At 38.2% G+C, this 573,565-nt stretch overlaps 8 protein-coding genes, 4 long non-coding RNA genes and 2 pseudogenes across 94 annotated transcripts; 6 read left to right on the plus strand and 8 right to left on the minus strand.

Annotated features, from left to right (window-relative positions):
• Positions 1 to 2,364: 2,364 nt before the first annotated feature.
• Positions 2,365 to 59,662, plus strand: ZNF790 (zinc finger protein 790). Of its 10 annotated transcripts, none has more exons than XM_053906369.1 (8): positions 2,366 to 2,720; positions 11,304 to 11,381; positions 12,403 to 12,529; positions 12,826 to 12,921; positions 20,619 to 21,956; positions 25,411 to 25,498; positions 26,401 to 26,435; positions 29,520 to 30,540. In XM_053906369.1, the coding sequence occupies exons 2-7, from the start codon at positions 11,373 to 11,375 to the stop codon at positions 26,405 to 26,407; spliced, it is 1,665 nt and encodes a 554-aa protein (XP_053762344.1). In that variant the 5' UTR covers positions 2,366 to 2,720; positions 11,304 to 11,372; the 3' UTR covers positions 26,408 to 26,435; positions 29,520 to 30,540. The 10 variants fall into 10 exon arrangements, with proteins under 10 accessions (XP_053762341.1, XP_053762339.1, XP_053762344.1 ...); XM_053906368.1 differs by lacking the exon at positions 29,520 to 30,540 and adding an exon at positions 29,296 to 29,478; XM_053906366.1 differs by lacking the exons at positions 26,401 to 26,435; positions 29,520 to 30,540 and adding an exon at positions 58,915 to 59,662 and having other exon boundaries at positions 2,365 to 2,720.
• Positions 46,257 to 105,244, minus strand: LOC109251419 (zinc finger protein 30 homolog). Of its 14 annotated transcripts, XM_019422975.2 has the most exons (11): positions 104,410 to 104,542; positions 104,085 to 104,224; positions 103,809 to 103,880; positions 101,504 to 101,602; positions 97,900 to 97,985; positions 95,602 to 95,728; positions 94,518 to 94,616; positions 60,354 to 60,439; positions 57,946 to 58,072; positions 56,553 to 56,651; positions 46,257 to 50,713 (listed from the first exon to the last, which is right to left on the minus strand). In XM_019422975.2, the coding sequence occupies exons 5-11, from the start codon at positions 97,906 to 97,908 to the stop codon at positions 49,020 to 49,022; spliced, it is 2,241 nt and encodes a 746-aa protein (XP_019278520.2). In that variant the 5' UTR covers positions 97,909 to 97,985; positions 101,504 to 101,602; positions 103,809 to 103,880; positions 104,085 to 104,224; positions 104,410 to 104,542; the 3' UTR covers positions 46,257 to 49,019. The 14 variants fall into 14 exon arrangements, with proteins under 14 accessions (XP_019278520.2, XP_019278522.2, XP_019278521.2 ...); XM_019422977.2 differs by lacking the exons at positions 101,504 to 101,602; positions 104,410 to 104,542 and adding an exon at positions 104,618 to 105,244; XM_019422976.2 differs by lacking the exon at positions 101,504 to 101,602 and having other exon boundaries at positions 104,056 to 104,224.
• Positions 105,245 to 111,602: 6,358 nt separating this feature from the next.
• Positions 111,603 to 144,629, minus strand: LOC109251509 (uncharacterized). Of its 8 annotated transcripts, none has more exons than XR_008423463.1 (8): positions 144,527 to 144,629; positions 137,066 to 137,393; positions 131,892 to 136,959; positions 122,129 to 123,543; positions 121,274 to 121,360; positions 117,672 to 117,875; positions 111,993 to 115,504; positions 111,603 to 111,855 (listed from the first exon to the last, which is right to left on the minus strand). It is a non-coding gene; the product is annotated as an uncharacterized LOC109251509 (long non-coding RNA). The 8 variants fall into 8 exon arrangements; XR_008423458.1 differs by lacking the exon at positions 111,603 to 111,855 and adding an exon at positions 141,893 to 142,064 and having other exon boundaries at positions 114,476 to 115,504; positions 144,527 to 144,627; XR_008423464.1 differs by lacking the exon at positions 111,603 to 111,855 and having other exon boundaries at positions 114,476 to 115,504; positions 137,077 to 137,393.
• Positions 144,630 to 144,855: 226 nt separating this feature from the next.
• On the plus strand, positions 144,856 to 172,038 carry ZNF793 (zinc finger protein 793). Of its 5 annotated transcripts, none has more exons than XM_019423165.2 (7): positions 144,856 to 144,967; positions 146,164 to 146,305; positions 155,838 to 155,947; positions 160,528 to 160,570; positions 165,810 to 165,939; positions 166,467 to 166,562; positions 168,294 to 172,038. In XM_019423165.2, the coding sequence occupies exons 4-7, from the start codon at positions 160,556 to 160,558 to the stop codon at positions 169,244 to 169,246; spliced, it is 1,194 nt and encodes a 397-aa protein (XP_019278710.1). In that variant the 5' UTR covers positions 144,856 to 144,967; positions 146,164 to 146,305; positions 155,838 to 155,947; positions 160,528 to 160,555; the 3' UTR covers positions 169,247 to 172,038. The 5 variants fall into 5 exon arrangements, with proteins under 5 accessions (XP_019278710.1, XP_019278711.1, XP_019278708.1 ...); XM_019423166.2 differs by having other exon boundaries at positions 165,813 to 165,939; XM_019423163.2 differs by lacking the exon at positions 155,838 to 155,947.
• A 13,789-nt stretch (positions 172,039 to 185,827) lies between these two features.
• ZNF829 (zinc finger protein 829) lies at positions 185,828 to 214,219 on the minus strand. Of its 21 annotated transcripts, none has more exons than XM_019423161.2 (5): positions 214,105 to 214,219; positions 213,359 to 213,427; positions 203,450 to 203,534; positions 203,056 to 203,151; positions 185,828 to 190,915 (listed from the first exon to the last, which is right to left on the minus strand). In XM_019423161.2, the coding sequence occupies exons 2-5, from the start codon at positions 213,389 to 213,391 to the stop codon at positions 189,936 to 189,938; spliced, it is 1,194 nt and encodes a 397-aa protein (XP_019278706.1). In that variant the 5' UTR covers positions 213,392 to 213,427; positions 214,105 to 214,219; the 3' UTR covers positions 185,828 to 189,935. The 21 variants fall into 21 exon arrangements, with proteins under 21 accessions (XP_019278706.1, XP_019278702.1, XP_019278704.1 ...); XM_019423157.2 differs by having other exon boundaries at positions 203,450 to 203,576; XM_019423159.2 differs by having other exon boundaries at positions 203,450 to 203,576; positions 213,359 to 213,411; positions 214,105 to 214,195.
• A 216-nt stretch (positions 214,220 to 214,435) lies between these two features.
• Positions 214,436 to 298,629, plus strand: ZNF568 (zinc finger protein 568). 16 transcript variants are annotated; one of them, XM_053906341.1, is made up of 8 exons: positions 214,544 to 214,578; positions 215,848 to 215,914; positions 218,492 to 218,672; positions 219,271 to 219,550; positions 221,095 to 221,153; positions 246,503 to 246,629; positions 246,879 to 246,974; positions 251,437 to 253,798. In XM_053906341.1, exons 4-8 carry the CDS (start codon positions 219,535 to 219,537, stop codon positions 253,020 to 253,022), a joined length of 1,884 nt encoding a protein of 627 aa, XP_053762316.1. In that variant the 5' UTR covers positions 214,544 to 214,578; positions 215,848 to 215,914; positions 218,492 to 218,672; positions 219,271 to 219,534; the 3' UTR covers positions 253,023 to 253,798. The 16 variants fall into 16 exon arrangements, with proteins under 16 accessions (XP_019278543.1, XP_019278548.1, XP_053762319.1 ...); XM_019422988.2 differs by lacking the exons at positions 215,848 to 215,914; positions 219,271 to 219,550 and adding an exon at positions 296,767 to 298,629 and having other exon boundaries at positions 214,471 to 214,578; positions 251,437 to 253,008; XM_053906344.1 differs by lacking the exons at positions 215,848 to 215,914; positions 218,492 to 218,672 and having other exon boundaries at positions 214,468 to 214,578; positions 219,278 to 219,550.
• On the minus strand, positions 234,041 to 235,252 carry LOC109251477 (14-3-3 protein theta-like; annotated as a pseudogene).
• LOC109251523 (uncharacterized) lies at positions 266,823 to 268,058 on the minus strand. The gene is made up of 2 exons (XR_002073561.2): positions 267,661 to 268,058; positions 266,823 to 267,096 (listed from the first exon to the last, which is right to left on the minus strand). It is a non-coding gene; the product is annotated as an uncharacterized LOC109251523 (long non-coding RNA).
• LOC128778071 (3-oxo-5-alpha-steroid 4-dehydrogenase 1-like) lies at positions 271,634 to 272,759 on the plus strand (annotated as a pseudogene).
• Positions 298,630 to 317,627: 18,998 nt separating the features above from the next.
• ZFP14 (ZFP14 zinc finger protein) lies at positions 317,628 to 384,037 on the minus strand. 3 transcript variants are annotated; one of them, XM_019423115.2, is made up of 6 exons: positions 383,861 to 384,037; positions 376,411 to 376,490; positions 374,969 to 375,095; positions 373,301 to 373,396; positions 362,260 to 363,588; positions 317,628 to 322,630 (listed from the first exon to the last, which is right to left on the minus strand). In XM_019423115.2, the coding sequence occupies exons 2-6, from the start codon at positions 376,417 to 376,419 to the stop codon at positions 321,597 to 321,599; spliced, it is 2,595 nt and encodes an 864-aa protein (XP_019278660.2). In that variant the 5' UTR covers positions 376,420 to 376,490; positions 383,861 to 384,037; the 3' UTR covers positions 317,628 to 321,596. The 3 variants fall into 3 exon arrangements, with proteins under 3 accessions (XP_019278660.2, XP_019278618.1, XP_019278621.1); XM_019423073.2 differs by lacking the exons at positions 362,260 to 363,588; positions 373,301 to 373,396; positions 374,969 to 375,095; positions 376,411 to 376,490; positions 383,861 to 384,037 and adding exons at positions 334,601 to 334,696; positions 335,750 to 335,876; positions 339,142 to 339,227; positions 341,976 to 342,711 and having other exon boundaries at positions 317,628 to 322,963; XM_019423076.2 differs by lacking the exons at positions 362,260 to 363,588; positions 373,301 to 373,396; positions 374,969 to 375,095; positions 376,411 to 376,490; positions 383,861 to 384,037 and adding exons at positions 335,750 to 335,876; positions 339,142 to 339,227; positions 341,976 to 342,710 and having other exon boundaries at positions 317,628 to 322,963.
• Positions 344,896 to 354,261, plus strand: LOC109251527 (uncharacterized). Its single transcript, XR_002073565.2, has 3 exons — positions 344,896 to 345,055; positions 345,343 to 345,398; positions 353,094 to 354,261. It is a non-coding gene; the product is annotated as an uncharacterized LOC109251527 (long non-coding RNA).
• Positions 384,038 to 393,815: 9,778 nt separating the features above from the next.
• On the minus strand, positions 393,816 to 429,629 carry ZNF566 (zinc finger protein 566). 5 transcript variants are annotated; one of them, XM_019423174.2, is made up of 6 exons: positions 429,260 to 429,411; positions 416,485 to 416,555; positions 413,688 to 413,814; positions 413,303 to 413,401; positions 402,503 to 403,273; positions 393,816 to 394,511 (listed from the first exon to the last, which is right to left on the minus strand). In XM_019423174.2, the coding sequence occupies exons 2-6, from the start codon at positions 416,491 to 416,493 to the stop codon at positions 394,489 to 394,491; spliced, it is 1,029 nt and encodes a 342-aa protein (XP_019278719.1). In that variant the 5' UTR covers positions 416,494 to 416,555; positions 429,260 to 429,411; the 3' UTR covers positions 393,816 to 394,488. The 5 variants fall into 5 exon arrangements, with proteins under 5 accessions (XP_019278719.1, XP_019278716.1, XP_019278718.1 ...); XM_019423171.2 differs by lacking the exons at positions 393,816 to 394,511; positions 429,260 to 429,411 and adding an exon at positions 429,479 to 429,629 and having other exon boundaries at positions 401,229 to 403,273; XM_019423173.2 differs by lacking the exon at positions 393,816 to 394,511 and having other exon boundaries at positions 401,229 to 403,273; positions 413,303 to 413,377.
• A 32,012-nt stretch (positions 429,630 to 461,641) lies between these two features.
• ZNF260 (zinc finger protein 260) lies at positions 461,642 to 536,253 on the minus strand. Of its 9 annotated transcripts, XM_053906391.1 has the most exons (7): positions 536,077 to 536,173; positions 535,299 to 535,358; positions 506,205 to 506,298; positions 505,162 to 505,288; positions 500,322 to 501,713; positions 471,504 to 471,515; positions 461,642 to 467,383 (listed from the first exon to the last, which is right to left on the minus strand). In XM_053906391.1, exons 3-7 carry the CDS (start codon positions 506,256 to 506,258, stop codon positions 466,182 to 466,184), a joined length of 2,787 nt encoding a protein of 928 aa, XP_053762366.1. In that variant the 5' UTR covers positions 506,259 to 506,298; positions 535,299 to 535,358; positions 536,077 to 536,173; the 3' UTR covers positions 461,642 to 466,181. The 9 variants fall into 9 exon arrangements, with proteins under 9 accessions (XP_053762366.1, XP_019278723.1, XP_019278722.1 ...); XM_053906388.1 differs by lacking the exons at positions 461,642 to 467,383; positions 471,504 to 471,515 and adding an exon at positions 519,623 to 519,788 and having other exon boundaries at positions 498,184 to 501,713; positions 536,150 to 536,253; XM_053906387.1 differs by lacking the exons at positions 461,642 to 467,383; positions 471,504 to 471,515 and adding an exon at positions 519,623 to 519,788 and having other exon boundaries at positions 498,184 to 501,713.
• Positions 536,254 to 536,587: 334 nt separating this feature from the next.
• On the plus strand, positions 536,588 to 551,102 carry LOC128778073 (uncharacterized). Its single transcript, XR_008423467.1, has 2 exons — positions 536,588 to 536,701; positions 550,805 to 551,102. It is a non-coding gene; the product is annotated as an uncharacterized LOC128778073 (long non-coding RNA).
• Positions 551,103 to 573,565: the final 22,463 nt, after the last annotated feature.

Below are 573,565 nucleotides of genomic sequence, written 5' to 3' on the forward strand. Positions count from 1 at the left end.
CTCTCTCTCAAAAATAAATTAAAAAAAAAAATAATAGTGGGAGGATGAGAATTCTAAGGAAATCTATTAGGGTAAGAATAAACATAGTAACAGATTGCAGTGGGTTAAATTGTGGCCCCCAGAGATATGTCCATATCCTAACCCCGAGACATGTGAATGTGACCTTACTTAGTAAAAGTAGTTTTCTTTTCAGGCATAATTAAGAATCTCTAGGTGCGTTCATTCTAGATAATCTGGGTGTGACCTAAATCCAATGACAAGTGTCTTTATAATAGAAGATGAAAAGACATACAAGAGAAGGCCATGTGAAGACAGAGTATAGATTGAAGTTACACGGCAACAAGCTAAGGATACCTGAGTCTAGTTAGGATTTTTTTTTTAATCTCTTGGGAACATCTTGATTTTTTTTTTCCTTGTATTTTCATATGCCTTTTAATTTTTGTTGTTGTTGAAAGCCAGACATTTTGTGTAGGACACTGGTGTGCAGAAAAGTGTTAGCATAGCAGACCTGAGAATTCTTATCCCTGGAAATGTCTGCTTGCACAGTTGGCCCTTGGCTTGCACCTAGAACTTAGATTTCCAGACGGGATTCACACTATCCTATTTGACAAAAATGGCTCACTATGCCTGTTTGTGTAAATCATATAATTTGTTAAATATCTGCTTTCCTTCTGAAATTCTGGTATGTGCCTGGCAGAGGCTCCCTATGTGACCAGCACACAATAAAAACTCTAGGTACTGAGTCTCTAGTGAACTTCCCTGGTTGGCAACATTTCACATGTGTTGTCAAAACTTGTTGCAGGGGAAATTAATGTCCTCTTTGATTTCACTTGGAAAGGATCCTTGGAAACATGTGCTGGTTTTTCCTGGACTTTGTTCCATGCACCTTTTCTCTGCTAATTTCCCTTTGTATTGTTTCACTGTGAGTTCCTCTAGTGAATCATTCAACCTTGGACAGAGTGTTGATCTTGGGGTCCCATGACACAACAGTAACGAGGAAAATAATTTTCATCCTGAGTGGGCATACATTTTCTTCTGCAAAGTCTTTAGTGTAGAGTTTTGAGTTAATTCAGTTAGGATTTTAAGAACTAAGCAAGATAAATTCATACAATATGATATGTGCTTATGTAAATTTTAAAGATAGATAACTGACAAGCCAAGATATTTGTGGGGTCCCCTGATTCGATGGGAGCCACCAAATGTGGGGTGACAAGATCTGGTAGAAGCTGACAATGGGGATGGTGAAAGAATTCATCCAAGGCAGAACAAAGGAGATAGAAGTTTATCGAATATACCGCAAGAAAGCAGTGGGCACAAAGGCAAAGCAGAGACTGTCTGCAGTGCGGCAGGGGTGGGAAGCTGTAGTTAATTAAAGAGGGAAAGTGAGGAGGTGTGGTAACTGACTACAGCTTCCCACCCCTTAATTTTCCTTTTATGGTCCCTGTGTCCTGGTGTAAGTAACCCATTGGTCAACTGGGGCTTATGGATATTTTGAGGTGGGTCACCTAAAGAGCATGTTTATATTCTGCCAGGGGGTTACTACGGGCCCTTCTACCTTACTCAGGTTTCCATTGTTAAAGTTAATTGCCCAAAAGTAGCCTTCACAATATTATTACCCCACCAGTCAGGCAGGATAGTTAGTGATCAGCTGGAGACTGGTGATCAGAAATATTATATGCATAGGCTGTTTCTTCTTGAGATACCAAATATACTCTTCATTACTATGGAGTTACACTGAACATACACATTCTATGCACTTGTCTTCAGGTCTTTCCTATTTCACAATAAAAATATTTTAAAGGCAATTATTTTTAAAGGTTGAATTTGAAAGTACTGAAAAAATTCACTCCATCAGAAAGTTTAGACATACTGTCCATCTACATAATGAGCACAGAGAAAGGGAAGCAAATTTTAAAAGGCAGCAAGTATTAACTTCAGGAAAAAAAAGGCTAAGACATGAACAACATTTACAAAATACTAATGTAAGCTTGAATATTAATTTAAACCAAACTCTCTAAGGGTAACTGGAGGATGGGAATAAGGTATTTGAGGATGTAAGGGATACTACACCTCATTAAAGCAGCAGCTCCCATGACTTCGCAGATAGGGGACCCTCCTGGGGCCGGGCCCCTTCATCCTACCCCCAGGTCGAGCCTTGTGGGATAAGAGATATCCACCACACCTGGCCAATGCTCAGACGGAGATAGTAAGGACTCGCTGGTCACCGGACCATTCTGTCACACCATATCTATCAGATGCCCAGATAAAGAACTCAACCTGCAAAGAATTACATCCTTCCTCTGAGCGCTGAACTACGTTTCCCAGGGGCCATCGCGTCCAAAGCTACTTCCGGTGAAAGGTCGCGTTGGTTTATTGTCCAGGTTTCCAGACTGGAGCATCCATTTGTGAGGAAGCAGCGTGGAGGCCTGGGTTGAGTCTTGCATTCTAAACGCGGCCTGGAACTAATAGAAGCTCCTGGCCACTGATGTAAACAACTGTGAAGGCGATGGTTTTTGCCCAGGGAAAGGATGTGGGCCCGGGGCCAAGGCCTGTGAATTGAGATCGTGAGATCTCTGAAAGGCTGTCCATGCTCTGACTGCATTTTCCAATGTCCATCATAGCCGAAGCAGCTTCCTGTCCGCACACTGGCCCTTTCAGGACCATAGGAAAGCTTGCGCCCGAGTCCCTACGGAACATTTTTGAAGGGACCGCAGGGTCAGGTAAGTCTAAGATCCGGAAGCGGAATGACCCTGGGGAGTGCAGTGAGGGCTTAATATTTTCGGAGTCTCAGGCCTTGCTAGCAAGCAAGGGGGGTTGGGAAGGCAGACGGTAGGGAGCTGTATTTGTGTGTGTCAGCTTCCGCGCCAGCGATCTCGATGGGATCTGTGGGTGCCTGTGTGAAATTGGTACGAGATCGGGATATGGGTAATCCCTCAGGAGCGGTAGGGGTGGGGTGTGTGTGTGTGTGTGTGTGTGTGTGTGTTTGCGTTTGCATGGGCACGATGGTGACGGGAGCTGTACGTGATAGTAATGACGTATTTACTAAATACGTATTTACACACATATTTAGGTGTGACTGTGCATGTATATGATTGTGACTACATCACTCTGTGCGTGACCATGTGTGTAAGTGTAGTAACAGCAGCGGTGGAGCCAGAAACAGACTATTGTGTTTAGTAACAGTCATTCGTAAATGTGTGGAGAGCAGTTTCTGTGGTGGCCGTTAGGTGGATTGGGTAGGGTAGTGTAGAATGAGGGGAAAGTAATAGGAGACAGTGTAGAGAACACATTCCAAGAGTTTCTCTGTAAATATGAGCAGAGAAATGGAGCAGCAGCTGATGGGGGCAGAGGCCGGGAAATAACGCCTCAGTATGCTGGTGGTAATGAGCCACGAGGGAGGGAAAAAGTTTTAAGGGCAAGTAAGAATGAGTGAGCCAAGCCCAAGAATAAAGCAGGGTAGTGTAGTGTTGCAGAGAATGAGCCATGAGCTCACGTTTTCAAAAAACAAGGGGAAATATCCTGAGATGTGGTGAGTTACATGTAATGCAAGGCATGAAATTCCAACTTGGAGATTTTCTGGAGGAGGGAGAAAGGTCTGAAAGTAATAAAAGCAAGGAGGATACCTGCCCTGCTTTCATACCCAGTGTCAAGAGTCTGGGGGGGGGGGGGGGGGGCGGGGGGGGGGGAAGGGGATGTTGAAAGCCTTCAGAGTCCTCTGGGGAGAGCCAGGTTTCCCTTAGACCCAAAGGTGAAGGGAATATTCAAAGTGGTTGGAGATAAAAGAGGAGTTTGTTATTAATGAATTATGAATTCCAGAGAGCTACTAGAAAGTGTCAAGAGTTAGAGAGGGATGAGAAGAGGGGACATTCAGCCAGTGGGGAGTGCACTGTCTGAAAAGAGAGATTATCAGGGAATCTAGGGCTTCTTATGATGGACACAGGGACAACATGGACATAGGGGATATTGGTGCTTATTCTGCTTGGATTCAAGACTGTTGGACAGGAAGTGATGGGGTAGAAAGAGGTGGATTTTTGAGTATCCCTCAGAAAGAGGGGAGCCAAGGATAGAAGCTTTACAGATGGTTGGGGTAGGCAGAGTAATGCCCCTGCATAGGGTATAATCCCTGGAACCTGTGAATATTTTGCTTTACAAAGCAATGAAATTAAGTTAAGAACCTTGAAATGAGGGAGTTGTCCTAAATTATCCAATTAGGCCTAATCTAATCAAATGGATTCTTAAAGTCAGTAAACCTTTCGGATCAGAGGGAGATATGATAAAAGAAGAATGGTCAGAGATATGCGAAATTGCTGACTAAAGGCAGGGAGCCAATGCCAGCGGCCTCTAGAATCTGGAAAACATAAGGAAATAAATAATTCTCCCTTAGAGCCTCCAGAAAGGAACACAGCCCTGCTGACACCTTAATTTTAGCCCGGTGAGAACCATGTCTGACTTGTACCTAACTGCCCAACTAACTGTAAGATAATAAATTTGTATTGTTTTAAGCCACTATGCTTATGATAATTTGTTACTCAGAAAACTCATATAATGGTATAGCGTCTTAGCCTTTAGTGCTGTGGAGGAGTCTTGAGCCCTATGACATGAAGGGAACTCAGTCCCTATTGATAAAGTTGAGGAATTCAGGTAAAACACATAGGCCCTCTCTTCACATGTAATTTCCAGTTTTGCTGCATTGTGATTTCTTTTAAGTTTTTAAAAAATATGTATTTTGAAGGAGAGAGCAAGTGAGCAGGAGAGGGGCAGAAAAAGAGGGAGAGAATCCTAAGCAGGCCCCACACTCAGCTTGAAGCCCGATGTGGGCTGAATCTCACCATTGTGAGATCATGATCTGAACTGAAATCAAGAACTAGATGCTTAACCAACTGAGCCACCCAGGCGCCCTTGCATTGTGCTATTTTTTAACTTTGAAATTTAATGAACTTTTCTTTATGATCTAATATATGGCCAGTCTGCAGTTACTTACTTGTTTTCCACTTTATTTGTCTTTGATTGATTAAAATGTATTAAAATACTCTATGAATGAAATTTTATCTTATATAACCTGTAACTTCTGCTTTAAGTTGCTTCTGTGAGTTGATATATGAGATATTCATATTTATTTTTATCATGAATTTTAGGCTTTCGTATTTTAGAATGCCCAAGATCATGGCCCCTGCTTATTATTTTTTATTTGCATTTGCCTTTTCTATATTTCTCCATAATTTGTACAATGAACTTGAAAAAAATTTTTTTTAATGTTTATTTATTTTTGAGAGTGCACATGAGCACGGGAGGGCAGAGAGAGAGGGAGAATCTGAAGCAGGCTCTAGGCTCTGAGTTGTCAGCACAGAGCCCAATGCAGGACTCAAACTCACAAACTGCGAGATCATGACCTGAGCGGAAGCTGGATGCTTAACTGACTGAGCCACCCAGGTGCCCCTGTAAAATGAACTTTTTATTCGAGTTTATCATATATAGTCAAGTGTATACATGATAATACAATCAAAACTGTACAGCTTAAGTGAATTACCACAAAGGGAACACCCATAAAATAAAAGCTCAGATGAAGAAGTAAAACATTACCTGCACCCCAGAAATCTCGCTTGTGCTTCTGTTCAGTCAGGAGCTCCCCAAAGTAACCACCATATATTGTCTGTTTTTTAACTTACATATATGTAGAATCATACAGTATGTAACCTTTTTTGTTGGCTTCCTTTGTTCAACATTTTGTCTGTGAGATTCATCCATATTGTGTGTTCACCTTGCTAGGTGCATGTTCCAGTGCATGAATACATCAACTGTATTTGTCTGTTCAATAATTGTCATAGTATTGATGCACATATGTTTTGTTTCATGAATAATGATGCTAGGAGCATGCTTACACTTGTCATTTTGGGTTCATATGTATCCATTCTTTTGAGTCTATTTCTAGGAGAAAAATTGCTGGGTCATAGTGTAAGCGAATCTGTTTAAGCAGATAATCTCAGTTTTCCAAAATAACTGAACTCATCAACAGCGTGTGCAAGTTCCAACTGCTCCCCTTTCTCATTAACACATAGTATTGTCAGACTATAAAATTTTTGTCAGTATGGTGGCTATATACTGGCATTGCAGTGCGGTTTTATTAGACTAATGAAGTTGAATGCTTTTGTTTTAATGTCCATGGACCATTTGGATATCTTGGGGAATGCTTGTTCATGTCCTTTGCCTTTCCTTTTGGGGAGCTGTTCAAATTTGGGGGATCTTGTCTGTCCTTTTATTGTTGATTCGAGCAAGTTCTTTATTTAGCTTGAATGTGAATCCTTTGTCAGCCATTGTATTGCAAATATCCTCTAATCCATGGTTTGATTTTCACTAGTTCTTTTCTGATGAACAGAAATTGCTTTTTAAAATGTAGTTTTATTTAAAAAATAAATAAATACAAATCAAGAAGTAAATTGTAGTTTTATTTATTATCTTTCCCTTTGTGGTTTGTACTCTCTGTACCCTATTTAAGAAATCTTTCCTGGGGCACCTGGGTGGCTCAGTCGGTTAAGTGTCTGACTTCGGCTCAGGTCAGGACCTCACAGTTTGTGAGTTTGAGCCCTGCGTCATGCTCTGTGCTGACAGCTCAGAGCCTGGAACCTGCTTCAGATTCTGTGTCTCTTTATGTCTCTGCCCTCCCCTGCTCATGGGCACTCTCTCTCTCTCTCAAAAATAAAATGCACATTAAAAAAAAAAGAAATCTTTGCCTATCCCAGAGGCATGAAGATATTTGTATCTTCTATATTAATATCTTTCACATTTAGGTGTACAAACCTTCTAGAATTGATTTTTGTGTATGTTGTAAGGTAAAGATCAATTTATTTCCCCCTTATAGATATTCAATTGACTTGGCATCATTTGTTGAAAAGTCTATCTTTCCTCCCTGATAATCTCTGCTCTGAAATCTACCTTGTCTCGTATTAATGTAACCACTCTAGCATCCTTTTGATTATGATTTCCATGGTATATCTTTTGCCATCCTTTTACTTTTAACCTTTTTATACCATTATATTGCAGATAAACTGACATCTTGAAAATAATCAGCCTTTCATCTCATAAATGTGATAAATTCCTCCATTCATTTAGATGTTCTGCAATTTCACTCTATTGTTTGTAGTAATTGATGCAGAGGCCTTGTACTTATTTTGTTAAATTTATAAGTATTTGAAAATTTTGTTGCTATTGTAAAAGCTGTTATTAAAAAAATTTTTTTTTAATGTTTATTTATTTGTTTTTGAAGGAAAGAGAGAGCATGAGTGGGTGAGAGGCAGAGAGAGAGGGAGACAGAATCTAAGGCAGGCTCTAGGCTCTGAGCTGTCAGCACAGAGTCCGACGTGGGGTTTGAACCCATGAGCAATAAGATCATGGCCTGAGCCGAAGTCAGACGCTCAACCGACTGAGCCACCCAGGTGCCCCAAAAACTGTCATTTTAAATCTAACTTTTAATTTCCTAATTTTTGCTTGTAAGTTGAAATGTAGTTGACGTTTTACTCTCTCTGACTTCATGTTTTTATTCTTAAATATTTCTGTATTTCTACTAATGACTTGGCTGCTTTAAATGAAATCCTTTCTCTCTCAGTTATTATAAATGAGGCAATCAGTGAACTTGTCTCTTTTCCATTTTGTAAGCTTTATCCCTATATTAGTTATTGCTGTAAAACATACTACCCTAAAAATCAATAAAACTGTATTATCTTAACACCATTTTTGCAGATCAAGAACTTCGAAGTGGCTTAGCGTGGAGTCTCTGGCTTAGTGTCTCACAAAGTTGCAGCCAAACTCTTGGCCAGGCCACAGTCATCTGAAAGCATGACTGAGGCTGGAGGATCACTTTCTAAGATGATTCCCTCACTTGGCTATTGGCAAAAGACCTCAGTTCCTCTCCATGTGGACCTCTGTAAGGCTGCTATAGTGTCCTTGTGACATGTCATACAGCTTTCCCCAGAGCAGAAAGACAGCAAGAGTATGTACGGTAGAAGCCATAATGTCCTTTTTGACCTATCCTCCTCCATTGTTCCCACAATATCTTCTTGGTACATAAATCTGCTCTATTCAATGCAGGAGGCAACTACACAGTGTTAATACCAAGTAGTAGATAACCTTTGGGGACCATTCAGCATACTGGTACCATAATCTCCATCTTATTTTTTAATTTAGATTTGCTTTTAAATGTGTTCGGCAGTAACGCCAAATATGTCCTCCAGTAATTTAGAAAGCACTCCTGGGAACAATATTCCCTAAGTTCGTGCAGCATAAAACTTTTTATATCCTTTATACTTGAAGGACAGCTTGGCTGCATATAAAATCTTTGACTCTGGGGGCCCCTGGGTGACTCTGGAGGCACCTGGGTGGCTCAGTTGGTTAAACGTCCGTTTTTTTGCCTTGGGTCATGATCTCACAGCTCCATGATCACGCAACTCCTGGGTTCTGGCCCCCTGTGGGCTCTGTGCTGAGAGCTTGGAGCCTGGAGCCTGCTTCGGATTCTCTCTCTCTCTCTCTCTCTCTCTCTCTCTCTCTCCCCCTCTCCCTCCCCCTCTCCCTCCCCCTCTCTCCCTCTCTCTCTCTCTCTCTCTCTCTGCCACTCCCGACTTGCACTCTGCCTCTCTCAAAAATAAATATACATTAAAAAAAATTTTTTTTAATTCTTTGATTCTATCATTTATTTTCCCACAAGTATACTGGAGAGACTAACCTCACTATTTGGGGAACTGAATTTAGTGGAGAAGTCTAATGACAACTGAATTTCCTTTTTCTCATGGGTAACTTGATATTTTTATCTTGATTTCCCATGGGTTTTAGCCTAATAATTTTATTAAGAAATGTTTATTAAGAAATTTTATTAAGACTCAAAATGAACATTTTGAGTCCTTTCTCTCTGCATATGGGGTGTCTTTTCATTATGTATATTCATGCTTTGTTTCAGGAAATTATTTTTTAATGTTAAAAATGTAGTTTTTAATATTTGTTCTCTTCCTTGATTTGGATTTCATCTGTAGGGATCTGCTTAGTTACAGGTTGGATTGTCTCTGACTTTCATTGTTTTCTTCCAATAATTGTTATCTCTTTCTTTGTTTCATTTTGTTCCATTCACTAATTTCTGTATTCTTTGTCCATGCTACACTTTCTATATTTGTCATACCTTGTGCTTCTTGTAGTTTATTCTTTGTTCCTAAAGTGGTTTTGCCTGTGTTCTCTTTCATACTTGAATTCTACTAACTCTTGTGTATAGTCTATTCATCATTTCTTCCCCATTCCTGAGATCATTGTAACATTTGTGCATGTAGTCTTGCCTCAGAGCTGTGATTGTATCATCAAATATTTTTTTACTCATAGTAGAATGTTAGGTAATACTTCTCTAAATATTATCTAAATAATATCTAAATATTCACTGGTGCTTTCCCCTGAAAAGGTAGCTTTTAGGTTCTTCTGCTCAAGAGTTCCCTCCTCTGTTACTGCAGTAGAAGACAATTTCTTTAAAATATGGTTCCTCTGAACAACCAGGTTTTCTTTGTTGTTCAGAATGTAACCTGGTTCAGGAGGACTCCTACTATCCGTTCTGAGTTCCCCAGTGCCTTCTCTGCTGCAATTAAAGAATACGGCCAATCCCCCAACTTATTTGATGAGGCCAGTACTACCCAGATACCAAAACTAGGCAAAGCATATCTCATAAGAATGAGTTTAAAAATCCTCAACAAAATACTTGCAAACCAAATCCAGCAACCTATAAATGCACTTATACAATATGACCAAGTGGAATATATCCCAGCGTTGTCTGAACATCCAAAAATCAATTAATGTGATACATTATATAAATAGAATAAAACCCAAAAACTACAGGGTCATTTTAATAGATACAGAAAAAACATTTGACAAAAGCCAGTACCTTTTCATTATAAAAATACTCTATAAACTAGGAATTAAAGGGAATTTCCTTGACTTGATATAGGGCACCTACAAAAATTCCATACTTAGTAGTGAGTATCTGAATGTTTTCCCCCTAAGATCAGGAATAAGAAAAAGAATGGCTGCTTTTGCCACTTCTATTCAATATTGTAGAGATTTTACAGGGCAGTTAGACAAGAAAAAAGAAAAAAAGCATCTATATTGGGAAAGAAATAAAACTCTATTTACACATGACATGATTTTTTAAATATAGAAAATCTTAAGGAATCCATATACAGAAAAACCATGAGAACTAATAAAGGAGCTTAGAAAAGTTTTAGGATACAAAGGACGCCTGGGTGGCTCAGCTGGTTAAGCATTCAACTCCTGATTTCGGCTCAGGTCATGATATCACAGTTTCGAGATTGAGGGTCAGGCTCTGTGCTGGTTGCTGAGCCTGTTTAAGATTCTCTCTTTACCTTAGGGGCGACTGGGTGGCTCAGTCGGTTAAGCACCCGCCTTCAGCTGGGTCATGATCTCGCAGTTTGTGAGTTCAAGCCCCACGTGGGACTCTGTGCTGACAGCTCAGAGCCTGGAGCCTGCTTCAGATTCTATGTCTCCCTCTCTCTCTGCCCCTCCCCCACTCATGCTCTGTCTCTCAATAATAAATAAACATTAAAAAATTAAAAAAAAATAATTCACTCTTTCTGTCTTCCTCTGCCCCTCCCCTGCCCCTGGGGTAAAAAAAAGGTTTTGGATACAAGATCAATAGATAAAAATCAAGTGTATATTTATAAACTTGCAATGAAGAATCCAAAAATGAAATTAAGAAAATAGTTCCATTCACAATAGCATCAAAAAGCGTAAAATGTTTAGGAATAAATTTAATTGGTGAAGTGTAAATCTCATAGTCTGAAAACCATAAAACAGGTATTCAAACAAAAACTTGTACATGAAAGTTCATAGCAGCATATTTATAATAGTCAAAAGGTGGAAACAGCCCAAATGTCCATTAACAGATGAATGGGTAAACAAAATGTGATCTAGGTCATACAATGGAATATTATTCAGCCACAGAAAGGAATGAAATACTGATACATGCTACAACTTGGATGAACCTTGAAAGCATTATGCTAAATGAAAGACACTAGTCATAGTAAGTTCACATATTATAAGATTCCATTCATATGAAAGTCCAGAATAATCTACAGAGACAAAAAGTAGATTAGTGGTTACTTAGGACTGAGAGAGAGGAGGAGAGAGAATGAGGACTTGGATTTTGGTTTGGGCCAGGATTTCTGCAGACTCCCTCTGACCTTTCTTCAGGGAAGAAAATGGAATTCTTAGTCCATTTGAAAGCTCTGAGGAAAACCTGACCTCTCACGATTCCTTCCCTCTAGCTCTGCTTTCTCAAGACTGTGCTTCACCAAGAGAGGAATCTAGAAGACTGAGTCTTAGAATTTTAAGTCATGGCCCATGTGAGTTGGAATTGCCTCTTTCCAAAAATTATAACCATTTATATCACATCATATGAGCATTTTTATTTCTTATCCTTAAACTGCTTACTTAAGTCACTATTCAGTGTGGTAAGTGATAGCTGGGAAACAGTCCACTGCCTTCCCTAGGTGTCCCTCTTCTGTCCAACATGGCATTCAGCACCTCCTGCATCCTAATACTTTGACAGAGCACTGAAGGAGGAGAAATATTTTGCCTTAAAGGAAATAGTAGAGACTTTCTTTTCAAATCCGTGGCTTGACAAAGTGGAACTGAGTGGCTAAACAGGATACACTACATGAAAGCTTTTATTTACTCTGTAGAATGGGATATATCGATTATTAAAGGTGAGAGTTGGTAATGGTTGGTATTCATTTTAGTATGTGGCACTTTATCATGGCTTTTAAATAGAGGGTATGATGGAAGGTTAATAAGTTCAGAGAGATCAGGGATCTTGCCAGGAAATCAATGAGAGATTAATATTAATAAGACATGTGCTGATTGTCACTACTTAGCCTAGAGCCCAGAGATTTTATACATTCCCACAGAAAATGGTATTCTCCACAGAAAATGATACTCAGTTAGGGAGTGTATCTCTTCCAAGAATCCTTTCAATTTCAGCTAATAGAAAATTCAACTAAAAATAGCCTAAGGAGGAAGGGAAACTTTTGGCACATAATAAATCTGGAGTTAGTCATTTAAGCCTGGTGTGGCATCCCTGTGGTATCAACAAAGAACTCATGATTCTGGACTGTCATCCTGTTGTCTGCTATTTGTCACGGAAAGGTCATAAGGATGTTGTGACTGAACAACAGGAGGTTTTAAGAACATATAGGCATTCAGCTTCCATGTCATTTCCCCCCGTCCCCCATACTACAGGCAGCCAACTTCAGTTTTTTGCTCAGTGAGTGTCCCACTTCCTACAGTGCCCTTTTTCATTTGTGTCCCTTCTACCTAAAAGATTTCTTTTAATTTCACCATTGATGCTTGGGTTTGTTGTTTCAGCAGTTGATGATGTTCAGGGATATAGCTGTAGACTTCTCTCAAGAGGAGTGGGAGTGCCTGGACTTGGAACAGAGACATTTGTACAGAGATGTGATGTTGGAGAACTACAGCAACATGATCTCACTGGGTAAGATTCACAAACTGACCCCAGAACTTTCTGCTTTCTACATTGTGAATTTTTAAATTGTCTTTCAAGTGTCTAGGGGAATGTCTGACTTCTTTCTGGAAAAATGGCTTACACTCTGTAAATTTGGTCCTAGTGATCCTCAGTGGGAACATCCACCCTCTCCATCCTTTGGAAATACTTTATGCTTTTTTCTTGCTCTTCCTATAAGTGTTTTTCTTCCTTCATAACTAAGGGACTAGATGCAAACTTTGAAACCTCTACCATTTGGTCATTTCTTGTTTCTTATCTCTAATCAGGACTTTGCATTTATCAGCCAGATGTGTTCTGTTTACTGGAGAAGGGAAAAGAGCCCTGGATATTTTTACAGGATGAGACAAGAGGACATTGCCCAGGTGAGTGATGGTTGAGCCAGCACAGGAACACCATCATTGCAGCTAAGAGCCCAGATGTTTATTGAGGCAGCACCATCTCTGAAATATTGGTCTCAGGTTTCTTCCTCAGGGAATAAAAACCCATGGACAAAAGCCTGAGACCTAGAGCCAAAAGTAACCTTTTCAGCATGAATTTCCAAATGACCCTTCTCTTCACCTCCAAATTCCACTCCCAATTCAGTCCTCTTCATTTTCTTTTCCTCATATTATAAAAAGGTGTCATTCTTTTTCTCCAGTAGTCAATTTATTAATGCTTTAATTGAGTTTCTTTCTCTCTTTTTTTTTCATTTAGATATTTGTAAATGTCTTCATTTAGATATTTGTAAATTTCTAAAAAATTTTTTTTTTTTTTAATTTTCCCTACTCAATCTTGTATTTTTCTTACTCTGCCTAAATTCTCCTTGGTTCTGTATTTCTTGCACTCATTAATTCATTCTTTTAACTAACATCTATTAATTTTCCAATTTCATTTTAGGATAAGAAAGGTTAACAAAGAGTATATAATCTATTAAGAAATTTGTATTTTTTTTTGACTGGAATATGTCCATAAATTTAAGCAAAATAGGCTCTAAATTAAGAGAAGATGTAATAGGCTGCTTAGTTGAAAATCAGGAATGTAGGGGAAAATGGCTTCTGGCTATAGTGAATAGGAAGTGGCAGAAGAGAGGTTAAGGCTAATGGAGGACAACAAAGAGAATGCAATGTCATAAAAGTCCTAGCAGTCAAGAGGAAACAAGGGGTATATTGGGCAAGTTAAGGTTAATTAATGAATTTTCTATTATGAGCAAGACTCAGATTGAAATAACATACTCTTGGAGCTTCTTTTTTATTTGAAATACCGAGGAAAGAAAATAAATTTTATTTCCTTACTAGACTCATGTTTGTAAATTCCAGAAACTATGTTTTGTGTTTTAAAATTGTTCTTTTTCTGAACTATTGATACTGCAACAACTTGAATGAATCTCAAGGACATTGTGCTGAATGAAAAATGCCAACTCCAAAGGTCACATGCCAAACGAATCCATTTATAGAACGTTCTGGAAATCACTAAATTATAACCATTGAAAACATATTAGTGGTTGCTAGTGGTTAGGGATGAGCATGGGAGAGTGATGGTGGTGATTATGGCTATAAAGAGGGAGCACAAGAGGTAAAATCGGTGTAGTAATGGTCTTGGTCTGTGTCTTGATTGTGGTGGTGTTTACAGGAATCCACATATGTGATGAAATGATATAACTATACATATGCGTTGTGCCAATATCAGTTTCATGGTTTTGATATTGTGCTTTATGTAAGATGTATTCGTTGGACAAAACTGGGTAAAGGGTACTCTTGCAACTTCTTGTGAACTTATAATTACAGTTGACCCTTAAACAACTCAGGGTGTTTTGGGGCACCGACCCTTGCACTGTCAGAAATTCATGTATAAATTTTGACTTTCCAAAAACTTAACTACTAGCAGCTTACTGTTGACTGGAAGTCTTACCAATAGCATAAATTAACACATACTTTATATGTTACATGTGTTATATAATGCTTCCTTAAAGTAAGCTAGAGAAAAGAATATGTTATTAAGAAAATCATATGCAAGAAAAATTAATTTACAGTACTGGAAAAAAATCTACATATAAGTGGATCCATGCAGTTTAAACCTGCATTGTTCAAGGGTCAACCATATTTCAAAATAAAAGCTTTTGTAACATATTCTGGTCCCTAAGATCTATGCAATTTTATTTTATATTTTTATTTCCTAAACACTGTTATGTGCTTTTAAAATTCTGGTTAAATTATAAAATTTTCCATACTATAAATGTAAAATTTTCACATACTATAAATGTACTATTATATATTAAGGTTATTCTGTATTTCTTGTTACTAAAGTTATAATTCTTAGTACACATCAATTATTCATGGGTTTTTTTCCACATTGGATGATGGTTGTGTCTCAGATATGAAATTCCTTGGCCAAAGGATTTAAAGTTAGAATACAATGTGCCCAATTAATTTAAGATAGTTAATTGATTTGTCATTAAAAAAGTTACTTTAAATCATAGAAAATTATGTGAATACCTTAAACCATATTTATTTACAACCCATAACCATTTACCCGTGTTTCATTATAGGGCCAGGGCATGCTCTCCCTAATTGGAGTTCTGCCTATTCTTATATTAACCACACTAGTAATTCATTCTCCTAATTTTTTGGTTTCTGTTTTGAATAAGAATTTAGTTAATCTTACTGTGGAATCTTTCCCCCCAGTCTTTATAATTGACTCCAAGCTACTAAAATAAAATTTGTAGCCTTCTTAAATGAGTTTTTTTAGAGTATTCACTTAGTTTTCATAAAAAACAATCTTTCTTTCATATTTCTTTATATAATGATACTAACATATACAAGTTAAAATGTCAAAAACAGTTGGTATAAACAGGTTTGGAAACAAATAGCAGATTCATGGTAAACACATGGGTATCTGGGAGGTAGCTATGACTTGAATGTATTTCTATATTGTGGAAATTAATACTTATGTTTTCAGAAGGATCAGAGGGCATTGGTTCACATGAAGGTCAGGGATGGTATCAGTTTCAACGTAGTCTCACTACAAATGAGCTATTTTTATTTTTTTTAATGTTTATTTATTTTTGAGAGAGGCAGAGTGCAAGCAGGGGGAGGGGCAGAGAGAGAGGGAGACACACAATCTGAAGCAGGCTTCAGGCTCTGAGCTGTTGGCACAGAGCCCGATGTGGGACTCAAACTCACTAACTGTGAGATCATGACCTAAGCCAAAGATGGATGCTCAGCTGACTGAGCCACCCTGGTGCCCCCAAGTGAGTTATTTTTAAGTAGAGACTTCTAATAGTTTAATAGTTTAAAGGCTATTGATTTCTAGGGAGGATGGATATTTCTTGTTTACTGAATTACTGGTTGTATTTATTTGATAAATGTCTGCTGTGTGCTTGATCTATCCTTACCATTTGTTGGCTTAATATTTTGTATTTTTGGTGTGAGTGGGCATTCACATAAAAGAAACACTAATACACTAATACCCAGTTAGGGTGGCCAGAAGAATATTTATCTTTATTTTCTTTAAGACTTTAGTTTTATTTTGGTCCTAAAATTTTTGCTTTACAACTTAAGATAAAACTGAAAAATAATAAGCTGCATATATTTGAAATCTGCAGTTTGGTCTGTTCTGACATTATGTTATGTACATGAAATAATCACCATAATCAAGAAAAATATACTTCAGTTATTGCCAGATTTTCCTTGCGCCCCTTGCCATTCATTCCCCTTTCTACTCCCATCTTTGAGATCACTACCTGCTTTTTGTAACTAGATTAGTTTATATGCTCTAGAGTGTTACATAAATTGCTATACAATGTATGCTTTCTTCCTTTTTGCTAGCCTTGTGTCTTTTGCTAGCATGATTTTGAAATTCATCTGTGTGGTTGCATGTATCAATAGCTTATTTGTTATTTCTCTGTAGTGTTCCATGTATGGCTATACTTTATTCATTCATTCACCTGTTCATGAAATTTGTTCTGAAAATCCTCAGCCATTATCTTTTCAAATATTGCTACTTCTCCCATTCTTCCTCTCTTCTCCCTTTAAGGTTCCATTTACATTTACATTTAATCTTCTAACTGAATCTGTCATAATGCTTCTGTTAGGACTTTTCCAACCTTTTTCTCTTGGAGTTTTTCTTTTGACTTGTATTGGTTTCTTTTTCTTTCTTTTTTTTTTTTTTTAACTTGTATTGGTTTCTTGTTCTCTGCTAAAATGATTAATTTTGTTTTTAGCTTTTTGAGCATAGTTACTTTTTTTTTTTTTTTTTTTTTTTTTTTTTTTTTTATTTATTTTTGGGACAGAGAGAGACAGAGCATGAACGGGGGAGGGGCAGAGAGAGAGGGAGACACAGAATCGGAAACAGGCTCCAGGCTCCGAGCCATCAGCCCAGAGCCCGACGCGGGGCTCGAACTCACGGACCGCGAGATCATGACCTGGCTGAAGTCGGACGCCCAACCGACTGCGCCACCCAGGCGCCCCGAGCATAGTTACTTTTAAACCCTGTCTCATAACTCCAATATCTAGAGTGCTTTTAGGTGTATTTCTACTATTGTTTCTGTGGTCTGTTTACATTCATATTGTCTGGTTACTTATTTAATTTTGTGCCAGACAGTGTTTTCAAAATGGTAAAACTAATGCCCAGGGTACCTTCCTTTATAGAGGATTTCTATTTGCTTCTCTCAAGTACCTGAAGGCATTAACATTTTGGTTGCTATCTTAATCCATCACCCTCCTTAGATAGTTTGAAACTGAACTATAGTTCCTGTGTAGGTCTGCCTCTGTTTTACTCAAGTTTCTTATTTCTAGCCTTTCAGTTATAACAGCATGAGGAATGCAGACAGACCCTGGATACTAATCTCTGCCACCTTAGCCCTGAGATGTCATAAATTCTATCAGTCTCTAAGCCAAATGCTAGTGCCAATACAATCTGAATAGTAAAAATTGGCTGAGCCTTTTCAGTATATCAAATAATGTCATAATATTTTCTTATTTTGTTCATCTAAAATATTTTACCAGTAAGTTTGACAACACATAGAGATTTGGTTAGAGATGTTTGTTTTCTTGTATAAGTTTTAAAGTTTTTTTGCCATTGATGTCTTTAATTTACTGATAGTTTTTGTTTGTATATAGTATAAAGAAGAGTTATAATTTTTTCCCCACACAGTTATAGTGAAACACCACTTGTGGAATAATCTTCTTCCTTCTGTCATAATCTTAAGTTTCTGCGTTGTTTCTGAGTCCTTGATTGTCTTCCACTGGGTTATATATAGAGATACTATTTGACCAGAAATATGTAAAAATTCTTGACACGGCTGAGAACCTACTCATGGGTGGTTTTTTTTTTTCTTTTTAATATAAATTAGAAGTGATTCTAGTAGGCACTATTTTATTTTTTCCAGCTATGTTCACTTGTTTAGTTCAGGCTCAGGATAAGCAGCAAGTTAGGTTTCACCAAGAAGAGATGTATAAAGAGTCATAATTAAGGACCTGGAATGTAAATGGAAGTGAGAAAAATCGGAGGGTGATACAGAGTAAAAATATAGTAGGATCATTATTTCTAACTTTCATGTTTGTGCTGTGTTTGGGGTGTCCCATAGCTTGTTTATTAAATTAAGAATATGCAGATCGTGACCTGCTTAATGAGGAGGCACAAGCCACCCACACAGGGTTGGCAGGTAGCTCCCTCAGCATCCAAGCTTCTACTTTGGAGAAGTGAAAATGCTGGAGTCATTGTGATTGAAGGCACAGGTTTAATACATTTACACAAGGGAAGTTAAATCACAAGATTTATTACTTATGAATTGTAGAAATTCAAATTGGGGCAGGGGCACACAGTGAGCTGTGGGAAGGACAGTCCTCCATCCCAGGTCATGAGCAAGTGGGAGATAAGAAAGCAGAGTAGCAAGCACCTTACTTAGAAGGTAGCTGGGGTCGAGGTCAGTAAACTTTTTGTGGGCTCAACGCTATGTGGCTATTTTTAAAGTGACTGGGAAAAACCACGCAAGAACTCATGGTGGGAATCCTAAGCTCAGATCTTTATCTAAATGCTGAGGTTCTGGGTGTGGGCAGGGTTGTCATACTGTAAGATGCCTAGGCAGCATCTCAAAGTAACTTTTCTCATCACATTCTATTTAATCTGAGGAATTTATTTTAATGTCTTTGATTTATATTCATTTGATATTTCATTTATCTTAAATGCCTTGCCTGTAATAATTAGCACAGTAATAATAATCATTTTCTAGTAGTTGTTTATGTGTGAGATACTGTTAAACCATTTCCAGTCCCCTCCGTTTTTCTTCTCTAATCGTTAATCATCATCATCATCGTCATCATCATCATCATCATCATGTACTACTTGTGTGGTGCTTTTTCTGTGTTAGGCACTTTATAAAAATAGTATGTTTTCCCAACCCTCTCAATAAATCTCTTTAAAAAAATATATTAATGTCCCTATTTATCATATGGAAAAATAAGAGCTCAGTGAAGCTCAGTAATTTTCTCATAACCTAAAGATGGTGTTAGTGAACAGAACTGAGCCTGAAACTGTGGTCTGTCCTTTTTCCACTACAATACACTACTACTTATACATGTAACTGAACTGCCTCTCAACTTCTTCAGTCACTGCTAGAGTACTTGCTCAGTTCTCACCTCTCTCCTCCCAAGAAAAATTTGTAGCATAAGCACATGACAATTTCATCAAATCCTAGCACATATCAAAAATGAGTCACACAGGGGTCCTACTTATTCTTAGCTCATGCCAGACTCCTTGCCCTTGACAAAACTTCTCAAAGTATTTTCCTTTTTGAACTATTACCCATAATTATGTCCTTTAACCTAAATGCAACATACCTGTGTTACTGAGTTCCTGCTCTTCTGTTAACTCTAGACCAGACAACTTCCCACATATAAGACTGATACTCTTATTTCCCAACATTACTGTTTTTAAGCTCGGAATTATGTAAGATATTCATTGTAGTATCTTGCATAGTATTTGAAATTTGTAAATATTTTGTGAAATATTTTCAGTGGCCTTGGATAGAAGGGAAAGGAAGAGAAGACCTGTTGGAAGGGCCTGAAAGCATAAAGCAGAATGGTTGAGCAATACTATAAACTCAAGAATAAAGAAAACAAAAGCACCTTGGTTGAAGTCATGTGACAAAAAGATGGCTTGGTTTTATACAGTGGAGGAAATGAGCAGGGTGAAGTCTTTAAGTGTGCAAAGGCAAATTGAAGCATAATTAAGTAGCTGTAATTACATTTCTGCATATTTGTCTTTGAGTTAGTTTAGATATGCTCTTGTTTCATCCTATTTGTACAGAAAGTAATATGGAAGCAGGATATTCAGTAAACATGGAAGGGATTAGACAGTGCAATGTGTTATGTTGTTCTCACATGACTAAATGATCCCAGTTGTGCTTCCTGGTACCTGGTTTTTGTAATATTATCCTTTATTCATCCTAAATTCCCCCTACTCAACTTTTTTTGTTTGTTTTATAGTGTATTTTTTACAGAATTATTTTTTTAATGCCTGACATATGCTGAGGGTTGATTTATCATACTGAGTGAAACAGTTTTATCTTTACATTGGCTTTCCATGATTGGGTGGTACCCGATAATTATTTTCTTAAATTGAATTGCTCAGGTGAATTTGACCAAAACAAAGGTTTTGGGTTTCATTTTGTTTTGTTTTGTTTTTTTCCTTGAGAGAGAAAGTAGGGGAAGGACAGAGGGGGAGAGAATCTTAAGCAGGTTCCACCCCCATCATGGAGCCCAATGCAGGACTCAGTCTCACAACCATGAGATCATGACCTGAGCTGAAATCAAAAGTTGGACGCTCAACCGAATGAACCACCCAGGTGCCCCTAAAACAAAGCTTTTATATATCGAAACACCCACCTCAACTTTTATTAGTTCTCTTAAATTTCTATTTATTTTCCACCTTTTTTTCATATCACCCAGAATTTGAGAATTTCTTAAGCCATTCACTTCTTGTGTGCTTTATGTATTTTAAGATTTACTTCTTATATCTACATTGGAGGTTTTATTTCTTTTTGAACAGTAAAACAGTAGGAATTTACCTTCTTATCTTTCAGACATGCCGTTCAGATGTCAAACCAAGGAGTTATCACAAAAAAGTGTTACTTTTGAGAGAGAATTATCTCAATTGGAAATCTGTAAAAAACACAACCTTGAATATTCATGTTTTAGGGCTGACTGGGAAAGCAAAGGTCAGTTTGAAACACAACAGGAAAATCAGGAAGAATGTTTAAAGCAAGTTATACTCATCGATGAAAAAATGTCCACTTTTAACCATCACACAGCTCACAGACATGATACAGGAAAGAAACTGAATGAATTTAAAGAGAGTGCGAAAGCCTTTTGTTCTGGCTCGGACTGTGATCAACATCAATTAATTCACACTGGTGAGAGATTTTGTGAAGATAAAGAATATGAGAAGACCTTTCTTTCTGATTCAGAACTTACTCAATATCAGACAGTACACTCTGCCAAGAAAACATATGAATGTAAAGAATGTGGGAAGGCTTTTAGTTTGCGTTCAAGTCTTACTGGTCACAGGAGGATTCATACTGGTGAAAAACCTTTTAAATGTAAGGAATGTGGGAAGTCCTTTAGATTTCACTCACAACTTAGTGTTCATAAGCGTATTCATACTGGTGAGAAATCTTATGAATGTAAACAATGTGGGAAAGCCTTTAGTTGTGGCTCAGATCTTACACGACATCAGAGAATTCATACCGGTGAAAAACCTTATGAATGTAATGAATGTAGAAAGGCCTTTAGTCAGCGATCACATCTTACTAAACATCAGAGAATTCACACTGGTGAAAAACCTTATGAATGTAAGCAGTGTGGAAAAGCGTTTACTCGTGGTTCACACCTAACTCAACATCAGAGAACTCATACTAGTGAGAAATCTCATGAATGTAAGGAATGTGGAAAAGCCTTTATTCGTGGTTCAAATCTTGCTCAACATCAGAATGTTCATGTTGGTAGGAAACCCTATGAATGTGAGAAATGTGGAAAAGCCTATATCTGGAGTTCGCACCTTGCTAGACATCAACGAATTCATAATGGTAGGAAACCTTATGAATGTAAGCAATGTGGGAAGACATTTATTTGGGCCTCCTATCTTGCTCAACATGAGAAAATTCATAATGAGAGGAAACTCTATGAATGTAAGGAATGTAGAAAGACCTTTCGTCATGGCTCAGAGTTTAATCGGCATCAAAAAATTCATACTGGTGAAAGAAACTATGAATGTAAACAATGTGGAAAGACCTTTTTTCGTGGTTCAGAACTTAATCGACATCAGAAAATCCACACTGGAAAGAGACCATATGAATGTGAAGAATGTGGAAAAGCCTTTCTCTGGGGTTCACAACTTACTCGACATCAGAGAATACATACTGGTGAGGAACCTTATGTATGTAAAGAATGTGGGAAATCTTTTATCTGGGGTTCACAGCTTACACGACATAAGAAAATTCATACTGATACAGAATCATATGAATGTAAAGAAAGTAGCCAGATCTTTAGTCCCCATCCATATTTTACTGAACAGAAAATTCACAATGGTGAGAATCTCTATCAATGGAAAGACTATAGGAACACCTTTAGTCAGGACTCAGACTTTGCTCAACACCAGGATATTTACACTTTTGAGAAATCTTATGAATGTAAAAATTTTGAGACATTTTCTCCAAGCTCTCATCTTATTTCACTTTTGTGAGGTCTTAGAATATAAAAATATAGGAAGTCTTTATTCATAACTCCTTAATTGATGTCAGTTAATTCCTTCTTTTGAGGAACTCACAAGTATAAGTAATATTGGAAGAACATTTGACAGAGCACACAACACACTAAATAGCAGAGAATTCATAATGCAATCTATATTAATATAGGAAAGCATTTACTGATTGGTTTTCCATTTGGAATATCAGGGTAAAACCCTATGAAAAAGATGACACTGTGATTCTCTTGAATCATTCTTAAAAGCATTCTCCACATCATCGATACTACTCTGCATAGAATTTAAATCTAACTCACATAGGGAAACCTTCCATTCCTATTAAATTTTGTTATAGTTCCACAAAATTATACCAAAGGTGAATTTCTGTTACATAATCTTGGAAAGCCTTGAGCTGTGTCATGCAGTTTATTTGACATGTCTTAGTTTCAACACATCTTATCTTTGTATTTTTTGGAAAGTAACTTGAATCTGTGTTTCCTTATTTGATTACAAGGGTTAAATGAGCTTGATGACTTCAATGACTTAATAACCATCATTAATATTAGTGTTAGACAACTTCTATGAGAGGAAGACCTTAACAATATAATGAATGTAGACAAATATGCCATCTATATGTGTGTCTTATTGAACAGCAGGATGCTAATTCTGAAGAAAAACCAGTCAAACGGAAGGGAAGAAAGCTTTGACTCAGTATTAAATTCATTTGCTGCATAAAAAAATTCATACTATAAAGAAAGCCTTATTGTTTGTTTTTTTTTTAATTTTTTTTCAACATTTTTTATTTATTTTTGGGACAGAGAGAGACAGAGCATGAACGGGGGAGGGGCAGAGAGAGAGGGAGACACAGAATCGGAAACAGGCTCCAGGCTCTGAGCCATCAGCACAGAGCCTGACGCGGGGCTCGAACTCACGGACCGCAAGATCGTGACCTGGCTGAAGTCAGACGCTTAGCCGACTGCGCCACCCAGCCGCCCCAGAAAGCCTTATTGTTTTAATGAAAGTGGAGTTGTTGAATGCTCACCAGTGGTTTGTTTGTTTGTTTGTTTTTTTTTTTGGTTTTGTTTTTAAAGGCATTTAGAAATGATTTGTCCCTAACAGATTTCTAAAGCCAAATGTCATATCCATTTTATCACCACAATGACAATTTATTTTTTTTTAAGTTTATTTATTTCGAGAGAGAAAGCATGAGCAGGGTAGGGGCAGAAAGAGAGAGAGAGAGAGAGAGAGAGAGAGAGAGAGAGAGAGAATCTCAAGCAGGCTCCCCACTGTCAGCAAGAGCCCAATGTGGGGCTCAATCTCATGAACTGTGAGATCATGACCTGAGCGAAAATCAAGAGTCAGATGCTTAAATGACTAAGCCACCCAGCTGCCCCTGAAATTTAGAAATTAGAAAATAGCCAAATGAATTCTGATCTCTTGGAAATTTAACACTACATTTATAAATTATCAAAGTAACGAGCAAATCAAAAGTGAAATTACAGGCTTATTTAGATGTGAATGATAACAAAACTCCTATATGTCAAATCCTATGAACATGACCATGGCAGCTCTCGATGGAAATTACTCTTATGTATGTAACAAAGAAAATTGAGGGAAGTTTACTTCTTGTCACCACTGTATTTCCAGCACTTATAACAGTGCCTGTCATATTGTAGAGTCCCAAGTATTTGTCAAATTAAATAATGATTACTTAACAAGCTAAAGTAAGAGCTAATGCCCCAATGGGCATTTGAATTGATAGAAATGTGTTTTTTTCTTAATTTTTTTTTATGTTTATTTATTTTGAGAGAGTGTGTGTGAGCAGGGGAGGGACAGAGAGAGTAGGAGAGAGAAAGAATCCCGAGCATTCTCTGCACTGCCAGAGCAGAGCCTAAGGTGGCGCTTAAACTCACGAACCATGAGATCATGTCCTGAGCCAAGATCAAGAGTCGGATATTTAACCAACTGAGCCACCCAGGTGCCTCTGAATTGATGGAAAGCTTTATTTAACGAAAATAAAGAAAAATTCATGGAATAAATAACAATACAGAAGGTTTTTTATTTTAAGTCAAAATGTTTCTTGGTAGCAATGCCTTAACATTATCATAAGAAAGGAGAACTGTGGTACATGTTTTAGAGGGTATTTTTAATGGCAGTATAAAGAGATATAAACCTTACTAGAAACAAATTTTAAATACAATATAGTTTGTTTTCTAGGAAAATAAATTATTAAATTTCAAGAGTAACTAAAAGGGGCCAAAAAATTTAACAGTTAGAAAAAATAATCTTTATAACTCATGTAGGAGTACAGGCTGCTCCCTGAAGAAACAAAATCCTATGGAAAAATTGCTAGCAGATTCTAAAAGACTAACGTAATTCTGATAACAAAATTAGATGTGGAGTAGCCCTTGAACAACAAATTCCAGAAGAATTTTACTCATGAACATACATGACAAAAACTAATACAGGGGCACCTGGGTGGCTCAGTCAGTTAAGCATCTGTCTTTGGCTCAGGTCATGAACTCACAGTTCATAAGTTCAAGCCCCACATCAAGCTCTGTGCAGAAAGTGCAATGCCTGTTTGGGATTCTCTTCTCCCTGTCTTTCTGCCTCTCCCCCACTTGTGCTCACTCCCTCTTTCTCTCTAAAAACAAAAACAAAAAACTAATACAATAGTCAAATGATGTTTACCCAGAATGTTTAAACTCTGACCTGGATAGGTGATAATTCTGTAGTTTATGCATAACAGCAAGGTGTATCATTGATGAAGATGTACTTTACCAGTTCAGCACTTAATTTATTCTAAGGGTATTTTCTTGATACCTTTTAGTATTACATAAGTTAAAGAATATTGAGTTTATGTACATGTATGTAGCACATAATTCAGTTCTTTAACAGTAGTTAAACAGTATTAGGGAACATACTTCCCTCTGAAATTATTGTCTTCTGTGGAATTTCTCAACTCATGTGGGGAAAGTGAAATTTTTTTGTTATATTACTTTATTGTAATAAACGAGCCATTTTCATTCATGCTGACTATTTTTGTTAAGGTGATGATTACACTGAGAAATGTAACAGCTTTCTGGACGTCCATATACAGATAACTATGGCCATTCCTTTTTCTTTTGGCCTAGACTTCTGTGTTGAGTTTAGTATCAGTGTGCATATCTGGTGCTCTTGTCTCCTTCATTGTGAATTCCTGGATCTCCTTGAATGCCTGAGGTACGTGTTTCTTGAACCCCTTTCCATTGGTATGTTTGTGAATTTTGATAATGTCTTCTCTAGTCTACCATAGAGATAACAGAAATTCTTTAGTCATTCCCTAACGACCTTTCTTTGCAGGAACCATTCTGCTAGATTCATTTTGGGAAAGAATTTTTTAATCATTAGTATTAGCACAATTGGATGAAATTTTTGAAAAAAAAATCAGTTTCCTCTCTGACAGTGTAAAGTAGGATGAATTCCCAATAAATCCAGATATCTAAATGTAAAAACTAAAAATAAAACAGAAAGAAACTTTACAAATACTACATGGGTGAATGGGTGAATTTATTTATAACCCTGGAATGGAGATATTAAGAAGTATGACTCAAAAATCCAAGTAGAAATAAAGAAAAAAGTAAATAATTTTTATAGGACTCCATGTTAAAGATAAAGGACAATGAAAAATTGGAGATATTTGCAAGTATATCACAGACTAATATCCTTAAAGATTCTAAAATTTGAGATGAGAATGCAAGTTACACTACATTGAGATACCACTTCATCCCTACCAGATGCACAGAAATCCTAAAGGGTATTAATATGCTCTATTGTCAAGACTGAAAAAACAAGAACTCTGAAATTGCTGATGAAAATGAAAAAATATAGTACAGTCCATATAGGAGGGAATTAAGCAATGTCCAGGTGTAGTCTCATGCATTTACCATAAGACCAGCACCCTTATTTCTATCCCAAAGATACACTCATAAAATTACAAAATATGGTATACACTAAGGAATTTTTTAAAAACATGATTTGTAAATGCAGCAAATTGGAAACAACCTAGATGTCCAGCAATAGACTGGGTGAATTAACTATCATATGAATGTACAGTGGAGTATTGTGCATCTGTGTTTTTCTAGGGAGTGATCTTCAGAGTATCTTAAATGAAAAAGAGGTAAGTGCAGAATATGTTTATTATACTAATATTTGTGAAAGAAGAGGGGGATACTATATATACCTGTACTTTAAAAAAATCTCGGGGTGCCTGGGTGGCTCAGTAGATTAAGTGTCCGACTTCAGCTCAGGTCATGATCTCATGGTTCATGAGTTTGAGCCCCACATCAGACTCTGTGCTGACAGCTCAGAGCCTGGAGCCTGCTTCAGATTCTGTGTCTCCCTCTCTCTTTGCCCCTCCCCTGTTCACAGTCTGTCTCTGTCTCTCAAAAATAAATAAACATTGAGAAAAAAAAAAAAAAAGGAATCTCAAGATGAAACAACAGGGGAGGGCAAGGATGAAAGGTTTATCTTTGGTTATACCTTGTTTTTTGTTTTGACTTTGGATCCATGTAGATATTTTACATATCAGCTTTTATTTTAAAAATTAAGTCAAAAAGGAAAATAAACCTGTATCAAAACCAGTGGATTTGATTCTACATCATGTTCTGGTATAACAACATAAAGAATAATAATTTCAAACGGTGTTAAAATATTTTGACTTACCATTAGGAGAATATCTCAAAGGTATTCTGTATCTCAAGCACAAAGAGAAATATAAAGAAATCTAAACTGCCTTTATTAGTCTTTTGTTAGTGGTAATATTGGTATTATTTTTCTACCTAAGGGGTTTATTTATTTTTTTAAGTAGGCTCTATGCCCTATGTGGGGCTTGAACTCATGATCCTGAGATTGAGAGTTGCATGCTCTACCAACTTAGTCAGCCAGGCACCCCTACTAAGGGGTTTAAAAACATTAGTGACCTAGAAGCTATGAGTTGCCCATGTATCCAGACTGTAGTTTTCAAATTCCATTTTCTATAAAAAGAAAAATTTCTCCTTAGAGAAATGGCATAAGACAGGTCAACAGTAGAAAATGTATATATAATTATCATAAAATGTCTTATTGTACCTAAAAGCAATAAAGCTATCAAAGACTACAGGATCATTAACCTAAAGGAACTGACCAAAGATAGGATCAGTTAAGCATCAGAAACTATTGCAATGGGTTGAAACTGTGTAGGTAAAACTGCCTAAATTCAAAATGGAAAAAAAAAAGGGCGGGGGGGGGGGGGGGGGCTTTATGAGTTTGCCAGAGTACTAGCATATTCTGAAATTTTGGTAAGGAACAGAACAGAATTTTGGTAAGGAACCAAATTTCTTTTGGTAAGGAACAGAACCAAGTATTTATCATGATTTTTCTGTACAAGCTGTAATCAAATAGTTGGCAAGAGGAGGTTCAGAAATGACAGACTTAGAAAGTTACATTTGGCATCATTTAATAAAATAATGGAATTGGCAACAATTCATAATAAATGGGTTATTGGGAATTTCAGAAGATAACAATAAGGTTGACAACACTTTAGTTGGCCAATCTTAACACTAAATTGGAACACCATGGTATTAATATGCCTCGTGTGATGCCATAGGAAGTAGGAAGTACTACCTAAGTTATATTTCCCAACACTGAATCTTAATCTAATTTAACCTCCAGATCTAATTACCAATTTATAGGAAATAAAATGAATTTAAAAACTTGTGAGTGGTATATGAAGGTCACAAATTGGCCAAATCAGAATGTGGAAAATTCTATGGGACAAATTGCCAAGTTTCTTCAGTAAATGAGTGGCATGGTAAGGAGGGAGAAAAATGAACTGCCTTAGTTCAAAAGAGACTTAAAGGTAACTTATCAACCAGATTCAAAGTGTGGAACATTCTTGAGTCCAGACTTGGAACAAATAACTGAACAGATATTTTGAGGAAATCATGAAAAATTGAACATGGATTGGGTATTAGATACTAATTAATTTTGTTAATTTGGTTGGATGTGGTAAAGAGACTGCATATGTCCTGGTGCACATGCCTGGGGTGGGAGGGGGAGGGGAGCCAACCCCGGGCTTGGTAGCATTCTCAGGGGTGTGCTTTGAGAAAGCCCCCTCCCTTGAGCACTGTGGGAAGAAGGTTTATTGCCCCTGCAAAGACAAAAGACCCTGAAGGCGCCAGCCAGAGGCCCTTTGTCAACTGAGCAGAGTGCTATTTCAGAACTGGGTGTCCACATGGAGCAGGATCCTTTAAGACATTGGGTTTTGGATCCCAGTCGAGCACTGGGGAGTCAGGGGAGACTGTAGAGCAGGGCAAATCGGCCACTGAAGTCTGTGCTGCTCTGTCAGGGCAGCATAAACAGTGTGGTTTGGGACACCTGGTAGGAGGAGAGATTGGGGTGTCGCCATTTTCCTCCACATCACTAACACAGTGGGGCTTCAGGGAGCAGCACAGCCACCTCCAGTGGAGGTGGGACCCACTTACACCAAACGTTGCCCTTCCGAGGCCAGGAACTGCTTATTTACCAGGGTGAGACTGACACTCACTGAACTAGTTGGTCCCTCCTCCAGACCAGCACAACCACTGTTTCCAAGGCACCAACAGACAACTGTCCTGCAGTTTTGTATGTTAGTCTGTTTTTTTTTCTTTTTAAATTATTATTATTATTACTTCTTCTCTTTTCCCTGCATTACCTTTCTACTTTCCTTCCCCCCGACCCCCACCTTGGAATCAGCCTTATAGTTTCTGATTTGATTTTTGGTCAATACTTATATATTTTTCCTTTTTTTTTTTTTTTTTTTCTGTTCTGGTTGTTTAATCCGGCATTTTTACTCTATCCTTTTTTTACCTTTTCTGTATCTCCTTTATTTTCCTGTCTTTCTGGATTAAGCCCAATAGTTTCTTTGATTCTCTCTGCCTGGTCTTTTTTCCCTCCCCTATCATTTTGCTCTTTGGTTAGGGTAAGGTTTCTTCCCCCCCCCAACTCCTCCTATTTTCCAGGGTTACCTCAGTGAACAAATCAAAGCACACCTGGTGGACAGTCCAATCCACCACTATGAGTAGTTAGATAAAGCAGCCAAGACACAATAATAGAGTGCATGTAACACACTCCAAAAACACCTCCTAAAGTGCCAGGCCCTGAACAGTGTATGACCCCCCCCCCCCTTTTTTTTTTTAAAGATTTAAAAAAAAATTTTTTTTTAACATTTATTTATTTTTGAGAGAGAGAGAGCATGAACAGGGGAGGGTCAGAGAAAGAGGGAGACACAGAATTGGAAGCAGGCTGCAGGCTCTGAGCTGTCAGCACAGAGCCCAACACGGGGCTCGAACCCATGGACAGCGAGATCATGACCTGAGCCGAAGTCGGACGCTTAACCGACTGAGCCACCCAGGCGCCCCACTCCTTTTTAATATAGTAGTACTTGCAGGTGCAGGACACATGACAAGCTATTAGAAGATGTAAAGGACAGAAAACTAGCCAAAATGATGCAACAGAAGAATTATCCTCGAAGGGAATCCCAGGAAGAAATGACAGCCAGAGAATTGCTCAGAACAGATATAAACAATATATCTGATCAGGAATTTAGAATAATAGTCATAAGACAAATAGCCGGGCTTGAAAAATAGCATAGAAGACAGCAGAGAATCTGCAGAGATTAAGGACCTAAGAAATAGTCACAGTGAACTAAGAAATGCTGTAAATGAGCTGCAAAATAAGCTAGATGCAGTAACAGCAAAGATAGGTGAAATAGAAGATAAAGTATGGAAAATGATGAAGCTGAGAAAAGTAGAGAAAGGAAGTTACTAGATCATGAGGGAACAATTACAGACCTAAGTGATTCAATGAAATAATATCGATATCATAGGAGTTCCAGAAGGGGGAAGAGAGAAGGGGGAAGAAGGTTTATTTGAACAAATTATAGTGAGATGTTCCCTAATCTGGGGTAGGAAACAGGCATCCAAGTCCAGGAGGCACAGAGAACTCCCAGATCAACAAAAATAAGTCAACACCATGACATATCGTAGTGAAACTGGAAAAATACAAAGATAAAGAGAAAATTCTGAAAGCAGCTAGGGACAAAAGGCCCTTAACATACAAGAGTAGACACATAAGGATAGTAGCAGATCTGTCCACTGAAATTTGTCAGGGCAGAAGGGAGTGGCAAGAAATATTCAATGTGCTGAATAGGGAAAATATGCAGCCAAGAATCCTATATCCAGCAAGGCTGTCATTTAGAGTAGAAGGAAAGAGAGGGGGTTCCGGAAGATGGCGGCGTAGGAGGACGCGGGGCTCACAGCGCGTCCTGCCGATCACTTAGATTCCACCTACACCTGCCTAAAGAACCCAGAAAACCGCCAGAGGATTAGCAGAAGGGAGTCTCCGGAGTCAAGCGCAGACTAGAGGCCCACGGAAGAGGGTAGGAAGGGTGGCGAGGCGGTGCGCGCTCCACGGACTGGCGGGAGGGAGCCGGGGCGGAGGGGCGGCTCGCCGGCCAAGCAGAGCCCCCGAGTCTGGCTGGCAAAAGCGGAGGGGCCGGACGGACTGTGTTCCGACAGCAAGCGCGACTTAGCGTCTGGGAGGTCATAAGTTAACAGCTCTGCTCGGAAAGCGGGAAGGCTGGAGGACAAAGGGAGGGAGAGCTGCTGAGCCCCCGGACGGCAGAGCTCAGCTTGGCGGGGAACAAAGGCGCCAGCGCCATCTCCCCCGCCCATCCCCCAGCCAAAATCCCAAAGGGAACCAGTTCCTGCCAGGGAACTTGCTCGCTCCGCGCAAACACCCAACTCTGTGCTTCTGCGGAGCCAAACCTCCGGCAGCGGATCTGACTCCCTCCCGCTGCCACAGGGCTCCTCCTGAAGTGGATCACCTAAGGAGAAGCAAGCTAAGCCTGCCCCTCCAGCCCCCGTGCACCTTGCCTACCCACTCCAGCTAATACGCCAGATCCCCAGCAACACAAGCCTGGCAGTGTGCAAGTAGCCCAGACGGGACACGCCACCCCACAGTGAATCCCGCCCCTAGGAGAGGGGAAGAGAAGGCACACACCAGTCTGACTGTGGCCCCAGCAGTGGGCTGGGGGCAGACATCGGGTCGGACTGCGGCCCCGCCCACTAACTCCAGTTATACACCACAGCACAGGGGAAGTGCACTGCAGGTCCTCACCACGCCAGGGACTCTCCAAAATGACCAAATGGAAGAATTCCCCTCAGAAGAATCTCCAGGAAATAACAACAGCTAATGAACTGATCAAAAAGGATTTAAATAATATAACAGAAAGTGAATTTAGAATAATAGTCATAAAATTAATCGCTGGGCTTGAAAACAGTATACAGGACAGCAGAGAATCTCTTGCCACAAAGATCGAGGGACTAAGGAACAGTCACGAGGAGTTGAAAAACGCTTTAAACGAAATGCAAAACAAAATGGAAACCACGATGGCTCGGCTTGAAGAGGCAGAGGAGAGAATAGGTGAACTAGAAGATAAAGTTATGGAGAAAGAGGAAGCTGAAAGAAAGAGAGATAAAAAAATCCAGGAGTATGAGGGGAAAATTAGAGAACTAAGTGATACAATAAAAAAAAATAATATACGCATAATTGGTATCCCAGAGGAGGAAGAGAGAGGGAAGGGTGCTGAAGGGGTACTTGAACAAATTATAGCTGAGAACTTCCCTGAACTGGGGAAGGAAAAAGGCATTGAAATCCAAGAGGCACAGAGAACTCCCTTCAGACGTAACTTGAATCGATCTTCTGCACGACATATCATAGTGAAACTGGCAAAATACAAGGATAAAGAAAAAATTCTGAAAGCAGCAAGGGATAAACGTGCCCTCACATATAAAGGGAGACCTATAAGACTCGTGACTGATCTCTCCTTTGAAACTTGGCAGGCCAGAAAGGCTTGGCACGATATCTACAGTGTGCTAAACAGAAAAAATATGCAGCCGAGAATCCTTTATCCAGCAAGTCTGTCATTTAGAATAGAAGGAGAGATAAAGGTCTTCCCAAACAAACAAAAACTGAAGGAATTTGTCACCACGAAACCAGCCCTACAAGAGATCCTAAGGGGGATCCTGTGAGACAAAGTACCAGAGACATCGCTACAAGCATAAAACATACAGACATCACAATGACTCTAAACCCATATCTTTCTATAATAACACTGAATGTAAATGGATTAAATGCGCCAACTAAAAGACATAGGGTATCAGAATGGATAAAAAAACAAGACCCATCTATTTGCTGTCTACAAGAGACTCATTTTAGATCTGAGGACACCTTTAGATTGAGAGTGAGGGGATGGAGAACTATTTATCATGCTCCTGGAAGCCAAAAGAAAGCTGGAGTAGCCATACTTATATCAGACAAACTAGACTTTAAATTAAAGGCTGTAACAAGAGATGAAGAAGGGCATTATATAATAATTACAGGGTCTATCCACCAGGAAGAGCTAACTATTATAAATGTCTATGCGCCAAATACCCAAGCCCCCAGATATATAGAGTAGAAGGAAAGATAAATGTTTTTCCCAGACAAAAACTAAAGGAGTTCATAAGCCAGCCCTGCAGGAAATCTTAAGGGGGTCTGTGTGAATGGAAAGCAGAAAAGACTACAAAGGACCAGAGACATCACCACAAGCGTGAAACCTACAGATAACACAATGACACTAAATCCTTATCTTTTAATAATCTGAATGTAAATGGACTAAATGCCCCAATCAAAAGACATGGGATATCAGAATGAATAAAAAACCAAGATCCATCTATATGCTGCCTACATGAGACCCATTTTAGACCTGAGGACACCGGCAGATTGAAAGTGAAGGGATAGAGAACCATCTATCATGCTATGGGATGTAAAAAGAAAGCCAGAGTAGCCATACTTCTATCAGACAAACTAGATTTTAACCAAAGACTGTAACAAAAGATGAAGAAGGTCATTATAATTGAGGGGTCTATCCATCAAGAAGCGCTAACAATTATAAATGTTTATGCCCCAACTTGGAAGCACCCAAATATATATATCAGTTAATCACGAACATAAATAAATGTATAGATAACAATACTGTGATTGTAGGGGACTTTAATACTCCACTTACAACAATGGACAGATCATCTAGGCAGAAAATCAGTAAAGAAACAATAGCTCTGAATGACACATTGGACCAGATGGGCTTAACAGATATATTCAGATCTTTTCATCCAAAAGCAGCAGAATGCACATTCTTCTCGAGTGCACATGGGACATTCTCAAAATGGGTCACAAAACAGACCTCAACAAATATAAAAGGATTGAAATCATGCCATGCACCTATTTTCAGATCACAACGCTATGAAATTTGAAATCAACCACAAAAATAAATTTGGAAAGCCTCTAAATACATGGAGGTTAAAGAATATCCTAAGGAATGAATGGGTCAACCAGGAAATTAAGGAAGAACTTTAAAAGCATATGGAAGCAAATGAAAATGAAAACATAACAGTCCAAACCTTTTGGGATGCAGCAAAGGCAGTCCTAAGGTGAAAATACAGTGTGATCCAGGCTTATCTCAAGAAACAAGAAAAATCCCAAATACAGAATCTAACCTTACAGCTAAAGCAATTAGAAACAGAGCAGGAAAGAAGCCTCAAAACCAGCAGAAGAAAAGAAATAAAGATTAGAGCAGAAATAATATAAAATAATAATTTAAAAAAGAACAGAACAGTTCAGTGAGTCTAAGATCTGATTTTTTGAAAGGATAAACAAAATTGGTAAACCCTTAGCCAGACTTCTCAAAAAGAAAAGAGAGAACCCAAAGAGATACAATCACAAATGAAAGAGATCACAACACCACAGAAATACAAACAATTATTATAGAAAACTATGAAAAATTATATGCCAACAAACTGGATAATCTGGAAGAAATGGACAAATTCCTAGATACCCATCCACTACAAAAACTCAAATGGGAAGAAATAGAAAACTTGAACAGACCCATAAGCAGTGAAGAAACTGAAGCAGTTATTTTAAAATCTCCCAACAAATAAGAGTCTTGGACCAGATGGCTTCCAAGGGAATTTTATCAGACATTTAAATCAGAAAGAGTTAATTCCTATTCTTCTCAAGCTGTTCCAAAAATAGAATGGAAGGAAGGCTTCCGGACTCATTCTATGAAGCCAGCATCACCTTGATTCCCAAACCAGACAAAGACCCCACTAAAAAGGAAAATTACAGGCCAGTATCTCTGATGAACATGGATGTGAGAAATCTCAACAAGACACTAGTAAATTGAATTCAACAGTATATTAAAAGAATTATTCACCATGATCAAGTGGGATTCATTCCTGGGTTGCAGGGCTGTTTCAATATCTGCAAATCAATCAACGTGATACATCACATTAATGGAAAAAAGATAAGAACCATATGATCTTGTCAATAGATGTGGAAAAAGATTTTGACAAAATACAACATCTTTTCTTAATAAAAACCCTCAATAAAGTCGGAATAGAAGGAACATACCTTAACATCATAAAAGCCATATATGAAAGGCCCATAGCTAATATCACCCTCAATCAGGAAAAACTTTCCCCCTGAGATCAGGAACACAACAGAGATGTCAACTCTCACCACTGTTGTTTAACATAGTGTTGGAAGTCCTAGCCTCAGCAATCAGACAACAAAACAAAATAAAAGGCATCCAAATCGACAAAGAAGAAGTCAAACTTTTACTTTGATACTCTACATGGAAAACCTGAAAGACTCCCCCCAAAAAACCTGCTAGAGCTGATACATGAATTCAGCTCTGAGCCTGGAGCCTGCTTTGGATTTTGTGTGTCTCTCTCTCTGCACCTCCCCCACTCACACTCTGTTGCTCTCTCAAAAATAAATAAACATTAAAAATTAAAAATATATATATTACAAAGAAAGAATTGGAATCATACTGTGTTCTTTGACTGCAAAGGAATTAAACTAGAAATTGTTTAGCAGAAAGATAACATGAAACTAAACAATACACTTTAACTCTTGGGTCAAAGAGGAAATCTCAAGGGATGTTTTTTAAAAAGGTTACACTGAATGAAAATGAAAATAGAACATAGGAAAACTTGTAGAATACAATTAAATCGGAATTTACAGAAAAATTTATAGTACTAAATGCTCATCAAAAATGGGGTAAAGTTCTCAAAAAAAAAAAAAAATACCGCTCAAATTCCTTCCATAAGAAACTAGAAAAAGAGGAAAACAATGCAAAGTGAACAGAAGGAAGGAAATAAAGAGCTTAAAATCAATGAAATTGTAAACAAAACAATACAGAAAAATAAACCAAAATCTCATCTTTTGAAAAGATCAATGAAACTGATAAACTTCTAGCAAGATTGTCATCAGAAATGTAAGAGAATATTAGTAAAAATCCAGCAAACAATGATAGGATAATAAGGGAGCATTATGAGCAATTCTACTCACAGAAACTCAACAACTTAGAAGAAATGGACCATTTCTTATAAACCATGAACTAACTAATGCATCCAAGATTAAATAAATAATATGAATAGTAAAGTACAACTACTTAAGTTAAATTCATAGTTTGTTTCTAATTTTGAAATAGCTTTATTGAGATATAATTTACATTCCACATACTTTACCCTTTTAAAATTTATTATGTAATAATTTTTGGTAGGTTACGTTACCAACTTTTTACAAGTTGTAAAATATATACAACATAGGATTGCCATTTTCACCATTTTTAAATGTACAATTCAGCAACATTAGTTATATCACATTGTTGTGCAACTATCACTGCTATCTATTTCTAACCTTTTTGTCACCTCAAACAGAAACTGTAACCATTAGGCAATAACTCCTAATAACTTCTAATCTACTTTCTATGAAAATCTATTCATTTGCCTATTCTTGATATTTCATATAAGTGGAAACATACAATACTTGTTATTTTGTGTCTGGCTTATTTTACTTAATGTAATGTTTTCAACACTAATCCATGTTGTAGCATGTGCAAGAATTTCATTTCTTTTTGTGCCTGAATATTATTCCATTGTGCATATATACCACATTTTGTTTATTCTGTTGATGGATACTTGAGTTGTTTCTACATTTTGGCTATTATGTATAATGCTGCAATAAACATTTGTGTACAAGTATCTATTCAAGTCATTGCTTTCAATTCCTTTAATACCTGAGTGGGATTGTTGGGTCATATGGAAATTCTATATTTAGCTTTTGAGGAACCACCAAGTTATTTTTATAGGAACCGCACAATTTCTAGCAATATCTGAGCGTCCCAGTTGTTCCATATCCTCATCAACAGTTGTTATTTTTTAATTTTTAAAATAGGGATCCTAGGGGGCCCCTAAAAGCCTCCAACTTCAGCTCAGGTCGTGAGATTGAGTTTTGAGTTCATGAGTTCTAGCCCTGCATTGAGCTCTCTGCTGTCAGCACAGAGCCTGCTTTGGATTCTCTGTCTCCCATTCTTTCTGCCCTTTCCCCCCACCCCCTCAAAAATAAATAAAAACATTTAAAAATAAATTTAAAATAGGCATCCTAGTAGGTGTTTAGTGTATTTTTCATTTCAGTTATTGTACTTTTAAGTTCCACAACTTCTTTCAGCTTTTTCAGCATATTTAGGACAGTTGATTTTGTTTCTTCATTCATCTGGTGATGGACATTTGGGATGTTGGCTCAGGTGCATATATCCTTATGATTGTTATGTCTTCTTGATGGATTAGCCCTTTTTGATGATACAATGTACCTCTTTGTCTCTGGTAATTTTGTCTTAATGCCTGTTTGATCTGATAGTATAGCCACTCCATTTCTGTTATGATTGCAGTTTGCATGGTGTATCTTTTTCTGTCCTTTTGTTTGAAATTTGATATTTGAATCTAAAACGTATATCCAGTATATAGTTGAATCATATTTTTAAATTCTCTGCCAATCTCCACCTTTGCCTGGGGACCTGTATATACTCTTTCTCACCTCCAGGAAGAAGTAGGCAGCCTCTTATTTTTGCTCACTCAGTCTGTGCTGAGCTGGGAATGGGGGGTTGTGGCATCTATCAGTTGAAACCATTGGTTCTGTTTTCCCAAAGGTGGATAGACTGTGCCAGACCTCTCAGAGCTGTAAGACTAACTCAAATGCCAAGTCGTTGGATGGCCCTAGCAACACTGGAGTGTTGGACACACAGATCAACTCTTTTCTTCCCCATGGGAAAGCTGAGGGCTGAGGGCTTGCTTTGTGTTGAATAGAGGTAAGGATTAATGGTATCTACCAGCCCAACCCACCATCTCTGTTATCTACCCAGTGGCTAGATTTTACTGCACCTGTCAGAACTCCACAACTGGCAAGACCTAAGTCAGTTTTCTGGGAGCTCCCAGGAAATTTAAGGTACAGAATGTGAAAAATATGCCCCCCCCCCCCCCCCCCACCAGGTGAAGCTGGTAGCCAGGAGTCTCTCACTGATATGATGTTGTACCATGTGCCTGGACTGTGGCAGAAGGGTGTCCCATATCTCCCTATGGGTTTTGATGAGTCTGGCTTTGCATTCTCCCTAGGTGCAGAGGCTTTCACTCAGTTTTTGGATTTCTCACAAAGGGAATTTCTCCATGAATTGCTGTATCAGTGTGTTTGTCAGAGGAGAGAGGGCCTAGGACATCCAATTCTACCATCTTGCTGACATCTCATTTACACAGAACCTGCTTTAATTTGTCCACAGGTCATTGAGGCTCTTTTCTTTCAGTCTTTTTCTCTCTGTGCTTCATTTTTCCAAACATATTTTCAAGTTCACTGAATTTTTCCTTCCTCTATATTTAATCTCCAATAAAATTTTCTTCTCAGATATTTTTCTTTTATAGAAGTTCCATCTGTATCCTCTATATCTGTCCTCATTATGTTGTGGATTTTAAAAAATTCTTAACCAGAGGCACCTGGGTGGCTCGGTCAGTTAAGCATTTGACTTTGGCTCAGGTCATGTTCTTGTGGTTCATGGGTTTGAGACCTGCATTGGGCTCTGTGCTGACAGCTCAGAGCCTGGAGCCTGCTTCAGATTCTGTGTCTCCCTCTCTCTACCCCTCCCCCATTTGTGCTCTGTCTCTCTTTCAAAAATAAACATTAAAAAAAATTAAAAATTCTTAAACATATTAAGCATAATAGCTTCTTTAGTAATTTTGTACTGATACCATTTCCCCTGCCATTTTATTTGGCCAACCAATTGATTTTTTTCTGGTTTTGTGTCACGTGGTGGGGGGCTTCTTTATACAGATGATGAACATTATGCAATTTACATTGTTGAATGTGGCTATTGTTCCATTTCTTTCAGAGGGTGAAGCTTTGCTCTGTAGGCAGCTAGGTTACTTGCTTGATTCTTTTAAAACTTTAAAAAAGCAGTTTAGGACAAGTCTAAAGTGCTTTAGAGATGGTTGACCTCTGTTCCTTATGTGTGACTCTTCTGGGCTATCTACTAAATGGTATGGGTGATCATCAGGGTCAGAATTAGAAACATCTCTGCCCTGTGTCAGCTCTGGGCATTTTACAACTTGCAGCTCTCTGATTACACTTTGCTCAGACTTGTAGAATCACAACCTACACATGTACTACTTAATGTTAGGAACGACTGAAGAGGACCCTTTCACACATTTCTGAAATTCTCTGCACAGCTTCCTTCTCTCTGGAACTGCTCTCCAACTTCCAGGAACATCAGTCTCTTTGATCTCAATCTTCTCAACATAGACCAGCATGCTCAGTTTGGGATAAACCTTTTTCATTATCTAGAATGTATCTCCAGGTAGGAAGTTGGTGTGATCATACTGCTCACTTAATTTGTATCTTTCTTGTTGAGGATCACAGTCGCTGTTTAAACCTGTTATTCCATCATGGCTCCTTTTGGCTTTATTTTTTGTTCCTGGTGATGGTATAGGGAATAAGCACTCTCATACGTTAATGATGAGAATGTAAACTGTTTCTTTTTTTTTTTTTTTTTTAATTTTTTTTTTTTAACGTTTATTTATTTTTGAGACAGAGAGAGACAGAGCATGAGCGGGGGAGGGTCAGAGAGAGGGAGACACAGAATCTGAAACAGGCTCCAGGCTCTGAGTCGTCAGCACAGAGCCCGACGCGGGGCTCAAACTCACGGACCGCGAGATCATGACCTGAGCTGAAGTCAGCCGCTTAACCAACTGAGCCACCCAGGCGCCCCTGTAAACTGTTTCAAAACAGCATAATCTATTAAAACAAATGTAAAATGTATACATATTTTGACTCAGCAGTCTAATCTGTAGGAATATATTCTGTAGAAATAAAAACACAAATATGCAAGAATAAGCATATAAAGACATTTATTGCCTGGTTTGCAGCAACAAAGAAATAACCTGAATATTCAATCTGTAGAAAATAGGGAGGCTATATCATGGCATTGCTGTTACCATGTTTCTGTTTTGTTCTGTAGGCATTTTTAAAAAGACAAAAGCAAGTGTACAAGAGACACAGCAACCAAATGTAATGAGCAGAATGTCTTTTAAATCCTGACTGAAATAACCCAACTATAATCACTAATATCTCAAAAATTACTAGATATTAATTAAGTCCTTATCTGTTCAAGATACATACCGAAATATGTAGAGGGGAGATGATAAAATATACTGGTTTGGGTACAATAGGGAAGATAGCGGCGTAGGAGGACGCTGGGCTCACTGCGACCTCCTGATCACTTAGATTCCACCCACACCTGCCTAAATAACCCAGAAAACCACCAGAAGACTAGCTTGGCTCTCCGGAGCCAAACGTAGACAAGAGGCCCACAGAAGAGGGTAGGAAGGGCGGAGAGGCAGTGCATGCTACATGGACTGGCAGGAGGGAACCAGGGCAGAGGGGCAGCCTGCCGGCAAAGCAAAGCCCCCGAGTCTGGCTTGCAAAAGCAGAGGGGCCGGACGGAGTATATTTTGACAGCAAGCGGGACTTAATATCTGGGAGGTTATAAGTTAACACCTCTGCTCAGAGAGTGGGAGGGCTGGAGGACAACGCGAGGGAGAGTTGTTGAGCCCCGGATGACAGAGCACAACTTGGCAGGGAACAAAGGCGCTCACCAGCGCCATCTCCCTCGCCCATCCCCCAGCCAAAATCCCAAAGGGAACCAGTTCCTGTCAGGGAACTTGCGTGCACCTGCAAACACCCAATGCTGTGTTTCTACAGATCCATCCCTCTGGCAGTGGGTCTGACTCCCTCCGGTGCCACAGGGCCCCTCCTGAAGCGGATCACCCAAGGATAAGCGAGCTGAGCCTGCTCCTCCTGCCCCTGTGCACCTTGCCGATCCACCCCAGCTAATATGCCAGATCCCCAGCACCACAAGCCTGGCAGTGTGCAAGTAGCCCAGATGGGCCACGCCACCCCACAGTGAGTCCCGCCTATAGGAGAGGGGAAGAGAAGGTACATACCAGTCCGACTGTGGCCCCAGCAGTGGGCTGGGGGCAGACATCAGGTCTGACTGCGGCCCCGCCCACCAACGCAAGTTATTCAAGACAGCACAGGGGAAGTGCCCCGCAGTTCCACACCACTCCAGGAACTATCCAAAATGACGAAACGGAAGAATTCCCCTCAAAAGAATCTCCAGGAAATAGCGACAGCTAACGAACTGATCAAAAACGATTTAAACAATATAACAGAAAGTGCATTTAGAATAATAGTCATTAAATTAATCGCTGGGCTTGAAAACAGTATAGAGAACAGCAGAGAATCTATTGCTACAGAGATCAAGGGACTAAGGAACAGCCAGGAGAAGCTAAAAAATGCTATCAATGAGCTGCAAAATAAAATGGAGTCGACCACAGCTCGGATTGAAGAGGCAGAGGAGAGAATAGGTGAACTAGAAGATAAAATTATGGAAAAAGAAGAAGCTGAGAAAAAAATAAAAAAAATCCAGGAGTATGAGGGGAAAATTAGAGAACTAAGTGATACACTAAAAAGAAATAATCTACGCATAATTGGTATCCCAGAGGAGGAAGAGAGAGGGAAAGGTGCTGAAGGGGTACTTGAAGAAATTATAGCTGAGAACTTCCCTGAACTGGGGAAGGTAAAAGGCATTGAAATCCAAGAGGCACAGAGAACTCCCTTCAGACGTAACTTGAATCCATCATCTGCACGACATATCATAGTGAAACTGGCAAAATACAAGGATAAAGAGAAAATTCTGAAAGCAGCTAGGGGTAAACATGCTCTAACATATAAAGGGAGACTGATAAGACTTGTGACCGATATCTCTACTAAAACTTGGCAGGCCAGAAAGGAATGGCAGGAAATCTTCAATGTGATGAACAGAAAAATAATGCAGCCGAGAATCCTTTATCCAGCAAGTCTGTCATTTAGAATAGAAGGAGAGATAAAGATCTTCCCAAACAAACAAAAACTGAAGGAATTCGTCACCACTAAACCAGCCCTACAAGAGATCCTAAGGGGCATCCTGTGAGACAAAGTACCAGAGACATCGCTACAAGCATGAAACCTACAGACATCAAAATGACTCTCAACCCCTATCTTTCTATAACACTGAATGTAAATGGACTAAATGTGCCAACCAAAAGACATAGGGTATCAGAATGGATAAAAAAACAAGACCCATCTATTTGCTGTCTACAAGAGACTCATTTTAGACCTGAGGACACCTTCAGATTGAAAGTGAGAGGATGGAGAACTATTTATCATGCTCCTGGAACTCAAAAGAAAGCTGGAGTAGCCATACTTATATCAGACAAACTAGACTTTAAACTAAAGGCTGTAACAAGAGATGAAGAAGGGCATTATATAATAATTACAGGGTCTATCCATCAAGAAGAACTAACAATTATAAATGTCTATGCGCCGAATACGGGAGCCCCCAAATATATAAAACAATTACTCATAAACGTAAGCAACCTTATTGATAAGAATGTGGTAATTGCAGGGGACTTTAATAGCCCACTCACAGCAATGGATAGATCATCTAGACACGTGGTCAATAAAGAAACAAGGGCCCTGAATGATACATTGGATCAGATGGACTTGACAGATATATTTAGAACTCTGCATCCCAAAGCAACAGAATATACTTTCTTCTCAAGTGCGCATGGAACATTCTCCAAGATAGATCACATACTGGGTCACAAAACAGCCCTTCATAAGTATACAAGAATTGAGATCATACTGTGCATACTTTCAGACCACAATGCTATGAAGCTTGAAATCAACCATAGGAAAAAGTCTGGAAAACCTCCAAAAGCATGGAGGTTAAAGAATACCCTACTAAAGAATGAATGGGTCAACCAGGCAATTAGAGAAGAAATTTAAAAATATATGGAAAGAAACGAAAATGAAAATACAATAATTCAAATGCTTTCGGATGCAGCAAAGGCAGTCCTGAGAGGAAAATACATTGCAATCCAGACCTATCTCAAGAAACAAGAAAAATCCCAAATACAAAATCTAACAGCACACCTAAAGGAAATAGAAGCAGAACAGCAAAGACACCGTAAACCCAGCAGAAGAAGAGAAATAATAAAGATCAGAGCAGAAGTAAACAATATAGAATCTAAAAAAAACCGTAGAGCAGATCAATGAAACCAAGAGTTGGTTTTTTGAAAAAATAAAATTGATAAACCTCTAGCCAGGCTTCTCAAAAAGAAAAGGGAGATGACCCAAGTGGATAAAATCATGAATGAAAATGGAATTATTACGACCAATCCCTCAGAAATACAAGCAATTATCAGGGAATACTATGAAAAATTATATGCCAACAAACTGGACAACCTGGAAGAAATGGACAAATTTCTAAACACCCACACACTTCCAAAACTCAAACAGGAGGAAATAGAAAGCTTGAACAGACCCATAACCAGCGAAGAAATTGAATCAGTTATCAAAAATCTCCCAACAAATAAGAGTCCAGGACCAGATGGCTTCCCAGGGGAGTTCTACCAGACATTTAAAGCAGACATAATACCTATCCTTCTCAAACTATTCGAAAAAATAGAAAGGGAAGGAAAACTTCCAGACTCATTCTATGAAGCCAGTATTACTTTGATTTCTAAACCAGACAGAGACCCAGTAAAAAAAGAGAACTACAGGCCAATATCCCTGATGAATATGGATGCAAACATTCTCAATAAGATACTAGCAAATCGAATTCAACAGCATAGAAAAAGAATTACTCACCATGATCAAGTGGGATTCATTCCTGGGATGCAGGGCTGGTTCAACATTCGCAAATCAATCAATGTGATACATCACATTAATAAAAGAAAAGATAAGAACCATATGATCCTGTCAATTGATGCAGAAAAAGCATTTGTCAAAATTCAGCAAGGTTTCTTAATAAAAACCCTCAAGAAAGTCGGGACAGAAGGAACATACTTAAACATCATAAAAGCCATTTATGAAAAGCCCACAGCTAACATCATCCTCAATGGGGAAAAATTGAGAGCTTTTTCCCTGAAATCAGGAACACGACAGGGATGTCCACTCTCACCGCTGTTGTTTAACATAGTGTTGGAAGTTCTAGCATTAGCAATCAGACAACAAAAGGAAAGCAAAGGCATCAAAATTGGCAAAGATGAAGTCAAGCTTTCAGTTTTTGCAGATGACATGATATTATACATGGAAAATCCGATAGACGCCACCAAAAGTCTGCTAGAACTGATATATGAATTCAGCAAAGTTGCAGGATACAAAATCAATGTACAGAAATAAGTTGCATTCTTATACACTAATAATGAAGCAACACAAAGACAAATAAAGAAACGGATCCCATTCACAATTGCACCAAGAAGCATAAAATACCTAGGAATAAATCTAACCAAAGATGTAAAAGATCTGTATGCTGAAAACTATAGAAAGCTTATGAAGGAAATTGAAGAAGATATAAAGAAATGGAAAAACATTCCGTGCTCATAGGTTGGAAGAATAAATATTGTCAAAATGTCAATACTACCCAAAGCTATCTACACATTCAATGCAATCCCAATCAAAATTGCACCAGCATTCTTCTCGAAACTAGAACAAGCAATCCTAAAATTCATAAGGAACCACAAAAGGCCCCGAATAGCCAAAGTAATTTTGAAGAAGACCAAAGCAGGAGGCATCACAATCCCAGACTTTAGCCTCTACTACAAAGCTGTCATCATCAAGACAGCATGGTATTGGCACAAAAACAGACACATAGACCAATGGAATAGAATAGAAACCCCAGAACTAGACCCACAAAAGTATGGCCAACCAATCTTTGACAAAGCAGGAAAGAATATCCAATGGAAAAAAGATAGTCTCTTTAACAAATGGTGCTGGGAGAACTGGACAGCAACATGCAGAAGGTTGGAACTAGACCACTTTCTCACACCATTCACAAAAATAAACTCAAAATGGATAAAGGACCTGAATGTGAGACAGGAAACCATCAAAACTCTAGAGGAGAAAGCAGGAAAAGACCTCTCTGACCTCAGCCGCAGCAATTTCTTAACTTGACACATCCCCAAAGGCAAGGGAATCAAAAGCAAAAATGAACTATTGGGACCTCATGAAGATAAAAATCTTCTGCACAGCAAAGGAAACAATCAACAAAACTAAAAGGCAACCAACAGAATGGGAAAAGATATTTGCAAATGACATATCGGACAAAGGGCTAGTATCCAAAATCTATAAAGAGCTCACCAAACTCCACACCCGAAAAACAAATAATCCAGTGAAGAAATGGGCAGAAAACATGAAGAGACACTTCTCTAAAGAAGACATCCGGATGGCCAACAGGCACATGAAAAGATGCTCAATGTCGCTCCTCATCAGGGAAATACAAATCAAAACCACACTCAGATATCACCTCACGCCAGTCAGAGTGGCCAAAATGAACAAATCAGGAGACTATAGATGCAGGAGAGGATGTGGAGAAACGGGAACCCTCTTGCACTGTTGGTGGGAATGCAAACTGGTGCAGCCACTCTGGAAAACAGTGTGGAGGTTCCTCAAAAAATTAAAAATAGACCTACCCTATGACCCAGCAGTAGCACTGCTAGGAATTTACCCAAGGGATACAGGAGTGCTGATGCACAGGGGCACATGTACCCCAATGTTTATAGCAGCACTTTCAACAATAGCCAAATTATGGAAAGAGCCTAAATGTCCATCAACTGATGAATGGATAAAGAAATTGTGGTTTATATACACAATGGAGTACTACGTGGCAATGAGAAAGGATGAAATATGGCCCTTTGTAGCAACGTGGATGGAACTGGAGAGTGTCATGCTAAGTGAAATAAGCCATACAGAGAAAGACAGACACCATATGCTTTCACTCTTATGTGGATCCTGAGAAACTTAACAGAAACCCATGGAGGAGGGAAGGAAAAAAAAAAAAAAAAAAAAAGAGGTTAGAGTGGGAGACAGCCAAAGCATAAGAGACTCTTAAAAACTGAGAACAAACTGAGGGTTGATGGGGGGTGGGAGGGAGGGGAGGGTGGGTGATGGGTATTGAAGAGGACATCTTTTGGGATGAGCACTGGGTGTTGTATGGAAACCAATTTGACAATAAATTTCATAAAAATAAAATAAAATAAAGTATCTTAAAAGATTAAAAATAATAAAATATACTGTTTGGCTTTAAAATATTCCAGCAAAAATATTTGGAAGATTAACAAGAAAAGTAAAATAGAAGTGATTATTAAAAATATGTGATGCTTGGTGCCTGGATGGCTCAGTCGGTTAAGCGTGTGACTCTTGATTTCAGCTCAGGTCATGATCTCACAGTGTGAGATTGAGCCCTGTGTTGGGCTCTATTGCTAAGTGTGGAGCCTACTTGGGATTCTCTGTCTCTCTGTCTCTCTGTCTCTCTGTCTCTCTGTCTCTCCCTCTGCCCCTCCCTGCTCGCTCACTCTCTCTCTCTCTCAAAATAAATAAATAAACATTTAAAAATGCGATGTTGTATCTTATCTATACTTGAATTAAAAAATAAAAATAAAAACGTGATGGGTACATGTCTGTTCATTTTACTATTCTATTTTTGTTACGTTTGGTATGTTCTACAATAAAAAAGTTAAAATAAAACAAGTTACAGATGAGTGGGTAGCTATCTCATTAAAACATACTTTTGTTAGACTCAAATGTGGACCATATTTGAGAACAGAAGGAAACATCACAAGATAAAAACCAAAGTTTTAACAGTAGATGGATGAGCAATAGTGAATGTGATTCTTTTTAATTTACACTGTAACTTTGGTATGGGGTAAACTTTGTTACATAACTTTGTAAGAGGAATGTAGTGACCTTTGAAAAGAATTGTATGCATGTAGGGAAAATAAAGCTTAATTTGAACAGGTATGATGGTATCAGTATACCTTAAAGTAGCAACTAAGGCAGTATAGCAACCACAACCTGTTTGTCTTTATGAATTCTTTGATTAGTGTACATTCCTATCCCCTCACCATTACCTCAATAGGGAAACTCTTAGTTTCAAAATGATTTATGAAATAAAGTACTGAGATAATATTCATTCAAGTTTCATATTAAACCATCTTTTTTAAAAATTTTTTTATTTATTTTGAGAGAGGCAGAGATAGCGCAAGTCAGGGAGGGACAGGGAGAAAGGGAGACAAAGAATCCCAAGCAGGCTCCCCGTGTGGGACGTGGGGCTCAAACTCCTGAAACTGGGAGATCACCTGAGCCAATACCAAGAGTCTGATGCTTAACTGCCTGGGCCACCCAGGCTCAACAGTCTTATAAGAACAGCATCAAGAATAAAAATCTAATTAAATCAATCTAGATGATGAGAGAATAGGGAAAGGGTTGTGAAAACTTGAGCTAGAGGGACTCTTCTTGTATAGTGTACTGATTAATTTTAGAACACAAAAGTACTGCACCACCCACTAAGTTTAACTAACTTCCATAATGCCTTAAATTTTCTCTTATAATTATTCTTTTTGGTCAGCAATGGATTTCTCAAAGTGTGTTCATAACCCAAAGATAGTAAATATTATGGAGGGGAAAGAATTCATGGTCAGGACTGGGAAACAGTGTGCTGAATAATAGTAATATTTTCTTTATTGCAGGTCTTCTTACAACCTTTTAATTCGGCTTGCTCAAAGTGTAATTCATTGGCAATAAGGGAATTTGGTTATGTACCACAATATGCAATGAGACAGAGTCCTCTCCTCCAATGGTATTTAGGAGATTATTATCTCTTGAACATATTTTGGAGAGTCTGGTTCAGAGTATTTTCTAATATGCAAATATGTTATATGCCAAATATATGTCAATGAATTATGATCAATGTAGCAAATATTTTAGGGGCACCTGGCTGGCTCAGTCGGTTGAGCGTCCGGCTTCAGCTCAGGTCATGATCTCACAGTTCGTGAGTTTGAGCCCTGCATTGGGCTCTGTGCTGACAGCTCAGAATGTGGAGCCTGCTTTGGATTCTGTGTCTCCCTCTCTCTCTGCTCCTCCCCAGCTTGCACTCTGTCTCCCTCTCTCAAAAATAAATAATAAACATTAAAAAAAAATTTTTTTAAAGATGAATTTAAATTACATTTGGGAAAACTGATCAGGACACTTGAAAGGGCCAGAAGCATCATTTTCCCCACTTAAAATAATGGAAGTAGGCTCTGAAATGTGGGCATCTGAAAATTTATTCTTCAACATATTATCAGATACAGATAATGAGAAAAGCTGTAGTTAGTAAATTTTGTTTTGATTTCTCATTTAAGACAGTAATAATTTATATAGTTGTATTTTAATGGAGCCACTTGGCTATAATTTTCTTGATAAAAAATTATCTTTCCCTTAAAAAAGTAATTAGAAAATGTAGTAAAATGACTTCTGCTTTTGGAATTTGCTGTAGAAAAATGACCTCCCCTTGATTTTATAAAAAATCTCTACAACTCTAAAGGAATTTCTTCCATAGTTTTTTTGCAGTATGAATTATCTGGTGCAGCAAAATTTATGAACTCTAAAATGGAGGCCTTTCTGCCTTTATGATGTCCTAAAGCTTCTGTCACAGAATAAATTATCTGGTGTTCAAAAAAGGATAGATGGTAAAACCAGACCAAACCCAAACAAGAAACAGAAAGGGATAGATGGTAATAGAATGCTTATATCTTACTGTATTCAAAAATATTCCTGCCCTTTGACTTCTCTAATAGCATATAATAATGATAATACCAGTGATAATAATAGATACTGAGTATCAGATGCTGTCCAAAGGGAGTTACATGTGTTTAATCATCTATAATTCAATCAATGTAATATCATTACATTATTTTACACAAGCTGAGGCAAAGAGAGGTTAAGTAACTTTTCCAATTTCACAGGAAATGGTGAAATAGAGATAGTACTCAATAAAAGATATATTTCAGATTACATTCCAAGGCTATAGAGATTGTTAAAACTGTTTAATAGGGGGTGCCTGGGTGGCTTAGTTGGTTACGTGTCTGACTCTTGATCTCAGCTAAGGTCTTGATCTCAGGGTCGTGAGTTCAAGCCCTAAGTTGGACTCTGTGCTGGGCATGAAGCCTATTTTAAAAATAAAAAATAAAAACATGAAAATGAAAATAAATGTTTACTGTGTTTCAGAAGTTATTTCTGCATTCATTAATATAGGCTTTCTAAAAATGAGTTCATTATGAGCACAAGTAAAAGGATATCCTACATTCATTACGAACATAATATGGGTTCTCTAATATTCCAGAGGTGTTGAATACAGTTGAAGCCTTTTTTATATTAAATCATATTCAAAGCTTTTTCAATTATGAAGCCTCATATGTTGAGTAAGTTGTGAATGACGTCTAAAGTCTTTACCACATTGGACACATGCATAAGGTTTCTCACCAGTATGGATCCTTTGATGTAGAGTAAGTTCTGAGCCACGACTAAAGGCCTTCCCACATTCCTTACATTCATAGGGTTTCTCACCAGAATGAGTTCTTAGATGTTCAGTAAGATGTGAACCACGAATAAAGGCCTTCCCACACTGCTTACATTCATAGGGTTTTTCACCTCTATGAATTCTCTGGTGCTCACTAAGTTGTGAGCCATAAATAAAAGCCTTGTCACATTCCTTACATTTGTAGGGTTTCTCACCTGTATGAATTCTCTGGTGATATGTAAGTTGTGTGGCACGAAAAAAGGTCTTCCCACATTCCTTACATTCATAATGTTTCTCACCATGAATTTTCTCATGTTGAGTAAGATATGCACCACGAATAAAAGCCTTTCCACACTCCTTACATTCAAAGGGTTTCTCACCTGTATGAATTCTCTGATGTTCACTAAGCTGTTTGCCACAAATGAAGGCCTTCTCACATTCTTTACATTTGTAGGGTTTTTCACCTGTATGAATTCTCTGATGTTGAGTAAGATTAGAATTAGAAATAAAGGCTTTTCCACATTCTTTACACTTATAGGGTCTCTCACCTGTATGAACTCTCAAATGGTAAGTAAGTTGTGAGCCACGAAAAAAGGCCTTCCCACATTCTTTACATTCATAGGGTTTCTCACCTGTATGGATTCGCTGATGTTCATTAAGTTGGGAGGCACATAAAAAGGCCTTCCCACATTCTTTACATCTGTAAGGCTTTTCACCAGTATGAACTCTTTGATGATAAGTAAGGTGTGAACCAAGAATAAAGGCCTTTCCACATTCCTTACACTCATAGGGTTTCTCACCACTATGAATTCTCTGATGGTAAGTAAGTTGAGAGCCAAGAATAAAGGACTTCCCACATTCCTTGCATTCATAGGGTTTTTCACCACTGTGAATTCTCTGATGGAGAGTATATTGTGAACAATAACTAAAGGCTTTTCCACATTTCTTACATTCATATGGTTTCTCTCCTGTATGAACTCTCTGATGTTCAGTGAGCTGTGAACCACGAATAAAAGCTTTCCCACATGCCTTACACTGATAAGGTTTTTCATTAGTATGAATTTTCTGATGTTGAATCAGATCAGAACTACGACCAAAGGCCTTCCCACATTCCATACACTCATAAGGCTTTTCACCATTCTGAATCCTCTGATGTTGAATATATGTTGGCTTTTTGCTGAAGGTCTTCCTACGTTTCTTAACTTCAGAGTGTTTTTCTTTATTATGGCTTTTCTCATGTGGAGTAAGGCATGACAGGTAGCTGAAAGCTTGTTCATATTCCTTACATTTGTACAATTTTTCCCTGGTAGGATTTAGTGGATGAAGAGTAGGTGACACAGAATGGCTTTGGGTGGCCTTTTCTCCATAGGTAATTTTCATGTGCATGTAAAGTCCTTCCTGACTTCCCTGTTGATCCTCAAATTTGCCTTTGCCCTCCATATTATCTCTAAGACCATTGTAATCAAAATTATGGCTGATAGGTTTCCTCCTATTTTCCCATTGCAGTGATTCCATTTCATAAGCTCCCTTTTCTGGAGATGACTTTTTGGTCTCACAACTGGATTCCAAGTCTGTAAGATAACAAGAGAGCAAATTCCTTCTTTTTTTTTTTTTTTTTTTTTTTTTTTAACAAGGGGAAATGAAACTTCTAAAATAAAAATGATAGGTAAAATAAAAATTCTGATAAGAACAAATGGCTTAAACAGTGCTGAAATATTTTGTGTAATTAAAACAAAAGGCACAAGGAGAATGCATAGAATGAGGGGAGTTTATAGGGAGCAAAGTAATTAGGAAAACAGTTTAAGTGTGTGGTTCTCAAACTTTGGAGTAGATTAGAATCCAACCAAAGAAGCTTATAAAATAACAAAAACACTCCCCTATAAACATTCAATCAAATGTCTAGTTAGATATCCAATCTACCAACAAGACCTACTACCTGTCCTATTAAAAGTTTATCAAGGGACGCCTGGGTGGCTCAGTTGGTTAAGTGTCTGATGTTGGCTCAGGTCATGATCTCACCTGGCTTTGAGCCCCACATTGGGCTCAGGGCTGACAGCTCAGGGCCTGGATCCTGCTTCAGATTCTGTGTCTCCCCCTCTCTGTGCCCCTCCCCTGCTCACACTCTGTCTCTCTCTCTCTCAAAAATAAATAAACATCAAAAAAATTTTTTTTAAGTTTATCAAGTACGACCACATCCACTACTATCACTCTAGGCCAAGCCACTTGCAATTGTCCCTGCAATCTGTTCTTCACACAGCAGCCAGAGGAATTCATTTACAATGTAATTCATATTACCTTATTCCCCTATAAAAATCTTCTGAGTTTACCATCTTAGAATAATATCCTAAGTTCTTACTTATTATGGCTCACAAGACCTTACTATGGTCCACAGACTCTACATGAGTTTGCCCTTGGCCACTTTTCTGATGTCATCTCTTGCCACTCCTAATTATTCATTTTGTTCTCACCACAATGGCTTCCTTGCTGTTCAAAAATACCAAGTGTATACCTCCGTGTTTACCTTTTGGAATGCTCTTTTCCCAGATACCTGCATGGTTTGCTCTCTCATTTCAGTTTTCCATTCAAATGACACATTATCAAAACACCCAATATAGAAATGCACCTATATTGCATTTATCACTAATGGATATACTAGTTTTAAAGTTTGTGCCTTGTCTGTCTGCCCATGCTTAATCAAAGCAATGACTTTGTTTCATTCTCTGCTTTATTTCTAGTACCTAGAGCCATTACTGGACATTCAGTATTTATCAGCAACTTTAAAAATACAAATTTTCTTTCATTTTTCATTTCTCCAGATGCTTCTGATATTAAAAAAAAAATTGAGAATACTGCTTAAAACCTTTCAATGGTTTACCCCTTTGTACTTCAAATAAAATCCAAATTCCTGTTCAAAGCCTAAAAGCCCCTGCATGATCCATTTCTTGATTACTTTTTTCACCTCATTTTGAACCACCACTATCTTCAGGAACAATGCTCTAGCCTTACTGGTTTTATTGAAGTTCCTGGAACATATAAAATCCTTTCCCATTTCACACTCTCACATGCTGTTCTATCTGCCAGGAATGCTCTCTGCATGGCCAGTTCCTTTTTGTCTGAAATGTCCTAACTAAAATGGCAGCTGCTCAGAAAGACTATCCCTGAAAACTTGAATTGGGTTCATGATTTATCTTATTCTCTCATTTATCTGATTGTCTATACTTGTCATATAACTTTAATATGTAGAAGAACACTATCTAATGTGACTGGAACAGCAGCCACCATCTCTGACAACAATGCACATAAGCTGTAGAGTGTAATAGAGGATGGTGTTGAGAAAGGAAATAAACATAAATCAATAAATTGGAGATTGAACAGTCTTTAGAAATGAGTCAGAAATCCAAGGAAAACCTGCTTTTGTTGAAAAGCAGAAAGAAATTGTAAACAACAACAAAAACAAAAAACCCCACACAGCTCAGTTTAATATCAACTCATGTCAGCAAAATGTACTGGGATGAGAGTACCTGGCTTTTTACTTTGTCAGAGAAGCACAATATCATTTATAAAACACTAGGTAAGAACCCAACTGGAATATGGTGATCAAGGGAACAGTGTAAGGAACCAAATGAATCCAGTTTAGGTCCTAAACTGCTCTCCATGTCACATATAGTAACATGATTAAATAGTTCTTTTTTGATGTTTATTTATTTTTGAGAGAGAGAGACAGAGCACGAGCAGGGGAGGGGCAGAGAGAGAGGGAGACACAGAATCTGTAACAGGCTCCAGGCTCTGAACTGTCAGCACAGAACCTGACGCGGGGTTTGAACTCACGAATTGAAAGATCATGACCTGAGCCAAAGTTGGACGCTTAACCGACTGAGCCACCCGGGTGCCTCTAAACAGTTCTTTTTATTGTCGTTAAATTAATGGAAGAAAAAAATGAGAAAATACAAAAGGGGTGATGGCTGAAAATGACAAAATGGCGTCTGAAAAGCAGAAGTCATTTTGGGAGGCCTCTTTCATACTTGCCCCCCTCAACAACTCTGGCTGAATTGATTCTCTAAATCTCTCTTGAATCTGTTTCCTTATCCCCAATGCCATTACCAACATTCAGAAAGCCCAGAGAGCACCACACATTTGAAGCAGAGCAATAATCCCCTCAGTCGTGTCCTGAGATCCTTTCTTCTAATCTCCATCTGGCAGTCAAGAGTGATATATTAAATATTTAAATCACATTATGTCACTGTCCTACTTAAGATTCTTCATTAGCTTGCAAATGCTTTGGGGACAAAATTCAATGAGAGATAAGAAACACATGTTATTTTATGGTCAAATACACACCCACAACATAAAACAAACAAGTCATGAAATAATCTTTACCTCTGCTACATGTGATGCATTCTGATATTTTTAAAAATTTTCTGCTCTATGTTATTGTATTTAAGAATCAAAACAAAACTGGGGCGCCTCCGTGGCTCAGTCAGTTGCACATCCAACTTTGGTTCAGGTCATGATCTCGATGTTCGTGAGTTTGAGCCCTGCTTTGGGCTCTGTGCTGACAGCTCAGAGCCTGGAGCCTGTTTCAGATTGTGTCTCCCTCTCTCTCTGCCCTTTCCCACTCACACTCTGTCTCTCTCTCTTTCTCTCTCAAAAATAAATATTCTTTAAAAAAAGAAAAAGAAACAAAACAAAACAAAAACAAAACAAAAACAAAAACAAAAACAAAAACAAATGCTGTTCACAACCTATCGGGTCATTTTTATAATCCCTAAGGTTCTGCCTGGCCTAGACCCTGGCAGACTCTCCAAACTCACACCTGGCACCCTTCCCTCACTAGGTTCCAACTATAAGGGCCTTCTTTGAATACCTCCTATTACACCAAGCTGCATCGCTCTATGGCCTTCAGGACACCGTTTCCTCTGCCAAGAATGTTTTTCTCTCTACCCTCGGCCTCCCTACTGCTTTACATCCTTTCAGGGCTCATCCTTTCACATACCTTTGCTTTTCCTCAAAAGTCCTTCCCAATCTCAGACTCCAGCAATGCCGCACCTGCAATTCTCTCTTATAGTAAGACAGCCACAGCTCATGGGCTCGTGATAGTGAAACTGAGCCCCACAATGGGCTCTGCACTGAGCATGGAACCTGCTTGGGATTCTATCTCTCTCCCCCTCTCTCTGCTTCTCCTACCTCCCCCCCCCCCCACCTCTCCACACTCTCTTGCTCTCTAAATAAACAGACAAACAAACAAACAAACTAAACTAAACATAAACATAAAAAAAAAAAGACAGCTACTCTACCCACTGCAGCCTACAAGGGAGGCCCCCCATAGCTTTGGATGCTGGTAAGACTGCCACATCCTGCTCTTAATGCTGGATTCTCCTAGGAGGTCTTGACTTCCATAAACTCTCAATGTGACAGTCCCACTACCTTTAGTTTATGACAGGAATAAGTACTCACCCTCCCCAAAGAAACTACTCCAAGACCTATCCTGTAATGCTTGGCATCTCTGGGTATCCCAATACTCCTGAAAAGCCCTGGCTTTCTGTATCCTTGTTCATCACTAGGCCTCTCATCCGATTCCAGGTCTAGACATCTTTTATGGTGACTCAGTGTTCTATTACTCTGACCACTAGGGCTCCAGGAACTCACTATATACTTTCTGCAAATACTCCACAACCTCAGCCTCCTTCCCTCTGTGTATTCTCTTCACCTCTTGCTCTGATTGCAACCTTGAGCACCCTGCTTCCCAGAAGCACTGTTTTCCTCCACCTCACTCCACCTACCGTCCCCTGAAGTAGACATAACAGACCTTGTTATTTCTAATTAGGACAGTACCTCCCAAAACTCAATTTCAAGTAACCATCCTTACTGACCACTACCACTCATATTTCCAGATCACTTACTCTTGTACCATCTCTCCAATATTTATCTCCACCTTAAAGACTCTCCTTCAAAATCAAAACAAAACAACTCCTTTGATTCTATGGTTCACCCTGTAGCTCCTATCCATTTACTGTACTCCTTCCTGGTAAAACTTCTCAAAAGAGATGTCTGTATTTCCTGTCAATACTTTTTCCCCCTTTGTCTCCCACCCTCATAACTAACATTTTTCCCATATTTGCTTCCAGGATTTTTTTTTCTTGCACTTTTATACAGTTGAAATAATTCTACATATATAAACTTAAACCATATTTCTTTGTCCTAATTATTAGGGCACTATTATAAAAAACTTCTAATACATTTTAAAACTCTATTTGTACTTTTGAGAATTCCTCAAATGGGTCCTCAACACTGCCTGGTGAGTTAAGTCATTACCCCACAACAGTTTTTATTGTTGGCTTATTTCTTCCCTAGTCTCTCATCTCGCCCCATCATTGAGATATTTACCTTATATTTATCCCTCAGTCCTGACTACCATCTTGCAGGCTTTCAAATGCTTATCTAACTTCTCTGTCAAGAATATCTAATGGCCATCTCCAATGCACAACTCTTGACTTCCTTCTGCAGGCTTCCAAACTCTGATGCTTCTTTCTATTTCCAATCCTTCAGCAAATCCTATTAATTGTACCATCAGATATAACCCATTCTCATTTTCTTCACATATTAGACCCCATTCCAAGACACTATCATCTCTAAAGTGGACTCCTGAACTAGTGTCCTCTAACTGGCCTTCTTGCTTTCATTCTTAACCTCATTCTACATAAGCACCCAGAGTGATATGTTAACAAAGATCCCTTACTCATCTGCACAAAACCCTTCAACAGCTCCTTATACTTAGAATAAAATCACATTCCTTGCAATGGCCTACATGGTCTTATGTGATCTGTTCTCTGCCTATTTCTCTGACCTCATCACTAATTTCCACTTTCACTCTCCTTGTTCTAGCCACGCTGACTTTGTTCTAGCCACGCAGCCAGAAGGCTGATCCTCAAATAAGTGAAGTTCAGCATCTCCTCAGGGCCTCTACACTTCTGTCCCGTGTGACTGAACACACACTTCCCTTTTTTTGCATGGCTAATTTCATTCAGGACTCAGTTCAAAATTACTTCCTCTGGGAGATCATCCCTGATTATCCTAATCTAAGAACACAGCAAGCTCTCCATAAACATTTGCTGGCTAGAGACACCAACTCAATTAAAAATAAATAAAAGGATTATCTTTGGAAGAAATGAAAAGTAACTTCCTCATTAAAACAAAAGGGGAATATGAGAGAAGAAGAATGGTAAATGGGAGTTGGAAAGGAAGTTCCTTTGGCAACTCATATTGATATCACCTTCCTGCTGAGACCTTAGGCTTCTTTCCACAGGCCTTTGAAGAGAGCTTCATGCAAACATCTCCAAGTGTTGCCACCTCACAGACCAGCTGTATTATTACGAGCAATAGCTGCTCCTATGTGACTTGCTCTTTATTCACCTGAGCTCCATCTTCTTGTCATGGCTCTTGTCACCATCCAGGGGTCCTTCCCTTGCTCCAATAAAGAAAACACATCTGGTTTAGGGATCGCACATCCAGCTTAAAAGAAAAGAAATGGGATATGGTCATGGTATAAGAGTCCCAGATTCAAATCCAGTCCACTGGTCATCAAAGACACTGAAGGAAGTGACAGAGGAATATGTGAAGGTCTGAAGGATGAGAAATAAGAAGGTACACAGTGGAGGGGCTCCTGGGTGGCTCAATCGGTTGAGCGTCCGACTTCAGCTCAGGTCATGATCTCGCAGTTTGTGAGTTTGAGCCCCGTGTGGGACTCTCTGCGGACAGCTCAGACCCTGGTACCTGCTTTGGATTCTGTGTCTCTCGCTCTCTCTCTGCCCCTCCCCCACTCATACTCTCTCTCTCTCTCTCTCAAAAATAAACATTAAAAACAATTATATAATGAGCACTGGGTGTTGTATGGAAACCAATTTGACAATAAATTTCATATATTGAAAAAAATATATATAAAACAAAAGAAGGTACACAGTGGAGCTGTCTACTTCTGTTAGCTAGAATGAAAGGGGAAGTTATTCCAATAAGAGGGCTTAAAGCTATCAGCAGAAGGGAGGAGGGGAAAAGACAAAAGCAGAATCAATAATTGTTTTGCAGAATTGTTTTCCAGAATCAATATTTCCAGCCAAGGAGACACCTAAATAGGTGTTTCACCTGACAGTTCCTTGCTAAGTATGTCTAGCCCATTAGCTCCTTATGTGAGCCAGTCTGTGCCAGAATAGAGCTGAGGACCTGCACAGAAGCCCCCCTGAGCTGACCTGAAGTTACCTTAGCTCATTATAATAATAAGATGTCCTCTAGGGTGCCTGGGTGGCTCAGTCAGTTAAGCATCTGTCTTGATTTCAGCTAAGGTCATGATCTTGCAGTCGTGAGATCAAGTTCCATGTCAGGCTCCATGCTGATCATGCAGCCTGCTTGGGAGTCTGTCTCTCCCTCTCTCACTGTCCCTCTCTCCTCCTCAAAATAAATAAATAAACATTAAAAAAAAATAAGATCTCTTATCATGGATAGAGTTTTCCACCATTTTTTGAACATACGATGTACATACTGGCATGTTGACATGCTGGACATGCTAATTGAACCAAAAGTGTTTACTTACACAAACTCCCTGCCCCCACCCTGATACACTGCATAAAAATTTCCTGTAATAATCCCACAGGGAGACAGTGCATTCAGACCAATCTCCCTGTCTCTGTAGCAAGTAATACAAAGTTCTTTGCTTTCAACATTTCCTTGGGTTGTGTGCAATTTAGTGCACCTTGAGTTCGGTTACATCTCTACCTCCAAAACACTCAAACCTTTCTGTACAAGATGATCTTACCTAGTGAGATCAGGTTGCTGTAGTTCTCCAACATCACATCCCTGTACAAATCCCTCTGAGTGGAGTTAAGGCATTCCCACTCCTCCTGAGAGAAGTCGATGGCCACATCCCTGAAAGTCACCAACCACTGAAACAACAAATCCATTTATTGTTGGTGAAAATATGGCAATGACTTCGAGGTAAAATGAGGAAAGAAAGAAGAGGGTGTGAAGGAAGGGGATGACAATAAATAGGCCATGGCTGAACACATTGTAACATTAAAGAAATTAGGTGCCTGAACAAAGACAAAACTTCCAATGTATAGTAAGACAATTCTATTATCCAGAAAAGTCCAGGAATACAAAAGGCCAGATGAATGCAGTTCTCCAATTAAATGAAATATTACATGTAATCACACAGTATATTAAGCTTTTCAGATTATCAAAAAATAATAAATTCTCAACAAATATGAGTTCTTTCCTTTTCTTCTCCCCTTAAAGAAAAATATAAACAAATTTAATGAAATCTTTCCAAACAATTTTTAACAAATCTCTAGGCTAAAACATAGAATTTGGATATAACTTAAGAATTTTTTGAAGATTAAGGCACCTGGGTGGTTCAGTCAGTTAAGCATCTGACTCTTGATTTTGGCTCAGGTTATGCTCTCACAGTTCGTGAGATTTAATCCTGAATCGGGCTCTGTGCAGAGCCTGCTTGGAATTCTCTCTCTCCCTCTGTCTCTGTCCCTCCCTGGCTTGTGCATACACACACACTCTCTCTCTCAAAATAAATAAATATTTTTTAAAAAAGAATGTTTTGAAGATTTGAATTCTTCAAGTCACAATATTATGTTTCCATTTTATGTATGAAATGATCTGCTTATTTGGGAGTATTTCATTTAATTCTCCAACGTCTTTGAGCTCTAAGAATCTACAGTTCTCAAGAGAGTAGGCATTTGGCAGGTTTTATTTCTACTTTCTGTGTTCCTAGGCTACAGCTAGTTTATGGATGCCAATCTAGGTGCCTCGGGTATCACTGACACATTCTGGCCAACTCCAAGGTAAACCTGACTGCTGGTCATCCTCTCATTGGTTCCTGGGTAATAGGACTGTGGTACATAGAATAACACCCTCCCCAAGATGTCCACATCTGAATCTCTGGAACCTGTGAGTATGTAACCTTATAATGCAAATGGAACTTTGTAGATGTGATTAAGGATCTTTAAAAGGGAAGATTATCCTGGATTATCTGCTTGGGACCAATGTAATCTTAAGAGTATTTTAAATGGTAGAGGGAGGGGCGCCTGGGTGGCTCAGTAGGTTGAGCGTCCAACTTCGGCTCAGGGCATGATCTCACGGTCTGTGAGTTCGAGCCCCATGTCGGGCTCTGTGCTGACAGCTCAGAGCCTGGAGCCTACTTCTGATTCTGTGTCTCCCTCTTTCTCTGCCCCTCCCCCACTCATGCTCTGTCTCAGAAATAAATAAACATTAAATGGTAGAGGGAGACCGAGAAGGAGATGTGATAATGAAAGCAGAGGTCAGAATGATGACTGCTGGCTGTAAAAATGGAAGGGAGCCACAAGCCAAGGAACGTGGGCAGCCTCTAGCAGCTGGAAAAATGCAAGGAAATAGATTCGCCTCCAGAACACAGACCTACCAACACCTTAAATTTAGCCTGTAAAACTAATTTCAGACACTCACCTCCAGAAATATAAGATAATAAACTTATGTTGTTTTAAGTCACTTAGTTTATAGTAATTTGTCATGGCATCAACAGGAAACTGCAAGAGGCAAGATCTCTTCCTTCTCGGGACTCAGTTCCTCACCCAATCTTAAAAGCCTTGCAGAAAATCTTATCATACACTGAGACTTAGAACACCCAGCAGAAATGCTGTCACTTCCAAGTGGGAAACCCAGGTCTATAGAGAAGATCAGTTTGCCATATGTCCCATGTAACTACCTCACCAAACCATTATACTAATACTGCTCTTAAGGGGAGTATTAGTATTAGGAATACTGCTTTTAATACTGCTTCCTTAGGACTCCTGGCAGAAGACTTTGCATGTAAAATATGTAGAATGATCTGAAAAAAATACTTAAACACTCTCTGGTGAGGGGAAAAGCATTTAGAAAAGAATGGAGCTCTTTGCTAGGATTAGCCACTGGAATGGGAGAAATTTGGGAGTGGTTCCTTCAGGCAGCTAAGCAAGGCAGAAAATTTGGGGATAAATAAATCTGGCGCTCACATCACACAACACATCACTTCAGGAAGGAAAAATGAGGGGCCCCTGGCTGGCTCAGTCGGTAGAGCATGCAATTCAATCTCGGGGTTGTGAGTTTGAGCCTCACATTTGGTGCAGAGATTACAAAAAAATTAAAAAAAAAAAATCTTAAAAAAAAAAAAAAAGGAAAAATGAAACAGTAACTCACATGGGGCATGTTTTCTAGAACTATCAGGACTGATTGGTTTTCTGGGTTCTTTTCCTGGAGATGTGCAGAGTTCAGAGAACGCAGGGCTGGAGAGAGAAACAGAAGCCATGAGATAAACCTTGCCTCAGAGCCCACAAAATAAGCACCTTGACACTAACTTTATTTCACCTCTTTTTTTTTTTTTTTAATTTTTAATGTTTGTTTATTTTTAAGAGAGAGAGAGAGAGTGTGAGCCTGCCTGAAACAGGCTGCAGGCTCTGAACTGTCAGCACAGAGCCCGACGTGGGGCTCAAACCCACGAGCTCCAAGATAACGACCTGCACTGAAGTCAGATACTTAACCAACTAAGCCACTCAGCCACCCCTACTTTACCTCTTTGAGGGAGTTTGGAAAAATCTTAGCTTTCCTGCAAATCCAATGGAATACAGCTACAGCAGAAAGAATTCAGGCCAAACTTCTCCTGAATCTCCCTGATGCTGAATAGGACCTCACAGGGTGCTAGTTTTCCAGGGCATCTCACATCTTTAGGATAGGGGCATACCTAGGGAGCCCTGAGATCAGCTTCCCCAGATACCTCCCCTCCCCCCCCCCCGCCCCCCGCATATACACACAAAGTGAGATGCTTTGCTCCCACAGCTTAAGGGCTCAATCCTACAAGACTGCTCCTGATTCCAGAAGTCAGTCTGAAATCCCTGGCCACCAGTACTTCGGATCACTCAGCTATAAATTGGGGGCTCCCACAGTCCCCTCCTAGGTTTGATACTTTGCTAGGATGGCTCACAGAACTTAGGAAGCCACAAAAAGGATGAAGTATCTAGGCCTAAGGTTGACAAGAAATGCATAAAACCTGTAGGAAGAAAAACTTGAAATACTTCCTGAAAGACATAAAAATAGATTTGTGCAAATGGCTAAAACAGTATTTCCCAACATTGTTTTCTATCATTGCCCCTCTGAGGAGCCATTTTAGACATTTTTTCCTAGTTGTCCCCCTCCAGCATGAAATTTTAATAGGTCAGATACACTGTAATATATGTATTTATGTAAGTATATATAAGTTATATATAAGTTTATATAAATATATATAAATTTATATAATATAGAGGAGCCTGGGTGGCTCAGATGGTTAAGCGTCCAACTTCAGTTCAGGTCACAATCTCAGTTTGTGGGAGTTTGAGCACAGTTTGAGCTCCACATTGGGTTCTGTGCTGACAGCTCCAAGCCTGGAGCTTGCTTCAGATTCTGTGTCTTCTGCTCTCTCTGCTCCTTACCTGCCTGTGCTCTGTCTCTCACTCTCTCTCCAAAAATAAAAAAACATTTAAAAAATCAAAAAAAAGTATATAATATAAACAATGTAATTAAAATTTTAATATATCATTCAAAACCATTCTTTTCCAACAAAAGGTAAAACAATTGAAAAATTAATTTCTTAAAAATATTTTTAGTGAACTTAACTTCTACTAGATAGAAGAAACTTTTAACTGGTCGCTTGATCTTCATTCACATATTGTCAACATTTTAACTTCTCAGCCCTTGACATAATTGGTGGGTTTCACAATGTTAAACTTTATCCAAGAACTATGATCCTGAAAAATAGCCATAGCCACAATGAGAGATACCCCCTCATCCTTTATAGACTAGGAAACAGGTGAATTAAATGAACCTCCCTTCCCTCTATGACTTAGATAAGACTGGAGGATGACCCTTCCCCCCTTTTTTAACCTATGAGAAGGCCAGGCAGAACCTCCAAATGGCCATTCTTTGTCTCATAAATGACTAGCTGAGCTGTTTGACCCCACTCACTAATCTGGACAAAAATGCCCGATAACTTTACTTGACCAAACTTTAGTCAGGCTTCTTTCCTTCTGTCAGGCCTTTGAACTTTGGCCTACCCTGTATTCTGAGCCAGCAAAGGATGCAAACAATCCTCTTAACAATGATACAAGCTTCAGAGAACAAAATCTACACTTCTGACTCCCCACTTGTCCCAGTTCTTTCTGGCTTTATCTTCCTTATAAAAAAAAATTCTTTTCTGCCTGACCTTTTAGATGCCTGCAGATCTTACGGTTGGAGTGTTCTCCCAATTACAAGTCTTCCTTCCCTCACTGCAGTGATCCTTTAAATAAAGTCATTCCCAGGGGTGACTTCAGCTCAGGTCATGATCTCACAGCTCGTGGGTTCAAGCCCCACGTCCGGCTCTGTGCTAACAAGCTCAGAGTCTGGAGCCTGCTTCTGATTCTGTGTCTTTCTCTCTGACCCTCCTCCACTTACACGGTCTCTCTCTCTCAAAAAATGAATAAATGTCAAAAAAAATTTTTTAAATAAATAAATAAAGTCATTCGTTAGCTAAGTCCAAATTTGTCTTTTATGAGACATGGTGAATAACTTTTGTAGAATAAAACATTACTTTTATTTAATCCTCAAATCCCAAGTCAAATAAAAAAGCATGATCAAATACAAACAACATCCACAAGGCAGCCAATGGGCATACACAAGGAATTATTTCAGATTAAATAAGACTAAAGAGATGTGATAACTAAATGAAATATTTGATCTTAGATGTGATTCTGGAATGGATCCCAGATCAAGGGAAAAAAGGCTATAAAGGGCAGTACTGGGGCAACTAGTGAAATTTTTCTATGAATTCTGAATTAAATAATTATTATATCTATGCTACATTTCCTGATTTTAATAAATGAATGATAGTGGTAGTCCTTGTACTTAGAAAAATACACTGATGTATTTTTATGGATAAAGGAACATGATATCTGAAAATTACTACCGACTGGTTCAGAAAAAAAGAACATATGTAGAAGGAAAGAGCAAATGAAAAGCTAATGTTAACAATTTAATAAAACTATAAGGGCATATGAGAATTCATTCTACTATTTTGGGGGTGTAATATTATATCAAAACAAAAATTTTTTGAATAAATGTTATGAGAACATTTATACTTGATTAAGATACTAAAGAGACATAACCAAATGTAACACATGAACCTTAAATATAGGAAATATGATAACCAAAATAAATTTACAAACATTCCCTATTTTGATAGTTGTAATGTTGCTATTGTTGTTTTGACACCATTATAAGTACATTTTCAGGTAAAACAGACTAATTATATTAACGTTGTTAGCAACCAAGAATGTCAGTATAAAAGGAGAGACAAAGTTATAAAATCAAATAGAAAAAAAACCTTGTTATCATTGGTCTAAATGGAAATATGATTATGAATTCATGATTATGGTTTATACATTAAAAACAAGTTATTAGCTTTGTCCTCTGAAAAGCCTTAGAAGAAATGACAGCCCTATGACAATGAATATTCCTAATATCCAAACTGTAGTCTCTATATGCCATGATCCATAAGAGGAACCAGAACTCCTTAGAGAGATGGCTCATTTTGGATCTGGCACAGAAAATGTACAAGGTGAACTTGGGACAGCTTGTGCCAGAAAGTAAATAAGCTATCAATTCTTATATGATCATGTCAAAAGACATAGGAACTGACCAGAAGGGACTCCCACTGGCTAAAGAGAGAGCAGTTCAGGGTACCTGGGGGGCTCAGTCGGTTAAGTGTCTGACTCTTGATTTCGGCTCAGGTCATAATCTCACAGTTGGTGAGTTTGAACCCTGTGTCTGACTGCATGCTGACAGCACAGAACCGGCTTGGGATTCTCTCTCTCTCTCTCTCTCTCTCTCTCTCTCTCTCTCTCTCTCTCTCTCTCAAAATAAATAAATAAATTTTAAAAAGTAATAAATACATAGAGGGCAGTTTGAGATAAAAAGGAATAATGAGGGGTACCTGGGTGACTCAGTTGGTTAAGTGACTGACTCTTGATTTCAGCTCAGGTCCTCATCTCACAGTCATGAGATCAAGCCCTGCATTGAGCCCTGAGCCCTGATATTCTCTCTCTGCCCCACCAGCTCATGTGCACATGTGTCCTCTCTCTCTCTCTCTCTTTCTCTAAAAAAAAAAAAAAAAAAAAAAAAAGATTACAGTGGTTGGAAACCTATCAAATGTATTTCCAAAACCCATGAATACTCAAAATAAACTGACTCACTTACTTTTGGGACTCTTTAGGAGGTTGTAGGATGCCAACTAATTTCTCTGAAAACTAATATATAAAGGCAAAGAATCAAATAGATTATTGTCTTTCTATATGAACTGAATTTGAGGATAACCAAATAGTTTTGAAGCAAATTTCTTATTTATAGAACTCCAACTAAGAAATGCAGAAGGAAGTGAGAGAATTTTTAAAAATCACTATATGTAGGGGCACCTGGGTGGCTCAGTCAGTTAAGCATCCGACTTTGGCCCAGGTCTTGATCTTGCCGTTCATGAGTTTGAGCCCCGTGTGGGGCTCTGTGCTGACAGCTCAGAGCCTGGAGCCTGCTTCGGAATCTCCCTCTCTCTCTCCTTCCCTCTGCCCCTCCCCTGCTCATACTCTCTCTAAAATAAATAATAAAACAATTAAATTTTTAAAAATCACTGTATGTAATCTTTAATGAAATAACAGATCTCACCATCAATCATAAATGGATGTTATAAACTTTAGGTGTTTCTTGACCTTTTTTCCCCTTGTTTCCCCTAAAAAGGCTGAAAGAGCCTTTTTAGACACCTTTTTTTTCCCTAACCACTATTCAACTATAAAATTTTAATGCCATGGTTATACTGTATATGTGTTTATGTACTGTGTGGCTCCAAGGGCCACAAACCATTGCAATATCTTAAGAGTTTGCCCTGCTAAGAACCAAGTTTTATCCCCCGGGGGGGAGGAGGGTGGGTGGGTGGACAATACCTTCCTCTATTAATAGGTGAAAAAAGGAGAGCCTTATAAAAAGGTTAAGTGGACAGCCCTTGAACACTGATCAATATGGCATCACCAGAAGTGGGACACCAGACTTTAAAAGCCTCAGGATGTGATGTAATAGGAAGTACAAGGCACCAACTATGAATTATTTTTGTCTGAAAATGGGATTTAGGCAAAATATGATCTGGATTTGATCAAGTTTCTAGAACTAACTACTCATTTACAGAAATACGGGGCATAGGAGAACAAATTATATGACACCCTAAGGAAGCAATTAGCCAAAAGCAGAATGTAGAATATTCTATAAACCTAGTTTTAAAAAACAAATCAGTAATACCAATTAAAATAAAACAAAAGCAAAAAATAGAAGGGAAATTTACAGATTAAAGAAATTTAAGATGTTTGGCAACCTTATGCACTGTGTAGACCTTATCTGGATCATGATTTGAACAAACCAATTGTAAAAATCTATCTTTGAAAATACTGGGGAAACAAATATGTATGTATTGCATATATGATATTATGGAATTACTGTTAGTTTTTCAAGTTGGGGTAACATCACTGTGGTTATCTAAAAATGTGTTTTTTGGTTATATATGTATACATATGGATAAAATTATACAATTTTTGAAATGCTACAGAAAAAAAGGAGGAAGGATCTAAGGCTATTTGCAAACGTTTTAAATTATAGGTGGGTATTGAGCACATTGGGTTTATATTACTTTCTATCCTGCTTGAAATTTTCCATAATAAAGTTAAAATAAAAATCTTCAAATTTCCTCCGGAGGACGTAGTTCTCTGTCATCAAAAATCTTAGAAATGGCTGATTTGCCATTGGGTGGAGAGAACAGGTGTAGTGTGGTTGGGAGTGGAGTTAGCCTAGTGAGCTCATCCCTGGAGCGCCATCATTTATGGGGATAGCTAATGCCTAAGGACAAGTCACTGAATCGCTGGTTCTTCCTTAAGATGTTGCAGAACGTACTGCAACATCTTGAAAAGTAAGAAACTTGAGGGGAGGAAGAAAATGGTAACTCATTTTAGGCAAGTCTTTTAGATGTGCAATATTCTTTTCCTTTCCTGTGTGGCTCTGTTAGAAAAAGTAGAAGGGACTAAACAATCATAGGCTACCAAGCCTTTCTCACAGCCAACAAAATATTTAGGATCATCTCCCACAACTTCAGGCCAGAGAAAGGGATTGCTTTTCCCCACAGGGCTCTCAAAGTAGAATGGGGCATCCTATTATGGTGGTCTTCTCCCTTCCTAGGGCGCTTCAGGTGTAAATCCTCATTATAGAGCTTCAAAATAGTCACGTTCTCAGCACAGTAAAGTGAGGAAACTGCAGCACCTGGAACCGCGCGATTCTCAACGGACTCTGTCCGTGTCATACGGGGGTAAAGTACACAGGTGCGAAGTATCCCTGGCCGCCAAAAGCATTAGAAGACGGCAGGCGAGCCCATCGCGCCGCCACAGAAAGGGACACACACATCCAGCACGGTGGAACGTTAAGGGTAACATATTCCCTATCCCGTCCTACCGGAACCAAAGATAAGGCGCGGAGTTTGCCAGCCGGGAGGGGCACTAAGTGCACGCCCACATCACAGGGGCTGAGGGAAAAAGCTAATAGCACCACGCCTCTGCCGGTCTGAACCGAAGTGACGGTGCAGATATTGCCGGAGAAGAAGGTCACAGCTACTCCCCAGGCAAGGCCGACTTCCGTAAGGAATCAACCTGGAGCTCTATGACCTAAAGGAAACGTAGTCCAGAGCCAGGATCGTCCCGATTCCTCACAGCACCGAGCCCCAGCTGGCATACCGGTATTCCCAGCACCATATGAGAACTTCTTTCTGGATGCTCCAAATTAAATGCAGCGTGCGGGTCCCAGTGAGACGGTCCACTCACCTGACCGCTGCAGACTGGATCCCTGCATCAAGACGTAACGGAATAAGTGTACGAAATGGCGCAGGGACGCGGTGGCCTCCGGGAAATGTAGTCAAAAATGTGACCACCCTCCCCCCACCCCCACCTCCCGCCGCTCGATCCAACAGAATGCAGAGGCACTGGCCACATTCTGCGGCCCGGAATCGGCCCGAGCCTTGAGTCTCCCTTGCTCGAATGGGGGAATCTCAGGCTACTACTACGTGTGTGCCGACCTATCTCATTGGACTCAAGTGGCTCCTCCAGAAAATCCCAAGAAGATTACCAGAGTTTGGGTCTTGTAGTGAAGCCTTCAGACAAATGTAGTCCAGGGCTGAAAAAGCTGCAGAAGGCCAGGAGGTAGGGTCCAGATTTCTCAGACAAGAGCTGTGGCTCAGACGCAGTAGCTGTGACCACCCGGGTTTCTGCTCAAGAGGCATCAGAGGTTTGACACACTTCACGGACATGTGTTTGTTATCCAAGTGTCTTCTGCAGGGGAAGAGAGGTCTGTGGGGAATGTGCTGTGTATCAGATTGTGTTTGAGACTTGTAAGAGGCATGTTAGTGGATATGCGTGTGATCCATTTGGGATTGTGAGAGTGTCTCGGGAACAGTGTGACTATAAGGGTGATGCCTGGGATTAATTAGACAATCTAAGTATTTTATGACTTACAAAATGCTTTTTCTTTGCATGGTTATGAATTTAGAATAGATTCCTATATAATTATAGAAATGTTAAATGAATGATACATTGTGAGTTCATCTGTAGCAGTGAATATGGGAAAAGAAGTGAATGCAGCACTGTGTATCTCAAAACTTCAGTTTTCTCACCTTTAAAATGAACTTTTATGTAAGTTTTTGGAGTACAGCTGCCCAATAGAACTTTCTGTAAAACTCAATTCTGTGTTTTGTATCTGCACTGTCCAGTATAGTAGCCACTAGCCACATATGACTATTCAAGCCCCTTAAGTGTGGTTAGTTTGACCAAGGAATGAATGTTTAATTTTGTTTAATTTTAATAAACTTAAATTTAAAGTTACCAGTGGCTACCTAAATTGGAGAAACAAGAATTTTATCTGGCAAATAATTTGAAAAATGAGTTTTATATTGAAATGAAGAGAGATGGGAAAAAGTGTAATTTCAGCCTTAGTCTTTTTTTTTAGAGGAATAATTTACATAAAGTCTACAAATATTATATATACACCTCCATGATTTTTGCATACACAGGCAATCACCACACACAGATCAAGATAAAGAACATTGATTTCCAAAATGCCAGAATGTTCCCTTGTGCCCCATCCTGGTCAACTGTGACTCTACTTAGAAGGGACCATTATTTGGACTTCTAACACCACAGATTACTTTTGTGTATTCTTGAACTTCATTTGAATACAATCAATGTAATGATATGTGCCTGGCATGTTTTTGTCAACATTAAGACTCCAAGATGAGTCCTTTAGCCAGCAAATAAATATTTTTGGTTTTATGTGCCAGATGTTGTCTGTCACACCTACTCAACTCTGCTATTCTAGCATGAAAGCAACCATAGATAATATGTAAACAAATTAGTGTGGCTGTATTCCAAGAAAACTTTATTTATGGACGCTGAAATTTGGATTTCATATAATTTTTTACATATTGCAAAATACTACTCTTATTTTTTCAACCATTTAAAAATGTAAAACCTTTCTTAGGTCATTGGCCATACCAAAATAGGTGACGGGCCATATTTTGCCTGCAGGCTGCCATTGTCTAAATCTTGATACAATATATTCATTCTGTATTGATACACATTTGTGTGGGTTTCAGTTTTTTCTATTCTTTCGTTTTGTTTTTTTTTTTTTAAGTTTATTTATTTATTTTTGAGAGAGAGAGAAAGCATGAATTGGGGAGGGGCAGAGAGAGAGGGAAAGAGAGAGAATGCCACGCAGGCTCTACACTGTTAGTGCAGGGCCTGATGCAGGGTTCAAACCCACAAACTGTGAGATCATGACCTGAGCTGAAGTCGGGCACTTAACTGACTGAGCCACCCAGGTGTCCCTCCAGTTTTTCTTACTAATAAATCTGTGGTCAATCTTACATATTTTGGGAGACATAGCATTCATTTCTATTAGGAATCCAAGAGTGGAATAGCTGGATCGTAAAGTAGATTTGTATGTACCTGTGGGGATACTGCCAAATCATTTTCCAAAGTTGTGTCAATTTACATTTCTGTCAACAATGCAGAGGGTTCCAGTTGCTTCATATCCTTTTAGGCACCTGGTATTATCAGTCTTTTTAATTTTTACAATACTAGAAGGTGGATAGCGGTATCTCAGTGTGATTTTAATTTGCATTTCCCTGATAAATACTCACTTTAGCATCCTTTCATATACCAGTCACTTGGATAACTTCTATGTTGAGTTGTCTGTTTAACTTTTGACCATTTTATTAAAATGAGTTTGTGTTTTTTCTATTTATTCATAGGTATTTGTATATACTAGGATATGAGGTCTTTGTAGGACATTTGCGTTGTATCTTTTCCAGGCTATGGCTTGCCTTTTCACTCTAATAATGAAGTCTTTTGAAGAACAGCTGCTTTTAATTTAAATGAAGTTCAATTTATTAATATTTTATTTATAGCTGATGTCTCATTCTGTTTAAAAGCCTCTGCCTACCATAGGACCTGAAGATATTCTATTTTTCTTCTAGAGATCTTATTGTTTCACCTTTCACATTTATAGTTATGATTCATCTCAAATTAATTGTTTTGTTTCTTTCTTTTGAGCTGAGGATCAAGAGATTTTTCCCCCATACGTATAACCAGTTGCTCCATCACTATTTATTGAATTGCAGTGGTGCCTTTGTAATAAGTCAAGTGACTTTATATCTGTGAGCCGATTTCTGTACTATATTTCCTCATTGGTATATTTAGCTATCTTGCACTAATACCAAGCTGTCTTTAGAGTAAGTATTGAAATATCATGGTATACATTTTAAACTTTATTCTTTTTCATTATATTGGGCATTCTAGGTCCTATGCAATTCCATATATATTTCAAGAATCAGCTGGTTGATTTACACAAAGAAACCTGGAGGGACTTAACTGGCTTTCTTTGACCCTGTAAATGTAGGATGAATTGATATCTTAATACTAAGTCTTGCAATTCACAAATATTAGCATATCTCTCCATTTCTTTGAGTCCTCATTAATTTATCTCAGCAACGTTTTATAATTTTCATTGGAAAGCATTTATGCCTTTATAAAAAACAGCTTATTGAGATATAATTAACATACCATAAAATCCTCCCATTTGAAGTGTTCACTTCAGGGGCACATGGGTGGCTCAGTTGGTTGAGCATCTGACTCTTGATTTTGGCTCAAGTCATGAACTCATGGTTCGTGAATTTGAGCCCTGCAAATTGTTCACTTCAGTGGCTTTTAGTATATTTACAGTTATGCACCCAATTACCCCACAGTCAATGATTTTACATTTTCATCGCCTGAAAAAAGAATCCCACACCCCTTAGCAGTAATCCCAATTCCTGTCTCCTGTCCCCCAGTCACAGGCAACGATTTATCTTCTATCTGTATCTATAGAATTGCCTATTCAGGATAGTGCATATAAATGGAATCCTACAATATTTGTTTTTTTGTGACTGGCTTCTTTCACTTAACATAATTTTATCAAGATTTATCTTTGTTGTAGCATGTAACATTACTTTGTTACTCTTTATTGCTGAATACTCTTCTATTGTATGGATTTTCCACATACCTTGGGGGAAATCATTGTCTTAGTTAATTATGATGTTAGCTGTCGATTTTTCATAAATTCCCTTTACTAGAATGAGGAAGTTTTCCTCTATTCTGACTTTGTTGAGTGTTTTTATCATGAAAGGATAGTAGATATTGTTAAAGTTTTTTTCTTTGTCAGACATCATGTGCTTTCTGTCCTTTATTCTATTGATTCATTACATTGATTTTTTGCATGCTACACCACCAACCTTGCATTCCTGGCATAAATCTCACTTGGTCCTGGTGTATAAATTATTTTTTTATTTTTACTAGATTCAATCTGTTAGTACTTTGTTGAGAATTTTTGTGCCTTTTTGTTATTTTCGTGTTTTCTTGCTATGAGAAATACTTTTGTTTTTTTATTTTACTGTTTAATTTAAGCTGGTATATAGAGACACAAATTATGTTTTTATATGTACTTAAATCCAGTGATCATGCTAAATTTGCTTATTTATTAAGAGTTTTAGAATTCTAGGGGTGCCTGGGTGGTTCATTTGGTTAAACTTCCGACTCTTGATTTCAGCTCAGGTCATGATCTCGAAGTTCTGTGGGATTGAGTCCCATGGCATAGCCTGCTTGGGATTCTCTCTCACCCTCTTTCTCTACCCCTCCCCTGCTCACATTTTCTCTCTCTCACTCAAAATAAACATTAAAAAAAAAGTCTTAGAATTCTTTTTTGGATTTTCTACATATAAATTATGTTATTGACAGATAACTGTTATATTTCTTCTTTTTCCAATCTTTATACTTTTTCCTTTTTTCCTGTTTATTGCACTGGCTTGGGTCTCCAGTATGATAATAAATGCAAGTATCAAATGTAGATATCCTTGTTTTATTCCCTTGAGGAATCCATTAGGTTTGTTATCTGAGATTATTTAAAGATGTTCTTTATCAGATTGAGACAATTTTCTTTCCTGCCACTTTTGTTGAGAATTGTTTTAATGGATGTTGAATTTTTTTAATGGATAGCCTGCACATTAGATGATCATAAGATTTTTCTCCTTTATTCTGTTAATGTGGTAAGTTACACTGATTATTTTTTGTATGTGAAACCATCTAGCATTCCTAGAATACTCATTTGGTCATGATTTATTTTCTTTATCATTCACTGAATTTGCCTAGCTATATTTTGTTTAGGGCTTTGCTTTTATGTTTTTCTTGTCCTGAAATTTCCAGGGTTAATATAAAGATGTTTTTGGCTTCATAGAGGAAATCGGGAAGTCATTCCCCTTTTTCTTTTCTTTGTAAGAATTTGTACATGACTGATATTTTCTGTTCCATCAAATATTTGGAAGAATTCACCAGTGAAAACATCCGGAACTGGAATTTTCCTTGTGGGAGATTTATAAATGAAGATTTATTTTTTTTAACAATTACTCAAATTTTATATTTTTTCTCATGTCATTTTTGCAAGTTGTATTTTTTAAGAAATGTTTTATTTCTTTGAAGATCAAATTTATTGGTGTAAAGTTGTCCATAATGCCTTCTTGTTTACCCTTTAATATCTATAAAATCTTTTTCCATACCTGATATTTGTGGGATTGTTTTCTTTTTTGGTCAGTCTTGCTATGGCTTATCAATTCTGTTGATCTTTCAAAGAACTAGCTTTTGGCTCAGTTTATTTTCTCTATTACAAGTTTGCTTTCTATTTTAGTGATGTCCATACATATCTTTATTTCTTCTTTCCTTTTACTTTCTTTTGGTTTAATTTGATATTCTTTCTTTTAGTTTCTTATGATGGAGGCTTACATTATTCATATTCAGTATTTGCACCTTTCTAATATATGCATTTAGAGCTACAAACATGCCCTCAAATTACTGCTTTTACTGCATCCCAGTAAAAGCAAAAATCCCTTTTTGATTTTCACTATCAAAAAGTTCAAAATATCTTTTAAATTCCATTGTCATTATTTGATCCACTGCTTTTGTAGAGTTATGTTGCTTAAGTTTGGATAACTTGGGAAGTTTTCAATGTTTTGTTTTGTAATGGTTTTTGGTTTTTAGTTTAATTCCATTGTGGTCAGACACGAGACTATACATGATTTCAATCCTATGAAGTATATTAGATTTGCTATATGGCCCAGTGTATGGTTTATTTTGCCACACAGTCCACATTCACTTGAAAAGAATATATATTCCAGGGCACCTGGGTTTCTCAGTCAGTTGACCATCAGACTCTTCATTCTGGCTCAGGTTATGATCCCAGGGTCATGGGATTGTGCCCCACATTGGGCTCCATGCTGAGCTTGGAGCCTGTTTGGAATTCTCTCTCTCTCTCTCTCTCTCTCTCTCTCTCTCTCTCTCTCTCTGTCTCTCTCTCTCCCTCCCTCTGCCCCTCTCCCCTGCGCACACGCACACACACACACTCTCTCTCTCTCTCTCTCAAATTAAAAAAAAAAGAGAATAAAATTTAGAATTAGTTTTTCTGTTGAATTGCTCCTTTTATCATTATGTTCCTATTTATTTTTAGAAATATCTATTTTCTCAAAGTCTATCAGCTATTAAAATAGCTACCCCAGCATTTTTTTGGTTAGCATTTGCATGTTGTTCCCTCCACCATCTTTTTACTTTCAACCGTTCTCTGTCATATGTAATGTATGTCTTGTAGATCTTTTTACATAAAATCTAGTCTGATAGTCTCAATTTTTTTGAGAGAGCCAACTTGCCAAAGCAGGGAAGAAGGAAGGGGTGAGAAAGAGAGAGAGAGACAGAAGAGAGAGAGAAAGGATCTCCAGCAGGCTCTACACTCAGCACAGAGCCTGATGTGGGGCTCAATTCCATGACCCTGGCTGGGATCATGACCTGAACCAAAATTAAGAGTCTGATGCTCAACCAGCTGAGCCACCCAGGCACCCTCATAGTCTTTATCTTTTAATTGAAATACTTAGATCATTTTTATTTAAGATATTTACAGACATAGTTGGTGTGGTTAACTATAAAAACAGTCACAATAATTTATGCCATTCTATATTCACTTCGTAATGTGACTTTGCTGCTCCTTCCATCCTCCATTAAACACAGCAAAATGAAGCAGTGTTTATTTCTCCATCTCCTGAATCTGGGCTTAACCACATGCTTTTGCTATTGGGACATCAATAAATGTGATATAAGCAGTGACCTGACCAATGGAATTTGCCCATTTTTGTGTGTGAATGGTGTGAATGAACCTGGTGTGAATGAATCTGTTGTAGCATGCTAGAATAGTCATCTAGTAAAGAACCAAGATACACTGGTAGCCAACTTGCCAACCACTGGTGAAACTATCCTAGACTAACCAGCCCCAGCCAAACTGCCTAGAGCTTCATGGATGTGTTAAACTGAGACTCTCCTTGCCATAGTTTTTTCTTTAAAAAAATTTTTTAAGACTTTATTATGGAGCAGCTTTAGGTTTACAACAAAATTGAGAGGAAGGTACAAAGATTTCCCATTTACCCCCTGCCTGACACATATGTAGTTTCCTCCATTATCAATATCCCTGGGGAACCTGGGTGGCTCAGGTTCCCCTTTTCCAGATTTCCCTTTTCCAGAATATCATATACTCAGAATCAGACCATCTGTAACCTTTTCCAAGATTGATTTCTTTTACTTAGTAATATGAACTTAAATTTCCTTCATGTCTTTTTTTTTTTTCACGTTTATTTATTTTGATAGAGCACATGCCCAAGTGAGTGGGGGAGGGGCATAGGAAGAATCCCAAGCAAGCTCCATGCTGGTAGCTCGGAGCCCAACATGGGGCTCCATCTCACAAACTGCAAGTTCATGACCTGAGCCAAAATCAAGAGTTGGATGCTTAACCAACTGAGTCACCCAGACACCTCTCCTTCATGTCTTTTGGTGGCTTGGTAGCTCATTTCTTTTTAGCACTGAGTAACTATCCCCAGGAGGTACCATAGTTTATCCATTCACCTACTGAAGATCATCTTGCTTTCTTCTGAGTTATGGCAATTAAGAATAAAGCTGCTATAAATATAAACATCAGTGTGCAGGTTTTTATGCAGACATAAGTTTACAACTATTATGGCTAAATACAAAGGAATTCCATTGCTGGACTATATGGTAAGAGTATATTTAGTTTTGTAAGAAACCATCAAACTGTCTTCCAAGGTGTCTTTGCCATCATTTCTTAACTGTAAAATAAGATTACCCACTTCATAACATTATTAGGAGTGGGGGATAAGGTAATAGTGTCAATTCTTTAGACCAGCCCCTGGCACATACTAAAAGCTCAGAAAATTTTACCTGTTATTGTGATGTGGTAATTCTTAGCCAGTCCCCCTCAGGTTTCTGTAGATCAACAACGACAATGTAAACTTAAATTTATTGGCACTTGTAGGTAAGAAAATGAAGCAAATGCTAAAGTCATATAGAATACCATTTAACTCTATGCCATTTGCCTTCATTTGTGGACTTCCAGGAAACAATTGATTCATTAATTTTCCCCCTCACCTTTATTGAGATATGTTTGACATATAACATTGTATAAGTTTATGATGTACAATGTAAAGATTTGGTATATGTAAATATTGTGAAATTATTACTACATAAGGATAGTCATTACCCTTAACACATCATGACCTCACATTACCACATCACCTAACACACATTAACAGATAATTATCTCACAATTAGCTCTTTATGTGTATTCATGTGTGAAAGAACATTTAAGATCTACTCTCTTAGCAACTTTCAAGTATACAAGTATATGGTTGACTCTAGTCACCAAGCTGGACAGAAGATCCCTAGAGCTTATTCATCTTCTAACTGGAAGTTTGTACCCTTTAACCAACATTTCCCCATTTTCTCAATATCCTAGACCCTGGCAGACACTAATCTACTCTTTGTTTCAGTGAGTTCAGTTTTTTAAGGCCCCACACATAAGTGAGAAGATACAATATTTGTCTTTATCTGATTTATTTCACTTAGAATAATACCCTCAAAGTTCATTCATGTTGTCTCAAATGACAGGATTTCCTTCCTTTTTATAGCTGAGTAACATTCCATTGTGTGTGTGTGTGTGTGCGTGCACATCTATATCTTTATATACACTAAATGTGTTATATATATACATATGATAACATGTACATGTTAGGTACATGTATATATAACATTTTCTTTATCCACGTGTTGGTAGGCAAACAGGTTTGTTGCCTTCCCTTGGCTATTGTGAATAATGTTGCAATGAACATAGAGGTACAGACATATCTTTGATATAGAGATATGAGAGAGTAATTTCATTTCCTTTAGACATATACCTAGATGTGGTATTGCTAGATCATATGATAGTTCTATTCTTAAGTTTTTGAGGAACCTCTATACAGTTTTCCATAATGGCTGTACCAATTTATATTCCCACCAACAGTGTGCAAGGGCTCCCTTTTCTCTGCATCCTGGACACCACTTGTTATCTCGTCTTCTTAAGGATAGCCATTCTAATAGATGTGAGGTGATATCTCCTTGTGTTTTTGATTTGCATTTCCCTGATGATTAGTGATGTCAAGCATCTTTTCATATAACTGTTGACCATTTGTATGTATTCTTTAGAAAAATGTCTATTCAAGTACTCTGCCCATTTTTAAATCTGATTGATTGCTTTTTTTTTTTCCTTGTGAGTTGTATGAGTTCCTTACACATTTGGGATATCAAATATATGGTTTGCAGCTATTTAGTTTGCAAATATTTTCCCCCATTCCAAAAAGGCTGCCTTTTCATTTTGTTGATTCCTTTTGCTGCACAGAAGCTTTTTAGTCTGATGTAGTCCCACTTGTTTACTTTTGCTATTGTTGCCTGTGCTTGTGGTGTCATATCCAAAATATCATTGCCAAGACCAGTTTTCCAATGTTTTCCTCTAGAAGTTTTATGGCTTCAGGTTTTATATTTAAGTATTTAGTCCATTTCAACTTAATTTTTGTTAATGATTATGTTTTTTATTTACTTTTTTAATGTTAATGTTAATTTTTGTTTATGTTAATGATGTAAGATACAGGTCCAATTTCATTCTTTTACATTTGAATATCCGCTTTTCCCAGCACCATTTATTGATTATCCTTTCCTAATTGAGTATTCTTGATTCCTTTACCAAATATCAGCTGGATGAATATATGTGATTTTATCTCAGGGCTCTCAGTTCTGTTCCATCAGTCTAGGTGTCTATTTTTATGCCAGTATCATATTGTTTTGCTTACTATAGCTTTGTAGTATAGTTTGAAACCAGGAAATGTGACATCTCCATCTTTGTTCTTTCTCAAGATGGCATTTGGATATTCAGGGTCTTTTGTAGTTTCATAATTATTTTAGGATTGTTTTTTCTATTTCTGTGAGAAATGTCAGTGGAATTTTGATAGATATTGCATTGAATCTGTACATGGCTTTGGTAGTATGAACACTTTAACAATATTATTCTTCTGATCCATAAATACAGAATACCTTTCCATTAATTTGTGTCTCAATTTCTTTCATCAGTGTTTAATAGTTTTCAGTGTACAGATCTTTTACTTCCTTGGTGAAATTTATTCCTGAGTATTTTATTATTTTTTACGCTATTTTTTTTGTAATTTTTAAGTTTATTTATTTATTTTGAGAGACAGCAAGCAGGAGAGGGGCAGAGAGAGAGAGGGAGAGAGAGAGAGAGAGAGAAACCCAAGCAGACTCTGCACTATCAAGAGAAGCCCAATGTGGGGCTTGAACTCACAAACCATGAAATCATGACCTGAGCCAAAATCAAGAGATGGATGCTTAACCAATGGAGCCACCCAGGCGCCCCTATGCTATTTTCAATGGGATTGTTTTATTTCTTTTTCAGAGAGTTCAGTGTTAGTATATAGAAACATAACTGATTTTTGTATGTTGATTTTATATCCTGTTAAATTTACTCAACTTGTGTGTTAGTTCTAACAGTTTTATGGTGGCATCTTTAGGATTTTTTATATGTAAGGTCATGTCATTAACAAACAGAGACAGTTTTACTTTCTGATTAGGATGTACTTTATTTTTATTGTATTGTATTTTTTATTTTATTTTATTTTATTTTATTTTATTTTATTTTATTTTATTTTATTTTATTTTATTTTATTTATTGTATTGATGGGTCTGGCTAGAACTTCCAGTACTATATGAATAGGTGGTGAGCATGGATGGGCACTCTGTGTTGTTCTTGATCTTAGAGGGAAAACATTCAGCCTTTCAGTGTTAAATAGGATGTTAGCTGTGATTCTGTCAAATATGGCCTTTATTATTTTGATATGTATTTCTTTCATACCCAGTTTTTTTTAAGTTCTCAATATGAAAGGATGTTAAACTTTATCAAACACTTTTTCTTCATATAAGGTGATCATATTTTTAACCTTCATTCAATTAATGTGGTATAACACATTTATTGATTTGCAAGTTAATCCATTCTTTTTCTGTAATTTTTTAAAATGTTTATTTTTATATGAAATTTATTGCCAAATTGGTTTCCATACAACACACAGTGCTCATCCCAACACGTGCCCTCTTCAATGCCCATCACCCACTTTCCCCTCCCTCCCACCCCCCATCAACCCTCAGTTTATTCTCAGTTTTTAAGAGTCTCTTATGGTTTGGCTCCCTCCCTTTTTTTTCCCCTTCCCCATGGTCTTCTGTTAAGTTTCTCAGGATCCACATAAGAGTGAAAACATACGGTATCTGTCTTTCTCTGTATGACTTATTTCACTTAGCATAACACTTTCCAGTTCCATCCACGTTGCTACAAAAGGCCATATTTCATTCTTTCTCATTGCCAAATAGTATTCCATCGTATATACAAACCATAATTTCTTTATCCATTCATCAGTTGATGGACATTTAGGCTCATCCATTCTTGCATCCCAAGGAGAAATCCCACTTGATAGTGGTGTATGATCCTTTCAACATGCTGTTGAATTTCGTTTGTTAATATTTTGCTAAGAATATTTGCATCTATATTCATCAGGAATATTAGCCTATAGTTTTTGTATTAACTGTAGTATTTTAAAAATTTATCAAAAATACTTTTTAATGTTTATTTTTGAGAGAGAGAGAGGCAGATGGAGTGTGGGCGGGGAGGGGCAGAGAGAGAGAGAGAGGGAGACACAGAATCTGAAGCAGGTTCCAGGCTCTGAGTTGTCAGCACAGAGCCCTATACGGGGCTTGAACTCACAAATCACGAGATCATGACCTGAGCTGAAGTCAGATGCTTAACTGACTGAGCCACCTAGCCGCCCCTTAAATTTATTTAAAGTTAGTTAACATACAGTGTAGTATTGGTTTCAGGAGTAGAACCCAGTGATTCATCACTTCTCTATAACACCTAGGGCTCATCCCAACAAGTGCTCTCCTTAATGCTCATCACCTATTTAGCCCACCCTCCCACCCACCTCCCACCCACCTCCCACCCCAGCAAACCTGTTTGTTCTCTGTATTTAAGTCTCTTATGGTTTACTTCCCTCTCTCTTTTTACCTTTTTTCCCCTTCCCCTGTGTTCATCTGTTTTGTTTTTTAAATTCCACATGAGTGAAATCATATTTGTCTTTCTCTGACTTGTTTTGCTTAGCATAATACACTCTAGTTTCATCGTTGTTGCAACTGGCAAGATTTCATTCTTTTTTAAAAAAATGTTTAAATGTTTATTTATTTTTGAGAGGCAGTGAGAGGGACAGAGCGTGAGCTGGAGAGGGGCAGAGAGAGACAGAGACACAGAATCCAAAGCAGGCTCCAGGCTCTGAGCTATCAGCATTTAAAAAGGAACAAACTATTGATAGATGTGACAACTTAGATCTCAAAAACATTGAGTTCTGAAAGCCAGTCTCAAAAGGTCACATACTGTAGGATTCTATTTATGTAACTTCAACAAAAAATTATAGAGATCTAAAACAGATTAATGGTTTTCAGGGATTAGTGATGGTAGGTGACGTGCAGGTGTGATTATAAAGGGGCAGCATAAGAGATCTTTGTATTGGAATAGTTCTGTATCTTTAGTGCAGTAGTGATTACATGAATCTATACTTATACTCATGATGACATGTAACTACATATATATGTCATATTAATGCCAAATTCTATGTTTTGATATTGTACTTTATGTAAGATGTGACCACTGATGGACACTTGGTAAAATATACCATTTCTGTAGATTCCTGTGTACCTATAATTATTTTCAAGTAAAAAAGTTAAAAAAAAAAAAACTTAATGGACTGAAAAACAGAATGCATACAGCTGAATTGTGAATTAGGAAGCCAGATTTCATTGCTATACAGGTCAGAGGAACCAAATGTAACAAAGTGATGCAAAGTATTAGAATAAAACTTGACATAAAAGATTGAAGTAGAAATTCCACCATCCATTTAAAAGAAGCCCCAGAAGATAATAGAAATAATTGAGGAGAGATAATGTTTGAACTAGTAATCAATGAAAGTAACCTCAAAACCAAGAAGGATGTTAAGTACTCAATTTGAGAGAGCCCTAGCAAGTTAATAAAATTCCAATTATCATTAATTCTGGTACACATTTTGATTTTAACATCTGTGAGACCAGAATGCATCTTAATATCAGTGACGTAGCATAGTTTAATTCAGTGTTTTCTTTCCTTTAAAATGGTAAATAAAATAACTGGTTCTAAAAGTGATGGCTTTGAAAAAATTAAGTAAAATAGTAATACCTGAAATACCAAAAATAAGTTTTAAAAAATACTGAAAGTTTCAAGAAAAATTTAAAAAGTAGTTTACATACATAAGAATAAGAAATACATTAACGTTATATTTTCAGAGATTATACTCATGTAGGAAGACAATGGAGTAAATCATCAAATTCAGAGAGAAAAACAATTCGTACCAATTTCCAGACTGACAAACTCTCATTTAAGCATCAATGAAATAAACTAGGCATTTAAGAAACCTCTGAATGTATTCCTGGAAGCTATAATCCAAAAAAAAGACAAAATAACCAAACAACAGAAATAAGGTGACAAGGTTGCAATCTTCATACAAAAATCAATAGCCTTCTTATATATCAGTAATGATCAATTAGATACTGTAACAGAACATTTCCAGTCATGAAATCAACAAAATGTATAATGCATCTATGATTGAACCAAGCAAGGAATTTGTAAGCTCTTTACCTAAAAGTGTAACGACTAGGGGAGCCTGGGTGGCTCAGTTGGTTAAGTGTCCGACTCTGGCTCAGGTCGTGATCTCACAGTTCCTGAGTTTGAGCCCCACATCAGGCTCTGTGCTGACAGCTCTATGCTGACAGAGTTAAATTAGTTTTAATGCATGGAAGATCTAATATTGTAAAGATTTCAATTTTTATTTTCCTCTTTAAGTACCCTGTCTGAATAGGATACAGTATAACACCTTGCAGCTTAACAGATTTTCTTTGGTAGAAAGGAAAACAGAAGTGATCTTGATTTTTTTTCATTATGTTTCTGTATATTTTCTCAATTTTTATAGAAAGTTATTTATAAAGAGCAAAGGTAAAAATGTTTAGAAGGATACAATACTAATATATATTAAAGGACATTAAAACAGCAACAATAAAAAAATTATAATGGATATTCTATGCCATTTTCCTGTCTCTGCAATGCTATATTTACATATATATAAATATATATTATACATATACATACACACACACACACACACATATTTCAGAAGCAGACAACAGGACACAATGATAAGGGAAGAAATTATTCAATAAATAATAGAGTGTAAAAATTGAAAAATTTTCCAGCCTCAGTTAATTATTCCCCTTCACAAGTCAGGATGATATAAAAATTACATGCCAAGCACCAGTCTATCATCAAATTAGTAGTAACTGATGAGAAGTAATGCCAGGAGGAATACTATGACAATGGATAAGGCATTCTCTAAGTCCATGGATGGTAGTTTTATCAGAAGCTTGGCATGCAGGGAAAGTAAATCCATATCCAGAGTTAAGTTTCTAGTCCAGTAAGGTCAAAACGCTGCCTCTTCTATGATGGAAGTGATCGAAGGTAACCAACCTGCTTCCGGTAGCTAGCTGAACACCTCAAGGAATAGTGTTATGTTGGGGGGCTCAGTATTGTCTCTGCTTCTGGCAGATTGAGCACTCAGCAATGATCATAGCCAGGTCAGCCTTGGTGAGTGGAAGTCCATGTTGCTGATCACATGCATTACCTCCATCCCTGCCACCATGGCCACTTTGTTCATGGGTCCATTGGATGACAAGGGTGGCTGGGGAAAGAAACTATTAGCCACAGAATGGGCCATCCTGTCCACTTGATTATTAAAATCCTCCTTTGCTGAGGTCACTCATTTATATGGGACACAGGTATCTTCAATTTTTTTGCCCTAATTCAGAGAGGTCTACCCACCTACCTCTCCCCCAGATTTCATTGTCCAAATTTCCAATCATGTTCCTTCCACTACAATGCCACACACTTAGTATCCATTTCCACACTTGTTCCCTGGATTTCTAAGTTAGAAAACTCAGGTAGTTCTTTTGGACTGTAGCACCCCTCCTCATGGGTCACACTTTGCACTGCACTTTTAGGAGCCTGCTGGGACAGAGTCTAGTGATAGGTCTAGAAACAAAAGGGGGTGGTTGTGGGGGTTTCTGAGAAGTAGCATTGTCTTGCATGGCCACTACCTCAAGGGAGGTCATTAGTTTCCTCAAGCAATGCATAGTTAATTCCATCAGATGGAAATGGAAAGGCTGATGTCACTGTGGGTGGGGATGACACTGCCACTAGGGATGGAAAGGCCACCTCTGCTGATGAGGCTGCTTCTACTGGGAAGAAGACTCAGAATGTAGGAGCTCAATGTCACAGCTACGTCAGAGCCTTCCCACTTGTCCCCATACCATCTTACAGGATCCCATTCTTTCCCAATCAATACTCTCACTTTAACACTACTTAACTATTCAGCTGAGAATTTCCCAAATCTCATTTGAAAAATTCCATTGTTAAGTAATTTCTCTCTACTTGGCATTTTTTTGTAATCAGCCAGGAGCCAAGCCACACCTTCAACTTCATTATTGTTTACAAGTTCTACTTTCCACAAAACACTAGAATGGAATGCAATTTCACCAAGTTCTTTGTCACTTTATAAAAAGAACTGCCTTCCTCCGGTTTCCAATATGTTCCTCACTTCCACCTGAGACTTCATCTGTACTGCCTTTACCATTCATTTCTATGAACATTCTGTCGATAATGTATTCTCTAAGGTTGAAGCTCTTCAGCTCTTTTCTGAGATATCACCAAAATCACCATTAATGTCTCTATTTTTTGCATGCATCTAAAAACTCTTCCAGCTTTTACCTATTATTCAATTCCAAAGCCACTTCTACATTTTTAGCTATTTGTTACATTAGCACCCCACTTCTGGTACCAATATCTGTCTCGTTCATTTCAGTCTGCTATAACACAGTACAATAGACGGGGTGGTTTATAAACAACAGCAATTTATTTCTCACAATCCTTGAGGCTGAAGTCTGACATCAGTGTGCCAGCACGGTTAGTTTCTGGCAAGAACTGTCTTCCAGAGTAAAGACTGCCATATTCTTGTATCCTCAGATGGCACAAAAATGTAAGAGAGCTCTCTGGGATCCCTTTTACAAGGGGACTAATCTCAATCAGGAGGGATCCACCATTGTAACTTAATTTCCTCCAAAAGGCTCCACTTCCTAATGTCATTATATTGGGGGTTAGGATGTGAACACATGAATTTCAAGGCCCAAATGGCTTCACTGGAGAATCCTACCAAACATTTGAAGAATAATTAACAATTCAACACTATCTCTACCAGAAATGGAAAGGAAGCAATTCTGTGAAACTCATTTTATGAGGCCATAATCACCTTGATAGCAAAATGAGGCAAAGACAGTAGAATGCAAGAAAACTACAAACTAGTATTCCTCATGAATATAGATACAAAGATCCTAAAAAAAAAAATCCTCAAAATATTAGCACATCATAGCAATCTCAGCAAATCCAGCAATGTATTTATGTACTACATACAAAATGTACACTACAAACAAATGGAGCTTATTCCAGTGATGTAAGTCTTGATCGATATTTGAAAATTCATAAATGTAATCCATCATAACATAGCAAAAGAGAAAAATCACATTTTACTCCTATCAATTGCTGCATATTTCAAATAAATTTCAAGGAAACATAGAGGGTTCCATGGCAGTGTTTCCAGAGAGCAAAGGGTTTTCAAAGTTATAATGGGCCTGGGGTGGGGGTGGGAATCAAATATATAGCGCTGTCCTGAAAATATAGCCTCCAAATAATGATGAACCCAACTTTTATCTTCCTGTGAAATACTAGGGCTTCTAACAATTTCAAACTCATTTTTATACAGCAGCCTCATAGGGAACCTAATAGAGAAGAGCCTGTTGATTCTTTGAGTGAACCCTAATAAAATTCATAGAAAATACAGTTTTTAGGGGTGCCTGGGTGGCTCAGTTGAAGATTGACACCACATCTTGATTTCAGCTCAGGTCATGATCTTAGTGTTGAGATGGAGCCTGGTGATGGTCTCCATGCTGATAGCACAGAGTGTGCTTGTTATTCTCTCTCCTTCTCTCTCTGCCCGTCCCCTGCTTGTGTGCATGCTCTCAAAATAATAATTTTTTAAAATTAAAAAAAAAAAGAAAATACGTTTTTTAAGACAATGGTACTACTTGAAGCACTGCAAGCTTGAACCTAATGGGACAGAAATAGTACAAAGTGAAAGGGCCTTGGGATCCCAAGACATCTACAGGCTAAAAACAGTCTGAGAAAACTATTCAGCTATAAACACGGGCTACCTTCCATGAAGGGGAGGAAAACAAAGGATGATTCAGGGTAGAACCAAGACCTCAGTATGCAAACATGCCACTTGAAAGCAGAAAGACACTTAAATTGGGTTCTGAATATCCCACTGAATATCACAGCAGAGAAACACTGTGAGAAACAATATACATTACATTCTTTTAAAAACTAAATCTTCAAAACCTCATGTGTATTTTACACCTAACACCATTTTAATTTGAACTAGCCACAATTCAAGTGCTCAATTTTGAGTGCTCAACATGTTGCTGGCAACTATCTTATTTGACAATGAAGGTCTAGTCCATTAATTTCCACATTTAGTTGTAGTAACTGCTTTTTAAACTCATTCTTTAAACATATGAAGTACTGTGGGACAGGCATGGTAACAGAGGTAGTAATAGGTGAACTAGATAAAATTTGGATCTTCCATCTGTATTTCCCAAATACAGTATAGCATATTTAATATCCCAATGTGCAGAACTTTGACAACACCCAGAAATTTTGATATGCAGTCATTTAAAAAAATCATTTACTTCAACTTGGTTAAAATTCCAGAGCTAATTTTATCTTTAAAATAATATTATGGAAAAATTCAAATACATAAAAGAAAATAGCAAGAACAAAATAAACAAAAACTATGTACTCAAGACTTATCTTACCATCACTTTAACAAGCTTATCCTTTTCTTTTGCATGAGCACTTTTTTTAAAAAAAAATTTTTAACGTTTATTTATTATTGAGAGACAGAGCACGAGCAGAGGAGGAGCAGAGAGAGAGGGAGACACAGAATCCAAAGCAGGCTCCAGGCTCTGAGCTGTCAGCCAAGAGCCCGACATGGGGCTCAAACTCACAAACTGTGAGATCATGACCTGAGCCAAAGTCAGTTGCTCAACCGACTGAGCCACCCAGGTGCCCCGCATGAGCACTTTTAAAAAGTTCCAGACATCATACCATCTTATGTGTATAAACTTATCTCTAACATTTTTATATAACTACGATGCTACCTAACAAAAACACAATTTCTTAGTATTATCTGTCAATATTCCCATTTCCCCAACTGTCATAAAAATGTCCTTTTTACATATTTGTTCAACTTGTGATCTAGTTCACTGCATTTGATTGATATACATTTCTTCAGACTCTTAATATTTAAGAGTTCCACCTCCCTTTTTTCAATGCTATTTTATTGAATTTGAAGGCAGGTCATTTCTCTTGTGGAATTACCCACATTTTAAATTTGTTTCATTGCTTCTTCTTGTGTCATGTTCTTCTGTTCTGTGATTCTTCCCTAAACTGGGAGTTAGATCTTGATGCTTAGATTCAGTTCAATATTTTTTGGCAACATGTGTATGTCTTACTGTAACTTATTAGGGGGCACAAAATGTTTTGTCCTATTTTGAGATTAAAATTGATCAGTGGGTATCTCCTTGTCTTAACCTCCACTGAGAATTGTGCCTAGATCCATTATTTCATTATGTGCTGCAAAATTCTCTAATAAAGAACTTTAGCTCATCAACTTCTAGTTACTCTAAAATACAGTTCAACAAGAAATGCAGGCTAAATGATTTTCCTTTCAATTATCAGTTTTTGGAATGAGATAGTGCCCTAGCAACCTTCATAGATATATTATACAGATGGGAAAAATAGAGGCGATGATAGGTAAGATTAAAAGCTCTTCTATATTCACTCCTTTAAAAAAGAGTTTCTTTCTAGAACACATTTCCCAAAGTTTAACATAGTTTTTAATGATGAGAAAAGGCTTCTAAAAATTCATGAAATTTATCCTTTCCTTCAAAGAAAACCTAACTATTTAGGTTAGCTGTAAGCACGAAGCAAAAGGGATTCCTATATTCAAAAACTTTTCCCCTAGAATTTATTTTCTAATGCCCCTTAACACAAAATTCACAGTGGAAGGCTTTCCTAAATTATTTAGTTACATTATGAATTCGCTGATGGTAAGTAAGATGTGAATGTTGTCTAAATGCCTTTTTACATTCCTTACATTTGTATGGTTTTTCACCAGAATGAATTCTCTGATGTTGAATAAGTGATGAATGAAGTCTAAAGGCCTTTCCACATTCCTTACAGTCATAGGGTTTCTCACCAGTATGAATACTCTGATGTTGAGTAAGTTGTGATAGCAGTCTAAAAGTCTTCTCACATTCCTTACATTTATAAGGTTTCTCACCAAAATGAATACTCTGATGTTGGGTAAGTTGTGAGAACAGTCTAAAGGTCTTCCCACATTCCTTACAATCATAGGGTTTCTCTCCAATATGAATACCCTGATGTGAAATAAGTTCTGAGTAACGACGGAAGAACTTCCGACATTCCTTACATTCGTAAGGTTTCTCACCAGTATGAATTCTCTGATGGAGAGTGAGATGATAGCCACGACTAAAAGTCTTTCCACATTCTTTACAATCATAGGGTTTCTCACCAGTATGAATTCTCTGATGGAGAGTGAGTTGTTGCCGCACCCTGAAGGCCTTTCCACATTCCTTACATTCATAGGGTTTTTCACCAGTATGAAGTTTGTGATGTACTCTAAGGCCTGTACTACACAAAAAAGCCTGCCCACAGTCCTTACATTCATAACACTTCTCAGCAATATTAAGTCTCTGATGTCGTGTAAGGTGTGCATACTGTCTAAAGGTCTTCCCACATTCCTTACATTCATAGGGTTTCTCACCAGTATGAATCCTTTGATGAAGATTAAGTTGTCCTCTTACTCTAAACGCCTTCCCACATTCCTTACATTCATAGGGCTTCTCACCAATATGAGTTCTCTGATGTACTCGAAGATCTGCACCACATGTAAAGATCTTTCCACATTTTTTACATTCAAGGAGTTTGTCAGAAGTATGAATTCTCTGATGTCGACTAAGGTGGGCACACTGTCTAAAGGCTTTTCCACATTCTTTACATTCATAGGGTTTTTCGCCAGTGTGAATTCTCTGATGGAAAGTAAGTTGTTGGCGTACTCTAAAGGCCTTCCCGCAATCCCCACATTCATAGGGTTTCTCTCTATTATGGATACTCTGATACAGAGTAAGAGAAGTGAGTTTTCTGTAAGTGGGCATTTTTTCAGAGGTGGTTTTTTTCACTTGCCGGAAATATCCCTCTTGAAGGTGTTCTTGTCCCTCGAACTTCTCATATTTATAATCTTTTCTGATAAAGGAGTTTTCAAGGCCACAACTTCTAATTCTTCCCATTATCTCCCACTGAGATAAATTCATTTCACAAATATCCTTTTCTTGAAATAACTTTTTAGTGTCATATCTGGATTCTAAATCTGAAAGAAAACAAGATAAATACATGCTATCTTCTTATTCTAGAAAAAGCAAACAAGCATATAAAAAAACTTTATAATAGAAAATAAAGCTCAATTTCAAGTAAACAAGCTAAAAACCTCATCAAAGTTTGAGAATCTTTAAATTTTTTAATGATTACTCTTTAATTAGAATAATGCACAAACATCTTACCATGAATAACATGGCCTTTGTTTACCATATCATCTCAAGCCACTGCTTGCTTTGCTCCCTATATTCCTATCCCACTAGCCTCCTTTCAGCTCCTAGAATATGTCATAATCTTTCCATTTCTTAGAGCTTTTCACTGACAATTTAAATTCATAGGAATTTCAACTTGCATTTTCTACATAGTTGGGTTCCTTTCCTCCTTTAGATACCATGTTAAAAATCAGACCCATTCTGGGCACCTGGGTGGCTCAGTCAGTTACGCAGCCGACTTCAGCTCAGGTCATGATCTCGCGGTCCGTGAGTTTGAGCCCCGCATTGGGCTCTGTGCTGACAGCTCAGAGCCTGGAGCCTGCTTCTGTTTCTGTGTCTCTCTCTCTCTCTGCCCCTCCCCCATTTGTGCTCTGTCTCTCTCTGCCTTTCAAAAATGAATAAATGTTAAAAAAAAAATCAGACCCATGCTGACTTCATCTAATTTATATACTTTATTTTTTATCCCAGTAACTTGTTCCATGTTTCTTAACACTTTTTTGATTTTGTTGTTACATATTCATTACTTTTCCCATTTTTAAATTCTCTTTATTTTCTTACCTTAAACCTTCCCAAGGGCAGAAGCAACCTTTCATTTATCATTGAATAACAAACTCATAGCATATAGTAACTATTAATTATGAAATCTCATAATTGGTTAACAGTTATTGCATATGTTCCCTTGCCTCTAATCTTATACCTTATTACAGATTAAATATTTTTTATTACTTCCTATAGAGATAGGAAACAAAAGCACATCTAAGCTATCTCAGTCAAATATATAAATGAAAAATGGTGATGTCTTCACATCTGATCATCTTCCCAATTGTCTACTTTCACTTAGGTATCTCCACTACATCTGATTTTCTACCTTGCATAGTCATGAGTAAACTTTGCCTGTTTTCACAAGGTAACAAGAAGCTCATCTTTATTTCAGTTTATATATCTACACACATCTATGTTACAAACAGCCTGTTTAGTTCCTTCATGCCCTTCCCTATACTCTCCCCAGAGTCCTCAAAGCCAATGCCATTTAGATTCTACCTGGAGAGTATTTTCGTGATTTTTCAGGCATAAGAACAGTTTTATACCATACTAGCATGCTAATAAAATTCTGAGCAAAGAGATGTTTTTCTCAAATGTGTATTTCCTCAAAAAAATTCCAATTAAGAGTTCACTACTTTTCAAAATGAAAATGGTATTTTTAAAAACTGAGAATACAGGAACACTAGTTTTAATATGCCCAAACTGGAAAGAATCCATCAGAATGGCTATGCAAATTAAAACATACTGAAACAACACAATACTGTATACCAAGGAGAATGAATAATATACAAGTACATGCAACAACATGGATCAATCTCACAAACATAATGGTGAGTAAAAAAGCCAGACATAAAAGAACATATACTGTATGGTTCCATTTTATAAGTTTCAAAAAAAGTAAAATTAATCTATGGAGTTGCTAACAGTCAGGATAGTGGTTAATTTCAGTGGGGAGGAATGACTCGAAGGAGTTAGGAGGGAGCCACTACTTCTCTCTCTCTCTTTTTTCTTTGAGTTTTTTATTTATTTAAGAACTCTCTACACAGAATGTGGGGCTCAAACTCAGGACCTTGAGATCAAGAGTCACATGCTCTTCCAACTGAGCCAGCCAGGCACCCCAGGAGGGAGCTTCTAATATCCCAGCAAATCTCTATTTTGCTGCCGGTCAGATGGGTGTGATCACTTCGTGAAAATTCAGTAAGCTGTTTCCTTATGATTTCTGGATTTTTTTTTTTTTTTTGGTATACATTTATGTTTCAGTAACTTTGCTTAGAAAAGGATTACTGAAAACATTAAAAAGTAACAATGATTTAAATAGTGTAGATAAAATATAAGCAGAGACAGGTAAATGATCATAGAAAATACCACTATCGGGGCACCTGGGTGGCTTAGTAGGTTAAGCGTCTGACTTTGGTTCAGGTAATGATCTCACAGTTCATGAGTCTGAGCCCTGCGTCAGGCTCTGTGCTGACAGCTCAGAGCCTGGAGTCTGCTTTGGGTTTTGTGTCTCCCTCTCTCTCTCTGCCCCTCCCCCACACGTACTCTGTCTCTCTCTAAAAAATAAATAAAACATAAAATTAAAAAATATATATATCACTATGAAATCTGTGTGTCTTCCTCCCTCCCTCTCCCCTTAGTTCCTTCCATTCTCCCACTTTCCCTCTTCCCCTTCTCTCTGTCTCCATCTCCCTACCCCAAAAAAGCAATAAAAAATTATGGCAACTTTGTAAGAATCTTTAGGAAAAAGTCAATTTAAGTCTTCATTAAGATAAATAAGATATAAATGACATATTAAATGACTAGTAATTAGCTAAATAACAGTAGTAAATAAGTAGGAGGCTATAAAGGTATGACAAACGTTATAAATGGTAATTTCTTTTTTTTTTTTAATTTTTTTTAATTTTTATTTTTGGGACAGAGAGAGACAGAGCATGAACGGGGGAGGGGCAGAGAGAGAGGGAGACACAGAATCGGAAACAGGCTCCAGGCTCCGAGCCATCAGCCCAGAGCCTGACGCGGGGCTCAAACTCACGGACCGCGAGATCGTGACCTGGCTGAAGTCGGACGCTTAACCGACTGCGCCACCCAGGCGCCCCATAAATGGTAATTTCAAAGGATTTACTTATAAATTTAAAAAGTAAAAACCAGAAATGGAAAAGGAAACTCATAAAAAAATTTAAAAACAGGAAAGTCATAGTTAAAATAAAAGTAAGCCAAAATATTTGTAAGAAAATGAGAAAGTGTTCACAGCATAAATGCTCACACAAATTGAAATAAGAAACATTAAACAATGGAATGGAAAAATAGAATAAAGGAGATGAGCAGACAGTACACAAAATATATATAAATATACACAAACTTAAGACAAAATGTCCATATTCTCACACACACACACACACCACAAAGTAGAACAAGTTATAAAATTTATCCTATAGAGGTGCCTGGCTGGCTCAGTTGTTGGAGCATGCAACACTTATCTCAGGGTTGTAAATTCAAGCCCCACATTAGGTATAGAGATTACTTAATAAAATCTAAAACACACACACACACACACATCCTATAAATTTAAAGGTTTTCATTAAAAAAAAAAAATTTCTGAAAGTGGATATAGTGAACCTGAGACTCTCATATATGCCTCCACCCGTTATAAGACATGCCAGATTAAGACCCTGGCATGTTGAAAATTCTCACCTAGGAGACTACTCTATAGTATGAACACTGAACTCTAATCTTATGATTTCTGTAAACAAAAAGTCAGCCATATTTGTTTATGCCAGTTCTTATCCTTGCAAGCTACTAAGACAATCATTTCTATAAAAACAAAGCTAAATATTTTAGGTTCTTGTTCTACTTTAAACTGAAACTAGAAATAATAGCCTATGTAATATATATATGATCTATAAAGAAAAAATTGGCTGGACCTACAACGAAACCAAAGGCCAAACTAAACATCCAAAGACTGGCCTATGGTAAGGAATTTTAATGTTTTGATTTTTAAGATATATGTAAAATATTTAACTATTTAAAATTAATAAACCAAACACTACTTTGGATTCTACTGAATCAAGAACTTTAGTAAACAATGCTAATAGGAAAACACAGTGTTAGCCCATCTTAGATCAATATGAAAGGAGAAATGTTCTTTCCTTTTGCAGGGTATCAGCTTAAATTAAAAAGAAAACGAGGATCATGTTACCTGGTCACAGAATTAATTTGTTTTCTGAGGTATGATGTCTTTCTTTACCTTTCTTTGTTGTTGCTGATACAAGATAATATGGAATACAGAATATTTATGACAGAGGCAGTATTGGTTATATTAACACCAGGGTTAATGTATCAAGAAGTCTGTAAATATTAAAACCCTATGACCACAGAATTGTACTTCTGAGAATCAATACTTACTAAATACTAAATAATCCATACTGAATCCTAATAAAATACTAAATAATCCTCACATTCTGCTGATAATCTTACTGCTTACTTAAACAAGGAATCAGAAGCAACTGAAAGAAAAATACGTATTCTCCCCTTCACATTATTCAACCAATCTGTGTCCGTATCATTGTCATAAGCATGGGTTTTCTTCATAAATTGGCTCCTATTCTTTCCCATCTACTGAAGGCCATTCCGTACAATATTATCGATCTTTCTACTCCATCAATTTTCATTTCTTTGAAATCATTCCCTTCAACATTTAATATGTTCTAATACCTCATATCGTAGAAGACATTTCCTGTATCCTATGTGTCTACTTTTATGGCAGAATTCCTTCAAAGAGTTGTATATATTTTTAACACGGTCTCATCTCTCATTTTCTTTTTATTTCCCAAAAACTTTAAAAGATTACCACAGAGCACCTTTAACATACACAAAAGTAGAATAGTTTAATAAATGTCTACACATCTATGACCCAGCCTGAACAACCATCAACCCCTGACCAACCCAGGCCAATGCACACCCCAATCCACTCTTCTCATATTATTAGACACAAATACCATATATTCATTTTTTCTACTTACAGGATTTATCTCTAATAATACCATTATCCAAACCTAAAAAAATGGACACTAACTCTTATTTAAGAATATAAAAAATGAGTGTTCATACTTCCAACTGTCTCAAAGATAAAATTTTAAGTAACTTAAAAATAGTAAATTTATTCCCCCAAGAAGTCCATAGAATACAACTGGTTGACAGGTCTTTTACATGTCTTTTAATCTATAGGTTGGTTCTCCTGCAATCTTTCAATTTCCCTTGTAATTTATTTGTTGAAGAAACGGTTTTGACCCCATAGTGTTTCCCATTTCTTAATTTTGTGGACTCCATTCCTAAGGGGCAGTAGAACATGTTCCTCTATCTTCTTCCCATAAATTGGTAGTTGGCTTTAGAAACTTGATCAGACTTAGGACCAAGTTTATTGGCAAAGGTACTTCATAGGTGATATTGTATCCTTTCATTAGAAGAAGTATGTCTGATTTTCTCTATTTCTGTGACATTATCAGTATTGATGTTCAATGCCTAGATTCAGTTGTTCATTATGGGTTCCAAAATGGTAATACTCTAATTCTGTCATCTTTCATTTATTCACTGAATACTTTTAAGAAAAACATCCATCTAATACCTATTGGTACAGTTCTTATAAAGAATGCAGAATACTTCTTTTCCTTTATATTTATATTTTCTAATAAGTTAAATCTCTAGTAGTTTCCAATGGTGAACAATTTACTATTAGTAACACTAAGAATGTATGGAATTAAGCATATTTTATGTATTATAACATATTGCAGTTATGTGTATAGTCAAATAGTTCCATCTTTGACCAGCTAGAGCCTCTTCAAACTGCTTCCTGTTCTCTGACCACCCTATTTAAAGTTACCCAACTCACCCATCATAATTCTCCATATTCTTACCCTACCTACTTCTCTTTTTTTTAAATATGAAATTTATTGTCAAATTGGTTTCCATACAACACCCAGTGCTCATCCCAACAGGTGCCCTCCTCAATACCCATCACCCACCCTCCCCTCCCTCCCACCCCCCATCAACCCTCAGATTGTTCTCAGTTTTTAAGTGTCTCTTATGGTTTGGCTCCCTCTCTAACTTTTTTTTTTCCCTTCCCCTCCCCCATGGTCTTCTGTTAAGTTTCTCAGGATCCACATAAGATACTTTTCTTCATAATACTTAATCACTTATGATATTTGGTAACCCATGTGTTTGTTTATTGTATGACTTCCCTACTACAATGTAAACTTTATGAAAAGAGCAATGAAGAAATACATATACAAAAAATGGATTGGAAACAAAAAGATTAGATCCAAAGTACAGGTAAAATGGTTGTCATTACAGGGGTACCTGGGTGGCTCATTCCATTAAGCACCTAACTCTTGATACCAGCTCAGGTCGTCATGTCACATTCGTGAGGTGGAACCCACCATGCTCAGGGCTAAGCATGGAGCCTGCTTGGGATTTTCACTCTCCCTGTCTCTCTGCCCCTCCCCTACCCATGCCCTCTCCCTTTCCCACTCTCTCAAAATAAATAAATAAACATTTAAAAATTTTTCCTTATTTAAAAAAAAGGTTGTCATTATGGAAGAAAGCTTTCCCCCACTGAAATGACAGGGAAATAGAAGTGAAGAAACAAGTAGCAAGCCATAGTACAGATGAAATTTCCTTGGTGGCTCATGCTGAGATCTAAGTTTTCTTCCCAGGTTTCAGGTCTTTTCTTCATTACCAGTATCTATGGTGTGCGTTTCCTTCCCAACCAGTAGGCCATGCCATGCCATAACCATGTATCTCTGCCTGATTAGCACTTACTCACCTAGGCTCCTTCTTCTTCTCTCATCCCTCACAACCATCCAGGGTTCTTTCCCTTGCTCTAGTAGAGTAATCACATCTGGCTTAGAAATGGTATACCCTGCTTGAAAAAAACATAAGGGTATGTAATAAAGAATTTACTTGATCAAGCCTGCAGAATGAAATAGAGTAATGGGATTGAAAAAAAACATTCATAATAGTGTTACTTCAGGATCACAAGGAATAACAAGAACAGAAGTAGGAACATTGTCTTATTTAAACTCATACAAACTCTGTCTCTTAGGAGGAAGGAATGATTTTTTTTTTTTTTTAAAGAAGAAATAATGATTTGAGAACACTGGTTTTCAAATCCTGGCTCTGCTACCTGGGTCACTATGGCCTTATTTTTCTGTTGTAAAAAGGAAATACTGTATCTAGCCAAAGGACTGTTGTGCGGTTTGATTTAATAAATGTAAAGTGTTTGGATGAGTGTTTAGTACACAGTACACACTATGCATACTTATTAGGGACTTTTATTAGATATTTTTGCTATTTTTTGTTCTTCTGCTAAGAGGAAAATAATTAGTTTCTTGCCAGGATATTCATCCAATATCAAATGCAAAATTCATGTATTTTAAACTTTTACGCATAAATCACTTAAAAGGTAATACGTCTGTTGTGGTAAATTCAATGGTCCACTTGAGTTTTAATAAACTGTTGATTCAACCCAGCAACACATATGTTGTATAAGCTTTTTAAACAGATATGCGGAGCCAGATACCTCTGGTCTTCCTACTCACATTCAGGTGAAGTAACAGATAATAGACCATTTATAGCAATAAGAAACCAGATTTCTTTGATAACTGGTTTTTCTATAAGTGTCTCAGAATTTATATCTAGCTGTCATTAAAGAGAAGTAATTACGGAGAAGGCAAAGAAAGACATAAAGGTCACTAAATTATCGGGGAAGCTGAAGGAGCTATTTAAATGCTTAATGGCTGCAGGTGCCTATTCCTAAATACAAAGAAAATATTCAGCTAGCTTCCAGAAAGACAGTCGTGAAATTCAGTCCTATGAATTTCTAAATTATATGACACAGATAAGCTTACCCACTGACACCAAGTTGCTATAGTTCTCTAATATCACATCTCTGTACAAATTCCTCTGATATGAGTTCAGGCATTCCCACTCTTCCTGAGAAAAGTCTACAGCCACATCTCTGAACATCACCAAATGCTGAAATGACAAACCCATGTATTATTTCTAAAATTATTTATTTCTGTAAAGGGCCAATATTTTAAGCTTTGCATGCCACATATGGTCTGTTCCATATCCTTTCCCTTTCCCTTCTTTTTTTAAACAATTCCTTCAAAACATAATTAGCTCAAAGGCTGTATGAAAACAGGCCAAAGGGGGCACATGGGTGGCTCAGTCGGTTAAGTCGGTCCAACTTCGGCTCAGGTCATGGTCCTGTGATTCATGTGTTTGAGCCCTGCATTAGGCTTTGTGCTGACAGTTCAGAGCCTGGAGACTGCTTCAGATTCTGTGTCTCCCTCCCCTCTGCCCTTCCCCTACTCATGCTCAAAAATAAACATTAAAGAAATTTTAAAAAATTTTAAAAAATAAAAATAAAAACAGGCCAAGGGACGAATCTGGCTCATGAGCTGTAGTTTGCCAACCACTGCTAGAGACAAAACTTCCTGTGGGAAGGGGGATACTTCCCTTAATTAAGCACTGTGGGATACTTAATTTTATTTACTTCTAGATATGTTCACATAAATTAATCAGAATTTCACAATTAACTGGAATAGTGATCATAAAAACACTGCTTGCAATGGGCTTAAATGGGCCTAAAAAAATTCTCAATAAATGTGTTTCATTCTAACTCCTTTTCCTTTAAGGATTAGAAAAAAAAATTAATGGATTTTTTCCCTTCCTTTAAGGATTAGAAAAAAAATTGATGGATTTTTTTCCCTTCCAAATGAACCATAAAATTTCTATTTTTAAAAAGTAGAGTTTGGGGGTGCCTGAGTGGCTCAGTCGCTTGAGTGTCTGACTCTTGATTTCGACTCAAGTCAAGATTCCAGGGTCGTAGAATAGAGCCCGTGTTGAGCCCTGCTTTGAGCCATGCTCAGCATGGAGCCTGCTTAAGATTCTTTCTCTCTCTCTCTCTCTCTTTCTTCCCTCTGCCCTTCTCCCCCACTTCTCTTTCTCTCTCAAAAACATAAAAAAATAAATTTAAAAAGTAGAGTTTGTATAAAACTAAAAAATTTCTTCCAGACCTCTCTTCATCATTGTATCATTAGCGTTTTTTCTGTTATAACAAATACTTTACTGAATATTTATAATTTACTAAACAATAGTCCATTTGTGTTAGACTTAGTAATGATTATATTCATATGTTTCTATACTTTTAAATATATTAAGTCATATTTAAAATTTAAGTTATACAAAATCTCTGAAGCTGCAATGTCCAGTATTCTAACTTAGACACATGTAGTTATTGAGCACTTAAATTGTGGCTAGTCCAAATTTAGATGTGCTATAATTATAAAATACATACCTGATATTAAAGACTTTAGAAAGAAAAAAATGTAAAATATAATTTCCATACTGATTACACTTTAAATGATAACATTTTGACTATATATACTGAATTAAATAAAACATTAACTGTACATGTTACTTTTTATTTTTTAATGAGACTACTAAAAAGTTCAAGATGACATAAGTGCCTTGCATATTATTCTATACTCTTTATGAGATGATATGCTGCCTAGTGCACTTAAGGCACTAATTCTTTGGGGTGCCTGGGTGGCTCAGTCAGCTGAGTGTCCAACTCTTGGTTTCAGCTGAAGTTATGATCCCAGGGTTGTGGGATCGAGCCCCACATCAGGCTCCACTCTGAGCATAGAACCTGCTTAAGATTCTCTCTTTCTCCCTCTGTCCTTATCCCCAACTAGTGTGCGCTCTCTCTTTGTATATCTCTAAAATTTTTAAAACGACACTAATTCTATACTTTTAATATGTGACTACTAGAAAATTTTAAATTACATGGGTAACTCATATTATAATTCCTTTAGATGGAGCTGCTCTACAGTGATCTCCAGTACTGAGTCGCAGATCAAACAATTTCCTCTATGGACTTCTATTTTATCTCTGCTCTAGGCAAAGACTGAACATTTAGGAGATGCTGAATAATTTGGTCAATATACACATGGACATGGATGGAGAAGAGAGAGGCACACAGAAGGGGCCTGGGCTGCCTGATTCCATCCCTTGCTAGAATGGAAGACTAGGAAGAAGTTGTTGGGTGAGGCTCTATTAAGAAGTTTCAGGATATCTAATGAGAATGTTCACATAACCTGAAAAAAATTACCGTACTTTAAATAGAAACACCAACTTACATGAGCCATGATTTTAGAGTTGCAAGAACTGGTTAGTTTTCCTCAAAGGTCACTTGCTGGAGAAGCTGAGTCCATAGAAGCTAGAGCTGGGGGAAGAAGGTGAAGCCATAAGAACAAAATTGCCTCAGAGCTCCCAAATTTTAAAAAGTCATACTACTACTCCCTTCCTACAACCCTCTCCCCCCAGCAACACACAGACAAGTTATAAGAGGTAGTATGTAGTTTAGACAAACAGATGTCCTCAAATCCACAGGAAAATCAGTTGCACAAGGACAGACACAGAGCAGAGACTCTTTTGCATGGAAGCACATATTCATATACTTTAGCAGGAGTGTTTCCAGTTAGTCTTCTGCCCCAGGGAGGCTGATCTGGACCTGAGAATGGATTGTCTAGGCCTGTCCTGAGCAGATCCATTTCCCTCCATTCCCACCTTCCCAGCCAAGAAGTAGTTATATCATCTAACCCAGAACTTCTTTCTAAGACTCAGGAATGTGGCTGGGGTCCCTAACCTAAACATAGAAAATACTATGGACAAGAATTTCCTAAACTTTGCTAGACACTGGAATTACCTGCAGGTCTTTAAAATATACTGATGCCTGGCTCACATCTCTCATTTTTATTTAATTAGTACAGAGTGTGACCTGGGAATCAGGATTTTTAAATTCCCCTCGGATTTTATAAAATTTCTGCCAGGTTATCATAATGAGCAACAAAGTTTGGTAATCAAACTTTGTGTGCATCACATTCCCCTGGAGGGCTTATTAAAACACAGTTTGCAGGGCCTCACTCTTAGAGTTTGGAATTTAGTAGGTGTTTAGGGTTGGGCTTGAGAATTTGCAGTTCTAACAAGTTCCCAAGTGATACTTGATGTTGCTCATCCAAATGTCACAATTTGAGAAAAACTTGCATAGCCCATGCTAGCGGTCTTTATCATGACAAAACTATACTTGCACACTGGGATCCCTTCCCAGGGGGAGGATGAACTACCATTCGCAGGCCCTCAGAGCTCACCAGTCACTACATATCTGTTCAGAATCATTAATACTACCTGCATGATCTCATTTATCAACCCATCTCTCTTGGAACCCAGGCTGGGGAAAAGTGACCTTGTGAAACCTGACCATGGCTAATTCTCTAGAAAGTAGAAATAACTCATTCGTTAAAACTAACTAATAACTAAGGAAATCCATATTAAAGGAATTGGACTAGATTTGAAAAATTGATAATACTACTTATTACTAAAGTTGTGGGGAAATGGACACTTAAGGTATGATGTAGAATGATGTATGGGAAGTGTTTATAATGGGACCAAAAAAGCTGGGAAGAACCTAAATATCTTTTAGCAGGTTAAATGAATTATTGTGCATTCACACAATGGCACTAAATACCCATGAAAAATGAGGGTGCCGGGTTAGCTCAGTGAAGAGTGTGCAACTCTTGATCTCAGGGTCATGAGTTCAAGCCCCATGTTGGGTGTAGAAATTACTAAAAAAGTAAGTAAACTTTAAAAAAGTAAAATAAATTTTAATTTAAAAAATACTAAAAATGAAGGTAAAATTCTTATTTGATATAATGGAAAGATGGTAACTACAAACTGCTGGTAGAAGGTAGGTTAGGAAATAGTTTTATAGTATAATTGTATATTTGGCAGGAAAACTACTTACATAAACATACATGTATATGATGAGGGAGCATAAGGCAAGCTAATACCTCACAAACCCTCCCCTCCCCCCCCCCAGGGGGATATGTGTGATATTCCTCAGACCCTTCTGGCTGCCCAAGAACAAAGGAAAGGGAAGAAAACAAATGGTTAACTGATAGAGATCACAGTCATGCAGGACATGAGTCTCCATCAGTTTACTTATGTCTTAGTAAATGACAAAAAAAAAAAAAAAAAAAAAAAAAAGAGGGCAATTTTATCAATAACCCAATCTCCAGAAACCTATAGACTCAGTTTCCTGGAGCCCTAACATCACCTTCCTCTCCATAGTGATGGGGGGGACAAAGGCCAAGAAAGAAATGGCAGGTAAAATTAAATTTTATGGTCTACTTCATACTAAATCCTTCAGAAATTCAGCCAAACAATTCACAGAGTGTCACCTATATCCCACTTGGTAAAAAGTGTTCCTGTCTCTGAAATGACCATGAAGTGAAAAGTTGGGTAAGTAATAGCACATAGAAAGCCTGTTGAAAGAATTGCTCGGGCAGTTTGAACATTACTACCCAATAACTGATTTCTTAAATAATTTATAAAACATTCATAAAATGGAATACTAAAGTAATCATTAAATGCTAAGTTTTAGAAAACAGTTAAGGAATAGAAAGTATTTTCAAGATACACTGAAAGAAAAAAAATCAGTTTACAAAACAATATATAATATGATTAGTTATTTTATTTATTTATTTATTTGTTATTATTTTTTAACATTTATTTATTTTTGAGAGACAGAGCACCAGGTGGGGAGGGGCAGAGAGAGAGGGAGACATAGAATTCAAAGCAGGCTCCAGGCTCTGAGCTGTTAGCACAGGGCCTGACATGGTTCGAACTCGCGAACCATGAGATCATGACTTGAGCCAAAGTCGGACGCTTAACCAACTGAGTAACCCAAGCGCCCCAATATGATTAGTTATTTTAAATCATCAATATGAAACAGATATCAATAGATGGGGGAAAAAATCTCTATATTTCAATTCTGACATTTTAAAATTAATTTTAATTAAGTCTCTCAATTTAATTTCCATTTCTATCTTAAGAATTGTAATTGCTTGGAAGATTTCTCAAACAAGAAGGGGACTACTGGGATTTTACCTTTCCCCATAGATCCATGATTCAAAAATCCATGAGGACACTGAATGTCTCTTTTAAACTAAGAACTAGAGGGGGACTCCTGGGTGGCTCAGTCGGTTAAGGGCCCAACTCTTAGTTTTGGTTCAGGTCATGATCTCACGGTTTGTGAGACCAAGTTCCACAACAGGGCTCTGTGCTGACAGCAGGGAGCCTGCTTGGGATTCTCCCTCTCCCTCTCTCTCTGCCCCTCCCTCACTAGCACTGTGTCTGTCTCTCTCAAAATAAATAAATAAACTTTAAAAAATTAAACTAGAACAAGAACTAGAGGTCTTGATTTCTTTTAAATTTTTAATTAGGGTTATACCATTATTCAGAAATAAAATCGTACACAAAAATACATGCTTGTAGAAATATTTTGGGAAAATATGCTCTAAATATTAATAGTGATTATTTCTGGATATTGGGACCATGGATAATTTTATTTCACAAGCCTGCATTAATTCCATCAGAAATATCGTTTTAAAAAGCTATTCTCATTGGAGCGCCTGGGTGGCTCAGTGGGTTAAGTGTCTGACTCTTGATTTTGGCTCAGGTCATGATCTCATGGTTTGTTTGGGGTTCTGCATTGACAGCACAAAGCCTCCTTTCTCCTCCTCCCTCTCTCTGCCCCTCCCCTACTCATGCGCTCTCTCTCTCTCTCTCTCTCTCACACACACACACAAAGTATTTTTCAAAGCTAAAAACAAATAAATAAAAATTTATAAAAAGCTATTCTCACTAAAAATAATTTTTTAATGATTTGGGAGAATGGGATACCTTATAGTCATTAAGAAAACTGTGATTAGGGGTGTCTGGCTGGCTCAGTCCACAGAGTGAGTGACTCTTGATCTCGGGGCTGTGGGTTCCAACCCTACACTAGATATAGAGATTACTTAGAAAAATAAAATGTTTTTAAAATTTTGTGATTAAATTGGCCTATGTAAGTGCTAAAAACAGGGAAATGAGAGAGAGAGAGAATCCCAAGCAGGCTCTACACTGTCAGTCCAGAGCCCAATGAGGGGCTAGAACCCATGAACCATGAGCCTCCGCGCTACCAATTCTTGAATATTGTATTTCGTCAACACCTGAGAACCTTCTGTGAAGGATCACAATGCTTTTCCAAACTAAAGACAGGGGAAAAAATGCTTATTTCATAGCATCTGCTCAAATATTTGAGCTTAACTCTACTGGGCTCCAGTTAATACACTAGTTATTAAACCCTTGTAATGTATCTTATAAATTGTTATCTTAGTGTTCAAGATACATCTATAACTTAATTTCTTAAAGATTTTTATTCAGAATAAATACTTCTTAATGTTACATTATATACATATATATTTTTCTAATGACTAACTAAATTACTAATAAATAGAATTTTTAGTATCGTATAACATCGCATCACATGGATGGAGTGTGAGTTACTTAACCATTTCCATATTGCTGGATGCTACTTTTATAAAAGATTATAACAAAAGTCATTCCCAGTTATCCCAAACTTCGATTCTACACCAGTAAGAATCAACCTTGTTGGGTCTTATACAACTTTGATTAGTATCATGAAATGACAGACTTCCTCCCCACCAAATTACCAACAAGTATATACAACAATCCTGTACATAATCTTAGATTTTTGTTGGCCTGAAAACCCATAAACACAGTCCAAAGACTTCATGTTAAGAACTCCTCTTTTGGTCCATTTGAGTATGTGATTCATTTTCCTGCTAGCAAGCATCCATCCTAATTAAGCTCACATTTTCATTACTCTTGGGAATACAGAAAACTGATAGAGAATGACTAACAATCATCATTTAATACCAATAGGTAATATTAGTTAAGCAGTCTTCTAATGTGCGGGGTACTCCTCTAAGAGCTTTACAGGTACTAATTCAGGTAATCTTCAAAACCACTCTGCAACATAAATACTATTATAATTCTGATTTAATGGATGAAGAAACTGAGACACAGAAATATTGCTCAAACTCCCTCAGATTTAAGTGGTGGGCAAGATTCAAATTCTCTCAACCTAGGTTCAAAATCCTTTTATTTTTTATATATTTTTAATGTTTATTTATTTTGAGAGAGGCCAGCAGGGGAGGGGCAGAGAGAGAGACAAAGAATCCAAAGCAGGCTCTAAACTCTTGAGGTGTCAGCACAGAGCCCACCACTGGGCTGGAACTCTCTGACCGCGAGATCATGACCTGAGCGGAAGTCCCATGCTTAACCGACTGAGCCACCCAGGCGCACCCCTAGCTTCAAAATTCTTAAATACCTTATACACCTCAGTCTATCCAATAACATGCCCTAAATAAACTTATGCTACCAACTCTCAGTCATAAGTAAACTCTGAAGACCTAATGTACAACATGGTTACTATAAATAATGATAATGTATTATAGGCTTGAAATTTGCCACAAGAGTAGATCTTAAGTATTCTCACCACACACGTTTGAAATTTGCCACAAGAGTAGATCTTAAGTATTCTCTCACCACTCACCATAGTTATTTACACAAAAGTTAACTATGGGAGGTGATGGATGTTAGTCTGACGGTGGTAATCATTCCATTCCACAATGTATACATATACTGAAACATGTATATATTTATGCGTTAAACATATACCATTTTGTATTTGTCAAAAATAAGCAAAATAAACTCATGCTACCAAATCTCTACCACATCTGGCAAGAGTTACCAAAAATCTCCAATGGCGGAGTCTCTTGGAAAAAAATTCCCACCCCTACTCTGGAATCAATCATTGAAGATATCTAAACAAACCCTGAACTACTCCTTAACGAATCACAGTCGAAAACAAAGCATGAACTTTCACATCCAAAAGGGGCATTTCCATAATCAGAATATATAGCATATGGTTAAACTAAACGTAGAACTGTATTAGACGGGCACTAAGAAGTGTTATCTATTAATTAGGTCCTCTGCCATTAACTAGGTAGGGAAATCTTAAAGCACAAATCAATGAATAGATCATTCTTAAGCAGCACATAACAAGGGAAGAAAATTTAAAAAGCCCAGTGTCCATAAAATCAAATCATTTCACGGAAACAAAGAATCAGCACAAACTCACACAGAAGCTGGCTTTTAGAGGCGCGGCAGCGATTCGTTTCACTTCAAAGGCCTTCTCTGGAGACTGGCAGGGCTAGGGAAGCAAAGTGTTCATTACACCCCAGGCTTTTCTTAGTCCGTCAAAACCCACCCGCTCTGCCCTTGCCCCTCGCCCGTCGCTAATCGCCACAGGCATGCACAAACACAAACCAGAGGCAAACGAGGAAAGGTTTGCGGTCACCCGAGTCCGGGTTCGCAGCTCTCGGTACCCAATAGCTTGGTCGTCGCTACTGCTCACCGCCTGGGACGGCCCACTGCGTCTTCTTCGGTCCAAGGGGTCGTTCCGTCCTCACAGGCCAGCCCTGAATCTGGTTCCAGCGCTCTGCAGGGTACCTTTATTCTGGGGCTCCACCTCCGACTTCCCTCTTACAGCCAGGCCTGGGTAGTAGAGAAGACCGAGGTGAGTAGGACCGCAGGGTCTCGCATTGCAGAACAGGCCGCGCCCACATACCCGGCCCAGCGGCGCTACTGGCGCACGAATTTAAACCCAAGCCGTCCGTGTCTCTAACTGCAAGCCCTCACTCGGGAAGAATCGCACAGTAGCCCGAGGCCCCAGGACCCACCCCGGGTCGGGTCTGCGGAATCTAGTCCTTCAGAAAAGCAGTTCGCGCACTCCGGCCGCCACTGGCTCTGAGGACCGCCCAGCCCTCAAGTCTGCTGTGTCGGGCTTCTAGAGTGTCTATCTCGGCACGAGTGCGCAAGCGCGCAGGGGGCGGGGGAAGGGCCTCGGCTCTTCAGAAGGGCTCGCGGGGGGAAATGGGGCCAGATTACAGCAGCTGGCCTGCGGAATGGAGAAGCATAATTCTGCAGGGCCAGGACTCCTCAGGCCCGTAATGGTGACTCTGTGAGTGATCGGTGCTACCGAGGGTAATCCGAGCCTGCTCCCCTTTTGGAACAGTAGTCCAAAAATCACAAAAGCTACGTATTCTGGCTTTCCTCTTTCGGTTCTCGGCTCCGCCCTCGGTTTGAGCCGCGAGCACCGCACCGCCCTCAAGAAGAGCGTGGAGGCTCCGGGGAGTTGCAGTTTCCGTTCCGAGTACGCAGGCGCTGGGGTGGGGTGGGGGGGGGGCGAACCCTGTCCTTTACTGAGGTCAGGGAGCCTCTTGGAGCCACAATCGCTGGAGGGTAGGGGAAGGGAAAGGGGTGCAGGTAAGAAAGGTTGGAGCCAGGAGCCCGGCTTGGGCCTGGGTATCCAGATCTCTAGGCTCGTAACGGGGACCCTGACCGATACCCAGTGCCCTGTGTGTGGTTCACGTGGAGCTTCCTGAGGGACTGGCGTGGTACCGCCAAGTGCCTGAGAGTGTTATTGCATACTGGGTTGTGTTTTTTCCTACATGGAGCGATTTCCCCGCATATGTCATTCTTTGGATGTAAGACTGAGAAAGCGCCACAGAGAACACTGTGCATGATTTTGCCTGAGTAGGGATCTCTGAAGTCTCTGTGGTTTGTAGCATTACGAAACAGACTCAATTGGCTAGATCTAATCGGCTTTATTTAACTCTTAATGAGTTGGCAGCATCCCTTCTAGTAAATAGACATTCCTAGGAGTTTTACAGAATGGAAGGATTTCCAGGCAGGATGATGGGGCAAGGAAATTATTAGCAAAAGAAAAGAAAGGGTTGTTTCAGGCCAGGTCATCTTTTTGAGGGAAGGGAATAGGCAGGAGTCTTATTTTGCAGATTACTAGTGCTGTTCAGGAAATTTCAGGTTGACTGTTTAAAGGTCACATTTATGGGAGTGGTTGGAACTGCAACTGTTGATTAATTAAAACTGTTAATCTTGGTTTGCTCTCTAAGGGTAAAATGACTCCATCTGGAGCTGGTTTCTTTTATTGTAACAATGAAGTGCCTCACATTGTGTGTATCCTTGAAGATGGCTGTGCTGTGAAGGTAACCAGAGTATGTCACCTCTATATATGCCTCTTGGACAAAAAAATTATTTTGAGCTGAAAGCAATTTAGAAGCATGAAAGTCAGGAGAGCTCTCTCTACCCTCCCCCATTTCTGCCTAAATTCAGGGTATAAATTCTCATTTTATATCCTGTTTGAGTTTTATACCCTGTTGTTGAGTTTGTTGAGTTGTTTGAGACAGCTCTAGATTCTTAGCCCATAGATGGTACCAAAGGAATCTGCAAATAGGTTTTACTCCCATTAGTTTCCTTTCACAGACTGCCACACTTGGGATTCTAAAACTGCTTTTCTTTATCCTGTCATTTCTCTACAGTCATATTATTTGTTAAAGATGCTGTATAAGCTAGAGTGCTAAGCCACCACTTTTGAGTTACTCTTGTTTTCTCCCATAAGACATGTGCACACATGTTAATAAATTGTTTATGTCTCCTATTAATCTGTCTTTTTTGTTGCAGAGCCCTAGCAGAGAACCTAAGATGAGTAGAGGTAAAATATTTTCTCCCCGAAGCCCCATTGTGTGTTATTTCTGGCACGGTTTTGATAGGCCTGTACTTCTGGTTCTTGCTTTGCATGGATACCATGTTTGTGGGTGTAGGGGAGCAGAATTTGCCACCCAAAATGTGTCTCTTTAGCATAAGGATTATTATAGGCTGATTATTTTTTTAAGGAACTCAAACACAGAAGCTCTGAAACTGAGTACAAGTTACCTTTTTGTAAGAAACATTTACATTTGTAAGGGAAATCTCTATTTTTAAGGGTGTCTCCCTCACTGTACCAAGAAGAAGATGGTACCTAAATCTCTAGAATGTTATCCCTGGAGAAGGCATGGACTTAAATCTGCATAACAACCTTATCCTTATTTAATATGCTTTTCCTGGTAACCTCCCATAACTGACCCTCCACCCCAACATCTTTTGTCTTTAACTGAAGATGGTAATTAAGGTGATGGCTTTGGCCATTTCAGGGAGCCACGCAGTTTTCCTAGGTCTCTCCCTTGTATACAGGAAGTATATGTTTTATTAAACTTTTGTTTGTTTATCTTCTGTTAATTTATGGTGTGTCAGTTTAACTCTTAGATCAGCCAGGAGAATCTTGAAGGGCAAAGGATAATCTTTCCTCCCCAGCATGGATCACTGTGTTACTAGGTTCTGGGATTTTGATGGTCAGCATCTTGGCCACTAAGTGTGCTCTCAAGAATGTGGCGCTATGGCATTTAAGTGAGTAAAATAATTACAGGCACAAAAATACTGGAAATGAGGATGTAAAATTATCATTATTTATGAGTATAAGATTGTAGGAGTATATAATCAGGAAGTTGAAATTAATAGGACTTCATAAAACAAAAGAAGGGCACTTTATTTTCTCTTATAAATGTACTTGCAATATTCATCTGCATATGAGGGTTTTTTTGTTTTTGTTTTTAACTGCACTTAGATGAAATCTTGGATGAATTCAATGTTTTCAATCACTCTTGGATAATAAAAGTATCTTTGAACACTTTTAGTTAAAAGATCAGTCTTGGGGTGCCTGGGCGGCTCAGTCATTTGAGTGTCTGACCTTGATTTTGGCTCAGGTCATAATCTCACAGTTTGTGAGATTGTGCCCCACGTTGGGCTCTGCACTGACAGCATGAAGTCTGCTTGGTATTCTCTCTCTGCTCCTCTTTCACTCATGCACTTGCTCTCTCTCTCTCTCGCTCTCTCAAAATAAATAAATAAACATTAAAAAAAGATCAGTCTTATTTTTAGCAGTTAAAAATGTCTTTTTTAATAAAAATGTCAGTGTAATAATCAATATTTCATTTAAAGCAAAAAACTTACACCTTTTTCTTTCTCCTTGACCACCTCCAAATATAATTATATCTCAAAGTCAATATGTGGTACTTATATACTAACTATGTAAATTATTTTTTATTCAAAATCAAGTAGATTTTCTAGCTTTTTTTGTTTATTAAGGATTTCATTAGTTTTCTTTGTACCTGTTCTTAGTTTTTATAGATGTTCCACAGATAAATGTTCCACATTTATGTTAAATATCCACAGATGATTTTTTTAAATTGTTCAAATATCCAATTAGAGGGGTGCCTGGGTGGCTCAGTTGGTTAAGCATCTGACTCTTGATTTTGGCTCAGATCATGATTTCACAGTTCGTGAGATCAAGCCCCACATTGGGCTCTCCGCTGAGAGCACAGAGCCTGCTTGAAATCCCCCCGCCCCTCCCCCCCCCCTCAAAATAACTAAATAAACCTTTTTTAAAAAACCAACAACAAATATCCCATTAGAATCTCTCAGTCTACCGTTCTGGGGCTCCGGTTGGACTCTACAGTTGTCATGAAGCTCACTTTCATTGTTTTCCTGAATCGGATTACTGTTTCCTGGAATCAAGTTAATTTTTCATTTTCATTAAGGTTCATTAAGGTTCTTTTTTCAATAGCTTCCTTTAGATGCATGTGTTAGAGTTAAATTTTTTAGTTCTTTCATGTTTGAAAATGTCTTTATTCTACTCTCACACTTCTCCAGTATTCAAAATTTGGAAACATCACCTCAAGTCTTCTGGTAGCTTATGTTGTCAAATCTAATACTAGTTGCTTTCCATTCCTGTATATGTAACTTTATGTCCCCCTCCCCATTCAGATACTTATTGTTATTTATATCTCCAGTGTACTGAAATGTCCTAACTTATGGTATGGATTTTCAAACATTTTTTATGCTAGGTGAGAATTTTAGTCTTTAGACTCCAGATCTGAGAATATTTCTTATATTTTTGTTTTTGGACAAACATTTTTAAGTTTTTTAAAAAACGTTTATTTATTTTTGAGAGAGAGACAGACAGATGCAGGGGTGTGGAGAGGGGCAGAGGTAGAGAGGGAAAGATTCCCAAGCAGGCTCCACACTCAATGCAGAGTCAGACACGGGGCTTGATCTCATGACCATGAGATCATGACCTGAGCTGAAATCAAGAGTCAGACGTTCAACTAACTGAGCCACCCAGGCACCCCTATTTTAGATTTTTTATTCCTGGGATTTGTATTTGCTGGAAGGACTATTCATGAGTTGTGCCTAATTTTTCCTTTTTCATAGGTTTCTCTTATTATATATGGATGCAGTATAATTTTCTATCAGGGTAATTACAGTTCAAAGTTTTCTTCTCCATTTTTGTCTTTTATGTCCAAATCAAATTCTTTTTGCAAAAAAACCTTGAATTGTTTAATTTACATGGGATCCTTTCCTGAAATGTGTGGTAATCCTTGCCTCTAGTCAAGAGGTAAAGTTTCTCAACTGGCAGATATTAGAGCCAGCCTTTTTACTGGAAGACTGCCAGAGAGCTCTGTTCTCTGTTCTTTCTGCTCTGTTTAGAGCAGAAAACATGTCCAGTCTCCTGAGTTACTGGTGTTTGGGGCTAGGATAAGGAAGGTCCTTAGTGGCCTGATTTTTCACTCAGGCTGCCTGTGCCTCAATCCTGTCTTCTTTTGTGCAGTTGTACATCCTTTCTAGGTCGGTTTATCCAGAGATCAAACCCTATGTGCAGTGTATTTGATTACATAAAAGAGGAAAAGTAAAGGGAGAGAGCAACCAGTTTGTGCACAAATTTTCAACCAAACTGTTTCCAGGTACATACCTCTCCAGGTTTATCATCTTTACCAGAATATAGGACTCAGCAGCCAACAGGGTCTAACTGACATTTATAGAACATTTGTTCCAACAGCAGCCGAAAACACATTGTTTACCATGGAGCATATAATAAGATATGGCAAATCCGTGGCCATAAAATAAACCTCAAAATACTTAAAAGAATTGGGGCATGTGGTGGCCCAGTTGGTTAAGCATCCAACTCTTGATTTTGCCTCAGGTCATGATCTCATGGTTCATGAGATTGAGCCCCACAATGAGCTCTGTGCTAACAGCTTGGAGGCTGCCTGGAATTCTCTCTTTCCCTCTCTTTCTTTCCCCCTCCTTCGCTCATGTGTGCTCTTGCTCTCTCTCTCAAAATAAATAAATAAGCATTTTAAAAAATGTTTAAAAAGACTTGAAACCAATTCTTTTGGACATTCTCTGACCACAATGGAATCAAACTAGAAATCAGTAACAGAAGGCAGGAAAATCTCCAAACGCTTAGAAACTAAACAACACTCTTCTAAATAAACTGTGGGTCAAAGAGGAAACCTTAAGGGAAATTAGAAAATTACATTAAGTTGAATGAAAATACAACATACCAAAATTTGTGGGACACAGCTAAAGCAGTGCTATGGGGAACTTTTTAGCACTAAGTGAATACATTAGAAAATAAGAAGAGTCCCAAATCAAAAATCTAGTTAAGCTTCCACTTCAAGAACCGAAGGGGAAAAAAAGCAATATAAACAAAGCAAGCAGGAGGAAGAAAGTATTAAAGAGCAAAAATTTTAAAATGAACCTTATATGAAGATCAAAAAGGATCACAGACTTAAACATTAAAAGTATAAAACTTGTAGGAAGAAACAGGACAAAATCTTTAGGTTCGAGGTTGAGGTAGAGTACTTAGACCTGATACCAAAAGCATAATCCATAAAAGGAAAACTGAAAACTTGGGCTTCATTAAAAGTAAAGTATTTGGCTTGTGAAAGTCCACATTTAAAGGTTGAAAAGACAAGACATAGTCTAGGAGAAAATATTTGTAAACCACATATCCAAAAAAGGGCTAGTATGTAGAATGGATACGTAGATTAGCTTGAATGTGGTGACATTTCATAGTGTATGCATATGCCAAGCTGTCATTTTAATATTCAGTTACACCTCAATAAAAATGGGGGTGGAGGACAGAATGAAAAGGTCTAACATAGCTCTCATTGGAGTGTCAAAAGGAAACAATGAATGAAAAAAGGCAGTATCTAAAGAGATCATGAATGTAAAGTTTCCAGAATTGAAGAAAACTATGAGTCCACAAATCTAGGAAGCACAGTACATCCTAGGTGAGATGAATGAGATAAAAAAGATGCATACTTAAATATATTATTAAAAACAGCAACAAGAACAACTTGAGAATACAAAAGACAAAATTAAAAGCACCTAAGCTAAAAGCATTAAAAACAGAGTACCTACAAAATTATTGCAGTTAGAAAACAGCAGACCGAACAGCAACAACGGAAGCCAGAGACAGAATCATATCTTTATCATTTTTTTAAGTTTAATTTAATTTTTTAAATTTACATCCAAATTAGCATACAGTGCAACAATGATTTCAGAAGTAGATTCCTTAGTGCCCCTTCCCTATTTATCCCATCCCCCCTCCCACACCCCCTCCAGTAACCCTCACTTTTTTCTCCATATTTATGAGTCTCTTCTGTTTTGTCCCCCTCCCTGTTTTTATATTATTTTTGTTTCCCTTCCCTTATGTTCATCTGTTTTGTCTCTTAAAGTCCTCCTATGAGTGAAGTCATATGATTTTTGTCTTTCTCTGACTGACTAATTTCACTTAGCATAATACCCTCCGGTTCCATCCACGTAGTTGCAAATAGCAAGATTTCATTTTTTTTTTTTTTACATTTATTTATTTTTGAGAAACAGAGTGAGACAAAGCGTGAGCAGGGGAGGGAGAGAGAGAGAAGGAGACACAGAATCTGAAGCAGGCTCCAGGCTCTGAGGAAGCAGTCAGCACAAAGCCTGATGCGGGGCTTGAACCCACAAACCATGAGATCATGACCTGAGCTGAAGTCGGGTGCTCAACCAACTGAGTCACCCAGGCGCCCCGATTTCATTCTTTTTCATTGCCGAGTAATACTCCGCTGTATGTATATATATATATACATATATATATATATATATATATATATATATATATATATATGTATATATATATATATGTATATATATATATACCACATCTTCTTTATCCATTCATCCATTGTTGGACATCTGGGCTCTTTCCATACTTTGGCTATTGTTGATAGTGCTGCTATAAAAACTGGGGTGCATGTGTCCCTCCAAAACAGCACACCTGTATCCCTTGGATAAATACCTAGTAGTGCAGTTGCTGGGCCGTAGGGTAGTTCTATTTTTAGTTTTTTGAAGAACCTCCATACTCTTCCAGAGTGGCTGCACCAGCTTGCATTCCCACAGAATCATATCTTTAAAGAGTTGAGGGTTAAAGCCCATAACTGGGCATCTAGGAAGTGAGTCTTTCAAGAATGATGATAAAATATTTACAAATTAAAACAAGAGTTTACTACCAAGAGATATCGTTAAATGAACCTCAAAAGGATACACTTCAGGAAGAATGAAAATGATCCCAGAAGGACAATCTAGTGTGCAACAAAGAGTGGTGAACACAACAATGGTAAACATGTATGTGAATAAAAACTAACTTTACAGAAGCATTAATTAACATAATACCATCTAATTGGCAGTATTAAAAGGAAAAAACAAGTGGACTTCCACTCTAACCATGATGGAGTATTAAGGACCAGATTTACCTTTGTTGCCTTTAACAAATGAAAAACTAGAAAAAATAAATAAAGCAACATTTAAAAACAGGCGAAGCAGGAGAATAATCCCTGAGAGAAGGAGAAAAGGGAAGTCTTGTGGTTGCCCTAGAGTACTTCCAGTAGAGACTTTTGCAAGCCACAGCACAGGAAAGGGTAAACTAAATAGTCTCCCATGAACTGAAAAGAGCTGACAATTCAGGAAGGCCAAAGTGGCTAGAATTCCAAGCAATTATACATTTGATAGAATTCATACAGAGAGATCACATGTACCATTTTTCCAACTTTCCCCAATTCTAACATCTTGCAAACCCCATAACAGAATACCACAATACCCAGGTATTGACACTGATAATAGTGAAGATACTGAACATTTGCATCATGCAAGGATCACTAATGTTGCATTTTTAGAACCACACCCACTCTTCTCTGTTACCATTACCTCTTCCATACCTGCAACCACTAATCTGTTCTCTATTTCTAAAATATTGTCATTTTAGGAATGTTATATAGGTGGGATTATACAGAATGTAATCTTTTAGGATTGGCTTTTTTTTTTTTTTTTTTTTTCCATTCAGCATGATTCTCAGGATACTCATCCAGGTTGTTGTGTATAGCAATAGTTATTTTTCTTTTCTATTATTTTCCTTCTTTCTTTTTTATATCTGAATAGCTTTCCATGATATGGATCAGCTTCAGTTAGTTTACTCTTTGAGGGAATCTGGGTTGTTTTTGGACCTTGGCTGTTACAAATACAGCTGTTACAAATATTTGTGTACAAGTTTTTATGTAAACTTGGTTTACATTTCTGTTGAGGAAACACCCAAAGAGCCTTAATTGCTGGGTCATATGGTAGTTACATGTTTAGTCGTGTTTTTTTTTTAAATATATAAAGTTGATTCATTTTAAGAGAGAGAGAAAGAGTGCACATGTGTGAGAGAGAGCGGGGGAGGGACAGAGAGGAAAAGAGAGAATCTGAAGCAGGCTCCATGCTGTCAATGCAGACCCCAACATGGGGCTCGAACCCACAAACCATGAGATCATGACCTGAGCCAAAAACCAAGAGTTGGATGCTTAACTGACTGAGCCACCCAAGTGCCCCACCATGTATAGTTTTTAAGAAATCACCAAACTTATGGTAATAGCAATGGCTGTACTATTTTACCTTACCAGTAGCAATATATTAGTGATTCAGTTTCTCTGCATTCTTGCCAGCATTTGGTATTGCTACTCTTTTTCATTTTAGCCATTCTAAAGTGAAATGATAGTAGTGATAGCTCACTGAGGTTTTAATCTGCATATCTCTCATGGCTAATGATGTTGAACATCCTTTCATGTGTGCTTATTTGGCATGTGTATATCCTCAGTTAAATGTATCCTTGTCTCTTATGCATGTTTTCTAATGGGATTGGTTTTTTTTTTTAATTTTTTGAGCTTTGAGAGTTCTGTTTGTATAACTTAAAAATTTACTTTTACAAAATTCTTCCAAAATTACAAAAGTAACACTCATTCTACTGTTGAAAACATTATAAAGAAATAAATATTATCCCATATATTCTTCCTTTCCCCACCAGTCTTGAATTTCACCTTCTTTTTCTGCACCCTCTGCAGTATTGGATGCTAATTACATTTTGTCAATTAGATGGGTAAAACATGCTTTCTTAACTGTTGCTTCAATTTGTATTTCTTTGAAAACTAATAAGGTTAAATGTGTTTGTGCACGCGTGCATGTGCTTGTATGTGTATGTATTCACATAAGTAGCTTCCCCCTCCCATCTAAAGTTTCACTTTTCACTGTTTCAGTTATCTGTGGTCAACCACATCTGCCTGGAAGCAGATGATCCTCCTGACATACCATGAAAAAGTCAATCAATAGTAGCCTAGTGCTTTGTCATAGTACTTATGTCATTCACTTCACTTCATCTCATCACATAGGCATTTATCATGTCACATCACAAGAAGAAGGCTATCATAGTACAGTAATATATTGAGAGAAACCATATTCACGATTTTATACTGTATGTTATTATAATTGTTCTATTTTATTATTAGTTATTATTGTTAATCTCTAACTATGCCTAATTTGTAAGTTAAACTTTACCATAGGTATGTATGTATAGGAAAAACATAGCACATACAGAGTTTGGTATGTATGTACTTTGAGGCATCCCCTGAGGGTCTTGGAATGTATGTCCCACGGACAAGGGGGTGACTACTACTTGTAAATAAGCAATTCTGTGAATATAATGAAAGCACATCCAGGGAGTTAAGACCAGCATATATACTTTACTGTAATTTCCAAATTATGATATTTCTAAGTCTAGAAATTAAATGTGGAAAAACAGAGGAATGGAAATGTGACATCTTACTGGTAAAATCTGAAGAGAGTTGGGCTTCTATTCACGAGCTATATTTTCATTGTCCTTTTATTGATACTGATAGAGATCTCTGTTTCTCTTTGGTGAATCTTCAGGTTGAATCTTCTTTGTCAGAGGTGAAAATCAAAAGATATAATGTTTTGGATACTCTTGTGCTTTATCAATTTATTTCCTAGCAAATCTATCCTTCCTTGACCTGCTTTGCAGTATTGGAGCTGAGCCATGTAAACATTCCCCACTGACAGCTGGGCTAGTGTTAAGCTTTTTACTAGATGGGAGTGGAGAGACACTGCATGAAAGTGGGGCTTTTCTTCCTGGTTCTGAAACACTTTTCAATTCTTACTCGGATGATGAACTGTAGCCAGCAGGATACATGTAGGATACACAATCTCTTGTGAGTTCTGATAGCACTCACAGGTGGCTGGGGCAGCCAGTGGCACTCATCATTCTGAGAGCTTCACTGGCACCCTCCCATGCCCCTCCTCCCTTTCAGGAGGCTTCCTTGCACATTTGACAACACCTTCTGTCTTCTTGAATACGTGAAGTTTTATTTAGAATAGCCTATTTGACAACCTTTTCCATGAATTCTATCGACTGTATAATTTCTTGGAATTCTAGCCACTTCGGCCTTCCTGAATTCTCAACTCTTATCTTTTCAGTTCAGGAAGACTGTTTAGTTTACCCTTTCCTCTGCTGTGGCTTGCAAAAGTCTCTACAGGAAGTACACGAGGACAGTCACAGGACTTCCCTCCTTTTCTCCTTCTCTCAGGGATTTTTCCCCTGCTTTGCCTGTTTTCAAATGTTGTTTTACTTATTTTTTCCAGTTTTTCATTTGTTGAAGCAGCAAAGGTAAATCTGGTCCTTGTGACTCCATCATGGTTGGAGTGGAAGTCCATTTCTGTGTTTTCCTTTTGATACTGCCAATTAGATAGTATTGTGTTAATTAATATTTTCCAAAAGTTAGTTTTTATTCACATACATGTTTACCATTGTGTGTGCTCACCATTCTTTGTTGTGCATTAAATTGTCCTTCTGGGATCATTTTCATTTTTCCTGAGGCATATTCTTTTGAGGTTCATTTAATGATGTCTCTTGGTAGTGAACTCTTGTTTTAATTTGTAATTATTTTATCATCATTCTTGGCTCATTTCCTAGATGCCCAGTTCTGGATTTTTAACCTCAACCTTTAAATATATTATTCTGGGGGGAGCCTGGGTGACTTAGTCAGTTAAGCATCCCACTTCAGCTCAGGTCATGATCTCACAGTTGGTGAGTTTGAGCTCCTCATCGGGCTCTGTGCTGACAGTGCAGAGTCTGCTTTGGATCCTCCTTCCCCCGCTCTCTCTGCCCTTCACCTGTTTGCACACTCTCTTCCTCTCAAAAATAAATAAACATTAAAAAAAATAATAAAGATATGATTCTTCTACCTCCTGGCTTCTAGTTGTTGCTGTTGAGAAGTCTGCTTCCCTAAATCTTGGTATTTTGGAGCTGGACCAAGTTCCTCATGCTAAAGCTCATGCCAAAAATTAGGAAATTCCAGCTCAGAACTGCCCCTAGGTCACTAGCAGTTTGGGACTGGACTCCACACTGGATGCTCTGACTTTCAGGCCTAAGTGAGCCCAGTTTCTTAACCAAATGTGAGCAACTTTGGCCCGGAAAGGAAGGGAGTTCTCTTGTTTCCCTCATCTGTGAATTAGGTCAAAACCAGCCCCTTCCTATGCAGCTCTGGGGGTTACATAGGTGTGGCCCAGCCCAGGGATGCCACTCAGTAGTAGGAATATAATAATGGGAAGTGGAAGGAGGGCTAGAATTTTGAGAGTTCCCAGACTCTATGTCACTTCTCTTCCCCAAATCCCCTGGTTTACTAGGGAAGTGGTTATAGTGAGTGTTCAACTCTAGTATGAAAACCCACCCTGATTTTATTTTTTCCCCTTCAGAATAGCCCTGAATTTCTCTTTTTCTCTGTCCAACTTTTACCTACATAACAATTCTAGGCCTTTCTGAGGCCTGGTTTTACTGTAATGGCTTCCTAGCCCAGCACCTGGATTTAGCTTCTTTCTAATCCACCTAATATGCCACTGCCTGACTTATCCTAAATGCCAATGTCATCACATTGCTTCCTGCTTAAATACTTGCTGTCATTTTCCAGCATCTGGCTCTTGACCTGTATTTAACTGAGACTGACTTTTCCTGTTTCTGGCCCTGTAGCATTGAGTATCTGGCAGGTTGATAACTGCATTGTTCCAATTATGATGTGTGTCTTAGAAGGAAATTGGTGATCCTTGAAGACAAGGACGGTTACTTGTGTCTGTTTTGGATTTTTTTTTTTTTTTTTTTTTTTTTTTGAGACAGAGAGAGGCAGAGCATGAACGGGGGATGGTCAGAGAGAGGGAGACACAGAATCGGAAACAGGCTCCAGGCTCTGAGCTGTCAGCACAGAGCCCGACGCGGGGCTCAAACTCATGGACGGCGAAATCATGACCTGAGCCGAAGTCGGACGCTTAACCGACTGAGCCACCCAGGCGACCCTTTGGCTTCTGCTTTTTAAGATCTTTTAAAGCTGTGTGTCCTTCCTTTTCAGCCTCACACATGGCAGCCATTATTTCCTCCAGCTAAAGCCTGATTTACTTAATTTAAGTTAGTGTTACATTATTTTCATTTTAGCAGAATAAAGAAAAATCTAGACTTATAGTTAAAACATTTTTCATTTAGCATGACATCTTGAAAGTTGGGTTATAAGTTATTTTCCCAGAAGAAACCATTTTAGAACAAGCTGTTTTAGAAGAAAATGTAGGAGAATATCTTTATAACTTTGGAGGTAAAGAAGCATTAAACCACACACAAAAAGCACAATTATTATAATGACCTGCTATACTGCTATACCTGTTCCACCAAATTCCTTGGAACTCATAGAACTGGATCCCCAATATGAAAACAATGATGATGACAATACACTTATTTCCTATAACAAGTGGTAAAAAGGAATCTGAGGCTTAAAGAGATGAAGCAGTTCCACCCCCAAGGCCTCAAATGTCCAAAGGGAAAGAGCTGGGTTTGAAACCCGCTGGGTCCACAAATGCTTACCTTCACCACCTTTAGCACCCTGAAGTCTTGGTCTAAACCTTGGTCATTATGGAGGCACTGATCCTGCAGGAACCACTTGATTCCCCGCTGGGTATCCTATACTTCCTCCTTCCAGTACCCTTTAGTGGGGCTGAGGGCTCTACCCCGGGAGGATATCCAGCATGTCTGCAGGGGTCTCACCCATGTTCTGGGAAGGTTCCATTTCTGCAGGAATCATGAATATATATTTAAATTGAATAAATTTAATTTATTCGGGGCACCCCTTGAATAAATCCTCTCTGCTTCTGCCCACTCTTTTGAAGAAGGCACCGTCTAGCCTTTCTCCAGAAAACTAGAAGACTAGAGCTGGGGAGGGAGAGCATGTAAAGGTAGAGAGGGATTTATCCTCCTCCCCCTAGGATGAAGGGGCACCTTCCCTGCAGCACATTGTTCCCATGCCCTGGGCTGCCTTATGCTCAGTAGCCAGCCTCCTGCCGTTCTCCCTGCTCTCTTGACACTTGCAAATTGAAATTCAGCTTGTAGAGGTGGAATTTTCTTTCTGTTTGAGGCTGACAAGAACAATGACTGGGAGATGGGCAATTCCCGTGGGCCTCAGACTCAGCCTAGGAATTTTCAAGTGTCCTGGAGCTGGCCTCTTCCCTTTCCCCATTTCCTACTGCATGAAGAGGAGACCTTGATCCCTACAGGAGGTAAATAACATCTGCTCCTAGGTGTGGAGGTGCTTCCTGCCTGGAGTGAAGGGATGCAGAGGCTTGGGCTAAGCTTGAGGGTCTGGGGCCAGAAAACAATTCCTTAAAACAAACAAACAAACAAACAAAAGGCACCTACAATTTTTATTGCTTGTTTTGTTCCTTATTATATGACTAATCCATGTTCATGGTAGAAAAATTAGAAAATGGAGATGTGCAGAGGTGCCTGGGTGTCTCAGTCAGTTGAGCATCTGACTCTGGATTTTGGCTCATGATCTCATGGTTTGTGAGATTGAGCCCCACATGAGGATCTGTGCTGACAGTGCAGAGCCTGCTCAGGATTCTCTCTCTCCCCCTCTCTCTGCCTCTTCTCTGCTTGTGCTCTTGCTCTCTCTCTCTCAAAATAAATAAACATCAAAAAAAAAAAAAAAAAGAAAGAAAGTACAGATGTACAGAATGAAGAAAATAAGAACCATCCATATAATCCTATCACCAAGGGATCCTGATCATTTATATTTGGGTGTATGTTCTTCCATTCTTATTACTAGGTGAGTCCTCCCTACCCCATTACCCCATACCAAAAAGTGAGGAGTCTTACATGTGAGTCCTTAAAAAGTCTTTCATGGGAGAGGGTGCAGTTATCTGAAGGACTTTATTTTAAAGATAATAGGACAGTTTGGAGAAGATTCATTGACCTTAAAGGATCTCCATTCATTTGAGCTTTGGAGGCCTAAAGAGGTCTCCCTATGAAATCAGTCAAACAGGGGTGCCTGGGTGTCCCAGTTGGTTTGAGTGTTTGAGTCTTGATTTCAGCTCAGGTCATGATCCCAGGGTCGTGGGATTGAGCCCTGGGTCTGGCTCTGCACTGAGCATACAGCCTGCTTAATATTCCCCTTCTCTCTCCTCTGCCCCTCTCCCCACCAACCCCCCCACTCACTCTCTCTAAAAGAAGGAGGAGGAGGAGGAGGAAGAGAAATTAGTCAAACAAGTGGCAGAGAAACTTAGTTCAGATTTGGCAGTTATTCCTGGGAAGATGACTGTACATTTGCATAGACTGGATAGCATTGCACACAAGTATTTTAACAATTATTTAAATAGGAAATCCTATTTTGATATTTTGAAGATAAGAAATATATACCTATAGGGGTGCCTGGCTGGCTCATTTGGGGGAGCATGCAACTCTTGATCTTGGGGTCATGAGTTAGAGCCCCACATTGAGTGTAAACATTACTTAAAATATATACGTATCTACAGGATAAATAGAAAAATGTATTAATGTCACATGAATGCATGCAATGAATGCATCATTGTCAATAATGTTCAGATTCCACTTCTTATTCTACTTAGAAGAGAAAATGATGGACCCTGGAAAACTGGCTTACAAACTTCAAAAATAGCTTTGGGGGAGGTGCCTGGGTGGCTCAATTGGTTAAGTGTCTGCCTTTAGCTCAGGTCATGATCTTGTGAGTTTGAGCCCCCTGTTGGGCTCTGTGCTGACAGCTCCAAGCCTGGAGCCTGTTTCAGATTCTGTCTCCATCTCTCTGCCCCTCCCCCACTCGTGCATGCATGTGCACTCTCTCTCAAATATAAATAAACATTTAAAAATTATCAAAAAATTGCTTTGGGGATGAGAAAAACACTGCTACTTGTAGAGAGTTAAAAAAAATTTTTTTTCAAAACATGAAATTGGAAAAGACCAAAATTTATATATTATTCATTCAATTTAAATATATAATTCATCTAAACTAATACATATTATAAGTACATATCTCATTTCCCTAAAAATTTATACAATCAGGACAATCCCAACAAAATCTTCTTGGCTCACTGTGAAATATTACTGCATTGGAAAAAGTACCTTAGATTTGGGGTCACCTTGTGTTTGGGCATTCGTGGTGTCCATATTTATATTTTTTAATTGTAGCCTCTTGTACATACTCTTAAGAAACTTACTTTTAAAAATTAATATATTTTAGATATATTGCTATGCTGATATATCAGTATCTATATCTATATCTCTACCACCTATATAATATTTTTAAAGATCTGCACAGTAAAGCAAAGTTTGTACTAAAAATTATAAAACACTTGCCTTTTTGTTCTTTTTCTTTTCCTTTTCCTTTTTTTTAAGCCACATACCTTGAAAATCCTTAACATTGTTAAGGTTTACCAGAGGTTTAGCTCTTGCTTAGCTCTGCAGCGTCATCTTTTAAAACTATCCCTTTCTGTTAGAAACGCACTAGTTTTCCCCAGAGGCTGCCCCCACCTCCAGACTCATCCGTGCTTTTCCTACTTGGTATTACTTCCTCTTCAGGGAATCTCTGGCCCTTCAGATGGCTGCACCTGTTCTTCCCCTTTTCTAACTTTTCCCCTGCTCTTTTCCTGCATGCTGGGAAGTCTAACGTGTAGAGAGTATTGTTTACCCCTGTATTCACCATCACTGCTGCGTGGCCTGGCATCTAGTAGGTGCTCACTAAATGTCTGCTGCATGAATGTGAATGAAAAGTTGTGAGAAAGGAATTCCCCCAACATTTGGAAACAGGGCTGATGTTCACTACCAGGCCATTCTTTTCTCCTGTTGGACATAAACAATCTCACAGACATCATATCAGACAAGGTTTCTCTGAGACCATGACAACATGAAATAAAACAAGGTCCCTCTGTGGCCCACTGAATAACAAACATCCCCCTCTCTCAGCTGACACATGGGTTTATTTTTGTTTATATTTTAATAAAGAAAATTCACATTTGATGCCAATATTAAAACTTCTTATGTCTTTAAAACTGATCATAAATGATAAATCAAACAATGTGGTTTTTATAAATATACAATTTCTTTTTTAGGAAAATGGACTTTTTGCACTTCTTGTTGATGATAATGGTAACAGCAATTTCCACTTCTCAAACGCTTACTGTTCCTATTCCTGGGCTTCATGCTTTACATGGCTTCTCTCATTCACCCCTCACAACTCTATGATATGGACCCTACTGAAGTCTCCTCTGCAGACAAAGAGAGGGGAGAATACTCATTTATTCTGAATAATTTTGGCAGAAAGGGTGCTTTTGGTCAAAGATGTGAGGAAAGGTAGAAGAGGTGTGGAGAAGAGGGGAAGGGAAAGCATGTTGTGTGTCCCCACAGAGCTACATGGTTGGAATTTAACCTTAGAACAGAGAGGGTCAGACCCAGGAGCTTATGGACTTGATGTCACATGGACATACAGAACTGATATATGACCCAGAGCTTTGGAGAGTGCCTTGGGTGTTCCCTGGCACAGACCCCTCTGCTGCCCCAACATCTTGAGCACGAGTGTTGAAGGCAACAGGAGGCAATGCTTTTAGCTTGATACAGAGACAGATGAAGCAGAACATAAAAGATGTGCCTCTAAGTCCACAGGACCCAGAAATCACCCAGGACCCAGGGAGGCCTGGGGAGGAGATGGTCCTTCTCCAAAAGCTGATAGGGACGTGGGCACCCAGGAGTCTGGGTGACTGTTAAGGGAACTTCATCTGATCTTACTCTCTGGGAAGACCTAGCACACATACAGGTCATCTTCCTGGCCTCTCTTTGAACGTTTCTATGGCTTTTCAAAACTTTATCTTCCAAAATTCTCTGTGACATTTATATTCCAACCCCTGTTGCAAAAGAGAAAGAGAGGGAAGGAGAGAGAGAGAAGAAAAGAAAGAAAGAAAGAAAGAAAGAAAGAAAGAAAGAAAGAAAGAAAGAAAGAAAAAGAAAGGAGAAAGAAAGAAAGAAAAACAAAATCTCACCATTTCCAATTCATAGAATTGTAGCATGGAAGAAATGTGGAGGTGATCTGCTCAGTCCTTGTTTTGCAAATCCTGGAATGAAAACAGCAGTGTTTACCAGAGTTACTTAACATTTTGGTAATAATATTAATTTCAATAGCTATAACTTGCTGGGCACTCAGCATATACTAGGCTCTTCATGGATTAGCTTCTTTAATCCCCACTGGACCCCATGATGTAAATTCTCATCCTACATATGAGGAAATTGAATCTCAGAGAGGTTATGTGACCTACTCAGCCCCAATAGCACATAAGTGGAGTTGCTGTGATTTCTTTTATTCCAAATATCAGAGACTTAACCACTCTACCATCTCAACTGCCCATAGCAGTTGCTATTTATTGAGCTCCTACTGTGTGCTAGTCACTAGATGAAGCCTACAGACAGAGCCATTGGTGGAATTTCTCTATTCACCTACCAAATTCTTATTGAATTCATATTGTGTGCCATGTACTATGCTATGTGCTGAGGATACCACAGAGGACAACTGCTCTGGGGCAACATGGAGCCAGTCAGATGACTTTCATCCCTCAAGCCACAACTGCTGACTGGGCTTGTGGTGGTTTACACCTCCCAGTGAGCCTGCGATTCTTCCCCCCTCTGAGCTCTCCTCTAAAGCTGAAGGAAACATGGGTAATCCTGAATAGTTTTTGACTTGTACTCACATTCTTTAGTACCATGTTTCCCAAGAGTATCCCAAGGATGTGCAAAAACAGCTGCTTTCAGTGTTCTACATTTAAAGCCAAACTCAAAGGAAGGAATGGAGGAAATGAAAGACAAAAAATTTTAAGACCTACAGAAACAAATAATGTGAGGAATAAGCTTAAGAATTTCCTGAGCTTTCACCAATCGGTTAACAAGGCTTAGGGTGGAAAGCCAGCACAGGGAGAAAGTGCCACCAGTGTAGAAAGCATAGAGCGGAAAGTCACTTCCACAGGATGGAAGTGTCTGTGAACAGGTAGAAGCAGAAAGCCCCTGCAGCAGGGTAAAAACGTCCAGAGCTAATTAGCAAGAAAAATGCCTTGTTAACCCTGAGGCAGCAGGGTTAGCCCCTAGACAAGTTAAGATAAACATACACAGTGCCTGGTGGCTGCAGTAAACGGCCATCTGCTCAGCACTGGGACTTTGATTTGTATTGACCCAAACCCCTAACACCACATACCTTTGAAACCCCCTTTCTCTCACACACATGAATTAATGGTTAGTGTTTTATTGTCTCTTTCTGCATGTCCATCATGTTTGTAAGCCTTCTGATCCTAATAAATATGGAGCAAGGACCCTTACTTGGGGCTCTCGTCTCCTCCCGGACATTAGCCTCTCTTGTATTCAATTCTGCATCCACTCTCTTGCTGGACAAGAGGGAACTCTGACTCAAAGTCTGTGACAAAATAACAATTTGGCAAAAGTAAGTCCTTACATTAGTTTAAATGTAAATTGATTAAACTGCCAATCAAAAGATACAGATTGACAGGATGGGTTTTTAAAACTCAGGATTCAGGGGTGCCTGGGTGGCTCAATCATTTAAAAGACTGACTCTTGGTTTTGGCTCAGGTCATGATCTCACGGTTTGTGAGACTGAGTCCTGGGTCAGGCTCCACGCTGACAGCATGGAGGCTGCATGGGATTCTCTCTCTCTCTCTGTCTCTCTCTCTCTCTCTCAAAATAAGCTTTTAAGAAATTAAAAAATAAAAATAAAAATCAATATTCAACTATATGCCATCTATAAAAGATTGAAAATCTCTAAGGACATATATAAGTTGAAAGTGAAAAAGTATGGGAAAAGATATTCCAGGTAGATAGTAGCCAAGAGACAGCAGGAATAGCTATGCTAATGTGGACTTTAGCTCAAAAATTCTTACGAGAGACAAAAAAAAAAAGGACATTATATAATGATAAAAGGGTCAATTAAGATGACATACAATTATGAGCATATATACAACAAATATCAGAGGTCCTAAATCTATGAAGCAAACATTGATAGAACTGAAGAAATACACAGCTCTACAATAATAGTAGACTTCAGTTCCCACTTTCAGTAATGATAGAAGAGCCAGATAGAAAGTCAGTAAGGAAACAGAGGACTTGATTAACACTATAAACCAGCTGAACCTAACAGACATATACAGAATACTATTTTGCGCCAGTCTCAACCTATCAATAGTGATGCTATAAATGGCTGGAGGTACTTACCTGAGCTCAGGTTCCCTTTTTGGAACCAACGTTGTAGTTGAACTGGCCCTTGTGGCTTCAATGCAATCACTATCAAAATTCCAGTAACATTTTTTGTAAAAATAGAAAAATCCATCCTAAAACTCATGTGGAATCTTAAGGGACCCTGAATGTCCCCCAAAAAAACTCTTGAAAAAAAAGAACAAAGTTAGAGGTCTCACCCTGATTTCAAACCTACTACAAAGCTACAGTAATCAAAACAGTGTCGTACTGACATTAAGATGGACATACAGACCAGTAAAAAAGAATAAGAAGCCCAGAAAATTACCTTGCAGTATAGTTAGTTGATTTTTGACAAGGCTGCAAGACCATTCCATGGGGGAAACAACAATCTTTTCAACAAACAATTGAAAATTGGATTTGGGGAATCTAATTTGGGATTGGGAAAATTGAATATTCACATGTGAAAGAATGAAGTTGGACCCTTACCTTACACAATATAAAACTATTAATTCAATATGGATCAAAGACCTAAGTGTAAGAGTGTAAAACTATAAAATTATTAGAAGACAACATAGGGGGAGGGTTCACGACATTGAATCTGGCAATCATTTCTTGGATATGATACCAAAAGTACAACCAATAAGAGGAAAAATAAATTATATTACATAAAAAGTTTAAACTGTGCATCAAAGGACACAATCAACAGAGTGAAAAGGCAACCCATAGAATGGGAGACAATATTTGCAAATCATATACCTGATAAGAGGTTAATATCCAGAATATATGAAGAACTCCTACCACTCAACCACAATAACCCCAAACAACCCACTTTTAAAATGAGCAAAGGACTTGAATAGACATTTCTCTAAAGAAGATATATAAATGGTCAATAAGAATATAAAAAGATGTTCAATATCACTGACCAGGGAAATGCAAATCAAAATCACGATGAGACATACTACCTTACACCTATTAGAATGGCTACTATCAAAAAGAAAAGAAAAACAAAATAACAAGTATTGGTGAGGATATTTAGATTTTGGGATCCTTATGCACTGTTGGTAATGTAAAATGGTACAGATGCAATGGAAAACAGTATGGTGATTCTTCAAAAAATTAAAAATAGAATCACCATATTGTCCACCCATTCCACTTCTGGGTATATATCCAAAATAACTGAAGAGAGTGTTCAAAGAAATTTTTGTACACCCATTTTCATAGCAGCATTATTTACAACAGCCAAAGGTGGAAGCAGTCCAAGTGTCTATTGCCAGGTAAATAGAATAAAATGTGGTATACACATACAATAGAATTATTCAGCCTTAAAAAGGAAGGAAATTCTGACACGTGCTACATACAACATGGGGAAAAGTTACAGACATCATGCTAGGTGAAATAAGCCAGTCACAAAAAGACAAATACTGTATAATTGCACTTAAATGAGGTATCTGTTATAGAGACTGCAACTAGAATAGAGCTTGCCAGAGATTGGGGGGAGGGCAGAATGGAGAGCTGCTGTTTAATGAGTTTAATCAGGCTCGTAGTTTCTCGTTTGTTTTTTTTTATTACCTTTTCTCTTTTTTTGGATCAGAGTTTTTAAAATTCTTTCTTTTTCCTTCCTTTTTCCTTCCTTCTTTTTTTCCTTTTCTTTTCCTTTCTTTTTCTTTGGAATCAGCCTTATAGTTTTTCGATTCTCTGTTTGGTTTTTTGTACCCTTTCCTTTTGTCTTTTTTTTTTTTTTTTGAGATCAGGCTTTTTCTCCCTCCCCCCTTTTTACCAAGGTTACTTGAACAAACAAATCAAAGGTTTGGACCTAGTTAAAGGTCCAGACACTCCACCACAGGAAGCATGGAGGAACTCTGCAGAGGACTGACCAGTAGGAAAGAGCAGCCAAAACGCAACAACAGAGTATACACAACATACACTAGAAACACTTCATGAAGTGCCAGGCCCTGGACAGGGTATGACCCCTTTTTAATACAGCAGTACTCTCAGGTTCAGGAAACACAAAGCATTTTAAAGCACACAAAAGACAGAAACTTAGCCAAAATGACAAGATGGAAGAATTCTCCCCAAAAGAAAAATCAAGAGGAAATCACAGCCAGAGAATTGCTCAAAATAGACATAAGCAATATATCCAAACAATAATTTAGAACAATAGTCATTAGATTACTAACTGGGCTTGAAAAAAGCATAGAAGACGCCAGAAAAATCCTTGCCGCAGAGATCAAAGACCTAAGAACTAGTCAGGATGAAATAAAAAGTGCTGTAACTGAGATACAAAACAAACTGGATACAGTGACAATGAGGACTGAAGAAGCAGAGGAGAGAATAGGTGATATAGAGATAAAATTATGGAAAATAATGAAGCTGAAAAAGAGGGAAAGGAAATTATTAGATCACGAGGGGAGACTTAGAGAACTAAGTGATTCCATGAAACAAAACAATATCCATATCATAGGGAGTCCCAGAAGAAGAAAGGGGAAAAGGGGGCAGAAGGTTTATTTGAACAAATGGTAGCTGAGAACTTCTCTAATCTGGGGAAGGAAACAGGCATTCAAATCCAAGAGGCACAGAGAACTCCCCTCAAAATTAACAAAAACAATTCAACACCATGACATATCATAGTGAAACTTGCAAAATACAAAAATAAAGAGAGAATTCTGAAAACAGCTAGGGACAAAAGGTGCTTAACCTACAAGAATGGAACATAATAAGGTTAACAGCAGACCTGTCCACTGAAACTTGGCAGGCCAGAAGGGAATGGCAGGAAATACTCAATGTGCTGAATAGGAAAAATATACAGCCAAGAATTCTTTATCCAGCAAGGCTGTCATTCAGTATAGGAGAGTTTCCCAGACAAACAAAACTAAAGGAGTTTGTGACCACTAAACCATTCAACCACTAAACCACTAAACCAGCCCCACAAGAAATTTAAGGGGGGGGGGGGGGGGGTTGTCTCTCTGAGTGAAAAAAAAAAAAAGACCAAAGCAACAAGGACTACAAAGAACCAGAGAACATTACCAGACACACCAACTCTACAGGTAACACACTGGCACTAAATTCATGTCTTTCAGTAATCATTCTGAATGTAAATAGACTAAATGTTCCAATCAAAAGACATATGGTATCAGAATGGATAAAAAAAAAAAACAACAAGATTCATCTATATGTTGCCTACAAGAGACTCGTTTTATTTATTTATTTATTTATTTATTTATTTATTTATTTATTTATTTAATGTTTATTTATTTTTGAGAGACAGAGCATTAGCAGGGGAAGGGCAGAGAGAGAGAGGGAGACACAGAATCCAAAGCAGGCTCCAGGCTCTGACCGGTCATCACAGAGCCCGATGTAGGGTTCGAACTCACAAACCTTGAGATCATGACCTGAGCCAAAGTTGGACGCTTAACGATTGAGCCACCAGGCGCCCCTACAAGAGACTCATTTTAGACTTAAAGACACCTACAGATTGAAAGTGAAGGGATAGGGGCGCCTGGGTGGCGCAGTCGGTTAAGCGTCCGACTTCAGCCAGGTCACGATCTCGCGGTCCGTGAGTTCCAGCCCCGCGTCAGGCTCTGGGCTGATGGCTCAGAGCCTGGAGCCTGTTTCCGATTCTGTGTCTCCCTCTCTCTCTGCCCCTCCCCCGTTCATGCTCTGTCTCTCTCTGTCCCCCCCCAAAAAAAAAAGAAAGTGAAGGGATAGAGAACCATCTTTCATGCTAATGGAGATGAAAAGAAGGCCAGAATAGCCATACTATATCAGACAAACCAGATTTAAAAACATAGACTGTAACAAGAGATGAAGAAGGGCATTATATCATAATTAAGGGGTCTTTCCATCAAGAAGACCTAACAATTGTAAATATTTATGCGCCAACTTGGAACACCCAAATATGTGAATCAATTAATCACAAACATAAAGAAAACTCATTGATAATAATACCATAATAGGAGATTTTAATACCCCACTTACAACAATGGACAGATCATCTAAGCAGAAAATCAACAAGGAAACAATGGCTTTGAATGACACACTGGACCAGATGGACTTAACAGATATATTCAGAACATTTCATCCTAAGGGAGCAGAATACACATTCTTCTTGAACGCATATGGAACATTCTCCAGAATAGATCACATACTGGGTCACATATCAGCCCTCAACAGGTACAAAAAGATCAAGATTATACCATGCATATTTTCAGATAACAAAATGCTATTTTTGTAGCATTTTCAGATGCTATGAAACTGAAATCAACTATAAGAAAAAAATTCGGAAAGTCCCCAAATACTTGGAGGTTAAAGAATATCCTACTAAAGAATGAATGGGTTAACCAGGAAATTAAAGAAGAAATTTAGAATTATCAAACTCAACACTCAAAAAAAAACCCAAATAATCCAGTGAAGAAATGGGCAGAACACATGAACACTTTTCCAAAGAAGACATCCAGAGGGCTAACAGATATATGAAATGATGGTCAACATCACTCATCATCAGGGAATACAAATCAAAACCACAATGAGATACCACCTCATACTGGTCAGAATGGCTAAAATTAACAACTCAGGAAACAACAGCTATTGGTGAGGATGTGGAGAAAGGGGAACCCTATTATGCTTTTGGTGGGAATGCAAACTGGTGCAGCCACTCTGGAAAACAGTGTGGAGAGTCCTCAAAAAGTTAAAAATAGAACTACCCTACAACCCAGCAATTGCACTACTAGGTATCTATCCAAAAGACTTAAAAATTTTCTGATTCGAAGGGGCACATGCACCCTAATGTTTTTAGCAGTGTTATTATCAACAATAGCCAAATTATGGAAAAAGCCCAAATGTCCATTGACTGACAAATGGATAAAAAAGATGTGGTAGGTCTATACAATGGAATATTACTCGGCCATCAAAAAGAATGAAATCTTGGCATTTACAACAACATGGACGGAACTATAATGTATTATGTATGCTAAGCGAAATAAGTCAGTCAGAGAAAGACAAATATCATATGATTTCACTCACATGTGGAATTTAAGAAACACAACAGATGAACACAGGGGAAGGGAAGGAAAAATAAGATAAAAACAGAGAGGGAGGCAAACCATAAGACACTCTTAATTATAGCAACAAACTGAGGGTTGCTGGAGGGGAGGTGGGTAGGGGGTAGGGCTAAATGGGCAGTGGGCATTAAAGAGGGCACTTGTTGGGATGAGCGCTGGGCGTTATATGGAAGTGATGAATCACTGGGTTCTACTCCTGAAACCAATACTACACTGTATGTTAACTAACTTGAATTAAATAAATTAAATTAATTAAAAAATATAAAGAAGCTCACTTGAGCATTGGTATCAGAGTCTTTCTTAAAACTCCATGGATGATTGTCTGTATGTTGCCTACTAAATAAAAATATTGCCTATGTTTACAGACCCTCTGGATGTTGACAGTTATGTGACCAAAAGCCTAGACCCTGAATCACATTGTTAGTGTGACCTAAAGCCTCTATGTAAATTAGTTGTTATTATTTGGCTTGGCCTAAGGCCTGTACTCCAAATAACCTTGTTAATCCCTGCCTAACACAAAGCCGCTCGTAAACAAAGACATTTACCAGGCAAAATATTCCAAAGAGGTAAAAATAAGTAGGAGCTAAGGAGAAAAAAAAATACCTCTTTCTAGGTAAACTTGAACACTTTACTACCAAACCACCATTCTAGAAATGACAAAACAGTTCTACAGAGAATTTCAGTGAATGGCCCAAGTGCCCACAGATGGCAAATGACCAAGTTAGAATTAAGATCCAGAATAAAATTCCAGAGTCAGACTATTAACCATCAAGTTGTGCTATCTCCCAAAGGCACATAAGAGTTTCATCCGACACAAACTGACACAGTTAAATTTCAAAGGCTTCAACACAGTTCTCATTACTATATTCTCTTAATCTAAAGTTCTCTGTTACAGGAGTGCCTGGGTGGCTCAATTGGGCAAGCCTCTGACTTGGTTTTGGCTCAGGTCATGACCTCACAGTTTGGTGAGTTCGAGCCCCATGTCGGGCTCTATGCTGGCAGCATAGAGCCTGCTTGGGATTCTCTCTCCCTCTCTCTCTCTCTGCCCCTTCCCCACTTGTGCTGTCTCTGTCTCTCTCAAAATAAATAAATAAACTTTAAAAAGTGAAATAGGGGGCGCCTGGGTGGCTTAGTTGTTTAAGCAATTAACTTTGGCTCAGGTCATGATCTCACAGTTTGTGAGCTTGAGCCCTGTGTCGGGCTCTGTGCTGACAGCTCAGAGCCTGGAGCCTATTTCAGATTCTATGTCTCCCCCTCTCTCTACCCCTCCCCTGCTCAGGCTCTGTGTCTGTCTCTCATTAATAAATAAACGTTAAAAAAAAGTGAAATAAAATAAAATTCTATGTTAAAAAATAGTTAATACCTATGCCTGATATTCTCTTAGTGCAAGTTCTGCTCACCTAATGGCTAGAACCAATACCTTCTACCTTGCTTTGTTTTAAAAATACATCTTTCAAGATCAACTATAAATGGAATCTAATTCTATCTAAGCTTAATTCTTCCCCCAGCAGATAATATGTAAAATAAAGGTTTACTATTTCCTACAGAGAAAGAAACTCCACTAAAATGTGGACAAACCAAGACTTACCAAATGCCTATGTATATACTAGGTCGGAGGAAAAGGGGCATTGGGAAGGGTCTGAATTCACCAATGCTCTCTCACTGCCATGGGCTGCTATCAATCAATGAAAACAAAAGGCCCATGAACATCTCTATCAGGGAAAACATACATGGAGAAGGAAAGCACATGTAAGAAAAACAAAAATCAAGTGAAAAATAAACAGCATGTGTAATAACTTGCAAGGAATAATCTCTGTGAAGACAGAAGGCCATGAAAGACTTGCCAAATGAATATGGCCACACCAGGTAGGCCACGGGAACTCACTGGGCAGTCAAATCCCACCCTCTTCTGTGGACCTCAGCATTCATGCAGGCCCAAGCTGTGCTTTCCTGCTTTCTATGGCACTCATCTTAGGAGAAATACACGAGGGGACAAGAAAGTCATCAGGAGACTAGACACCAGGGCCAGAAGTAACTCAGGCCCTCCCCTGAGTCTACAGATGCACCACAGGACTTATTTGCTTTGTCAAGGGGAGGCTGACTGTCCTTGACAGAGGGGGGTCAAGAATCCGTCAGTGGCCAGCCACTGAGGAAAGAGCCCTGGGTCCTGGAATGCTTCTGGGAAGCACCATCCCCCCTGTCCAAGGAGGCAGGTGCTAAGCAACTGGTGTGCCCCACCAGGGAGGGAGCCCCCCCACAGCTGGGCCTATGTACACTAGGGAAGAGGGTGTTTTTCCGGGGGGGGGGGGGGCAGTGGGGTTGCAGACCTGCAGAAAGGGATTCCTGAAAGGCACTGGGAGAGGCAGAAGCTCCGATGTGTGGTGCCAGGGCATGGGACTCCTCCACCCACATCTAGGTCTCAGGGAAAATGGATTTTCAGGTGACAAGGCTATGGGATCTTTATTACCTCACTCACCAGATATCATCCCCACCCCACCTGGCCTTACATCAGATCCCATTCCTACCCGCTCCATTTGGATTTCGGTCCATAGTGTATGCAGTCTGTAGTGTCTGCATCTGGCCATCAAATCTGGCCGGCATGGCCGTAGTGGCGGCCACGGCTGTGATCCAGAGGCCCATGATCTAGGGGAACCGAGGAGAGTAAAGCAGGCTCACCCTCCCCACTTCCCGGGTTACACCCTCCTCTTTCACCCCCTCCCCACCGGCCACAACGCTCCAGGAGCCCAGCAACTCGGGGTTGAGGCCCGCCCTCCAACTGCACAAGTGCGGGCAACAGATATTGCCAGCTTCACCAGGAACCACCACCATTCCTAAACGAAGGGCGGAAACTGTAGGGGGCGGGGGCGCCCTCTGGCGGTAGTGTTGGACAGGCTGAGGCACAGGCTGTGGCTGTCCTCTGTCTTCTAGTGGGTCCAGCGGATGGAAAGAAGGGAGGGAGGGAGGAAAGAAGAGAGGGAGCGAGGGAGGGCCAAGCTAGACTGACCAAGCAGGATGAGAACAGTAGCGTTGGTATCCCTTCCCTTGCGAGTGTGCCTGGGATGATTCTGGAAGGGGTCTGCCCTCTGACCCTGAGATGGGACTGCCCCTGTGTGCTTCCGGGCCACTTTGCTCCCTCGCAGGCTTCAGTTACTGGAGCCAGAGCCAGCCGGAAGCCAATGAGCTGCCCAGTATGGGTGGAGGGATGGGACTTGTCATCTAGGCCTAGGGATGCTTACAGTCCCCATTCTTCCTAGTGACCTTGTAGCTGTTTTTGCTGTGTTTGGCTGTGTAGCTGAGTGTGATTTTTTTCCTCCTCGTTTGTCCTCGGTTTTCTTAAGGTGTGCCTGACCTGGCGATGGCTTCAGACCAGCAGTTGTAGGAAGCCCCTCTCCATCCTAAAAGGCACCTTTCCAAACACAAGAATACAAAAAGACCTGCTCAGGAATGCCTTTTAGACTTTGAGGAAAGAGGTCAAAGAAGGTGCTCTTCACTCTTTAAGGCCCCACCTCACCCCACTTCCCAAAATTCATATATCTCACCTAACCATTGTGCCATGATCCACAGGAGGCAAGTCACATTAGGAGGGTATGATCCACTCCGTGGCTGACTTGATGGCAAATTTACCACTGATCCACTTCCAGCATTTCATCTTCTGGCTTCCACTCCTTACTGGGAAGCCGGTCCCCGTTTGAGTTTGGGGGAGTAGAAGTGGAGGTGGGAGGGGTGTTTTCCAGAGGAGCGTTGCTACTTGGAATGTGCTTTTCTTTTCTTTTTTTTTTTTCTTTTCTTTTTTTTCCCCACCCACTGCAATCTTGTCTGATTTGGGGTTGGCACCAGCCATGTTTCTTCTTGTGGTCCTGGATATGAAATTCTTGATTGTGAGCCTTCCGGGGCTTCTTCTTGCTGCCCAAGCATGGCTTGGGGTCACTGTCAGTCTTGCAGTATCCAAATACTGCCTCAGACATACACTTTCTTCCTCCATCTTCCCTTGCTGGATCCCAATTCTACACCTATTCAACTTGATCTTTCTGTTCTCTGTGCCTGTGTTTGCTCCTCAGCAATTTCCATTATTCTCTCCTCCTCCTATAGGGGACGTGTTATATTCCAGCGAGTTCATTTTTCCTTCTGAAACTATTCTGCTGAGGTCATCACTTATATTTTTTGTATGTCATGGGCAAAACTTTTTTTTTCTTTTCTCCTGGTTTTTGTGTTGTTATTGAACTCCTAGAAGAGATTTCATTTCCTGTCCAGCCTGAGCATTTCTCTTCTGTGACTGAATCTATGTCCCTACCTCCCCTGCCACTACCAAGGAACTGTCTTTGAGCATAATTCACATCAAACAAAATGCACTGCCTTTCCATTTGGTGTCTGACAACATTTGGCAGATGTCCTTGGAGGTGGTTTGCTGCTGTCACCAGAACCTCAAACACTGGAGGGGATGGAACCCAGAAAGCCTCTGAGGAAACTATGAGTGAAAAATCACTGGGGACTAGAAGAAACCGCTTCTTTTTCCTCAGGGTTCTCTAGAGAACTGCTAGAAGCCCTTTGTGGGTATCAGCACCATGGAGGTGCTGATGTCCCGACATGCAGGATTCCAGTCAGTGGTGGCCTCTAGTGGTGTATGCCTGAACTGAGACTCAGACACAGCCCCGATCCAAGTCCACACTCCAGGCAGGCATCTTACCCTCAAGCTCTCCTGAACCAGAGTCAGCTCTAAGACTCACACATAGTGTCTTGCCCCAAAACAAAGTCAGGCAGGCCAATCTCCAAACATACGTCATTCTTTGTATGGTGTTGGATTCTTTCTCTCTTCAAAAACCACTGTCTCTCACCCCTAACACTGCACCCCCAGACACAGCCAACCGCCACACTGGACTGTATTCCTGACTGAAACAAGTGGCTCCAACCAGGCCCAGTCTGTCAACCGGGGTCTGGAGAGGACATCAAAGGTACCAACCAGGCCTACTTTTCCTCCTCCACAAAATACTGTCTCCCATCACAGTTCGAGACTTTCCCTCCAGGAGGAGGAAAAATCCTTGTAAAGACAAAGGGCCATGAAAGACTTGCTAAATAAATGTGGCCACACTAGGTGGCCACATAGGGATTGGGAAACCCACTGGACAGGCAAATCCCATTCCCTTCTCTGGACCTCAGCCTTCAGGTAGGCCAAGCTATTGTTTCCAGGGGCACTGGTCTTGGGACTAGAGAATAAGAAAGGTATCAGGAGACTAGATGCCCCAGACTACAGGAATTCAGACCAAGCCCTCCTCTGAGGCTACAGATACGAGGCAGAGGGACAGGAGCTCCACAGGACTTGCCAGCTTTGTCAAAGGGAGGCTGGCTGTTCCTGACACTGAGGTCAAGAATATGTCAGGAGGATAGCCACTGAAGAAAGAGCCTGGATTCTGGAAGACCTATGGGAAGCATTATTGCCCTTTCTCTCCTCCTCTATGGTCCATGTTATATTCCAGGGAGTTCACTTTTCCTTCTGCTATGTCCACTTGTTCTTAAATCTGTCTGCTCAGGCCATTTCTTTTGTTGTTTTCAGTTGTGAGCATCTTTTTCTCATTTCCTTGGTTTATTTTCTTGTTTGTAAACTCATAAAAGAGATTCCATTCCCTGTCCAGTTGACCACTGCTTTTCTGTGTCTTTCACTTATGACTGACTTTATATTTGTACTTCCCCTGTATCAGTAAACTGTCTTTCACTCAGAATTTCATTCAAACATAATTCACTCAAACAAAGCACACTGCTACTCCTTTAAGTGTATGATGATTTTTTACAAACATAGAGGTGGAGTGCTGCCATAATGGAAGCTCCAACACAGGGAAGGGGCAGAACCTGGAAAGCCTTTCAGGTAACTCTTTGCAAAAGCCACAGAGCCAGGAAGAAAACATTTCTTTCCCATTGTGTTCCTTTCCACAGTGGTTATAACCACTTCATCCCCCAACCACCATTGTCAGGGCGCACAACCCCTGACACAATTTTTTGAAGTTAGTAGCCCACATGTCTAATAGCGGTATAGATCTCAGCTAGGAGTCCATCTCAGCTAGAATCAAAGTGTGGACATCAGGCTGTTAGGCAAGCTATCCATACTGTATCTTTCCATGAAGCACATCAGGCTGTCATTGCCCAGAAACCAACTCAGGTGGGGAAACTTCAACTCATACTTTGTCCTCACTACAATTTTAACTATCTTGTCTCCATAAAGCCCTGCCTCTTAATCCAAACTAACCATCAAAAGCCATCAATGGGACTTGGCAAAGCAAAATCCTGGTCATATCACACCTGAGAAAAGCAGGTCCTACCTTGCCTAATTTTTGAAACCAGGTCACTGGAGAAGATGGAAGATAAATTCTCAACTGGTTCCATATAGTCTTCAATTCTTCCTCCACTAAATACTGTCCAATATCATGGCTTTCCCACTTCTCTCCAAGAGGAAGAAAACTCTTGTACAGGTAGAAAGCTGAGGAGGATTTTTTTAAGTGAAGAGGTTGATAATAGGCAAGTGGGAGAGGGACACTATGTAGGGTGTTCCATCAGGAACCCTTAGTGACAGACAGCACCTTGTACTCTGGGGAAAGGTAAGCCCTGAGAATCTTATCTGGCAGAGTGTGCCTGGGGAAGGAAAAGGTATGTCTGTGATAAAAACCAGAGAACTCTTGGAAAACCAGAAAGCACCTGGAGCATCTTCTGTCTTCCAGGAAGACAAACACTCTATTTTTCAGGAACTGCCTTTTAAGTTTACAGAACTATGCCTTCCTGTTTGGAGAGGTTCTCAAGGAATTCAGACCAAGGCCTCCTGTGGCCCCCTCCATTAGTTTGTACATTCAGGGCAAAGGGAGAATGGCACCAGATAGCTGACCTATCTTTTAAAGGAAAGTCCAGCCAGTCCCTGTCACATGGGGCAAGACTCTCCCAGGAGGACAACTACTTTGGAAAGAGCCCTGGCTCCAGGAAGGCCTCTTGGAGGATTTGCTCCTGTGGAAGAAGTAAGGTGCCTGCTAGCCCACCCATATTTACATCCAACTCAGGAGGTAGCACCCTCAATAGCCAGGTCCAGTTATCTGAAAGGAATTGGGGTAAGGAATTGGTGATATAAGACATGGCAGGTGCAGCATTTCCAGGAAAGTGCTCTAAGAGGCATGGCCCCCCTCGGTAGAAGTTTTAGAATTGGCCCTGTGGAGGTGCTGGCCCACCAAGGTGCCCAAGTCAGGAGATAGCACTCTCCATGACCAGTCCCAAGTACAGCTAAAAGAGGTGGGGTGGTTTCACTATTTCTAGGAATGTGCTCAAAGAGTCGGTAACCCCTGGAGTTTGAGGCCAGGATTGGGGTCCTTTTTCAATGTCTGAAGGAGGTACTGGTCTCACAATACCTATGAGTGTCTATTTACAATAGACACTATCACTTAGGGACTTGGACTTTCATATCCCTGCCCCCAACCTACCAGCCACATTCCCTCCATACCAGTCTGAAGAGGTGGCAAGGGGAGCCTAGGATGTGCGGTAGGATCCTTGTCTCAAGTCTTCATTGAATGTGTGAATGTGATTGTCCCTGAAGAAGTCTGCCAGAGATATGAATGAATGAATGAATGAATGAATAAATAAATAAAGCAAAACAAAACAAAACAAAACAAAAACAAAGAATATAAACATAACAAGAATACTCACTGTCAACTCACTTTCATATTATAGAAGAGGTACAACAATGGGCCATGTACAGTCTTTATAACATCTCACAAGCCCTCTTGCTCTAAAGGGAACCACATAACTAATTGTAGATATTTTGAGAACAGGAACTTCACGGTGGTACAACATTATAAACTGAGCTGCAGATTTTAATGGAGATTCTGCCATTTTCCCACTAATGTCTTTTTTTCTGATCCAGGATCTGCTTTACATTCAGTTGTTATTTCCCCTTAGCCTTTGCCACCTTCCACGTTTTCTCAATCTTTTCTTGTCTTTGAGGATCCTGATGCATGTTTATTTTGTGTAAGTCCTAGGAAGAAACAAAATCAAAATGAAATTCATAGAATTCTGTTATCATTGAAATAATTTTTTCTCATCAACATATATGTTTCTTCTGGGATATATGCTATTGTTATAAATTTCTCTGTTGATATTTTCTTTGTACAAAATAACTTTTGGTTTCACTATGCTTTACATACAATGGGATCATTCATTCTTAGCTCTTGGCCTTTTCATTCCTGTTGTCTAGTGATGTTATCTGCATTCTATTTTTCTTTCACTTTAAAATGATATCCAATTGCTTATCTCTTTGCTTTTTCTTGGTGGAATGGTTGCTCCTTTGAAAGCCCTTTTTTTTCTCTGGAAGGTTCTATGGTTTTGTTTTTTACTTTCATCAAATCTTCTCTTATGGTGATATCTACATGGCTCAGTTGGTTAAGCATCCAACTTGGCTCAGGTCATGATCTTATGGTTTGTGAGTTCAAGCCTGGTGTTGATCTCTGTGCTGACAGCTCAGAGCCTGGAGCCTGCTCTGGATTCTGTGTCTCCCTCTTTCTGCCCCTCCCCTGCTCATAATCTGTCTCATGCTAAACTAAAGCCACATGGATAGTCCAAAACTACTCTGTTTAGACGGATCTGCTTACACAGTTGACCCTTGAACAATATGGGGGTGTTAGGGGTGCTGACCCCCCCATCAGAGTTGAAAATCTGGATATAACTTAATTCCCCCAAACTTAACTACTAATGGTATACCATTGACTGAAAGCCTTAACAATAACATAAACAGTCAAACAACACATATTTTGTATATGTATTATATACTATATTTTTAGAATAAAGTAAGCTAGAGAAAAGAAAATGTTATTAAGACAATTATAATAAAGAGAAAATACATTTGCATTACTTCACTGTGTTTATCGGGAAAAAAATCCACAGATCAGTGGACCATGCGGTCAAACATATTCTGTTCAAGGGTCAACCATACTGTCTACTGGGTTGTTTTTTTTTTTTAACGTTTATTCATTTTTGAGAGAGAGAGAGAGAGACAGAGCATGAGCAGGGGACATGCAGAGAGAGGGATACACAGAATCCAAAGCAGACTCCAGCCTCTGAGCTGTCAGCATACAGCCCAATACAGGTTTGAACCCACGGACCATGAGATCATGACCTGAGCTGAATTCAGATGCTTAACCGACTGAGCCACCCAGGCACCCCTCTACTCTTTCTGCTAGGTCTCGCTCATGTGGTTCTGTTCCCTTGCATGACTTGTTATCTATGACAGCTTGCTGGTCATTATCCCTAAAAAGTTATTTGTGGAGGCAGAAGCATAAGGTTGGTATGCCCACCTGCAGTGTGGACTCTCATTCATCTTGCCAGGTATTATTCAGCCCAACTCAAATCAAATTTGAGGTTCCTTAATTGATTTAGGTTGTGAGTCCATAATTTCCCACATCTAGTAAACTTGAAAAGAAAGAAAAATAGAACTTTGCCCCAGGAAAAGCAAATGAGGATTGCTGGGAATGGATCCCAATCATTGGTATTTTTTAAGTTTCTGAGTGACTTTAAGATTTAGCTAGAATTCAGAAGCACTGGACTTAAGAGAAAGGCAGAGCATAGGGGCCAAGTTGTAAAAGAGGAACATCTTTAGATTTAAACATTATATCTAAACATGATCTTCAGTCATGGTCCCTCATACATGGCACTGACCATAAGCTAAAGATAAGAATTTACAGTTTTTTCTTTTTTTCACAAAAATATTTACAAAAACAGAGAGAAAAGATTAATCACTATGTACTCATTATCAAGATTTAAGTTCTCAGTATTTTGCCAATTTTGCATTAAGAAAAGTTATTTTAAAAAACTAGGAAATAAGGAAACATTACTATGTCATCCTGTGTGACTCTTCAAAGTCATACCAGAGCATGGTCCAAAAACCCACCCAAGGTTGGGACACCTGGCTGGCTCCGTCAGTTAAGCGTCCGAATTCGGCTCAGGTCATGATCTCACTGCTGGTGAGTTGGAGTCCCATGTCAGGCTCTGTGCTAACAGCTCAGAGCCTGGAGCCTGCTTTGGATTCTGTGTCCCCATCTCTCTCTGCCCCTCCCCAACTCGTGCTCGCTCACGCTCTCTGTCTCTCTCTAAAAAATAAACATTAAAAAAAAATTTTTTTTTAAATAAAAGTTGACCCAAGGTCTAATAAGCCATTCTAGTGAAGGTTTTCTAAGTTCAGCACTGTTCACACTTTTGGCCAGATAATCCTTTGTTGTGGAAGGTTGTCTTCTGCATTGTAGAATGGTTGGGGGCATCCATCCCTGGCTTTTACCCACCATGTGCTAGTTGCATTCTGCCCATCCTTCCCCTCCCACCCCCCCAGATGGTGACAACCAAAACTGTCTCCAGACATTGCCAAATGTACCCTGGGGATTAAAATTGCACAGTTTGAGGGTGCCTGGGTGGCTCAGTAGGTTAAGCGTCTGACTTTGGCTCACGTCATGATCTCACAGTTGGTGGGTTTGAGCCCCATGTTGGGCTTTGTGCTGACAGCTCAGGGCCTGGAGCCCGCTTTGGATTCTGTGTCTCCCTCTCTCTCTGCCCATCCCCCGCTCATGTTCTGTCTCTCTCTCTCTCAAAAATAAATAAAAATGTTTTAAAAAATTAAAAAAAAAATAAAATTGCACCAGTTTGAGATCCTACTACTCTAGTGTAATATAGGTGTGATTGGCTTTTTACTAATTAGGACTCAGACTATGCATATGCATAGCTAGGTATTCACTTGCAAAAAACTGATGCATTTCATCTATTAGTCTATTACAGATGCAAATTGATTTTTTACAGAAAAGATAACCTTAAAGGTTTGGTTTTTATTGCCCTGTAGGACATGAAATAGTTTTGTATGTAAATTTGCAATCTTATTCCAAGAGTCTTTCTTCCACTAACTTGGCTCCAGCAGAGCAATGATTGTTCCATCATGCAGGACAAGAGGAAAATGCTAATAATCCTCTCTGATCTGAAAGAAAAATCTCACAAGTTTAAGGACGTCTTTAAGAAATCCAAAGACATCAATTATAGTATTTTTACCACAGCATCAGTTATCTATTGCTGTATAACAAATTACTCCCAAACTCAACAGCTTAAAACAAACATTTAGTATCTCACACGGTTTCTGAAAGTCAACAATACGGGAGCTGCTGGTTAGAGTGCTGAGTCTCTCATGCAGTTGCAGTCAATCTGTTATTGGCAAGGCCTGCAGCATGTCAAGGTTTGACCAGGGCTGCAGGATCTGCTCCCAAGATGACCCACTTGGATGGGGAGGGTATCAGTTCCTCCCTGGCTGTTGGCAGATTTCAGTTCCTTGCTACCTGGGCCTCTACATAGGCTGTGTCAGCGTCCTCATGACATGACAACTAACTTCTCCCAGAGTAAATTATTTGAGAGAGAGCAACAGAGAGAGAGAGAGAGAGAGAGAAGAGAGCGAGTGAGCACACCTTGAAGACAGAAGAGGTATCATTTATAATTTAATCTTAGCAGTGGTGTGCCATCACTTCTACTGTATTTTATTAGCCTCCTAGACCAGCCCTGGTCCAATGTGGAAGGGGACTACACAAAGGTGTTAATGGCAACAGGTAGCCATTTTGGGGGTCAGCTGTTACACCAGTTAGTATGATGACCAATTGGAATTATGTTTTTTTAAAAAGCTATTTTCATAAGACAAGGTAACCATTCCTAAAGATTCCAATGTCTATGATAGGTAGAGCACTGCTTTGGGTGCTATGAAATGAATCCTGTCAGTATGATGCAGGCAGGTTGGGTCTGAAGACTCAGGACGGTTCCACAGGACCAGCCAAGAGGGTCCTTGGCTTTATGCAGGAGAGAAATCTAATGAGAGCTGGAGAAAGTGAAGACAGAGTTTACTGAAAAGTGTGAGTGACAGAGAATAGCAGACAGAGTGTCTGGGAGACTCAGGAAGGAAAAGAGAATGAGTCTCATCATCACTTGTGGTTAAGTGTTTATATTGGAAAGGGGTTTAGAGTACTCAGTTTCTTTCAGGAATCCAGGGTAGGATCCAATCAAAGGCAAGAGTTTGGTGAACAATAGGTGTTATTCTGAAAATCACCAATGGTAGGGGGTGTTGATGCCAGGGTCAGCAGAGGTTTGTTTGAAGCTATGTCCTGGAACATGTTTGGGATCTGGCTCTTATTGGATATCATCAGGTGTTTGGGGCGCAGGACAAAACTCAGAGAATGATTAGCTTTCTTGCTTCTCCCTTGAAGTGGGAACATAGCCTCTTTGGCTTATTCACAGGCAAAATATAGAACCTGAGTAAACAGGGGTGCCTGGGTGGCTCAGTCGGCTAACCAGTCTGATTCTGGATTTCAGCTCAGGTCATAATCTGAGATTGGGCTCCATGCTGACAGCACAGGGTCTGTTGGGATTTTCTCTCCTCTCTCTCTGTTTGGTTCCCTCTCTCTCCCTCTCTCTCTCTCTCAAAATAAATAAATAAATAAACATTAAAAAGAAAAGAAGAGGTACCTGGGTGGCTTAGTCTGTTAAGTGTCTGACTTCAGCTCAAGTCATGATCCTGCAGTTCGTGAGTTCAAATCCCACATCGGTCTCTGCACTGGCAGTGCAGAGCCTGCTTGGGATTCTCTCTCTCTGCCTCTCTCTTGCTTGCACTCTCTCTCTCTCAAAGTAAATAAATAAACTTAAGAAGAAGAAGAAGATGATTAGTAAATGGGGCCTAACAGAAACTCTGCCTACACATTCTGCATACAGTTCCTACAGACTCTGCCTGAGACCTTGCCCATGAGACAGGCTAGAAGTGCTAGAGTTTTAAGGCCCTTGTAGTAGCACCCAAAAATGAGGACTGAGAAATGATGTACAAATATCTCAGCTTCAGTGGCCCTTGAACGAGACAACTTGTATCTACACTGTCTTCCAGAGTTCCCCACAGCACTGAGCTCCCATTGTTCACAGGGATAATCCCCTCATTGATACACTCTGTATTGGGTTCCACTCCTCCTTTGTCACTTCCCTAGCCCCTACCTGCCAAAAAAACTGCCCACACTCACATCCTTGTCTCAGGTCAGCATCCGGGGCAGGCCACTGTTAGAAAGAAAACCACAAGCCCTAAATCGTGTCATTTATCTAAGCCTCCAAACCAGGGCTTACTACTACCTAACTTAACTGTAGTTTCAACCTCCCATAGAAACGTAAGTCTTAATTGATGAAGGAGCATGAGGCAGACTGAAGGATAAAGTACAAGCTAGCACCCCCACCCCCACCCTAGGTGGGATCTGTGTGATATTCCTTGGACACTCCTGGTTCACCCAAGAACAAAGGAAGGGGTTTAAGTGCTTGCCATGGTAATGGGGGAAACTAAGGCGAATGAAAAATTAAATTCCCTTTCTGCTTACAGCCCCTTGACAAGTCCTTGAGACAGGCAGAGTGACCTCCCTCTATGAGCTCAGCTGCCTCAAGGATGACTCTTTTCTGGGGGCAAAAGAGATCCCGGCTTAACATTGTCCACTTCCTTTATCTCAACTGACCCAGGATATATGCTGGCAATCATGCTCCAAGTTTATGGTCCCCGATATGCATCTGAAGGGTCTCATGACTTAGGTTTTATTAAACAGTGATAAATGATGTTTCCCTAGCAACAGTTAGCCCCTCAAGGTCCTGGAAACCTTGCTTCCAAAATCCCTTAGAGACATACTCTATCCCTGACCTCCTCCCAACCTGAGGTTATATAATGAGTTACTTGTCACAACCCCTGTACAGCTCTTCGTGCCCATGGGTCCTGTCCCATGCTTTAATAAAATCACCTTTTTGCACCAAAGATGTCTTCAAGAATTCTTTTTTGGCCCTCGGGTCCAGACCCCACCATCACCCCAAAACTTCATCATTAACCAGTAATCAGGAATTTTCTGATTAGCACCAATGAGGTAAACTGTTACTTGGGCCCTCTCCATCCCCCTAAAATGAAATTATGTTAGTTAGGGATTAGCTCATCAGGGACCACAGTGAGAAATTAAATAAACTATCCTGTTTCTCAGCATGTTTGTTTTTCAGCTTTATGAGTCCTTGAGAACTTCCCTGTTCCTGGAAACCCACCAAAGTTATTCAATTGAGCAGATGTCTGGGAACAAAAAAAAATCATAAATGTTCCTGGGAAATTGGAGTTAAGCAAACCCCTGTTAAGTTATGCTTGAACAATTTTTATAAAGATTTTCTCAGTTCCTGTGACCACTTCTTAATTGCAAGAATAGCCTACCAAAAGGTTGCCGCTAGCAGTATAAATTGGTCCTGAAGTTTGTGTTAGAGACAGAACTTTGTGGACTATCTCTGTCTCTGTACTACCTGCAAATAGTAAAATCCATTTGCTCAAACCGAAAGACATGGGTCAATCGTTTGGCTGATGCACCCAAGCTAGGTGCCCTTTGTGTTCAGTGACAAACCTGGTGATCCATATGGGTCAGTTATCCACCTAAAAAGACTCCCTGCTCTTCCACCTAAAGGAAGGTGACCTTGCCTGGAACAATCCTTTCTTTTGCTAATAACTTTCTTGCCCCTTTCCCACATCGCCCCATCTTCCTATAAAAGCTTTCCATTTTGTACAACTTCGGGGAGCTCCTTTTGACTTGCTAGATGGGATGTGGCCTGATTCATGAATCGTTCAATAAACTCAACTAGATGTTCAAATTTACCCACCTGAATTTTTATTTTGTAACACTACTTAAGACAAAGTCCCTGTATATCTGGCCCAGCATTAACACAAGGCAGGGAATTATGTCTCTTTAAATTTTTTTATTTCCTATGGGATCTCTCATATCAGCAGCAAAAACATAGAGTGCTAAAAGTCTTAATTATCATTTATTTAAAATAGTTGAAATCCTAAAAAAAAAAAAAAAGTCCCTGCTTCCAACATTTTCTTTCGGTAAGAGCCAATAGCTTCTTACTCGCCCTCTCCCATGGCTCCGCTCTCACCGGAGTTCTCGACCCTTCCTCCGGTGGCCTCAGTGTCCCCAAGGGAAGAGCTTCTTAGCTGCTCTCCAACTCCAAGAGCCGTTCGAAGAGAAGTTTCACCTTTTTGGGGGGAGCTCCTCCTATAAGGCGGCCCCGCCCATTACACGTAAGAAACAGTATAAATGTACGAGGCCATCTTACCTCAGCGCCTGCCCTGCTGGAGACAAAGAAAGCTCAGCTTCGCCTCCATATTGGTCACAGCCGGTTTGGGCTTCTGAGATGCTAAAAGCAGCCGGGACGTCTGTGTTTGCAGCCCCAGGAGCACTTGTTTCTCCCAGCCCTAAAACAGCTTAACCCTCTGGTCTAACAAAGGGCCTAATCACTACTGTACGGCACAGATTTAAACATGGCTGCCTCCAACAAGGTGTCAAGAGGGAGCGGCCATCAGGCCTTCTGTTAAAGTTCAGAAACCCAGAATCCTGTTCGCTTGGAAGGTTGCCAGGTGGAGGCCGACAGCCTCAAAGTCGCGACTGAGTCTGCGCACTGGCCACTCGGGATGGGAAGAGATTATACTGCGGTGAGGCGGCGTGGTACGAAGATCAATTTCGGGTTATGGGCGCGGATCCAGGAAAAATGGGAAAGGTCAGTATGAGAAACAGTCAAAATTAAAGACTTCTGTAGGATAGTGATCGGACGACTACGGTGGCCCTTATGGGTCAGTCATGGGTGCCCGTAAGGGTCAGTGACGAGCTTACTGAAGAGGTTAAGTGATTGGACTTGTGAACCTCGTGGGGGTCTGTGGGGCGGGAGGAGGTTTGTAGGAGTCAGTGGCAGTGTCTGTGAAGATGGATTAGAAGTATGTGGGAATCAATAAAGGAGGGTTCTCGATTTCTTGATTGGCACAGTGAGTGGGGATCAGTTTACAGTGGTCTTTAGGGGTCTGGAGCCAAGTGGGTGCTTCAAAAACATTTATTTGAACAGCATTAGAGCGCAATGATCGGAAGCCTGAGAGGGTCCGTGATTGGAGGTTCTGAGTTCTGTTTGGGTACCTGGAAGTGATGATTGTGGAAACTTTGAGGTTAACTGATGAGAAGGGTTAATGGGGACCAAGGTTTAGAGAAATGCTTTCGGCCATCAGTGATTGACACTTCCTTTAGATCATCGATGGGAGGAATCTGAGGGTATTAGTGATTGAACTTTTGTAAATCAAGGAATGGAGAACATACGGATCAGTGGGGGGTCAGCGAATGGGACTGTCAGTAATTGTGGGGGGGAGGTGGGTCTGTTGGGGTCAGCGATTGATATTCAGTCATTGGGGTATCATTGGAGATCAGTGTGGGTTCGTGATTGGTGATCTGTGTAATTCTCTGTTGGGCAATCAGAATGGATCAGTGAGCTTTGTAGTCACTGGCTAGCGGTCTCTGATGGTCATTTTTGGACATCCGGGAATATCAGTGACTACAAGATCCTTTGTTGTAGATTGGGGCGCCATATATGTCTGTGATTAGGAAGCTTAATGGATGTTAAGAAGGATTGGGAAATTTAGAGGTTGGGGATGGGAGAGTTAAGGATTTGAGTCTGCAGTCCTGCATAATGGGAGCACACTTCACCCCTGTGACTCTCTCCAGCTGATGAGCAGTCAGTTCAGTTCAGTCTCTCCCAAAAGCCCACATCAAAACTCTGAAACCTCCTTCCCCTTTTTATTGTCCCAGCGTTAAAGATAGTGCTTTCAAAGGACCAAGTGTTAAACTTATCTAAAGTAATATGTTATTAAAGATGTGTCTTCTATTGCTTTTGCCAAGCATTTAGTGCATATTTCTTTTAATGTTTCCTTTAAGGTCCTTTCTGGCAACAGTAATGATGTATCTGTCTGTGACAGCATCCCAAGAATGAGTCTGGTTTCTGGAAATCTATTCTGACTCCATGGCAGCTAGGATGGATGTGTCTTTGCCTGTGGTTAAAAAACAAAGAATTTACTGAGTAAGTATCTAAACTGATCTTGTAAAAGATTTTGCCAAAGGAACAAACTTTGAGAGTGTTTGGAAAATACTTTTATCTAGGCTTAACTTAAAAATGTTGTTAACACACACATACCAAAAAAAAAAAAGTAATTATGTGAGGTGATGGAAGTGTTAACACTATTGTGGCAATTATTTTGCAATATATACATATATCAAGTCATGGCATTGTACACTTTAAACTTCTACAATATTATATGTCCCATACCTCAGTAAGGTTGAGGAAAAAACAAAAATAAATAAATAAATAATATAAGGAAAAGAAACTGGATCTGGAAGTTACTGTGTTCTAAGAATCTTCTTGCCTTGTTCTGTATTTTTTAGGCATGACACATTTGACCTCCTTGAATCTGTTCCTTATAATATCCTGGCAGAATAATTCAGTAAAGATAAAACCACAAAATCAAAACTTGAAGCTATTTTTAGAAACTGCTCTTCATTGAAATTAAAGTCAAACTAATGCTAATTAAGATGGGCCAAGATAAGATTACAAATAAAACGGATATAAGATTTTGACCATTAGCTTAATGAAGGGGTAAAATGCCAAAACAGTATTTTGTTTTTTAAAATATTATATCCAATCCTCATGTAGTCCTCAGACAAAGCACAATAACTGTAACATTTTCTGAAACAAAGGAAGCTGAAAGGTAAGGCAGTTAAATATCTGTCGGAAGCCATGCACATCAGGCTTTAGTTTTTAGAGCAGATAGTCTCTGTTTTCAGTTGCACAGAATCAAAGACAGGTAGTTGTTTTGATGCAGAAGTCATGAGCTTAGATAAGGAGTTAGGGCATTTTCTTTTTCTTGTGCTATTTTCCTTTGACACCTACACTGTATTTAGTGCCAGGTTGGGGAGCAAATAATTTTTTTTAATGTTTTTATTTTATTTTATCTTATTTTATTTGAGAGAGCGAGAGAGCATACACACTCCAGCGAGAGAGCATACACACTCCAGCAAGGGAGAGGGGCAAAGAGGAAGAGAGAGAGAGGTGTGGGAGAGAGACAATCTTAAGCAGGCTCAACTCTCAGCCCAGAGCCTGACCTGAGGCTGGATCCCATGACTCTGGGATCATGACCTAAGCCAAAGTCAGGAATCAGATGCTCAATCAGATGCCACCCAGGAGCACCATCTTTTTTTTAAACGTTTTACTGAGATATAAGATACATACAGAAATATACAGAAATATACAGCTCAATGAATTACCACAAAGGGAAAACCCTGGGGTAATGTACTCAGGTCAGAAAACAATGTTGTAGCACCCTGAAAGCTTCCATAATACCCTTTCCCTGTTACACCCTGCCAAGGGGAAACCATTCTCCCAGCTTCTAACGTTACTGATTAATGTTGTCTGTTTTGAACCCTAATTAGAACATTCAGGGCATCTGGGTGGCTCAGTCCGTTAAGCGTCCGACCTTGGTTTCAGTTCAGGTCCTAATCTCAGGGTGGTGAGTTCAGGCCCCGCATTGGCATGGAGCCTACTTAAAAAAAAGAGGAGGGGGAACACTCATACCAGGGGGGTAGGAAGAAAGAGGCAGTATGTAGCTATGCGTGAAGGTTTTTTAAGTATGAATACAAATTATTTCATTTTATTTGTACCTCAGACATTTTTCCAGATAATTAAATAGGCTTTTTTAAAACTTGGTATAACATACATACAGGTGGTATAACTTGGTATAACATACAGGTGGTATAACTTGGTATAACATACATACAGGTATAACATACATACAGTGAAGTATGCTTATCCTAAGGGTATAGCTCGGTGAATTTCTACATTGAGGAAAATCATGTAAATTCAACCAAGATCAACATAGACATCATCTCTCGCACCCTGAAGCCTTTTGTATCAGTCAGTACCCATTGCCACTGCTGGGTCTAATATCATGGATTAATTTTGCCTATTTTTGAACTTGACTTAAATAGAATCATAGAAATAATCTGAAGGCAAAACATTCATACCATGGGAAGTTTTGTCCAAAACTCTGAAACCAAGGGACGCCTGGGTGGTTCAGTCCTACTTCAGCTCAGGTCATGATCTCACAGTTCGTGAGTTCGAGCCCCGTGTCGGGCTCTGTGCTGACAGCTCAGAGCCTGGAGCCTGCTTCGGATTCTGTGTCTCCGTCTCCCTCAGCCCTTCCCCCGCTCAAGCTCTGTCTCTCTCTCTCTCTCAAAATAAATAAAATATTTAAAAAATTTTTTTAATCTTTTATTTATTTTTAAGACAGAGAGAGCATGAGTGGGGATGGGGCAGAGAGAGAGGGAGACACAGAATGTGAAGCAGGCTCCAGGCTCTGAGCTGTCAGCACAGAGCCCGACACGGGGCTTGAACTCACGAACTGTGAGATCATGACCTGGGCCAAAGTTGGATGCTCAACCGACTGAGCCACCCGGGCGCCCCTAAAATATTGTTTTAAAAATTTAAAAAAAAAAAAAAAAAACTCTTTGGTTTCTCATCTATAGCCCTGGCTTGGCCATTTGAGATTGCCTGTTTTCTGTTAAGTCTCTCTGGAAGCCAAAATTATGCACAGTGAAATGGACCCTATGGGTTTAGAGTAGATGTGAAATAAGGGTCCCGTTAATGAAGTTAACAAGTTGAGGATGGCTCTTTGTAGATATTCGGAGGGGTCCAGAGCCCCCTGGTCAAAATCTCTTATTAGCCTTTGGATACTGACCTTTGCTTGCAAAGACCTGAATAAGGTAGCTTGAAAGAGTCTCTTCAGGGGCTACCTGCCCTGAGGCTCAGCAAATATAGGATACTCTGCAAGGAGTCTTTTTCAGTGAACCTAGAAGATCTGATGGATTCATTCTGGGCAGAGGAGAAGCCTCTGTCCCTCCCATCCAACCTGACTTAACCTGGGAAAACAGCTAACCTCCTTCTTTGACTCACAGGTCTCTCCATCTTGCTTGCCTTTCCACAAACATAAGGGATTTTTGTTTTGTTTTTAAATAATTTTAGAGTTAAGAAAGTTGCAAGAATAGTACAGAAGTCTTATTACACCCTTCACCCAGATTCTGCAGTAGTTAATATTTTCCTATATGTGTAAATAATTTCATTTTCTTGCTATATATGTATATATATGCAGATTTTGATTTTTTTTTCTGAACCATTTGGTAGTTGCAGACATGATGGTCCTTACCCCTATGTGTATTTCCTTATATGACCATAATATAATTATTGAAAACAGTGAAGTTAACATTGAAACAGTATTATTATTATTATTATTATTATGGTGTTAGTATTATAATCTACAGACCTTATTTAGATTTTTTTAAGTTGTCCCAATAATGTCCTTTATAGCAATTCTTTTTTCTGGTTCAGGATTCAAATTCACGATTACATGTTGCATTTAGTTGTCATGTCTCTTTAGACTATGTTAAAATTGGAATATTTTCTCAGTTGCTTTTTGCTTCTTTTGACCTTGACATTTTGAGGAGTACAGCCAATTATTTTTATAAGGTGTTCTTCAATTTAAGTTTTTCTGATTCTTCTTCATGATTAAAATCATGTAGGGGCATCTGGGTGGCTCAGTTGGTTAAGTGTCCAACTCTTGACTTCAGCTCTGGTCATGATCTCATGGTTCGTGGGTTTGAACACTGCACTGGGCTCTGCACTGACAGTGTGGACTGCTTGGGATTCTGTCTCTCTCTCCCTCTCTCTTTGCCCCTCACCTGCTCTCTCACGCTCTCTCTCTCTCTCTCAAAATAAACTTTAAAAAAATCATGTATATTTTTTAAACATTTTCTTAATGTTTATTTTTGAGAGAGAGAGAGAGAGAGAGAGAGAGCATAAGTAGGGAAGGGGCAGAGAGAGGAGAGACAGAATCCGAAGCAGGCTCCATCCAGGCTCTGAGCTGTCTGCACAGAGCCCAGCATGGGGCTGGAACTCACAAACCACAAGATCATGACTTGAAATGAAGTTGGCCACTTAACCAACTGAGCCACCCAGGCACCCCGAATCATGTATATTTCTGACAGGAATACCACAGAAATGATATTGTGTCCTCAATGTGCCATGTGTCACGAGAGGCATGATGTTGGTGTGTCGCATTGCTGGTAATGTTAACTTTGATCACTTGGTTAAGGTATGACCACCATGGTCCTCCACTTAGTATCTTAGGGGGAAATATTTTGAGACCATGTTAAATAATCTCACATTTTCATTCACTTAGTATTAGTATCCGTTAATGATTTTTTTTTTTTTTTGAAAGAGAGAAAGAGAGTAGGGGAGGGGCAGAGGGAGAAGGAGAGAGAATCTTAAGCAGTCTCCACAGCCAGCTCGGAGCCCAACACGGAGCCCAGTGCCACAACGGTGAGATCATGACCTGAGCAGAAATCAAGAGACCGACACTTAACTGACTGAGCCACCAAGGTGCCCCTCCATTAGTGATTTTTGCCTGAATCAACTACTATTATTGTGGTTGTCATATGATAATTTTCTAATTGTACTGTTACTTCTACATATATTAGTTGAAGCTTTCCTTATTCCCCTATGTATTTATCGGTAAAAATATAATAGTGTGGCCTAGTTACATATAATAAAATATGAACTGTACATCAGAAACTTGCAAAGCTGTTTGAAATGTTGAGTTATACCATTAGCCAGAGCTCCGATCTTCTTAATCGCAAAGAAAACATCTTGGGAGATTGACTTCTTGTAGAGAAAGAGTTGTCAGCTCATGTGACAAAATGACCCACACAGACAGGAAACTGCTAGGGTCCCACTCTGGGCCAGGTAGATTTCCATCATGCTCCCACAATGAGGGATTGGGAGCTGGAGAAGGAAAAGAAACATCCTGTCAGAAATATGATAGAATTGTCAAAACCTGATGAAATGATCCATGTGTATTATAAAATCTAAGTCATGGTTTCATTTATTCTGTGACAGTAAATCTTACTGTATTTTTTAAAAATCAAGATTGAAAAGGTCAGATAAGATAATGGGGGATAGTGTCTTCAATTGATTTATACCAAACTGTGGATAGTTTTCTTTTTTTTTTTTTTAATTTTTTTTTTTTTTTTTTTTTTTTTGAGAGAGAGAAAGAGCACAAGTGGGGGAGGAGCAGAGAGAGAGGGGGAGATACAGAATCAGAAGCAGGCACCAGGCTCTGAGGTGTCAGTACAGAGCCTGATGGAGGGCTTGAACCCATGAACTGTAAGATCATGATCTGAGCTGAAGTCGGACGCTTAACCGACTGAGCCACCCAGGTGCCCCTTTATTTTCTGTCTTAATTAAACATTTAATTGAGAGTGTTAGAAGGTATATATGAGAAGTAGAAGGAATCAATAATAAATAAATAAAAGGGGAAATTAATGAGTTAAAGAAAAAAGGGGAAACAAATCTAATTTTTAAAAAATTGATAATATAGATAAACCATTAGCAAACCTTATCAAGTCAGGAGGAATGAACAGGTAAACAAATAGGAATGCAAAAAATAGAATAATCATATTATTAAAAAGTATTTTTGTAAAACTTAATATATTTCAAAGCTAGGATGCAGAACATTATTTTCTAGGACTATATGGCTGTATAAAACTTCAATACAAAGAGAAAGAAAACTAAAAGATCAATAGCTAAAGTTTCAAATATTCAGAAAGATTCCTGCACACCACTTCCTGCCATCCCCTATTTCTTTTTTTAGTGTTTGTTTATTTTTGAGAGAGTGAGAGTGAGCAGAGGAGGGGCAGAGAGAGAGGGAGACAGAATCCCAAGTAGGCTCCAAGCTGTCAGCACAGAGCCCAATGCAGAGCTCAAACCCATGAACCATGAGATCATGACCTGAACTGAAACCAACAGTTGGACGGTTGACTGAGCCACCCAGGGGCCCCATCATCCCCTATTTCTCAAAAAATAAACAAAAAACAAGTCAACTATCAGACTTGGATGGTCCAGTTGGAGATTTCTTATAGAGCCTTGAAGTCACTTCAAGTAGCATATAATTTTTCAAATAGTTAAACTCTCCAAGAGAATTTATAAAGGAGGGAAGCATTACCACCTCTTTTTATAAAGACATCATTGTTGCATTGATTACAAAAACTGGAAAAGGTGGCATTGCAAAAGAAAATCATAGACCAACTTTGTGACTATATATGCAAAATCCTAAAAAACAAAAATAGAATAAATTAACAATACATTCAAATAATAATGCATTCTGAGAGCAAAGAAATTCATCCTAAAGATGCAAGGTAAATTCGATGTTTAAAGGATTTGTTAATGAATTTTACCATATTAGTAAGTCAAAGGAAAAATACCATACAGTCCTGATAGATGCTAAAAAATGATAGATGATGATAAATAGATGATAGATAATAAAAAAGAATTTGATAAAGTTCAACATTTGTTCTGGATTTCTTTAAAATTTTTTTCTTTTAATGTTTATTTTTGAGAGAGAGAGAAAGCGCCAGAGCACGAGTGGGGAGGGGCAGAGAGAGAGGGAGACACAGAATTCGATCTGAAGCAGGCTCCAGTCTCCGAGCTGTCAGCGCAGAGCTTGATGCAGGGCTTGAACCCACAAACCATGAGATCATGACCTGAGCTGAAGTCGGACACTCAACTGACTGAGCCATCCAGGTACCCCTGGATTTTTTTTTTAAATAGTAAAGTAAGACTGTTTTGATACATTTTAAACACTATAAGACCTTCTTTATGTCAAATTGAAAGTCAGTATCCAATTTACTGGCATTCAAGTGAGCAGCCTGTCCCTAATGTAATTTTACCTTTTAGAATATAGTGAGTGCAGTAATCAAAGAGTGAGGGAAGAGGTATAACACATTTAGAAAAGAGAAGAAAAAACTGTTAAGTATTTGTGGATGAAATAATTACATACCTCCCCCCCAATACACATACAAAGCTCAAGATGATTCATTCCAAACTATTACAGATATTAAGAAAGTTCAGTGGGGCGCCTGGGTGGCTCAGTCGGTTGAGCATCCGACTTCAGCTCGGGTCATGATCTCGAGGTCCGTGAGTTCGAGCCCCGTGTCGGGCTCTATGCTGGCAGCTCAGAGCCTGGAGCCTGCTTCGGATTCTGTGTCTCCCTCTCTCTCTGTCCCTCTCCCACTCATGCTTGCTCTCTCTCTCTCTCCCTGCAAAAATAAACTTAAAAAATATATATTAAAAAGAAAGTTCAGTAAGGTGGCTGTTTTAAAATGAGTATAGGAAAATAAATTGATGACTTTTCAATTTCAGTTAGTAATTATGAGGATGAAAACATGCCATTTAGAATAGGAACCTGAAACACAATTGGCTACCTAGCAATAAATATAAAAAGAGAATTGGAGTACCTACATGAAGCAAAGTATAAAAATGTTTTGAAATGTAAGGGAAGTCTTGATTAAATGGAGAAATCTTGATCTTGGATTGAAAGGCTCAATATTTTTCAAAATTGTGTACATTTTCTTATATGAATGGGCAAATTTAAATTGTACGACATCAAGCAAAATCTAAGGAGAGATTTTTTTTTTTTAGTGTAGTAGAATAATTCTACATTATATACTGAACATGATACATTTGAGAATAGCCAGGATATTTTTTTTAAGTAGGCTCCATGCCCAGTGTAGGGTTTGAACTCACAACTTTGAGATCAAGAGTCGCAAGCTCTCCTGACTAAGCCAGTCAGGCACCCTTAGCCCGGATATTTCTTTTTGTTTGTTTGTTTGTTTTTTCCATTTTATTTATTTTGAGAGAGAGAGAGAGAGAGAGAGAGAGCCCGAGCTGGGGGGAGGGGCAGAGGGAGAGAGAGGAAGAATCCCAGGCAGGCTCCATGCTGAGAGTGGAGCCTGATGCAGCACTGGATCACAGGACCCTGGGATCATGACCTGAGTCAAAGTCAAGAGTCTGACACTCAACTGAGCCACCCAGGTGTCCCAAGGATATTTCTGAAAAATAAGTAATGTGAGGCAGCCTACCAAAGTTTTAAAACATGTTATAGAACTTGAAGAGTATAAAGCTGTGACCTGAGAAGAGCTAGTTGAGGGAAAAGATACTGAGTTCACGAGAGATCTCTGATCTATCTGATTTAAAATTGATGCCTGAGAGCATCCAAATGATGGTAAATATATAGTAAAACATGGCTTTTGAGTTCAAATGTTAGGGACTGGTGATACAGATGTGTGAGACAGATTCATGTAGGTAAGGAAGAAAAGATGACTGCTGTGCTTCTGTTGGGGGACTCTAGGGGGAGCCACCTACCCCCCTTCATTGACGATGCAGTGGGGAGACTGACTGCATGTTGGTACCACTTACCAAGATTGACTCTTTATCAAGAAAGACAGTGATTGACTTTGCCTTCCCCCAGTGTTGCTCAGTTTGGGGGAGAACTTGAGGCTGAGGGAGGAGGGGAACCTTGTTTTTCACATTTCCTTCCTTGGAGCATGCGGCACTGTGGCTTTGTCTGCTGTACTAGGGGTATGCAGACAAGCCCTTTAGTAGAAAAATGATCTGCCTTTTTTTTAAAAAACATTTATTTATTTTTGAGAGACAGAGAGAGCACAAGTGGGGAGAGGCAGAGAGAAGAAACAGAATTCAAAGCAGGCTCCAGGCTCTGAGCTGTCAGCACAGAGCCCGATGCAGGGCTCGAACCCGTGAACCACAAGATCATGACTTGAGCCAAAGTCAGACACTTAACTGACTGAGCCACCCAGGCACCCCGAAAAATAATCTGCTTTTTAGTGAAAAACAAAATTTCTAAATAATTTTACCTTATTGTTGAAAGAAGTTAGAAAACAACGTCTCTTTAATTTCACCATGTGCACCCAATTACTGTTTCCTGCCCTTCTTATTTTAGTCTGTGTGATACTATGATTTGTAAGCAGAAATATATTTTTGGTCTTTCAGTGCATTTCTGGCACAGATCTCCTGAAACCCTTGGAATTTCCTAAGTGATAAGGATAAAAGTGTTAGTCATAATTCAGCCCCTTTCAACCATACCTGAATTTTGTATTAAATGAGGTAACTTATAGAAAGCCTCTACAGATGGGCTTTTAAAAATTATTTTTATTGGGGCACCTGGGTGGCTCAGTTGGCTAAGTGTCCAACGTCTCGCAGTTCACAAGTTCAAGCCCTGCATCGGGCTCTGTGCTGACAGCTCAGAGCCTGGAGCCTGCTTCAGATTCTGTGTCTTTCTCTCTCTCTCTGCCCCTCCTCCGCTCATGTTCTGTCTCTCCCTTTCAAAAATAAATAAACATTAAAATAAAAATTATTTTTATCATTTATCATTCCTGTTTTCACAGATAAATAAACTGAGCCCCAGGCAGGTAAATTATTTGGCCTAGATTCCCCCCAGTCAGTTAGAGGAATTGCTTGGTTCAGTCTTCTGTCTGATGATTCCAAAGCTCACAGTCTTTCCAGAAGTTCCCCCTACCCCACACCCACAGCAGAGCCATCACTCAGCTATGTCTCCTGCATAGTCCTCCGCAGACTTCTTCCTCTTGAGCCTCAGAGAGTATTGAGGAGGGACTGGTGGATGACTCTTACCTTGAGGTCTGTTTATCTTCAGGTTACCTGAGTCCCCTGTATACCTGTGGGTCCCACCACTTCGCTGACAGCAGGGCTCCACAGGACCTTGGTCAAGTCTACAGAAGGCCCTGCCTGGGGCTACAGCTGAGGGTGAGTTACTGTTGAGAGATGGAGCTGTGAGGGACTAGCAGGCCAGGTAGAAGATCCTCTGGATCCAGAGAGGGGATCTTGGGAAAAGAATCTCTTCTGAAGGAGGAACGTAGGGTCCGAGACCTCTTGCCAGAGCAAAGACTCCTAAGTAGCAGGAAATAGCATCATCCCTTAGCCAGAAGCTGAGCAAGACTCAACTTGGCATCATTCCTTCCAGAGACCCTCCATGGCTCAGGGTAGGGAAAGGGTTGGTTCCAAGATTCAGAGAGACCGAAGTGAAGGGGAAAGCAGAGAAGGTCAAGTGTGATAGGCGTGTTCTCTTAAGGGAAGGAGACCTCGGTCCAACATAGTGCATTTTGCCATCTTGTAGTATGGGATGTGGTCAACCCATTCCCTTACTCTTACTGGCACTTTCTGGACTCTAGGTTGCTCCCTTATCATTTTTGCCACCTTACCTGGCCTCTGGGAATATGGGGAATTCATTCCATCCTGACAAGGGGCAGAAAAGTTCCTGGATTCTCAGAGTTCTGGTGGCAGCAGACCTACTATAGCTATAGATTTTTTTTTAATTAAACTCTACTTGGAAGATTTGCAGGAATATTACTGTCAGCTTTTATGTGTTCTTCATATAAGTTCACCTAGATAAATGTTTACAATCACATCCTCTCTTTCTCTAAATATAATGTTATAAATATATTTTTATACTTTTTTTCTCAAGTTTTTCAGAGTAAGTTACAAACATGATGCTCCTTTACCCCAAAGTACTTCAGTGTACATTTCCTAAGAATGAGAACATTTTCCTTATACAACTAGCAGTTTTCAAAATCAGGCAGTTAACACTCATTTGATACCATTATCCAATCCACAGTCCATATTCAGATGTGAACCAATAATGCCATTTCATGGCAACATTTCTTTTTTCATTCTAGAATCCAGTTTGGGATCACCTGCTACCTTTAGTTGACACATCCCTTTAGTCTCCTTTAATTGGGATCAGTTCCTCCGTCTTTGTCTTTCATAAAGTTTCAATATTTTTGAAGAGCATTGGTCAGCTATTTTGTATTAATGTCACTCAGTATGATTTTGTCTGTTTCTTCGTGATTAGATTCAAGTATTCATTTTGGGCAGAATATCACGGAAGGGATGTTGTGCCCATCACAGTGTATCATATCAGGGGGCACATGATGATATGTCTCATCACTTGTTAATATCACAAGGTTAAGGCTAAGGTGATATCTGCCAGGTTTCTCCAAGGCAAAGTTGCTATTTTTTTTAAGTTCACTTTATTCTTATTTTGAGAGAGAGAGAGAGAGCGAGCACAAGCCAGGGAGAGGCAGAGAGAGAGAGAGTGCGGGGAAGAGAGAGAATCCAAGCAGGCTCCGTGCTAAAAGCATGGAACATCAAACTCGCAAACCGTGAGATCATGACCTGAGCCAAAATCAAGAGTCAGATACTTAACCGACTGAGCTACCCAGGCGCCCCCTCATTTTATAATTAATAAATATCTTGGGGGGGATATTTAGATACTATAGAAATACCCTATTTTTTCACCCAGCTTTTGCCAATGGTTTTTGCATCCACTGATGCTGCCATCTTATTTAAAAGTGAAGGAAGTGACTTTCCCAGGCCACAGAACACAGGCCTCCAGATACCCATTCGCTGACATGTTCGCCACACCACCACTCAGCTGGAACCTTGCAGCCTTGGAGACCAGGCCAAAGCTGAGTAGCTCAGTCCAGGAGGGTGAGGGAGGGAGTGTACTCTTTTAGAGGATTGAGTAGTTCTCCAAAGCTGGATTAACTGCCCCAGCTTGCTGGGCCTTAGGCCTTTCCTGCCAGCTCTGTCCCTGGTGGACGGTTCAGTTCTCTCAGAGAACCTTCTCCTGCTTTCAAAGCCCTCCTGTGGCTTCCCTCATGATGAAAAAAAGCAGTGGAATAATGATCTGTAAATAATGAAGTATGTACCTGTGTGTGTGTTTCAGTTACAGATTAGAATAAGAAACATCCTGCCACCCAAATCGAAACACTAACATTTTATTGTATTTCATACCAAAAGTTTTTCTACACATATATTTTTTAAATAATGGGATTTTTTTTTTTTAACTTGAGATGTGCATAGAGAACAGCGTGTAGCTTAACGAATCGTTCCACATGTGCACACTCATATACCTACCACCCAGATCATAATAGGGAACATTTCCAGCACCCCAAAGGTTTCCCCCACCCCTCCCAAGCAGTGCCTAGTCAAAGCGGTGACATAGGTTAGGGTTGCCTGTTTCTGACCTTCATGTAAATGAAATTCAAACAGTAGATCTTCCTTTTTTTTAAACTATTTTTTTGACTTACTGGTATAACTTGATTATTTTTTAAGCAAAGAAGTATCTATATTTTATTTAGCATTCAAGGAAACCACTTTTTTTATTCTAGAGACAGGAATCTAAGTAGTTAATCTTAGCATCATTAAGACAAATTCATTATTCTATCTTGTGAACAGGATGTTCCTGGAAATGTTCCATATCCTGATAATGTGGTGGTTATGTGGGTGAATACATTTGTCAAAACTCATTGAACTATACAATTAAACCGGATTCATTTATTTTATGTAAATTATACCTCAGGAAAGAAAAAAATATTTCAAAAAGCATAATAAGCTCACTGCTCAGTCCTTCTATTACTGATAGGACAGCTAAATGCCTCTTTCACACTAACTGTGCTATATGACTTATGTTGTCTGACCTGTACAATATTTCAAAGCATTTTGATACAATTAAGAGAGAGTGGATATTTATTGTCTGCTAAAAGTAAATCATTAACTCATTTAGCATTATATGTTAAGAAGTTTTCCATGTGTACCCTCATGTACCCACCACCTAGATTATGACAGAGAATATTTCCAGCACTTTAAAATTATTTTCCTTTTTCAAAAGATGATTGATTTGTCAATAGATTAGTGAGAAAAGACTTCTGTAAAACAAAGCCAGGAGAACGTATTCATTTTGAAAGAATTTTTTCCCCTTGAAACTAGCACTCCTTCTCACATGGTTAGAGCCTGTGAGGCTGGCTCCTCTGTCCCTTTGCCAGGACCCATCACTGAAGAAGTGTCTTTGCTTTCTGGCACTTAATATTACAGAGATGCATTTTGTGTTCTTTGCTCCAGATGTGGACTCAGCCATTTCCCAAGGAGGTTTAGTTCCTTTTTGGTGAAATTAGTGGAAGAGATCAGAATCTGGGTACTAGCAAGTTTTTCTAGTTGGGATGACACCACCTCAAGTTACTTCAGTGAGAACAGCCACAAAAGATATAATTTTTAAAATCAGGAGTTATCCCATTGATGATTTTAACATTAAACATTCAAGTACATCGTAAAATATTTATACTCTTAAACTATGATTTACCCTTTTTCTTTTATAATTTAAGCCACGTAGTTATCTCTTTAATTAAACACCTTAATTAAAAATAACAATTGTTGGGGCGCCTGGGTGCCTTAGTTAGTTAAGCATCTGACTCTTGATCTTGGCTCAGGTCCTGATCTCACAGTTTGTGAGTTGAGCCCCGCGTTGGGCTCTGCACTGACATCACGGAGCCTGCTTGGGATTCTGTCTCTCCTTCTCTCTGCCTCTTCCCCGCTTGCACTCTTTCTCTCTCTCTCAAAAGAAATAAATAAAATTTTTTAAAAAGTAACAGTTGTTTGGGGCGCCTGGGTGGCTCAGTCGGTTGAGCGTCCGACTTCGGCTCAGGTCATCATCTCACGGTCCGTGAGGGCGAGCCCCGCGTCGGGCTCTGTGCTGAAAGCTCAGAGCCTGGAGCCTGCTTCGGATTCTATGTCTCCCTCTCTCTCTGACCCTCCCCCGTTCATGCTCTGTCTCTCTGTCTCAAAAATAAATAAACATTTAAAAAAAAAAAGTAAAAAAAAAAAAAAAAAGTAACAGTTGTTTGTTCTCATTCGTTGAAAATTATTTTTTAACGACAACACTTAATAATATTCCAGATGAATAACAAGGTTTAGCTTTTAGTAATCATTTGTGCCATAGTTTAAGTAACTATTAGTTTTACTAATGTTATGCAGTTATTTTATTTTGCTTTAAGTTCTTTGTAATAAGTTACAAAAGCCTTTTTCCAGTTTATACTTTAAAAAAATAATAACATTATTATAGAAAAAGCATCCTAAATATAGGATTTCATAAAAACTAGTAGGTGAAGTAAAGTGCAAACTTTAAAAGTAAATAAGAGGTAAAACCCAAGCATTTTGCCTTTAAGAGAAAACATATTGTCCTTGTGCAAAGGTGATCTTATTCAGAGCATGAACGTGGCTCCATGGGGCCAGTTATTTAAGTTTTAAGGATTTTGTTTTTAAATAAATTTTCACTTACTTGGTAGCAGCTTTTACTTCCTGGGGGGTCTGTTTTATGCATTCACATTCTGAATTGAATGGCCCTATATTTTTTCTTCTACCACAGTGATTTAAAGCATAGGTTTTTATACAAGATTTACATAGCGACTTTGCATGTTCCAGGATGGGCCTGGTCCCTCACAGCTCTGTTCTCTTTCTCCTCCTTCTCCCCCCAATCTCTGTCTTCACAGGATTCAAATCTTTTTCCAAGAACAGAAAATGATTGAGTACCAGGTAAGTGTGACATTTAAGTAACCTAGTTTCCCTTGGGAAACTGTTCTAGAAAAAATATGTGCATTTCAAGCATATATACTTTGTCACAGATTGGGTTCTTAGAAAACAGACTTGGAGATGGAGGTTTGCACACATGAAGTTTAGTAGGGAGACTCTTGGAACACCTATAAAGAGTGAAGGAAGCAGGATTAGGCAGAGGGAGTTAAACGGCACCAGCTGATCTTACAAGATGCTTTGAAATTGGGATGGCCCTCCAACTCCAACTTTGTCCTGAATGGAGCCAAGGAGGCCTTTAATTCGGAAATCAATCAGTCATTGGTTTTCTGCCCCGTGGTGGGGGACTTAAGCTTGGGTGGGGTACCTCCCTTTGACCAAGTGCGGTTTGCAAAAGGTCTGAAGCCTGCAGTAGCCAGTCTTCTAGCAGCTGGGAGAAATACCTTGGTCCTTCAGGGGGATTTGGGTGGAAAACCACAGTTTTTCTCTCTACATGGAGATACAATGGCAAGATACTTACACATACGGTCTACCCCCTTTTTTTCCAGTTAAAATATGCTAGAGGTGGTACATATTAGTACTTGGGACCACAATCTGTGTTGAGGTTGCAGGAAGTGTTTTTCTTTTTAAGTTTTTTTTTTAATTTTTTTTAAATATTTATTTATTTTTGAGAGACAGAGTGAGACAAAGTGAGACTGGGGTAGGGGCAGAGAGAGAGGGAGACACAGGATTGGAAACAGGCTCCAGGCTCCGAGCTGTCAGCACAGAGCCTGACGCGGGGCTCGAACCCACAGACTGTGAGATCATGACCTGAGCCACCCAGGCGCCCCTCTTTTTAAGTTTTTAAAATGTATTTTTTGAGAGAGAGAGCACATGCTCATGCATGAGTGGGGGAGGGGCAGAGAGAGAATCCCAAGGAGGCTCTGCATCGTCAGCACAAACCTGGACATGGGGCTTGAACCCATGAACCATTAGATAATGACCTGAGCCAAAATCAAGAATCAGAAGCTCAACCAACTGAGCCATCCAGGTGCCCCAGGGTTGCAGGAAGTTTTAACTCCTCTGTGCTTTGTGGCCCACATATGTAATGGAATAAAATGCTAAATTTCAGTTAGAGTAATTGAAAATACAAATATTATTTCTTTTCAGAGGGGACAGGCAGGAAGCTTCCTCTACGTTTATGGAAGTCCTGATTTTGATCCAGGGTATCTGTAGCTTTGATCTAGACTGGGGAACAGATGAGCTCTCCAGTATTTAAATTACTGTCATTCCCTTAACTGTTTTTACGAGTTTGGCAGCAAACAGTTGAACATCTTATTCCCTAGCAAGTCTCAGTGTGAAGTGTTCCCAGCTCCCCCTACCTTCCTCACCATCTCTGGACTGTGAAGGGCCCTGTGTCCTGACAAGACCCCCTCAGCCCTGGAGTTCCTGCATTTCCACCTCTTTGGAGGCCTCCCTCCAGCAGGGATATCTCTTTCTGAAGACTCATCCTCTCCCCTTTCCCAGATCTTTTCCCTTGTCCCTACAACCACCATCAGTGCCTCCAACCCTAGAAACCATCACCACTTCCAAACCAAAAAATCCTTGCCTTTCTCCCCTGGCCTCCTTCGCCTCCTGTGGTGATTTCCTTCTCTTGGTGTTTCCATATCCTGCTTCTTATTCTTTCTTTTTTTTTTTAATTAATTTTTATTTTTTAGAGAGAGAAAGTGTGTGTGAGTGGGGGAGAGGGGCAGGGAGAGAGAAAATCCTAAGCAGGCTCCACACTGAGCATGGAGCCTGACTCCCACGACCCTGGGATCATGACCTGAGCCAAAATCAAGAGTCAACTGATTGAGCCACCCAGGCATCCCATGTTTCTTATTCTTTCTTGAGTCCAACATCCTTTCTTCCCACCTTACTAAAACTTTTCTGGCCAAGATCCCAGGTGACTTCACTGAGGTTGAAATCAGAAGATGCTTTTTTATTGTTCTGCTAAATTAGATCGCACCTTTTGCCCCCTTCTGTGTGGAAGGCAGCACCATATACTGGATAAGAGCACACACTTTGGAACCAGACTGCTGAATTTTAATCCCAGTTCTTACTATCTGTATGACCTTGCACAAGTCTCTGAACCTTTTTGTGCCCCCGTTTTCCACCTCGGGAAATGGTACCATCACAGTGGGCAAACCAGGACCCTGAGATTTACCCTTGACTTCTCCCCACCTTCTCCCTCTCACACTCAATCACCAAGCCATGCTAATTTTACAACCTTAATGTTACGTCCTATGTTTGGTGAAAATGACATGGCCTTTTGGGTGCCAAATTACATCTATTTTGTTCTGTTCTATTCCATCCCATCCCATCTCATTCCCATTCCAATTAGCTCTGTTTGGGAAATATCAACCCAGAGCTGTCAACTGACCCAGGCTCCATGCTCTGTGATAAAAGCCTGATTGCTACTCTCCCTCTACCATGGTATGTCATTCTGGCATCAGAGAGGATATCTGGTTGTTACCCACTATGTACATGGCCTTGGTATGGGCCTTAGGGTCTCATGTACCAGCATCCATGGCTTCACCCTGGTTTTGGTCCTGCCTTCCAGCCCATCTGCTTGGGCCACTGCTCAGGTGCCACTGTAGGATCCCACATTTTTCAAAGAGATGTACAGCCACCTCCTGAGGTTGAGCTGATGCCTGTGACCCAAAGCCCCCACCAGAAATCACATTGTTAGACCATCTCATGTGACCGAAAGCCCCCAGGTAAACAAAGGCAGTCTTATCACACAGAACATTCCAGGGGCTTAGAGATTAACTCCCAGGAGCTGAGTGCAAAGATCAGACCTCTCTTTGGGCCAGGTTCATTCTTTACAGTCAGTTGAAGATGTATCATAGTTAGTTTCCTCTACTCACAGGAATAGAGGATTACTTTTCCTTACACCAAACAGTTCTCCAATTCTCTGTGGATGCCAACTAGGTGTCCTACAATTTAATTCAACTCAGAGTTAGCACAGACCCTACAAGTTAGGGTCTCAGTCTCACAAGACTGCCCCCCCCCCCACATGCTAATTGCATCCCAGGTTGTCACCTGAACTTCTGACCAACTAGCTGTAAATCAGGGGTTCCTGTGACCCCTTGCTTAGTTTTGATAATTTGCTATAGTGACTCACAGAACTCTGGGAAACACTTTATTTACTATTATAGGTTTATTATAAAGGTTACAAATGGAAAGCCAGATGAGAAGGTACAGAATGGTCCTGAGCATATGAGCTTCTGTCTGTGGAGTTTGGGGTGTGCATCCTCCCAGATGTGTTCACCAACCTGGAAGCCCTCCACGGTTTTCATGGGATTTCCATTTTGTAGGCATCACTGATTAAATCATGGGTTGGGGATCAGCTCAATCTCCAGTACTGCCCACCCACACCCACCCCCATCTAGAGGGGGTGGAAAAGGAGACTGAAAGTTCCAACCCTCTAATCACATGGCTAGTTCCTGTGGCCCAGCCCCCATCTGTGTCATTAGCATAAACTCGTGTATCCTTGACTGGGGCTTGTTATGAATAACAAAAGATACTCCTATTATCCCTATTACTCAGGAAGTTACAAGGGTTTAAGAAGCTTTGTTCTAGGAACCATGAAGGAAGACCAAATATATATTTCTTAATATATCTTAATATCACAGGTGCCCTCTTTAGGTTAATACCCATGGTCCTTCTTTGGGTCTCCAGCTGAACTCTTTAGTGTCCCTTGGGGCTCTGGCCTAGGCACTTTGCTCATCCTGTCTCCCTGCAGAGAGATCCCACACTAACAATCTTAGCTACCATTTCTCTGCTGATGGCTCACAGAGCTTTTAGCTCCCTTCCTGATCTTGCTTCTGCTACAAGACTCCTGCGTCCATCCCACTGCCTGCTAAGTGTCTCCACCCATGTGTCCCCAGACATGACTAACAACACATCCTCTTTGCTTCTCACTTCTGTTTTTCTCACTTCTGATTTACCACCACCATCACCCAGTTGGCTTTGAGACACCTGGGTGTTACCCTTACCCCTTTTCACTCACTCCCCACAACCAGTTAAGGTTCAGGTTCTGCTCTTCTTTACTCTTTCTTTTCTCTGTCTCACTGTGTCTTACTGTGCTACTTGTGAACATCATCTTCCACCTGCATTATTACGGTCTTTCTTTTCACTTCTCTCCAGATCCCCCATCACATTTCTCTTTCTATCCATTCACTTTCAAATTATGTGAGTTCTATACTTCTTTAGGCAGGTTTTTTATCCAGCCTACCAATCTCTGCCTTTTGGAGTGTTCAATCTTATATTAATTTATATTATAATTTAATATCATTTAATATAATTATTGGTGTGGTTGGATTTGTATCTATCCTTTTAGTATTTAGTTTTCTGTTTGTCCTATCGCCTTTTGTTCCTTTATTTCTTTTCTCTTGTGTGTGTGTGTGTGTGTGTGTGTGTGTGTGTATTAAATATTTTTGAAATTCGTTTACTTCAGTATACCTGTTTGCACTATAATTTTAGTGGTTACTTTAGGAATTCAATATATACCCTTAACTTTTCAGTCTGCTTAGAGTTACTGGTGTACCACTTGATGTGGAACGCAGGAAACTCACCACATGCCTTCTAGAATGTGCTTTCTATACACACCTATTCCTTGATATTTCCATTGATTTAAAGTCCATCATCTCATCACCCACAGGCCCCTGTATTCTCTTCCTGCTACTGAGTGCCTTGTAGCCCTTAAAATCACTGTGCTGCTCCCATGCCGGTGTTCATGCTGCTCCCTCTGCAAGGACTGTAGTTTCTTCATCTTTCTGTAGAGGAGACTCAGCTCCACATATCCCGTAGCTCTGAAGCCTTACTAGCCTTTGAAACAGTCACACTTTTCTACATGCTATAACCTAGATGTCTTGCCACCATAGCTCTTATACTTTCACCCTGATGGCTTTACATATTGCTCTTTGCTGGGCTGTCAGCTCCTTGAGGTCAGGAACCATCCATGATTGTGTTTCCAGCAACCAGCACTGGGTTATACACAGCAGGTCTTCAGTCAGTATCTGTTGACTCAAAGTGTATGTGGCAGTAGGTTCCAGTGAGATTGTTATTTTTCCTACCATAGATAGCCTAAAGCCAGGAATGTAAAAGGTATTCTAGGTAGATAAATGATCATGATAAGCTCTGACCTAGGAACATAAAAATTCCATACCATCTACCCCTGGCTACATTTTTCCCACATGACTCAGTGTCATTTCATCCTCAGCAGAGACCTGTGTCATTCAAAGACGTGGTAGTGGGCTTCACTCAAGAGGAGTGGTACAGGCTGAATCCTGCCCAGAGGGCACTGTACCGGGATGTGATGCTGGAGACCTATAGCAACCTTGTTTCAGTGGGTAAGAAGAACTCCTCCACACAATTTAGATTGTGCTTGATTGACCACCTTTCATTTTTCAGTTGCTAAAAGTAACTGAGATACCTAGAGCTCTGAAGTACCAAATACTTTTTATGTGCCAGACACTATTTCAGCCACTTTTAACATATTAACTTATTTAATCCTCATAAGAGCCCCATGAGGTAGGTACTATTTATACCACCATTTTACACATTTGGAAACAGAGGCAAATAGGTGAAGTCACTTGCCCAGTGTTATTCACCAAGTACATAATAGAGCCAGGCTAGGATTTGAACCCCAGTAGTCTGGCTGCACAGTCTGCATCCCTAACCCTTATACTGTGCTGCCCCAGTGAGTTTGGCTTGAGTTTCAGTGGTCCTGAGTTACTAATTCCTTTTGGGTTCTGGACAAGGTGTGTGTACAGTCTTCTCCCAAGTCCAATGTCTGTTGTGCAGCCTTTAATGCTGCCTGAGTGGCCCTGAAGACCAAGGAGCTCAGCCCAAGGCCTGGATCATTTCCCTGGAACAGGTTATGAAGGCACTAAACCATATGTGATCCTCAAGCTGGAGCAGGAAGAAGCACCGTGGATCTGTGAGGCAGCATGCTCGGGCTGCCACTGTCAGGGTAAGTATGATAAATCCAGCAAGAGGTGCTATGGGAGGCTGGCACCTTTGGGATTTTGTTGAGTCCACCTTTCAAAAGCCTTAGAGCTTTGCAAGCCACTGGAGACATTTCTCTGAGAGCTTTAGCCTTCTTGATGTCCTTCAACCTCCATGCACCCCACCTCCCTTATCCAGGTGTTCCTTTTCCTCTTTAAATCTCACCTCTCCCTGTGCTCTTGCTCCATCCCCCTATCTCCAGAATCCTTCATTTCTCTTAAGGTTACCTTCTCCATCACATTCAGGCTTTCTCACAAATAAGCTTCTGTCATTCCCCTGCTCCTGCTGGTCCCTTCCTATTCCCTTTTCCCACACTTTCCAGGTAAAACGCCTCAGACCTGCCTGCCATACCCATACTCTCACTTCCCATCCTTTCCCTAATCCTTTAAGTTATCCCTTAGTCCTTTAGTTTCCTTAAGTCACAGAAGAGGAAGTATTGAATTTCAGGTAACCAAAGACACCTGGGTGGTAAAGGAGATGACTGAGCTTGGCCCATCTTAACCACTTCCTTATAACATTCAGAATAACTGCCCCTTTCCTAGCAGCTCTGTAAAATATTGCAACAATACCCATGGTACCCCAAGTGTTGGTAACCTACTCTTAAGGATGCCTCTGAACTACTTCTCCACAAGAGTCATGAACTTAGTAAGAAGAGTCAGTGTTGTCTGTTCCCACATCTCTTTATGCCACTCACTCTTGGTTTTGTAATCATATAATTGAATTAATATTACATTATGAAAATACCATTCAAGTTATTTTCGTGCTTCCCTCCAAAATGTCTCTGAAATTACCACCAGTCACCTTTCATCCACCTTGGTGTAGTAGTAGCAGTAACAGCATTAGAATTACTGGCCAACACTCAGTGTGTGCTCACTATATGCCAGATCTGTTCTCAGCCTTTTACATATATCATCTCGTTCAACCCTTACAAGACCTGTGAGGTATCCAACCTTTATTACTCCATTTACAAATGAAACGATCACAGGAAAGTTAGGAAACTTATCTAAGAACATATAGCATAGTAAGGGACCAAACAGAGATTTGAACTCATGTGGTCGTATTTCAGAACCAGTACTCATAACTGTCACACCAACACACTGGTACCCTTTGGGGTGTATTTTGCTTCATGAAACTGTGCTCATCAGCCTTCCCGAAACATTGTAACCTGGCTATCAGCTGCCTTTCTTTTCCCTCTTTTAAGAGCCACACATTGAATAGCAAGGTGCTATATGACACTTAAACCCCTTTCCTCAGTAACAAGATTGACAGACTACAGCCTATAGTTTGGCCACGTGATTTTGTGAAGAAAGTTTATTGGAACACAGCCATGCCTTAACATTTACATACTGTGTTCCCCAAATACAGTGGGAGAGTTGAATAATTTTGACTGAGACCATATGGCCCACAAAGCCTAAAATATTTACTCTCTGACCCTTTAAGAACATGTTTGCCAACCACTGGTCTATAATATTCCATCTTCTTCAAAATTATAACTCTGTATACTCTGTGACATGTTCCATTTCATTTGTGCCTGTTGTGAGTCTTCTCATACAGCACCCTTCTCCGCATTTAGTTATGGTTCAGGCTGTGTCTGTTTATATGCTGTGTGTTGCTTAAATGTTTAGGGTATTTTTCAAGTAATTTTATTCCAGATCATAATAATAGAATAAAGAAAGGTTTGCTGTATTTTCTCCAGAAAACATTTGTCAAGTTAATGTCCAGAGGAAAAGACAGCAAGACATGATTTTGAAACAAGGGGCATTCATCAGCAAAAAAACATTGCCCAAGGAAAGAAGCCATGAAAACAATAAGTTTGGGAAAATATCACCTCTGAGCATTAATCTTTTTCCTTCAGTTCAAGACCCCAATAACTGGGACCCCTATGGAAAAAGTGTGAACCATAATTTAGACTTGATTGGTTTTAAGAGAAACTATTCAAAAAAAGATGAGTGCTGTGGATGTGGGAAATTGTTACAGCATACAAACCATGATAGAAAACCTAATGGAGAAAAACTCTGGGAATGCAGTCACTGTGAGAGAGCTTTTAGCCACAACCCAGCACTTATGTATAAACCAACAGTAACCAATTCTCTTGTGTACAAACGTAAGAGGGTTCCACCTACAGAGAAACCCCATGTCTGTAGTGAGTGTGGGAAAGCCTTCTGCTACAAGTCTGAATTCATTAGGCATCAGAGAAGTCACACTGGGGAGAAGCCATATGGATGCACTGACTGTGGGAAAGCCTTTTCACATAAGTCAACCCTTATTAAACACCAGCGAATTCACACTGGGGTAAGACCCTTTGAATGTTTTTTTTGTGGGAAAGCCTTCACTCAGAAGTCACACCGCAGAGAACATCAAAGAACACATACTGGAGAAAGACCCTTTGTGTGCAGTGAATGTGGGAAGTCATTTGGTGAGAAGTCATACCTCAATGTACATCGAAAAATACACACAGGAGAAAGACCATATCGTTGTAGAGAATGTGGAAAATCCTTCAGCCAAAAATCATGCCTCAATAAACATTGGAGAACTCATACAGGAGAAAAACCCTATGGATGCAGTGAATGTGGCAAAGCTTTCTATCAGAAGCCAAACCTCAGTAGACACCAGAAAATTCATGCCAGAAAGAATGCCTATAGGAATTAAAACATAATAATTGTGGGAAGCCTTAAGCAAAGTATCCTATTTCATTGTATGTGGAAGCATTCATTTTCAGGAGAACTCTCATTGATTTAATGAATTTGGACAAAATGTTTTTACCATAAGGGGAGTCATGTTCTAATTGTGATAGGAAACTTTATACAAAGATTGTAGAAAACACTTTATAAAACATAAACATGGTCACTCTGGCTTATGAAAGTTTAAAAATATGTTAATGGAATAACAATACAAAATATATGTGAAAAGAATTGGTATATTATGGCATATTCCACAGTGAGCCACATAATAAGCATTATTTATATTTTGGAAACGTAAATGTGGATTTAATGTGATTTGTGAATATCAAGCACATTTGTCACATAGTATGTGGAATGCCATTCACCAAACTTTTTCACTCTAAATATCACCATTGTCTTTTAATGTCTTAACAATATAAAAAATAAGAACATTTGTTAATGTTGAAAAGGCAAGGCTAAGGAATAGTTTCACAACCTAATATTGGATGAACAAAATACTATAAACTTGATAGCACAGCCATTATTTGACAAATAGTAGTGTGGCCCTGGCATATTGTGCACTACTTCTATTTTATTAGTCTTAGCTTAACATGCCTTTGCAGCAAATTAGGAAAGACAGTGTTTATATGAGTCTTATAATTCAGAAATGTTTCTTGCAGAGACCAAAGATAGAATTTTTCTGTTGTTGTTTTTTTTTCTTTTTGCAAATTAATTCAGCAATGTCCACTTTTCTTCCCTATCAATTTCCCTGTGAATATCCTGGGCATGAAAACCCAAATTGTTTCATCATTCCAATCTTGAAAAAAAAATCTACTTCCTTGAGCTGCCACATCTTCCAAATAAAACAAATGCCCACACTGTTCAAGATATGCCTCCTGTAAGAATGCCTGGTCCAGAATGAGAAAGGAAACAATCACATGAGCACCGGATGTTGTATGTAAGTGATGAATCACTAAATTCTACACCTGAAACTTATATTACACTGTATGTTAATTAACTGGAATTTAAATAAAAATCTGGGAAAAAAATAATCACAGATAAAAATATGATTAAAAGAGTGATAAAAGATACTTCATACAAATCTAGATCAACCTGTTTTTAAAAGAGGAATTAAATGCTTTTCTTGCAAAATAGAAGTTAGGAAAATTGCAAGAAGTAGAAACTTGATAGAACAATTACCATTGAAGAGTTTGGAAAAGTGATTAAAGATCTAGGATTGAAAAATGCTCCAGGGCCCAGATGATTTCATTGTTTCTTCTTGATACCAGTGTTATTTGAAGTATTTCAGCCCATAGATTATGTTCTCCAGTTTATTTTATGAAGTCAGAATAAGTTTTAACACCAAAACCAAATAAAGGTAATTGGAAAAAAGAAAACTCCAGGCCAGTCTTACTCATGAATTTAGAAACAAAAATTATAATTAAAATAATTACAAGTAGAATTCAGCAATATACCTAAAGAATGACATAATGACCAAGGAAGAATTATTCCAAGAATGCAGAGCCAATGCAGTAATAGGAAATAAATCAATAAAATTAACAGTTTAAAAGAGAAGATGCCATCCATCAATGCTGACAAGATATTTAATAGAATCTGCAAACATTTCCAATCTAATAAAATGTAAATTAAATTGTAATACTTAGTAACCACTTAGGAGTTACTTTACCAAAATCCTATAGCATATTTTATACTGAAACCATTTTTTGAAAATTAAGAATTTAATAGTATTAGAGATAAGGGTGTTCACTGCTGTCTATTTTTACTAAACATTGTGTTGGAGTTTCCAATGAAGGCAGTAAAAAAATTAAATTAAATAATTGGTATAAACAATTTAAAAAGAGGGAAACTTTTTGATGATATTATATATCAATAAATGAAGAGACTAGTAATTGTTTTGGGTTGAAAGGTAATTTTCTAAAAAGACAGTATAGAAATTAAGTTTTCTCTGTAAACATCTAATAACTTACATGTACTTCTTTTGGAATTACACTAAATGTCAGTGATTTTTTCTTTTAACTTATGTGAAATGATCTTAAAATCCATATGGAAGAACAAATGCCTAACAATCTAGACAAGAAAAGTATGAAAAAGAATTTCATACCAGATGTCAGAATATAACATGAAGTCACTTTAATCAAATTAATAAAGTATTGGCAAAGGATAAATACATCAATGGATCAGAATAGAAAATCTTGAAATAGACCTAAGTGTATATGAGCTTTCTCATATATGGAAGAGGTGGAATTTCAGGCTAGAGGGGAAAGGAATAGTTTATTTAAAAAGAATTCTGGTAGAATTGGCTTTTACTCAGGAAGAAAGTGAAATTTGACTAATACCCCAAAGCATATGAAAAAAAAATCCAGGTGGATTTAAGATTTAAATTGTTTAATAATAAAATTCTTGAAGGAAAAATGAAAGGAGACTACAGGTATAATCTAGGAGTTGGGAAGATTAACTTTACCAACAAAAGATACTTGAAGGCTATTAAAAAATACTTGACTACATAAAAGTATAATCTTTTGTATGGCAAAAGGTGCCATCAACAAAGTCAGTACACGATATTTTTGAAGGAAATATTTGCAAAGCCAATCAGAGAAGAGGTGCTTTTCAAATTGACAGGAAAAAGATAACTCAGTGGCAAAACATGGGAAAGTATTGTGAATAGACAGTTGTAAAAACAGCAAACCCAACTGGCTGGCTATCAAAAAATGTTTAGCTTCAGTGGTTGTTGGGGAATACAGATTAAACTCATAATGAGTGGGGTTGAGCATCCAGCTTCGGCTCAGGTCATGATCTTGAGGTTCATGAGTTTGAGCCCTGCGTTGGGCTCTCTGTTGACAGCTCGGAACCTGGAGATTGCTTTGGATTCTGGGTCTCCCTCTCTCTCTGCCCCTTCCCCACTAGCACTCTCTCTCTTTCAAAAATAAATAAACATTAAAAAAGATTTAAAGTCCTAATGAGATAACTGTGCAATCAAACTGACAAAAAATAGCAGGACTGCTTTTTTGCTGTCCCAACAAAGGTTCTTATACACCACTGGTAGAAACATAATCATTACAGCTCTTTCAAAAAATCAATGTGGTAACATCTATTATAATTTAAAGTACTTATGCCACTTTGAGGAATCTCTTAGAAGTAAAACCGCAATACGTAAAGACAGATGAATATGGATATTTATTATAAAATTATTCCTAGTGGCAAGAAGACACTAGAATCCAAATAAATGCCCATCAATAGGGAAATTGGAAAAGGGAAGGAATTATATCCATTCCATAACATGTTTATATAGCCACTAAGGTGAACAAATTAAACCATGCTAGTGGACTTGAATTCCATAATGTTTTCTTGAGTGAAAAAAGCAAGGGAGTGAAAAAAGCATATTTTAAGTGTGTAAAATATGATCCTGTTTTTGTAAATCAGTGACAAAATGCCTCTAGGTGTTTATGAGTGATAAATATGTATCCATATATGTTTGTGTATGATTTTCTATGCATGGAGAAAAGTATTGAAGAGTATACATTGGGTTGGGGGGAGGTGGGTGATATAGGTTGGTTTGAGGGAGTCAGAGAGGGAAAATGAAAGCCAAAAAGAAAAAAAAAAATACATAAATGAACCAAGTATGATATCTCAAATGTGTGTTTAAAGTTATTTGAGTGGGGAGCTAGAATTCTGCTAATTTGTTGATATGTTTGTGCTATATTGTTAAGTGAAAAGGGCAAATTGCAGAATAATGTATACAAATCTATTTTTTTTATTAAAAATCCTGTATGTGTATATATGCATGTATGTTTATATGAACAAAGTATGGATGGATATACAGCAGGGTGTTAACATTGGTTATCTTGGTAGGGAAGGGAAAAATGGCAGTTGTTTAATTTATATGTCTTTGTATTGTTTTACTTGTTTTAACATATATACCTTTTGTAATTTGAAAAACAAAATAAAGGGGGAAAATGTTTCAAAGTGCATAAAGCATTGCAAGTGTTTCTGTTTTCTGACAAGATGGCACCTTGGTCTGGTTTACTGCCTTTCCTCCAGCACTGTTCTTCATATATCACCAAAGTAAAAGTAAATGTCTAGATTGTTACTTGTGCTTCTGTAAAGCAAAAGGAAATATTTTGAGAAACTCCCAAGCAGAGAGAGGTTTTTTGTTTTTATTTTGAAATAAATTTTGATTTATAAAAAAAAGTTGCAAAACAGTTCTTATGTAGTCTTCATCCAGTGTCTCCTAATGGTAACATCTTATATAACCTTAGTACAATTATCAAAACCAGGAAATTAACATGATACAAACTAGTAAGTATAGTCCTTCCCACTGATGTCTATCTAGTCCAAGTTCAAGTCAAGACCCCACAGTGCATTTACTTGTTATTTATCTTCAGTCTCCTCCAATTTGTGACAGTTCCTCAGTGTTTGGTCTTTCATGACTTAGACGCTTTTTTTTTTTTAAGGAATACTCACCAGTTATTTTGTAGAATATTCCTCAATTTGTGTTTGATTCAGTATTTTCTCTGATTTCACTGAGGTTATGCATCAATACTACAAAAGTGATGTATCCTCAGAGCATAATATCAGAGGATACATGATGTTGATGAAATCTAACAGTCACCATTGATCACATGGTTAAGACGTTTACTGTTGGATTTCTACATTAGGAAGGTACTAACAACTTCCCTTGTAGTTAATAAATATCTTGGGCAAGATAATTTTGCAGAATTTTTTAAAAATACATCTCAGCAGGCCTTGGCCCCAGAGATTCTGTTTAATTAGCTCCAAGGATTCAAGCATCCCTAGTAATTCTAATGGGCAGACAAGAGTGGACTTTGGATATATGGACAACACACCTAATCATTAGCCCTGAAACAAAGCATCATCCTTACAGAACAAATAGTAATGAGAAACTGAATTATGACATTTATAAACACTGATCTTTAGCTTTGGTAACCTAGGTGTGTTAGTTATCTAGTACTACCTAAAAATAAGCACAAACTTAGTAGCTTAAAGCAACACACATCATCTTGCAGTTTCTCTGAGTCAGAAGTCCAGGAATAGCTTAGCTAGGTCCTCTGATTCAGGGTCTTACAAGGCTATAGTTCAGTATTTCCCAGAACAGTGGTCTCATCTGATCCTCAACTAGGGAAGGACCTGCTTGCAAGATCACATGGTTGTTGGCAGAATTCAGTTCTTTGTGAGCTATTAGACTAAGGGCCTCAGTTCCTTGCTGGCTGTGGGCCAGAGGCTACCCTTAGTTCCTTGCCATATGGGCCTCTCTGAAGTCCAGCTTTCTAGAGAGAATAGAGGTGCTAGAAATGGAGTTGTTAATTGATCGTGTCTATGTGAGGAAGCATCCATAAAAATCCCAATAGAATGGGGTCTGGGGAATTTCCAAGTTGATGAGCACAGCCATTTACCAGGAGGGTGGCACACCCCAACTCCACGTAACAGAAGTTCCTGCACTCAGAACCGTCCCAGACCTAGCCCTATGTATCTTTCTATCTGGATGTTCATCTATATACTTTATCATGTCTTTTTATAATAAGCTGGTAAACAGCAAGTAAACTGTTTTCCTGGGTTCTGTAAGCTGCTCTAGCAAGTTAATCAAACCTTAGGAGGGGGTCTTGGGACCTCCACATTATAGCTGATGTGTCAGGAGCACACATAACAACCTAGACTTGTGATTGGCATCTGAAATATCTGTGGGGGTGGGAATGGTAACAGGGCAGTCGTGTGGGAATAAGCCTTAACTTATGAGTTCTGGTGCTATCTCCAGGTAGATAGGGTCAGAATTGAGTTAAATTGTAGGCCTCCAGCTGCTGTCACAGAATTCCTTGAGCGTCAGAAGTGTTGTGAGTGTGGTACTAGTGTGAGACTAAAGGAGAAACATGAGAAAAGATATTTTTCCCACACCCCTTGTAAACAGCAAAGAACCTGTTGCATTCCCAAAAAGAAATTTTAGTGTACATGAGAGGTGTTGGAAAATCATTTCCCTTACACTCTCACCTTCTGGTTGATTCCACTTTAAAAGCTTATGAAGGGCACCTGGATGGTCCAGTCAGTTGAGTCTGACTCTTGATTTCAGCTCAGGATGATCTCGGAGTTCAGGAGTTTGAGCCCTACATGGGGCTTCACTCTTTCAGCTTGGGATTCTCTCCCCCTCTCTCTCTGTACCTCCCTCTCCTGTGTGCGCACTTTCTAAATAAATAAATAAATAAATTGAACTTAAAAAAATTTTAAACTAAAAACTTAGTTTGAAACTAATTAAAAGCAAGACAGTGGAGTTGGGGGGGTGGAGAAATTGGCCTGATAATATGGAATACAGATTCCAGTTAAAATATTAATATGATCCAATATAAATTAAAACAAGGGCTTTGAGGATTAAAATTTATTATATAAGTCTAATGTATAGAGGGTGCTTATCCCTAACACTTCTACATTTGATAGCCTAATTTTGCCTACCTTAAGCTTGGAAGATAAACAAACAAACAAACAAATATAAGTGCATAAATGAGTGCATGGTGCCACATGGTGAATTACTACAACCTTAATGCTATGGTCCCATCTATTAGAGGTCCCATACCCAATACCCAATATTATTAAAATTACTAATTCTATTCAATTTTCAACAACTGGTAAATATTTTGCTCTTATAGATTTGGCTAATATGTTCTGTTTAATGCCTATTTCAACAACCTCTCAGCTGTAGTTTGTCCTTGCCTCCAAAGGGACATAATAAAATTTTTCCAGGCTACCCATGGAGTTCCTCAATAACTTTGTTGTTACAAATTGCAGACAAAATCTTAGCTGTATCTGCCTTTCTCTAGGAGCACGAGTATGGCACTACATTAATCACATACTCCTGCAAGGAGATTCATTTCACACACTCATTACAGACATACAAGTCCAACATGTTTTAGTCTTTTTTGGGTTCTTGTGGCAACATAGTCCTCATTTCTAAATTTTACTTTATCTAATTGATGTTTCCATGGATAAATCAGCCCTCCTTAATGGAACCCTCCCCAACAAAAGGGTTAAAATCTGTCCAAGTTGAAATCAACAGTTACTCTCATTATTGTCCTCAGAAATTCCTTCACCATAGAGGCTTTAGTAGCCTGTCATGCCTCCTAGAGTCTGTGGACCACTTGATGGCCATAAGTTATCCAAGAACTAATGAAAGAGACTGGTTATTTTGGACTCATGTACACACCATTAAGACAACTGATGGCTGGCCACATATTAGGATCTCCTAGAAAGAGAGGTTCTCACAGACCCTGAGGCTGTGACCCTCTTTACCCAGCTTCTCATTATGCTCTGGGTCATGGAAACAGTGCCTGACAGGCTTGGCAAAGCTACTGAGATCTTCTTAAGACAGGGTGGAGCCAAATCTGCAAGAGCTGTCTCCCCTGTCCTTAGTCCCTTGCCAGATGCCAGAGTACTGGAGGAGGTCTCCCTTCACCCTCCCCCTTTGCTATCTGGGAGCCCCTTGGGATCAACTGAATGTACAGTGAAGAGTGTTTGTAGGCTACATACAAAGAGCACTGCCAACCATCTTATGTGATGGAGCTCAGTGTAATATTTCTGTTTCCCTTCCCTTAGCCAGGATTTCCCTCATAAATGATAGGACACAAGGGACAATACACTTGGGCAAACTTTAGGCAGTCACCTTAGCACTGGATGTCCCAGCCAACAAATGGCTCCGTCTTCATATTCATTACAGACTGTTGGCCCATTGATTAAAAATTGTTCCCTTCAGGGTAAAAAAGTCTGTTGCTGCACAGAAACCCCAGATACAAATCAATATTACACACGGCTCTACATATACTAAGACCACAATACAAGGCCTTGCCAGGACACACCTTATTTCTTTCAGAGTTATAGACATTACTGATAGTAACCAAGGCACATAATTCACTTCTCAGAATACACACGCTGCGCTCTTGAAAGAGGCATTCAATAGAACTTTCATGTCCTTAATAGATCCCAGATAGCCAGGTTAACTGAAACATAATGGTGTCCTCAACTCCTTTTCGATACCAGTCTGACAAACAGACCCCTAAATGAGCCTCTCTTGCCCTGGGCCTTAATCTCTTAATTCAATGCTCCTTGGCCAATTCATACCTTATACCAACTCTAAAAAACTTTCTCATCACTGTTTCTTATATTTAAAAGGGAAATGTGTCTCATCTCCATGTATATAAAGACTCATTATATATGAAGTCCTTTAATATCTCATCTTTTTTGAATAGTTTTTTTTTTTTAGTTTATTAATTTATTTTGAGAGAGAGAGAGAGTGGGAGGGAGGGGCAGAGAGAGAGGGACTGAGAGAATCCCAAGGAGGCTCTGCACTGTCTCTGCACTGACATGGGGCTCGAACACGAACCACAAGATCATGACCTGAGCTGAAATTAAGAGTCAGACACTTAACCAACTGATTCACCCAGGCACTTCGTCTCTCCTTATCTTTATAAATTTTTTTATCTTGTCATAAGTACTGGAGGCCAATCTCAAGAAACAAGAAAAATCCCAAATACAAAATCTAACAGCACACCTAAAGGAACTAGAAGCAGAACAACAAAGACACCCCAAACCCAGCAGAAGAAGAGAAATAATAAAGACCAGAGCAGAAATAAATAATATAGAATCTAAAAAAACAGTAGAGCAGATCAATGAAACCAAGAGTTGGTTTTTTGAAAATAAACAAAATTGATAAATCTCTAGCCAGGCTTCTCAAAAAGAAAAGAGAAAGGACCCAAATAGATAAAATCACAAATGAAAATGGAATTATTACAGCCAATCCCTCAGAAATACAAGCAATTATCAGGGAATACTATGAAAAATTATATGCCAACAAATTGGACAACCTGGAAGAAATGGACAAATTCCTAAATACCCACACATTACCAAAACTCACATGGGAAGAAACAGAAAATTTGAACAGACCCATAACTAGTGAAGAAATTGAATCAGTTATCAAAAATCTCCGAACAAATAAGGGTCCAGGACCAGATGGCTTCCCTGGGGAATTCTACCAGACATTTAAAGCAGAGATAATACCTATCCATCTCAAGCTGTTCCAAAAAATAGAAAGGGAAGGAAAACTTCCAGACTCATTCTATGAAGCCAGCATTACTTTGATTCCCAAACCAGACAGAGACCCAGCAAAAAAAGAGAACTATAGGCCAATATCCCTGGTGAACATGGATGCAAAAATTCTCCACAAGATACTAGCAAATCAAATTCAACAGCAGATAAAAAGAATTATTCACCATGATCAAGTGGGATTCATTCCTGGGCTGCAGGGCTGGTTCAATATTCGCAAATCAATGTGATACATCACATTAATAAAAGAAAAGATAAGAACCATATGATGCTGTCAATAGATGCAGAAAAAGCATTTGACAAAATACAACATCCTTTCTTAATAAAAACACTCGAGAAAGTCGGGATAGAAGGAACATACTTAAACATCATAAAAGCCATTTATGAAAAGCCCACAGCTAACATCATCCTCAATGGGGAAAACTGAGAGCTTTACCCCTGAGATCAGGAACACGACAGGGATGTCCACTCTCACTGCTGTTGTTTAACATAGTGTTGAAAGTTCTAGCATCAGCAACCAGACAACAAAAGGTAATCAAAGGCATCAAAATTGGCAACGATGAAGTCAAGCTTTCACTTTTTGCAGATGACATGATACTCTACATGGAAAACCCGACAGACTTCACTAAAAGTCTGCTAGAATTGATACATGAATTCAGCAAAGTCACAGGATACAAAATTAATGTACAGAAAGCAGTTGCATTTTTATAACCAATAATGAAGCAACAGAAAGACGAATAAAGAAACTGATCCCATTCACAATCATAAAATACCTAGGAATAAACCTAACCAAAGATGTAAAAGATCTGTATGTAAAACTGTAGAAAGCTTATGAAGGAAATTGAAGAAGATACAAAGAAGTGGAAAAACATTCCATGCTCATGGATTGGAAGAATAAATATTGTTAAAATGTCAATATTGCCCAAAGCAATCTACACATTCAATGCAATCCCAATCAAAATTGCACCAGTATTCTTCTCGAACCTAGAACAAGCAATCCTAAAATTTGTATGGAACCACAAAAGACCCCAAATAGCTAAAGTAATATTGAAGAAGAAAACCAAAGTGGGAGGCATCACAATCCCAGACTTTAGCTTCTACTACAAAGCTGTCATCATCAAGACAGCATGGTATTGGCACAAAAACAGACACATAGACCAATGGAATAGGATAGAAACTCCAGAATTGGACCCACAAATGTGTGGCCAACTAATCTTTGACAAAGCAGGAAAGAATATCCAGTGGAAAAAAGACAGTCTCTTTAACAAACGGTGCTGGGAGAACTGGGCAGTAACATGCAGAAGAATGAAACTAGACCACTTTCTCACACCATTCACAAAAATAAACTCAAAATGGATGAAGGACCTGAATGTGAAACAGGAAACCATCAAAACCCTAGAGGAGAAAGCAGGAAAAAACCTCTCTGACCTCAGCTGTAGCAATTTCTTACTCGACACATCTCCAAAGGCAAGGGAATTAAAAGCAAAAATGAACTACTGGAACCTCATCAAGATAAAAAGTTTCTGCACTGCAAAGAAAACAATCAAAACTAAAAGGCAACCGACAGAATAGGAAAAGATATTTGCAAATGACATATCAGATAAAGGGCTAGTATCCAAAATCTATAAAGAACTCACCAAACTCCACACCCAAAAAACAAATAATCCAGTGAAGAAATGGGCAGAAGACATGAATAGACACTTTTCTAAAGAAGGCATCCAGGTGTCCAACAGGCACATGAAAAGATGCTCAACGTCACTCCTCATCAGGGAAATACAAATCAAAACCACACTGAGATACCACCTCATGCTGGTCAGAGTGGCTAAAATGAACAAATCAGGAGACTATAGATGCTGGAGAGGATGTGAAGAAACAGGAACCCTCTTGCACTGTTGGTGGGAATGCAAACTGGTGCAGCCGTTCTGGAAAACAGTTCCTCTGGAAAACAGTTCCTCTGGAGGTTCCTCAAAAAATTAAATACATCTACTCTATGATCCAGCAATAGCACTACTAGGAATTTATCCAAGGGATACAGGAGTGCTAATGCATAGGGGCACTTGTACCCCAATGTTTATAGCAGCACTTTCAACAATAGCCAAATTATGGAAAGAGCCTAAATGTCCATCAACTGATGAATGGATAAAGAAGATGTGGTTTATATATACATTGGAATACTATTTGGCAATGAGAAGGAATGAAATCTGGCCATTTGTAGCAACATGGATGGAACTGAAATAAGTCAGGCAGAGAAAGACAGATACCATATGCTTTCACTCATATGTGGGTCCTGAGAAACTTAACAGAAGACCATGGGGGAGAGGAACGGGGGAAAAAAAGTTACACAGAGGGAAGGAGGCAAACCATAAGAGACTCTTAAATACTGAGAACAAACTGAGGGTTGGGATGAGCACTGGGTGTTGTATGGAAACCAATTTGACAATAAATTATATATATATATACACATACACACATACATATATAATATATAATGTATATGTGTGTATATATATATATACATATATGTATATACATATATACATATACATATATGTACATATACATATATACATATATATACACACACACATACATATATAATGTATATGTGTGTGTGTGTATATATATATATATATATATATATATATATATATATATATATAAAATAAGTGCTGGAGGCCAGATTGAGGGCACAAACCCTCCGGAGATCAATTAACCATAGATTGTTTCATGGGCCAAGTAGCTGCTAATCTGATGTGGGACCCATTTGAGCTAAATTCTCACCATAAAACAAAAACCTGTCAAGTGCAGCTGCACAACATTCTGTTGTCTTATTACTATTGGTCTGGGTGCTTTCACTGGTTTATAGTTCAGAGGCCCAACCCCTCCAAAAAAGCCACACTTTCAATAAAACAAATGCTAAGACTCATATCAATTCAAGTGGGTACCCACTTAGAAAGGTCACCTCAGTCCCACATCCCAGGTGACAACACTTTGGTCCAGGAGCTTTCTCATAAAGATGACATTACCTTAAATGACATCACCCCAATCCAAGACCAAGATGATTTTACCCCTGCACTGCAAACAGCTTTGCCCAGGACATCAAAACCTTCATTCCAGTGACACCTGTGGACTGCCTTTCCTAAGGCAATGTCCTAAGGACATTTATTGCTTTTCTTCCTTGATATTAGGAATCCAATTATCTGTCCTGAGCTCACTCTATGCTTAACTCATTATCCTAATATACTCTTTGCTCCCTGCTGAAACTTATACCCCTAGAGTCCCATTTGTAAAGGGAAATCTGGTAGAGGTCACTACTTGTGTCATTCTAAAAATTAATGGAAATTATTGCTTTCCCCAGGAGGCACTCACCTCATAGTAGTCAACTCCCTGATCCCCATGGGAGAGAACAATTCACTCCCCAGTGCCTTCTCTGCTATCCCACTTTAAGCTTTCCATCCTGACCTTCTGCCCTGCATTTCCAACCATAACTACTTGGTTACATACAAATCCAAATCACTACATATACTTCACTAAATTATCAGTTCATATCCTCCAACAATATAACTGCTGGGCCTGAAACCTTGAACCAAGAAATAAACTGAGATATCACTATCAAAAATATATGTACATATATATTTGACTAGGTATATATATTTTCTATTTCTATAATTTTGAATAGCTTGGATAGTTGATGGGGTGAAATATAATATTTTTTATTTTGCAAATGGCTTATTTCACTTAGCATAATGTCCTTCAGGGTCATCTATGTTGTAGCATCTGTCAGGATTTCCCTCTTTCTTAAGGTTGCATAATATTCTATTGTATGTGTATGCCACATTTTCCTTATCTATTCATCGATCAATGGATACCTGAGCTCTTTTAATTCATCGAGCATCCTTATGATGGTAATTTTGAATTCTTTGGCAGTTCGTATCTCTATTTAGATTGGGCTTTTTAAAGACTTAATTGGTTCCTTTAAATCTATCATGGTATGTTTTGTTATTTTTGTTGTCGGGATTCAGCATCTGAAGAATCAGTCAAATGTCTCAGATTTTCTGGTCTCCCTTCCTACAGGCAAGACATTTTCCACACGGCCTGGCTAAAGATTCTGGAGACCTCTCAAGCCTTTTCTGAGCATGTATCCTTCCAGGGCTGGTGTGTACAATCTATTTGAATAGGTTTACTGGTTTCTACTAGGAACTTGCCCTTGTGTCTGTCCACGATATTGCAGCCTATCTGGGGCGGTTAGTAAATCATGGTCTGGTGCTCCTCCTTCTATTAGTGGTACTGTAGACTGGCACACATTGATGTCTTTATTCTCAGAAATACCCTCAACCTGTTGCTACATCCCTGTCAGTACTTGGACACAAGCAAGACAGTCCCTTGGGTAGCCCCTCCCCCCTCCAAAGTCGCTTAGAGAAACATTCTTCTCCTTTCTATCCCCAGAGAGATGGGAGTTAGGGTTTTCCAATCAAATGTACCTCTCTCTGTTGAGAGAGAATGCAGAGTATCCCAAACTTCCTACCAGGCTTCTATTCCATTGGTTTTGTGATTGCCTGGAGTGAAAGAACCTCTTGACTGGCTTCTGGATTTCTCACAGTTATTTTGTTGATTTGATTTGGTTCTCCATAAGGGAAGGAGGATCTAGGGTGTCCTATTCCACCATCTTGCAAATGTTATCTCAGGTGCAAGTTTTTAAATTTTTTTTTTAATGTTTATTTATTTTTGAGACAGAGCGCGAGTGGGGGAGGGGCAGAGAAAGAGAGGGAGACACAGAATCTGAAACAGGTTCCAGGCTCTGAGCTGTCAGCACAGAGCCCAACGTGGGGCTTGAACCCAAGAACCGTGAGATCATGACCTGAGCCGGTGTCAGACGCTTAACCGACTGGGCCACCCAGGCGCCCCTCAGGTGCAAATATTTATGTGAATGCAAGTTTCAATTAACTTGTAAGCACCAAGGGGCATGATTTCTGGATTGTGTGCTAAAAGTATGTTTAGTTTACAAGAAAGTGCCAAACTGTCTTCCAAAGTGGCTGTAAACATTCTGCATTCCCATTAGCAATGAAAGAGACTTCTTGTTATCCTACATCCTAGCCAGCATTTGGTGTTACCAGTGTTTTGGATTTTAGCCATTCTCACGAGTGTGTAGTGGTATCTCATTGTTCTAATTTACAACTCTTTGGAGACGATATTGAGCATCTTTTTGTATGTTTTTCATCTGTACATTTTCTTTGGTGATGTCTGGAATTTTGCCCATTTTTAAAAATTGGGTTTTCTTATTGTTGAATTTTAAGAATTGTTTGTATATTTTGGATACTAATCCATTATCAGATAGGTCTTTCACAAATATTTTCTTCTAGTGTATGGCTTGTCTTCTCATTCTCTTAAGTGTCTTTTGCAGAGTGGAAGTTTTAAAAATTTTAATGAAGTACAGCTTACCAATCCTTTCTTTCATGGATCATGCTTTTGGTGTTGTATTAAAAAGTCATCACCAAACCTAAAGTCATCTGTATTTTCTCTTGTGTTATCTTCTAGGAGTTTTATAGTTTTGCATTTTACAATTAGGACTATGATCCATTTTGAATTAATTTTTTGTGAAGGCTGTAAGGTGGGTCTAGCTTTTTTTTTTTTTTTTTTTTTGACTGCAGATGTCCAGCTGTTACAGTATCATTTGTTGAAAAAACTATTCCCCATTGTATTGCCTTTGCTGCTTGATCAAAGATTAGTATATTTGAATGGGTCTATTTCTGGGCTCTCTAATCCATTCCATTGATCTGTTTGTCTATTCTTTCATAAATACACTATTTTTGTTTCTGTAGTTTTATTGTAAGTCTTGAAGTTCGGTATTGTCAATCCTACACTTCTATTCTTCTCCTTCAATACTGTGTTGGCTATTCTGGATATTTTGCCTCTCCACATAAATTTGTAATTTTGGTCTTTGGTGAAACTATGCCACTGGACTGTGAACATCACCAGTTTTCAGACCCTCTTCCCCAATGTAGGTGGGACAGGATGGTTAGAGTGGGCTGGAGTTGGTCATTTCTCTTCAACATGGTTAGATGCTAATAAAACCCCACGAGGTTATTGGGGGCATGCCTTGTTATGAATGCTCTAGGTGTATTTCAGAATAGTGACTTTCCCTTCCTCCTGCCAAAAGCACAATGGGGATTTTGCCAATCTTCACTATAAGAACTTGGTTGGCCTCCTGGTGTTAAAACTCATAAAAGTGTGGGGCTACCCTATGACTGGGACCCCTTGGAATCTTTAATTCTCAGGTATGTTCACACTGAGACTCTTGCAATTTGTCCATTATAGTTTATGTTTTTCTACTGTGTTTTTTCAGTTTCTGCTAATGTGTTTCTGCTCTGGTAATTTTTTTTAAAAATTTTTTTTAACATTTATTTATTTTTGAGACAGAGAAAGAGAGCATGAACAGGGGAGGGTCAGAGAAAGAGGGAGACACAGAATCCGAAACAGGCTCCAGGCTCTGAGCTGTCAGCACAGAGCCCGACGCGGGGCTTGAACTCACAGCCCTCACGGACCGCAAGATCATGACCTGAGCCGAAGTCGGACGCTTAACCGACTGAGCCACCCAGGCACCCCTCTGGTAATTTTTTTGTAGTGATGTTTTGATTCCCTTTTCATTTCATGTATTTTATAGGTATTGTCTTTGTAGATACCATGGGGATTACATATAATATCCTAAAGTTATAACAACCTATTTTAAATTGATACCAACTTCAATTGCAGACAAAAAACTCTATCCTTTTACAGGTGGTATCTTTATTACTGATAACACAAATTACACCTTTATATATCATGTAGCCATTAGCACAGATTTATATTTCATGCATTTTTCCTTTAAACTTTGTTTAAAAACGAGTTGCAAACAAAAATTACAATACTGTTTTTATATTTATCCATGTATTTACATTTATCGGGTATCTTAGTATTTTTAATGGCTTCCAGGTGCTATCTTGTAGTGCCTGATATTCGGGAGATGGAAAATACTCCATCCCCAAATTCCTAGCTTATCTGTAATAAATTCCCTTTCACCTTTCATGATTTTTGCCAAAAACAGAAACCCAAAACATTTTCCAAGTGTATACACTTCCCAAAGATGCTAATAACAGCAATTAGGAGCAAATAGGATTTCATGTTCAAATTAGTTTGGATCATGCTCATATAAGCCAGTTAAATGAGAGTTTTGTCTTTTTTTCCCCTAAGTGTATTGTTTTGATATGCTGCTGTGCATTATGAGATGTAGGATCATAAGGCTATAATAATTAAAATGCAGACATGGTATTTTAACTCATAAAGTCACTCATTATATCCACATTGATTTTATTATAGCATATAACATTGTTTTAATAAAAATATTTTATAAAAGATGATGCTGGGACTTGGTCAAATTCTCAATTGTTATGTTTTCTTAATGTTTATTTTGGAGAGAGAGAGAGAGAGAAAGAGCACAAGCATGAGGGGAGAGAGACAAAGAGAGGGGGACAGAGGATCCAAGGTGGGTTCTGCACTGACAGCAGTGAGACCTATGTGGGGCTTGAACTCACAAACTGTGAGATCATGACCTGAGCTGAAGTCAGACGCTTAACTGACTGAGTCACACCCAGGCACTCCTGTTACGGAGTTTAGATATACAAAATCCAGAATTTCCACAGAATTATCTTTTGTTGCATTTCAAGAATCCCTCCCTACCCAAAACCTACTTGTTTTCTGGGTTTGGATAACATAGAATACTATGCTAACCAAATCAATGCTTTTTTTTAGGAAATGACTAGAGCAAGAGTTGACAAACTTTTTCTGTAATGGGCCAGATAGTAAATATTATAGGCTTTGCAAACCACTTGGTCTTATCAGAGGTACTCAATTGTTTTGTAGTGTGAAAGCAGCCAGACAATATGTGAATGTACATAGTTCTGTTTTAATGACTTTATTTATGAACACTGAAATTCAATTTCATATAATTTCATGTTATGTATTTTTTTTTTTTTAATTTTAACCACTTTAAAATGTAAAACCCATTCTTAGCTTACAGGCCATACAAAAACAGTCAGTGGTCTAGATTAATTTGCTATCCCGATTTACAGTGTGATAGTTAAGGTTTTATCTAAGGTTTGAGTTCAGGTAATGTGTTCAGACTGTGGTGAACATTTGTATTAATAGACTGCTAGAATAAATTTGTACACTCTTAGTACTATATGACACTAAATTATATTTTTGTGATCTAATTATTTTGACATCAGGAATATGGAAGATTCACAGCAACAAATGGCAAGCTTCTTACTTCATTTGATTTAGAAATTCCTTGAATATTTGATAGATTTTGCCAATAAAATTATCTGGCCTGGTGATCTCTTTAAGTGGAGCTATTTGCCTACATTAAAACATTTTTCCCCCTGCATTTATCATTTTAGTCTATTAAGGGTTTACATCTCTTCTTAATTCTGACAAATTACATTTTCCTACAAATACCACATACTTTGTCCAGATTTCCAGACATTAGTAAATGTGATAATCTCCTAATCATGTCCATATTTAATGTATTCATTTGTCCTTCTTTTCCCCCATCAGAATTACCAATGTTTTTGTCTATATGTATTTTTTGTCAAAGAAATATTTTATTTTCCTTGAATTATTTTTATTTTTACTAGTATCTTTTCTATATTTGAATGTAGCTTGCTGTTATTCTTGCTTTTAGTCTTGTACATTTAGTTCATTTATTAATAATCTCTTGCTATTTAAACATCAGCATGCCTAAAACCAGAAAACAGACTCTTAACTATAGAAACCAAACTAAGGGTACTGGAGGGAAGGTGGGCAGAGAGATGGATTAAATAAATGGGTGATAGGTACTAAGGAGGGCACTTGTGATGAGTACTGGGTGTTATGAGTAATGAATTACTAAATTTTACACCTGAAACTAATATTACAGTGTATGTTAACTGGAATTTAAATAAAAACTTGAAAAAAAAATCAGCATGCCTATGGGCTATATATTATTTGAATATAGATTTAGCTGCTTTCAGGTTTTTCTATGTAATGTGTTCATTCTCATTCATTTAAATATATTCAGGGATTGATTTACTTCTGATTCATGTTACTTGGAAGGGTATTATCAATATTCAGATATGGTTGGCTATCATATTTTAGTTTTTCCCATTTTGAAAAAGAATGTGACCTACATATGTTCTACTTTGGAGGGAAAGTGACTGAGTAAATATTTCATGTTTTCTCTGCTTTTTTGATAAATGAATTGTTATTCTCAATATGTAAATAGTTTTTGATGGGCATAAAATTATTGTGCAGCATGAAATATAGGTGTGAATGTAGTCTTAATCATTCTTTTTCTTTCTTGACTTTTATACATTTTTTTTCCTTTTTTAATAGTTGTTTGTTTGTTTGTTTGTTTTGAGAGAGAGTCTGCAGGGGAGGGGCAGAGAGGAAGAGAATCCCAAGCAGGCCCTGTGCTGAAAGTGCACAGACGCAGAATAGATCCCATGAACTGTGAGATCATGATCTGAGCTTAAACCAAGAGTCAGATGCTTAACTGACTGAGCCACCCAGGCACCCCCACTATTTTTTGTTGTTGTTGTTGTTTGAGAGAGAGAGAGAGAGAGAGAGAGCGAGCACAAGCAGGGGAGGGGGCAGAGAGAGAGAGAAAGAATCCTAAGCAGGCTCCATACTCAGCTCAGACTTGATGTGGGGCCTGACCCCAAAACCCTGGGATCATGACCTGAGATGAAATGAAGAGTCAGACGCCCAACTGACTGAGCCACCCAGGCACCCCTTTTCCTTTTTAAACTTCATGCTGAATAAAGAATAAATGTTGGTGCGAAGCTTTTCACCAAACATTACACCCACTGGTCTTTCTCATTATGAATTCTTTGATGTCAATTAAGGTGTATTACATGGTTAACATCCTTTCTACAAATGATAATAATAATGGTGAAGATATTGATACTAGTATTAAAATAGCATTTGCTAGATAGTTACTATATGTTAGTAACAATCCCACCCATTTTACATTTCTTAACTCATTTAATCCTTGCAGCAATCCACCACGCACATTAGTGTGTGTGTATATGTGTATGTATATTCACACACATATAAAATTACAAAGCAGCACTAACTTTTCTACAAGTATTGAAATATTTAGGTATTTGGTTGTGTGTGCACATATTTATAAACAAATATAGTTTTTAAAAAAAGGTCTGGAAGATTAAAAGACAAATTGGTATCAGTGGTTACAATGAGGGATATGGTTTACAAGGAGAAATACTGATCAGTTATTTTGATACTGAAACGTAATGTTTTTAAAGAAAACAAAACAAAATAAGATAGCACTAAATTTGTATTTAAAAGGCAATTTTTATAACTGTAAAATTTCAGTGAGCACCATTAAGTATGTCAGTAGTATTTAGCAAAATGATAATCTACCATAGAAAAGATTATGATACCATTAAAAATAATGATAAATAAATATTTATACTTACTGAAACAGTAGCATGATAGAAGCAGGTTATGGTACGGCATGCACATCAGATTACACTAAGAAAGCCTGGAAGGATATGTTGTAATAATATGAAAGTAGTAATTTCTGTTTGGAAGGCTTACAGATAATCTATTTATTTCCTTTGTGTGTTTTTTACAACATGAAAATATGAGTGTTACCAAAGGGAGAAAGAACAGAGCTGCCTTCAAAAACAAAGTTATAATTTTGCCAGGAATTAAAAGATAGCCTATTAACAGGACTTACAGTGTAGTATTGGTAGTACCAGATCTATAGGTCAGAGCAATAGAAAAGATGGCTCTAAAATGAAGCCAATATAAACACAAATGTATAACCAAGAAGCAGAATAAAACAATGGGGAGGAAAGAATTATTTAAGAAGTAGTTTGGGACAGAATCTTTTTTGGAGGGAAGGCAGGTATAATTTAAACCTTGAATTTACATTTTAGAATACATTTAACAAGTTATGTATAAAAGAAAATTACAAATATGTTAGAAAAACAATGTTAACAGTGTTATGGGTTAAACTATGTTGAAGCCCTAACCCCTGGCACTTGTGAATGTGATCCTACATGGAAATAAGATCTTTGCAGATGTAATCAGTTAAGATAAGGTCATCGGGGTGTGCCCTAATCCAATAGGACTCATGTCCTGTATGAGTCTCCTCTTAAACAAGACAGAGACCAATATACATAGGGAGAATGCAATGTGAAGATGGAGGCAGAGACTGGAGTGATGCATTACACAACAAGGCATGTCAAACAAAGATTGTTGTTATCAGAAGGCAGGAGAGGGACATGGAACAGATTCTTCTTCAAAGTCCTCAGAAGGAACCAACCTTACCAACAACTTTAATTTTGGATTTCAAAGCTTCAAAACTGTGAGAGAATACATTTATGTTGTTTTAAGTCACCCAATTTTGAGGTACTTGATATTGTTATAGTAGCTCAAAAAACTACTACACTGCTTTATTTTTTTTTTCCATTACCTATTTTTAAGATCTTATTATAAAGATTATGAACAGAGCTTATCTTTCACCCAGTATGAATTCCTTCATGGCGAATAAGGTCAGAACGACTACCAAAGGCCTTTCCACATTCCTTACAGTCAAAGGGTTTCTCACCAGTGTGAATTCTTTGATGTCTAGTAAGGTTTGAACCTTTATTAAAGGCCTTCCCACATTCATTACATTCATAAGGTTTTTCATCTGTATGGATTCTCTGATGTTGAATAAGTTCTGAGCTCTGAATAAAGGCCTTTCCACATTCCTTACATTCATAGAGTTTCTTGCCTGCATGAATTCTGTGATGGTTAGTAAGTGTTGAGGCACTACTAAAGGCCTTCCCACATTCCTTACATTCATAAGGTTTCTCACCAGTATGTATTCTCTGATGTTGAATAAGCCTTGAGTGTTGAGTAAAGGCTTTCCCACATTCTTTACATTCATAAGGTTTCTCACCAGTATGAATTCTCAGATGTGGAAAGAGCTGTGAACTCTTAGTAAAGGCTTTTCCACATACTTTACATTCATAGGGTTTCTCACCAGTGTGAATTCTCTGATGATCGTTGAGGTTTGAGCAATAATTAAAGGCTTTTCCACATTCCTTACATTCATAGGGTTTCTCACCAGTGTGAATCCTCTGATGTTGAGAAAAATATGAACTACAACTAAAAGCCTTGCCACATTCCTTACATTCATAGGGTTTTTCACCAGTATGAATCCTCTGATGTCGAGTAACAAGCGAGCCACGACTAAAGGACTTCCCACACTCTTTACATTTGTAGTTTTTTTCAGCAGAATGAGTTCTCTGATGTTGAATAAATTGTGAGTTCTGATTAAAGGCCTTTCCACATATCTTACATTCACAGGGTTTCTCTTCATTAACAGTTTTTTGATGTGGAGTGAGGAATGTGGGCTGAATAAAAGTGGGCATGTCTTCATGGGTAAATATTACTTGACTAAAATGTCTCTTCTTTAGAGATAATATCTTGGTCTCACACATGGATTCCAGATCTGAAAGAAAATCAAAATGTGTATGTTCATTTATCCTATCTTGGAAAAGATTAAAACTTCAAAAAAAGATTAAGGTAAAAATAATATCTAGGAAAGTAAATGCTTAAACAACTCTCAAATACAGCTAAGCAATTTTTAAAACTGATAACGAAAGCATGGACATTGAGGAGAGCCAACAGGAAATTCAAGAGGGTGATTAGGGAAATAAATAATCTCTATCTTGAAATACTGATGTGAATCAGAATCACTTGAAACTTCTGTAAATACACCCTGTTCAGGGCCACCCTCTATTATATACAGTGATTCTAAGCATATATACATGCTCATAAGCATATATCCCTTACACACAACATCATACTATATGTCTTGTAATTTGTGGACAGTTGTCTGTCCTGAATAAAAAGATTACTGAGGAGGGCACCTCGGTGGCTCAATCAGTTAAGCATCCGACTTTGGCTCAAGTCATGATCTCACGGTTCATGAGTTCAAGCCCCACATCAGGCCTTGCTGCTCTCAGCACCAAGCCTGCTTCGGATCCTCTGTCTCCCTCTCTCTCTATCCCTCCCCCACTCATGCTCTCTCTTTGAAAAATAAACAATTAAAAAAAAAGACTTGAGGAACAAATGTGTTGAAATGTATAAATGGGTGGAGGTGCAGTCAGAGACTGTGCAAAGGGTGTGCTGTTGCAAATTCACATTAGGGTATAGCCTACAGGAAGTCTAAGGTGCCGAATGATATAGGCAAGAATGGTAGGCAGGTGATAGAGCCTGATATATTGGGGATTCACTGAAACTAGTCTTGACCACTCATGACCACATAATCAAACCCCAATAAAAACTCAGAGCAAGGATTAAGGGAAGCTTCCTAGACTGTATGATGTACAAGGAAGGTGGCATACCTTGACTACATGGGCACAGAATTTCCTATGCTTGGTACCTCCTAGAATTTGCCCTATGTACCTTTTCAGCTGGCTGTTCACTGTCTCTTTTATATAAAATGGTAATCGTAAGTACAGTGCTTTTCATGAATTTATGAGTTGTTCTAGTGAATTATCAAACCTGAGGAGTTGTATGAAACTCTAAATTTACAGTCAGCCAGGCAGAAGTATGGGTAGCCTGGGGATCCCAGTTGCAACTGGTGTCTGAACTAAGGGCAATCTTGTTGGGTACCTTGCCCTTTAACCTGTGGAATCTGATGTTAATTCCAGGTAGTGTCAGAATTTAATTGAAGTGTAAGACAGCCATTTGATATCAGAGAATTTGTGAAAGCCACAATACTGAAATAATCCTGTTCATTTCATCCCAATTTCACTCTCAGAATGCCAATAATAGGCTCATAACTCCCTCAATTAGTAATGAAAGTAAAAGTCCCTTCTGATGGGAAAATTATGCACAAGGGAAAAGACCATATTACCAAAAGTGGGCAGTCCTCAGTATATTAACCCAACCAGATCATCCTAAAGTAAACAAGACCCAATCCCTACTACACAGAAGTTCCAATCATCTTTTCAGTATGTCATACTTAAAAATGAGCAGTAAGCCATTGTTTATAAGACATTTGAGAAATGTTTTTCAACATGAAAAGGAGCCTAAAACAGAACAAAGTATCTGTGAGGGAACAATCAATGCAAGGAACAGAAGAAAAGGTCAAAACATATAATGAATAACCTCAGAGAGATAAGAGAATTAAACAGGCATAAGATGCCAAACAAAGGAACACAAAGGAACACTAACATATACACACAAAGTTCTTAGAAATCAAAAATATAATCATGAAAAAGTATTTTTAAAAACCCCCAAATTCCTCTCTAAATTCTGTGCACAAAATTCTGGCTTCCTTTCTCAATTGACCTTGGAGAAATTACAGAGAATTTGGTTTTGTGGAACTGAGGCAAATTATGAAATATCTTAGGGAGACTGAAGACTTATACAAACTTGTGTGTGTTTGAGGATGGAGCTACTTGCCTAGATAGATGGTAACAGGAGGCAAGGAGAGGCTACCCTGGTAGTAAAGTCTTTAAACTCTGATTTAGCCTTTCCCTGAACTTCCTTGGGACCACGGCAGCCTATGTCTTTACCACAGGAATTGATGGCAACTCTGCTCAAGTTGCTGAATAAGTAGGATAACCTAATGGCAAAGAAAAAAACCTGTGGATAGAAGAATATGGCTGATCACCTGCTCTCAGGCATATGCTCCTCTACCTCCTAAGCTATTAAAACCCCAAGAGCAGGGCACCTGGGTGGCTCAGTCAGTTGGGAGTCCAACTTCAGCTCAGGTCATGGTCTCACTGCTTGTGGGTTCAAGCCCCGTGTTGGGCTCTGCGCTGACAGCTCAGAGCCTGAAGCCTGCTTCAGATTCTGTGTCTCCCCCTCTTTCTGCCCCTCCCATGCTTGTGCTCTCTCTCTCTCTCTCTCTCTCAATAATGAATAAATGTTAACAAAAAAAAACCTTAAAGAAAAAAACCCAAGAGCTGGTGGATTACAAAAGGGAAAACATACTCTTCCGTAGATGCTGCTGCTTTGTAAATGTTGAAAGATCAAACCCTGATAAGAAGAATTACCTACAGGAGCAGTAGCAAATAAAAGTTATCACCAGTGAACCCTTAGGTCTTAGGGCTCATCATCCTGAGCTTATCTCCGCCCACTTCTTATATCTACCTAGAGGGACACAGACCTGGGTCTACCTCTTGGCCCTACCCCAGGCACACTGCCAGACAAGGTGATTGATAATCTCTTGGGAACATGGACTCACAGGTCAAAATGGCCATACAACAGAGGGTACAACTGTTGTTGAAATAAGACTACAAACTACCATGATCATCTTTGACAGATAAAGTATAGGATGTGGCCAAGACCTATTTATGATAACTCTGAGCAAATCAGCCCTGCAAAGTAATAGCTGTAACTTGGTAAAAGTTATGAAAGAGAGAGGGAGACACAGAACTTGAAGCAGGCTCCAGGCTCTGAGCTGTCAGCACAGAGCCCAATGTGGGGCTCAAACCCACAAACCACAAGATCATGACCTGAGCCAAAGTTGGACGCTCAACCAACTGGGCCACCCAGGCACCCCTGAAGAAACTTCAGATATGGTCCCATTAGATCAGGAAAAAGAAATGTTACCACTACCAATGTTACCAATTAAGGCAGTCCCAGCTATTATTATAAGCAAAGAAATAATAAGTATGAGGATTAGAAGTGATAAATCTAATAATATGATGATCTAACTAGAAAAACCTTAATATGATGATGATGTAACTAGAAAAATCAAGAGAATAAAAAACTGCCAGACATTAAAGATCAACTTATAAAAATCAATAGTATTTTGAGTAACATCAGCAAGATGATGGAATAATAAGTGCTAGGTTCTCCTGACCCCCATAATAAACACATCAACTCAATACCAATACATAGATAAGTTCCCTTCGTGAGAAATCAAGAAACTAAGAGAATCCTACATACTAGGCAAGTGTGAAGCCAGACATATTAAAACTAGTAGGAAAACTGGAGAAACCCTCTCTCACCATGATCCCCGTACTGGCATAGCGCCATAAAACTGGGAGGAAACCTCCAGCTTCCAACTTCTCCCTGAATACAAAAAAAAGTTGGAATGCAGTCAATGACTCAACTTTTCTAAGTGATGCCTAACTGACCATTCTGGAGCCTTGATTAGACCTGTTATACCCTAGACTCCTGAGGACTACAGAGAACAAAAGCACTGGTTTGAACTAGTATGCAGGCACTCACCACAGCTCCTTTCCCTGCTCAATACAGAGTGAATGGGAGAGAAACTTCAGCTCTCAGCTTCTCCCTGGGGAAGGTAAGAGGTGGACTGTGTGTCAAACATTCCAACTTTTCTAGGGTTTGACTAAGGTACTGGCTTCTATCTCACCAGTCTTGGAGTGCTGATGGAACCCGGCAGATTCAAGATGTCTGAGAGCCACCAAGAATTAAGAAGGTAGTTTGAACTAGTATACAAACTTATCATAGCTCCTCCTCCTGGCCTAGTGCAGAACGAATGGATAGAAAACTTCAGCTCCCACCATCTCCTTGAAGATGAGCTGGACAATGCAACAATTTTCTAACTTCTCTGGGAGCTACCCAAGGTACTGACTTCAATCTCACCTATCTCTATCTCAGAGTGCAGATGGGACCTGGCAAACAGTGGGCCCCTGGGACTACAGAAAACAAAGGGGCAATTTGAACTAGCATGGAAGCACCACAGCTCTTCTCCTAGTTTAGTACATAGCGAGTGGGAGAAAAAACAAAGCTCCCAGTTTTCAAATGTTCCAAATTTCGGGGGATTACTTAGGGCCTGGCTTCTGTCTTGGAGCTGATGGAACCGGGCATATTCTAGACACCTGGGAGCCATTGAGAACAAAGATGGGGATTTGAACCATCTTTGCATGTAACACCTGCATGTAAACATTTGCCATAGCCCTTCCCCCCATTCCAGAGCAAAGCTAGCAGGCAAAACATTCCAGCTCCCACATTTTCTCTGGAGAGGGAAAGAAACTGGACCACACATCCAATGTTCTAATTTCTTTAGATGCTATATGAGGAATTGGTGCTTGTTTCAGAGCACTGATGGGACCTGGCATACTCTAGACACCTGGGGGTCGCTAATAAGGACAGTGGTTTGGATTAGCATAAAAGTTTGAGAGGCTGACAGAAGCTCTGACTGGTGAAGGTCTTCTCTTGTGTGAGGCTAATACATAATAAATGGGGCAAGTGGCATTTTTTTTTAACATGTAGATATCAACACAAAGAATCAAGGAAAATGAAGAAACAGGGAAACACAATCCAAACAAAGAAACAAAGCTCCAGAAAATTACCCTAATGAAATATAAGTAGAGGAATTACCTGACAGGGAATTTTAAATAAACGTCATAAAAATGATCAATGAGCTCAGGAGAACAATGTATGATGAAAGTGAGAATTCCAATCAGACAAAATATGAGAAATAATAAGAAAATCCTGGAGCTGAAGAATGTAAAAACTGAACTGAAAATTTTAATAGATGTAGTCAACAACAGACTAGAGCAAGCAGAAGAATCAGTGAACTCAAAGACACATTTTTTTGAAATTATCGAATCAAAGGAGCAGAAAGAAAAGAGAATAGAAAAGAGTAAAGAAAGCTTAAGGTTCTTATGAAACACCAAGGAATGGTCTAATATACACATTATGGGAATTCTAGAGGCAGAAGTGAGTAAGAACAAGAAAACTTACTCAAATTAGTAATGGATGAAAACTTCCCAAATCTGGGGAAGGAAACAGACATGCAGACTCAGGAAGTCAAAGTATTCCAAAAGAAATCCATACTGAGACACATTATGTCACACTGAGACATCATTATAATGTCTTTGTCAATAGTCAAAGGCAGGGGCGCCTGGGTGGCTCAGTCGGTTAAGCATCCAACTTCAGCTCAGGTCACGATCTTGTGGTCCGTGAGTTCGAGCCCCGTGTCAGGCTCTGGGCTGATGGCTCAGAGCCTGGAGCCTGCTTCCGATTCTGTGTCTCCCTCTCTCTCTGCCCCTTCCCCGTTCATGTTCTGTCTCTCTCTGTCTCAAAAATAAATAAACGTTAAAAAAAAAAATTTTTTTTAAATAGTCAAAAGCAAAAGGGGCACCTGGCTGGCTCAGTTGGAAGAGCGTATGACTCTTGATCTCAGGGTCATGAGTTGGAGTCCCATGTTATGTGTAGAGATTAAAATAAATAAAAACTTCAAAGGCAGGGGGACCTGGATGAAATTTAAGAAGACTAAAATCACACCAAGTATCTTTTCTGACTATGGTCAATGAAATTAGAAATCAACAGCAGAATGAAAACTGGAAAATCCACAAATATGTAGAAATTAAACAACACTTCTGAACAAGCAATAGGTCAACAAGAAATAGAGAAATTAGAAAATATCTTGAGAGACAAAAACAAGATGAAGAAAAAGTAGTAATGAAGAGGGAAGAGTATAGTCCTACATTCAAAAATAAGATCACAAATATATGACCTAATTTATGCCTCAAGGAACAAACTAAACCCAAAGTTGGCAGAAGGAAGAAAATGATAAAGATTAGTGGATATAAATGAAATAGAATAGAAAAACAAGAAAGACCAATGAAATAGTTGGTTTATTGAAATAAATAAATAAAATTGATAAACTTTTAGACGAAGAAAAAAGAGGAGTCTCAAATAAATAAAATCAGAAATGAAAAAGGAAACACTATAACTAATGTTACAGAAATAAAAGGGTCCATAAGAGGCTACTATGAATAATTATATACCATGAAACTGGATAACCTGGAAAAAAATGGATAAATTCCTAGATACATATAATCTACCATGACTGAATCATGAAGATACAGCAAGTCTGAATATACCCATAACTAGTAAGAACATTGGCTCACAATAAAAAAAACTTTCAGGGCACCTGGGTGGCTCAGTCAGTTAAGCGTCCAACTCTTGATTCCAGCTCAGGTCATGTCTCACGGTGGTGAGATCCAGCCCCAAGTTGGGATCCATGCTGAGCCTGGAGCCTGCTTGAGATTCTCTTTCTCCCTCTCCCTCTGCCCCTCCCCTGCTCGTGCATGCAGCACACACTCTCTCTCTTTCCTCTCTCTCTCAAAAAAAATTCTCTCAACAAAGAAAAGCCCAGGACCAGATGGCTTCATTGGTGAAGTCTACCAAACATTTAAATAATAATAATGTCAACCTAGGGAGTGGGGGAGAGGTACCAATCCTAAAACTCCTACAAAAAAACTGAAAAGCAGGGAACACTTCCAAACTATTTTTGTTTTTGAGAGAAAGAGAAAGTGCACGTGTGCACACACGTAGCGGAGGGACAGAGGGAGAGAGGCAGAATCCCAAGCAAGCTCCACTCTGGGGCTCGCTCCCATGACCCTGAGATCATGACTTGACCTGAAATCAAGAGTCAGATGCTCAACCAAGTGAGCCACTAGGCTCAAAACTCATTTTATGGGGGTGCCTGCATGGCTCGGTTGGTTAAGCCTCCAACTTTGGCTCAGGTCATGATCTCACAGCTTGCGCATTTGAGCCTCACAATGGGCTCTGTGCTGACAGAGCCTGGAGCCTGCTTTGGATTGTGTCTCCCTCTCTCTCTCTGCCCCTCCCCTGCTCGCACTCTGTCTCTCTCAAAAATAAACATTAAAAAATATATTTTTTTAAATAAAGAGGAAAAAGAAAAACATTCATTTTATGAAGCCAGCATTACCCTCATGCCAAAGCCAGACATAGAAACCATTAAAAAAAGAAAATGACAGGCCAATTCCTAATGAATATTGATGCAAAAATTCTCAAGAAAATACTAGTAAACCGAATTCAACAGCACATTAAAAGGATCATACACCATGACCAAGTGGAATTTATTCCTGGGATGTAAAGATGATCCAACATACAAAAATCAATTAATGTGATACCTGAGACTGAAGGATAAAAATCAAATGATCATCTCAACAGATGCAGAAAACTAATTTGATAAAATTCAACACCCTTTCATTAAAAAACTCTCAGCAAACTACTAGAAGGATATTACCTCAACATAATGAAGACCATATATAAAAAGTACACACCTAATATTATATTCAATGATGAAAAACTGAATGCTTTTCCTCTAAGATCATGAAGGCAAAGATGCCCACTCTTGCCACTTCTATATCCGGCATATAGAAAACTCTATGAAGACTCCACATAAAAACTGTTAGAATTAATAAACAAATTAGGTTTTCAGTTTGCAGTTGCAGGAAATGAGTTGCAGGAAAAATGAGCTGTGTTTCTTTACACTAACAATATTCTGAAAAGGAAATTAGAAAAACAATACTATTTATAATGGATTAAAAGGACTAATATACTTAGGAACACACTTAACTAAGGAGGTGAGAGACTTGTACATTGAAAACTGTGAAACACTGATGGAAGAAATTAAAGATACACAAGATAAATGTTAAGATATTCTGTGTTCATGGATTGGGAAAATACTGTAAAAATGTCCATACTCCCCAAATTATCTACAGATTCAATGCAATCCCTGTAAAAATCCCAATGGCATTTTCTATAGTAATAGAACAAACAATTCAATGAGCCAAAATAATCTTTAGACAGTACAACAAAGCTGGAGGCAACACATTTCCTGATTCCAAAATAGATTATAAAGCTGCAGCAGTTAAAACAGTACGGTACCGGCACAAAGACATTCACATAGCCAAAAGAACAGAATAAATTCACGTATACACAATTAATATATAACAAACGTGCAAGACTACATAACAGAGAAGGGTAAGTCTTAAAAAATGATGATGGGAGAAGCACCTGCTGGCTCAGTCAGTTAAGCATATGACTCTTGGTTTTGGCTCAGGTCATGATCTCAAGGTTTCATGAGTTTGAGCCCCATGTCCAGCTCTGTGCTGACAGTGTGGAGCCTGCTTGGGATTCTCTGTCTCCCTCTCTCTCTGCCTCTCTCCCACTTATACTCTGTCTTTCTCAAAATAAGCTTAAAAAGAATGATGATGGGAAAATGGAACATCCACATGCAAAAAAAAGAAATTGGACTCTTACCTTATATCATACAGAAAAATCAACTCAAAATGTATTAAAGACTTAAATATAAGACCTGACATTGTAAAACTTCTACAAGAACACATAGGGGAAAAGTTTCATGACACCGGTCTTAGTGATGATTTCCGAATATGGCATCAAAAGCACAGGTAACAAAAGCAAAAATAGACATACAGGACTAGGACTACATCAAATTTAAAATCTTACACATAGCAAAGAATCAACAGAATGAAAAGACAATCTATGGAATGGGAGAAAACATTTGCCAACCATATATATGATAAGGGGTTAATGTCTAAAATAGGTAGGAATAAAACCTAATAACCTAATTTAAAAAATTAGTAGGGTGCCTGGGTGGCTCAGTTGGCTAAGCATCCAATTTCAGCTCAGGTCATGATCTCATGGTTCATGAGTTCGAGCCGTGCATTTGGCTATGCTCTGACAGTGCAGAGCCTGCCTGGGATTCCCTATCTCCCTCTCTGCCCACCCCTGACTTGCTCACTTTCTCTCTCTCAAGATAAATAAACTTTAAAAATTAAGTAAGTAAATAAATAAGAACGTGAATAGAAGTTTCTCCAAAGAAACCATACAAATAGCCAAGAAGTGAATGAAAGATGCTCAATATCGCTAATCATTACAGAAAAATAAATCAAAACCATGATGAAACATTACCTATTACGGTTAGGACAGCTGTCATTAAAAAAAAAAGGGGGGGGCAAGTAACTGTTGGTGAAGATGCTAAGAAATTGGAACTCTTGTACACTACTGGTGGGAATGCAAAATGGTGTAGCCACTATGGAAAACAGTATGGAGGTTCTTCAAAAAATTAAAAATAGAACTATCATATGATCCATCAATCCCACTTCTGGGTATTTATCCAAAAGAATTGAAATCAAGATCTTGAAGAGATATTAGCACTCATGTGTTCATTGCAGCACTACTCATAATAGTCAAGATGAAAACAACCTAAATCCATAGATAGATGAGTGGATAAAGAAAATGTGGCATATATGTACAATGGAATATTATTCAGCCTTAAAAAGAAGGAAATCTTGCCATATGTGACAACATGGATGAACCCTGAAGACACTATGCTACATGAAATAAGGCAGTCACAGGACAAATACTGCATTATTTGACTTATATGAGGTATCTAAAAAGAGCAAAACTCATAGAAGCAAAGAGTAGAATGGTGGTTGCCAGGGGCTGGGCTGAGAGGGAAATGAGCAGTTGTTAATCAACAAATATAAAGTTTTAACGATGCAAGGCAAATAAGTTCTAGAGATCTACTATATAATGCTGTGCCTATAGTTAACAATACTATACTATACACTTAAAAATCTGTTAAGAGGGTAGATCTCATGTTAAGTGATCTTATCACAATAAAATTTAAGAAGAAAGGGGTGGGGAAAGCAGTTGAAAAATTTATATCCTACAAGCAGCTTGAGGCTGCATACTGCTCCACATTCTCATCTATTCATCTTCAGACTTAAATGTTTGTCCATGTTGCAGGTGTCATAATGGTATCCTACTGCAGTTTTAATTTGCATTTCCCTGATAACTAACAAAATTAAATTCATTTTCACATGTTAAAGAAAAACTAATAGTATTTCTCTGCACCAACAATACTAATTAGAAAATTGTACACGCTCACAATAGCAATACAGCGTGTTTTAAAAATTTAGAAAGTAACTGAACAAAAAACAAAAAATTGCTAGGAACAACAGATTGCAAATGATGTGTTTGGTTAAAAGACAGCCTGAAGGTTACAGATTTATTATCCTGTAGGACAATAACTAGTTTTTATATCCCAGTTAGTGATGTTATTCCTGCATTCTTTCTTTCCATGACAATATGAACTCCATTTCTCCCAAATAATGAACTAAATAAATCCTTCAAATGTGTTTATCATATATTTATGAAAGAGTCATATTAAACTTCTGAAAAGTTATAACTTTTTTTTTCAGTTTATTTATTTGAGAGAGAGACGGGGAGAGGGAGAGAGCGCATACACGCACGTGTAAGCAGGGTAAGGGCAGAGGCAGAGGGAGAGAGAGAATCCCAAGCAGGTTCCACACTCAGCCTGGAGCCCAATGTGGAACTCAATCTGACAACTGTGAGATCATGACCTGAGCCAATACCAAGTCAGATACTTAACCGACTGAGTCACCTAGATGCCCTGAAAAGTTATATTTTTGAAAAGTTTTGAAAATGTTATACTCTGGAGGCACCTGGGTGGTTCTCAGTTGAGAGTCTGACTCTTGGTATTGGCTCAGGTCATGATCTCACAGTCTGTGGAGTTGAACCTTGGGTCAGGCTCCATGCTGACAGTGTAGAGCCTGCTTGGGTTCATTCTCTCTCTCTTTCTGCCCTTTCTCTGCTCATGCAGGTGTGTGTTCTCTCTCAAAATAAATAAATAAACATAAAAATAAAAAAGAAAATGTTATTCTCTTAAAATTTTGAAGATCCCACTGAGATGTCCAAATGGACTTAACCGCAGGATGCAATAAAACATGTGACTTGAGAAGTATTCCTCATAGGTTAAGTCCCAGCAGTCTTCTTTTCTTGGCTGTCTCAGTAAATCCCAAGCAGCAATAAAATTCTACTTTCATTCACTTTCTCTCCACTACACCCTCCTTAGTGTGTCCTGGGCTTTTTTTGGGGCCAAATCCAGTTTGGTTCTGGTTTGTGTGAAGCTGGTACATTATAGTGATTAGGAATCTGATATTATGGTGGTATCTATATGGATAATGGACATCTGTTTCAGTTATCTGGGGATCCCTTCATTCTCTGTTGAGATGACAGAAGATCTGGATTGTTATCTTCCCTTTGAGTCTGTTTGTAATATCTTGTGCCTCCTAGAAAGGAAAAAAAATCTTGGGCGGGGGGGGTGGTGGCTGGGTGGCTCAGTCAGTTAAACGTTCGACTCTTGGTTTCAGTTCAGGTCATGATCTCACACTTTGTAAGATCAAGTCCTACATCAGACTCCGTGCTGACGGTGCAGAGCCTGCTTAGGATTTTCTCTCTCTCCCTCTTTCTCTGCCTCTCCCCGGCTCACTATCTTTCTCTCAAAATAAATAAATAAACTTTAAAAAATTAAAAAAAAACCCGATTTGTGAGTTCTTTAGTTCTTCATTAATGTATCTTGTGGCTAAATTGTAAAACTAAAGTCGTATCTATAACTTTTTTGTTGTTTTTTCCTATAACATTTTTTGAGATATAACTGACATAAAAACTTTTACCTGACAAAAAAAATAAGTTTTAAATACTTTCCTATTTCCAGAAGGTATTAATAAACTTAACTGTGAAGGCTCTTAAAGGAGTTCACACCAAGACCATATGCAACCAAAGAAAAAAAATAAAATAAACTGCATTTTGTCAAAATTAAAAACTTTTGTGCTTCAAAGGACAAAATCAAGAGGGTGAAAACACACTCACTAAATGGGGGAAAATAGTCACAAATCATATACTGTTAAGAGACCTGTATTTAGAATATATAATTAACAGAAAACTCAATAATAAAAAGGCAAACAACCCAATTAAAACATGGATAAAATCATTACCCTACATCTCATTCACCTGAACAAAGGCCTCTCGTCAGCTCTCTTTCAACCATCCAGGGCTCTTTTCCTTGTTCCAATAAGGAAATCACAGCTGGCTTAGAATTGGAAAGTCCTGATCACAAGAAAAGACATGGGACATGGTTATGCTGTGGGTGTCCCAGAAATCAGATCCAGTCCCTTGGTGAGAAGAAAGAGATGCCACTGTAGGAAGGACCGAAAAAAGATGAAGGTGAAGCTTCAGCCCACTGGAGCTGCTCATTTCCAATTCTTCTATTCCATTCCAACTCAAACCATTCCTTAAGGAACAGGGAGCAGAAATTTAGCTGGCTACTTGAAACAAATAATTCACAATGGAGAAAGGAGACATTCCTGAGGACAGACTCTGAATTTTGGGGGATAGTTATCCTTACCCACTGAAACCAGGTTGCTGAAATTCTCCAACATCACTTCTTTGTATAAATTCATCTGACCAGAGTCCAGGCATTCCCATTCCTCCTGAGAGAAGTTTATAGAAACATCCCTGAACATCATTGATCCCTGAAACAACAAACACGCTTTCACAGTAGAAGAAGATAAGAAAAAGATGGTAGTAGGGATGGTGGTAGAGGGCTCTACAAAAAGGAACAGAGATTGTTAATCAAATTGAAGGGGCCAGAACTCTATTAGATCAGTAGAAAACATATGTCTTGTATACAGAGGGATATATCTAGGAACGTACAAGTAAAATTTTCCAATGACATGAAATAGCAAAAATACAGCTCAATGCTTGATGCCTGGCTATAGTGAAATGTACGTAAATGTGAATTCCTTCTCTTTCCATATTTTCCTTTTAAGACCTCAAATAAGGAACTGTGTGATGAATTTTAAAACACTTTAAAGTTTCAGAATCAGGGAAAAAAAGAACTTTCTAAAATTTCCAGGAAGAAAAAAAACCAGAATTTTCCAAAACTTCCAGGAAGAAAATATGGATTATAAAAAAAATTTTGAGGAATCAAAATCACAGTGGACTTTAAAAAAAATTTTTTAATGTTTATTTATTTTTGAGACAATGCAAGAGGCAGAGTACAAGCAGCAGAAGGGCAGACAGAGAGAGACACAGAATCCAAAGTGGGCTCCAGGCTCCAAGCTGTCAGCACAGAGCCCGACGCGGGGCTCGAACTCACGAGCCATGAGATTGTGACCTGAGCCGAAGTCGGATGCTTAACCGACTGAGCCACTCAGGTGCCCCAGAGTGGACTTTTAAAAAGCACCACTTGAAGTAAGAAAAAAAAGTGACTCCTTTAATATTACAAAGGAAAATGAATTCTGGCCTTGAATTCTATACCCAGTCAAAGCTAAAGTGAAGATTATATACCAAGCAAGATTAAAAACCAAGCTAGTGTGAAGATTAAGTCAACACAATTATAGATTGGCAGGAAAAGACAAAATTATCTCCTATGTAGCTTTTCATTTTAGAACTTTAAAAATGTTTATTTATTTATTTTTGAGAGAGAATGGTGGGGGGGGGGGGAGGGGGGACAGAAAGAGGAGACAGAAAGAATCCCAAGCAGGCTCCATGCTGTCATCATAGAGCCTGATGCAGAGCTCGATCTCACAAACCATGAGATCATGACCTGAGCTGAAATCAACACTCAGACACTTAACCGACTGAGCTACCCAGATGCCCCTCTCCTATGCAGCTTTTTAAAAGAAGCTGCTGGCCTATGTGCTCCATCAGAACTGCAGAGTAAATTAAGAAAAAGAAAAATACTATATTCAGAAATTACAGAACATGAAAATACATGACAAAGTCCCAAGTATAACTGTGAAAGGCAAGTCATAGGACAATATCTGGCAGCAGAACTAGAGAGCAACATCTAGGAACAGGAGGATAGAGGACTATGGGAAACATGTCTCCAAAGAAAACTAAAGAACTAATGTTAGATCACATGAAAAATATTTTTGATAGGCAACTGAAAGCAATGTTGGTAGATTTGGGGGGAAAATAGCAACACACATATGGAATGAGACAAATAAAGGAACAAAGCAGTTTACCCTAAGAAAACTGTAAAAGTTGTACTAAAAAGAATCTAGCCTCTAGTATACTACTTGGCTCAGATTAATAATATCTGTGAGGTGCTGATAACATGAATATCAATGATTTAAAGAAAAAATGTGTGGCACAAAAACACTCAGATCAATGGAACAGAATAGAGAACCCAGAAATGGACCCACAAACATATGGCCAACTAATCTTTGACAAAGCAGGAAAGAATATCCAATGGAATAAAGACTGTCTCTTCAGCAAATGGTGCTGGGAAAACTGGACAGCGACATGCAGAAAAATGAACCTGGACCACTTTCTTACACCATACACAAAAGTAAACTCAAAATAGGTGAAAGACCTAAACCTAAGACAGGAAGCCATCAACATCCTCGAGGAGAAAGCAGGCAAAAACCTCTTTGACCTCGGTCACAGCAGCTTCTTACTCAACATGTCTCCGGAGGCAAGGGAAACAAAAGCAAAAATGAACTACTGGGACCTCATCAAAATAAAAACCTTCTTCACAGCGAAGGAAACAACCAGCAAAACTAAAAGGCAACTGACAGAATGGGAGAAGATATTTGCAAACGACATATCAGATAAAAGGTTAACATCCAATATCTGTAGAGAGCTTATCAAACTTAACACCCAAAAAACAAATAATCCAGTGAAGAAATGGGCACAAGACATGAATAGACACTTCTCCAAAGAAGACATCCAGATGGCCAACTGACACATGAAAAAATGCTCAACATCACTCATCACCCAGGAAATACAAATCAAAACCACAATGAGATACCACCTCACACCTGTCAGAATGGCTCACATTAACAACTCAGGCAAAAACAGATGTTGGCGAGGATGCAGAGAAAGAGGATCTCTTTTGCACTGCTGGTGGGAATGCAAGCTGGTGCAGCCACTCTGGAAAACAGTATGGAGGTTCCTCAAAAAATTAAAATAGAACTACCCTATGACCCAGTGATTGCACTGCTAGGTATTTATCCAAGGGATACAGGTATGCTGTTTCGAAGGGGCACCCAATGTTTATAGCAGCACTATCAGCAATAGCCAAAGTATGGAAAGAGCCCAAATGTCCATCGATGGATGAATGGATAAAGATGTGGTGTGTGTATATATATATAGTGTGTATATATAGTGTGTATATATGTATATATATATATATATATATATATATATATAGTGTGTGTGTGTGCGCACACACACACACACACACACACACACACACACACACAATGGAGTATTACTCGGCAATCAAAAAGAATGAAATCTTGCCATTTGCAACTACGTGGATGGAACTAGAGGGTATTATGTTAGGCAAAATTAGTCAGAGAAAGACAAATATCATTACTTCACTCATATGAGGACTTAAAGACACAGAGGAACAAAAGGGAAGGGAAGCAAAAATAATATAAAAACAGGAAGGGGAACAAAACATAAGAGACTCTTAAATATGGAGAACAAACAGAGGGTTACTGGAGGGATTGTGGGAGGGGGGACAGGCTAAATGGGTAAGGGGCATTAAAGAATCTACTCCTGAAATCATCGTTGCACTATATGCTAAACAACTTGGATGTAAATTTAAAAAGAATACAATTCAGAAACAGCAAAATGGTAGAGAGGCATAGGGCAAGGTATGGGAGGGAGGGCCATATCTGGAGAGGATCTTAAGGATTTGCTTAACCAAATGGCTGAAATGAAAAGTTTTTCAGTAATATTAATATTGCCATAAATTTTGCCACCAGTAAAATTATAAAAATTAAAGAATATATGTTAGTAGGGAATAACTTTTTTTTTAGTATTTATTTTGAGAGAGAGCACATGCATGCAGTGGTGTGGGGGGAGAAAGAATCCCAAACAGGCTCTGGTCTGCTAGCACAGAACCCAACTTGGTGCTAGGTACCACGAACCGCAAGATCATGACCTGAGCTGAAATCAAGAGTCAGACACTCAACTGACTGAGCCATCCAGGCACCCCAATAGGGAGTCATTTAACAGTCATAAGAGAACTGTAATTTTCAAGAAGTTTAAGTTATACTCTTCTCTAAGATAGTGATACCTTATTAATTTTTACTATGTTTATGTATTTTTGAGAGAGAGCAAGCAGGGGAGGGGCAGAAAGAGAGGGAGATAGAGGATCTGAAGCAGGCTTCATGCTGACAGCAAAGAGCCCAACTTGGGGCTCAAACTCATAAACCTTGAGATCCTGACCTGAGCTGAAGTTGGACATTTAACTGACTGAGCCACCCAGGTGCCCTAAGATAGTGATATTTTAAATTAACATTTAACCAATTTTGCGTTTTAAAAATTCAAGAATTTTTTTAATGTTTATTACAATTTTTGAGAGAGTGTGAGCAGGGGAGGGGCAGAGAGAGAGGGAGGACAGAGGGTTCAAATGGGCTCTGTGCTGACAGCAGAGAACACGATGTGGGGCTCAGACCCATGAACTGTGAGATCATGACCTGAGCTGAAGTTGGACACAACCTGACCCACCCAGGCACCCCAAAATTCAAGAAATTTTAAGACAGTGAAAAATGGCTGGGCTTTGTCCCAGTACCCAATCTCATTCTCCTCAGGTGGGACCCTCAATTTTTTTTGTTTCTCTTGGTTTTTTCTATATTTCTAATTAATATTCCTGCGTTCCTGTTTTTAATAGATGTTTTCTGGGGACTTTCTTGAGGTAATTGTGGATTGACTTTCCCATATCACATTCCTTGTTTCCTGGTCCTGCAAAAGAGTTGTATCACAGTTTTTCTTTATTTTTTAAATCTTTTTCTATAATTTATTTATTTTTTATAATTTACATCCAAGTTAGTTAGCATATATTGCAACAATGATTTCAGGGTAGATTCTTTAATGCCCCTTACCCATTTAGCTCATCCCCCCATCCACAACCCCTCCAGCAACGCTGTTTGTTCTCTATATTTAACAGTCTTTTATATTTTGTCCCCTTTCCTGTTTTTATATTATTTTTGCTTCCCTTCCCTTATGTTCATCTGTTTTGTATCTTAAAGTCCTCATATGAGTGAAGTCATGATATTTGTCCTTCTCTGACTAGTTTCGCTTAGCATAATACCCTCTAGTTCCATCCATGTAGTTGCAAGAGGCAAGATTTCATTGTTTTTTTTTACATTTATTTATTTGTAGAGACAGAGAGGGACAGAGCATGAGTGGGGGAGGGGCAGAGAGAGAATGAGACACAGAATCTGAAGCAGGCTCCAGGCTCTGAGCAAGCGTTCAGCAGAGTTCAATGTGGGGCTCAAACCCACAAACCGTGAGATCGTGACCCGAGCCGATGCCAGATGCTCAACCAAATGAGCCACCCAGGCGCCCCTGGATTTCATTCTTTTTTGACTGCCGAGTAATACTCCATTGTGTGTATATATACATATATATATATATATGTATATATACACTATATATATATATACATACACACACTAGATATGTATACACACTACATATATATACACGCTATATTATATATATATATACACACACACACACACATATATATATATATATATATATATATATATACACACACACACCACATCTTTATCCATTCATCCATCGATGGACATTTGGGCTCTTTCCATACTTTGGCTATTGCTGATAGTGCTGCTATAAACATTGGGTGCCCCTTCGAAACAGCATACCTGTATCCCTTGGATAAATACCTAGCAGTGCAATCACTGGGTCATAGGGTAGTTCTATTTTAATTTTTTGAGGAACCTCCATACTGTTTTCCAGAGTGGCTGCACCAGCTTGCATTCCCACCAGCAGTGCAAAAGAGATCCTCTTTCTCTGCATCCTCGCCAACATCTGTTTTTGCCTGAGTTGTTAATGTGAGCCATTCTGACAGGTGTGAGGTGGTATCTCATTGTGGTTTTGATTTGTATTTCCTGGGTGATGAGTGATGTTGAGCATTTTTTCATGTGTCAGTTGGCCATCTGGATGTCTTCTTTGGAGAAGTGTCTATTCATGTCTTGTGCCCATTTCTTCACTGGATTATTTGTTTTTTGGGTGTTAAGTTTGATAAGCTCTCTACAGATATTGGATGTTAACCTTTTATCTGATATGTCGTTTGCAAATATCTTCTCCCATTCTGTCAGTTGCCTTTTAGTTTTGCTGGTTGTTTCCTTCGCTGTGAAGAAGGTTTTTATTTTGATGAGGTCCCAGTAGTTCATTTTTGCTTTTGTTTCCCTTGCCTCCGGAGACATGTTGAGTAAGAAGCTGCTGTGACCGAGGTCAAAGAGGTTTTTGCCTGCTTTCTCCTCGAGGATGTTGATGGCTTCCTGTCTTAGGTTTAGGTCTTTCACCTATTTTGAGTTTACTTTTGTGTATGGTGTAAGAAAGTGGTCCAGGTTCATTTTTCTGCATGTCGCTGTCCAGTTTTCCCAGCACCATTTGCTGAAGAGACAGTCTTTATTCCATTGGATATTCTTTCCTGCTTTGTCAAAGATTAGTTGGCCATATGTTTGTGGGTCCATTTCTGGGTTCTCTATTCTGTTCCATTGATCTGAGTGTCTGTTTTGTGCCAGTACCATACTGTCTTGAGGATTACAGCTTTGTAATACAGCTTGAAGTCTGGGATTGTGATGCCTCCTACTAGACTATATTCTTTATAATAAAACTGTGGTCATAAATATAATACTTTGCTGACTTCTATGAATCATTCTAATCAATTACTGTACCTGAGTGAGGATCATGGGAATGTCTCAATTTGTGGTCTGCTGGGCAGAAGTGCAGTGCCTTGGGGATACCCAAGACTTGGAGCTGCTATCTCAAATAGGGCAGTCTTGTAAGACTGAGCCTCTAAACCTGTGGGGTTCTGTGTTAACTCTGGGTAATTAGTGTCAGAATTCAATTAAATTGTAGGACACTCAGTTGGTGTCCAAAAACTGGCGGTTATTGGAAAATGATACACATTTCCATCCCATAGGAGAATTTAGGTTACTTCTCCTTCATCTTAGACCAACCAAGGGGAGTCCTTTAGACTCCAGGATCCAAAATGGAATGATGAGACTGTTTAGAAGAATTTTTGTTGTGTTTTCTAGAGTTTAGAGGGCAAAGACTGTTTTGGACCAGATGTAGACCCAATGGAGGGACAATGTGTCCCCCAACAAAGCTGTAGATCACAGACTGCCCAAGTATAAGACAGGTATTATTAAGCAGCCATTTCAAGGAGATGTGTTGCCCACATCACAGGGAAGTACAATTAGAGATTTCCAGCAGGAATTTCTCCCAAAATCCCACAAAAGTACCCCATAGAAAATGAGTCAGTGCTAAACATCCATAAAAGGAAGAGACACCAAGATCAAAACAATAGCACCACTAAAGTAAGACTTTTCTCCTTACCTCCTATTCCCTACCCATTGCAACCTCACAGGAGCCAGAAACTGCCTACTGGGTGGGAGAAAAGAAATTTAGGTTAAAGAAACGAAGAAGTTTAGCATATGCCCTTTTTCACACTGCAAGCTTCTAGCTTACAGCAAGGCTGAACTCAAAGAAAAGGCTTTAAATGAAACTTACATATTATTACATTCAACTGGAGATTGTAATTAGCAAAGTGAGACTGACCTTGTCACTGAAAACAACTTGGTAAAGGATACCAAGGAGTGATCAAATCAATTATAGGGACTGCACAAGTTTTTGACCAGGGCAACAACAACAACAAAAATTAGCACACTGAGACAGTTGAGAGTAGAAATTATGAAAAAAGAATTATTTTGCTTACTTCCCGCGGAGTCCTGCTTATTTCAAAGTTATGGTTATAAGCTGATTTGGTTTTCCAGGTACACATTCATATCATCTGCATAGTGATAATCTTATATCCTCTTTTCTAATTTTTAACCTACTTTTTTCTCTTGTTAAAGTGCTTTGGTTAATGACAAGAGAACAACGTTAAATAACACTGGTGATGGTGTATATCCTTGTCTTTTTTCTGATTTTACTAGGAATAGTTCAAATATTTCCTGATTAAACATTAGGTTAAAAAAATAAGGGTGCCTGTCTGGCTTAGTCAGTACAGCATGCAACTTTTGATCTGGGGGTTGTAGGTTCAAGCCCCACATTGGGTGTAGAAATTACTTAAAAATAAAATCTTAAAAAAAAGTTATCTTTCTATATTATTCTACCACCCTAGAGTTATTCCCATTAATAATGGGCAACAATCTTCACTAGAGAAATAGCAAGCATAATTAGAGGCTGATGGGAGAGGGTAACCTGATATTCTGGGTTTTGGCACAGGAGAATGGATTGAAAATACTCAGCCATCTTCTAAAGAAACTCAGATACAAAGGTCTTAAACTGAATAGATTTTGGGCAATGGATTCTTAACCTGATTTCCTTTGCCTCTGTACCAAACACACATATTTAAAAAATTGAGAGTAGACCCACCTAGTTCCAAATTTATACTTCAAGAAAACTCTACATACTGAGTTCTCTACTTCAGTACATCCTAATTTTCACATAAGAGAATCATAAGGTGAATGGATAGCCTTATGATTTATAGAGTTCCCCAAGATTAGAAGTGTTAAAATACAACAGAATAAACATATTTTTACTACCAGCTGGGGAAAGGATCCTAAAACTCTAGCTATCTGACATGCCCTCCACCCCTCCTGAGACCAGGCAAGGTTTTTTTGCTTAACAGTGCTTTGATTTGAACTATATGTAACAACTCTCAAAACCAGAAAGAGATTAAGAGACAAAAAAAAAGGTAATGATAAGAAATTTCAACCTAAGTTTAATTAGAGCCTGAGAAGGGAGAAGAAAGAGATAATAAGGCAGGGGCAATCTTTGAAGGTGGCTGAGAATTTTCTTAATAAACTAATAAAAATCACCTATTCACAAATTCAAAAAATGCTACAAATTCCAAGCAGATACAAGTTTTAAAAGGCACATTTAGACACATTACACTAAAATTACAGAAAACCAAAAACTGGGAAAAAGTCTTAAAAACAGCCAGAGGAAGAAAAGCCAAAATACCTTCAAAGGAGAGAAAAGCTAGAATAATTAAGACTGTGGTATTGTGATAGAGCAAAAGAAGAAGGAGGACAAACAGTGTATGTCCCAAGTACATAAGAACACTGGATATTTATATATATTTGGATATATCTGAAATGAGAACATAATGGACTAATATATGGTACTGAGAGAGCTAGAGAAGAATTCATAAGGGGGAAAAGAACCACAGGCTCCACTTTATGCCATATACAAAAGCCAGAGGTGCATTAAATGTATAAATAGGAGAGGCAAAACCTTTTTTTAAAGATTTTACACCCAACTCACAGCCCCAAGATCGAGAGCCACACGTCCCACTGACTAAGCCAGCCAGGCACCCCAGAAAGGCAAAGCTTATAGCTTTAAGCATAAATATAAAAGAATATTTGCATAACCTTGGGACAAGAAAGGATTTCTTAAAATACAAAAAGCACCAACCATAAAGAAAAAAATTGATAAATTTGACTATGTTAAAGTTAGGACTTCTTTTCATAAAACCACCTTAAAGGAAGTGTTAAAACAATCTAAATAGTAGTAAAATATAATCCATGAAGGACCCATATCCACATTATATGAAGAACTCCTATGAATCAACAAGAGATAATCCAAGAGCAAAAATAGGTAAAAGATTCTAATCAGGCAGGTCACAAAAGAAGAAACCCTAATAACCAATAAACATATGAAACAGTGTTTCATCTCATTATTAATCATGGGAGTCCAATTTCAAATCTGTGTGTGTATGTGTAAATATTTAAAGATTTCAAAGTCTGACATAACTGATCTGAAAAAAAAGGACCAGAACTCATTCATACAAAGAAATAAATATCTTTGAAAAATAGTATTCACAAAGACAATCTGACAACACAGGAGAATGACACTTTTTAGTGAAAATGTAGGACATAATATGGTAAATGAAGTATAATTTGATTTTGTAAAAATAATAAAAATTCATCAAAATATTAACTAGTTATTTGAGTGATTACATTTTATTTTTTCTTGGTAATTCTGTTGTTTTCAAAATCTCTACAGTAATCATGCTTTTATTTTAAAATCATAATATTGAATTTATAAAGAAGAAAACAACAAACACAAGTAGAGCCATTTTCCAAATAAGTGAATGTTAAGTATTTGGTGCTGTTGGGCTTTAATACCAGGCTGGACTATCTTTTCCTCTAATAGGGAAATTACAGCGATTTATAATCAAATGGCATAACTTTATTAAACATTTAACTTTCAAAAGAAAGAAAGCAAAGAGGAAACCTCAACACACCTTGGACATTGCTTGAAGAAGTTCATTTTGCATTCTTTCCTTCTCTTCTGCACCTGGATAAGGGTAGAACTGAGAGAGGAAAAATTGTAAAACACCAGGTTTTCCTTGTTTCCCAAACTAGTCTGGTCAGAGGTCAGCCCAAGCCCCAACCCCAGCACCCAACACACAGGGAATGGAGATCAGAGGAGAATAAGGCATCCTGCCCAACCCCGGTGTGTCAGGAAAAAGCTGAGGTCACTGCTGTCAAGGGACTATAATCTGACTAAACTTCACAGAGGTTCCCCGGGGACAGAGTTCTGGAGTTACAATCTTACACATGGAAGGAGCCCCATAACCAGACACATTGCCGCCACACACTGGGCATGGTCATACTTAAATCAACGGGATACGCAGCCCACAGCCGCACACACAGAGCCCACAGGGTAACACAGTTATAATCACATTCCCATCACTGAACACATAACAGTTACTCTCGTACAGTCGCAGGGTCGCAGTCATACATCACCATAGGGACACACGCAGCAGCAACCCCACAATGATAGACAACCGATATCTGCACACAGGTCTCAGTGTCACAATCTCACAGACGATCCCACAACCTCCCCTTTTCATGCAGCTCCGCTCGCACAGACAGAAGGACCCAATTCCGTACCTGCCTCCGGTCTCCTCAACATAGGCCTTTCGGGTCTCCCGGGGTTGCAACCTGCATAGCTGAGCCCGTTCCCCCGGGACCCACGGACCCTCACCTCATGGATCTAACGGTCCCGCCAGACGTGACGAAACGTTCGAGTTCCTGCGAGAAGAGCGACCGGCTACCCGGCCCTCTGGGAAATGTGGTCCAAAGCTGGACCCACAGCCAATTCCTCTCGGCGCCCTGCCTGGCCCCTCCCGAAACGACTGTAACTGCAATTCTCGGCGTCTAGCCGAGTCTCAGGGTTGAGAGGCACTGTAGCTTGGCAGGCTCCAGCCGGCCCTCGAACGCGCACCTGGCCCGCGCCCCTCCCTCATACAGGAAACGCAGACTGCGTTCTGGCCGGAAGTTGAATCGGGCCGCGAAGCCTTCTGGGAGGTGTTGTTGTGCTCAGAAACGTCCGTTGGGAGGCGGGCGCGAAGGGATGGTTCAGCCTTGCCGGCGCCTGGCCCGGACCTTTCTTGTGGGTCGCTTTCACCCAGCCTCCCACATACTGCGCTGTGGATGCGCATTCGGGCGTTTCCAGCAGGTGACGCTACCGCGTCCCCGCAGCGGGGCATGGGGGAGGGGTTTGAGGTGTCTGGGCTGCTCAGTTGCTTTGCTCACGGGGCGGGGCCTCTGAGGAGGCCCTGCGCGTCTGGAGTGGCAGCGGTGCAAAGTGCTCGGGGTTGGGAGTACGCGCCTGTCTGGTGGTTGGAGTTATTGGAACAAGAAACTGTGGTGGGAGTCAGTGTGTGTGTGTGTGTGTGTGTGTGTGTGTGTGTGTGTGTGTGTGTGGGACTGTGGTGATGTGTGTGAGAGTAAGGGGGCGTGGTTGCGTGTGAGTGTAATGGAGTAATTGTGATGGGATATATGATTGTGGTGTTGTGTTTGTGGTTGTGTGTGGCGGTAGGGTGTTTGTGTGGTTCTCGGAGAAGGTCGATGGTGAGGTGTTTGTGATGTGTAGTGGTTCTTGTCTTATTTGAGTTGACTTCGGTGTAGCGTTTGTCATGGTTGGTAACTGCTTGGAAAAAAAATCTGTATAAATTTTTTTTGTATTTGGTTTTAAGCAGTCCTCCCTGCCCGTTGGCCACTCCTTAGTCTCCTTTGCTGTCTTTTTTCCCCTGGAAGTTCTTGGCGCTTTTCTGCTGCTTTCCAGTTTTCCTGTCGACCTTTTCCAGGTTCATTATCTCAACATCATATGGCTTGCTTCTTATCATATGTATAATTTAGCTATTGTTATGATAATAATGCTGCCTAACAAACTACCCCTAAACTCAGTGACGTACTACAGCAAGCATTTATTCTCATGATCACCTGTTCACAGGTTTTCTGTGTTGAGTTTACTTAGGCTGGGGTTGGCTGGACTGCAGTATGGATTTAGATCTGCTCCACATGTGTTCTTTCTGCTGCTCAGGCTAAAAGGACAGTGGTTACCATGACATGTTCTCCTCATCATGAATCACCAGAGCCCAAGACAGATCATACAAACACCCTTAAAAACCTCTGCTCCTAAGTATGCTAATAATACGTTAGTCAAAGCAAGCCACATGGCTAAGCTTAATGTCAGTTACACCCAAAATGGGAGCACAAGGCAAAGTTACATGAAGAGTTAATATTAGTGGGGGGGGGGGGGGGTTGTGACGAATTGAGACCAAGATTCTAATCTACCACATTACAAAACATGTCTCTTTATCCTGGTGAATGCCTTTTAGTCCAAGTTCTCTTTTGTCTGATAATATTCCTTTTCAGGTTTTGTTATTGTATTACCCAGGAATTTCATTTTCCAACCCCTTCTTTTTATGTTTTTATGCTTCAGATCTCTTGTAAAGAGTATATTGCTGGGGTTTTTACTCTTTTATCCTGTGTGAATGTTGTTTTAATAGGTGAGTTTAATTCATTTGCATTTATTGGGATTGCTGATATAAATTTGTTTTTTACTTATTGCGACTTTTTTATTGTGCACATTTACCTTATTCCCCTTTCCCTCTTCAGTGCTTTGGTTTCTGTTCTTTTCCTTGAATTTTTAATATGCACACATAGCAAAATCCCAACTTAAGATTTTCAAACACTTGAACTCCAAACTACCCACTCATTTCTATGTTATTCTTGTCTAATGTATTACTTTCTTCTGACTTTAAATGCCCCAAGTTAGTAGAGTTCATTTGTTAAATACATATTTATGTGTATATATATATATGTGTGTGTGTGTGTGTGTATGTATATATAAAAATGTGTACATATGTTTTTATATATATGTGTGTATGTGTATATATATTTTTAAATTTTGATAAAATAGAGATAACATAGCACATAACATAAAATTTACCATCTTAATATCCGTACCCCCATTTTAATTGCAGCATTATTTACAATAGCCAAGATAGGGAAACATTCATCGACAGATAAACAGGTACAGAAAATGTGGCATATATATACAATGGAATATTATCCAAAGAAGGAAAACCTGCCATTTGTGACCACATGGATGAACCTGGAGAACAATTACGCTATGTGAAATAAGCCAGTAGCAGGACAAGTACTACATAATTCCATTTGTATGACATATACAAAACAGATTCAAGAAGCATGAGAATAGAAAAATGGTTGCCAGAGCTTGGGAGTAGAGGGAAATGGAGAATTGTTGTTCTGTGGGTATAAAGTTTCTGTTGTGCAAGATGAATAAGTTCTAGAGATCAGTACAACATAGAACCTATATTAACAAAGCAGTATTATGAACTTTGTTAAAAGTATAGATTTCATGTTAATTATTCTTATAGAAACAAAACACAAAAGAACATGAAATTTTTAGAGGTAATAGATATGTTTAGTACTTTGGTTATGGAATTGGTACTGGATATATGCATTTGTCCAAACTCACCAGGATGTATATGTTAAATGTGTGCAATTTTTTGTGTATTATACTTCAACAAAGCTAAAAACATTTAACATTTTAATCATTTTTAAATGTTGAGTTCAATGGCATTACATTCATATTGCTATAACACTATCATCACCATCCATCCATCCATCCATAGAACTTTTCATCTTGCAAGACTTTATACCCATTAAACAATAATTCCCCATTCCTTGGATTCCCCAGTCTGAGCGACTACCATTCTACTTTCTGTCTATATGCATTTGACTTAGTACCTTATATAGTTTGGATCATACAGTATTTGTCTTTTTGTGACTGGTTTAACTTAGCATAATGTCCTCAAGATTCATCCATGTTAAAGCATGTATCAGAATTTCCTTCCTTCTTAAGGGTAAGATTCCACTGTATGTATGCACCACATTTTGTTTATCCATTCATCTGTCAGCACATTCTTTGGTTGCTTCCACCTTTTGACTATTGCAGATAATGCTGCTGTAAACATGGGTGTACAAGTCCCTGCTTTCAGGTTTTTTGGGTACATCCCCAGAAGTGAAATTTTAGGATCATATGGTAATTCTGTTTTTCATTTTTTGACTGCCATACTGTTTTCCATAGTAGCTACACCATTAAAAAAGTTTTTTTTAATGTTTATTTTGGGGGGGGGGGGAGAGAGACAGAGTGTGGCAGAGAGAGAGGGAGACATAGAATCTGAAGCAGGCTCCAGGCTCTGAGCTGTCAGCACAGAGCCTGATACGGGGCTTGGACCCATGAACCGTGAGATCATGACGAGCTGAAGTCAGCCGCTCAACTAACTGAGCCACCCAGGCACCCTGTGGCTACACCATTTAAAATTTTTTTTAATGTTTTTAAAATTTATTTTAGAGAGAGAGCAAGCAGGGGAGGAGAAGAGAGGAGAGGGAGACACAGAAACCAAAGCAGGCTCCAGGCTCTGAGCTGTCAGCACAAAGCCTGATGTGGGGCTCAAACCCATGAACCGTGAGATCATAACCTGAGCTGAAGTCAGACGCTTAACTGACTGGGCCACCCAGGTGCCCTGACACCATTTTAATGAACATATTTTTTTGAGCACCTATCATTAATAGCAAAAACAGATAAAATAAATCCCTGTTTTCATGGAGTTTATATGAGGGGGTACACAGACAATATGTATGATAAATAAATTATATAGTTTGTTAGTGATAATTGCTATAGGGGAAAAAATAGAAACTGTGACGGATATTAGGAGTGTCTCAAAATTATTGTAATTGAACATTACTGTTTTATTGTGTTATACAGTGCAAGGATTATTCTCTCTTGCATCTTATTATTTTACTTTTTACCTACTAAAGGCTCAAAGCAGATGATAATATTTCTTAACTTGGCCATTTTATTCATCCAATATCATTGTGATGTGAGTATATTTCTCATTTCAGATGAAGAGTATTGGAATTCTAAATTGCAACTCTTTTACCTCAGTTGCCAAGATAAATGGGAAATGGAATAGCTGCAACTCTCTTTTACTCCAAATCTAGAGTTGCTGCAAAGCTGTCTCTTTTTACTCACCTTTGTATTTGTCTCTGCACAGGGTCTGCACCTTTATGTTCACAGAAGATATTTGAAGAGCAGACACTATGTGAACATCACTGTGGTGTTTACCTTGTTTATTTATAGTCTTGGTGTTTCTCCTGAGCACTTGGTTCAACCTAGGTTGCTAAGTCTTTGGGTTTTCCTCCAGATTTCTGCTGTCTCTGGATCCAGCCTCTCTGGTCAGTGATTCCAATGAATGTGAATTATAAGCAAGGAAGTTAATTGTTTGGGGCTGTATTAGTTATCTACTATTGTGTAACAAGTTACCTTAAAATTTAGTGGCTTAAACAACAGAAAATATTTATTGTCTCACTTTCTGTGGGGAATGAGGAACAATTTATCTGGATACTTTGGCTCAGATATTTCATGAAGCCGCAGTCAAGATGTTGACAAAGCTGCAGTCTTTGGAAGACTAGATTAGGGGTGGAGGATTTGCCTCCTAGGTGGCTGGCAAGCTAGTGTTAGCTGAGGGCAGGAACCTCTCCCTATCGGTGGTTGAGTGTCTTCATGGAATGGTGGCTGGCTTCTCTCAAAGCACATGGTTCAAAAATGTACAATATAAAAACCACAATGTCTTTTATTGCTTAATTTCAGAAGTCACACACTGTCATTTCTGCAACATCCTATTGGTTAAACAGATTGACTCTATTCAGCATGGGAAGGGTGTACAAAAAAACATGAATACCATAAGGCAGTGATCATTAGGAGCCATCTTGGAGGCTGGTTACCATAGGGATCTAGTGAGAAAAAACAAGTAAATTGGATTTGTATCATAAGCCCACAGGTCCTCCCTCCACAAAGATAAGACAGATCTGTGATATAACTAAAAGGAAGCCTGGAGGACAGGTATCCATCATGGAAGGAGACCTTCTGACCTGAGACCTCTCCTGGAGGCTGGAGAGTCCTGAGATAGAGTGGACCCTGGAATTGCTGGATCTGCAGCTTATTTTAACCCTTCTGCCCTGAGTGGGCAAAGCCTGAATGACTTCTCAACCTTGAGACATCAGCAGTAGCTGTGTGACAGTGGAGCATTTTACCCAGATGATGGAAAGGAGAGGTGAGGTGGTTCAGAGATGAGCAGAGTTTAGGAGAGAAAGGCTGTACATTGAGGGGCAGAAAGAGTAAAAAGAGTTAGGAAATTCAGTACTCCTAACAAGAAAGTTCATATTGGTGATAATTGACTGTGCAGGGTAGACATTTGTTTTTTATTTATTCACTTGATTTTTTTTAAATAAGTATTTTAAATGTAATTTCTATCTCTCTTACATTTAGATTTTTTTGTAAAGGGCTGTCAAATATATAACCATAAGCAAAATTTCCTACTCTATCCTTTCTCATCCCTTGATCCCACTCCCTAGAAGCAACCATTTTGAACATTTTGGTGTTCAGTTCCACTTTCCTGAATAACATCCTCATACAGCTCATGCTTGGTTTCTCAGTTTTAGATATTTCCTGGTGACTTTTGACAATGGAGATAGGGATTTATCTCTGTTTTCTACCTAACCTCTTTCTTGTCTTCCTCATCCTACCCTTCCCCCACTCACCTTCTCCTAGTCCTTCTTTCTAATATGGTGTTATTAGAGGTTGAAGGTTGACCAGATGCCAGGATATGCATCTATTTTGGGGTGGGGGAGTGGGCTGGTCAGTTTTCCCAGCAAGAAGTCCTAGATTTTGCTTGAGGAGTATAAGCCAGAAATGCTTTGGGAAGGCAAATAAGGGTAGGAAGTGATGAGAGGGGAGAGGGAGGATACCTCATCTTTTAACATTACAACTTTCACTTTAATTCCCTTATTTTCTCTACATTGCTTCTGTTCCCATCCCTGCATTTGGTTCCCATCCCATACTCCTGGTACCTAGTGCCCCATTCCTAAGCCTTTCAAGGGTTCTGCCATGGTTTCCCCACCCTTCCCCCACCCTCACTTAAACTGCAGCTTTCTCTAGTTAATTAGATAACAGTCATCTGTCTCTAGCTTCCAAAATTTTGTTGATATCTCTTATCTGCTGAAGTCTCTGTATTCTTTATCCTTGTGAAATTCAGCTTCCTTTGTTCCTTTACTTTCATCATGGTTGGGTTTGGAAGAGGGCAGAAGTAAATGCAAATATGCACTCTTCTATGAGTTTTTTAGATTAAAATTTAAATTAAATTGTTTGAAAATATCATTAGAATCATGATGGCATTTTATTTTTTCCATCATAAGAATGTTTCACAATGCCTATAACTTGTCTCTGATGAAAGTTTTCCACGTTTTTTGCAGTGCTTCATAAACTATATAATTTTTTAATCTTTGTAGTATTTATTAGTATGTACTTGAAATAAATTTCCTAGTAAGAATAAAATAACAGGTTCCTAGGGAAAAACTATATTGTCAATAAATTCATTGGGCACCCTGTACTTAGCCTTTCATAAATTCCCATTGGACCTTGTATGATTACATTAGTCTTTCATGTACATTTCAGCATCTCTATAGCCTAGTGGTCACTAACATTTCTCAGTGCTTTGAGGATCATTATAGATGATATTATAGCCACCTGGTACTGAATATTTCTATAGTCCTTTGTCTGGAGCTCTGAAGTAAATTTGCTTTATTTCTCTTCCCTCAGCTTGGCATTCTCAGGACTCTGACCTTTTGGAGGAAGAAGACGATATGACCAGGTCTCTTGTACGTTTTAAGCATTTATTTGTTTCCTGTATTATTTTACAATGCAGTAGTAGTGGGTTACCTTAACATACCAGTATATTGGAAAAAAACTAAATTGATGAAAATTAAGGTGAGGAAAAATACAGATGGAAGATCAGAACCAGGTAAAATTTGGGATATGGCTATACAGAAACAGGCCCATACAAAGTTATTAAAGTTGAGTTCAATTTGAATATGAGTGGGAGAAACAAAAGCAAACTGTGACACAAAGTTTATTCCATAATTTGCACTGTTTATTAGGAAAAAGCTATTAAGGAAGGAAGGAAAGAGAAAGCTTTTCATTGGCACCATCATTCTTATACTTTTTTTTTTTTTAATTTTTTTTTTTTAATGTTCATTTATTTTTGAGACAGAGAGACACAGAGCATGAATGGGGGAGGGGCAGAGAGAGAGGGACACACAGAATCGGAAGCAGGCTCCAGGCTCTGAGCCATCAGCCCAGAGCCTGACGCGGGGCTCGAACTCATGAACGGTGAGATCGTGACCTGAGCTGAAGTCGGACGCTCAACCGACTGAGCCACCCAGGCGCCCCTCTTATACTTTTAAGCTTAGATTTTTTCAAAGTCTGTCCTCGCCAAAGATTAAAAACTAAAATTATCTGGAAGAGTAAATAGAACACATCTTTAAAATGATCCTACATATATATTTTCTTCAGTTGAGATTATTACAAATTGAGCTAAAACATACTAACATTCTATGGAAAAATCTTCTAGTTCTCTTATCTATAGCTTTCCACATTTTTTTTTTTATTATTGACTCAGAGGATGCAGTATTCTTTGTCTTCTTGCAAAATGACTTGTTCTCCTTTGCTCTTAATTCTTTTTGTTTCCAATTCTAGAATCCCTGACACCTCTGTGGTTTAAATATTATCCACTTCGCTACCTCTTTTTCTCAGCTTATACTTTCCATCCTGAGACACACAAACACACTTCTTTTGGATGTGTGATCATGTCGTTCATGCAGTTATTTCTCCTGTTGGCAGAGTGCTTCCCTAGGCCTGTGGAGACTTAGGTTCAAATCTTGGCCCAGCAACTTACTAAGTGCATATTATGGGCAGGTTTCTTAATCTCTTTGGCTTTAATTGTTTATAAATGGGAATTATAATAATACTTATCCCATAGGAATATTGAGAGGGTTCAATGCATATAGTAAGTGCTCCATAAATGATAAGTATTGTTAATAATTGTTAGCTGTAGAAGTCCTTCCCACCTGAAAAGGCCTTGGGATATGTTGGCTGTATTCATTGATTGCCTTTTTAGTTTGACATATGAAACCAATGAGATAAAAGAGAATATGCCTGGTTTGGGTTCATACAATTAATCCTTCTCTTTGGTAAAACCCTTAAACACTGTAATAAGGCAAACAGCTTATTTTTGCCTTTATAAAAGGGAACAGCTTTTGTAATGCCGCATAAATATACTAACAATTCTTAAAAACCAATAATTAAGAAAACAGAAAACATCATGAAGAACATAAAGAGGCAGTTGGAAGAAATGAAGGTAGCCAGTAAATATTTTAAAATATTAATGTCAAAAAGAAAAAGACTGTTCAGATTTGCAGTTACATTTTTTAGGCGTATTTTGAAGTGGTGGGTAATGACCATCTTTTATAAGAAGATTCCAAATAATTAGTTCACACATTCATTTTGTCTATGTAGTAGAAATCTGGAGATCAAGCCGTTGTGGTCTGCAAGTGGGATACTCGTAGCTATCAAAAAATTCATAATAGCTCTTGTCAGATATGAAAGCCAAATGTTTTGGACTATCAAATAGAAATATACTGCCTCTGTTCCTGGGCTTGCAGTCCCAAATTCATTCTACAATACGGATATAAATCTAGTCCATGGCAATTTTTATTTATGTGTGAATAGACTACAGCTAGAAAAGCAGCTAGAAAAATTTTTCTATGACAATAATAGCTTTATTATGTGCCAGGTGTATTATGCTATAGACTTTACATAGCTTATTTCATGTAATCATTATCAGAAGCTTGTAAAGTAGATATTATTATTTTAGTTTTTACCAAGGAAGGAAGTAAAGCACAAAGGTTAAGAAGTTGGCATAACTTCATGTATGACATGTATATTAAAGCCAGAATTCAAACCATACAACCTGACTCTAGGACCACACCATGATACTGTACAGATTGAAGCCCACTCATGAATGAAGGAATGCAATTGACTGTTCATATTATTTGTTCATTTTATATTAGTCTTTTTTCTACTTGATTTTAGGGAATTTTAAGAATGCCTGTTTTAGCATTAAGATTTATATAGATACCTTTGCCTAATCTATCACTTTTATGTTGTTTTGTATCTTTTGTTGTATAGACACTTTAAATTTGGATAGTTGCATTTAGCATATTATAAATATGGGCCATATACAATAAGAATTCAGTCAATATACAGCATCAGTATTTAATAGTCCTTTCTTTCATGAATTGCCAATGTTGGTCTTTTCTAAGATAGCTTTTTTTTTTTTTTAAGTTTATTTATTTTGAGAGACAGTGCATGCAAGCAGGGGAGGGGCAGAGAGAGAAAGAGGGAGAGAGAGAATTCCAAGCAGTCTCTGTGGTGTCAGCACAGAGCCCGACATGGGGCTCAATCCCATGAACTGTAAGATCATGACCTGAAATGAAATCAAGAGTTGGATGCTCAACCAACTGAGCCACCTAAGCACCCCATTCTAAGAAAGCTTTCATAATGTTAGGTTATAGAGATAGTCTGTTTTCAAAAGAGAACAGACCATTTTTGCATGTAGACCAGTTGTTCCAACACCATTGTTAAATAGATATTTCCTTTGTGATGCCACCTTTATCGTGTACATGCTTAATTGTTTCTAGGCTCTTTATTCTCTTTCTTTATTCTATTTGTCTACATCTATACCAGTACTATACTTCTGTGTGTGGGTGTGTTTACATTGTTTTAATTACCATAATTTTAAAATAACCCTGTTACATAGGCAAGGATTTCCCCATCTCCCACCACACACCACACGTATGTTGTTCATAGTCTTTTAGAAATTTCTTAGCTACTTTGGAACCCCTGTGGTTCCACTTGAATTTTATTTATTTTTTTTTTTTAAGTTTTTTTTTAATGTTTTATTTATTTTTGAAAGAGAGAGAGAGCAAGTGGGGGACGAACAGAGACGGGACAGAGGACCAGAAGCAGGCTCCATGCTGACAGCACAGAGCCCAATCTGCGGCTCAAACCCATAAACCCCCATGCTACCACATTTATTTACTATAATTCTATATGCCTAGTCATGTAAAAAGAGAAAAAAAATGTGAGATACAAATTGGGAAGGTGTGTGCAAAATTATGATATCTGGATGATACAGTTATGGACGTGGGCAGCTGAAGAGAAATAATAGAACTCAATCTCATATGGACACAAAATTAATTTATATAAAACCAATAGCATTCTATATATAAATCACAACCAACTCAAAAATAAAATGGAAGAGGGGCACGTAGGTGGCTCAATCAGTTAAGCATCTGACTTGGTTTCAGCTCAGGTCATGATCTCACAGTTTGTGAGTCTGAGCTCTGCATCAGGCTCTATGCTGACAGCCTGGATCCTGCTTGGGATTCTCTTTCTCTCTCTCTCTCTCTCTCTCTCAATAAATAAAATAAATAAACTAAAAATAAATAAAATGGAAGATAGTAAAAGTAGAAAAAAAACCGTAAGGAAAAAAATATGGGAGAAAAAAACTTAAAATATTAATGTGGCCTAAAAGAGGATTTCAATACATTTTTAAAGCATATGTTTTGGATAAGATCCATCAGTATTAAACCAATTTAATTTTAAATTAATCTTTAGACTTAGTAAAGATTCTAAATATTTTTCTTAGAATAAGGCAAGTCTATTCAAACTGAATCTAGAATATATTTGAAAAGTAAGGATATAAAATAGCCAAGAAGAAATATGAAAAAATGTTGTGTGTCATGCTCTAAGTTCTTAACGGAATATTTAATATTTGTGTAATCTTTTTTAAATTTTTTTTTTTAACATTTATTTTTGAGATACAGAAAGAGGCAGAGCATGAGCAGGGGAGGGGCAGAGAGAGACAGGGAGACACAGAATCTGAAGCAGGCTTCAGGCTCTGAGCTGTCAGCACAGAGCCCGATGCGGGGCTTGAACCCACAAACTGCGAGATCGTGACCTGAGTTGAAGTCAGATGCTTAACCAACTGAGCCACCCAGGCGCCCTGTTCTGTAATCTTTTTAAAGTTTATTTATTGGGGCACCTGGATGGCTCAGTTGGTTGGGCGTTAAAACAATAAGCATTAAAAAAATATAACTAATCAATTAATTAAAGTTTATTTACTTTGAGAGAGAGAGAGAGAGTGAGCACGAGGTGGGGAGAGCAGAGAGAGGGAGAGAAAGAGAATCCCAAGAAGTATCCATGCTGTCAGTGCATAGCCCAACTTGGGACTTGAACTCACAAACCACGAGATCATGACCTGAGCCAAAATCAAGAGTCGCACGCTTGACTGACTGAGCCACCCCGGTATCCCTAATATTTGTGTAACTTTAGGAAAAAATAATTTTTTAGAAAAAGTTGCCAGCATCATATATACTACAGAAGTGACATGCAATTGCCTTTATGCCTTTATTGTAAACTTTGTCATTTTTTAAAAAGATTTGTCCGGGGCGCCTGGGTGGCTCAGTCAGTTAAGCGTCCGACTTCAGCTCAGGTCACGATCTCACGGTCTGGTCCGTGAGTTCGAGCCCCGCCTCGGGCTCTGGAAGAGCCTGGAGCCTGCTTCCGATTCTGTGTCTCCCTCTCTCTCTGCCCCTCCCCCATTCATGCTCTGTCTCTCTCTGTCTCAAAAATAAATAAACATTAAAAAAAAAAAAAAAAAACTTTAAAAAGATTTGTCCTATTAAGTATCTTAAAAATGGAGAGGAAAGTGCTATGGTACCAGCAAGAACTTTGGAGATGTTAAATCTTGTTCCCAGGGCTATGGGGATACCCATCTTTTTTTTTTTGACAGGAAAAGGAATAAAACTTAATGACACAAACTTTGTGGGATTTTTTTGTTTGTTTTTGTTTTGTTTTTTGAGGGAGAGAGAGTCTGAGAGAGAGAGTCAGGGAGGGGCAGAGGGACAGGAACAGAGAATCTTAAGCAGGCTCCACACTGGGCTCTATCTCACTGCTGTGAGATCATGACCTGAGCCGAAATCAAGAGTCAGACGCTTAACCAGACTAAACCACCCAGGTGTCCCATGACACAAACTTTGAATTTATGTTTTTTAAGGTTCAATCTCTTTGTTCCTTGCTACTAATATGGCATTTTTAACATATATATGTAGAGAGAGTTAACATCTTAGGAAAGTAGACTATTTTAAAGCACTGACTCATCTTTTTATACAGTCAGAAATTAACCCATATTTATTTCAAGGTCTTTTGTTACTTGTTTTATATGTTTTGTCAGGAGTGTGATCTTCATTTGTTTTTTTTCCTCTGTGAGATTTATGCTCATTTACTAGATTTAGTGGAAAAGATGTTTTGATGCTAATTTATTAGAACTCATGAAAAATGCATTTTCTCTTTTGTTGTTTTTTCTTATCTTTGTTATACTTTATATTCCTTAGGGATTATATATTCCTAAAACATTTATTGAATGATTACTGGGTCCCATGCTTAGTTCTGAGTGCTTCTCATTTTTTGTCTCCTTTAGTTCTTACGTCAGCCTGTTGAGGAAAATGACACTTTACAGATGAGGCAACTGAGACTCAAATTTGGCTATTGTTGAGGTCACACAATTAGTAAATTTTGAAGCCAGTAAATTTTGATGTCAGACTCTACAGCCTCACTGTTAACCAGGAAAAATGTCTAAATCGAGCTCTACTTTGAGCGCCTAGTACTTTGAAAATTTTTTCCAGTTAGGTATGTGTTAATTAGATATCTATTCTGCTTTTCTGCTTCTGTTATCATGCTTGGCATCTGTAGGTTGACTGTGTGGGTTTGGGGCTCTGCTTTGGGATGCAGGTCAACTGGTCTTGCCAGATCACTAAAGTACATGAACGAAGTCAAGTGAAGAGCTTGCCCCAGGAAACTGCTGCCCTTTCTCCTGAATGAATACATGAGGAGCAGACTTGAGGCTACCCAACAGCTCAAGTCGAGGCTATGAATTGTCTTTTCACTTTCTTGATGATGGCCTTGAAAGCACAAAATTTTTATATTTATCTAATGTCCATTTTTTCCCCCTTTTGTTGCTTATGCTTTTGGTGTCATATCTAAAAATCCATTGCCTAATTCAAGATTACAATTAACACCCATTAACATTGTCATAATATCTCTATTTTTATTTCAGCTCCTTTAATTCTTTTTCATTTGTGCCTTTGGTTTTACTTTGTATCGTGTATACAATACATTGAGTATAGCGTTTAGATTAAATCTTCATTCTCCATCTCCATATTTGTCATCATCTTACAAAATTGAGTATAGTTTTTAGATTAGATCCATTCTCCATCCTCCATATTTGTCATCCTCTTTCAACATTTTCATCTCTTTGTTATTTTACTTTGCATCCTAGGAGAGCTTCTTAGTTCTCATGTCCATGGTCACATTGACAGCTCTGTCCTTTATACCCTCCAATATCTATTAAAAAATATTTTTCATCTCCTGGGTATTTTAATTCTGTAGTTGAATCTCTGTTATGTTGGCATTCCTTGATCTTGGAATTTCCTTTTTCATCTCATCCCTGTTTTACGTTTCAGCCAGATCTCTCCTTCAGCATAGAGCTTCCATCCTCTCTCCAAACACACCTCCATGTATTCACCAACCTGGAAGCTCCTACACCTATGTTTTCTTCTAAAAATTGTATAGTTTTAACTCTTAGCTTTAGGTCTTTGATTCACTTGGAGTTAATTTTTGTACCTGGTATGAGGTAGGGATTCAACTTCACTGTTTTGCATTTAGATAATCTGGTTGCTCCAGCACACGTGTTGAAAAGACTATTCTTTTCCCCAGTGAATTGTCTTGGCACCTTTGCCTAAAATCACTAAAATGTGAGGGTTCATTTCTGAAATCTCTGCTTTATTCACATTGATCTCATATGTCTATACTTATGCTAGTACCGTAACTGTCTTGATTATTGTAGCTTTGTATTATGTTTGAAATTGGGAAGTGTTGAGTCCTCCAGGTTTGTTTTTTTTTTCTTTTTCATGATTGTTTTGACTGTTCTGTGTCCCTTGCATTTTTATAAGAATTTTATTAGGATCACCTTCGCCATTTCTGTAAAAAAAAAAAAAAAAAAAAAAAAAAAAAAAAAGGCAACTGGTATTTTGATAGGTACTCCATTGAATTTGTAGATCAGTTTGAGGTGTATTGTCATCTAATATTGTTTTACAATCCGTGCACATGGGGTGTTTTTCTTTTTTTTAGGTCTTTAAAATGTCTTTCAATAATATTTTATAATTTTCAGAATGTAAGTTTGACAAGTATTTGTAAAATTTGTCCTTAAGTATTTTATTCTTTTTGATGCTATTGTAAATGGGATTGTTTTCTTAATTTTATTTTTTGTTTATTTATTATTTTGAGACAAAGGGAGAGAGTGCAAGCACATGAGCAGTGGAGGGGCAGAGAGAGAGAGAGAGAGAGAGGGAAAGAGAGGGAGAGAGGGAGAATCCCAAGCAGGCTCCCCACTGTCAGCATGAATTCCAGTACGGGACTCGAAATGACAAAGCATGAAATCACAACCTGAGCCGAGATCAAGAGTCAGACGCTTAATTGACTGGACCACTCAGATGCCCCTTTATTTCATTTTTGGATGTTCTCTACAAGTGTCTAGAAATACAGGTGAGGTTTTTGTGTTGATCCTATATCCTGCAAACTTGCTGAGGTTGTTTATTAGTTCTAATAGAATTGTAGTGGATTCCTTAGATTTTCTATATACAAAGTTATGCCATGTGAAAATAGTTTTATTTTTTCCTGTCTAATCTGGATGCCTTTTATTTCATTTTCTTGCCTGATTACTCTAAAACATTCATCACAGGGGCGCCTGGGTGGCTCAGTCGGTTAAGCGTCCAACTTCGGCTCAGGTCATGATCTCGCGGTTCATGAGTTTAAGCCCTGCGTCGGGCTCTGTGCTGACAGCTCAGAGCCTGGAGCCTGTTTCAGATTCTGTGTCTCCCTCTCTCTCTCTGACCCTACCCATTCATGCTCTGTCTCTCTCTGTCTCAAAAATAAATAAACGTTAAAAAAAAATTTTTTAAAAATAAATAAATAAAACATTCATCACAATGTTGAATAAAAGTGTACATCCTTGTCTTGCTCCTGACCTTAACAGGAAAGCATTTAGTCTATCACCATTTATTATGTTAACTGTAGATTTTCTGTAGATGCTTTATATAGCATTGAGGAAGTTTCCCTTTTTTGCTAGTTTGTTGAGTGTTTTTATCATGAAAAGATGTTGGAGGTTTGTTTTTTTTTTTTTAATGTTTATTTATTTTTGAGAGAGAGAGCACAAGCAGGGGAGGAGCAGAGAGAGAGAGAGAGAGAGAGAGAGCGACAGAATCTGAAGCAGACTCCTGGCTCTGAACTATCAGCACAGAGCCCAATGCAGGACTCAAACCCACGAACTATGAGATAGTGACCTGAGACGAAGTCCGACGCTCAATGGACTGAGCCACCCTAGTGCCCCCAAATTTTGGGTTTTGTTAAGTGCTTTTTCTGCATCTGTTGCGATGATCATGTGGGTTTTGTTCTTTATTCCGTTGATACCATGTATTTCATTAATTGACTTTCAGGTGTTAAACCAATATTACGTTCCTGGAATAAATCCTTCATAATCATTTTTACATATTTTTGTCTGTTTTTTTAAAAAAAATTATGTTTATTTATTTTTGAGAGAGAGAGAGAGCATGAGTAGGAAGGGACAGAGAGAGAGGGAGACAGAGAGTCCGAAGCAGGCTCCAGGCTTTGAGCTGTCAGCACAAAGCCCGATGTAGGGCTCAAACCCACGAACTGTGAGATCATGACCTGAGCCAAAGTCGGACACTTAACTGACTGAGCCACCCAGTCACCTGTATTTGTTTTTAAAGAGCAGTTTTTGGTTCATAGCAAAGTTGTAAGTATAGAGATTTCCCATATACTCCTTGTCCCCATGCATGCACAACCTGCATGACAGAATATTATCAATATTCTCCACCAGAATGGTTGGTACATTTATTACAATTTGTGGACCTATATTCCCCAAACCTATAGTTTACATTGGGGTTCACTCTTGATTTTGTGCAGTTGATGGAATTAGACAGGTTTATAATGGCATGTACTCATCATTATAGTATCATACAGAGTATTTTCACTGACTTAAAAATCCTCTGTTTTCTATTCATTGCTCCTCTCTCCTCCACCAACTGCTGGCAATCAATGATCTTTTTACTGTCTCCATAGTAGTTTTGCCTGTTTCAGAACATCATATAGTTAGAATCATACAGTATATAGCCTTTTCAGATCAGCTTCCTTCACTTAGTAATATGCATTATAAGGTTCCTCCCTGTCTTTTCATGGCTTGATAGCTCATTTCTTTTTAGTGCTGAATGATATTCCATTATCTGAATATACCACTGTTTATTTATCCATTCACCTACTAAAGGACATTTTGGTTTCTTTTAAGTTTGGTAATTCTGAATAAAGCTGCTATAAACATCTGTGTTCCCGGGGCGCCTAGGTGGCTCAGTTGGTTAAGCATCCAACTCTTGATCTTAGCTCAGGTCTGACAGTGTCTACCCTTTTTTTTTTTATTATTGTTTAATCCATTTACTACTAATGTTAACACTAAAATTGTTGGTTCTATGTTTTCTATGTTCGTGTCTTTTTTGTTTCTCCCTTACTGCTTATTTTTTCCCTTAAGTAAATGTTTTCTACTATAAAATTTTAACTTTTTAAATTATTTTTGACTATATTTTTCTCTGTGCTTGTTCTAGGGCCTATCATATACATTTTAACTTACAAGAATGTTCTTCAAGTTTATGCTAAATTCCAGTAAGGGGCGCCTGGGTGGCGCAGTCGGTTAAGCGTCCGACTTCAGCCAGGTCACGATCTCGCGGTCCGTGAGTTCGAGCCCCGCGTCAGGCTCTGGGCTGATGGCTCGGAGCCTGGAGCCTGTTTCCGATTCTGTGTCTCCCTCTCTCTCTGCCCGTCCCCCGTTCATGCTCTGTCTCTCTCTGTCCCAAAAATAAAAAAAATTAAAAAAAAAAAAAAAAAAAAAACGTTGAAAAAAAATAAATTCCAGTAAGATATAGAGACATTACTCTAGCTCTATTCTCTCTTCTGTTTTTTGGACTATTATTGTTACGTGTATTACATCCATGTTACAAACCCAATGCATTTCATATTATATCTTTTTTTTAATGTTTATTTATTTTAAGAGAAAGAGAGTGAGCAGGGTAGGGGCAGAGAGAGAGAGAATCCCAAGTCCACGCTGTCATGCTGTCAGCACAGAGCCTGACACAGAACTCGATACCATGAACTGTGAGATCATGACCTGAGCTGAAATCAAGAGTTGGATCCCACCCAGGTGTCCCATTCTAGTTTTCATCATTTGTTCATATGGGTTGGAGTTCCCAACGGGTGTCATTTGCCTTACTCCAGTATAACTTTGCTTTCAAGATTTTCTCTTTGTCTCTGGCCTTCAGCATTTTTGCTATGATTTATCTGGATGTGTGTGTGTATGTGTATGTTTTTACTTGGAGCTCATTTAGTTTCTTGGATTCATAGATTATTTTTCATCAAATTTGGATAGTGTTCAGCTATTTCTTGGCATGTTTTTTAATACCTTTATCTTTTTCTTGTCCTTTTAGTACTTTTAACATGTGTATATTGGTATACTTGATGTATATATTTGATAGTGTACTTGATGTCCCACATTTCTCTGAGGTTCTGTTTGTTTTTCTTCTTACTTTCTCCTGTTTGGTCCTCAGATTGTGTAATCTTGTTTTAGTCTACAAGTTCGCTAATTCTTCATTTTGCCAATTCAGATCTTCTAAGCTTGTCTAGTGAATTTCTCACTTTGGTTATTGTACTTTTTAATTTCAGAATTTGGCTCCTTTTATAACTCTGTCTCTTTATTCATCTGTTTCTGATGAGACATTCTCACTGTACTATCCTTCTTTTTTTTTAAGTTTTTGTTTTAATCACCTGGTGCTCATCATGACAAGTGCACTCCTTAATTCCCATCACCCATTTTACCCATCCTCTACCTACCTTTCCTCTGGTAACCATCAGTTTGTTCTCTATAGTTAAGAGTCTATTTCTTGGTTTGCACTCTCTCTCTTTGTTTTTTCTCTTTGCTCATTTTATTCCTTAAATTCCACATATGACTGAGATCATATGGTATTTGTCTTTCTCTGACTGAATTATCTCACTTAGCATTATACTTTCTAGACCATCCATGTTATGGCAAGATTTCATTCTTTTTTATAACTGAATTACATTCCAGCATATATATATACATATGCATATATATATACATATGCATATATATTTTTATATATGCATATGTATATATATATGCACACATGTATATATGCATGCGTATGTGTGTGTGTATACATGCTGCCATGTCTTGGCTATCATAAACAATGCTGCAATAAACATAGGGGTGCATGTATCTTTTTGTTTTTTGTTTTGTTTGTTTGTTTGTTTGTTTGTTTGTTTTTAAGTAGGCTTCACACCCAGTGCAGAGACCAGTGCGGGGCTGAAACTCATGACCCTGAGATCAAGACCTGAGCTGAGATCAAGACTCAAATGCTTAACTGACTAAGCCACTCAGGTGCCCCAGAGGTGCATGTATTCCTTTGAATTAGTATTTTTGTGTTCTTTGGGTAAATACCCAATTGTGCAATTGCTGGATTGTAGGACAGTTTGATTTTTAACTTTTTGAGGAACTTCCATACTGTTTTCCAGAGTGGCCACACCAGTTTGCATTCCCACTAATAGTGTAAGAGGGTTCTCCTATCTCTACATCCTCACCAACACCAGTGGTTTCTTGTGTTGTTGATTTTAGCCATTTTGACAAGTGTGTGGTGATCTTTCTTTGTAGTCTTTTTATTGTAGTCTCCTGCCCATTTTTTAATTGGATTATTTGGTTTTGGGGTATTGAGTTTTATGTTTTTTATATATTTTATATACTAACCCTTTAACAGATATGTCATTTGCAAATATATTTTCACATTCCATGGGTTGCCTTTTAGTTCTGTTGATAGTTTCCTTTGCTGTACAGAAGCTTTTTATGTGGCTGTAGTCCCAATACTTTTATTTTTACTTTTTTTTTTTGGAGGTGTAGGTGAATTTTTCTTGGGCAGTTGTCAACTTAAACAGCAACAAATGAAAATTGAAGGAAACTTCTTGTTGTCACAGCTAGACAAGTCCTCCATCATATATGATAAGGGAGGCATTTCAATTTGTGACCCCGAGCACAGAAATGCCAAATACTAATCTAATACTAATACTTCTGGATTGTCTAATCTAATACTTCTGGATTCCTTCCGAAAACAAGTACATTAAGAGCGTGGAAAAGTTGCTTACTGAAAGGAAACCCCTGAAGGAGAGTAAGGGAGGGAAAGTAGAAATTAAGAAGTTATGTAGAACACTTTTAAAATGTAATGAACTACATTTTCTTTTTTTTTTTTTTTAAGTATATTTCTTTTGAGAGAGACAGAGACAGTAAGAGTGGGAGAGGAGCAGAGAGAGGGAGAAAAAGAACCTCAGGCAGGCTCTGCACTGTCAGTTCAGAGCCTGATGTAGGGCTCAAATTCACGATCCATGAGATCATTACCTGGGTGGAAACCAAGAATCAGATGCTTAACTGACTGAGCCACCCAGGTGCCCAAGCATCTTCATATCTTCATAGTAATATAAAACACAGTCACTTGCAGAACTGGTTCAGATTACTTAAATACCAAATACATTTTTAGTCCTCTACATAAGTGTTTGAATGTTATCAATGTTTATATTAAATGAACCTATTAATACTTTTCTACAGCAGTAACTGCACAGCAAGAACACCAAGACAAACACAATCAAGGAATGGAGTTTTCCCAAAGCTGCAGTTTGAAAAGATGATAAACAGTTGATTCCATACACATGAATGGGTTTCTTTGCTGTAGGAAATCCAAATAGAATAAGGAATGGAGATGAGTAAAAAGGTTTCTTGTAGGGAAGAAGGATGACACCTTATATGCTTTTAGTTTTCTGCCCCTTCTGCCATATCACATTCTTCTACTACACTGTCTGATGTCCTTAAGGTTAGGTTGTCTCTATTAACATGCCTCAACTGCATGATGAGGGTGTTGTCTCTGTATGAATCTTCATTCAGTGTATCAAGTTCTGCAGTGTCCTCAAGCGGTTTTAGCCAGTGTGCAGGAAAGGTCTGGGTTAGTAAATATCTCATAGTAAAATACAGAAAAGTTAAGAGCCAGCCCGAGGTGGATTGGGTATAGACTGCATCTCTTTCTTGCTTATTTCAAAAGCCTCTTGGTAAGCTCCTTGGGAATTATCGATCATTTGTTTTCAATAAACACCATATGCAACTTCAGCAAGGTACCTGAAGTAATCTCCCTTCATTTTCTGATAGAAGACCTTACTTTTTATAATTAGTAGCATAGGCTGTTAAATAGTTATCCAACAATTCTAGCACCATGGTGCAGATGGACCTCAGTTTAGACTCCACTTTCTCCCAGTAGTCCTTAATCAGCTGCAACTTCTGGTCTGAGGTGTCAGTTTTCTGGTCATTGCTCCAGATGACCCTCCACATGGACCTGCAGCCCTGACCATGTTCTCATAGGACACTGAGAGCAGGTTGTGTTCCTTGTTGCACAGTTCAGCACCCTGCTCAGTCATGGCCTTCATGCAGATGGCTATGTCACTGTAGTGTTTGGCCTGCCCAGCCCAGCTTCACCTTCTGGATGATTTACAACTTCTCCATGGGGGCCAGGAGAGGAGAGTGAGGGCAAGTACCAACAAGATCAACAGGAGGTATGGGGAGGGCCTTCATATCTCCACCACTGGGGCACAAGTCTATTTTTGTTTTTGTTTCCTTTGCCTCAGGGACCTGTAGAGAAAAAAATTGCTACAGCTGATAACCAGAGAAATTAGTGCCTGTGCTGTCTTTTAAGATTTTATGTTTTCAGGTCTCCCATTTAGATCTTTAATCCATTCTTTTTTTTTTTTTAACGTTTTATTTATTTTTGAGAGAGAGAGAGAGAGAGAGAGAGAAAGCTAAGGAGGGGCACAGAGAGAGGGAGACACAGAATCTGAAGCAGGCTCCAGGATCTGAGCTGTCAGCACAGAGCCTGACGTGGGACTCGAACTCACGAACCATGAGATCGTGACCTGAGCTGAAGCCAGACACTTAACTGACTGAGCCACCCAGGTGCCCAATCTTTAATCCATTCTGAATTTATTTTTCTACATAATGTAAAAAACTGTTCCACTTTCGTTCTTTTGATGTTGCTGTCCAGTTTTCCCAGCACCATTCATTGAGGAGACTATCTTTTTCCCATTGGATATTCTTTCCTGCTTTGTCACCAAGATTAATTGACCATATAAATGTAGGTTTTTTTCTAGATTTTCTATTCCGTTCTATTGACCTATGCCTGTTTTTGTGCCATAGCATATTGTTTTGACTTCTATAGCTTTGTAATATAACTTGAAGGCTGGAATTGTAATACCTCCAGCTTTTCTTCTCTTTTTTCTTTGTTTTTAATTTTTTTTAAATTTTTTAAAGTGTATTCAGTTAGAGAGAGCGTGTGTGCAAGTGGGGGAGGGGCAGAGAGAGAAGGGTAGAGAGAATCCCAAGCAGGCTCCACACCCTCAGCTCAAAGCCTGACATGGGGCTTGAACCCACAGACCATGAGATCATGACCTGAGCCAAAGTCCGATACTCAACTGAGCCACCCAGGTGCCCATTTGTAAGTTTTTATTTAAGTAATCTCTACACCCAGCGTGGGGCTTGGACCCACGATGCCCCCAAGATCAAGAGTTGCATGCTCTTCTGACTGAGCCAAGTAAGCATCCCTGCTTTTCTTTCTCAAGATTGCTTTTGACTATTCAGGGTCTCCTGTGGTTCCATACAAATTTTAGGATTGTTTGGTCTAGTTATGTGAAAAATGCTGATTGGTAGTTTGATAGGGATTGGATTAAATGTGTACGATGCTTTGGGTAGAATAGACATTTATGTTTTATATTTATTGTTTTTTAGCAATCTCTACACCCATCGTGGGGCTTGAATTCATGACCCCAAGATCAAGAGTCATAAGCTGTTTGGACTGTGCCAGCCAGGTGCCTGGGTAGCACAGACATTTGAACAGTATTTGTTCTTCCTGTCCATTAGCATGGAATGTCTTTGCATTTCTTTTGTCATTTTCATTTTCTTTCATTTGTATTTTATAGTTTTCAGAGTGCAGATCTTTTATCTTTTGGTTAGATTTATTCCTAGTATTTTATTATTTTTTGTGCAATTGTAAATGGGATTGTTTTCTTAATTTATCTTTTTGCTACTTCATTATTGACGTATAGAAATGCAAGATTTCTATAGATTGATTTTGTATCCTGTGGCTTTACTGAATTCATTGATCAGATCTAGCAATTTTTTTTATACAGTCTTTCAGGTTTTCTATATAGTATCACATCATCTGCAAATAGTGCAAATTTTACTTTTTCCATACCGATTTGGATGCCTTTTATTTCCTTTTGTTGTCTGATTGTTGTGGCTTGGACTTCCAGTACCATGTTGAATAAAAGTGGTGAGAGTGGATAACCTTGTCTTGTTCCTAACCTTAGGGGAAATGTTCTCAATTTTTCCCTATTGAGGATGATATTAGCTGTGGATTTTTTGTATATGGACTTTACTATGTTAAGGTATGTTCCCTCTAAACCTACTTTGTTGAAGGTTTGTATCATGAGTGGGTGTTGTACTTTGTCAAGTGTTTTTTCTGCTCTAGTGAAATGATCATATGTTTCTTATCCTTCCTCTTATTGATGTGATGTATGACATTGATTGATTTGAGAATTTTGAACCACGGTTGCATCCCAGGAATAAATCCCACTTGATCATGATAAATTATTTTTTTAATGACGATTTTTGCATCTATGTTCATCAAAGATATTGGCTTGTAGTTCTCAGTTTTTCTGGTGTCTTTATCTGGTTTTGATATCAGGGTCATGCTGGCCTCATAGAATGAATTTGGAAATTTTCCTTTCTCTTCTAGTTTTTAGAATAGTTTGAGAAGAATAGGTATTAATTCTCCTTTAAATGTTTGCTAGAATTCACCTTTGAAGTCATGTGGTCCTGCACTTTTGTTTGTTGGTAGTTTTTTGATTACTGATTCAACTTCATTGATGGTAACTGGTCTGTTCAAATTTTCTATTTCTTCCTGTTTCAGCTTTGGTAGGTTATACATTTCTAGGGATTTATCCATCTCTTCTAGGTTATTCAATTTGTCAGCATATAGTTTTTCATAATATTCTCTTATAATTGTATTTCTATGGTGTTTGTTGTTATTTATCCTCTCTCGTTTGTGATTTTACTTATTTGGATCCTTTCTCTTTTTTTTTTTCTGTTAAATCTGGCTAGCGGTTTATTAATTTTACTGATTTTTTGCAAAGAACTAGCTCTTGGGTTCACTGATACGTTCTGGGTTTTTTTAGTATCTATATCATTTATTTCTGCTCTAATCTTTATAATTTCCTTCCTTCTTCTGGTTTAGGTTTTATTTGTTGTTCTTTTGGTAGATTCTTTAAGTGTAAGTTTAGACTGTTTCAGATTTTTCTTGCTTCTTGAAGTAGGCCTTTACTGCTATAAACTTCTTTCTTAGAAGCCACTTTTGCTGCATCCCAAAAGTTTTGAACCATTGTATTTGTATTTTCATTTGTTTTCATGTGCTTTTTAATTTTTCTTTTATTTCCTGGTTGACCCATTCATTGTTTAGTAGCATGTTATTTGACTTCCATGTATCTGTGGTCTTTCCAGATTTTTTTCTTGTGGTAGACTTCTAGTTTCATAGCATTGTGGTCAGAAAAGATGGATGGTATGACTTTGATCTTTTTGAATCTTTTTGAAGATTGTTTTGTGTCCTAATATGTGATCTATTTGGAGAGTATTTCATATGCAGTTGGAAAGAATGTGTAGGGGTGCCTGGGTGGCTCAGCTGGTTAAGCGTTTGACTCTTGGTTTTGGCCTAGGTCATGATCTCATGGTTCATGAGTTTGAGCCCTACATCAGGCTTTACACTGACAGTGCAGAACCTACGTGGGATTCTCTTTCTCTCCCTCTCTCTGCCCCTCCCACATCTCTTTCTCTCAAAATAAATAAATAAACCTTTTTTAAAAAAGAAAAGAATGTGTATTCTGGTGTTTTTAGAAACGAATGTTCTGAATATATCTGTTAAATCCATCTGGTCCAATGTGTCATGCAGAACCATTGCTTCCTTGTTGATTTTCTGTGTAGATGATCTGTCCATTCATGTAAGTGGGGTGTTAGAGTCCCCTGTTATTATTGTATTATTATCAATTAGTACCTTTATATTTGTTATTAACTGTTTTATGTCTGGGTGCTCCCATGTTGGCTGCATAAATATTTACAATTGTTATATCTTCTTGTTGAATTGTCCCCTTTATTGTTATATAGTATCCTTTTTTGTCTTTTATTACAGTCTTTGTTTTAAAGTCTAGTTTTTGCATTATAAGTATCACTACTCTGGTTTTCTTTTGACATCCATTTGCATGATAAATATTTTTCCATCACCTTATTTCCAATATGCAAGTGTCTTTAGGTCTAAAATGAGTTTCTGGGCATCTGGTTGGCTCAGTCAATTAAGTGTCTGATTTCAAGTCAGGTCATGATCTCACAGTTCATGGGTTCAAGCCCTGCATCAGGCTCTATGCTGACAGCTCAGAACCTGGAGCCTGCTTCAGATTCTGTGTCTCCCTCTCTCTCTGCCCCTTCCCCACTTGTGCTCTCTCTCTCTCTCTCAAAAATAAATATTAAGAAATAAATGAATCTCTTATAGATAGCATATAGATGGGTCTTGTTTTTTTTGTTTTTTGTTTTTTTTTTTTAAATCCATTCTGTCACCTTGTGTCTTTTGATTGGAGCATTTAGTCCATTTACATTCAAAGTAATTATTGAAAGATATGTATGTATTGACATTTTATCCCTTGTTTTGTGGTTGTTTCTGAAGATTTTCTCTGGTGCTTTCTTGTCTTTCTTTCATAGTTTGCTGGGGTTTTTTACTGATACATTAGGTTTTCTTTTTTCTTTACATATTCTTTACATATTTATTAGTGGTTTTTGATTTGTGGTTACCATTAGATTTGTATATAATTTCTTCTGCATGTAGCAGTCTATATTACATTGAAGGTCATTTAAGTTTGAATTCATTCTTTATTCCTCTCCTTCCCATGTTTTAGATATATGGTAGTCATATTTTACAAACTTTTATTTTGTGAGTTCCTTGACTAATTTTTTATAGAAACATTCACTTTTACTGCTTTTGTGTTTCCTATCTTCATATTGTCATTTTTGGTCTTTCCTTTCTACTCAGAGTCCCCTTTAATATTTATTTCTTCCAGGGCTTGTTTAGGAGTCATGAATTCCTTTAGTTTTTGTTTGTCTGGGAAACTCTATCTCTCCTATTCTGAATGATAGCTTTTCTGGATAGAGTATTCTTGGCTGCATCCATTCAACACTTTGAATATGTCATGCCACTCCTTTCTGGCTTGGAAAGTTTCTGCTGAAAAATCCACTGATAGCTTTATGGGGTTTCCTTTCTATTTAACTATCTTCTTTTGTCTTGCTGCTTTTAATATTTTTTCTTTCTTACTATATTTTGCCAATATGATTACAATGTGTGTTGGTGTGGAGCTGCTTTTGTTGATTTTGTTGGAGGTTCCCTGTACCTCCTGAATCTGGATCTCTGTTTCCTTCCCCACATTAGAAAAGTTTTCACCTATTGTTTCTTTAAATAAATTCTCTGCCCCCTTTCCTCTCTCTTCTTCTTCTGGGACTTGTATGATACAAGTGTTACTAAGTTTGATGGGGTAACTGCATTCCCTAAATGTGTTCTCAGTTTGCTTAATTCTTTTTTTCCTCTTTTGTTCAGCTTGATTACTTTCCATTATTCTATCTTCTAGGTCATCAATTTGTTCCTCTGCATTATCCAGCCTGCTGTTCATCCCACCAAGTGTGTTTCCCATTTTGTTTTCTGAGCCCTTTATGTCTGCTGTATTATTCCTTTTCTCTGTATTAATAGTCTCACTGATGGTCTCCACTCCTGGTCAGATCCAGTGAGTATTGTTACGATCATTGCTTTAAATTCTCCATCAGGCATGTTACTTATATCTGTTTGCTTAGATCTCCAGCCATGGCCTTGTCCTGTTCTTTCATTTGGGACAAATTTCTCTGTCTTCTCTTCTCTTCTCTTCTCTTCTCTTCTCTTCTCTTCTCTTCTCTTCTCTCAAGTCTCTGTGCCTGTTGCTGTGTGGTAGAAGGGTCAACTACATCTCTTGTTCTTGAGGGTAATGGCTTTATGAAGAAGAGGTCCTGTAGTGCCCTGCTATATAGAGTCCCCTGTTTCCTGACACCTGTTGCTTCTGGGAGTATCTCCAATGTGTGCTGCTTAGCTCTGCTGTTGTGTCCAAGCTGCTTTATCTTTCAGGCAAGTTGTCTGCAGAGGCTCTCTTTGCCTGTTATGGGCAGCGTTTGGGCCCTGGCCTGAATGTGGTGCATTTTAACTGGGTGTGCTCTGGTCTGTTTGTGAAATGAGACCTGTTGCCACTGCCATGGGAACCAAGGCCTCATAGTATTTCCAGGTCAGGAAATACAGTGTTGGCAGGGATTTGAGCTGGTCTTCTGTGGGGGAAAGACCTCCCAAACTGGGACTGAGGCAAGTGTAACTGGGAGGGGCATTTCTTCTGGAACAACAAAGGGAAAACTTGGTGTACACAAGTTAGGTATTGAGTGTGGGCACTCTAACAGTTTCTGCAGGTGGCCCTGTGCTTATGCTGATGCGTGCTGGAGGGAGATGGTGTCAGCTAGTTCCTTTGTTCCCACGTGGGTCTCTCCATGAACACTGCCTTTCTGTGACACACTCCAAGATGAGCAACTAACCTCCCCACTGTGTGCCCCAGGCACTCTTCAAATCACTATTTCCACACCGTATGTCAGTGGGATGTTTGCCCTGCCTTTTCTCCAAGAATAGCTCCAATGTCCTCCAAGCTCTCGCAGGGCCAAGCTCACGAACCTTTAAAAGTCTAGGCTTTGGGGCGCCTGGGTGGCTCAGTTGGTTGTGTGTCCGATTTCAGCTCAGGTCATAATCTCATGGCTCATGTGTTTGGGCACCGCATCGGGCTCTGTGCTGACAGCTGGGAGCCTGGAGCTTGCTTCGGATTCTGTGTGTCCCTCTCTCTCTGCCCCTCCCCCACTCATATTCTCTCTCTCTCTCTCTCTCTCTCTCTCTCTCTCTCTCTCTCATTCTCTTTCTCTCTCAAAAATAAATAAACATTAAAAAATAAAAGTATAGGCTTCAAGCCCTGTTGGTTGCAAGAACTCGTGAAATTTGGGCCCTTTAACTTCCCAAGCCAATTGCTGTGGGTGATTCATTTTCCCCATGTGCTCCCCTGTGTGCTAGTCTTGTCTCTCTCCCTTCTCCATTACTGTAGTGCCCTCCCCACTGCAGGGGATATAATCTGTTTCTCTCCCATACTGTGTCTCCTCATTTCCTACTTTTTCTTTGATGTGGCCTCTTTACTTTTAGTTGTGGAGCTTTTTCTGCCAATCTTCAGATCTATTTCTGGAGTATTTTAGGATGATTTGATATTATCTAATTGTATTCGTGGGACCATGCTAGCCTAGGGTCCTCCTACTCCACCACCATCTTCCTTTGTATCCAAAAAATATATATACCATTCTTTCTTTAATCATGATTTCCTTTAACTGTGTCTGTAATGGCTGCTCTGAAGTCTTAGTGTGTTAAACCTGACATCTGAGCCCTCTCACAGGCAGTTTCTGTTGCTTGCTTGTTTTCAGTGTGTGGATTTCCCTCTCCTGTTTCTTTTCCTGTTGTAATTTTTTGTTAAAAACTGAACATTTAATCCGTATATTGTAACAATTCCGGATACTGATTCCCATCTCTCATTTTCTAACAGTTGTTTTGATTTTTGTTTACTTATTTGTTTAGTGACTTGCCTATATTATTTTAGTGAAGTCTGTTTCCTCTGTAGTGTGACACTTTTGGGATCACATCTCAGAGGGTATATAGCCTTGGGCATGTACAAAGTCACTCTAGGATGATGATGATGGTTTTAACAGGGCTCTCTTTATCCATTTCCTTTTTTTTTTTTTTTTTTTTTTTAACTATCTGCCTTGTTTGGTATCACATCTACTGACAACTGGTTGCTTTATTGTTTTTGACACTGCCTGGAACATAAATTGCTCCACCTTATGAATTCAGGCAGGGGTAGTTTTTGAGGCCAGGCTTTGAGGTTTCTTCTGACTTCTTTAATTGTCTTTTTCCTGATTGTCTCTGTGAATGACCTATGCATTACCTTGTTTTCTTAATCAAAAGGAGCTACCTGCCTCCTCGTAATTGCTTACCACCAAAATCTCCTGTTTTGGAGTATGACCTTAATCTTGAACCTTGCCCACTATTTCAAATAAATTAATTTGCTTTTGAGAGAGCTTTCAAGTTCTTTGTGCTTATGAGCTGCCTCTCCCCCTGGATAAAATTTTCAGCCACCACTCTGGGCTCTTAGTGAGATGGCAGCCTCTGGTCTTCTTGACTTGCCTGTCTTGAGTTGCTCTGTCCTAAAAGTAAACTGGGATATAGACAATTGATATTCCAGTATTTCTGGCCTGCCACTCCTTAGATAAAGGATCCACTGACCTCTTGGCCGGAAACATCAGGAACTTAGCCTCTTCAACTTGGAGTTGAATGGAGTGAGGATGCTGAGCTTCTGTCCTTCCCAATGAGATACCATATCCATAGATTGGTAGCTGAGGAGAGAAACAGCCCTATCTTCTTAGCCATACCCAACCAGATGGAACTTCTGTCAAGCTGAGCTGGAGTGAGGAGAGGGAAGGAGCATATGTGGCTTAAATGTCACACACTATCGCAGTTTTTAACAAGTTTTAGTAGATTTTCTTGAATAATGGTTCATTGCTTTATGCCCTTAGGACAATTTACAGAGACTTAAAGTCTAGAAACAAAAACAAAAAACCTTTTCACCAGTTACATTTGTTTTACTGGCAAACATCCACAGAGTACCTCATACTGCTATCCTAAAGTAGAATTTCTCTCAAAACTTGGCACTCTTTTATTACATGTTCTTTTTGTATCCCAAGTTTAGATTATTGTATTTTATTATTTTTCTTGATTTAGGCTTGACAAGTATTTGTCTAATTTATTAAAATGATCAAGGTATCTGTTTTTGGCAAGGGAACAGATTTGTATATATGTGTAATGTGTAATATATATTATATATATATATATATTATAATTTTTAAGTGTAAAATTGTCTTTACATTTACTGACTCAACATACCAAATAATTTACTCCAAAGGTACTTTAATGATTATTCCCTCAGTCTTCACCTAAAATCTTAAATACTAGTTTTTGTAAGTTCATTTGGCTAGTTTGGCTAATAAATATTGGGTAGTGGCAGTAAAAATATTTTACGTCTGCTTTTGTTCATAGATTGATTAGTGAAACCATTGCACCAGAAGCTAGTTTTCTACGTCTGATTTTGTCTTCAGTCTTCTTTTCTACTGCTCAATCTGACTCCTCTCTGCTTCTCCAAATCAGGATGATGTCCCCTCATCACTGGCCTTGATTTTTTTTTCATGTTTACTTATTTTGAAAAAAGCGAGAGTAAGTGAGTGGGAAGAGGGGCAGAAAGAAAGGAGAGGCAGAATCCCAGGTCACCTGGGTAGCTCAGTCAGTTAAGCGACCAACTCTTGATTTTGGTTCAGGTCATGATCTCACAGTTCACAAGTGTGAACCCCACATCAGTCTCTGTGCTGACTGTGTGGATCCTGCTTGGGATTCTCTCTCTCTCCCTCTCTCTTTGCCCCTCCTGTACTTTCTCTCTCTCTCTTTCTCTCTCTCTCAAAATAAGTAAAATAAACTTAAAAAAAAAAAAAAAAAGAGGAGAAAGAGAATCCCAAGCAGGCTCCATACTAACACTGTGGAGCCTGATGTGGGGCTAGAGCCCACAAACCATGAGATCATGACCTGAGCCGAAATCAAGTCAGATGCTCAACTGACTGAGCCATCCAGGCACCCCTGGCATTTGTTTTGTTTTGTTTTTTAATATTTATTTTTGAGAGAGAGAGACCCAGCGTGAGCAGGGTAGGGGCAGAGAGAGGGGGACATAGAATCTGAAGCAGGCTCCAGGCTCCAAGCTGTCAACACAGAGCTTGACACGGGGCTCAAACCCACAAACTGTGGCCACAGCCAAAGTCAGATGCTTAACCAACTGAGCCACCCAGGCACCCCTGATTTTTTTTTTTTTTAGTCATGATATTTGTCCTGTAGCTTCCCATCACTAGTGATTTCATATGCTTTCAACCTCAGCAAGAGAGGTTTCAAGTGTATGAGTTCTTGTGTGTCCAGTTGTCTGTCTTGAATCAGGAATATTTGTGGGTTTCTGAGTCTCCTACTGAGTTGGAGAAAAAATGTAGTGTATGGGTAAGAACATGGGCTTTGCTGTCACACTTATTGGCCTGAAATCCCAGCTCTCCCATGTAAGTAGCTTTATGACCCTGGGAGTTACTCATAACCCTGGTTTCTTTACTTTTTGTTTTTATTTTTATATTTTTAAAGATTTTATTTTTAATTAATCCCTACACCTAACATGGGGCTTGAATTTACAATCCTTAGATCAAGAGTTGCATGCTCTACTGACTGAGCCAGCCAGGCGCCCCTCCTTATTTTTTAAATGGATAATAATAGTACCCACTACATGGTAGTCTTGTAAGGGGAATTTAAAAGTTAATATAGCTAAAGAAGTTATTATAGTACCTGGCAAATAATAACTACTCAATAGTTGACAGCGATGATAATGTTGATGGTAGTAATGATCATAGATCATGGAGACAGTTTCTTAGAAACATCACAATCTAGCCTTTGGTGATTTTCTTTTCTATTTCCCATTTTGTCTATCGATCATTTGTACTATTTCTTGAATAAATTTTCTGAAATGTGGGATATATGTGCTTTTTGTTCTCCGAGTCTTTGCAGATAAATTATTTTTCCTTATTTCCTTATTTGAATTTTGAAGTTTTTAAGTAAGGAGGAAGAGTTAGACATATGTAATCAAGTAACATTCTTTTCCAGAAATTTGTCATTTGTTTCTTGGCTTCTTTTACATCACAGTCATGGTTTTAATTCTCATCCGCTGATTGTAAATAAAACAAACAAGAAACAGGGTCGCCTTGGTGGGTCAGTTGGTTAAGCATCCGACTTCGGCTCAGGTCATGATCTCACAGTTCATGAGTTCAGGCCCCACATTGGGCTCCCTGCTGTCAGCACAGAACCCACTTTGGATCCTCACTCTCCGTCTATCTCTGCCCCTCCCCACTCATGCACATGCTCTCTCTCTCTTCCTCTAAACATAAATACACTTTTTTTAAAAACAATAAAACAAGAAACACAAACCTGAGTCCCTTTGATGCTTAACTGTTGATTCTGTCCTTGGCCCTTTACCCACTATGTATGTTCTCTACGTTCTCTACAACTATTCCTATCCTTCAGCCATGGATTCAGCTCTCAATTTTAGGTTGATGGCTAATTCTCATGTTTTGTCATACCTCTAACTGCATAGTAGACCTTTCCATCTGGAAGTTCTATAGACATTTCAAATTTTGCACTTTCAAATTTTCATACCTCTGCTCATTCCTCCTGCCTTATTTCTCTTCTGTCCCCACTTTCTCCATGTTCCTTTTCTCACTAGATCACACAATCACTTGGACAGGTTCTAAGATAGTTACCTGTAAGTCATGTGTAATTCTTTCAATTCTGTCACAGATTCAGTACAAATCTGTGACCACCATCTTCAGTTTCATGCATAATAGATAATGAATGCTTAAGTTTGCTGACTCAATAATTAACACCTTACAGGATATTTCTACTGTGGGTTTTTTCCCCCTCACAGTGTAATACAAAATTAGGTAAATATGAAGCCTAATATACAGTTGTAATGAACTCTGATCCCTGGATACTAGCTACATGAGTTCTTACATATTTTGACCACTGCATCTAATTTTGATGACTTCATATTAATTAGGATTGTGCGTTTACAGGAAACAGTGACGTTTAAGGATGTGGCTGTGGACCTCACCCAGGAGGAATGGCAGCAGCTGAAACCTGCTCAGAGGAACTTGTACCGGGATGTGATGCTAGAGAACTACAGCAACCTAGTCACAGTAGGTAAGGGTAGCTTTGCAATTTTACATAGAATTCCTTCCCATTTTTGAAATGTATGAAGATTTTAACTTGCCTTTTCTTCACATGATTGTATGTATTCATCTGCAGGGTGAAGCCTAATTACTTTGTCTCACTGTGGAAATTCCTTTCTCCTTATCCTTCACAGACCCTCAAGCCCCTAAGACTCAGCCCAAGGTGTGGATAGTTGTCTCCAGCATTAACATGCAAGTCCTTTGCTATTTCCTGTAATAGGTTATCAAGTCACCAAACCAGATGTGATCTTCAAGTTGGAACAGGAAGAGGATCCATGGGTGGTAGAGGAAGAAATGCTTGGGAGGCACTGTCCAGGTGAGTAAGTAAAAAAGCAGCTCTGAATGAGAAAGCCACACAACAATTGTTCATGGGGTTGACACCATTTCACGTTTTCCAAGATTTTTTTTTTTCTTTAAGTTTATTTATTCTGAGGGGGAGAGAGAGAGGGTGAGAGAATCCCAAGCAGGCTCCACACTGACAGTGCATAGCTTGATGCAGGGCTCTAACTCATGAATCATGAGATCATGACTTACCTGAAGTCAGACATTTAACCAACTGAGCCACCCAGGTGCCCCCCTTTGGCTAATTTTATACATTTCCTGCTCCAGATGTTGAAATAGCAATTTCTCTAGAAATGCCTGCTTCCTTTAGTGGGAAATGATTTGGAGACCAAAATCCGGGCACAGTGCTTGCTCATTGCTTCTAGAGCTGGACAAAGCCAGGAAAAATACACTTTTTAGATAGAAAAAAATGTATGTGTTTATACTGATACATCCAATTCGAATTAAGGAGTATAGGGTTGTTACTTACCTTTTTTGTTTTGTTTTTGTATCTTTTATACTGAAAATATTGGCTCCTTATTGCATTAAAATATTGATTTGCTTAATCCATATATATTTCTCAACCTTGGCACTGCTGACATTTTGGCTAGATAATTCTTTGCTGTAGGGGACTATCCTATACATTGTAGGATGTTTATGTAGGGTGTAGAATGTTTAGCACCCTCTGTGGCCCTCTACTTATTAGGTGCTAGGAGCACCAATCCCCTTTCTCACCACTCCCCCAGTCATGACAGCCAAAAATGTCTCCAGACCTTCCAGATACTGCCAAATGTCTCTTGAGGCCCCAAACTGATCTAATATGTATATATATTACATATTACATATGTATATATATGTAATATATATATTTCATATTACATATATTACATATTATATATATTGTATATAATATTATATATATATTATATATACATTATACATGTATATATATGTATATATGTATATATATACATATATATATATGTATATATGTATATATATATACAATATATATTTATTATATATATTGTATATAATATTATATACAATATATATTAACAATAATACCATTATTACTAATGATTAAAAGACTACTAAATGTAGTTTAAGACTTCTTTGGTTGTATTTTTTTCTCGTTTATGATATAGTCAAACTACTGTGTTTAAAAAGTCACTTTAAAGGGACTAAGTGGCCCTAACTTGTATGTAGGTTTACTTGTTTCCATTTGTTTTCAATTTTTAAGAGTTATTTTTTCCTCTTTCTTTAGATTTAATTTTTTTAATTATGTAAAAATTTACATGATTCCAGTGTCAAAGCTATAAAACAAATCAGAGATGTCATGCTTCTTTCTATTCAGGATATATAAGTGAAAAGAAATCAATGTGCAGAACAGCATTTAGAATATGCTACTTTTTTTATAAAAAAGAGTGGCGGAGGCACGTGTGTTAGATATGTGTTACATGTATGTATGTGTATATACATATATGTTTAGTATATGTATAAATTAAAAGAATATAGGAATAACCTCAAAACTAATAAAAATGCTTACCTGTCAGGCAAGGGAGGAATCAGTGTTTCAGGGATAGGGTGGAATCTAGTCTTTTCTGAATATGCTGCTATTTGGTAATTTCCAATTATTATCAACTTGATATTAATGAAAGATGAGGTTTAGTACTCTTGCACCACCACTACCACTTCCCCTTTCCTTTTTCTCTGGATATAGATATATCACAATTTTTGGCTAACTTGATTTTCACTGCTTACTTTGTTCTTTTAGGTGATATATTGTTACTACTGAGCCAAGAAATGACTATTAATTACATATCCTTATATAAATTGCTGTCATTCCTAGGGTTACTATTTGCCCAATTTTTCTGTTTGCTTTGTTTTCTATATATTTTCTATATATATTTTTTCTATATATTATATATATATTTTAATGAGACTCTCAAATCCTTGTTTAAGTAGGGAATCAATCAGTGTCATTAGTTTTTCTTATTTTGATGCATCAAAGGATAAAAAGGAAATTCCAAAAATTCTTGTAGCTAACAAATTTTTGATGCTTTTTGAGTAGGAGACTGTTGGGATTAGAACCTAGGAGTTTTTTGTGGAGTTCCAAATGGCAATTATAGAATTCCAGTTGTGTGGGTCTTTTATTTTTAATCTTCTCATCTGCTACCTGGACGTAGATGCCAGCATTCATGAGGGACAAGCAACAGAAAAGGATTGGAGGGGCGCCTAGGTGTCTCAGTCATTAAAGTGTCTGACTTCAGCTCAGGTCATGATCTCATGGTTCGTGGGTTTGAGCCCCATGTCAGGCTTTGTGCTGACAGCTCAGAGGCTGGAGCTTGCTTCAGATTCTGTGTCTCCCTCTTTCTCTGACCCTGCTCTGCTTGTGCTCTCTCAAAAATAAATAAACTTTATTTTATATATATATATATATATATGCATATATATGACATACTTATATATGTAATCATATATTGATTATATGTTATATTTATATTATATAGGTATTATATATATTTTTATAATATATATTTGTATATATAATATATAAGTATATGTAATATATATATATATATTTTTTTTTTTTAAGAAAAAGGATTGGAGATCTTACCATTCAACATATGCAAGTTTACATTATTCATAGTTTTTTAGTATGAGGCTTCCTTTGCATCTGCTTTACTTGTTCCTAAGTCTAGAGCCTGTATAATTCATTTTCTCTAGGAAAAGTAAGCCTTCCTTTTCCTGATCAAGTGGTGGATACATGACCACTTCCTGTGTGGGGTGGGTAGGAGGTGGGAGGATATTGGTCACAGTTCAGTTACAGAGAAAAGAGCTCATTAGTAGCTAATTTAAGAAGGAAGGAATTTACATGAAGGTATTAAATGTCCTAGAGAACCTTAAGGAGGATTAAAGGACCAACTATAGGATAGGCTTTTTTAAAAAACAATTTTTTTTAATGTTTTTATTATTTTTGAGAGACAGAGTATAAGTGGGGGAGGGGCAGAAAGAGAGGGAGACACAGAATCCAAAGCAGACTCAGGCTCTGAGCTGTCAGCACAGAGCCCCTTGCAGGGCTCAAACTCATGAACAGTGAGGTCATGACTTTTGCAGAAGTCAGAAGCTTAATTGACTGAGCCACCCAGGTGCCCCAGAATAAGCTTTTAGGAATGAGTCTCAAAGTCCTATCAGAGAAGTCAGCTGTTAAGTGAGTTCCTTTCCCCACTTTGATCAAGAAATTGCTTTTCATGGGGCACCTGGCTGGTTCGGTCAGTGGAGCATGTGACTCTTGATCTCAGAGTTGTGAGTTTGAGCTCCATATTAGGAGTAAAGCTTACTTTAAAAAAAAAAGAAGAAAGAAAGAAAGAAAGAAAGAAGAGAGAAAGAAAGAGAGAGAGAGAGAGAGAGAGAGAAAGAAAGAAAGAAAGAAAGAAAGAAAGAAAGAAAGAAAGAAAGAAAGAAAGAAAGAAAGAAAAAGAAATTGCTTCTGATTGAACAACGAAAATGCCTTGACAGCTATGAGCTTCAGAACCCTACCACTTCTGTTGTAATATCATAGGTAAAATGCCCACTTTCATTACTCTTTTAATTTATTTCTGAATTTAAATGTATAATTAATTTAAATCATATTCAGAACCCTATATGCAAGTGTTTCTAGGAAATGTAGTTCTAACTCACCCTCTGCAGGACAGAGAAACATAGTACGAGGTTGGAAAGATGTTACTTAAGTAAACCCATAATACTTGCCTCAGGGAGTGTAATTGCTCCCTAAGACTTTAAGTTAATCCTCTTCAGGCATCTTATCTCTGCTTTATGAGTACCTGAATCCTTTAATTTGTTCTCTTTTCCAGTGCTTTGTGGCCAAATTACTTTGTTACCTGACTTTTACATCTTAGTAGTACTTGCTATTAGTTGTCAGTTCCCTATATGCCTTTCATTTCCATTCTTTTGTTGAAATCTCTTGTTTACCTTCTTTATACTCGTTTTTTTTTTTCCTTGTGGGTTTGACCTTTAATTCTTTTACTGTCATTTTGATAGATTTTTAGGGAGAAGGGAGAAATAAACATACATATTCAATCCACTGTGTTTAACCACAAGTTTTACTTTCATCCTCTGGTCATTTTGACTCTCTATCCAGTCATTTATATATTCACCCTTTCATCTTAATTATTCTGTTCATGTTACTGATTTCTGCATTATATAAGCACACTTTTAAAATCAATCAAAGCTACTTAGGCCTATCAGTGTCAGTTTTCTCTCCATAATATTTTCTATCGGAGTTAACCCCTTAAAACTTAAAAACTAGGGACATTTGTACTTTGGATTTCTTTCATATTGGGAGATTAGAGTTGATATCAAAGACCAACTCTGTAGTAGCAAATTTCTGAAATGTTATTAATAGTATAAAGCAGAAAAATTCAAAAGTAATAATTTTTGGTCCTCCATTTTAGAAGTTTGGGAAGTTGATGAACAACAGATCAAGAAGCAACAGGAAGCACTTGTGAGGAAAGTCACATCCATCTCCAAGAAAACTCTGATTAAGGAAAATGTCATTGAATGTAAAAAAGTTACAAAAATATTTCCTTTGAACTCAGATATTATTACTTCAAGACCAAACTTCTATGAATGTGACTCATTTGATAAAGATTTGGAACATAATTTAGACTTACTTAGTTATGATAAGGACTGTATAAGAGAGGAAAATTATGAATATAATAAATACAGGAAGCCATTTTACTCTTGCTCATCCCATGTTCTAACCCCCTTTAAGTGTAATCAGTGTGGACAAGACTTCAGTCATAGATTTGACCTCATCAGACATGAGAGAATTCATGCTGGAGAGAAACCCTACGAGTGTAAGGAATGTGGAAAAGCCTTCAGCAGGAAGGAAAATCTTATTACACATCAAAAAATTCATACTGGGGAGAAACCATATAAATGTAATGAATGTGGAAAAGCTTTCATTCAGATGTCAAACCTTATTAGACACCAGAGAATTCATACAGGGGAGAAACCTTATGCATGTAAGGATTGTTGGAAAGCCTTCAGTCAGAAATCAAATCTCATTGAACATGAGAGAATTCATACTGGAGAAAAGCCCTATGAATGTAAAGAATGCGGAAAATCCTTCAGCCAGAAGCAAAATCTTATTGAACACGAGAAAATTCATACTGGGGAGAAACCTTATGCATGTAATGAATGTGGTAGAGCCTTTTCTCGAATGTCATCTGTTACTCTACACATGAGAAGTCACACAGGGGAAAAACCCTATAAATGTAATAAATGTGGAAAAGCCTTCTCTCAATGTTCAGTGTTTATTATACATATGAGAAGTCATACAGGTGAGAAACCCTATGTATGTAGTGAATGTGGGAAAGCATTCTCTCAAAGTTCATCCCTTACTGTACATATGAGAAATCATACAGCTGAGAAACCCTATGAATGTAACGAGTGTGGAAAAGCCTTCAGCAGAAAAGAAAATCTCATTACACATCAGAAAATTCACACTGGAGAGAAACCGTATGAATGTAATGAATGTGGGAAAGCTTTTATTCAGATGTCAAACCTCATTAGACACCAGAGAATTCATACTGGTGAGAAACCTTATGCATGTGCAGTATGTGGGAAAGCCTTTAGTCAGAAATCAAATCTCACTGAACATGAGAAAATTCATACTGGAGAAAAACCTTATCATTGTAATCAATGTGGAAAAGCTTTCAGTCAGAGACAAAATCTCCTCGAACATGAAAAAATTCACACTGGAGAGAAACCATTTAAATGTAATGAATGTGGTAAAGCCTTCTCTCGAATCTCATCCCTTACTCTTCATGTGAGAAGTCATACAGGAGAGAAACCTTATGAATGTAATAAATGTGGAAAAGCCTTCTCTCAATGCTCATTACTTATTATACATATGAGAAGTCATACTGGTGAGAAACCCTTTGAATGTAATGAATGTGGGAAAGCATTCTCTCAAAGAGCATCCCTTTCTATACATAAGAGAGGTCATACAGGTGAGAAACGCCGAGTGTACTAAATGAGGGAAGGCCTTTTCTTAAATTCAACTCATGCTTTACTTAACTTTTGAAATACATTGGTGTAAACTCAAAACAACCAAGATCTTTATGGAAAAATTTAAAACTTTATTGGAGGGCATAAGACTTGAATAAATAGAAATACCATGTATAGAGGTGGAAAAACTCAATATCATAAAAATGTCAGTTCTCCAAAATGAATCTATTGACCTAATATAGTACCAAACATCTAACAAGAATTTTCTAGGATCTTTACAAAATGATTCTAAAATTCATGTGAAATGGAAGTCCCTGGATTGCTGAGATGATTTTGAATAAGAACAGCAAGGACCCATCTTCTACCATATATTACACAAAAGTTATGGTCACTAAATAGTGTGTGGTATCAGAGCATGAATACATAAGCAGATTTTACAGAATAGAATGCCTAGGAATAAGTCAATGAATATATGCAAACCTGGTGTGTATTATACATAACAATGACATCATGAATCAATAGAGAAATGACAGCCAATAAAATTTGTTGGAGTATTTGGTTCTCCATATTGGGGAAAATAAAACTACATGCAATCTTACAATATATAAAGAAAACAGAATTCCAAAGGATTTGAACACTGGAATGTGAAAAGCCAAACTGAAATTCTTGGGAGGAAATACAGAATGTTGTCTATGGTTTTGAGGCAGCGAATCATTTTTTTAAAAGGCAAAAGGACCCTGCAGTTCCATTTCTGTATATTCATCATAAAGAAACAAATATGCGTAAATATATATATATATATATATGTATATATATACGTATATATATGTATACATATATATGTGTGTATATATACATATATATATACTAAATTATGGATGAGGTAATGGATAATAAAATGTGATATAGTCAAATAATGGAATAGTATACAGCAGTTAAAAGCAATAGACTAGATCTGTATTTTGTAACATGGATAGTTATGTAAAACAATGTTGAGTGGAAAAAAAATCAAAATCCTCAAATGAAACATTGTGTAATGACATTCATATAAATTGGAATTAAATCATAAAGAACAGAACTATGTTTTTATTATTATTGAAATATGTATGTATGTAAAATGGACTAGAAGGGTACATACCAAATTATTATTAGTATTTTCTCTGGCAGGGTATTGATCAAAGGGGACTTTTAGCTTTATTTGTAATTTTTATGCCTTAATAAAGATTGAGAGCATATAAATCTTAAAAATTAATGATCTGCAGTGGCAATATGGATGGCTTGTCTTAATGGTGTTTTTGTAGTTATTTCTCAGACCTTACGGCTTAGGGGAGGCCTGTGCCCATAGAAAAAAATGTTAGGATAGATCCATATGCCCTATCAGACACTGAGCTATTTTATCAAAAATATTTCCAGAAAATTAGTAATTGGAAGTGATAGTCCTATTTACTATACAATATGAAATTAGCATACTTTATCAATCTTATGGTTTTTTTTTACATTTTAACATTTCTAAAATTGTGATTCATTTTTTTACCAATTATGTTTTAGATTTAATTATTTATTAAAATTTTGAAAATCAGATGGGAGTATGATAAATCAAGTATGACTTTATTTACTATTTTAGGGCACTATGGTCTACTAATGATTCCTTCTTTCAGTATATCTTGCATTATTTGGCAACAGGTTTGTTGGATTCATAGCTAACTAATTAGTAATATATTTAGAGTCAATATGGAGAAAATAACATTTTCCTGAGAATTGACTCTGTGACCAGTTTTCTTGCCCTGTAGGTTTCCATAAAACCAGGACAAACATTAATATCATAGGTAATCATTACAACATTTTGAAATGAGAAAGCCTTTTATTTTCTTGAGATGGCCATAAACAATTATGTAACATTGCTTCACTCTTAACCTACAGATTATTTTATTCCTTTCATAACCCTTGATTTATATGACCTATCTTATTTTGGTTGGAAATGGTAGCGGTCTAGACCCTGAACAGTAAAAACATAGTTCCTATAAAAGGATTTCATTCTCTATAATCTATAATAATATATGAACCACCCCTTAAGGTAAATGTTTTGTTATGCCATCTCACAATATAACTAATATACAGAAAATCATTGGTGCCTTTTTAAAAGGGAGATTAGAATAGGAGCTATTAAAAGTGAACTTTAGCATTGAATGCTTGAATATTAACTATATTTGTTCAAGGGTGATTTCACAAAAGAAAACCTCAAACTAAAGTAGTGATATACAAACATGACCGTATCACTTTTGACTTTTATTAGCTACTTTTAAAGATTGACACTGACTTACATTTGTAAATTGCAGGGACCAATTTTCATGAAAACAACAATTTACCAAAATTTAAGTATCTAAAGGAGTATTGTCATTTCAGAGTCTCTTCTTCATTCCTTTTTTTTTTTTTCTTTTTTTAAGTGTTTATTTTTGAGAGACGGAGCACAAGCAGGGGAGGGGCAGAGAGAGAGGGAGACACAGAATCCGAAGCAGCTCCAGGCTCTGAGCTGTCAGCACAGAGGCGGGGCTTGAACACACAAACCATGAGATCATGACCTGAGCTGAAGTTAAACTTAAGTTTAACTTAAACTTAAGTTAAACTTAAGTTAAGCTTAACTGACTGAGCCACCCAGGCACTCCCATAGTCTCTTCTTTAGTAGGTTTTATGCTAAGTCCAGTTTTGCCAGCATACCTAATTTTTGTAGACTTGTTTTTTAAAAAATAGTTTTCAAAGTTCATGTGTTATCTACATAACAAAACCTGTGTTTGATGAGTATGTGCAGAAATTAGAACCCTTGTGCATTTTTGACAGGAATGTAAAATGGTATAGCTGCTGAGGAAAACAGTTTAGCAGTTCCTCAAAAAATTACCATATGATTCTGCATTTCTCTACCTAAGTATATATCCAGAAGAATTGAAAGCAGGGGTTCAAACTGATCCTTGTACACTAGTGTTCATAGTGGCATATTCAGAATAGCCAAAAAATGGAAACAATCCAAGTGTCCAGCAATAGATGAACAGATAAACAAAATGTGGGATATACAAAAAGTGGAATATTATGCAGCCATGCAAAAGAAATTTGGATACATACTACGACATAACTGAACCTTGGAAAAGTATGATTCCCATGTACATAAGGTAACTAGAATAGGTAAATTCATACAGAAAGTATGATAGAGATTACTGGAATAAAGGAGGAAGAAATGGAGAATTATTGTTTAATGGGTACATTGGTTCTGTTTCAGATGAGAAAATTCTGGAAATAGTGAGGATTATAAAACACTATGAATACACTTAATGCCACTTAATTGTACAGGTAAAATTGTTAAAATGTTAAGTTTTATGTTATTAATGTTTTAACACATGCACATGCACAAGTTTAGAAATACCCAATTTTTTTAATGCCAACATCTGAACTATTTTAGAGTCATTCTCTATTGATAACTTTTTCTCTTGATTCTTTCTTACCTTTCGTATATTTTTGCTTATCTACTAATTTTGATTGTATACTGAACCTTGTGAATATGTTGTAGAGATTATGAATTTTGTTATAATTTTCTGGAGAATGTTGTCTTTGTCCTAAAAACAGCTACATTGGCTGGATTTAAAATCCAGCAATAGCTGAAATATCTGCTTCATTCTTTGCATCTTCTAGCTATTGATTTCTATAGGCTCTTTGGAGTTTACATAAATTTGTGAAGTTCAGGCATCAGCCAAAGATTTGGACAGAATTTATAAGTAGATGTTGAATATCCTCTCTGTAGCTCCTCCTTTCTGGAACTTAACTTTATTTTTAAAGAGTTTTTAAAACAGCCTGAAACTTCATCCTCCAACTTCTCAGGACAATAATACTGTGGCTCTCTATTTGAGTTTAGCTACCCCATACCACAGAGGCTGGAAAGTTCCATTACATGATAACCTGTTTAAAAATTAATGTCTCACAGTACACTTTTCTTTTTTTCAAAGGTCAACTTCCCTTCAATTTTTTTGCCTGTTTTTGGTTGTTCCCCAATGCTTTCACATTGTGTGTGTGCGTGTGTGTGTATAAAATATATATAGTCCAGAGTTGATTACCTTCTTTTTTTGCAATCCATGAAACATTTTATTTTGAATTAATATTTATGTATTTATTTTTATCTTCAAGTTGGCTAACATACAGTGTACTCTTAGCTTCAGGAGTTGATTCCAGGGATTCATCACTTAACATATAACACCCAGTGCTCATCCCAACAAGTGCCCTCCTTAATGTCCATCACCCATTTTCCCCACCCTCCCACCCCAAACCCCCATCAACTCTCAGTTTGTTCTCCCTATTTATGGTTTTCCTCCCTCTCTGTTTTTATCTTAGTTTTCCTACCCTTCCCTATGATCATCTGTTAAGTTTCTGAAATTCCACATATGAGTGAAATCATATGATATCTTTTTCTGACTTATTTCGCTTAGCATAATACCCTCCAGTTCATCCACATTGTTGCAAATGGCAAGATTTCATTCTTTTTCATCACCGAGTACTATTGTCTTGTATATATATATACCACATCTTTTTACTCCACTCATCAGTTGATGGTCATTTGGGCTCTTTCCATAATTTGGCTATTGTTGATAGCGCTGCTATAAACATTGGGGTGCATGTGCCCCTTCAAATCAGCACTCCTGTATCCTTTGGATAAATTCCTAGTAGTGCAATTGCTGGGTCATAGAGTGATTCTATTTTTAATTTTTTGAGGAACCTCCATATTGTTTTCCAGAGTGGCTGCACCAGTTTGCATTCCCACCGACAGTACAAAAGGGTTCCCCTTTCTTCACATGCTCACCAACATCTGTTGTTTCCTGAGTCGTTAATTTTAGCAGTTTTTATTTTTTTATTTTATTTTTTTTCCAATATATGAAATTTATTGTCAAATTGGTTTCCATACAACACCCAGTGCTCATCCCAAAAGGTGCCCTCCTCAATACCCATCCCCCACCCTCCCCTCCCTCCCACCCCCCATCAACCCTCAGTTTGTTCTCAGTTTTTAACAGTCTCTTATGCTTTGGCTCTCTCCCACTCTAACCTCTTTTTTTTTTTTTCCTTCCCCTCCCCCATGGGTTTCTGTTAAGTTTCTCAGGATCCACATAAGAGTGAAACCATATGGTATCTGTCTTTCTCTGTATGGCTTATTTCACTTAGCATCACACTCTCCAGTTCCATCCACGTTGCTACAAAAGGCCATATTTCATTCTTTCTCATTGCCACGTAGTATTCCATTGTGTATATAAACCACAATTTCTTTATCCATTCATCAGTTGATGGACATTTAGGCTCTTTCCATAATTTGGCTATTGTTGAGAGTAATTTTAGCAGTTTTTAACTGCTAATTTTAACTCTGACCAGTGTGAGGTGGTATCTCAGTGTGGTTTTGATTTGTATTTCTCTAAAGATGAGTGATGTTGAGTATCTTTTCCTGTGTCTGTTTGCCATTTGGATGTGTTCTTTGGAAAAGTGTCTATTCATGTCTTCTGCCCATTTCTCCACTGGATTATTTGTTTTTAAGGTGTTGAGTTTGGTAAATTCTTTATAGATTTTTGATACTAACCCTTTATCCAATATGTCATTTGCAAATATCTTCTCCCATTCTGTCAGTTGCCTTTTAGTTTTGTTGATTGTTTCCTTTGCTGGGCAGAAGCTTTTGATTTTTTTTTTTTAATTTTTGATGCTTATTTTTTGGGAGACAGAGTGTGAGCAGGGGAGGGGCAGAGAGAGAGGGAGACACAGAATCTGAAGCAGGCTCCAGGCTCCGAACTGTCAGCATAGACCCCGATGTGGGGCTCGAAGTCATGAACCGTGAGTTCATGGCCTGAGCTAAAGTTGGACGCTTAACCAACTGAGCTGCCCAGGCACCCCTGAAACTTTTGACCTTGATGAGATCCCAATACTTAATTTTTGCTTTTATTTCTCCTGCCATTGGAGCCATGTCAAGTAAGAAGTTGCTGCAGCCGAGGTCAAAGAGGTTGGTACCTGTTTTCTCCTATAGGATTTTGATGGTTTCCTGTCTCACATTTAGGTCTTTCATCCATTTTGAATTTATTTTTGTGTATGGTGTAAAAAAAGTGGTCAAGTTTCATTCTTCTGCATGTTGCTGTCCAGTTCTCCGAGCACCATTTGCTAAAGAGACTGTCTTTTTTCCATTGGATACTCTTTCCTGCTTTGTTGAAGATTAGTTGGCCATAAATTTGTGGGTCCATTTCTGGGTTCTCTATTCTATTTCATTGATCTTTGTGTTTGTTTTTGTGCCAATACCATACTGTCTTGATGATTACAGCTTTGTTAATACAGGCTAAAATCCAGAATTGTGATGCCTCCAGCTTTGGTTTTCTTTTTCAACATTACTTTGGTTATTTGGGGTCTTTCGTGGTTCCATACAAATTTTAGGATTGTTTGTACTAGCTCTGTGAAGAATGCTGGTGCCATTTTGATTGGGATTGCATTGAATGTGTAGATTGCTTTGGGTAGCATTGACATTTTAACAATATTTGTTCTTCTAGTCCATGAGCATTTTCCATTTCTTTGTGACTTCTTCCATTTCTTTCATAAGCTTTCTTTAGTTTTTAGCATACAGATCTTTTACCAAAGTTTATTATCTTTTATGGATTAATCTGAAATAAGGCCATTTGTCACTACAAAAAGTGGAAATAGAAGATGACATTTGAGTAGAGAACTGAAGGAAGTGAGGGAATAAGTCATGGGGAAATTTGGATAAAGAACACTTAACTATAAAGAACAGAATCTTTAAAGACCCTTCAGTGAGAGCATGCCTGATATATTCAAGTATTGATAAGGAATAGGACTTTGGTTAGAGTAAATTAAGAAGAGAGTAGTAATTGATAAAATTTAGAAAGAGATTGAGAGCCAGATTAGGTAGTACCTTAAAGATGAGTCTAGGAAGGAGTTTAGGTTTTGTTTTGTAATAACTGTAAGACCATTGGAAGGCTTTAAGCAAAAGATTAACACAATCTGACTTAAGTTTTAAAAGAATTGTCTTAAAAATTGTCTTATAGGACCTAATTATAATAAAGGAGCAAGTGTGGAACCAGAGATACAAATCAAGAGGCTTCAGATAAAAGTTACTTAGATCTGTGTGATAGTGGTTGATGTATTGAGAAGTAGTAAATTTCTTGAGACATTTTCAAGGTAGAGCTGTAAAGACTTGGCTGATAGGTTTGATGTGGTTCATTAGACGAAGAGAAGAATCAAAGCTATTGCTAAGATCTTTGGCCTGATCAACTTGAAAGATGTAATGTCCATCTGTTGAGATGGAAAATCTGTCGTACCAGCTGTTTTGTGGGTCTAGATGAACAAGGGGATATGCCTAGATTTCCAAGCACAGAATCCTACTAGACAGATATATGGATACGGAATCTAGAAGATAAGGATGACTAGAGATATACTTTCATGAGTTGTTAGGATATTAATTGTACTTAAAGCCAATGGACTGGATGAGAAGAGATCTAAGGACTGACCTCGGGGTGGGGGGGAGGGGGCGGGTGTGTGGCAGAATTCCAGCATTTAGAGATCAGAGAAGCAAAGAGGAAGCAGCATAGGTGACAGGAAAGTAGACCTAGGGAATTAGGAGAAAACCAAAAAACGGTCATATACTGGAGGCAAAGTGAATAAAAAGTGTTTTAAAAAGGGGGAAGTAATGAACTTTATCAAATTTTGCTAATTGGTCAAATAAAAAGAAGACTGAGAAACTGATCATTCAGTTATTTAGCAGTGTTAAAGTCATTGGTGACCTTGACAAAAGTAGTTTAAGTGGCAGTAAGTAAAATTCTGAGAATGAAGAGAGGAAACAGAGGTAAAATGACTATAGTGATGGGAGATTTTACAATTGTTCTAAGTGACTGATCAAGCAGACAGGTTATTAAGCTTATAGATAGTTTGAATAGCACAGTTAATGAATTTTACCTACTGGGACATATCTAGCACATGCAGCTGGCAACTTTCAAAATATACATTCTTTCCAAGCAAACCTGGAGCATTTATGGAAGTTGATAATAAAGTATCAATTTCATTGATGCAGAATTTAAGAAACAAAACAAAGGAAAAAAAAAACAACCCAGACTCTTAAATACAGAGAACAAACTGGTAGTTGCCAGAGGAAAGGGGGAGGGGGGGTGAAATAAAGGGGATTAAGAGTACAGTTATCGCGATGAGTGTGGGGGGCCAGGCCCCGGTGCCAGGCTGAGACTGGGTCGAGCAATGTTCCCTGTTGACTCAAGCCAACCCGGTGGTTCCCCCTCCCATTCCCCCACTTTCAAGGGCATACGAAAGCCTTGTCAAGGCTGAGAAAGTTCCTGAAGCCTGTGGTCTGCAGGTGTTGGCAGTATTGCTACCTCCCTTTTTCTACCCCGAGTCAGATAGAAACAAACATGGGAACTGTGTTTTGCTAGCAATCTATCAACAAGGTCTTATGACCCATTCAGAAAGTTCACAAGGTACACAGAACTAAATGTTTTGGCTGGCAGTGATCATGTGAAACCTGTTTATTCTTAGAATGACCTGATCCATAAGAGTCTTATATTATAAAAGATTGTGTACAGCAACAATAAAGCCGTCACTTGGGCCATCAGCCCAGGGGACCCTCCTGTTCCCAAACTTGCTCTCTTCTCTCTTTTTTTCTTGCATTCCCCTACCCTCAGGACTCTGACCTCGGTGTTTGTCGCGCCGGTCGCGACAGATGAGCACTGAGTAAGGTATAGAATTGTTGAATCTTATTGCACACTTGAAACTAATGTAACACTGTATGTTAATTAGACTTCAATGAAAAAAAAAGCAAGTATCAACCAAATACCAGTAGATGATATCTTAAACTGCACTCATCACATTGCAGTTAAACCACACATCAGTTACAAAATGCATAGGTACTCTCAGTGATCAGAAAACAGGAAAGTTATCAAAGACTACTGGGGTCATTTTAAAAGACACAGGAATCATCTTCAAAGGACTCTTACTGACCAAACATAAGACAGTGTTTTTTAATACTTACTTGTTTTTGAGAGAGGAAGAGACAGAGACAGGGAGAGAGGAAGACAGAGGATCCAATGCAGGCTCTGCACTGTCAGCGCAGAGCCCGATGTGGGACTTGAACCCATGAACCATGAGATCATAACCTGAGCTGAGATCAACCTTAACCAACAGAGCTATCCAGGGCCCCAAAGATAAGACAATTTTAACAAGAAAAAGACTAACAACTACAGATGATTGAAATATAGCAATTTGTGAAAATCCATAAGATCAACTGTCTGCAAGAAATCAAAACTCATTTTTGGGGGGGCGCACGTGGGTGGCACAGTTGGTTGAGCATTGACTTCAGCTTGGGTCATGATCTCACCATTTTTTAATTCAAGCCCCACATCAGGCTCACTTGTCAGTGTGGAGCCCACTTCAGATCCTATGTCTGCCTCTCGCTGACCCTCCCCTGCTTCTGTGCTCTCTCAAAAAGGAATAAACATTAAAAAAACCTTTATATATATATATATACACTATATATATATAGTACCAACTTTATATATATATATAGTATATATATATATATATATACTATATATATATAGTACCAACTTCTTATATGAAAAGCATGATAATTAGGGGCGCCTGGGTTGCTCAGTTGGTGGAGCATCTGACTCTTGATTTTGGCTCAGGTCATGATCCCAGGGTCATGAGATCTAGCCCCATATTCTCTCTTTCTCTCCCTCTGCCCCTTTCCCCTGCTTGTACTCTCTCTTAAAAAAATAAAAATAAAAACATAATTAAAGAGAATTAAAATTTTATTTTGCTTTCTCCATACGAATTGTATTTCATAGTACCAAATAGTCCTAGTAAAGGTATAAAATAGCTAAATAATTTATAAAGAAAAGTTCTATACAGAATAGTTCTAGTTAACAATTGTAAGAAGAATGCTAGAATTAGAAAAATCAACATTTTACAACCTCAATGAAGTAACTGATTCAAGCGGTAAGTATCAATGAATACCAAAACCCTAAATAAAGGGTGATTGAGAAATGGGTAGTTTCAGGATACTAACGTGTCACCCTATATAAAATACAACTTTATTTTTTTTTTAAGTTATTAGAATATCACCCTGATGATTTTTTTAAACTTTATTTATTTTGAGAGAAAGAGCATGAGCAGGGGAGGAGCAGAGAGAGAGGGAGACAGAGAATTACAAGCAGGCTCCATGCTGTCAGTGCAGAGCCTGACGTGGGGCTTGATTCCACAAACCATGAGATCATGAACTGAGCTGAAATCAAGAGCTGGCCGCTAAACCGACTGAGCCACCCAGGCACCCCTAAAATATAACTTTAAAGTGGAAAGATCAGGGGCGCCTGGGTGGGTCAGTTGGTTAGGCATCAGACTTCGGCTTAGGTCATGATCCCCCCAGTTGTGGGTTGGAGCCCCACACTGGGCTCTGTGCTGACAGCTCAGAGCCTGGAGCCTGCTTTGGATTCTCTGTCTCTGTCTCTCCCTACCCCTGCCCCAGTCGCACTGTGTGTGTATCTCTCAAAAATAAATAAACATTAAAAAGTTTTTTTAATTTTAAGTGGAAAGATCAGTTTCATCACTGGTCAATCTCAGCCTCAAAGTAGGACAACTAAATATTATGTGCTAATTGATGTTATACAGCATAAAGACAGAGCCAATAATTTTAAAAATCTAATCAAATGTTTAATTTCATTTACTAACAATACACATAAAATGTAGAGGAAAAGATCAGTAATGTGAAACAGAAGCAATCAGGCAAGTTGCATTTTCTTCAGGACAACTAACCTGTTTGATTAATTAAAGCAATGGTGTGAAAACAAAGGAATATTCTAGATTAAGAGAGACTTCAGAGACAACAGTCAATGCATGGACCCTCTTTGGATTCTTTTCTGATGAAAACAATGGCAAAAAAGACATCTGGGAATGTAGTTGTAACACTGCATTTTTCTGATAACTAATGATGTGGAATATCTTTTTGTATATTATAGGCCATTTAGGTATCTTCATTTGTGAAGTGCCTATTGTATATTGTCCACATATTTACCGGCTTGTATGTCTTTATTAATTTGTGGATATATGTTCTGGATATATATTCTTTGCCAGAGATATGAATTATTTCTCCCACTAGCTTGACTTTTTACTTTTTTAAAGGTATCGCTTAATGAATAGAATTTCTTAAATCTTAGGGACAGCTAATTTATCAGTGTTTTTTTCTTTTATGGTCAGTGTTTCTTGTATCAATTTTAAAAATCCTTGCCATACCACGGGGCACCTGGGTGGCTCAGCTGGTTGAGCATCCAACTTTGGCTCAGGTCATGATCTTGTGGTCTGTGAGTTCCAGCCCCACATGAGCTGTCAGCACAGAGCCTGGGCCCTGCTTCAGATTCTGTGTCTCCCTGTCTCTCTGCCCCTCTCCCCCCACTCTCTGTGTCTCTCTCAAAAATAAATAAACATTAAATTTAAAAAAAATCCTTGCCGTACCAATATCATAAAGACACTTCCCTATGTTTTCTTCCAGAAACTTTGTTTTACCTTGTACATATAGGTCTGCTATTGGTTTTGAATTATTATGTATAATTTGAACTAAGGATCAAGGTTCATTTTTTTCCTCACATAGATATCCAGTTGACTTAGCACTATGCAATGAAAAGACCATTATTTAACTATTGAAATTCAGTGGCTTCTTTGTCATAAACCTGGTGTCTAAAAATGTTTAGTCTATTTTCGGACTTTCTATTCTGTCCTATTATCTACTTACTTATCTTTGCACCAAACTACAGATTTGTTTACTGTGACTTTATATTATTTATTTTTTTTTTTATTAAAAAAATTTTTTTTAATGTTTGAGAGAGACAGAGAGAGACAGAGTGAGTAGGGGAGGGGCAGAGAGAGAGAGAGACATAGAGTCTGAAGCAAGCACCAGACTCTAAGCTGTCAGTACAGGGCCTGATGCAGGGCTTGAACTTCAGGAAACTGTGAGATCATGACCTGAGCCGAAGTTGGACACTTAACTGACTGAGCAACCCAGACTTCCCCAACTGTGACTTTAACACAAGTCTTGATATCTGGAAATGTAAATCCTTCAGCTTCTTCACATTTCCTTAGTGATACAGATCCTTTGCATTTCTGCATATATTTTGGAATTGGCCTGACATTTTCCACAAAAAATTGTGCTGAAATTTTTGGGGGGATTACATTTAATTTATTTATTAATTTACATGAAAACTGAACAATCTTAGAATCTTAGAATCTTAATCTTAGAATCCATGAATATGGTAAATCTTAGAATCCATGAATATGGTAAATCTAGGCCGCCATTCATTCCAGTACACTTGGAGACAACAGGCCAGTGAGGAAAGAAGGAACAGTTTAATCGGGAGCTGGAAAATTTGTTTTTTTTATTTGGCAAAAAGATGAGATCTAACCTTCAACAATACTCAAAGATAAAGCCATATAGATGAAGGATTTTAATGTTAAAACTTAAAACACTGGTAAAAAAACATATATATAGTTGAATACCTTTTAGACATTGAGGTAAGAAAATATTTCTTAAAATAAAACACACAAATTGTTGATTAAAAATTAAACAATTTATATATTTGGCCATTGTAAGTGTTCAGTCACCATCAAATGAAATTTTAAAACAAAAAAAAGTTATAAATTAGGAAAAGACATATGCCATACACATAACTAATAAAGAATTGATATCAAGAATATATATACTTTGGGGGATCCTGGGTGGCTCAGTCAGTTGGGTGTCCGACTTTGGCTCAGGTCATGATCTCATGGTTTGTGACTTCAGGCCCTGCATCTGGCTCTGTGCTGATGGCGTGGAGCCTGGAGCCTGCTTCGGATTCTGTATTTCCTTCTCTCTCTGCCCCTTCCCCATTTGCACTCTCTTTCTCTCTCAAAAAATAAACATTAAAAATAAAAAAAAAGAATATATATATTTCAAACATTTCTAAAATCAGTAAGAAAAGCAAGGAGCCACTGAGTGGCTCAGTCAGTTGAGCATCTGACTCTTGATTTTGGCTGAGGTCATGATGTCATGGTTCATGGGATCAAGTCCCTCGTCAGACTCTGTCCTGATAGCACAGAGCCTGCTTGGCGTTTTCTCTCTCCCTCTCTCTCTGCCCCTTCCCCACTCACATGCACTCTCTTTCAAAATAAATACATAAACTTTAAAAAATATATAAATAAAAATAAAATCAGTACTAAAAGTAAAACAACCCAATAGGAATATTGACAGGAAACATTAACAAGCATTTCAAAAAAGAAAGTATGAGATCAATAAATATATGAAGAGAGATTCAATGTAATTAAGGATAGGAGAAATGCAAGTTCAAAAGCACAGCAAAATATCATTTTACATCCTCCCAATTAGGAAATTTAGAGTCTAACAATAATGTATCAGTCAAGGCCTTTCAAGAAATAGATATCACTCAAATTGGGTAAGTTGAGTAGTGATTATTAAAGGAACTATTTATAAAAATGTGGACAGTAATAGAGAAACCACAATATCCTGAGACAGAGATCCATTATTACCCTAAGCGTGAGAGGAGTCAGGGGAAGAGACTACCAGAACCCCAAAATAGAGAGGGCTATGTGGAAGGGATGCTTGTCAGGAGCTGAGACTTTTAGCTGAGGGACATAGTCAATACCACACTTCTACAAGGACAAAAAGGAGGTGGGGAGATAAATGCCTCATTCACTCTCCTCTCTCTCTCTCTCTCTCTGATCTCCTGGTAGGCAGATGGATGCAACTAGAAACTACAAAAAACAAGGTACAAATTAGGAAAGTATATTTGTTATATATACCTGACATTGATGAAATCCATACAGGTCAGCCTCTGGGGCATAGAGTAGGGTGAAAAGGGTACAGAATTGATGGGGAGGGGCAAATAGAAGTTACTCAATACAAATACCAAGTGTTAGAGAGGATGCGTGTTCCCAAGTTCAGTTGTTAATTACTTGTAGGAATGAGTAGGCCATCTTGTAAAATATTTCGTTTTATCTTCTGTGGTTGAACATTTACATGCCCAGGAACTCCATTCCTAGGAATACACCCAAGATAAGCTCTTACACATGAACACCAGGAGACATATACAAGAATGTACATTGTTGCACTGCTCTCAACAGCCAAAACACAGAAATAACCCAGATGTCCATCAACTGGAGAAAGTGCTTTGTTCTCACAATGGAATTAATTATATAGCAGTCAAAATGAATGGCAATGTCACACAACAGTACAGAAAATCTTATGATAATGTTAGAAAAGATTCCAAAGATTACATATAATTGACCTTTTTATAAAGTAAAAAATAATTTGATAAAAATCTACTTTTTAGCAAAACATATAAATGCAGTAAAACTACATAGAAGCAAAGCAAGGGACTAATGAACACAGGATTCAGGATGATATTTGCTCCATTTGGAGAGGAAGGGGTAAGGGTGAGGTTATATATAATAATGTATAGGTTATTATCAAAGTTAAAGATAATATGCTGGGTGGTGGGTTCATGAGTACTATAACATTATTTAAAATAAATAACTTTGTTGATCAGTTTAGGACAAATTATGATGTTATGACAAATGACTCCAAAAGCCTAGGGACTTACAACAACAAGGAATTATTTCTCATATCCATGTCCATTATAAGTTGGCAGCTGTTCTGTTCCATACCACCTTTATTCCAGGACCTAGGTTGAAGAAGCAGCACTTAGATAGAACATAAAAGTCTTGTGGCAGAGGGAAAAAAGAGATGGTGAAACCATTCAACAGCTCTTAAAGCTTCTGCTTTGAACTGGCTATGTCACTTTTATACATTGCCATGCCTGATATCAATGGATAGGAAATATAATCTTGATATTATTTTATAATATCAAAATCTAGTACACTAACCAGCTAAGTAACCTAAAGTAGAAGTGCTGTTATTTATATAACTTATATGCACCTGTGGGGCACCTGGCTGGCTCAGTCAGTGGAGTATCCAACTCCTGATCTTGGCTTTGTGAGTTCAAGCCCCACGTTGGGTGCAGAGATTACTTAAAATAAAATCTTTAAAAAAAAAAAAAAAAGCCAAAACCCTATGTGCACCTGAGGTAAAAGAATCAAACAAAACCCAGCAAAACCAAAGATAAAGTTAGGAGGCATGGATCAGGTATCTATATTTCTTTTCAACAGAATTGCATTACATATAATTCTCAAGTCCAAATGATGTCCTAAAACTTGACTTAATGATCTCAAAAAGAAGCAGCTCTGAAAAAAAAAAAAAAAAAAAAACAAGCATAATCACATACTTCCTAAGCCTATGATTAAGATATAATATCTGTAAAGTCAGAAGTTTCAGATGAAATTCTGATGCAAGAGTACTGTTAGTTGTCCTATGATTTTCAAAGGATAAATTGGAAGTCTCCATTTCTATATGGACTATACCCCAAGAATTACTAGGAAGGGTTTGCAGGGTTTTGCTAAAGTAAGAAGAATGGGTACATGCTTTATTTAATCATGTTATATCAAACTTTCCCTTTGCATCGAATGTATTGGGTCTCAAAGGTTGCCTAAAAGCAACCTAGATTTTGGTTGGCTTGTGAGAAAATTTGATTATTTTGAGGCCTGTAGACCAGGGGAAATGGGCCAGATCTCTAATCAGAAAGAATCCCATGTCTTTCCTAAAAATTGCCACTGGGCCTAGTGAAAAGTCCTTTCACGAGGAGTTAAATGAGGACTGAGTATGCTGAACCACGTTAAAATGTGGAGGGCAGAGTCCAAGATCCTTGGTGTAGAAGACTATTTCCAGTTCAGATGTGTGAGAATGAAGAAGACAAAACAGAAGGAAGAGAGGAAATGAAGGAAGGGGCAGTGCTATTTTAAGACCAAAATAAACTTTCAGGACTTATGAAGCCTTCAGCACACTTAAAATCAAATGCAATAAAAAGCGCAGCCTACATCAAAATTATTTTTATATATCTACATAAAACACTATTGAGAATTAAACTGGCCAAATTGAATTTTAGAGACACTGGATTATAAATGTTAATTTTCCTATTGTAGTTCTCATATCTTAAAGCCTATACGTAGGTCTGAAATATTTGTAGGCCCTTGATTAGTCCACAGGTGTCAGGCTGTTTGCCCATCATTACTTTTTCCCTTTTCTCTACCCTGACTCATGTCTCTAAAACTTTCCCACCCATTTATTTAATGATTGAAGGGTTTTTTCTTTCTCTTTTTTATTTTTATTTATTTTTAATTTATTTTAATGTTTATTCATTTTTGAGAGAGACAGAGTGTGAGTGGGGGAGGGGCAGAGAGAGAGGAAGACACAGAACCTGAAGCAGGCTCCAGGCTCTGAGCTGTCAACGCAGAGCCCAACACGGGGCTCGAACCCACGAACTGTGAGATCATGACCTGTGCTGAAGTTGGACACTTAACCGACTGAGCCACCCAGGCGCCCCTCTCTTTCCCTTTTTAAAAATTAGAGTATAATTTACATATGGTAAAATATAAAAATCTTAAGTATACATCATATGGATATAATTGTGTATTTACTATCCAGATCAAGAAATAGAATATTTCCATCCCCTCAGAAAGTTCCCAGGGATTCTTCCCAGACAATAACCATCCTCTTCTGAGATAATCATTCTTCTGACTTCCATTTCCATAGATTAGTTTTGCTTATTTCTAAACTTTATATAAGTGGAATTAGACATTGTCTTTGGTATCTGGCTTCATTTGCTTAGATACTTAACAGACTTAATTGCTTAACCAACTGTGTGATCAATCCATCCATGAATCTGTGAATTCATGGATAAATCCATCCATGACTCCATCCATGTGGCAGCAGTTTCTTTTTATTGCTGAGTAAGCATACCATAATTTGTTTATCCAATCACCTGTTGATGAATAATTGGGTTGTTTCAGGTTTGGGACTATTACAAATAAAGCTGCCATGAACATTTGTATACAAGTCTTTCTATAGATCTACGTTTTCATTTGTCTTGGATACATACCTAGCAGTGGATTGGGTGGATCCTATAGAATGTATATGTTTATGAAAGTTCTTAATTTTTGCCACTGTTAATTCAGTGTCAGTAGTTTCATTTTTCTTAGCTTGGCAAGCCATGGAAAGTTAGCCACTGATGTGTACCGATAACTTTGTATACCAACACATACAGATTAACATCAGCTCCACTGGCAGCTGCTTGGGTCAGAGTGCCAGCATCAAAGCCAAGGCAAAGCTTCAGCAGCTGTTTCTGGAGCATAACTAATGACTGTTTTAGTGTTCCCAAATAACCAGCTGCTATATCTCCTCTAACTAAATTTAACAACTGAAAGCATCATGAGCAACCATTTTATGTAATGCTCCCAATATAGTCTCTGTTAAATGAGCTTGGTAGAGAGCTATGCTATGACTGGTGCCCACTCCAAAGTTGTTTCTTACAATTGATGATCCCTCTGCATGTATTAGAGAGGCTTAAGTAACATACAAATTTGTGGTATTAGCCTCAACCATTGTGAAATTTTACTTTCTTGTTGCATGTTGGGTAATAACTTTCTAAGATGTGGTGGTCTAATGTGCAAGTGTGATCTCTGCTATGTCTGGGAGTTGCTTGAAGGGACAAATATTGAGAGGGTAGAGAGTAAACCGTAAGTGTTATCTAAAATGTGGGGCACTGGAACTGACCTGATCTTTATATTTAATTTTTTTTTACATTTATTTATTTTTCAAAAGACAGAACATGAGCAGGGGAGGGGCAGAGAGAGAGGGAGTCACAGAATCTGAGGCAGGCTCCAGCCTCTGAGCTGTCAGCACTGAGCCTTACATGGGACTTGAATTCACAAACCGCAAGATCATGACCTGAGCTGAACTCCAGTGCTTAACCCACTGAGCCACACAGGCACCCTGGAACTGATCTGATCGTTAAATCAAAATGATAAAGTGAAGGTAGTTACAAATGATAGAGGAGTTTGCAGCCAGTAAGGCATGTCCCACAGGATGACTAATGCCCTCATGTTAGAGGTGGAAGAGGGGCACCTCTGAATAAAAGATATTATCTTTTGCAGTTTCTTAGACACTGGTCTGATCTTTACTATATGGCCAAGATGGGACAAACAAGTGCTACAGGAGGGAGATTACAGCCAGCTTCGAATTTTTTTAAAATGATTTATTTTGAGAGACTGGGGGGGGGGGGGGGGAGCGGGGGCAGAGGATCCAAAGTAGGGTCCATGCTGACAGCAGTGAGCCTGATGTGGGGCTTGAACTCACAAACTGTGAGACATGACCTGACCCCAAGTCGGATGTTCAACCCACTGAGCTACCCAGGTGCCCCAGCCTTGAAATTTTCATTAAGGATGTAAATACGATCTTATTTTCTTGGGAGTCTTTGGTCATATTAATTACAATACTGAAAGCCACATAGCTATTTCTTCAAAGACCAGGTAAATATCCCATCACATCATTTGTTTTTTAGAGTAGTATTTCTCAAATTGTGGTTAAATACAAAGGTTTTTTTCTTTCTTTCTTTTTTAAAATCTGCAATCTGGCCTGCCCTCCGGACCGCAAGGGGCGGAGGTGGGGCTCGATGCCTGGCGTCTGCTGCCTGCACTGGCCTCAGGTAACCGCAGCCCCCACCCCCGGCCCCTCGCCCCGCTCTATAAGTGGCCCGCCGCGGACACTGGGCCATGGGCGCGCCCGCTGTCCCCCGCGATGGAGCCGGCCGAGGGGTGCCACCTGGACGCGTTCGCCTACCTGGAGAGCGCGCTGGGCTTGCTGGGCTCGGTGCAGCTGATGCGCTGGGCGTACGGGCGCTGTGCGTCCCCGCGCCCCACCTACCAGCTGCCGCAGCGCCTGCGCCACGCGCCCAACCGCAGCCTCCTGGCCACGTTACTCCTCCGCTACGCGCAACGGTGCTTGTTTTTTCCCGTTTCCGATCTGAGGAGAAAAGCCGATGCTCCTATACGCATGTACGCTGGCGTTCGTGTTGTGTATCTATAACGGCTATTTGCAAAGCAGATACTTGAGTCAGTATGCGGTGTATGCTGATGACTGGGTCACTGATCCCCGATTTCTAGTAGGTTTCTGCTTGTGGTTAATAGGCATGCTGATAAACATCCATTCAGACCATATCCTGAGGAATCTCCGGAAACCAGGGGAGACAATATAAAATACCAAGGGGAGCCACTCTCTTTACCTTTTACTCTCCCGAGCACAGCAGTATCACCAGTGGTTCCTTGAAAATTTGAAGATTATCCAAAATTCAGGAAAATTATAATCCCATTTTTATTGTAAGTTTATTGTCAGCGGGATGGTCTTTGACTTGAAGCATTTTAGTGATGTGTCTCTAGGGACTACATAAATGAATTACTCTTCTGTCATTTTCCTGCTACTTCATCTTTTTCAAGATTTGCTCTAGGAGTGTTTTCCTGATAAATATGTAAGCTGCCTAATACCAAGCTAATAACGGGCTGCACACCGGGTCGAGAATCTGCAACTCTGGGTCATTACAGGTGACCATTTCTCTGATTTTGGAGTCTCCTCTTTTGGCTGTGTACAGCTAAGTGTGCACAAGATCAGGATTACAAGCCATTTCTGATGGCCTCTGTGGACTGAAACGTGTCACCGCCCCTTGTACTACCCATTCCAACCATCAGTTCAAGGCCAAAGGTGATGTTGCCCCCTCCCCTGATAAAGGCAGGGCTGTCTCCGTTGTCCCTCTCACCCCACTGGGTCAATGAGGCCAGGGGCACCTGCAGGGTGGTCACAGCCCCAGGGAAATGCCCAGGCTCTCACTGTGGGTGCTGTGCAGCGGAGAACTTGGGGGCAGAGAAAGGAGACACAAGGGGCCCAGCTGAGGCCCAGACAAGAGGCCTCTGGCACCTGTGGCAGCCTGGCTCCCCAGGTGACTCCACTCAGAGCAGGGTGCTGGGTGCCTTCATGTAAGGGGTAAGGTGCTCTGTCCTCCACTGAGAGGACTTCTTGGAGGCCCTGGTGGGAGCAGGGAGCCCCTTATGCTGATCACCACAAGGCATCAGTAGTCTGTGGTTAAGATGATTTTTCTTCCTTCCAGGTAGAACTAGCAAGTTGTAAGGCACTTTTTTCTCAGTACCCTCAGTATTCCAAAACAATATCTGGAAACAGAATGTCTTACTCTAGATGCACTTGAGAGGTCCACGGAGATAAATCACAGGAATAAAATTCACCACGTATTGCCAGATATGTAAAAGAAATCTCCAACTAGAAGGCTGTTAAATCTCTGGGCTGCTCTGTGAAGCTCTGATGGGACACGTGGTGGAGGTCCCCTCCTGGCCAGGGACAGCACTGCCTCGGTGGCCACCACAACTGCAGAGCCAGAAACTGCAGGAGCAGGGGAAGAAAGGAGGAGACTGTTCACTCTGATCTGCTGACCTGTAGGTCCAGAGCACGAGCAGCCCCTGGCTCCCTGTGGGCTCTGCGCAGCCCCTTCCTGGCTGACCTTCCTAGCCACGGTGTCCCTCTCTCACGTGGTTTTATGTAGAAGCCATGTGCTCATTGTTAGTGATTTGTAGAGTCTCGTTTGGTTTCAGAATTGCACAGCAAACGCTCCCAATGCAGCTATGCTTCATTTTAACTGGGAACAGAACATTTTTGAAAAGAAATTTTGTTATTCAATGAACTTCATTCCTTTTTCTGACCCTTTTCCAATTACTTGAAAACACGAAGCAATAAATATTTTGGATCTCCTCAGGAAAACTCAAAAGTCTGAACAAGTCACGATGGATTTGGGCTGCTGTGTTCTGGAAAGAGCACCCAGCTGGGAGAAGGATGCCAGTCTGAGAGCTGGAGAAGCTCACTGTGATTTTTACTCCTTTATATGAACCGCCTGCATGAAGGAACGCTTGGGTTAACTCAGGCTTTGATGTGTGGTTACTGCTTTCACCCACCCACACTGGGTGGACGGTTAATAGGAACAAATCCTCTTCTATCTTGTCTCCCTGCCCTCCCTCCATTTCCTAAAAACTGTCACTTAGCAAATTGTCATCAATTACTGTGTTAATCATAATGAGATTAATAAATTTACTTCAAGTCCAAAAAATAAAATCTGCAATCTGTTACGAACCCAGACTTTTGGAAAATATAATAAATATAAATTGTTTGAAAAAGGAAAAAAGACATACAAAACACAAGCTCTAAGATATCAGCCTTTTATTTGGAATTTTCGCATCTATGATCACAAATGTTAAAATAATTAAACAAGGATGCCATTAGACTGAGATAGTTCTAATGCCTTGGTAGCTTACCAAAGCAAATCAAAACCTAACCCAAAATCAATGCACCCCTATCAGAGAAAATAAAATTTAAGAACAACCTATAACAAACAGCCAAGTTAGTTTTACCAAACAAGGCAACTGCTTATGCTATGTCTAACCAAATAATTTCCTTGCTGTGTTTCAGTGTCTTCTCTTTTTTCTTTTTAATGTTTATTTAATTTTGAGAGAGAGAGAGACAGAGCATGAGTGGGGAAGCAGCAGAGAGAGAGGGAGACATAGAATCTGAAGCAGGCTCCAGGCTCTGAGCTGTTAGCACAGAGCCCGATTCAGGGTTTGAACCCATGAACTGTGAGATCATGACCTGAGCCGAAGTTGGACGTTTAACCAACTGAGCCACCCAGGCGCTCCTCAGTGTCTTTTTTTTTTTTTTTTTTAATTTTTTTTTTTTTTAACGTTTATTTATTTTTGGGACAGAGAGAGACAGAGCATGAACGGGGGAGGGGCAGAGAGAGAGGGAGACACAGACTCGGAAGCAGGCTCCAGGCTCTGAGCCATCAGCCCAGAGCCCGACGTGGGGCTTGAACTCACGGACCTCGAGATCGTGACCTGAGCTGAAGTCGGATGCTCAACCGACTGAGCCACCCAGGCGCCCCAGCCCTCAGTGTCTTTTCTATAAAAAGACCTCTCCACTAGCTCCTGTTGGTAGAGTACTCCTAACACTTTCAGTCTGATGTTGCCTAATGGAAACTCACGTACACTCAAACTCTTGAAAATTTAGTGCCTCAGTTTATCTTTTAACCCAAGTGAAACTAATCAATACTTTTCTTTTGGCCTGTCTAATTAGAGAGTATTCTCTAAAACTAATTAGAGAGTATTCGATCTTTTTCTGGCATCTGAATAAAGTGAAAAATCATTATTCAAAAAGTAGTTAAAACTCAGCTATAGCCATCTGGAACCTTTTAACAGTACAGTTTTAAAGACATATTTACATTTAATATGGCTATTCTGTTCAGGCTTTCTACTTCTTAGCAGAAATTAGTAATTTCAATTTCACTGCAAAATCTACAATGACCTCTACTGTGGTCATGGAGTTGCTCATAACAGCCTCAAGATTCTTTTAAATTCTATATCTATGGTTTAACCTTTCTCCTTTCTAATGTTCTTCTTCTAATTTGTTTCATTTTGTTATCATTTATCAATATTGTATCTCGTGTATCTTTTAGAACCAAACTCTACATTTTAAAAATCTGACCAACTTTTTTGTTTTCTAGTTCATCAATTTCAGAATCTATACTTACTCATTTTATATTTAACAAAATTGAATAAGTAATGTTTCATAAGGACAAGATAATGGCGAAAATATAAGGGAATACTTTTAATGTTTGTTTATTTTTGAGAGCGAGAGAGAGAGAGAGGGAGACATAGAATCCGAAGCAGGCTCCAGGCTCTGTGCTGACAGCTGTCAGCAGAGATCCCGATGCAGGGCGGAACCCATGAACAGCGAGCTTACGACCTGAGCGGAAGTCAGACGCCTCATCATTTGAGCCACCCAGGCGCCCCATAAGGGGATACTTTTAAAAGAAAAAAATTACAATTACACATCCTAACAATTAACTACTGTTAACAAATGTTAGTGTAACTTTCCAAAGACTTAGGACCCAAGTGCATTTCTACCTGTATTTATGTACTTATAACAAGTTTGAAAACACTAATATATGGCATATAGAGTTCAGTACTAGTATTCCATGATTTCTACTCCGGACTTACGCTTATCCTCCTTCAACCTCCTGGTGGCCCTTCTCTGCCCCCACCCGCCCCGTCCTGAGTTCAAGACTGCCACCTTTCATTCAAGGTCTCCTCCGCCACATTCCCAAACCCGTTAGGCCGGGACTACATTTCCCAGACGTCCCGAGGATCCGCAGCTCCCGGTGCCCCTGAGGCCCCGCCGGAATTGGGTTGAAGAGCCCGGACACCTGGCTTCTGGGTAACGGCCGTACTGACGGAGGGAGGAGTGCGCTTTCTGGTGGTGCCCGGGACGGGGGAATGAATTCTCAGCCGAAACTTGAGCACTTAAACGCACCTGAGCACTCTACCAGGAGGGATCGTGGGACGGGCTGAACCCACATCCGGGAGGATTCCTAGTTAGTGGCGTGTCGGGGAGTCGTCCACTCAGGATCCCGCTCTCAGAGCACGGCTCCTTGTGGAGAGTACTCTGGACTGTCTGCTTCCCGGCTTTTAACTACAGTTCTTAAGAGACCTCTGGTCATTTCCCAGTTTGGAGCGAGGAGTGCTGCAGACGGGTTAACTTTGGGGACTGACCCTTCCCCTGGCTGGGGGCTACATTTCCCAGAAGCCTCCTCGGTCCACAGCCCTTCCCCCACCCAACAGCAGCCACCTTATTGCTGCTTGGACCTGTCGGTGCGCCGAGGTCCTTAGAAGATGCTAGGCGAGGCTGGACTGTCAGTACTGGCCTTCACTGAAGGCTAGGAACACGACGCGACACTGGGCGAAGACTGTTGTGCCGGCCAGGCTCCAGCTGAATTTTTCCTCTCCTGGACTACAATTTTCCTGGGGGCTCCGCGGCATATTCCACTTCCGGCCGAAGTTGGCTTGGCCGGTGGTGAGTTGGCGGGAGTTCGGGTGTAAAGGGTCGGGGCGTTGCGGGCCGGCTGTGTCACCAGTTTGGGGCGGATTCTACCAGACTGGAATGTGAGGACCCCGGAAAAGTGGATGCTGAGGGGCTCCGGGGCGGGGCCAGGGTGTGTCTGGAGTCTAACAAACGGGTGGCCGTTGGGCATTTCTAGGCTGTGTCCTCCCGCTTGAAAAGTAAAGACGTAGCGGAGGTTGGGGAATGTCGAGGCCTCTAGTCTTCACTCGGGGGAGGGAGGTATCAGCAGCGCATCGGCACGGGGTGTGGGAGTGGTATCATGCTGGCTCTGAAGCTGGCTGGCGGTTTCTCGAGGTCAGAGGTGTCGCTGCTGTGTGACCTTCTGCCTGGACGGAAAGTCTGTGCGATATTCTCCCGAAGTGGTTTGTGAGCCCGACCTCCTTTGCTCGGCGACCAGTGCCCGTGGAGCAGTGGTTAGTACATTAAGCGAGGCTTTCTAAGGCCCAGTGGGAGAGCCCCACGTGGCCGGCTGCCTCTCGGACTCTGTCTACGGAGTCTGGAAGAGCTCAGTCTCCTGTGGAGGAAGGAGGCCACAGTCTGGGGTTCTCTCCCAGGACTCCCGTCTGGGCCCCTAAGGTCGCCTGCTTTCTGTGATGATAAGAGTGGGGATGGGGTTACAGCCTTCTTTGGCTTTGGGCTCACTCTCCGTGCCTGGAGTGGGGCCAGGGTTTGCTCTGATTTGGCCTCGTCTGGGCTCCAGAAAGGGTCTGTTGTCTCATAGTTTATTAACCACTGTCCATCTTTTTCATTTTCTAGGAGTCCAGAAGAGGAGAGAAAAGCCGCTGTACATCACAAGGCATGGCAGAGGTAAGTTGTATTTGGCACTCTCTTCTTGGAAAGGGCTTCTTGGTTTACAGAACAATATCCTATTTCAGGATTCTGTCCAAAAAATTTACAGTAGTGATTTGAAAAAAAAAAAGGGTAAGCAAGAAGGAAACCAAATTTATGGAGCAGTTTTCCTAAACCAGGTAAGAGTCTAACCCAGGACTGTCTGTTTTGCATACATTGTCTCATCCATCTAGAATTTCCATTTCCCTGGATTTTATCCATTCACAGAATAGTTGTGACAGATGTGCCTCTCTGCTTTGGCAGAGAAGTTAAAGAACAGAATGAGGTTACTCACTTCAGTCTCACTAATTTCTTTGTTGTCCGCTTCAGGGTCACATGCTTCCAAATTTCTAACAGCCTGAAGTCCTGCCTGCCTGCATCAGCTGTATGTACTTTTTTCTCCAAGATAGAAATAACCTAATTGCTCTCTTTCTAATGATTAAAGTAAAATAGGGTTCTTAAAAACATTTCAAAACTTGAGAACATTTCAGAAAGTTTGTCAACCATGGTCCCACCATGTAGAGATAGGATTAATATTTTCAAATTTTGGGGGCGCCTGGGTGTCTCAGTCGGTTAAGCGGCCGACTTGGGCTCTGGTCATGATCTCGTGGTCTGTGAGTTCAAGCCCCGCGTCGGGCTCTGTGCTGACAGCTCAGAGCCTGGAGCCTGTTTCAGATTCTGTGTGTCCCTCTCTCTGACCCTCCCCCATTCATGCTCTGTCTCTCTCTGTCTCAAAAATAAATAAACGTTTAAAAAAAAAAAATTAAAAAAAAATTTTTCAAATTTTGTCTGTACAAAAGTGTAGGTTTGTAATTTTGTTTTCAGAATGGGATCATGCTAGTGACAAAAGCAACTAACTTAACTGATTGTTAAGCCATTTATAGTTTGAAGTTTTTTACATGTGTTGTCTTGTTGAATCCACATTAACAACTCCATGAGATATTCTGTAATGCATTTTTTTTTCCCCTTCACATTTTAAATTCTCTGAATTTGGACTGGTTTCACAATTCCTGGCCAGTCATAGTTTCACTGGTGGAATTTTTTTTCTTTCCTGGTGTATAAAATAATGGTGGCTTTACAACCAGTGGCATCTCAGAATTGATGAAATATGGAATTACTCTAAGTTGACAGATGAGGAAATAGATTCTATTAAGTCACTTCAAATTACACATTTAATAAATTATACAACTGGGATCCCTCTACTTTTACCCACTTGTCAAAGGTAATTATCTTCTTTGGTTTATGTTGAATATATGTTGAGTATATTCTCTGTCATTTATAAGTTGTTTTAGAAGTTTTTTCATAGTTAATCTGTATGTGTTTTAGATTCAGAGTTTTCAAAAAATGTTTTCTTCTTTTATGTCATGGCCTTCCCTAATACAAATATAGAAAAGTCATTCATATTTTTCTAAAGTACTTCGTCTTTTGCCCAATTTAATCTTTTTTTTTTAAGTTTATTTATTTATTTTGAGAGCTTGAGCAGGGGAGGGGCAGAGAGAGAGAGAGAGGGAGAGGGAATCCCAAGTAGGCTCTGTGCTGTTAGCACAGAGCCCAACGGAGGGCTCAAACTCACAAATTGTGAGATCATGACCTGAGCCAAAATCAGGAGTTGGACACTTAACTGACTGACCATCCAGGCACCACCCCCCCCCCCCCAAACTATTTAATGTATAAGCATCTGGTGTGAGATATGACCAGCAAATGTTGGTTGTAAAATTTCTAATATGGAGTGTTTATTTAAATTTTGTCTAGAAATAACCTAATAACCTAATTCCTCTCTTTCTGTGGCTTTGGAGTAGTCAGTTTTAAAGAATGGCAGTATTTGTAGTATATTCAGGTTTTTTCTTTGGATGTGTCTGAGTGTGGCTTTTCATTCTGGCCAATCAGTTCTCAAGGATTCCTTTCTCTTGAGAGACTAATAAGATACGCTTTATTTTTTTTTTAATGTTTTTAAATATTATTTAGAGAGAGACCGTGTAAGTGGGGGAGCGGCAGAGAGAGGGAGAGAAAGAATCCCAAGCAGGCTCTGCACTGCCAGCGAGAGCCCGACATGGGGCTTAATCCCACGAACCCTGAGATCATGACCTGAGCTGATATTAAGAGTCCGACACTTAACTCACTGAGCCATCCAGGTGCCCTTAAATACTCTTTCTCTTCTGGATTAATCTGTTTCTTCCTTTCTCTGACTTTTCTTCTGAATTCTGTGAGAATTTGGTGAGTTTGTCTTCCCCTTTTCATCCTGGCCAGAACCCTCCTCAGATTCTCAGAGGAGAAACTACATCCTCCCTATCCATTCTTAGCACATTTTGGTAAGGAAGGAACTCCAGCTCCCCTTGCGTTACAACCCTGGACATCTGTCCATTTCTCCCTTCATTTCCTCCTCAGAGTGGTAGATTGTCCTTTCTCTGTATTAATGAGAAGCTATGCACTGTTAAAAAGAGTAGAGTCTTATCCTGTTTTTGCACTTTACTAGCTTTGTGACCATGGGCTTCCTCATAACATCCTGTATATAAAGTGGTCATTATATAAGGTTTGGAGAATGTGATAGTAATGGAAATTCAACTGAATTTGCACTGAAACTGGCAACCTGGAGTTCTCCCAACTCCTACCTCCTGGTCCCAAATCCCATTGCTTCTGTTTCCTGTTTCTTGTTGTCATGCCTTATAACCTCACACCACTGTCTGCATCCCAGATCAGACTTTTGTGTAGGGGGAATAGTGCATTGTCCTCCTAATTGGACCACGTGGCTCTACTTTTACTCCTTGCCAATAAAATAGTCCAGGCATGTCATTTCCTTTATTCAGCAAATCCCTATTGCTTTCAGGACAAAGCTATACTTTTATACATTTCATTACACATTTACTGTAAAGCACATTCTATGTTTATTGGAGCACCAATCCTAGTATTGGAGAAGGCAGTTTAATCTTGGCAGGGATGATCTGTCATCTAAGACCTTTCTGTCGTGGGCCCTTTGGATTTCTCCAGTATCACTTCTGTCTACCCCTTTCCCAGAATACCTCACCAGTTATCCCAGTGAACTGTCTTCTCTTCAGACATACAGGCTATATTCCTTTCTCTACAGCTTACCCTGTTCACTCTACTTGGAATGCTGTTCAGGGGTGCCTGGGTGACTCAGTTGTTAAGTGTCCAACTCTTGATTTTGGCTCCAGTCATATCTCACAGTCATGAGCTCAAGCTGCACTTTGGGCTCTGCAGCTGGGAGTGGAGCCTGCTTAAGATGCTTAAGATTCTCCCTACCCCCACCTCCCCTGCTCACTTGTTCACTCTTTCTCTTGCTCTCTCCTTGAGAAAAAAAGAAAAGAAAAGGAATGCTGTTCAGTTTGTTTTTGCTTGTTGGAATCCTCTGTTTCCACCACCACCCCCGCCCCGCCCCGGGCCCCAATTAATCTTCTATATGTTACATGAAACTTTCACATACCCTTTAACCTAAGTAAGTCACTATTTCATTTTCCATAGCAAGATTCATCTACTTGTAATTAGATGTAATTTATCCTGCTTAGAACCCCCTCAGCTATGAGAACAAGTCAAAATGTCTCATGATCTGATCCTTCTTAACTTCGTTAGTCTGTTCCCTTTGTCACTCGACTCTAGCTATTCCCATAATGCACAGTGCTATCTCTTGCCTCTATGGCACAAGAAACACAAGAGGGGACATATCCCATACCACCACTTTCTCTGGATTCTGTGAAGCCTGCTTCAGTCTCTTGATTATGCTTGGTAACTGAGTGACTGTGCTGACATTCCCCTATGCTGCATCTGTTGTAGTTCTTTCCATACTGTATTGTAATTGACATTTTAAAACTGATTTTATTAAATATTGAGTGTAGAAATTGTATAATGTATGACAAATATCTGAACACCCATATTTAAAAAGTAGAATGTTAATTATTAAAAACCCCCATGAGTCATCCCAGTCCAGTCTCTATAGGTAACTTCTGAATTTTGTTTTTCATTCCCTTACTTTTCTTTACAATTAAACATATGTGTTTGTTTTTATTTTAAATTTGATATAAATAAAATTATACAGTTTGGAATCTTATGTGATTTCATTACCTGTCTCTTAGTGTATATTCAGGAGATTCATTTATGTTGTGAATTTACTGTGTAGCCATCCATTGTATAAATACATTTTTTTCTTTTATATTACAAACATTACTCCTGTGAACGTTTTTGAACTTGTCTCTTGTGTCATGTGCAAGAATTTCTCTGGGCATATAACTAAGAGTAGAACTCTTAGTAGACCCTTCTCAATTGTTTTTCAGTGTTTATACCTGTTTTTAAACCCTGTTACCTCATATTCTCACCACTACTTGATATTGTTAGACTTTTAAGTTTTTACCTATTTGGTGGGTATGAATTGATACATTATTCTGATTTTAAACTTGCATATTTGGGCACTAAATAAGGTTGAACCCCCTCCCCCCTGCCCCCGGCCCTTTTATGGTTTCTCTTTTCTGAAGTTTTATTTTGCGTCGTTTTCTAATGCTTCCATTCAGTTTTGTGTTTCCAGTTTTTTGTTCCTTTTGGTGCATTGTAGGTTATTTCTTAAATATTGTAGATTGACATTGTCATCCTTTGTCAGTTATGTGTGCTATACATACTTTCAATATGTGGCTTCTAACATTAAGTGGCAGTAGAAATTCTCAATTGTAATGCCATCATATTTAACACTGTTTTCCTTTCGTTTACTAACTTATTTATGTCTTGTTTATGAAATCTCTTTTCCTTGGGGCGCCTGGGTGGCTCAGTTGGTTAAGCGTCCGACTTCAGCTAAGGTCATGATCTCATGGTTCATGAGTTTGAGCCCCACACAGGGCTCTGTGTTGACATCTCAGAGCCTGGAGCCAGTTTCAGATTCTGTGTCTCCCTCTCTCTCTGTCCCTCTGCCACTTGCTCTCTTGTCTCTCTTTCAAAAATAAACATTAAAAAATTAACAAAAAAAGAAAGAAATCTCTTTTCTTCTGTGAGTAAAGGTACTCTCCCATGTTTTCTATGAATGATATTGTTTTGCCTTTTGTGTTTCAGTCTTTAATTCAATTGGGATTGATTTTAGGATATGGTATATGGTAGGGATCCAGTTTCACTTTTTCCATTTGGATAACTAACATCCCAACATCATTTATTTGAAAGGCCATCACAGAGGATTAGGCAAACTGCACAGTCTCAGGGAACAGGCCCTACAAGGTTGCCCTCACTTCAGACCTTAGCTCTAAGGTTGAGAGTCCCTAGGACCACCCTCATTTCAGACCAGCTGGCTGTAAATTCAGGGTTTCTCACAACCATCCTCAGGTTCAATAATTCACTAGAGAGATTCCTAGAACTCCCTGAAAGTTACCATATTCATAGGCACATTTATTACAGGGAAAGAATACGTTAAAATCAGCCCAAGGGATAAGATGAATAGGGTAGAATCTGGGAGGGTTCCAGACTTGAAGTTTACCTTCCCAGTATCAGTATGTGGCAATATGCAGAGTATGGCCAACCAGGAAAGTTCACCCAAGCTTCAGTATCCAGAGTTTTTATTTGCCTAGAGATTGAGCTAATACCACATGGCCCAAGCTCTGAATACATGGTTGGTCTTTAAGGCATGGCCAGCCCCACCCTGAGCCATCTCATCAGCATAATCTTACACTGTGGTCTAAGGGGCCCACCATAAATAACAAAGACACCCTTGTCACTTGGCAAATTCCAAGTGTTTAGAAGTTATATCCCATGAGCCAAAGGCAACACCTCTCTTTGGAGGCCAAATTTCTTTCTTTCTTTTTAAATTTTATTTATTTATTTATTTATTTATTTATTTATTTATTTGAGAGAGAACTCATGCACAAGTGGGGGAAAGGCAGAGAGAAAGGGAGTGTAGAGCTGATAGGGGACCACATCTAACCACTGATCATGAGGAGATCATGACCTGAGCCAAAATCAAGGGTCACATGCTGCTTAACTGACTGAACTACTCGGGTGCCCCTGGAGGCCAAATTTACTATAGTCATCCTTTCCCCTCTGTACTTCATTGGCAGTTCTGTCAAAATTGAGTTTCCATGTATATGAATTGGCTGTTCTGTCCTTTCTGGCCCACTGCTCTGTTTGTCTTTTCCTAGTGTTTTCTTTCTCTGCACCAAAACCATATTGTCTTAATTAAGACAGCTTTATAGTAATGTTTGATATTTATTAAGTCATGTTCCTCTACAATAGTTTTGTTTGCTGGGAGTCTAAGCGATTTTTTGGCCTTTGGCTTCTTCATACAAATTTTAGAATTGGCTGATTAAGTTTTATAGAAATCCATTTGTGATAGGGGTACCTTGATAACTCAGTTGGTTAAGTGTCCGACTCTTGGTTTTGGCTCAGGTCATGATCTCACAGTTCATGAGTTCGAGCCCTGCATTGGGCTCCGTACTGCCAGTACAGAGCCTGTTTGGGATTCTCTCTCTCCTTCTCTCTCTGCCCCACCCCTCTCACTCAAAATAAATAAATAAACCTAAAAAAAAAAATCCAGTTGGGATATCAATTTGTACTGCATTGACTCTGATCAGTTTGGGGAAGATTGCTGTTTAACTTTTTTTAATGTTTTTGTTTTGAGGGAGAAAGAGAGAAACAGTGTGAGTGGCGGAGGGCCAGAGAGAGAGAGGGAGATACAGAATCCAAAGCAGGCTCCAGGCTTTGAGCTGACAACACAGAGCCCGACACAGGGCTGGAACCCACGAGCTATGAGATCATGACCTGAGCTGAAGTTGGAAGCTTAACTGACTGAGCCACCCAAATGCCCCTAGTTTTGTTTAGTGGTTAACTTAGAAATTTTGGGCACATATTGGGGTGCCTGGGTGACTTAGGAAATCATCTGACATAAAGATGTTCTTTAGTTGTTTTTTTTTTTTTTTTTTAACTTTTTCCCTAAAGTTTTTTATTTAGAGAACGAGCATGAGTATGTGGGCGAGGGGCAGAGAAAGAGGCAGAGAATCCCAAGCAGGGCTCAATCTCACAAATTGTGAGATCATGGCCTGAGCTGCAGATTAAGAATTGGACACTTATGCAACTGAGCCACCCAGACGCCCCTTATTTTTTAAATTTTAAGTAGGCCCACACCCAACATGGGTCTTGAACTCAGGGCCCTGAGATCAAGAGTCAACAAGCTCTACCAACTAAGCCAGTCAGGTACCACAAGATGTTCTTTAGACACTGGTAAGTTAAGATATGTTAAAATTTATTATTTTTTAATTTCTTTTTTATTTTTTTATTAAAAAAATTTTTTTAATGTTCATTTGAGAGAGACAGAGAACAAGCAGGGGAGGGGCAGAGAGAGAGGGAGACACAGAATCCAAAGCAGGCTCCAGGCTCTGAGCTGTCAGCACAGAGCCCGACACGGGGCTGCAACCCACGAGCTGTGAGATCATGACCTGAGCTGAAGTCGGGATCTTAACCTACTGAGTCACCCAGGCGCCCCTAGTTTTCTTTAGTGATTACCATAGAAATTTTAACATATTGGGGTGTTTGGGTGGCTTAGTTGGTTAAGCATCTGACATAAAGATGCTGAATAGTATAAGGAACTAGGCTCTTCCAACTGATTAAATTATTTATATTGTCAAATGTTTTAATTCTATCCCCCCTTTTTAAAATTTTTTATTTTTTTTGAGTGAGCAAGCATGCAAGGGAGAAGGGTAGAGGGAGGGAGAGGGAGAGAGAAAGAATCCTAAGCAGCTCAGTGTGGAGCCAGACATAGGGCTTGATCCCATGATGCTGGGATCATGACCTGAGCCGAAATCAAGAGTCAAATGCTCAACCGACTGAACCGCCCAGGCGCCCCTACCCTTTGTTTAACCCCTACAACGTTTTTCTTATTTTCTATATTTGAATGTTAGTTTAGGTTGTCCACATGTTTGCCACTTTGTTTGTTCACTGTTTTTATGTCTTAAAACTTCTACCTTGGAATCACTTTCCTTCAGATGGAAGTACATATTTTAATGAATTTCTGGAAGGTTTGGTTTTTGGTTTTTTGAAAATGTTTTGATTTGCTCCCATTGTGAAAGATAATTTTCTTTCAGGTGAGATAGTCTGCTGTCTTCTGGTTTATATTGTTGCTATTGAATAATCATTTGGTAATAAGACTGCTGTTCTTGGTAGATAATCTTTTATCTCAAATTGTTTCTTACATATTCTCTTTGTTTTTAATGCTCTGCAGTTTTGATATAATTGTCTGGGGTTTCTTTTTATTCTCCTTGAGACTCTTTGGGCTTCTGAATAATGCTTGCATTTGCCAGTTTTGAAAATTTCTTAGCCTTAAGAAATTTGTTGTTGTTGTTTTAAGTAAGCTCTATGCCCAACGTGAGGCTTGAATTTACAACCCCGAGATCAAGGGTTGCATTCTCTACCAACTAAGCCACCCAGATGCCCCCTTTAGGTCTTCAATTACTGCCTTTTCTCAGTACTTTCTACTTTTTCCTTCTACAACTCTGGTTAGATACCTATTAAACCTCTCACTTATCTTCTTGGCATATCTTATACTTTCCCACGTTGTCTTTCTTGATAGCATTCTCCACAATCTCTTTTCATATCTTTTAGTCCAGTAATTTTCTTTTCAGAGATATTTATTCTAGCCATAATATGACTTAATTTTAAATATTAGGGGTTTTTTTTTGTTCCAGAAGTACTTTTTCCTTTTAAATCTACCTGTCATTTTGTGGTTTTGTTTCTCACTATCTTACCTCCTTTCTGTAATATACCTGTCATCTATGTAATATATGAATCTTTGCAGGTGTGATATTTTCCCCCTAACATTTTTATGTTTGTAATGGAAATTTACAACAATTGCATGACTGATTTTCCTGACTCTCTGATCCTGGAAATAGCCCTCTTTACATGTTTTCTTTTTATTTAGTTTTGTATTTAGGTGAAATTCACATAACATACAATTATCCATTTTATAGTATACAGTTTAGTGGTACTTAGTGTATTCACAGTGTTATGCTGTTTTATTATTTTTGACATTTGGGTCATTTTCCTTGGAATTCTACTTAGGGATTCTGAAGGCCTGGTTGAAGATTGTTCTCTAGGCCAGGTCTGTGTTTGCTTCTGCCAAGAGCACTGCCAAACCAAAGCCACCTTAAAGTAGGTTTATAGATGGTATGTTTTATAGAGTCACCTTAGTAATGTGCATGTGAGCCACACAGCTGTGGGAAGGCTGACTTGTGGTTATAGTTCCTCGGGAAAATGTTTTTTCTTTTCTTTTCTCTTCTTTTCTCTTCTTTTCTTTCCTTTCCTTTCCTTTCCTTTTCTTCTGTTTTCTTTTCTTTTCTTTTCTTTTCTTTTCTTTTCTTTTCTTTTCTTTCTTTTCCTTTCTTTTCTGTGTCAGGATCCAAGTCAGGCCATTTTCTTTGCAGTACTCAAGAATGGGAGTGTTGCTTCTACTTTTTCTTATTTTGAGGGCATGGTCCCAGAGTTCCCAGGACTTTGTAGTGCAGAACCTTTTAGACTTCCATCTTGACCAGCGATAGGCTTGGTCTCATCTCCCCCCATTCTTTGAGTGTCAAAGCTCATGGTCATCTGGGCTCAGCAGAGGTTCTCTGGTAAAATAAGTGTCAGTGGCTCAGCACACTCCTCTTGGTTCCCAGTTTGACTTGATTTTAGCTTCTGAAGATTACTTTCCTTCTTTACCAGATCATCACTGCATCCCAAAATGTTTTCAATATTCAGAACATTATTTTTCACCTGGTAATTTGATCATGATAACCAGTCTTCCACAGAGCTTGATGTCCTGTGATTGTCTCCTTTTTTCTGTTTTTCCTCCCTGATTCTGAGCTTTTTAAAGGCAGGTGCTGGGTCTAAATCATCATGTCCCCAAGTGCCCCCACTGAGCCAGAGTCATGGAGGATTTTGACATTTTTGGATAATGGAGTCTTGTTTATAGAACTGCTGCTTTCCTCCCTTTCCCTTCTACCTCTGATTTCCCTTCACAGAGTGTTGTGCTTTGTAGTGACAAACAGAGCAGACTAAGCATTTTCTGCTCCCCAGAGTGGAGAGCCCAGTTCAGGATTTTTTTTAAAGGATCTTCAGAAATCCCTGGCTGCATCTGTAACAGTCAGAAGTGGAAGACCATCAGTTTCAGAGTTGGAGAAATCTAAATCTAGATTCAAAAGCCAGCGATGCTACCACTAACTGCAAATTTGAGTAAATGACTTTACTTCTCTGAGCTAAAGTTTCCTTTGAATTAGGATTTGTGGGCCTCTCGTAAGGATTCATACATATAAGCACCATAAACTTAAAGTGCTTAATATGCAGTAATTGTACTTGAGATGATGGGAACACTATCAGCAATAAGGCTAGGGGTAGCAGTGAGAAAGGGTAATGTCAGGCAGGAACGCCATGGTGATCTTGGTTGGGAACCAGAATGTGTTGGCCACAAAGATTCTGAGAATTGTGGTTTCTTGTAAAGCCATTGCAACTTGCATCCAGGTGGTTGAGCTCTGCCAAGACTACTAAGGACCTGCTGATCCTGGTGGGTTGTCTGACTCAGTATTGGTGATTCTGGGCAAGGTCTTTGTGAAAAGAAGTTTCAGTTGGGGTTCTAAGAGCCCTAGTTCTGGGATGTGGGAACAAAGCTAAAGAGGTACCTAATACACTGAGCCTGTTAGGCCAGGGAGAGGCTGGAGATTTCTGTTGCAGAAACTGTTATCCAGGGTTGGGACTGTCCAAGTATTCAGTGCTCCTGGGCCTGGGGGCTCCATCCTGTCTTTGGGATGCACCCATGATTGAGGAGCTCAGTGTCTTCCAGGTTGTAGAACAAAGATCTGCCTGGGGCATGTCAGAACAGGCCCTTCTGAGTTCATATCTGCTGGGAAAGCTGTTTCCTCTAAACACATTATGTACAGTTGGATTCTCTGGGGTTCTGGAAGGCAAGGTTTTGTTATTCTTCCTCAAATCAAGAAAGGCAGACTTTGTATGTGTGTGTGTGAGAGAGAGAGAAAGAGAGAAGAGCTGTCACTAGCAGGAAGATTAGAACAGGAGAGGGGAGGAAAATTTATTCTCTGTCTTTGAGGACTCTGAAGTCAGTCCCGTGACTCAAGACCGCTTTTGCTTCTTCCTCCGTTGCCTTCTTAAGTTATGCATTTCTGTAGGATCAACCTGAGAAACAAATGATCTGTTTTTACAACCCTAAAGCTATTATTTATGTGAATTGCTGTTTCTCCCCTCCTTCATTGAATGCATTTTCATTTTAAAAGATTTGAGCAGTGGATTTCTTTTTCCTGAAACTTAGTGCTTTCCTGAGCCCCTCCAAAGAACTTACTTGTTATCCATTCCAGTGAGTGATGCTACCAAAGGCTGCTGTCCCATAAGTGTTCCTCTGTTTTACAGGTGTTTCAATATTCATTCAGCAAACCACTTAGCATTCCTTATGTGCATATCCTTTCACCAGGAATACTGATGGAGTAGAAATCCTTGCTGAAAATATTATACCTTCCTTGTTAAAGTGGGCTTTTCATGAAGTGGTTAAGTAGGAACCCATGTTGCAAACTCGATTTTCTAATTAGACAAGAAGGTAATTGATGTTGATTTGTTACAGTATTTTCCCAAATCTGTAACTCTCTGAGATTTAATTTTAAGACTGGGGTTATGATAGAGATATGATAGATTGAGTGTATGGAGTTACGTGATATTCCAAGAAGTCTGTGCCATGTAGACACCAATAAGTCAGTCCATTTTGAACTTACGTAGCGTATGCTTATCTTGGGTTGTTTCATTCTGAGTCTGGATCTTCCTTCATTAGTTCTGGCAGATCAGGAACAAGGAAAGTATAGGAACAGTACAACCAGATGTATAAATTATTGAGAAGTAAAGACTCATACTGCAAAAGAACTTTAGAGAACTTATGCAGCCTAGTACCCCAGAGTGAGAACATTGAATGTATAAGATGGGTTGTCATATAGCCAGTAAAAATGATGTCTATTTTAGAATTTTTCATGACATGGAAAAGTGATTAGGTTTTAATATTCTGGCATTTTTATGAACGTGAGTTTTTAAGAAATTATTAAATCACCAAGTTATATTCAAATCCTACTTTCAGAAATATACATTTTTAAAATTTTATTTATTTTGAGAGAGTGCAGGGGAGGGGCAGAGAAAGAGGGAGAGAAAGAATCCCAAGCAGGCTTCACGCTGTCAGTGCAGAGCCCCACGTGGGACTGGAACTCACGAATCATGAGATCATGACCTGAGCCAAAATCAAGAGTCGGACACTTAACTGACCTAAATTGAGTGCTTAACCAGGTGCTCCAGGAAATAGAAATTTTATAAAATATTTTTGAATGATTCAGACTTTTAAGAAGTATTTCTTTATTGGGAGAAGGAGAATACTGGGGAAGGAGATAGTCACAAGTGTCGTGTGGTGAACACAGTGTGCCGTGTATTTGTATGTGTATATAGTTTAATTGGGAAACACCAGTCATATGAACTTTGGTTATTCCCAAACCTGGGGAGATAATGGAAGGAGATAGTGTCAAGAGGTTACTTATGTAGTTACAGTCATGGTCAAGCATGATGTGTGCACCAAGAATGCTGTATGCTCTGATCACTCTTGTTTCCACACTGAACCACCTGTATTAAAGGGCCCAGCACAGCCTGTTACCTTACTAATGTTGTCACCTTACTAAATTTCTTTTTCCATTTTTTTAATTCCATTGTAAATATTTTGTCCATTATTTTCACAAATAGTGTATTTATCTGTGGTTTTAGGGCTTCAAGTTTAAAGATGTGGCCATATACTTCTCTCAAAAGGAGTGGGAATGCTTGCACCCTTCTCAGAAGGGTTTGTACCGAGATGTAATGTTGGAGAATTATAACAACCTGATCTCACTGGGTAAGTTTTTGAGCCCCCTAAAATTCAGAATTGGACTTCTGGAATTTTATGTTCTCTTAAGAATTTCTCATGAGTGCTTTTCACATTGCCTGGCTGAATTGATGCTTCTTGCTTCACAAGGAAAGGATTATCCCATATGAAGTTAGAAATTGGCTGCTCCGTTGGACAACTTTTATCTTTTTTGTACCTGTGACTTATACCCCTTTTGTTGACTCTTAACCTATTTACTCTTCCTTGAAAATCATGGACTGATTTTAATTCCGGTACACGCCTAACATAACTTTGTCGTCCCCCCACCCCGCCCCGACCTTTTTTTTTTGAGCAGGACTTTCTGATTCTAAGCCAAATGTGATCTCCTTATTGGAGCAGGGGAAGGAGCCCTGGATGGTTAACAGTAAGGAAACAAAAGAATGGTGCCCAGGTGAGTAATAGTGACTCCTATTGGGAAGACTGTGGCAGGTGGTCACCTAGGGAGCCTATGAGAAGGCATCACATCTCAGTTATTAGTAGGAAAGCTCACTGAAAAGGCCTGAGATCTGGAGAAGGAAGGATGTTTCAGCACAAAGCCTCAAATTTTCACTCCAGTTATCACTGTTGCTACCCTTCCTCATATTTGCCTCTGATTAAAGTGTACTGTTCAGTGGTTTTTTAGTATCTTCAGAGTTTGCATCTGTGACAACAGTCTAATTTTAGAACCTTTCATCACCCCAAAATGAAACCCCATACCCATAAGCAATCAATCCCCACACCCAGCCCTCACCCTTTATTTCTGTAAGGTTGGTTGTGATATCCCTCTTTTATTCCTGATATCAGTATTAGTCTTTCTTTTTTTCTAGCTAAAAGTTTGCCAGTTTTGTTGATCTTTTTCAAAGAACCAGCTTAAAGTTATGTTGATTTCCCTATTTTTCTTCTTTTGTTTTGTTCATTTCCATTCTAATCGTTATTATTATCTTCCTTCTGGTATCTTTGGGTTTACTTGACTCTGTCTAGTTCCAAAATCTGATTTGAGATATTTCTTGTTTTTTGTTTTTTTAATATAGGCATATAAGCTGCAAATTTCCCTTTAGGATCTGTTTTAACTATATCCCATAAGTTTTGGTATATTAAGTTTTCCTTTCACCCAACTTGAAAGTATTTTCTAATTTCTCTTGTGATTTCTTCTTTGACCCTTTGGTTATTTAAAAGTGTGTTTTCTGTTTCCTTGTTGATCTTCTGGCTAGTTGAGCTATCCATTATTGAAAGTAGAGCACTGAAGTCCTCAATTTGTTGAATTGTCTGTTTTTTTCTTCAGTTCTGTTTTTGCTTCATGTATTTTGGGCCTCTGTTATTAGACATACATACTTATAACTGTTACCATTTCTTTTTAGCTTTTTATTTCAAAATAATTTAAGACTCAGAAGGAATTACAAAAATACCACAGAGAGTTCCCTTGTACCCTTCACCCAGCTTTCCCTAATGATAACATCTTACCTAACCTTAGTACACTGTCAAAACCAGGAAATTGATGTTGGCACAATAGTAGTAACAAAACTATAGATAGACCTAATTCAGAATTCACTGATGTTCACATACACTCATTTTTTAATTTTAATTTTTATTATTCTTTTAGGTTACTGTGATTTTATGATGTGTATATTTATATAACCACTACCACAATTGGGATACAGAAACCTCAGCATTTTAAATATTTTTAAAAACATTTTTTAATGTTTATTTATTTTTGAGAGAGAGAGAGAGAGAGAGAGACAGCATGAGCGGGGGAGGGGCAGAGAGAGAGAGGGAGACACAGAATCTGAAACAGGCTCCAGGCTCTGAGCTGTGAGCACAGAACCCAACATGGGGCTCGAACTCAGGAACGAAGAGATCATGACCTAGGCTGAAGTCAGATGCTCAACCAACTGAGCCACCCAGGCACCCCTAAATATTTTTTATAAAACATTTTGAAGCAATGCTATAATGTTTAGGTGAAAAAAGCATGGTACCTAACTTTTAGAGTCAGTGCTATTTCGGTTGTATAAAAAGGATTCTAGAAAACAATGGAAGGAACTAAAAGATAACAATGAATAACCTAGGAAGTAGCTAGGGTTAGGAAGGATGCTAGGCCTGCTGGAATTATTCTCACAGGGCATGAGAATGACCTTGTAGGGCAAAATAAGGGATTGTCTTATTAATAGGCCCCTTCTGGAAATAGTGTGTTTGGTAGAGAGGGGCCAAGTGTGATTATAGTTTAACACTTGGGGCTCTTTCTGGGCATTTCCTTGAATCATAAACCTTGAATTAATGGGCAGTGTTCAGACAAGGAAGAGCCAGTCTTACCAGGAGCCTGGACTTAAGGGCTGATTTAAATTCTTAATCACTGATAACGCTATAAGTTTTCTGTTTTAGAAACTTGGCCTGTGCAATGGCCAGAGAAATGAATGTCTTTTTAGGGGAGATGGTTATAGGTAAGGCACTGCTGTGAGAGAAGATTTGGGGCAATATTATCAGACTGGTAAGACTTTTCAGATTGTGACACATGATATGAAGCTGGAAGGATGAGTAGTAGAATCCAGGAGGTGTGGTGGGAATGCTATACCAGGTAGAGGAATCTCTTCATTGAAGGCACCAAGGAGAGAAAGCCTTGGGTGGGTGTCCTGGAAGACCTGAATGGAGGTCTACGTCATGCAGGGCTTTCTCACCAAGTCTAGGAGTTTAGAGTTTTTTCCTTGAGGACACTTGGCAGCCATTGGAGGTTGTAAACAAGATAGGGACATGATTGGACTGGATGTCCTTTAGGGATTGAATCAGAGGGTTCGTGAGTAAAAATGGTAAAACTTGCTAGGAGGCTGTTGGGAAGTCAAGATGATTTTGCATTGTGCTAGGATGAGACCATGGAGTAGGGAAAATGGAGAGATTAAAGATCAATGTAGGGGAATGATTCTGTAGTATGAAGAGTGATTGTGCAGGGTAGGAACAATGGGAGCATCCTTGATGGATATTACTTTTTGATTTGAACGTTCCTTTAAGGTCCAAATTTTTTATTCCAACCCATGCTTTTTACAGTTTTCCCTTTCTACCAGATTGTTTTTATAAAATATTTAAAATAATAGCATCTTCTGACACCTGATGTCTGGAACTTTCCATACAGCATAAAATGCCAACATTATTTTACCAGTTTATATAGACCTTAGTTTTAGTGCCCTTCTCTGAAGGACAGCCTTATAGCATTCCCCAGTGTAAGTGGTATTTTCATTCGATTGCAGATATAGACCATACATTAATCACAGAACAATTTTTTCTTACCAGTTGTTCTAGGTTTATCTCTCTAGATTTCCCAACTGTTTGTCTTTTCTGCAACTTGCTTTTGGCTGGTCCAACTACCCTGGACCTTAGCAAGAGCAAAGGGACTATCCCAAGCAACAGGGTGCCTGTACACAGCTCTGACAACTTACCCAAGCATCTCCCTTTGTCTCAGCCTCCTTGGTTTCCGAGTAGCTAAGTAACGGTCCAGTGTCATACAACTAGCAAATTGTGGGACTAGCATTCACAACCAGGCAGTCTGACTCTGTGTTCTTTGTCACAACACATTACGACTTCATATAAATGGTTGCCATAGTATCCTCAGTTTCCATTAGAATTTTTTCAGAATTACATGAAAGATTTTCATTGTTGTGTAAAGCTATCAGTCTTGTAGGGTACTGGTATAAGACATGTACAGATACACTAATGATGCTGGCTTGTTTGTGCCTTACCGCCATGTACTTGGGAAGTGCTGTAGAGAAGGCAGTGAAGCTGGGAAGGAGCAGAGGCCAGAAGACATTCCCCGCATCTGTTAAATAAAACATGAAGTGATTACTCTCATTCTCACTCTTCTAATGTCATTATCTGCAGCATGTTTCCCTTTATTTCCACTGGAGTATCCTTTAGTATTTAGTTAACATTAATTGAACTATGTGCTAGGGATTGATTATATAATGGTGAGTGAAATATGTATTATGCTCGTTCTAGGCCACCTTGGGAGAAATTATCCCGGTAGATAAACCGATGAACTAATGTGCAATTCCAGAATTGAGGAAAAGATTATGAAGGCAAAGAACAGGGTACTTGACAGAAAATAAAGATATTTACAATGAAAGAAACTGGCCATGAAGGAAATCTGGAGCAGAGCATTCATTGGAGATGAGCATTTCCTAAAAGTCTAAGATGAGAATGTAATTGGTATGATATAGGGGTCCAGTGGAGGCCAGTAGAGTAGGTACTGGTGAGTGAACGGGAGAGCATCTTAAAATGACAGTGAATAGGGAAGTAGGGTCCAGATAATGCAGAGTTCTGCGGGTCTGGTAAGGAATTTTGTATTTTATTGTAAGCACAGATGGGGTGTACTGTATTTAAACTGTACTGTATACAAAGACACTTTGAGTTGCCTCTGAATCACTGAGAGAGATTAATAAAAATGCCAGTGGTCTTTCATTCATCAAAGAGTATTTACTCTGTGCAGATACAGTGAAGGGCAGACAGACAGTACAGAAGTAAACAAAGTATAATATCTGTGGAGTTTAGAGGTATATGTACTGATGTCTGCAAGGTGGATGGATGGAGAGATAGAAGGATATGTGATAAGGCAAGTAGAGCCAGATATTTATTGTAGAATCTAAGTTTTGGGGATATGGGAGTTCACTGTCCCAATTCTTTTAATTTTTCTTTATATTTGAAAGTTCTCATGATAATGTTGGAGAAATAGATAAAATGGCATGTGATGATAAGTACATTGCAAAAAATAAGTAGAGTGATGAGGGACGTGATTTGTAAAGAGTGGTCTCAAGTTTGAGTAAAGGTCAAAATGGAGTAATTGAACAAGCCATATTAATATCTTAGGGAAAATATTTGCAGACAGAGATTCTGAAGGAGGGGTGTGCTTCACAGGTTTGAAGACCATCCCGTTGGTCAGGGAGTGGAGCAAAGTGTGCTAAAGAGAGATCAGCAATGAGGTCAGACAGAGGTAGTGCAAGACAGGTTCAGGGAAGGTTTTGTAGACCTCATAAGAACTTTGACTTTTGCTCTGCTCAACAGGGAAATCCAGTGGAGAATTTTAGGCAGAAGAAAGGCCTGATCTAACTTACTTAACAAGAACACTTTGGCTACTGTATGGGATATAGGACAGCAACAGTGGAAGTAGGGAGACCTACACTTAGAGAAGTGTATTAGCTTTGGTGAGAAGATGGCTTTGGACAAGGTGGTAGAAATGCTGATAGAAGGAGTCAAAACCTGGATATATTTTGAAGCTAGAGATGAGAGGACTTGCTGTTAGATATAATGTCCTATGCCTTTAGATTTCTCATTTAGTTGGTCTTAGGCAATTCCTGAATGTCATATTTGTAATGATCCTTTGCTAATTCTGATTTTCGCCAGGGGTGAAGAACTACTTCTTCACAAATTCCCCTCATTTTCTCTATTCTCATCCCCTCCCCCCAATCTGGGGTGTTTTGTTTTGTTTTGTTTTTTTAGTTTCACTGCTGTGTTTCACTATTTAAATTATTCACTATTTTTAGTTTGTCATTTCTACCTTAGAACTTTCATGTCTCCTGCCACATGAAAATACATCCTATTTTCTTTCTTGTTATCTTACAGATTGGGAGTCCAGAGGAGAAACCAATAATTTATTTCCAAAGACAGACAGTTATGAAATTAAATCATTGCAACTGAAGATAAAAAGAGTTGAAAGCTCTCACCTTGAGTGCACTAGGGTCAGAGATGACAGAGAAATGAAATGCCACTTGGAGAAACAACAGGAGGGACATTTCAGACAAGCCATAATAACCTCTGGAGAAGAGTCTGCTTCTGTTCAGTGCACAGTTCATGGAGTACTACAGACAATTTATACTAGAGCAAAAACCAATGAATGCAAGGGATGTAAGGAAGCTGTCAGGTGCCAGTCACACCATAGTCAACATGAAAGAAGTCCTAATAAGGAAAAAGACTCTAAATGTGGAGAATGTGGAAAAGCCTTTAATAGTAGGTCAGACTTAATGAAGCATCAGAGAATTCATGAAAGCAAAAAAAGTAAAGAAAGTAAGAAATGTGCCTACATCCATGGCTCTGAAGTTACTAAACCTCAGAGAATTAATACTGGTGAGAAATCTCATAAATGTAAAGAATGTGGGAAAGCCTTTCATTCTGGCTCACAACTTCGTAAACATCAAAAGATCCACATAGGTGAGAAACCCTATAAATGTAAGGAGTGTAGGAAGGCCTTTCCATCTACTTCACAACTTAATTTACATCAGAGAATTCATACAGATGAGAAATACTATGAATGTAAAGAATGTGGGAAAGCCTTTACCCGACCCTCACACCTCCTTCGACATCAGAGAATCCATACTGGTGAGAAACCCCACAAATGTAAGGAATGTGGGAAAGCTTTTCGTTATGACACGCAACTTAGTCTTCATCAGATAACTCATACTGGTGAAAGACGCTATGAATGTAAGGAATGTGGGAAGGTATATAGTTGTGCCTCACAACTGAGTCTACATCAAAGAATTCATACTGGTGAGAAACCTCATAAATGTAAGGAATGTGGGAAAGCTTTTATCTCTGATTCACATCTTCTTCGACATCAGAGTGTTCATACTGGTGAGAAACCGTATAAATGTAAGCAGTGTGGGAAAGCCTTTCGTCGTGGCTCAGAACTTACTCGACATCAGAGAGCTCACACTGGTGAGAAACCTTATAAATGTGAGGAATGTAAAATGGCCTTTACTTGTAGCACAGAACTTATTCGACATCAGAAAGTTCACACGGGTGAGAGACCCCATAAATGTAAGGAATGTGGGAAGGCTTTTATTCGAAAGTCAGAACTTACTCATCACGAGAGAAGTCATAGTGGTGAAAAGCCCTATAAGTGTAAGGAATGCGGGAAGGCCTTTGGTCGTGGCTCAGAACTTAATCGACACCAGAAAATTCATACGGGTGAGAAACCTTACAAATGTAAGCAATGTGGGAAGGCCTTTATTCGTGGCTCACACCTTAGTAAACATCAAAGAATTCATACAGGACAGAGGAGTGAATGAAGACATGTGGGAAGGCTCAAAATTTTATTGATATCTGCAAAGTCCTACTAGTTAAACACAAACCTACCGCCTGATTTTAAGGGATGTGGGAAAGCATTTGAGGATAACTTAATATCAGAGTTCATACTGTGGATACAAGGCCTTTTTTTGAGGGCCAGAATTTATTTGACATGTTACTGCTATTTGATAAATGTTAGTGGTTGGGAGGGTTCTATTTATGTTTCAAAATTTATTGGACCATCAGTGTTCAATTAATGTAAAAGTGATAAAACTTCATGGATGTGAGGAAAGTGGGAAGGCTTTGGAAGGCAGTTAATGTGTCAGTGACAGTCTCACAGACATTTCTCAGCATCAGGATCATTTTTACCCTGTGGGAAATCAGAGGATTCTTAATATAAATGTCATATATATAGGAGACAAATTTGCTTTAGCTTAAGTTACTCATCTGGTAATTCATGCTTGGGAAAGGCTATAATAATGTTAAAAATGCAGCAGGTTATTCTATCCCACTCAAATCTTGTTAAATATTTGCAAGCTTAACCTCTAAAAATAACCTGAACTGAATCATAGTGGGACAGGACTTAACCAGTGCTCAGTCTTTACTTGCCTTCACCATTTTAACTCATTTCTTATGGGCAAATGACTTAACTAGGTCTAAATTTTCTCACTTAAAAATTAGCAATATTAGCACCATCTTGTTAGCATTGTCAAGATTAAATAATTACATGATATCCCTTAGAATACTGTGTGGCTCATATCGAAAGTGTGTTAAATAAGAGCTGCTTTTATTACTTTATTTTTATACTTGTGGATGGAGATCGTATGAGAGGAAGGCCTTATGTGTGCAGTGAATATAGGAACATCTAACGTCATCTTTTTATTGAATGTCAGGTAATTCCTTCTGGAGAAAAATTAAAAACTGAAGTTTTCATTCTCCTTGCCTTCTTGCTTCACTAGGGGAAAGGAAATCAAGGCAAATTACAATTAGAAATGAATGACAGAGTGGGGCGCCTGGGTGGCTCAGTCGGTTGAGCGTCCGACTTCAGCTCAGGTCATGATCTCACGGTCTGTGGGTTCGAGCCCCGCGTCGGGCTCTGTGCTGACAGCTCAGAGCCTGGAGCCTGTTTCCGATTCTGTGTCTCCCTCTCTCTCTGACCCTCCCCCGTTCATGCTCTGTCTCTCTCTGTCTCAAAAGTAAATAAACGTTAAAAAAAAAAAAAAAAAAGGAATGACAGAGGGACAACTACGCATTAACATTTGTAGGATGAAACAAAGCTATACCCAGGAAAATAACTTCTTTCAATATGGGTAGAAAATGGGAGATGATTAATGGCCAGGATTCATTGTCAGTACTTGGTGCACTGCCTGTTCTAATAGGTCCCCTGTAAACACACGTAGAAATCAGAGGAATGAGGGAGTGAATAAATATTCATCTCTGGTGTGTAGAAAAGCTCTAACAAAGTAAGTGCAAAGCAAAACAAACCAAAAACCTTGAAAACTTTTGAAATGGTAAAGTAAAAAACCCTCAAGCATCATGAATGAGAGGATATGTAACTACAAAAATGGAATTATAAAGAAATAAGGCAATACAGTTGTGGCAGACGCTGTTGGTTACCTACCCATTGGTGTTAGCCATTTTCCCTTTGCCAGGACTGCCCATCTGAAGTCTAGCTCTTGCTGTCCTAGTTTGCTTAATAATTGGACATATATATAACAGTCCTGGCCATAGAAGATCTGAGCAAAAGTTATACGTAGCCTTTATGTTAAATTTTCTTTCCTAACAAAGTAGGAGGAAATGGTCCTCTTATACCCAGGATGCATGTCTATATGTGTAATACCTGGAACTGTGGCCATTTTGCTACCACATGAGTAAGAGGCCGAGATTGGCACAGGGGATAGATTGGAATTACCTGCATCCTTGACATTGTTGAGCTGATGAAACAATGTGGAACTGCCCTGTTCCTGGACTTTGAGTAAAATGAGAAACTTCATGCATATCAGTTTTAAGTTTATACTCACTTTTTTATGATCTATCAGAGTCCTAGAAAAAAATATTTTCGTATGTATATACACATATTTATTCACCTTTAATTTAGTAAATTGGGGAAATGTTTATATTCGGCTTCTTTTTATGGTATATCTGAAATTGTAGTAAAGCATTATTTTCTTAAATATTTTTTAGACATGTATATACATATATTTTTAGACATGTATATACATATATTTTTAGACATGTATATACATATATTCTAAGACATGGGAATTTTTTTTTTTTACATTCAGCATTTTATAGTGTGTGTTTATGTTCATCTTTTTAAAGCATGTCTGAAATCCTGAAAGATATTTTCCTGAATAAAGAATCAATAAACTGATTCCTCTCATATCAGAATATCTAACAGATAAAATCTTCTAAGTGTTCAAGGTACAAAGAGTCACAGCTGTGAGGCTAGCATAACGCTTTTAAGAAATTTGGAGGGGTGCATGGGTTGCTCAGTTGGTTAGGCATCCAGCTTCGGGTCAGGTCATGATCTCATGGTTTGGAGTTCAAGCCCCGAGTTGGGCTCTGTGCTGACAGCTCGGAGCCTGGGACCTGCTTCAGATTCTGTGTCTCTCTCTGTCCCTCCCCTGATCACACTCTGTCTCTCAAAAATAAATAAACATTAAGAAAAAAATTTTTTTTTGGAAAAGGATAACATTCAAATCAAATCACCCAAAAAAATAATCCATTGTACTTATGGTATGTGAATATTAAAATAAGTTAAATCTAGCAGCCTATTAAAGAAAATAGGGTTGTTGGGGAGTTTTTTTGTCCAGAATATGATTCATGACTTGATCTGTCCAGTTAATTTTTAAGTAATGTATCAATGTAGTGTTTACACGTTGAAAACTAGACCCTAAAATAACTTTTTCCCAAAGTAGTAACTGAGAAACTATTAGAGCATATGCATATTCAGCTGCTGTGAAGTCGCTGCAGTTATCCACTTAATCAGACCTCATGGGCTGTAGACACATTTGGAATAATCCCTAGTGGATTCCACTTACGTCTTGCACTTTAGAAAATAATACTTCAAATAAGTTTAATGCAAACATGTATTATATGGTAAATCAATTATAGCTAAATGTCAGCCCATTGGGGGAGAATTTATAATAAAAATCCAAGCATTTTTTATTTTTTTGAGTATGCTCTATGCCCAATGTAGGCTTGAATTCCAGACCCTAAGATCAAGAGTCACATGCTCCACTGACTGAGCCAGCCAGGTGCGCCCAAGCATTTTTTAAAGGGGAAGTTATTGCTAAATTTTATCTGTACTGGCATAATTATTCCGTAAGTCTCTTCTTGAAAGTTGTACGTACTGTTCTAAGAGGACAAGCTCTGCCCTTAGGAGGAATTGAATTAATAAAGATAGGCAAAACCAGGCATGATCATGGTACTGGTTTCATTATAATTTCTAATATTTTTTGACATATTAAGAGACGATTCTCTTTCTTTTTTTGCCCATGTATACATTTTCCTTTTTTCAACACTTGAAAATTGTATTCTAATTTTATATAACAAACTATCAGGGTGCCTGGCTGGCTCAGTCTGAAGGATATGCGACTCTTGATCTTGCAGTCATGAGTTCGAGCCCCACATTGGATGTAGAGATTATAAATAAATCAACCTAAAAAAAAAAAAAAAAAAAAAAAAAACTAGGAGCGCCTGGGTAGCTCAGTTGAGCATCTGAGCATCTTTTGATTTCGGCTTGGGTCATGATCTCATGGTTTGTAGTTTCGAGCAAGCCACGTGTCAGGTGACTTTCAGCATGGTACCTGCTTGGGATTCTCGGTCTCCCTCTCTGCCTTTCCCCTGCTTGCCCTCTCAAAAATGGATAAATCTTAAAAACAAAAACCCCACGTTCTCTTAATTGCCATTACAAAAGCCTTCCATGCTTTTTGCCATACTCAAGAAGCATGCCCACATCGAAGAAGTTTGCTTTGGTAGTGGTGGTGGTGGTGTGTGTGTGTAGTGTAGCATAGTTTAAACGGGATCATGCTTACACGTTAAGGTGCAATCCCCTTTTCTCACTTGGTAACTTACCATGACTGGGCTTCCTTCCAGTCAGTGCCTACAAGTGTAACTTTTTAGCTTTTAGACTCCTACATCATAAAGACAGAGCATAATAATATGCAGCCCAATCTTCCACCAGTTCAGATTTGTTATTTTACAAATAATTAATTGTACAATTTTATTACACATGTATTATTTCCTGTTGGTGCTTCTGTTGAGTGGATGGATTCCCACCAGTTGGATTCCTTGCTTTACAACATAGTGTATTTTAAATGTAGTAGTTAATGCCTTATTTTCTGAAATTCGCCATTAATCTAGAAATATATACCCATTCCCAACAACTTCAATGAAGAATGAATCTTTTGTTAAATTGAGTGAAGAAAAAAAAGTGCGTTTAATTTGCATTTTCTTAACTGTCGGTGAGGTTGAGCGTTTATCATGTCTAAAACATCATGCCTAATATTGCTGTGAATTCCTTGTTTTTATGTATTCCATTTTTTAAATTGGAGTAGTTTTTGAAGGAGTTTGTAGAAACCTTGTTTTGTTACATACTTTGCAGTTGGTTTTCTTAGTCTAGCATGTATTTTTTACCTTTTTTTTTTTTTTTTTTTTTCAACGTTTATTTTATTTTTTTTGGGACAGAGAGAGACAGAGCATGAACGGGGGAGGGACAGAGAGAGAGGGAGACACAGAATCGGAAACAGGCTCCAGGCTCCGAGCCATCAGCCCAGAGCCCGACGCGGGGCTCGAACTCACGGACCGTGGGACCGTGAGATCGTGACCTGGCTGAAGTCGGACGCTTAACCGACTGCGCCACCCAGGCGCCCCTTTTAAATTTTTTTTTTTTTTTCAACGTTTATTTTATTTTTTTGGGGACAGAGAGAGACAGAGCATGAACGGGGGAGGGATTTTTACCTTTTTTAATGGCAAAAAAAATCAACAGACTTTTTCTGTGAAGGACCAGATAGTAAATATTTCAGGCTTTGTGGTCATACAGAATCTACTCTGCCTTTGTAGTGTGAAAACATACATAAACCAGTGGTTCTTAACCAGGGGTAGTTTTTACCTGTCCTACTCTTAATCCCAGGAGACACTGGGCAGTGTCCAGAGAGATGTTTGTTTGTCAGTTTGAGGGGAAGGGCTGCTGGCATCTAGTGGGTAAAGGCTAGGGATGCTCTGAATATCCTGTAATGCATAGTACAGTCCCTTACAACAGATCTGGGGGTGCCTGGGTGGCTCAGTAGGTTAAGTGTCTGACTTCAGCTCAGGTCATGATCTCATGGTTGGTGGGTTCAAGCCCCGTGTCGGGCACTGTGCTAACAGCTCAGAGCCTGGAGCCTGCTTCAGATTCTGTGTCTCCCTCTCTCTCTGCTCCTTCCCCACTTGTGCTCTCTCTCATAAATAAACATTGGAAAAAAAAATTTTAGAATTATCTAGTCCAAAATATCAGTGCTGAAGTTGAGAAATCCTGAATGTAAGAAAATGGGCATGGCTGTGTTCCAATAAAACTTTACACAACAAGCAACAGGCCACATTTAGGTATCCTTTTTGATGTATGATATCTACTTTTCTGATATTGTTCCAGAATTCTCCTAATTTTTCCAAACTTTCTTGTTTATGTTAAATTTTCTTGACTAAAATAATTCAGAAAAACAGTAGCACCTGTGTGACTGGTGCCTACTAACTAGACATCTAATTGTTTTTTATTAAAATTTTATAAAAGAAGTAAATCATTTCATAAATAAGTCTTCTCTTTTCCCTTCAGTCCTGCTCTTCTCCCTGTGTCTGAAGAGGCAATAACTTGGTGCATGTACTATCTGTAAAACCAATACTTAGGTGTACACACAAATGGCACATAATATGGGTTTCTAGGAAACAAATGATACGTATTTCTGTAATTTTTCTTATTGACAATATGTGAGATCTAAAACTTGAAAAATACCTAATTTTTATATGCTGTGTTGTGTTTTTATACAGTTTATTCATTGAAGTCCATTCATGAACTAGAAAACAATTGCAGATAAGATCATTTCTATATGTTTTAGCAAGGAATTGAATAAAGGATATTTTGTAATTTGAAGAATTTTCAGAAGGCCAAGGAATTAGACTTCAGGGCTGTACGATCCAGAAAATAACAGGATAAAGGCCCAGATATACCACAAATACAAAAGCTCAGATACATGGTTTCTTGAACAGTACTTGAATGTAGTACTGTTCAAGAAAATCTGCTACTGCCACTTTATGCTCATCACCTAATGTTCTAAGGACTGGAAGGTAGAAACTTCAACAGCTGCTTAAGGGGAACCAGTCACTCCTGCCACTGTGAATCCTATCCCTATGCCACCACCACCCCATTATGCTCACTTCCTCCACCTCCAAGGTTCAGGTAGTGCCTGGTGGAACCTAGATTACATGCTAACTCCCACCTGCAGTGGAGTCCAGGTGAAGTATGTGGATTGTAATGAGAAATCACAATTTGGGATGATATGACAGATTCATTCTTGTCTGCCATCATCCCACTGAATCTGGTGGAACAAGTACATTTGCTGACCCTGGATGAAATCATGGACAGACCATACCCTGAGTCCACCATATAAATCAAAACTGTAAGCATTATGGATGGGGGACTTCCCTCCTTTAGCTCAGGCATGTTGCAGGGTGGGTGAGATGCCAGATGAGGAAAGAAGACATGGCTTCTGCCTTTCTGGTCCTCTTTCTCATCTCCCAACTTGCTGTCCCTAGTTTCTGATTGCTTGGATGGAACTTGAGTATTAGAAAGAGGTCTAGATCTTCCTTGCATGATAAGTCATAATGATCCTGTCACACTGCTCTCCACCCTTGGCTGTTCTCTGCTGGAGTACTTTTGTAAATTTCTTTGGAACCCCTTGATATATAAAAGAGATGATCTGTTCAACAATCTCACACTCCTTTTCTGATTTGTTCTACTTTAGTATTCTTTTTTTTTTTTTAATTTTTTTTAACGTTTATTTATTTTTGAGACAGAGACAGAGCATGAACGGGGGAGGGGCAGAGAGAGAGGGAGACACACAATCGGAAGCAGGCTCCAGGCTCCGAGCCATCAGCCCAGAGCCTGACGCGGGTCTCGAACCCACGGACCGCGAGATCGTGACCCGAGCCGAAGTTGGACGCTTAACCGACTGAGCCACCCAGGCGCCCCTAGTATTCTTTTTTTTAATTTATCTTTAAAAAAGATTTTCTTATTGTGATGAATTACATCAATTTGAGTTAAATGTTTCCTCATGATTAGGTTCAGAATATGTATATCTGCATTTATGAATTTTCGACAAATACTGCATCTCTTCCAGGCATTATGTCAGGGAGTATATGATGTGACTGTCTTATTAGTGATGGTAACTTCAACTACCTAAGATTGTGCTTTCCAGGTTTCTCCACTGGAAAGAATATTTTTTTCTTTGTAGTAAGTAGTATGCAGGAAGGTGCTTTTAAATTAAGATAGCTATCCCATTCTCCATTATATGTTTAAAATCCATTGATGAGGGGCACCTGGGTGGCTCGGTTGAGCATCCAACTCTTGATTTCAGCTCAGGCCATGATCTCGTGGTTTATGGGATCCAGCCCCATATTGTCAGCACAGAGCCTGCTGGGGATTCCCTCTCTGCCCTTCCTGTCCTCATGTGCTTGCATGCTCTTTCAAAATAAATAAACAAAATTTCTTTTTAAATCCATTGATGATTCTTCATTGAATCAATTGTTACTATGATGGTTATACCCTATATGATTCTAGTCCTTTTGGAATGTGTTTCATGGCTCAGCATATTCTCAATTTATATAAAACTTATGTGTGTTTGAAAAATGCCCACCCATCTGGCTCAGTCCATTGAACATCTGACTTGATTTCAGCTCAGGTCATGATCCCAGGGTCATGGGATCTTGCTCAGCATGGAGCTTACTGATTCTCTCTCTCTTCCTCTGCCCCTCCTCCCTGTTCATGCTCTCTCTCTAAAATAAAATGAAAAAAAAAAAAAAGTTTTTAATGCCTACCCATCAACAAACTACTCGTGAGGCTGCTTTTTCTTTAAAGTTTATTTTTGAGAGAGAGAGAGTGAGCAGGGGAAGAATAGACAGAAAATCCCAAGTAGGCTCCATGCTGTCAGTACAGAGCCTGACTCAGGGCTCAAATTCACAAACCATAAGATCATGACCTGAGCCAAAACTCAAAAGTCGGATACTTAACTGACTGAACCATCCAGGTGCCCCCCTCATAGGACTACTTCAAAATGTTGTGCAAATAATCATCAATTTGATAAATTAATATGTATAAAATGTTCAGAATAGATCCTGAATGACCTGTAAACTGTTGATGAGGATGGTAATACACATACTCTTATGTAAAAAAAAAAAAAAAAAAAAAAAGTTAGCTGCTGTTTTTATTACTACTTTCATCTAGAGTCATGAATTTTCCATTCTTGTGATTTTTTTTCTTCAAAAAAAATTTTTAATCTTTATTTTTGAGAGTGAGAGCATGGGTGGGAGCTAGGGAGAGACAGAGAAAGAGGGGGAAACAGAAGATCTAAAGTGGGCTTTGCACTGACAGCAGCAAGCCTGGGGTAGGGGGTAGGGGGACTCACACTCAGACTGTGAGAACATGACCTGAATTGATGTCAGACATTCAACCAACCAAGCCACACAGTCACCCCCTATTATTGTATATTAATACAATTGCAACAACATTCTATTGTGGAATTGACTCTTTGCTTTCAGGCATAGTCTCCTGTAAGGAAGGAAATCCAAAGAGGAAATATTTTTTGTCTGCTAATATTCAAGAGGGAAACTCCTCTGAGTATGGGTAGAAACTGGCAATAACAGTTATCCATAATCTTGACTGCTTTTAAAGATTACTTGGCACATCTCAGAAATCAACATATTGTGACAATTATTATGGAAGTGTGACAACATAAAACTGGGAGGATCCACATAGGATAACTAAACAAGCAGAATGACTAGAGAAGTGAAGAGACAAAGATTATATGTGCTTATTTCTGCTGTCTCCCTAAAGTCTTGTTAAAATAACAGTAACAGAAAGTACAAAATCAAAAGAACAGAGGATGGAAGGGGCAAGAACAGTAGAAACAAATGTCAAGATGGAAGATGGAAAGCATATGGAAGGTTGTCACCTAAGAAGCTACAGGAAGTCTTGAAGAAGAAAATCTCATAGGAAAGTGAGATATTTTGTACCACAAAATACCAGAAAGGCCCCCAGCAATCCCATTGCAGCAATAATAGTGACAACAGAGACAGCTGGGCCAGTTCCTAAAATTCCAAGGGAGGAAAATCCTCTTTGACCACAGGATCTGTGTTTCCAAGAACATATAGGGAGTCCCATTGCTTTTTTTTTTCTATCCTTTTACTGCTTGGCCCTACACGGCAGAAAATGAACAGCAGACAAAAAAGCCAATGCTTCACCTTTCTACCCAGAAGAAAGGGAGAAATGGTCTCTGAATTGGAATGTGTTGGGAAGATCAGAGAAAATAGAGCATAAGAAAACAACCCCATAAAATTTTGTATGAACTGGAAGCACCCCCCAAGCTGTGCATTCATCAATTTGACCCTAAATAGCATACTAAGACTTTGAGAACTAAAATATAGGGTAGACCACCACCCAGGTCTCAAACTGGCCACTAGGTGGCACAGACGTGGAACAGCTCTGAAGAGAACTACAAAGATTAAAAATTAAACTGAGGTTGAAGCCACAGCTTACAGAAGGTAAGCAGGAGCTTGTGGCCTGAAACTTACTGGGTTGATTGCCTGCTACACAAACAAAAAATGCCTTAAACGAGACCCAGAGAAATATAATAGTTAAAATGACCAAGATACAATCCAAAATTACTATAGATAGAATGAGGAAAATCATGTCATCTCACAGAGGAAGAGATAAATGACACCAATTCTGAGATAATAACAGGTGTTGGAATTAAGAGACAAAGCCTCTAAAGCAACTATCATAGCCAAACTCCAAGAACAAGGGGAAAATACACTTGAAACAAATGGAAAAATAGAAACTCTCTGAAAAGAAATCAAAGATACAAAAAATATCTAAATGGAAATTTTAGAACTGAAAATTACAGTAACAAAAGTTCACCATATGGGCTCAATATCAGAATGAAAATGACAGAGGAAAGATTAAGTGAACTTGAAAATTGATTAATGGAAATATTCTAATCTGTATAACAGAAAAAACAGTTGAAATAAATTATCAGGAAGAAATTATAACAATTTCCACAATCTCCTCCAGAAAATGAAAGCATGGGAAAACTCTAATAACCCATTCTATAAGCCAACATTATTTTAATACCAATCCCAGATAAAAATATTATAAGAAAGGAAGACTACAGATCAATGTTTCTCATGAATAATAGATGCAAAAATTCTCACAAATAATATTTTAGCAAATCAAATCCAACAATGTATTAAAAAAATTATACCATGACCAAATGGGATTTATTCTAACTGATCAACATTCAGAAATTAATCGATGTAGGGGTGCCTGGGTGGCTCTGTCAGTTAAATGTCCAATTCTTGATTTCAGCTCAGGTCATGATCTCATGGTTCATGAGTTTGAACCCCATGTCAGGCTCTGTGCTGTCAGTGTGGAGCCTCCTTGAGATTCTCTCCCTCTTTCTCTGCCCCTCCCCTGTTTGCATGTACTTTCTCTCTCTCTCTCTCTCTCTCTCTCTCTATCAAAATAAATGAATAAATTTAAGAAAAAATCAATTGATGTAATCCATCACATCAACAGACTAAAGAAAGATCGTGGGATTTTATCGATACAGAAAGAGTATTTGACAAAATCTGACATTCATTCATGACAAAACATTCCCAGAAAATTAGGAGAAGAGGAGAATTTCTTCAACTTGATAAAGGCATCTACAAAAACCTCACAGCTAACATCATATTTAATGGGGAGAAACTGAACGCTTTTTCCCTCAAATCAGGAATGAAGCAAGGATATCCTCTTTTACCAATCCTTTTCAACATCATACTGGAAATCCTAAGTAGTTCAAAAAGACAAGAAAATAAATAAAAGGTATGCAGATTGGAAAGAAAAAATACAATTTTCTTTGTTCACAGAGGACACAATTGCCTGTACAATCCCAAAGGATCAACAAAACTTCATTCTTTTGTCTTGAATTGACCAATCCAGCCTTAGCCCAGAAAACATGAAGCACTCTGCCACAGACCCTAATACAGGCATGTGTCCCAGATCCTATCTCTCTCTTTGTGCTGTGGCTTGACTTCCAACACAGGCCCTCAACGTGTGCTTTGTACTTTCTCCAGGACCTGTGAGTAATAATTTATTTCAGTTTCTCTTATAGTTGTTTATTGAACCATGGCTCACTCTCCAGCACCCTTGTGCTCCACTTAACAAATGTGAATTTGACAGATTCATAACAAAATCTAAGAAAATATGTACAGGATCTATATGAAGAAAACTATAAAACTGATAAAAGAAATCAAAGATCTGGGGGCACCTGGGTGGCTCAGTCAGTTAAGCATCCGACTTCAGCTCAAGTCATGATCTTACAGCTTGTGGATTCACGCCCTGTGTGGGATTCTGTGCTGATGGCTCAGAGCCTGGAGCCTGCTTCAGATTCTGTGTCTCCCTCTCTCTCTGCCCCTCCCCCCTCACACTCTGTCTCTGTCTCTCTGTCAAAAATAAATAAACATTAAAAATAATAATAAAAAAAAAGAAATCAAAGATCTAAATAAATGGAGAGATGATCCAGGTTCATGAATTAGAATACTCAGTATTGTGAAGAAGTCAACTGTTCCACACTTGATCTACAGATTTAACACAATCCCAATCAAAATTCCAGAAAGCTACTTTGTAGATATCAGCAAAGTTATTCTAAAATTTATATGGACAAGCAAAATCCCCAGAGTAGCCAGAACAAATTTGTAAGGCTCACATTACACATTTTCAAGACTTACTATAAAGCTACAGTAATCAAGACCACAAGGTATTTGAGAAAGAATAGAAAGAATGCATCCATTGAACAGAATAGGTCCAGAAATGGACCCACACAAATATAGTCAACAGTGCTTTGACAAAGGAGCAAAGTCAATTTAATAGCAAAAGGATAGTCTTTGGGGGGATCTGGCTGACTCAGTTGGTGGAGCATGTGACTCTTGATCTTGGGGTTGTGGTTTGAGCCCCATGTTGGGTGTAGAGATTACTTAAAATCTTAAAGAAAAATAAATGATAGTCTTTTTAACAAATGGTGCTGAAACAATTGGATGTACATCTTTAAAAATAAACACAGACCTTATATCTTATGGAAAACTTATTTCAAAGTTTTACCATATGTAGATGTATAGATGTATTTTTTACCTTTTCTAGGAAAAACACTCATTTTCAAAATTTTGTTTTGCTGTAAAGATATATGTAACTATATGCCTATGGGGAGGTTTTATTTTTTTCCCTTTATCTAAAGGAAACCAATGCAAATCATGTTGCCTGAAGATGTTCACTTCACTTAAATAGTAAAACATTTAAAACCTAAAATTTTCATTTATAAAATTATGGAAAATCAAAATTGTGTCATATTGTGGCAATTATTTTTAACAGCACCAGATAAGAAAAACTAAAATTTTATTGCAGTGAATGGCTGACATTTATGAAGATGGCCCCAAATTAGAAAGTAACAGAAGGTTCTTTAGTTGCAATTTGATTGATTTCTCCTTCTTAGTATTTATAAGGTTTATATTCTTTTAAAGGATATTATTCCGGGGCACCTAGATGGCTCAGTTGGTTGAGACTTAGACTTCGGCTCAGGTCATGATCTCACAGTTCGAGCCCCACATTGGGCTCACTGCTGTCAGTGCAGAGCCCACTTCAGATCTTCTGTCCCCCCTCTCTATCTATCCCTCTCCTGCTCGTGCTCTCTCAAAAATAAATAAATAAACATTAAAAAAAATAAAAGACATTATTCTGTGGCTGGGAATGGAGGAATAGAAAAAGAACTGTTAGGTAAGAGAAAAAAATTAATGTTTCTTAGTATAAAGGTAAATTGGGCCATTTTATATTGGTTCTTAACAAATTATTAATACACATGTACTAAGGTGAAAGGGCTTTCTCTGCCCATCAACTACTCTCATACAAATGCAATGGCCCAGAACTTCTTACTGTTTTAATTACAGGGCAGTTCAGCCCTTTCCAAAGAGATGTACTAATCTGATTACATTGCAGTTTATTCCCTACTCTACCGCCAACTCCCACTCTTCATCTTTCATTCAGTTATATGGGAAAGATCCAGGAAAAATTCAAGATAATGCCCTACTCCAATAGAAGTGGTAAGCTAATGGATAAATCAAACCAAAGCGAAATCCTAACACGGGCACTTCCCTGGCTCAGTTAGTAGAGCATGTGACTCTTGACCTCAAGGTTGTAAATTTGAATCCCACTTTATGTGTAGAGATTATTTGAAAATACAATCTTAAGGGGTGACTGGCTCAGTCAGAAAAGCATGCAACTCTTGATCCTGGGGTCATGAGTTCAAGCCCCACATTGGGTATAAAGATTACTTAAATAAAGAAAACGTTTTAAAAAATCTTTAATGAAACTATAAGAGAAATAATTGACATCACAGGCAACCTTAAAATTTTAAGTGACAACATAAAAAACTAAGTGTATACTATAATTATGATTTTCACCTCCCAGTTATTTATCCATTTACCTGTTTTGTTTCCAGTTTTTGGCTATTATAAATGTGTAATATATTCTTTCTTAATTGAAGTACAGTTGACATCTGTGTAATACATGCTTCATTGAACTGGGGAGATTCCCTGAGATAACTCTTTCAATATTCATCCCTTCTGTGAATGCAAAAGAAAAAAAAATCACTTGTGCTAATTTACCTCCCTATTTAGTACAATCGGTCTTGCTTTCATTTGTAAACCACAATTTCACTATTATAGAGCCTGGTGGCTTTTGAGTGCCAGGGGTATCTTTAGAGTTCTTCCAGAATTCAGGAATGCAGAAATGTTATATTAAGGGAAATGGTGATTTTCTTCAAAAGAATAAAGGACTGATTATTAAGCCTGAAACAATCTGTTAATGGCTTACAGCAAAAATGGAAAGTAATTAGTTCTCTGTTTTTGTTTTGTTTTTTTAACGTTTATTTTTGAGACAGAGAGAGACAGAGCATGAACAGGGGAGGGGCAGAGAGAGAGGGAGACACAGAATTGGAAGCAGGCTCCAGGCTCTGAGCCATCAGCCCAGAGCCCGATGCGGGGCTCAAACTCACGGACGGTGAGATCGTGACCTGAGCTGAAGTCGACCCCCAACTGACTGAGCCACCCAGGCGCCCTGTAGTTCTCTGTTTTTGATTGAACTAAAAAACATTGTCATGGGTGATCTTAAGGCTTTGATTAAGTGAATAAATGTACAACTACATTAGTGTTGAATCCAAGTTAGCTTGTGGTCACTCAGTTAAAAACTTGAACTCTAAAAATACCCTGGATATCTTCATGCTAACATTTTTGTTGAGGTTTTATATAGTTAAAATGTGTCAGTGTCCTCCAGCCAATTACCACCAGGAACATTCCTTATATTCAAACAAGCTGGGTTTACTGCTCATTGAAGCAAACAGGAACACACAATATTGAGTTTGTGTTTATTAATTTAGAGAAGGTTTAAGGAAATGGGGCTTTGTTCTGGATTCGATATTGTCAGGAATCAGGTTAATTCCATAACTGCATCTTAATAAATCTTATCTATAAGGAGAGAAGACTAAAGGAAGATTAAAATGGTAATTGGTAAAGAAATGGCAGTCATTTCATATCAGATAAAGGGTTAGTATCCAAACTCTATAAAGTTTTCAAACTCAACACCCAAAAAGCAAAAAATCCAGTGAAGAAATGGGCAGAAGACATAGACACTTTTTCAAAACCATCCAGATGGCTAATAGATACATGAAAAGATGCTCAACAGCACTCATCATTAGAGAAATACAAATCAAAACCACAATGAGATACCACCTCACATACCTGTCAGAATGGCTAAAATTAACAACTCAGGCAACAATAGATGCAGGTGCGGATGCGGAGAAAGGGGAACCCTCTTATACTCTTGCTGGGAAAGCAAACTGGTGCAGCCACTCTGGAAAATAGTATGCAGGTTCCTCAAAAAGTTAAAAATAGAACTACCCTATGACCCAGCAATTGCACTACTAGGTATTTATCCAAAGGATACACAAATGCTGATTCGAAGGGGCACATGCCCCCCAATGTTTACAGCAGTGCTATCAACAATAGCCAGATTATGGAAGGAGCCATTGACTGATGAATGGATAAAGAAGATGTGGTATATGTATACAATGGAATATTACTCAGCAATCAAAAAGAATGAAATCTTGCCACTTGCAACAATGTGGATGGAACTAGAGTGTATTATATTATGCTAAGCAAAATAAATTAGAGAAAGACAAATATTATATGATTTCACTCATATGTGGAATTTAAGAAACACAACAGATAAACATAGGGGATGGGAAGGAACAATAAAAACAGAGAGGGAGGCAAACCATAAAAGACTCTTAAATACATGGAACAAACTGAAGGTTGCTGGAGGGGAGGTGGATGGGAGGGATGGGCTAAATGGGTGATGGACATTAAGGAAGGCACCTTGGGGATGAGCACTGGGTATTATATGGAAGTGATGAATCACTGGTTCTACTTCTGAAACCAATACTACACTGTATGTTAACTAACTTAAATTTAAATAAAAAAAAATAATTTAAAAAAGAAGTGGCAGTCATTCATGATATCTAGGAATATATTTAGCATTCTGTGGTTTGAATAATGTTCATGTTTTGTCTGTGTTTAGATACGATTACAGAGTAATTTTGTTTTTGTCTTGGTCCATCAGGGTCACAGAACTGCATATCTAATGTCGATGTTATGTGAAATCACTTATGATCAACAGGAAAACACCAAGATGTAGTTAATAGTACCAGGCTACCTCCCACATGTCAGCAGCAGCTTTTCTCTTTCTTAAGTGCATAAAGAGCATAAATCTTAAGTGTACAGCTTGATGTCATTTTATCGACTTTATTAAGTTATATACAATGAATTACACTCATTTTAAGTATACAGCAAAGTTTTGAAAGGTGATACCCATGTAACTACCATGACAATTAAGATGCAGAACATTACCATTGCTTGAGAAAGTTCTTCGTTGCCCTGTAGTTAACCTCTCCCACCATACCTTGTTCCAGACAACCACTGATCTGCTTTCTGTCACTGTAGATTAGCTTGCATTTTCTGGAATTTCAAAAAAAAAGGAGTCATACAGTATTTCTCCATTTGTGTATTGCTTTTTCACTTAGAGTGCTTTTGGCATATGGTTTTATTTCTTTTGGGTATATTAGCAGGAGTGGAATTCCTCAGTTAGTTGTTAAGTTTGTATTTTACTCTATTAGAAATTGCTGAGGCACCTGGGTGGCTCAGTTGGTTAAGCATCAGACTTCAGCTCAAGTCATGCTCTCATGGTTTGTGAGTTCAAGCCCCACATCAGGCTCTGTGCTGACAGCTCTGAGCCTGGAGCCTGCTTCTGATTCTATGTCTCCCTCTCTCTCTGCCCCTGCCCTGCTCATGCTCTGTCTCTCTCTCTCTCAAAAATAAACATTCAAAAAAAAAAAAAAAAAAAAGGAATTGCTAACCTGTCCTCAGCAGAGGTCATTTCATTTTACATTCCCATAAACAGTATTGGAGAGTTCTAGTTGCTCCATATTCTCACCAACACTTTGTATTGTCAATTTTTCCCCCTCCCCCACCCTCAGCCTGTACTGTCAATCTTTTTAATTTTACCTATTCTATTGCTTGAGTTGCAGTCTCTCATTGTGGGTTTTTGGTTTTGTTTTTTAAGTAAGCTCCATGCCCAATATGCGGCTTGAACTCATGACACTGAGATCAAGAGTTGGATGCTCTACCGCCTGAGCCAGGTACCCCTCATTGTGGTTTTAACTGGCATTTCCGTGATAACTAATGATGTTGAGCATCCTTTTGTGTGCATATTGGCCACTCTTGTATCTTCTTTTTGAAATACCATTAAGACTGAAGGTTTTTGTTGCAGGTCAGTATTTACCTCAAAAAACCAAATAGGGACCAGAGAATGTATTGGTTCTGAATGTATTGGTTACTGCAGAGAAATAGTAACATTTGGGATACTGAAGAGGTAGAAGTCTTAAGACTATACACCTGAATAATGGAAAGGTAGAAGAACCTATTGTCTTAAAAAATATGATCTAAAAGAGAAGATTTTCAGAGAGGAGGGACATCTTTCCTGTAGTTGAGATTTGACCTTAAGACTTGCTTCAATAGAGACACAAGAACTTAGGGAACTGATGAGAATCAATTTAAAAAAAAAAAAAAACAACCCTGAATATGGGAGGCACCAGGGTGGCTCAAGTAGATTGAGCATCCAACTTTGGCTCAGGTCATGAGTTCAGCTCATGAGTTCGACTCATAGTTCATGAGTTCAAGCCCTGCATCAGGCTCTCTGCTGTCAGCGCAGAGCCCACTTTGGATCCTCTGTTTACCTCTCTCTGCCCCTCCCCCGCTGTACTCTCTCAAAAATAAACACTAAAAAAAAAAATACCACTGCCTGTGCCAAGAGCTTCCTTCTTCAAAAAAAAAAAAAAAAAAAGAAAAAAGAAAAAAAAAAAGAAATCTGAATATTGAATAAGTGCTTCCAGATAGTTGGTTTTCATTTCTTTTCAAATGTCTTTATCAAAATCTCCTGCTCCTCCTACTTCAGATGAAACATAGAGTAAGAAGATAACCACCAAAATACTCTGGGATATATAGTTTGTAGCTTAGCAAATAAGTCTGGCTTAAATTTTGTGTATTGTGTGTGCCCCAAAACCCAAGACGATGGCTTAAATCTGAAGTGGGCACTGGATAATAAAATGCTCAACTGTTGAGAGAGACAAGCTGGGCACAGCCATATGAAACAAACAAAAAACTTCCCATAACAGTATAATAATGACATGTTTGTTTCTATCCTTTGGTGTAATAGGATATTTTCACTTGTTTCCTTTTCCAATAATACTTTTGAACTGCTTTAGACATTATCTTTCTTACATATTGGTAAAACAGAATACAGGCAAAACATAAAATTCATTTTGACTTACAGCTCTGCTCTTATCAAGCCCATATTCTTGGTGCCAGGCCAATGTGATGACATCAAATACCCACTCAACAAAAAAGCTTTTGAGCATGGACTGTATAGGACTTTACTTGCAAGCAACAGCACATTTTCAGACTTGTAGATGATCACTGGGATCCTGGAATGTCCTGCCTGAGAGGAGTTTCTTTGTTTGCTTGGGAGCTTTGGCCACCAGATAGTCTAGCAGTGTGAGTTACGATGGGGCTTTGGGACACATTACATCAGTTGTGACCTCTGAAGGAACTGGAGACTAAAGGTATGAGCTCAAACCTTCAGAAGGAGCTGGAGACTAAAGATCAGCCTCATGGGAAGAATGTGATTGAGCCCCAGGAAAAACTCTGGCAACCAAAGGCTCAGGCAAGCTTTCCTGTGGGAATTATGTCATAACCAGGAAGAGGTAATGCCATCTCTGACTCCACAGAGAGAGGATGACTGGAAGCTCCACATTTGGATCCCTCCCACAATTTTCCCTGCACGTCTCTTCCTGCACATCACATTAGCTGATTCTAATTTGTACCTTTTCACTGTAACAAAAATCGTAAGTGCACTGTTTTCCTGAGTTCTGTGAGTTGTTCTACTGAATTACTGAACCTAAGAGTGGTCATAGGAAGCCCTGAATTTGTCAGGAAATTTGTATAATTCATCACATCAGAAAATTAAAGAAGAAACACATGTTCACACCAATGGATATTTAATGGCTTCTGGCAATGGCAGGGATTAAGTAAAAGAGGGACTGAGTGAAATTAGTTATGTATAACAAAGACTATTTATATCAAGAAGCATTACACTAAATGTTTAAATAGATACATGATTTCCATTAAATTGAAAAAATGAGAGAATATATCCCCCACTAATACTCAACTTTATTCTGAAAATACCAGCTACTGCTATGAGAAATGTAAATAAAATAAATATAAATATTGAGAGGACTTATTTCTATTTGCAAATACCATGACCACATGGCAGAAAACATAAGACTAAATATAAATAAAAAGAGTAAGATTATCTGGTAAGGTTGAAAATAAAACTATATCTAAATTTAAAATGTTAGCAAAATAATGAATGCCATAACATAGTTATAACACAAGACACCTTGATAGAAAACAATTCCAATATTTGTAAATGTGTAGTACTTGGAATATCTTACAAATCATGAAAAATCAATGAGATAATCCCAAAGAAATAGAAAAAATGCATGAATAAAAAAAGCACTGTAAGAAAAACGATTGGCCAATAAACATATATGAAAAAGATGCTCAACTCACTTAAAAATTTTTTTGTGTTTACTTTTGAGAGCAAGAGAGACAGAGCACAAGCCGGGAGGGACAGAGAGAGGGAGACACAAAATCCAAAGCAAGCTCCAGGCTCTGACCTGTCAGCAGAGGCCAGCACAGGGTTTGAACTCATGGACCATGAGGTCATGACCTGAGCCAACGTTGGACGCTTAACCATCTGAGCCACCCAGGTGCCCAACTCATTTGTAATCAGAGAATTAAATGTTGAAACCAGTAACAGAAGAAAATATGGATGCCCATTTCAATGATCAGAGGGATTCAAAATTAGTGCAGTATTGGAGAATAATATGTATGTATGGCTGACAGTGAACAATTTCACTTCTAGATACGCACCTTAGATTCCTACACCCATTAAAGAAATCAGAAAATACACAAAATGATATTCAATATAGCATTTTTATTACAACTGAAAATGGTTTATGTCCTAATCACTATTTAACAGACTATTTAATCATGTTTAATATATACATATCAAGGACCAAGCTATAATCTTCTACATTCTACAGAAAAGCACTAACCCTCAATTCAAGCAGGAAGCTTTTCAGAATATGATGTGAGCTGCAAAGAAAAGTGTCCTTCCTTACCTCCTCCCGACACAATCACTCACCATAATGTCTGAAATGATGTCCTTGAAGACATTCATTGTGGTAATGGAAGCATCTACCAAAGTGGTTCACATTCTAAAGATGGTAAGAGATACTGGGAATGAGAATTCTACAATGAATTAAGTTTGAGATACCCTGTGTTAAATAATCATCTCTTTACTATATCTTTTGACAAACTGATAATGTGTATTTGGATTTCCCCAAAGGTAGATTTTTTAATGCCTTGCTGAATTTACACATTTTCCCGAGAAATCGTTTTTCCCCCAAATACCAAGGACTACTATTCCCCAAAACAAGCTTATGGAGAATGTTGGATTAAGACCCTACACTCTGTTAAACATTGGTCCCCTGGAGATATCAGATACTTGGGAAAGGCAACACATGGATTAGTCAAGACAGATTTTGTAATAAATTCTAAATATACCTTATTTAGAATTAAGATGGGTAGAATCTTCATAAACGAAGTTGGTCTAGATTTTGCTTTTTAGGAGCGATCTTCATCTAGATTTGTATCAGGATTAACTGTGCGGAATTAATTGGTAGAATTTTGTGAAAGATTATCTATTCTTTAAAGCTTTTACCTATACAACTACCAGAGTTTTTTCTTAAACAGGGTGTTCATATACACACATTTGCTTGTTGGTCTATTCGAGTCAACTGTCTTAACAGAATCCTACAGCAAAAAATAAGTAACCCTTTTGTATTTATGTACTAGAATACATATAGCACATATATACAGTATTACCTTATGATTAAAACAAATTTTCCTTGATAATCTGTAGCTACGCCACCTCTGTCAATATTCTAAATGTATTATCTTTCATTTTCTTTTTCTTAATTAGATCCTCCAGAACCTAGTCATTATTAACATTGGTTAAAATCTACTACTGTCTAATCCTTAATTTCTATTTTTAGTTGTGCTCTGCTTCTCTTGTGTAGGTTTTATTTTTTTGTTTCTGGTTTCTTGACATAAATACTCACTCATTCCCTTAACACACTTATTTATCTGACAGGCGTAGATATGGTGAAGATGATGAAGATTGGCCCCACAAACGAAATTTCCTTAATGCATTAAAGGGGATGAATTTCTCACCGAACAGAATTCTGGTGACATCTGACAAGTTTAGATACACACATCTCATCAACAATCATTTGTAAGTCTATAAATTTTGGTTTTGATTTTAAACATTTTATTATGGAAGCTTTCAAACACATTAAAGAAGTAGAAAATAGAAAATATTAGAACAATGACCCCCCCCCCCCAAAAAAAAAACCACTACCCTTCAGTAATTAACATTTTACTACTCTACTTCCCAACTCTCTGTGCCAATTCTTTTTCTTTTGCTGGAGTCTTCTAATGCAAATGCAGTATCTTACCATTTCATAAATATAGAAGTATGTATCTCTAACACTTAGAACCTTTTATTTTTTAATAACCACAATAACATTATCCCTAACAAAATGCGTATTTCTAAATATCATCTAATACTCAGTGCGTGTCCACATTTTCCCCAGTGTCTCCAAAATGTCTTTTTACATTTTGTGTAAACTAGGTCCAAGTAATGCCCATGTACTGAATTTAGTTGATAGGTCTCTTAGGTCTCTTTTAATCAATTAACAGTTGCCCTTACCTTTTCTTTTTCATATCACTCATTAAGTTGAAGAAATCAGATCATTTATTTTGTAGAATTTTACAGTTCTGGGTCTGCTTGGCTGCTTCCTTCTGGTGCCATTTACTTTGTTCAGCTATTCCCCAAATTCTTGTTTTAAAGAATTTGATTTAAAGGTTTGCCTTCTTCAGTTGTTTTGGCAGTAAGGCTTTGTAGGTGGCGGTGTGTACTTCCTATTGCATTTTATCAGGAGGTGGATATTGTCTGATAGTCCCACTTTTATAGAGGTTAAAATTGATCAAAGGGCTCAGAGGTAGTCAGCTTGATAAATCCATTGTAAAGTTCTCACTATAAAATATTTCACTCAATAGTGTTAATATCGACTGAAGATCATTTTCTGGACCCATTATTCTACTAGGGAACTAGAAAATAGTGATTTTTCTAATCCTATCATTCTGTTTATTTGTAATGATTATTTAAAAAAACAAACAAACCCTTTTAATTTGATGAGCTTTTGGTGGCCCTGAAACTTGGTCCACATGGAAAAAGCAAAAGAAGTGCTCATTTTTCTCCTTATCAATTTTCAGGATGAGTTGGTACCCAAGCATCTTCCATTGCTGACTAAACTGTGTAGCTGTGACCAAGTAAACTATCAAACTACTAGGGGGATCATGTCAAAAGACCCAACTCCCACTGGTTGAAGATGGGGCAATTTGATCAAACAGAAAACTGACTACAAAGGAAATGTTTTTTCTTTTATACAAGAGTTTTACACACACACATGCACACACAATATTAAACTTCCAACTGGTGAGTTTCCTGCCATCTTTTTAATAATTTCAAATTCATCTTTAACAGTGGTCAAACAACAGGGATTGCAAAACATTTACTTTTTGGAATTTATTATGGGAAACTAATTCCGTATTTTTTCTGATCCTTCAACAGTTGTAATCTTAACCTCACCTTCATGAAATTCATAAGGTTTCTTTTAAGCATGAAATTACTGACGCAGCTCAAATGCTCAAATGATGAAGAACTTCTCACTTTCCATATAACGTCCTAGATTTTATCTGGAATAAATTATCTTAAATTTAATTAAGTGCTGAGCAGTGACATGAGGCATTTCTACATTTACTACTTCTATAGTATATTTTTTTCATATGAATTCACTAATACTAATGATAACGACTGTAGATAATATTTACAGAAAACATGCTATGTGGCTGCTATTTTTCCAAGCATTAACTAATTAATCCTCAAGACAATCCTGTCACACAGTGTTGGCAGGCTGACTCTGAAATGGTTCCTACATTGTGGTATTCATACTCTTGTGTAATCCTCTACAATCTCTACCCTTGAATGTGGGGTAGCCCAGTAACTTGGTTCTAATCAGTAGAGGACAGCAAAGGTGTTATTTTGGTGATTAGATCACATACGATTATAGCTTCTGTGATGCTAGCAGGCTCTACCACATTCTTGACTTGCACACTTAATAAGCAGCCATTTGAAGAAGCCCATGTAGCATGGAACTAAGGTCAGCCTTCAACCAACAGCCAACTAGAAACTGTGGACCTCAGTGCAATAGCTGACAACCATGTGAGGCTGAAAGTGGATCCCTTCCCCTGTTAGACCTTCAGATGAGACCCAACCCTGGCTGAAACCTTTAGTTTAGCTTTGTGAGACCCTAAAGGAGAAGCCCCAACTAAGTTATGTCCAGACACCTGACCTATAGAAATTATGAGATAATAAGTATTATTTTAAGCTACTAGGTTTGTGGTAATTTATTATACAGCAATAAATAACTAATATACATAGGTACTATTATCACCATTTTACAAGTGAGCAAAATGAGGCACAGAAGTTTAAGTACCTTGTCCAATAACACACTGGTAATAAAGTGGTGAAATGGGATAATGACAGATAAGGCTAAAGTTTTTCCTACATTCATTGTATTATTCCCTCAAATGAATTTGCCAAAGATAAACATCTGAAAGGTGATGGAAGGCTTTTAAAGCAACATTTTTTCCCAATAATATAAAATTTCTTACACTTAGTTGAAGCATGAAACAAATTTCTCAAAAATGAATTTTCTGATATTGTTACATAATGTACAATTGAAGGCCTTCTTGTTTTAAACTCCATTATGAATTTTCTGATGTTGAGTAAGGTGTGAATGCTGTCTAAAGGCCTTCTTACATTCCTTACATTTGTAGGGTTTCTCCCCAGTATGAATTCTCTGGTGTTGAGTAAGGAATGAATAAAGTCTAAAAGCCTTACCACATTCCTTACATTCATAAGGTTTCTCACCCGTATGAATACTCTGATGCTGAGTAAGTTGTGAGAGCAGTCTAAAAGGTTTTCTACATTCCTTACATTCATAGGGTTTCTCACCAGTATGAATACTCTGATGTTGGGTAAGTTGTGAGAGCAATCTAAAGGCCTTCCCACACTCTTCACATTCATACGGTCTCTCACCAATATGAATGCTCTGATGTGAAATAAGTTGTGAGTAACTACTAAAGGTCTTCCAGCATTCCATACATTCATAGGGTTTCTCACGAGTATGGATTCTCTGATGGCGAACAAGTTGCTGCCTTAGTCTAAAAGTCTTTCCACATTCCTTACATTCATAGGGTTTCTCACCAGTATGAATACTCTGATGGACAGTAAGTTGTTGGCATATTCTAAAAGCCTTTCCACATTCCTTACATTCATAAGGTTTCTCACCAAAATGAATTTTCTGATGTACTCTAAGGTCTGGACCACATACAAAGGCTTTCCCACATTCCTTACACTCATAGAGCTTCTCAGCAGTATGAAGTCTCTGATGTCGAGTAAGATGTGTACACTGCCTAAAGGTCTTCCCACATGCCTTACATTCATAGGGTTTCTCACCAGTGTGAATTCTCTGATGTCGAGCAAGTTGCTGATGCACTCTGAAGGCTTTTCCACACTCCTTACATTCATAGGGTTTTTCACCAGTGTGAAGCCTCTGATGTTGAGTAAGTTCTTGGAGCACTGTAAAGGCCTTTCCACATTCCTTACATTCATAGGGCTTCTCACCAGTATGAAGTTTGTGATGTCGGATAAGGTGTGCACGCTGTCTAAATGCCTGCCCGCATTCCTTACATTTATAAGGTTTCTCCCCAGTATGAATTCTCAGGTGTTGACTAAGTGTTGAGCGGCGAATAAAGGTCTTCCTACATTCCTTACATTCATACAACTTTTCTCCATTTTGAATTCTCTGATATTCAGCAAGAAAATTATGCTTTTTGTAAGTGGTCATTTTTTCAGAAGTAATTTTCACTTGCCCAAAATATCCCTCTTGTGGTTCCTTTTGCCCCTCAATCTTGCCTTTGCATTCCCAATCATTTCTAAAAAGGGAGTCCTGAAGACTGTAACTTTTAATTCTTTCCATTATCTCCCACTGGAATGAATATATTTCATAAATGTCCTTTTCTGGAGATAAAGTATTGGTCCTGTATCTGGACTCCAAATCTGAAAGAAAACAAGAAGGCAAACATACACTGTTTTCTTGTGACAGAAGAAAGCAAGCTTCTACAGAGAAATAAAAGGCACCTAAAATAATGCCTATTACAAGTGAATGGATTAGATATCTCTAAAACAGGCATTTCTGCTACAATACCACATATGTGTACTGAAAAAACCCCTTATCTTCTGCAAAATTACACACCAAAAAATTAAGAGCTTATGAAGAAAACATGGCTGGAGAAGACCACTCAAACCTATGCAACTTTATTGGCAGAGCACTAACAAATATAATAATTGATATCTTAAGAGATAACTCAAAAGGCAGCTCAACATGGCTGAAGGCCACTTCATGGATACTAAAATGCCCCAAAATAAAGTGGAAATGCTGGATTTCAAGTGCTGAGACATTGCAGTGGCGGGGGGGGGGGGGGGGGGGGGGGGGGGGGTGGGGTGGGGGGAGCCCTGAGCCAGTGAGGCTACCATTAAGGTGGGAATAAAATAAAATGTAACCTGTCTTCAGCTAGAAGCCATGCAAGATTGATGGTATATATCTCTGGGGAGACAGCCCTTGGTGCAGACACTTACTAATATTCTTCATGTAGAGGTGAAAGGGCATCCAACAATAAAGCATCAAGTTGAAGGCTTTTGCCTTTCCTGCTGAATGCTGTAAGTCTACTTCTATTCTGGCTTCATTCAAGTAGGAAAATTGCCTGTGAACCAACTAACTTTCATATTATACTGTTATTCCCTATTTCATATCACTATTAAGCTAATTTGTATTGTGCATTATTAATTATATTATGGAACAGACCGTATTCTCCTACATTAAAAAAAAAAAAAATGGCAAAGGAAACACAGAGAACAGAGTCCAGGATTGGAGGTAAGCCTGGTGATTAGGGACACAAGTTAAATCAGAGTAAGAATCACCTGAAGATTTCTTAAAACTATACATACAGAGGTATTTTTTTAATATATATATTTTTAACATTTATTTTTGAGAGACAGAGACAGAGCCTGAGTGGGGGAGGGGCAGAAAGAGGGAGACACAGAATCTGAAGCAGGCTCCAGGCTCTGAGCTGGCAGCACAGAGCCTGACACAGGGCTCAAATTCACAAACTGTGAGATCATGACCTGAGCTGATGTTGGATGCCTAACCGATTGAGCCACCCAGGCACCCCTCAGAGGTATTTTTAAAGGAATGAAACCTAATCTGCAGGATTGAGTCCTGGGCATGTTTTGCTTTGTACTTATTTATATTCTCCAGCAAATGATTCAAGTGCTCATCAATATTTGAGTCTCTCTACTTAAATGTTTTTAATAACTTCTCTTTAGAATTAGAATCAAATATAAATACCTGAGCAGAGATAATAAGACTTCTGCTATCAAAACTCCTCTCTCATTTGGCTGTTCATGCCACAAGCCTCTTTTCAGCTCACAAAAGGTACTACCACTGTCCCCATTAAATAGGACCGTTCACAGGTTGTTCCCAACTGCATGGTTGGCTTCCCTTCATCATCAGGTCTCAATCAACAATCACTTCAGAAAAGCTATTCCTGCCGATCCTGTTTAAAACTATGCACTTTACACTCTATCCCAGCAAAGCGTTGCTCTTCTTCTTCCCAATTTTGGAATATTTATTAATTTTCTCATTTGTTATTCCATTAGTTTCTTACCCCTAAGCTTCCTTAGCGGCAGAAGTAATCTCTAAGTTCATTTACCATAAGTAATCTCTAAGTTCATTTACCATTACATAACAAACCCCATTCAAGAAACAAAACAGATGAACATATGGGAAGGGAGAAAAAAAGAGGAGAGGGAAACAAACCACGAGAGACTCTTAACGACAGAGAACAAACTAAGGGGTGACGGAGGGAGCTGGGTGGGGGATGGACTAGATGGGTGATAGGTATTAAAGAGGGTACTTGTTATGATGAGCACTGGGTGTAGTATGCAAGTGATGAATCACACTGAATTCTACTTCCAAAACCAATATTGCACTGTATGTTCACTAAAATTTAAATAAAAAGTAAAAGATATATAAATAAATAACCCCAAATACACAATAAATGTTACTCATTTAATTCCCATAACTACATAATCACTAACAGATATGTGTATCTGTTTCTAATCTTTTATTTATTTATTATCTTTTTGATATTTATTTATTTTGGTAGAGGGAGAAGGTGAGCAAGGGAGGGGCAGAGAGAGAGGGAAACAGAGAGAATCCCAAGCAGGCTCTGCACTGACAGATGCAGGGCTCGAACCCACGAACTATAAGATGATGATCTGAGCAGAAATCAAGAGTCGGACACTTAACCTACTAAGCCACACAGGTGCCCCTCTAATCTTTTAAAATGTACTACAATAGGGGTGCCTGGCTGGCTCAGTTGGTGGAGCATGTGACTCTTGATCTCAGAGTTGTGAATTTGAGACCCATGTCGGGAATAGAGTTTACTTAAAAAAAAAGTACAATGATTTACTTCTCTCTGCTAGAGTTTATACTATTATCAATGCTACATTTGCTCAAATTTTTGTTTCTTCATACCTCTTCTAGGTGCTCCTTCCCATTCCTACATACCCAAAGCAATTTTTGTACTTCCTAGAAAACTATCTCAAATATTTAAAAAAAAAATGTTTTTTTAATGTTTATTTATTTCTGAGACAGAGAGAGACAGAGCATGAGTGGGGAGAGGGGCAGACAGAGAGGGAGACACAGAATCTGAAGCAGGCTCCAGGCTCTGAGTTGTCAGCACAGAGCACAATGCGAGACTCAAACTCACAAACCGTGAGATCATGACCTGAGCTGAAGTCGGGGTCAGGGCTCAACCGACTGAGCCACCCAGGCGCCCCTCAAATATTTTTTAATCACACTAACAGTGAAAGGCTTATGAATTCCTGAACAAAAAGGCATGGGCAGATATTGAGTATAACAGAATGACTGTCAAATATGGAATGGTACCTGGGATCACCTGAGTGCAAAAGAGTAAAAAATAAAGGCTATGTTGGATAAAGGTCCAAAGATAGTGATCCAGATGGGGGACTTGCATGAGACAATCTAAATGTTGAATGAAGTAAGCAAAGATATGGGGAGATGTGGGATAGGAGAGATAAGAAACTTTTTTTCTGTGACTACAGTACAAATCTATAAAACTGCTGGAATGGCTCAAACAAAAGTCTGATCACTGTGAACCAAAATAAGAAATAATACAATCATAAAACCAAGAGACATCTTCACACTTCAAGTTAAAAAAAAACAAAACCCTTTACCAAGTAAAGAAAATTGTAGACTATCTAGAAAATAATATTGAAAATACTAGATTACCAAGAATCTACAAAATATACTATAGATCTTAGAAGAATTCATCAATGCATTTAAATTCTTAGAATAAAGAAAAGAAATATGAGTATCCCAGTCAAAAGTTAGAAAAAGAACAAAAAAGTATACGAAGGAACTCAGAGGAGGAAATACAATAAAAGCAAAATTTCATTGATTAGATAACAGAAAAAAAAAGAAATTAACACAAATTAAAAACCTAGGTTGTTTGAAAAAAGTCAGTGAAACCTATTAACCATTTGCTAAAAAAAAATTAAAAAAATGAAGCCACTCAAACAAAGTAAAAAACAGCAACTAGGTATTCAGGAACAACTCACCATGGGTGTCTCTCATTTTTGCACATCGTGCAAGAAGTATTAACTGCCTTTGTTCTGGACTATCTTTTAAAGAATGTTTGTATAACCAACAACCTTGGAAGGTAGGGATAGTATTTCTCTCTGGATCAATAGGCAGGTTTGCTAACTGTTCAATATAATAAAGGTAGTATCTCCCTCAGAGCAAAGGTCACTCATGCTTATTGCCCATTATTAAAGATTTGGGTTCTCTACCTTCAGGGTTCTTCTCTTATTATGCAGCTCACTGCATGTTCAAGTATCCTTCTAGACCCATGCACATCACTCCCATGGGGTTTGTGGGCAAAATAGGAATGATGCAAATATGTTGATGTTCATGCCATTTGTTGTGCCGTTTTATTGTTGAGCAATAAAATCCTCATCTTTGGTTTAGGACTCTTGTATCTTTTGCCAGCATCCATGACACTGCAGCAGGCTAACTTGTTAGCTTGCATGTAGGGTAAAATTGCAGATGCTTCACAGTTCTTGACACTAACAAATAATTAACAAAACAGAATATTTTGAAAATCATAAGGAACTACCATGCCAATAAAGGGTAATTTTCTTTTAAAAATGTTTTAAGTTTTTATTTATGTATTTGAGAGAGAGAGAGAGAGAGACAGCATGAACAGGGGAGGAGCAGAGAGAGGGAGAGAAAGAATATCAAGCAGGCTCTGCCCTGTGACATGGGGCTCAAACCCACAAACTGCGAGATCATGACCTGAGCCAAAATCAAGAGCTCAACACTCAACCAACTGAGTCACTCAGGTGCCCCTAAAGGATAATTTTCTAAGGAAATATAAAGCAATCAAAGACCTAAAAACTACTCTGAAGATTATAAAAACTTTAGAAAGCACAGAGCCCAATTATAAAATGGCCCAGAACATTACAAAAAAGAATACATTCCAAGTTATTTTAAAGTGAGTTTAAAAATGAAACAAAAACCTAGTAAACTATATGTCAATATCACTTACAAAAATTCATTCAAAAACACCTACAGCACATGAAAGAAAATACAGAACTAATTGTGGCTTATTTTAGGAATGCAAGGGCAGTTCAATACTAGGAAATCTAAAATAATTTATCATATTAATTATTCTAAGGATAAAAAATCATATAATTGTTTCTACAGACACTGGAAAGGTATCTCACATAATTCAGCACTCATTCCTTATTTTTAAAGCACTCAAAATAACAGGAATGTATAGTTACTTCCTTAACATGATAAAATATATTTCTTCATCAGAAAGCCAGATTTAGCTTAGTGAGGAAACACTGGGGACATGAAGAGACTTTGAAACTATTCTTTTTTCTTTTTAAAGTAGGTTTCCATAATTTGGCTATTGTTGAATGGATAAAGAAATTGTGGTTTATATACACAATGGAATACTACGTGGCAATGAGAAAGAATGAAATATGGCAGCGTGGATGGAACTGGAGAGTGTTAGGCTAAGTAAAATAAGTCATACGGAGAAAGACAGATACCATATGTTTTCACTCTTATGTGGATCCTGAGCAACTTAACAGAAGACCATGGGGGAGGGGAAGGAAAAAAAAAAAAAAAACGGTTAGAGAGGGAGGGAGCCAAAACGTAAGAGACTCTTAAAAACTGAGAACTGAGGGTTGATGGGGGGTGTGGGGGGGGTGATGGGTATTGAGGAGGGCACCTGTTGGGATGAGCCCTGGGTGTTGTATGGAAACCAATTTGACAATAAATTTCATATTTAAAATAAATAAATAAATAAATAAAATTAAAAATTAAAAAAAAAGTCATGTGCCTTAACTTTGGATAATCATCCTAATCATCCTGGCCTTCTTGCTTTTCCTCAAACACAAAACTTCCAACTCCCAACCCAAGGCTGTTACATTTGCTGTTCTATCAGAACTTTTTTTTTTTTAATGTTTGTTTATTTTTGAGAGAGGGTGAAAGAGAGACAGAGCGTAAGTGGTGGAGGGGCAAAGAGAGAGAGGAAGAGTCAGAATCCGAAGCAGGCTCTAGGCTCTGAGTTGTTAGCACAGAGCCTGACGTGACGTGGGGCTCGAACTCACAACTGTGAGATCATGACCTGAACCAAAGTCAGATGCCGAACTGACTGAGCCACCCAGATGCCCCTAGATCTGCTTTTGCTTTAGATATTCCTATAACCTGAGTTCTTTTTCATGTCTCCACTCAACTATTGCCTCCTCAAAAAGCCTAACCAGCCTAAAATAAACCTGTCTACGCCTGCTAATTTCTATTCCCTTACTCTTCTCACTTTTTTAAGCTTGAGAGAGACAGAGCACATGCACACAGGCGGGGGAGGGGAGGGGAGAGAGAGAATCCTAAGCAGGCTCTGTGCTGTCAGTGCAGAGCCTGATGCACGGCTCCATCTCCAGAGTGAGACACTTAACCGACTGAGTCTCCCAAGAGCCCCTCACTTTTCTTAATAATACTTGTCACCACCTAATATTATTTATTCATTTACTTGTTTACTTAATGTCCTACTCCTGTTAAAACATAAACTGACTGCTGGAACCTATCATTCTTGTTCACAATTGTTCCACTGGTGTCCAGCACAGTGCTAGATTGGGTACTCAATGAACGAATACATTTTTAGGCAACCAAAGACATTTAAACTAATCAAAACAGAACCTGGAAAGAAACTGGATCCTATATAGATAGATATTGCTATGCACTGAACTGTGTCCTTCCAAAGTTATACACTAAAGCCCTAACCAGCCAATGTGACTGTATTCGGCAATAGTGCTTTTAGAGGTAATTAAGGTTAAATGAAGTCATCAGGCTCCTAATCCAATAGGACTGGTGGCCTTGTTAAGAGATCTGTCTCTCTCTCTCTCTCTGGCATATGAGGACAATATGAGAAGGGATGATCTGCAAGCCGGGAAGACAGCCCTTACTGGAGCACCCAAATGCTAATCTCAGATTTCCAGCCTCCACAACTATAGGAAAGCAAGTTTCTGTTGTTTAAATCACCCCATCTATTGTATTTTGTTATGGCAGCTCAAGTTAATATAACGGATTCAGATATAAATGAATTATAATCACTGATCATAAAAAAGAGTAGCCCCTCTCTTTGTTTAAATCTTTTACTCATCATCCCTAATGGGACATTTTTGTTTACTTCTTAGTTTAAAATAACTGTAGATTCTTAGGAGGCTACAAAGAAATAACAGCAAAGTCTCACGCAACCTTCACCCAGCCTCTCTCAATGTTAACATCTTACATAACCATAGAATAATAGTCAAACCAAGAATTAACACTGGTATAATCCATAGAGCTCATTTAGATTTCACCAGTTATACACGCCCTTGTGTGTATGTAGAGTTGACCCCTGAATAATGCAGGGTTAGGGATGCCAACTCCCCATGCAATTGAAAATCTGAGTAAACTTTGACTCCCCAGAAACAACTAATAGCCTAGTGTTGACCAGAAGCCTTACTGATACAGTAAACATTTGATTAACACATATTTTATATGTGATAGTATATACTGTATTCTTACGATAAAGTGAGCTAGAAAATGTTAAGAGAAACATAAAGAAGAAAAACATGGAAGAGACAATCCATTTATAGTATTGTACTATATTTATTGGAAAAAATCCATGTATAAGTGGACCCACACAGTTCAAATGCATATTGTTCAAGGCTCAACTGTACATGGTCCTATGCAATTTAAAAATTTTATCATGTAGGGTGGGTGCCTGGGTGGCACAGTCAGTTAAATGTCTGCCTTCAACTCAGGTCATGACCTCATAGTTTGTGAGTTGGAGCCCCGTGTCGGGTTCTCTGCTGTCCTCGGAGAGTCTGCTTCAGATCCTTTGTCCCCCTCTCTCTTTGCCCCTTCCCCACCACCCACCAATAAAAAAAAGAAAAAAAAAAAAAAACTTAAAAAATTTATCATAAACTTGAATAATTACCATCACAAACAAGATACTCACTGTACCATAACCACAAGACTCCCTTGTGTTATTCCTTTATGGCCCTAAACACCCCTTCACTTTTCTATATCCTAACCCTTGGCAATGATTAATTCATTTTCATCTCTACAATTTAAAAAAAATTTTTTTAAATGTTTATTCATATTTATTTTTGACAGAGAGAGACAAAGCATGAGTGGGGGAGGGGCAGAGAGAGAGGAAGACACAGAATCAGAAGCAGGCTCCAGACTCTGAGCTGTCAGCACAGAGCCTGACATGGGGCTTGAACTCACAGAACACGAGATCATGACCTGAGCCGAAGTTGGACGCTCAACCGACTGAGCCACCCAGGCGCCCCTCTACAATTTTGATATTTCATAAATGTTACATTCTTTACCCATTGAGCCAGCCAGGTACCCTTCATAAATGTTACATAATTAAGGTCATGTGGTATATAACTTTTTGTGATTGGTTTTTCTCACTCAGCATAATTACCTTGAGATTCACAATTACCTTGAGGTTCACTTAAGCTATCGTGTCTATCAATAGTTTCTTTCTTTTTATTGCTGAGCATTATTCCATGGTATAGATGTAACTTTTACCCATTCTTATTTGGGTTATCATTATGGTGTTGAATTGTAGTATATGTTGTTCCTTTGTTGGATATGTTTTCTTGCTATTTTCTCTCAGTCTGTGACTTATCTATTTTTATTGGTATAATTTTTTTACTGGTATATTAAAGTTTTCAATTTGGATAAGGTCTGATTTGTCAATTTTTTATTTTTATGGTTATTGCCTTTACCTAAGAAGCCTTTGCTTACTACTAAGTCATTCTCCTAGTTTTCCTCTAAAAGCTTTATATTTAGCTTTCATACATTTTTTAAAGGTGATTTTTAATTTTTTCTACTAATTCCTACACCCAACATGGGGCTCAAACCCCAAGATCAAGAGTCACATGCTTCTCCAACTGAACTAGCCAGGCACCCCTAGCTTTCATATTTTTTATATAAAATTCATATTTAGTTTTAAAACTTTTTCTTTTTTATATTTAACTTTTTTTGAGAGAGACAGTGAGCGAGCATGTGAAATTTGGGGAGGGAAAGAGAATTTCAAGCAGGCTCCACACTCAGCACAAACAATGATGTGGGGTTCAATCCCACGACCCTGGGATCATGACCTGAGCTGAAATCAATGGTCAGATGCTCAACCGACTGAGCCATCTGGCACCCGTATAGTTAACTTCTATATCTGGCTTTTCTTTAAAAAAATTTTTTTTAACATTTATTTATTTTTGAGAGACAGAGAGAGACAGAGCATGAGCAGAGGAGGGGCAGAGAGAGAGGGAGACACAGAATCCAAAGCAGGTTCCAGGCTCCAAGCTGTCAGCACAGAGCCCGACATGGGGCTCGAACCCACAAACCATGAGATCATGACCTGAGCTGAAGTCCTGAGCTGAAGTTGGACGCTTAACCAACAGAGCCACCCAGGCACCCCTATATCTGGCTTTTTATATTTTTTATGTTTAGTTTTTATATTTAAGTCTAAAATGCATCCTAAATTAATTTTTTTAAGTTTATTTCTTTATTTTGAGAGAGAGAGAGTGCATGAGCTGGGAAGGAACAGAGAGAGATGGAGACAGAGAAACACAAGCAGGCCCTGTGCTGTCAGCACACAGCCTGATGCAGGGCTCAAACTCAAAACTGTGAGATCATGACCTGAACTGAAATCAAGAGTCAGACGCTTAATAGACTGAGCCACCCAGGCACCCCCATCTTAAATTAATTTTTGAATGAAGTAGAGGTCAAGACTGGTTTTCCCGGTTATTCCAGCACCATTTGTTGAAAAAAAAATTTCCTTTCCTCAAAAGGAAAAAAATAAATGGTCTTTTAAGTATGTGTAAGTTCCACCTCTAGGATCTCTGTTCTGTCCTGTTTGTTGATCTAATACTTATCTTCTACTTATACCTTATCTAATACTCAATGTCTTGATTACCATAGTTATATAATACATCTTGAAGTATCTTGAAGTCATGTAGTCTAAGTCCTATAACATATTCTTCCTTTTCCAAGATTACTTTAGAAATGCTAAGTCCATTGTTTTGCCATATAGATTTTGGAATCAGATTCTTAAAATCTATAAAATTGACATTTTAACAATACTGAGTTTTCTCATCCCCAAAAAGGTCTCTCTTCATTTCAGGTCTTTCTCTTAGGAATGTTCCATGACTTTTAGCATAGAGGTCTTACATGTTTTATCAAATTTATTCCTTAGTATTTTTGTTGACACTATTGTAAACTGACTTAATTTGCTTGCAATTTTTTAATTGACTTAATTTTCCTTACTTTCCTAATTTTTTCACTACCAGTATATAAAAATATAATTGATTTTTGTATATTAACCTTGCATCCTGTGATCTGTGATCATTTATTACTTTGAGTACTTGTTTTGATTCGTTAGGATTTTCTATGTACATAATCATGCAATCTCCAAAGAGAGTTTAACTTCTTTTTTATTTTATGTCTCTTATTTTTCTTGTTGTATTGCAATGCTAGGACCTTCAATACAGTGTTAAGCAGATATGGGAAACGTAGGCACTCTTGTCTTGCTCCCAATCTTAGGGGGGAATTCTTTAATCAAGTATGATGAAGTTTATAATGTAGTAAATTTTTTTTAGCAGTATTTTTTGAGGAAGCTCCCTTCAGTTTTTGGTTTCCTGAAAATTTTTATCATGAATGGATGTTGAATTTTGTTATATACTATTTTTACATCTATGGACACGATCACATGGTTTCCCTCATTTCTGTTAATACAGCGAATTACACATAATTTTTTTTACATTAATTCTAGAATGTTAAACCAACCTTGCATTCCTGGAATAAACTGTACTTGATCATTTTTATATATTACTGAATATGACTTACTAATATTTTCTTATGATTTTACATCTATGTTCATGAAGGATAATAAGTCTGCAATTTTTCCCCCGTTTAGTGATTTCCTTGTCAGGACACACTGTAACATTTATGCTATTCTCAGAAAACGAGTTGAGAGCTCTTTCCTCTTATGAAGGAATTTGTTAACATTGCTGGTATTTCTTCCTTAAATATTTAATAGAATTCACCAGTGAAGCCATGTGGGCCTGGTGTTTTCTTTGTGGAAAGATTTATGATTATGAATTAAATTATTTTAATAGATATAAAGTTACTTGTATTTTTTTTCTTGTGTCAGTTCTGGTAATTACGTTTTTCAAGGAATTTTTCCATTTCACTTAAGATGTCCATTTTATTGGCATAAAATTATTCATGGCATTCTTTTATTATTCTTTTAATGGCTATAGGATGTGAAGCAATAACTCTGTTACTCTTTCATTCCTAGTGTTAAAAACTGATGTTGTGTTTCTTTTTTTCTTTTTTTTAGAACATGTGTTGCCAAAGTGAGCACTTTTTTTCTAAATGAGTCAAGCTAGGTATTTACCAATTTTGTTGATCTTTTCAAGAAATCAACTTTTGGCTTTATTAATTTTCTTCTACTTTTTCTATCTTGTTGATTTCACCTCATATTTATTATCTTCTTTTTTTCTTCCATTGAGAATATCTGCTCTCTTTGTAGTAGGAGAAAAATATGAGAGATGAGAAGAGTTGTAATACAGGTCAACAGGCAGCTCCTTTGGAGTCTAGTCTTAAAAGATTTTCATTTGGGAGCGCCTGGATGGCTCAGTTCGTTAAGCGTCCGACTTCAGCTCAGGTCATGATCTCATGGTTCATGAGTTTGAGCCCCATGTTGGGCTCTGTGCTGACAGCTCAGAGCCTGGAGCTTGCTTTGGATTTTGTGTCGCCCTCTCTCTCTGCCCTCCCCTGCTTGCACTCTGTCTCTCTCTTTCTCTCTCAAAAATAAATAAACATTAAAAAAAAAAAAGATTTTAATTTGTTTCCCAGGTCTCAGGCCTTTTCTCCATAGGCCATGGGCTCTCAAAGAGAGACTTCCAACAACCTCTCAAGGCTAACAGGTTTAGCTATTACCTGTAGTAATTAATTCCCCATCCTGCTCAGCCCTCACTCACCAGGGTAGTGTCTTCTGGTCCCTTCCCTTATAACCATCCAGGGCTCCTTCCCTTCATCCAATAAGGTAATCACATCTGGTTTAGAAATGGAAGGTTCTGCTTAAAAGGTAATGTGACATGAAACTGTAAGTCCAAAAGTCAGGTTCAAATTTGGTTAAATTTGTCATTAATTACAGATCAAAATGGTACTTTATAGAGCCTAAGAGCGAAGAAATGCAAGGGAGTTGAAGAACACTCATATTAGGGTAACCTTAGGAACAGATGGTTAAGAACAGGCCTTAATATAATTTAAACTCATACAAACTCTCTTGAGAGGCAGTAAGAACCTGGATCCAGAATGCCTGAATTCAAATCCTGCCTTTGTTGCTGTGTTACCTCAGCAAATTATTAACCTCTTATACCTAAGTTTTCTCATCTGAAATGAGGATAATGATAGTAGATTTCTTACAGAGTTGTGATAATTAATTAATAATGCACAATACTAAGAATAGTATCTAAGCACAAGTATATGCAGTTATATGTATATATACATATAATATGTGAGTGTATTAACTTTTTTATCATTATCAGTTTGCTGAAAGGAGAGTTATCTTCCTGACACATCTTCTGATCCTTTATAGGATTATCCATTCAATGTTAAGTGCAAAGTTCTTAGATTTTAAATTTCAACCACAAAGCATGTAGAACTGAATACCTCTGTTATAAGAAACAGAATGCATTTACTTGAAGTTTGTGAATCCATTTCGTGCTGTATAAGCTCTACAGGCTCCCCTGGTTTTTAGACAGACTCAAAACCCCTGTGTTTAGGTATTCTTCTTGCAGGTGGATTAGGAAAGAGTGTTGAGCATTTGAATCAAATCTGGGCTCAAATATAATATAAAATCTGATTTCTTGGATAATGCTTCTGTTGTAAGCAATCCAGAATTCAAACCCAGTCCCTTGGATATCAGTGAAACAAGGAAATTACAGAGACTGGAGAAAATATGAAGGATATAGCAGGATGAAAGCAATGAAGTGGCCTATTTCCAAACTAACAAAGCTGAAACCATTCCTTTGGAACACAGAGAAAAAAAATATCTTGTTTCTCAAATCATAGTCCTGAAATTGGCAGAAGAGAAAGCCAACATAATTTGGGATAAATAGCCTTACCTAGTGAGATGAAATTACTATAATTCTCCCACATCACATCCCTATATAAGTCTCTTTGAGCCGAGTCCAGGAATTCCCATTCTTCCTGTGAGAAGTCTATGGCCACATCCCTGAATGTCACTGAACCCTGAAAAAAAAACAAACAGAAACAAAAAACACCTCATGTATTACCTGTGAAAATAAATGAAATATTTCTTAAAAGAAAAGACGACTTAAAAGATCGAGGACTGCAATGCAGAGAAGGGGCCACATAACAAGCAAATAGGGTAGGGCTAAAAATGTATGTATAGGGAACAGTAAGAAAATTGGTATCACTGAAGCACAGTGCTGCGTGTCTTGAATAGTCCTGTGGTTGAAGATAAGATTAATTTTCTACCCCAAAATATCTGGAAATGAATAAAATGACCCAAAAAAGTCCCAATTAAATGAAACCATATACACAAGCCTTCAGCAAGCTATGTGTCTCCACCACAAATTCATGGAAAATATGTCTTCCACCTTCTTTGCCCTTTAATGATCATGAAAAAAATATTGATAAAAACTGCTCCCAAACGTACAATAATACCTCTTCTAAGAAAACAGACTCAAGTTAATCATAAAGTCAGATTTTCCCTAGAAGGACCAATTCTTTTTTTTTTTTACATGTTTTTATTTATTTTTGAGACAGAGAGAGACAGAGCATGAGCAGCTGAGGGGCAGAGAGAGAGGGAGACACAGAATCTGAAGCAGGCTCCAGGCTCTGAGCTGTCAGCACAGAGCCCAATGCAGGGCTCGAACTCATGGAGTGTGAGATCATGACCTGAGCTAAAGCTGGACGCTCAACCGACTGAGCCACCCAGGCGCCCCAAGGACCAATTCTTTAGTAAACTTTAAAATAATTGCTACATGCCAGTCCACATTTTTAATATATCAGATTCAACCACTCTCTTTTCCTATTCAGATATTTTATTTCAATACAATTTCAAAAATCTTCCTCAGCTCTCACAGCCTACATTGTCTATTACTTATGCACCTAGATGACCTTACTCTTTATCATCTACCACCCCTCACCGAACACCCTTCCTCATACCTAGTTAGAGGACACTGAACCATGATGATATCACCCTGGACCAGTGTTTTCACTAAGGCATGATTTTACTCCCCAGAAGACAACTGACCATGTATGGAGACAGTTTTGGTCGTCACGACTGGGGGGAAAGGGTGTGAGTGTTACAGGCATCTAGTTGGTAAAGGCCAGGGATACTCTGAGACATCCCACAATGTAAAAGACAGCCCCCACAATAAAAGATTCTCTGGCTCAAAATATTAATAGTCCCAAGGTTGAGAAACCTTGCTCTAAACCAGTACATCCTATAAAACTACACAAGGAACTTTGCTCCTGGTATTCTTCTCTCAGGGTTTACAGGAGATGATTCTTGATCTCTCTATTCGCAGTTCTGCTGATTACTTCCGAATCACAGGCACTGGCGAGGGAGAGATCCCTTGCCCTAATCAGCATGAGGTGGCTCAATACCGGATGCTGGACAGATGAGATTGACAGCATTTATTAGACATGTATACTCACAGCCCGGGGTAGGAGGGCACCACACATCATGCAGGGCCACACAGGGGTTGCACTCAGGAATGGAGTGAACAAGCAGGGTCTGTGGGAGGCAGGCTTTGTAGTAAAAAGAGGGTAAGGTGTCCCTGATTCCCACAGAATGTGACTGGCTTGTCTGAATAATTCTGTGCGCTGGCAGGAAGGTGAAACCCTTTACAGTGAGAACCAGGAAGGGTTTAGGTCATCTGCCTGATAGGAAAACTAGCTGTGGGGAGTCTTTTCTGCTCTGACAAGAGCAGGGAACTCACATTTAGGCCTCTGGAGCCCTGATAAAGGTATCAGGTCGGCACATGAAATGTTATGCCTTACAATACAAGGCCCCAATTACAGCCCTTACCTAATCCACCCAATCCGAAAAGCCTTTCATACCATAAGATCTCAACACATACAGAGACTGAGACCAATCAATACTAAGCCTCATCATATGTACTTGGAAAACAAGTCTGTGGAGAAATCTGGAGTTTTCCCTGTAAACAAATAGGACCAAATTCTCTTTCATCAAACCACAGATCTTCAGAGAAAATTCAAAACAAGGATCTCTCACTTAATACCAATAACCCATCCCTGAATATCAGACATTCTAATACTACATCATCAAACAGGTGCCTATTTTCCCATCACTTAGAAGCAAAGAATTACACTGCATTATAAATCAATTCCAAGTCTCCAACTAGCCTCCATTTCCCTCCAGTATAGAATTATAGTACACATGGGTTACTGAGCACACATCTTTTGTATTTTGTCTCTTTTACTGAATTCACTTTTCTCACTTGCTTTGTTTCTTTCCCCACAATTTCTTCAATACTTTCCCAACTTTTTAGAAACTCATTTTATACTACACAGGGGCTACATGTTAAGTGCGCTATGAAAATGCATTTCTAACAAGAACATAACAACAGGATGTCTCACACTCAGTATGCTGTTCTGACACCTCCTTTATCACCAGCAGCACCAGATACACACATCCTCTTTAATGATATCTGTATGCATCTCAAAACATCTGCAGATGGTTCTAACAGTCTAGCAACTATGTTTGAAATATAACGAGACTCTCCCACACATTATTTTTCGTTAAAAAAAAGGCGGCACTGAACTATATAATTTCACTTACACAAAGTTCTAAAAATGGCAAATTCATTTACGGTGTTAGAAGTCAGGACAGTGGTTGTATCTGAGCTGGGTGGGTAGGGAGTGACTGAAAGAGGGGGCATCTGAGGTACTTGTAATATTCTCTTTCTCAACCTGAGTGCTGACAGCATAGATGTGCTCAATTTATGATAATTCATTCAGCTACACACTTATGATTCATGCACTTTCCTCTATGTATGTTATATGCCAATAAAAAGTTCAAAAAACTTTGAAACGATGTCAAATTGTGTATTGGGGACACAAATTTTTCCTACATAAAACCAGACAAAAAATCATTGTATTCAGAGAAATAAACTTACTCTGAAGTTTAAATATTAAAATCAAAAGCTGTTTATTGGGAAATGTTAACAAGGGGACATTCTGCAGAGAATGCCTGCATTTTTCTCAAGGCATTTCACTTTTGCTTGCTCATGGCTCTTGACAGATTTTGTAGTAGCTAGGAGACAGTTCACATCAGTGGAAAAAATGGAAGGGCATATAGATAGGACACTGGGCTGTCGGTCCCCAATCCTCACAGGAATGACAGCACGTTCTTGGATGGAGTTCTGTTAAATAAGAAGTTTCAAGATAAGGAACAAGTATGTACACATGACCTAGAAATTAACAATATTTCAAAAAGGAAAAAAAAAACAACATAACTTACATGGGCCATGGTTTCAAAATGCAAGAACTGGTCAGTCCTTTTCAAGATTTCCCTTCGGAGAACCGCAGAGTCCAGATAAGCCAGATCTGGAAGACAAAGAGGCCATGAAAGCAAATGTACCTCAGAGATTCCAAAAGGACTTAATGTGAGCTTTTTTCTTTTCCACTCCTACTTCCTAACTACTCCCCACTACTCTACTCACTCTGATCCCATACCCACAAAACCTGGAGGAGAGTAGAAGTCTGAAGAAATCCAAGCCCTGAAGGAACCCAGCTGAACAATAATGGATTTGATGTAAAAGCCCAAATACTTCTGAGGACTTGTGACCAGTTTCCTATCTAGTAATGTGGATCTGGTCCTGACATCGGACTCCTCCTCCCTCCAGTACAAATTTTCAGGGCTGAGAAAACGCGATACCATCCATATACGGCCTCTTGAGCCCTCCAGGATCCTGTCTGAACTTCCTAAATACGAAGACTGAAAACCACAGACTGAGCCTGGCAGCTGCTACCACTGTAAAACTGCACTGGCCTTTCCCCAGCCAAGACACTCACTACTCTGTTTCCCAATCAAGACCTCTCATACCATGACAGCCTGTGCACGTTCCCCCTCTCTTTCAGTATCCAAGGTGGAGACAAGGGGATCCCTGATCACTGCAGTCAGTCAACCACCACCACTCATTGAGAACTGTTACATGCTGGGTGCTTTATATACATCACCTGATGACCCTCAGCACTGCTCTGCAATGTATTCTCATCTCTCAAGAGATCAGGAAACTAATGCTCAAGGGAGAAATCGTTTGCCCAAAGTCACAGCTATTAAGTGGCAAAGCTTTGTTTTGAGCCCACATTTCTCTAACTAAAACACTACCTTTCAACTTTAGGTTTTTGCCTCTCAAGACTAGATTTCTATTTCATTGAGAGGAACCTGACCAAGGGCAATTCAATAAAAAATAGAAATAACCTTTCAAAAGATATTAAACCTCACTACTAATTACGAAGATGTATATAAAGCAAAAAAAATTTATTTTTACAGTGACATGACTGGAAGGTCTAAAAGACTGATGATGTCCCTTATTAGCAAGGTCATGAGAAAATGGACACTACCTTGGCCCAAATTTAGAACTATGTGAGGCAGCATTTAAATGTTATAACTATATAAACCCTGTGAACCAGTTCCCAGAGCTTCACTTGAGACTACAGGAACTACTCCTAGAGTTCCTGGGTGGCTCAGGTGGTTGAGCGTCTGACTTCGGCTCAGGTCATGATCTCATGGTTCATGAGTTTGAGTCCCGCATCGGGCTCTGCGCTGGCAGTGTGGAGCCTGCCTAGGATTGGGCACCTGGGTGGCTCAGTCAGTTAAGCATTCAACTTCGGCACAGGTCATTATCTCACAGTTTCGTGAATTCGAGCCCCATGTTGGGCTTTGTGCTGACAGCGTGGAGCCTGGAGCCTGCTTCGAATTCTGTGTATCCCTCACTCTCTGCTCCTCCCCCGCTTGCACTCTCTCTCTCTTAAATATAAATAAACATTACCCAAAAAATAAAGGAACTACTCACACATGTACATGAAGATGCCTGCAGAGATATGCTGACAGATAAGGTTTACAATGAATAAAAGCTGAAAAGAATCTAACTGGGAAAATTATTAAACAGTAGTGCATCTACACCACTGAAAACTAGGCAAATATTAAAAAGTGATGATGTTGGGTGCCTGGGTGGCTCAGTCGGTTAAGCGTCCGACTTTGGCTCAGGTCATGATCTCGGGGTCTGTGAGTTTGAGCCCTGCATCGGGCTCTGTGCTGACAGCCTGGAGCCTGCTTCAGATTCTGTCTCCCTCTCTCTCTGCCCTTCCCCGGCTCATGCTCTGTCTCTCTCTCTGTCAAAAATAAACCTTAAAAAAATTTTTTTTAAAGTGATAATGTTGCCCTAATTTTGATGAAATGGGTGAAACCAGTGTGTTTACAAAAAAATCCCAACATCTGTAGTATTACACTATTTTGACAGAAAAAATCACATGTATGCCTAGGAGAAACAGTTAAAATGTTTACAGTTAAGAGCCAGCAACACACACCACCACATTAAACATATTAAAGCACATAAATACTTCAAATAAGGAAAAGATTTTCTCATTTCAAGGTTTTCTTTCAGTCTTCTGTTGACCTGAGGAAAAAAAAAACTCAGGATATTCTAAGAACAGCTGTTTTTCCTGAGTGACTTCTTTTTTACTTCACCTTTTAATTCATGAACCAAGTCTATGACTGAATTTGCCCATGTATGCTGGAGTACTATCTAGACATCAATGGTAAAAAGTCCCTGACTGATGTATTTTAAGTACTGACAGCTGTCTCATCACTGCTTCCTTTCATATCTTAGAAATGACTTCATTTTGCTTCTGAGCCAATCCACTAGGCTAAGATGCCTATGAAGCCTCCAACAACTATTGTATTTCCTTGCCCTACTAGTCTGACTTTGCATAAATCATCATTAAAATAAAAACTGTGAGACATTAACTATACTGGAATCAAAATAAAATTAAAAAAAAAAAACCTATGTGACAAATCTTTTTTTTATAAATTCTTTTTTTTCATGTTTCAGTTGTTTTTTTAAGTTTGTTTATTTTTGAGGAAGAAGGGGGGAGAGAGAGAGAGAGACAGCACAAGCAGGAGAGACACAGAATTCGAAGCAGACTCCAGGCTCTGAGCTGTTAGCACTGAGCCCAACTCGGGGCTGAAAGCCACACACCATGAGACCATGACCTGAACCAAAGTCAGACACTCAACCAAATGAGCCACCCAGCGCCCCAGCATAAATCTTACTGTAGGAAATCCATTACCTCCAGACCTCATAGCTTCAGTATAATCTGGACAAAACTTGATGATTCTTGCTGTCATCAGATTAATATCTCTTCCTTCAATCATGAAAGGTTACCGAGTGAGGCAGGAAGAATTTTTTTAAGTATGCATAATGATGAGACTTGGCATACTGTTATAATTACTAAAATGGGCTTTGGTGTGACACTTCCAGGATATAAATCTCAGCTCTGATAGTTATTAACTGTGTGATCTTGGACATGTTACTTAACTTTTCAGCCTTAGTCGCCTCCTATAAAAAAAAAAGTTGATAATTATAAATTCTATCTCAAAGGGTTATTATAAGAATTAAATAAGACACTACATATAAGAAAGCACTTAAAGTAGCAAATAAACATTAAATAAAAGTCAGCTATAGCACTGAAGATGAAGAATACTATATACTCTTCTTTCCCTAATTATTAAAGAAAATTATCTTCTGCTCTTTTCTTCTTCCATGAAAAATTTGAGCTTCTCAGCCTTGCTCTTTCTTACAATGCTAGCTAATAAATTTCAAACTTCATATTGATAAGCAATTCCTCTTGATTAACAACAATTTACAAAAGGGAGTATGTGGATGGATGAAGCAAATGTGAAAAAAATGGAATTACAACATAATAGTAACTATTAAATCTACTGAACACTTTTTATGTGTCAAGCATTATCTGAGGACTTTATTTTTTATTTTTGTAATTTTTATTTATTTTTGAGAGAGAGAGACAGAGTGCGAGTGGGGGAGGGGCAGAGAGAGAGACGGAGACACAGAATTTTTTTTAAACGTCTCATCCGAGCTGTCAGCACAGACCCTGATGAGGGGCTGGAACTCACGAACTGATGATGACCTGAGCCGAAGTTGGACGCCCAAAGACTGAGCCACCCAAGTGCCCCCTTAGGACTTTATATATATTAATTCACCTATTCAAAGCAATCCTATACAGTAGGTTCTGTCATTATCCTCTTAAAGATGAAAGAACTGTAGCACAAAGAAATGAAATAAATTACTCCGATTCACCCAGCTCTGACAGTTTTAGGACTAGAACACTGGTAATTTAGTACCATAACTAAACTGCCTCTCATAAAACCACATAAATATATGGCCTGAAACAACTCATGTTGTCAAAAACTTCAAACCATTTCTCAAATTTCTACCAGCATCTTCTATTCCCTTCCCTTGTTAACACAGTACTCTCCCTTAAAAACCCTGTCACATTGCAACTCCTTACAAGCCTCAAAAGCAGAAAACCCTGTCACCGATTAAACCATCTCCAAACTTTCCCTGCTTGTGAATTCAGGGCAGAGGTGAAGATCAAAGACACCTAGCATATGATTCCAACTGAACTGTAATCCTCTCAACAAATCAAAGCCTAAAATAAAGCTCTGCAGTTGGCCTCCCTTCAGGAGGTTTACTTGCAAGCCATTTAAATGATTAGAAAGCAACAGCTCACAGGAGGAATTAAATGACTGCCAAATGTTCATGTGAATACCCACAGGAGAGGAGGCAGGAAGTAACCTCATCACCCCTATCATTCACTGGGAAAGAAGAGCAAAGCTCCAGGTCTACGGATAGGGTATTTCCCGTGTTAAAGCCTAACCAGTTAAAGACTACCCGGAACAAGCCTGTACAGTCCAACAAAATCAGATTTATTGATTTAAGAGAGGGAGGAAATTCCACAGGATGGGTTGGAATGCAATGGAGGAGGAGAAGAAAAGCTCTTTTGTAAAGGGTTGAGTTCCAACTGAAGGACTTTGAAGAGAATGTATGGGAAGCGGGGAACAATTCTAGAATGGTTGCAGTTTCTGAGGTAAGACTAGGAAAGGCTGGGATTAATTGGAGACTAAGTGCTATCTTGAAGGGAGGGTAGTTTAGCAATTGGGTATCTCCAGTAATAAAAATAAAAAATAGCAAAGCAAGTGTGGAGCTTCACTGGTAAAACAGCTGTAATCTCTCAAAGAGGGAGTTGTGATCGCATTTTACAGTTGCTGCATGAAATAATAATTTCTATTTTGCAGCTGGCTTTATCTGTCTCCTGTCTCCCGGCCTGATTAATGCAAATGCTTTTTCTCTTTTCAGTCCGCACTGATTTTTATTCTTTCTCAGGAGACTCAAAGGTTTTAAACCATGCACAGAAAAATAAAAGTTACATTTCACGGAACAAAGAAATACAAATTCGTCCTGATATACTTTAGATAGACAAATAGATATAGACATAAAAATGGTTATTTCCTCTTTCTCTCCTTCCTAAAGATCAGCAGGATTGGGGGGAAAAAGACGGGAATCTTGAGACACTGAGCCTTTCTTGGAACTCAGCCCGACCTGGCTAACTCAGAACACACCCCCGCTATCACACTTGCTCCCACCATCACCACGCACATAACCCGATGGAAATTAAAGAGGGAGCCGGGAGGTAAAGCTCAGCCTTCAGAGAAAGGCCGAGTACAAAGGCCACGTCTGGAATCCGTCTCCGAATTTCCTTTACGAGGGAGCTCTGATTAAACCGTGGTTCTGAGAGCAGCAGTTCTCGAAACCGTCTTTTTGTTGGGGGCCTTCACTCTGGGGTTCATGCATCTAACTCGAAGCCATTCTGGGCCGAGAAATCTGTGCGGCCCTTAAGCGGAAAGGGAAAGGACACCTCAGGGCACCCAATGCCCAGTAGCGTCACAAATTCCACAGTCACTGCAACCCAGTTCACACAGAAGCCCGCGCCACCCCCGCGCCGCCCCCGCGCCCATTTCCTCAATGCACGCGACCAACTCACCTCTCGGAGCCGACACCAGCAAGAAAGCCGGAAGGAAACTACGAGCAGAGGCCTGTGGGAAATGTAGTCTTCGGTAGGGAGGGCCCGCCCCCGCCCCAACTTGTTGCTCAGAGTGCGCAAGCGCGAATGCCTGCGGGAGAGAGCTAGATCGCGGGGCAGCATTTAGGGTTTGACGGTGGGCTACTAGGGGAGGGGCTTCAAGGCTGCCCAGGAATGGACGAAGCAAGTTCTGCGAGCCCGTTTTGTGTTTGTAGCTGAGGAAGCCCTAGTATGGCTTAGAATGCACTTGGCACCAACAAGCACATAATGTATGTACTAGGGGCGCAGCAGATGCTTAGTATATATGCTCAAATATATATGCATCAAGTACTCAATAAAAATATCCCAGAACTAAAACAGAACCAGGATATAACAGAATCGGGAGCAGGACGACACGGAATGGTCCCCTGTGCTAGCTCGCTCTCCCGCCTTCCATTCCTTCCTCCTCTCGGTTTTTCGCCTTCCTGCAGTTGTGAAGATGTTGTTCTATAAATTGTTAGGTTAAGATGGTTGATAAAATTGTTCCCCACCTTATCGGCTGTTTCTTTTTCTCCAGCTTCAGTTGCCAGCCATCAGTTGCCTTCCCGAAGCAGACAATCCTTCTTTGGTGAGGTCAGTAGTAGTCTAATGCTGTGTCAGAATGTGTAAATCATTCACCTCACTTCATTTCATTACTAGGCATTTTATCAAATCAGATCATAAGAAGATGGGTGAGTACAGTACAATAAGATAGTTTAAGAGAAAATGACACATTCACGTAACTTTTATTACACCATATTGTTATAATTGTTCTATTTCATTATTGTTGTTAATCTCTTACTGTGCCTAAATTATAAATTAAGCTTTATTATAGGTATGTATGTATAGAAAAAAAGCAGTCTATATGGGGCTTACTATCCACCCTTTTGGTCATCACCTGAGGGTCTTGAAATGTGTCCTCTGAGGATAAGGGTGGGGGGACTATAAGGTGTGTCTATTACTGTTTTCCCTTTAGTTCTATCAAGTTTTGCTTCAAGTATTTTTGAGCTATGTGTGTGTATATATATGCATATATGCATAGATACACATATATATGAACATATATATGCATATATATGCATATATGCATAGATACACATATATATGCATATATATACATATATATGCATATATACATATATGTGTATCTATGCATATATATACATATATATGCATATATGTGCATATATACATATATGTATATATGTGCACATATATGCATATATATGCGTGTGTGTGTGTATATATATATATATATACACACACACACGCATATATATAGTCTTCCTGATGAAGAAGATTGAAAAGTGAACATTAGGAAAAGTATCTTCAGAAGTGTTTCTCAGGTGACTAATAATTGAATTTGTTACGTCCTGGGTTTGGTTCAGGAAATAAATGGAATAAGCCCACCAGGATTTATCCATCATTGTAGCATCCTCCCATTTCAAATTTTTGATACAGTAGTTCTCTCAAGAATATAACACTTGGGGCGCCTGGGTGGCTCAGTTGGTTAAGTGTCCAACTTCAGCTCAGGTCATGATCTCATGGTCCGTGGGTTCAAGCTCCTCATTGGGCTTTGTGCTGATAGCTCAGAGCCTGGAGCCTGCTTCTGATTCTGTGTCTCCCTCTCTTCTCTGTCTCTCCCGCTTGTGCTCTATCTCTGTCTCAAAAATAAATAAATGTTAAAAAAAAAAAAAGAATATAAGACTTTACAAATTATTTGACAATGTCAAGGCCAATCTTATTAAGTCCCACTTTGCAAATAGGAAAATATATGTGAAGTAGAAGATACACGAAAATACAAATTCTATTTCTCCCTTTAGTTCATTCAGTTTTTATCATGTATTTTTAAGCCTGTTACACAGTGTATACACATTTATGATTGTGTGTGTTCCCAATGAATTGACCCTTCTATTATGAAATATTTCTCTATGTCTCTTGTCTTTAAAAAAATTTTTTTAAATGTTTATTCCTTTTTGAGAGACAGAGACATAGCATGAGCGGCGGGAGGATCAGAGAGAGGGAGACACAGAATCTGAAGCAGGCTCCAGGCCCTGAGCTGTCAGCACAGAGCCCGGCGCAGGTCTTAAACCCAGAAACTGTGAGATCATGACCTGAGCCTCAGTCAGACATTGTACTGACTGAGCCACCCAGGTGTCTCTCTGTATCTGTTGTCTTAACGTCTATTTTGTCTAGTATCAGTACAGTCACTATAGTTTTCTTATGCTTACTGTTTGGCTAATATATCTTTTTCCATTTTTTTTCTTGAACCTACCTGTGATTTTATATTTAATATACATTTCTGATAAATATCATGTAATTTGGGTTTTACATTTGTTACCCAGTATGACAGTCTCTTGGATTTTCATTGAAATACTTAGTCCATTTATATTTATGTTATTATTAACTTGGTTGGATTTATGTTTGCTATTTGGTTGATACCTATTTACCACATTTTTTATTAACTACTTTCCTGTCTTTTTTGGAGAATTGATCATTTTTTCTGATAGATTTGAATTCTTCTGTTGGCACTCAGCTATACCTTTATGCATCTTGTTAGAGGTTGCTCTAGGGATTAAAATATGCATTCTTATTTAAACATAGTTTACCTAGAATTAATATTGTACCACTCCATGTAAAATATGAGAACCTTGTAAACAATATCATTTCATTTATACTTCTTATTCTTTGTCCTACTGTTGGCATACATATTTCAGCTACATACATTGCATTATTTTGGTTTAAACAGTTATATATTTTAATAACTTATAAAGAAGGAAGCATATGTTATATTTATCCACATATTGACTATATCTGATGTTCTTCCTTCCTGTTGAGACTGTATTTTCATCTGAAGTCAGTTCTCTTTAACCTGAAGAGTTTCCTTTACCAGAACTGCAGTTCTGCTAGTTAAAATCTAAATATTCATTTATCTGAAAATGTCTTTATTTCATCTTCATTATAAAAGCATATTTTCTCTGGAAATAGAATTCTGAGTTGACCTATTTTTCTTTAGTTTTTCCAGATGTTATTCTATTGTCTTTTGGCTACTATTGTTTCTTCTTTTTTTTACATTATCAGAATTTTATTTTATTTTTTAATTTCAGGAATAGAGTGTAATGATTCATGACTTACATATAACTCCCAGTGTACATCCCAACAAGTGTCCTCCTTAATGTTCCTCACCTCTTTAGCCTTTACCCAACCCAACATCCTGTCAGCAACCCTGTTTGTTCTCTGTATTTAAGAGTATCTTATGGTTTGTCTCCCCCTCTGTTTTTATATTATTTTTGTTTCCTTTCCCTTATCTTCATTTGTTTTGTCTTAAATTCCACATATGAGTGAAATCATATGGTATTTGTCTTTCTCTGACTGACTTATTTTGCTCAACATAATACACTCTAGTTCCAGCCACATTGTTGCAAATGGCAAGATTTCATTCTTTTTGATAGCAGAGTAATATTCCATTACACATACACACACACACACGCACACACGCGCACACACCACATCTTCTTTATCCATTCATCAGTCAATGGATATTTGGGCTCTTTCCATACTTTGGCTATTGTCAATAGTGCTTCTATAAACATTGGGGTGCCATGTGCCCCTTCAAATCAGCATTTGTGTATCCTTTGGATAAATACCTAAAATACTTAGTAGTGCAATTGCTGGGTCATAGGGTAGTTCTATTTTTAATTTTTTAAGGAACCTGCATACTTTTTTCCAAAGTGGATGCACCAGTTTGCATTCCTACCAGCAATGCAAAAGGATTCCTTTTTTCTCCACATCCTTGCCAACATCTGTTGTTGCCTGAGTTGTTAATGTTAGCCATTCTGACATCTGTGGAGTGGTATCTCATTGTGGTTTTCATTAGTATTTCTCTGATGATGAGTGATGTTGAGCATTTTTTCTTGTGTCTGTTAGCCATCTGGATGTCTTCTTTGGAAAAGTGTCTATTCATGTCTTTTGCCCATCTCTTCACTGGATTATTTGTTTTTTGGGTGTTGAGTTTGATACGTTCTTTATAGATTTTGGATACTAACCCTGTATCTGATATGTCCTTTGCAAATATCTTCTCCCATTCTGTTGTTTGCCTTTTAGTTTTGCTGATTGTTTCCTTCACTGTGCAGAAGATTTTTATTTTGATGAAGTCTCAGTAGTTCATTTTTGCTTCTGTTTCCCTTGCCTCTGGAGACAAGTCAAGTAAGAAGTTGCTGCAGCCAAGACCAAGGAGGTTGTTGCCTATTTTCTCCTCTAGGATTTAAAAAAATTTTTTTTAATGTTTATTTATTTTTGAGAGAGAGAGAGAGAGAGAGAGAGAGAGAGACAAAGCGCAAGCAGGGGAGGGGCAGAGAGAGAGGGAGACACAGAATCCAAAGCAGGCTCCAGGCTCTGAGCTGTCAGCTCCAACCCATGAAATATGAGATCATGACCTGAGGCAAAGTCAGATACTTAACTGACTGAGCCACGCACGTGCCCCTCTCCTCTAGGATTTTAATGGCTTCCTGTCGTATGTTTAGGTCTTTTATCCATTTTGAGTTTATTTTTGCGTATGGTGTAAGAAAGTGGCCCAGGTTCATTCTTCTGCATCTCACTGTCCAGTTTTCCAAACACCATTTGTGAAAGAGACTGTCTTTTTCCATTGGATATTCTTTCCTGCTTTGTCAAAGATTAGCTGACATTTCTGAGTCCATTTCTGGGTTCTCTATTTTGTTTCATTGATCTATATGTCTGTTCTTGTGCCAGTACCATAATGTCTTGATGATTACAGCTTGGTAATACAGCTTGAAGTCCAGAATTGTGATGCCTCCAGCTTTGGTTTTCTTTTTCAGGATTGCTTTGGCTACTCATGGTCTTTTGTGGTTCCATACATATTTTAGGATTGTTTCTTCTAGCTCAGCGAAGAATGCTGGTGTTATTTTGATAGGGATTGCTGGCTACTATTGTTTCTAATTAAGTCAGCATTATTCATGTTTTTGGTCCCCAGTATTTTATGTATTATTTTTCTCTGTCTGATTATAAGATTTTCTATTTATTGAATTTTGGTGGTTTTGGTCATAGTTTTGTTCTACCATACTCTGTCAGTACTCTCATTCTAGAACTCTAGTTATGAGTATTGTTCCATAGGTACCTCTGTATTTTTTCAATGTTTTTACTTTTTTGTATTTCAGATTGGATTATTATTGACCTATCATGGTGATCACTGACTGTTTCTTCTGATGCCTCCCATCTGTTCTTATGCTTATTCAGTGAAATTTTCATTTCAGTTTTTTTCAGTTATAAAACTTGCATTTTCAGTTCTATTTCATACATACTGATTTTCTGCTGAGGTTCCAGTTGTTGACTCAAAATGAACAAATCTTTTAGAATCTCTAAGAAAGAGAGTTTTTTAACATTTATTTATTTTTGAGAGACAGAGACGGGGGAGGGGCAGGGAAAGAAGGAGATACAGAATGCAAGGCAGGCTCCAGGCTCTGAGCAAGCTATCAGCACGGAGCCCAACATGGGGCTTGAACCCACAAACATGAGATCATGACCTGAGTCACAGTTGGATACTGAACAGACTGAGCCACCCAGGAACACCTGTGGAGAGATGTTTTTAAGATGCTATAAACATCTGTTTTTCATCAGACTTTCACCTGCTACTTTTAGCATCCATTGATGATTCTTACCAGATCAATTATTATTGTGATGGTTGATTATTGGTGATAATCTAATTCCGCCATTCCTTCCACATTAGTAATTTGGTGTTCTACTATAAAGCATGTTTCATGGGTTCCTATTTTAGCCACTGGGTTATTAAATGGTTTTACTTAATCTGTTACTATTATGACATATTGTTATACTCAGATTATCCCATATTTGGCCAGTGTGAACTCCTTCAGACTGCCACTGTGATCTTTTGACATTGCAATCACTTTTCGAGCACTTCCCTATTTTCTGCCTCCACACAATGTTCCAAAACCATCTTGTGTTTTCTCTGCTCAGTGCTTGTATATGCTATTTCTCCAAGTTCCTTGGATCTGGGTGCTGGATATTCTCACTGGTACTAGGATGTCATTTCTTTTTTGTCCTCTCTGCTAGAAAACACACACACACACACACACACACACACACACACACACACACACACCTCTATATGTATTTCTATATTTATCTATTTAAAAATATCATGGGGGCAACCTGGCTGGCTCAGTTGGTAGAGCATCTGACTCTACATTGATCTTGGGGTGGTAAGTTGGAGTCCCATCTTGGGTGTAGGGATTACTTAAAAATGCACAAAAATATGACTTTATAGTGATACCTCCAATTTCAACCCAACACCACAGGGTTCATCTAGCCTCCTTCTCTCCATATTGCAATTACCTTCTCCAGCAGTGATAACCTTTTCTCCCGTTATATTAGCTTAATCCCATAAAATATTTACTTTTTTGCTTGATTCTAGAATATATGAAGTAGTAGTTTCAGAATTGCTAATCTATATCATTGTGCAAATCAATCCTACTAGCTAGTTATTTGTTTATGGTTGATTTTTGTTTTGTTTTGTTTCTGTTTTGGGCTGAGCAAATAGGGTCAAGTTGTCGTTCAAAAATTGCTTGGGTTAGGAGCACCTGACTGGCTTATTTGGCAGAGCATGTGGCTCTTGATCTTGGGGTCATTAGTTCAAGCCCCATGTTGTGGCTTACTTTTAAAAAAAAAAGAGCTTGGGGCGCCTGGGTGGCGCAGTCGGTTAAGCGTCCGACTTCAGCCAGGTCACTATCTCGCGGTCCGTGAGTTCGAGCCCCGCGTCAGGCTCTGGGCTGATGGCTCGGAGCCTGGAGCCTGTTTCCGATTCTGTGTCTCCCTCTCTCTCTGCCCCTCCCCCGTTCATGCTCTGTCTCTCTCTGTCCCAAAAATAAAAATAAAAAAACGTTGAAAAAAAAAAATTAAAAAAAAAAAAAAAAAGAGCTTACTTTTTAAAAAAGCTGCTTTGGACACCTGGGTGGCTCGGTTGAGTGTCAGACTTTGGCTCACGTCATGATCTCAATTCATGAGTTTGAGCCCTGCATGAGGCTCACTGCTGTCAGGGCAAAGCCCGCTTTGGATCCTCTGTCCTCCCCCCTTTTCTGTTCCTCCCCCCGCTCATGTTCTCTTTCTCAAAAATAAACATTAAAAAATAAAGCTTTAAAAAAAGTTTCTTGGGTTAGCTTTTTCCCCTGTAGTGTGGGGAAATATTTGTTTCTGCTTATATTCCAATGTAGGGTCTTTCTTCTCTTTATGTAAACATATATAACATTAACATGGTTCCCAAAGTGAAAAATATACAGAAAGGTATACTTAGAGAAGTGTTACTTCCTCATCCCTTCATGTATTAAAATTTCCTATATTTTTGGGTCCCTTATAGACTTTCTGTTCTATTCCACTGGTCTGTTCCTGCATGAGTACCACATCATTTTGATTATTTAGGGACTTTTTAGTACTTTTAAATATCTGGTAGAACTAGGACACCTTGGTAGCTTTTCTTTCTCAGTCTTAACCTGGCTATTCTTGCATAAAATCTGTACTGCTACCACTAGAGATACTGTATATACGTCAGATGAAATGACCAACTGAATTGTCTCCCTCTAGTAATTCTCCTTCCCAATATCTTTTCTCTTCATGGCCCTTATCAGAATCTGAAGTTTTCTTAGTTAGGTACTTACTGGTTGTCTGCTTCCCAGATTTTCCTGAAGATTGGGGAACTTGTCTTCAGTATCCACTAGCATATTGTCAAAGGCTTGAGCACTCCATGGCATTATGCACAAGCACTTTGTACATATTTTTTCCATTTAGCTATTGTGGAGGGTGTATACTTATCACATTGTGGTTTTAATTTTTCCACTTTCTTAATAATGAACTTGAGCAACTTTTGATATCTTTATTGGCCATTTGGATACACACTTTTTTTGAAGTGCTTATATGAGTTTTTTTTTCCCATTTCCTATTTTATTTTCTGTCGTTTATTGATCTATAGGGATTCTTCATATATTGTGAGTCAGTCAAATATATTATATATATATTTATTTAATATTTTATTAACATTTTGTCTATATATGATTAAATATTTTACATTTATTACATAAATGTATATATTCATATTAAGATATATTAACATATACTATATTATATATTATATATATATAATATATTCTCTGTGACTTTTTGCAGTTTCTTAATTGTTTTTTGATGAAATAGATTCTTAAATTTAATACAGTAAAATTTATAATTTTTCCCCATATGGTTAATGCTTTTTGTATTCTGTTTAAGAACTCTTTGCTATCTCAGCATTATCAACAATAGCCAAATTATGGAGAGAGCCTAAATGCCCATTGACTGATGAATGGATGAGGAAGATGTGGTATTTATATGCGATGGAATATTACTCAGTCACCAACAAGAATGAAATCTTGCCATTGCAACAATGTGGATGGAGCTGGAGTATATTATGCCAAGAGAAATAAGTCAGTCAGAAAAAGACAAATACCATATGATTTCATTCATATGTGGAATTTAAGAAACAAAACAGATGAACGTATGGAAAGGGGAAAAGAAGAAAAAAGAGAAATATGGGGGAACAAACCACAGGAGACTCTTAATGACAGAGAACAAACTGAGGGTTTGATGGAGGGAGGTGGGTAGGGGATGGGCTAGATGGGTGATGGGTAATAAGGAGGACACTAGTTGTGATGATCCCTGGTGAACTGAGTAATTCACCAATTACTCAGTTCTACTCAATTCTACTCCTGAAGCCAATATTGCACTGTATGTTAACTGACTAGAATTTAAATTAAAAAAAAAAAAAAGAAAGAAAGAAATCTTTGCTACCTCAAGCCCAGAAAGATATTTTATATTTCTTTTGCTTTACCTTTTACAATTAGGTCACTAATGTATCTGGAATTTATGTTTGTAGTGTGATGTAAGGGCCAAGATTCGTTTTTTATGAATATAGCTATCAGTTGACCCAGTGCTACTTATTGAAAAGACCACTACGTCCCAACCATAATGCAGAGGAACCTTTGTCGTAAATCAGATGACCACATATATGTAGGTGTATTTCAAGGCCATTTATTTTGTTCCATTGGTCTGTTTGTTCATTCTTGTGCCAAAACCATACTGCCTTAATGACCAAAGTACTACTTTCACATTAACAAATTCAAGGACAAAAATATTATATCAATGTGTCAAAATAGTATCTGATAATATTCAGCAGGCATTTCTAAACTTTTTAAAAATGTTTTTTTAATTTATTTTGAGAGACAGTGAGTAGGGGAGGGGGAGAGAGAGGGGAGAGAATTCCAAGCAGCGCAAAGCTCTTTGTGGGGCTTGAACTCACGAACCGTGAGATCATGACTTGAGCCGAAATCAAGAACCAGACGCTCAATCTACTGAGCCACTCGGGTGTTCCATGTTCTCCACTTATTTAAAAAAAAAAAATTTTTTTTTTAATCTTTATTTTTTGAGAGAGTGAGAGAGAGAGAGAGAGAAAGCATGAGTGGAGGAGGGGCAGAGAGAGAGGGAGACATAGAATCCGAGGCAGGCTGCAGGATCTGAGCTGTCAGCACAGAGCCCAATGCGGGGCTCGAACCCACAAACTGTGAGATCATGACCTGAGCCAAAGTTGGACGCTCAACTGACTGAGCCACCAAGGCACCCCTCTCAGCAGGCATTTCTAATAAGGAAGTTAATAAGGAACTGAAGGAAACAATTGAGCCACAAAAAAGTCTGTTTACCTCCAAACTAAAACAAACATTATACTAAGAAATTTCCATTAAATAGGTGAAAACAACTATATCCCTATCACCACTAATCCTAAGTCCTATTTTGGAGATTCTTTCTATTAGATTAATAAAATAATCGCTATAAATATTCAGAAAAAACCCAAAATTATATCTATTTGCAGTTGACATAACTGATAGCCTAGAAAACCAAGGGTCTTGTAAAAAATTAAGATTATTGGGTAATAGTGAAAGCTATGATTGCATCCACATTTAAATTTTTTAAATTTTAATATGATAGTATCACCATAAATACACATACAGCCACAATCTGGGGAGGCTAAGTTTCATTATTTATAATACTAGGTAAAGGATTATTATCTAGAATATTATTTTTAAGAATCCCACAATTCTTTTATATTTTTTTAACAAAGGAACATGGCATGAATTGGTAAGTTATAATGTTTAACAATAAACAGATGTGAAAAGATGCTCAACTCACTATAAAGCACATATCAGAAGTAGGATTACAAGGAAATAATACTTTATTGGGTGAAGGGGTTGTAAATTGGCAAGACAATGATGTTCTCACTTCTTTTTTTTAGAAAGAGAGAGAGAGAGAGAGCATGCATGAACAGGGGAGAGGGGCAGAGGGAGAGAATCTTAAGCAGATGGAGCCTGACATGGGGCTCAATCCCACAACCCTGGAATCATAACCTGAGCCGAAATCGAGTCAGATGCTCAACCCACTGAGCCACTCAGGTGTCCCATGTTCTCCACTTCTTTAAAACAATGTTTTTTAATGTTTTTGAGAGAGAGAGAAAGCATGAGAAGGGGAGGGGCAGAGAGACAGGGAGACACAGAATCTGAAGCAGGCTCCAGGCTCTGAGCTGTCAGCACAGAGCCCGACATGGGGCTGGAACTCATGCACCGCAAGATCATGACCTGAGCTGAAGCCAGACACTCAACCAACTGAGACACCCACGTGCCCCTTCCCATGTTCTCCACTTCTATGGCACTATCTAGTGAAGTTGAAAATGAATATAACCTTTGACCGAGCAGTCCCACTTTTTGATAAATACCTCAGAGAAATTCTTGTTTATGGATAGCAAGAAACACACAGGTAAGTCAGTAGGATTTTTCAGCAAGAAATTATAGTCTATACATATATTTATAGAAAGAATAGGGGGAAGGATTTTCTATTCTATTGAAAAGTATCATTTTAAATTAAAAAAAAAAGAGCGAGCAGCTGACTGTATAACATAATTTGAATTGCTTTCCTTGCCAAACAGATAACTGTACACCTGTCATAATGCTGACATTTCCATCCTTGAGCCACTCCTTCTGGTTATAGCAGCATCTGCCAAAGTGGAATTACATCCGCAGTAGGTATTCGGAATGGGAGTTCTGTATAGTAAAGTCTGAGATACACTGGTCAGATAAAATGAAACTTTTTTGGATAGTCTTTTGTTAGGCACTTAATGTGAATTTTTTTTCCCCCTCAAGAAATATAGTATACAGAGTTCCCAGCCTTGTTTGACTATACAATAATTTTCCCATTATCATTAAAGTACTAGTGTTTTGTGGAACATACTTTCAGAAATTTTGAGTTAATGTACAGTCTCCAGAAGACCTCTGTTAGCATGAAAACGATACCAGGTAGGAAAAACATACTGACCCATTAGCAAAAACTAATTTTGTTATATAGCGCTTAAAATACTTTTTGTGTTAAAATATTATGTGTATTGTTTGAAATCATGAGTGGGTCTATTCTAGGTGAGTGATTATCCAATGATATCTGCCCAATCTGAACAAAATGGACCTGGAAGTACAAGTCTTAATGTATAACTATAGTGACATTACAGAGGTTTGGTAGAAAATAAAGTGTAATAATATTCATTTTTGTTTTGTGGAAGGTAATAATTTTTGTGTTGAATCCCCGTTTTTCATATCTGTTGTTCACTCCTTTTTTAAAGCTGATGAAGCTAAGATGAATTAGAATATGAGAAACAACCTAAAAGATACTGAGGTAAATAATGCCATTTTTTCCAACATTGTTACATTGCTCAAGTTAGAAACCTAAAATCTGGATACTTAATTAAATCACAACAGGTCAGGTCCCTGGATATTCCTGGTAAATTGTTTTATGTTTTATAATTTTTTTAATTAAAAAAAGTTTATTTTTTTATTTTTGAGAGAGAGAGAGACAGAGTGCGAGCAGGGGAGGGGCAGAGAGAGAGGGAGACACAGAATCAGAAGCAGGCTCCAGGCTCTGAGCTGTCAGCAAAGCCCGACGCAGGGCTTGAACTCACAAACTGTGAGATCATGACCTGAGCTGAAGTCGGACGCCTAACTGACTAAGCCACCCAGGTGCTCCTATAATTGTTTTAACAGACCATTAAGTTCGCTGAACTTTATTTGGGATGTTTGTGTGTATTTTAAGTGATACTGGTCCAGATTTTGCTTTCTAGGGGCTATTCGCATTTTATTATTGGGATGTTAGCCTTATAGAATGATCTAGCAAAATTTTGTTAGAGGCTCTCTATGCTTTAAAACTTTTTATTGCCTGCAAAACTGTTGATTCTAGTTTTTTAAAACAATCATAACTACAATATTTTTCTTTGCTTATATATCTGTTCAGGTTTTCTATAGTATCTTGAGTCAACTTTGATGATTTAGTTTTCTCCAGATAATCCATTCTCTGTATTTTTATAGATATTGAAATATATGTATATGGTAATACATATAACTTTAAAATTTTTAATTCTCCTTGATATATATAGCTGTTTAACCTTTCTCATATATAAAGTTGAAACGGAGTCTTTTTTCCCTCAATAACTGCCAATTCTGTATTAATGGCCTTTTCAAAGAGAACATCCTTGGATAAGGATTTTATTAGCTATTTCATTAATTTCTACTTTAGTGTATGAATTACTTTGTGGTACTTAGTTTTTTTGTTTTTTGTTTTTTATTTTTTTTAGCGTTTATTTATTTTTGAGACAGAAACAAAGCATGAACGGGGGAGGGTCAGAGAGAGGGAGACACAGAATCTGAAACAGGCTCCAGGCTCTGAGCTGTCAGCACAGAGCCCGACGTGGGGCTCAAACTCACAGACCGCGAGATCATGACCTGGGCAGAAGTCAGCCACTTAACCGACTGAGCCACCCAGGCGCCCCTGTGGTACTTAGTTTTAAAAAAAAAATTATTAAAAAACTATTTTATGGTTCAAGCTAATGTGTTTTTACCCCCAATTTTAAAAATCAACTATCTGTTAGGGGCACCTAGGTGGCTCAGTTGGTTAATAAGTATCCATCTCATGATCTCACGGGTTGTGAGTTCAAGCCCCACATGGGGCTCTGCACTGACACTGTGCAGCCTGCTTGGGATTCTCTCTCTCTCCCACTGCCCCTCTCCCCCCTCTCTCAAAAATAAGTAAACAAAAATCAACTGCCTGTTATACAACAGGTACTATAAGTGTGGGGACAGAATGGTAAAGAAGACAAACACTAGTTCCTCAGTCCAAGTTTTCTTTTTCTTTTTTTTTTTAATATATGAAATTTATTGTCAAATTGGTTTCCATACAATACCCAGTGCTCATCCCAAAAGATGCCCTCTTCAATACCCATCACCTCCCCTCTCCTCCCTCCCACCCCCCATCAACCCTCAGTTTGTTCTCAGTTTTTATTTTTTTTAATGTTTATTTATTTTTGAGACAGAGAGAGACAGAGCATGGACGGGGGAGGGGCAGAGAGAGAGGGAGACACACAGAATCCGAAGCGAGCTCCAGGCTCCGAGCTGTCAGCACAGAGCCCGACGCGGGGCTCGAACTCATGGACCGTGAGATCATGACCTGAGCCGAAGTCGGACGCTTAACCGACTGAGCCACCCAGGCACCCCTGTTCTCAGTTTTTAAGAGTCTCTTATGCTTTGGCTCTCTCCCACTCTAACCTCTTTTTTTTTTTTTTTCCCCTACCCCTCCCCCATGGGTTTCTGTTACGTTTCTCAGGATCCACATAAGAGTGAAACCATATGGTATCTGTCTTTCTCTGTATGGCTTATTTCACTTAGCATCACACTCTCCAGTTCCATCCACGTTGCTACAAAGGGCCATATTTCATTCTTTCTCATTGCCACGTAGTACTCCATTGTGTATATAAACCACAATTTCTTTATCCATTCATTAGTTGATGGACATTTAGGCTCTTTCCATAATTTGGCTATTGTTGAGAGTGCTTCTATAAACATTGGGGTACAAGTGCCCCTATGCATCAGTACTCCTGTATCCCTTGGGTAAATTCCTAGCAGTGCTACTCCTGGGTCATAGGGTAGGTCTATTTTTAATTTTTTGAGGAACCTCCACACTGTTTTCCAGAGTGGCTGCACCAGTTTGCATTCCCACCAACAGTGCAAGAGGGTTCCCTCAGTCCAAGTTTTCTAAATGCATTAAGGTTATTTCTTAACAAGTAGACTTTTGGTGATTTCCCACAAACTTATTTGTAGGCATCATTATCATTTATCACTAAGTGGTCTAAAATTTCAAATTTGATTTTCTACTTAGGGAAAGCTTTATTATGGATATTTTCAAATATATGCAAAGGTAGTAAGAATAGCACAACGACTCAATGTACCCATTATCCAGCTTCAACATTTAGCAGTTGCCCATCTTATTTCATCTGTTCCTGCCACCCTCCCTCCCTCCATTTACTTATTTAGTTATTTATTTATGAGAGTGAGTGACCAGGGGTGGAGGGACAGAATCCTAAGCAGGCTCAAGTCAAACTCAAAAGACATCTGACTAAGCCATCAAGACACCCTTTTCCTGAAGTATTTTAAAGCAAGGCATAGACATGATGTGACTTCACCCTTGAATGCTTCAGTATGAATCTCTAATGTATAAGGACTTACACATAATAATTGGTGATGATGCCATCATCATGCCTAAAAAATGAATAATTGCTTAATATAACTTAATATCCACTTAGATTTACATTTTCAAAACAATGTAAACAATGTTTTCATTTGTCCAAATCAGGATTGTATTTAATGTATTTTATTTTCTGTAATTATGCTCTAGCATTTGGAGACTTGGTCCTGGAGAGACTGCCCTTCCCAGGGGTAGCAAATTCCTAGAGATAGCAAATAACTCTTTTGATCAAACCCACCAAGCCAAAGCCCCAACTGTTTCATCAAACTCTCACACACCAAGCCAATATTCCTCCTGCACAAATCACCCCAGGGCCAGGTACCAGACAACTAGGGACCACTCATATACCTCAGAACCTCCGAAATTATTAAGATTATCCAGGGGCACCTGGATGGTTCAGTCTGTGAAGCATCTGACTCTTGATTTTGGCTCAGGTCATGATCTCACAGGTTCATGAGTTCGAGCCCTGCCATCAGGCTCCTCACACTAATATTGTGGAGCCAGCTTAGGATTCTCCCTCTCCCCCTCCTGCACACACACACTCTCTCAAAATAAGTAAACTTAAAAAAAAAAAAAGAAATATTAAAAAAAAAAAAACACCACTATCCATTCCATTCCCAAACTTCCTCAGTGTACTTACCCAGTGTCACCCATTCTTTGGAGAAAACATCAGCAAAGGCTCTGTGCCATGCTCTGCCCTTTCCCCACTTCTGCCTTCCAGCATAACTGGGTATTTCCCCATGTGGCCCTGTGGGCATGCTGTTGCCTCCTGTTTTTAGAGATCTTTGAGTCTAAACTTCTTCCTTCATGACAATCATTTCTGTATCTGCATGTTGTACCATAATTGATTAAAACAAATCCTGGGTACATTTTAAAACAAGGATCCCAATACATTCCATACACTGTATTTAATTGATATGTCTCTTAAGTCTCTTTTAATTTGCAACATTCTTTTGTCTTAACCTATATTGGTTAAGAACCAAGACCATTTATTCTGTGGAATTTTGTACATTCTGGGTTTGGTTGTTTGCTTGTGTCATTAATTTGTTCCTTTATTCCCCAAGTTTCCTGTAACCTGGTAATTAGATTTAGAGACCCACTTTTACTTCTGAGTTAACATTTGGGGTAAGAACACTTAACAAATGATACTACATATAGCCACTGCACAAGCAAGATGCACATAGTGGGGCTGATCTAATAGAGATGTTGATGTAATGTAATGTAAATGTAGGTTCTGTCATTCTGATCCATTAAAAACTTCCTATCAATCTTTTTCACTAATGATCTTTGCTTCCATTGATATCACCACCAAGATCCAGTATTTCAGAAATTAAAGACTGATTTTTCAAATTCTGTCATTCCTTTGATCTTTATTAACTAGAGTTCTCTAATAATAATAAAGAACTTTACTTCACCAACTTTTGGTTGTCTTATATAGGTCATAAAGGAAAGACAAAATAAATGCTCCACTTTTCCCCTTTATTTATCAATAAGTACCCTAATATGCTTCATAACTGACCAGTGAATTTGGTCAGGAAAAAAGGAAGCTATTAAAAGCTTTTGTCATGACAAAAGGACATAGGAACCAATTTGAGGGGATTCTCACTAATGAAAGACAGGACAACCAGAGCACAAAAAAAGGCTACAATGTATTTTTAAAAATCAATACAGAAGTTATAATACAAGTAATTTTTAATTTCCAAAGTTTCTTTTTACATTATTCTTTGTTAATTTTAAGTTAAATTTAGACTTGGGCCAGAGAATGTAGACTATAGAATATCTGCTTTTTTATGAACAAATTGAAAAACAATTTCTCACTTCCACTAGTTTAAAAAGAGTAAGTTATCTGAAGTTAAATAAGGGTGAGTGTTGGTGGAAGGCATTTCTATATTCTTTGTGCCCATAGTCTTTCATATGAATTTTCAAAGGAGTAATACTAATGATAATAATAAAACAAAATTTAGTGGCTTAAAACAACAATCATTTTATTATATCTCATGATCTTGTGGGTCAGGAATTTGGGCAGGGACTCAGTTGATAGATTCATCTGTTTTATATGGTATCAACTGAAGTCACTCAGTGGGTACTCAGCTGCTGGGTGGTCTGGAGGATCCAACACTATTTCACTTAAATGTCTGGCGTCTTGGTAGGCATGTGTGGAAGACTGGGCTCAGAAGGGTGCCTCTTCCTTTCTTTGTGGTCTTAGGGCTTCTCCATGTGGTCTCTTCAGCAGAGCAGACAGACTTTTTAACAGAATTCAGAGCCTAAGCTTAAAGAAGCACTCCAAGAGATGAAGTAAAATCCACCAGTAAAGCCTGGAAACTGGCACAGCAGTACTTCTACTAGTCAAAGTAGTCTTGGTCTGCCCATCCTCAAGGAGAACGGATGTGGATTCCAGATTTTGATGGGGGGAAAGAGGGAATGTCAAACAATTTGCAACAATTTTTATTCTGCCACAGTATTGTATTACCATTTTACAAATGAAAAAATTATAGCACAGAGCAGTTAAGCATCTTGTCAATATAATACAAGTAGGAAAGTGATGGGACAGAGATAAGTGTCTCCCACATTTGTCACACTGATTAGGATTAGTTTTCAGAGTAAGTGTAAAGTTTATCAGGTTTAAGTGATGGTGGAATACATTAAATTAACATATTCTTTTAATGATATAAAACCTCTTAAGTCAATTGCCTGTATGAAGGAAGCAAAAAGGATTAATTACTATATTCATAGAGTATTCTACAATACAGGATTGAAAAACTATCTTATATTTTTACATTATGAATTTTTAGATGATGGGTAAGGTGTGAATGTTGTCTAAAGGCCTTCTTACATTCCTTACATTCATAAGGTTTCTCACCAGAATGAATTCTCAGATGCTGAATAAGGGATGAATTAAGTCTAAAGGCCTTCCTACATTCCTTACATTCAAAGGGTTTTTCACCAGTATGAATGCTCTGATGTAAAGTAAGTTTTTGGCGCAATCTAAAGGCCTTCCCACATTCCTTACATTTATAGGGTTTCTCACCAATATGAATACTCTGATGTTGTGTAAGTTGTGAGAGCAATCTAAAAGCCTTCCCACATTCCTTGCAGTCATAAGGTTTAACACCAATATGGATACTTTGGTGTGAAATAAGTTGTGAGTAACGACTAAAGGCCTTCCAACATTCCTTACATTCATAAGGTTTCTCACCAGTATGAATTCTGTGATGAAGAATAAGATGATAACCACGACTGAAGGTCTTTCCACATTCCTTACATTCATAGGGTTTCTCACCAGTATGAATTCTCTGGTGCAGTGTTAGTTGCTGTCTCACTCTGAAAGCTTTCCCACATTCCTTACATTCATAGGGTTTTTCACCAGTATGAAGTTTGTGATGTACTCTAAGGCCAGAGCCACACAAAAAGGCCTTCCCACATTCTTTACATTCATAGAGTTTGTCAGCAATATTAAGCTTCTGATGTCGAGTGAGATGTGCATACTGTCTAAAGGCCTTTCCACATTCTGTACATACATAGGGTTTCTCACCAGTATGAATCCTCTGATGGAGAGTAAGTTGTCCTCGCACTCTGAAGGCTTTCCCGCATTCTTTACATTCATAGGGCTTTTCGCCAATATGAATTTTCTGATGTACTCTAAGGTCTGGGCCACATATAAAAGATTCTCCACATTCTTTACATTCATAGAGTTTTTCACCAGAATGAAGTCTCTGATGTCGAGTAAGGTGTGCAGTCTGTCTGAAGGCCATTCCACACTCCTTACATTCATAGGGTTTTTCACCAGTATGAATTCTGTGATGAAAAGTAAGCTGTTGGCGTACTCTAAAGGCCTTTCCACATTCTTTGCATTCATAGGGTTTCTCCACAAAATGAATTCTCTGATGTGGAGTTAGAGATGTACGTTTTTGATAAGAGGACACTTTTTGAGATGTAATTTTCACTTGACTGAAATATTCCTCCTGTCCTTCAAATTTTCTTTTAGACTCCCAGTCACTTTTTAAAATTAGGCCCTTAAGGCCATGATTTTTAATTCTTTCCATTATCTTCCACTGAGGTAAGTTTATTTCATAAATGTCATTTTCTGAGGATAACTTCTTGGTCTCATACCTGGTCTCTAAATCTGAAAGAAAATAAAAGAGCAAACACAGTTTCCTTTTTTAAAAGAAGTAAAATTTCTACAGTAGAAATAATAGACAACTGAAGTAATACTCAATGAAATTCTGAAAATATGCAAGTTGAAAAAAAAGCATACCGTAACACCAGGGAAAATGAAAGTTCATGTTAAGAAAGTAAGACTGGTGGGGTGCATGGGTGGCTCTGTCAATTAGGCGTTCAACTCTTGGTTTCGGCTCAGGTCATGATCTCATGGTTTGTGAGATTGAGCCCTGCATGGGGCTCTGTGCTGACAGTGGAGTCTGCTTGGGATTCTCTCTCTCTCTCTCTCTCTCTCTCTCTCTCTTTCTCTCTCTCAAAATAAACAAATAAATAAACTAAAAAAGAAGAAACAAAGTGAGGCTGGTGATTAGTAAGTCAGTGGGTATTCAAGCTGAGATGTGGAGTAGAAGTCACAGGAACTTGTTATAAATATTGAGGTTTAGACACTACCTAAACCACCTGGATCAGATTCTACAGTCCTGGTCAGTCCAATATTTAATATTCTCCACACAGTTCTGATGGAAATGAAAGGTTAAGAATTCATCCTTAAATTTTTTCAACAACTTCTCTTTATTCTTAGAATAAAATCAAACTTGCTGTGGTTAAAAGACCTCCACTTACCTATAACATATCATCTCAGTCTGCTCTGTTTTCCACAAATCTGCTTGGGCTCTTTGAATAGCTGGTTACTTCTCATCCTGAGGTCTTAGTTTAAAAGTTATTCCTTTAAGGCTGACTGTAAACCTATGTTGTTGGGGCACCCAGGTTGCTCAGTCAGTTAAGCATCTGACTCTTGATTTTGGCTTGGGTCATGATCTCCCAGTTCATGAGTTCGAGCCCCGCATCGGGCTATGCACTGACATATAATATATGTGTATTACATATCAACATATATCTGGGTTGAAATTATATATTTATTAATTTTTCCAATTGTTTCTCTGCTTTTCTTACCCCTAAACTTCTTCAACGGCAGAAACAATTTCTACTCTCTGTTAAATAATACATGCATAGCACATAATGAGTTTTACTCTTTCAATTCCCATGGTTATATACTCATTTGGAACATATTTCTGTCTCTAATCTCTCACATATTATAACAATGATTAAATATTCCCTTTATTAATCCAAGCTAGTCTAGTTAAACATATAAATGGAAAATGATGGTTATATATTCCTATAGATCCTTTTATTGCTTAAACCCCTTATCTATGTCCATTCCTTACTTCATGTAGCTGTGAGTTATTTTTTGTCTCCACAACACAATAAAAGTGCTGAAGAGTTCTATTCACTTAATTTCTCTTTAAGCTTATTCTGTTATTCATCCATTTTATAAATGCTCAACTAGTTTTGCTCCTTCATCCCCTTACTCAAGTCTCCTTTCCGTTCCTTCAGAGGCAAAGCTATTCCTTTATTTCCTAGAAATGTGTACCAGTGATTTTCCACACAGGAAAACATGTTTATACCTTACTGAAGTTCTTATGAAATACTTAGCAAAGAAAAAGATGTGATATGTAAGAAACTCACTAAAAGGGACAATGGGTCTTGCAGTCACTTGAGTATGAAAAATTTGCTAACAAAGTTCATGTTGGATATAGAGAGAAGATGGTAAACCAGTGGGAGAAATAGCCAGAGAAATATTTAAGTGCTGAATGAGTTATGTATGAGAGAGAAAAAGGAGGATGTTTCAGTTACTATAATATGGTCTATGTAAAAAACTTGAAATCATATCAACATTTTCTATTGAAGCTAGAAATAATAAAATTTTAAAAAGCCAAAAATAAACCCACTTGAAATTTTAGAAGTCTATATTAAATAACTTTTAGATCAATAGGGAAATAAGTTCCAAAACAGTATTTTTGTATTTTAGAAAATGGTAATAATTTAAAAATCAACATTAAATTAGTATCTATAAAATATAAGCACAGCGCTTAGAAAAAAATTTGAAAACTTTAAATATTTACAACAATAAACATGAGAGAAAAAATTAATTAAAAATCAAAGAAATTGGAAAAAGAATAAAGTAAACTGAAGCAAAGCAGAAGGAATAAATTAATCAGTATAAATGCATAACTAGTCAGAAAACAGAAAAAAAGAACTAATACATAAAGCAAAAGCATTCTTTAAAAAAACAAATCAGGGGTGTCTGCTTGGCTCAGTTAGTTAAGCGAGTGACTCTTGATTTAGGCTTAGGTCATGATCTCATGGTTTGTGGGTTTGAGCTCTGTGTCAGGCTCTGTGCTGACAGGATGGAGCCTGCTTGGGATTCTCTCTCTCTGTCCCTTCTCCACTTGCATGCTCTGTTTCTCTCTCTCTCAAAATAAATAAATAAACTTTTAAAAAATCAGCAAAACAGCTAAAGCGTTAGTTAATATAAAGAAAACAGCAAGGGGATGCCTGTGTGGCTCAAGTCAGTTAAGTGTCAGACTTCAGCTCAGGTCAAGATCTCAAGGCTTGTGGATTAGAGCCCCAAGTTGGGCTGTGTGCTGACAGCTCAAAGTCTGGAGCCTGCTTCAGAGTCTGTGTGTGTGTCTCTCTCTGCTCCTCCCCTGCTCATGCTCGCTCTCTCTCTCTCTCTCTCTCTCTCTCTCTCTCAAAAATAAACATTAAACAAATTAAAAAAAAAAAAAGAAAACAGCAATAAAGCACATAGAAATAAGAAATGGCAAAGTGAAAATAACCACGAATACAGAGGCCAGCTGAAAAAAGATTATTTTGCTAATAAATTTTAAAACATACCTAAAATGAATAATTTTCTAGGAAAATATAATTTACCAAAACTGACCACAGAAGAGATACAATGTTTAAACATGAATTTCCAGGGGGCCTGGGGGGCTCAGTCGGTTAAGCGTCCAACTTCGGCTCAGGTCATGATCTCGCGGTCCGTGAGTTCGAGCCCCGCCTCAGGCTCTGTGCTGACCGCTCAGAGCCTGGAGCCTGTTTCGGATTCTGTGTCTCCCTCTCTCTATGACCCTCCCCCGTTCATGCTCTCTCTCTGTCTCAAAAATAAATAAATGTTAAAAAAAAAAATTTAAACATTAATTTCCATAGAGCAAATAGAGAATGGGGTGAGACTTACCATCTTCTTCTCCTAGGAAAGAAGCTTTAAAGAATAGACCATCTAAATTCTATTGAGTAGACTATCTAAATTCTATTAAGACTGAGAACTAAGAAAAAGGAGGACTTCCAAACTATTTTCATAGAGTAATACTGTACTAAATAAAGATCACTCATAAAAAGAAAACTACATACCAATTTTTTGAAAACTGATATAAAAATTCTAAAACATCTAATAAAACAGCATATTGAAAATCTAGTGTTATTTATTCATAGAATGTTAGAGTGGTCCAATATGAAGAAATCTATTAAGACAAATCAACAGACAGGGTTGCCTGAATGGCTCAGTAGGTTAAGCATCCAACTCTTGATTTTGGCTCAGGTCCTGATCTCAGGCCCTGGGGTCAGGCTTGTGGGGTCAGCCTCTGCGCTGACAGTGCAGAGTTGGCTTGGGATTCTCTCTCCCTCTCTCCCCTTCCTGCGTGCATGCTCTCTCTTTCCCTCAAAATAAACTTTAAAAATAAATAAATAAATAAATGTATTAATAGGGCTGCGGGGTTTGGGGGGAACCACAAGATCAACTTCAGAGATTCTGAAAGGCAACTAAAATAGGAACCATTCCTGATTTAAAGGAACAGCACAATAAAATAGAAAGGATTACTTCCCTAAAATGATAAAATATATATTAAAGGCAGCTTTTGAGTTATTAGCCAATACACTTAAATATCAGAAAAAAGCTAGAAGTAGAAAAATTTAAGAGGAGGTAAAATTGTTTTTCCAGATGATATGATTACATAATTGGAACACTTAAAAGGTTTAAATAATATAAATGGTAACAGAATTTAGGTAGGGTAGTAGGATATAAAATCAAAATACAAAAACTAATAGCTTTAATATATATGTTTAACAATAAAATATAATGCAGAAAAGAAGATTCTAGTCAGGTAGTAAACTGAAAATATATACATAACCTTTATGAAGGAAAACTCTGAAATACAAAGCATTTGGCATTAGATTTTCTAAAGAAATGACATGTAAAATCACAAGATGGAGATTACTCTGTACAAGGTGAGAATGGCCTACCAAGTGTATGTTCATGCTGAGAAGCTGAGCAGGTATGGATGACAATGGGTGACAACAGGATAAATACTATCTTCAAAGTGGCCATGTATATTGAATCCTGCAGATTTTCTCAGGCCAGATAGCAACTACTCCTGTCTGCCTCCACAGCAGGCAATGGACATGGGGGCTAGGGCATGAGAGAGAAAATAGTGGCTAGTCATGTCCTGGGGATATAATCATATCCCTAGGTCTAGGTGACAAAGTACTTCTGCTTCACAAGGGAGTGTTTATTCCAAACAAGTTTAGGCCAGTTTCACTTTTTCCCTTAAGGTATCTAATTTAATTAAATAATAAACTCATGAACAACTATGAGAAGAGACTGATTCTATGAAAATGAAATTGAACACTCTGGAAAAACTGATCATAAATACATATTGTTAAAAAATCACAGCTTTCAAAAATTGTCGGAGGAGTTAGAGTAAAAGATGGGGGAAAACATGACAATCAAGAAATAGTCTGCACTCACACTTCAAGTCTGGCTCTTGTTCTATTTAAAAAAAATTAAAACTAGGACACCTGGAGGCTCAGTCAGTTAAGCGTCCAACTTCAGCTCAGGTCGTGATCTCAGGGTTTGTGAGTTTGAGCCTTACATCGGGCTCTGCCCTGAGAGTCTCTTACTGTCTCTCTGCTCCTCCCCTACTCATGCTTTCTCTCTCAAAATAAATAAATAAAGTTAAAAAAAAAAAAAGTCTATCCTCCAGAAAGCTCTTTTGTACTCTTCCCTAGTTGATCCCACCCCACACTCTTGAGGTGACCACTGATTTAATTTCAATTACAATATATTAGATTTGTTTAAAAAAATTCTTTTTAACTAGAAATAATAAACTATGCATTATGTATGTGGTTTAGATGAAAAATTAAATATGATGAGACACATTAGAAAGGCAGGCTTAGACATATCTCAACTGAATTAACAAATAAAGATACATTTTCATGTTGAGAGTTAAAGTACTTTTATGATATAGATATATATATATATATATATATATATATATATATATATATATATATATATATATAAAATCTCTAGGGGCGTCTGAGCAGATCATTTGGTTGAGGATCTATATGACCAGCTTAGGTCAAGATCTCACGGTTCACGGATTTAAGCACCACATCGGGGCGCCTGGGTGGCTCAGTCGGTTAAGCGTCCGACTTCAGCTCAGGTCATGATCTCGCAGTCTGTGAGTTCAAGCCCCGCGTCAGGCTCTGTGCTGACCGCTCAGAGCCTGGAGCCTGTTTCGGATTCTGTGTCTCCCTCTCTCTGACCCTACCCCATTCATGCTGTGTCTCTCTCTGTCTCAAAAATAAATAAACGTTAAAAAAATTTTTTAATAAAAAAAAAAATAATAAGCACCACATCGTGCTCTCTGCTGTCAGCACAGAGCCTGCTTCAGATCCTCTGTCCCTATCTCTCTCTGTCCCTCCTTACCCTGCACTCTCTCTCTTTCTCTCTCAAAAATAAATAAACATTAAAAAAATAAAATATCTAACCCATTTTTATGAATTAACAAACCAAATACCAGTCCCAATTCTATTCAACCAAAGGATTTCTATTCAATATATTAAAGACTGCTAATGAGAATACAGAAAAATATAAGAACTTTCTCTCTATATATATAATAATTACATTTAAGTTTAATAAAAGCCTGACATCCAAGAAACTGTACTTCTGAGAATCAATTTTAAACACATTCTGAATAAGTCCACACTGAATGCTAATATTGAATAATCTTCACATTCCATTCATGACTATCTTCTTACTTCACTGAGAAAAAAGCAACAATAGAATATGCTATCTTCTCTCTACCACCTCTGACCAACCTGCATTCATAACTACATTGTTTTCTTTTTTTATACCTTATTCTCTGGATCTTATGCCCTTTCCTCCACTCCCACCTCAAGGACACAGCTTCCACAATTATCTTCTTTCTCTATTGCATCAGTTTCCCCCACCTACAGAATCATTCTCATGAACACACAAACATGTTCTAATATATCACAAAATACATTGCTTATAACTCATATCCCCAGTGTAACTATGAATGTCATTTCCCAACTTCCTTTCATACACAATTCCTCCCAAGAATTCTTATACTGATTCTCATCACTGCCTCACCTACCCTTCTCTCATTATGTCATTTCAATCATGTTTTCACCCAGACTTCACTGATATCACTTGCCAGAACCTGGGATGAATTCTCCATCTCCACTGTCTACTCTCATTTTGAAACATTTTGTTTTTATGTCAGTGGCTGTTCCTTCTCTATCTCCTTTGCTATCTAAGGTCTAAATGGTGAAGTGCCCCATGAATCAATCCTCAGGCCAGTTTCCCTTGTCTGCTTTCTTCCTTCGAGCATGTCTTCCTTAGATGATCCAGTTCAGACCCATGGATTTAAATTTGAACCACAGACTCCCAGATGTACAATAGACCATAATCTCTCCCTGAGCTCCAGGTTATTCAGCTGCCTAATCAACATCTCAAAGAGAAACATATCTCAGAGTTAAAAATATCCAAAACAGAAATTCAATGTCCACCTTCCAACCTGCTCTTCTTATCTTCCCCACTTCAGTAAATTGTGCTTCTATTTACCCAGCTAACACCCTTATCTCTTCCTTTGATAGATCTTTCCCACTTAATCCACTTATGATCCTATCAGCATGTTCTTTTTGGCATTACCTTCAAACATATCACAAGTCTAAGAGCTGCTTATTACCTCCTACTGTTGCCATTCTTTTTTTGTTTTTTCTTACTGTTGCCATTCTTATCCAAACCACCATTACTTCTAGTCCAAACAGCTGAAATTGCCTCCATACTGGTCCTTCCTGCTTACATACTCAACCAGAGGGATTATTTTATTTTATTTTTAATTTAAATATATTAAATATATTGTCAAATTGGTTTCCATACAACACCCAGTGCTCATCCCAAAAGATGCCCTCTTCAATACCCATCACCCACCCACCCCCGCCTTCCCACCCCCCATCAGCCCTCTGTTCTCAGTTTTTAAGAGTCTCTTATGCTTTGGCTCTCTCCCACTCTAACCTCTCTCTCTTTTTTTTTTTTTTTTCCCTTCCCCTCCCCCATGGGTTCCTGTTAAGTTTCTCAGGATCCACATAAGAATGAAAACATACGGTATCTGTCTTTCTCTGTATGGCTTATTTCACTTAGCATCACACTCTCCAGTTCTATCCACGTTGCTACAAAGGGCCATATTTCATTCTTTCTCATTGCCACGTAGTACTGCATTGTGTATATAAACCACAATTTCTTTATCCATTCATTAGTTGATGGACATTTAGGCTCTTTCCATAATTTGGCTATTGTTGAGAGTGCTTCTATAAACATTGGGGTACAAGTGCCCCTATGCATTAGTACTCCTGTATCCCTTGGGTAAATTCCTAGCAGTGCTACTGCTGGGTCATAGGGTAGGTCTATTTTTAATTTTTTGAGGAACCTCCACACTGTTTCCCAGAGCGGCTGCACCAGTTTGCATTCCAGAGGGATCATTTTAGATTATATAGCAGGCTATAGCTGCCAATTTCTCTTAATGGTTATATTACTTGACCCTTGCCTAACTCTGATCTCATCTTTTGTTACTTTCTTTTCCCTTCCTCCTCCTCTAGCCATAATGGCCTTCTTTTTACTCCTCAAACATGCAAAGCTATCTTCCTCCTTAGGCCTTTTCTGTTGGCTCAGAATGCTCTTGCCCTAGAGAATCACATGGCTTGAGCCTCACATCTCTCTTCAAATATCACCTCCTCAAAAAAGCCTTCTCTCATTTATCTGCTCTTCTGTATGCAAGTTATACTTCAATAAAAGTTACTTGAAGGAAGAAAGAAACAAAGCAAGAAAAGAAAATGAAAGAAAAAAATGATCTTGTTTAAGATGTCTAATTTTGAGTCAAGAGTTGTCATTTTGGCTGAATACTTCCTGATTAAACTTACATTATCTTACTCATTTGGAAACTCTGCATTTCATTGTTTGTTTGTTTTTTTTTCAGCATTAATAACTGTAAATGTCATTTAATTACCTAAGTGTGAAAAAGAAAATAAGTTAGGATTGGGACAAAAAGCATGTTTTTCCTTCCTGTGGTGGAGAGTGAGTCAGAAGATATAACATTATAGATAGTGTAGGCACTGAAATGGCCCTGTTACAAAACAAGAACTTTTAGCCTAAAATGAGTCTCCTCAGCCAGACCTGAATGTACAGACAGCAAAATACAGAATGACAACATATATCTCTCTATATAAAGAATATTGAGGATCTTTTTTAAAGACATTCAAAGAGAGATTAAAATAGCACAGAGGTGGAAGCTAAACCAAGGGATCATTCTTCCTATAGTCTATCACATTCATGTTTCTTCCTGATATGAAGGTAGATATATATATACACAGGGAAAAAAGCAGAGAATGAAATTCTACAATCTAAGGATCTTCGAGTAATTCATATAAAACTGTGATTGCTGATAAAACATATATGTATTCTTAGAATGTCAAGTATAGTCTTTTTATAGTCTTTTATTTCCCCAAAAAAGTTTTCTCAGACCATTTCTAAAGTAGCTTTCCATCCTACACCATTTTCTATTCTCTTACTTTGCTTACTTTACTTCATAGTACTCTCTTATTACCTGAAGTTATCTATCTTTATTATTTTTTTAAAGTTTATTTATTTATTTTGAGAGAGCCTGCATATGTGTATGCAAGTGAGGGAGGGGCAGAAAGAATCCCAAGCAGGCTCTGTGTTGGCAGATACGGGGCTCAAACCCATGAACCATGAGATCATGACCTGAGGCTGAAATCAAGAGTCGGACACTTAACTGAGCCGCCCTGGTGCCCCCTAAAATTGTATTTCCTATTTATTTATAGTTACTATGTGTCTCTTATTACAAGGTAAATTCCATGGGGGACAGAGACTCTATTGGCTTTATTTACTACTCTATTGATAGTGTCTAGCACAGTGCCCAGCTCAGAGGTAGGTAGATAAGTCAATCAGTCAGTTAGTCTAACTATCTACTATTTATAAATGCAAAAGAAGAAAGCAGCTGAATCAAAATATAGATAGAATGGTTGTTAACAGGGAACAAAGAGAGCACCTCTCCACCCATGCCCCCTTCAAAGAGGAGGAAAGTTTGAAAGAACAACAGCAACAACAACAAAAGAGTGGTAAATGGATAAATAAATAGTTCTATACGTATCCCCTGCTAAGACCTTAACTTGCTCCTCAGGTCTTAGACCTTTTCCTTTCAGGCCCTAGACCTTAATTTTTTAATTTTTTTAAAGACTTTATTTTTAAGTAATCTCTACACCCAACGTGGGGCTCAAACTTACAACTGCGAGATCAAGAGTCATATGCTCTACCGACTAAGCCAGCCAGGCACCCCAGGCCTTGGATCTTTAAAGAGGACTTTCTAAACAACAGCAGTAGAGTGTGCCTCTTCCCGAACTAGTTGTGTGGTTTCCTCTGGTGATGGCTTCCCCCTGCTTAATTGGGGCTCACTCACCTGCATATCGTCGTCTCCTTCCTTTCCTCACAACTTTCCAGGGCTCTTTTCCTTGCTCCAACAAGGAAATCACGTCTGGCTTAGAAATGAAGCATCCTGATTAGAAGAAATGAAATGTAAGGTGATATGGAAATAAAAAATAAATTCAAAGTTACTTTGATTCAATCTTGGCTAACTTCTTAATAAACTACAGGTCAGATTGATAAAGCCTTTAGAACAAAGAAGTGCAAGATAGCTAAAAAACATTCATATTAAGGTTACATAATAAATAGATTAATTTATATTCATAGAAGTAATCCTTCTTGAGGCAAGTGGTTGAGAGCACAGACTGCCCGAGTTCAAATCCTGTCTCTGCCACATCCTAGTTTTAAGAATAGTAATCGTACCCTTCATACACAATTGTTGTGACAGTTATATTAACATATACCTATATCTAAACACTGCCTAGGCTATGTACTAAGCACTATATACACAGTTGTCCCTTGAACAATGCAGGTTTGAACTGCAACAGTCCACATATATGTGGATTTTTTTTGATAAATAAGTACTGTAAATGTATTTTCTCTTCTTTATGCTTTTCTTAATTTTTTTCCTCTAGCTTACTTTAAAGAATACAGTATACAATACATATAACATACAAAATATGTGTTAATCAACTCTATGTTATCAGTAAAACTTGTGATCAATAGTAGGCTATTAGTTAAGCTTTGGGGAGTCAAAAGTTACATGCAGATTTTTGACTGCATAGGTGATTGGCATCCCTAACCCCTATGTTGTTCAAGTGTCGAATGTATTTTATTAGCTATTATTATTTATTGTCATTGTTATTTTGCTGAGGGGAAAACAAGAAGTTTCCAGAAGCATTTATTGTTATTTCTTATATTAATATAATGTTAAATGCAAAGTTCTTGGATTTTTAATTTTTAATCATGAAAGTAGGTAAAAGTGAATATGTTTATTAACAAAAGGAATGAGTTGTCTTGAATTGTAAATAAATCCTGTTGATCCAACTTAACACTACAAATATTATCTGTTCTTTTGGTAGATAAAAACCAAGACACATGGTCTAGCTATTTTCCTAACAGGTATACCAACAAATAACAAAACACCTATAGCAATTCTGAGTTCACATACAAAGTGAAACCTGATTTCTTTTTTTTTTTTTAAGTTTATTTATTTATTTTGGAAGAGAGACAGCATGCATACACAAGCGGGGTGGGGGTGGGGGGGCAGAGAGAGAAAGGGAGAGAGAGAATCCCAAGCAGGCTCCGCAATAACAGCATAGGGCTTGAACTCACGAACCGTGATATCATGACCTGAGCAGAAATCAAGAGTAAGACACTTGAATGACTCAGCCACCCAGGTACCCTGGAAACCTGATTTCTTTGACACTAGTAAGGCTGTATTCAAATCCACCCTTTTTTCATCAATAAGGAAGGCCTAAAGGCCACTTAAGAATGAGGAAGATGGCACATTAAAAAAAAAAAAAAAGAATAAGGAAGATAAATATGCCTAACAGAGGTGTTCACTTTCAAACAAATAAAGTTCAAACCATTTACCTGAGAACAGGGAGCAGAAATTTAGATAGCTTCTTGAAAGATATTACTGAAATTTCCAGAGAAAAAAGCAGAGATTACAGAAAACATGTCTACAGGCGGATGACCTTACCCAGTGAGACCAAGTTGCTGTAATTCTCCAACATTACATCTCTGTACAAGTCCCTCTGTTCCAGGTCCAGGTATTCCCACTCCTCCTGAGAGAAGACTATGGACACATCACTGAACATCAGTGATCTCTGCAATGACAAACCATATAATACAATTGAAATTAAAGAAAATTTGTTTTAAGATGGAAGAGATACTGCAGGAAATGGACCATATGGCAAACAAAAAGGCTTGGGCTGGAAGCCTTTAATATAGTGAGTTAGGAAATGAGTGTGCCTGAAGCAGCATGCCTATGTGCTCTTGAAGAATCCTGTTGCTATAGGTGCAGCCTCTTGAATACTCTGGCGTATCTTGATCATCCAAACATGTCTGGGAAAGAAAAAAATCAGTTTTCCAATTAAATGAAATATTGTATATAAGCCTGTGCCTGTTACATGTCTCCCTCATAAAGTCTCAAGAAATGTAGTTTTTCCACCCTTTCCCTTTAAAGAACAGATTTTTAAAAAGTTTCCTTATAATATTTCTATGTTAGAAAAGGATATGAATAAAGAATTTATTCCAAGTTCATCATTGAATCAGATCATATCATAAGCATTTTTCCATTTATGACAGATTCTTTAATGAAGTCTAAAAAATTGTATAATAGTCTATGTGAGGGTATATGAGACTTAATCATTCTTCCATTTTGGTCTATACAAAATATTTAAGGTTCTCCTCAGCTGTAAAGGTCTATAAACTATGTATCTGCATGATTTTCCTACTTATCATTTTCCATCACTCACTGTATACATTCCTTGTTCCTGACTTAGAGGATATGGATGTAGATTCTGGAACTGGTGATCCAGAATCACAGAGATGTCATTCTAGACCAGCATATCCTGTTCAACTACAAATGGAACCCTGATCCTAGTATACAACTCTTAGGGATTCCTAGGGAAGGTCCTTGATCTCTTTGCATGCAAGACCCAATTATATCTGTACCCCATCCTAAAAGCCTCACAAAGCAAGTGAGCTCACCATATGTTGAGGCTGAGGCCAACCAACAGCAAATCTTATCTTACATACTTGGAAAACCCAAATCCAGAAACATTCAGTTTCCCCATGAGTAGTCAAATGGGCTCATCCTCTTTCATCAACTCACAAAGATGGTCAAACATCCCCCTCAAGCGATTTCATTTCTGCCCCACTGCAGCTCTTAGCAAAAGATTGAGCACATATAGGAGATGCTAAATGATTTTTTTTTTCAGTGAATACACGAATAATGACTGGCGAAAAGAGGACTCATAGGACAGGTGTTGTGCTAAATAGCCTCATCCCTCACTGGATTTGGAGGACTGGGAGAAGATTCCTAGATGGGACTCTGATAGGTAGGAAGTTTCAGGATAAAGAAATGTTCATAGGACATTAACATGACTGTATTTTCAGGAGAAAGAAACAGTAACTTACATGGGCCATGGTTTAGAAACTCAAGAACTGGTCAGTCTTCCTTGGAGTTTACTTGCCTGGAGGGTTCACAGAGGCCAGAGCTAGGGGGAAGAAAAGAAAGCCATGAGATGAGATAGTCCTCAGAACTCACAAAATGGCTGGAGTTAATGTCCTTTTCCCCTCCCTTGAACTTTCTCTCTCTCTCTCTCTCTCTCTCTCTCTCTCACACACACACACACACACACACACACACACTCTGAGGGAGATTTGAGGGCATCTGGAAAATCTAATCCCTCCTCGAAAATTCCAGGGCTGATAAAGGGCCACATCATCTAAATAAGAATATCTTTCAAAGCTTTGCAGGCTTGCTTGGATTCATCAGATACAAAGAGAGAAATTCCTAAGTCCCAACCCTGGCAGTCATTAACCACTGTCAAACTGCTACACTGGCAACCCTACCAGCCTGCCAGCCTGTACAATAACTTCCAGAATCTTCTGGGCTCATCACTTTTTTCAATCAGAATCAACCACACTGCTTTCCTACATGTCTTTATTTACCATTCTCTTTCTTACAACCTAGGCTGAAAAGGTGTGGATACATGCTCTCAACAGGTAGACAACACATAACTATATCAAAGACTTCCATAGGATAGGCATTTTATATACATTAAGTGGATCCTTAGGATTGCTATGTAGTATAATAATTATCTATGCAATGGACCATAATATTTACAATAAAAGTAAAACCACTTGCAGAAATTCAGTTAAGTAGCAAAGCTGAATTTGGATTCCTCATTTTTCTAACCAAAGTCAGCTCTTAATCAACTCTAGTTCTGGTCTCTGAAACCCAGAATTTCTTGTTCCAATGGGAGAAACATGAGCATGCAGGACTCATTAAAAAATAGAAATAACAGGGCTCCTGGGTGGCTCAGTGGGTTAAGCATCCAGCTCTTGATTTTGTTTGGTTCAGGCCATGATCTCACGGTTTGTGAGTTCCAGCCCCAAGTTGGGCTCTGCGCTGACAGTGCCGAGCCTGCTTGAGATTCCTTCTCTTTCCCTCTCTCTCTGCCTCTCCCCCGCTCATGCTTTTTCTCTTTCCTTCTCTCTCAAAATAAATAAATAAACCTAAAAAAATAGAAATAACATGTGAAACCACCAAAAGACATTAAATCTCACTTTGGGAGTACTTATGCCCATATTAGCAAGTTTGTAAGGAAATGAATACTCTAACCTGCAGATTGTGTAAATTTAAAATTATGTCCAAGCAGGGAAGCACCTGGGTGGCTCAGTAGGTTAAGCATCTGACTTCAGCTCAGGTCATGATCTTGTGGTTTGTGAGTTCGAGCCCCGCGTCTGGCTCTGTGCTGGCAGCTCAGAGCCTGGAGCCTGCTTCAGATTCTGTGTCTCCCTCTCTCTCTGTCCCTCCCCAACTCATGCTCCATCTCTCTTAAAAATAAACATTCATTAAAAAAAAATTATGTCCAAGCAGCATTTAAACCATGCAAATCTTCTAACTCAGAAATTCTACTCTGGGGATTAAAGAAAATAATTGTATATATGTACAAGATGTAAGAATGTAGTGACAGACATTATTTATAATGGAAAAAAGCTGGAAAGAATCTAAAAATCCTTCAGTAGAAAATAGATTAAATAAATTATAAAGCACCCACAGAATGAAAAAGCTTGTCACTTAAAAAAATGATAATACAGACTTTTAATTGGAAAGATGGAAATATGTTTACTACATGCTGCTGAGTGAAGAATGCAGGTGACAACAGTTGTGAGTACTGTGATCCTGTTATAGCAGGGCAAAAAAGATATATATATTTGTGCATGTGCATGATAATCACAAAATCTAAGCTTTTAAAAATATATAAGGACATACAAAATATTCAAGATAAAATATTCTTCAATAAAATAAAATAAAATGGACATTATGAATACATTAGTAAAGTATAATTAGGCATCTGACTCTTGATTTCAGGTCAGGTCATGATCCAAGGGTTGTGAGATCAATCCTGTTGGACTCCGTGCTGAGCATGGAGCCTGCTTAAGATTCTCTTTCTTTCCCTTTGCCTCCCTCTCCCCTGCTTGTGTTCACACACTCTCTCTCTAAAATTAAAAAAAAAAAAAAAAAAAAGATCTGGAAAGATTGCTAATTTCCCCATTTTGATCTTAGTTTTCTTCTTTTTGCTTATATTTACTTCATAATTTTATATGGCAATATATACTCTGGAAAGATATTTTTGAAATTTTGTAAATGGGAAGCTTTTCTTCAAATAGGTGAAAGAGACTCACTTCTGAAGCAGTCACCTCTTGAGCTTGGAGGAAAAAAGCTACTATATATTTTCTTCTAGCTCCCAATAGCTGACCCAACTCTATGATTTGTAAGTTTGTTCATGTATGTTGAAGTTTTGCCTAGAAAAAAATGGTTAAACACCCCCCATCTAATGCCTTGTTTCTCTGCTGCTGCCTTTCTTAACTTCTGTACTAATGCATTGATCTTGCTTCTGAACCAGTCATTTTAGCCATGATGCCCTCCAAAGAGGTGCTGAATCTTTTGCCCTGTTGGGTCTCACTTTGCATCAACATCATGAGAATAAAAACCATAAGGCATAACACCTCTTACATACAGTCCATTTACCTATACAGAAATCCTCTGGATTTGGCGTTTTTTGGTTACAACCTGATAAAGCTTGCTATAATCAGATAATGTATCTTCTTCCCAGGAATTCCCAAGCTAACTTCTTCAGTGACCTTTATCACACTTAGTCTAATTCCTATACAGTTTTATCTATGTTGATAGATAATAATTTTTTTTTTCAACGTTTTTAATTTATTTTTGGGACAGAGAGAGACAGAGCATGAACGGGGGAGGGGCAGAGAGAGAGGGAAACACAGAATCGGAAACAGGCTCCAGGCTCCGAGCCATCAGCCCAGAGCCTGACGCGGGGCTCGAACTCACGGACCGCGAGATCGTGACCTGGCTGAAGTCGGACGCTTAACCGACTGCGCCACCCAGGCGCCCCTTGATAGATAATAATTTAAGAATCAACCCTGTTATGTGGATCCTGAGAAACTTAACAGAAGACCATGAGGGAGGGGAAGGGGGAAAAAAAAAAAGGTTAGAGAGGGAGGGAGCCAAAACATAAGAGACAATTAAAAACTGAGAACAAACTGAGGGTTGATGGGGGGTGGGAGGGAGGGGAGGGGAGGTATTGAGGAGGACACCTGTTGGGATGAGCACTGGGTGTTGTATGGAAACCAATTTGACAATAAATTTCATATTAAAAAAAAAAAATCAACTTGTCATTTTAGTTACTCTTTCACCCTCAGAGTACTAGCATAGGATCAGGCATATTGTGAGTACTTTATAAAATGTCTAATAATTCAACCTAGAAATTCCATTTCTAGGAATTTATCCCTGGAAAATTTTTATAGAAGTATACAAGGAGATATATACAAGGAAGTTCATCAAGGAATACTTTCTAACCAAAAGTCAGAAAACCTAACAGTAAGGCAACCAGCTAAATAAATTAGGTTCTACAATATGATGGCATATTATGTAATTATTAATAATAATGGTACTGGTTCATATTAATTCATGAAGAAAGATATCCATGATAAACTTCCAAGTGCAATAGGCAGACCAAAAAGAATATCCACAATGGTGGGAGGTGACTGACTCTCACATATGAAGAACACAGGCTTTGTTGTCAGGCTCCAGAATATGAATCTAAGGTTTGATGTTATCAACTGGGAGACTTCAGGCATGTTAGTTTTCAGTGCCACTGCTTCCTCTTAGATAAACTGGAGAATAGTAACAGTATATACCTTATAAGGTTATTGTGAAGGTTAAGTAATATAATACATATAAAGCACTTAAAATACCTTATTACAAGCAATAAATAAAATGAAAAAATTACATGCCCGTTATTCCATGTGTTTAAAAAAGTATCTTTAATAAAAGCATTTTAATTATTTGGTAAATTATCTTTAATAATTTTACTTTTAATTTAATTTTATTTTTGAGAGTGAGCATGAGCAAGGGAGGGGCAGAGAGAGAGAGGGAGACAGAGAATCCCAAGCAGGCTCCACACTGTGAGCGCAGAGCCTGATGCAGGGCTTGAACCCATGAACCATGAGATCATGACCTGAGCCGAAATTGAGAGTTGGATGCTTAACCAACTGAGCCACCCAAGCGTCCCTTTAATAATTTTAATACTAGGATGCCCTTTCTCCTTTCTCTTATAGTGAGATTTTCAGGACTCCTCTTTCTTACAACATTAGTAAATTTTAGAACTGTTTGAGAATGTAATTCTTCTTAATAAATAATATTAGCAAAAAAGATTCATAAAAATCAAGAAGTAGAACAAAGTCCCTTTTGCTCTCTATTCCTAGCAGTTCCAAAGAAACACCACTTGGCATCATAAAACTCAAGAAATTTGGTAAGGTATCATATTGAACACATTAACACATTAAAAACATTTGATCAAGTTCTTCTGTATAACATGCCTGAATTATTTGTCATTACTACCACGTTCCACTGTTATTATAAATCTCTACTTAGGAGCAACCTTGAACCACAAAAAAAAAAAACAACACCTCAATTCTGAAAAGATATCTTACTTGATATTTGTTGCCCTGATAAATGTTTCCATAATCCTAAAAGGTATAAAGTCTTGAAAAAAATTTCAGATTAGAGGGAAACCACTGTACTCTCCTTTACTCTGTACAAACAGCAATATAATAAATCTTATGACTGCACTGGATTTCTTTTCAAAATGTTGGAGAGTATCTCCTTAAATAATCAATTTTTGTAATTCTATTTTACGAAATAAACATATGTACACAAGCGCACAGAAAAAGATTTGGAAAAACAAACATCAAAGTACTAATATTCATTAACTCTGTATGATGGGACTATGAACAAATTAAATGTTCTTCTTTATAAGTTCCTTAGGTCTGCATATTTTTCTTGTTTATAATAAACCTGCATTAATTCTATCATCAGAAACAAAAACTATTTTCAAACAAAATAAAAAAGAGTTGAGGAGAGGAACTATCTTTTAGTTGTTAAGAGAAAGGAGTCTATAGGACTGTGAAATGAGTGAGTTCCTAAAAAAAAAAAAAAATCAGTATGGCAGAAATAAATAACACTCATCAGTTTTTTTACTGTTCTTCACCAAAACAAGGTGCTGCCTTCACCTTATTCTGTGACTGAACACAATCAAGGTAAGCAGCATTCTTTTTTATTTTTTTTTAACATTTATTTATTTTTGAGAGACAGAGAGAGACAGAGTATGAGCAGGGGAGGGACAGAGAGAGAGGGAGACACAGAATTCGAAGCAGGCTGCAGGCTCCAAGCTGTCAGCACAGAGCCGGACACGGGGCTCAAACTCACAAACCTCAAGATCATGACCTGAGCAGAAGTCAGAAGCTTAACCAACTGAGCCACCCAGGCACCCCAAGGTAAGCAGCATTCTTAAATTCAGTAAAAATACGCCAAAGCAGACAGGAATATTTGGTACACGATAGAGGCTTTCTCTCTGCCTTTCTCCACTGCATAACTAATTATAGTTTCACATTAGATATAATCCTTGCAAAATTTCTACAAATCCCTAGTTTACTAGAAGGGATTCATCTGTAATTAAAATTTTCCTGAGTCATCTTGTTCAAAACTATGACTATTGCTTAAAATTTATTATTTACAGGGCACCTGGGTGGCTCAGTAAGTTGAGCATCCAACTCTTGACTTCAGCTCAGGTCATGATCTCATGGTTCGGAAGCACCATGTCAGGCTCCACTGCTTGGGATTCTCTCTCTCCATTCTCTCTCTCTTTCAAAAATAAATAAATAGACTTTAAAAAATTTTTTTAATTTTTTCCTTCTCATGATTCACATGTTTAATGACATAAAATTGCATCACAGGGATGGAGTGTGACTTAAGAATTTCCTATTGTTAGACACTAATTTTATTTGTTATCTCAAAGTACATTCTCAGATATTAGTCTTTGACTCTAGGACAGTAAATCTAAATCTTTTTAGGATCATGTTTGAAAATCTCATTAAATTATGGACTTCCTCCCCATAAAAATGACATATTAACAAACATCTACAACAACTTAAATACAACTTCAAGGAGTTTCTGGTTCCCTGAAAGCTCCAAATGGATTTAAATTACCTCTGGTTAAGAATTTCTGTTCTAGACCATTTGAGCATCTCATTTTTTTTTTTTTTTTTTTTTTTTTTAACTAGGAAATCCCCATCACAGTTAGCTTGGTATTTTCATTTTTCCTGATCTATTGGAGGTGGGTGGGGACTTGCCCCAAATCACATTAACAAATAGCTAATGTTTATTAAATACTTATCAAGTGTCAGGAGCTGTTCTAAGAGCTTTACACTTAAAAAGAAAGCTCATAGAAGTAATGGGAAGTATCTGTCAAATGGAAAGTGCATATAGGCACTAGGTAGGTAGCCTAAGTATTAACTCAATCGACAGGAAATTTAAAAAGGAAGCAAATGTTCCCATGCCCTAAAATATAAAAATGCATTTCATATTATATGAGGAAATACCCACTCACCTTGACCTTAACTTTTTACAATGGACAAGAGCATTCCTTCTCCTCCTCCTCCTCCTCCTCAGAGCCCTTTCCTTAGGGTTTGACAAGATTGAGGAAGAAGGGAATCTTAGGACAACAGGCCTTTCTTGGAGCCCAGCCCAGCTAAATTAGGGCACGCCACGACCCCATCTGTCCCCACCAACCACCCACACATAAACCGAGTAAAGAGGGAGAATATTGTTGACCCTTCCTAGTATTAGAAAAAGGCCAGGGTCACGGTTGTGGGAGGCGGGCGGCGGGAATCGGACTTCTGGGCAGTTTCCCGGAAGAAACTCGGTGGTTCTGAAACCTGCAGCTGGACCCCTCAGAGCTCTGTGTGTGTGTGTGTGTGTGTGTCCGCGCGCGCATCTGAAGATGTAGTGGGGTGGGGATACCCCCAGGAACCTGCCTGCGAGGCACGTTCTTTTCTAACATTCTTATCCCAAGATCGGGTATGAGCCTTTTCGCTGGCGCTCAGCTATCTGTCTGGGAGCTTTTTCTCTGCCGCTGGGCGCGTGCGGCTAGAGGACAGAAGATCAGCTGCGACGCCAGGGTCGGAGTCACATAGTCCACGGTCACGCAACCTTCCGTCACACAAGAGGATCTGCATCCAATTCAGCCACACAAATGCCATCACCCACTAGTTCCGACCTCACAGCCACACACAGTCCTGATGCCACACTCGGGCCCCGTCACGCCCACGGTCACCCAGATACACAACCACACACACCACTGCCGTTCTCACGCACACTCGGGCCTGAGGTGAGAGGCTCGCCACACTCTGCGGTACTGCAGCGCCTCCCTTCTGTCTCCTAATCTCCAGGCCAGGCGGCAACGCCTCTCCGACCCTCTGAACCGGGACTGCTCACCTTGGGTGTCGCACCTGCCTCACGGTGATGCTCAGTGTAAGCGAGGATGGGACGGAACCTGCAAGTACACAGCCCCCGGGGCTTAACGGGCCGCGCGCGGAGGCTGCTGGGAGCTCGCTCTGTAGGCACTGAGTGCGCCGGCGCCGCCAGCCCAGGGGAGCGGAGCTTCCACCCCGCCCGCTCGCCGCTTGAGGCGGAGATCTAGGCGGGCTCCTGCGCCGGCCGCGTTCCCGGCTCTTTGTCCCAAGAAAGTCCCGGCAGGTCCTGGAGCGCGGCGGGCACCAACAACCGGCGTATTAAAGGGGGGATATGCATAAATGTGACTCTCCCTACCGCCCGCTCGATGGCACTGTGTGTCTATCTTTGGAGTGGTTCTGGGTACGACTTTTTCATTGGGTGTGGCTGGTTTGTGTTTGTGAAGTGCTACTTCGAGGACCGGAATGTGGTTTGTGAGGGAGATTTTGACTGGATTGTGTGTCAGACTGTACAGGGCTAAGAATGTTGTGTTGGCCTGCGAGGTAATGGGTCTGTGAACGTGTCTGTAATTGACTCTGAACATTTAGGTGGCACGGTTCTGGTAGATACGTTTTCCCCAGGCCTTCCCTGCAGAGCTTGGATGGGAGTCCCTCAGTGTGTGCCTGATTGTGGCGTGTGTGTGTGTGTGTGTGTGTGTGTGTGTGTGTGTGCGCGCGCGCGCGCTGCTGGTGTGTTCCTGCGGGACTGTGACGATGTGGAATGATTGGATGAGACCAAAAGCCTCACTCGCCTCAATTCTGAAATGAGAAAGGAATGTTGCATTTTCAAGAAGCATCATCTTTACTGAAGCATTTGGTGAAAAAAACTGATTTTTCTGGAAAATTGTGTATTTACATTTAATCACAGGTTTATTATGGAGAATGTAAATAAACCTAGCTTTAAACATAAGATTTCAAAGGAAATTCCTGTCCTGGAATAGTTTATTTGCTCCTTCCCCAGATTTCCAGAATAGGCTGTTCCTCTTAATGTTAAGGGGACTTTGTTGGGAGGATTTAAGAAGGCCCAGACTAAGAAAAAACATCTTGGGGCCCCTGAGTGGCTCAGTTAAGCATCTGACTCTTGACGCAGGTCATGATCTCTCGGTTTGTGAGATGGAGCCCCACATTGGGCTCTGTGCTGACAGTGCTGAGCCTGCTTGGGATTCTCTGTCTCTTCCTCTCTCTCTCTCTGCCCCTCCTCTGCTCATGCTTGATCTCTCTCAAAAATAAATGTTAAAAGAAAAAAACATCTTTACCTAAAAGAGAAGCACTATGGCTAGAGCAGACAACCCAGGATTAGGGAGTCAAATATCTTGGGTTCTAGATCAGACACTCTTCTCTTTGTTGAAGGAAGGCAAGAAACTTAAGACTCAAAGCATTCATTCATGCTGACATTACTAATTCAAATGTAATGTTACAAGGTTTTATTCTTACCTTTTATATTTGTTTTTTTCCTCTAATAATCTCTCTCTAGAAATCCTGGTTCCTAGTAATATTAACATATTTATATAGTTGCAGTAGTCTAGAATGGCCATAAGATAGTTTAAAATTGTGATGCCAATATTATTACTAAAAATAAAACTAGTAAATAAAATTTTAGATTGTAGTTATTCTAAAGCAGGGGTTGACAAATTACAAATCTGGCCTGCCACGTATATAGCTAGTGAGTAAAGAATAATATCTACCTTTAAAATGGTTTTAAAAAATCGGAAGAAGAAGAATATTTTGTGACGTGTAAAAAATCATGCATTTCAAACTTCAGTGTCTATAAATAGTTTTACATGTTCATTTATTCATTGTCTATGGCTGCATTTAAGCTACAAGGGCAGGATTGAGTAGTTATGCTGACTGAATGGCTTGCAGAGCTTAAAATACAGTCAATTCCCATTATTCACAGTAGTTCTATAAAGTTATTGCAAACACTGAATTAGCAACCATTTCTCCTAAAGGAAATATGGGGTTTCCTGCAAGTATCAGATGACATTTTCTTCAACCAACCAATACATACCTTGTTTTATGTGCTTCAACACATAAATAGAAAATTTGTGTTTTCTTGTGAGCCTAGAAGATAAATCCAACTTACCTTATGAAAGAATTTTCCTATTTTTCTGTTCAGGAAACCAGCTGCTTTTTTTTTCTTTAACATTTATTTATTTATTTATTTATTTATTTATTTATTTATTTATTTTTTATTTTTTGAGACACAGAGAGAGAGAGCACAAGTGGGGTACAGGCAGAGAGAGAGGGAGACACAGAATCCAAAGCAGACTCCAGGTTCTGAGCTGTCAGCACAGAGCCCAACGCAGGGCCTCAAACCCACGAACTGTGAGATCATGACCTGAGCCAAAATAAGATGCTTAACTGAGCCACCCAGTTGCCCCTAGGAAACCAGCTGCTTTCTTACCTGTGTTTCTCCTCTGATGGAGGTATACCAATATGAATAAAAAATAATTTGATACCTCTGTTCTTATAAGGACCAGCTATTTTTCCTCTGATAAAACTGATTTCTCAGCCTAAATACCATTCCTGGCCAAATGATTCATAAACAAACACGTAATCTCAATCTACTCAGGAATATGAGTGCAGAGTAAAGTTCTGTATATATGTAATCAGGCATGGGTGGTATGATGTCACTGAGGAAGACAGAAAATTCTTTAGCTTGGGACTGGGGATTTTAGGTTGATGGTGGTGGATTTCAGCAATTGATTTCTGAGCTAACATAGCATACTGTCCATTTAGAGCTATTTAAATCATCCTCCCTTCTTTGGAGATTCACTGGAGAGGGCTGACAACTGGCCGTACTTTGTGTTCAATCATAAATATTGTTACCACTCTGCTTCCCATATATTTTAATACTAAGAGAAACAAACCACATTTCTTATCTTATAGATGAGGTTTGTGATCAAAATTCCTGTGTCCCTCCAAGAGGTGCATGTACCCAATCAAGACTGAAAGAGCCACATTCAGGAACATAATGAGGTGTGTGTGATGGGTACAATCTCTGTCTTCTTTATAACTAAATTATCAATAGGTTTTGGTTGAAACATATATTTAAAAAAACAACAACTTGGCTTAGGAAACCCTAAAGCAAGCCTTCAAATTCATTGTTTTTTGTTTTTATTCTCTTAGAACACTTCTGCACATTTTCTTTCTATCCTCTATTTAATTCTTTGTGAAGTGCCTCCTTTGTTAAAATGATAGCTTTGAAGAGGTACTTATGCATTGTAACTTGGTGGAATAGAAAACACTTAAAGCCACTCAAAAGAAACTTTATAGGAATGTCACATAGACAGATTTCAGAAATGTGGTATTGCTAAATTCCATCTTTCCTCCTGTTACTCTTCTGTGATAATAATTTGGGGTTCTCCTTGTCACAATCTATACAAATTCAGAAATTCTGAACTGGGCATTGAAAGGATTTTTTTTTTTTAATGTCATAATCTACATGAGGGAAGAGGGCTGATAGCAGTCCTTTGTCGTTTAGCTCCCGTTGGTTTGCATTCATTATCAAACATTTAATGTTTATGAAAGATCTATCCCTACGTGCAAAGGTGTTTTTTATTAGTTTGAAACACTGAGCTTGTGTTTATTCATTTTTTTATTAAAAAAATTATTTTTAATGTTTATTTATTTTTGAAAGAGGGAGAGACAGGGCGTGAGCAGGGCAGAGACAGAGGGAGACACAGATCCAAAGCAGGCTCCAGGCTCTGAGCTGTCAGCACAGAGCCCTACTACGTGGGACTCGAACTCATGAACAACAAAATCATGACCTGAGCTGAAGTCAGACGCTTAACCGACTGTGTCACCCAGGCGCCCTGCAGCCACTTTAAAAAACAGTCTGGAAGTCCCCCACACTGTTAAAGGTATAAAACGTATAACCCAGCAATTTCACTCTTAGCTATATATGCCCAAGAGAAAGAGAAATATATGTCCACAGAAACATTTCATGAATGTTCAGAGCAACATTAATAACCATAGCCAAAAAGTGAAAATGACCTAGATGTCCAGCAACAAATGCGTGGATAAATTAAGCATGGTATATCCATACAACAGGGTATTTATTATTCAGCCATAAAAAGGATGAAGTACTGACACATACAAGGGATGAGCCTTGAAAACATGCTATGTGAAAGAAACCAGACACAAAAGACAACATATTATATAATTACATTTATATTAAATGTATAGAACAGGCGAATTCATAAAGACAGAAAATAGGTAAATGGTTGCCTAGTGTTGGAAGGTATGGGGAAAACAATCCCAAGTAGTTAAAGAACTGTCTTTGAAGTCTCAAAAAAAAGGTAGGTGTAAACACAGAATACAGTAGTAAATATGGTATAAACATAGGATATAATAGTACTTCCTTATCTGTGGGGGAGCGGGGGGGTATACTTCCAAGACCCTTCCCAGTGGATACCTAAACCTACAGATAGTACCAAATCCTATGTAGACTATGTTTTTTTCTATACAGACATAGTTATGATAAAATGTAATTTATACATTAGACTCAGTAAGAGATTAACAATAACAACTAATAATAAAATAGAACAATTAGAACAATATACTCTAATAAAAGTTATATGAACGTGGTCTCTCTCAAAATATCTATTATACTGTACTCACCCTTCTTGTGATGATGTGAAATGATAAAATCTCTACATGAGGAGATGCAGTAAGGTGACTGACATAGGCATTATGATGCAGTGTCTGGCTAACACTGACCTTCTGACCATACATCAGGAGGAGGATCATCTACTTCTGGACCACAGTTGACCACAGATGACTGAAACCATGGAAAGCAAAACTGTGGATAAGGTGGGGGGGGGGGGGGGGACTACTTTATCATAGAATAGTCGAAATGAATGGACTGTATTGAACAATAATATGGATGCACCCTGGCAATCTAATGTTAAAAGAAAAAAATTTATATTCCTTAAGGTTCTATGGAACATGAAACCCATTTCATAAAGTGAAATTTAACAAGAAAATAAAAATAGATTAAAGTAATCTTATCCTAGAGTTCTTAAGTTCCCAAATCATAAATTCTTCTAAAATAAGGAATTTTAATAATTTAAACTTTATGGATTATAAGGGAATATGATTTATCACTGTAGATTCCATATACAACTGATTATACTATAAGAACCTGAGCTAAATGGATATCTTTTTCCAAAGGAAATTTAAACTGCATGATAGTATGCAACAACAGAATTAAGTTCCTTGTATTCCTTATTATGGATTCTTTACAATTTCTACTTACGTGACCATGTTAAAAGTTAGAAAGTTTATGAAAATAGTCTATTTCACTTTTAATGTTAATTTTTCTCCCTAAATTTTGACGTGAGGTAGTTTGAAGCCAACCTGGAATAGTGGTGCTTAATGAGATTATAAATTTTGACCATGACCAAAAGGAATATTCATTAAAATAGTAGTATGTGTATCTCAAATATCACAATCTATGGGAGAAGCAAATAAAATTTAATTTACTCTTACCTCTGAGATGGTTTTATATATATATAAACTACTTTTCAAAAAATGTTTATTTAAAATTTTTTTTAAGTTTATTTATTTATTTTTGAGAGAGAGACAGAGAGAGCGAGCAGGGGAAGGGCAGAGAGAGAGAGAGAGAGAGAGAGAGAGAGAGGGAGAGAGAATCCCAAGCAGGCTCCACGCTGTCAGCACAGAGCCCGATGTGAGGCTCAAACTCACAAACTGAGATTGTGACCTGAGGCCAAAACCGAGTTGGACACTTAACCAACTGAGCCACCCAGGCACCCCTACTTATTTATTTATTTTTTAGAGACAGAGATAATCCAAGTGGGGGAAGGGCAGAGAGGGAAACAGAGAATCCCAAGCAGGCTTTGCACTGTTAGTGTGAGGGGCCTCATGCAGCGCTCAAACTCATGAACTCCTGAGATCACTACCTGAGCTGAAATCAAGAGTCAGATGCTTAACCTACTGGGCCCCTCAGAAGCCCCCACTTTTTTTTTAAGTTTATTTATCTATTTTGAGAGAGACAGAAAGAACACCAATGAGGGAAGAGCAGAGAGAGAGGGAGAGAGAGAATCCCAAGCAAGTTTCGTACTGTCAGCACAGAGATTGATGCAGGGTTTGATCTCACAAGTGTTAGGTTATGACCTGAACCAAAATCAAGAGTTGGATGCTCAACTGACTGAGCCACCCAGGCACCCGAGCATCTTTTTTATTCACAGCTCAACCCTGAATTCTTTCCATTCATTTTTTAAAAATGTTTTATTCATTTTTGAGACAGAGAGAGACAGAGTGTGAGCAGGGGTGGGACAGAGAGCGAGACACAGAATCTGAAGCAGGCTCCAGGCTCTGAGCTGTCAGCCCAGAGCCTGACGTGGGGCTCGAACTCGCAAACCATGAGATCATGACCTGAGCCGAAGTTGGACGCTCAGCCTACTGAGCCACCCAGGTGCCCCTCTTTCCATTCATTTGAAAACCAAAGAGATAAAATTTTGTGACCCTGATTTAGGAAACATTTTTCAGGCAGGATGCAAAAAGCATGAACTGTGAAAGAAGGAAAATAATTTGGATTTTATCAAAACTAAAACATTTTGGGGGCACCTGGGTGTCTCAGTGGGTTAAGCGTCTGACTTCGGCTCAGGTCACGATCTCACGGCTTGTGGGTTCGAGCCCCGCATCGGGCTCTGTGCTGACAGCTCAGAGCCTGGATCCTGCTTCGGATTCTGTGTCTCCCTCTTTCTCAGTCCCTCCCCCACTCACCCTTATCTCTCTTTCTCTCTCTCTCTCTCTCTCTCAAAAAAGATAAATAAACATTAAAAAACCCTATTTAAAAAAAAAAAAAAAACTAAAACATTTTGATCCAGATGGCCAACCGACACATGAAAAAATGTTCAACTTCACTCATCATCAGGGAAATACAAATCAAAACCACAATGAGGAGTGCCTGGGTGGCTCAGTCAGTTAAGCATCTGACTTCAGCTCAGGTCATGATCTCACAGCTTGTGAGTTCAAGCCCCGCATCGGGTTCTGTGCTGACAGCTCGGAGCCTGGAGCCTGGAGCCTGCTTCGGATTCTGTGTCTCCCTCTCTCTCTCTCTGCCCCTCCCCTGCTCACACTCTGTCTGTCTCTCTCTCTCAAAAAAAACAAATAAACATTAAAAAAAAAACTAAAAAAAAAAAACAAATCAAAACCACAATGAGATACCACCTTACACTTGTCAGAATGGCTAACATTAACAACTCAGGCAAAAACAGATGTTGGCGAGGATGTGGAGAAAGAGGATCTCTTTTGCATTGTTGGTGGGAACGCAAGCTGGTGCAGCCACTCTGGAAAACAGTATGGAGGCTCCTCAAAAAACTAAAAATAGAACTACCCTATGACCCAGCAATTGCACTACTAGGCATTTATCCAAGGGATACAGGTATGATGTTTCGAAGGGGCACATGCACCCCAATGTTTATAGCAGCACTATCAACAATAGCCAAAGTGTGGAAAGAGCCCAAATGTCCATCGATGGATGAACGGATAAAGAAGATGTGGTATATATATACAATGGAGTATCATTCGGCAATCAAAAAGAATGAAATCTTGCCATTTGCAACTACATGGATGGAACTGGAGGGTATTATGCTAAGTGAAATTAGTCAGAGAAAGACAAAAATCATATGACTTCACTCCTATGACGACTTTAAGAGACAAAACAGATGAACATAAGGGAAGGGAAACAAAAATAATATAAAAACAGGGAGGGGGACAAAACATAAGAGACTCATAAATATGGAGAACAAACTGAGGGTTACTGGAGGGGGTGTGGGAGGGGGGATGGGCTAAATGGGTAAGGGACATTAAGGAATCTACTTCTGAAATCATTGTTGTACTATATGCTAACTAATTTGGATGTAAATTTTTTAAAAACACAAAAAACACAAAAAACAAAACTAAAACATTTTGGAGCACCTGGGTGGCTCAGTGAGTTAAGCATCTGACTCTTGATTTCAGCTCAGGTCATGATCTCTCAGTTGGTGGGTTCAAGCCCCGCACTGGGCTCTGTGCTGAGAGTGCGGAGCCTGCTTGGGATTCTTTCTCTACCCCTCTCTGCCCCTCCCCTACTCAAGCTTGCACTCTCTTTCTCTCAAAATAAATGAATAAACTTTAAAAAAAAAAAAAACAAAAAACTAAAACCTTTTGCTTTTCAAAAACCACTGTTAAGAAAATGAAAAGGCAAAGCATAGATTGGCAGAAAATATTTGCAACACATATACCTAATAAAGGAGTTATATGTTGAATAAACAAATAATTCTTTTTCTAATTTTTAATTTTATTATTTTTTAAAATTTACATCCAAATTAGTTAGCCTTTAGTGCAACAGCGATTTCAGGAGTAGATTCTATGTATATGTATATATATGTACTTTGGAATACAAGCATGTTTCCAGAACGAATTATGCTCGCAAACCAAGGTTTTACTGTATTTGAAGTGATGGAAATGTTTTATATCATGATTGTGGTAACAATTACATGATTGTATACACTTGTCAAAATTCATAAAATTGTACATTTAAATATTGGTGAATTTTATTGGGTGTAAATTTTACCTCAATAAAGCTGGGTAAACAAAAAACAAAAGGAGTAACAAAGATTCCAGAAAAATAATGACTGCAGCAACACAAGTTTTGAATCATAAGATGGAGCAATCAGATAGCAAAACCAAAAACCTGTTGACAACATTTAAGCAGAACCCCAGTACCTCAGAATGTGACTATATTTGGAGGTGGGGCCTTTCAAGAGGTAATAAAATTAGAATGATGGGATTTGGGTGGCACATAACCCAAGGAGAGACGCCTCCGGAAAAGACTGGTTGACATCCTGATGTTGGACTAACAGCCTCCAGAACCAGGAGAAAATAAATTTCTATTACTTAAGCCATCCAGTCTGTTATGACATTCTAACAAACCCATACAGATGAACCCCCAAACAATACAGAGACAGATACCATATGGTTTCACTCTTATGTGGATCCTGAGAAACTTAACAGAAACCCATGGGGGAGGGGAAGGAAAAAAAAAAAAAAAAAGAGGTTAGAGTGGAAGAGAGCCAAAGCATAAGAGACTGTTAAAAACTGAGAACAAACTGAGGGTTGATGGGGGGTGGGAGGGCGGGGAGGGTGGGGGATGTGTATTGAGGAGGGCACCTTTTGGGATGAGCACTGGGTGTTGTATGAAAACCAATTTGACAATAAATTTCATATATTGGAAAAAAAAAAAGATAAACCCCCAAACATAAGCAAATGGGGGAAAAATAAAAAACAACACATTACCCTGTATGGTGAATCTGTGACTAAAGGAGAGATCAAAATAAATTACTAGAATCTTATCACAGAGAGGCAAAGGAATAAAAAACAATATAGGAATTATGGGGAGAAATGTCAAAAAAAAAAAAACCAAACATTGACTCTTGAAAAAAAATTTTTAATGTTTATTTATTTTTGAGAGACAGAAAGAGTGAGAGTTGGGGAGGGGCAGAGAAAGAGGGAGACACAATCCAAAGCAGGCTCTAGGCTCTGAGCTATCAGCACAGAGCCAGATGTGGGGTTTGAATTCAAGGACCATGAGATCATGACCTGAGACGAAGTCGGATACTTAACTGACTGAGCCACCCAGGTGCCCCAAACATTGACTATTTAAAATAGTAATGTCCTTGGGGCGCCTGGGTGGCTCAGTCGGTTAAGCGTCCGACTTCAGCTCAGGTCACGATCTCATGGTCCGTGAGTTCGAGCCCCACGTCGTGCTCTGGGCTGATGGCTCAGAGCCTGGAGCCTGCTTCTGGTTCTGTGTCTCCCTCTCTCTCTGCCCCTCCCCCGTTCATGCTCTGTCTCTCTCTGTCTCAAAAATAAATAAACGTTAAAAAAAAAAAATTTAAAAAAAATAAAACAAAATAGTAATGTCCATCAGGTTAAAAAAAAAGATAATAAAAATAAAGAGAACAATAATTTACACTGGGAGGTGGGTGGATAAATGTAGCTAAAGTACCCTAAGTAATTTCTATTGGTACAGGAATGAGTAAAGATGTGAACTGTTTTGGACCTTAATAGGTTTTAGTATGTATGGTATTTTCTGAGGTAATACTTAGAAAGGCTTAGAAATAGTATATAGAATTTCCAAACTAGTAGAGGTAAGAAAGAAAATGGTAATTTTTTTAAATCCTGAAGAAAACCAGGAAGAAAGGAACATAGAACTGGCAAGATCAACTGAAAAGCACAAATGAGGATGGCAGATTTATAGCCAAATAGATTAGTAATTACACCGAATAAAAATGGACCTAGTACTCTATTTGAAACACAAATAGATTGTCAGGTTGGATTAAAATATTTTATATTGTGTTTACAAAGCACATCTATAGTTAAGGACACAAAAAGATTAAAATTAAACATGGGAAAATTACATCATGTAGACAATAAACAAGAAAGTTCATGTAATTGTACTATTAGCACACAATAGAAATTTTAAGACAGGATGCATTATTAGACATGCCTTTCTTGAAGCTCTTATAATTACCTTGTCTGAGGTAGTTATCTTGCAAGTGTTACTTTTTCATGCTCCTCTCCCCTTATATTCATACCATAAAACTATAAGCAAGTTTCAGCATACTCTGAAAGAACAATTATAAAGTCAAGCCTAAATATCAAGAACATCACCAAATTTTGACACTTTGATGAAGAATAATGTAGAGAATAAATGAAGGGATGTTTTCACCAGTGGACATAACAGTGATTCTAATAAAATGTAAAGTGAGACTATAACTTGGCTATTTGGAGTTCCTCATGACCATGGGCAGCAGACCAAAGGCTGGGGTGAGAGGAAGGGTTAATGTCTGCTGGGCTGATTGATCCTGGCTACCAAGGGATGTGAAACTTCCAAATGAAACATGAATAATACTCAAAGATTTCCTAGGGTCAACTCTTATCCCTATCATTTCCAGTTGTAAAAACAAGCAAATAAACACCCCCCCCCCCCAAACCAGAAAACCTATAAAGAAAACTATAACCAACAAATATTCTGATCTTTAATGAAAGGTTTGGATAACTTTAACCATAAAAACTTCCCAGTTTGCTAATTAAAAGGGAATGTGTCACAACTATTATTTACAGAAAGGAAGGCTGGAACATCTACCTAATTTATATATAGATATTATTATTACATTCCTTCTTTCCTCTTAAAAAAATTTTTTTAAGGTTTATTCATTTTTCAGAGACAGAGAGAGGCAAAGTGTGAGCGGGGGAAGGGCAGAGAGAAAGGTAGACACAGAATCTGAAGCAGGCTCCAGGCTCCCAGCAGGCAGCACAGAGCCCTTTTATGTACGGTGTTACAACTTAGAAAAAAGGCTACAGAATGTCTACACAGGATCCTGACAGATAGAAGGTATAAACATTACCCAACATAAGTAATGTTATTTTAGATGAGGTTTTAATGCTCAGTTACAGGAAGAATGAGGTATATTGATGGGATGCCATCTTGTGAACACTGGTCATTCATTTGGCTGTACAGTATTTGTGCACCCTTGCTATGATGGTTAACACCCATCTTTAAGAAGCCGAGGCTGATTCTCACTAAACTGAAAATGCATCTTAGTCTCTCCAGCAGCTAATGTACAAGGATGGAACATAGGCTTCAGCACTCCAACACACCCATCTCAGGGGTGCCTGGGTGGCTTCATCAGTTAAGCAACCAACTTCAGCTAGGGACATGATCTCATGGTTCGTGAGTTTGAGCCCTGTGATGGGCTCTGTGCTGACAGCTCAGAGCCTGGAGCCTGCTTCAGATTCTGTGTCTCCCTCTCACTCCCCTCCCCCCGCCCCCCCCCCCCCCACTTGTGCTCTGTTGCTCTCTCGAAAATAAAAAACAAAAAACAAAAAACACCCATCTCAGAACAGCAAGGTGATGATATAAAGGAACAAGGATGGGAGATTCCATCTGGGTGATGGGTAACCCCATGTACACAGGTGGCACTCGCAGGAACATCCAGAGTCCATGTTGTCAGTAGTGTAAGCTGGCAATTCTGTCCAGCAGCAGCAGCAGCAGCAGGAATGACCTCACGAGTTCTGTGTCATCATGTGCAGCAATGTTCTTGGTTCTGTATCTTTGTTCCTTAGCACTCTAAGATTTTCTATGAGCCACTCAATATTCTTTGAATGAATTTCTTATCTACTCCAATTTTAAAAAGGTAGAACATATGGACTGTAACCATTGTGTTTCCATTATAATTAGAAATAAAACAAAGATGGCTACAGTAGAAACTTCTGTGGGTGATAATTAATTTTCTACACTTGATTTCTGGACTGAGAAACAGACTTTTTGTTAGGGATGCTTTACTGAAAGAGGCAGCTCGAAACTGCACATCCTAATACTTCACTTAAACTTAGGTATTGGGAGACATAACAAGCAGAGGACTGGGCCTGTAGAGTAGTTACAGAGAATCATAGTCTGACCCAGGGAACATGAGAAATTCAGGGTCAAATGGGGGGGGGGGGGGCGGGATATTCATGTGTTTTAACACATTTCACCAAAGCAATAAATCATTTATGACACACAAATAAGAGTAGAGATGAAAACAACAAACAGAAATTAATCTGAAAAAACCAACCCTTCAGTCTGTTAAAATGGGGAAAATACAGTGAAAAAAAAAATTCTTGCCCAACAGCCACTGTCCTCATGTCTACAACATGAAAAAAGGTGAAATAGGTATACTGAGATATCCCTTTATATGCAGATTATCAAAGATCAAAAGAATCTATCATTTTATAATCAATACCTAATAAAAGATACTAAATTTCAGATTATTACTAGCATATTTTAAGTATTGTGAAACATTACATCATGAAGATATTAGACTGTAAAGAGATAAAAAGTTGTCAAAGACATTTTGAGACATACCTGTATTAATGAATATCCATTCAAAGTCAATTCAATGTGAATTCATTTTGAAATACTCTATTTAAATTGAATAAAATTTAAAATATAACCCTTATTAGTCTTTTTATTGGAACCGGATAAAATAATTTAAAATCTAATACGCATTTGTTTTTGTTTTTTTCATTAAAAAAATTTTTTTTAAGTTTACTTATTTTGAGAGAGAGAAAGAAGCAAGCATGGTAGGGGCAGAGACAGAGAGAATCCCAAGCAGGCTCTGCACTGTCAGCGCAGAGCCGGATGAGGGACTCCAACACAAACTGCGAGGTCATGACCTGATTTGAAGTCGGACACTCAACCGACTGAGCCACCCAGGTGCCCCCTTTTTTTCTTAAATGTTTAACGTTTATTTAATTTTGAGAGAGAGAGAGAGACAGAGGGTGAGCGGGGGAAGGGACAGAGAGACAGGGAGACACAGAATCCAAAGCAGGCTCCAGGCTCTGAGTTGTCAGCACAGAGCCTGATGCAGGGCTTGAACTCACCAACTGCGAGATCATGACCTGAGCTGAAGTTGGACGTTTAACTGACTGAGCCACTCAGGCACCCTCTCTTTATTTCTAAATAAAAATTATATATTAACAATATACATATCTCTATTTCCAAGTAATAAGTTACTAAAAAGTATAAGTCAAAGATTGCTGGAAAATAGAGCACAGAAATAGATTTGAGAATATGAGCATTTAATATATGAGTATTTTAATACAGTAGGAGAAAGATGAATATTTCAATTATTGGTTCTGGCATAATTGGTCTTATTTCTGAATGGAAACAAAACCAACATCCTGTATTACACCATATACAATAATGAATCCCAGATGGATTAAAATGGTAAAGTCTGTGTGTGTATACACACCCACGTATGTGAAAAACTGCACACTCTGTCCCTTTATCCTCTTCCCTCTGAAAGTTTCTATAAGTAATACCTTCCTAAGAAACAGAAAATATTGGAAATGGCTTGGAAAACCTATTTTACAGAAATAAAATAGACAAAAATATAAAATGTTTATTGAAGCATTTTATTATTTTTTAAAAGTTTTTTAAAGTTTATTTTGAGGGGCGCCTGGGTGGCTCAGTCAGTTAAGTGTCTGACTCTTGGTTTCAGCTCAGTTCATGATCTCATAGTTCATGGGTTCGAGCCCCACATTGGGCTCCATGCTGTCAGTTCAGAGCCTGCTTGGGAGCCTCTCTCTCTCTCTCTCTCTCTGGCCCTCCCTGCTTGTACTCTCTCAAAATAAATAAACTTAAAAAAAAAAAAAAGTTTGAGAGAGAGCGCACACGCAGGGGAGGGGGAGAGAGAGAGAGAGAGAGAGAGAGAGAGAGAATGAATCCCAAGCAGGATCCACGCTGTCAGTGTAGAGACTGACTCAGGGCTCAAACTCACAAACCATGAGATCATGACCTGAGCCAAAAACAAGAGTCAGACGCTTAACCGACTGAGCCATCCAGGTGCCCTGAATGAAGCACTACTTTCAAACAGCAGAGAGGAAACAGTCTGAAATATTGCATGAATAGTTGAGTTGGTATTGGTACAAACATACTTGGGTATAAAATATACTGTAACCATTTAAAAAAATAAGTTAAGGGGCGCCTGGGTGGCGCAGTCGGTTAAGCGTCCGACTTCAGCCAGGTCACGATCTCGCGGTCCGTGAGTTCGAGCCCCGCGTCAGGCTCTGGGCTGATGGCTCGGAGCCTGGAGCCTGTTTCCGATTCTGTGTCTCCCTCTCTCTCTGCCCCTCCCCTGTTCATACTCTGTCTCTCTCTGTCCCAAAAATAAATAAAAAACGTTGAAAAAAAAATTAAAAAAAAAAAATAAGTTAAATCATCATTTACTGACTAGGGAAATTCAAAATTTAAAAGGCATGTTTAAACCATCCATATTTTTTGGTAAAAATATACTGATTTGTGTTAACATTTAAACATAAAGAAATATATGGGGGATATACACAAGGTTTGAACATTACTCAGAAGTAAATCAGCAGAGAGGGAGTGAGGAATAGCAAAAGGCATAGCTTTTTTTTTAGTATTGCTTCATTGGTTTGAACGCAAATGCATTACCTCTGAAATTTTATTTCATTTTATTTTTTAAAAGTTTTTATTTCTTTTAGTAATTTCCCTACCCAACGTGGGGCTCGAACTCATAGCCCTGAGGTCAAGAGTCGAATGCTCTTCCCATCGAGCTAGCCAGGCATCCCATTTCCTCTATAATTTTAGATGAAGAACTTAATGAATGACTTAAATGCCTATGTTGCTCATTCCGCTTTTCTTAAGTTGATTAGAAAATATTTTACAGGCATAATCCTGGAACAAAATAACTCAATGTTTAAAAAAAAAAACCCTAACCTACTAACATGGGATCTAAGAAAAAAGGAAGTGAGGAATGGAAGAACAGACCTGTAATTTTGGGTATATGGGAATTTCCTTCCAAGAATGGAATCCATCCAGTGCAGGAAGCTGCTTGCTGAGCATGAAAATTGAGGCATAGAAAAGATCTATTTCAAAACACTAATCTACCTAAACAAAGCTAAAATGTGGGACATTTGCTTAACTTCAGGATTCTTAATCTAAGACTTTTAGTAGCCTTCCACACTCTTCCACAATGGCAGAATTAAGTAGTTGCTACAGAAATAGTACGGCTCACAGGGCTAAAATATTTACTATCTGGCCCTTTATGGAAAGTCTGCTAACTTTTCATCTAGGACACAATACAGAATTCCAATGACATGTTTGCTGCTAGTGCAAAAATGTGATGGTCAGGCTATTTTTCCTCTTCATAGGCCACTTAAAAATTTTCAGTTGTATGTGTATATATTTATCAACAATAGGATATTGTTGTTACATATAAAATAGACCCAATTTTTAAATTTGACATGATGCTTAGAATAAAGAAAGAACTGCATGTAGAAAATATGGGGGTGGAATAAGTCTTTTAAAAAAAATCCTTACACTTGGACTTTAGCTAGTTATCTCTAGAAATATTTTAAATATTAAATATTTAAGGGATTTGCACTATTAAAAACTCCTCCTCCAAGCCTTCTGCACATCCACAGCCTTAGGATCCAGAACAAAAGGAACTTATGGCCTATTTGTGCAGTCAATACATCTTTGGTACTCATGGTGTCTTTAAAGATAAATCTGAGCTACCATTTAAAAATCAAGAGCTATTAGGGCACCTGGGTAGCTCAGTCGGTTGGGTGTCTGACTTTGGCTCAAGTCATGATCTCGCCGTTCATGGGTTCAAGCCCCAAGCCCCAGGCTCACTGCTGTCAGCCTATCAGCATAGAATCCACGTTGGATCCTCGGTCCCCCTTCTCTGCCCCTCCCTCACTTGCACTCTCTCAAAAATAAACATTAAAATAAATAAAAATCAAGAGCTATCACACACTGAAAAAAAAAAAAAAAAAAAAAAAAAGATCCAGACTCTCGAAAAGTCACAAGAGGTGGCAAAATGAGGCCTGCATTTCCTCACATCAGTTAGTTAGAACTGGGCACTGGGTATCCTCCTTAGCTACTGCTGCAACCAGGTTCATTTGTATTATTTTAATAGGTACCACTGTTTGCTAGTTTCTTTAGTATGCTCACATATATCTTCATGGATACTAAAAATGAGCTTCCGTTTTTAGGTGTCCTAATATTATTCTAACATCAAGGTTATATTTGGGTGGTTATGAGATGTCTACCTCTATATAACAATTCCTTAGATACTTGATAATGTTTTGCCTGAAAAAAATTTTTGGTTTGGTGCTTTATTAGTAGTAATAGCTACTATATCACACTAAATTTCCCCTTTTCTGTGTTTTTATGATTATGAGGCTTCTGAGAGTTCTAATTCTGAGTCAATACTGTATTCATTTTTATTTTCCTAAAAAAATAATTTTGTTTAGGTTTTCAAATATACCAGAAAGCACTGTATTTAACATTTTATTAAATATTTTAAGTAATCTCTACACTCAATGTGGGGCTTGAACTTACAACCTCGAGACCAAGAGTCACATGCTACACCAACTGAGCCAGCCAGGCACTCCTACAATAACATTTTAAATCATTAACTATAAGGTTTCTCTTTGTGTGTGTATTCATTTTTCAAACATAATACTGTTTCTTTTCACACTTTTTCATTTTTCATCCATGTTGCAAATGGTTTGTCTACATTCTTGTTTTTACATTAGGTATTGCATGATGTAGCAAAAAGGATGCTAGTCTGAATAAAGTCCTTTCCACACATTACTTTCCCCATCAACACCTAGGATAATTTCATGTTTCATAGGAAGTGATGATGGAAAATTTTCTGAATTCATTACCCTGTGTCTTTCTTCGACTATATATCCTGCCTGACGTTCAGCAAGATCTGCAGAAACTGTTTTTCAGCAAATAATACTAATGGCAATGATGAATAAAATAATGACCAACATTCAGCGAATATTTATTATATGACAGGCAGAATTCTAAGCACTTTATGCATCTTAATTTATTTGATCCTCACACAAAATTTTGAGGTAGGTATTATCATTATCCCGTTTTAGTTTCCACTGAGACAAATATGTATAAAAACGTAGAAAAATGGTCAGGAAGCATAAATACTAAACAGATAATGACTATCCTTCAGAAAGGGAAATGGATACAAGGATGATAGTCAAAGAGTGTATCTGCCTTATTTGTAATGTTTAAATCTTTTAAAAGGAAAATATGTTCATGCACTATTTCTGCAATTAAAATACATGATATAAAGATATGCCTGTGGAGAATTTCCATTAGGGTACTCTGTGTAATGACAGAAACTCTGGGAAATGTCTATCAGTAGGAATTTGATAAAATGATATCACACCAACATATGGAAACACCAAGAAGCTATGAAGGGATCTCTATTTACTGTGTGGAAAGTTGTTCGTCAATGTTTTTACAATAAATCCGAAGTTTTGTAAATAACAAAAAGAATAAGCCATCTTTGAATAAAGAGGTCACTTATTCCAGGTATTAAAGGTATTTTACAAACTGTGATGGAAACAGGTGGGCTTTATAGTCATATAAATTTAAGATGGGTTAAAATATTAAGAATATAACAAGTATAGACAAATTAGGGGGAAAAACAAAAATGTCAGGATTATATTTCATCATGAATTCTGAGGTTTAAAATAAGGTTAGAAAGGTGTCAAAAGTGCTGTGATTTTCAGTATTTGCTAGCTTGAATTATCTGATGTCAAAAGAAATATAAGCTTTTATTAAAGGACTTCCAAAATATATTCTACTCATAGGGTATTTCTCCTACATGATTTTTCTCAGGCTGAATAAGCTGGAGTCAACAAATAAGATGTTTCTACATTATTCTATTTAAAGGGATTATTATCAAGACAAATTCTCTAATGTTGAATAATTGAACTGTAATTAAAAGCCTTCCTACAGATTTCAGGCCTTCTATGGTTTATCACCAGTACAAATTTTGATGCTGAATAAGTTGTGAGCCATAATTAAATGTCTTCCCACATTCTCTATATTCATAGGGTTTCTCACCAGTATGAATTCTATGATGACTAATAAGTTGTGAACTCTGAGAATAGGCTTTCCCACATATCTTACACTCATAGGGCTTCTCACCAGTATGAATTCTCTGATGTCTAGTAAGATCTGAACCAGAACGAAAAGCCTTTTCACATTCCTTACATTCATAGGGTTTCTCACCTGTATGAATTCTCTGATGTTTGATAAGTTGTGAGCTCTGACTAAAGGCATTGCCACATTCCTTACATTCATAGGGTTTCTCCCCTGTATGAATTCTTTGATGTTGAGTAAAGTTTGAGCCACTACTAAAGGCCTTCCCACATTCTTTACATTCATAGGGCTTTTCACCAGTGTGAATTCTCTGATGTCGAGTGAAGTTTGAGCCACTACTAAAGGCCTTTCCACATTCCTTACATTCGTAGGGTTTCTCACCAGTGTGAATTCTGTGATGTCGAGTAAGGTCTGAACCACAAATAAATGTTTTCCCACATTCCTTACATTCAAAGGGTTTCTTGCCAGTATGAATTTTCTGATGATGACTGAGTCTTGAGGGATGTCTAAAGGCTTTTCCACATTCCTTACATTCATAGGGCTTCTCAATGGTATGAATTATTTGATGTGTAGTAAGCTGTGAGTCATGTCTAAAGGCTTTCCTATATTCCTTAGTTCCACAGTATTTCTCTTTATTATTGATGATTTGCTGTAATGTAAAGGATGGATGCTGACTGAATGTAGGCATGCCTTCATGGGTGAATATCAGTTGACCAAAGTGTCGCTCCTGAGAGCCATGTTGTTTCTCAAACTGGCCATTACATTCCCAATCATCTCTGAAACTAGAGCACTGAAGGTCATGTCTTGTAAGTCTTTCCATTAACTCCCACTGTGCTGACTCTATTTCATAAATCTCCTTCTTCAGAAATAATTTCTTGGTCTCACATCTTGATTCCAGGACTGAAAGAAAATATGAAAGTAATCACTCATATTTTTTGTTTGGGAGAAATAAAACTTCAGTTAAAATGGGAGAATTAAACCAAACTTGAAAAAAAATAGATGAGAATAAGGACAGATCATATAGTAAGATGAGGGCAGTAAATAAGCCAATGATTTCCAAACATTGCTATTGATCAGAGTTATTTAGGGGAGCTTGCTGAACATACAGAAAACTTAGTCTTATCTCCCTTGTTACAAAATGACTCTAATCATAAATACACATACAAAACTTCAGAGCATATGCACACATACCTGTAAGAGCACCCCACAACATGAACTACAAAATAAGGGAAATGATTACCTACTTAATAGAGTTATTATCAGGATTAAATAAGATAACATTCCCAGGGGTTGGCAAACTATGGCCTGCAGCACTGTAACAATTTTTATAAGTAAAGTTTTATTGGAACATAGCTACACTTATTTGTTTACATATTGTCTATGACTGCTTTTGAGCTACAATGGCAGAAGTGAGTAGATGCAACAGAGACCACATCGACTATAAATTTAAGATATTTATTATCTGGCCTTTTAGGAAAATGGTTTGCCTGTTCCCAGTTAGATCTATGTTGTCCATTACAGTATCCATGAGCATATGTATCTATTTAAATTTAACATAATTAAGATTATATAAAAATTCAAATTTAATTCAATAGCACTGTAATTTCCAGTGTTCAATAGCCAATTGTGGTTAGTGTTGGAAATTACAGACATAGAACATTTCCACATCATCACTGAAAGTTTTATTAGACAGCACTGTCCTCAATTCTGTAACTGGAAACCCAGGGTCTCTTTAACAAATAAGGAAATTGAGAGTGGCAATCCAGATGGCAGGAATGAATAAATCTAGCATGAGTGGCAGACAGTGAGGATTCTTTTGTGGCTAAATATGGAATATGTTTGGAGTTTGATAAAAACACTTTTTGGCTTGGAACTCTGTGATGCTGATCTTAGGAGAAAAGAGGAAAGGACTTAAAAAGAACATAAACACTATAGTAGTGATGACCAACTGACAGGAAGAGCATTTGTAGGTTTAAAGAGAAGGTAGAGGATATAAAAGCAGTGTTCTGCTATTGAAAAATCAGTTATCAGAATCAGTTGTGAATTTTTGAACACACAGCTAATTACAAGCTTTGTTTTCTTGGGCAAAGTAGTTCATTTTTCTTAGCCCTCAATTCTCTGTCTACTCTTATAATCATTGGGGGAACTGTAAATAATATATGAGAAGTATTTGGCATAAATGTTTAATATTTGAGAGATAATACAAAATAATTTCTATATTAAAATGGGGATATTAGGCAAGTGCAGTGTTTTGAAGACCACACTATGGGAAAATCTCAAGCCAAAAAAGTGAAAAGTATTCTAGTACCATCTTTTCTCTTTCTCTCATATAATTATTCAGCAAATACTGCCTAATCTTGCTCCTAAATATATCTTAACACTCTTCCTATCTTCAATATCTAATACACGTATCTCTTTGAACTATCAGGATTGTGTCTTCCTTATCTAGTTTCCCCACCTGAGGTAGGCAATCTTGAATCCATCCTTAATGGCAGTTCTCTTACAACAAAAGCCAAACTCTTGAACAAGGTATACAAAGCTCTGAATGATCTAATTGCTGCCTGCCTCTTCAGACAAATCTCAGGCTATGCTCCCTTTTGGTTGCTAAGCTCCATCCACGCTGGCCCTATTTTGCAGTTCTTCAAATGCTCTCAGCTTTTAGTCCCTCTTAATAGTCTTTTCAGGTACTTTTCCTTATGTCTAGTAGGTGGTTTTGTTGTTGTTGTTTACTCTTGGCCTTGGTAACTATTACCCATTTTCCAAATCTGCACTTAAAGGGCATACTTTTTGAGGCCTTTCCTGGCTGCATGACCAAATTATACTCTCCTTGTAGTCACACTTTAAGCACTCTGTTGTTCTCCTTAACAGGATTTTCATAATTTGTAATTATATATTGACTTAGCTTCACTTACTATCTTTTTCACTGAATAGGTGTTAAGTTCTGTGAAGGAAATGTCCATAGTCTTCATCAGTGTGTACCTAACTCTAAGCACAGTATCTGGTATATACTGGAAGATCAACAAATATTTATTAACTGACTCAATAAGCAAGTATTTAAATGTATACTCCTTAAAAAATTCCTCTAGAAGGACACACTCTTTTCAAACACAGCACAGTGAATATATGCATTTATTACTGTTCCTTCATGAAGTCCCACTAAAGTGATAGTGATGAGATTAAATGAAAGAAGAAACTCCACAAAGACAAAGAATAGGAGAGGAAAGAGCAGCAACAAAATTTTTGAAGCCACCGTAGATGTAATGGTAACAAATAATTTGTTAACCATAAACACACTGAAACTCAGGTTATAGATAAGTCTTACTGTAGAATCATTATTTCTAAGAACTGCAGTCAACAGGTACCTTTGAAAGCAGGGTGCAGGAGGGGCTGCAAAAAGTTAAGATTAATTGAAATCTGTACGAAACAGACCCCAGAATCTCAAACCTACCCCATACACCTGATACATACAACTCAGTAAACTTTCAGAATCTGGCAGTCAAGCTCATTTTATTGACTCCCAGAAAGAAAGCAGAGGATTCAATTCTGGAGAAAACCAGTCCAAGAGAAAATATCTGATAGGTGGTATCAGCCAACGAACTATTCTAGGAAGATCACTCTACAGTGACTACCACCAATAAATATACACTTCTTCAGACACAAATGAGAGGTCAAGCCAGCTTTTTAAAAATATATATTTTAATTAAGAAAAAAAAGTTTTTATTTTTAGAGAGTGTGTGCAAGCAGGGCAGAGAGAGGGAGAGAGAATCCCAATCAGGCTCTGTGCTGTCAGAGTGGAGCCTGATGCACAGCTCAAGCCTATGAACTGTGTGATCATGACCTGAGAGGAAATCAAGAGTCCGATGCTTAACTGACTGAACCACCCAGGCACCCTCATATCAGCTTTTTAATACCACAGTTTTATATGGGCAGACAGCCTTAAATCACTAGTAGTTTCAGGAAAATCTTAAACATGAGAGATTAAAATGGACAAAGGGAAAAAAAAAAAAAACTCGGGAAAGACAACCAATGGAGAAAAATTCAAAAGAATGCTTCCAAAAATATATAATACATATCTCATAAGAGAATAATGTCAGAAAAAATATTGAAAGAAAAATCTTTTATAAAAATTAATATGAGAATTAGAACTTAATAAATTCTCACAGAAAGTATAAGAAGAAATAAAAAATAGAAAAAAAATAATTTTAGAGCTAAGACAAGAAATTTAAGATCTGAATTATGAGTGTTCATTCAAAAAAGTTAATGAGCCCATTAAATGTGTCAGACATGGTGCCAGACACTAGAAATAAAAAGTGAACAGGGGCATCAGGGTGGCTCAGTTGGTTAAGTGTCTGACTCTTGGTTTAGGCTCAGGTCATGATCTCACTGTTCGTGGGTTCAAGCCCTGCATTGGGCTCTGCCCTGGCAGTGCAGAGCCTGCTTGGGATTCTCTTTCTCTTTCTCTTCCCCTTCCTTGCTTGAGCAAACGCGTGGGAGATCTCTCTCTCTCTCTCTCTCTCTCAAAATAAACAAACATTAAAAAAAAAAAAAAGCAAACATTCAAAGTTTGAAACACAGAGAATAGAGAAGACAACATAGAATAAATAATCAAGCAAATAATACAAGACAATTTCAGAGATTTTTGTTTCCAGAATGAAATGTCTCAGTGAGTGCCCAAATGAAAGAATAAAATCAACATCATGCTATCTCTACTTGAAATATTAGCATATTATAAATAAAGATAAATTCTAAAAGCTTCCAAAGACATTAAATAGATCACATGAAATAATTAAGAACCTGAATGAGTTTTGGATTTCTGAACAACACTAGATGCTAGATTTTAAAAATCTGTGGAGCAATGCCTTCAAAACTTTGAATTTCAGTTTTTCAACCTAAAATTACATCTCCAAACTATCAGTGAAATTGAAGGGTGAATGGGAAACATTTTCAGACATATAAGGATTCAGAAAATACACTTCTGTTTTTAAAGATTTTATTTTTTAAAATTATCTCTACACCCAATGTGGGGCTCCAACTTACAACTCTGAGATCAAGAGTTTCATGCACCACCGACTGAGCCAGCCAGGCACCCCCACAAAATACACTATTTTTCTTGCATACTTTCCTTGGTTGCTTTTGGAAGGTGTGTGTCAGAATAATGAAGGGATAAACCAAGAAAGAGGAAGGAAAGAGATCCAACAATCAAGACAAAGGTATCCAAGATATCCACATAGAGAATCAAAAGAAATTCAAAGGAACATGGTAAAGGGAATCAATGGGATGATAATGAAGAGAAATTCTAAAATGATAGCTATGTATGTCTCAACTGGGGCAGAACAGAGGGTTAGAGGAGAAATGTCTCTTAAAAAATAAACCAGTTACCTGATGTGTCTGAAGAGAGTTAGATTAATGAGAGATACTCAGAAAACTCAGCAATTCTCAATTAAGACAAGGATTAACTGCATAGAAAAGAACAAGTCCTAAAAGAAGTGAAATGTGACTACAGAGCTCAGAAATGAAAGCCATTTCATTGTCATGAAGCAAGCTGAATAATACTTTAAAAATTGTGATATAATTATATTTGGAGGGTGAAAAAAGGTATAAACTAAATCTTCAAATTCCACAGTGAAAAGTCAATCATCATGAAAACTAGAATTCATGAAAAAAAATTCTCAGAGGGGAAAAGATAGAAAAGGTGACAAAAAAGTGGTGGGAGTCATAGGAAAGGAAAATTATATGGGCAATAAAATAAATGTAAGATATGAGTTCTGGAAGGAGAACTTGGTGATGCAGAGCTAACAACAAAACTAATTTCCAGGGTTGAAGAAACCTCTGAGTAAAAAGAAGTTCCCTTCTGTGTTGAGCACAATTTATGAGGAGTTTTAACCAGATGTACCTTGGTAGAATTTCTGAGGTTAAAAAAAAAAGAAATAAAAAGAAAACTCCACAGAAGTAAAAATCTGATGAATCAGGTTGTATCTTACATATTTGTTTGATGTTGTCCCCAACAAATTTTCTAAAGTTTTGAATTAGTTATCAACATTGAGCTATCAGATTTAATATGAAAGTCTGGATTTCTGACTTTCCTTGAATGACATTATGTGGAAGCACTGGGCCAGAATTGGCACAGACAACTGTCTCCTAGACTTAACTAGTGCTTACCCCTCTAACATGGTATATAAATTGTCTCATTAGCCAGTCTTCCCACCACTGTCATATCTCATAGGGACCTTCAAGAGAGTCTCAGTTGCCATCTACATTTACGGTATTGCCTTTCTTAATTTCACCTTCATTCCTGGTAGGTTTTTGCTGGATTTGTAAATCTGGGTTAACGGTTTTTTAGCACAATAAAACTTTATTCCACTTTATTCTGGCCTCCATGGTTTACAAAGAGAGAAATCCAGTCATTCAAATAATTATTTCCCTATAAGTAATGCATTATTTTTCTGTGGTTCTTTCATTACCTTTTTGGTCATCCATTTGCAGCAATTTGATTATGATGTGTCTGGGTATGGATTTGTGTTTATCTTGTTTGGGGTGGCTGAGCCTTTTGAACTGATATATCTTTCACCAAATTTGGTAAGCCATTATTTCTTCAAATACTTTTTCCAGTCCTGAACTTTCTCCTTCTGGGACTTCAAGGACATGAATGTTAAAACTCTGTTGTCTCACATGTCCCTGAAGCTATAGATTCTTTTTAAGTTTTTGATCTTTATTCTGGTATTTATGTGAACTAGTTTGGCTCATCTTTAAGTTCACCAATTTTTCTCTGTTATTTCCATTCTATTGAGCTTATGCAGTTTTAAAAATTTTGGCCACTATATTTTCTAGTTCTAAAATTTCCATTTCTTTTATATCTTCTATATTTTAATTGGAATGTTTGCTATGTAGTTTAGATTCTGTATATATATTTTATATATTAGCTCCTTATCAGATATATGATTTGCATACATTTTCTCCCATTCTGTAGGTTGTCTTTTCATTTTGTTGACCATTTCCTTTGCTGTGCAGATTTTGAGTTTGATGTAGTCCCACTCATTTATTTTTGCTTTCGCTGTCTTTATTTTGTTGTCAAATCCAAAAAATTGCCAAGGATCTAAGAGCTTACTGCCTACATTTTCTTCTAGGAATTTTGTGGTTTCAAGTCTTATTTATGTTCAGGTCCTTAATCCATTTTGGGCTGATTTTTGTATATGATGTAAGATAGTGGTCCAGTTTCATTCTTTCATATGTGGCTGTCCAGTTTTCCCAAAACCATTTATTGAAGAGACTGTCCTTTCCCCACTGTATATTCTTGGATTCGTTGTTAAAAATTAATTAACCATATATATGTGGGTTTAATTCTGGGCTCTCTATTTTGTTCCATTGATTGATGCATCCGTTTTTATGCCAATACCATACTGTTTTGATTTTGATACCTTTTAATATAGTTTGAAATCAGGAAGTGTGATGCCTCCAAGACTGTTTTGGCTATTTGCATCTTTCATGGTTCTAGACAATTTTATGGTTGTTCTATTTCTATAAAAGGCACCACTGGAATTTTGATAGGGATTGCATTGAATCTGTAACTTGTTTTGGGTAGTGTCTATTTATTTGTGTTTTTCCATTTCTTTCATCAACGTCTTATAGTTTTCAGTGTACAGGTCTTTCACCTCATTGGCTAAATTTATTCCTAGGTATTTTATTCTTTTTGATGCAATTGTAAAAGGGATTTTCTCAATTTCTCTTCTGAATGTTCATTGTTAGTGTATAGAAATGCAACCGTTTGTTTATTTATTTATTTATTTATTTATTTATTTAGAGCTAGAGCTCGCAAGTGGCACAGGGGCAGAGAGAGAGTAAGATAATTCCAACCGGGCTCCGTGCTGTCAGCCCAGAGTCCAACATGTGGCTCGATTCCACGAATTGTGAGATCATGACCTGAGCCAAAATCCAGAATCAGATGCTTAACAGACTGAGACACTCAGGTGTCCCTGCAACTGATTTTTATATATTGATTTTGTATCCTGGACCTTCACTGAATTCATTTATTAATTTTAATAGTTTGTAGTGGAGTCTTTAAAGTTTTGTATATATAATATCATGTCATCTGCAAACATAGATGGTTTTATTTCTTCCTTTCTAATTTAGATGCCTTTTCTTTCTTTTTCTTGTCTAATTATTCTAAGGCTTCTAGTACTGTTTAATAAGAGTGAGAGTAGGCATCCTTGTCTTATTCCTGATCTTAGAAAAGCTTTCAGTTGAGTATGTCAGCTGTAGGCTTACATATATGGACTTTATTACGCTGAGGTACATTCCCCTATATACCCACTTTGTTGAGAGTTTTATTCATGGATGGATGTTGAAAAAGACATTTTTAATGAAACTTTACTTAATGTAAATTTTTTAATTCATATGGAAGACAAAGTAAAACCAAGCACTTCTGAAGGAAAGGGTGGAGAGTTCTCTCACCAGAGATCAGGACTTTTTATAAAAGTAAGAGCAATTAGGGGCACCTGGGTAGCTCAGTAGGTTAAGCACCCGACTTCAGCTGAGGGCATGATCTTGTGGTTTGTGAGTTCGAGCCCTGCGTCGGGGTCTGTGCTGACAGCTCAGAGCCTGGAGCCTGCTTCAGATTCTGTGTCTCCCTCTCTCTCTGGCCCTCCCCTGCTCACAGTGTTTCTCTCTGTCTCTCAAAAATAAATAAACATTAAAAAAAAAAAGGCAAGGCATAAAATAATACATATTATAGTATGATTACATGTCTATAAAATTCGCACCCAACTGAAACTAAACTATATATTGTGGATGGCACTCTTAGTAAAACTATGAAAGGACACAAAGATCTTGTGGACACAAAGAGATCTGTGCTGGTAGTGTTGTAGTTTTTTACCTGGGTAATGGTTACATGAAAGTTCATTTCATAACTGTTTAAATGTCCACCTGCAGTTTGTTACATTATTTTTAATAATTTCCAATAAAAAGAATGACAATATATTAACTTCTGCTAGGCATATCTATCTCCGTAGGCATAAGTAGACAGACAGATACAAGAAAAAGAAGCTGACATACAAACTAACATAAATCAGAACTTGTTATTGAACAGGCAGATAAAACAAAGATGAAGTAAGCTAAATGATGAAAGGGTGCTAAATTGTGTGTGTGCGTGCGTGTAGCGGGGAGGGAGGTTAATGGATTTGGACTCTTAATTTATACTTTATTGAAAAAGAAACTAAAAATGGATTTAAATGGTATAAAACAAATCGCAGAAAACTAAAAAACAACAAAAATTTATAAAATTCGTCACAATAATCATTTAAGGAGCTGACTACAAACACATTACAACATACACATTAAAGACACCAATGCAAATTAAAATTAAAAAGTAAAAGCACCTTCTGGAAATGGGTACATAGACATTCTTATTACATAAAGTCCATAAAATTTGAAAAAATAAGGATAGTAATAGGTAAAAAGGGCAAAATTTAGTAGTGAACAAGTTAAAGAGCACCATTAAGATGAAAATGTCCACTCTCACTAGTACTCACTATAATGACATGAAAACAATCCAGTATACCAAGAAATTGTAAAATTTATTAGAGATGATAATGGCATTAAAATTGTGTAAGGGAAAAAAAAGTCTATATTTTTTACAACTACAAATTGAGATTATACAAAGGTGAAATGACGTCAAATCTCCAGTTTATTTGAAAATACTTGACCAACCAGGATAAGATAAAGCACTGGCCTCCTGGCTCCTGCTCCCTGAACACAGCCAATGCACACCTGCTTCAGGACCCTGGAATGTTTGGCTTCTGTAATGTTCTTCCTTCCACTAACCACATACAATGATTTACTGTTGTACTTCTTCACGTTTCTGTCCAAATGTCATTTAACTGGAAAAGTCAGTCTTACCCCATCATATAAGATAGTATCCTCTACGCTCTTCTTCTACTTTGTTTTTCTTATTAGCACTGTTACATGACCTATATATTCATTTATTTTTATATCTCTCTCAGCACTAGAAGGTAAGGTCCAGGGATAGAGATTTTGCATGTTCTGTTCACTGCTGTAATATCAGTGTTAAGAATAGTGCTGGGCATACAACAGGTACTCAATAAACATATACTGAATGAATCAATGTGCTGTCCTGTTTTAACTCGTTCATATCAAGTTTTGTTTATCTTTGCTAGCTTTAAGTTCTCAATGGAGGTACAGAGCCTTTATTTCCAACATTCTATCTAAAGTTAACAACATGCACGCTCATGTATCTATGTGGATATAGTATCTGTGTGGATCAACTTCTCTTCTATATCCTTAGCCCTCATTTTTTCTGAGCTCCCTACTTTAGCCTCTTTTATGATGGTTCTACTTTATAGAAGCTATATATATAGGTGTGTTCTAGTACTCCTATTAAGCTATAAATTCTGAAATTGGTTATTCTTTTTTTTTAATCTCTGCAGTACCTCTGAGAGTACCTCACACATTCAAAAATCAATAAATGTTTGTTCTAAGTATGAATGAATCAATGACTGTATGAGCTACTTCATCTAAAACACCCTAAAGAAAATAAGTCTTTGGCAATGTAAAAAAAAAAAAAAAAAAAAATGTCAGGAGACAGTGATGCTTCTTTAAGACTAAATACAAAAGAGGATGAGAAAGTGATAAGAAATTAGATCCAAAATATGGATAGAAAGGAATATCATTAGAGAGTGTAGAGGAGGGCAGTGGCTGGTTAGAATTGGGCAATTACAAGAGGAAATGGAAAGAAGTATAAGCGAAGAAAAGCAGGTAGAGTGTGTTAAGTAAGAGGAAAAGGTAAGGTCATTTGAAAGTTCATGCTGAAAGGCTTACTTTTGTACAATAGGCCTAAGGGGAGATTCCCAGAGAGCACCTCAAAGGTGTAGTCTCTCCAATGACCAACTGAGTAATTACCTGACGAGCTTCACTTACCTGGCCACTGGTCTCTTGTTAGTTCTCTGTCAACCAACCAGGGCTCCTTCCCCTGCTCCAAAAAGGAGATCACATCTGGTTTAGAAACAGAATGTCCTGCTTATAAAAGAAGTAAGGAGATAAGTTTATGATGAGAATATACCAGTATTCAAATTCAGTCCCTTCATTAAGAAAAGGTCAAAGAAAGGTATATCAGATTTATGAAACAACATAGGACTTGAAACTCCCCCATAACTCAGTGTAGCTTCTTTGTTCTAACACTACAATATTAAAAACATTCTTCTAAGAACAGGATGTAGAAATACCTACTTGAAAGGCAGGTATTTCACATGGGAGAAAATAGAGCTTCTGACGGCAGAATCTGATTATGGACAGACGTCCTTACCCATTGAAACCAGGTGGCTGTAATTCTCCAACATCACATCTCTGTATAAATCTTTCTGATCATCATTCAGGCATTCCCACTCCTCCTGAGAGAAGTCTATGGACACATCACTGAACATCACTGACTCCTGGAACAACAACCATGTATATGACTTGATTAATAAAAAGAAATGTTTTATATTTTTGTTTTTGTTTTGTTTTTGGTGAAGGAAAGAGAGAAGAAAAGAATAAAGGGAGAAGTGAAAAATAGCAAGCATATAGAGTGGGGCTGGATGTTTCGGACGCAAGTGGAGGACCGTAAACAAATAAGCAGGACTGAATCTTGTGTTTCCATGTTTATTCTGTTTCCCCCAGACAAAATTAGGAAGGTACAAAATCCAGCTAAGAGGGGCATCCCAATTAAGTGAAATAGTATATACAAATGGCTAGCATAATCCTTGCCATTCAGTACATATAAGCTTTTTTTCTCTACTTGCCATACAGTAAGTCACCAACACATGTGAGCTTCTTTCTCTTCTTTTCCCAAGTAGCTAAGAATAAAATTTCAGAATAAGGGATAAAGAGAAGACATTAAAACCATCCAGAGGAGAGCAGATCATATAAAAGACATCAAGAATCAGAGAGGCAATGAGGTTCTCAAGAACACTACTAAAAACAAGAAATGGTAAGAATAATTCTTCAATATGCTGATAGAGAAAAGAAATTCTCACCTACATTCCATAACTAAACTATCATTCTGTTGTGAGGGTTTAAAAAAGACATTTCTAGACCTAAAAGGACCTCATAATTTCTTAGGAAAGTACCAGAAGATGTGCTCCACCAAAAAGAAGGAAGTAAACCAGAAAAGAACAAGACGTAGTATTCAAGAAATAGGTGAATTAACACAGGAGAACAGTGAAGGAAAATCTCAGGAAAACCACAAAAATGGAAGCCTTGGCAAAACTATGCAGTAGTCTAGAGAGTAACAGGACCAGGTGGGAGCAGGGTGAAAAAGGGAATGGAGATGGCCGTCTCCATACTCAAAACGAATTAATGTGTTTGATCAGATGGAAAAAATGGACAATGAAGGAAATGGGGGGAAAAAAAGCAATTAACCGCAGGAAAAATGAAAGGCTGTAATAGAATGGAGCTATGAGCTGGCTCATCAGTAAGCAATATTTGCAGTCATAATATTGTGTACACTACTGATTTGACAAAAAAAATTGTAATATGATTAATAACTATCAGAGGAAATGAAGGGTGCGATACAAGAATATACAATGTCCCTTCCACTTTGTAGTAAGTCAAGAGAGTAAAATTGATTCATCAAAAGATAGCAATTAAACCATATTCAAGACAGTTGAGGGCAATCACCTTTTGGGAGTGGGTGATGGGGCAAGATTAGAATAGCACTACTTTACTTGCAAAATGTGTAAAATGACTTTAAAAAATATTTTATCTTAGAAAATTAAATTTGCATAAAATTCAAGACTGATCCTTTCTCATGTCACACTATTATATAGTAAGAGTTAATTCCTTGTTACAACAATTTATTTTTTAAGAATAAAAAAATTTTTTTTAAATTTATTTAGGCAATCTCCATACTCAACATGGGGCTTGAACTCACAACCCCAAGATCAAGAGCTCCTCTGACTAAGCCAGCCAGGTGCACCTTAATAAATTCTTTTCATTAGCGTATTTTTTTCACTGAATAATATTCTATCACATGGATATAAAACAAGTTTTCTTTTGTTTTCAGATATTGATGTTAAAGTAATTTTTAAATCCCTAATACTGGCCCAATTTTACTTATAACTACCCATTGCTCAACAGTAAATTCTCTTTGTTCCTGAGATATAGGAAGGTGACAGAAAATGACCCAAATTCACACAATGGCATTACTGAAGTCTATTTATTGTGGATGATCTGTTAAGATATAGGTGTCAGAGCTTTGTACTATGAGTCATACCCCCAAACCTGAAAGGCTCATACACCAGGAGATCTTCCATGTACTAAGAATGGTATCAAACAAAACCATTCCACATATTTTCTTCTTGGAAACCCTAGGTCTGTGATGATCAGGCCTTTTCCCTATGAGGTGCCCCTAATTATTCATCTCCATCTCATCAAATCACTGTCCAAGCATATTAGATTCATTAACAAATGGGGAACACATTTCTATTCTTTTTGGCAGAAGTCTAAGACAGAAGATCTGAAGGACTTACTAAATGAATTTGTAAACGTTGCTTAAAAGAAGAGGGAACTGGGAAGGACACTGGGTTTTTATGAAGAAATGAGGGTCAGGTTCCTGAATGGACCATGTAAAAGTTTTTTTTTTTTGGAGCCTGGCCTCAATCAGACCATTTTTACATTATGTAATTAACAATCTCTTTGTGAGAACAAACAAGGATTCTTGATGGAATCCATAAGAATTTTCTGAAGGATTTATAATCTGATTAAGACCTCTTCACAGAAACTTGTTAACCAACAACTTGGCTGGCCCTTAACCGTTACCCGTAATTTGAGAGTATAAAAATCTTTAACCAGACCTTGTTTCTTTTTTCCAACAATGGTTATAGAACCAATTCTTTTTTCTATAAATATCTCCACCAAGAGAGAAATTTTTGAATTGACTTATTGAAGATCTTTCTCTTTAGAGCAACGTTAAGAGAACTTTAGCACAGCTTTTAACTAAACTGTCTGAAAAAGTTTTTGTTTTTTTTTTTAAACATCAAAAATATCATGATGAAGAAGGCAAATGTTTACATGTACTAGGGGTAAAAATAACTCTCTTTGAGCAAAAGGAAACAGCATCTCACCTGAGCCATGGCTTTGGTATTTGCAGAAAAAGATCAGTCTTCCTCTGGGATCCTTTTGGAAAAGGGCAGAACTGGGGAAGGCAAAAGAAGCTACATAAGATCCCACTTGCTGCATAGCTCCCAGATGATCATTCCCCTCTGTTCATCCCACACAAATACAAATAAAAAAGGGGTATCAGTGAGAAAAATGGGCAAATCTTTCATTATTCCCTACTCCAGAGACCTCAGGCTTTGAAGTAGATTTCAGCAATCTAATATGGGCTTGGAGAATATAGTATACATATATACACATCTACACACAAAGATATAATTTTTTTACACAACTGATTGCATATTATATACACTGTTATACACATTTCTATTTTTACTTAATGTATCTTAAAAAAAAATTTTTTTTAACATTTATTTTTGAGACAGAGCATGAACGGGGTAGGGTCAGAAAGAGAAGGAGACACAGAATCTGAAGCAGTCTCCATCCAGGCTCTGAGCTATCAGCACAGAGCCCGACGCGAGGCACGAACTCACGGACCACGAGATCATGACCTGCAGATGCTAAATGCTTAACCGCTTAACCGACTGAGCCACCCAGGTACCCCTTTACATAATGTATCTTGAACTGGAACATAACTTGTACCCACAGAGCTGAAATTCCCTTAGCTACATTGTATTTCATTAAATGGATACACTTTTATTTAACCAATCTGCGGCCCATGACCATTTGGGACTGTTTCTTGTCTTCTACTATTACAAACAATGCTGTAATAAATATCCTTGTATAGAGGTGCCTAGGTGGCTCAGTCAGTTTAATGTCTGACTCTTGATTTTGGCTCAGGTCATGATTTGATGGCTCCTGAGTTCCAGCTCCAAGTCTGGCTCTGCACTGATAGTGCGGAGCCTGCTTGGGATTCTCTCTCTCCCTCCCTCTCTCTCTGCCCCTCCCCCGCTTGTGCACACACACTCACTCTCTCTCTCAAAATAAACTTAAAAAAAATCCTTGCATATATATCATTTTACCTTTATACAAATTCCAAATAACTCCTAAAAGTTGATCATATACATTTTAGTTTGGATATACATTTGTCTAAACAGTTTTTAATGATCTTGTTTTGTACAATCAAGTTCTGTGTCCTGACCAAGAATTAACTGGTTGATGAACCAGATCCTCTAATCTTGCACAGTTTGAGACGATTTTTGGGATTAATGAATCTTAAGAAAACTGAAACCCAGGAAAGCGAACACAGCAATATTACAAAAACTTTAGGAAGATGATTAATTCGCGTAACAATGGGAAGAAATTAAAAAGTATAGAAATAATGTAGAAATGGACTAAATCCATCACTGATGCTTTAGAATAGCTTTTAACTGTAAGTGTAGTAATAAAATTTGTAATAATTGTATACACGATATGTGCTTAAGATGTTTAAAATGACCCAAAGAACATTATACTAAAATACTAATAGATGTCTAAATTGTTTAAGAGGAGTAACTTAATTTGAGATCAATGTTGAAATGTTTCATAAAATATGTTCTTTTTGTTTATTAGATATAGGAATATAATAAACTGAGCATTATAAAGGGCAGTGAACATACCTATGTACAAAACTCCTTGATGATTAAACAATTTATCAATAACTGTATGTAAAAGTGACCACCCAGGACAAAGAACCTTGTTATCAATTATTTAATGGATACATCTACCCCTAGCACTTACTGCATTCCACTAAAGGTATATATATATATATTTCAGGAAATGAAAACCAAGGTAATCCACAAATGTCTCTTCTTTAAAACCTGGAAGCACTCCTTTAATATTTTTATTATTATTACTATTTATTAAGCTCTTAGTTTGTTTTTCAAATTGACCAACATAATCTATTATGTGCCAGGCACTGTGCTATATACTAAAGAATCAACAGTAATCCGGAAAGACTTGGAAACAACTCCTTCTCCCATACTTCTCACTTTAAAGTCCCCTTTTCTGGTCTCTCCTACTGGTCTTTCCTTGGTTAAAGGGACAATCTCAAGTGCTGCACCTTCCAAGTCAAATGAGCAAGGAACCCCCCCACCTTTTTTTTAATTTGAGAGACAGAGTACACACACAAGCAGAGGAGAGGGGCAGAGGGAGAAAGAATCTTAAGTGGGGTCCACACTCAGCATGAGTGGAGTCCAACACTGGGCTCAATTCCATAACCCTGGTATTATGACCTGAGCCACAATCAAGAGTTGGACCTTCAACTGACTGAGCCACCCAGGTGACGTGGTCAGGAAACATTATTTCAATAGCTCCATATTATGTCTGTTACATTCCCAACCCTCTTCATCTTTGCTCCTAGAGTATATCATCTCCAGCTGAATTCTTGCATCTGGGGAATCTGCCCTTTCCTTCTTCTTTTATTTTTTTTAAGTTTATTTATTTATTTTTGAGAGAGAGAGAGAGAGAGAGAGAGAGAACGTGCGCACAAGTGCAGGAGAGACAGAGAGGAGAGACAGAATCCCAAGCAGGCTCCACGCTATCAGCGCAGATCCCGGTGTGGGGCTCGAACTCACCAACCGTGAGATCATGACCTGAGCTGAAACCAAGAGTTGGACACTCAACCAACTGTGCCACCTAGGCACCCCTGACCCTTCCTTTTAAAACCAATAATCTCTGTGGCCAAGACTGTAGTATGTTTACAAAATGACCACATGTTGGGTATGGAGCACCGCCAAAAGATACCACTACAGACAAGACAGCCCTCTGAAATCTACTAAATAAAATTTTTGAGAATTTTGCACTCTTCTAAATAAGCAGTCTTTTAATAAAAATATGTTTTAAATTATTTCCAACATTATCCTGAAAATTTCTCGTATACTAAGAATTGTATTTGTTAGTAAAAGAGACCTGAAAAGCACTTTAATTTTTCTGATATAATGAGAAGGCTAGATGTAGGTAGTGGTTGCCCTTGGCCTCCATGGTTGTTTTCGACACAATATCTATCATCCAATTAAAAAATGCTAGATAGGGGCGCCTGGGTGACTCGGTCAGTTAAGTGTCCGACTTCGGCTCAGGTCATGATCTCACGGTCCGTGAGTTCGAGCCCCGCGTTGGGCCCTGTGCTGACAGCTCAGAGCCTGGAGCCTGCTTCAGATTCTGTGTGTGTCTCTCTCTCTGACCCTCCCCCATTCATGCTCTGTCTCTCTCTGTCTCAAAAATAAATAAACATTTAAAAAAAATTTAAAAAAAAATGCTAGATATGCTCAGAGATAAAGCCAGAAAACAGAACCATGGACAATTCAGATATTAAAGTTGGCAAACAATTTAAAATAGCTTTAAAATAGTTTTAAAATGTTAAAAACAACCAAAATATAAGGAAATGGGTAAGATAAAGAAATTAAACAGAACTGAAATCTGTAAAAAAGAACCAAATAGACAACCTACATCAGTAAATGAGGAAATTCAGAAATTAGGGCACCTGGCTGGCTTAGGCACAAGAACACATGATTCTTGATCTCAGGGCTGTGACTTTGAGCCCCACATTGGATATAGAGATTACCAAATAAATAAACTAAGAAGAAAGAAAGAAAGAAAGAAAGAAAGAAAGAAAGAAAGAAAGAAAGAAAGAAGGAAGGAAGGAAATTAAGAGAATTACTGAACTCAGAGGCACCTGGGTGGCTAAGTCAGTTAAGTGTCCAACTTCAGCTCAGGTCATGATCTCATGGTTAGTGGGTTGAAGTCCCACATTGGGCTTTGTGCTGACTGCAGGGAGCCTGCTTCAGATTCTGTATCCCTCTCTCTTTGCCCCCTCCCCCGCTCTCCAAAACAAATAAACATTAAAAAAATTAAAAAGAAAAAAGAATTAATGAACTGAAAGACAAGTCAAAAACAAACAAAAAAATCCACATGAAGTAGAAAAAAACAGAAAGAACAGAAGTGAGTATAAGACAAAAGGGACATAGTCCAAAGATTTACCGTATATGTAAGTGGAGTGTCTGAGGAATAAAAGAGATTGGAGAGTAATAATTGTCTGAACTGATTAACTGATTAAAAGCCTCAACAAGAGTTTCAAGCTCAGCAAACCTGAAGAATAATAAATAAAAAGGAAAACACAGAAAACAAAAAGCAAAACCACAACCCGAGAAAAAAGTTTTGAAAGTACCCAGAAGAAAAAATGTTACCAATACCACTGATGAAAATGAGAGGGATAACACAAATGAACAAAATCAAGAATGAAAACGTGAACATCATTATAGATGCCACAGACATTAAAAACATAATAACACTAATAACTTCATGCTCTTAAATTTGAAAGCTTAGATGAAACAAATTCTTTTAAAAACATGCCAAAATGGACAAAACAGACAAAAAACCTGAAACATCTGAAGAGGTAAATTGATTCCACAGTTTAAAATCTTCCTATCAAGAAAAGTTCAGGCCCAGATACCTTCACCAGTGAATTCTTCCAAATTTAAGGAAAACCTTTAATCTTACACATAGTGAATAGAAAAACACAGGGAATTCTTCTTAATATATTTTATGAGGCTAATATAAGACTGATATCAAAACAAAGACATAAAATGAAAATTATGGGCCAATATTTCTCATGAACATACATGCAGAAGTTCATTAGCAGATCTAACCCAGTGAAATTGTTAAAAAAGTTTAATACTTTATGGGCAAGTAAGATTTATTTCAGGAATGATAGGTTGGTTCAAGGTATGAAACTTAAGATAATTTACCACATTGATAATAATAGTAAAAAAATATCCTCTCGAAAGACACAGAAAATGCAATTGCTAAATTCAGCCCCCATTAATGTAAAAATCTTAGCGAATGAGAACTTCCAACTTGATAAATAGCATCTACAGTAGGTGTTCTGTAGATGCTAGATACAAGGACAATATACAAAAAAAAAAAAAAAAATTGTACTTCTAGCAATAAACAACTGGAAAAAAAAAATTAAATACCACTGACAATGTCAAATACCCAGGCACAAATATAATAAAAGATGTGCATTGAAAACTACAACAAATCATTGAGAGAAATTAAAGACCTTAACAAATGTAGACATATACTATATTTATTAATTGGAAGATTCAATATTGATAGGATGTCAATTCTCCCCAAATTAACATATAGATTCACAAACAAAACCCCAGCAAGGATTTTTCATTTTTGGTGAGAATTAACAAGTTGATTCTGACATCCAAGGGACTTACAACAGCCAAGACAATCTTAAAGAAAAGAAACAAGGTTGGAGAACTAATACTATAGATTTCAAGACAGTGGCATTGATAAAAAATAAAATAAAATAAAATAGAATTACAGTCCAGAAAGAGGATGACAGTATATACCACCTGATTTATGATAAAAGCCTCTAGCATTTCAGATGTGCAAAGATGGTGTTTTCAATAAATACCATACACAAAAACTAATTCAAGATGGACAACAGACTTAAATATGAATGCTAAATCTATAAGAAAACAGAGTATCTGCAGGAACTTGGAAATATAAAGATTTCTTTTCAAGATATGAAAAAAGCACTAATCATAAAAAACAAAGGGCTAAAAACCTGCTAGGAAAATGGGAGAAGACATATACATAGGCATAAGAAAGTACTCAAAAATGATGCCATGTTAAAAGGACACAGGAGCTAATTTGGAGTTCCTAATGGCCAAATCTGGGACAATTTGAGCAACAAATTATATAACAATAACAATGGATTAAAACTCATAGAACAAAATAAGTATCCATTAGTTAATAAACAAGTAATTGAATAAACACATGAGGAATAATGGACAGCTTTTTACAGAATTTAATAAATATAGAAGGAATGATGGAAAGAGAAAACCACCACTAGGCACACACCACAGTAATAGTTGTTACAGACAAGAATTATCAATGGGTGAAAGTATGATGAGAACAGTATTTTTTAAAGTTTATTTATTTAAGTAATCTCTACCCCTAACATGGGGCTCAAACACATGACCCTGAGATCCAGAGTCACATGGTCTTATGACTGAGCCAGCCAGGCACCCCCATGAGAACAGTAGTTTTGCATAGTCTCTAAAGCATCTCCCTACAAGATACTTATTAACTAAAAAGAGAAAAATAGTTTTACAAGGAAGAAACCTGGCAGATACCATCTCAACCAAGTGATCATAGTTAACATTGCCAGTAATGAGATATACTGGTATCATTTTATGACACATTGAGAAGAACATAAACACTATTTCTGTGATCTTTTAGCCAAAAATGCATAGTCTAAATTTAACCATGAGGAAAAAGCAGACAAATCCAAATTGAAAGACATTCTACAAGAAAACTGGCCAGGACCCTTCAGAAGTATCAAGGTCATGAAAGATGAAAAGAACTAAAGAACTATGTCTGATGGGAAGAGACAAGACAACTAAATCAATGAAGTATTTTATATTGGGTCCTGGAACAGAAAAGGGCACTGATAGGACAATTAGCAAAATTTAAGTAAGGTTTGTAAATTAGTCAAAAATCTTATTTCTGTGTAAATTTCCTGATTTTCATCATTGCACCATGGGCACCTGAGTGAAGAATACATAGGAATTCGGGGAGCCTGGGTGGCTCAGGCAGTTAAGTGTCCAACTTCAGCTCAGGTCATGATCTTGCAGTTCGTGGGTTTAAGCCCCACACTGGGCTCCATGCTGACTGTGTGAAGCCTGCTTGGGATTCTTTCTTTCTTTCCATCGCTCTCTGCCCCTCCCCCACTTGCACACTCTCTCTCAAAATAAATAATACACTTAAGGGGATGCCTGGGTGGCTCAGTCAGTTAAGCATAGGACTTTGGCTCAGGTCATGATCTCATGATTTGTGGGTTCAAGCCCTGCATCTGGCTCTGTGCTGACAACTGACAGCCTGGAGCCTGCTTCAGATTCTGAATCTTCTTCACCCTCTGTCCCTCCCAGACTCACGCGTGCTCGCTCTCTCTCTCAAAAATAAATAAGCATTAAAAAAATTAAAAAATAATAAATTTTAAAAAAGAATATATAGGAATTCTTTAAACTACATTTACAATATGAAAATAAAAAGTTGTCTTTAAATGAAGACAAAAAATTTTTAAGGGCAGTGAGTGAAAAGACCTGAACAGACACTTTAAAAAACAGGATAACTTCTGGGACGCAGCAAAGGCAGTCATAAGAGGAAAGTATATAGCAATCTAGGCCTTCCTAAAGAGGGTAGAAAGATCCCAGATACACAACCGAACCTTATGCCTTAAAGAGCTGGAAAAAGAACAGGAAATAAAACCCAAAACCAGCAGAAGACAAGAAATAATAAAGATTAGAGCAGAAATTAATGCTATCAAAACCAAAAAAGCAGAACAGATCAATGAAACCAGAAGCTGATTCTTTGAAAGAATTAACAAAATTGATAAACCACTAGCCAGTTTGATCAAAAAGAAAAAGGAAAGGACCCCAAAAAATGAAATCAAGAACGAAAGAGGAGCGATCACAACCAACATAGCAGAAATAAAAACAATAATAAGAGAATATTATGAGCAATTATATGCCAATAAAATGGGCAACCTGGAAGAAATGGACAAATTCCTAGAAACACATATACTACCAAAACTGAAACAGGAAGAGAGAGAGGCAAACCGTAAGAGACTCTTAAAAACTGAGAATAAACTGAGGGTTGATGGGGGGTGGGAGGGAGGGGAAAGTGGGTGATGGGCACTGAGGAGGGCACCTGTTAGGATGAGCACTGGGTGTTGCATGCAAACCAATTTCACAATAAATTTCATATTAAAAAATAATAAATAAAACCCAAATGCTATAAACTCTGAAAAAAAAAAAAAAACCTGAAACAGGAAGAAATAGAAAATTTGAACAGACCCATAACCAGTAAAGAAATCAAATTAGTAATAAAAAACCTCCCAAGAAACAAGAGTCCAGGGCCAGATGGCTTTCCAGGGGAATTCTACCAAACATTTATGGAAGAGTTAACACCTATTCTCTTGAAGCTGTTCCAAAAAACAGAAATGGATGGAAAACTTCCAAACTCATTCTATGAAGTCAGCATTACCTTGATTCCCAAACTAGACAGAGATCCCACCAAAAAGGAGAACTACAGACCAATTTCCCTGATGAACATGGACGCAAAAATCCTCAACAAGACACTAGTGAACCAGATCCAACAATACATTAAAAAAATTATTCACCGTGACCAAGTGGGATTTATACCTGGGATGCAGGGCTGGTTCAATATCCGCAAAACAATTAACATGATTCATCACATCACTAAAAGAAAGGACAAGAACCATATGATCCTCTCAATAGGTGCAGAGAAAGCATTTGACAAAATACAGCATTCTTTCTTGATAAAAACCCTCAAGAAAGTAGGGATAGAAGGATTATACTTCGAGGTCATAAAAGCCATATATGAAAGACCCAACACTGATACCACCCTCATTGGGGAAAAACTGAGAGCTTTCCTCCTAAGGTCAGTAACAAGACAGGGATGTCCACTCTCGCCACTGTTATTCAACACAGTATTGGAAGTCTTAGCCTCTGCAATCGGACAATACAAAGAAATAAAAGGCATCCAAATCGGCCAGGAGGAGGTCAAACTTTCACTCTTTGCAGATGACATGACACTGTATATGGAAAACCCTAAAGATTCCACCAAAAAACTGCTAGAACTGATTCATGAAGTGAGCAAAGTTGCAGGATATAAAAATCAATATACAGAAATCAGTTGCATTCCTATACACCAACAATGAAGCAAACGAAACAGAAATCAAGGAATTGATCCCATTTACAGTTGCACCAAAAACCATAAAATACCTAGGAATAAATCTAACCAAAGAGGTGAAAAATCTATATGCTGAAAACTATAGAAAGCTTATGACAGAAATTGAAGAAGACATAAAAAAATGGAAAAAGATTCCCTGCTCCTGGATAGGAAGAACAAACATTGTTAAAATGTCAATACTGCCCACAGCAATCTACATATTCAATGCAATCCCTATCAAAATAACACCAGCATTCTTCACAGAGCTAGAACAAACAATCCTAAAGTTTGTATGGAATGCGAAAAGACCCCAAACAGCCAAAGCAATCTTGAAAAAGAAAGCCAAAGCAGGAGGCATCACAATCCCGGACTTCAAGCTATACTACAAAGCTGTAATCATCAAGACAGTATGGTACTGGCACAAGAACAGACACTCAGATCAATGGAACTGAATAGAGAACCCAGAAATGGACCTACAAACATATGGCCAACTAATCTTTGACAAAGCAGGAAAGAATATCCAATGGAATAAAGACTGTCTCTTCAGCAAGTGGTGCTGGGAAAACTGGATAGCGACATGCCAAAGAATGAACCTGGACCACTTTCTCACACCATACACAAAAATAAACTCAAAATGGATGAAAGACCTAAATGTAAGACAGGAAGCCATCAAATTCCTCAAGGAGAAAGCAGGCAAAACCTCTTTGATCTTGCCCGCAGCAACTTCTTACTCAACACGTCTCCAGAGGCAAGGGAAACAAATGCAAAAAGAACTACTGGGACCTCATCAAAATAAAAAGCTTCTGCACAGTGAAGGAAACAATCAGCAAAACTAAAAGGTAACCAAAAGAATGGGAGAAGATATTTGCAAATGACATATCAGATAAAGGGTTAGTATCCAAAATCTATAACGAACTTATCAAACTCAACACCCAAAACACAAATAATCCAGTGAAGAAATGGGCAAAAGACATGAATAGATACTTCTCCAAAGAAGATATCCAGATGGCCAACCGACACATGAAAAAATGCTCCACATCACTCATCATCAGGGAAATACAAATCAGAACCACAATGAGATACCATCTTACACCTGTCAGAATGGCTAACATTAACAACTCAGGCAAAAACAGATGTTGGTGAGGATGTGGAGAAAGAGGAACTATCTCTTTTGCACTGCCGGTGGGAATGCAAGCTGGTGCAGCCACTCTGGAAAACAGTATGGAAGTTCCTCAAAAAGTTAAACATAGAAATACCCTACGACCCAGTAATTGCACTAGTAGGTATTTATCCATGGGATACAGGTGTGCTGTTTCGAAGGGACACATGCACCCCAATGTTTATAGCAGCACTATCAACAATAGCCAAAGTATGGAAAGAGCCCAAATGTCCATCGATGGATGAATGGATAAAGAAGATGTGGTATATATATACAATGGAGTATTAGCAATCAAAAAGAATGAAATCTTGCCATTTGCAACTAAATGGATGGAACTGGAGGGTATTATGGTAAGTGAAATTAGTCACAGAAAGACAAAAATCACATGACTTCACTCATATGAGGACTTTAAGAGACAAAACAGATGAACATAAGGGAAGGGAAACAAAATATAAAAACAGGGAGGGGGACAAAACAGAAGAGACTCATAAATATGGAGAACAACCAGAGGGTTACTGGAGGAGGGATGGGCTAAATGGGTAAGGGGCATTAAGGAATCTACTCCTGAAATCATTGTTTCACTGTACGCTAACTAATTTGGATGTAAATTAAAAAAAAAAACAAAAACAAAACAGGATATACAAGGGGCACCTGGGTGGCTCAGTCAGTAAAGCATCCAACTTCAGCTCAGGTCATGATGTTGTGGTTCCTGAGTTAGAGCCCCAAATCTGGCTTACTGCTGTCAGTGCAGAGCCTGCTTTGGATATTCTGTCTCATCTTTCTGCCTCTTTCCAGCTCATGCTCTGTCTCAAAAATAAACAAAGATTTAAAAACAAAAAATAAATTAAAAAAATAAAAAAAAAACCTTTGGAAAACACACACACACACACACACACACACACACACACACACACACACCAGAATATCCAAATAGCCAATAAACCTGTGAAAAGATGCTGAACATCATTACCCATCAGGGAAACAAATTAAAACTGCGATGAGGAGTGCCTGGGTGGTTAAGCAACCAACTTCGGCTCAGGTCATGATCTCACAGCTCGTGAGTTTGAGCCCCGCATGGGGGCTCTGTGCCCTCAGCAAAGAGCCTGCTTGGAATTCTCACTTTCTCTTCTCTCTCTGCCCCTCCCCTACTTGTGCTTTCTCGCTCTCAAAATAAATAACCTTAAAAAAAAAAAAAAAACTGCGATGAAATTCCACTACATAACCACCAGAATAATTAAAAGACTGGCAATCTCAACAGAGCCAATGTGGAGCAACTCTCATACGTTGCTGGATGGATTGGTACAACCACATGAGAAATTGGTAGAATCTATTAAACAAATGCCCACCATATTATCTAGCAATTCCACTCCTAAATATTTAGCCAAGAGAAAAGCATTTACATGTTCACCAAAAACAGAGAATGTTCATAGCAGCAATACAATCTGTAACAGCCAAAAAATGTAAACTATCAAATGTCCATCAACAGTGTAAGCAATTAATACATTGCAATACATCCCCATGTAATGACAACTAAGTACAACTACAGTGGACAACTTGGACGAATCTCAGACATAATGTGGAAGAAGCCAGGCATAAAAGAGCACATGCTATACAATTCCATTCATATGTGAAGTTCAAGAATGGGTAAAATTAATGGCGATAGACTTCTGAACAGTGATTGTGGGAGAAATAACTGGGAAGGGGCATGAGGGAACCTTCTGGGGTGCTGGCCATGTTCTTTATGTTGCTTTAGGAAATTATGTTACAGCTGTACACTTAGGATTTGTGCACTTTATGCTCTATCTCCTAAAGATGTTTTTTTAAAACTGTGAGAATCATGTTTTGGTAGAAACATGGAGCAATGAGAAGTTTCAAATATTGCTGTGCAAGCATAAATGTGCACACCCACTTAGGTAATTATTTTGGTACTACTGAGTAAAGTGTAGGATATCATATGAGCCAGCAATTCCACTGTCAGGTAGAGAAACTCATGCACATGTATCCGCTGTAAAAGAATGCTGTGGCAGCGCTGTGTATAAAGTCGGAAACTAGAAACAATTCAAACACCCATCATTAATTGGAGGGATGAATAACAAGGGTATACTTCAAAGGATGTAATGCAAAGAAAACAAATGAACCACTACTATATTTAATATGACAATTGTCTAAAACATAGTTGTACAAATAAGCAAAATAAAAGACAAAAGACCATATGATAGCATTTGCAAAAGTTTTAAAACGAGGGAAAACCATAGTATAATATGTAGGTATACAACCTAAGTGAAAAAACCTCATATATTTATCCAGTCACCCAAAACATAATCACACGACCACCACGGGGACAGACAGCTAGCGGTAACCCATAACCAAAGCAACAGGGCCAACACCCTGGGCCTCAACGGTCACATAAGCACAACCACACATTTACCAAGAGGACATTCAGTCACAACCGCACTGACACTGGCACCACACGCCCGCAGATGGTCGCACAGTCACAATCACACTATCCACAGATAAAACCACATAGAATTCACAAGTACCCCCAACTGTACTCTGCAGCACACAGTCACAGAGTCGCACAATCACACGCCCTAACGGGAACAAACACTATTATTACATCTACCGAGTCACAAGCTCCCCACACCTTCACACACAATGCCGCACGTGGTCCCAATCACTCACTCTCTCCCTTTCTCTCTCACACACACAAACACCACCGAGTCACATCCAATCACACCAGAACAGTCACGAGCTCCCAGACCGTGCTGCACACGGGTAATCACTGGAAGCACACACCACAGGAACAGCTAGTTACAACCACACGGTCATTCACTACATACTACCAGCCAGACACAATCACACAACTTCAATCTTACCTCCTCCGCCGTACAGAGCCGAGCCTCCGGCCCCGCCCTCTCCTAGGGAGCCTCACCCCGGGCCTTCCAAGCTTCCAAAACAGCGGTACCCTCCACAGCGCTGCAACAGTTGTGGGTGCAGACCTGAGGGTACCGCCAGCGCGTGACTTGGAGGCTGAATTCACACGAGAATCACAACGATGCCGAGGAGTCCTCTGGGAAATGTAGTCAGAAACTTACCTGTGGCAGGCAAGATGGCTCCCGGTCGCCAGAATTTCTGTCAGGGGTTAGCTGAGGCCCTGCCTAAAGGATTGCGCCCCCTCATGAAACCGCGCACCGGAGGCCTCACAAAGGCTGGCACGGCCTTAGGCAGTGGCTTCCAAAAGCTACTCTGACGAGGGGCGCCTGGGTGGCGCAGTCGGTTAAGCGTCCGACTTCAGCCAGGTCACGATCTCGCGGTCCGTGAGTTCGAGACCCGCGTCGGGCTCTGGGCTGATGGCTCGGAGCCTGGAGCCTGTTTCCGATTCTGTGTCTCCCTCTCTCTCTGCCCCTCCCCCGTTCATGCTCTGTCTCTCTCTGTCCCAAAAATAAATTAAAAAAAAAAAAAAAGTTGGGAAAAAAAAAAAAAAGCTACTCTGACGTGTTTGAAATGGGGTTCCTTCTCTGGCCCACCCTCCTATCCTCAGGAGTTGTACGGACTCAGGAAGAGGAGGGCTAGTTTGGTTTAGGTAAGATAATTCGCACCATTGAGCCTTCTGGGAAATGTAGTTCGGAGCAGGGAGAGCGTTGGATGGACCCTTTGAAATTCGTCTTGATTCTTCACTGCTCGCGCCTGGCTACACTCCAGAGACTTCTTGGGAGGGTCATTGCGCCCAAGGAGTGCGCAGACTTCTTTGGTCGCTTTTTCGGCCTTTGTTCAGGCGGGAGTTTGGCGTGGGGATCCTCTGTGCAAACGAGTTGTGGGATCTGAGCTTCTGAGACTTAAAGCTAGGGTGACCGAAAGGGAGGAGACTGGAAACCTGCAACGGGATTGGGGAGGTCCAAGGGGAGGAATTGCTAAACGTGAAACGGGTTTGGAAACGCCAAAAGGGAGGGGTTTGCGACGTTGCAAAGGGGGCTGGTATTATTCTGTGCTATTGATTTGTGTGTGAAAGTCAGGGCCTGAGGAGAGTGATGGGGTGGTGAGTCAGCCTTTGCGGGAAGCAAGTAATGGGATTCCAGGTGTGTGTGATTTAAGTCGTGGGGAGAGAGAGAAACAGTACTCAGGATTTTGTGTCTGGGTGTGTAATTGGTAATTTAAATAAATATCATTGTATGACTGGGATTGTATCTTGGAGATAATCTCTGAGCCACAATAATAAAACAGTAACTAGGATAGATTTTCCTAGAATGTGTTTTTTCTTTAAAATATTTTTTAATGTTTATTTATTTTTGACAGAGAGAGAGAGACAGAGCATGAGTGGGGGAGGGGCAGAGAGAGAGAGGGAGACAGAATCTGAAACAGGCTCCAGGCTCCGAACGGTCAGCACGGGGCCCCACGCACGGGGCCCCACGCGGGGCTCGAACTCATGACCTGAGCCGAATTCGGACGCTCAACCGACTGAACCACTCAGGCACCCCTGTTTTTTTAAGTATTTTGGTGGGAGAAAGTTTACATAATTGAGCTGGTAAGTGAGTTAAAGCCTGACTTTTGGGTAAAACCAGTAGCATTGTTATGGAATTGAAATAAAATTAGCATTGTTCTCTTAAAAGAGAAAGTATTTGAAAAGGACTTTTTTTGTTTATTTATTTAAAAAAATTTTTTTAACGTTTATTCATTTGGGGGAGGGGCAGAAAGAGAGACATACACCTAGAATCCGAAGCAAGCTCCAGGCTCTGAGCTGTCAGCACAGAAGACTGCTTGGGGCCAAACCCATGGACGGGGAGTTTATGACCCGAGCTGAAGTGGACCCTTAAGAGACTCAGCCACCCAGGCGTCCCTGTTGTTTTTGTTTTTGTTTTTTAAATGAACTGCTTGCTCCAATTAAAGTACAGACCTTGGAGACATAGCAGTTCAGTCTTCTGTGTTCTTTTAATGTCCTTGTGATGGGATGTAGGTCTAAAGGAGCTGATTTGTGAAATCCTGGGCTAAGAAATAAAGCATGAAGGTAGTGTGGACCATTGCAATAGCAGAGAAGTAAATTAGTGTCATTCCCATTTTATGAAGAGAAAAACTTGGCTTAGAGAGATCAAGGAATATAAGTTTATAGGTCCTTAAGGAGCCTACTCAGACAAACTAATTTAGTAATTCCCTCCGCTTACCCTCAGACCAGGTGGATTTTATTAGGTGTAAAAATAGATTATTCCTAATTGCAAAGATGCTTTATCCAGGTATGTTACTACAGTTACTTTTAACATTATTTTTTGTTTTGCCTTTTAAATATTTGTTTGTTTGTTTATAGTTTTGAGAGAAACAGTGGGGAAGGGAGAGAGAGAATCCCAAACAGGCTAAGTGCTGTCAGCGCAGAGCCCCCTGCCGGACTGGATCTTACTAACCATGAGAGCATGACCTGAGGTGAAATCAAGAGTCAGGTGCTTAACCAACTGAGACACCCAGGCGCCTGTAAACATTTTATTTTATTTTATTTTATTATTTTTTTTTAATTTTTTTTTTAACATTTATTTATTTTGAGACAGAGAGAGAGCATGAACGGGGGAGGGGCAGAGAGAGAGGGAGACACAGAACCAGAAGCAGGCTCCAGGATCTGAGCCATCAGCCCAGAGCCCGACGCGGGGCTCGAACTCACAGAACATGAGATTGTGACCTGAGCCGAAGTCGGACGCTCAACCGACTGAGCCACCCAGGCGCCCCTAAACATTTTATTTTTAAGTAATCTACACCCAACATGGGCACAAACTCACAACCCAGAGATCAAGAGTTGTATAGTCCACTGACTAAACCGGCCAGGCACCCAACATAATTTTAAATAAAAAGGAGAATGTAAGGTAGTTGGGTCTAAAATTCCTGTAAGTTTTATATATACAAACAAAAACTTAGAATAGGATAAAATTCTTCAAGATAATCTTAGCAAAAAATAAATCCTATTTAAGAAAAAGTTTAAAACCCTATGAGGATACACAAAAAAAGACTTAAATGAAAAATTATACCATATTCTTGAATAGAAATCCTTTATTATAAAAATGTCATTTAAATTAATTTATGAATGTAACATGATCCCATTGAAAATAATATCTTTCTCTAGATAGGTAGGGGTTATTTTAAAGTTCAAATGGAGGGGCACCTGACTGGCTCATTTGGAAGAGCATGTAACTCTTGATCTCAGGGTCATTAGTTTGAGCCCCATGTTGGGTGTAGAGATTACTTAAATAAGTATTCAAAAAATAAAGGTCAGGGTGCCTGGGTGGCTCATTGGTTAAGCGTCTGACTTCAGCTCAGGTCATGATTTCAACGTTCGTGGGTTTGAGCCCCACATCAGGCTCTATGCGGACAGATAGCTCAGAGCCTGGAGCCTGCTTCGGATTCTGTGTCTCCTCTCTCTCTCTCTCTCTGCCCCGTACCACTTGTACTCTGTCTCTCTCTCTCTCTCTCTCTCTCTCTCAAAAATGACATTAAAAAAAAAAGTTCAAATGTAAAAACAAAGGCAAGAACAGACAGTCTAATTGGAAGAAAAAAAGCAGTGTGGGGCATATGGGGCTAGTCTTAAAACATATGCTAAGGGGCGCCTGGGTGGCTCAGTCGTTTAAGCGGCCGACTTCGGCTCAGGTCATGATCTCGCGGTCCGTGAGTTCGAGCCCCACGTCGGGCTCTGTGCTGACAGCTCAGAGCCTGGAGCCTGTTTCAGATTCTGTGTCTCCCTCTCTCTGACCCTCCCCGGTTCATGCTCTGTCTGTCTCTGTCTCAAAAATAAAATAAATGTTAAAAAAAAAACATATGCTAAAACTTCAAAATTTAAATAATACGGGATTGTCATCTGAATGGACAGACCAGTGGAACAAAATAGAGAATCCAAAAATAGAACTAAATGAAGGATTCTAGTGTATGGTGAATGGGGCATCTCAAATCAGTTGGAAAAAGATGGACTTTTCAATAAAGGTAATAGGGACAATTTGATAGACTTTCTAGAAAGAAGAGGATGGATTATGCCATGTACTGAATCCAGAATTAATTCCAAATGGGTCAAAATTTAAAATTGAAACAAAAAACTTAAATTACAAAGACTGAAAATTTGAGTGAATTACTTTATACCATGGAGGAGGGAAAGCCTTTCTAAACTTCAAAAACTAAAAATCAAAACATAGAAGATTAATTATCCCTACTACATGAAAAAAAAGTTAAAGTGACAAACTGGAAACATATTTGCATTTTGTGTTACAAACAAATGACTAAGCTCCCTAATGTATAAGGAGCACCAAAAAAAAAAAAAAAAAAAAAAAAGATTTAAAGAAAGACTAACAACCCAATAAGAATGGAGAAAGAGATTAACAAACAAAACATAGAACATAGTCCCATGTTCTCAAATATGTGAAAATACGCCCAACCTCATTCACAATCAGATAAATTCCATTAGACGTATATGGAGATATTTATTCTTACGGACTAGAATGGCAAAAATTCCCCAAAGATGAAAACCTTTATTGTTAGAGGGACTGCAGATTGTTATAAACTTTTTTCTCTCTTTTTTTTTTTTTTTAATTTTTTTTTTAACATTTATTTTTGAGACAGAGAGATACAGAGCGTGAACAGGGGAGGGGCAGAGAGAGAGGGAGACACAGAATCTGAAACAGGATCCAGGCTCTGAGCAGTCAGCACAGAGCCCAACGTGGGGCTCGAACTCATGGACTGTGAGATCATGACCTGAGCCGAAGTCAGACGCTTAACCAACCGAGCCACCCAGGCGCCCCTGTTATAAACTTTTTGAAAGACAATTTGGCAACATCTTTCAAAATTCCAATTGCATTTAACTTTCACTGAGCAATCCCCTCTGGGATTTTATCCTACAGTTATGATGATGTATATCCAATATTATACATATAACAGTCTTCACAAAGCAAAATATTGATAATTAGCCATAAATAAGCCATTGGACATAGTGCAACACTATGTAATTGGAGAGAAAACTGAGAACACTGTCTATGGCCTGATACAAAAAGCCTCCGAAATATATTAAATAAAAACAAAAAGAAGATGCAGAACCTTATAATATTCTGCTTTTTGTATAACAAAGGGGAGGAGTGCATATGAATAAATATTTGTGTTTGCATGAAAAACTGAAATTTGCAAAAGAAACTAGTAAAAGTGATTTCTGTGGCAGCCATTGGTGGCAAGAGGGTGGGTAGCAACAAAGAAAGGAGTAATTTTTCACTGGGACATGCTCTTTATTTTTTATTTACTTAAAAAAATGTTTATTTATTTTGAGAGAGAGCGTGCTCATGAGCAGGGGAGGGGCAGAGAGAAAAAGGGAGAGAATCCCAAGCAGGCACCACACTGTCCGCGCAGAGCCTGATGCAGGGCTCAATTCCATGAACCATGAGATCATGACCCGAGCCAAAATCAAGAGACAGACATTCAACCAACTGAGCCACCCAGGTGCCCTGGGACATACTCTATACATAAGCTTTCATTTATTGTCACCTTTACATGAGAAAGAAGAGTTGACTTCTTCACATTCTTTCCAAAAACATCACAACTACATTCTTGACAATTTCCTTGGCTTCCTTGAGACCACTCTTTCATTTTTCTAATTCTAATCCTCTGATCACTAAAACAAATAACAGCAACAAAAACATCCATGAATTGTTTTTCCACTTGTCTTTTTTATTTTTTTATATGAAAAAAATTTTTTTTGTTTGAGAGAGAAAGAGACAGACCTTGAGCAGCAGAGGGCAGAGAGAGGAGACACAGAATCTGAAGCAGGTTCCAGGCTCTGAGCTGTCAGCACTGAGCCCCCTGTGGAGCTCAAACTCACAAACTGGGAGATGGTGACCTGAGCCAAAGTCTGACGCTTAACTGACTGAGCCACCTAGGTACCCCTTTCCACTTGCCTTTTTAAAGTTAGGATTCTGTCATTGACCATCTCCTCTTATGTGTACTTTGTTTTGTTTTGTTTTCTTTTGTTTTTCAGCAACCATATCCATATAATAGCTTTGGCAATATTTACTGGCTCATGAGCATCAAATTTGTTTCCATTCTAGGACTATCTTTTTTTTTTTTTTAATTGTGGCAAATTATACATGAAATTTACCATTTCAACCATTTTTATTTTTTTTAATTTTTTTAAATTTAATTTTTTATTTTTTTTAATTTACATCCAAATTAGTTAGCATATAGTGAAACAATGATTTCAGGAGTAGATTCCTTAATGCTCCTTACCCATTCAGCCCATCTCCCCTCCCCCGAACCCCTCCAGTAACCCTCACTTTGTTCTCTATTTTTGAGTCTCTTCTGTTTTGTCCCCCTCCCTGTTTTTATATTATTTTTGTTTCCCTTCCCTTATGTTCATCTGTTTTGTCTCAAAGTGAAGTCATGTGATTTTTGTCTTTCTCTGACTGACTTATTTCACTTAGCATAATACCCTCCAGTTCCATGCACATAGTTGCAAATGGCAAGATTTCATTCTTTTTGATTGCCGAGTAATACTCCATTATATATATGTATATACCACATCTTCTTTATCCATTCATCCATCGATGGACATTTGGGCTCTTTCCATACTTTGGCTATTGTTGATATGGCTGCTATAAACATTGGGGTGCATGTGTCCCTTCGAAACAGCACACCTGTATCCCGTGGATAAATGCCTAGTAGTGCAGTTGCTGGGTCGTAAGGTAGTTCTATTTTTAGTTTTTTGAGGAACCTCCATGCTGTTTTCCAGAATGGCTGCGCCAGCTTGCATTCCCATCAACCATTTTTAAATGTACAGTTCAGTGGCATTAGTACATTCACATTATTGTATTAGCATCACCACTATCCATCCCCAGAAATCTTTCATCACCCTAAACTTAAACTCTGTACCCATTAAACAATAATCAGCCATCTACCTTCCCTTCATCCCCTTGTAACCACTCTGCTACTTTCTGTCTCTATGAATTTGACTATAGGTTCTGCTCATGTAAATGAAACCATACAATATTTTTTTGTGTCTGGATTATTTAACTTGGCATATAATATTTTAATGGTTCATTCTTGTAGTCTGTATCAGAATTTCATTCATTTTGAAGGCTGAATAATATTTCATTGTACGTTCATATCACATTTTGTTTATCCACTTATCTGTTGAAGGACATTTGAGTTGTTTTCATCTTTTGGTTATTGGGAATAATGCTTCAGTGAACATGGATGTACAGATAAGTTTTTGAAACCCTGCTTTCAGTTCTTTTGTGTGTATACCTAGAAGTGGAAATACTGGATCGTATGATAACTAAGTGTTTAATTTTTTGAGGAACTGCCATACTGTTCTCCTCAATGGCTGCATCATTTTATATTCCTTCTGGCAGTGTGCAAGGATTCCAATTTCTCCATATCCTCACCGACTCTTGTTATATTCTGGGTTTTTTTCTTTAGATAACAGCCATCCTAATGGGTGTGAAGGGTGTCTCATTGTAGTTTCGGTTTGCATTTCTTTGATGACTAATAATGTTAAGCATCTTTTTGTGTACTCATTTTTTAATTGAGTTGTTTGTTTTATTGTATTGAATTATAGTTCTTTATACATTTTGATCAGATACATGATTCACAAATATTTTCTCCCATTCTGTAGATTACCTTTTCACCCTGTTTATAGTATCCTTTTTTGCACAAAAGTTTTTAATTTTGAGGAAGTCCAATTTGTTTGTTTTGTTGCCTATGCTTTTAGTGTCATGTTGAGGAAATCATTGCCAAATTCAGTGTCATGAAGATTTTCCCTCATATTTTCTTTTAATAATTTTATAGTTTTAGTTCTTTTGTTTAGGTCTTATATCCCTTTTCAGTTAATTTTTTTATGTGGTGTAAAGTAAGTGTCTAACTTCATTATTTTGCATGTGAATATCCAGTTTTCCCAGCACCATTAGATTATTTCCAAGCTTATGGTAACATATTTGTAATAGATATCCTGGTTGTTTTGAGGGTTCCCAAGATTACCCTAAAGTTTGATGATTCAGTGAAGGCATTACAAGACCCAGAAAAGCTGTTATATTCGTGGTTATGATTTATTACAGTGAAAGGATACAAATTAAAACCAGCAAAGGAAAAATGAGCATAGGGTAGAGTCTGGAGAGAATAGGCATAAGCTTCTGGTTGTTCTCTCCCAGTGGAACTGCACAGAGAACAGTTAATTCTCCCAGAAATGGTGTGTAACAGACAGCACATGTTGTTGCCAACTAGGATAACGTGTTGCCAACTAGAATAACGTATTTGAGCCTTGGTGTCCAGAGTTTTTATTGGGGGTTGGTCACATAGGTATGAGCACTCACAATGAATGACCTTAGCTCTTCAGTCTCTAGCCTCCCCCCACCTCCCTCCCAGAGGTCAAACTGATGCAACATAGCTCAAAACTCCAGGCATGCAAAAAGCAGGTATTCACCATAAATCACATTGTTAACATAAAATATCTGATGTAGCTTTAGGTTTCTGAGATTCAAAGACACCCTCATTAGGCAGGATATTCCAAGGGCTCAGAGGCTGTCTCCCAAGAGCTAGTCACAGACCAGTCCTTTTTTTTTTTTTTTTTTTTTTTTGAAACATGTAAGGTTTGAGCATCCCAAGCATGCTGATGCTTTACTACACTCTTTACTACACACTTGTATAGATAGATTTGCATGTATGTGCTAGTTTATTTATGGTAAATCCCAAAATTGGAAGTGCTGAGCCAGAGGTTAAATGTATTCATAATTTTTTAAAATTTTTTTATATTTATTTATTTTTGAGAGACAGAGTGAGACAAAGTGGGACTGGGGGAGGGGCAGAGAGAGAGGGAGACACAGGATTGGAAACAGGCTCCAGGCTCTGAGCTGTTAGCACAGAGCGTGACACGGGGCTCGAACCCACAGACTGCGAGATCATGACCCGAGCCAAAGTCGGACGCTCAACCGACTGAGCCACCCAGGCGCCCCTGTATTCATAATTTTTATAGAAAGAGGTGACTTGCTGTTCAAAAATGTTAGCCCAATTTATAGTCCTACAAGAAGATAAACGAAACTGCCTGTTTTATATTCTATAAAGTAGAATATTCAGCAAATAGATATCAACAAATAGATATGGAGTGCTATTATACAATAGGCACTTTTATTCAACAAATAGATATCAAGTGCTAATTATATAGGCACTCAAGATGCATCAACAAATAGATATCAAGTGCTAATTGTACAATAGGCACTCAAGATACATCAGTAAAAAAACCAGAAGTCCCCATCTTCAAGGGGATTTCTATGTAGTGTTGTCAGATAGTAGAGGGTGGAAAGAGACAGTAATCAAATATATAAACTCATATATATATATATATATGAAATCAGATGGTAATAAATGGTATAGAAAACAATGAAGCAGAGAAAGCAATAATGAGAGGACAGATGCAACTTTAAATAGAGTTGTCAGGTATGATCTCACTGTGAAGGTCAAATCTGGCAAAGATTTGAAGGGGGAGAAGGGAGAGAAACATGGAAATTTGGGAGAAGACCATTCTAGGCAGAAGAGACAGCTAATACAAAGGCCCTGAAGTGGGGGACTGAACTTAAGGTTAAAGGCACAGCCCTCCAGACTTCCAAGTCTGCCCAAGACCTACATCAACTGCAAGTTTAGGGGTTCCATGGCCACCCTCACTTCAGACCAGCTGGCTACAAATTTTCAGGTCCCTTGGATGCCCTCAATTTTGATAACTCAGGGAACTTGGGAAAACACTGTACTTGTTATTGCAGTTTTATTATAGCAAAAGGATACAAATCAGAACCAGCCAAGAGAGCAAAATCTGGGACTTAGAAGGTCCCAAATGTCAAAGCTTCCATGTCTCCGTGGGTGTATTACCCTCCCAGTATCAATGAGTGGCAATAGGTGCATGGAGTATTGCCAATCCAGGAAGCTCACCCAAGCTTCTATGTCCACAGTTTTTATCAATGCTTTATCACATTGGCATGATTTATTGAATCATTGGCAATGTGAATGAACTCAATTTTCAGCCCTCCTCCACTCCCTAGAGGTTAGGCTGTAGTATGGCTCAAAGCCCTGAATGTCTAATCACACAGTTGGGTCTTTCTGGGGTGGCCAGTCCCCACGCTGAGTCATCTCCTTAGCGTAAACTCTTTTTTTAATGTTTATTTATTTGAGAGAGAGAGCAAGTGGGGGGGGGGGGGAGGAAGAGAGAGGGAGACAGAATAAATCCTAAGCAGGCTTCACACTGTCAGCACAGAGCCCGAGGCAGGGCTCAATCCCATGAACTGTGAGATCATGACCTGGGCTGAAACGAAGAGTTGGACGCTTAACCAACTGAGCCACCCAGGTGCCCCTCCTTAGCATACACTATTGAGGGGTCCACCATAAGTCACCTCATTATCATAATGCATCAGATGTGGCCTGAGGGGGCTTCCATGAACAGAACACTCCTATCATTTGATAAATTCTAAAGGTTTAGAGGTTACCTTCTGGGAGCCCAGACAAAGGCGTTAGGTAAAGTTAATTCTTCACTACACATCCTCTCACTAGTCTTGAGAAGAGTTATGTAGTCAAATGCAACAGGAAAACTAGTAGTTCAGTTGTTTTTTTTTTTTTCCTGAAGACATTTCTCAAGTTTTTTTCCTACTACATTCTAAACTTGCTTTTCTTTATACTTGTTAGTTAGCTGTCATCCTAGGATATTATCTTATCATCCCTCTTGGGTATTTTCCTGCATTTCTCTCCTGTGTGGTATTTCTTCTGTCCTTGATGTCATCTCTTCCTTTCTCTTGAGCTACTAAAATTGACCCTTGAACAACACTGATTTGAACTGCATGAGTCCACTTATACGTGGATTTAAAAAATATATATACAGTAGAGTACTGTAAATGTATTTTCCTTATGATTTTCTTAATATTTTCTTCAGTTTACCTTATTGTAAGAATACAGTATATAATATACCAAATAAATGTTAATCAACTACTTATGTTATCAATAAGGCATATGGTCAACAGTTGGCTATTAGTAGTTAAGTTTTGGGGGAGTCAAAAGTTACAGAGGACTTCTGGCTGTGTGAGGCCAACACCCCTAACCCCCACATTGTTCAAGGGTCAACTGCACCTCATTTTTGTGGAATACATCCTCCAGTAATATCCTGGATAAAGTATTTGGGCCTCTGAATGTATAAAAAGTCTTTGTTTTATCTTCTCAGTCGATGAATAATTTGGCTAGATTTACACTTTTAAGTTAAAATTGTTTTCCCTCAGAATTTTGAATGCATTGTACTAAATAGCTTAACATAAACACGGTGTCTATCCTGGGAAGTTTGTGACCTTTGGATACTTGTACTTTTGTATAGGACAGGTTTTTCCCTCTTTGTATTTAGGATGATCTCCTTATCCCCAGAATTAAGAAATTTAATAATGATATGCATTAGTGTGGGTCTTTTTAAAAAAACTGTTTTTGGACACTTGTGTGTTTTTTAATATGGAGACTCACAACGTATAGTTTTAGGAAATTTTCTGGTTTTAGTTCTTCAGTATTTTCTGTAATTTTATTCTCATTCTGGTTGTCTTTATTATTTATTATAAAAAAATTCCAAATATACCCAGAATTAAAGAGAACTATTTTTAGATAATTTTTGAAGCATTTTGTATTTATCCTCTTCTTTTCTTTTTTCTTTTTAAAGTTTATTTATTATTTTTAGTAATCTCTACACCCATTGTGGGGCTTGAACTCATAACCCTGAGATCAAGAGTCGCATGCTCTACTGAGCATGCCAGGGACTCCTATGTTCTTATTTTCTAATCTCCCCCCTACTGTTAGGGTGGCTGGTGACAAGGGTGGCAAGAATTGCACAGAGTGGAGCAAAAAGCAAGACAGAATTTATTCACTGTCCAAGAGAGGAGAAGGGCCAGACATCTAGACAAATGTCAGCCCCAAGTTTCTCTCAAGCTGGGCCTTTTAAAGGGTTCTGAAGTATGTTGAGAGGGTTGTAGGTGGGCCTATGGAAGGTGGGTGTGGGGAGGGGGTCGACTCCTGGCCAGATAGAACAGGAGGTGGCAGGTTTTCAAGGGGCTGGGATGTGGGTTGTGATCAGGCTAGAGAAGAATACATTCTCTGAGAACGTAGGGCCCCCATGACCTAGAAAAACAGAGTTAAGCCAGATGCCTCTGGCTTTTTTCTTTCTCATGTTTGCTGTGGCTATTCAGGGTTTTTTGTGGTTCCATACAAAATTTAGGATTATTTTTTTCTGTCTCTGTGAAAGATGTCACTGGAATTTTGATAGGGATTGCATTGAATGTGTACATGGCTCTGGGTAGTGTGGACATTTTAGCAATATTAATTTTTCCAGTCATAAGCATGAGGCATCTTTCTATTTGTATCTTTCTCAATTTCTTTCAACAAAATCTTATAGTTTTCATTGTACGGATCTTTTGCTTCCTTGGTTAAATCTATTCGTAGGTATTTTATTGTTTTCAATGTTATTCTGAATGGAATAGCTTTCCTTGCTTCTATTTCAGATATTTCTATATTTCAGTATATAGAAATGCAACTGATTTCCATATGTTGATTCTATTTATTTTTTATTTTTTTATCTTTTTTGAAAAAATATTTATTTTGGGGAGACAGAGAGAGTGCAAGCAAGGGAGGGGCAGAGAGAGAGGGAAACACAGAATCCGAAGCAGGCTCCAGGCTCCCAGCTGTCAGCACAGACCCTGATGTGGGGCTTGAACCCACGAAGTGTAGGATCATGACCTGGGCCGAAGTCGGACGCTCAACCGACAGAGCCACCCAGATGCCCCTATTTTTTATTTTTTTAAAGTTTTAATTAATTTATTTATTTTGAGAGAGAGAAAGGACGAGCGGGGGAGGGACAGAGAGGGAGGAGAGAGCAAGAATCTGAAGCTGGCTGCACTGTTAGTGCAGAGCCTGATGCAGGGCTTGAACTCATGAACCATGAGATCATGACCTGAGCCAAAGTCAGATGCTTAACCGACTGAGCCACCTATGCACACCATACATTGATTTTATATGCTGCAACTTTACTGAATTCTTTGATGAATACTAACTCATCAAAGTTTTTTGGTTGAGTACTGGGATTTTTAATATATAAAATGTAATATGCAAATAACAGCTTTACTAGTTCCTTTTTTGATTTGGATGCCTTTTATTTCTTTGTTTTGCCTAATTGCTCTAGCTAGGAGTTCCAGTACTATATAGAATAGGAGTGATGAAAGTGAGCATCCTTTCTTTTTCCTGATCTTAGAGAAAAAGCTTTCAGTTTTTCATCATTGAGTATAATGTTAGCTGTGGGTTTCCCATATATGGCCTTTATTATGTTGAGGTATGTTTCCTCTGTACCCAGTCTATTGAGGATTTTTCTCATGAAAGGACAGTGTACTTTGTCAAATGCTTTTTCTGCATCTACTGAGATGATTGTGTGATTTCTATGTTTCATTGTTTTTTATTTTATTTTTAAAATGTTAATTAATTAATTAATTTATTGAGGGAGAGAGAGAGAGAGAGAACATGAGCAGGGGACGAACAGAGAGAGAGAGGGAGACAGAGAATCCTAAGCAGGTTCCGTGCTATCAGTGCAGAATCTGATGTGGGGCTCCAACTCACAAACAGTGAGATCATGACCTGAGCCAAAATCAAGAGTCAGATGCTTAACCAACTGAGCCACCCAGGTGCCTCTATCTTTTACTCAATTAATGTGGTGTGTCAGATTTATTATTGACATCTGGATGTTGAATCATCCTTTCATCCCAGTGATAATTTCTCCTTGGTCATGGCTTACAGTCCTTTTTAATGTACTGAGGTCAGTTTACTAATATTTCATTGAGAATTTTTAGATCTATAATCATTGGGGACATTGATACATAGTTTTATTTTCTTGTAATGTCCTTATTTGGCTTTGGCATCAGGCTAATGCCAGCCTTGTAGAATGAGTTTGGAAGTATTCCCTTTTCTTCAAATTTTTGAGAGATTTTGAGAAGGATTGGCATTAATTCTTCTTTAGTGTTTGGTAGAATTTGCCAGTGAAGCTCTCTGGATAGGGGTTCTGTGTTGGGAGATTTTTGATTACTGATGATAGTAAGTTGTGTGTTTTCTAGAAATGTATCCGTTTCTTCTAGGTTATCTAACTTGTTGGCATATAATTGTTCATAACAACCTCTTATGATCCTATGTATTTCTGTAATATCAGTTGTAGCATCTCCTCTTTCATTATTGATTCAATTTATTTGAGTCCTCTCTCTTTTTATTTATTTTATTTATTTATTTTTAAATGTTTATTCATTTTTTGAGAGAGACAGTGGGGAGGGGCAGAGAGAGAGGGAGACACAGAATCTGAAGCAGTCTCCAGGCTCTGAGCTGTCAGAACAGAGCCTGATGCGGGGCTTGAACTTATGAACCATGAGATTATGACCTGGCCGAAGTCGGACGCTTAACCAACTGAGCCAGCCAGGTGCCCCAAGTCGTTTCTCTTTTTAGTCTAATTAAAAGTTTGTTGATTTTGTTTTCAAAAAGCCAGCTCTTATTTTAACTGATCTTTCTATTGTTCTTTTCTGATTTCTATTCTATTTATTCCATTCTGACCTTTATTATTTCCTTCTTTCTGCTAACTTTGGGTTTAATATGTTCTTTTTTTCTGGTTCCTTGAGGTATGAACTATGGTTGTTTATTTAAGATCTTTCTAATTTCCTAATATGTTTATTATCATTATAAACTTCCCTCTCAGAACTGCTTTTGCAGCATCTGATAAGAGTTTTGGTTGTTGTATTTCCATATTCATTTGTTTTGAGATTTAAAAAATTTCTCTTTTGATTTGTTCTTTGACCCACTGATTGTTCAGAAGTGTGTTTTTTCATTTCCACATATATGTAGATTTCCCAGTATTTTTCTTGTTGATTTCTTGTTTCATACCATTTTGGTCAGAAAAGATACTTGGTATGATTTCAGTAATCTTAAATTTGCTAAGACTTGTTTGGTTGCCTGTCATATGATCTATCCTGGAGAATGTTCTTTGTGCACTTGAGAAGAACACATATTCTGCCATAGTTAGATGGATTATTCATTTTTTTTAAAGTTTGTTTGTTTGTTTGTTTGTTTTGAGAGAGAGAGAGAGAAAGTGCGAGTCAGGGAGGGGCAGAGAGAAAGGGAGAAAGAGATTCCCAAGCAGCCTCTGCAAATCAGTGTAGAGCCCAACATGGGACTCAAACCCATGAAACATGAGATCAAGACCTGAGCCAAAGTCGGATGTTTAACCGAATGTGCCACCCAGGCACTCCTGGATGGATTGTTCTATGTATGTGTTTTAGGTTCGTTTGGTCTAAAGTATGGTTCAATTCCAATGTTTCCATGTTGATTTTCTATCTGAATGATCCATCCATTGTGAAAAGTGGGTTATTGCTCCCCTACTGTTGTTGGCATTACTGTCTTTCTTTCTTTAGATCTGTTAACACTTGCTTCATATATTTAGCTGCTCCCATGTTGGATGCATAAATATTTACACATTTTTACAAATGTTTATTTATTTTGGAGAAAGAGAACAAGCAGCGAGAGGTGGAGACAGAGGATCCCAGGTGGGCTCTATGCTATCGATGCAGAGCCCATCTCGGGACTCAAACTCATGAACCGTGAGATCGTGACATGAGCTGAAATCAAGAGTCGGTAGCTTAACTGACCAAGCCACCCAGATGCCTTATTTACAAATGTTTTATCCTCTTATTGGATTGATCCCTTTATATTATATATTAAGCTTCTTTGTCTGTTACTACAGTCTAAGTCTTAAAGTCTATTTTTCTGATGTAAGTATAGCTTCCCTACCTTTCTTTTGGTTTCCATTTGCATGGAATATCTTTCAGTGTGTATGTCTTATAGCTAGCATATAGTTGGATCTTGCTTTTTTATTCATTCAGCCATTCTATGTCTTTTGCTTGGAGAATTTTGTAATTGTTGATAGGGGCACCTGGGTGGCTTAGTTGGTTAAGCATCCGACTTCAGCTCAGGTCATGATCTTGCGGTTTGTGGGTTTAAACCCCTTGTAGGGCTCTGTGCTGACAGCTCAGAGCCTGGAGCCTGCTTCGGATTCTGTGTCTCCCCCTCTCTCTGCCCCTCCCCCACTCACACTGTCTCTCAAAAATAAATAAAACCTTTTATTTATAATTTTTTTAGTTTATTTATTTTGAGAGAGACAGACAGTGCAAGTGGGGGGAGGGGCAGAGAGAGGGAGACAGAGTTCCAAGCAGACTCACACTGTCAGCTTAGAGCCCAATGTGGGGCTTGAACTCACAGAACCGTGAAATCATGACCTGAGCCAAAACCAAGACTTGGACACTTAACTGACTGAGCCACCCAGGTGCCCCCCCCCCCCCCGCCGCCCAATTGTTTTAAAATAAAAAATAGATAAAATAATTGTTGACAGATTTGGACTTATTGCCATTTGTTAATTTTCTTACTGTTTTATAATTCCTTTGTTCCTTTCTTTTTCTCTTGCTTTAATCCTTTGTGATTTGATGATTTCTGTATACAAGCCATAGATTACATTATCCTTTGTGTCTCTGCTGTAGGTTTTTGTTTTGTGGTTACCTCAAAGCTTACCTAAACTATCTTGGAGTTATAATAGTGTGTTTTAACTTTTTTTTTCTTTTGAAATATTTATTTTTGACAGAGAGAGGGAGAGTGTGAGCTGGGGAAGGAAGAGAGAGAGGGAGACAGAGGATCCAAAGCGGGTTCTGTGCTAAGAGTAAAGAGCCCAACATGGGGCTCAAACTCATGAACTGTGAGATCATGACCTGAGCTGAAGTTGGATGCTTAACCTACTGAACCACCTGGGTGCCCCAGTAGTGTGTTTTAACTGATAAAAAATTATGATTGGATTTACATTCTTTTTTTTATAATGTTTCTTTTTCAGAGAGAGACAGAGTATGCGTGGGGGAGGGACAGAGAGAGAGAGGAAGACACAGAATCTGAAGCAATCTCCAGGCTCTAAGCTATCAGCACAAAGCCCCACATAGGGCTTGAACTCATGAACCCGGAGATCATGACCTGAGCCAAAGTTGGACACTTAACCTACTGAGCCACCCAGGCATCCCTGAATTTGCATTCTAAAGCTCTACATTTTTATTCTCTGTCACCATGTTTCATGTTTTTGATACCAGTTTTCATCTTTTCTCCTGTATCTGTTATAATTATTCATACTAATTCTGTCTTTTAATCTTCATACTAGGTTTATAACCTACTACCATTACAACAATGGATTATTCAGAATTTATGAATATATTTACCTTTACAAGAGAGATTTATACTTTCATGTTTTCCTGTTACTAATTAGTGTCCTTTCTTTAATGTTAAAGAAGTCCTTTTAACATTTCATGTAAAGCTGGTATAGTGGTAATGAGCTCCTTCATAATTTGCTTGTCTTCAGAACTCTTTACATTTCCTTCAACTCTGAAGGACAACTTATCTGGGTAGAGTATGCTTTGGTTGATTTTCTTTCTTTCAGCACTTTCAATATATTGAACCACTGTCTCCTTGCTTGTAAAGTTTCTGCTGACAGTCTTAGGGGGGATTCCTTTGTTCATAACACGCTCTTTTTCTTCTACTGCTTTAAGATTCTCTCCTTGTCTTTAACTTTTGACATTTTAATTATAGTATGTCTTAGTGTGGATTTCTTTGGATTTTTCTTTTTTTGTAACATTCTGGGCATCCTGGATCTGGATGTTTGTTTTTCCCCCATGTTAGGGAATTTTACAGCTATTATTTCTTTGAAGAAGCTATCTGCCCCTTTCTGTCTCACTGATCTCCTTCTGAAACCTCTAAAATGCAAATATTGGTCTCCTTAATGATGCCCCTTAAATCTCTTATAAATCTTTTAAATTCTTTTTGCTCCTCTGAATGACGGATTCTATTACTCAGTCTTCATTTCACTGATCCTTTCTTCCATTTCACCAAGTCTGCTGTTGAATCCTTCTATTTAATTTTTCAGTTCTATATTTTATTTTTCTAGTCTGTTTTGTCTGTTTGGTACTTTGTTATATTTCCTGTCTCTTCATTCTCACTTTGTTCATGCATTGTTTCCTGAACTCAATGGGCATCTTTATAACTATTATTTTGAACTTTCTACTAGACAGATCATTTATGTCCTTTTCATTAGGGTGTATTTCTAGGGTTTTTATCTTGCTCTTTTGTTTGAAGCATATTTTTCTCTTCTTCATTTTCCTTTACTTTGTGTTGGTTTCTGTGCATTTGATAAAACAGCCACCTTTCTCAATCTTGAAGGAGTGACTTTGTTTAAGAGATGAACCATGCTCTTAGCTCTTAAGAAACCATGTTTCTTAAACCTTTGTGCTTTTCCAGGCAGCCTTCTTTGTTCTTAATGGCTCCCAGTTGTTGAGAGTGTGCCAAGACCTATCAGTCACAAAGGGAAGCATCTCAGTCAGCACCTAGATTTGGGCTGATTGGAAGCCACACCCTCAGCAACAGCTTTTAAAGTATGCAAATATACCTCTTTCAGTGGAAGACTGGGAGATATGTGATTCTGTCTGCTTCCTCTGCACTGAGTTCCAGCCAGATAGCCAGTTAAGAACTGTTCCTTAATTTGCTACTGTCTTGTTGAACCAATGAACACAAACCCACTGGCCACCAGAATCAGATTATCAAGGGGTGTGTCCTCTGGACTGCCTCCACCATAGCCAGAGTGTCAGTTGTATGCACAAGTTCCTTTCCTGGAGTCTCCACTGACCTGTGTTGTGGCAGAGGGACAGCATAAAGATTGTGCCTGCTGGTGTTCCTAGTCTCTTGGGAGAACTGTATTTGGCCTCTCGATGTTTGTCAAATTAGAAAACTGCCCCTCAGCTCACAGCTTCTAAGATGACTTAGATAGGCTTCTTTCGTGTTAAGACTGGGAGTTTCAGTCTTCTGCCTCTGTGCTGAGCCTTTGGGGGATAGCCGAGCCTGTTAAGTACTATATCTTAGTCTGCTATAGCCAGTGGGTCTCATGGACACAGATCCTCATTTGCTTTCAGAGCTAGATATTTTGGGGAACTGTCTCTCAGGTGTAAGTCTTTTATTTTTTTTAATGTTTATTTTTGAGAGAGAGACAGAGCACCAGCGGGGGAGGAGGAGAGAAAGAGAGAGAGAGAGAGAGAGAGCGAGAGAGAGCGGAAGACACAGAATCTAAAGCAGGCTCCAGGCTGTGAGCTGTCAGCCCAGAGCCCAACGTGGGGCTCAAACTCATGAATCGTGAGATATGACCTGAGCCAAAGTCAGACACTTAGCTGACTGAGCCACCCAGGCGCCCCTCAAGTATAAGGCTTTATAGTGGTGTGCCATACATGTGGTCCAAATGCTTTGTTCATTAGGGAGAAGTTGGGATTTGAGTTCTTTCCTGATGGTTTGTAACTGTGCTGGGTGGGGTATTTGCAAAGATTGTGTGTCATCCTCTCCTACCCAAATGGGTAAGAGTAGAAAAATGGATTTTCTCTCATTTGCCTGATGTACAGCAGTCACTCACCTAGTTTCTGGATTTTTTTCAGAGGGAATTATTCCATATATAGCTGTAGATTTGGTGTGTCTGTGGGAGGTCTTATGTCCTCCTGTTTGCCCTCTTGAACCAGAACCATCTATGATTGGCTTCTTAATCTGAATCTACCTTCTGAGGGAGCTGAATGACTGAGCAGAATGTGACAACTGGAATGGTGGCTTGAGTGTAGCAGGAAGTGCTCGTGTATCATTCTCAGTCTTCTTTCATAACAATTCCAACTCTTCCCATCCCACTAATACCCAATAAAAACCATTCCCCAGTGGTTTGAACCATCTTGGGTCCAAGTAGTCATTCATCCCGGTCTGGAAAAACAGATCATGTGTGGCAAGTCTGGATTTTCCTCCTGTCAAAGTTACTTATGGAAATTACTAAAAGGCAAGAGCATAAAAGCAAAGTTAGTCTGAATATTTATATATCATGTTGTGTGTCATGTGGCATTATATGCTAGGGTTTCTGAAGAGGCCAAATATGTATCACTCCACTTTATGCCTGTGAGTTGTTATTTAACTGAGATTTAAGACAAAGAGTTAAGATGTATGGAGGCCAAATATTACTTTTATTACAGATAAAAGGCAAATTGGAGTATGGTCACTGTGGGGGTCCAAAGAGCTTTCTGACTGGACTCCAGAAATAAATAGACTGGGGGTGCCTGGGTGGCTTAGTCAGTTAAGCATCCAATTCTTGGCTTCAGCTCAGGTCATGATCTCATGGTTTGAGGGATTGAGCCCTGTGTTGGGCTCTGTGCTGTCAGCCTGCTTAAGTTTCTCTCCCTTTCTCTCTGCCCCTCCCCCACTTGCATGCGTGTGCTCTCTCCTCAAAAATAAACTTAAAAAAAGAAAAAAAAACATGGGGCACTTGGGTGGCTCAGTTGGTTAAGCATCTGACTTCAGCTCAGGTCATGATCTCACGGTTCATTGGTTCAAGCTCTGTCTGTTCTGACAGCTCAGAGCCTGGAGCCTGCTGTGGATTCTGTGTCTCCCTCTCTCTCTGCCCCTCCCCTGCTTGCACTCTGTCTCTCTCTCAAAAATAGATAAGCATTAAAAAAAATTAAAATAAACAGACTTACCCAGTGAATCACGACAGTGGCAAGAACAGGCTCTCAATCTCCAGTTTCATGTCTTGACCTAGAGCATTGGGGAATGCATGCTCTATGCAGACAGGCAGATTCCACAGCAGAAGAGAAAAGAGGTAGGGCTAGAGCTGCTCATGCCTCCATCTTCTTCCAAATTCCATATTAGTCTGGGTCTAATTTGAAGACAGGAAACTATATAATAATTAAAACGGGAAGTTTAATATAAGGAATTATTAAGCAACAATAATAATGTAACTATTAAGATGGGAAGGGACTCTGAAAGGACTCCAGGGCTGAGGCAGAGTACCCAAGGAAGGACAAACTTAGAAGGGAAAGAATTCACACTTCATCAAAGGCTACTAGATGGCAGAGAAGTTTACCAGTTTACCCAGGCCCAGATATGATTCATATTTATCAGGCAGTTAGGTGAGCAGAGCCTGATAGATAGGCATGTAGAGGGAGTTTGGGGCACCACTGTGGACACTACTGGGATCTGGAGCTGTAGAGACCTTTCTCTGCAGGAACCTAACACCTTCTCTGTGAAGAGCTTGGGCCAGAACAGCTCCAGGTAGCTTTGTGGGACAGAGGTTGGTGCTGCCTTGCATGAGTCCCCCAATGCGCATGTGTAGGGATATAAAGAGTGTAGAGGGAGTAGAGACCTAGCTGGAGTATAGACACATGTTGTTTGAAGATCTCTGCTATGATGTCTCTGATGTGGTCAAGAATGGAGAAAGCACGGTGGCCAAATGCTAGAGAAAGCTGTGCTTCAGAGGCAGTTTGTATTGGAGTAAACTGTGGGGCAAAGCTGTAGAGAAGAGCCTACTGTCAGAAACCTGGACAGGGAGCCACTCCAGAACCAAGGCCAATTCCTTCCTTCTGCAGGTCTCTCCAGCACCCTCTAATCATAAAGCTTAACATTATGCCAGCTGGTAAAAAAATGTTTAAAAAGGAAACATTTGTTTTCACCAATCAAGCAGCAAAAGGTTAATTTGGACCTGAGAGGCAATAAATTCTCTAGCCAACTATTTTGCTCTGCCTCTCCAGGAAAGAAATAAAAAGTTGGGCAGTATTTAGGGAATATAATCTCTCCTCTTGAAAAATAGATGAATGGGAAAGATGCATTCTCCACTAACATTCCCAAGCCTTTCCTTCTGTCAATTCAATGAATATGGCCATAACTCTCTGAAATCAATAGTTTATTACTATAGTTTATTACTATAGTCTGGCCTGCATCTTCTTGAGACCAGTGCTTCCATACTAATCCTTGCCACCAGGGAGATCCTTTTGAACTGTAAATGGACATGTGTAATTTGTCTACAGAAGTCTCTGAAATGGGTCATTAATAGCATACTAATAAAATTAACCCCAAGGTCTTGTTTAGCCCAAGTGCCAACAATTCATTTTTTTTAAGTTTCGTTTATTTAAGCAATCTCTACACCCAACATGGGGCTTGAAATTATGACCCCAAGATCAAGAGTCCCTACTGAGCCAGCCAGGCAACCCCCAGCAATTCAGGTGCCAACAATTCAGTGACAAAGATTCTTTGACCAAACTTTAGACTCCTGAACCTTCTCCTAGACCTATCTGTGCAATTATTTATAAAATCAAGATTTAGTAAGAGCCCTCAGTCAGTTTAACTGAATCCTCCACCGTTAATATGTGATCACCCTTGATGTCTGATCAGATTCCTCATCCTCCACCATCGCCCAGGTGCTGTGTGTTCATGCTGGCCTGTCTTCAGCAAGAATCCTGTTTAGTTGGTTTAGCCAGACCCTTACTCCTGGTGTTTCTCTTATAATTTTAACATCCTCTGACCCTCACCGTGCTCCCTGACTATACATTTCCACTTGCCCATGCTTATATTCAGGATTAAGCTTGGTTCAATACTGAGGTCTTTTGTTCACCTATTGAAATTAGTCCTGAATAAAATCAATTTTTACCACTTTAACTGCTGTTTGGCTTTGTTTTTTCTTTGACATCAGTCTTACATTTTTTTCCACCTCAAATGATGTTCAACTTCATTTACTTGTCTTTTTGATAATAGTCATTCTAAGAGAGGCATGAGGTGATATCTGTGGTTTTGACTTCCATTTCCCTGATGATTAATGATGTTGAGCATCTTTTCATGTACATGTTGGTTATCAGAGGTTTTCTGTATACAATGGGATATTTTTCAGCTATAAAAAAAGAAGGAGGAGCACCTGCGTGGCTCAGTCAGTTAAGTGTCTGACTTTGGCTCAGATCATGATCTCATAGTTTGTGGGTTTGAGCCCCGCATCGGGCTCTGTGCTGACAGCTCAGAGCCTGAGCCTTCTTCGGATTCTGTGTCTCCCTCTCTCTCTGCCCCTCCTGGAGTCATGCTCTGTCTCTCTCTGTCTCTAAAAAATAAATAAACGTTAAAAAATTTAAAAAAATTAAAAAACCAAAATCCTGCCATTTGTGGCAACATGGGTGGACCTTGAGGGCATTATGCTAAGTGAGCTAAGTCAGACAGAGAAGGAAAAATAGCGTTATGATCTCACCTATGAGAAAAACAACAAACAAAACCAATTAAAACCCCCAACTCAGAGAAAACAAATTGGTGGCTGCCTGAGGTGTGGAGTGGAGGCTAGGCAAAATGGATGAAGGCAGTTTAAAGGTACAAACTTCGGTGATAAAGTAAGTCCTGGTGCTATAATGTACAGTGTGGTGACTATAGTTAATAATACTATATTGTATATTTGAAAGTTGCTAAGAGAGTAGATTTAAAAAATTCTCACCACAAGAAAAAAGTGTAGCTATGTGTGGTCTTGGATGTTAATTAAATTTATCTTGGTGATCATTTCATAATATATGCAAATATCAAATCATTATGTTGTACACCCAAAACTAATATAATATTATATGTCAATTATATCTCAATAAAAGGGGAAAATGATAAAGAACTAATTATAAAGAACAAATCTGTAAAACTCTTGAAAGAAAATATAGTACAATGCCTTAGAGACTATGGATTAGAAAATATTTCTTAAGATCCTAAAAGCAAACATAAAAGATGATTACATTAAAATTTAAAACTATTGGGGCACCTGGGTGGCTCAGTCGGTTGAGTGTCCAACTTTGGCTCAGGTCATGATCTTGTGGTTTGTGAGTTTGAGCCCTGCATCGGGCTCTGTGCTGACAGCTTGGAGGCTGGAGCCTGCTTCTCCTCCTCTCTCTGCCCCTCCCCTGCTCATGCTCTGTCTCTCTGTCTCTCAATAATAAATAAACATTAAAAATTTTTTTTAAACTATTAGGGGGTGCCTGGGTGTCTCAGTTGGGTAAACATCTGACTCTTGATTTTGGCTCAGGTCATGATCTCATGGTTCAGTTCGTGAGTAAGGCAGTTCAAGTGCTGCCTTAGGTTCTGAGCTGACAGCCTGAAGACTGCTTGGGATTCTCTCTCTGCCCCTCCCCTGCTCGTGCATGCATGTACTCTCTCTCTCTCTCAAAATAAATAAAACATAAAAAAATAAAACTATTAGGCATCCAAAGAGATCATAGAGTGAAAAAAGTTGTAGTCTGAGAGTAAGTATTGCAGCACATATAAGTGACAAAAGATTAGTATCCAGAGTATATACACAGTTCACACATATTTATTTTTTTTTTTTAATTTTTTTTTTCAACGTTTTTTATTTATTTTTGGGACAGAGAGAGACAGAGCATGAACGGGGGAGGGGCAGAGAGAGAGGGAGACACAGAATGGGAAACAGGCTCCAGGCCCCGAGCCATCAGCCCAGAGCCTGACGCGGGGCTCGAACTCACGGACCGCGAGATCGTGACCTGGCTGAAGTCGGACGCTTAACCGACTGCGCCACCCAGGCGCCCCCACACATATTTATTTTTAAATGCAAAAAACAGAAAATGGGTGAAGAGTTATATGAACAGAAAATCCACAGAAGAGGAAACTAGATGGACAATAGGCATTTGAAAAGAAGCTTATCCTCACATATAATAAAGAAAATGCAAATTACTACCACAGTAAGCTACCATTCTACAATCAACATATTTGGGAAACTTAGTCTTTTTTTTTTTTAAAGCACATTCTAAAGTTTATTTTTATTTGTTTTTGAGAGAGAGAGAGAGAGATCATGCGTACACACATGTTCGCATGCATGAACAGGGGAAGGGTAGCAAGAGAGGGAGAGAGGGAATCCCAAGGAGGCCCTGTGCAGTCAGTGCAGAGCCTAATGCAAGGCTGATCCCTGCATGATCCCATGAACCGTGAGATCATGACCTGAGCTGAAATCAAGAGTAAGACACTTAACTGACTGAGCCACCCAGGCAACCCAGGAAAATTCATGCTAAAACAAGGGTTCGGGGCTCCTGGGTGGCTCAGTCAGTTAAGCATCCTACTTTGGCTCAGGTCATAATCTCACAGCTCTTGAGTTCCAAGCCCACTTTGGGCTCTGTGCTGACAGCTCGGAGGCAAGAAGCCTGCTGTGGATACTGTGTCTCCCTGTCTCTCTGCCCCTCCCCGCCCCCTTAAAAATAAATAAACATTAAAAATTTTTTTTAAAAAGGGTTAGTGAGAACACAGATTGGTGGGGATTCTCATACATTGCCAAGGGATTGTAAATTGGTACAACTACTTTTAATGCAATTTGGAAATATTTCATAAATCTACAAATATGAATACCATTTTTCCTAGTATTCCATTCATGAAGACACCATGAATCACTTGTGAGAAGAGAATAAAAAAGAACAGTAGAAGTCATTGCCATCTTATCCTGGTCAGATAATGGAAATATTTGTCAGATCTGAGATATTGTAGTTCCCTGAAAGATGATTACTGTGAATATTAATACTCAGAGAAAGGTGCAAAAATCATTGCTTCCAAAGTTTATGGACTTTCAAGTATATTAAGAGCTCTTGGAGAGATGACCATGAAAAAGAAAGGTACAGTGATTTGGAAAGAATATCACTAGATCTTCATATCAACAGAAAATGCTGAATTTCAAAATAACTACAAAAATTTCCCCTGACCTATATATAGCTTTTTGTTGTTCAATAAGAGTCCTGACCAGAAATCAGGAGTCCTGGGGATTCATCTTAGACTTCTATCAATTATTGGCAACTCATTTGTCGTGTTTGGAGGTGGGGTATCTACCTCCCTCCCTCTCTCTCTCCCTTCCTTCCTTCCTTCCTCCCTTCCATATTTTTTGAGCACCTTCTGAAGTCCAGAAACTGGGCAAAGAGCAGTGAAATTCAATTGTGAATACACATAAACATGTTTTCTGTTTAGGGAGACATATTTATCAGTCATACAAATACATGTAAATTTTATTGCACTGGAATTAAAACAAAATAAAATTTTCAGAAGTTTCATGTTGCTACATGATTTATATATTTTGATAAGCAGTAAAAATACCATTTTTGCCCTACTTGGGTATCTCAGAGATTACTTGCCTGAGAAACTAACCACCGCGCTGATGAGTCTGCATCAACTAGGTGAAGTGGGTGGGAACTGCTCTTAACTTGGGGATAGCAAATATACAGTTTCTGTTATACAGCCCTTGACCAATTGCACATAGGATATCCTTTGCCTGGTAATGATCTTTTCTCCCTTCTCTGCCCAGTGATGTCACTCTCACCTGTCAAGATTCAGCTTAAATTTCACCTTCTCTGAGAAGCCTCACCAGACACGGCTTTGAAATTTGTCATAGGCTCCTCTGTAGTCCTGCAGATCTTTTCACATGCTTCTGTCCCACAACTTTTATGGTTATCCGACCCAAATCTGTTTCCTGTACTATACTGTGTAAGCCTCAGGGAAGAGCGTATTTTATGTCCACTGGTCAACAACAGGACCTGACTTGATGGGGTCAAGAATCAATGATTTAATGAAAAAAAAAAAAACCAAAACAAAACAGATTAGAGTTTATGCACTCTGTATTTAGGACGTTTGGCAAAGTATATGACTGAGGCTTTTATAAAAACACACAGCTCCTTAAAGGCCTGGGCTGTAAAAAGATGTTCAATAAATGTCCCTATGTTTGCAGATGGGAAAATTGCTGCCCAACTGGCATACTCTTCCTTTTCCCATTTGAAGGATCACTGAAAATAGTTTCCATTTATGACTGAGGGTCTTTATGGAGACAATGCCAAATGAGTGCATTTTGGGTCACAGAATCTGGAATTATTGGAAGATAATTGTACTAGAGTAGGTAAGATTTACTCTTCCTGTACCCTATTTCAAGTTTCCTTAATGTTACTTATATTGTGTTCTTCCCTACATTTGCCTTCATTGTACGCTCTATCTGTATAAAAACATATTCTAGGGGCTTCTGGGTGGCTTAGTTGGTTAAGTGACCGACCCTTGGATTTGGCTCGGGTCATTATCTTACAGTTCATGGGACTGAGCTCCACGTCAGGCTTTGCACTGATTAGCACCATGCCTGCTTAGGATTCTCTCTCTCCATCTCTCTCTGTCCCTCCCCTGCTCACGTACGCACATGTGCTCTCTCTCTCTCTCTCAGAATAAAAAACTTAGGGGCGCCTGGGTGGCGCAGTCGGTTAAGCGTCCGACTTCAGCCAGGTCACGATCTCGCGGTCCGTGAGTTCGAGCCCCGCGTCAGGCTCTGGGCTGATGGCTCGGAGCCTGGAGCCTGTTTCCGTTTCTGTGTCTCCCTCTCTCTCTGCCCCTCCCCCGTTCATGCTCTGTCTCTCTCTGTCCCAAAAATAAATTAAAAACGTTGAAAAAAAAAAAAAAACTTAAACAAAATCTTCTAATGTTAATTTTTATTTGTGCCTAAGACAAGACTCAGTATTGATCTTTACCTTGTCTGAACAAATATTACTCTTTTAATCGCACAGCTCAGACTGATTTTGTAGGATTATTGCTTTTCAACTTATTGGTATGAGACTTCTCCCCTCACGTACTATGTGATAATTATTATTATTAACATTTACTCATCACATGCTATGAGGTAATATATTTACATTGTAGTAAAATACACATAACATAAAATGTACCATTTTAACTATTTTTGTACAGTGCAGTGGTGTACATTCACAGTGTTGTGTAACTATCACCACTATACATTTCCAAAGCTTTTTCATCATCCCAAACTGAAACTATGTAACTCTGCATCCCCCCTCCTCCTTGTAAGTTATGTTCTAGTTTCCATGTCTATGAATTTGCCTGTACTAGGTACCTCATAGAAGTTGAATCATATTTGTGCTTTTTGTATCTGAATTATTTCGCGTAGCATAAGGTTTTCAAGGTTCATCCATGTTGTATCCATATTCTTTTATAAGGCTAAAAATATGCCATTGTATGTGTTTACTACACTTTGTTTATCCATTCATCTGTCAATGGATGCTTAGGTTGTTTCCACCTTTTAGCCGTCATGAATAATGCTGTTATGAAAACAGTTGTACAGATACCTCTTTGAGTCCCTGCTTTCTATTATTTTGTTTATACACCAGAGTGGAATTGCTGGACCATATAGTAATTCCGTGTTTAACAGGAGCCACTGACTTGTTTTCCAGTAATGTACCATTTAACATTCCCTCCAGCAATGGACAAGGGTTCCAATTTCTCCACATCCTTGCCAACACTTATTTTGTGCTTTTTTATAATAGCCAATCTAATGGGTAAATGGTATTTCATTGCAGTTCTGATTCACATATCCCTAAAAACTAGTGCCATTGAGGATCTTTTCACTTGCTTATTGGCCATCTGTATATCTATCTACTTTGGAGAAATGTCTAGATGTTATAGGATTTTTTAAATATATTCTAGATATTAATATATGCATTGCAAATGTCTTTTCCAGGTTTTTTTTAAGGCTTTATTTTTAAGTAATCTCTACACCCAACATGGGGCTCGAATTAAAACCTCAAGATTGTATGCTTTGCTGACTGAGCCAGCCAGGTACCCCAATTTTTTTGTCTTTTCATTTCACCCTTGATAGTGACCTGTAATACGAACATTTTTAATTTTGATGAAGTCCAGGTTATCTATTTTTTTCTTTAGCTACCTGTGCTTTTGGTGTCATATCCAAACAATTGTTGCCAAATCCAATGTCATGAAGTTTTCACCTATGTTTTCTTCTTAGAGGTTTTTGGTTTGTTTTTTTTTTTAATTTTTTAATTTTTATTTTAGAGAAGTGTGTGTGAGTTGGAAAGCAGGGCAGAAGGAGAGAAGGAGAGAATCTCAAGCAGGTTCTATGCTCAGCTTAGAGTCCAACACAGGGCTCAATCCAATGACCCTGGGATCTTGACCTAAGCCAAAACCAAGAGTCGGATGCTCAATGGACTGAGTCACCCAGGTGTCCCCTTCTAAGAGTTTAGGTCTTAAGTTTAAGTCTTTGTTCTATTTTGAGTTAATTTTTATATATGGTGTTAGGTTAGGACCCAACTTCATTCTTTTGTATGTGGATATCCAGTTTTCCCAGCAAATGCATTGAAAAGACTGTCTTTTTCACATTAAATATTCTTGGCACTCTTGTTGCAAATCATTTGACAATATATGCAAAGGTTTGTTTCTAGGCTCTCTACCATAGTCCGTTTGCTATATGCTTGTCCTTATGCTAGTACTATACTGTTTTAATTAATGTAGCTTTGTAGTAAATTTTGAAATCAGGAGCAAGAAATTCTCCATTTTGTTCTTGTTTTTCAGGATTCCTTTGGCTATCCAGGGTCATTGAAATTCTATATGAATTTTAGGATGGGTTTTTCTATTTATATAAAATGCCATTGGAATTTTAATAGGGATTGCTTATTAGTGTCCTGATGTCTGTCCCTTATGCACATTTCTTCATTCTGGTTTTTTTCTGCCCTTTAGACTCAATTTTAATGGTCTTCAAGTTCACTCGTTGTTTTTCTTCTGTCTGCTCAAATCTGATACTGAACCCCTTTAGTAAGTTTTTTTTTTTTTTATATCAGCTATTGTATACTACAGGTTCAGAATTTGTTTGGTACTATTTTGTAATTTCTGTTGACATTCTAACTTTGTTCATATGGTTTTCCTGATAGTTTTGTCTATGTTTTTCCCTTAGGTCTTTGACCATATTAAGACAGTTGTTTTGGGACACCTGAGTGGCTCAGTGGGTTGAGCATCTGACCAAAGCTCAGGTCATGATCTCACGGTTTGAGTTCGAGCCCTGCATGAAGCTCTGTGCTGGCAGCTTGGAGCCTGGAGCCTGCTTGAGATTCTGTGTCTCCCTCTCTCTCTCTGCCCCTCCCCTGCTTGTGCTTTGTGTCTCTCTCTCTCAAAAATAACTAAACATTAAAAAATTTTAAATAAAAAGATAGTTGTTTCATTTTTTTAAGTAACCTCTGTGCCCAATGTGGGGACTGAACCCATGACACCAAGATCAAGAGCTGCATGCTTACAGGTATGCTGTAAGACAGTTGTTTTAAAGTCTTTGCCCATAAGTCTGATGACTGGGCTTTCTCAGGGACAATTTCTTTTATTTTGTTCCTTTGAATGAGTCATGTCCAGTTTTTTCAATGCCTTGTGCTCTATGTTGAAAATTGGGCACTGTTATAAAATGTTAATTCTGGAAATTAGATTGTCCCCCTTTCTCCAGGTTCATTATTTTTGATTGTTGAAGACTGTGTAATCTGATACTTTTCTAAAGTATTTTTGCATAGACTGTTTCTTGTCACATGTGACCACTTGACTATTTTTCCTTAGTTCAATTTTAGCTTTTTTCTCTATTAATGTAAAATTAACAGATGTAAATAGCATCTATTTATTCATTCTTTAACCAACTCATTTTTTAAATGTTTATTTTTTTTTTGAGAGAAAGAGACAGAGCACAAGTGGGGAAGGGGCAGAGAGAGAAAAAGACGCAGAATCTGAAGCAGGCTCTAAGCTCTGAGCTGTCAGCACAGAGGCCAATGCGGGGCTTGAACTCATGAATTGTGAGATCATGACCTGAGCCCAAGTTGGATGCTTAACTGAGCCACCTGGGCACCCCTAACCAATTCATTTGAACAAACAAAAAAGATTTTCCATTTCTCCAACCCCCACTGTCCATACCTCTGGAAACCACCAACCTGTTCTCTTTATTTTAGAGCTTGGTATTTTTTTGGCTTTTTTTTTTTTTTTTTAGATTCCACATATAAGAGAGATCATATGGTATTTGTCTTTCTCTGACTTATTTCACATAGCATAAATGCCCTAAGATCCATCCATGTTGCAACTGGCAAGATTTCATTCTTTTTTATAGCTGAATAAGATTCTGTTGTGTGTATGTATGTATGTATGTGTATACACACATATATCACAATTTCTTTATCTCTTCATCCATCAGTGGAGACTTAGGTTGTTTCTATACCTTGGCTCTTGTAAATAATGCTGCAGTGAACTCAGGGCTGCATATAACTTTTTGAGTTAGTGTTTTTGTTTTCTTAGGATAAATATCCAGAAGGCTAATTGCTGGATCATATGTTACTTGAGTTTATGCTGAATTTCATTATTAATCATCAGGGAAATACAAATCAAACCCACAATGAAATATCACATCATGCCAGTCAGAATGGCTACTTAAAAAAAAAAAAAAAAAAAAAAAACTAAACTAAAATGTTGGTAGGGATGTGAGAAAGGGAACCCTTGTGCACTGTTGGTGGGAATATAAATTTGTACAGCCACTTATGGAAAACAGTATGGAGGTTTCTAAAAAGAATTTAAAAATTTTTTTATATCTGGACATGATTGCCCCTGAGAGCTCTCTTCCAGATTGCTACAATCTTGTGGGTCTCAGGATGTGATCCCCATTGGTTTTAAAAGTTAGATGTTTCGGAGCTCATCTCTCAGGTGAAGATCCTAAAAGTGGAGTTGCCCGATGTGGCATTCAATTCCTTGTTCCCCGTAGAAGCTCCAGGTTTTGAGTTATCTCCCAGTTGTGGGTTGCCACTCTAGGGCTGAGGTTTATGGTGAGATTGTCTCAGCCTCTCCTACATGCTTTGATGTGGTTTTGTTTGCCCAATGTGTAGTTGTCCCTTAGCCAGCCTTTACGTTTTTTTTTGAGGCGATTACTCCATATGTAGCTGTATGTCAGTGTGTCCTAGGAGGAGGCGAATTCTACTGGTTCTTCCCTATTTTGCCATCTTGAACTGAAACCCATTTTTACCTAGTTTGACAGAGTTTTTTGAATGCTGGGAACTGAAAGAAAAGAACACCACCACACAACCATCATCTTTTGTAGTCTTTGCTGATTGGCTCTGTGTTGGGATACTCCTTTACAATTTATCTAGGATTTCTCTGAATTTAGGGATTATCTGGATGTGAATCTTGTCTTCTCAGGTCTTTCTTTAGTATGCTTCTTGGATGGGCAGGTGTATGCCTTTCTAAATCCCCCATATATACATCTGATTTTGAATACCCTAATTTCCCTGAGTCTTACCCTAGCTTTTCCTTCAGGCTGTGGATTATCTATTGTGTGTCTCTATCCATGTCTTGCCCCAGATTTCTGTGGATTTGTAGTCCACTGTGTCTCTGTCTCTCGAAAATAAACGTTAAAAACAATTTTAAATTAAAATTATAGACCTTATTAATAATGGGAGTTGGAATTTTACTCTCCTAATGAAAAGTGCTTTTTGTTTTACCATTTATTAGGAGCCCAGTAGAATTAAGCAGGAAAGGGATTGTCTTATCTTGGGCATTACAACAAAATACCATAGACTGGGTGGTTTAAACAGACATTTATTTCTTACAGTTATAGAAGCTGGGAAATCCCAAGATCAAAGTGCTGGCAAATCCTGTGAAGGTCCAATTCCTAGTATGTAGACAGCTTCTTTCTGTCTACAGAAAGAAGTCCTGCACTCACAGGACTTGTGTATACAAATGGAAAGAAATCTCTTTATGTTCTTATAATCTCTCTCCCACTTCTTATAAAGGTACTGTTCCCATCATGAGTGTCCCACCTTCATGACCTAATCCAAACCCAATTACTTAGAGCCCCATCTCCAAACACCATCACAATAGAAATCAGGGCTTCAACATATGAATTCTGGGGGGCTACAAACATTTAGTCCATAATAGGGATTTTTCTTATTCACCCAACTAACAAACTTTTTCTATAATATAATATTAAGCAGGGATGGCATTCAGATTACTTTGTTCAGAACCCTCATGCTGAAGGACATGATCATAGTTTGAAGAAATGCAAAGGCACACTACAATTTGGGTCAGGAAGACTTAAAATAAAAAATGTCATTTCTCTCAAAATAAATATATAAATTTAATGTAATTCCAACTATCAAAGAGTTTTTGTATTTTGAGAACACCATCTTCATTTATATAGAAAGAAAACTAGAATAGCCAATAAAACTATGAAAAACAGCGAGGACTTGGTCTAATATGCAGTATCAAAACGCAGTAAGGCTAGTGTTAAATCAGTTTATCAGTTAATATGGTATTAGTATAGAAGTAGAAAAATAAATTAGTGAAATGAAAATACAGAATAGATTTTGGTACAAGTGAAACTACAGGCAGTTTCAGTTGAATGAAGAAAAGATCATATGGTTAAAGGATCACATAACTGAGTCAGTTAAATAGGAAAAGGATGGTACTGGTAAAAACAACAGGCCTTTCCTACTGACCCATGTGTAGAAAGAGAACCTTAGATTTGCCTTCATACCAGTTTCCTTGAAGAAAACACTACTGTAGATTCATTTGTATCCTGTACCTAGATGAGGGAAGAGCTGTGAATTGGCATGAAAACATGGCTAGCCTATATGACTAAGGTATCATAAGTCTTGGGAAAACAAGGTAGCAGCTTCCCTGTGCTTAAGTGGGTTTCAGTCTTACAACTGGGTGTGCCCCATGTGATGGGGGTACACCATGCAGATGCAGTGGTGGGTTATAGTAAGATATCCTGGGTGAGAACGTTGTTTCCCAGGGCTTAGGTGAACTGCACCCATTCTGACCTTTTCTCCCTTCAGCAGTACATAGGTCCTCGAAACTATCTTTGCTTGGGTAGTTGCAGTATTGTAAAGGTGGTTTTGTTGTTGTTGTTGTTTTGATCAGGACAAAGCTAATAATAAACCTAATGTTGGGTTAAAGCCTATTCTGTTTTTTTGATTGCCAGTTCAAATCTGTGATTGCTGTTGGTGGACACTGCAGATTGGTGTCAGAACTATGTGACTGACTGCTGAGTAGATGGGTTATTTTAACAAATTGTGCTTGTATAACTGGAAACCCATCTGGAAGAAAATAACAATGAATCTTCATTTTATAGGACGTTAAAAAATAAATTCTAGATATATTAAATATTTACATATTGAAAAAAGTAAACAATAAACAACTTGCAAGAAAACCTAAGAAAAATTACATATACAATCTAGAGATTAAAGTATCTTTTTAACCAATCCGTAAGCTTAGAAAAAATACATATCGATTACACAGAAATTTAAGATATTTTTATGGAAAAATATTTTTATGACAAAAATTAGGCAAATTCCTAACGTCTAACATATAAAGAGGTCTTCAAATTTGACAGATAAATAATCCTATAGGAAAATGAGCCAACAATGCAAAAGTTTACAAAGCAGCAAATCTAGGAGCAGTTGAGGTGTATGCTCATCAGACAAACATAAATTTAAGTAGTATATTACCATCTATTGCAGGGTTAGAGGAAAGATGTGTTTCTGAAAATGACCGATATTATCTATTAAAATTAAAAAATAGTATATGTCCTTTAATCTAACAATCTTTTGCCTCAGAAATAAAAATATCTGAAATTTAAGGTCTGATTTTAAGAATGTTAAAAAAAAAATGTTTACTGTAGGGTTGTTTGTGGTGGCAAATAACTAGCAACAAGTTGAATCAGTAGGGAATATCAGAGTAAATTTACAGTATACAGTATCCCAGGTGTTACTCATCTTACTCTATCTATCGTAATCATTGTTGCACCTTGGCACCAACCCACTGCAGGCACCAAAAGGTAATCCTCCTAGTTTGGTCTGAATTAAGAGTTCTAAATTGCTCTGGTGACTTCACAGCTGTACAAATGGAAGGGCAAAACACTTAAGAAATACAAGGGGAATGTTTAATGAAGAATGGAAGAAAATAGAGGATAATTTAGATTCATGAAAACACATAAACAACCCCTGGAATTTATAATCTTAAAACCAATCTTCAAAACTGCTAATAAGTGGTGTAGTACTATGGTTTTATTAGCATTTCATTATTTTGTATTTAAAAGAAATTGATATATTTGACATATGCCTAGGGTTTAAATATTGCATACTCATTTTTATCACTTCAAAAAGAGCACTAACAACTCTTTATGTGTCAAGTTGTTGTGGAAAGGGATCAAGTAAACAAAAATTGGCAAAAAGATTTGCTTCACATAAAACAATACTGTTTAGGTCTCAGATCTCTTTTAGCACCATTTTCACCAAAGAAACAAACAAACAGGGGATCTATCAATTATATCTGGCAGAATAGAGAATAAAAATGTCTGAGGTTAAAATTGAAGGTAAAATGCAAGAGTTGAAGTTTTATTCAGTGGCATATTTAAAAATTTAAGAGTAACTTGGTTTCTTCATTTTAAAAATCTCAAATTATTAATGCTAATGCTAGTTATGTGGGGTCTTAAAATTTCTGATGTTTCAGTAAAAACTAGTTCTTAGTAGTATCAAGTCTGTGCCAGTATTATTAAATCATATGATTCTTAAATGTATGTAACCCACTTAACCTGTTGCAGAATCATGCTTTAATTTCTGAGACCACACATATTAGTGATGTGACATGCAAGAGTACATTTAAATAATTTAAGCTACCATCCAATTAAAAAAAAATAACTTCTAATAAAGGTATGATTTTAGAAATATTTTCTATAAAATAGTAGCATCTGCCTGGGATTGTGAGTCCATTATTACATGTACTGCATGTACAACTTTCCTACTCCTATCTTTATCTTTTTTAATTTTCAGGAATAGCACAAACAATAGGACACATATATTCCACAACCCAGAGTTAACTAACATTTTGTTATATTTAGTTGGAATCTTTATTTCTTTTTAATGATGGTATTTAGATACAAAACTGAGATATCCTTTAACAACCATGCTTGGTCCCATTTCTTTTCTGCTACCTTTCTTTCTAGAGGCAATCACTTTTGGGAAATGAGTGTGTATCCTTCCAATCCATTCTTCAGTTTTCCATAAAAATGTTCTTCCATAACTAATGCTTAATAATAGTGTTGATTTCATTCAAATTCACAGAGCTAACGATTATAACATATTGATCTCTTCATTTTTTTCACGCCACATGATTTTTCAGGTCTTTCTATTTATATATATAATCTGTTATACTTAACTACTAGAGAATATTCTACTGTGTGCCTATATCACATTGTATTTATCCATTTCACAAGCAACACACGTTTCCAATTTTTTGCTAATGTAATTCATGCTGCAATGAACATAAAGATACATGACTCCCTAACTTAAGTACATGTATCAGTTTCTTGGGTATATGCATATACACTCAAGAGTGTGTGTTCTGGAATCTATTTTAGAAATTCTTTCCTACTGGAGGTTTTAAAAACATTCTCCTATAAAATTCTTATGTTACCAAGTTTTGCTTTTTGCATTCTGGTCTTTACAATACTTTTGGATTTCATAATAAATTCTTTAATGTATTACTATGGCAGAGATCCAATATTTTTTCCACATGAAGAATCAGTTACCCTGAGACCATTTTTTGAATCATCCATAATTCCCCTACCAACTTTTGTTATCATCTCTATCAATTAACAATTCCCCATAAAGGCATGCATGTTTCTGAATACAATATTCTGTCCCAATCTTTGATTTCTATGAATGCATCAAGAACAAATACTTTTGATTACATCTGTAGCAAAAAATTTTAAAAATGACAATTTTGTCTCTTAATTTAAAATCTTTATACCTCTCATATCTTTGTCTTAATGCATCAGGTAGGCCTTCCAGAACCATGCTGCTTAGTGTCCATGACTGGATCCATACTTACTTCAATGAGATTGCTCCTAAAAGCACATCATTAACAATGTTTGCTGTGGGAGTTTTGGGAGCATAGGTTTTTAAACTATGATACTTATTAAAATTGTTAGTATTTAAGTTTTGATTTGTTGAAGTATTTTCCACATTCAAGCCACTTTATTATAAAATGAATTTCTGGTATACCATTAAGTCTGAGTTTTGCTGAAGCTTTTCCTAAATTCAAGGCGTTTATCGAGCTTTAGTGAGTATGAATTCTCTGGTGTCTAATATGATGTGACTTCTGGCTAAAAGCTTTCCCACATTCACTACACTGATAAGGTTTTTCTCCAGTATGGATTCTCATATGCAGAGCAAGAGTTGAGAACTGAGAGAAGGCTTTTCCACATTCATTACAACCATAGGGCTTTTCACCTGTATGGCTTCTCATATGAACAGTAAGAGATGAGCTTTGACAGAAGGCTTTCCCACATATTTTACATTCATAAGGTTTATCCCCCGTATGAATTCTCACATGTACAATAAGTGATGTGATTCGAGAGAAGGCTTTTCCACATTTATTACATTCATAGGGTTTCTCTCCTGTATGAATATTGTGATGTTTAATGAGGTATTGCTTCTGCCTGAAGATTGTTCCACATTCATTACATTTATAGGGTTTCTCTCCAATATGAATTTTCTCATGCTCAGTGAGATTTGATTTGCCACTGAAGGCTTTCCCACATTCTTTACATATATAGGGTTTCTCTCCTGTATGACTTCTCTGGTGTCTAATAAGGCTTGACTTCTGAATGAAAGCTTTCCCACACCCCTTGCATTCATAAGGTTTCTCTCCAGTATGTATTCTTTGATGGATAATCAGGTTTTCTTTCTGGCTAAAGGCTTTTCCACATTCATTACATTTAAAGGGTTTCTTTCCACTGTGGATATTCTGATGTTTAATGAGGTACTGCTTCTGGCTGAAGGCTCTTCCACATTGATTACATTCGAATGGTTTCTCTCCTGTATGGATTTTCTCATGCTCAGTGAGATATGATTTGCCATTGAAGGCTTTTCCACATTCCTTACATGCATAGGGTTTGTTTCCAGTATGATTTCTCTGGTGTTTAATGAGGCTTGACATCTGAATAGAAGCTTTCCCACACTCATAGAGTTTCTCTCCCGTATGATGTTTCTGATGAGAAAGGAAGTTTCTCTTCTGACTGAAGGCTTTTCCACATTTATTACATTTATATGGTTTCTTTCCTCTATGACTTCTCAAATGTAGAGTAAGGGATGAGACTCGAGAGAATACTTTACCACATTCAGTACATTCATGTGATTTTTCTCCAGTATGCATTTTCTTATGCTCTATGAGGTTTTCCTTCAGGCTGAAGGTTTTTCCACATTCATTACATTCATGAGGTTTCTCTCTAGTATGAATTTGATCATGCTGAAGGAGATCTGCTTCAGGCTTCAGGCTTTCCAACATTCTTACCACACAGATATTTTTTCCAACAAGAATTCTTCAGTATTTCTTGACAATGTGACATAGATGAAAGCTTTTCCACACTCACCAAATTCATAGGTTTCTCTCCAGTATTAATTCTCAGGTATCTAATGAAGCTGAATTTATGATGAAAGACTTACATTGCTTATCCTGAGATTAGACAATTACAGATTGGGATGAAACATATAATATCAATTGTATTCTTAATGGTTCTTTCTTAGCTTCACTTATATTTGAGTATAAATTATGTTCTGAACTCTCTTAAACTGAGTCTCATACATAGAGATGTAGTCGTAAAGAATCAACATCTGTCCTCAAAGGAAATACTTTTCTGTTATGCCCAGGTTTTCTCGTTTTTTTCTAAACTATATTTTCATGGAGAAAGATGAGACTTAACTCTCATGTCTTCCATGATGAGTCTTCATCTATTTATAAATTTCCCAGACCTTTTCTAAAAGGGAATAAAAACAAAATCATCATTGAAAAGAGCTAATAACTGTAAAATATTTAGTGCCTAGCATGTAGTAAATATCCAATAAAGTGGCTATCATCATCATCAACACTAACACTTGTGATTTTTTCCAGTATTTTTAACAAAAATTTTTAAATGTGGTATTGTAAAATAGACTCTTTATTTCAAACCTAGTCCCACAGTAAAAAGAAAGCTTAAATACAAATAACAGTCACAGGAACATGTAGTTTAAACTGTTTTTATTTTTATTATTTTTTTAAGTTTATTTATTTTGAGAAAGAGAGAGGGGGAGTGTGCACATGAGCCAGGGAAGGACAGAGAGAGAGGGAAAGAGAGAGGATCCCAAGCAGGCTCTGCACCATCAGCACAGAGCCCAATGTGGGGCTCGAAACCATGAACTGTGAGATCATGACATGAGCCGAAGTCGAGAGTTGGGAGGCTTAACCAACTGAGCCACTCAGGCACCCTGCTCAAACTGTTTTTAAATGTAACTTTTGCATTTTATAAATCAGTAAAATAAAATATAAAGAACAGGTAACAAACAGGATGAAAAAACAAACACATAAGATTGGGAGAGCCTAAGATGAAAGGATAAAAAATAAATAGAATTATTAAAGAGGACATATGGTTAAATAAGATATTTATTCTGTATCTTCCTGAAACTCCATTCAAATGATAGTACGAGGATGAAGGGAATATACTCATAAACACTGCAGAGGTTGAGAAGACACCGGTGGACGAAAAGATTTAGGAAATTTTGAAAGGAAAGCAAATAAAGAACTACAAATTAACAGCAGAATCAAGTGGCTTAAATAAAAAGCCAGCAAAAGAGGATGCTACCTAGAAGCAAGGTAATTTGTGATACAGCTGTCAACACAAAGCCTCTATAACTGGAGTGACTGGGTAAGAGTAGAAGGTGGAACTTATAAAATGATTATAAAAGCAGCAGCTTATGTACCTAATTCTCCTAACTGGAAGGACATAGGAATTTATTATCCAAAGTATAACCAGGAGCCTCCAAACTTAGTGATGATAGGCAACGTAGATACTGAAAAGAGGGAGTAAAAATTCCTATGTAGAATAGGGTTCCAACCCCTTTCTACTGCTGCTCTTTAGAAATGCTGGTGGTTGGTGGTGTCAAACAATAGATGGGTTGGTTTCTTTTTTCTTTCTTTCTTCCTTCCTTCCTTATTTTTATTTATTCTGAGAGAGAGAGGGAGAAAGAGGGCACACAAGGGGCAGAGAGAGAATCCCAAGCAGGCTCCACATGGACAGCACGGAGCCCCATGCGGGGCTCAAACTCACAAACCATGAGTTCATGACCTGAGCTGAAATCAAATCAGACACTCAACCAACTGAGCCGCCCAGGCACCCAGGGAGGATTCTTTACTGAAAAAATGAAAAGGTCATGAAAACACTTACAGATATTCACATTTGGAGTCATTTAAAAGAATCATCTAGATATCGGACTAAATGCTGCATAGTGAAGCCCACCATTTTACAAGCCCCAACCACGCACAAAGATTACAATAGTGTTTCTGGTACCTCAATGTTAAATTTTAACATAGAGCTAAAGATCACAAAAAAATGATGAAAGCCCTAATGTGAAAGCTAGATCAAAACAAATAGGAAAAAACAAGGAAAGGAACAAAAGAAACACACACATAAACAATACTGTAATTAGTATCACAGAAGCACTGAAAACACAGAAATATCAACAGAGTTCTTTTTCTTTTTTTAATTTTTTTTTTCATGTTTATTTTTGAGAGCAAGAGAGACAGAGTGTGAATGGGGGAGTGCAGAGAGAGAGAAACACAGCATCTGAAGCAGGCTCCAGGCTCTGAGATGCCAGCACAGAGCCCGACATGGGGCTCGAACTCATGGACTGAGATATCATGATCTGAGCTGAAGTCGGATGCTTAACCAACTAAGCCACCCAGGCACCCCTATCAACAGAGTTCTATACTGAAGTGCTTTTGTAAATAAGTAATATGTTGAACTAAAAAATTCAACAGCTTAGGGGAAAAAATTCCAGGAAATCTCCCAGAATAATTAAAAAAAAAAAAAAAAAGGAAGAATGGAAAGAAGGGAGAAAGAAATAATGATTAGAAAATTAGTGGGTTAGTGGAGGCATCTAAGAGGTTCAAGATCTCTTAAAGGAGTTCCAGAGAAAATATGAAGAAAAATTAATACAGGAAATTTTCTAAATCCCATCTTTCATGTTAACAAGTTGATCATATATATATTTATATACATATAATATATAAAATTATGTATGTATAAAAGATTTTATTTTCAAAAGATTTTATTTTTATTTTTTTAAATGTAGTTTAGGGGCACCTGGGTGGCTCAGTCGGTTGCGGGTCCAACTTTGGCTCAGGTCATGATCTCACGGTCCATGGGTTCGAGCCCCACATTGGGCTCTGTGCTATCAGTTCAGAGCCTGGAGCTTGCTTTGGAGTCCGTGTTTCCCTCTCTCTCTGCCCCTCCCCCACACATGCTCTGTCTCTCTCTGTCTCTCAAAAAATGAATAAATATTAAAAAAAAATTAAAAAGAAATTAAAAAAGAAAAAAATGTAGTTTAATGTTTATTTATTTTTGAGAGAGAGAGAAAGCACAAGCAGGGGAGGGGCAGAGAGAGAGGGAGACACAGAATCCAAAGCAAGCTCCAGGCTCTGAGCTATCAACACAGAGCCTGATGCAGGGCTCAAACCCATGAACCAGGAGATCATGACCTGAGCCGAAGTCGGACCCACAACTGACTGAACCACCCAGGTACCCCAAAAGATTTTATTTTTAAGTAATCTCTACACCCAGAGTGGGGCTTGAACTTACAAACCCGAGATCAAGAGTCGCGCGCCCTACCAACTAAGCCAGCCAGGCACCCCCAAGCTGATAATACTGTAAAATGGTTAAATCAAAAGTAGGTAAAATAGATGTATAAAATGTGAGAATAAACACCAGTTTATTGAGTTGAAAGTGGTTGCCTATGTGGAGGAGGAACTGTGGGTGACGAAGGATGGTGCAAGCATAACTATAATCCTATTTCACTTTTAAAAGCCCCTACGTGTTATACCTGCAGAGATGTCCTTGAAGACCTGAGCCTTTTAACCTGAATTGATCTATAATCGTATAGTAACTATAGATAGTACTCTTTTTATCTAGTCTCAGTTAAGTTTCACATGGCTAAACAGCAAAGTACATATTAATGAAAAAAAGTAAAATAGGCCAGAAAACAGCCATTTTTGCCTTGAAATCTGATTTACTGCAGTGTTTTGATTATTGATACTATCATTTCTAGATATAGAAACTGTCGTTGCCATCAATTTCAGTTTTCATTTGTTTTCTTTCTATCATTATGCCTGAAATGACTGGCACCAAAGCTCTTCTTTTGTGAAAAGCTCTTGTCTTGTCCTCACTCTCAATCCTTTCTTTTATAAATGTTTTCTACTGGCTGCAAATCTTCAGTGTTATCCTGATCTGTCCTAACCCTCTCAAACTTTTATCCTCATTTTCTTTTTCTTTTTTTTTTTTAAGATTTTATTTTTAAGTAATCTCTACAACCAACATGGGGCTCAAACTTACAAACCTGAGATCAAGACTTGCATGCATGCCTCCTCATTTTCTTATAAATCATTGTAAGAGCTGACTCTAGTAATATACTGTCACTCACATCAATGCTATAATTTCTAAAATTAGAAAACAAAAACCCTCAACCTTTACTGCATGCCATAGGCAAAAATTTACTCAAAATGAATTAAAGACCTCAACATAAGTGTTAAAACTATTTCTTTTATAAAGAAAAAATGGTAGACTTAATCAAAATAAAAAACTAATGCCCTTCAAAAACACAGTTAAAAAAAAGAAAAGCCAGACTGGTAGAAACTGATGAAGGGCTCATATCCAAAATATATAGAACTCCTAAATCTCAGGAAAAAAAGGTAATCTAATTTATAAAATGGGTAAGAGACTAGAAAAGATATTCACAAAATCAGATATATGAATGGCCAATAAGTACATTAGATGTTCATCCAAACTAGTGATCAGAAATGCATATTAAAATCCCAGTGAGATACATTACACACCCATTAAAATGGCTAAAATTAAAAAACTGCCATTCCAAGTGTAAGAATGTGAAGCAACTATCTTTCAAAAAACTGTAGGTGGGAATGAAAAATGATACAGCTACTTTGGAACATAATCTGAGTATTTTATAAAGTTCAATATATACTTATTCTGTGCAGCAATCCCATTTCTAGGCATTTATTCAAGAAAAATGAACATATATGTTGACACAAAGACCTAGTATATGAATGTTCATAATAGTCAAAAATGGAAATAATCTAAATGTCTATCAATGACAAATTATATCCATACTTATAATAATAATCAGCAATAAAAAATGAAATATTCATATACATAACATGAATTAATCTCAAAAATGTAAAACTAAATCAAAGAAATTAAATGCTAAAGATTATGCAGTGAATGACTACATTTATATGAATTCTAGAAATGGCAAGTCCTAGTAACATAAAGCCAATTAGTGATCACCAGGGATGGGGGAGGGGTATGGCTCTACAGCAAAAGGGCACAAAGAACTGTTGATGGATCTGTTCTATATGTTGGTTTTGGTGTTGGTTTTATGACTGTATACAATTACCAAATTTATCAAATAATATACTAAAGGGGTTGACTTTTATGGAAATTATACCTCAATAAAGCTGAAAAAGTAAATCTTTCCACACCTGAAGCTCTACAACAATCACCAGTTATTTGTTAATCATCTTCTTTGTGCTCAAGACTGCAGATAACAAGGGTAAAATACCAGCTTTTGTCTCAATGAGCTTCAATGTAGGTCTTAAACATGAAAGGGAAAAATACAAATGTAAGAGAGCATATACTTAGAATTCAAGTTGCTCTGGAAACTATAATATGCTTTGGGAACAGAAGATTAGAGATACTGGGCTAAAAGTGATAATGAAGGGACATTTTAATAAAAATGAAGCCCAAGGGTAAATGATGGATAGGACTTTGATAGATGGCTCACTGCACAATCAAAGACGAAGATGCAAATAATTTCATATATATGAATGGGGAGGGAAGAAGGGTACAACTGATACTATTTAAAACTGAAATAATAATCACAATTATCAACAGTGTGGGAAAGAGAGGAGGGAGACTAAAAATACACTAAAGTATAAAATATACATCATTCCTTAGTGAGGAGTAAAGTATAGTACCTGAAGAAATGGAAGACGAAGACTAAGAAAGTTATGAATATAAAGGCAACCAAGAGAATATAACAAAATAATTATTATAATAAAATATAACAAACTTTCCATTATTTTCAGAAGGAAAGGCATATGTACTCAAGGAAATCAAAGATCCTATAGTAAAGGATAAAAAAGATGAGGTCAAATTTAAAACAGAACACATAATATTAAATAAAAGAACCAATACTAACCATACTGTTCCTGTCAATAAATACAACTAGAAAAAAAAGAACTATTAAAAGAAAAAGACTATGACAGGCTCATACAGATAATTCTCAGGCTCCAACACACACTTCCTGAATCAAGAAAACCTCCAGGTAAGGCCTAGCAATCTGTATTTAACAAGCCCTCTAGATGATTTTGACACACGCAAAGGTTTAACAACTGACATAATAAAACCTACCTAAACTCTCTGTAAGGTACACATCTAAAACAGGGTGCCTGGGTAGCTCAGTTGGTTAAGTGACTGACTCTTGATTTCAGTTCAGGTCATGATCTCACCGGTTCATGAGACTGAGCCCTACATCAAGCTCTGGCACTGACAGCACAGAGCCTGCTAGGGATTCTCTCTCAGCTCTCTCTCTCTGCCCCTTCCCTGCTTGTGTGCATGTGCACGTGCACTCTCTCTCACTTCTATCTCTCAAAATAAATAAACATTAAAAAAAAAAACATTAGAAAAAAGGAAATTTTCACTTGTAAAATTCAAATTAAAAAAAAAAAATTTAATGTTTATTTTTGGTAAAGAGACAGAGCACAAGCAGGGCAGGGGCAGAGAGAGACAGACAGAGAGAGAGAGAGACACAATCCAAAGCAGGCTCCAGGTTCCAAGCTGTCAGCATAGAGCCTGATGCTGGGCTCAAACCCACGAACCGTGAGATCATGACCTGAGCTGAAATCGGATGCTTAACTGACTGAGCCACCCAAGCACCCCTCACTTGTAAATTTCAAAATATACTGGCTTGAACAAACACTTTGGTCAAAGATAAAATTAAAATAAATTGCAAAACATTCAGAAAAATTCAAAAACAATGTATATCAGAGCCTATAGAACACATTTGAAAAAAATGCTTGGGTAAGTTTTAACATATATGTTTACATTATTCTAAAAAGAAATAACATAGGGCACCTGGGTGATTTAAACTCGGGTCATGATCCCATGGTTCGTTGAGATCTAGCCCTGCATCAGGCTCTGCAGTGACAGCACAGAGCCTGCTTGGGATTCTCTCTCTCCCTCTCTCTCTCTGCTTCTCCCCTGCTTGTGTGCGTGAGCTCGCTCTCTCAAAATAAATAAATAAGCTTTAAAAAAAATAAAAAGAAATAACAATAAAATAAGCATTCAAACCAAGGAATTACAATAAGGAAAAGTAAATGTAAGAAAAAAAAAAGTACAGATAAGAAAAATTAATTATTACAAACAAAATTTGAAATAATAAATCCACAAGTTGATTCTTAGGGAAAAACTAAAGAGGAATAACAGCAAAATTATAAAAATAAAAAATGATTACTTGGAAATAACCATAGACAGAAAAGGACTGTAGAGATTATTCGCTCACCTCCATACAAACAAATTTGAAAACCAAATATTACCTATGAAAACTGAGACCAGAAAAGACAAGAAACCTAAACAGTAAAGTAGATATAGAAAAAAAGAGACCCTTGTTATTTTATTACCCCAGTAGATGGTTCAAGATGTGGAATTTACTAAACTTTTACAAATGACAGTAATAACATTTATTTAAAATTTTCCAATTCTTAAATTCATTATATTTGCAAAAGTATGATGTAGAACAGATCAGGACTTAGCCCACTATATTCCTAACTAAAGAAAACACAGAAATGACATCTTGGTAATTAACACATCTTATATATTTTTTTAAAGTTTATTTATTTATTTTGAGGGAGAGAGAGATAGCGGAAGTGGGGGAGGGGCAGAGAGACAGTAGAGAGAGAGAATCCCAAGCAGGTTCCGCATGGGCAGCACAGAGCCTGATGCAGGGTTCAAACTCACAAACTACGAGATCATGACCTGACTCGAAACTAAGAGTCAGCTTAGTTTCGAAACTAAGCTGCTTGCTTATCAGACTCAGCCACCCAGGTGCCCCCCCACCTAAATATTTTCAAAATAGAAGTCAAAATACTCTAATCCTAAGGAAACTATTTTTGTGCTATAATGCCTGACTTGAGTAGTTGCAGCAGAGATCCTAGGACCTACAAAACCTGAAGTATTTACTATCTGGACATTTACAGAAAGTTTACTGGCCTCTTGCCCTACAGTGATCATTTCTCCCTTCTCTACTTGGGTGGAACTAGGATGCACTGTTGACCCGTTTCAACCACAACTAAATGATCAACAGAACCTGGAGGAAATCTGGATCATTTAAAGGATCACAAAGACCAAAGCTACCATGCAAATCTTCATTACTCACCACATAACTGTTATGTGACCAGGAAATCAATTCTTATATTCCTTAAACCAGTACATTTTGGGGTTTATTATAGTCACTTAGCTTTACCATGATTGATATACTTTTTAGTCCTGTCTAATGCTTTACAATATCATGTATCTGTAGATACCTACTCAACTTGGACACCGTAGCATGAAAGTAGTAACAGACAATAAGAAAATGAATGGACGAGATGCACTGAACATGGCCATGTTTCAGTAAAACTCCTTACAAAAATACATAGTAGGATGTAGTTTGCCAACTCCTGCTCTAACACGTCACCATTTTCACAGAATACATTTAAGAGTTTGGTTGACATTTGAGCATTCTGATATATATTTTGAAAATATTTAATCACTAGACTGGACCTCTTTCCTCAACTGATTCACATAACCACTTGCTACTCAAAATCTGCACTTAGATGTCTAATACGGATCTAATTTACCCTGCCCCAAATCAAACCCTTGTTCTCCCAAACCAACTCCCAAATTCTTCTCATCTCGTTAAATAACAACCTTATTTTCTCAGTTGTTCAAGGCTTGAGCTCAACCCTTGAACAACTCTCTCCTAGGTAACACACCCATTATGCTTCCACATCCTCTTGGCTTTATCTTCAAAATACAGTCAGCATCTGGCCATTTCTCATAATTCTCACTAGGACCACCAAAGTCTAAGCCACATTATGTCTTCCCTGTATTATTTAATAGACTCCTCACTATTCTTGCTACTTTTGCCTTTGCCTCTTTATATATCTTCTCTCAACACAGCAACAACAGTATTCTTGTCATAGTCAAATCATGTCATTGTTAAAGCCTCCTTGTATACTCATAAAAACATTTAGAAGAAAGCACATTTAATAGTGGCTGCTTCTGGGGAACAGAAATGGAGAACTGAGGGCCAGGATTGAGGAACCATTCTTTAATTTTCTTAAAAAACTTTTTTGTTGTTGTTCATTTTTGAAAGAAACTGATTGAGCAAGTGGGGGAGGGGCAGACAGAGAGAGAGAGAGAGAGAGAGAAAGAATCCTAAGCAGGCTTCGAGCTGTCAGTGCAGAGCCTGATGTAGGGCTCGAACTCACAAACTGCGAGATCATGACCTGAGCTGAAACCAAGAGTCGGATGCTTAACCGACTGAACCACCCTGGCGCCCCTTAATTTCCTATTAAGTATATGTATTGGATTTTAAAGATGATAGTATTATTTTTAAAGAGTAACAGAGTGTGAACTAGTAGGAAGTCAGCACTAATTTCCAGCCTGCTATATTGTTAAAAAGCAAGAGAGTGAGAAATGTTGTGCTATGATAGTAGGTAGGAAGGGAATAAGAAATAATGATAAGGGGTAATATTCAACTCTCAGATGGAAGTGGGGAGAAATAAAATGTTAGTGAAAGGGAAAACACAATATTTAGGCTAGAAAATTTATAAAATTGAGACTACAAATGAAGTAAAGAGGCTAGCATCCAGAATAGAGGTTACAGGGGCAAGCAGTCCCCCAAAATCTGAGAAAAAAAAAGAGCATGATCAAGCAAGAGAATCTGGAAATGTTATTTAGGTATCTAAAGAATTCCCAGCAACTGTTACTCCAATGGGCTTATAAAAAAACTTGCCTCAAAAGTTTTTTCAGAGGTCGCAGGTTGAGTAACTATAAGAGGGGCGCCTGGGTGGTTAAGCATCTGACCTTGGCTTAGGTCATGATCTCTGGTTTGAGTTCAAGCCTCACATCAGGCTCTCTGCTGTCCGTGTGGAACTGCTCTGGATCCTCTGTCTCCCTCTCTCTGCCCTCCCCATGTGCACACTCTCTCTTTCAAAAACAAACATTAAAAAAAAAAAGATATATCATAAAAAAATAACAATGAATCTTTATCCCATTCATCCTTCTGGGTTCCTTCTTACTCACCTGGAAAGCACCTCCTTTACATTTCTTCCTCAGTTATTCATTGCTCTTCTTGTTTAAACTGGTGTCTTCAAACTTCTAAACAGTGACACAGGACTTGGACATTACTCTTGAGGGTCAAAGCAGAATCCCATAATTCACGCTGAGACCAAAGGATCCTTAAGGGATTTGATGGGTAAAGGAAGTGCAGTTCCTGGGGATGCACAAGGAAGCTGGTCTATGAAAAAGAACAAAGTAATGATGACCTTTTGGCTTAGAAGCTGGAGCACACACATACACATGAGCACATTGAAAAAGAGCATTTACACTTTGCATCCTCAGCCAAACCCATTATGCCATTTAAAGCCTCCACACATTTCAGGAATGGGAAACAGAATTTAGGTTATTTATTTTTCAGAATTTAGGTTATACAGAGAAATTACAAGACTGAGTTGTTAAAGTTCTACAGAATCACAACCTGTGCAAGTGTCACTTGTGGCCTTGTCCTGATTAAAGAGTCACAGTTTTGAATATCATTTTCCCCAATAAAAACATTTTTGTCAGGGTGCCTGGGTGGCTAAGTCAGTTAAGTGTTAGACTCTTGATCTCACCTCGGGTCATAATCTCATGGTTTGTGAGATGGAGCCCCACATTGGGCTCTGTGCTGACAGCATGGAGCCTGCTTGGGATTCTCTCTCCCTCTACCTCTGCCTCTCTACTTACCCCCCTCAAAATAAATAAGCATTAAGGGGAAAAAAAAAAAATCTAGGCCTCCAATATGTAATGGAGAATGAATGACAAAAGTCAAAATTACTCAGAAGCTCTTCCCTGACTCAGATATAAGAGGCTTAAAATCTGGCTGGACAGTGTTACTAATTGATGAAACAGGTAATGCAAAGGGGAATGGATGGAGGCAAACCATAGGAGGCGGAGATACCAGAATTAACATTTTGGACACAAAGAGCGTGAAGTTCCGGTGTAGCCTCAAGGTGGAGCTGTCCATTAGCAAATTGGACAGAGCTCAACTACGAATGGACATTTGTTAGTCACCTGTCAAGTGAAGCCACAGCAGTGGAATTTTGTTCTTAGAGGGGGAAAAGAAAAAAAAGATAATTCAGAAACTTAGGAACACTAATAGCTAAGGGACAAACAAACATTAAGTCACTAATGGAGCTTTTTTTTTGAGGGGGAGGTTATTCCTTGGTTTTGACTGGAATTATACAAATGAGAGTAGTGTAATGGAAGTCAAGGAAACATTCAAGAATGAGGCAGTGATAAACATCTGGAAAGTAATGGACTGAACACAGAAACTGAATCCCTCCATCCGTTAAAAATGGAAATATACAACACAGGCAAGCAAAACTGTGATTCTTACCCTTGCCCTAACTATTGCATCTCCCTCCTCTGACAACCGTTATTTTCTGGGTAAACTTCAAAAGGTCTTTCATTAACACTAAAGAATAATCTTCATATACATAAAAGTTCCTTCATGCACCTATGAATACACATTCTTTTTCCCACCCACTAAAAAAGTAGTATATTGCACCAAACAGGCACACTTTCTTCACAAAATAGCTTGAAGATTTTTAAAATGTAAGATATGTATTTCCATTTGGTCAAGTCTTATTTTGGGTCTTTCATTAACACTAAAGAATAATCTTCATATAGATTTTTATACATTTCTTATTTATTCCTAGGTGTTTTATCTGATTTGTCACTATTGTAATTACTGTCTTCATTAACTATTACTGATTACCTTTTTGTATGTACCAAAGCTATTATTTGTGTATATGCATTTTTGTACCATGGTTCTTTTTCATTCTACTGAAAAATATATTAAGCGCGATACAATACTAGAAGGAAGTGTCATTTTAGAAGAAAATTTGTTTCGCTACATTTACAAAGGCCAACCTTTGGTCTGGGGAAAACCTGGTCAAATTACGAGTCACTGCCATGTCACTGAGAAACAAGAGAATCTTAAATCTGTTACCTGACATCTCTGAACCAAAGACAGGACATCATCCTTCCCAATTCTGTGCTGTCTACGCTAGTGGAAACTAGCTCTTAAAGCTCTTCCTTAGTCCAGAGCTTTTCAAATTGGCCTCACCAAAGTTCCTCCAAAGAACTGAGTCAATACAGAGGGGGAGTCTAGACATCTAGAAACAAGTTTTCCGGAAATGTTTACTTTAAAAAATTGTTAATACTAATTTTGTTTTCTACTGCACAATGAGTCTGCTTTTATATAAAAATCGCTTTAAAAAGTACTTATCTCTATATCTTAGCCATTTTCCTTTCTTTCAGAAAAACGGATGCTCCAGAAAGATGCATCTTTATTAATTATTTTAGAAACGAGAAAAGTGAGGTTGAGGTTACTCAACCATAAAGCTCACAATGCCATCCATTCTCACACACTTGGAACCACAGAGTTCTCACACAAGTGGTACCTCTACAACAATCTCATACACTCCGTCATACCCCCACCCCCACCCCGCCGCGGTCCCGCCCCAGTTTCCCCCAGTACCCCTGCCCCCATCCACATAGGCTTTGAACAATGCACGTCATAGAAGGCGATTCCTCCCCTTTAGCCTCTCCAGCCATGTCGCAATCTCCAAGAATCCTCCCCTACAGCCTCCCTGACCAGATTCCGAGCCCAGAAACCCAGGTCCCACGCCCAGATCTGCGCTTCGCGAAGCCGAAACCAAACTCACCGGCAGACAAAGACGACCATGGCGAGCCAGAAAGTCTGCGCCTGCGCACTCCTTGGCTGGTTTAACACTCCCAGAGGTCTCCTGGGCTCCGTCAAGCCCCGGCTCAATACCGGACAGAATCTGTCGGTATTGGCCGGTCCTCTACTTTTCTGACTGCGGACTACATTTCCCATAAGTTTCGGTGGTTCGAGTCAGCTTTTTCGCGCTTTCTTTTCTGCGCCAGAGTTTGTGGGAGTGTCTCCCTGGTGAGGGGAGGAGTGTAAGTAGACCGAGTCTCAGGACTCAGTTTAATACTCGACCTGTGTTAACTTTACCTTTGGGAGAGGGCAGTGGTGTGCCTTGGGTTATAATAAACTCAGTTCAGGCATGCCGGGCTTACTCCAAGTAGGAGCCAAGGGGCAAGGCTACCTACCCCTGGAGCGCCGAAACACTGGGCCGCAATTCATGCCTCAGGGTGGGTAGGGGCGGGGATTTCTTTGGCGGGGTTCGAGCCGGGCGCCATCTTCGTCGCGAGTGTGGCGCTTAACTACATTCCCCAGGAGGCACCGCGTTCGCCGCTCCTTCCCTCAGCGCGGCTGGCAGCTTTGAGCTGAGTTGTGTTTGGACGCTAGCTTGTGGTGGTCTCTTAGGGGTTCGACCGGGCGACTAACACGTTTCAGAGAAGGCCGAGGTTGGACAAAGCCCAGAGCCCCCGGCGTCGGGAGGGAGACCTGAGTATTAAGTCTATTCGGGCAGAAGGGGCTGAGGAGGGGCAGTTGTGAAATTTCGCCACTGTCCCAGTGATATGTGTATGTGTGATTGTGAATATGTGTGATACCGTGTGTGCCGGTGAGGATTAGCTCATTATGCCACTGTGAGTCTGAGTTACTGTGTGTAATACTGTGTATGGATATGGGTTACCTGTGACTGTGTGTCCCCGTAGTGAGTATGCGGTTGTGACTGTGTGACCTTGTATTCCACTTTGTGTACAAGGGTAGAGAGCTTTGTGAATGAGCTCCCGTGGGTATTATGACTGTGGGGAGGGTCGGAAGGTGTTGTGTTTGTGATTGAAGGTGTTACTTTGTGTCTAGTGGTGGGTGTGAGACTGTATGAATTTGGGGAGATTTGTGTTGGTGACTGTGTCACACATAGTCATGTGTGGGAGTACAAGACGGCTGTGAGCCTTGACAGTAAAGACCCTGACTCCTCTCTCTGACCCTGAGATTGATTTGCAAGCTCTGATGTGGAGGAGCAAATGGAGCCAGTTGACCTTGTCATCTGGGCCCCAAGAATGGTCTGTTATATCCTTCCCCATCTTGATTCTCTTCGAGAGAGCTCTCCATTGGAAGAGGAAATACTGGTTGTGATAATGAAAAGTTATGTTAAAGGTGCCTTGGTATTTTCTCTTTATTTCTGAAATGCTTTATTTTTGCTTTTGTTTCCCTTACCTCAGGGGACTTATCTAGAAAAAAATTGCTACAGCAAATGTCAGAGAAATTACTGCCTGTGCTCTTTCCTAGGATTTTTATGGTTTCAGGTCTCACATTTAGGTCTTTAATCCATTTTGAATTTATTTTTGTGTATGCTGTATGAAAGGGGTCCACTTCATTCTTTTGCAAGTTGCTTTCCAGTTTTCCCAACATCATTTGCTGAAGAGACTGTCTTTTTCCCATTGGATATTCCAAAGATTAATTGACCATTCAGTTGTGGATTCATTTCTGGATTTTCTATTCTGTTGATCTATGTATTTGTTTTTGTGCCAGTACCATACTGTTTTGATTCCTGCAGCTTTGTAATAGAATTTGATGTCAGGAATTATGATGCCTCCAGCTTCGCTTTTCTTTTCAAGATTGCTTTGGCCATTCAGGGTCTTTTGTGGTTCCATACAAACTTTAGAATTGTTTGTTCTAGTTCTGTAAAAAAACTGTTGGTATTTTTTTAATGTTTATTTATTTATTTTGAGAGAACGTGAGAGAGCGAGGGAGGGGCAGAGAGAGGGAGAGAGAGAATCCCAAACAGGCTCTGTGCTGCAGCACAGAGCCTGGTGTGGGGCTTGAATTCGCAAACTGAGATCATGACCTGAGCCAAAATCAAGAGTTGGATGCTTAACTGACTGAGTCACTCAGGCACCCCACCTGAGTTGGTATCTTGATAGGGATTGCATTAAATGTGTAGATTGTTTTAACTAGTATAGACGTTTCAACAATATTTGCTCTTCTAGTCCATGAGCATGGAATGTCTTTCCATTTCTTTTGTCAATTTGTTTCATCAGTGTTTATAACACTTTTATAAAACAGTGTTTATAAAACTGTAAGTTTTCAGAGTACAGGTCTTTCACCTCTTTGGTTAGATTTATTCCTAGGTATCTTATTATTTTTGGTGTAATTGTAAATGGGTTTGTTATATTCTCTTTCTGCTGCTTCATTATTGGTGTGTAGAAATGCAGCCTATTTCTGTAGATTGATTTTGTACCCTGCCACGTTACTGAATGTGTTTATCAGTTTTAGCAGTTTTTTGGTGGAGTTTTTGGGTATTCTATATATTGTATCATGTCATCTGTAAATAGTGAAAGTTATACTTCTTCCTGATTTGGATGCCTTTTATTTTTTCTTGTTGTCTGATTGCTGTGGCTAGGACCTCCAGTATTAATGTTGAGTAACAGTGGTGAGAGTGGAAAACCTTGTCTTGTTCGTAACCTTAGGGGAAAGGCTCTCAGTTTTTCCCTACTCAGGATGATGTTAGCTGTGAGTTTTTCATATATGGCCTTTATTATGTTGAGGTATGTTCTCTCTGCTTTGGTGAGTTTTTTTTTTTTTTAATTTTTTAATGTTTATTTATTTTTGAGAGACAGAGCATAAGTGGGGGAGGGGCAGAGAGAGAGGGAGACACAGAATCCGAAGCAGGCTCCAGACTCTGAGCTGTCAGCACAGAGCCTGATGCAGGGCTCGAACTCAGACTTCGAGATCATAACCTGAGCCAAAGATGGATGCTTAACTGACTGAGCTACCCAGGTGCCCTTGGTGAGAGTTTTTATCATGAGTGGATGTTGTAGTTTGTTAAGTGCTTTTTCTGCATTTATTTAAATGGTCATACAGTTCTTTTTATTGTTTAAAGTTTATTTTTGAGAGAGAGATCGCACGCACGTGTGTGTGCGTGTGTGTGTGTCTGTGTGTGGGGGCGGGGGAGGGACAGAGAGAGAGGGGGGTAGAGGATCCAAAGCGGTCTTGGCGCTGACAGCAGTAAGCCTGATGTGGGCCTCGAACTCTCAAACTGCAAGATCTTGACCTGAGCCAAAGTCAGACAGTCAATCAACCAAGCCACCCAGGCATCCTGAAATGGTCATATGGTTCTTATCTTTTCTCTTATTGGTGTGCTCTATCACGTTGATTGATTTGCAAATATATAATCACACTTGCAACCCAGGAATAAATCTCACTTCATTATGGTGAATGATTTTTTTAAATGTATTATTGGGTTCTGTTTGCTAGTATTTTATTGTGAATTTTTCCATCTATGGTCATCAGAGATACTGGCCTGTAGTTCTCTTTGTGGTGTCTTTATTTGCTTTTGGTGTCAGGGTATTGATGGCCTCATGGAATGAATTTGGAAGTTTTCCCTCCTTTTCTGATTTTTGGAATAGTTTGAGAAGAATAGGCATTAATTCTTCTTTAAACGTTAGGTAAAATTGGCCTGTGAAGTCATCTGGACCTGGACTTTTGTTTATTTTGGAGTTTTTTATTACTGATTCAATTTCATTGCTGATAATTGGTCTGTTCAAATTTTCTTCCTGCTTCAGTTTTGGTAGGTTATATGTTTCTAGGAATTTATCCATTACTTCTAGGTTGTCCAATTTGTTGGCATATATTTTTTAATAATATTCTCTTGTATTTTTGTGCCATTTGTTGTTATTTCTCCTCTCTTATTTGTATTTATTTAGGGTCCTTTCTCTTTTTTTTGATAAGTCTGGGTAGATGTTTATCAATTTTATTGATATTTCAAGGAACTAGCTCCTGGTTTCATTGATCTGTTCTACTGTTTAATTTTCTGTATTATTTACTTCTGCTCTGATCTTTATTTCCTTCCTTCTGCTGATTTTAGGTTTTGTTTGTTATTCTTTTTCTAGCTCCTTTAGTTGTATGGTTAGGTTGAAATTTTTCTTGCTTCTTGAGATAGGCCTGTATTGCTATAAACTTGTCTTAGAACTCTTAGAACTGGTTTTGCTGCATCCCAAAAATTTTGAACTGTTTTGTTTTCATTTTCATGTACTTTTTTATTTCTTCTTTTATTTCCTGATTAACCTATCATTATTTAGTAGCATGTTATTTATCCTCCATGTACTTGTGGTCTTTCCAGATTTTTTCTTGTGGTTCACTTTAGTTTCACAGTGTTGTAGTTAGAAAAGATGCATGGTATGACTTCAGTCTTTTGGAATTCGTTGAGGTTTGTTTTTTGGCCTAATATGTGACATATTCTGGAGAATGTTCCATGTGCACTTGAAAAGAATGTGTATTCTGATGTTTTAGGATGGAATGTTCTGAATGTATCTGATACGTCTATTTGGTCCAGTGTGTCATTCAAAGTCCTTGTTGACTTTTTGTTTGGATGATCTTTCCATTGATGTAAGTGGGATGTTAACGTTCCTGCCATTATTGTATTGTAGATTTGTTTCCATGTGTTTATGAACTGCTTTATGTGTTTGGGTGCTTCCATGTTGGGTCTGTAAGTATTTATGATTTATATCATCTTGTTGCATCATTTCCTTTATTGTTATATAGTGTCCTTCTTTGTCTCTTGTTATCCTCTTTGTTTTAAAGTCTATTTTGTCTGATCTAAGTATCGCTATTCCAGCTTTCTTTTGAGATCTATTTGCATGATAAATGTTTCTCCATTCCCTCACTTTCAAACTGCCGGTATCTTTAGGTCTAAAATTAGTCTCTTATAGGCAGCATATAGAGGGGGCTTGTTTTTGTTTTGTTTTTATCCCTTCTGTCACCCTCTATCTTTTGATTGGAATATTTACTCTATTTACATTTAAAGTAACTATTGATATGTGTTTATTGCCTTTTTTTTTTTTTACTTGTTTTGTAGTTGTTTCTAAAGATTTTCTGATTCTTTCTTGTCTTTTACTCTTTCACCGTTTGCTGGTTTACTTTAGTGGTATATTTGTATTTCTGTTTTTCTTTGCATATCTGTTAGTGGCTTTTGATTTCTGGTTTCCATTATGTATGTACATAACATCTTGTGCATATAGCAATCTATATTAAGTTAATGGTCATTTAAGTTTGAACCTATTCTTTACTCTTGTCCTCCCCATGTTTTAGGTATATGGTATCACATTGTACTTCCTTTTTGGTGTATGTGTGAGATTCTTGACTGATTTTTTACAGAAATATTCATTTTTAATGCCTTTGTGTTCTCTACCTTCATACTGTCATTTTTAGTCTTTCCTTTCCACTCAAAGAGTACCCTTTAATATTTCTTACAGAGCTTGTTTAGTGGTCATGAATTCCTTTAGTTTTTGTTTGTCTGGGAAACTCTCTTCTTCTATTCTGAATGATTGGCTTGATGGATAGAGTATTCTTGGTTGCACATTTTCCCCATTCAGCCTTTGAATATATCATGCCACTCCTTTCTGGCTTTGCAAGTTTCTGCTGAAAACTCCGCTGATAGCCTTATGGGGTTTCCTTTGTATGTAGCTGTCTTCTTTTCTCTTGCTGCTTTTAATATATTTTTTTACCACTGTATTTTGCCAGTATGATTATAACATGCCTTAGTGTGGATCTGCCTTTGTTGATTTTGTTGGGGGTTCTCTTTGCATCCTGGATCTGGATATCTGTTTCCTTCCCCAGATTAGGGAAGTTTTTAGTCATCGTTTCTTTTTTTTTTTTTTTTTTTTTTTTTTTAATTTTAATTTTTTAAAATTTACATCCAAATTAGCATACAGTGAAACAATGATTTCAGGAGTAGATTCCTTAATGCCCTTACCCATTTAGCCCATCCCCCCTCCCCCAACCCCTCCAGTAACCCTCAGTTTGTTTTCCATATTTAAGAGTCTCTTATGTTTTGTCCCTCTCCCTGTTTTAATATTATTTTTGTTTCCCTTCCCTTATGTTCATCTGTTTTGTCTCTTAAAGTCCTCATATGAGTGAGGTCATATGATATTTGTCTTTCTCTAACTAATTTCACTTAGCATAATACCCTCCAGTTCCATCCACATAGTCGCAAGTGGCAAGATTTCATTCTTTTTGATTGCCGAGTAATACTCCATTGTATATATATACCACATCTTCTTTATCCATTCATCCATCGATGGACATTTGGGCTCTTTCCATACTTTGGCTATTGTTGATAGTGCTGCTGTAAACATTGGGGTGCATGTGTCCCTTCGAAACATCACACCTGTATCCCATGGATAAATGCCTAGTAGTGCAATTGCTGGGCCATAGGATAGTTCTATTTTTAGTTTTTTGAGGAACCTCCATACTGTTTTCCAGAATGGCTGCACCAGCTTGCATTCCCACCAACAATGCAAAAGAGATCCTCTTTCTCCACATCCTCGCCAACATCTGTTTTTGCCTGAGTTGTTAATGTTAGCCATTCTGACAGGTGTAAGGTGGTATTTCATTGTGGTTTTGATTTGTATTTCCCTGATGATGAGTGATGTTGAGCATTTTTTCATGTGTTGGTTGGCCATATGGATGTCTTCCTTGGAGAAGTGTCTATTCTTGTCTTTTGCCCATTTCTTCACTGGATTATTTGTGTTTTGGGTGTTGAGTTTGATAAGTTCGTTATAGATTTTGGATACTAACACTTTATTTGATATGTCATTTGCAAATATCTTCTCCCATTCTGTCGGTTGCCTTTTGGTTTTGCTGATTGTTTTCTTCACTGTGCAGAAGCTTTTTATTTTGATGAGGTCCCAGTAGTTCATTTTTGCTTTTGTTTCCCTTGCCTCCAGAGACGTGTTGAGTAAGAAGTTGCTGCAGGCAAGATCAAAGAGGTTTTTGCCTGCTTTCTCCTTGGGGATTTTGATGGCTTCCTGTCTTACATTTAGGTCTTCCATCCATTTTGAGTTTATTTTTGTGTATGGTATAAGAAAGTGGTCCTGGTTCATTCTGTACAGCATGTCGCTGTCCAGTTTTCCCAGCACCACTTGCTGAAGAGACTGTCTTTATTCCATTGGATATTCTTTCCTGCTTTGTCAAAGATTAGTTGACCATAAGTTTGTGGGCATTGTTTCTTCAAATAAATTTTCTTCCCCCTTTTCTCTCTCTTCTGGGACTCCTATAATAGGAATGTTATTACGCCTGATGGAGTCACTGTGTCCCCTAAGTGTATTCTTAGTTTGCATAATTCTTTTTTCCCTCTTCTGTTCAGCTTGATTAGTTTTCATTACTCTGTTTTCTAGGTCATTAATTTGTTTCTCTGCTTCTGACAGCCTGTTTTTCATTCCATTAAGAATGTTACTCATTTGTTTATTGAGCCCTTTATCTCTGGTGTGGTATTTCTTATACCTGGGTTAATTGTTTCACTGATGTCCTCTACTCTTTTGTCAATTCCAGTGATTATCCTTATGATCATTGCTTTAAATTCTTCAGCAGGCATGTTACTTATATCTGTTTTGTTTAGAACTCCAGCTGTGGCCTTGTTTGTTCTGTGCCCTTGTCATGTTCTTTCATTTGGGACAAATTCCTGTGTCTTCTCATTTTGTCTAAGTCTCTGTGCCTGTTTCTCTGTGTTAGGAAGGTTAGCTATATCTTCTTTGACTGCAATGGCATTATGAAGAAGAGGTCTGTAGTGCCCTGCAGTGTAGTGTCCCTTGTTCCCTAGGGCCTGGTGCTTCTTAGGAGTATCTGCAGTGTGTGCTCCATGAGTTCTGCTGTTGTGTCCTAGCTACTGTATTCTTCAGGCCAGTCATCTGCAGAGACTCTTTTTGCCTGTTGTGGGCAATGATTGGTTCCTCACCTGAATGTGATACTCTTTAACTAGGTGTGCTCTGGTCTGCTTGTGAAATGATACCTGTCACCACTACCACTGAACCTAGGCCTCATAAAGCTCCCAGCTCAGGAGCTGTGGTGTTAGCAAGGGTCTTCTGGGAGAGGGGGAATCACTGTGCTGGGACAGAATCAAGTTGACTGAGAAGGGCTGTTCTTCTGGACTTCATGGTGGGGCGCAGGGCTTGGTATGAGCAACTTAGGTAGAGAGTGTGAATGTTGTTCTGGTTCCTGCAGGTGCTTATGATGAGGGGCGAGGGAGTGAAATGACTCCTGACAGTTTCTTTGTTCCCAGAAGGGTCTCTCCTTGAATGCTGTGGCTACTGCTCTGGGACACTCTTCGAGATGAGCAACTAACCTCCCTAGCTTGTGCCCCAAGCATTCTTCAGTTTGCTGTTTCTGTGCTGTTTGTTTGTGTGCTCTTTGCCCTGACTTTTCTTCAAGAGCAGCCATTTATAACCATGTGTTTAGTAAGAATGGTAAGGTACATGAACGTGCAACATATATTGTCAACCTGAAAATAAAGATCCACAATGAGAGGCAAATGAGTGTTTACTTGGAATTGAAGAATTACAGTTAGGGAAGCACAGATTCTGCCAGTAACCAGAAAAGTGTCCCACCTGTGAGGTGAAAGCAAGGGGTTTTTACCTGACTTGGATAAAAGGGAAAAAAAGTTAATTGGAACTAACGGGCTGAGCCAATGTGATTACACATTGACCAACTGCTGTCTTGGTGTTAATAAATGAAATTGTTCCTGCGGCACCTGGATGGCTTATTTGGTTGGGCATCTGATTCTTGATTTTGGCTCAGGTCATGATTTCATTATTTTGTAAGTTCCAGGCCCACACTGGGCTCTGTGCTGGCTGCCTGGAGCCTGCTTGGGATTCTCCCTATCTTTTTGCCCCTACCCCTGCTCGTGCTCTGTCTCTCTCAAAATAAATGAATAAACTTAAAAAAATAAATGAAATTGATCCTCCTATGCATTAATTAACTATTCTGTCTTCAGAAAGTCCACAGCCACCAGTTTATTGATCAGGATATCCATTGTCCTGTTGACTTTACCAACAATTGCTTGTAAGACAGTTGCCACTTCTGGGCCAGACCAAGGGTCTTTTTGCCCAGTTTAAGCTTATTAGATCATTAGCCATTTGTTTTAGAAAGGAAAATGGAGCTTCTCTCAAAAATGGAGTCTCTCATATCCAGAAATTTTGTACAATTTCACAATATTAAATGAAAATAGAGGGTTTTAAGTTGTACATATAGGAAAGTTATTTGGTAAAAAATATTTACCTGTAGATGTATGAAATATGTATTAGCGTTTAATAATTTCCATTGTAACTGTGAGGTTTATGAAAGAAGGGATTTATTGTGTTTGTTAAGTCTTCAGTATTTACTACAACAACTAGCACATGGTTGGCACTCATTAGATACTTGATGAAAGAATAGTTAAGTTAGTACTTAATAAGTAATAGCAGTTACTTACTTTCTGGTTGCACAGAATAAACAGGCACAGAATGCCTTATGTTTGTGTTACTCTGTCTAAAAGTACTCTACATTTGTTAGCTCTAACTTATGTGCCAAAGAATATATTAATCCTGTGTTCTTCAAACGGGGTATGAGTTCTTTAGCATTCACAGGACTTTTGATATGGGTGAAAGATACTGTTACTTATGTTTTCTTTAAGGTTTATTTTACTAAATTTCTACACATAATGAATAACATATCAATAATCATCTTTTTAGAGCATTTAAACTTGATTACTAATTTTGATAAGTATAAATTCTTTAAGCTGTTTAAAGTTCAATTATAACATTAGTGAGTGTAATATTTTAATTTATAATAAATGTTATTTGGTTTTCATAGCCTATTCTGGCACTGAGCTCCTAACATCCTTAGAATTTACTAAGTTTAGAGAGCTATGGAAATGTCTTTTGTTATGTTATGAAGCGACACCGTGAAACCCTTAAGTAACCAAAGCAGGGGCTGGTTGCTAGTGGCCCTGATCATGTGATTAGAGGGTTGGAACTTTCAGCACCCCACCCTCCATCCCAACTTCTGTGGAGGGGAGAAGTGCTGGAGGTTGAATTATTTCCCAAAGGCCAGTGATTTAATCAATTGAGGCTATTGTTAAAAAGATTCAACAGAGTCAACTTTACAGATTCAGTTGGCATTATGAAATGATTCATGAATCTGGCAGCATTCCATTGTTGCTGAGCCTGAAATCAGATTCATTTGCCCCATGCACAGTAAGCCCATTTCTGAGTCACCAGGTTTGAAACAGAGAAAGATTTATTGAAGGGCAACCCAATGAGAAGCCCAATAGGTCCCAAATCTCCTTTGTCCTGTTGAGCCTAGGAACAGTTTATATATTAGCAAAGTATGTGGGTTTTAGGGCAGGAAATGTATGGGCCTTGAAACTTCTAGAGAAGGTTTTTTTTTTTTTTAAAGACAGTTATTTTTTTTTAATTTTTTTTTTAATGTTTATTTATTTTTGAGACAGAGAGAGACAGAGAATGAACAAGGGAGGGTCAGAGAGAGAGGGAGACACAGAATCTGAAGCAGGCTCCAGACTCTGAGCAGTCAGCACAGAGCCCGACGCGGGGCCCGAACTCACAGACTGTGAGATCATGACCTGAGCCGAAGTCGGCCGCTTAACCGACTGAGCCACCCAGGCGCCCCAAGACTTAGTTATTTTTGAGAGAGAGGGTATAAGCAGGAAAGGGGCACTTAACATTTGATCACATTGTTCCTTTTTTTTTTCCTCTTGAATACAAGATCTTTTAAGGTCTACTCTCTTAGCTGCTTTGAAATATATAATACAGTATTATTAACTGTACTCAACTTGCTGTACATTTCCAAGACTTACCTTTTAACTAGGAGCTTGTACCTTTTGACCACCTCTTCCTATTTTCCCCACTCTCTACACCCCACCTCTGGCAACCACCAGTCTGTTCTCTGTACCTATGAGTTTAGGTTTTTTCTTTTTTAGATTCTAGATATAAGTGGGATGATACAGTAATTGCCTTTCTCTGACTTACTTCACTTAGCACAATGTTCTCAAGGTCCATCCATGTTGTTGTAAATGGCAAAATTTCCTTTTTTTCAAGGCAAAGTAATATTCTATTGTATGTATGTATACACACCCCCCACGCACACTCAATTTGTGTCCATTAATCCACTAACGGACACTTCAATTGTTTCCATGCCTTAGCTATTATAAATACTGCTGCAGTGAACATGGGGTGCAGATATCTTTTCAAGATTATGATTTAATTTCCTTCAATAAATACCTAGAATTGGAATTGCTGGATCATATGGTGGTTCTGTTAAGTCTTTGAGGAAACTGCTATTTTCCATAGTGTTTTTCCAATTTACATTCCCAGTAGTAGTGCAAGAGCATTCCCTTTTCTCCACATCCTCACCAACACTTACTATTTCTTGACTTTTTGGTAATAGTTATTCTAGCACATGTGGTGATATTTCATTGTGGTTTACATTTGCCTTGATTTGCATTACCATTATGATTAGGTGCCTTTTCATCTTCCTGGATGGCATTTGTATGTCTTTGAAAAAATGTCTTTTGAGACCCTCTTAAATTTTTTTTTAATGTTTATTTATTTTTGAGAGAGAAAGAGAAAGACAGAGCATGGGCAGGGGAGGGGCAAAGAGAGAGGGAGACACAGAATCTGAAGCAGGCTCCAGACTCTGAGCTATCAGCAGAGAGCCCGACACAGGACTCGAACCCAACAAACCATGAGATCATGACTTGAGCCAAAGTTGGACATTTAACTGACTGAGCCACCCAGGTGCCCCAAGAGATCCTCTTAAATTTGTAATTGGATCTTTTTTTCTATTGAGTTGTATGAGTTCTTTGTATATTTGGGGTGTTATAAGATACATTATTTGCAAATTATAATAATTTTCTCCCATTTTGTAGGTTACCTTTCATTTTGTTGACTTTTTAGTTAGGTGTGGTCTCACTTGTTGAATTTTGCTTTAGGTATCAAATCCAAAAAAATCATCGCTAGGAAGGAGGTCTATGAGCTTAGTCTCTATGTTTTCTTATCAGAGTTTTATGGTTTCAGTTCTTATATTCAATTATTTAATCCATTTTGACTTGATTTTTGTGTGTGCTGTTAGTGCCCAGTTTCATTCTTTTCCTTGTGGCCCAATACCTACTGTATATTTTTGCTTCCTTTTTCATAAAATAATTGACTATATATGCATGAGTTTATGTTTGGACTCTCTAGTCTGTTCCATTGGTGTACATGTCTGTTTTTCTTTTAATGTTTGTTTATTTTGAGAGAGAGCGAGAGCACTCGAACAGGGGATGGACAGAGAGGAGAGAGTGAGAATCCCAAGCAGGCTCTCTGAGCCCACGAACTGGGAGATCATGACCTGAGCCAAAATCAAGGGTCAGATGTTCAACCAAGTGAGCCAACCAGGCCCTTTTTTTTTTTTTTTTTTTTTAATTTAGATGTTTATTTATTTTAGAGAGAGAGTCAAAGTGAGAGTGAGGAAGACAGAGAGAGAGGGAGACACAGAATTTGAAGCAGGCTCCAAGCTCTGAGCTGTTAGCACAGAGCCCGATATGGGGCTCAAACTCACAACCATGAGATCATGACCTGAGCCAAAGTTGAACACTTAACCAACTCTACTGAGCCACCCAGGCACCCCTTGTTTTGTGTATTTTTTATTTTTTTATTTTTTTTAATGTTTATTTTTGAAGGAGAGAGAGACGGAGTGTGAGTGGGGGAGGGGCAGAGAGAGAGGAAGACACAGAATCCGAAGGAGGCTCCAGGCTCTGAGCTGTCAGCACAGAGCACGACGGGAGGCTCAAACCCTGAAACCGCGAGATCATGACCTGAGCTGAAGTCGGACACTTAACCGACTGAGCCACCCAGGTGCCCCCAGTTTTTTTTTTCTAACATTTATTTATTTTTGAGACAGAGAGAGACAGAGCATGAACGGGAGAGGGTCAGAGAGAGAGGGAGACACAGAATCAGAAACACACAGAATCTGAAACAGGCACAGAGCCTGACTCAGGGCTCGAACTCACAGACCACAAGATCATGACCTGAGCCGAAGTCGGACGCTTAACCAACTGAGCCACCCAGGTGCCCCACCCCTTGTTTTGTTTTTTAAAGTAAGCTCTACGTCCAACATGGGGCTTGAACTCAAGATCCCAAGATCAAGAGTCACATGCTTTGCTGACTGAGCCAGCCAGGCACCCCAATAACCATTCTGTTTTGATTACTATAGCTTTGTAATACAATTTGAGATCTGGAAGTATAATGCCTCCAGCATTGTTTTTTTTCAAGATGGATTTGGTTATTTGACATCTTCTGTGGTTTCATACAAATTTTAGGATCATTTGTTCTGGTTCTGTGAAAAATGCTGTTGGTATTTTGATAGGAATTGCATTAAATCTGTAGATTGCCTTTTGTAGTATGGACATTTAAGAAATATTTATTCTCCCAACTTGTGAGCATGGAATATTTTACCATTTGTTTGTGTCATCTTCAATTGCTTTCGTCAGTGTTTTATAATTTTCAGAGTACTGGGGCACCTGGGTGGCTCAGTCAGTTAAGCATCTGACTTTGGCTCAGGTCATGATCTTATGGTTCATGAGTTTGAGCCCCACGTCAGGATCTGTGCTAACAGCTCAGGGTCTGCAACCTGCTTCGGATTCTGTGTCTCCCCCTCTCTCTGCCCCTCCCCTGCTCATATTCTGTGTGTCTCTCTCTCTCAAAAATAAAGAAACATTAAAAAATTTATAATTTTCAGAGTATAGGTCTTTTACCCTAGTTAATTTATTCCTAGGTGTTTTTTTTTTAATTTTTTTAATGTTTTACTTATTTTTGAGAGAGAGACAGAGAACGAGCAGGGGAGGGGGAGAGACAGAAGGAGACACAGAATCTGAAACAGGCTCCAGGCTCTGACAGCTCAGAGCCGACGTGGGGCTCGAACTTGTGAACCTCGAGGTCATGACCTGAGCTGAAGTTGGGTGCTTAACCGACTGAGCCACCCAGATACCCCTGTTCCTAGGTATTTTATTTTTGGTGCAATTATAAATTAGATTGTTTTCTTAATTTCTTTCTGCTACCTCATTATTAGTGTATAGAAATACAGTGGATTTCTGTGCATTAATTTTGTATCCTGTGACATTACAGAAGTCATTTGTGAGTTCTGGTAGTTTTTTGATGGAATCTTTAGAGTTTTCTATATAGTATATCATGTCATCTGCAAATAGTGAAAGTTTTACTTCTTCCTTAACTAATTTGGATGGCTTTTATTTCTTTGTGGTGTCTGATTGTTGTGACTAGGACTTCCAGTATTATCTTGAATAAAAGTGTAAGAGTGGACATTCATGTCTTATTCCTGATCTTGGGGGGAAAGCTCTCAGTTCTTTACCATTGAGTATAATGCTAACTGTGAGTTTTTCATATATGGCCTTTATTGTGTTTTGAGGTACATTTCCTCTAAACCTACTTTGTCGAGGTTTTTATCATGAATGGATGTTGTACTTTGTGAAGTGCTTTTTCTAGGTCTATTGAAATGATCACATGGTTTTTATCCTTTCTCTTATTGATGTGATGTATCACATTGATTGATTTGTGAATATTGAGCTACCCTTGCAGCCCAAGAATAAATCTTACTTCCTCGTGGTGAATTATTTTTTTTAATGTATTGTTGGATTCAGTTTGCTAATATATTATTGAGGATTTTTATATCTATGCTCATCAGAGATATTGGCCTATAGTTCTCTCTCTCTTTTTTTTTTTTTTTGTAGTCTATCTGGCTTTGGTATCAGGGTAATGCTGGCCTCATACAATAAATATGAAAGCTTTCCTGTCTCTTCTTTTTTTCTCTTTTTTTGGGAGGGGGGGATAGTCTGAGAGGTATAGGTATTAATTCTTTTTAAACGTTTGGTAGAATTTACCTACGTACCTGTCTGGTCATGGACTTTTGTTTGTCAGGAGTTTTTTGATTACTGATTTAATTTCATTGCTGTTAATTGGTCTGTTCAAATTTTCTGTTTCTTCCTGCTTCAGTTTTGGCAGGCTATATGTTTCTAGGAATTTATCCATTTCTTCTAGGATGTCCAATTTGCTGGCATATAAGTCATAATATTCTCTTATACTGTTTTGTATTTCTGTGGCATTGGTTGTTATTTCTCCCTTTCATTTCTGATTTTGTTTGAGTCCTCTTTTTCTTTTGACCAGCCTGGCTAAAGGTTTATCTATTTTGTTGATCTTTTCAAAGAAACCCTCTTGGTTTCATTAATCTGTTCTATTGGTTTTTTTAGTTTCTATTTCATTTATTTCTGCTGTAATCTTTATCATTTCTTTCACTCTTTCTACTGGCTTTTGGTTTATTTATTCTTTTTCTAGTTCCTCAAGGTGTATGGTTAGGTTCTTGGAGATTTTTCTTGCTTCTTGTGATAGGCCTGTATTTCTTTAAACTTTCCTTTTAGCATAGGTTTTGCCATATGCCAATGATTTTGGCACTGTTGTTTTTTCATTTTCTTTTGTCTCTATGTATATTTTAATTTCCTTTTTGATTTTTTGGTTGACCCATTCATTGTTTAGTAGCATGTTATTTAGCCTCTATGTGTTTGCTTTCTTTCAGCATTTTTTCTTGTGGTTGGTTTCTAGTTTCTGAGCATTGTGGTCAGAAATGATGCATGATATGACTTCAGTCTTTTTGAATTTGTTTCGATTTGTTTTGTGGTCTAACATGTCACCTATTCCAGAGAATGTTCTATATGCCCTTGAAAAGAATGTGTATGGGGCACCTGGGTGGCTCAGTTATTTAAGCGTCAGACTTCAGCTCAGGTCATGATCTCGTGGTTCATGAGTTCTAGCCCTGTATCGGGCTCTGTGCTGACAGCTCAGAGCCTGGGCCTGCTTCAGATTCTGTCTCCCTCTCTCTCTGCCTCTCTCCAACTCGTACGCTGTCTCTCTCTGTCAAAAATAAATAAAAACATTTAAAAAATTAAAAAAGAAAATGTGTATTTTGCTATTTTAAGATGGAATGTTATGAATATATCTGTTAGATCCATCTGGTCTAATGTGTCATTCAAAAAACACTGTTTCCTTGTTGATTTTTGTTTAGGTGATCTGTCTGTTGATGTAAGTGGGGTGTTAAAGTTCCATACTATTATTGCATCACTATAGGTTACTTCCTTTATGTTTGTTATTAGCTGTTTTATGTGTGTGTGTGCTTTCATGTTGAATGCATAAATATTTACATTTATTATATCTTCTTTTTGGATTGTTCCCTTTATGGTTGTGTAGTATCCTTTATCTGTTGTTACAGTCTCTGTTTTAGCGTCTATTTTGTCTATTATAAATATTGCTACTCTAGCTTTCTTTTCAAGGCTGTATGAATTTCACTGCCCTGTGTTTGAATTTACTGATCCTTTCTTCCACCTCACTAGTCTGCTGTTGAACCCTTGTGTTGTATTTTTTAATTCAGTGATTGTATTTTTCATTTCTGTGATTTCTGTGTGGTACTTTCTAATTTGTCTCTTTGTTGAAACACTCACTCTGTTCATGCATCATTTCCTGATCTTATTGAGCGTCTTTATGACCATTATTTTGTAGAAATAAAGTTTTTTTTTTTTAACATTTATTTTTTTTTTTGAGGGACAGAGCATGAATGGGGGAGGGGCAGAGTGAGAGGGAGACAGAGAATCAGAAGCAGGCTCCAGGCTCTGAGCTGTCAGCACAGAGCCCGATGTGGGGCTCGAACTCATGAACCGCGAGATTATGACCTGAGCTGAAGTCGGGCACTTAATTGACTGAGCCACCCAGGCATCCCTGGAAGCAATTTTTTTTTTTTTTTTTTTTAAGTTTTAGACTTACAGAAAAATTCCAAGAGTACAGAATTTCCATACATCTTTCTCCCAGTCTGCGTAATACTAATATATTGCATTATCATAGTATAGTGATCAAAAATGGACATTAACATTGGCCTAATACTATCAATTAAAGTACAGGCTTTGATTTCACCAGGTTTTCTCCACTAATGTCTCAAAGATCAAATTCCTGCATTGTATTTAGTTCTAAATTTCCTTAGTCTCCTCCAATCTTTTGAGTTTTTCAGTCTTTCCTTGCCACTCATGACCTTGAAAAGTCATGGTAGGGGCGCCTGGGTGGCGCAGTCGGTTAAGCGTCCGACTTCAGCCAGGTCACGATCTCGCGGTCCGTGAGTTCGAGCCCCGCGTCAGGCTCTGGGCTGATGGCTCGGAGCCTGGAGCCTGTTTCCGATTCTGTGTCTCCCTCTCTCTCTGCCCCTCCCCCATTCATGCTCTGTCTCTCTCTGTCCCAAAAATAAATTAAAAACGTTGAAAAAAAAATTAAAAAAAAAAAAAAAAAGAAAAGTCATGGTTTCCTGGAGTATTGGGTAAGTTATTATATAGAAGGTTCTTCATTTTGTTTGTCTATAGCTTCCTCATGATTATATTATGGTTATGCTTTTTTTTTTTTTTTTTTTTTTTAGTGGCAATACTACTCATGTGGTGTGCCCTTCTTATTAGTGCCTGATGTTTTACTGCCGGTGATCATTTGGTTAAGGTAATATATGGAATGTTTTCTCCTTTTAATTATGTATTTGGGATTCATTGGTATAATTTTAATGGCCTGTTTCTCTTTACATTTTCACCTTCAAATTTTAGTATCCATCAATGAATTTTGTATATGATTATTACTGTTATTACAGTGATTTCCTATTTCCCTCATTCATTTAATAATTCATTTAATAATTATTATTCATTAATATTATTAATTATTCATTTAATAATTAATTTAATAATTTAAAAAAGGATTCTATAATATTTCATGGTTCACTGCAGCAATAAACAAGATAGGTCTGGAACATTCTCTCTTATTAGGGGGGAAAACAAGTTTCTAAGTAGGCTAGGGAAGATGTGGAAAAGATAAAGGACAAAATGAATATGGAAAGGAATGAGCATCAAAACGAAGTAGCAAAAAAATAGTTAATACAATAATTACATTATGGTTTATTGTACTAGCAGTCTGTGAAATAACAGGAGTTCATTACAAAGTTCAAAGAAAAACATTAATGGAATGTTACCAAAATATAGCTGTAATACAAATAAGGGAGGCATAATAAGGATATGTTGAATTTATTAAATTTTCATTTTTAATGATTTTGAAAAGTAAATGCCAAGATACATGGTTATTTAAGTGTATACATAAGGATTAGATAGCTTAGTGTTTTAATTGTTCAAGCTAGCAAAAAAGTAATAATAAAATAAAAATACACAAAGGAGTATATTGGCAAGTAGTTCTGGAGTATTACACCAACAAGAGAGAAACTAATCAGTATTGATTGGAACTCAGAATAACCAAGTAAAATGAGATGAAAGAGCAAATCAGCAGTGTGGTCACATAATAGCTCAGTAAGTAGAACAAACTATTAATAATTATAATAGAGTTGAAATATTTTAAAGATACGAAATAGTACATATCCTAATAAGAATAACAATAGGGACTCCTTGTCTTATTTTATAGCATATGAAATATCTACCAAGTATATATTTTTTAAAACTGCTAATTTATTTTTTTCTATAAAGTTGAGATTTTTTAAAGTTTATTTATTTATTTTGAGAGAGAGAGCAGGGGAGCAGCAGAAAGGGAAAGACAGAAACCCAAGCAGGCTCTGCACTCTCAGCGAGGAGCCAGACGTGCGGCTTGAACCCATGAACCATGAGATCATGACCTGAGCTGAGATCAAGAGTTGGACATGTAACCAACTAAGCCACCCAGGCACCCCTAAAACTGCTCATTTAAGTAAAACACTAATTAGAAATATTTAAAGAAAATAGCCCAATATATCTCATAAGAAAATGGCTTAATTACTATTGCTGGTCATGCAAAACTTTAAAGAGTCCAGAAATTCTGGGGAAGACCAATTTAAAAAATTAAAATCTAATGAATAATAGTGACAAAAATGTATCGAAACAATAGGTAAATTCTTATAAAAATCTAATAACCAGTGGCTCATAATGAACATTATTTGCATAACCCAGTCAACTGTTCTGATTAACAAAAGAGATGATGGACACTTAATCTCTGTCACTAATTTTCTTTCTTTCTTCTTTTACTTTTCCTTTCCTTGATAAAATCAAAGCTCTGTTGATTGTTAAGCTGCCAAAACCCAGCAAGGCAACACAGAAGAAGTACAAATACACAAACCCAGTTGGAGTCATGGTAGTAGTAGAGTTCTAAATCCTCTAAAGGTGAGTTTACCAAGTTTATAATCATTGCAATAGTTGTAGATTTTCCCCTCCTTTAATAAATCTGAGACACATAAGATTGGCTTAGTAAATTTTATGAAATATTTAAAGTGCCCCTTTGGATCCTCATTGGTACTGTCTAGACGTAAAAAGAAAAGGCTTTTCTAAAGGAATTGTATTGTGGTAGGAATTTAGGCAAGTCTGTCATGTCAAAACAGAAATTTTAAAAGAAATCAATCATTTAATGACAATGGAAAGGAGATTACACATCTACTACTAAAGTAAGAATAGAAAATGAAACATACATTTACACAAATACCATGCACAGACACAAGACTTTAAAACCACATAGTATCTGACTGGAAGTTTTAATTCTCTGGAGGAAGAAAATTACACTATATAAACAAACAAAAAATTAGAATGCAAAAGATTTATTTGAAGAATATTACAAATTAGTAAGCCGAAAACAATGAATATACAAAAGAACAGAAACACAAACACCAAAAGTAATTGTAAACAAAACATGCCTGGAAAAGAAATTCATGTGAAATTAGTTAAGAATGAGTGAAACACATTTTCCACATATATCAGAAATGAATAGGGGCCATCCTACCTAAATGGATATTCAGAAGGTTAACTGACAGGAGAAATATTTGGCAGTATCTAACAAAACAAAGTATATACACCACTGAGTGATTGTACTAAATAGAGTGGCCAGAAAGTCTGGAAGCAGTAAGAGCAACATAATCACCTTGATTACTTATTATAATGCATCAATTTTCCCAGTGAAACTCAGAAACCAAACTTTTGTACATGTCTTTCATTCAAAAGACTTCTTACCAGTGTAATTTTTTTGATATCACGTAAGGTGCTTACCCACACTAAAGGCATTCCCACATTCCTCACATTCATAGGGCTTCTTACCAGTATGAATTCTCTGATGTTTTGTAAAGGATGAACTATGTCTAAAGGCTTTCCCACATGCTTTGCATTCATAAGGTTTCTCTCCAGTGTGAATTCTCTGATGTTCAGTAAGGGCTGAACTATGTCTAAAAGCCTTCCCACATACCTTACATTCATAAGGTTTCTCACCACTGTGAATCCTCTGATGTTGAATAAGTGCTGACGTAAGTCTAAAGAACTTTCCACACTCTTTACATTCATAAGGTTTCTGACCACTGTGAATTCTCTGATGTCGAGTAAGTTCACTACCTACTCCAAAAGCTTTCCCACATTCCTTACATTTATAGGGTTTCTCACCAGTGTGAATTCTCTGATGTCTAGTCAGGGATGAACTGTTTCTAAAGACTTTTCCACATGCCTTGCATTCATAGGGTTTCTTTCCAGTATGAATTCTCTGATGTCGAGCCAGTTCTCTACATACCCCAAAGGTTTTTCCACATTCTTTACATGCATAAGGTTTCTCACCTGTATGAATTCGCTGATGTTCAATAAGCTGTGAACTAATTCTAAAGACCTTCTCACATTGTATACATTTGTACGGTTTCTCACCAGTATGAATTCTCTGATGTTCAGTTAGCTGTGAATGGAATCTAAAGTCCTTGCCACATTCCATACATTTGTAAGGTTTCTCATCAGTATGGATTTTCTGGTGTCGAGCAAGTTGTGCATGCACTCTAAAGGATTTCCCACAGAAAGTGCATTCATAGGCTTTCTCACCATCATGAATTATTTTTAGTGGAGTTATTTCTTCAACTCTTCTAATGGTCCTTTTAAATTCCTTACATTTATAGCACTTCTGATCATCATGCATTTTCTGGTGTATACTAAGGTCTTCATAAAAACTAAATGGATTCCTATATTCCATATATTTACAAGGTTTTACACCAGTATGAATGTTCAGTTGTAGGGTATGTGGGTCATCTCCAAAGGTTTTCCAATATGCATTACACGGATATGTTTTCTCACCAGTATGTATTCTCTCATATTCATCAAAACTTAAGTCACAGCTAAGGACCTTCTCATATTCCTTATATTCATAGGGTTTCTTGCTTTCATGAATTCTCTGATGTGATATAAGAAATTTATGATGTTTATAATTTGGCACTTTTTCAGAGCTGATTTTCATTTGGCTGAAATATCCCACTTCAGGTCTTTGTACTTCAGTCTTGCTTTTGCTTTGCCAGTCATTTCTGAAAATGGAGCTCTCCAAACCAATGAATTTACCTTCTGTTACTTTCCACTGAAAACCATTATTTTCAATAATGTCCTTTCCATTAAATAAATACTTTGTGTCATACTTGGACTCCAAATCTGAAAGAGAGGGGAAAAGAAATAAATTTTTTCATGTGGTATAAAAATGAAACATTTATACAATGTAGAGGAGAAAAATTGTAAATATAAACAATGCGAGTGAATGATTAAAGTATTGTAATGAAGTTTTAAGAAAGATCAGAGAATGATAAAAGCATAATATAAGATTGTGAGGTTTGTGATAAGGGAAACAGATTAAGTCAGTGTCTGACATGTAGGTGTTGATCATCATCTAGTAAGCTTGTCAAGTACTAATGTTCGGAAACAAGTCCAGATAAACTGACCAACATCAATAGATGTAGAACTAGTTATCATATAGAGATAATGCTGATGTGGATCATGATTTGATCGTCTATACATACTAATAATTTTGTATGTTTTTTTAAACAATAGAATCCAAATACTTTAGTGGATAACAAGGTGCTTGTAAGATCTCATTTTAATCCATTATCCCCTTTCACATAATCTTTTTTTCACCTCTTACAGCAAACCAAATTTACACCCACAGGATATTTCATTTCTCAAGAAATGCATTCTTTATACACCACCCACATTTCATTGTCTGGGTCTAAAAGTTTATATCCTCAGAAAGGATATACTGATTGTAAGTTCATATTTATGTTTCTGTTCTAATATCTGGTTGCTTGCCTTCACATTATTTTTTTCAATTCTGTATTCAGTAATTTTCTGTTACATTGTTTAACCTTATTCCTTAAATTCCAAAAGGACAAATGTAGTCATTACGTGCCACTGAATAACAAACCCCAAGGACATACACATTGAAAATTACAGGGAAATAAAATCACTGGATGAAAGGAATCTAAATAAGACAAAAAGGAAATATTACAAATATTACAAATATCCACTGGGTAATACAGTGGATCATCAAAGTAATGGGGCACCTGGGTGGCTCAGTTGATTAAACATCTGACTGCAGCTCAGGTCATGATCTCACAGTTTGTGAGTTCAGGCCCCACGTTGGGCTTTGTGCTGACAGCTCATAGCCTGGAGCCTGCTTCGGATTTTGTGTCTCCCTCTCTCTGCTCCTCCCCAACTTGTGCTGTCTCACTCAAAAATAAATAAACAAGCATTTAAAAAATAATAATTTTGTATGTATAAGAATAATGTAGTAGTTTTAGTATGTCTCCATGCCTTTTAACCCTCACATTGTACTGTAGTGATTTGTACACACACACAGACACACACACACACAGTGTTTATGAATGTTTTCTAATTGACTCGCACTGTCTCCATCACTGCTGTTAATTCCCTGCTATGCAGAACGATGATATTCTTCATGTGTCAATAGAAATGAGGAATTTTATTTACTTTTCTTCATTAGCTTTTTCTAAATTTTTAAAATGTTTATCTTAGAGAGAGAGACAGAGCAGGAGCAAGGGAGGGAGGGTAGAGAGAGAGAGAGGGAGACACAGAATCCGAAACAGGCTCTAAGCTCTGCATTGACAGCGCAGAGCCCGACATGGGGCTCAAACTCATGAACCGTGAGATCATGACCCGAGCTGAAGTTGGATGCCTAATAGACTGAGCCAACCAGGTGCCCCTTCGTTAGCTTTTTCATTATCACTCATCTATCCTACAGAAATCCTAATCTATATTTAAATGTTTTCCTTCATGCTCTTTCCCAGGTATTCCTTTCCATTTTCCTGTACTCAGAACCAACGATGTTATATTCTGCACAGCAGTATCAGAATATTTTTGATACTATAGTAGGTATATATCATACCATATAAGGCTTATACAATTCTGAAAAGGGGAATAAGCTAACAGAATGATGTGGAAAAGGTGGTACAGGTGGGCAAGAGTGGAAGGCACTTTGTAACAGAGGATCTGTTGGACATTGGCTGGAGACTGGCAATCAGATGAGAGGATAACCTGAGGAAAATCCAAAGTGAATGATAAACATTACATAATACAGGGCAGAAATAATTTCCTGTGACTGAATTTTGTTATATGTAACAAAGGTATAATAATACAGTCATTATTGGATTAGGATAGTAAAATCATAAATGAATGCCAGTATCAGTAAATCAAAAAGCCGTTCTACCTAGAAATGAAATGATGGGGCACCTGGGTGGCTCAGCTGGTTCAGTGTCTGACTTCATCTCAGGTTACGATCTCACAGTTTGTGAGTTCAAGCCCTGTGTCGGGCTCCATGCTGACAGCTCAGAGCCCACAGCCTGCTTTGGATTCTGTGTTTCCCTCTCTCTCTGCCCCTTCCCTGCTCACGCTCTCTCTCAAAAATAAAGAAACATTAAAAAATGAAAGAAAAGACCACCAAATGTGGAAATGTAATTGAAATTAAAAAAATTTTCAGAGAATGATCACATTGAAAATGCAGTTGACCGGTGAAACCAGGGTTAGGGCCCCTGTGCCCTGCACAATCAAAAATCCTCATATAACTTTGACTCCTCCCAAACTTAACTATTAATAGCCTACTATTGACTGGAAGCCTTTCCAATAACAAATAGCTAACACATAGTTTATATATTGTATGTATTATATTCTGTATTCATAAAGAAAATGTTAAAATCATAAGAGAAAATACATTTACAGTATTCTATTACCTTCATCAAAAAGTTCACACAGAAGTACACCAACATAGTTCAAACCTCTGTTGTTGAAGGGTCAACTATATTACATATTAAAACCTATGGAGGTCGTTAGTCACGCAAAAAGTAAGGATTTACCTGCTTTTGACACTAATTAGCTGTATAACCTTGGGATAGCTGCCTAAATACTCTTTGTCTTAGCAAAATAATACAAGTACTATTCATGTCATCAGGTTATTGAGAAATTAAAAGAGCCCATATATTAAAATTCCTTAGAATAGGGCCTGGTACATGGCAAGAACTATGTAATCTGACAGGAAAACAAGTAGCTTTCTAAAACATTAAAAGATCCTTGCTATAATACTGACAATGTTAAATGCAAAGTTCTTCAACCACAAAACAGGTATAATATAATGCATATGGCAGGCAATGAACATAAATTCTGTTTATCCATCTAAGATATAAATTACACAGATTCTTCTAATAATTGTAATGACTCAGGACATGGTTTCTTAGCTGTTCTTCAAGAAGGTGTGATAATAACAAAGCATTTATAGCAATGCTGACTTTAATCACAGTACAATACTCTCTCAAAGGATATACTATATGTGTTCTAAAATTCAAAATAAACTCCCTGGGTATCAGGGAAAGTAGAAATATGAAGGGACTGAGAGAATACAAACATGAAGAATGATGGATGTGCTTCATGGAGGTGTCATCTCCAACACAATGTTCAACCCATGCCTTTGGAAACAAAGAGATGTACCCATTTTCTTTCAAAAGATAGTCTTGGGTTTACTGACAAGCAACTCTATGATAGAATAGAGCAGCTGATAGAATAGAGCATATTCTAAATTATATGAAGCAGATAAATTTACCCAGTGAGACCAAGTTGCTATAGTTCTCCATCATCACATCCCAATATAAGTCCCTCTGAGCTGAATCCAGATATTCCCATTCCTCTTGAGAGAAGCTGATGACCACATCCCTGAAAGTCACCAATTCCTGAAACAAAAAACCATATATAAATGAAATATTTTTGAGAAAAAGAATTGCATTATGGTAAGCCAGTTAGTAAACTAGTAGGCAAGGGTGGGTAGAATGTTATGGTATGGGAGTAAGGAAATTAGCGCTCCCAAACAGGACTATCTACATATCTTTAAAGAATCTATTTGACTCAGAGAATATCTTCCTGCATATTATGGAATTTCTTAATTCCATAAGCATGTTAATCTGGAAATAAAATGAGCTGCATGAATTAATAAAGGTGAGTTTCTATATTCTTGTTTCTCTGTAAAGGAAAAGTATCTAACTTAGAAAATGGGATGTGAACACTAATTTATAATTTCTTGCAGCCCTAAGTTCAACACTGTGTTAAGTATTATTTAACATGATATGATCAGAACTTTTGCTTCTAATGACAAACCATTTAATAAGTACTTTTTAGTGGCTACAGAATAGTCTTACTTGGTGAAAAAATATCAGGCTTAATTGTATTTAGACATTTACAATGGATAAGGTGTTCTTCAATTCTGGGAGTCTACAATCATCTATGTATGATGGAGATCAGTGAAAATCAAATCCAGTCTACCTGGAAACTCCAGTCTCCAGAAGTACAGAATTTTCCCATATGTAATCAAATGGATACATCTGATCTTTATCCAAGAATATGAAAAAGTATGGTAAATTCCTCCATCTAGGTATTCCATTTCTACTCTATAGTTGCTGTTAACAAAAGACTTAACAAATAAGAATGTTGAGAATTATTTGGAGAATAGATAGGCACACGAGTTATACTGTTATGTTTGGTTCCAACTCTCACTAGAAAGTGAAAAACTATGGGAATGTGGGGCAGGCCCTATTTGGTACGAAGATTCAGAAAAAGGAAATGTTCACAAAGGAGACAGATTCAGCAACTTACATGGTCCATGCTTAGAACTGTAAGGAATTGGTCCGGGAATTCCATTTCTGCCATGACAGCATGAGGAGCTCCGATGACATGCTCCCTGTCAAAACTAATGAAAATTATATACAAAAATATATAGCAAATAAAGAAACATTTGTTCAGGAAAATCTACCAAAACTTATAAGCTGAGAGTCTGCAGTATCTGAACCAAACCTGCACCCTTCCTTGTTCATCACATCTTAGTGAGAAAGATACTCCATTCCAAATTGGTACAATCAAGGACACAGGCTTCCTCACCAATTGTCAACCTGTGTTCCCAGTCAGGTGGCTGTCTTCCTGGGAAGAGCAGGATACCAACGTTTCTCATCCTGCCCTCAGCTACCCAATGCTCAGGGAAATGCAGCTAAGGGACATAGATTTTCTTCTGTTTGCTTCCAAACACAAAATGTAATATGTACCTTGGGTGTGGCCCTGGTGAGAATACTGGGGTTCCAGTTGTCTGTCTTGAATCTTGGGGTAGGATTTCCATGCCAACAGATCTTGGCAAACTGAAACCTCTGGCTGCTGCACTCACCCTCTCCCCACCTACAAAGCACCCAGCTCCTAAAAGCAGAAGTGTGACTCAGAAGCATGCCACTGTCCCTAACCCAAGAACAAGGTCTGTGGCTTGGTGATTTTGTCCAGAGGGGGAAGCTGGCCACAGACAAGAGAGTTCCATATGTGTCTCCATAGGAAATGACCTCATCTGTAACTGTAGAAAAGTTCAAGCCTAAGGACATTCTCAAAAACAGTGAGGTTTTACTAAAAGACTATTAGGAGAAGATTGAAAGATTCGCTGGAGATATATGAACTACAGGCTGGCTAGTTTCCCAGAAAGAATTAGACACTTACAGAGCTGTTCCTTTTGTCAGAACAAATCCCAGATACTGACTTGATTACATTGGTCTGTGAGGCAATATATACTTCACAGCATTGTTGAAAGCAGAAATCATGATTTCTGCAGCTTAACGGCTGGGAGATACTCAAAAGACAGACCTGTGGAAACCACTGTCATCCAAGGGTGACTGTGGTAATAATCAAGGCTGTACCCTAAACGAGCAATATCACAGATTTTCAGTGTGGGCTGGGGAAGACAGATTGCACTTAAACTAGCTAGTCACTAAAGAAAACAAGCAAATAACAAGTCTGGTGGTGGGGAGCACTAGTAGGGGAAACAGACAAAAATACCAGATATGTTACAATTATTTAAAATTTCTACTTTCTATAAAGAAAAAGTCCAAAGTAATAGGAAAATGGCCCATCAACAAAACAGAAACTGCCTGCAAGAACACCAAATTTAACAAAGACTGCAAAGTAGCCATAAATATATTCAGATAAACAAAAGAACCTATACTTACATAAAGGTATGGTCACAGTGTCACATCAATATCAATAAAGAAAAGCTATTTAATACCACATGGGAATCCTACACTTGAAAAGTATTGTAATATGAAATGAAAATTTCACTAGAGCAACTCAATATTAGATATAAACTGGCAGAAGAAAATACTGGCAAACTTAAAAGATAAATATTGTGCAATCTAACAGGAAAAACAAATGGAAAAGAGACTTAGAAAACCTGGATGCAAGCATACCTACATATATAATGGGTGTATGAGAAGAGAGAAAAGGATCATTTTAACATTGTCCAATAACAATGAAAAGTTCTCAAAGTTACATTTTTTACATCCAGGAAGCTCAACACACCCAGCAGGATCAAGGCACAGAGATCTACAAATAGACACAACATGGTAAAAACGGTGAAATGTGAAAGAGAAATTTGTTTGGTTGTTGTTTTTTTGTTGTTTTGTTTTGTTTTTTAAGTCAGCTCTAGGCCCAATGTGGCATTTGAACTCATGACCCTGAGACAAGAGCCCCTCTTGATCTACCGACTAAGCCAGCCAGGTGCCCGCTGAAAGAGAAATATGAAAGCAGCAAGAAGAAAATGAGTTGTTACTTACAAGTGAGCCCCAGTAAGAATAATTAATGACCTCTCCTCAGAAATAACAGAGACCAGAATGTAAACCAAGACTCAAAAACTTCAACCAGGAATGCTATAATAAGCAAAACTATTTTTTGAAAGTGAAGATGAAATAGAAACTGGGAGAATTAATTGCTAGCAGACCTATCTTAATACTGAAGGGAGTTCTTCAAGCAGAAAGCAAATGATTCGAGGCAGTAATATATATCCACATGAAAAGATAAAGAGGGGTGACTGGGTGGCTCAGTGGGTTAAGTGTCCAGTTTCAGCTCAGGTCATGATCTCACAGTTTGGGAGTTTGAGCCTCGCATCAGGCTCAGCTCAGAGCCTGGAGCCAGCGTTAGATTCTGTGTCTCCCCTTTCTCTGCCCATCCCCAGCTCATGCTCCCTCTCTCCTCTCTCTCTCAAAAATAAATGAACATTTAAAAACAAAATTTTTTTTAAAAGAAAAGATAAAGAGCACCAGGAAAGGTAATTATTTGATAATCAAAGACAGTATACATGTATATTTTTTCTCTCTTAGTTAACTGATTTAAATATCAACTATATGAAATAACATGTTTTATTAGGCCTACAATATATAAAAGTATAATTGGGGAGGGGCCAAGATGGCAGAACAACATGGAAGGTTTTTTTGCATTTCGTATCCATGAAATACAGCCATATCAACACTAAACCATCTTGCACACGTAAAAACTGATTGGAGAAGTAACACAACAATCTACACAACCTGAACCAGAGAACAACCACATTCACTGGTGCTGGAACAAGGACATTAAGGGTGAAGCCTGGTGCCAGATGTGTGTTGTGATTTTCCATATCCCTGAAATGCTGCTACAAGATCATGTGAACTTTTTCTGGGATGGGCTGGCACCCAGCCACAGTCTCTGGGCATCAGCAGCAGCATGGTCCCACAAACGTTCCCGGGTGCGACTGGCACCTGGCCATTACTTGGTGAGACCCTCCCCCAGGTCTGCGCAGGTCAAAGCCACAGTCTCTCAGAAGTGAGGGGAAACACAGCCACAACTGAGAAAAAACGCAGAAGGGGAGGTACAGCCTGGCAACCTGACAGCTTGGTCATGGACAATGTAAAACTAGGGAGTGGATGGAAGCTGAAGACAAAGGACGGGTGCACAATTGCTGATCGGGGAGAACAGAGTTCCAATACTAGAGAGTGGGTATCTGGGTGGTGCCATCTTCACCTCTCCTGCGCATGTGCATACACACCTCTAAGTGCCAAAACAATCCACCCCAGTAAGCTAAGCAGTGCCATCTAGTGGAGAACGGAGCCATTACACTAAGCCCTGCCCAACTGGACCAACCTGGCTCTTAAGGAACACCACAAGTCTCTCCGCCTGCTCAGTTTACAGACTATAAAGTGCTTCATAGTTTGACTTCTAGGGGAAAATGATGTAATTTCAATCGTATTTCAGTCTGTTCGCTGGTCCATCTATTCAACTTTTTTTTCTTTTTGTGAATACAGAAAGAAATTTATTTTTATTGTCAATTTTTAACATTTTTCTTTAATTTTTTCTACTATATTTACTTTTGTAAACTTTTAAAATTTTATTTTACTTCTATCATTTCATTTTATTATATTTCATTGTATTCATTTTTCAAATTTTCAAACATTTTCCTTTTACTTTTTCTTTTTTTTCGTCTTTCCCTTCTTTCTCTAATCTGTCAAGCACCTTTCAACAAGCAGACCAAAATAGACCTAAGATCATAGCATAATTTATTTGATTTTTTGTGTGTTGCTTTTAATATTTTTATTTTAATATTTTTCCCCTTATTCTGTTTCTTCCTTCAAAATGATGAAATGCAGGAATTCACCCCAAAAGAAACAGCAGGAAGAAATAACAGCCAGGGACTTAACACAGATACAAGGAAGATGTCTGAACCAGAATTTAGAATCGCGATAATAAGAATACTAGCTGGGGTTGAAAATAGATTAGAATCCCTTTCTGCAGAGATAAAAGAAATAAAAGCTAGTCAGGACGAAATAAAAAATGTTATAACTGAGCTGCAATCTTGAATGGATGCCACAATGGCAAGGATGGATGAGGCAGAGCAGCAAATCGGCAATATAGAGGACGAACTTATGGAGACTAATGAAGCAGAAAAAAAGAGGGAGACTAAGGCAAAAGAGCACAATTTAAGAATTAGAGAAATCAATGACTCATTAAAAAGGAACAACATCAGAGTCATAGGAGTCCCAGAAGATGAAGAGAGAAAAAGGGGGTAGAAGGGTTATGTGAGCAAATCCTAGCGGAAAACTTTCCCAACCTGGGGAAAGACACAGATACCAAAATCCAGGGAGCACAGAGGACTCCCATTTGATTCAACAAAAACCGACTGTCAACAAGGCATATCATAGTCAAATTCACAAAATACTCAGGCAAGGAAAGAATCATGAAAGCAGCAAGGGAAAAAAGTCCTCAACTTACAAGGGAAGGGAAGACAGATCAGGTTTGTAGCAGACCTATCCACAGTAACTTCACAGACCAGAAAGGAGTGGCAGGATATATTCAATGTGCTGAATCATAAAATATGCAGCCAAGAATGCTTAATCCACCAAGGCTGTCATTCAAAACAGAAGGAGAGATAAAAAGTTTCCCAAACAAAAATTAAGAGTTCATGACTACTAAACCAACCCTGTAAGAAATTTTAAGGGGTACTGAGGGAAGACAAGACAAAAAAACAAAAACAAAACAAAACACCAAAAGCAACAAAGACTAGAAAGGACCAGAGAACACCACCAGAAACTCCAACTCTACAAGCAACATAATGGCAATAAACTCATATCTTTCAGTACTCAACTCTAAACATCAATGGACTAAGTGCTCCAATCAAAAGACATAGGGTAACAGAATAGATAAGAAAACAAGATCCATCTATATGCTGTTTACGAGAGACCCACTCTAGACCTAAAGACACCTGCAAATTGAAAGTAAGGGGATGGAGAACCATCTATCATCCTAATGGTCGCCAAAAGAAAGCCGGAGTAGCTATACTTACATCAGACAATCTACACTTTAAAATAAAGACTAAAACAAGAGATAAAGAAGGGCATTATATAATTAAGGGGTCTATACACCAAGACCTAACGCTTGTAAACGTTTATGCTCCTAATGTGGGAGCACCCAAATATATAAATCAATCACAAACATAAACTCCTTGATAATAATACCATAATAGTAGGGGACTTGCAACATCCCACTTACAACAATGGACAGATCATCTAAACAGAAAATCAACAAGGAAACAATGGCTTTGAATGACACACTGGACCAGATAGACTTAAGAGATAGATTCAGAACATTTCATCCTAAAGCACAGGAACACACATTCTTCTCCAGTGCACATGGAACGTTCTCCAGAATAGATCACATACTGCGACACAAATCAGCCTCAAAAAGTACAAAAAGATCAAGATCATACTGTGCATATTTCAGACCACAATGCTATGAAACTCGAAATCAACCACAAGAAAAACTTTGGAAAGATAACAAATACTTGGAGACTAAAGAACATCCTACTAAAGAATGAATGGGCTAACTAAGAAGTTAAAGAGGAAATTAAAAAGTACATGGAAGCCAATGAAAATGATAACACAACAGCCCAAAACCAGGTGACACAGCAAAGGTGGTCATAAGAGGAAAGTATATAGCAATCCAGGCCTTCCTAAAGAAGGAAGAAAGATCTCAGATACACAACCTAACTTTACACCTTAAAGAGCTGGAAAAAGAATAGCAAATAAAACTCAAAACCAGCAGAAGACAGGAACTAATAAAGATTAGAGCAGAACTCAATGCTATCAAAACCAAAAAACAGAAGAACAGATCAATGAAACCAGAAACTGGTTCTTTGAAAGAATTAACAAAAATTGATAAACCCCTAGCCAGTATGATCAAAAAGAAAAAGGAAAGGACCCAAATAAATAAAATCAAGAATGAAAGAGGAGAGATCACAACCAACGCAGCAGAAATAAAAACAATAATAAGAGAATATTATGAGCAATTATACACCAGTAAAATGGGCAATCCGGAAGAAATGGACAAACACCTAGAAACATATAAACTACCAAAACTGAAACAGGAAGACATAGAAAATTTGAACAGACCCATAACCCATAACCAGAAATCGACTTAGTAATCAAAAATCTCCCAAAACCAAGAGTCCAGGGCCAGATGGCTTTCCAGGGTAATTTTACCAAACATTTAAGGAAGAGTTAACACCTATTCTCTTGAAGCTGTTCCAAAAAATAGAAATGGAAGGAAAACTTCCAAATTTGCCAGTGCTGAATCCAGCATTACCTTGATTCCAAAACCAAACAAAACCCCACTAAAAGGAGAACTATAGACCAATTTCCCTAATGAACATGGGTGCAAAAATCCTCAACAAGATATTAGCCAACCAGATCCAACAATACATTAAAAAAAATTATTCACCGTGACCAAGTGGGATTTATACCTGGGATGCAGGGCTGGTTCAATATCCGCAAAACAATTAACATGATTCATCACATCACTAAAAGAAAGGACAAGAACCATATGATCCTCTCAATAGGTGCAGAGAAAGCATTTGACAAAATACAGCATCCTTTCTTGATAAAAACCCTCAAGAAAGTAGGGATAGAAGGATCATACTTCGAGGTCATAAAAGCCATATATGAAAGACCCAACACTGATATCACCCTCATTGGGGAAAAACTGAGAGCTTTCCTCCTAAGGTCAGTAACAAGACAGGGATGTCCACTCTCGCCATTATTCAACATAGTATTGGAAGTCTTAGCTTAAGCACTCAGACAACACAAGGAAATATAAGGCATCCAAATTGGCCAGGAGGAGGTCAAACTTTCACTCTTTGCAGATGACATGATACTGTATATGGAAAACCCTAAAGATTCCACAAAAAAAAATGCTAGAACTGATTCATGAAGTCAGCAGAGTTGCAGGATATAAAATCAATGTACAGAAATCAGTTACATTCCTATACACCAATAATGAAGCAAACGAAACAGAAATCAAGGAATCAATCCCATTTACAGTTGCACCAAAAGCCATAAAATACCTAGGAATAAATCTAACCAAAGAGGTGAAAAATCTATATGCTGAAAACTATAGAAAGCTTATGACAGAAATTGAAGAAGACACAAAAAAATGGAAAAAGATTCCATGCTCCTGGATAGGAAGAACAAATATTGTTAAAATGTCAATACTACCCAAAGCAATCTACATACATATTCAATGCAATCTCTATCGAAATAACATCAGCATTCTTCACCGAGCTAGAACAAACAATCCTAAAATTTGTATAGAAACAGAAAAGGTCCCAAATAGCCAAAGCAATCTTGAAAAAGAAAGCCAAAGCAGGAGGCGTCACAATCCCGGACTTCAAGCTATACTACAAAGCTGTAATCATCAAGACAGTATGATACTGGCACAAGAACTGACACTCAGATCAATGGAACAGAATAGAGAACCCAGAAATGGACCTACAAACATATGGCCAACTAATCTTTGACAAAGCAGGAAAGAATATCCACTGGAATAAAGACACTCTTCAGCAAGTGGTGCTGGGAAAACTGGACAGCGACATGCAGAAGAATTAACCTGGACCACTTTCTTACACCATACACAAAAATAAACTCAAAATGGATGAAAGACCTAAATGTAAGACAGGAAGCCATCAAAATCCTCAAGGAGAAATCAGGCAAAAACCTCTTTGACCTTGGCCGCAGCAACTTTTGACTCAACATGTCTCTGGAGGCAAGGGAAACAAAAGCAAAAATGAACTACTGGGACCTCATCAAAATAAAAAGCTTCTGCACAGGGAAGGAAACTGTCAGCAAAACTAAAAGGTAACCAACGGAATGGGAGAAGATATTTGCAAATGACATATCAGATAAAGGGTTAGTATCCAAAATCTTTAAAGAACCTACCAAACTCAATACCCAAAACACAAATAATCCAGTGAAGAAATGGGCAAAAGACACATATAGACACTTCTCCAAAGAAGACATCCAGATGGCTGATCAACACGTGAAAAAATGCTCAACATCATTCATCATCAGGGAAATACAAATCAGAACCACAATGAGATACCACCTGTCAGAATGGCTAATATTAACAACTCAGGCAACAGCAGATGTTGGTGAGGATGTGGAGAAAGAATATCTCTCTTTTGCACTGCTGGTGGGAATGCAAGCTGGTGCAGCCACTCTGGAAAACAATATGGAGGTTCCTCAAAAAATTAAACATAGAACTACCGTATGACCCAGCAATTACACTACTAGGTATTTATCCAAGGGATACAGTTGTGCTGTTTTAAAGGGGCAGAGGCACCCCCATGTTTATAGCAGCACTTTCAACAATAGCCAAAGTACGGAAAGAACCCAAATGCCCATCGATGGATGAATGGATAAGGAAGATTTGGTATGTGTATATATATGTGTGTATATACATATATATGTATATATGTATGTATATACACACATATACATATATGTATATACGTGTGTGTATATATGTATACACACACATATATACATGTATATATACACACATATATACACGTATATACATATATGTACATACATATATATACATATATAATGGAGTATTACTCGGCAATCAAAAAGAATGAAATCTTGCCTTTTGCAACTACATGGATGGAACTGGAGGGCATTATGCTAAGTGAAATTAGTCAGAGAAAGACAAAAATCATATGACTTCACTCATATGAGGACTTTAAGGTACAAAACAGATGAACATAAGGGAAGGGAGCAAAAATAATATAAAAGCAGGGAGGGGGGAAAAACCATAAGAGACTCTTAAATATGGAGAACAAACAGAGGGTTATTGGAGGGGTTTTGGGAGGGGGGATGGGCTAAATGGGTAAGGGGCATTAAGGAATCTACTCCTGAAATCATTGTTGCACTATCTGCTAACTAATTTGGATGTAAATTAAAAATAAATAAGAAAGGAAAAAATAAAAATAAAAGTATAATTTGTACTTCTATAACACAAAGGAGGTGGGTAGCAAAGCTATACTGGGTAAGTAACTGAATACAGATGGTACTTTGAATCCACAGCATCAAATGTAGAAAATCAAAAACAATAAGGGGCACCTGGCTGGCTGAGCTGGCAGAGCATGTGACTCTTGAGCTTGGGATCATGAGTTCAAGCCCCCCATTGGGTGCAGAGGTTACTTAAAAAAAAAAAAGATAAATAAAATTAATATAACAAATGCTATATATGTATATAAGATTTCTTTTGTTCTGCTTTTTAAAAGACAACATTTCTATATCTCATTGGAATTTAGTATATACTGGAAGCTGTACACTGGAAGCTGTACACATTATATACTGGAAGCTCTGGATCAACCATTAAAAATATTTGCAAATCATTTATCTCATAAGGGGTTAAATACCCAAAATACATAAAGGATTCCTACAACTCAGTATAAAAAAAGACACAATCCAATTAAAATACGGGCAGAGGATCTGAATACATATTTTCTCCCAAAATACAAGAGGCAAACAAATAAATGAAATGGTGCTCCATATCATTAATCATCAGAGAAATTTACACCTGTTAGAATGGCTATTATCAAAAAGAAAAGGAGTAACAAGTGTTGGAAAGTTGTGGAGGAAAGGGAAACCTACACTATTGAGAATGTAAATGGGTGCAGCAGTTATGGAAAACACTATGGAGGTTCCTTAATAAAGTAAACATAGAACTATTGTATGATCTAGCAATTCCACCTCTGGATATTTATCTGAAGGAAATGAAATCTCTCAAAAAGATTTCTGCACACTCTAGGTTCACTGCACCATTATTTACAATACACAAGGCATGGAAACAACTAAATGTTCATTGATGGGTGGAATGTTAAAGAAAATTTGGTGTGTATACACAATGGAATGTTATTTTGCCATAAAAAACTAAGGAAATCCTGCCATTTGCAACTACATGAATTGACCTTGAGAGGATTATGCTAGGGGAAGTAAGTCAGAGAAAGACAAATACTGAATGATCTCACTTATATCTGGAATTAGATTTAAAAACAAAATACCTCACAAATACAACACATTGGTAGCTTCCATCGGTGTGGGGGTAAGTGGAAGAGTGGGTGGGCGAAATGGGTGAAAGTGGTCAAGGAAGGTACAAATTCCCAGTTATAAAGTAAGTCAAGGGGATATTAATGTACAGCGTAGTAATTATACTTAATGATGCAGCGTATGTTTGCAAGTGGCTAAGATGTTAAATCTTAAAAGTTCTCATCAGAAGGAAAAAAGTTAACAGAAGAAGGTGATGGATGTTAACTAAATTTATTTCAGTAATCATTTTGTAATATATACATATATTAAATCATGTATATCAGAAGTAATTGTATGTCAATTATATCTCAATAAAACTAAATGAATTAAGAACAGTGGTGAAGGCAACTAAAAGGCAAAAATATATAACCCAATAGAATTGCATTTTTTTGTTTGTTGTTCCTCCTTTTTTGTAATACGTTTAAAGACCTGCATAAAACATAATTATAAACCTATTTAAAGGGTACACTGTATAAAGATATAATCTAGGACAAAAGCAACTTTAAAAGGGAGAACTTGAGCAGTTACAGGGGCAAAGTTTTTCTATTAAAGCTAAATAGGCGTACAGTGAAGGTTTGACTCAGCGGGTCTGAAATGTTTAAAGCTTTGCCTATTCCAAACAAAAGTGAAGGTCCTTTACTAGCTCCTGGTAGATTACCTGGCATGTAATGATTTTAATCTGTATCCTGTCACTGGCGGGGGGGGGGGGGGGGGGTTGGGGGGGAGCCAAAAACTGAGTACAACAGTTTTTCTGACTTTTTAAAAAAAGGTTTGTTTATTGGGCACCTGGGTGGCTCAGCTGGTTAAGTGTCCAACTTCAGCTCTAGTCATGATCTCACAGCTCATGAGTTTGAGCCCCACATCAGTCTCTCTATTGTCAGCACAGAGCCTTTGTGGTATCTTCTGTCTCCCTCTCTTTCTGCCCCTCCCTGCTCATGCACTCACTCTCTCTCTCTCAAAAATAAACCTTTTTAAAAAGAAAAAACTCATGCAAAAAAATGTTTATTTTGAGAGAGAAAGAGAAATTGGGGGGGGGGGAGGTGGGCCGAGAAAGGGAGAGAATCCCAAGCAGGCTCCATGCTTTTAGCGCAGAGCCCCCTGAAGGGCTCTATCCCACAAATCATGAGATCATGACCTGAGCTGACATCAAGAATTGGGACATTTAACTGAGCCACCCAGATGCCCCAAATTTTTTTTTTACTTTTGTGAGTCCTTCTAGAAAATCACTGAACCGGAGAGTGATTTTGGGACCCCTGAATAAAGTTAGTTTTATTTCAAACTAGTTCATCACAAATGCAAATTTTTAATTGAAATCTACAGGATAAATGCTAATAAAATGATTAAATTGTATAATGAATAGGACATATAAAAGGAGTCAAATGGTAAACTACAAAAAAAAGTCAGTGGAACAGAAAGGAAGTCATTAATTAGGGACAGAAAAGCACAGAAGAGGGGCACCTGGATGGCTCAGTCAGTTAAGCATCCAATTTCAGCTCAGGTCATGATCTCACAGCCCATGGGTTCGAGCCCCACATTGGGCTCTGCTGACAGCTCAGAGCCTGGAGCCTGCTTTGGATTCTGTGTCTCCCTCTCTCTCTGTCCCTCCCTCGCTCTCTCTCTCTCTCAAAAATAAATAAACATTAGAAAATTAAAAAAAAAAACATAGAAGACACAGTATATATAGAAAACAAGTAGAAAAGTCCTCCTCAGTTATTACTTTACATGCAAATGTATTAGAATCTTCAACTAAAATGCAGAGATTGGCAGAATGGCTAGAAAATACAGTGCAACTGTAGTCAGTCTACAACAAACTGATGACAAATCCAAACATATAAATAGGTTGAAAATAGGATATAAAAATGTGTTGCATACCAGTAGTCCTCAAAGAGTTGGAAGCCTACATGAGACCAAATAGGCTTAGAAGAGACAAGAGACAAAGGAACATCTTCTATGTCGATAAAAGGGGTCAGCCCACCAAGAAAATACAACTACTATGAATATATATGCCTTAAAGCCCAAAATATATGAAGCAACAATTGACAGGATTGAGGGGAGGAATAGAAAGTTCTACAATATAGTTTGAGACTTTAATAAACCAACTCCAATAATGGATAGAAAGACTAGGCAAAAGATAATTTGGAAATAGGAGAGTACAGCAACACTATAAATCAATTGGATATCCCAGACATACACCAAACACAACACCAAATACCAGAATACATATTCTCAAGTACAAATGAAAAATGGTCTAGAATAGATCATATGTTAGGCCATAAAAGAAAACACAACACAATGGAATATTAGCCATCAAAAGGAAACAATTACTGATACCTGTTACATCATGTGAAATTTGAAAACATGCTAACTGGAAGAGGCCAGACACAAATGCCTTTCAATTATTATATTGTTGTCCCATTTATATGAATATTAATCCATTTATTTGAAATACCTAAAATAGATAAAACTTTATTTAGATTTTGAAAAATTCGTTGTTGTAAGGGGTTGAGGGAGAGGCAGTGAAGAGTGATTATTTACAGGGTACAGACTTCCCTTTCGGGATGATGAAAAATTCTGCAATTAGATGGTAAAGGTTGCACATTGTGGATTTACTTAATATCACTGAATTGTATACTGTAAAATGATTAAATAGCAAATCCTGTTATGTATATTTTCACAATTAACTGACAGAAATAGAGAAAGACAATTCAGCAAAAGTGGCCACAGACGTCAATATCCCACGCTCATAATGGATAGAACAATTAGGAAAAAAGGTCAAGGAAACAGAAAAATCTATAACCAACACTATAAACCACTTAGACTTAACAGACATTTATAAAACACTTCACCCAACAATAGCAAAATATACATTCTTTTCAAATGCACATGGGATATTTTCCACAAGAAACTATATGCTAGGCTAGAACAGAAAACTTAATAAATTAAAAAAAAAAACAATAAAAAACAGTTTGTCTATCCATAATGTAGTTAGAAATAAATAACGGAAAAATGGGAAACTCAAAAACATGGAATTTAAACAAAACACTCCTAGGGGCGCCTGGGTGGCTCAGTAGGTTAAGCGTCCGACTCAAGCTCAGGTCATGATCTCACTGTCTGTGAGTTCGAGCCTGGGCTCTGTGCTGACAGCTTAGAGCCTGGAGCCTGCTTCGGATTCTGTGTCTCCCTCTCTCTCTGCCCCTCCCCCATCATGCTCTGTCTCTGTCTCTGAAAAATGGATAAAGCTTAAAAAAATTTTTTTAAACAAAACACTCCTAAATAATCAATATATTAAAAATGAAAAAGGAAGGGCACCTGGGTGTCTCAGTCGGTTGGGCGTCCAACTTCAGTTCGGATCATGATCTCACAGTCCATGAGTTTGAACCCTGCATTGGGCCCTGTGCTGACAGCTCAGAGCCTGGAGCCTGCTTCAGATTCTGTGTGTGTCTCTCTCTCTCTGCCTCTCCCCTGCTCATGCTCTCTGTCTCTAAAATAAATAAAAAAACATTAAAAAAATTTTTTTTAATGAAAAAGGAAACTAGAAAACAATTTGTGAATAATAAATGAAGACAACATATCAAAACTTATGACATGCAATTAATGATTAGAGGAAAGCTTTTAAAGTTTAAAGTGCCTGTAATTAAAAGTAAATATCTAGGTCAAATTTAACCTCCCTCCTTAAGTCACTGTAAAAAGAAGAGTAAACATATCATATATGAAAAATATCCAAAAATAAATGAAACTAAAATCTGGTTCTATGAAAAGTGGGTTTTTTTATTAAAAATTTTTTAAAATGTTTATTTTTGAGTGGGGGGGGAGGGGCAGAGAGAGAGGAAGACACAGAATCTGAAGCAGGCTCCAGGCTCTCAGATGTCAGCACAGAGCCTGACACAGGGCTTGAACCCACAAACCGCAAGATCGTGACCTGACCAAAGTCGGATGCTTAACCAACCTAGCCACCCAGGCGCCCCTGGTTCTATGAAAAGTTTTTAAAAGTTCACAAATGTTTAGATGATCAAGAATGACCAGAGAGAACGAAGACTCCTATTACCACAATCATAAGTGAAAGAGGGGACAGTACTACCAACCTTACAGAAATAAAAATTGATTACAAAGGATTAGGATGAACAATTGTACAACAAGAAATCGGGAAGCCCATGGGGCGCCTGGGTGGCTCAACTGGTTCAGTGTTCAACTCTTGGTTTCCACTCAGGTCATGATCTCATGGTGCATGGGATTGGGCTCCCGTGTCAGGGCTCTGTGCTGACAGCATGGAGCCTGCTTGGGATTTCTCTCTCTCTCTCTCTCTCTCTCTCTCTCTCTCTCAATCTCTCTTTCTCCCTCTGCCTCTCCTCTGCTCATGCACTCTCTATCTCTCTCTCAAAATAAATAAACATTTAAAAAAATCAGAAAACTCAGATGAATTGAATACATTCATACAAAGGCACAAACTTCCAAATCTACTCATGGAGGTAGAATATTTGAATAATATTCTAACAAATAAGTAAATGAATTAGTTATTTTAAAAACTACCCATAAAGAAAAGCCTAGGTCAGCACAGCTTCACAGTTAAAGTCTACCAAACCAAGCAGAATACTAATTCTTTACAAACTCTTGAAGTAAAAAGGAGGGAAAACTTCCTAATTTTATGAACCCAAAATTAACCTGATAGCTACATCAGAAAAAGACATTACAAAAAAGGGCAACTATCACTAATACCTTTTATGAATATGGATACAAAAAATCTAAACAAAACACTAGTAATCTGAATCTAGGAACATATAAAAAGAATTATATACCTTGACCAAGTGGGATTTATCCGTGGAATTCAAAATTAGATGGTTAATCTAATGTAACATATCAGAATAATAAAAAATAGGAGCACATGGGTGGTTCAGTCAATTAAGCGTCTGACTCTAGATTTTGGCTCAGGTCATGATCTCACCGTTCATGGGTTCAAGCCCTACCTCAGGCTCTGCACTGACAGTGCTGAGCCTGCTTGGGATTCTCTCTCTGCCTCTTTCTCTGCCTCTTCCCCACTCACGTGCTCTGTTTTTCTCTCTCTCTCTCTCTCTCAAAATAAATAAAACTTAAAAAAATTAAAAATAAACTACATGACCATCTTCATTCATGAAGAGAAAGCATTTACAAAATCCAACACCCTTTCATGACAAAAGAGAGTGAACGTATGAATAGAAGGGAACTATCTCCACAGGATAAAATTGACAGCTACCATTAGATTTAGTGATGCTTACCCCTGATGTTGGAAGAGGACAAGTCTATACCTTATTGCCTCTTCTAATCAACATTGTTCTACAGATCTAGCTGGGACAAATAGGAAATATCAATAAAGGCACCCATAGTGGAAAGAAGGAAGGAAAATGATCTCCATTAATAGATGGCATGACCTTATATACAGAAAATCCAAAAATTTGACTATAACACTATTAGAATGGAGCAAGATTGCAGGATGCAAATAAATATGCAAAAATAAAATATTTTTATACATATGCAATAACAATCTGAAATAAGTAATTCCATTTATAATAGTATCCAAATTAATAAAATATTTAACAAAAATTCAAACTGTATACTTTAAAAAATACAAAATACTAATGAAAGAACTTAAGGTAATTAAGTGAAGATCATCCCATGTTTATGAACCAGGCTACTCAATAATAAGATCACGATATTCTCCAAAGTGATCTAAACGTTATGCAACTCCTGTCAGAGTCCCAACTGGCTTCTTTGTAGAAACTGACATGCTGACTTCTAAATTCATATGAAATTGCAAGTAATTCAGAATAACCAAATCAGTTAGGGGGAAAAAAAAAAAACCCTGAAAAACTAACATTTACCAATCTAAAAGTTACAGATATACAATAATCAAAGCAGTTGGACACTGGCATAAGGTTAGATGTATCTACTGTTTTGTTTTTTTGTTTTTTGTTTTTTTTTTTTTAGAGAGCACAGGCAGGGGAGAAGGGCAGAGGGAGAGAGAGAATCCCAAGCAGGTCCCACACCCAGCATGGAGCCAATTCGGGGCTCGGCTCAATCCCCACAGCCCTGTGATCATGACTCAAGCCAAAATCAAGTCGGACACAACTAAGCCACCAGGCGCCCCATAAGGTTAGATATATCAATCAACAGAATAGAACTGATTGGAAATTAAATCCATGTATCTCTCTGGTCCATTGTTTTTTCTTTTTTCTTTTGAGAGAGAGCGAGTAGGGAGGGGCAGAGAGAGAGAAGGAGAGGATCCCAAGTAGGCTCCATGCTGTCAGCACAGAGCCTGATGTGGGGCTCAAACTCACAAACTGTGAGCTAATGACCTGAGCGGAACCCAGGAGTCAGATGCTTAACCTACTGAGCCACCCAGGCGCCCCTCTGGTCAAATAAGTTTTGACAAGAGTGCAAAGACCTTTTAGTGGAGAAAGGACAGTCTTTTTAACAAATGATGATAGGAAAACTGGATAGCTACATACAAAAGAATGAAATTAGACCCTTTCCTCACAATATATACAAAGATGAACTAAAAACTGATCAATGACCCAACTGTAAGGCATGCAAATATAAAACCTATAGAAGAAAATACAGGAGTAAATTCATCATGACCTTAAATTTGGCAAAGGATTCTCAGCACACCAAAAGCACAAACAAGGAGAAAAAAATGGAAAAATTGGGCTTCATCAAAATTGAAATTTTCAAAGAACATTCCCGGTAAAACTGAAAACACAATCTACAGAATAGGAGAAAATATTTATAAATGATATATTTGATAAGGGTTTAATAGCCACATTATGTAAAGATGCCCACAACTAAAGAACAAAAAGACATCTGGTAACAGATTTCAATAGACATTTCTCCAAAGAAGATATAGAAATATCAATAAGCATGTGGAGGAAAAATATGCCAAAAGTCGTGATCAGGGAAATGCATATAAAAACCATAACAGGGGTACCTGGGTGGCTCAGTCGGTTTTGCGACTCACCTCGGCTCAGGTCATGATCTCACAGTCCGTGAGTTCGAGCCCCATGTCGGGCTCTGTGCTGACAGCTCTGAGCCTGGAGCCTGCTTCGGATTCTGTGTCTCCCTCTCTCTCTGACCCTCCCCCGTTCATGCTCTGTCTCTCTCTGTCTCAAAAATAAATAAACATTTAAAAAATAAATAAATAAATTTAATGAGAGGGGTGCCTGGGCAGCTCAGTAGGTTGAGCGTCCGGCTTCGGCTCAGGTCATGATCTCGCGGTCTGTGAGTTCAAGCCCAGCGTCCGGCTCTGTGCTGACAGCTCAGAGCCTGGAGCCTACTTCTGACTCTGTTTCTCCCTCTCTCTCTGCCCTCCCCTGCTCATGCTCTGTCTCTCTCTCTCTGTCAAAAACAAATAAACATTAAAAATTTTTTTTTAATAAAAAATTATTTTAAAAAAATTTAATGAGAGAGAGCAAGAGCAAGTGCTGGGGGGTTGAGGGACAGAGAGAGAGGGAGACAGAAGATCTGAACTGGGCTCTGTGCTGGCAGCAGAGTCCCATGTGAGGTTCAAACTCATGAACTGCAAGATCATGACTTGAGCTAAAGTCAGATGCTCAACTGACTGAGCCACACAGGTGCCCCTATTAATTTATTTTGAAAGACAGCATGTGTGTGCAAGGTGGGTAGGGGCAGAGAGGGAGAGGGAATCCTAAGCAGGCTCTGCACTGTTACTGCAGAGCCCAATGCAGGGCTCAATCTCACAAACTGTGAGATCATGACCTGAGGTGATATCAATAGTCAGACACTCAACCAGCTGAGCCACCCAGATGCTCCAACGGGATGATTCATTTAAAATGCTAAAAGGGCATCAGCTGGCTCAGTCCATAGAACATGCGACTCTTGATCTTGGGGTCGTAAATTCAAGCACCACGTTGGCCACAGAGATTACTTAAAAAACAAAAGTTAAAATGCTAAAAGAAACACTGTCAACTGAGAACTTTATATGTGGCAAAATTGTCCTTTAGAAAATGGGGGGGGGGAGTAAAAAAAAAAAGTTAAAAAAAGTGGGGGAGAAATTAAGACTTCCCTGATAAAGGAAAACTGAGAGTTCATTTTCACTAGACATTCTCTACAAAAATCCCAAAGGGAGACTTTCAAGTTGAAAGGAAGCCAGACAGTAACTCAAACCCATATGGAGTTATAAAAAACTCCCGTAGAGGAAAATACATAGGGAAAATATAAAAGCCATTATTTTTGTAATTTTGGTTTAACTCCACTTTTTGTTTTCTACAGATATAAAAGATAAATGAATAAAAAATAGTTATATATACATTAATGGGTACACAGTACATAAAAATGTTAATTCATGGGACACCTGGCTGGCTCAGTTGGTGGAATATCCAACTCCTGATCTCATGGTCATGAGTTCAAGCCCCATGTTGGGCATAGAGCCTATTAAAAAAAAAAAAGTTGGGGTGCTTGGGTGGCTCAGTCGGTTAAGCGTCCGACTTCGGCTCAGGTCATGATCTCGCGGTCTGTGGGTTCGAGCCCCGCGTCGGGCTCTGTGCTGACAGCTCGGAGCCTGGAGCATGTTTCGGAATCTGTGTCTCCCTCTCTCTCAGACCCTCTCCCGCTCATGCTCTGTCTCTCTCTGTCTCAAAAATAAATAAACGTTAAAAAAAAAAAAATTAAAAAAAAAAGTTACCTCATGACTTAATCTAAAGTCAATGAAAGTGGAACTGAAAAGCAGAGTTTTTGTATGTGAACAAAGTTGATGTCAATTTAAAATAGATTGTTATATAACTTTAGGATATATACTTCCCAAGGTAACCACAAACAGGATACTATAGAACATACCCAAAAGGGAATCAAAGAGTGTCACTATCGGTACAGAGTTTCAGTTTAGAAGATGAGAAAGTTCTGGAGATAGGTGGTGATGGTTGCATAACCATGTAAGTGTATTTAATGCCACTGAATTTTAACCTTAAAAATGTTTAATATACTAAATCTTATTTAAACATATTTTAGCAGAGTAAAATACTACAGTGAGATACTACTTCATACCTACTAGGATACCTACAAAGAAACAGGTGTTGGGGGGATGTGGATAAATCAGAACCCTCATATGCTGCTGATTGGAATTAAAAATAGTGTGACTGCTTTGGAAAACAGTCTAGCAATTTTTCAAAATGTTCAAAATGGAGTTACCATATGATACAGCAATTCAACTGGTAGGCATATAGAAGAGAAATGAAGATGTATATCTACACAAAAACTTGAACATGAATATTCTTTGCGGACTACTCATAAGAATCAAAAGGTAGAGGAGTGCCTGGGTGGCTCATTATTTAAGCCTCCAACTGTTAATGACACAAATGCCCATCAAAAAATAGGACAGATGTGCCTGGATGGCTCAGTCAGTAGAGCATGTGACTTTTGATCTTGGAGTCATGAGTTGAACCCCATTTTGGGCATAGAGATTAGTTAAAAAAAAAGTAGAGCAAAATAAAATAGGATTTATTCTTATTATGGGAGATTACCTAATGATAAAATAGTACAAACACAGATGATTCTCACAAATGCGAAATTAAGCAAAACAGGCCAGATAAAAATGTACACAATATTATGTAAAATCACATATCAACTACTTTTATATGAATCTAATTAAAATGAATCTATCATAATAGTGGTAAGAACAGTGGTTACCTTTGTTGAGGGTAGGGAGGGGTGAGTTGGTAATGACTAGAAGGAAATACGTTTTTCTTGATTAGGAAAATGGTTAAATGGGTATATATACATGTTAAAATGTGATGGTTAAATGGGTATATATACATGTTAAAAACAAACTAGAATGTTGTTTGCATGATTTGCAGTAATTTATGTTTCAGTTAGAAAAAATATATAAAACACATGCATAGATAAGGTGGCAGAGGTGAGTTTGGAATTCACATTCTTCTCACTACAAAGTAAGTTCTAACTCTGGTTCTTGCCTGTGTAGTGCAGAATTACTTCATTATGGAATGAAATCTGAGCATGAGTAATTTGCTGGAAAGTTAGAAATAATGTATAACCTACCAAAATACACTAAAGCATAAAGGTTAGTAAATAATTCCATTCACCTCCATGGATATCACTTGGGTGCAATAAAAATTATCTTAGTAGACCTGGAGTACACAGACTCTGCACTTTCCAAAGAAAGGAATGGCCCGTGGCCAGCTACTGTGAGATAAGCTCGGAGCCCTTAGAATATCCTCCCTTTAAAAGCTTTTTTTGAGGGACACCTGGGTGGTTCAGTTGGTTAAGTGACTCTTGATTTCAGCTCAGGTCATGATCTCACAGTTCCTGAGTTCGAGCCTCATGTCGGGCTCTGTGCTGATGGTGTGGGGCCTGCCTGGGATTCTCTCTCCTCTCTCTCTGCCCTTCCCCTGCTCACTCACTCTCTCTCTCTCAAAAATAAATAAGTAAACTTAAAAAATAATAAAAGCTTTTTTGAGCTATGCCAAATAGTCTATGCTAACAATGTGACTTTTGGTAAACTGTTTTGTTGCCAGGGGCCCTCTGTAGGGGCTTGAAATTGAGTAGGTAAGGGTAAATCACATAGTTACTCCATGCCTATATTTCATTTGTTTGTTTGTTTGTTTCCCGTGGCTGTTTCTGATCCTCAATAAAAACTCTGGACCCAAAGCTCAGGTGAGCTTCCATGGCTCAGTTCACATGTGTTCTTACAAATTGTTGCTGGGAGAATTAAGCACTGTTTGTGTGAGTCCAATGGAAGCTCACATCTAGTTTTTTCCTGCTCTTCCTCCTATGTGACTTTTCTCTTTGCTGATTTTAATCCTATGTGACTTTTCTCTTTGCTGATTTTAAATTATATCCTTTCATAACCACCATTTTCTTTAATTCTGTAAGTCCTAGCACATCATCAAATTTGAGGATGTTTTTGGGGAACTCTGACAAATCATGGCTTTAGAGTAAGTTGATCAAAACCTTATAGCCTTGGGTTTGTGTCCATTATATCCCTTTTCAACAACTACAAAGGGACATTGTCTGATTTCTTTAATAATCTTTACCATACCCTACCATAATTTTAGTCCTATTCATAGTATATATTTACATGGTCTGTTATAAACAAGTTAAGGGATAGAAGCTATGTCTCTTTAAGTTACATGAACAATACTGGCATACTTTAGGCACTTAATTACATGTTACATGAACAATATTGGCAAATTGTAGGCACTTAATATCTGATGTTTGACTTAGAAATGCAAATTCTAGAAATTCTTCCTTAAGAAACAGATATAAGGGTGCCTGGGTGGATCAGTTGTTGAGCATCCACCTTCAGCTCAGGTCATGATCTCACAGTTTGTGAGTTCGAGGCCCACATCAGGCTTGCTGCTGTCAGTATAGAGCCTGTTTCGGATCTTCTGTCTCTCCTCTCTCTCTCTCTGCCCCTCCCTCACTTACGCTCTCTCTCCCTCAAAAAAACATTTAAAAAAAGAAAAGAAACATATAAAAGCAGGGATGCCTGGCTGGCTCAGTCGGTAGAGCATGTGACTCTTGATCTTGGGATTGTGAGTTCAAGCCCCATGTTGGGCATGGAGCCTACTTTAAAAAAAAAAAGAAAAGAGGGGCGCCTGAGTGGCTCAGTCGGCTGAGCGTCCGACTTTGGCTCAGGTCATGATCTCACGGTCCGTGAGTTCGAGCCACGTGTTGGGCTCTGTGACGACAGCATAGAGCCTGGAGCCTGCTTTGAATTCTGTGTCTCCCTCTCTCTCTGCTCCTCCCCCGCTCATGCTCTGTCTCTCTCTCTCTCTCCTTCAAAAATAAATTTAAAAAAGCATTAAAAAGAAAAGAAACATATGAATGCAGATAAAATTCTATTATAAAGATCCACATATACTACAAAATAGTTTATGATCATTCTGAATATCTAATAGTAGGCAATAAAGGTTAAATAAAGTATGGTGAGCTGTAGGTTGTCAATATCTGCAGTATTTGCCCTTGATCCATATTAAATGTTGATGAAAAAAATTTGATGAATTAGTGAGACAATCAGATTTAAAAAATGATCAGAGGTTGTATACTATCATAATAAAGAACATAGAATCTGTCATCCAAAATTCAGTTCATTAACCTTATTTTTGGTTGTTACTAACTGTGTAACTTTTTACTACATTACTTAACTGACTTTATTTCCTCATCAGTAAAATGGGAAAAACAACAGTGACCTACCTCAAAGTGTTGCTGTATGTATCAAATGAAATAAAACACATAAAGCACTTTCAGTGGCATAACAATGACACCAAGTAAAAGTTGCCTATTAATTAATGAACTTGTAAAGAATATTTCATGTATCTTGTTTCATTATTTTTGAAAATTCCCTTTGTTCTCCTTTTTCTTACAGTGAAATATGAGATTCTCAGGTCTGTTTTTCCATGTCATGTTAACTTATTTCAGTGTCCAACCTTCAGATTACAGTTCTTCCTCATTAATAATATTTGTCACAAAGATTCTCAAAAAGCATAGGAGGACAAATATTCTTGCCCTCCACATAAAGCTGCACACATATAACTAGTTCAAAGAATCTTATCTAACAAGCGACAGCTTGAGCCTAATAATAAAAGGCTCAATCTTGTTCCCATATCCAACACAGGAGTTATATGCATATTTACTTCTGTGTTTGTAAATATGTCCTTTCAAGTATAATGTGTATGATGAGGTCTTGTATGAAACTTGGATCTCCCAGATCATTCCTAGGTCTTATGAAAGAAATCACAATCTCTAAAAAATATGAAACTCTGAATAGCAGTCTTACTAGTTTTATTATGCTCCTCTGGTAATTGAAATTACAAAAGTTTTGAATATTTAGATGTGCCAGATCACATGGTGACCACTACCACTATCTACTTATAACTACATGTCTAGAAGTATCATAAAACTGTAACTTTATCTCTTTTAAAAATGTGGCAAATTCATGGGCCAAATTTCTTTTTTTTTTTTTTATGTTTATTTATTTTTGAGAGAGAAGGAGAGAGCGCAGTAATGGGGAAGGAGTAGTGAGAAGCAGGACAGAGGATCCAAAGCAGGCTGGCAGCACAGAGCATGACACAGGGCTCAAACTCATGAACTGTGAGATCATGACCTGAGCTAAAGTCAGACACTTAACTGACTGAGCCACTCAGGTACCCTCACGGGCCAAATTTCTTGTTGGCAGAAGCAAAATAAAAAACATACTCAAATGCATAAATCTTCCAAAAATAGCAAACTGAATTCAACAATACATTAAAAAGATCATATACCATGATCAAGTGAAATTTATTCCAGGAATGCTAGGATGTTTCCATATCCACAAGTCAATCAATTGACACACAATGAAGGATTAACAAAATTAAGGGTAAAAGGACAAAAAATTAAGGATAAAAATCATATGACCATCCCAATAGATCCAGAAAAAGCATTTGACAAAATTCAACATCAATTAGTTAAAAACTAAACAAAGTGGGCATTGAGGGAACATACCTCAACATAATAAGGTCATATATGACAAGCACAAAGCTAAGATCACACTCAGTGGGAACATCTGAAAGCTTTTCCTCCAAGATCAGAAACGAGAAAGGATGCCCACTCTTACCACTTTTGTTCAACATCAGAAGTCCTAGCCAGAGCAATTAGGTAAGAAAAAAAATTAAAGGCCTCCAAAACAGAAAGGAAGAAGTCAAACTGTCACTATTTGCAGGTGACATTCTATTATTATTTATAAAATTTCTTTCTGATCATTAATTATTAGCATATAGAAATGCAACTGATTTTTGTACATTGATTTTGTATCCTGCACCTTTACTGAATTTGTTTATTAGTTCTAAGAGGTTGTTTTGGTGTAATCTTTAAACAACCCCATTTACAATTGCATCAAAAATAATAAAAAAACATAGGAATAAATTTAACCAAAGAGGTGAAGGACCTGTACACTGAAAACTATAAGACAATGCTGAAAGAAAGTGAGGAAGACACAGATAAATAGAAACGTAATCCATGCTCATAGACTGGAAGAATTAAATACTGTTAAAACATCTAGACTACCACAAAAGATTTATAAATTCAATGCATCCCTATCAAAATTTCAATGACATTTTTCAGAGAAATGCAACAAACAATCCTAAAATATGTATGGAACCACAAAAGACCCTGAAGAGTGAAAGGAATCTTGAGAAACAAAGCTGGAAGCATCATGCATTTTTATTTAAAAAAAATTTTTTTTAATGTTTATTTATTTTTGAGACAGAGAGAGACAGAGCGAGACAGAGCATGAACGGGGGAGGGGCAGAGAGAGAGGGAGACACAGAATCGGAAGCAGGCTCCAGGCTCTGAGCCATCAGCCCAGAGCCCGACTCTGGGCTCGAACTCACGGACCGCGAGATCGTGACCCGGGCTGAAGTCGGACGCTTAACCGACTGAGCCACCCAGGCGCCCCTATTTTAAACTGTATTACAAAGCTATAGTGATCAAAACAGTTATGATATTAATATTTAAAAAAAGACACATTATTCAGTGGAATAGAACAAGGAGCCCAGAAAGAAACCCACATATAAATAGTCAATTTATGACAAAAGAGCCAAGAACATACAGTATTCATGACACAGTGTTGGAAAAACCGGACAACTACATGCAAAAGAATGAAATTGGAACATATTTTACACCATACACAAAAATGAACTCAAAATGGATTAAGGAGTTGAACATAAGACTTGAAACCATGAAGTTCCTAAAAGAAAACATAGTAAACTCCTTGACAATGGTCTGGGCAATGATTTTTGGATTGGACACCAAAAGCAACAAAAACAAAAATAAACAAGTGGGACTACAGCAAATTAAAATGCCTCTGCACAACAAAGGAAACCATCAACAAAATGAAAAGGTAACCTACTGAATGGGAAAAAAGAATTGCAAGTCATACATCTGATAAGAGGTTAATATCCAAAGTATATAAAGAACTGCTTCAACTCAACAGCCAAAAAACAATCTGATTAAAAATGGGTAGAGAGTCTGAATAGATGTTTTCCAAAGAAGACATGCAGGTGGCCAATATACATGAAAAGTTGTTTACCACCACTAATCATCAGGGAAATACAAATCAAAACCACAATGACACATCACTTCACACCTCCTAGAATGGCTACTATCCAAAAGACAAGAAATAACAAGTGTTGGGAAGGATGAGGAGAAAAGGAAATCTATTCTTGTGCACTGCTGGTGGAAATGTATATTGGTGCAGTTGCTATGGAAAACGGTATGGAGGTTCCTCAAAAAGTTAAAAACAGAACTACCATATGATCCAACAATTTCACTTCTGGATATTTATCTGATGGAAACTTGAACATTAACTCAAAAAGATATATATAGATACCCCCATGTTCACGCAGCCTGGGTGTGGAGCCTGCTTAAGATTCTCTCTCTCCCTCTTCCTCTGCCCTTCCCCTGCTCAAGTGCGTGTGCAGAAGACACAAATTGACATTTTTCCAAAGAAGACACCCAGATGGCTAAAAGACACATGAAAAATGCTCAACATTACTCATCATCAAGGAAATATAAGTCAAAACCATGATGAGATACCACCTCACACCTGTCAGAATGGCTAAAACTAACAACTCAGGAAACAGATGTTGGCGAGGATGTGGAGAAAGGGGAACCCTCTTACTGGTGGGAATGCAATCTCATGCAATCACTGTAGAAGCTCCTCAAAAGGGTAAAAATAAAACTACCTTATGACCCAACAATTGCACTACTAGGTATTTATCCAAAGGATACCAAAATGCTGATTCGAAGGGGCACATGCACTACAATGTTTATAGCAGCAACAAAAATAGCCAAACTTTGGAAAGAGCCCAAGGGTCCATGGACTGATGAATGGATAAAGAAGATGTAGTATTGACAGTGGAATATTACTCAGCCATCAAAGAAATAGAAATCTTCCCATTTGCAATGACATATGGGATGAACATATGGGAAGGGGGAAAAAAAAGAGAGAGGGAAGCAAACCATAACAGACTCTTGATAGAAAACAAACTGAGGATTGATGGAGGGAGGGAGGTGGGGGATGGGCTAGATGGGTGATGAGTATTAAGGAGGGCACTTGTTATGATGAGCACTGGGTGTTGTATGTAAGTGATGAATCACTAAATTCTACTCCTGAAACCATTATTACACTATGTTAACTAACTAGGATTAAATTTTTTTTCCATTTCATTTATTTTAGAGAGAGAGAGTGGGAGACAGCACGCACGTGAGTGGGTGAGAAGGAAGAGGGAGAGAGAGAGAGAGAGAGAGAGAGAGAGAGAGAGAATCTCAAGCTGACTCCACGCTCAGTGAAGAGCCCAACACAGTGTATGATCCCACAACTTTGGGATCATGACCTAAGCTGAAATCAAGAGTCTGACATTCAACCAGCTGAGCCACCCAGGCACCCCTTAACTAACTAGAATTTAAATAAAAATGAGGGAGCACTTGGGTGGCTCAGTCAATATAGCGTCTGACTCTTGGTTTCAGCTTAGGTTATGATCTCATGGGTTCACAGGCTTGAGACCCATGTCAGGCACATGGTGACAGCAGGGAGCCTGCTTGGGATTCTTTCTCTCTCCCTCTCTCTCCGCCCTTCCCCTGCTCGAGTGTGTGCGCACACTCTCTCTCTCCCAAAATAAATAAATAAACTTAAAAAAAAAGAAAGAAATACATATAAATAAGCAATTTGGAAAAAGAAAACAAAGTAAGTTCTATTCTAGGACATTAGCAAATCTGATTTTCAAAGATTCCTTTTAAATCTCATCAAAATTAATTTTATATCTTTTTAAAAAAATTTTTTTACACTTATTTTTGAGAGACAGAGTGAGACAAAGCGAGAGTGGGGGAGGCAGAGAGAGAGAGGGAGACACAGAATCCGAAGCAGGCTCCAGGCTCAGAGCTGTCAGCACAGAGCCCGACGTGGGGCTCGAACCCACAAACCGTGAGATCATGACCTGAGCCAAAGTTAGACACTTAACCGACTGAGCCACCCAGGTGCCCCAATTTTATGTCTTTATTCTTGATTTTTAGAAAATTTATGGTGGATACTTAGACTCTTTACATAACCATAATTTCATTTGTTTCCTGAGGATTTGATAAATGCAAGGCTGTTATTAAGTGTTCTAGGGCTGTGCCCAGATAAATATATTCAATCCTCATAAAAAACCCATAAGGCATTGATATCATTATCTACATTTTACAACATAAAATTGTAAAACATAAAGATTAATAACTATTGACCTCCTTGAAATGTAGCTAGAGTGAACAAGGAACTGAAATTTTGTTTTAATTGTTAAAGATTTTTTTTAATGTTTACTTATTTTTGAGAGAGATAGAGAGAGAGAGAGAGAGAACAGGGGGAGGGGCACAGAGAGAGAGGGAGACACAGAACTGGAAGCAGGCTCCAGGTCTGAGCTGTCAGCACAAAGCCTGATGCAGGGCTCTAACTCACGAACCATAAGATCATGACCCGAGCTGAAGTTGCACGCTTAACTGACTGAGCCACCTAGGCGCTGCTGTTTTAATTTTTAAATACAAAAGTGATATAAAATGTTTTCCAATTAAACACAACTTTACAGTTTGGGTATAACTACATTTTTTTTTCAATATATGAAATTTATTGTCAAATTGGTTTCCATACAACACCCAGTGCTCCTCCCAAAAGGTGCCCTCCTAAATACCCATCACCCACCCTCCCCTCCCTCCCACCCCCCATCAACCCTCAGTTTGTTCTTAGTTTTTAAGAGTCTCTTATGCTTTGGCTCTCTCCCACTCTAACCTCTTTTTTTTTCCTTCCCCTCCCTCATGGGTTTCTGCTAAGTTTCTCAGGATCCACATAAGGAAATACATTTCACCATAACCACTGAAAATTTAGCATCCAAACTGAAAAGTGCTATAACAATATGTATCAGATTTTGAAAACTCAGTATGAAGATAGGAATGTAAAATATTTCCATTTATTTATATTATTACATGTTGAAATAATATTTTAGATATATTGGTTAATGGATATTATACTTAATTTCAACTGTTTCCTTTTACTTTCTAAACTGTGTACAAAAGAAATTTTTAAATTACACAAGTGGCTTGCATTATATTACCTTTAGATTCAAATACCGTTATATTATGCAGCCTCTCACAGTATGTGGTCTGAAAAAGTCATACTGCCAAATCTCAAGACTTAGTTCTCACCACTCCAAGAGATTGGATTCTCAGGAAAAACTCCCTGCCCTTGTTCACACAGACCTCTCTTCACAAACTCCAATCATATTCCTACTCCTAAAATGTCTTACTGACTAAAATCAATGAAACCATTTCCTACCTTCCTTTGTTTGAAAATAAAGTTTGTGAATAAAATCAAAGGTGTCTGGTGTGTTATTCTACCTAACCACCAGTCTCTTCCTTGACAAAACACACTCTAAAGTCCTTAGTTCAGGGGCGCCTGGGTGGCGCAGTCGGTTAAGCGTCCGACTTCAGCCAGGTCACGATCTCGCGGTCCGTGAGTTCGAATCTCGCGGTCCGTGAGTTCGAGCCCCGCGTCAGGCTCTGGGCTGATGGCTCGGAGCCTGGAGCCTGTTTCCGATTCTGTGTCTCCCTCTCTCTCTGCCCCTCCCCCGTTCATGCTCTGTCTCTCTTTGTCCCAAAAATAAATAAAGTCCTTAGTTTATCCTCGAAGAGTTCAACTAGTTCTATTTCTGTACCATCTTTAGGAAAGAAAAGAGCACATGAGGAAACTGAATAATTACCAATATGTATGTGAATATTAACTGGGAAGGAAAAGGAAAAGCACTGGAAAAGAAGGGGACCCATCCCTATGGTCCTGTTATTAACTGGGAAGGGGCAACCACCTAGGGATCAGGTAAATGGATGGGTCACAATTAGGTCATACAATCTAGAAGGAAAGCAAATATTTTATGTTCTGTAAAGCAAATATATATGACAGAACAAAAAGTAAACACGAACTGACCTTGAACGCGCTGTTAAGTAGCAACACTCTCCTCTACTTCAGGAGGCTTCTCTTGCAGAACTACAAGACCAAGAAGGGACCCTTGAGGTTCTGGACAGGCTAAACAACACACTGTCCACCATCAGACATGACCCATGACCCACCACAAATATATCTAGATGGAATAAGAGATAAATAGAATACTGCTGACTTTTAACAGTGTCACAGGAAAAGGCCATACCTATAAACAGCGCTGGAATCTAAGTTCACAGCAGTTTCTAGGGGGCACAGTGTGGTTCTGAAAGCAATGACTTCCCCTCTGATGTCTATTTCTTTATAGATAGATCAAACTGGCTCTAAGATGTAAGAACAGAGGAGAATCCAGGGAAACACTTCCAAGTAACCATGGAACCTACAGTGGACCCTGGGTGGGCAACACTCACTTCCCCAATATCCCCTCTGTGTGAAACACTCCTAAGGTTTACTGGGGAAATTTTAAAAAATCCTACCCACTGCGTTCAAACTTACAGTCGGTTACAACCCAGCTGTCACAGGATCACTCGGTTACAGTATCAGACACCTTTCGTCACCGTAGACTGTGTACTGACAGTCCCACTAGCCTTATCGTACACCAGTCTGGGCACTCCAGGGCTTGTCACACACACTCTCACTCACACGCATGCAGGCGTGTGCACTAACAGTTCACAACGAACTTGTCACAGACAATAACGCCCGAAACTACCGTCGTGCGAGGTTCACGCAAACACCGGGACAAGGCTCCTGGCTCCACATGCCTTACCCGCGCCCCGGGAGCTTAGGACCTCCATACCGCGAGCTCCTCCCGCAACCCGACCTGGACCACCTTAACTCACCAGGCATAACCCAATAACCACGAAGATACCGGAAGCGGAACCAAAAGTCGAAGTCCATTCGTGGCCCTGCGGCCTGTGGGAAATGTAGTCCAACACAAAAAAAATGTCCTGGTTTTCGAGCGCGGCAGAGTACAACCGCCGCGAACGCCACGTCACGCCCCCAAAACTCCTGAGAGTTCCGGGTGGGCTGATCTTTCGTCCTCCGCGGAAGGTTGCCGCTGGCGGTTCTTAAAACATGAAAGAGCCGGGTGATGGTTTTGTGGGAGCGAGAGGTCTTTGCATGAACTAGAGCCCAAGCCGAGAAAGTAATCGGAAACCTGGGCAGGGAGGAAAGTAAAGGGAAGCGGAAGCCTGCCAGAGGCGGGGCAAGGAGGAAAACGGAGGCAGCCTGAGTCTGGGAAGACCGGGAGAGAACCGGAAACCCTAACCCAGGAGCGTTGAGGGAATCGGATCCAGGTTGAGGAGAGCCCGGGAGGCAATCGAATCCGTGCTGAGGGATGTCGGGCCGAGAAGGGCTGAGGAGGGTACTGCAGTAGTGGCGGGAAGGCTGAAGTGAGAAACGGGAGCCGGTGCCTGTCGAGGTTTCTCTTCACTCAGGCCTGTGTGTGCGGGACCCCGTGGTCGTGAACCAGAGATGACGAGTTTTGTCAGTTTTTGCCCCTTGAGAAAGCCCCAGCACCCAGAATGGCGTCTGGCACATAGCAGACGCTGGTTATGTGTATGCCTGCCCTGGTGCGTATTTTATACCATCGCTGCCAGGAAGTTCTCTCGTGTCCTTTTCCAGTCTCACAGCATAGACAAAGTTGTTGTTTTTTTTTAAGTTTGTTTTTGAGAGAGAGAGAGCGAGCGCGAGCGGCGTAGGGGCAGAGAGAAAGAGGAGACACAGAATCCTTAGCAGGCTCCAGGTTCTGAGCTGTCAGCACAGAGCCCCACGGGGGGGGGGGGGGGGGGGAGAGGGGGGGGGCTCGAATTCACAAACCATGAGATCATGACCTGAGGCGAATTGGGAGGCTTCGCCTAGATGCCCCCGCAATAGTTCTGATATACATGCCCACATTTTAGTTGTCAGTTCTGCAATTTTTTTCACATCCTAGTTTTGTAAGGTTTATTAATGTGTAGTTCATTCTTTTCATTTCTGAACATTCAATTGTGTGAATATGTCACAATTTGTGTATGCATTTTTCTCTTGGTGAACATTTGTTGTATTTCCAGGTTTTACATATTATGTATAAAGCTGGCATGTTTTCATTTCTCCTGGGGTAATACCTAGAAGAAAAACAAGCTGGGTAATAGTTCAGTTTATATTTAACTGTCTAGGAAGTTGATAAACCTTGCAGAATAATTAGTTGTTAGTGACTTGTGTTTGAGGCTCTATGTAACTGTGGAGTAAGTGGTTTTCGAGTTTGATTTGCTGTCTTGTATGGAATTATGAGATGGACTTAGCGGAGTTATGAATGTGATGGAAGATCCTATGGGATTGTGGCTTTGTGAAGTGGGTGAGACATAGGAGACCCAATGAGTATGTACCAACTCTTATTTATCGTGATTTTGTGTACTTACTCCACGCCATGGTGACTATTAAATTAGATCACTATGTAAGTGGTATTGACTACTGAGAAACACTATGTATCTAGTAAGGTATGTGTCATTTTGATTCTGCTTATGGAATTATCACTGTTTCTAATCAAGTAAAATAGCAGTATAGAGATATCCAAAGGAAATGAAAACAGGGTATCAAAGAAATCTGCATTCCCATATTCACTGTAGCATTCTTCACAATAGCCAAGACATGGAATCAACCAAAGTGTCCATTGATGGATGAATGAATAAAGAAAAAGTGGTGTATATAACACAATGGAGTATTTATTCAGCCTTTAAAATGAAGTAAATCTGGGGAGGCTGGATGGCTCCATCAGTTAAGCGACGGACTTCAGCCCAGGTCATGGTCTCACAGTTTGTGGGTTGGAGCCCTGCATTGGGCTCTATGCTGACAGCTGGGTGCTTGGAGTCTGCTTCGCATTCTGTGTCTCCCTCTCTCTCTGCCCCTCCCCAACTTGTGCTCTGTCTCTCTCTCTGTCTCTCAAAAATAAACGTTAAAAAAATTTTTTTAATGAAGTAAATCCTACCATTTGTGACCACCTGGATGGACCTTGAGGGCATATGCTAAGTGTCTTCTCTGGAAAGACAAATATTGTATGATCTCTCTTATATGCAGATTCTTTTTTAAAAAAAGTCATTGAAATAGTAGAATGGTGGTTGCCAAGGGGTTACGAGGGTAGGAGAAATGGAGAAATGTTGGTCAAAGGATACAAAAGATAAGTTCTGGAGAATCTAAGGTACAGTGTGGTGACTACAATGAACAATACTGTGTATTATGTATTTGAAAGTTGTTAAGAGATTAGATCTTAAATGTTATCACCACAAAACCAAAAAAGATAATTATATGAGAGGATGGAGGTGTTAACTAACTTTATGGTGACAGTCATTTCATAGTGTATACACGTATCACATCATAACATGGTACACATTAAACTTACACATTATTTTTTTAAAAAAGAATTGGAAAGTAAGAGGTAAAATTACAGGTGATAGGATTATATACCTGGAATGCCATATTAACTAATTCTAATGTGTTGAAATGACCAGGATTCAATAGGTAGCACGCAAGAAAAATACTTCTTATCTCTGTACTTCTTTTAACAGATTAGAGGGATTTCTCCCCCACCCCCCGTTCCTAGATGAAATCATGGGTGATTTAATAACTTCTCAGACATTCTGAGTCAAGGAAAAGTATCTGAAATACTCCTCATCACAAAGTCAGTCTTATTTTCTAATAAAAATATTTACTATAAAAATCAGTATTTGAAAGTTCATATAAAGGAAAATTTTTTTTCCATATGACTGGAGCCTATAGCGTAGAAAAATACATAATCAGTTTCTCCTCTATTACTCAAACCTTTGTTATTGAGTAGTTAATATTTAACAATGATTTTTTTTTAATTTTTTTAATGTTTATTTATTTTTGAGACAGAGACAGAGCACGAATGGGGGAGGGGCAGAGAGAGAGGGAGACACAGAATCGGAAGCAGGCTCCAGGCTCTGAGCCATCAGCCCAGAGCCTGACGCGGGGCTCGAACTCACGAACCGTGAGATCGTGACCTGAGCTGAAGTCGGACGCTCAACCGACTGAGCCACCCAGGCGCCCCAACAATGATTTTTTTTTTAATGTGGAGGATGTTTATTTTTTTAATGTTTATTTATTTTTGAGAAAGAGAGGGAGAACATGCAGGGAAGGGGCAGAGAGAGGCGGGTACAGAGGATCCGAAGCAGGCTCTGTGCTCACAGCAGAGAGCCCAATGTGGGGCTCGAACTCATGAACCGGGAGATCATCACCTGAGCTAAAGTTGGACACTTAACCGATTTAGCAACCCAGGTGCCCCTAACATAATGATTCTTTTTTTAATGTTTATGTATTTATTTTGAGAGAGTGTGGGAGAGGGGCAGAGAGAGAGGAGAAAAGTGAGAATTCCAAGTAGGCTCCATGCTGTCAGTGCAGAGCCAAATGTGGGGTTTGAACTCACGAACCGTGAGATCATGACCTGAGCTGAAATCAAGAGTCCAATGCACTTAACCGACTGAGCCACCCAGGCACCCCTAACATTGTGATTCTTAATACTTAATAGTAAATGTTTACTGCTGAACTAGGCAGATTTAACCAAGTTATTATGGAAACATTTAAGGGAAGTGGGATTTTACATGGCTACTTTTGCCTCTCTTCTCTCTCCCTTTTCACTTTTCTAACAAAGTATCCAAAAGAATAAAGGTCCTCTCTTGCAAATCTTAAAGAAATGCCTCAGGTGAGATGTTGTTTCTTCTCTCTTTTCTGAAATATTCTTTTCCTCTCTAGCATTTATGAGCATTTTCCTATCTTGAAGCTTCCTGGAGATAGTATTCCCTTTCAAGAAACTGGTCATTTCCTTTTATTCTCACCAGATAAACCTCTGCCTTCTCCAAGTTCTTCTAATTTTAAATACTGTTCACTTATTGAGTATTTCACTCAGCATCTCCTTTCTCATGCCCACAAACATACATTCTCTTGAATTAAGTAACTACATATTCCTTGAATGAACCAATCTTACCTAGACAGTGATTTGATGTCTAAGTAGTGAGTGTGTAGGAGAGCCCATACAAGGGAAAGACTTCATCATGTCCACAGACCTTGGTTTTTCAGTAAAGGTGGAGGTAAAATCAGATTACAATATTAATATATGCATTATTATTATATTTTATTATTAATATGTATCGCTATTGTATTAATATGTATTATTATTGTGTACATATTAATACATGTATTAATAATATGTTAATATATGGTGAGAAGGGAAGTCCCATATCACAGTGTCCTTCTTCCTCTCCAGCTCACCCTTCTGGATCATGTTTCTCCTCTCCCATGTAGTCATATGCCAGGAATGCCTTGTCCCGTTTATATGCCTCCACTCTATAATAGGCACCAAAAGTATAGAAGTAACCTATGGTTGAAAGAGCAGATGGGAAAGCCTGCTTTCTATACACAAAGCACTGGAGAAGAGAAAGGACAAGAGGAGCGGGTCCATGATGACAAGAACCTACGGATAGAATAGACCTTGAATCTCAGTAAAAGAAGGAATAGTGTCCGAAGCCTTCCTTTGGACATAAATTCAATACTATCCACCCTTTTCTTTCATAGACTCACTGGAGAATTTCTAAAGGATGTACATTGGCAAGAAGTAAGTTAAACCTGGAAAGACTGAATGAGATAAAATCGGTAACTGTTGGAAAATCTAAGCATATACTAAACAATAATTATTAATTTTAATGGCATTTCAAAACAAATTAGATTAAAATCACCAGATAACAATAGAAAAAAAGTACTTAAAGCATTCTAAAGTGTTTCTGGAGATACCCACTAATTACAAATCAAAGATACAAGTTAAAAATTTAAGGGTACCCTATAAAAGAAATAGAATAGTTTTTAATCCAGTAGAAAGGGAGAATAAAGAAAACATGATCCAACAGAAATCAAAGTGTAGCATAAGAAGTATAAGCTTGATTAAAAAGAAACTGGGGAGATGGGATATGGAGCTAAAAGGAGGCCTGGCAACAGCTCTTGGAAGATGAAGACTCAGTAGAATAGCATGTCACTTGTTGAGGCTAAAGTGCAGTGTCCTTGCCTTTCTTAGTCTGTGTATTTGGAAAAATAAACCCAAATGCTGACTGCAGAGAAGAAGACGAAAGAGAATTGGTTAAATATTCAGGCTTTTCACCTTCCACTCCCTGCCTTCCCATTACTGCCAGTTTGGAGGTTTATGGGGCTAAAGGATGAATATGAAGTTTTTGTATAATTTTGGGCTACCTCCTGGCCAGCAGATATTCCCAGATTCAAGCTTATGTGGAGACAGTCAGTTACAGGATAATGTTCATGAGTTCTGGGGTCAAACAGATCTAGATTCCAGTCTCCACGTGCACCATTTTTAGTTGTATCACTATTTTTAGTTTAATATCACTGAGACTCATTCTCTTCAGATAAAGTATGAAGATAGACATGCCAGTGCTCTACCTACCATGTCTAAACGAAGGGATATTTACAAAGTATACAAAGGAGTTTATAAAGAATATAAAGTGCTTACAATGTAGTCATTCAGTAAATTAGTGTTTTTCCACTTGTATGTCACAAAACTAAAATTAAAAATAGCTGGAAAACTGTATAGCATAAGGCAACTATGCACACCCAAAGAGATTAATATGAATTCCTGCTAATTGATTAACTACTTTTAATCACATTGACATGCCCCCTTTGTTTATTCTTTAGCAGTGGCAACATGGGAGGTTGAGTTTTGGTGGGTAGTGAGAGCCTGGATCCTCACTGGATCTATCACTGGATATGATGGTTAATAATACACAGCTCAGTTCCCAACTACGTCAGTAACTATGGATCTGTAAACAACATCTTACATTTACCCTATGTCTTCTGAGTATCAGTGTATATGGTTTCTTAATTTACATGCCACATTGTTTAGGATGCTCAGATGTTCATCATGAGGCAGAAGAGGTAACAGTGAGAAATTAGGCAAAGACAGGATTGTGCAACATGGAAAGTGAAATGTCATCCTGATTGCAAAACATTATATGCTCTGCATTACATTGTGTCTTAACAAAGTTATCTTCTGCAGGGGCACCTTGGGTGGCTCCGTTGGTTAAGCATTTGACTCTTGGTTTCAGCTCAGGTCATGATCTCACGGTTCATGAGATGGAGCCCCATGTTGGGCTCTGAGCTGACAGCACTGATGCTGCTTGGGATTTTCTCTGCTGCTCCCCCCACTCACACATGTGCATGTGCTCTTTCTCTCAAAATAAGCATTTATTTATTATTTTTAAATGTTTATTTTTGAGGCGGGGGGCGGGAGACACAGAATCCGAAGCAGGCTCCAGGCTCTGGGCTGTCAGTGCAGAGCTCTACGTGGGGCTCGAACACACAAACTGACATCATCTGATCTGAAGTCAGATGCTTAACTGACTGAGCCACCCAGGTGCCCCCAAATAAATAAACGTTTTTAAAAATTATCTTGTGCACTTTCCATTTCCTTATATTTTGAGCTTTCCAGTCCTGTTTTGTATTACAATGCAAACAAGTTAATGTCTTAACCTAAGAAGGGAGACCCACCTAATGAACAGTAGTAAAAAATAATCTTAGAAAAATAGGAAGGCCATGTCCTCCCTCTCCCTGTGGAGCTGCAGAGGACTTAATACCATTCTTTGTCATAAAATTTATTTCAAAGAAACTGATATAATAAAGCGTTAAATTGAGAACATTAAATGAATATTAGCCTCACTCTCCTGTCCCTTACTTTCTAAGTCTGTAAACCTACTTAGTTATTTATTTCATTATTTGCTGCCCAGGTAATAATGTTTAAACTGTCATCTGTGTTTTATTGAAAGCCATAAACAGTTAAAATATTTTTATGTTAAGGGAATTCTGTTTACTTTCTTTATGCATAAAGGTATAATAAAATCCCAGGACCTTTAGCCAACAGCGAAATGGAAAGCAAAATAATAAGATACTACACACAAGGATGTGCTAGAATCAAATATAAAGGTAATGAGTATTGGCAAGGACATGGGGAAATCAAAATTCATACACAACTAGACAATATAAAATGTGCACGTTACTGTGGAAAAGAATCTGGCAGTTCCTCAAATGGGTAAACATAGATCCACAATTCCACCCCCATGTATACAATCAAGAGAAATGAAAATACATGTCCACATAAAACATGTACATATGTTCACAGCAGCATTATTCATAACAGCCAAAACATGGAAACAATGTCCATCAACTGATGAATGGATAAACAAAATGTGGCATACCCATACAATGTAACATTATTCAACAATAAAAAGAAATGAAAAGGATACGTGCTATAACTTGAATCTTCAAAACTTTATGGTAAATAAAAGAAACTAGTCACAAAGTACCGCATGTTGTATAATCCCTTTTACAGGAGATATCCGGGAAAGGTAAATATGTAGACAAAATGAATTAATGTTTGCTTAGTGCTGGAGCATATTAAGGGGTACTTAACTAATAAGGTCAGTTGATATTTTTCATACCTATGTATACAGTGTATACAAATTTTATATGAAAAAGCCCTAAAATACAGTAAAATAATGAGAGGTTGCAAAGTATTCATGAGACCAAACATTCAAAACTACTTCCCCTTCTCTTGCTCTTTTTCCCACCAACTAGGAGTGACAGTACCTAGAGCTGCAATAGGTCAGCCCTTCTATATTCCCGGTTTGCCTATTCCTCCCTCTTTAATTTCCACATTGAGGCAGGAAAGAAAGTGATGCAATATACAACAGATATTCTATCATAAAGCCCAAATGAATGTTGTACTTTTGAACAAGTTTTAAACCATGAAGCCAAACAGTAGTTTCCCAGAATCAAACCTTGTATCCTTTTTACTTTTAAAAAACATCTTTAATTTTTTTTTTTTCTTTTTTGGTCCATTTACACCCTTAACTGGTCTTTGTAGCCATGGAATATCTCAAGCCCTACTTCTATCTTTTCTTGAGGATATCCTTGTCCTCTGACATTTTCCTAAGCAGATGAATGCAGAAATAACAATATATTATCTAAAATGTCTTATTTGCCAACAGAAAATTTATAAGACATGCAAAGAAACTACAGAATATGACTCCTGCTTTGGCAAAAAGAAAAAGAGACTGCCTAATAGAGCAACCAGATGTCAGATTTAACAAAGACTTCAAAGGAGCCATTATAAATATATTCAAAGAACAAAAGGGAATCATGATTAAAGACATAGTGGCAATGCTACATCAAGTAAGGTGTGGCGATAAAGATAGAAAAAAAAATTTGAGTAGGCTCCATCCCAGTGTGGGGTGTGAATTCACAACCTTGAGATCAAGAGTCACATGCTGTACCAACTAAGCCAGCCAAGTACCACAAAGATAGAAAATGGAAATCCTAGAATTGAAAATTTCATTAGAAGGGTTCAAAAGATTTGAATTAGCAGAAGAAAGAATTAGCAAACTTGAAGATAGGTCATTAGTGAGTATACAGGTTGAAGCACAGAAAAAATAATAAGGAAAAATGAACAGAGAAATGTGGGGCACTAGTGAAGTGCACCATTATATGCATAATGGGAATACCAGAATGAACAGAGAGGTTTAAAAAAAAAAGCATTAAAAAAACTTAAAAACTTCCCATATTTATTGACAATAATAATGAGAGTTTAGCTAAGCTATTATTATTAGCTATTATTTACTATTATCATTAGCTAAACTAATATTGCTGCTTTGGCATAGATTTCGTTTGGTTAAGTGTCTTGCCAAAATCTTCAACTGACACTAATCCCCTCATATAAGCACATACCCTAGGTAGCGGCCTGCAGAGTCACAGCAAATGAAAGTTCCTGATATGATTTCCCAACAGCCTTCTGATCAAGTCTCCTCAGGCTACCAGCATCTGTATGTGCCCCTTAGATAAGACTCCTGTGGGAGTCTTACTAAAATACTATTCTTTTGGTTTGTATTGACCAATCCAGCCCCAGCCCAGGAACCATAAAGCACTCCACTGTAATAAAGCCATGTGCCCCATGTTGTACTTTCTCTGTCTGCACTCTGCCTTGACCTTCCCATCTGGCCTCTTGTGTACTTCCTCCAAGACATGTAATGCACTTCTCTATTTCAATTTCTCCTGTGTTCTGTTGTTGAACCATGACTCCCCATCCAGCAGTCTGTGCTCCAGTAAACAAATGTTCATTTAAGAGTCATCATAATTTATGTGTCCACAAAGTTCGACAAATTCAAAGTAGTAGAAACACAAAGGAATCCACCAACATATCAGGGTAAAAATGCTGAAGACAAAGCAAAGAAAACGTCTTTAAAGCACCAAGAGAAAAAGAACTCATCACTTAAAAGGGAGCCCCAACTAGATTAATGGCTGACTTCACATCAGAAACAATGGAGGCCAGAAGGGAGTGGGGAGACAAATTCCAAGTCCTGAAAGACAAATGCCTTTTAACCAAGAATCCTACACCCAGCCAGAGTGGCTTTAAAAAATGAAAGCTAGGGGCACCTGGGTGGCCCAGTCAGTTGAGTATTCAGCTCAGGTCATGATCTCAGTTCGTGAGTTCAAGCCCCGCATTGGGCTCTGTGCTGACAGCTCAGGGCCTGGAGCCTGCTTCACATTCTGTGTCTCCCTCTCTCTGTCCCTCCCCTGCTTGTGCTCTCACTCTCTCTCTCTCTTTCTCTCTCTCAAAAGTAAATAAAAATTAAAAGGGTTTTTTTTTTTAATTAAGGCTAAATAAAGCCTTGTTTATTCCAAGATAAACAACTGAGAGGCTTTGTCACCAGCTTTAAGAGATTACTAAAGTAATTTCTTCAAGCTGAAAGCAAATGACCCCTAATTGTAATTTTGATATACATTAAAAACAGCACCTGTAAAAGTAACTATGTAATTATAAAATACAATACAAATGCACATTTTTCTACTTTATTGTCTTATGTTAAAAGCATTTCTATAAAACATGTAAATAATGTGTTGGAAAAATAATTTAAAATGTTAATATGTAATATTACTATACTGGTAACAGCACAAAAGAACAAAAGAGGTGGGAGGAAACAATGCTGCTGTAGTAGGGAGATAAGGAAATGAGCCCAGATGGTTACTCAAAACCACAGGAACAAATAAGAACCAGAATAATAAGAAAATACAACAAAATCTATAAATCTATACATATTCTATTAGCTTTAAAACACAATTATAGAAAGTAATGATCATAGCAAGGTATTGTAGAGTTGTAACACAGATGTAGTATGTATAGATATAGACACAGATGTAGTAAAACAGTAATACATCAAAAATGGAGAAAAGAGAATAAACCCATAGGGAGTCTAACATTTCTGTCTTATTGGATTTAAGTTAGCATAAATCTGAAACTGCTTCTGATAAGCTCCAGAACAAGATTTATGTAATCAAAAACTAAATAACTAGGGGCGCCTGCGTGGCTCAGTCGGTTGAGCATCCAACTTCGGCTCAGGTCATGATCTCATGGTTCGTGAGTTCGAGCCCCACGTCGGGCTCTGTGATGACAGCTCGGAGCCTGGAGCCTGCTTCAGATTGTGTGTGTCCTTCTCTCTCTGCCCCTCCCCACTCATGCTCTGTCTCTCTCTCTCTCTCTGTCAAAAATAAACATTAAAAAAAATTTTTTAATAAAAAAAACTAAAACAATATAGCAAGAAGTCACTGGATACATTAAAATATTAGAAAGTATTCACTTAAAGGATGTGGTAAGTTAGAAATAGAGGAAGAAAAAGGACATAATAGACATAGAAACCAAATGTACAATGGCAGACAAGAATCCAACCTTGTTACCACCATTCATCTAACTGGGGAGCTTTTTAAAAAGAGAGAAGAAACAGCAGCAGACACATTCCTGCTGGCCTGGAAAAAAAAAATCATAAAACCATGTTGTGAGCTATGGTTGGGGCTATGTGGCTAGTACCTCAGGGTGGCCTCTAGGAGATGAAAATGACACTGAGTCAACAGCCAGCAAGAAAATGGGAACTTAGGGCACCTGGATGACTCAGTTAAGCATCTGACTCCTGATCTCAGCTCAGGTCATGATCTCACAGTTTGTGAGATCGAGCCCCATGTTGGGCTCTGTGCTGACAGTGCAGTGCCTGCTTGGGAATCTCTCTGTCCCTCTGTCTCTGCCCCTACCCTGTACATGCTCTCTCAAAATAAATAAATTAAAAAAAAAAACAACATAATTTTAAAATGGGACCTCAGTCACAAACCTGAAGGGAACTGAATTGTGCCAACAACACAAGTGAGATTGGAAGAGAAGAATCTCTACCTCCAGATGAAATCACAGCCCCAACAAGCACTGGTTTTCAGCCTTCTGAGAACCCATATATATATACTATCCCCAGACTTCTGACAGACTGAAACAAAAATGAGTATTATCAAGCTAAATTTGTGGTAATTTCTTGTGCAGCAGTAGAAAATAAATACATTATCCAATCATTGAACTATTGGCCATCCTTGTCAGAAAGGTGGATCACAAACAGTTCACATTCACTTGGGATGGAGATTTTGTGTCTTGAAAAAAATTTTTTAATGTTTATTTATTTTTGAGAGAGAGAGACAGCTCAAGCGGGAGAGGGGCAGAGAGAGAGGGAGACACAGAATCTGAAGCAGGTTCCAGGCTCTGAGCTATCAGCACAGAGCCCGACATGGGGCTCGAACCCACAAACTATGAGATCATGACTTGAGGCAAAGTTGGACGCTTAACCAACTGAGCCACCCAGGTGCCCCTGGATATTACACATTTTTATTCTGGCTCTACAACTAAGTTATTTTAGCTTCCTTCTGTCATATTTCAAAGAGATTTGGACCAGTTGGACATCCCACAGACTACATACTGGTCCACTACATGACTGAAATCATCCTAATCAGACTGGTTTAGCAAGAGATAGTAACCAGATTGGAGGGTTTGGTAAAACACAACAAAACAGATAAATATTATGAAGATTAAAATGTCACCACAGCAGTGATAATATTGGGGGTATAGTGGTTTGAGGCATTCCAGAATATTCCCTCTGAAATAATGGATACAGTATTGCATCTTGCACTTCCCACCATCAAGAAGCATTAATGACTGGTTGGCCTCTTTGGATTTTACATGTGGCAGATTCCACAACCAAGGAAACTCCACAATAGGAAACATGCAATGTAGACCTCTCTGGTTCTGGAGCATGCCATGCCGTCTTCAGAGAAGAACTATAAAACTTTTGAAAACATTAAGAAACAGCAAACATGACCATGATCCACCAGCTTCTTAATGAAATTTTTAGTCCTCAACAAAAACTAGTATCATCTATGGACAGATTCTTTACTTTTTCTTCACAATTGGCTGCCTTTTCTTTTTCTTGCTTGATTGCTCTAGCTAGAACTTCTTTTTTTTTCTCTAGCTAGAACTTCTAATACTGTGCTGAATAGAAAGGTCAAAAATGGGCATCTTAATATTCCTCCTGATCTTACAAGGAAAGCTTTCAGTCTTTCACTATTGAATATGATGTTAGCAGCAGGTTCTTCATATAATGGTCCTTACCATGTTGAGGAAGTTTCCTTCTGCTTTTAATTTAATTATGGTTTTGTTTTGTTTTTTAACCATGAAATGGTGTTGAATTTTGCCATATGCTTTCTCTGCATCAAATGAGGTAATCATGTATTTTCCCACATTCTATCATGTGGTATATTATATTTGGTTTTCACATAATGAACAATCCTTATATGTTATGAATAAAAACCACTTGTTCATGGTGTACAATCCTTTTAATATCCTACCAAATTTGATTTGCTAGTATTTTTATGACAGATTTTACAATATTCCTAAGGATATCACTCTATAGTTTTCCTTTTTTATAGTGTCTTTGTCCTGGCTCTTTGACAAATCAAGGTAATGCTAGCTTCATCAAATGAACTAGGAAGTATTTCCTCCTTGATTTTTCTGAAAGAGTTTGAAAAGGACTAGTGTGAACTCTTCTTTGGTAGAATTCACCAGTGAAGCCATTTGGTCCTAAGCTTTTCTTTTTTGAAAAGTTTTTGATGACTGATTCAATCTCCTTGCTGGTTATAGTGCTATTCATATTTTCTATTTCTTCATGAGTCCTATTTGGTGGATTGGGTGTTTCTAGGATTTTGTCCATTACATCTAGGTGATCTAATTTGGTGTTATACAACTGTTTATAGCATTCTATTACAATAGTATTTATTTTTGTAAAATCAATAGTAATGTTCCACTTTCTATTGTTTTTAGTAATTTGAGTAACATCTTTTTCTTAGTCAATATAATGGTTTTGGGGGCACCTGCATGGCTCAGTTGGTTAAGCATCCAACTCTTCTTGATTTCAGCTCAGGTCATCATCTCATGGTTCATGGGTTTGAGCCCCGTGTTGGGCTCTGTGCTGCCAGTGGGGAGCCTGCTTGGGGTTCCCTGTCTCCCTCTCTCTCTGCCCCTCCCCACTCCTCTCTCTCAAAAATAAAATAAACACCATATATGTATATTGTTTTCCTATATCTATTTCATTTATCTTTGCTCTAATCTTTATTATTTCCTTCCTTCTGCTATTTTGGGTTTACTTTGTTCTTTTTCTGGTTCCTTAAGGTGTTAAAGTTAAGTTGGTGATTTGAGATATTAAAAAAAAAATTTAATGTTTATTTATTTTTGAGAGATAGAGCACAAGCAGGGGATGGGCGGAGAGAGAGAGAGACACAGAATCCAAAGCAGCCTCCAGGCTGTGAGCTGTCAGCACGGACCCCAATGTGGGACTCAAACTCACAAACTGTGAGATCATGACCTGAGCTGAAATTGGACGCTCAACTGAGCCACCCAGGCGCCCCTGAGATCTTTTCAATATATGTGTATGTTTCCCATTGTATGCTTTGTCATAGTAATAATTTTATATAATTATTAGAAATGAAATATAATTATAAATAATTATATATATATTAAAATTTGGAGTATTCTGTTTTCATTTTCTTACATCCCAAAGTATTTTCTAATTTCCCTTGTGATTTCTTCCTTGACCCATTGGTCATTTAAGACTGGGTTAATTTTTATATATTTGTGAATTTTCAAACTTTCCCTTTGTTACTGAGTTCTAGTTTCTTTCTGTTGTATGATTATAAACTTTAAAAATGTATTAAGACTTAATGTGGCCTAATACATGGTCTATCTTGGAGGTTGTTTAATATGCACTGGAGAAAAATGTGTAATATCCTGTGGCAGGTAGAGTGTTCTGTATATGTCTGTTAGGTCTAATATACTGTTACCAAAATTCTGTTTCTTTATTAATCATCTGTATGATTGTTCTGTCCATGAGTGGAAGTGGATATTAATGTCTCCAATTATTATTACAGAAAGCTCTATTTCTCTTCAGCTCTCTCAATGTTTCTGTCACATATTATGGGGCTTTGTTGTTTGGTGCATATAGATGTATGTTTGTTATATCTTCTTAATTTACTCTTTTATCAATATATAATGAAATTCTTGTCTTTTAACAATTCTTTTTTTTTATTTTTTTGAGAGAGAGCAAGAAGGCACAAGCGAGCATGGGACAGAGAGAGAGAAGAGGAGCTCTCCAGAAGCAGGGTTCAAGCTCATCCGAAGCAGGGTTCGTGCTCACCTGAAGCGGGGCTTGAGCTCACCCGAAGCAGGGCTCAAGCTCACCCTATGTGGGACTTGAACTCATGAGCCATGAGATCATGACCTGAGCCAAAGTCAGATACCTAACCGACTAAGCCACCCAGATGCCTATCTTGTAACAATTCTTAAATTAAAATGTATTTTGATTGATTTAGTAAAGGGACACCTTCTACCTTTTACTATTTGCATGGAATGTCTTTTTCTGTCTTTCATTTTTAACTTATTTGTGTCTTTTTTCTTTTTATTATTGTAAAATATGCATAAAAGTGACCTTTTCTACATTTCTAAGGAGTAACTGACAAATATAATTACATATACTTAGAGGGTACAATGTGATGATTTGATATGCATATACATTTTAGGATGATTATGAATATAACACATCCATCACCTCACATAGTTAATATAGTTAACTCTAAAATTTACCATTTTAAGTGTATAATTGTAACATTAAACACATTCACATTTTTGTACAACCACCATCCATCTCAAAAACTCAAGAAAATCCATACCCATTTAACAAGAACTCCCCATTCCCCTCTCCCTCAATCCCTAACAACTATCATTCTATTTTCTATCTCTATGAATTTGACTACTCTAAACACCTCATATAAGAGACATACAATATTTGTCCTTTTGTGACTGGCTTATTTCACTTAGTATAATGTCTTCAATAATACTCCATTATTTACCACATTAGTCAAAAATGTGTATAAACATTCTTAGTGGACTCTTGAGTTGCTTCAACTTTTTCACTACTGTCAAGAATGCTTTACAAACGTGGGCATACAAATATCTGTTTGTGTCCCTGCTTTCAGTTCTTTTCAGTATATAATCAGAAGTGGAATTACTAGATCAGGTGGTAATTCTGTGTTTAACTTTTTGAGGAAATGTCAAATGTCAGTTTTTCCCAGTGGCTGCACCATTTTATATTTCCTCCAGCAATGCTTCCAATTTCTCTGCATCCTAATCAACACTCATTTTGTTTTGCCTTAAAAAAAAAATCATTCTAATGGGTGTGAGGTGGTAACTCAGTGTGGTTTTCACTTACATTTTTTTTTTAAATGTTTATTTTTGAGAGAGACAAAGACAGAATGCGAATGGGTTAGGGGCAGAGAGAGAGGGAGACACAGAATCCGAAGCAGGCTCCAGGCTCTGAGCTGTCAGCACAGAGCCCGATGGGGGGCTCAAACTTACGAGCTGTGTGATCATGACCTGAGCCAAAGTTGGACGCTCAACTGACTGAGCCACCCAGGTGCCCCTTTCACTTACATTTAATAGTGATGTTGAGCAGCTTTTCATGTGCTTATTGCCCAGAAAACTATTCAAGTTCTTTGCCCATTGTTAAATTGGGTTGTTTTTTGTTGATGAGTTGTAGAAATTCTTTAAATATTCTTTAAATATCTTTTATTAGATACAATTTGCAAATATTTCTCCCACTCCATGGTTTGCATTTTTACTGTTGATAGTATGAAACTGTTGAGACCGTGAAACACTTTGACACACAAAAGCTTTTAATTTTCATTTAGTCCAATTTATATATTTTTCTTTTGTTACCTATGCTTTTAGTGTCATATCCAAAAAGCATTGGCAGATCATGTGTCATGAAGACTCTTCCTATATTTTCTTCTAAGAGTTTTACAGTTTTACTATATATGTAAAGGTCTTTGAGTTACTCTTTATATATAGTATAAAGATATTGAGTTTTCCAAACAGTTTGTTGAAAAGACTAATGAAAAACGTGGAGCTTCCTACTGTGCCATTTTGCTGCTGTTACTCCACATCACATCATCGTAATCTCCTTTTCTGCCTTCTGACACTTTTTAAGGACTCTTATCCATCTGGATAATCCAGGATAATTTCTCTATCTTAAAATCAACTCATAGAAAATTTGGTTTTATCTGTAAACTTAATTCTCCTTTGCCATGTAATGTAACATATGCACATGTTTCAGAGATTAGGACACTGACAATTCGGGGAGGCCATTTCCTGTCTACCACAATAGTATTCCCTATTTGTCTTTTCAGTAGTTGCAGGATCTGCAACTACTCCTTTTCATTCCTGATATTGAAGATTTGTGTCTTCTCTCTTTTTACCTTTGGTAGTCTTGGTAGAGGATGATCAGTTTTATTGAAAAAAAATTTTTTTAAGTCTACTTATTTATTGTGAGAGACAGAGAAAGATCATGAGCAGGGGAAGGGCAGAGAGAGGGGGAGAGAGAGAATCCCAAGCAGGCTCTGTGCTGTCAGCACACAGTCCAACATGGGGCTTGATCTCATGAACTGTGAGATCATGACCTGAGCTAAGATCAAGTCAGATGCTTAACCAACTGAGCCACTCAGGCACCTGCCAAATTTTTTTTGGAAGAACCAACTTTTGGTTTATTCATTGTTCAATTAATTCGGGTTTCAATTTCTTCAATTTCCACTCCTGTTATTATTTCCTACCATCCTTTGGCTTTATTTTATTCATCTTTTTCTGTTTTTGTTTTTGTTTTGAGATAGGGACTCAGATAATTGTGATAAGACTTTTCTACTTTTCTAACATAAGCATTTAGCATTATAAACTTCTTAGCATGCTTTGCTGCACACCACAAATTTTGAAATTTAGTATTTTCATTTTTATTGTTTTATATATTTTTAAATTTCCTCTTTGTCATAACTCAGATTGCTATAACAAAATACCATGAACTGGGTACCTTAAACAACATTTACTTCTGTTCAGTAAGCTGGAAGTCCAAGATCAAAGTGTCAGCAGATTTATTTCCTGGTGAGGACACTCTTTCCAGGCTTATAGGTGGCCACCTTCTCACTGTGTCCTCACATGAAGGAGAGAGTAAGGTCTAGTTTTTTCCTCTTTTTATAAAGAGGAATCCTATCTAATCACTAATCCTATCATGAGCACCCACAATTATAATATCATTTATCTTCCAAAGTCTTCTCCTTCACATACCATCACATTAGGGGCTTAGGGCTTCACAATGAATTCTGGAAAATAACATTCCACCAGTGGGCCCCCCCAGAATTCATGTACTTCTCACATGCAAAATAACATTCATCCCATCCCAACAGTCCTCAAAGTCTAAACTTGTTCTAACATTGACTCTAAAATGTAAAGTCCAAAGCCTCATCTAAATATCACCTAAATCAGATATAGGTGATACTTGAGGTATGATTCATCCTGAGGCAAAATTCCTCTCCAGCTGTGAACCCATGAGACCACGTAAATTATGAGCTTCCAAAATGCAATTTTGGAACAGAGATAGATGTTCCCATTCCAAGAGGGACAAATCAGAAAAAAAGAGGGACAGGTCCCAAGCAAGTCCAAAACTTAGCAAGGCAAATACCATTACATCTTAAGGCCTGACAGTAATTCTCTTTGGCTCAATGTCCCACCTCCTAGATCCACTGAGACAGCAGCCCTGCCTCTGTATCTCTGTCAGATGGAGGTCATGCCAAGAGTCTGCCAGGTGGGGATTATTCTCCCAAGGCTCTAGGCAACAGCGCCCCCAAGGCTCCAGCTAGCTACCAGCTAGCCAGTTGAAATCAAGGTAATGCTCCCTGCTTTTGAAACAGAGGAGGCAGTCCTAATTCATGATCTCTGAATCACCTTTGGGATCATTCTTCCTTGTCTTGAAGAATAGCATTTGCAACCAAATAGCTCTGTGGTGTAGTCTTGCAGGATCTACAAAGCCAGACAGCCTTTCCTCATTTCCTCTCATCTCTCTCCCCTTTAAAAAAAAAAAAAAAAAAAAAAAAAAGTTTTTTTTTTTAATGTTTATTTATTTTTGAGAGAGACAAAGTGTGAATGGGGGAGGAGCAGAGAGTGGGAGACAGAATCCAAGGCGGGCTCCAGGCTCTGAGTGGTCAGCACAGAGCCCAGCATGGGGCTTGAACTCATGACCTGAGCCAAACTCTGACGCTTACCATCTGAGCCACTCAGGCGCCCCCACCTCTTTCTCCCCTTTAAACTGTTAGTGTTTCTACTGTAGTGGCTTCATGCCCATACTGATCTCCTTTTCAAATTGTTGTTGGACCATATCTTGTGTTCTCTTCAGAACAAGCTGTTTCATTTTTTGCAACATGGATAGGATGAGATTTTCCCAAAACTTTAACTACTGGTTTTTTGTTTGTTTGTTTGTTTAAGAATTCTGTACTCCCACCAGTGGTGCACAAATACTCTAATTTCTCCACATCCTCACCAACAGTTGTTTTTTTTCTTGTCCATCTGTTTACTCTTAACTTAGCTATATTGCTTGAAGAGTTTCTTGTAGACTACATCACACTGGTCATTAAAAAAAAATCCACACCATTTACATTTAATATACTTACTGATGTTAAGATTTAAATCTGCCATCTTATTATTTGTGTTCTGTTGCTCTCTACTGTTTTTTATTTCTATTTCCCCTCTCCTGCCTTTGTTGTGGGTTTTTTGAACACTTAATAATACTCCATTTCATATATTTGTATTGTTTATATTTCTTTGTATAATCTTATTTAGTGATGGCACTAGGTAGGGAATATGATTTACATGCCCATCGCAGTCTACTGATATCAACATTATTACTTCATGCAAAAAATAAAGATCTTAACATGACCTAGGTATCTTTAACCTCCCCCACATACTGTTATAATCATCTTAAATATTACCTCTCTGTACAGTGAGAGTCACATCAAACTATTTAATCATTTTAACTTTAAATGCCAATTTTTACAACTCAAGAGTTGTCTGTTACTTTATTTTTATTTATTATTTTTATCTGTTTACCTCTGTCAATGCTTTCTTCATCCCAAGTGTTCCATATTTCTTCCTGTTATCATTTCTTACTGTTTGAAGAACTTCCTTTAGCAGTTCTATTAAAGAAAGTCTGCTGACAAATTCTCATAATTCTCTTCATCTTCATTCCTGAATGATATCCTGACACAGAATTCTGGGTTGGAAGCTCTTTTCCTTCTGAACTTCTTTCTGTCCTCCAAAGCATCTGATGGCTGCTCTCAAGATTTTGTTTTTACTTCTTAGAAATTTTTTCTTTTTTTTTTTTAACTTTTTTTAAATGTTTATTTATTTATTTATTTTTTTCAACGTTTTTTATTTATTTTTGGGACAGAGAGAGACAGAGCATGAACGGGTGAGGGGCAGAGAGAGAGGGAGACACAGAATCTGAAGCAGGCTCCAGGCTCTGAGCTGTCAGCACAGAGCCTGATGTGGGGCTCGAACTCACAAACCGCGAGATCATGACCTGAGCTGAAGTCGGATGCTTACCGACTGAGCCACCCAGGCGCCCCAGAAATTTTACTTCTTATGACATATCCGGACAATTAAGAACACTCTTAAAACAAAGGGAAAATAGGAAATCTCAGTAAAGAAACATGATATTAAAGAAAGAGCCAAATGGAAATTTTAGAACTGAAAAATACAATAACCAAAATTTAAAACTCACCAAATGGGCTCAATAGCCAAATGGAGATTATAGAGGAGAGAATCCGGCAAACTTGAAGGTGGAGCAATAGAAATGATCTGATCTGAACAGAGATAAAAAGCTGTTTTCTGTTGTTTTATTTTTAATGAAATGGGAGGTGGGGGCGGTGGGGTAGATAAAAATCGGACATCCATGTCATTGGATTCCTGGAAGGAGAAGAGAAGGTGCAGGGCTGAAAAACAGATGAAGAAATAATGGAAAAAAACTTCTAAGTTTGGTGAAAGACCTAGGATTCAATCAGTTAAAGAAACCCAAACAAATACACCCAAAGGAATCCAACACTCTAAGATTTTGAAACTTCTATCTACGTGAAGTTCTAACTACTAATTTCCAGAGAAAATTAAATATGTCCTACTTAACGAAGATAAATGTGTCCTGTGTAACAACTGAAGAATCCGAATACAGAAAATGCATTTAAGTAAATTTATAAATCTATAGGTAAAGAAGGAATAGATAAAAAGAAAAAAAGATATAAATAGTAATCATGAAGAGACATTCCAGAAACAGGTTTATACGGCTAGTATATTCCACAAGTTGATCAGAACATACTATTATAAACTGGAAAGCAATTTTGCAATATCTGATAAAGTTGAATGTATCTATTCCCTATGACCAGGTACCTCTAATTCTATGTAAAGAATGGCAACAAGGAGGGGCATCTGGGTGGCTCAGTCGGTTGGTTAAGTGTCCAACTCTTGGTTTCGGCTCAGGTCATGGATCTCACAGTTTGTGAGATCGAGCACCATGTCAGGCTTCACACTGACAGCGTGGAGCCTGCTTTGGATTCTCTGCCTCTCCCCTGCCCACTCTTGCTCTCTCAAAAAGAAAATAAAATTTTGAAAATAATTCTGTTCTTATTTTCCCTATCTGAAAAAGATAGGGAATGTTGTTGTAAAAGCCTTAGTTTAGCGGTGCTGGGTGGCTCGGTCAGTTAAGTGTCTGACTTCAGTTCAGGTCATGATGTCACAGTTCATGAGTTCAATCCCTACATCAGGCTCTGTGCTGACAGCTCGGAGCCTGGAGCCTGCTTCTGATTCTGTGTCTCCCTCTCTCTTTGCCCCTCCCCCATTTTCTCCCCCCCCCCCTCAAAAATAACTAAACATTAAAAAAATTTTTAAGGGGCACCTGGGTGGCTCAGTTGGTTGGGCATTCAACTTCAGCTCAGGTCATGATCTCACGGTTCATGGGTTCAAGAGCCGCGACAGGCTCTGTGCTGACAGCCCAGAGCCTGGAGCCTACTCCAGGCTCTGTGTCTCCCTCTCTCTCTGCCCCTCCCCTGCTCATGCTCTGTCTCTCTCTCCTTCAAAAATAAACATTAAAAAAATTTTAAAAAATTTTAAGCCTTGATACATTTCTTATATGTTTTCTCAACATGTAAGTTCTGATTGTCATTAATGTGTGAATCAAATCTTACTATTAACCAAATTTCTATATATTTCATAGAGTGTCTCATCAGGAAACCTTTTCTGATATACTCAAAAGTACCTTCCATAGGTAAAGGACTTCTTACATTCCATAAATTCATGAGACTCATCACCAATATGAACTCTAAATGCTCTAAAGCTCTTCCTACGTTATTTACATTCATGTAGTTTCTCAACAGTGAATTCTTTAATGATCTCTAAAATTTCTACTAAACCCAAAAGCCCTGCATATTACTTAATTAATAGTTTTTCTAACTAGCTGTAAATATACTTTTGTAGTTTTAGAAAACAGTCATCTTGCTAATAAATGCTTTATGGAAGTGAAATGCCTATTAGAGGGTGATGCTCTTCCAGCCTGTTGTGCGTGTATATATATATATATATATATATATATATATATATATATAATCTCTTTTAACTGAGATATAATTCATGTAACCATAAAATTTACTCCCTTTAAGTGTAAAATTCAGTAATTTTTAGTATATTCACAAAGTTGTGCAATCACTACCACCAATTCCAGAACATTTTCATTACCCCAGGAAAAAACACTATCAACATTAATAGTCTTCCCATTCTTCCCTCTCCCCAGCCCCTTATCACCACTAATCTACTTTCTTTTTTTTATTTATTCAATTTTAGTTAGTTAATATATAGTCCAATATTGGTTTCAGGAGTAGAATTCGGTGATTCATCATTTACATACACCACCCAGTGCTCATACAACTACTGATATACTTTCTGTCTCTGTGGTTTTACCTCTTCTGAACACTTTATATAAATGAAATCATGCAATATTTGGCCTTTGTGTCTGGCTTCTTTAAATTAGGGTAATATTTTCAAGGTTCATCTATGTTTTAGCATGCATCAGTACTTTATTTCTTTTTTTAATAGCTGAATAATATTCCATTTTATGGATATACAACATTTAAACTTCAGACACTTACTAAGTTTCATAACAGCAGGAATTTTCAGATAATGCATTTCACCATTTGTGCACACAAAAAGCCTTTCCCTATGTTTTACAATCATAGATTTTCTCACTAGAATGAATTCTCTCATCACGAACAAAGTTTGAACTATAATCAATGATGTTCTCATATTCCTTATCCCATAGAATATCTCTAATAAATTCCCTGATGTGGAGTAAGAGACTTACGCTTTTTTATAATTGGTTCCATTTTCAGCCATTATTTCCATTTAGCTAAGATCTCCCTCTTGAGACCCTTGCCTAAATCGTGCTTTTATTTTGCCAGTTATTTCTGGAACTGGGAATCCTCAAAGTCAAGGATTTTCCTTCCATTACCTTGCATTGAGAGCCTTTTTTTCCCCCTAAAAACGTCTTTGTCTCACATCTGGACTCCAAATCTGAAAGGACAGTGGAAGGGAAACAATGATTTTATTTTCCCTGTATCATAAAAATAAAATTATTACATGGAGGAAATAAATTGAAAATAATGAATATCAGCAGTCAATAGCTAACACAGTATTGGAAATTTGAAGAAAAGGAAGGAAACTCAGAGAATGAGAGGACTGTATATATGATAAAGAAGTTATGAAAAGGTAAAATGTTAAGTCCATGGTTCTGAAATTTAGGTGTTGATCAGAATCAACTGGGAAAGTTGTTGCAAAGTACTGATGTACAGTGACCAACCCAGATGGACTGAATCAGCATCTATAGGGTTGGTCCCAGGCATTTATATTTTTAATGTCTCTATTGGATTAATTCTGATGCAGATCAAGATTTGATAGTCCCTACTTACAATTTTTTTTAATGGCTTCTCTTTTTTCTTAGAATGAAATCCAAGTAATTTCTCATGGATAACAAGGCCCTACTTATAAGACATTTCCTTCCACCCAATCCTCTTCCATACAATCCTTGTTTTGTTTTGTTTTTTTCGTGTTTATTTTTATATTTGAGAGAGAGACAGCATGACTGGGGAGGGGCAGAGAGAGAGGGAGACAGAGGATCTGAAGGGGGCTCTGTGCTGAGAGTGGAGCTTAATGGGGCTCAAGCAGGACTCAAACTCACAAACTGAGATCTTGACCTGAGCTGAAGTCAGACACTCAACTGACTGGGCCAGCCAGGCACCTAAATCCTCTTCCTTTTAGTTCCAAGATCATGCAGTATTTATCTCCTGTATCTATCTACCTCCCATCCATGGATGGGCTCATTATATTGTTTCCTCCATTCTCCATTTCATATGAGAATAAAAGTATATCCAAACTAGCAGAGCTAAAGCCGACCATTCTTACATGTCTTAGAAAAGTATCTCAAAGACTTTTCAGATATTATTCACAAGTATACCATCTATAAAGCTTATAAAATTTTGATCAGAAAGACCTGGAACAGGGCACCCTAGGCAGTTCAGTCAGTTGAGCATCCAACTTTTGATTTTGGTTTAAGTCATGATCCCAGGGTCAGGGGATCAAGCCCCATGTCAGGCTCCACACTGAGTGTAGAGCATGTTTGGGATTCTCTCTCTCTCTCTCTCTCTCTCTCTCTCTCTCTCTTTCCCTCTCTGCCTTTCTCCCCCTACTCACATGTTCATGCTCTCTCTAGAAAAAAAATTAAAATTACAATATAAAAATAAATTTTAAAAAGACTTGGAACTACAGTAGAGAATATGCTAACTCAATAATATGAAGAAGGATCTTCATGGGGACCAAAGTGCCATGGGTGCCATGGCTGTTCACTAGAGGATGGTAATAAAGGTTAACAGATAGCCTAAAGAAAATCAAAAGTGGTGGATTAACCAAGTGGGACCAAGAATAATTTTTCCATTATTACTAAAGCAAGGTATATATAATAAAAGTAAAATAAAACAACATTATTTGGCTGCTTAATAAAATAGATTGATGAAAATTGAGGGAACCAAGACTTTGACTTGGCAATAAACAAGCAATCTACTAAATAAATCTTGTGTCAATTGTGGAAATATAATCCAAATAAAGAAAACTTCTAGAGGGAGGAAGATGGTGGTAGAGTAGGAGGAACCTAGGCTCTCCTCATCCCATGAATACTATTAGATAACTATCAAATCATCCTAAATGCCCCAGAAATCAACCTAAAGACTGGTAGAACAAACCCTCCACAACTAAAGGTAGAGAAGAGGCCACAACAAAGAAGGTATGAAGTGCGGAGACGTAGTTGGGAGAGAAATAGACCCTGGCAGCCATGGTGGGGAGTAAGTGGGTGGACAGAAGGGTGAGAGACAGACTAGCACACAGGGGAGTACATGGAGAAGATGATTCCCCATTACAGTGGCTTGGAAAACAAGAGGGGCTGAATTTCATGAGTTCTTACAACCAGCAAGGCTTAAAGCCTGGAGTTTTAAAGGTTAGTGGGCTTGGCTGGGGAGAGCCCAGAGGGCATTGCACTGCTCTTGGAGAGAAGACAGGGCAAACAGCATGTGGACACACAGTGTGGAAATAGCAATCTGAAGAGCACCTGGAGCACACAGTGGGGAGCTTAATTGCTCTTCTGGGGGTGTGTCCCAAAGAAGCAGCATTCAGGGAGAGACATCTCCAGGAACAAAGGAACTGGCTAGTGCCATTTCCCTCCCCCACTCCTCAGCTTATGCTGGGCCACCTGCTGGAAACAGAGCAGCACGGATGCTGGCTACCTAATTTGCTTACATCAACCACATGCGTGCACACACACACACACACACACTCCAGAAGAATCACCCTTCTCAGTCATGCTTGCCTCAGTCTCAGTGTGGTGGGCCCCCTCCCTTAGAAGACCAACCCAAACCCCTGCCAACACTGTGTCTCCAGACACAGGAGTTTTATGTATGGAATTGCTGAATCACTCTGTTGTACATCTGAAACTACATGTAACACTGTATGTTCGCTAACTGGAATTTAAATGAAAACTTATAAATAAATAACCTCTAGAAACCATATTACAAACATTAAATAATTTTTCAGTAGTACCTAGGGCATACAAGTATAGTGGTCAGATGATAAATCATAAACTTAATGCTTATATTAATGAAAATAAAATAATAAAGATAAATAAATGAGACACCCCTTTCAACAAGTTAGGGATAAAAAAAGTAAAACAAGGAGTGCCTGGGTGGCTCAGTCAATTAAGCATCTGACTTCTGCTCAGGTCATGATCTCACAGTTCATGAGTTTGAGCCTCCCACTGGGCTCTCTGCTGTCAGCGCGGAGCCTTCTCTGGATCCTCTGTCTCCATCTCACTCTGCCCCTACCCCACTCGGGCTCTCTCTCTCTCTCTCTCTGTCTCAAAAATAAGTAAACATTAAAAAAAAAAAAAAGTAAAACAAAGAGGGGCGCCTGGGTGGCTCAGTCGGTTGGGCATCTGACTCTTGATTTCAGCTCATGTCATGATCTCATGGTTCGTGGGTTGAAGCCCCACAACAGGCTCCATGCTTGACAGTGCAAGCCTGCTTTGGATTGTCTCTCTCTCCCTATCTCTCTGCCACTCCTCCACTTAAGCACACTCACTCTCCCTCTGTCTCTCAAAAACAAATAAACGTAAAAAAAAAGTAAAACAAAGAAAAGTAGAAGGAAAGAATTAATAAACATAGAGGCAGAACATAATGAATTGGACAACACATTTAAAACTGTATATAATAGGGGCACCTGGGTGGCTCAGTCGATTAAGCATCGACTTTAGCTCAAGTCATGATCTCATGACTCGTGGGTTCAAGCCCCACATCAGACTCTCTGCTGTCAGCATGGGGCCCATTTTGGATCCTCTGTCCCCCTCTCTCTCTGCCCCTTCCCCACTCACATTCTCTCTCTTTCAAACATAAATACAAATTTTTTAAATAAAAATGATATAAACAGCCTGGGGCGCATGTGTCTACAATGAAAGTATTCAGTTCTCGGTTAAAGAGATTGATTAACTTGATATACATGCCTGCCATGGGGTCTTAGTATCAGGGCTTGCTCTAAGAGAATTTCTTCCCTCCAAATTTTAAAACAGAGGTATAGAAAAAGAAGTGTTTACATATTCTCTGTGAGAGTGTAAGCTGGGGCTGGTGGAGGAGTTCAGTCTTTGTGACTACAATTGGGGACAGAATTAGGGTCTGGGCCCATATTTTGACATGTATAGAGAAACTCAGGCAGATGTTATAGTCTGTATGGATGGCAGACTGGATACATGCAGAGTAACTAAGTAACAAGTAATAATACATTGTATCACCCTGTTAAACTGGATTGGAATTAGAGGTGGCAGTGTACACTAAGCTATTTAAAAATTATTTAAATTTTAACAAAGCAGAATTCCATATCCAGAGAAAAATGTATTCAAGAATGAATGCAAAATAAAGGCATTTTTAGATAAAAGAAAACTAATAGAATTTGTCACCAACAGACCTGCATTACAAGAAATGATAAAAGGAAGCTCTTCAGGCTGAAACAAAATGCTACCAGTGGGAAAACAGGATCTACAGGAAGAGAGCATAATTGGTAACTCACTGGATAAATATAATAACTCTTTTTATTATCTCAAATTCTTTAAACTACATATGACTATTAAAAGCAGTGTGTTGTGGAGTTTATAATGTATATAGATATAGTATATATAACTAAAGTGACTGTATTAATTTCAGATAAGCTAGACCAGTGACAAAGGCACATTGTCATGTGCCATTAGGAAGACATAATTATCACATATTTGTATGTACCTAAAAACAGCATCAAACAACACTGTACTTGCATGACCCTAAGAATGAGTGCCTCCTTAAATTTTGCACCCCAGGGGCTTTACTCACTTCAGCATTACTGTCATCCCAGCCCTGATTTTAATATCCACCTCTCAACTATTAAAAAAAAAAAAAAAAGAAAAAATTAGTGAGGATATAAATGATATGAACTATCAACCAACTTGGACTAATTAATATGTATACAATAATTTACGTAATGACCATCAAATACATATTCCTTTCAAGTGCACATGGCATATTCACCAAGGCAGACTATATAATTAGGCCATACATAAAGTATTAATGAATTTTTAAGGATCAAAATCATATACCATATATTCTCTGATCAAATGGCAGCAAGTTGGAAATCGGTAAAAATGAAGTATGTAGAAAATCCACAAATATTTGGAAATTAAACAACACACTTCTAAATAATGCATGGGTAAAAGAAGAAATCAAAAGGGAAATAAAGTATTTTTAAGTGATTGATAAAAATGCAACATATACATATTTGTGGAATGGAGTTAAAGTAGGGAATTTCTGGCTTTGAATGTTATATTAGAAGAAAAGTCTGAAGTCAGTAACCAGAGGTTCCACTTTAGAAAGCTAAAGACAAGGAGTGCCTAGGTGGCTCAGTCAGTGAAGCATCGTCTGACTCTTGATTTTGGCTCAAGCCATGATCTCACAATTTGTGAGTTTGAGCCCTGCATTGGAGGGCAGGGCAGAGCCTGCTTGGGATTCTCTCTCTCTCCCTCCTTCTGTGCCCCTCCCCTGCTTGCACGCTCTCTCTCTCAAAATAATAAACATTAAAAAAAATTAAAAAGCTAAAAACAATCAGCACCTAGAAGGAAATAAGAGAAAAACTAAATGAAATAGAAATAAAAACACAAGTTGCCAAAACAGAAGTGATTTCTTTGGAAAGAGCAACAAAATTGATTAAAACTGGCTAAAATGATCAAAAATAAAAAATCATAAAGACAAATCACTAATAACAGGAATGAAAGAGAGCTTATCACTAAGGAATAAATAAATATTAGAAGTCTAAAAACCACCTCATTCCAACAAATTTGACAACACACATGAAATGGGCAAAATTCTTGAAAAATACAACTTACTATAAAAAAGAAACAAAATGAGGGGTGCCTGGGTGGCTCAGCCAGTTAAGTACCCGACTTCATCTCAGATCATGAACTCACAGTTCATGAATTCGAGACCCGCATCAGGCTCTGTGCTGACAACTCAGAGCCGGGAGCCTGCTTAGGATTCAGTGTCCACCCCCGCCCCCTCTGTTCCTCCCCTGCTCACACTCTGTCTCTCTCTCTCTCTCAAAAATAAATAAAGATTTAAAAAAAATTTTTAAAGAAAACAAAAAAGATGAAATTATAGTATCTGAATAGCCCGATACCTATTGAATAAACTGAATTTGTTACCACAAACAAAGAAAACTCCAGGCCCAGCTGTTTTTACCATAGGATCCCACCAGACATTTAAATAATACCAATTTTACACAGACTTTTCCAGGAAATAGAGGAGTAGAGTTCACATCTTGTTTTTAGAGGCCAGTACTACAATACCACCAATACCTGACAAAGACATTACAAGAAAATGAGGTGCCAAAAGCTTTATGAAAAAAAAATTTTTTTGAGAGAGTGCAAGCGAGTGAGTGAGCAGGGGAGTGGGGGGTGGGAGGGTAAAGGGAGAGGGGGAGAGGGGGAGAGAGAGAGAGAGAGAGAGAGAGAGAGAGAGAGAGGGAGACTCTCATGCAGGCTCCAAGCTCAGCAGGGAACCTGTCATGGACTCGATTCCACGACCCCGGGATCATGACCTGAGCTGAAATCAAGAGTTGGACCCTCAAATGACTGAGCCACCCAGGGGCCCCAGCTTTACGAAAATTGCTAAGAAAATGTTAACAATATGCAATGGGAAAAAGACAGTTTCTTCAACAAATGGTGCTGGGAAAAATGGACAGCTATATGCAAAAGAATGAAACTGGACCACTTTCTTACTCCATACACAAAAATAAATCCTGGAAAAGAGCATATGCAATAATTTCTCTGACATCAACTGTAGAACATTTTTCCAAATATGTCTCCTGAGGCAAGGGGAACAAAAGCAAAAACAAACTATTGGGACTACATCAAAATAAAAAGCTTCTGCAAAGCAAAGGAAATAATCAACAAAAGTAAAAGACAACCAACTAAATGGGAGAAAATATTTGCAAGTGACACACCTGATAAAGGGTGTGTGTGTGTGTGTGTGTGTGTGTGTGTGTGTGTGTGTGTATCTCCAAAATATATAAAGAACTGATACAACTCAACACCCAAAAAACAAATAATCCAATTAAAAATTGGGCAGAAGACATGAACAGACATTTCTCCAAAGAAAACATACAGTTGAGCAACAGACATGTGAAAAGATGTTCAACACTGATCATCAGGGAAATGCAAACCCAAACCACAATGTGGTATCACATCACACGTGTCAGAATGGCTAAAATAAAAAACATAAGAAACAGCAAGTGTTTGTGAGGATGTAGAGACAAAGGAACACTCCTGCCTTGTTGGTGGCTTCCTGCCTTGTTGGTAGGAATGCACACTGGTGCAGCCACTGTGGAAAATAGTATGAAGGTTCCTCAAAAAATTAGAAATAGAATTATCATATGATACAGTAATTAATTCCACTACTGAGTATTTATACAAGGAATATGAAAACACTAATTTGAAAAGATATATGCACCCCTATGTTTTATTGCAGCATTATTTATAATAGCCAGGATACAGAAGCAACCCAGTATCCAGCAGTAGATGAATGGGTGAAGATGTGGTGTATATATACAATGAAATATTACTCAGCCTAAAAAATGAAATCTTGCCATTTGCAACATGGATGGATCTACAGGTATAATGCTAAATGAAAGAAGTCAGAAAGAGAAAGACAAATACCGTATGATTTCACTCACATGTGGAATTTAAGAAAATAATCAAAGAAAAAAGAGACAAAATAACAGACTCTTCAGTATAGAGAGCAAACTGATGGTTGTCAGAGGAGAAGTTGGTGAGGGGGATGGGTAAAATAGGGGATCAAGAGTACAGTCACCTTGATGAGCACTGAGTAATGTATAGAGTTGTTGAATCACTATATTGTACACTTGAAACTAATATAACACTGTATGTTAATTATACTGGAATTTAAAAAAAGAGGGGCACTTGGCTGGCTCAGTCAGTAGAGCATGCAACTCATGACCTCGGAGTAATGAGTTCAAGCCCTACAGTGGGCTTAGAGCTTACTTTAAAAAAAAGAAAGAAAAAGAAAGAAAGAAAGAAAGAAAGAAAGAAAGAAAGAAAGAAAGAACGAACAAAATTGAGTAGGAAAAACACACTTCTCCTGAGCTTCTCCTTTACTTTTACACTACTATGACACTTCACTTCTGGTCACCAAATGTTTGGGAATTTTCACCCTACCAAGCAATTTTCTAACACTAGTTGGGTTTCCTATAATTTAATTCAATTCTGGTGCTATGTACCTGACAGTAGCATCAGACCCCATAGGTTAAGGGCTCAGTCCCACAAAATGGTCCTGTCCCACCTTTTAAGATACCAATCATAAGTTCCAGGTTGTTGCCTGTACTCTTGACTGAATGACCATAAACCAGGGTTCCCATGATCCCCTCCTTGGGTTTGAGCATTTGCCAGAATAGCTTTCAGAACTCAGGGAAACAATTACGTTTACTAATTTATTATAAAATAAAGGATATCATAAAGGATACTAATGAATAGCCAGATGAGGAGTAACACAGGGTAAAGTCTGGAAGAGTCCTGAGCCAAAGAAGCTTCTGTCCCCATGTAGCTGGGGTACACCACCTTCCCAGTACATGAATGTATTCACCAACCTGGATGCTCTCCAAACTCTGTACTTTTGGGATTCTTATGAGACTTCAACACATGCATGATCAATCATTAACTCAATCTCTAGTCTTTCTCTCCTTTTCATGGAGGGGGGTGGGGCTGAAAATTCCAAGTTTCTAATCATAGCTTGATATTTCTGGTGACCATCCCTCTTCCAGAGGATCACCAGAAGTTGCCTTCTTGGAACAAAAGACACTCCTATTAGGAAATTTCAAAGAACATAGGAACTCTGTGTCAGGAACCAGAGTCAAAGACCAAATATTAGAACAAAAGATGCTCCTAGTATCCTTATCACTTCAGAAATTACAACGGTTTTAGAAGTTCTATACCAGGTACCAGGAACAGTGCAGGGGTCGGGTGGGCAGAGACCAATACATGTTTTTCTATTTCACAAATTTAATCTGGAAATATAGATAAGGAAATACAATATGATGCACAAATACAAGGTTGATTTAACATCCAAATGCCAGTCAATTTTATTCATCATATTAGTTGAATAAAGGAGAAAAGACATCACTTCACTAGATTCAGAAACAGTATCTTATAGGGGCACCTGGGTGGTTTGGTTCAGTTAAGTGTCCGACTCTTCATTTCAGCTCAGGTCATGATCTCATAGTTCGTGGTTCAAGCCCCGCACTGGGCTCTGTGCTGACAGTGCACAGCTTACTTAGGATTCTCTTTCTCCCTCTCTCTGCCCCTACCCTGTCTGCTCTCTCGAAATAAATAAATAAATAAATATTTTTTAAAAAAGTATCTTACAAAATTTAATATCCCTTCATGGTAACAACTCTCAGCAAGCTAGGAATAGAAGAGAACTTGCCAAATTTGATTGAGCATCTGTGAAAATCCTCCAGCTATGTGTAATGAAATACTGAATACTATATCTTTCTATGATCAAAAAAAGCATGGGGCACCTGGGTATCTTGTCAGTTGAGTGTCCGACTCTTGATTTTGGCTCAGGTCATGATCCCAGGGTTGTGGGACTGAGCCCCATGTTGGGTTCTGTGCTGAGCACAGAGCCTGCTTAAGATTCCTTCTCTCTCCTTCTGTCCCTTGTTCCCATGCCCTAAAATTTAAAAAAAAAATTAATTAATTAATTTAAAAAAATTTTAAGCAACAATGTCTACTTTCACTACTTTTACTCAACACTCTGGTGGAAGTCCTAGCAATTAAAACAAGGCAATAAAAATAAATGAAAGATACAAACACTGGCTAAGAAGAAGAAAAACTATTTATAGATGGCAATTATTTGCTTATAAAATCCTAAAGAATCCATAAGACAGGAACCAGCACTTATAGTAAATTTAGCAGAATTTCTGGATACAAAGTTATTATATAATAATTGGCTAATTTGCTATATTAGCAGCAAACAATTGAAAAGTGAAATTTTTTAAAAAGGCATAACAGATGTAATTAAAGTTCCCTGCCTGATCAGCCCTCACTCAACTGAGCTCTGTCAACTCTCCCAGCCTTCTCTTGCTACAAGAAGGTGGCCACAGTGGCACATAAGAAATAAGTAAGAAATGATACATAAATACTTATAAGAATTAAAACAAATTTGCATCGCCTGGGTGGCTCAGTTGGTTAAGCATCCGACACTTGACTTCCACTCAGGTCATGATCTCACATCTCATGAGTTCAAGCCCTGTTCAGGCTCCATGCTGACAGTGTGGAGCCTGCTTGGGATTTTTCTTTCTCTGTCTCTCTCTCAAAATAAATAAATGAACTTTAAGAAAAAAGAATTAAAACAAATTTTAAAAATTTTTAAAAATTTTGTAAAGCACTTTAAGAATTAGTTACATTTCTAATGACTGATAGGCAAAAATGAAATACTTCAGAGAAGGGCATAGGGATCGAAAGAACTTTAGGGTTACTAGAGTGCCAAAGAATCACAAAGAATAAGAGAGATGAGACTGGTAAAGAAAGGTCTTACTTTATTTAACTCCAGAGTGGCTCTTTGTCTTAAGAGGCAATACAGTGTAAAAAGAGAACCGTGTTAGCTATGATTATTATATTTTTGTTTGTTAATTGCTAAAAGGAAAAATGGAGCTTTTTGAAACAGTCACAGGTCTTTTCTAGAATGCTAAATAAATGTTGATATATGCAAAGTTCATGGATTGTAACTTTCAATGACAGACTAGGTATAAAACAATTTTTGTTGCAGGAAATGAACATGTTCACTTTATTTTTTAATAAATTACTTTGTTTCAATCCATCACCATGTAAATTTTACAGATTATTTTGATAATCAGTACAAATGATCTGTTCTCTCTAAAGGTGGGTCAGAAAATAACAGAACATCTTTACCAATTTGAAGTTCAAACACAATTTAACACCTGGTTTACTTGACAATGGATATTCCTTAGTTGCCCCACAAGTCACATTTAGCTCCCTAAGAATCAAGGAAGGTAGAAATTATATGATGGGCCTAAGAAAGATCTCAATATCATGAAGAATAGTGAAGGTGTTTAAAGGTATTATCTGCAACACAACAAAGCATAACCCATTCCTTTGAAAACAGGGTAAAAAATTTTACCTAGCTTCTTAAAAGATAACCTTTATATTCCAGAGAGCATATTCTGAATCATTTGAAGCAGAGAGTGTAGCCTTTTGAGATTAAGCTGCTGTTCTCCATATCACATCTCAGCACAACTCCCTCTTGAGCAGAACCCAGATATTCTCACTTCTCTCAAGAGAAGTCTAAGGCCACAATCCTGAATGCTACCCGTCCCTAAAAGCACAAACTCAAGTATTCCTGGTGAAATTCAAAAAATGTTTTCAGGTTTGAAATCCAAGAAGGGAGCTATTACATAGCAAGCAAATAGGCTATGGCTGGAAATCTACGGTAAAAGCAGTTACAGAAATGTGTTTCAGAAACAGATTCTCTACATATTTTTAAGAAATCTGGTTGTTTTGGGGCGCCTGGGTGGCGCAGTCGGTTAAGCGTCCGACTTCAGCCAGGTCACGATCTCGCGGTCCGTGAGTTCGAGCCCCGCGTCAGGCTCTGGGCTGATGGCTCGGAGCCTGGAGCCTGTTTCCGATTCTGTGTCTCCCTCTCTCTCTGCCCCTCCCCCGTTCATGCTCTGTCTCTCTCTGTCCCAAAAATAAATAAAAAACGTTGAAAAAAAAAAAAAAAGAAATCTGGTTGTTTTATTATTTTTTATTTTTTTAATGTTTATTTTTGAGAGATAGAGACAGAGTGTGAGTGAGGGAGGGACAGACAGAGAGGGAGACACAGAATCCAAAGCAGGCTCCAGGCTCTGAGCTGTCAGTACAGAGCCTGATGCAGGGCTCAAGCGCACAAACAGCAAAATCATGACCTGAGCCGAAGTCCGATGCTTAACTGACTGAGCCACCCAGGCACTCCAGAAATCTGGTTGTTTTACACAAAAGTTCCTATATATTATGTGATTCCTCAATTATCCAAATATGTCTAGAAACATGGCTAGAAGTGAAGAAAATAATCACAATAAACCAATTAAGTGAAGTAGTGAATTACAAGCAAACTGCATGTTATACAGCTATCATAAATTATCAATAAATGTTCATTTTTATATCCTTTTTTTACATTACAGACTAAGAAAATATAATTTATGGAATTTCTTTTCTAATATGGTATTAAATCTTTAGCTTAGATAATAGAGTTCACATAAAATTAAAAAATTTCTTTAAGCTTCAGGTTCATCATTAGGTCACATAATTTTTTTCCTAGTTACCATTGTTTTAATTGTTTCATATCTCACATTATCATTCCCTAACCTACTTGGGTTTGGGTATGAGACCATTATTTTAAAATATATCCTGGGGCACCTAGGTGGCTCAGTATGTTAAGCATCCGACTTCAGCTCAGGTCATGATCTCACAGTTTGTGGGCTAGAGCCCTCTGTTGGGCTCTGTGCTGACAGCTCAGAGCCTGTAGCCTGTTTCAGATTCTGTGTTTCCCTCTCTCTCTGCCCCTCCCCCGCCTGCGCTCTGTCTCTCTCTCTCTCTCTCAAAAATAAATAAACATTAAAAAATTTTTTTAAATATATCCTAAGCACTACCCTTATGCCAAATTATTCAGTAAATTTTTGTATTGGCTACAATATAGTCCACCTATCATCCTTAATTCTTTTTTTATATTACTATGCTTAGTCGGGGGGAAAAAGTCTCTAACATCTTTTCTACTGATGGGAATCTATAGCTATCTACTCCTTTTAAATTTGGATGATCCACCATCTCTCACTGAATAGTTTCTTTGATCCTGAGTTAGAGGATACAAAATGCAGAATGGTCCAGAATCACATAGATAATCATGCTAAACCGGCAAAATCTTTTTAAGTACATAATACATCTTCTTTCTGGTATTTATCGTTCCATGACTGATCCCTGATCTCTCTGTATGCAGGTCCCAACCTTACTCCGACTCAATCCTAAAAGCCTCACAAATCATGGGATCTCAACATATCCTAACACTCAGGTCAGTCAAGTGCCAATCTTATATCCTCCTAGAAAATACAAAGAATTTCTAAGTTTTTCCATGAGTAATCAAATGAGACCAACTTCTCTTAATCATCCCTTCACCATTCTTTGCATGGTCAAACCTCTTTGAGCCTCTTTGAGGATTTAATTTTACTCCATAACTCTTCTCTTTTTTTATTTTTATTTTTTTATTTTAGAGACAGAGAGAACAGGGTAGAGGAGCAGAGGAAAAGCATCTCAAGCAGGTTCCACACTCAGTGTGGAGCCCAGTGAGGGGCTCAATCCCATGACTGCGAGATCATGACCTGAGCCAAAATCAAGAGTCTAACACTTAATAGACTGAGCCACCCAGGAACCCCTTTAAAAATTAAAAAAAAAAAAAAAATTTTAAGTAGGCTCCAGGCCCAGTGTGGCACGTGAACTCATGACCCTCAAATCAACAGTTGATGCTCTACCAACTGAACTAGGCAAGTGCCCCTCTTACCATTTTTTGAGAGTCAAATTTGAGCTTCTTAGGCCTGCTCTTCTTTATAACGCTAATATATTACAGAGCACAACTTGCAAATATAGTCTTCATTAACATTATCACACAGATTTTCAGAAACTGACTGAACTCCCTAACTATCACACAGATTTTCAGACAGCAACTACAGAGAGTGTCATCACTCTGTCTCATAAAACTAGCTCAGAGAAGGGGTGCTTGGGTGGCTCAGTTGGTAGAGCATCAACTTTTGATTTCAGCTCAGGTCATGATCTCATGGTTCATGGGACTGTGCCCTACATTGGGCTTTACGCTGACAGCACAGAGCCTGCCTAGGATTCTCTCTCTCTCTCTCTCTCTCTCTCTCTCTCTCTCTCTCTCTCTCTCTGCTTGCCGCCACCCCCACGTCACCCCCCCCCCAGCTCTCTCTCTCAAAATAAATAAATAAACATTTAAAAAAATTTTTTTTCAACGTTTTTTATTTATTGTTGGGACAGAGAGAGACAGAGCACGAACGGGGGCGGGGCAGAGAGAGAGGGAGACACAGAATCGGAAACAGGCTCCAGGCTCCGAGCCATCAGCCCAGAGCCCGACGCGGGGCTCGAACTCACGGACCGCGAGATCGTGACCTGGCTGAAGTCGGACGCTTAACCGACTGCGCCACCCAGGCGCCCCAACATTTAAAAAAAACAAACTATCTCAGAGAATCTGATCCACTTAGGTAACAAATTGAAAATATTAACAAAACTCAGTCTTGTCCCTGGTCTAAGCCAGAATTTTATGCATATTTATAACTACTAACATCCAATTCTGTTATCGGAAATTATAAATCCATCCCTGTCAGCATAATTTATATTTAAAAAAAGGAAAGAAAAAAAGAAATACAGAATTCTGAGTACCTTTACTTTATCATTTGATCTCCTGGAATTATACATAAATTTGTATCTGTATAATTCCAAAAGGTGCAAATAGTCAAAAGGTCTGTCAAATCAGTTGGGTATCATTGTCACTTCCTTTTTATCCCCACTGATAAAGTTAATTTGTATATCAAGGCCCACAAGATGGAGGCTACCCTAGTGGCCCAGCTCATATCACAAATCTAAACTTTAGTTAGCCTGCACTTAATGGGAAATACCTGTCAAGGAAACCTAACATATACCAATCACAATCCTTCATCTCAGCTTTAGCTAGCTTACCTTACCCTAAAAAAT

This window comes from Panthera pardus, unplaced genomic scaffold, assembly GCF_024362965.1.
Source record: "Panthera pardus isolate Hobbes unplaced genomic scaffold, ASM2436296v1 HiC_scaffold_18, whole genome shotgun sequence".
Taxonomy (NCBI): domain Eukaryota; kingdom Metazoa; phylum Chordata; class Mammalia; order Carnivora; family Felidae; genus Panthera; species Panthera pardus.

Bases quoted from the DNA above. Each gene is read 5' to 3' on its own strand.
- ZNF790 (XM_019423059.2), top strand. The intron at 12,530-12,825 runs GTAAGATTCACA...ATCTCTAATCAG, and splicing joins CAGCAACATGATCTCACTGG to GACTTTGCATTTATCAGCCA. The intron at 12,922-20,618 runs GTGAGTGATGGT...CTTATCTTTCAG, and splicing joins GACAAGAGGACATTGCCCAG to ACATGCCGTTCAGATGTCAA.
- LOC109251419 (XM_053906330.1), bottom strand. From the start codon at position 95,746: ATGGGTTTGTCATTTCAGCATTTGGTGATGTTCAGAGATGTGGCTGTA. The intron at 94,617-95,601 runs GTAAGCTTATCT...GTTTTTTTCAAG, and splicing joins TAGCAACTTGGTGTCAGTGG to CAGGGTATACCATTTCTAAG. The intron at 60,440-94,517 runs GTGAGTAAGTGC...TTCTCTCTCCAG, and splicing joins GAGAAGAAGAAGGAGCCTAG to CCCTGCGTTCTCTGAACTCT.
- ZNF793 (XM_019423163.2), top strand. From the start codon at position 146,265: ATGTGTCTTTGCCTGTGGTTAAAAAACAAAGAATTTACTGA. The intron at 146,306-160,527 runs GTAAGTATCTAA...CTGTCTTCACAG, and splicing joins AAAAACAAAGAATTTACTGA to GATTCAAATCTTTTTCCAAG. The intron at 165,940-166,466 runs GTAAGAAGAACT...TCCCTGGAACAG, and splicing joins TAGCAACCTTGTTTCAGTGG to GTTATGAAGGCACTAAACCA.
- ZNF829 (XM_019423158.2), bottom strand. From the start codon at position 214,032: ATGTTGAGGAGACCGGAGGCAG. The intron at 203,577-213,358 runs GTGTGTTGAGGT...TTGTTGTTTCAG, and splicing joins TTCTTCAAGCAATGTCCAAG to GGATCAATGATGTTCAGGGA. The intron at 203,152-203,449 runs GTAAGGATAACT...TCTTGTGATCAG, and splicing joins CAGCAACCTGGTTTCAGTGG to GACTTTCCAATTCTAAGCCA.
- ZNF568 (XM_019422988.2), top strand. From the start codon at position 214,474: ATGGTTCAGCCTTGCCGGCGCCTGGCCCGGACCTTTCTTGTGGGTCGC. The intron at 221,154-246,502 runs GTACGTTTTAAG...GTGCGTTTACAG, and splicing joins ACGATATGACCAGGTCTCTT to GAAACAGTGACGTTTAAGGA. The intron at 246,630-246,878 runs GTAAGGGTAGCT...TTCCTGTAATAG, and splicing joins CAGCAACCTAGTCACAGTAG to GTTATCAAGTCACCAAACCA.
- ZFP14 (XM_019423115.2), bottom strand. The intron at 373,397-374,968 runs GTAAGGTCATCC...TCTTCTAATCAG, and splicing joins CAGCAACTTGGTCTCACTGG to GATGCTTCATTTCTAAGCCA. The intron at 363,589-373,300 runs GTGAGTGAGCCC...ATTTTCTTTCAG, and splicing joins AAGGAGACGACGATATGCAG to ATTTAGAGACCAGGTATGAG.
- ZNF566 (XM_019423171.2), bottom strand. The intron at 413,402-413,687 runs GTAAGGACGTCT...TTCTTTTATAAG, and splicing joins CAGCCACCTGGTTTCAATGG to CAGGACATTCTGTTTCTAAA. The intron at 403,274-413,302 runs GTAAGTGAAGCT...ATTTTCTTTCAG, and splicing joins AACAAGAGACCAGTGGCCAG to TCCTGGAATCAAGATGTGAG.
- ZNF260 (XM_053906391.1), bottom strand. From the start codon at position 506,258: ATGGCAGAAATGGAATTCCCGGACCAATTCCTTACAGTTCTAAGCATG. The intron at 505,289-506,204 runs GTAAGTTGCTGA...TTTTTGTTTCAG, and splicing joins CAGTTCTAAGCATGGACCAT to GAATTGGTGACTTTCAGGGA. The intron at 501,714-505,161 runs GTAAATTTATCT...CCTCTCTTTCAG, and splicing joins TAGCAACTTGGTCTCACTGG to ATTTGGAGTCCAAGTATGAC.